Source organism: Anabrus simplex, chromosome 7, assembly GCF_040414725.1.
Source record: "Anabrus simplex isolate iqAnaSimp1 chromosome 7, ASM4041472v1, whole genome shotgun sequence".
NCBI classification, from domain to species: domain Eukaryota; kingdom Metazoa; phylum Arthropoda; class Insecta; order Orthoptera; family Tettigoniidae; genus Anabrus; species Anabrus simplex.
In genome coordinates this window covers 73,717,904-74,294,619 of record NC_090271.1, presented here as the reverse complement: position 1 = coordinate 74,294,619, position 576,716 = coordinate 73,717,904, and the positions used below count along the sequence as shown (strand labels likewise).

Sequence of the window (576,716 nt, the reverse complement as noted above, 5' to 3'; positions counted from 1 at the left end):
TGATCCACTGAGTGTTCTTAGACCAAAACGAACTCCGTACCTCAATTAGAACCAAAATATGATTTTTTTCAAAGAGACAAAAAATTGAAAAATCAAATAATTTGAGGAAGGCAGAAGTTAAGTGATTTATAGTACCTGATGTCAAACAAGTGCATGAATACCTTTCAGTTAAAAAAAATAAAGAAAATCGACCGGATAGAATATATATATAGATAAAGGAAAGAATTATCTGATAAGAGAACAGGTCTTGTACAAATTTCTTTTTTAAATAATTCCTATAATTCCTAGTTCCAGCCCGCTAAAATGCGAACAAGAATGTAATATTTTCTAGTTCGCCACCCCCCCCCCCCCCCCCACTTTTAATCGCCGCTACTGCGTGTGAGGTATTTATCCTGAGAGTTTAGCTTACTTTATCGTTACACGCTGTATTTTCTATTGTCCGACGAAGATGGGTGACATTAAGCAATCAGTCTATCATTCACCACTGATCTGCGTTTAGGACAGTCACCCAGGTGGCAAATCTGTTGTTTAACTAGTCTTTTCTTAAATAACTGCAAAATTTTAGGAAACGAACTGAACATCTCCGTTGGTAAATTCTTCGAATCCGTAACTCCACTTCCTAGAAACGAATGTTTGTCCCAGTTTGTCCTCTTGAATTCCAACCTTATCTTCATAGTGTGAGCTTTCATAGTGTGAGCTTTCCTACTGTGCATGAGAAATCGCGCGCTAATTCGGTGAAGGATAGCATTGTGTGGTGGTAGTGGTGGTGATTATTGTTTTAAGAGGAAGTACAACTAGGCAACCATCCTCCATTTAACACTAATCAGAGAGAAAAAATAGAAGGGGTCCGACACTTCGAAAAATGACGGTATCGGCCAAAGGAAGACAAGGGCCGCGAAGGGCGTGAAAATGAAAGACTCCCTAGCCCTCGCAAACCTAATAGCGTTGGGGTTGGAAAAGAACAAGAGTTGACCAAGAGAGATCGGATGGGATAGATGAAATTGAGGAGCCTGGGACAAGTAAGTGGAAGCAATGCCAGAACTCAGCTAAGGGCCCCGTGGTTGTTAACCCACGCTCCAAAGTTCAGAGCCACTGGGGCCCCTTTCAGTCGCCTCTTACGACAGGCAGGGGATACCGTGGGTGTTATTCTACCGCCCCCACCCACTGGGGGATAGCATTGTGTGTGCTGGATGACTTGCGAGAATTCTGGAGAGAGCACAAGCACCCAGCCCCCGAGCCGAGAGATTCAACCTCGACCCGGAGTGGAATCAAACTCCAGGGCCCCGACGATCTCAGTTCACTACCATGAGATGGAACCGAACAACAGACCTGGTGACTCGGCGCATCCCTGCCACTCTTCTTTCTTATCTTAAATTGGTTATGTGAACGAATTGTATCCATGAAATTTCATTGTCATTTTTGTCCTAAATGGAGGATAAGAATTGTTTTTACACAAATCAACGGTAACATTAGCGGTAAATTAATAGATACCATGATTACTAGAGAAATATAGATACGTAATTACGGTGACCAGTTTTCGCTATAGACACGACTCTCTTCTGTGTCTTCTGTTTCCTTCCTGAGGTCGAGGGCTAGCACCGATGAATGGAAGTGCTATGTTTGTGAATTCTCAATATATTTGTCCATCATGCCTAGCGCGGGCAGTTCAGACGGGAAAATGGAGGTGAAAAGAATATTGTAAATAATACAAAAATGATTTTTGTTGAAAGAAAAATACCATGATCCCTGGACCAATAATTATATTAAACAATGAGTTATGAGCACAAGTCAACAACTCGCCCCACCAAGTAACGTTGAGCAAAGCAAGAAGTTCAAAGAAGTTAAGTGAGCAAAGACTTCACACACAAAAGTGTTACATGAACTAAAAGAGATACTGAAGCGCTATGACGTAATAGAATTCACAGTCGTAATGTAGCAAGGCTGCAGTTTGTCTCTCTTCCTTTTCAATGTTTACATAGAACAGGCAGTAAAGGAAATCAAAGAGGAATTTGGAAAGGGAATCGCAATCCAAGGAGAGGAAATCAAAACCTTGAGATTTGCCGATGATATTGTTTTTTATCTGAGACTGCAGAGGATCTCGAGAAGCTGCTGAATGGTATGGACGAAGTCTTGGGTAAGGAGTACAAGACGAAAATAAATAAGTCCAAAACAAAAGTAATGGAGTGCAGTCGAACGAAGGCAGGTGATGCAGGAAATATTAGATTAGGAAATGAAGTCTTAACGAAAGTAGATGAATATTGTTACTTGGGTAGTAAAATAACTAACGATGGCAGAAGTAAGGAGGACATAAAATGCAGACTAGCAGAAGCAAGGAAGAGCTTTCTTAAGAAAAGAAATTTGCTCACTTCAAACATTGATATAGGAATTAGAAAGATGTTTTTGAAGACTTTCCTGTTGAGCGTGGCATTGGATGGAAGTGAAACATGGACGATAACTAGCTCAGAAAGAAAGAAAATAGAAGCCTTTGGTATGTGGTGTTACAGAAGAATGCTGAAGGTGAGATGGATAAATCGAATCACGAATGAAGAAATAATCGAATTGGTGAGAGGAGATCGATTTGGCTAAATTTGACGAGAAGAAGAGATAGAATGATAGGACACATCTTAAGACACCCAGGACTTGTTCAGTTGGTTTTTGAAGGAAGTGTAGGTGGTAAGAATGGTAGGGGTAGACCAAGGTATGAATATGACAAGCAGATTAGAGCAGATGTAGGATGCAATAATTACGTAGAAATGAAAAGGTTTGCACAGGATAGGGTGGCATGGAATTGCATCAAACCAGTCTATGGACTGATGACTCAAACAACAATGTAGCAAAGTATGAATGTATATATTTCCCTAGTAATAATCGTATTTATTAATTTACCACTAATTTTACTCTTAATTTGCTTAAAAGCAATTATTATCTTCCATTTAGGATAAAAATTATAACGAAATTTCTTGGATACGATTCGTTCACGTACCGTCTTTCAACTGCCCGCAAAGCGAGCACTTGCTTAGCTGTAACAGTGCACTTACTAATTGATTACTGTAAAATAGGTTTTCTTGTACATCTTTCGCATAGAATTACATGCAGCCTCTTCCTAGTCTGTCCCTCAACAGAGTCTAAATCATGTTATAACGTGTTACTCGAAAGAAAACCACTTGAGACATCGTAGAAGGGGAGAGTATCAGATAAGGTTTTGCGTGAGTGGGAATAGAATAACGCGGGAACGAACAGAATTAATCACGACCAACATCGCTATTATGTTCATTTCGCCATCGCTGTATTAGACAATGAGCATGGCCCCCGCTGAGCCATTAATATGAATGCCTGCAGGAGAAAGGTGTTAGGAGCTGCAAGCAGGGGTGGCTTTGCATTATCACTTGAGTGGGGACACTTTGTCATCTCAAACCACTAAAGAGATGAGTACAAAGGAAGATATCCAGACAACTGTTTGCTCTTCACTCCCATGGAGGGTCATTTGACGACCTAATCTACACATTTCATTTAACGATTTCCTGTACGGATCTTCGTGATTTTCTAGGGGGAAAAAATGTTAGTTTGTTGTTCCTTCATACTTGTGATATTATGGTCAGTAGTCCCGGGTATGAAATGAGAAGTCAGTCAGATAACCTGTATTGCTGTTCTGTCCGTACTGGTGTGTGTATTTGAAATTATATAATTGTTATGGAGTCTTAAAAGGATCCGTCTTGGATCGCTTTCTATTTCTTGTAACATAAAATATAAATAATATAATGTGAAATCACACAAGCATTACATACTTAATGTAATATCCATAGATACAGTAGCGACGATTAGGGGGCAAAATGAGGGTAGTCGCCCCCCCCCCCACTTTGTGGAGAAAAAATACATTATTATTCCATTTTAGCCACTTGACTTTTTTTTTTACTTCGACAGACTGAAGAAATTAAGAGTTACTAAAATCACGTGAAACTAGAAATTTTACAGAAAATCAATTAGTATAATCCCTATTGTTTTTCAGCAATTTCCTTCCTTTAATTTCTTTAATTTTAAGAAAAATACTTAGCGGAAGAGCCTCCGTGGCTCAGACGGCAGCGCGTCGGCCTCTCACCGCTGGTTACCGTGGTTCAAATCCCGGTGACTCCATGTGAGATTTGTGCTGGACAAAGCGGAGGCGGGACAGGTTTTTCTCCGGGTACTCCGGTTTTCCCTGTCATCTTTCATTCCAGCAACACTCTCCATTATCATTCATGGCATTTATCACTCATTAATAAATCACCTTGGGAGTGGCGACCCCATTGTAATAACAGCCTATATATGTTTCATTCATTACATCCCTGACCCGGTCAATGACTGGAAAACAGGTTATAGGTTTTCATTTTCACTTAGCGGAAATACGCAAAAATATCGTTCGTTGCGGCTAACTGATTCATTTACAGCGCAGAAGTGAGTAGCACGTGCTGTGAGGAAGGGTAGCAGCCAAGGTCATGGACACTGAGATATGATTCACCCGCTTGCCGCGCGCATTCGTCAGTCTGGCAGTCTCACTCAGCAAATGTGTCTGTTCAGTTTTATCTAGCGTCTGTTAATTTGTTAGTGTGCAGTCAAATACTGAATGATATTTTAATTGTATAATCACGCCGAATTTCTTCTCTAATTGTAATAAATGTGTAATTATTGTCCGTTTGGTGAAAGTTTTATTGTATAGTATTATTATTACCACACTAAATTTGGTAGACTCAACCTTTATGTAGAAATTCGTTCGGACAGCATTAAATATACTAACGATTTTTAGCTTAATTTTTTCCAATTTCTAGCCAGCAAAACCATGTCATTTGGATACATTATAAGCTTAACCTCTGGTGTCTGTGTATGATGTCTGCTGTCATGAGGTTCAATAAGAGAGGGCTCAATGGGTCCCCTTGCAAAACGTCTATTGTCTGTGATAATTGTAGTGTGATAGTAATTCCATAGTACACTGACTTAGCAAATGTCATGGGAATGTCACCTAATAGCGTGTGGGGATTCCTCTGGCCCTGAAAACTGCAGTGAGACGCCGTGGAAGTGAGTCAGCAAGTCCCTGGTAGTCCTCTGGACGCAGCTGACACCAAATCGTTTGCAGAGCGGCCGCCAATGCTGGTCTGTTCGTAGGTGCAGGATCCATGGCACGGAGCCTTCGTTCCAGGACATTCCAGATATGCTCGATAGGGTTCATATCGGGGCTCCTGGGTGGCCATGGCAGTCGTTGGACCTCCGCTGTAGTGATGGGACATTCGATTCATTTTACTGAATCGATTCATTTGATTCCGTTCACGTTACTGAATCGATACAGTGATCCGATTCACGGCTCATTGGTCACCGCTCCTACTGCATCTGTGTAGTATGTGCTGGTAAGACAGCAGCAACAGCATTCAGTGCTCGCAGCTGCCATCTGGTCTTCATACTATGAACTCCTTTCTTAGAAAAAATGCTAGTTACTCTAATACATCGAAGGTTTCCGGCGACGCAGGGTGGGAAAGGTTAGGATTAGGAAGGTAGCAGCCATGGCCTGAATTAAGGTACAATCCCAGCATTTCCTGGTGTGAAAATGGGGAAACTACGGAAAACCATCTTAACGGCTGCCGATGGTGGGATTCGAACCCACCATCCCCCGAATGCAAGCGCATAGCCACGCGATATTAACCGCACGACAACTCGCTCAGTCATTTTTGAAAATATGAATTTTTCTATCAGCTGAGGATTTTTTTAAATCGTCGTATTTTGTATAGGCTACCCGAGATGTACAGTAGCCCGCTGGTTTTATGATTCAACATACTGTTATTGCGTCTGTCCACATATGATTGAAGTCTTGCGCAACGATGTGACATATGAACTGAGAAAATACTGAGCCGTTCTTCCCAATATAAAACAGGTACTTTTGAGTGGTCATGAGCATGACTCATAGTCATAGGGCAGGCTAGAGTCGAGTTTAATTGTCAAATGTCAACTAAGTTATAATACTAAGATTCATTAAACTAATAAATAGTATAACCTAATAGCCTACCTACTTACTAGCTACTTCAGAATTATGTTGTGACTACCTTTTTAACACTGCAAATATATCCATCTATTATTTAAACCTCCCTGTAAGAAGAGGACAGTGAATGCAAATGGGTTTTATTTTCAAATGAGCTGAGGTCGAGAGTCCATTATAGCATACGATTCTTTCAGTGTAACATGGCTCACTGTATGTCTCGCTGCAGTGAGCCGATAAGGAGCCGTGCGTATCTTGTGTCTCACTGAGCCGGCTCGTTCACGATTCTTTCCGTGTGCCATGGCTCACTGTATGTCTCGCTGCAGCGGAAGCTCGGCTCTCCGCGTGTCCAGTGAGCCGATAAGGAACCGTGTGTATCCTGTGTCTCACTGAGCCGCGCTCGTTCACGATTCTTTCGATGTGCCATGATTCACTGTCTCGCTGCAGCGGAAGCTCGGCTCTCCGCGTGTCCAGTGAGCCGATAAGGAGCCGTGTGTATCATGTGTCTCACTGAGCCGCGCTCGTTCACGATTCTTTCGATGTGCCATGATTCACTGTCTCGCTTCAGCGGAAGCTCGGCTCCCCGTCAACGTCCAGTGAGTGCGCCACTCAGCACTGTCCGCTGGGAGTAAGCTGAATCGTGTGCCGTGAGCTCGCCGTTCCTGTGAATCGATTCACTCGGACACTTGAATGAATCGATACACTGCTTCGAATCATGCATTCAGTAGCCAACACTACTCCGCTGCATGTTCCTGGAACATTCCCGGGCGACGTGGGAGCGATGTGGCGGCGCATTATCATCTTGAAACACCGCAGAACCGTCTGGGCGCCGGAAGGCCAAAAATGGGTGGAGATGGTCTCCGAGCAGTTCAACATACCGCGTACCATTCAAAGTCTCTTGGGCCGACGGCCTTCGATGTTAGGCCCCTTAAAACGACAAGCACAAGCATCATCAAAGTCTCTTCCAGAACAACTAGGGGGCCCATTCCATACTAGGAAACCCACCCCAGACCATAACAGAGACAGCAACGCCCTGGACCACACCTTCGAGGCAGGCGGGATCCATCGCTTCATGTGGTCTGTGCCATACACGGTGCCTCCCATCGGCATGGTGCAGTTGAAATAGTGATTCGTCCGACCATATCACGTTACGCCATTGTTCCAGTGTCCACTCCTGATGACTGGCGACAAATGCGCGTCGTTGTGCCCGATGACGTTGGGTTAACAGTGCCACCCGTGTGCGGCGCCGGCTCCCATACCCCCATAGAACCCATGTTCTCACGGATTGTTCACTGGGAGACGTGTCTAGCACGGGTTGTGATGAACTGAGCCGTGATTTGTTGCACGGTTGCCCGTCTGTCACTATTGACAATCCATCTCAGATGTCGCCGGTCACGGTTATCGAGGGTGGCTGGACGGCCAGTCGTTCGTCTGTTGTGGACGGTGACACCCGTATTCAACCATTCACGATACACCCTCGACACGGTTGCGCGTGTGAAGCAGAATTCCCGCACCACTTCCTAAATCGCACTTCCCATCCGTCGGGCATCGACCACCATACCCCGTTCGAACAGTGTCAGCTCACGACGACGTTCCATGTTACCTGTCACATGCACAGCCACTGCTCACAAGGTCTCCTACACAACTGCCGCTGGCACAGGGGGCGTGTGGTGCGCAGACAACACACCTGCGCATCAGTGCTCCGCTATCCTATGCCATTTGCTCAGTCAGTGTAGATTTTGACATAATTTGCATTGAGTATGACTTTTATCACCTCTACTTCATGCTCCAAGTTGTCCATTGTTTTCTCGAGTTTCTCAATAAGAATTTTCCCGTCAGTGCTATAATCGATGAAGGTGGCATAGAAAGGAGTGGCAGGAGTTGCTAACGTACTATCTATTTCCTCTAAGACTTCCCCAATGGCCTGTAATGTTCATTTTCCTTCCATGAATCCAAACTGCAATGGGGGCATCTCTTTTACTAACCTTGGACTAATACGATGTAATAAAAGTTTGGAGAATACATAGTTTGTAAATGTTACATTAAAGTGCTATTCCTCGATATGAGTTGGGATCTTCCTTATTTCGTTTGCCTTTATAGAAGAAATGGAATGGCGTATATCTTTTAGTGCCGGGAGTTCGAGGGCATGTTCGGCTCGCCAGATGCAGGTCTTTTGATTTGACTCCCGTAGGTGACCTGCGCGTCGTGATGAGGATGAATTATGATGAAGACGACACGTACACCCACCCCCCGGGCCAGCGAAATTAACCAATGTTGGTTAAAATTCCCGACCCTGCCGAGAATCGAACCCGAGACCCCTGTGACCAAAGGCCAGCACGCTAACCATTTAGCCATGGATTCGGACTATAAAAACAGAACATCAACGCTTTAAATTAAGGAAACCACCGTGGCGCACAGCAGTTAACCTTAAAAGATCCTCCTTCAAGGTTACCGGTTCGTGGAAAATCCAGTGGAAGCGGTATTCAGTAGTTAATATACATCTAGATGAAGTCTCTTATAAGCGAATACAAGGATTCGACCTTCACAGACGTCAGTTGAGGATCATCAACCGGATCATAACTGGACAAGGCAGATGTGGATATCTGCTATATAAATGGGGATGGGATGCCTCTGCAAATGGTAACTGTGGTGCCTCCTTACAAACTATCCAGTACATTGTTGCCGACTGCCCTCTTCGTGCTTTCAGAGGAATTATAATGGACATCCGTTACACATAGAACGGATCAGAGAACTAGACCTAGAGCAGTAAGATTGTACGAGCTTGTGACTGTGCACACTTGTCCACAAACTTTGTATGTAAAATGCATAGGCCCTATGTAAATAGCTTTGATTCATCATACGATAAATCAATAAGTAAACTATCTAATATTTTGCTTTACGTCGCACCGACACAGATAGGTCTTATGGCGACGATGGGACAGGAAAGGCCTAGGAATGGGAAGGAAGCGGCCGTGGTCTTAATAAAGGTACAGCCTCAGCATTCGCCTGGTGTGAAAACGGGAAACCACGGAAAAGCATTTTCAGGGCTGCCGACAGTGGGATTCAAACCCACTCTCCCGGACGCAAGCTATTGTAGACTACATTTTCAGCAGCAGACGTGGGCAGAAATCTGCTCTCAGCTATAGTATCTCACCTGGAATACCATCTGGTCCTGATGATGATGATGATGATGATGCTTGTTGTTTAAAGGGCTTAACATCTAGGTCATCGGCCCCTAAAGGCACGAAATGAGACGAAATGTAAGGACAATTAAAAATCCATAATCCTCTAGTGACCACAATTCAAAGGGTGAGGGCGAAGAATGAATGGATGGATATTGTTGTTTGAGTCATCAGTCCATAGACTGGTTTGATGCAGCTCTCCATGCCACCCTATCCTGTGCTAACCTTTTCATTTCTAAGTAACTATTGCATCCTACATCTGCTCTAATCTGCTTGTCATATTCATACCTTGGTCTACCCCTACCGTTCTTACCACCTACACTTCCTTCAAAAACCAACTGAAGAAGTCCTGGATGTCTTAAGATGTGTCTTATCAATCTACCTCTTTTTCTCGTCAAATTTATCCAAATCGATCTCCTCTCCCCAATTCGATTCAGTATCTCTTCATTCGTGATTTGATCTATCCATCTCACCTTCAACATTCTTCTGTAACACCACATTTCAAAAGCTTCTATTTTCATTCTTCCTGAGCTAGTTATCGTCCATGTTTCACTTCCATACAATGTCCCGCTCCACACGAAAGTCTTCAGAACATTTTTATAATTTCTATATCAATGTTTGAAGTGAGCAAATTTCTTTTCTTAAGAAAGCTCTTCCTTGCTTCTGCTACTCTGCATTTTATGTCCTCCTTACTTCTGCCATCGTTAGTTATTTTACTACCCAAGTAACAATATTCATCTACTTCCTTTAAGATTTCATTTCCTAATCTAATATTTCCTGCATCACCTGCCTTAGTTCGACTGCACTCCATTACTTTTGTTTTGGACTTTCTTATTTTCATCTTGTACTCCTTACCCAACACTTCGTCCATACCATTCAGCAGCTTCTAAAGATCTTCTGCAGTCTCAGATAAAATAACAATATCATCGGCAAATCTCAAGGTTTTGATTTCCTCTCCTTGGACTGTGATTCCCTTTCCAAATTCCTCTTTGATTTCCTTTACTGCCTGTTCTATGTCAACATTGAAAAGGAGGGGGAACAAACTGCAGCCTTGCTTCACTCCTTTCTGGGTTGCTGCTTCCTTTTCAAAGCCCTCGATTCTTATCACTGCAGACTGATTTTTATACAGATTGTAGATAATTCTTCGTTCTCGGTATCTGATCCCAATCATCTTCAGAATCTTAAATAGCTTGGTCCAATCAACATTATCGAATGCTTTTTCTAGATCTACGAATGCCATGTACGTGGGATTGTCCTTCTTGATTCGATCCTCTAAGATCAGACGTAAAGTCAGGATTGCTTCACGTGTTCCTACATTTCTTCTGAAGCCAAATTGATCTTCTCCCAACTCAGCTTGAACTTGTTTTTCCATTCTTCTGTAAATAATACGTGTTAAAATTTTGCAGGCATGAGATACTAAACTAATAGTGCGGTAGTTTTCACATTTGTCAGCATCGGCTTTCTTGGGAATAGGTATAACAACATTCTGCCGAAAATCGGATGGGACTTCTCCTGTCTCATACATATTGCACACTAAATGGAATAATCTTGCCGTGCTGCTTTCTGCTAAGGCAGTCAGTAATTCAGAGGGAATATCATCAATTCCAGGTGCCTTGTTCTTATTTAGGTCTCTCAGAGCTCTGTCAAACTCTGACCTCAAAATTGGATCTCCCATTTCATCAGCATCAACAGCCTCTTCTTGTTCCAGAACCAAATTATCTACAACTTTACCTTGATACAACTGTTGGATATGCTCCTGCCATCTTTCTGCTTTGTCTTCTTTAACTAGAAGTGGCTTTCCATCTGAGCTCTTAATATTCATACACCTAGATTTCTTTTCTCCAAAGGTTTCCTTGATTTTCCTGTATGCATCATCTACCTTTCCCCGGACCATACAACCTTCGACATCCTTGCACTTCTCCTTCAGCCATTCTTCCTTAGCTACCTTGCACTTTCTATCCACTTGATTCTTTAATCGCCTGTATTCTTTCCTGCCCTCTTCATTTCTAGCATTCTTGTATTTTCGTCGTTCATCAATCAGGTCTAGTATCTCCTGAGTTATCCACTGATTCTTACTTGATATTTTCTTCCTTCCTAACATTTCTTCAGCAGCCCTACTAACTTCATTTTTCATGACTATCCACTCTTCCTCTCTTGTGTTTCCTTCAACCTTTTCATTCAGTCCTTGTGCAACATGTTCCTTGAAATAAGCCCTCACACTCTTTTCTTTCAACTTGTCTAGATTCCATCTTTTGGCATTCTTTCCTTTCTTCATTTTCTTCAGCTTCAGATGGCATTTCATGACCAACAAGTTGTGGTCAGAGTCCACGTCTGCTCCTGGGAAGGTTTTGCAATCCAACACCTGGTTTCTGAATCTCTGCCTAATCATAATTACGTCTATTTGATACCTTCCAGTGTCTCCAGGTCGCGTCCACGTATACAGCCGTCGTTTGCGGTGTTTAGACCAAGTATTGGCAAGGACTCAATTATGATCAGTGCAGAATTCAACCAGCCGACTTCCTCTATCGTTTCTTTGTGCCAATCCAAATTATCCTACTGTATTACTTTCTCTTCATTGGCCTACCACTGCATTCCAGTCTACCATCACAGTTAGATTCTCATCACCTTTTACACATTATCTTAAATCTTCTATCTCTTCATATATTCTCTCGATTTCCCCATCATCCGGTGAACTAGCAGTCACTATTGTGGTGGGCATTGGTTTGGTGTCTATCTTGATGACAATAATTCTTTCACTATGCTGGTCGCAATGGCTTACCCGCTGCCCTATTTTCTTATTCATTATTAAACCAACTCCTGCATTTCCCCTTTTTGATTTGTGTTGATAATTCGGTCGTCGCCTGACCAAAAGTCCTGTTATTCCTGCCACCGTACTTCACTTATACCAACTACATCTAACTTTAGTCTATCCATCTCCTTTTTCATATTCTCTAACCTACCACAACGATTCAAACTTAGAATATTTCACGCTCCGACTCGCAAAATGTCAGTATCCATCTTCCTGATGACCGCCCCCTCTCGTGTAGTCCCCACCCGGAGACCCGAGTGGGGGACTAGTTTACCTCCGGAATATTTTACGCGGGAGGAAGCCATCATCAGTACATCATTCATACAGAGAGAGCTGCATGTCCTCGGGAGTTAGTTACGGCTGTAGTTTCCCGTTGCTTTCAGCCGTGTAGCAGTATCAACACAGCTAAGCCAAGTTGAGTATTATTACAAGGCTGTACCAGTCAATCATCTAGACTGCCGCCCTTGCAACTACCGAAAGGCTGCTACCCCCCTTTCGATGAACCATTCCTTAGTCTGGTCTCCCAACAGATACCCATCCGATATGGCTGCACCTGCGGCTCGGCTATCTGCTTCATTGGGACACGCAAGCCTCCCCACCGCGGCAAGGTCACATGGTTCGCAGGGGAGGATTTGGAAAGTACTGTAGAATAACTAACGATGGTAGAAGTAAGGAGGACGAAAAATACAGACTAGCACAAGGAAGGAAGGCTCTTCTTAAGAAAAGAAATATCTCACTTCGAATATCGATACAAGGATTAGAAAGACGTTTATGAATACTTTCACCTGAAGCGTGGCATTGTATGGAAGTGAATAATATGGACAATACCTAGCTCAGAAGGAAAGAGAATATAATCTTTTGAAATGTGGTGTTGCAGAACAATGCTAAAGGTGAGATGGATGGATCGAATCACGAATGTTGAGATACTAAATCGAATTCGTGAGAGGAGAACGAGTTGGTGAAATTTGACTTGAAGAAGGTATACAATGATAGGACACATCTTAAGAGGTGGTGGTGTTAATTGTTTTAAGAGGTGTTACAACTGGGCAACCATTCTTTATTTACACTAATCAGAGGAAAAGGAGGAAGGTACCCGACACTTCGAAAAATGAATGTATGGGCAAGAGGAAGACAAAGGCCACGAAGGGCGTCAAAATGAAAGACCAGCCCTCGTAAACCTAATACCGTCGGAGTCGAAAAAGAACAAAAGTTGACCAAGGGAGGTCGGATAGGATAGATGATAGTGATGAGCCTGATAAAAGTAAGTGGAAGCAATGCCAGGATTCAGCTAAGGCCTCGTGGTCGCCAACCGACGCTCTCAAATTAGGAGCACCTAGGCCCTTTTAGTCGCCTCTTACGGTAGGAACGGGATTCCCTGGATGTAATTCTACCACCCCCACCCACAGCGGGACACATTTTAAGACACCCAGGACTTGCTCAGTTGGGTTTTGAGAGAAGTGTGGGCGATAGGAATGGGAGGGCAGACCAAACCATGAATATGACAAACAAAATTACAGTATTGTAGTTGTAGGATATACTGCAGTACTCTGGACTTTTTCTTTCCTTTTCTGTAGCTTTTCTCCGCTCTTTGGAGGGGTAACGGATGTAAAGTATGAGCGAATTAAAAATTGCACTGAAACAATGTATTCTTTCCTGGACTTTTTACCAGTTATCTAAAGTCGGCACTGACGTGGATTAAGCCTAGTTTTACGGTCCGATGCCTTTCCCGACGTCAATCCTATGTAGAGGGAGCTATAGTACGCGAACCTTTTCTTGAGCCCTGAGCTCCATAGTAATGAATGGAAACCGGGGCTCAAGAAAAGGTTCGCGTACTATATATACTATTGCGTGTTTCTGTGATGGTTAGTAATGTGATATGCTGTGTGTCAATAAAGATGTGTTTTAAGACGATTATGACAATTTAAAAGTATTCAAAATTTTATATAGTACGGTAGTAAATACGATATAAAACGGGTTTCATTAACAAGTAGCCTATAGAAAAGGTCGAAAGCAAAAAAAAAAAAAAAAAAAAAAAGAAAATCAGTTAACAAATAAATAAATGGAAATGAAAATCCACAGCCTGTTTCCAGTCATTTGACCAGGCTAGGAATGGAATGAATCTAGCAGCGAGGATAGGAATTGTGCTGGCTATCGAAGCCTGCCGCACCCCTCTGGGGCAATGATTAATGACTGACGGATGAAATAAAATGATGTTGAAGTGTTGCTGGAATGAAAGATGACAGGGAAAACCGGAGTACCTGGAGAAAAACCTGTCCTACCTCCGTTTTGTCCAGCACAGTTCTCACATGGAGTGACCGGAATTTGAACTACGAAACCCAGCGGTAAGAGGCCGGCGCATTGTTGCCTGAGCTATGGAGGCTACAGAAAGCAGAAGAATTTTTATTTTCCCTTTAACTTCTATCGTCTTACTTTTAGAAAACATTTCATCGCTCTTTTCCTCATGTTTGTTGCCATCACCACGATACATGTGTATAGAGAACGACAACATTGTTAGAAAAGTACAATTCACCAATTCCATTTCTATTTACCGGTAGAAGTGTTGCTTCAGTTCAGTTTCGAAATACTGTTCAGTAATGGAATAAATTTTTAACTTCCTCATTTCCATCAGTCTCCAGTTCACGTTTGAACATGTGTGATCAAAACTAATTTCCTCCAAGGTGGCGCGGGATATGCCATTACTACACCATGACAAAGGCTGCCGCGTCGCACAGAGCAAGGCGCAATTATCGCTCTGTCAGTACAAATACACGTTCTAAAGAACAGAGCGAGGCTGTGAGGCCCAGGTATTAACGCTGCCCTGTAAAACATTTCACTTGGAGCAAATTTCCCTCTCCTATCCTGCAATATTTTCTGCTGTTGTAGACTGTTTTTCTTTAAGAGATCAAACTACTTTAGGGGCTTATATATCCTTTGAAACCAATATAGCAAACATAGAGCTACAGTTGACTTTGTTCACCTTGCACTTTTTTCTTTCTGTGTGTTTAACGTCACGCTAGCTCGGGCGTTCTGAATCTACATGCGCCGTGACCAGAACTTGAGTTGCTGTAGCTTCTCGAAAAGAAAATATTAACAGATAAAATTAGAATTTGAAATGTATTTGAATCAGTTAGCTTTAAAACTCCGTAAGTCACATTTTTTGACAATATCGTTTTATGTGACAAAATGAATGTTGAAGGGTAGATACAGTACTGTAAATGTTTGTAGCTTTTTATGCATGAATAAAGCAGATATACACATCAGGACTATTACGCAGTACCATATGGCTGACAAAGCAGGCATGAGGCAGCTTTTAAAAAATAATTACGATCGGTGGAAAACGGTACATAAGAATGTAAACAGATTCTGGGATGGGTTTCAAGAAATTGTTGCGGAATGTGAAAATAGGTTTGTACCTTTAAAGGTGGTAAGGAATAATAAAGACCCGCCTCATCATAATGGAGAAATAAAGAGACTAAGAAGGAGGTGCAGATTGGAAAGAAATAGAGTTAGAAATGGCTGTAGAAGTAAGGAGAAAATGAAGGAACTTACTAGGAAATTGAATCTAGCAAAGAAGGCAGCTAAGGATAACATGATTGCAAGCAAAATTGGCAGTCATACAAATTTTAGTGAAAAATTGAAGGGTATGTAGGACATTCCAGGAATAATTAATGAACAATGAGAGTGTGTATGTAAGGATCTTCAAAAGGCAGAAGTATTCAGTCAGCAGTAAGTAGGCCTACTGTGTAGAGATGAGAAGAATTCAAGAATGAGGAATGTGGCCTGCAAGCACGAACTTCCTGTTCTTCCGAGACAGATCGGCTCTTATCTGCTCGTATCTGCTACACGAAAACATTGACTGACACTTTGCAGTTTTGCTGGATTACAACTGACAAGAGCGAAGAGATGCCAGTAGAAGATAACGTAAAGTCGCCAGGATAGTAGCGGAGTTGCTATGGTAACCATTGCGTCACTGGCTCTGCTAGTGAAAACCCCTTCGTCCCGTGCCTCACCGGGCATGTGCATTCTTCTGATCTCCCAACAGTAAAGATTGCTGGTTACAAGGAAAATGTCCAGTTAGAGGAGGTGACTAATGCTAAAGTAGTATTAAAATTTACATAATGATATTTACAATAAGACACAAAAGTCGAAAACTAGAAAAGCAGCTGAAATTGATAAGATTTCTTGGGATATACTAAAGACAATGGGTTGGGATATAGTACCATATCTGAAGTACTTATTTGATTATTGTTTGCTTGAAGGAGCTATACCAAGTGAATGGAAAGTTGCTATAGTAGCCCTTGTGTATAAAGGAAGGGGTGATAGACATAAAGCTGAAAATTACAGACCAGTAAGTTTGACATGCGTTGCATGTAAGCTTTAAGAAGGCATTCTTTCTGATTATATTAGACATGTTTGCGAAATTAATAACTTGTTCGATAGAAGGCAATTCGGTTTTAGGAAAGGTTATTCCACTGAAGCTCAACTTGTAGGATTCCAGCAAGATATAGCAGATATTTTGTATTCTGCAGGACAAATGGACAGTATCGCGATTGACCTGTCTAAAGAATTTGACAGGGTGGATCGTGGGAGACCACTGGCAAAAATGAGTGGAATTGGACTAGACAAAAGAGTGAATGAATGGGTTGCTATATTTCAGAGAATTAGAGTAGGCGAAGCTTTAACTGACCCTATAATAATTAAGAGGAGAATTCCTCAAGGCAGTATTATTGGACCTTTATGTTTTCTTATATATATAAGTGATTTGAGTAAAGGAGTGGAATCAGATGTAAGACTTTTTGCGGATGATGTTATTCTATATAGAGTAATAAATAATTTACACGATTGTGAGTAACTGCAAAATGACCTCGATAATGTTATGAGATGGACAGTAGGAAATGATATGATGATAAACGGGGTTAAAAGTCAGGTTGTGAGTTTCGCAAATAGGAAAAGTCCTCTGATTCATAATTACTGCGTTGATGGTGTGAAAGTTCCTTTTGGGGATCATTGTGAGTATCTGGGTGTTAATATAAGGAAAGATCTTCATTGGGGTAATCACATAAATGGGATTGTAAATAAAGGATACAGATCTCTGCACAAGGTTATGAGGGTGTTTAGGGGTTGTAGCAAGGATGTCAAGGAGAGAGATTATAAGTCTCTGGTAAGACCCCAACTAGAGTATGGTTCCAGTGTATGGGACCCTCACCAGGATTTCTTGATTCAAGAACTGGAAAAAATCCAAAGAAAAGCAGCTCGATTTGTTCTGGGTGATTTCCGACAAAAGAGTAGAGTTACAAGAATGTTGCAAAGTTTGGGCTAGGAAGAACTGGGAGAAAGGAGACGAGCTGCTCGACTGAGTGATATGTTCCGAGCTATCAGCGGAGAAATGGCGTGGAATGACATGAGTAGACGAATAAGTTTGAGTGGCTTCTTTAAAAATAGGAAAGATCACAATATGAAGATAAAGTTCGAATACAAGAAGACAAATTGGGGCAAATATTCATTTATAGGAAGGGGAATTAGGGATTGGAATAACTTACCAAGGGAGATGTTCAATAAATTTCCAATGTCATTGAAATCATTTAAGGAAAAGCTAAGAAAACAACAGATAGGGAATCTGCCACCGCGACTGTAACATATTCAGTTTTTGAGATACATGTTTCCTTATATAAAAGAATTCAACTCCTTTTCCATCCCCCCTCCCCTAATTGATACCCCCACCGAAAATGCGTTTTTATTCATGTTGAATGGAGATTCCAAATACCAGTTTTCACGTCTATAACATCTTAGGTTTCCTTTTTAGATATAAGTACGCTCATGCAAATAATTCAACTAATTTTTCAATTCATTCACCCCCCTTAAATGGTTTTCCCAAAAAACAAAAGAATACATGTTTCTTTACATTGAAAGAAGATTCCAAATACAAATGTTCATGTCTGTAACATCTTCAGTTTTTATGATACAGTATAAGTATCCCCTTAAAAATTCAACGCCTTTTTCACTCCTCTCACCCCGCAAGTTGATTTTTCCCACAAAATACGTGTTTCCTTATTTTATAAAGGAGGTTCCAAATGCCAATTTTCACGTCTGAAACATCTTCACTTTTCGAGATATAAGTATCACCATAGAAAGAATTCAATGAAATTTCCATTTCCTTTCACTTTCCCACCTTAAGTGAATGTTCCAAAAACAAAAAATGCGTCTTTCTATATTTATAAAGGAGCTTCCAAATACCGATTATCATCACTGTAACATCTTCACTTTTTGAGATATGTTTTTGCTCATAAAAATAACTCAATTGCTGTTTCACCCCAACCCCACCCCCACCCAAGTTGTTTTTCCTCCAAAATCCGTGTTTATTTATTTTTAAAGCAGATTCCAAAGACCAATTTTCACGTCTGTAACATCTTTAGCTTTTTTAGCTATAAGAATCCTCATACAATTAAGTCAACTTTTTCAATTATTTCACCCCTTAAGTGGATTTTCCGAAAACAAAAGACTGCACGGTTTTTTATTTTTAAAGTAGATAACAAATACCAATTTTCACGTCTGCAACATCTTTATTTTTTGAGATAAATATCCTCATATAAATAATTCAACTAATTTTTCAAATATTTCATCCTTCCCTTAAGTGGATTTTCCGAAAAAAAATACGAATTTCTTTATTTTTAAGGGAGACTCCAAATACCAATTTTCACCTCTGTAACATCTTAATTTTTTTAAGATATCACTATCGTAATTAAAAGAATTCAACCCCCTTTTCAGTCGTTCCCACCCCCTCCCCTAACTAGTTTTCCAGAAAACAAAGTATTACAAGTTTCTTTATTTTTAAAATAGATTAAAAATACAAATGTTCACGTCTGTAACATGTTAAGTTTATGAAATGTTCTGTAGATATTCTCATTTAAAAAATTCACCCCCTTTTCCAGTTCCCCTTAAGTGGAATTCCCAAAAATAAATGACCTACATTTCTTTACTTTTGCAGTAGATTCCAAATACCAATTTTCACGTCGGTAACAATTTATGTTTCTGAGATATACTATATAGTATTTTTTTTAATTCAGCCCCTTTGTCACTCCTGTTCATCCCCCCCCCCCCCATTAATTGGATTTTCCAAAAAAAATACGCTTTCCTTTATTTTTAAAAGAGATTTCAAATACCAATTTTCATGTCTGTAACATCTTCAGTTTTGAGATATAAGAATCCTCATAAAAGGTATTCAACCCCTTCTTCATATCTTTTAGCCTCACTTAAAGGAATTTTCCTAAAGCAAAAAATACGTGTTCCTTTACTTTTAAAGGAGATTATAAATACCATTTTTATGTCTGTAAACTTTTAAGTTTTTGCTTATTTAAATAATTAACCCCCTTTTCACCCCCTTAGCGCTGAAATATCAAAAAATCCTCCCTTAGTAAGTACTTACACTCTATTATAAATGTATCTCCAAAATTTAATTTCCATATGCCCAGTAGTTTTGGCTCGGCGATGATGAATCAGTCAGTCAGTTAGTCAGTCAGTCAGGACATGTATATATATGAAATAAGAGTTTTGTCTGTACATTGCTCAGAATTTAGAAAGAATGGTATTTCTGTATCGGTCGTGTCCACAGTAACAAGGACATGCACGTTTTACTTTTCTGTACACGGATCACAAGAAAACGCTTGAAGAGAATTTAATGAAAATCGATATGTAAAGTCGGAAAATTAGCCACTATAATCTAGGCTATACTGCAAATCATTTTATTCACGCTGAGCGAAACTGCATAACTGAGGTTGTATAGAATTATATTTCCGATCATTTATGTTTTATACATTTTACCGTACCGACTATGATAACATATATTTATGAATTTGTTTCCCGAAACACTCATACTTATTGCATTCTTGACAGGAGCAATAACTTTCCGAACGGTGGCCAGAAAATTTTCAGGGCCTGAAGAAATACAAAAAATGCTTATACATCCATATCCCCAACATTAGTGTAAAATGTTGCGATTTTTCTAGATTACTCCTCCAATTCAAACTGAAAAAACTCGTCTTTGATATCCAGTTTGGAGAAGACAACAGAACCAACCAAATTACCTACTGTTGCTAGCTGTTGGCGTTCAGGAAGAACAGCAGCAGCGTTCGCAGCTTGCATGTCCACACGCAGTCCTAGGTGTCCTGGTGGTGTAGGGCCCTACAATGCCCCTGGCTTCTAAAAGTTTGAGTTCCTACTCCCGTTTAAGCCTGAGATGGAAGGAAACGATCCCATACATTTGAGCAACTGGTGGAAAACTGGTATCAATGTGTACTTTGATTTGACCACACATGTATTTACCATTGTTTTCCTTCAAAAACTGATGGGTAGCGCTCTTAGGAATTTTTTGAATAAATAGGGTACAAAATCTTGACCAGCTCGAACTCGTGTGCCGTTTCAAAACCTATCAATGGTTTCCGACATTCATTCACAACACAGAACATAGTTACAGCCGAATGGCAGTTGTAATTATCAGGGTGGAGAATATAATAAATGAAATTCGACGTAATTTCTTTTTTTTTTAATACAGCACTGGAAATAAAATTATTAGAGAATCTAATAGTTTGTACTTTAAGTAAGGGAAGAGCAGATTCTTGGTTTTCTTTAAAAGTAATGTCACTCAAAGGAGGAAAGGTTACAGCATGTATAATGTTGACAGAGCAACCAGTATCTGTGGCGATTTTTAATTTTCTGCCAAAGTGATTTTAGCACTTGGAGAAGAAAGAATGTCAGACATCACTATATTAATGTCCCTTTCGCATCGGAGAATATAATATCGGGTGTTTAGAGAATATGTTTTCTCCAGCGTTCCAACCGACTCTGCCTTATAATCAACTGTAGCGTCAACTCAAAGTCGAGCCTATCACCAAACTTACATGTAGAAGCGAAACTTCGTACGTTTGTATTGAAATTCATAATCGATTCACTTTCCCCTTGAGCTGCTTTTCTCAACTTGAAAGCCTCAAAGTACAAGTTCTTCCTTGGAGTAAAATGGAAGTTCGGTTTAAGATTTGCTTCTGAATACGTAGTTTTTGTATCAGACAAGCTATTAAAGATTTCTGAAACCTCACCTTATTCTCAATTCAGGGCCATAGCTCTTTTTTTGTGTCATGAATGATGTTGTTGGCGGTAAGATATCGCTCTAAGTTCTGAATCCAGCGCTTTCCGCATGAGGATCAAAAATAATGGAGGTTTATTGGTTTGTATACCTGTTGTAATTGCATCTTGATGTCGCCAGTGTGATATTCTTCAAAAAGAAGTAATTTATTTATTATACGGTACGCACAAGGTTGCCACAGTAATATTAAAACTACAATGGAGAGTTCCCGTCCGTAATACCAGTTCTCTAATTACACCGTTGCCAACTGTTCACAAGTCGATCACAATATTACACCATGTCGCTGAGCAGCATTCATCTTACCAGGCCAAGGTCCTTAATGCGATGTATGTACCACAGGTTAGTTAGTTAGTTTGCTTCGCTGCGTATATGAAGTGTTTCTCTGTTATTTGTTTTCTTGGTCGTGTCTTTAGTTGTTTTCTTTATTTTCGTATTTATTTCATTGTTTGTTTGTTTTGGCTTATTTCCGTTTTTGTGTATTATTTATTTATTTATTTATTTATTTATTTATTTATTTATTTATTTATTTATTTATTTATTTATTTATTTATTTATTTATTTATTTATTTATTTATTTATTTATTTATTTATTTATTTATTACCGAGCTAGTTGGCCGTGCGGTTAGGGGTGCGCAGTTGTAATCTTGCATTCGGGAGATCATCATAATCATTAGTCGTTGTGGTCATTACTGAGCGTCGTGACCTCAAACTCTATCATTTCCGTGTTGCAACCTTGACGACATGTCTCTATCCCGAACGGTTTTCACGTTTCTTTAATATGATCTGAAGGGATAGATCAGTGATCTTCTTCGTCTGATCTATCCATCTACTTGCTGTTCTTCCTTGTGATCTACTGCCTTCGATTTTGCCTTGTAAAATAATATTTTCCAAATTCTCTCCGTCTCGTCTGAAAATGTGACCAAGGAAGTGGAACTGGTTCGTCTAGAATGGAAACATTAGTTCTTCTTCCTGTCTTTCTATCTGTCCGTGCGCACTCTGTTTTAACTCCGCAGGCAGTAACTGCGCTGAGGTTAGAGGTTAACAGTGTTTGCAACATTCATTCTAGGATACAATAATGCCCCGCCGATGAGTATGTGCTCCTGTTGATCAACTGCAGCCATTTGAACGGGGTCGCATTTTGGACCTGCTGAAAGCTGGATCGGCGTATCGACGGGCTGCTGCACATGTTGGGCGCAATGTATCGGTGGTGTGTCGCTGATTTCAGCAGTGGTCTGTGGAACATTTCCACACCCGGAGACAGACTCCGGTCATCCGCGTAGCACAGACGCACGTCAAGATCGACGTATTGTGCGAGCAGCGGTGGCCTACCGAACATAATCTAGGGACGAAATCCGGTCACGTGTTGCACCTGCTGTGTTACCAAGGACCACTGGGAACCGTCTTCTTGCGGCAGGGTTACAATCACGAGTACCACTAAAGAACTATTATTACCGCACTTAAGTTGATAAACTGTCAACCTTTACCTCTCTGTCGAAATTCGCTCCGACAGCATCAAAAACTTACTACTTTGTAGCTTTCTTTCAGTTTTATGTATACAAGCCACCGCCACCAGCTATATCCCACAAACCGGGGTACATTTTGTTGTCTGTAAAATGTTTGTCCTCCCCACCCCCCAATTCTAATTCCCAATCGCAGTTACTGGTGTGAAAAGCACAAGAAATATAAAATAAAAGGCACACGGAACGTGCTCATAGCAATCGATAATATATTACCACTGTAATGCATGTGAACGAAATACTGATTTTTATTTTACTATTTGCTTTACGTCGCACCGACACAGATAGGTCTTACGGCGACGATGGGACAGGAAAGGGCTTGGAGCGGAAAGGAAGCTCCCGTGTCCTTAAGTAAGGTACAGCCCCAGCATTTGCCTGGTGTGAAAACCACGGAAAAGCATCTCCAGGGCTGCCGACAGTAGGATTCGAACTCACTATCTCCCGAATACTAGATACTGGCTGCACTTAAGCGACTGCAGCTATCAAACTCGGTAAATTTCTTTTGGAGAAGTAGAAATAGCACCTTTCGTACACGTACTCCTCATATATCGAACATTTCCCTTGTTAAATTATTCCAATATCTAATTCATCTTCCTATAAATGACTATTTGCCCTTTTTGTCTTCTTGAACTCGAACTTTACCTTTCTACTTTTAAAGATCCACTCAAGCTCATTCTTCTACTGAACTGAAATGCCGTATGGCTTTTAGTGCCGGGAGTGTCCGAGGACGAGTTCGGCTCGCCAGATGCAGGTATTTTGAACTGAACCCCGTAGGCGACCTGCGCATCGTGATGAAGATGAAATGATGATGTAGACGACACATACACCCAGCCCCCATGCCAACAAAGTTAAACAATTAAGGTTAAAATTCCCGACCCTGCCGGGAATCGAACCAGGGACCCCTGTGACCAAAGGCCAACACGCTAACCATTTAGCCACGGAGCCGGACATTCGTTTAATAATGTCACTCAACGCCATCTCTCCATTAACAGCTCGGAATATACCGCTTAGTCCAGCAGTTCGTTTCGTTACCCCCAAGTCTTTCCGGTCCAAAGTCGGCAACAATTGCGTAACACTACTCTTTTGTTGGAAACCACCCGGAACAAATAGTGCTGCTTTCCTTTGCAGTTCACTTGATCAACTATTGTTTTCTACCGACTCCGACAGTATCGAAGGTTATGAGGCCTCATAAGTCTTTCAATTTCGCGACTTTCTCAGCCATGCCATGTTATTCTTCGAAGTCGTGCCTCCTCCTCTTTCTGGCTCCGAATAGAGTGGTTTTCTTTCTCTAGCAGTTTGACGTCCCACTAAACCTGGGGGGACCAAGCGAGTTGGCCGTGCGGTTAGGAGCGCGCAGCTGTGAGCTTACATTCGTGAGATAGCGGGTCCGAACCCCTCTGCCGGCAGCCCTGAAGATGGTGTCTCGTTTTTTCCCTTAATTAAGGCCATGGACACTTCCTTCCCATTCCTATCCCTTTCCTATCCCATCGTCGCCGTAAGACCTAACTCTGTCGGTGCGACGTAAAGGATATTGTAAACAAAACAAAAACCTGGAAGAATGTTGTCGACGCTGGAATAGAATTGGGAAGGAAGCAGCTATTGCTGTTACACAGCCCCAGCATTTGTATAGTGTCAAAATGGAGCACAACATAAAATCATCTACTGGGCGAGTTGGCCATGCGATCAGGGGCACGCGGCTGTGAGCTTGCATCCGGGAGATAGTGGGTTCGAATCCCACTGTCGGCAGCTCTGAAGATGGTTTTCTGTGGCTTCCCATTTTCACACCAGGCAAGTGCTGGGACTGTACCTTAATTAAGGCCACGGCTGCTTCCTTCCAAGTCCTAGGCTTTTCCTGTCCCGTCCTCGCCATAAGACCTATCTGTGTCGGTGCGACGTAAAGCAAATAGCAAAAATAATAATAATAATAATAATAATAATAATAAGCACAACCACTAACACAATGAACTTTATACTTCGATTTTGTAACACTAACGACGTACCCGTAGAGAATATGAAATTGAGAAACAGAACTTTACAGATATGAGCGAAGCCCACATTTCTTAAAAATATCAGCCAACTTTTTCTCCTTGTTCAGCAGACGAGATGAACGTGCCAATGTTCTAACGCAAAAGAAAAAAAAGACGTACATTGCGGAATCAATAAAAGCCAAGTCGGTCTGTCGGTCGGCCATGAGTTGAGTCAATTTTCATTCCCCTCGCCGGGAACGTGATGTGATTACCCTGGTTAGCTTCAGCTACAGCAGCGGAACAAGAGAAGCTGTGCCCTATGCTGCTTATTACAGAACAGTGGTGACGTGTTAGATAACATACAGGCAAATCAGAATGAAAAGTCTTCCCAGTTTATTACTTTAAAACAAAGGGTGCATCTGGTGTTCTCGCTAGTATGTAGTCCGGGCAATATGCATACACCAGTTCTAGCATGAATGGTGTCAAAGCGCTCTGCAACGTAATTCGCTGCGCCTTGGTGCGAAAGCCATTGTTCATCGAGGCTAGTTAGCTTACAAAAGAACAGTCCCCGAAAGGGTCACAGCTATTTCATTGAAGAATTGAACAAGCTAATATAGGTATGTAAGTCCGACTCCTTGGCTGAATGATCAGCGATGAGGCCTTCAATTGAGAGGGTCCCGGGTTCGATTCCCGGCTGGGTTGGGGATTTTAATCGCGCGATTAATTCTACTGGCTTTGGGACTGGATGTTTGTCCTCTTCATATTCAGACAACACACCACACTACCAACCACCACAGAAACAGGCAATAGTTATTACATCCCTCCACATAGGTCTGGCGTCAGGAAGGGCATCGGACTATAAAACAGGGCAAAATCTATGTGTGCTACACGGTCGCACCCGCAAACCCACAGGTGTGAGAAAAATGGCAGAAGAAGAAGAATTATTGATGTATCCTAAACGATGATCGTAGGAATTTATAATGGTGCACCATCCGTCGACTCCAAAAATTATTCAAAATACACGTGACTGACTTCATGGCAAGGATAAGAAGAAGAAGAATCATATACCTCAGCTACCACGTACAGGCACTTGAATCTGATGCCACCTGGCCGTCTGATTGTCAATATCAACGTTCCATTTTACTCTAGTGCACGGCCTCCTAACGTGCAGACACCGGTGCATTGGGCGGTTCAAGGTGCAAACAAAAGACGACTTCTCTACGTTCACCAGAGTGCAGACACCCACTCCTCGTTTTTTAGCAACAGCGCTGTCTCTCTTAATGTACGCTTGTCTCGCTCGTTCCGCCTGTCTCCCCCTTCCTCAGTTGCTCACCATCCGAGCAGATTTGAGCTGAGTCGCCCCGAGATAAAACGCTGGTCTGAAGTGAGCCGAGTCGGACCGATGCACGGCGCACAGAACTGCTGCGCCTCGGTTTGCACGCGTGAGCTTTTGGACGTTTGAGAGGGCCTGCTCTAGGTCTACTAGATGGCAGAGTAAATCGAATCTCTTTTAGGCGTCTATGGCAGAGTTTTCAATGAATTTCGTCGGGTAAACACCAAGTGGGTCTCCAGAGATTGTTTACATGCCAACATCGAACGACATGGAATGTTTTCCCGCCTTCAAAAATCCGACTGCCTCTGCCAGCTTTGAACCCGCTCTCTTGCGATACAGAGGCCAAAACTCTACCACAGATCAACAGAAGCAGAATAATAAGGTAATGTAAAAAGAAACCAATTGGGGTTTGTTGGGATCATGGCTGCAAGTTTTATGGTAGAATACGTATCACGTTATAGGTATTTTCGAAATAAAGTAGTCTGTACGGGTTTAAAGTTTTGAAATTTTTGACATTTCATTTCTTAATCATAAACAAATTTACACATCTTCAAGTCAAAAGTCTGTACGGGTTTAAAGTGATAAAGTTTCTACGGAAATTGCGATGGGCCATTCAAAACAAGAGGCGTGGAATGCTCAGTGCAAGTGTTGTGCTGATCCTTGGCAATGCTCGCCCACATACAGCCCAGCGCTCAGCAACTGTTCTGCAGGAGTTCGACTGCGGGGTGTTTGATCATCCAGAGTACAGTCCTGATCTTGCCCCCAGTGATCTTTACTTGCACCTCAAGAAATTCCTGTTCTCCGATCGGAATGTTTACGCCTTTGTTTTCAGCCTTTGTAAGCCCAAGTCTGTATGGTCTGACACCGTGGTTCGAGTCCAGTTGGTTGTGAAATAATGTCACCACCAAACTCTTGGCTGGAAGCGTGAGAGAAGTATTGGTATGCAATTTCTAATAACTAGATTGCGTATCAAAAGCCTGAATTCAAATTAAAACTTCTCAGCATTGTTCATAGTGATGGTGATTCGTTCGTCGGATAGGGACGTAAAACTTTGAGCGGATCCCTGGGTTTTAATCGACAGGAGTGAGCTATGTGCCGACATCGGCTTTCACCTTCTCTCTACCTTATCATTACCATCACTATCATCATCATCATCATCCGACACCCAGACTCGCAGGTCGCCCATGGCATCCCTAGCAGGCGAGCCAAACATGTCTTCGGACACTCGCGCCATAAAAGCCATGCACTAAATAAATAAATAAATAAATAAATAAATAATCCGCCTTTTTAAATAACTATTACCCTGGACTTAGTGGAACAGAGTGACACTTTGAGAAATCATGTATTTGGTTATGAGGGCTTAGAGTAGGTGTGATCTGTGTTTGCAATAACCATCATCTTATCGGACCCGAGGGCCGTGTCACCAGGCAGCCGGTTAACGGCAGTAACATCTGTTACTTCAGTAACAATTGTTGTTTCTGTTTCATCTAAAGGGACACGTTCAGTTTCAGTGAAATCCATATCATATTCTTGTCTTACACAGTTGTTCGGTGTAGAAAGAAGCGAGGAATAGTGTAGATAAATGTAATTTACATCAGCGTTGTACGGAATTATTATTCAAGACATGACAGACTGCCTTCTTTCTCTGGCGATAAAAGAGGAATCGAAATAACTGGTACAGATATTGAACATTCTGTTTCTCGCGATCACGTTTAGTTTGGCGCACAGAATCGCTACTTCGACTGAAGCTGGATTGAGCATTGTATACCGTCTTCATTATACGTGTGTGATAGTAACGAATAGAAGGATGCTTAAGCCTAGGAATTATGTGAGTGGCTTTTTATAGAAAGACAGTAACATCCATCTTGCAAGTTTTTCATTTTCTGAAATTTAATCAGTCAGTCAATCATCGCCCAAGTGGCAGATTCCGTATCAGTTGTTTACGTAGATTTTCTTAAATATTTTGAAAGAACTTGGAAATTCTTCCAACATTTCCCTTGATAATTTATTCCAGTCCCTTACTCCTTGTCCTATAAATGAATATTTACCCCACTTTGTCCTTTTGAATTCCAACTTTATATTCATGTTATGATCTGCCCTATTGTAAAAAGCTCCACTGAAGCTTTTTCGTCTACTTATGTCATTCCACACCAACTCGTCACTGACAGTTCGAAACAGATCACATAGTCTGGTATCTCGTCTCCTTACTCCCAAGCCTTCCCGGACCAAAGTTTGCAACATTTGCGTAACACTACTCCTTTATCGGAAATCACCGGAATAAATCGTGCAGCTTACCTTTGAATGTTTTCCAGTACTCATATCAAGCAGTCTTGGTGAGTATCGCATACACTGGAACCATACTCTAACTGCGGTCTTACCAGAGATTTACACGCCCTGTGTTTTACACCCTTACTACAACCCCTAAATACTCTGACAACCACGCGAGATCTGTAACATTCCTTAACAACCTCGAAAATATTATTAGCTCAATGAAGATCATTCCTTATACACTGACTGACAGAGCAAATGCAACACCAAGAAGGAGTGGTCAGAACTTTATGCCAATTGCAGGGTAGACTGACGTCACTGAGGTATGCTCATGATGTGAAATGCGCCGCTGTGCTGCGCACGTAGCGAACGATAAATGGGACACGGCGTTGGCGAATGGCCCACTTCGTGCCGTGATTTCTCAGCCGACAGTCATTGTAGAACGTGTTGTCGTGTGCCACAGGATACGTGTATAGCTAAGAATGCCAGGCCGCCGTCAACGGAGACATTTCCAGCAGACAGACGACTTTACGAGGGGTATGGTGATCGGGCTGAGAAGGGCAGGTTGGTCGCTTCGTCAAATCGCAGCCGATACCCATAGGAATGTGTCCACGGTGCAGCGCCTGTGGCGAAGATGGTTGGCGCAGGGACATGTGGCACGTGCGAGGGGTCCAGGCGCAGCTCGAGTGACGTCAGCACGCGAGGATCGGCGCATCCGCCGCCAAGCGGTGGCAGCCCCGCACGCCACGTCAACCGCCATTCTTCAGCATGTGCAAGACACCCTGGCTGTTCCAATATCGACCAGAACAATTTCCCGTCGATTGGTTGAAGGAGGCCTGCACTCCCGGCGTCCGCTCAGAAGACTACCATTGACTCCACAGCATAGACGTGCACGCCTGGCATGGTGCCGGGCTAGAGTGACTTGGATGAGGGAATGGCGGAACGTCGTGTTCTCCGATGAGTCACGCTTCTGTTCTGTCAGTGATAGTCACCGCAGACGAGTGTGGCGTCGGCGTGGAGAAAGGTCAAATCCGGCAGTAACTGTGGAGCGCCCTACCGCTAGACAACGCGGCATCATGGTTTGGGGCGCTATTGCGTATGATTCCACGTCACCTCTAGTGCGTATTCAAGGCACGTTAAATGCCCACCGCTACGTGCAGCATGTGCTGCGGCCGGTGGCACTCCCGTACCTTCAAGGGCTGCCCAATGCTCTGTTTCAGCAGGATAATGCCCGCCCACACACTGCTCGCATCTCCCAACAGGCTCTATGAGGTGTACAGATGCTTCCATGGCCAGCGTACTCTCCGGATCTCTCACCAATCGAACACGTGTGGGATCTCATTGGACGCCGTTTGCAAACTCTGCCCCAGCCTCGTACGGACGACCAACTGTGGCAAATGGTTGACAGAGAATGGAGAACCATCCCTCAGGACACCATCCGCACTCTTATTGACTCTGTACCTCGACGTGTTTCTGCGTGCATCGCCGCTCGCGGTGGTCCTACATCCTACTGAGTCGATGCCGTGCGCATTGTGTAACCTGCATATCGGTTTGAAATAAACATCAATTATTCGTCCGTGCCGTCTCTGTATTTTCCCCAACTTTCATCCCTTTCGAACCACTCCTTCTTGGTGTTGCATTTGCTCTGTCAGTCTGTGTATTAACATCTAGGAACCGGGCGAGTTGGCCGTGCGCGTAGAGAGCTTGCATCCGGGAGATAGTAGGTTCGAATCCCACTATCGGCAGCCCTGAGGATGGTTTTCCGTGGTTTCGCATTTTCTCACCAGGCAAATGCTGGGGTTGTACCTTAATTAAGGCCACGGCCGCTTCCTTCCAACTCCTAGGCCTTTCCTATCCCATCGTCGCCATAAGACCTATCTGTGTCGGTGCGACGTAAAGCCCCTAGCAAAAAAAATTAACATCTAGGTACTTACAGTGTCCTCCTGGAGGTACTATCATCCCATCACCACAATAATTAAAAGTGAGATGACTTTTTCTCTTGGTGAAACTTACAACTTGACTTTTCATCCTATTTACATTCATACCATTGTCTGCTGTCCATGTCTCAACATTGTTTAAGTCCTCCTGCAGCCGCTCACAATCCTGCAACTCACTTACTACTCTGTACAGTATAACATCATCAGTAAATAGCCTTATCTGTGATTCCAATAATATCCTCATATCAGTTATATATACAGTATGTATGTAAAAATATAAAGGTCCAACAATACTGCCACACGAGACCCCCTCTTAATCATTACAGGATCAGATAACGCTTTACATTCATTCATTTCGATTTTGTACATTTCTAAATCCTTGCAATGCAGTGTAGGTTGAGTAGGTCAGGAGGGCCGTTACCTACATCATGGACTATCGCGATACAATCGATTATTTGAGTGGAGGATTTGTTCCGATTCGCTTTTCTATGAACAACTGTGGTCCTATGCTTGCAATGGGTGGATATATCCTCTTTACCGTTATAATTATTGCCACAAACCGGGCATGGAGAAAGTCTTGAGAGATACGGTTGATGGAATGTCACCGGTATTATTGAGGTTATCAGCCATTGAAAATAATACCTATTAATATAGTTAATAAGGAACAAGGATATAGGTTGCTTTCTTACAGAAGGTATTAATTAAATGTAGAAAGGAAAGTACAGCGTAGAATTAATTCGATCGAAGAGGACATAACGTATACGTGTAACCTATACGCCACGGTAACCGTAGATTACGGAAGTAAACAACATGCGCTGATTTATTTAACTTTTCAGATACAGACCTAATAATCAATAAAAATATAACGAGGCCACATTAAATATGAAAAGGAATATATGCACTCTCAAACCGTAAATTTTGAGTACATGTCAAAATAAGCGCATAAAACAATCAAAATAGTTGCAGCCTTGAATCAGATAAGATCACTTAAGTGTACACGTTAGTCTGAGGTCCAACAGGCACAGCTAAATTTAAACAATCAGCATTTAAGTCAATCTAGAACATAATATATTAGTGATATATAATACTAATATATCGAGTAAATAAATAATTTACACTTAATAACCCAAGCGATAAATTTCATAAACTAATCGCACCTTTTAGTTATTATCACAATGGCAAAATTAAACTTTTTTGGAGTTGAAACCCCACCACTAAGAAAAATGTGTTACTACCGGCACAAGTAAGAGTTCTATGATCGTAATTTTGAAAGATGCATTCTGACAGTTCTTAGAGGGAGATCCGTTTGCTGCCTACCTGGGTGGGGAGAAGGGAGTACGTGGTCGGTTGCCATGGAAACGCGGACGTTTAGAGTCAATGAATATTACTTAAAGTCATTGAATATGATTTCTTCAATCTCAAGGTATTTATCTTACTTACCCATTCTTGGCTTGCCATAGTTATGCTAGTTTGCTTTCTGAGAGATCCCCGCTTTGTGCATTATTCTTTTGTCATTTTACTGCTGACTTATTTCACTGTTCTTTTTTTCTCTTCATCCCTGCTTGTTATGTATTCGTTCCTACATAGAGCGAAAGGTAGAACCGATCCGATCATATGTGTGTGTCATGAGTTTGTGGTTTTGATTGGAGACCTTTTATTTCTCTACGTCTCCGACGTTTGGCTCGAGCTTACTTTCCATATTATGATTTAACACTGATACTGTACGATTCATGTTCGCCTTGGAGTGCGCGATTTGATACGTGCCATGCGGCGTGTATGTTTTTTTACGTTATGTGTTTTGACTAGGTGAGCCAGGCCTCTTTGCGGTGACCCAGATATCTGACCTGTGCTCTCAGGTCAAGCTCATGAGCCGTTGACTGATTCATGTAATTCTGTTACGATTCTTGTCGTAACGTGTCTTCATATTATATTTTTTATTCACTCTGCTTCGTATTTTTGGTATCTGAGTGTGTGTGGGTGTGTAATGGTTATCGGACCTGTTACTTTTCAGTATCTTATGGTTCTTTGCTTTTGTCATTATTCTTATTTTATCTCGCTATTGTTTCCGACTTCCCCAGCCGATTGATATGTTTATTTCGGGATTTTGCTCTCATTTTACTCGCTTTATGACTCATGTTTATTTGTTTCCATAACCATGGCAACTCTTTTCTTACCGCCTTGAGTTCCATATTTGCTTTCTTTTCTGCCAATCTTGTTTCACTGGCGTCTTTTATTTCTGGGGATGCAGTCTCTATGGAGATTGTTGGGGGCCATATTTCTTATTTTTGACAAAAAGCCTTGACTTTGTCTGCAGTGGGCACGTCCGCGTTTCCATGGCAACCGACCACGTACTCCCTTCTCCCCACCCAGGTAGGCAGCAAACGGATCTCCCTCTAAGAACTGTCAGAATGCATCTTTCAAAATTACGATCATAGAACTCTTACTTGTGCCGGTAGTAACACATTTTTCTTAGTGGTGGGGTTTCAACTCCAAAAAAGTTTAATTTTGCCATTGTGATAATAACTAAAAGGTGCGATTAGTTTATGAAATTTATCGCTTGGGTTATTAAGTGTAAATTATTTATTTACTCGATATATTAGTATTATATATCACTAATATATTATGTTCTAGATTGACTTAAATGCTGATTGTTTAAATTTAGCTGTGCCTGTTGGACCTCAGACTAACGTGTACACTTAAGTGATCTTATCTGATTCAAGGCTGCAACTATTTTGATTGTTTTATGCGCTTATTTTGACATGTACTCAAAATTTACGGTTTGAGAGTGCATATATTCCTTTTCATATTTAATGTGGCCTCGTTATATTTTTATTGATTATTAGGTCTGTATCTGAAAAGTTAAATAAATCAGCGCATGTTGTTTACTTCCGTAATCTACGGTTACCGTGGCGTATAGGTTACACGTATACGTTATGTCCTCTTCGATCGAATTAATTCTACGCTGTACTTTCCTTTCTACATTTAATTAATACCTTCTGTAAGAAAGCAACCTATATCCTTGTTCCTTATTAACTATATTAATAGGTATTATTTTCAATGGCTGATAACCTCAATAATACCGGTGACATTCCATCAACCGTATCTCTCAAGACAATATTCATTGACTCTAAACTAAGAGAGACATACAAGATAAAGTTTTAATATTTCTGTAGAACCATTTGTACGAGATGAAAGTCATCTCGTAGACCAATGTCTCCATCTTTTCTATAAAAGCCATTATTGTTTGCAGATCAGAGATAACTCGAATCAAAGATAAGCTAGAAAGAAATGCTCTGGCAATCTTCCGTTATATGAGGTGCTATTTGTCTAATAGGGACGAACTACATGTCAAGTCAGGCATAGAGAACACTGAGCAGGCATAACAGACTGATCTATGAAATCGTAAAGAATGCGATATCTCGAAAGTACAAAAGTAAGATATGAAGGTAATGAGGTGCGGCTCAAGAATGACCTCGATAATGTTGTGAGATGAACAGCAGGCAATAGTATGGTTATAAATGGGGTTAAAAGTCAGGTTGTGAGTTTCACAAATGGGAAAAGTTCGCTCAGTTTTAATTACTGCGTTGATGGAAAGAAAGTATCTTCTGAGTGATTTCCGACAAAATTGGAGCATCAAAAATGTTTGCAAAGTTTGGGCTGGAAAGACTTAGGAGAAACGAGACGAGCTGCTCGGCTAAGCGGTATGTTCTGAATAATAATAATAATAATAATAATAATAATAATAATCGTATGGCCTTAGCTACCGTGTGAAGACATTTCAATTTGACGCCATCTGGCTGTCTGCTCGTCAATTTCGACGTCCCGGTTTACTCTAGGCCCACTAGATGGTAGGGCGAGTAAACCGAAACTATCTTGGGCGTCTATAGCTGAGATTTAATGGATTTTGTCGGGTAAATACCAAATGTGTCAACAGGGGTCTTTTACATGCCGACATCGTACGACATGGAGTGTCGAATGGACCTTTTTTTCCCGCCCTTCAAAAATCCGACTACCTCTGCAGGGTTTGAACCCGCTATCATGGGATCCGGAGCCCGACACTCTGCCACTGATCCACAGAGGCAGCTCTCTGAACTCTCAGTGGAGAGGTGGCGTAGTAGACATTAGTAGACGAATACGTTTGAGTGGTGTATTTAAAAGTAGGAAAGTTCACAATATGAAGACAAAGTTGGAATTGAAGAGGACAAATTGGAGAAAATATTCGTTTATTCATGTAGGAAGGGGAGTTAGGGATTGGAATAACTTACCAAGAGAGATGTTCAATCAATTTCCAATTTGTTTGAAATCATTCAAGAATAGGCTAGGCGACTGCCCTAAATGCAGATCAGCAGTGATTGATAAATACCCTCATAACCATGTGCAGAGAAATGTAATGGAGAGGTCATGTAGGTCACTGGTAAAACCCCAATTAGAATTATAGTTCTAGTATATGGGACAATCATCAAGATTACTTGATACGAGAACTGGAAAAGATTCAAAGGAAAGCAGCTCGATTTGTTCTGGGTGATTTCCGATAAAAGAGTATTATTACGAAAATATTGCCAACTTGGGGCTGGGAAGAGTTGGAAGTAAGGAAACGAGCTGCTCGACTAAGCGGAATGTTTCGAGCTGTCAGCGGCGAGATGGCGTGGAATGACATCAGTAAACGAAAAAGCTTGGGTGAGCTTTTAATAGTATCGCAAAATAAAGATACACTTGGAATTCAAGAGGTCAAATTGGACAAAATATTCGTTTACAGGAAAAGGAATTAGCGACTGGAATAATTTATAAATTTCCAACTGCTTTGGAATCATTTAAGGAAAGAGTGGATAGAATCTGCCATCTGGGCGACAGTCCTAAATGCAGATCAATGATAATTGACTGAATAGATAAAATAAGCATGTAATACGTAAACAGGCTGACTTTGCACACTTCCAAGTTATACTTAACAATAGTTTTGTGGCAACCCCCGAAAGTGTACTCATCTACATGATATAAAGCCGTATGGCTAACTGACTCACTCACTGACATTACAGTTTACCCACTTCTATATGAGCCAGAAACTTGAAATTCGGTAACTTAAGGAATAACCCCAAAAAAGATCAAATTTTAAATTTTTAACCCCCAAAACAAAATGGCGCATCAAAATATTGAGGTAATATTCAAGACGGTTCAGACCTTCGTTTCTACGTCTTTTGTGGCTAAACGATAAGTTGTATCAAAAAACTGATGGGACAATCTTGTGTATCTCCATCCCTTCTACCTTAGATAAATCTGAATATTTTGATTTCACAAAATTCTTTAGTTTTCTTACATATTATTTCATTCACGCCTTTGCGTGATAAAGAAAATCATGAAAGTCGTAAGGTATCTTGGCAGGTCTACCGGCAACACGCGTGCCGAATTCAATGATTCCAGCTTTGACGAATGTTTGGTAAAACAAAATGATTATGTGAGAATTTAAATAAAACTGCACAGTCTACATTTCTACCTCAACCTAAGGTGCATCTGATCGAGTGAGTACGAAACGTATCTATTGCTATTTTGCTTTATGTCGCACCGACACAGATAGGTCTTATGGCAACGATGGGACGGGAAAGGCCTAGGAATGGGAAGGAAACGGCCGTGGCCTTAATTAAGGTACAGTCCCAGCATTTGTCTGGTGTGAAAATGGGAAACCACGGAAAACCATCTTCAGGGCTGCCGACAGTGGGATTCGAACCCACTATCTCCCAGATGCGAGCTCACAGCTGCGTGCTCCTAACCGCACCGCCAACTCACCCGGTACGAAACATATCAGGACCATAATTTCATCATAGATACGCCTGCCAAGTTTGGGACGAACTTCAGCCGTCCATTATGTGGGGATGAAAACGTAAGAACATGTGAAAAACGTAAGTAATTCTCCCTACGTCTAAAAGTCCAGCTCCATCTTTCTATGGGATAACCAAAGGAGATCCGATAAAATGTAACAGAACTTCGATAAGTCTGCCATGTTTGAAGAAAGTAACTGTGCATTAGATGTGAAAAATTATTTATGAACCTGTCAAAAATGTACAATATCACCAGTGCAATGGCATTAGTTAACACCCACTTCTAATGAAGAGCGACTGGGGGTTTGGGAGAGGAGCCCTCAACGAGAAAATGTATGTACTGCACAGTTGTTGATAACGCAGCCGTGTGCCGCTTGTTCCCGAGAGCGTCCTCCATAAAACGTACTTTATGTTAAAAATTATAAATTTAATTTAATTATTTTAATTACCTGGGCATACAAAATTTTTCAAACAACTATCTGTCTGTTAGACACCTCTCGTATTCGCACTTTTATATATAACACGATTCTTTAATTGTTAACTTGACATAATACACGTGTATTTCGTTGAAGCTGGTATGCAAGCAGTAGTGGTGACAGCAAGGCCGTTTGAGTACAGAAATACTGCTACTGCTGCTGTTGCCAAGATTTATCCCTTCGGACGAGGAAGCAGAAGCAAAAGCCAATAAATTAGGTAAGAAACAGTGTTTGCAGGGCGAGGCCGTAAATTAGCTAGCATAAAAAAGAGAAAGAGATAGTAGATGTGCACGTATAAAACAAGAGAAGAGCGAGCGAGCGAAAAGTACAGACACATCACAACTAGATCATGCTCTGCCTGTTCGCTTTGCTTTACGCTACACCAGAATAAATATCGCTATCGAATTGGAACCAGCGATAGAAGCTTCAGTTTGTGTAGCGTACACGTGCTTATCTGGAAAAAGTTAAAATAATATAACAACTGATTCAACTCCCAACTTCACACACATACAAACAGCCCAGTCGGCAGTGAAACACCCCAGCGCTGTCTAGCGATAACTGTTGTAACGAATGGAATAGAGTCGACAAAATAGCATCATCGTCGCTTTGCTGACAACTAACAACACAACAGAGCATAGCACAGCAAGCATTAACCACTCCCTCTGAACAATCGGATTCCATATCAGATTTCTTTTTCTAATATTTGTGTAACAGTCATGAGGTCGGGGATGGAGTGAATAGAGAGTTAAAATATTCCCTTAAAAAGTTACGCAAGTATAAATCTTAAACGTGTAATTTTAACAACCCATTGCTTTATACTTGAATGTTTGCTAAATATGAAAAGGGCCGATTTTTTAGAACGTTTTTGGGGGATACATTTCTCGGACTGGTAGTCAAATTAGCTCCTAAAGAAGCATATCAGAAATTTGGTAAGATTAGTCGATTTGAGAAGTCCTCTGGATAAAAGGGTCACATGCCACAACACTGCTGATTTTGAGATATTTGTATCATCACGCAACCCGTACCAACGCTGGCAACGTTACGACGTACAACCAGTGCTTTTTTCTGCCGGTACGCTACGATACGCTGTACCACCACCTTCTTTTCCTAGATTTTTTAAATCTGCGATTTATTGACGGAGAAATGTATTATAAATATCATTAATAGTCATGAAATGAATTTTCAATTTTGATTATCGCAAGGATGGTAACGCAGCGGGCGCCAGGAATTTATGTTAACTGCCGATTGTTTCCAGCTGTTCTGTCCGCTCTGCAAAGTGCAGGTGTTCACGTGAGTTTCGAATTAATCTGTTGTAAGTTAAATCAGTGCAATGATTGTTAGAAGTGAGTAAAACTGTCAATGAGTAAAATGATGAAGGACCGGGCGAGTTGGCCGTGCGCGTAGAGGCGTGCGGCTGTGAGCTTGCATCCGGGAGATAGTAGGTTCGAATCCCACTATCGGCAGCCCTGAAGATGGTTTTCCGTGGTTTCCCATTTTCACACCAGGCAAATGCTGGGGCTGTACCTTAATTAAGGCCACGGCCGATTCCTTCCAACTCCTAGGCCTTTCCTATCCCATCGTCGCCATAAGACCTATCTGTGTCGGTGCGACGTAAAGCCCCTAGCAAAAAAAAATGATGAAGGTTGAAGCAAGAAAAATTGTCAAATCTAGTTGTAATGCTGTAAAACACAGAACTAGCACAGAAAATATAGGTGGTGAATAGAATCACAAAGACCAAAAGTCCATGTGGTCGAAAGGAAGCAAATTCTGATAATGACTGGCCAGAACGTTGGACAGTTTCGTAAAACTTTATAAAACATCGTTTTTACGATCTCTGAACATCCGTACTGGAAAAGAGCCCCATGCCACATGTTTCACTACCCTTATATGAATCAGTGTTCGTCGTTGAGTAATATGATTGAAGTATGTAAATCAGAACGAGTAACTTACAATGTTTTCATAGTTTCCAAGATGAAGATAACAGGCAGTGAGGTTAATTAGTCTTCTGATATAAGGAGAACAATGATAACGGTTATTTGGGGTATGACGATGGGTATACATCAGATATTCGCATAACCTTATTGAAACACAGGTAAAAGTAAATTTTCAGGAACCTCGCGGTCATCATGCTATCTGTAACGTCACCAAATGGACTAGAAGTAGAAGGCTAGAAATTTTAAGGATTTGCAGATTGTACTGAAATTTCTTCCTTCTTTTATAAGTCACTGAGATGTGCTATCAATGCATGAAGCCTTGCATTGGAAAACACTGAAGTGCTCCGTCAGACCAATCACTGATCACTGGTTCTTATAAATTCGTCTTGTAATGATGATTCGCCAATCAAACTTGAACTAATTCCTACTCCTCCAATACCCACCATCGTGTTATATGATGCTGTATGCCTGAAACCTTTCCTTTTACAAACGAAGTATTATGTGTCAATGGGCACTTGCCACAGATTCATTGCTCTTCCTTTAATTAAAATCGATAATAAATGCTCAATATGTGATTATACTTCCATCAGTATTTAATAGATTGCGTATAACTGTGTCCCTTTTAAGAACAAATTTCAATTATACTGTATAGGCTTTTGGGCTTATGCCGTGTCAAGAAAATAAGGTGAAATACTTTACGTTTCGCAGAGAACTGTGCTCTGCGTCATCAGAAGAAAAACTCGACTGTCCACGAGAAAGGCTTCTTAAACAATGACTTCTTGAAATATAGACGTTATAATAGAAGTGGAAATGGTACGTTCATTCGCCACCAGATAGCTCCCCGACCTGGCACAGCGCTAGCGTTCGAAGCGGAATCTGACCGAACCATCGAAATCAGTCTAAGAGGGTCACATAACATGTGAACGTACCATATGACATTGACAAGTGTATGACATGGACACAAGCCTGGAATGAAACATCGGGCCATGAGGAACGTACGAACACTGGCTATCAATTAAGTAATACCTGGTTGCCAGCCATTAAGAATTTACGTAGATAGTTCCCTTCCCTATCCCTTCACTATTGTTATTTCGTCTCGGTGTTTTCCAAATTCGTACCTTCCTCATCGCCAGATGTTTCATTACAGGCTTGTGTCAATGGCATACACCTGTCTATGTCATATGTTACGTACACATGCTATGTGACCCTCTTGGACTGATTCTGACGGTTCGGTCAGCTTCCGCTTCGAACGCTAGCGCTGTGCCACGTCCGGGGAGCCATCTGGTGACGAATGAGCGTACCATTTCCACTTTTGTTATAACGTCTAAATTTCAAAAAGTCATTGTTTAAGAAGCCTTTCTCGTGTACAGTCGAGATTTTCTTTTGATGACACAGAGAACTGTTCTCTGCGAAACGTAAAGTATTTCACCTTATTTTCTTGACACGGCATAAGCCCAAAAGCCTATACATGTCTATAAGTACGGGACGTGAAAGCATCAATGCCAAAATTTCGATAATTCCAATGTTATACCTCATTTTTACACAATCTGTTTACGATATACGCAAAACTCAATTAAATGAAGATGTTTCTGAAACTGATAAGAATAGTCCCAAATAAAAATATATTCAAGTACCTTTGGGAGGAAAGTCAACAAAAAACTGAATACAATAGGTCAAGAAAGGTTTAGAAAGAAATAAAATAAGAGAAGAGGAAAATATTGAAAGAGAGATTTTAAAAACAGAGTTTTAAGAATGGAAAAATTCCAAGGAAGAATGAAAAAGGAACCCGGTCCAAAGTGGTCTGAGGAGAGAAGAATAAAGCATAGTGCAATGTTGAAGGAATCCTGGAAAGAATGGAAGAGGACACAACAAGGAAGAATGAATAGAAATTGACACGTGGCCCCTAGCAAGCCACGTCATAAAGTAGAAGAAGAACAAGAATATATTTTTGAAATTGATGAGAATATGCCAAACGAAAATATATTGAGTTGAATACATTTCCAAACAAGATTAAACCAATACTAGGACCAAAAACTTCTATTCAGTTGCGTGCTTCTTCTTCTTCTTTATCTGTATACCCTCCAGGGTCGGTTTTTACCTCGGACTCAGTGAGGGATCCCACCTCTATCGCCTCAAGGGCAGTGTGCTGGAGCTTCAGACTCTGGGTAGGGGATACAACTGGGGAGGATGACCAGTACCTCTCCCAGGCGGCCTCGCCTGCTATGCTGAACAGGGGCTTTGCTGGGGGATGGGAAGATTGGAAGAGATAGACCAGGAAGAGGGAAGGAAGCGGCCGTGGCATTAAGTTAGGTACCATCCCGGCATTTGCCTGGAGGAGAACTGGGGAAACCATGAAAAACCACTTCTAGGATGGCTGAGGTGGGAATCGAACCCACCTCTACTCAGTTGACCCCCCCAAGGCTGAGTGTACCCCGTTCCAGCCCTCGTACCTCTTTTTCAAATTCCGAGCCGGGAATCGAACCCGGGCCTGCGGGGGTGGTAGCTAATCACACTAACCACTACACCACAGATGCGGACCAATTGCGTACAATGAAAGAAAATTTCTTATAGATATCTCGACTGCTTCTTCACTCGTAGTTTTAGGAATATTGAATCAATGAGGAATGATTTGAAAATGGAATTACTTCCTGCAATAAAAGTATTTATATCCCAACAGAAAAATTTAGAATGATTTACAATTTGCTTTACGTCGCACCGACACAGATAGTCCAGTTCTCTATACGGGGAATATTCGCACATTCCAACCACATTGTTTGTTATTCCTGGTACTAACTGATATATGGGTTTACTCTAACTCATCACATATCAGGCTGGTATCACTGTCTTATCAAATAAATTACAAGACAGATGTTACCGAGTAGTGTGTCGGTTACCGTATCCGACGATCGCGGGTTAAAAACCCGGCAGAGATAGTCGTATTTTTGAAGGGTGGGAGTTCATTTAGTACTTCATGTCGTAGGATGTGAGCATGTAAAATATATTTGGTGAAACATTTGGTCTTCATTCGAAAAAATAATTAAACTCAGTCATATATCGCCCAACAGAGATTTGTATCTCTTGCATCCGGTAGACCAAAACGGAACGTCGAAATTAACACGCAGGCAGCCTAAATATGGCAGATGGAAATGTCTGCACACAATAGCCATACGATTATTCTTTTTTACATACCGAATGACATCCCCTGAACTTAGGCAACACCTCTTGTATTTCTTTCGTGCGATCTACAACTATCTTTTAGAACTATGTGCTACTGACAAAACTTCATGTCCTGAGTTGACATCCTTGCCAAACACCGATTGAATTTCGTCAAAAGACCTTGTCAGCTAGCTATAAAGAAACCATACTTTTCCTCTGGAAGTGTCTGTGCGACTGTGAGACTGCGCCATGGCTAGTAGGCTAGGAAGGTAGGATATCCTGAAAATGTAAGTTTAAGACAGAAATCTTCGAAGCTGCCCTGTTGGTGTAGGGAGACATTTGTATCGTAAATTTTACCATGTGATATTTAGGCTCTGGCATTATTTTATTTCTGTTGTTATTATTATGTAGGGAAGATCAAAGTTGTCAAAGTTTAAGGAAATAATAGGGCAAGTATTGGTGTATTTACCTCCATCTGTTATTATCACCATGCAGGGTTAAATTGAGTATTAGATGTGTGCCCGTTCACACGTCCGCGACAGCTTTCAAAATGGCGCCGACTGAAGGTATGGGCCATGTAATCTATAGGAAGCAAAGAATAGACAGCAGTTGCGATGACACAGAAGGCCATACAAGTCATGGAACGGTCAAGTATTCGGGGTGAAATGGACAGTGGACTGTCTACTGTATTGTTTTACAAAAAAAGGTAGAAAACTTGATTGTTAAGAAAACTCCATCTTAAATTTTCTCAACGGAGAGTGAGGACGGAATTACCGACCGCGGTATAATTCGTTTAGGAATAACAAAGGATCTAAAGATATATTAAAGGAAAAAGCATCGGAAACGAGAAGAAACAAGTCAAATCACCGAAAAATAGCATAGTTGACTCGAGATATTAAGAAGGAATCACCTACAAGAGCTACGAGACACGCGTGGGTGGATACTCAGCGCAGTGATCTATAGTCTGCAAAAGGAGACCAAGCCAACATAAAAAGGATCACACACAAGAAGAGAAACATCTCCAATGATTGAATCAGAATAAAAATAAGTTTTCCTCAAGATCTACAAGAAGGGCAGACAGAGAATAGATGCACTGAAATCATTACCAACGAAATCGAGGATACGTCGGAGAGCCACGAAAGAAATAATAAAATTAAGGATTACAGACGTCAAAAAAAAAATGTATAATGGCTGTACACTGCACTATAATCATTAATTTAGATGCTGACGAGAAGACCATGAGGATGATGTGCTAAGTACACATGATGGACCAAGCTGGGGACCAGTACATCTTGCTATACGACCGAGCCATGATGAGGAAGACGACGGGAAATCATCCGACCGAGCCATGATGAGGAAGGCGACGGGAAACCATCCGATCGAGTTATGATGAGGAAGGCGACGGGAATCCAGACAGCACTTCCGTGATGAACAAGCGGATGATGTACCAGATGTCCAACCCATGACCTAACCGAAGACCCAACTACATCCATTTGGGAGCAGAACAGCTGGACCAGGGACAACCATGAGCGAGCTAAGTCATTTACAATATTTAATCACATAATTTTTGGTTTGCCTACACATGTACCTTAGGTATGTGCCGATGGGCCAATTATAGACCGATACATAAGAAATGCAAGTGAATGTTACCAACGAAGTGTGAGATATTTAAGTCCGTAGTTACATGATTTAGCAATATAGCAGTAGTTTCTGATGTAATGGATATATACGTCAACGTATATCGGTCAAAATACTCGTATGTAGCGTGAGGTTTGAAAGAGAAGTTTGGAAACAGCTGATTATAATGACATACTGGCAGATTACAGAGATTTCATAGAGGTAATGTTACAAGTTGACGTCACGATTGGTTGCGCGCGGTGTAAAAATAAACAGATGGAATCACGCATTGTTTTGCTTCACAATAAGGGCATTGAACTCAATCATAGGTTATGAGATATAGCAACTTTTAAATGTTGTCTTAAGAAACAGTGTGGTACTTTGACATGGTCGTGTGTTTGGGAACGCGACGAGTTATTATTGAGGCTACGATGTTAAGATATTATATGGATGTTGAAATAAGGTTACGATTGTGCTAACTGGAGGAAAGGTATGAGTTATATAGTGATATGAGAAGTTTTATTCTCACTACGCAGGGCCATTGAGTGCCTGCAGTTTAAGATATGCCACACTACATTTTTTTTTAGATTCGTATACGTAAGATTGCCCACACCGCTGGAGCGACCTAAGCCAAGGTATGAACAGAATTTACTATTGTGGAAGTATGCTTGTGACGGAATCGTATGTCAACTTTAGATGTGTTGTAATGAATATCGGAATACAACGATACGTTTGATAGCTGTATTTGACCAAATACATTCACGACACCGATATATATGAGAGTATGTTTCTGAACACCGCGGCATAGCGCTTGCATAGTAACTGCGTATGAATCAAGTAGCTTGCATTGAAGTAGAATGTTATGGAATATAACGAAGGAAAGGGACATTGAACCTAAAAGGACATGTGTATGACAGCCAAAGATTATGTTGAAATTAGTTAGATAGCTAAATAGATTAACATATTCTCTGTTTGAACTTACATTTTCTCAACGAACTACAGCTAGGGAAAGGCTAGAATAGGAGCCGTATTTAACAGGCACTAGGAACGAATGCCTTAGTTCGTAAGAAGTTATCCATGCACAACGAGAACGTAGCAAAAAACATGAGTTCGGATTTACTCAGATTTACTCAGATTTACTCAGATTTATTCTGATTTATTCACATGGAATTATACATTTAAGTTCACTCATATGGATTCATCCAGTTAAATTTACGCATCTAGATTTACTTATTTCAGTTTGCTTATATGAATTTACTTATTAGTGACTCGTCATTGACTGAGTATTAGCTACAATTTACCATGTGATGTTCTCAACGCTCAATTCTAACTGGATCGGCGAGTAAATATATCCGTGATACAGTTCAGTCCTCCGATTTAAAAATGATGTTTGGGTTCAATTTAAGGTTGAACTTATTAGTGGACTTGAGATACACTTCGGCTTAACATTGTGTCTAAGTGAGACTTGTTTAATTAGTCTTAAAGCAAATGAGCTATCGTAACAAGTTGATTGTGTTGGTATTACAGCTATGTCTCAACTGCAGTATGGACCTTAGATTTCCAGTGAACTATTGTAAATATGTACATACTCAAATTTTACTTCACGAAGGAACTGATCTTCATAGTTTAATACTGGAAATTGTTTCCCTTTCTACGAGCCAGCGCTGACTCATAATCCATACTTGTTTTTACGCAATTCCAAATAATGCCTCGCATAAAATGCCAATTTAATAATCCAATATTTTATCAATAAATATCTTATTTATTTTCTACAATTGTATGTGTCATGAATTCTTCCATTACAGCCTAGTTCATAAGTTAGTTGCTAGCTAAGAGAAGTATTGAGTAATTAAGTATTCCATTTAATCATGACCAGTTCTCACGTAGTCAAATATTCAGATAAAATTTGTCGACGGTTACTACTATTACGTCGTGAGTTTCTATAGGCGTCACCCGTGAGTTGCTAATCTCTTCGTACTCACGTTAAGCGTATCCTGTAGTAAGATTACATGTCTTACTTGCCATTAGAAAACCCTGAGGTATCCGCTGAGCGACCCCATTTCGTCTGACTAGGCTGTCCAACGACGAGTTGATATGGAGGTATCGGGTAAAGAATGTAACGTTCGAACAGACCCAATTGTTACAGATGTTACTTTTATTTCTTTAAATGTCACTAGAATCGAGGGGATGTTGCTCTCGGTATCCTCTTCACCTTTCATCACTTCGACCAGAATTGTTCAAAGTTTAACCTTAGTGTTCATTTTTGGAAATTAGCTTTCCTTCCTACCGGTTAAATATGGCAATGATAACCCAGTAAGTTGTCGATTTACCTGTGTTTATGGAATCTGCCATGATTTTAGATCCCTTGTTTCTTCCTATTTACGGCAATTTATAAATGTATATATACCATTTTGAATAAATTAGATTAGTTCTAGTATTATTGGGCAGAGTTGGCTTTGTCTCAGCTTGTTGTTTTCTGTGTAAGGTAATAGTGATTTCCTTAACGGTATGTTCTGTAACAGGGGGCTTGCTTGCCCATACTGCGTGCACGCCCGTTTCAAGTAGGGATTTAAATTATTGCTCTATGAGCCCTTTTAGATTTGGTTTATCACCGCTTACTTTAGGCTGAATTTCTTTGAGGATAGTTTCCCCAATATTTCTTTTAAATTTTCCGTTACCTTTACATTTATTAATGCTAGTTATACGGTGGAAACTGTTTATTGGATATAACGGCGACATCTAACGGTGCCGTCTACCCCATATATAAACACTGTGTTTAAAAACTCGCTTAGTACGACATATCGTATAAAACGACATTTTTGGATAAATGTATCGGCTATAACGTCCAATGTTGAATTTTGTTTGATACGTGTTTGGGAATTGCTGACGACAATGTAACGCATATTGCTGTCTGTTAAATAGTCAAGGCAGGCATAGCTGTGAAGACGTCGTAAGGTAAAAGGAAAGTGTTTAATGTACACTGACTGACAGAGCAAATGCAACACCAAGAAGGAGTGGTCAGAACTTTATGCCAATTGCAGGGTAGACTGACGTCACTGAGGTATGCTCATGATGTGAAATGCGCCGCTGTGCTGCGCACGTAGCGAACGATAAATGGGACACGGCGTTGGCGAATGGCCCACTTCGTACCATGATTTCTCAGCCGACAGTCATTGTAGAACGTGTTGTCGTGTGCCACAGGACACGTGTATAGCTAAGAATGCCAGGCCGCCGTCAACGGAGGCATTTCCAGCAGACAGACGACTTTACGAGGGGTATGGTGATCGGGCTGAGAAGGGCAGGTTGGTCGCTTCGTCAAATCGCAGCCGATACCCATAGGGATGTGTCCACGGTGCAGCGCCTGTGGCGAAGATGGTTGGCGCAGGGACATGTGGCACGTGCGAGGGGTCCAGGCGCAGCCCGAGTGACGTCAGCACGCGAGGATCGGCGCATCCGCCGCCAAGCGGTGGCAGCCCCGCACGCCACGTCAACCGCCATTCTTCAGCATTTGCAAGACACCCTGGCTGTTCCAATATCGACCAGAACAATTTCCCGTCGATTGGGTGAAGGAGGCCTGCACTCCCGGCGTCCGCTCAGAAGACTACCATTGACTCCACAGCATAGACGTGCACGCCTGGCATGGTGCCGGGCTAGAGCGACTTGGATGAGGGAATGGCGGAACGTCGTGTTCTCCGATGAGTCACGCTTCTGTTCTGTCAGTGATAGTCACCGCAGACGAGTGTGGCGTCGGCGTGGAGAAAGGTCAAATCCGGCAGTAACTGTGGAGCGCCCTACCGCTAGACAACGCGGCATCATGGTTTGGGGCGCTATTGCGTATGATTCCACGTCACCTCTAGTGCGTATTCAAGGCACGTTAAATGCCCACCGCTACGTGCAGCATGTGCTGCGGCCGGTGGCACTCCCCTCCCGTACCTTCAGGGGCTGCCCAATGCTCTGTTTCAGCAGGATAATGCCCGCACACACACTGCTCGCATCTCCCAACAGGCTCTACGAGGTGTACAGATGCTTCCGTGGCCAGCGTATTCTCCGGATCTCTCACCAATCGAACACGTGTGGGATCTCATTGGACGCCGTTTGCAAACTCTGCCCCAGCCTCGTACGGACGACCAACTGTGGCAAATGGTTGACAGAATGGAGAACCATCCCTCAGGACACCATCCGCACTCTTATTGACTCTGTACCTCGGCGTGTTTCTGCGTGCATCGCCGCTCGCGGTGGTCCTACATCCTACTGAGTCGATGCCGTGCGCATTGTGTAACCTGCATATCGGTTTGAAATAAACATCAATTATTCGTCCGTGCCGTCTCTGTTTTTCCCCAACTTTTATCCCTTTCGAACCACTCCTTCTTGGTGTTGCATTTGCTCTGTCAGTCAGTGTAGGTTCTGGGTGATTTCCGACAAAAGAGTAGCGTTACAAAAATGTTGCATAGTTTGGGCTGGAGAGAATTGGGAGAAAGAAGACGAGCTGCTCGATTAAGTGGTATGTTCCGAGCTGTCAGCGGAGAGATGGCGTGGAATGACATCAGTAGACGAATAAGTTTGAGTGGCGTCTTTAAAAGTAGGAAATATCACAACATGAAGATAAAGTTTGAATTCAAGAGGAAACATTGGGGTGAATATTCATTTATAGGAACGGGAGTTAGGGATTGGAATAACTTACCAAATGAGATGTTCAATAAATTTCCAATTTCTTTGAAATCATTTAAGAAAATGCTAGGAAGACAACAGATAGGGATTCTGACACCTGGGCGTCTGCCCTAAATGCAGATCAGGATTGATTGATTGATTGATTGATTGATTGATTGATTGATTGATTGATTGATTGATTGATTGATTGATTGATTGATTGATTGATTGATTGATTGATTGATTGATTGATTGATTGATTGATTGATTGATTGATTGATTGATTGATTGATTGATTGATTGATTGATTGATTGATTGATTGATTGATTGATTGATTGATTGATTGATTGATTGATTGATTGATTGATTGATTGATTGATTGATTGATTGATTGATTGATTGATTGATTGATTGATTGATTGATTGATTGATTGATTGATTGATTGATTGATTGATTGATTGATTGATTGATCGATCTTGCCAATACGTATAAAATCGCACATAATATGGCGATTAGAAAATGGGGGGAAAACGTCAGCACCCCGAAGGATTTGTGTGTATCACAGTGAATGATTTCAACAATTTGGAAGGACAGAGAAGAGAATACAGTCTCTTTTCAAAGAAAATTCTTTAAAAATCAAGCGTGCCAGAATATCTGAGTAAAGAGATATTGAAGAATCTTTACTTACACGGTTTAGGCAGCAAAGAACAAATAATGTGCCGATCAATGGACCTTGTCTTCAAGCGAAAACCAATTAAATTCCTCGCACTCCCACTCCACAAATACTGTACTGTAAATACAGTACTTTTTTCAGTTATATATTTTTTAAGTTGTAATTCTGTTAATTAACCATATAAGTGTGCAGCCTTAACCTTACAAATATCACATTTTTATCAACAAAACAAAAAGCGGGTTTGTGCGACTATCGGCTGTAACGACCGTTGATTGGCGGTCCCTTCGGAGTCATAAAAACCGATTTCTACTGTATTTGAGTTCACTTTATTTACTTTTTGTTTATTAACCTTGTTAACTGAAGTATTTAATCACCAAGGAAGAGAAATATTAGAAACTGTGGCATTTTTAGTTCTTTTATAACTACCTCCTCTAGAAATGAGGCCCATTTGCTTGCTTATCCTACGCCCTGTTACATTTATTATTTACAATATTACGATACACTGACCATCATCATCATCATCATTTCACATTATCCAGTTGTAGCCGGGTAGTGGCAAATATGGTTCCTCTCCACTTCCTTCGGTCTTTCCACAACTCCTCCTCCAACACTGTATCCCAGTCCAGGTTCCTTTCTCTAATACTGCGTTGGATTGTGTCCTTCCATCTCAATCGTGGTCTCCGCGGCCTCTCCTTCCTTGCACATGCATTTCCATCACGTTTTTTGGCATTCTTTCATCACTCATTCGCTTTATGTGCCCAAACCATCTTAGTCGTCGGCTCTTCTCTATTCTATCATTCATTTTTTCACTCCAATTTCTTCCCGGATTTTCTCATTCCTTATTTCGTCTCTTCTACTCTTCTGTATCATACTCCTCAAGAACTTCATTTCGGCTGCCTGTATTCAACTTTCATCCATCTTTGTCAATGTCTAAGTTTCTGCTCCGTAAGTTGTTATGGGTACGTAATACATCTTGTAAACATTTTCCTTTGCTTCCATTGGCTCATCTTTGTCCCATAACACGTTTTACACTATGATAGAAACAGCTTTCAGATTGAATCCTCTTACTAATTTCAGCAACCAGTCGAACATTCTCTATTAATTCACTCTCCAGGTATTTGAACGTCTCCACTACTTCCAGGGGCTTATGCAAGTATAATCTGGCCTTTCCCTTCTTTCTCCTCTCTAGTCATAACAAGAGTTTTACTCTTTTCTACACTTATTTTCAACCCACATTCTTCGATCTTCCCATTCACCACATCCAACTGTTCTTGAACATTCATGTCCTCTTCTCCCCAAATCACTATACGATGTATTGATAGCACATATAAATTTCACATATTAATGATAACTGTGCAATAATAGCAACCTACATATTTAATATATATGATACTCATACATGATAATGAACGATATTGCACAGTGAGTCATGACAAATATTGACGCTAGCAGAACTATTTAATTTTTAATTCAAATATTGAAATTGCGCACCATTAATATTAGCCAGTAAACAAGAACAACATGAAATATAATTACCATTCATCATTCCGTGAATTATAAACATTCATTGTAACAGTTTAGGCGTGCTCTTAAAATTCCTATCAACAAACACATTAGTACACTGGAACTTTAAATTGACCACGCAACAGAATATCATTAGATCGCTGTCTCAATCATTAACAAAGAGAGAAAATATTTATTTACATGTGCACTGCTAGATTTCTTTTCCAACGAAGTACCTTAATGTCTTGTGCAGTTCAAGATCATGAGGTGATTTAGATACGCCAGACGACCTAGACCGATCAATATTTTCATAGATCACTAGAAATCATAATTACACTTTCTGACTGTGATCTACAGTATGGTCACAATCACTCACACATCTAACAATTTCCCTTTTATCCTTATATTTCTTTTCCAAATTCTTATAGTTCGCTTTGATGCATTTTTAACATTCATTTCCATCAGTTAAGATTTTTCGGTACCCGCATTCGTGTCCATTAATGGTAAATCTTCAACTTAAATATTTGATGCTTGCAGATGATGCTCGTTGTTTAAGGGTGCCTAACATCTAGGTCATTGGCCCCAACTTAAATAATTCATAATAGTGTTGTGCAATCATGACAAAATGTTAACAGTTCTACGATAAATGTTTTCTTCTAAATACTGTAAATTAACGTTAATTAAAGCCTTTTAGGTACTGTTAGTTGGATTTAAAATTGTTATTAAAGTTCCACTGCTCTATTTATAATTGAAGACCTCCCCGGAATAAGGACGTAACCAAAAAATTTCTGAAACGTGAGATTTTGTGGAAATACGGTGTATAATCACGCCTCTACCACCTTATGCCTTACATTTGAACTTCAAACTGGTTTAAAGCATAACTTTGTACTCCGTGGTGTAAGGATGACAGTGCTTGTGTTGGTTCATCACCAGGTGTAATAGATCATTTAAAAACTTGCCACAGACGAAATCACATCTAGATTTTGAAATATTTTCTAGATATTGTTATTGTTATTGTTGTTATTTTCATTATTACACTAATTTGCTATCATTCGTGTTGCAGTTGCATCTACAGGATTTCTCCTCTGTTATTATAAATGTAGTACATGTTTACAAATTATTTTCCATTGCATCACATCTAAATTATACATTATTTTTAAAACCCTAAGTTTTAACAATGAAATATTGCTTTTAATATATGAACTCATTTGTACACTTGCATATCACCTACGCCAAAAAAAGTCCTCTCTCCTGAAAATTGACTGATTTGTTGGTTAAATCCTTATTCCGGGGAGATCCGCAATTGAAGCGGTGAAAATACTAGTAGATAAAGTCCAATCTCGGTCTATTTTAAACCAAGTCCACTGACAAGTAGTCCATTGCTGTTCTTTTCATAAAACAAACAGACCTTGCCCATTTGAAGTGTTTTCCTAGCTGATCACTAGATGATGGTGAGAGACCATGCACATCCACTGAAATGACTGTATAAGTAGACCATCTCCAATGTGTCATGTTGAAGCAAATAGAACCTTCAGTAAATTATAATCCTGTTTACAATATGCATCTTAAGATTGAAGAAGACTGACTCAACTCAAATCATTTCAGAAACACAGGGAAACATGCATCGAAAATTGCATCTAACCAGTTGATGGACAAAAACTACGTTATTATTATTATTATTATTATTATTATTATTATTATTGTTGTTGTTGTTGTTGTGCCGGGCGGTACACCTCCGCTCCGCTAATTCAAACATTGCGAAAGTTGAAACTCCTCTACTGGAGGAAGCCGGAACTTTAACTTCCACTTTAATTCTCTGAGTTCTCAGAAGATGTCTCTACGGTAAATTTTGAAGTGTTCTGAACTATGTCAGTTTCGATGTGTATTTGTTTGCTCTGTAGTAAGAAGTGTGAACATTCTCTTCTAGATGGCACCTCTTAAGAACTACAATTATGCACCCTAGTGCGAAGTGAAGGAACCTTTTTTTTGAAGAAATTTAGTATTTATAAGTTTGTTCTTTATTATTATTATTATTATTATTATTATTATTATTATTATTATTATTATTATTATTATTATTATTATCCAGATCCTAGTCTGAATGGTCAGATCTGAGATCTTCAAATCAGAGGGTTCAGAATTCGATTCCTGACTGGATCTGAGATTTCAACCACGTATCGTTAATTCGTTTAGCTCGGGGACTGGGTGTTTTAATGTTATATTTTACACACAACACGCCACACTACTAACCACCACAAAAGCATGCAATAGTGAATATACCCCTCCATATACAGTTGATGTCAGGAAGATACTCTTTTTGCTATTGGTTTTTGCGTCGCACCGACACAGAGAGGTCTTATGGTGGTACTGTGAGAGGTCAGGATTAGGACAACGAAGCGACCGAGGCCTAACATTTTCCTGGTAGAAAAATGGTAAATCACTGAAGAAATCTTCAGAGCTGTCGACAGCGGAGCTCGTACCCATAATTTCCCGATTTAAGCCCACAGCCGCGTGACTCAAACAGCGTAGCCAACTCTCTCGTTCCTCAGGAAGGGCATCCGGCCGTAAAACTCTGCCAGGTCCCCATGTTCAACCTCGATCGCACCCCTAAACCGGCTAGAGTGTGAAGACAAAGCGGCGGATTATTATTATTATTATTATTATTATTATTATTATTATTATTATTATTATTATTATTATTATTATTATTATTATTATTATTATTATTATTGTGCCGGGCGGTACACCTCCGCTCCGCTAATTCAAACATTGCGCCAGTTGAAACTCCTCTACTGGAGGAAGCCGGAACTTTAACTTCCACTTTAATTCTCTGAGTTCTCAGAAGACCGGGCGAGTTGGCCGTGCGCGTAGAGGCGCGCGGCTGTGAGCTTGCATCCGGGAGATAGTAGGTTCGAATCCCACTATCGGCAGCCCTGAAGATGGTTTTCCGTGGTTTCCCATTTTCACACCAGGCAAATGCTGGGGCTGTACCTTAACCAAGGCCACGGCCGCTTCCTTCCAACTCCTAGGCCTTTCCTATCCCGTCGTCGCCATAAGACCTATCTGTGTCGGTGCGACGTAAAGCCCCTAGCAAAAAAAAAAAGTTCTCAGAAGATGTCTCTACGATAAATTTTGAAGTGTTCTGAACTATGTCAGTTTCGATGTGTATTTGTTTGCTCTGTAGTAAGAAGTGTGAACATTCTCTTCTAGATGGCACCTCTTGAACTACAATTGTGCACCCTAGTGCGAAGTGAAGGAACCTTTTTTGAAGAAATTTAGTATTTATAAGTTTGTTCTTTATTAAATTTCTTTCAGCCATTGTTTATGTTGGCAATGTTAATCCTTTCTTTCCGCCAGTTTTGAAATTGGCCAATCGCAAATTTCTGTAATTAATTTTCCACCAATCCTGGTTTTCTTCTCCAGTTTTGACATGTAATCTTTTGGTCGTCCAATAAAAAGCTTGTGGGCGGGTGTAATCATTTATGAAACGTCTCGAATCTTCCGCGAGGGTATATAAACTGCTGATTTTCTGGTCTCCTCGCCACTTCAGTAACATCTTTCTTTGTGTGATTATGTAGCAGGGGGCGGGAAGCGCCTCTTTCTTCGGGCAGCAGTTCAACCATCAGGTAATGGCCGTTTAATAACTTATTCTCTTGCTAGCTCAGCAGTTTAACCCTCGGGGCGGGTTCGAAACTTTCCTCATGTAACCTATATTTAAAATGTAAAAGACACTTGGTATAAATTCTGTTTCTTTAACTACAAATTGGGATAGAGAGTGCCTAACCCTCTCGAGCTCCCTTTCATGTTGTTTTGAGGTGACTACGTTTTTATAACAGTTTCCCTTATACTCGTAATGTCATAACATTTTTCAATCGTGTCACCTCCGTAGTATGGGATTAGCCCTTGCATAAGTGGCCTAGTGCCAAATAGGTTTTAAAGAAGTGTATTAGGAGTGCAGTTACGCCTCCTCTCAAGTTGGTATTTTGGGGGCCATGTAATTGTCCTGTTTCTTTATTGAATAGGCCTCAGTAGGTTGGGTATCTTTACCCCTGTTTTCATGTGCTTGGAGGACAGCTTGAAGGTGGAGTTTGGTGTGGCCTTTGATAGGCTTGAACTTTGAGAGCGGGTTGCTCTTTCTGAAATTTGGTTTCTGTGTGCCTCGAGCAGGCTTGTCTGAGTAATAGGGAGCGAGTGCTCCTGGGCATGATTGGGGTTTTCTGCCCCTTTGTTAAACCTTGTGTATAAGTAAAGTTGGGCTCATTGCTCAGGGATTGTGTTTCTGGAACTCGAAGCCCAAAATACATTAATAAACTGTAATTGTACATTCATATTTTGTTGCTATATAACTAAGTTCCTGTTGTACTTGTTATTTCTTGATCTCGAAAAGGAAATATAACCTTGTTGAATTTTAAATTAACTTTAATTTCGTAAGTTGAGACCTGTTCATCCCAGCACCTTCTTTCACCTCTAACTACCACGGAGAACTCCGTGACAATTATTATTATTATTATTATTTTGGGTGATGAAAAATGTAAACTGTTTACTCTATGGATGGCAGTATAATGTAGGAGAGAAAGAGTAAATCAAAGAACAGCAAATCATATGTAGTGAATGAAACGGGAGAATGAAATGAAGTTTTACCAATACTTCCGCGTGTTCGAACAGTAGTAAATGTCACTCCCCTTCTCCTTTCGCTGTCAAGCATGTCACCTCAGTAGGAGCTTTAATTTACTTGTCAATACCTCACATTTTATTATATAACGCACAAAATACATTTCAAAGCCGTGCCTCCTTCATTCTAACTTCGATGAAAACGCACTGTATTCGTGTTGTTAAGAATTTAAACCATTCTGTCTAAATCTGAACAATTTCCAAGCTGTTGCTTGTCTTGTTGATCAAACTTGCATCTATATTAGATATAATTAAAATAAATTGCCGACATTGCATTGTGCTGAAACAAATAATCAACTTCAAAAAGTAGGGTATCTTAATATCTGAAATGTCATTTGTTATAGTTCGCCTGGTCAAAGAGGATTTGATGATCTGTACTGTAGAAGTGTTCTGCTATGACAGACTGGCTTATAGCTTCTATGCTCGACTTGTAAGGGAAGCCATAGAGATACATAGAGCTGTGCCCAAATAACTTCTACAGTGAAGACGGCTTCAAGTTATCAAATACATGGAGACCTGTACTCCAGAAATACATGCATAACACCACCATGGCACTCAAGAAACTGTCGACAAAGAGCGGTGAATCAGTAACTTCCCTCCCCATCACCACAGCACAGCGCGACGATCACTGAGGCGTTAAATCAAACATGTTATCACAATGATTTTTGGGCTCAATATAGCAAATATCCAGCTGCCAGAAGAAAGTGAAGAAATTATGTTTGTCAACAGCTTGCTCGTGTTTCTAACGTAGCGCGAATCGAACCGGGCATTCCCCAGCTGGCAAATGAAGCACGTTTGAATATTGAGAAGTACCTATCCGGTTTTCAGAATAACCAAGGCGCTGAATTCATAATATTTGTAAGTTATAGTTATAAAAATAGCGTAGTTCTATTTGAAGAAACAAAGTTAGTACCATTATCCCAGAAGGCACTGACGCCATGAAAAAGCACTGTTAATCCGATTATGAGCTCCTTGGTACTACTACCGAAGATGAACACAAAATGCCAATATCTTCAACTCTCCACGAGTTATTTGAGGTGGACAACATAGCTGAATAACAGTATATACGACTGAGGAACAGTAATAAATAACAGTAATGCTCACTTCACATTCCCACGTTGTGACTATTGTCGGATTATACCACACCACTGTGGCTGTGTATTTCTATTTGCTCCCAACACACATAAGCACCCTACCGGTGTGACAACAGGCACAGTCGGTGTGCACCTATGTCCATTCAGCTATCTGTGAGTTAAGTGTGGTTTACGCTAAATATTAATGATGAAAACCAATTCAATAACTTTCAAAATAGAATTATCCACATTCAACTTAAATTCAAGTTTATTTGGATTAAGTATGTTTTGAAAAATAATTTTGTCAAGTGCAGATTGAACTCAGTAAATTTCAGTTTTTCTTTTTTAATATGTTTACCGACCAGGGTTGGTTTTTCCCTCGGACTCAGCCAGGGATCCCACTTCTACCGCCTCAAGGGCAGTGTCCTGGAGCGTGAGATTTTGGGTCAGGGTTATAACTGGGAAAGAGGACCATACCTCGTCCAGGAGGCTTCACCTGCTATGCTCATCAAGGTCCTTGTGGGGGGATGGGAATATTGGAAGAGATAGACAAGGAAAAGTGAAGGAAGCGGTCGTGGCCTTAAGTTAGGTACCATACCGGCATTTGGCTGGAAACCACGGAAAATGACATCGAGGATGGCTGAATAGGGAATAGAACCCCCGTCTACTCATTTGACTTCCCGTGCTAACTGGACCCCGTTCCAGCCCTCGTACCACTTTTCAAATTTCGTGGCAGAGCCGGGAATCGAACCCAGCCCTCCGGGAATGGCAGCTAATCACACTAACCACTACACCACAGAGGTGGACCTCAGTAAAGTTAACAATAAAAATGCCTCCAAGAAGTCTAAAACAAATGTGTCCCTGCTCATACACGAGGGCCTTTGTTAGGCATATTAGAACCATTCATACAATTCTCATCGCGCCGAAGAGTAGTGGAGACCATAGGACTGACAAACATTAACCAAAGGTGCTGTAACTTTACTTCCTTTTTAAACTCCTCCTGATATAATAATAATAATAATAATAATAATAATAATAATAATAATAATAATAATAATAATAATAAAAACTGCCGCAAATTTGGACCCCAGAACTCACCAAAATGGATCCTTCAGATAATTTATTTTCCCCTATTCCAAGGCATGTACATGAGGCTGCGTTCTGGTAGACCTGATTCGGGCCTTACCCTCTGAAAACTTCAAAAAGCGCGGTAATTGCAGTTAGGCACGAGTGTTGCTTTTATGAGCTGCTCGTGCTCCTTCCTGTGGCTGACTGCCTTTTCTTTGGCACACTGTCATGTGGGATTATAATTTTCACAATCCTTCTACCATGTTTATTCTCCTCCATAATTTTGAATACGAAGTCCGCTTTCTTATTTGTTAATCTGTGACTGACATTCTGTAAAATTCCTCATGGTAAAAAAAAAAACCAAGGTGACAAAGTCCTTGACAGCCCTTGAACTATCAAGCGACCGCTACTCAGCCTGAAGGCCTGTAGATTACGAAGTGACGCGTGGTCATTATTATAGGCTTTCTAGACCGGGGCCGCTATCTCACCGTCATATAGCTCCTCAATTTTAATGACGTAGCCTTACAATGGAATTCGAACCAGCCCTCATACCAAGGTCAAAAAACCTTGACCTGGCCGGCAATCGAACCCGGAGCCTCGGGGTAAGAGGTATGTTCGCTACCCCTATACCACGTGGTCGGGACTGACATTTTTATATCTTCATAATGTTAATGTTAAGCTTCAGCAGAGGACATTTTGGGAAGAAATCAAAGTGAATGTCCTCACATTTACAATGATGAAGCTTTATCACTTATAGAAGATAAATACTGCCTGCTGTCGTTTCTTGATGGATACAGTACTTTTGCATCCATATCTTGGCACAGGCACGAGTAAAGTGTAGCTTCCACCGAAGTCCCGGTCAACATCCATGGCTGTGACATTATGGAAGTTGCTGGGGTATGTGTAGTGCTGAGTAATGACATTCAGAGCATGACTAGTGCATCTGAGTATTATGAAAGATGCTGCTCATAGGGTCAGTCGTGCTGCAATAGTACTTTCTGACCCAGTGAGGAAAGCAATGGCAAACTACCTCACTCCTCATCTTGCCTAGTACGCCTCATTTTGGTGCTGCCATTGGTTTTTGGGGTTTCCTTATAATCGCATAACCTTTGGAGGTGCTATTTGAGGATCCAACCAGCCTCTGGGCTGATGACCTAACAGACAGACAGACAGACAGAAGATAAATTGTCGGCCTGTGTGGTGTAGTGGTTAGCATGATTAGCTGCCACACCCGGAGGCCCACTTTCGATTACCGGCTCTGACACGAAATTTGAAAAGTGGTACGAGGGCTGGAACTGGGTCCACACAGCCTCGGGAGGTCAACTGAGTAGAGGGGTTTTGATTTCCTCCTCAGCTATCCTCGAAGTGGTTTTCCGTGGTTTCCCACTTCTCCTCCGGGCAAATACCGTTATGGTACCTAACTTAAGGCCACGGCCGCTTCCTTCTCTCTTCCCGGTCTATCCCTTCCGATCTTCCAATCCCCTCACAAAGCCCCTGTTCAATATTGCAGGTGATCCCGCCTGAGCGAGGTACTGGTCCTCCTCCCCAGTTGTATCCCCGACCCAAAGTCTCACGCTCCAAGACACTGCTCTTGAGGTTGTAGGGATGGAATCCCTCGCTGAGCCCGAGGGAGAAACCAACCCTGGACGGTAAACTGATTAAGAAGAAGTCTTAAAATGAAATTCGAACCTTCCCTCAAACGCAGGTGAAAAACCCTGACCTAGCCGGGAATCGAGCTCGGAGTCTCCAGGTAAGAGGCATGCTCGCTACCCCTATACCACGTGACCGGGACTCAAATGTTAATGTTAAGCTTCAGCAGAGGACATTTTGGGGGAGATCAAAGTGAATGTCCTCAACTCACTTACTATGATTACATTTAGAATGAAGCTTTAACACTTATATAAGATAATTAATGTTAATTGTCAGGAAGGATCTTAGGAATCGTCTAGAGACGTATCTAGAAAAGTAAACTATGATAACACTTTGTTAAGAGTTCAAACAGCAGAGTTTCATGTATTGAAAGACATATTTATGATCAATTGATTTTCTTCTGATAAAGCATGAGTCAAAATACAGAAAACTGTTAAGAGTAGGTAAGGAATAAAATCCATTTAAAGTTCTTCATGTAATAATATACATATCGCGGGTTTTAGATATCTCTGCTACACAGTACATGGCCAATATTGGTTCAGAAATACTGGTAGCATATTGCAATACAACTTTGGAAAAGGGCTCTATTGCAAAACGAGTATCATACAAGTTTTGCAATTATCATTTCATCAAGTGTGTATTATACTTTATCATGACCTAATTAAACAGATCAAAGAAAATTGTATACAGGTTGGAATGGGAGTCTTAATATTCTATTCATGCCATCATCTGAGTCCGCTTTAAGTATACTTGTCCCATTTCAAGATCATTGCTTCCAGATATTAATCTGAGCTAATATACATCATGTATATATTTTAATAAGTTACTTTACGTCGCACCGATACAGATAGGTCTTATGGTGACGATGCCATAGGAAAGGGCTAGGAGTGGGAAGGAAGCAGCCGTGGCCTTAATTAAGGTACAGCCTCGGCATTTGCCTGGTGTGAAAATCGGAAAACACCGAAAACCATCTTCAGGGCTGTCGACAGTGGGGTTCGGACACATTATCTCCCGAATGCAAGCTCACAGCTGCGCGCCCCTAGCCATAAGGCCAATTCGCTCGGTATATTAACATTACCAACCAATAATAATGTATACACCATTGTCTAAATATTTGCATTATTATATTATTATACAAATGTTTTACTGCAGGTACATTTATTAGGAAGCAGAAAAGGTTTCCACGCTCCTTGCAGAAAAATAAATTTCTGGTGACGGAAACACTGCCTTTCTGCAGTTTCACAGAAAATTATTACTTTTCATAAATAAAATCTCAGCTCCAACTTACATCCTCCTGTGGATAAGGTTATAGATCCCATCCTCGGTATCCCCTGCTTGTCATAAGAAGCGACTAAAAGAGGTGACTCTCCAGGGGCCCTTAGCTGATTCTGGAATATCTTCTACTTACTTGTGTCATATTCCTCACTTTCATCATTCCTACATTACTTCTCTTAGTGAACTCATGTTCTCTTCCGAAGTATATTGAGTCTTTCATTGTTCACGTTTTTCATTGCTCTGATTTTCTTTCCTTCGTCAAATGTAGATCGGAGAAAACTACAAAGAGACCAGATTTTCTTTTTTACTTTTTAAAAGTTGCTTTACGTCGCACCGACATAGATACGCCTCATGGCAACGATGGGACAGGAAGGGGCTAGGAGTGGGAAGGAAGCGGCCGTACAGCCGTAAGGTACAGCCCCAGAATTTGCCTGGTATATGACATGGCGTATGGCTTTTAGTGCCGGGAGTGATCGAGGACAAGTTTGGCTCGCCAGGTGCAGGTCTTTCGATTTGACCCCCGCAGGCGACCTGCGCGTCGTGATGAGGATGAAATGATGATAAAGACAACACATACACCCAGCCCCCGTGCCAAAGAAATTAACCAATGATGGTTAAAATTCCCGATCCTGCCTGGAATCGAACCAGGGACCCCTGTGGCCAAAGGCCAGCACTTTAACCATTTAGCGCTGGAGCCGAACATTTGCCTGGTGTGAAAATGGGAAACCACGGGAAACCATCTTCAGGGACTGCCGACAGTGGGGTTCGAACCCACTATCTCCAGAATACTCGATACTGGCCGCACTTACGCGACTGCAGCTATCGAGCAATTTTCCAGAGATTGAATGCACAGTTCGGTGATCAAATATTGTCAAAGGAACGGCTTTATCGAATAAGGATATCGGATTCCTCCTCATATTGTGCTCAAGGTGACTCAATACTTCACAGACTGACCTCTTGTCTGAGAGTCAGACCACTGTATATGCAAGCAAAGGCATTTCTTCGACAGATGAACTTCACAATCAATCGACAGGACCAATTCATAAGACCAGATTACCTCACTACCACAAGGACAAAACACAGTTTTACACGCTGGATAATTGGACACACTGTCCATTTTATAGTGGATAGTGACGGACAGTTGGACAAGAAGCTATACAGTGCATACCTGAAGAGAACAAGGTGGAAGCCCTCGTGTGCTAGGGTGGGCTCATCAGTTGGTACCTAGCCCACCTACCAATACGCTGGCTAGTGCATACCGTGGAGGCCACTGCGTAGGCTACTTGGAGCCACCGGCAGTGCCAATGCACTAAGAGACTTTGTCTCTTTACCAAAAATTGATGCCTGCTTGGCCATCAGATGATATAGATGTTGATTCCCATAGGGAACCTGAAATATTTGTTCCGAATGAGTAAATTTATAATACCAATGTAAATGGTCCATTATTGGACATTATAAATTTTCCAGCTAACTCATTCTTTATAATGTCCAATAATGGACCATTTACATTGGTATTATAAATTTAGTCATTCGCAACAAATATTTCAGGTTCCCTATGGGAATCAACATCTATATCATCGAAAATCTGAAGTTGAGAAGTTTGAAGGTCTGTCGGAGGCTTACAGTAAGGTTTGCATTTTTGAGTCGGATCTTCCCCTGCGAGCGCTTAAAGAAGCTCTAGGAGGGCAACGATTTGAAGATGACGAGAGTGTGGGAGACTTCGTCGTGTCATCAGCCAGTTCCTCAGAAGTTTCCATGCCAAATGTATCATGAAATAGCACACATTGTCTGTCTTGTTTCGAGTTCTTGTATCAGTTCGGTGACAGCCGAGTATTGAGTCGTCGTAATGCAGACTAACAGTTATCAGTGAAATACTTGTAAAGTTGATTGTGAAGTGTGAATATAATTTCAATTCATGCTATATCTCGTTTGTGAAACAAAAAGAATACCACTAAATTAGGTTTGAGGTACCTACAGCTGATACCAATTCAAAGGAATACGTCGTAATAACACTCAAAGTGTTCAAGGTACTGTTAAGTGAACCAGTGAGGGATACATTTCTTGTTCAACTTTTAAATGTCCGGTCAAGAGGATTTCAAATTGAATGCGTAGAGTTTTTTCAGTTGTAATTTCAGAATTTTATATTATCATCTATATTATAGCAACAAGTCTTGCCATTTAAACTATAAATTTAAAGAATATATTTTGTTTAGTATCAAATACAATTAATTGTTTCATTTCAATAGTAGATCAGATAATCTCTAATTTTAATGAGGAAAAGAAACGACCATCTCTTGTTCTCTTCAGGTATGCACTGTATAGCTTCTTGTCCAACTGTGACATGGATACATCGTCGAGGGATTGTTGTACCGATGAAAAAGTTCTCTACAACTACTACTGTCGATGACTATCGCCCTATCACCCTTTTAACTTGAGAGTACAAAATATTAGCCAGACTTCTCGTCAACACATTGCGACCATTATTATCCTTCCTCGTTCACCCTTCATGACACTGCGGTGTACCAGGCTGAACAATTTTTGATGTTACCGGTTCGCTGCGTGATTATGTGGCATCACCAGAACGGAATCATCCACCGAGCTTACTATTGCCTGGCAGTGTGAATCATCAGGATCATCTAAAATGTTTAAAATGGCATGGTCTTAGTCTTACATTTATCTCTTACTTCCAGTGTCTATATACAAAGAACGTATACACGACTTTGCAAATGAATGGCTTTCACACTAAAACCATTCCCATTAAGATGTCAGTAAAACAAGGATATCCGCATTAGATGTTGGTGTTTATCTTGGCCTTAAATCCTCTAGTTTACAATATGCATAAGGAAATAGGGGAATAACACAAGGAAGTGCAAAGCTCGCGGTAGCTGCTTACGCGGATGACGTCAGTGTAATATTAACATCGGATATTGATGTAGTCCACATGCGAAATGCTCTTGCACAGTTCAGTGCAGTATCTGGGTTGTCTATCAACTATCATCAATCCAAAGTGATTCTCTTATGGAACTGGGCATCATTACCCCAACTCCCACCCCTACAAACGGTGGAAACACACAAGATACTTGGAATATACGAAGGTCGATCAAATATAAATGGGATTTTTGTTCCTGAGCATCAGTAGTGTAGAACTGGTTCCACGCTTCTGCTATGCTTAGGCGGGACCGTTAGGAGTGGGAAGAGCGTGCTGTTAGATATTTCCGCCGTTTCGTCAGTAATGCTCACGATTTTGGAGCAACAGTTACACCCCTACACTGCGCAGCGCATAATTATAAAATTTCTTGATCGTGTGTTTGCCTGACATAAAAGTTGAAGGAAGGACGAAAACGTGTGGAAAATCAGCAACACGATCGCGTCCTCGGACCAGCATTACAGACGAAAACATTCGTGCGGTTTGACGACGATCGACGGGAGAGAGTATCAGAAAGTGCAGAACAAGTCGAAATCAGTTATGGGAGCTGTCAAGCAATCATCACAAACGACCTACAGTTCCGCAAAATCTGAAAAAGTATCATGGACTACCATATACCATGTAGATCGCACTTTAGCAGGTAAACGAGGAGCACTAATGTTTTTTCAAACTTGTTGGAAGTCAGTGTTTGAAGGGACTTGTTGAAATAAACGCATGAATGGTGTTATTAGATATCAGGGGAATTAAATCAGCATGAGCCCAACTTGTTAACTGTAACTTCTGGTACTAACTTGGCTTTCAACAAATAGCACTATTCTTGCAGATAAATGCGGAGATACTTCAGGACTGGCGGAACATTCCGAAGATTAGGTGGATTGCGCAAGTCCATCACAATAGACCAATATTTCAAACAAGCAGACGAGAAGCTCCGTTCTTTCATTTCTATTCTTCTTCCACGACTCAAGAAGACGGCTTGACATTTAATGATGACGTGTACCAACCCAAGTCTACCAGCTGTTGACTGAAGATACAAGGTAGTCATCGGTACTCAGAAGTTTTGTTTATTCATTTCACTGGTCTTTCGAACGTAATAAGAGGTGGGATTAAATATAAACGGGATATCTTTAATTTAAATTCATTTATTGAAAAACACAAGGCAATTGCAATTTATTTTTCCACATAGTTTCCTGCTTTGCAAATGCATTTGTCTCAGCGTATTTTTGATGCCCTAATCGTCTGTTGTCAACAAAATAAAAGTCTATGCAAAAGAACTCTACTGCCGGGACCTCTCTTTAATCCAAAGGGTTTGGACTGTCCACACATACCTTCTATCATATTGCTGGTATTTTGCACCACTGCCTGCAACGTTTGCTAGACGCTGTACTTTTTTACCGAATAGATATACGAAACACACTCCGAACATATAATCTATTCGGTAATTGATGACGATGTGATTCACAAAGTTATTTCTTCTGTAGAACAATGTTCAGGACACAGGTCAGATCTCCTCCGATTATCGACCAGCAGACAGAGTAAACTTCCTGAGGTATTCCATCAATCCCAGGTGTTTTTGAGCTCTTCCCTTGACGTATCGCTTTTAGAACGTCTTCTTGTGTTATGGGTCCTTCAAGGCTTGAGTTATCCTCTTCTCTGACTGGTGGAAGCTTACGGCCAACGAAACAATTATTTTCGTTGTCTTGGGTTGGTTCGGCATCAAACAACTGTCTAAAAAGTGAATCGAAAGCCTTACTTATAGTCGGTTGTGTTGTGTACTCCTGTCCTTCTGAGTCTTTAACTTTCAATATGAGAGATGATCTGCAGCACTTAAAGTCCTTCATTAATGATATTGATCCGTTCATTTTTCGATTGGTTCATTGATCCGACTGCGTATCGTAAGTCCCTCCATTCGTTGATAATATATAGCAAGTATTTTTGCTTTATAGCGGTTGATTTTATTTATTCTCACTGGTGATGGCTGGTACTTTTCTAGTAACTTATAAATACACCTAAAATAAAGGTTATTTAGACGTTCTTCGTCTTGATAAAATTCGTAAGATTTTCGCTTAAAGAAATATTTAATTTGCGGCTTTACATGCTGATCTCACCAATCAGCACAATCTTGATATCTAGTCTTTCCTTTACTCCATTCTGCCCAAAGCACATCGGTTCTTCAAGGATACTAGTATTCTAAAGACAGTTCACATTCATCTTCCAGTAAGAGCGTCCTCTAGGTATGAAATTTATGTTTAGTCTTATACGTGGGGTGACAGCTGCATGTTGTAACGCTTCAAATCCCGTTACAAATATTTCTCTGTGTTGTTATTATAATTTTATTTGCATTATTATTTTATTTGTATTATTATTAGTGTTATTATTAGTGTACCTGTATTATTATTATTATTATTATTATTATTATTATTATTATTATTATTATTATTATTATTATTATTATTATTATTATTATTATTATTGTTTGATATAATTATATAATCTGATTTCTCTATGTATTAATTAATTATCGCTTGCTTTATTGTATTTAATTTATTATGTATATATACAGTATGTATGTGTATGTTAGCTTCAAAATAATATAGAGTGAGACTTACTGCCTAATATCACATATGGATATATTATTTGTGATACTACTTTTAAAACATTACAACATATGGTGCTATACTGTTACAGTAACTGTGAGTCATTGCATGCATTTAGACTATGAGATAATTTGAGGAGTTTCTAATTTGCCTGAGGCTATTTCATCACAGTCTTTAAACACTCTGGAGCTGGGTGGGAGTGATGTCATGTACCCTTTGAGAGATTACGTAGATGTGACAACTAGTGTCTATATAGAGAGGTGTATCCTATAGCGGCAGTTCAATTTGAAGGAGAGTGAAACCACAGTCAGTTGAAGCTCTATTATTGTTCTGCTTCTTTTGTTTGTTTGTGAATATTGATATTACATAGGAATGTTTGTATTAATAGTTGTTCCTCATTTTACATGCCTGTGTAATTTCCTGAAGTTGGCGCGCCTGCCAGGTGTTGTAGGGTTGATGTTGCTATCTATGCTCCTTTCTACTGCACCTTTCTCTACCCTGTTCTGTACGGGCGGTAGTTTGTTTTACATCCGTGAGAGCGGGTTCTATATCTGACCGCGGGCTGATAAAAGAGGGAGGTTTGAACACATCGCTCAATGAGAGGCGTAATCTAGATGCCGTCGTTGTTTTGGTGTTAGTACATCTAGTGGGACAATTAGTCCGAATATGAGAAGAACTTCCACATGAAAAGCAGTGTTGCCCTTGTCCGGAATATGTTACATATTCCTCATAACTCGCTTCATTGAAGGTTGAATTAATTGTTTGTTTGTTTTTTTTTCAATTGACATCTGAATTACTCTCATCCCCGTATCGACTTGTTAGTAATATCTATTTGAACACTTCTCGTTTTCAATTTGTTATACTTTTCCATAATTCTGGAGTACATACTGCACCCGCTCGCTCAGTACTTCCGGCGGTATATTCATTAACCACACAGTGGTAAGTTTCATTTCACCGCGCATGATTTTTGAAAACGAAAGTAAGTGCTTCCGATAGCTTCTGTCATTATTAGATTTGAGACAGGCTACATTCTCTTTTCCTACTAGTTCAATTGTTTGTAGCTCATCATCACATACCTTTACAACGTCTTCTATGCACTGGTGAATTTCATGGGCTATTGGTCTCGGTTGCTCCTTGCCGAATACAACTTCCGGTGTGTTTTGTCGTGTATTTTTGATGGCATTTTACCTAATTGTTCTCTTTCAACTGCAAGTAAACAAACACTCAGACAACAAGCAAGACTGACAATTGGGTCAAAAGTAAAAAACAAAAATTCCTAAACAAAACCATCACCAGTATGAGCACAACGACAATAAAGCAAGCAAAAGGAGTGTGTTCCTGGTATGTGGTGATGGTATTTATTTTTATTACTGAAACACAAATTTGTTTACAAAAATCATCAAAACAAGTTCATTTTTAACAAACTCAGCAAATTAAATGAAGTACACATTTGTGTGAAAAATATGCACATGAATTAATTACAGATAAACACAGTAGTTCACAAACTCCGCAATTTTTCGTGTTGTTTTTGGTTTTTACATAATGCATCAATGATTCAAGAAAGATTGTAAGTGTATAGAACTTGAGGTAACTATCTGTGTTTTAAGTTCGTCAGTATACTTCCATGTTCCCAACAACCTTCAGTGTCACTCGCACACACTCACTGTATGGGATATACTTGGTAATATTGAAGCATTTTCACTGAAAACCTGGAACTGATGTTCAGAACTGATTGAGACACCTATCACAAGCCGGAATTAACCGTTTACTTTGTATCAAGGACCAGCGTTCCCGCCTGATGTAAGAGAGGAATCCAATGACTGTTGTCTGTGTGGGCTGGTTCCTCTGATGAAGGATGTAGTACACACTCGCTACTGTCATCCATACTATGGTGTTGTTTGTGGTGCTGGGGGTAAAGGAAAATTCAACGTCAGGATCCGTTCTTGTAAGGTTGGTTGCGGTGTGATGTGCAATAGACGACAGATCCTTGAAAAAGTCCATCTCCATACATCTGCGGCTTTGGTGCAGGATGTGATGCGGTGATAGAGGGTATCCATTCGTGCGCAGTATTCGCAGATGTCGGCTCGCCCATGTCGATATAGTTTGTCCCGAGTGGAGTGTATTTCATTGACTAAGAAATATAGTGTCTCCTTCCAGTGCAAGGGTAGCCACTTGTTATGCACGTTACGCCATACCATATTCCATCGCCGTAAGAGGTACTTAACCTGTATAGCAGGTGACCTTGTGTGTTGGGTCATTATGTATGCGTATAATTCCGTCGTTGTTGTTTCTGATTCGCGAGCCTGGTGGTTGTTTGAAGGAAGTCCTTCTAAGAAGGCGATAATTCGTCTGAGAAGTGCCGTTGTTTGACCAGCATGTGGTAAACTGTCATTATCACTCGGGATCAAAGTCAAGACTGATTTTGCGTAGTTATTGTTGGGTGATGTTTTGCATAGAATTAAGTTGCGTGCTAGTAAGGCAGTGCATTTGGATTCAATGCAGACAAGACCTAGTCCACCTTGTGAGGTCTCTCGGTATAGTTGCGTTCTTGCTATTCTGTAGGGTTGTCCTTTCCATAAATAATACCCCATAATCAACGTCATTTGCTTCAAAATAACCGTGGGTGCTGGAAGAATTTGAGCGAGGTACCACGATTTACTAAGTATGAAGATGTTAATAACCCATACCTTTAGTATTACATTTAGATGTCGGAGGTGGTATGCATTTATCGCTGTCCGCACTATGTGTAGCTGTCTGCTCCAATTCTCCGTGATCATGACTTGGAAGTTATTGCAAAAAGTGATCCTGTCGACGGTGGGTATCAATGTTGTTACTCGTGGCCAAGCGGCAAATGGCAACAATGCCGATTTTCGTACATTTAATTGGGCACAAGAGTGTAGTTCATAAGTATGGATGATATTTTTTAGTGTGTCGATCTGAGATGCGGTACTTAGTATAACGGATACGTCATCTGCATACACTTGTGCACTGAACTTTGACTGCCCTAGCTGTATTCCTGGAAGATGATCCACTAGTTGTCGTATGAAGGGTTCGATGCTTAGTGCAAATAAAATGGTTGACAGCGGACATCCTTGTCGTATGGATTTCTTAATTTGTATCGGTTTGGTTAGGTAACCATTTACTTTTATTCTAGAAGTAGCTCCTTGATACAGACTTTGCAGTGTTGCTGTTAGTCTGCGGGGGAAAGCGAATTTATGGAGTACTGACCACAAGTATTTACGTGAAACTCTATCAAATGCCTGGGCGAAGTCTAAATTGAGAAGTGCGGCTTGTGTTGTAGGTTCTATGCTCATATCTAAGATGAAATTCCGTTGATTGTTAAGCCCAGTGACAATGTTAGATTTCTCCAAGACGCTGTGTTGCTCAGGACCCAGAATGTTCGGCAGTACTGCTTTGATGCGCATGGCTAATATTTTTGTAAGAAGCTTATAGTCTGTATTAATTAGGGTGAGTGGTCTGTTGTCGGATAGAGATTTAGGAAATTTAATTTTTAGCACCATGGCGACGATTCCCTGTGCGAATTCCAAACACTGAATATCTCTCGTAAACAGTTCCTGAAAAAGTGATAGCAAATCAGTTTTCAGTAGATCATAGTACTGTTTATAAAATTTAAATGATACCCCATCTGGACCCGGGGATTTATTTCTCCTGGCTGCGAAAACTACGTGCCGCAATTCTTCTTCTGTGATATCAGCTTCTAAACGCTCGGCGTCTTGGAGGCTAAGGTGTAGCTGGATAGCGTTGAGAAAAGGGGAAGTGTCGGCTGGGGGCGACTCGTTATTCTGGGCAAAAATAGTCGAATAGTGGGTAGTGACTGCGCGAAGGATTTGTGTTGTTCCACTGACAATCCCACTTGCTGTTTGTAACTGAACAATGAATTTCTTTTTATGGCAGGTGGCATCTTTGGCGATGTGGTAGAGAGATGTGCGTTCTTCATCGGTGATCGAAGGGTGGTGTGTTCGGATTTTAATACCCTCTAGTATCTGTTGCTGTTTTTTGCTTTCTGTCAGTCGATGATGGACAACGTGGCCTTGTTATTGTAATCGACTGTAATTGTGTAAGGCTTCTTGGTAGAACTGCGATATGTATCGTTGTTCTTCTGACTTGGTGTATAATAAGGTGCGGAAAAACTGACGTATACCGGGTTTTACTGCTTGGATCCACCACTGCAAGAGTGTTGGATAGTGGTTTTTCCGCCTGGTTATTTGGGCCCATTTTTGGGGAAATTCTTCCACTGCTTCTGGCGAGGTAAGAAGTCTATTATTCAGTTTCCAGTAACCTGTTCCCAGTAATGGGATAGACGTGCGAGTTTTTAGTGTGAGGACGACTGTGTGGTGGTCCGTAAAAGGAACAGGAAGAACACTGACAGTATGAGTACTGTAGTATAAAGTTTGAGAAAGGTAAACTCTATCCAGTCTGGATGCAGATGTGGGTCTATGGAATGTCTTTGTGTTTGTATTCCCATGTGTCTACCATATGCAAGCGTTTGACTATTTCGGATAGGGTTGGAAACAAGTTGTGTGTTTGTCCTCGTTGGTCTTTCAGGTGTAACACAGAACTGAAATCACCACCTAATACTACATCGGTTCCACGTGTAAAATGGATAGTTAGTTCCTCCATAAAAAATGTCTCTCTCTCCGTTCGGTTTTGTGAGCCTGAGGGACTGTAGACATTAATGTATACTGTATTGTCACTTAAGGCTGAAATGACTCGAACACTGGGGTTCGCTATGAATTCAGTCATTGTTAATCCTGGTCGGTAAACGATCGCTGTTCCCCTTGGGACCTGCCCTATGTTAACAAAATACTCATATGGATGGAGGATATCCAAATTCGTTAAACAAACCTCTTGTAAGAAAAGTATGTCTATGTCATTCTCGGTTATAAATTTCTTAAGGAGGGTCAACTTGCTAGGACTGGTTATTCCATTTATATTAGCTGTATCAATAGTGCGCAAAGGCATAAGTATGTACAGTAGTAGATATAGTCCCCATTGTAGCAAGAGATGATGATTCCAGATTATCATGATTGGGATATAGCATATGGGGGTAAGGAGTCCCTATTAAAGCATCTATAAATTCCTGTGAGCGGTCTTCATAAACTGTAATTTAGTTCCTTCAGTACAGATATTAACTGCGTTTCGAACATCTGGTGAATGTGTGTTGTACTTGGCACGCATGATATTTAGAAATTCAGGAACATACTCATGCAATTCTGTTCGATGGCAAGCCCTCAGAACAGAGAAAACCGGGCCTTGGCTGGGCGCTGTGTTCATGTGGCAAGGATCGTTCATTATTCTACGTAATTCTTTACCATTGGCATCCTGTAGTTGGGCCTGATCACAGGTCGCAGTCTTTTGGGTTTTCGATCTAGAGTCCTTGGAACTGTTTGTAGTCTGGGACGGTTTACGTGTTTTAGTGCGTTTCTTGGGGTGTTGTGTAAAACTTTCCGGAGCTGATGACGTATCAGAGCCCTCGGCTGAGGACTGATCATCATTTCTTGAATGTCTTTTTCAGACAGTTTCGGTTTCTTACGGTTAGCAATTTGGCTCGTGTCTGTGCTGCCAGTTATGGGCAAGTTCGGTCCTGTTGTACTAAGAATCTGTTGTTCACTTGCTACGTCATCTGGTGTAGTGTTTTCCTGCACGGGCACGGTAGCAGGTGGTACACTAGACTGGCCTTGGCCTTCGTCGCTACTAGGAGTTGCCTGCTTTCCTAGGGACGGGTACTCTGCATTGTACTGTAGCTGTTGTACTTCTGGCGTGCGAATGGCTGGCTGTTCGCCGGGCTCTTAGCGGATATTTTCTAAACGTGTCATTGGTCTGTAGCGACGCGAACAGTCAATTCTGAGATGGTCACTAGAATTACAAACAGCGCAGGGTTTTTCTTGACCGTCATATACAACCCTTCTATGACGATAAAGGATGGAATTTGATTTTGGAGGTCTATTTGTATTTGCCTAATCCCGTCTGCAACTGGTAACTTATAATAATGTGACCAGTATTCATTTGTAACCGATTTAACGGTACCATATTTTGCGAAGTATGTCCGTATTCTTTCATTGAGTACTTCCGGGGGATGTTAAATGGCTTTACTCTTGTTGACTCAATGCCAGCTGCGGTAATTTCGACTGGGACGCGTTCGTCAGTAAATAGTGTGACACTGTTTTGTCCAGAAAAGTTAGTCAATAGCCTATCAAAATTGTTGCGTGAAATTACCTTAATGTAGACAGAATTCGTTGAGGCGTCTAGCTGCAGGGCTTCCAATTGGTCCACAGTAATCTTCAATATGTCTGCTACCCATGTGTGGATTTCAGCGACTGAGGGTAGAGTTGTATTTCGTTGGAAGGAGCACTTCAAGGTGTTTTTCCTAGTATGTTGCATGTTTCTTTCTTGTGTTTCCTTAATTACTGATACATAAACACAGCACTTTAAAAGTGAGCGGCGCACTTAACTGGATTTACCGCTGGTTAATTTCACTAAACACGTTCTGTAAGCGAGTGAGCTGTATCGGACAACCTTCTCCGGCCAGTGCTTGGACGGAACTGCTAAAAGCTTATCGCTATTCAAGACGGACATACAGAAGACAAATGTACTTTGTATCCCAAAAATGTATATATCAGTTCCTGAAAAGACAGTTTCATTAGGTTCTGTATACACCGAACTTCCAGAAACATATCTCACGTGTAAGCGGTCTCTGGTGACACATCTGGTGTTTGACTAAATGAATTAGCATTCAAATACAGGTCACCCAAGAGGCTTATGGTTTCTCTGTCACTTAGTAGAATCTAAATTGACAAACAGGTAACTTACGTGACATCAGATCGCAAGACGATACCTGAGGCCTTGATTTGTAAAACGATCGTTCTCATGTCATGCCATTTTCATTGTATTAGCCTTCCAGAGAACTCTCGTATCTCCAGACGACAAATATAGGACACAATGACGTTAACTGCTGACGTCAAGGGAACACAATAAATATAAAAATAACCAGAGAACACTACAAACTGAGAATTGTTATTGGCCTGGGGGATCAGAGCAGGTTATTATGTAAACGGCATAGAACAAATCTCCGCGGATAATTGCAAGAAAACTTTGCTAGTTGCTTTTACGTCGCACCGACACAGATAGGTCTTATGGCGACGATGGGACAGGGAAGAGCTAGGAATGGGAAGGAAGCGGCCGTGGCCTTAATTAAGGTATAGCCCCACCATTTGCCTGGTGTGAAAATGGGAAACCACGGAAAACCATTTTCAGGGCTGCCGACAGTGAGGTTCGAACCTACTATCTCCCGAATACTGGATACTGGCCGCACTTAAGCGACTGCAGCTATCGAGCTCGGTGCAAGAAAACTCAGTTGGTTAAGTGGAGGGGGTCGTAAAGGTATAAGCTTGCATTTGAGAGATGTTGGCATCATACCCCACAGTCCTTGAAGACAGTTTTCCAAATCTCCATCGCAGCCAATACCTTAATTACGGCCACGAATGCTTTCTTCCCAGTCCTAGACTTTTCTCAGCAGGGCTGAGTGGCTCAGACGGTTAAGGCGCTGGCCTTCTAAAGCCAACTTGGCAGGTTCGATCCTCGCTCAGTCCGGTGGTATTTGAAGGTGCTCAAATACGACAGCCTCGTGTCGGTAGATTTACTGGCACGTAAAAGAACTCCTGCGGGACTAAATTCCGGCACCTCGGCGTCTCCGAAGACCGTAAAAGTAGTTAGTGGGACGTAAAGCAAATAACATTATTAGACTTTTCTCATCCTTGCGTCACTAATACACACACATATATATGCATTAGTGGGACGTTAAACCATTAGCAAACGTCAGCTAGGTATAAAATCAACTAAACTGTAAGGTTAGGAATACCACGAGACTGAGTTATCTAACGTAGTTTAATTAAACACTGACTGTACTCTCTTTTTAATCAGAAAGTTTAATGAGTGGCCTTCACTGGTACTGAAAATATACACTGCCCCGTTGTACCATGGTAGATATCAATAAAGCTCCTGTATGTATCAACAGTAGAACGCCGGCCTCCGAATCTCAGAATCGCAGGTTCAAACCTGGTAGAGATAATTAGATTTTGATGGACGGTAATAAGTGCATGCGACACTCCATGTTGCACGATATCGGCATGTAAAATGTTTCTGGCGATACACTTGGTGTTTACGAGACCAAATTAATTAGCACCGGGCGAGTTGGCCGTGCGGTTAGAGGCGCGCGGATGTGAGCTTGCATCCGGGAGATAGTGGGTTCGAATCCCACTGCCGGCAGCCCTGAATATGATTTCCGTGGTTTCCCATTTTCAAACCAGGCAAATGCTGGGGCTGTATCTTAATTAAGGCCACGGCTGCTTCCTTCGCATTCCTAGGCCTTTTCTATCCCATTTTCGCCATAAGACATATCTGTGCCGGTGCGACGTAAAGCCACTAGCAAAAAAAAACAATAGCGTTCAGCCACAGGTCACCCAAACAAGTTCTAGTAACCTTACCGGCTTCATCATTTTTCATTTTTTCATAATTCTTCATATAGTTTAAGATGGATATGGACAAATAAAGCCTACAAAATAGCAGTCTGATACCAGCAGCAGTTATGCTTTAATATTTACCTATTTCGGATCATAAAATAAACTTTTGTTTAAAGACTGTACTGCTGCTATTTTGCCAACAGAGGTGACTGTACACTACCATATTATATGCCAAACTTATATTGATAACTGCGCAAAGTTTCAGTTTGGTTTTCTATATCAAAAACTGTACTTTCTGTGCATTTTAAAATCTAGTGGATTTGGACACTTTGGATGCTACTCAACTCAAGATACCGTAACTACTTTATAACCCTTTCGTTGTTTCTAAATTAATGCTAAGACTTACCAACTTGTATGGCCACTGCTTACCTTGAACCCTTCACCAAAGATATGTATATTAAAAATGGAATCATGGAAATCAAAAACCCACTAAAAAAACCAAATTTTACAGGAGGGACGAAAAACTATTTTATGGCTATGTTCCTCATTAAATCATATTTTAATTTTTTTTAAATCGCAGTAATACCGTATTCGTACAAACGAATACCAAAATAACGATAGTTGGATAGGTTTTTGTTTAAAAAATATTATACAGGCCTGGAGTTAGGTAGTTTTTGATTTCAATAGTGTCTTAACAAACTGCAAACTCCACAACACAAACATTTGTGAAGGGAACAGGGAAATATCTGTGTCATTCTCATCTTCTGTTGGCATGCGATGGTTCTGACGAATAGTGGTAAAATATTTATAGAAAGCAGAAACTCGCTAACTCCATGGAATAACTTGGTTTGTTCTTTCCACGAAATAATAAACAGCTTGTATTTGACTAGTTACATTCGGAATTAGGTGTTTTTACTATACATGGATAGTAGGCTACGCTTGTAATATTTTTCCCATAACCTCAAAAATGGCAAAAAGTGGAGTTAGGTGATTTTTATTTCCATGACTCAATTGTATTTCTTCTAATTTTATATTACGTAATTACGTTAACCATCTAGGGTTGGTTCTTCCCTCGGACTCAGCGTAGGATGCCACCCCTGCCGCCTCAAGGTCAGTGTCCTGGAGCGTGAGATTTTAGGTCGAAGATATACAATTGGGGAAGAAGACCAGCAACTTGCCCACGCGGCCTTAACTGCTATGCTGAGGGGCCCTGTGGGGGATGGCAAGATTGGAAGGGACAGACAAGGAAGTGAGAAGGAAGCGTCCGTGGCCTTAAGTTAGGTACCATCCAGGCATTTGCCTGGAGGAGAAGTGGGAAACCACGGAAAACCAGTCCGAGGATATCTGAGGTGGGAATCGAATCCCACTCTTCTCAGTTGACCTCCCTAGGCTGAGAGGACCGCGCTTCAGCCCTCGTACCACTTTTCAAATTTCGTGGTAGAGGCAGGAATCGAACCCGGGCCTCCGGGGTTAGCAGCTAATCACACTAACCACCATACCTCAGAAGCGTATATTCTGTAATATCGTTGTTATTATTAATAACGATTCCCTTTTCGCGTAAAATTCTGAGCCCCGATTTAATTTCAGTCGCGTTTAACCCCACCTCCTTCCTCCTTTCATCAGGATCTCTCATCATGGGCCAGCGTGGATCAGAGACCACGAAGTCCCTAACCGAGTCAGTCATTGCTTCCAATAATTTGTACACTTTCACCCTTCCTATCTGATCTCGTTTGGTCAACTCTTGCACTCTTCCGACACCCAACGGTATTAGGATTGCGAATTTGATTGGCATTAATAAATACAAGAGGCCCGTGAAAATAGATTTACTTTTCTGAACAAAATTCCAAGAATCTGACGTCATTTAAAACCAATGTCAGTTGAAGGAATGTTAACCCTCAAGTACTCGCGTGGCACAGTGTGTGTTTCATTGGGTATTTTAATGTCTCCTTCGAAGTTAATTAAAGTAAATGCCTAAATTCTATGTTATATCGTTGATCAATTAAATGTTAAAATATTTTACATAATATTAACTTTATTTTATCTTGCTATATTACATTAGAATATAAGAGTAAGACATGGAAATTCACTAAGCTTCTACTTAATCTTTACGTTTACCTCCTGCTAACATTAACAAGTGTATTTATAAAAGCAAAATCTGACGTTAGTGAAGTCTATTTTCATGTGTCAGCTACCAGAAGTATAATTACTGCGGCATATTCAAGCGCCTGGCCTCAGCGCAATTCAGTTTTGTCCCGTTTATTCTGCATCACTGACACCTGCACTCTTTCTTGGTTATACTGATTGTAAATTATTTGCTCATTTTCACTTTCAGAATTGTCACTTTCATTTTCACTGTCATCCGCTATGTCAAAATCTGTAACTAGCACAGCTGTGGACTAGACAGATTTCTTCCAACCCTAAATAAACAGAAAAATTATAGGAGACTTCCCGTGGAAGGCAAAAAATAGTGCTCAAAAGACTAACAGAAAACAATTCTAGTTAAAAATAAAAATATACTTACATCACATGATGACGCGCACCTTGCCCTGAGTGCCCACTGTTCGCTTCTGTTGGAGAAATATTTATTTGACTTCTTACACAAATAGCTAGTACTGTATTGAAGGAATAGCTTAGCAACAGAGGTCAGCAGATTGCTGGCACAACAATATACGTCCGTTTTTCTAAATGTGAGCGGAGTGCTTGAGGGTTAAACACACAGCATTATTTCTTTAGTTTGTATGAACGAATCGTTATCCACCTGAATTTTATTTATTGAAAGACATATTCGTATTCATTTGATTTTCCAAAAGGGAAATTCTACACCATTTTTTGTTCTGTCATATGACTATCCCTCCCACCCCAGCTCGACGTTTACATTATTGAAACTGTTCATACGTGGTGACATTCATGATGATAATAATGTATCGACTGCTTCAGATGTGTACTCCGCACTAGAATAGATGGTCTACCTAGTCCACTGAAAATAATTGGCTTATGGCTTTTAGTGCCGGGAGTGTCCGAGGTCATGTTCGGCTCGCCAGCTGCAGGCCTTCTGATTTTATACTCGTAGGCAACCTGCGCGTAGGGATGAGGATGAAATGATGATGAAGACGACACATACACCCAGTCCTCGTGCCAGCGAATTTAACCAATTAAGGTTAAAATTCCCGACCCTGCCCGGAATCGAACCCGGGACTCCTGTGACCAAAGGCCAGCACGCTAACTAGTTAGCCATGGAGTCGGACCGTAGTCCACTGTGATGCACGAACCGGCTACACGCAGCAACGCAATATTAGAGAAGTTGTCGGGTGCTGCAGGGGATGCAGAATAACCAGGATCTAAATTTTGTGAGAGGTCTCTATGCTTTGCTTAGAGTGTAAACAGCTCTAGCACATAACTATTCAGTGTACTCAAGTGCAAAGCAATGGAAATGAAATAGCGTAAGGCTTTTAGTGCTGGAAGTGTCCGAGGACATATTCGGCTCGCCAGGTGCAGGTCCGATGCCCGTAGGTGACCTGGGCTTCATGATGAGGATGAAATGATGATGAAGTCGACACATACACCCAGCCCCTGTGCCAGCAAAATTAACCAATGATGGTGAAAATTCCCGACCCTGTTGGGAATTCAACCCGGGACACCTGTGACCAAAGGCCAGCACGCTAACCATTTAGCCATGGAGCCGAACAAAGCAATGGAACAGCCACGTTATACAAATTACGAACTTGTTTATACCTGGAGAGTGTCATCACTATACCTCGGATTTGTAGGTGGTAATAGGTTAGAATGCAAATTAATTTGGTCTGTAGGAAGTGTCATGCAACCCGTTGTACCATAATGTAGGAAGAGTAGCATAAATACAGGGAGTTCTATATGCTGTACCCCTAATTTCTATGCAAATCTCATAGCATAACCGTTGCACAGTGCAGGGTATGCTTGTTACTGGCTAAAGTAAGTTTGCTTTCTAACCTATTAGCACCTAATAATTCGAACTGTAGTCATCACAATGAACAACATGCAGCTGCACTTCATGCACACCAATATTCAAACTATGCCAGCATTATACGCTTCATGTGGTAACTCGTCCATTGTTACACGGCAAAGGGGCAAGAGTAAGTGAGTATGGTGTGAGAAAGCTGCTGTCTCAGAACATCATACAAGTCCTACAGCCGTGACACACATGTTGAGAACACATCATGTTAAAGTTCATACAATAATTAAGTATAATCTGCTCTGGAACTCGTTCAAACGGTACACAGCTGAGCGCATGCAACCGGATGAGTACGCCCGAAACGTAGATTTCTGCGACTATATAGTTTGAACAGGTGAATAGCGCACATATGAGCATAAATGTTGTTGTTACTTCCGTCTGTCTCTTCTGCCCTTCATCCTCGTGAGGATATAGTGTGGCATTATGATGTCGCTGCCTCTTTGTCTTGGGCTGTAGCACAGCTTCATGTAGGCTCAGACCAGTCAGTGGGGCCAGCCAGCTGTTTCAGCCATCGCTTAAGTCTCCGTCCTCTCGGCCGCTCCCAACTTACCTTTCCAAGAACTATAAGCATGTCAAGGTCGTTCATTTGGTGCACAAGATGACCACAGTATTTCAGGTATCTTCTGCTAATACTGGAGGAAAGCCTATTTCCGACTCGTAGTTACTGGTACGATGTTCTGTCGAAGATGTCTTTACCATCCTGATCTATGCCTACATTTCGAAGGATTCGACTTTCTATCAGTCATTTACTTTGAGTGTCTTTGAGGATGCTATCTGCAAAATTAGGGTTTGCATTAGCTTGAGATTGGAATTTCCATATTTATGATATTAGCACTGTTACTAAACCGTCGTGAATGACCAGACTGAGTGGCTCAGACGGTTGAGGCGCTGGCCTTCTGACCCCAACTTGGCAGGTGCGATCCTGGCTCAGTCCGGTGGTATTTGAAGGTGCTCAAATGCATCAGCTTTGTGTCGGTAGATTTACTGGCACGTAAAAGAACTCCTGCAGGACTAAATTACGGCACCTCGGCATCTCCGAAAAACCGAAAAAGTAGTTAGTGGGACGTAAAGCCAATAACATTATTATTAAACCATAGTAAATTTACATATCGACTTTTTCGTGTACTTTGATTTATCAGGTTACATCTCCAAGATGTCCGGCTCTATGGCTAAGTGGTTAGCGTGCTGGCCTTTGATCACAGGTGTCCCGGGTTCGATTTCCGGCAGGGTCGGAAATTTTTACCATAATTGGTCAATTCCCCTGGCACGGGGACTTACAGTTTGTCGTCTTCATCATCATTTCATCCTCATCACGATGCGCACGTCACCTACGGGCTTCAAATCAAAAGACCTGCACCTGGCGAGCCGAAGTCCTCGGATACATCCCGGCACTAAAAGCCATACGCCATTTCATTTTATCTCCAAGATCACGCAGTGGACTCATTTATGGGGCTATTTTAGAATCAAATCTATGCAACTTCTCCAGCAAATGTAGTTAAACTTCACGCGAGAACAGGAGCCACCATACCAATCATGTTAAAAAGAGTGGGAGAGAGCATAATGAAAAGAGTAGCATCGAGTCTGTGAAACAAGGATAGAGCTATTTTAATTATATTCTACATATTGTGGTTTCCCTTTCACATGCATTTCCATGCGCAGATGTACTTCCTCTTAAACAATAATCATCACCAACACCATGAGTGCGTCTACTAGGTACGGCAGCCTGATATGAGGCGGTCCAGAAGAGAAGAGCGAACCCGCCAGTCGTCAATATTTTTTTACTGCATCTCCAGGTAGCTGGTAAAGCTTGAAAAAACTGATGTGCTCGCCCTTACTACATAGAAAAATGCCGTTGTTTTGAAAGATATAGACAATGCGTTGCATGTGACAGATTCGTAATGTTCATATTGCTCCGCAAGAGAAGGGCGAGCGCGCCACTGGGTCCTCTCCAAATTTAACAGCTGATCGTGCTACCAAACTTGTAACAAACCAAACATACGAGTGTAACCGTATTGAGTCTTTACGTACATACTTTATAGAGGTAAGTATGTACGTTTAGTCCTCAGCCCGAAGGCTGGTTGGATCCTCAACAGCTCCGCAATCAGCTGTCATAGATGGCCTAGGCATCACTGAAGAGGCGTACTAGGAAAATGAGGAGTGAGGTAGTTTCCCGTTGTTTTCCTCTTGTAGAGGTATGAGTATGAATAACAGTGAAAACTGCAATCAGCCTAGCATACCTAATTATTATTTCACGTTAATCAACGCGTTGTGTGCCTTTATTTGCTCTGATATACGGTATTGAAATTGCCACCCTAATAATACGTTTATTAATGTTGTCTACGATCAATAATTAAAGAAATGTGTCAATAGCTCAGTTTACGGAGGATGATTATTTTAAGGAGATGTCCGTGGCGGGTTCGCCTGATCTCACTTACGGACATGGCAACACTGAACATCAGTATCTGTAAGCCTACGTTTGACGGTTTCACCCTCCTCTTCTGGAACGCTTCATATACTGTGGAGAATGCGCCTTCCAGGCGGCAACCCAACATACTGCGGAGTACGTATCTGAAGCACCCAGTACTTGTTAATCTCGACATGTGCACTATCCGATCCAATAAAACTTTGCATCAGAAGGGAATTTTAGATCCAAAGGTGCAATACGTTGCTTCAGAATACAAAAGTAACTTGAAATAGTCGAGTTTCTGTAAAGTCCTAATGGGTATGTCCAAAGTACCATTGGTTTACTCAGTACACGAATTCAATAATAGAATATACAGAGCGAATTGGTCGGGAAGTTAGGGGCGTACAGCCGTGAGCTTGCATTCGGGAGATAGTGGGTACGAACCACACTGTCGGCAGCTCTGAAGATGGTTTTCCCTGTTTCCTAGGCAAATGCTGGGGCTGTACCTTAATTTTTCTTTTTCTTTTTTTGCTAGTTGTTTTACGTCGCTCCGACACAGATAGGTCTTACGGCGACGATGGGACAGGAAAGAGCTAGGAGTGGGAAGGAAGCGGCCGTGGCCTTAATTAAGGTACAGCCCCAGCATTTGCCTGGTGTGAAAATGGGAAACCACAGAAAACCATTTACAGGGCTGCCGACAGTGGGGTTCGACCCTACTATCTCCCGAATACTGGATACTGGCCGCACTTAAGCGACTGCAGCTATCGAGCTCGGTGTACCTTAATTAAGACCACGGCTACTTCTTCCTCACTCCTAGCCCTTTTCTATCCCATCGCCGACATAAGACCTATCTGAGTCGGTGCGACGTAACGTAATTTTTTTAAATGGAATAATCCAGATATATACCATTTATTTCGAAATAAAGTTATATTGTTAAGTTTTCTTCTTGGCCTTTTATCAACTGTTTAAGGCCGGAACGACATACGAATTTGGCCAAGTTTTACGGCCGGATGCCCTACGTAGAGGGATGTATTCACTGTTATATTACCTGTGGTGATTGGTAGTGCGATATGTTGTGTGTTTATGACGTGGTGTGCATTAAGTCAAACACCCAGTCCCAGAAAAGGGATAATTAATCAGATGCGATTAAATCCCTGGCCTGACTGGGAATCAAACTCGGGATCTTCTGAACCGAAGACCCCTACGCTGATTATTCAGCTAAGGATTTGGACCATTATGTGGTTATGTACAACAATTAATTTATAAATAAATCGTAATAATATCCGGCTTCTTGGCTGGATGGTGAGTTCACTGGCCTTCGGTTCAGAAGGTCCCGGGTTCGCGCAAGTTATATTAACTTCGTATGGTTGAGTCCTCTGACTCGGGTACTGGGTATTTGTGTTCACCTTAATACACCTCTCTCCATTTACATACAATACACCACTCTGCCAGTCACCACAGAAACACGCAATAGTGAATACATTTCTCCGCATAGGGTTGGCGTCAGGAAGTTCATCCGGCAGTAAAATTAGACCAAATCTCCCTCAATTAATATTATTGTTTTTACGTCCTATTAACTACTTTTTTCAGTTTTAGGGGACGCAGAGGCGATGTAATATTGTCCCGCAGGAGTTATTTTACGTGCCAGTAAATCTACCGACACTGGGCTGACGTATTTGAGCACCTACAAGTACCACCGGATTGAGCCAGGTTCGAACCTGCCGAGCTGGAGTCAGAAGGCCAGTGCTCTACCGTTTGAGCTACTCAGTCCGGAAAAATCCACCTCAAATGCCAAGAAAAACAAATTGGTAATTCTGAACAGTGAGATTTGTAATTAGCGCAGTAGGTTAGTTCCTAGCTTTCATCCGGACGGCCGAAATCCGTACCGTGATGGATTCTAAGTTGATTCTTTTTTACCAACTTCCTTTACGTCGCACCACCACAGATAGGTCTTATGGCGAGGATGGAATAGGAAAGGCCTAGGAGTGGCAAGGAATCAGCCGTGACCTTAAATAAGGTACATCCCCAGCATTTGCCTGGTGTGAAAATGGGAAACCACGGAAAACCATCTTCGGGCTGCCGACAGTGGGGTTCAAACCCGGTATCTCCCGGATGCAAGCTCATATCTGCGCTCCCCTAACCGCACGGCCAACTCGCCCGGTGGTTAAAATTTTAATCTGGAAAACCGCATGGTATCAGGAAGGGCACCTGGCCTTAAATTTCACTCTAAGCTCAAAATAAGCCAGAGTAGCTCCAACAGATTAACCAGGAACTCATTACGTTGAAGCCCCTTTAACATTCGGCAACTTGACAGACCCTGCGTTGTTGAGGGTAAAGGTCTCATGCATCACAATAAGAGCGCTTACGGCAGACCAGGAAGGCAATCCATCCTACAGCGGAATGATCCAAAGACACCCTGGGCAGACCGAAGTTAGAATATGCATGGGTATCAACTTGAAAGGATACAAAAGAAATTTCTTAAACATCTAGATTGTTTTTAATACCCACAGATGGTTCGGCTCCTTGGCTGAATGGTCAGCGTTCTGGCCTTCGATTTAGTCCATTTTTAAAAGAGAATCCTTGTTCCCAGTTTGAACTTTACTCTTTGTTCACGAGAACTTGCCTAATGGCCGTGTTATCGGCCCCTCTATCCTCTAATTAATTGTAGCTTTCACCTATGACCAGTTTATCTCAATTTTAATACTGTTACATAAGATTTTTACCTTCCCCATTTTTTCTTGCTTGCTTAATGGAATGTTTTTAATCTGGCCACTGCTATTTCTGTGAAAGAAATATCCTTTTTGACCGCTGTATCATAGTAAATTTGAGATTAGCCCGTTTTAGGTGGCAAACTCCTCTGGACAGTATGTGCCACATGCCATTTTCTGTAATCAATCCAAACGACCTTTTGCTGCATTATAAGACACTTTGTTCTACTTGTTAGTTCCTATAATTTATTGTTAAACGGCATGTTTAAATACTCTTGTTTTCTATCCCCTCACTCGTCCCTACAAAATCCCTTACGCTTCTTTCTTTTTAATTAATGTTTCAAATTTCATTTCAAATTGTTAACGACACCTAAATGACTACAGTACATTAAGTTATTATTATTTGTCATTTTACGATATATCAAAAGGAAAGCGGCTGTAATTGGGATTTTAAACATTCCTGTTGTATTCATCCAGTAAAAACTTAAAGTGGTGACTCAATTCCTCTTATATCTACCTCAATTCTTCAAGTCTGATGGCACACCTTGCAAACATACTCTTCCATTGAAGAATCCCAAGAGGCTTTGCGAAGAAAATCGAACTGATTTGAAAACGGAATGACATACAAATGGACCGTAATGAAATACGCCAGCAATATCTTTCGAGTTTGAAACCCATTCCGCTGCTATATTCTCGGCGCTTGTGAATCTCCCTCTCTTTGTCGCACACTTGTTTTATGAGCAAAATAACGCAGTGCTTGTGAAAGCATTCTTTCGTCGTAGTTTCTTCCTTTAATCAGTCAGAATACAAAGAGAAGGTTTCAAAAGAGTTTGCAAACGGAATCAATCTTTTCAACTTGTTGCTGGCAACAAAATAAAAGCACAGACAGACCCTTTCCATGCAATCAATGGTAGACTTGTTTCGCACAATGGTATGTTTCCATAGAAATCTTTATAATGAACTAAAAGTGCATTACAATATTGTAAAGAATAACACAAATAGAAAGTTATTTCTGCATCAAGTTCCAGTAATTACATTTTTTAGAATTATAAATAGGAATAAAAACTACAATAAACTAAAGAAACATAAATAGGATAGAATATACTTATCGATGACCAAGAGGAAAGAAATCGTAGTGAACCAAACACATGTGAGTGGAAAGAACAGACTTTTAGCCCCTGTGATCCGTACTTCACTCTCCCAAGTTGAGAGTCATTGTGGTGAAAGTCAGTCGAGTAAGTTTCAAAGCCTTCATCGATGGTGGTGATTGTATTTATGGTCTAGAGTGGAAGTACAACAAAGCAACAAACCCCTCGGGTCTCTATGTCAAGCTTTCATCGCGGAGGCTGATTGGATCCTCAAATAGCACAAAAATGGGCGCACAAGATATGATAAGGAGTGAGGTATTTTGCCATTGCTTTGCTCGCTGTACGAAGAAAGGCAATACATACAAAAATTAATTGAAATGAGTTCATACCCTATAAAACTCCAACCTTTTTAGTTCTAAATAACAACCTTTGCTACCGTAAGGTGGTGATGGTGGTAGTTATTATTGCCTTAAGAGGAAGTATAACTGGACAGCCATCCTCTATTAACACTAATCAGATGGGAAAAATGGTAGGGAACCAACACTTCAAAAAATGAAGATATCAGCCAAAGTAAGACAAGGGTCACGAAGGGCGAGTAAATGAAAGACTCCCTAGGCCTCCATACGTAATACCGTCGTGGTCGGAAAAGAAGGAGACTTGACCAAAGGAGGTCGGGTAGGACAGATGAAAGTGAGGAGCCTGACACAAGTAAGTGGAAGCAATGCTAGGACTCAGCTAAGGCCCCGTGGTCTCCAACCCATACTCCCAAGTTAAGAGCCCCTGGGGCCCATTTTAGTCACCTCGTACGACAGACAGGAGATACCGTGGATCTATTCTACCGCCCGCACTCACAGAATTATGGCCCCGAAAATAGCGTTCGAGATATACCAATAATCTAAGGAGGTTTCTCTTTAAGGAAGAGTCAGTCATGGTGGTGGTGGTGGTGGTGGTGGTGGTGGTGGTGGTGGTGGTGGTGGTAACCGTTCTTAAAGAGAATTACGCGATAACGTCCCGCCTTTAATCATAGGAGAAAGCAGGAGAGGTCTCGCCCTTGGAAGACTGAAGATGTGGTCAAGAGAAAGGGTGTGAACATAAAAGACTCTCTAATCTCGCGAATTCAGTCCTATCGGGGTCAGAAAAGAACAAGAACTGACCAAGGGAGGCCGGTTAGAAAATATGAAAGTGAGGAACCAAACACAGTATCCCATAAGTCCAACCCATCGTCCACGTCGTGAAGCCGTAAGTGGCAGCCTCCACCAGGATAGGGGCTTAGGCCGAACTTAAGTTAACCCCAACATCAAAAACAAAGAAACCGAAACGAAAAATAGCCTGACAGATTCTAACGTACAGCCAGATGGCGAAACATGGTTTCGGCTCTATGCTCTTCCCCAGGAATTCAAGAAAATAAGTCAACCAAACACCTGTGAGTGGAAAGAACAGACTTAGCCCCTGTGATCCGTACTTCACTCTCCCAAGTCGAGAGTCACTGTGGTGAAAGTCAGTCGTCTCTGATGATGATGATGATGATAATAATAATAATAATAATAATAATAATAATAATAATAATAATAATAATAATAATAATAATAATAATAACTGCGAAATAAATGCAACTTTTGGTGGGTAAACGATTTTCTAATGTTTCGACAACATTGTCCATCTTTCAGATTTGGAATGAAGCAGTGACCTTGCGGAAAAGTTTTCACTACATACAATATAGCTTCTTCTGCTCACAGGAAATAGTTGATGTCATACAAAACGGTGGAAACTCCCCAGGGTTTCAGACATGAAACATGTGCAATGAATTAGAATACAACAGAATGAACTATTTTTGGTCTACACTTTCTTTTAATTCTGTGTCGGTGCGACGTAAAGCAACTTGCTTTCTTTTAATATGAAAAGTTTAACACTGTCGACTTTATGCTAACAGTTTGTACATGATTTATTAATTGCTCTTCAACCGCTGTTTCCACACCCTGGTGAAGTCGCGAGTGTGAACTGTGTCGTACATATGGACTTGATCCAGGTTTACGGCCGAGTGCCCTTTCTGATGCCAACCTCATCTGGAGGAATGTCTTCACTATTACGCGTTTCTGCGGTGGTTGATAGTGTGCAATACGTTATGTCTGTATGAAAAGGTGTGTACCGAGATAAACCCAACACACAGTCCCCAAACGAGAGGAATTAATCAGATACTGCTAAAATCCTCGGCATGTCTGTGAATCGAAACCGGTACCCTGTGAATCAAAGGCCGCAACGCTTACCATAGAGATAAGGAACTGGGCCGGGCTGGAGAATAGGCCTAGGTGATTTAGTAAACTTGATGTTGAATTCCTTTCAGCGACATAATGTACTGTAGCCTACAGCCCTAACATCAGTTTTCTCGAATAAATATATGCAAACTGAACATAATAAATGAACTCGTTGTTAAGTCTCTTCATGTGTTAGAGGACAACCATATGTTATGGTAGGCCTATGGGGAACACTAGTACTGTGAGTGTCCATAAAACTTACACGTGTACTTACGTCTTCAAAATTTGGTGGCCCAACACTATGAGTGTGACGACCTCCAAACAATTTATTATCGCACACCTTAAATTGCAAATGACATTGCTCTATTCACATAAGGAAAAGCAGACCAGTCAACTGTTAAAATTCATTTGGCTGTAGAAACATTCTTCCGTGCGACCGAGCAAGGACTGACGGAATTACGGATGACTATCTCAGTAGCCAAAACACACTAAACAACTGCTACAACAGTGAATGGCATGGAAATTCACTGTAGCGCGTGAACTTACAGAGGAGAATATTGAGAGAAGATAATTGATTCCATAAAGTATTGGTTATGCAGTGATCGGTGGCGGGTCGTAAAGGTTTTCTTTCTTTTTTTTTTTTTTTGCTAGGGGCTTTACGTCGCACCGACACAGATAGGTCTTATGGCGACGATGGGATAGGAAAGGCCTAGGAGTTGGAAGGAAGCGGCCGTGGCCTTAATTAAGGTACAGCCCCAGCATTTGCCTGGTGTGAGAATGGGAAACCACGGAAAACCATCTTCAGAGCTGCCGATAGTGAGATTCGATCCTACTATCTCCCGGATGCAAGCTCACGGCCGCACGCCTCTACGCGCACGGCCAACTCGCCCGGTGGTAGTAAAGTTTGGTGATGGGGATAACATATTTGAAATACCTACTTACAACATTAATTTTTTTCCTCATGAAGAGAGAAAAAACAAATATAAAATCATAAGGATAAAATAAACACTCACCTAACACAAAAATGTGGAATTCGATGGTGTTGCAGAAAAATGTAAACTCCTGTCCTCGCCCCAAGGTGGTGCAGCTCTTTCCAGCCACAACCGCAATGGGGGTGAGCTGCATGCACCATTCTAACCACATACCAGCCCTCCTTCCATTCTTAAATCTCTGGCAGCACCGGGATTCGAACCCCCGAGGATGGCAGCTAATAGCGCTAACCATTACGCAATGGAGACGGACGGTGTTGCAGTGCAATGTTTGTAGTGAAAATAAATCTGAGGCTAGAGCCGGCAGCCCTGAAGATGGTTTTCCGTGGTTTCCCATTTTCACACCAGGCAAACCACGGAAAACAATCTTCAGGGCTGCCTACAGTTGGGTTCGAACCCACTATCTCCCGATTACTGGATACTGGCCGCACTTAAGCGACTGCAGCTATCGAGCTCAGTGCGTATGGCTTTTAGTGCCGGGAGTGTCCGAGGACATGTTCGGCTCGCCAGGTGCAGGTCTTTTGATTCGACTCCCGTAGGCGACCTGCGCGTCGTGATGAAGATGAAATGATGATGAAGACGACACATACATCCAGCCCTCGTGCCAGTGAAATTAACCAATGATGGTTAAAATTCCCGACCCTACCGGGAATCGAACCCGGGACCCCTGTGGCCAAAGGCCAGCACGCTAACCATTTAGCCATGGAGCCGGACTGCAAAATGATACTGCGCGTACACACAGCGCGTCATGTTAAAATCTTCCTCTCTGAGCCAAAATCAAAAGGATGGAATGGTTTGCGGTGCCTGCTGGCACGAATCCGATTGAACATGGCTGGGACCATCTGAAACAGGCGGCGTGAAGAAATAGGAACCCACCTCCTCGGATGGCCTCCGGAGGACTGATGTCGAAGAGCATGACAGCGTGCAGGAGTGCAGCATGCCACGAATGAGCAAGGCGTAATAAGACGGAAATTGTGATTCCCAGCTTTAATGGACACTTTTCCAAATATGTGTCGTGATTTTCGTAGATGTGTGTGTAAAATCGTTACAGTATGTACTGTATGTTCCTTTCATACTTTGTGTTAGATCGTAAGTAATCTAGTATCTCTGCAATTCAGGTAGTATGTACATCTGCACTCCATGAGAACCGGCGGAAAACTGACTCATATCAGTAGGTTGACAAACATATAATAAAAAGAAATGGAATAATTTATTTGCATGACGCCATTTCTCACTCAGCATAATATACCCTAGAAATAAGTACAAGGTTATCCATAAGCATCTCCGGAGTCTGAAACATTGACAGTGCAATAACTACGCAGACACAGAAAAAGATTCATAGAAACAGATACAGAATGTCTCCAGATTTGCATCCGTAATGGGCGCCACGGCGTGCTTGCAGATTTAGTTGCTACAGGACAGTCAACAATGGAAACAACAAACACGGTAGCATTCACGGTTGACAGGAAAACTAACTGTGACTCAGAATTCGCTAAATGTGTGCCGGTAGTGACGATACAAAGGTGATTTCATGCAAAGTATCACACTGCAGCACCTACAGACAAAACAATTGACTTAATTTACTTGACATAGTTCCTACTGTCCCTCGTGGAACACAGGGCATCAACCAAGCATCTCTATCTGGTCCAGTTGACAGCCAACCTCTTTACCTCACTCCAGGTCTTGCCTTCTTCCATTGCTTCCGTGTGTACAGATCTTCGCCACGTTTTTTGGGGCTCCCCTTCTTCCTTTTACCCTGATGGATCCATTCCAGTGCCTTTCTCTCAATGACGTAATTTCCTTTCCTCAGTATATGCCCGATCCATTTCCATTTCCGCCGCTTTATCTGTATGGCCATCCTGGTTTCTACCGTCATTTCCCATAGTTCGTGGTTGGAGATTACTTTCGGCCAGTAGATGTTAAGAATCCTTCGTAAACAGCAGTTGACAATGGTCTGCAACGTGGAGGTAATTACTTCAGTCACTTTCCAAGTCTCAGGCGCATAGAACAGAACAGACTTGACATTACTTCGGAAGATGCGGAGTTTGGTCCTGATATTATGTTGTTCTTCCACACCGGATAAACCCGGAAAAAAGAACCATTTGCTTTTTGAATGCGCTACGAGACATCCTGTGCAGCTCTTCCATATTTGGCAACTACACTGCCCAAGTAAGTGAAGCTATCCACATTCTCGATAGATTCACCACTGAACAAAAATGAGTCTGATTTGTTGATGTTAATCCGTAGGATCTTGATCTTTGACTTCATCGTTAGTCCCACCTTTTTCCCTTTCTCTACCAAGTCTTGGAACTTTGCTTTCATTTCACTATGTGCTTCAGACAGGAAAGACAAATCGTTAACGAATTCAGGATCTTCGAGCCCGTTGGCTAACCCCCACTGGATACTAAGTTCCACATTTCGAGTCACCCTCTTCCGAATTACCGTGTCAATCTCAACCAGGAACATGGTTGGCAACAGGATACAACTTTGATGTACTCCTGAATGTACTGACATAGGCTTAGGTACACGGCCTCATGAACGATTCTACGTGTGTATTCACGGTACATTTCTTGAAAGGTTAGTAATTTGTGACGGCACTTCATAACGCTTCACTTCCTTTCATATGGCTTCACTGCTGATCGAATCTAAAGCATTCGGCACACTGCTCCAGAATTATCCTCGAGGTATTTATTTGGTCGACGCATGAATGATTCAAACGAAAGCCAGCCTGTTCCCGTCTTTAATTCTGTTCATTAGTACCCTGGTGAAGACTTTGCTAGGGATTGAAGGAAGCGTACCGCTCCTCAAATTGTTACAGTTTGACGTGTCTACGTTCTTTGGCAACTTCACCAACAACCCATATCTCCAGGCTGTCATTATATCTCCATTAACCTATACCTTCTCGAATAGAGGCGCAACATACTGGCAGTGATGTCCATATCAGTCTTCATGACTTATGATGGAATGTTGTCAACTTCAGTTGCTTTACCTTATTCAATTCTCTCAATGTCTGCTTGGTTTCCTCCACTGTTGGAATGCAGGTTTTAATCCTTAGGCCAGGCTTATATCTTATTCTTATTATTCTTCTTCTTCCCCCGTATAGAACTGATCTTCCTGGGAACGGTTTAGAACTGCAGAAAAATGTTCCTGCCCTCGTTTCTGTTAATCCTCAGGGTTAGTTAAGAAGGTCCCATCCTTGTTTCTGACTGGATGGTTTCTTGACATCTGCTTCCTAGCCAGAACTCTGGTGATGGTATAGAGTTCTTTGAGATTGTTGGCTGCCTCATCTGCCTGTTGAGGTAGGTCTTCTATACAGTTCTTTTGATCACTCCTCACACTTTTTTAACTTCCCTATAATTTACAGCATAGTTTGATTGCAGTTTTGCCTTTCTTGCTCGTGTCTTACATGCGTTCATTGCCTCCTTTACCTCTTCCCTTTCTCTGATGATTTCCCATGTATGTTCGGTCATCCAATATTTTATCCTCCTATCCTTGAAACTCAGGATATTTTCACTTACTTCGGTACAGACAGATCTAACGTCCACCCATTTCTCCTCAACAGTTTCATCCTCCACCACAGTGAGAGATCGGAATCGATTCTTTAGTTCTATCTTGAAAACTTCCTTCACATTTCTGTCATCCTTTAGATTTCCGACATCATACCGCTTCCTTGTCTCGATATATGTACCCTCGGTGATGCGGCAGATATCAGTCATGTATTCCAGTCCTGCCAAACAGTTCCTTCCAGGAAGAAAATGGTTTATTGACCTTTAACGAAGAATCAGCACAAAAAACACTTTACAGGAATCCTGGTCGCGTTCTGTGCCTTCATCATCATTCTAAAAGCTGATGGTTACCTCTCTTTTATCTCTCATCCAACAGCGAACGCCTCCATCTTCGACCAATCGCCATATTATGATCCGGTGATAGCCAAGTCACTTTATGGCAATCTTTATGTGGAAATACAATACCACAAATAACCAGATTGTGGCAGGCACAGAAGTTCACAAATAATTGACCATTATCATTTCGTTCCCCTAGGCCATGCCTTCCCATGGCACGCTCACATCTTTCATTGTCCTGGACCACTATGGCATTCAAGTCTCCTCCAACTATAATGATATCCTTACTCTTCTGTTTCTTGATCGTGCTATTAAGATGCACATAAAATGCATGTTTGTCGTCTTCCTTCGCTGTCTCAGTGGATTCATAGCACACCATCATCACGACGTTTCTGATATTGGTCTTGAAACGTGTCCGAATCATTATCCTCGCCGACACTGGATACCAGTCCGTAAGGCTCCTCTCTTGGCCTCCTTGGCCATCAATATACCCCACACCTCAACGATTCTCTCCGTCGCCCTCGGGTCCCCTAGAGTATATAAATGTAGCTCCATCATGGCTGGCCGATTCCCAAGTATCGCTCCATGTCATCTCACTTAATCCTCGGATGTTCAGGTCGTAACTCATCATTCATGCTACTGCCTGTCGTAGTCTTGCACTTTCCCGTAGAGTTCTTACATTCCATAACTTGATTTTTGTTAACCTTAAGCCAAAAGTCGTCACCTTTGAATCAGTCTCATTTCTCCTTCCAGATGTGTCTTTAATGGATTTACGATTGTGCGAGTTATTAGCCTACAGCACCCGAGCCTGATGATAGGGCTGCCACCTAAAGCGCCCAAGCATACTGTTTTCTGTTGGGGTTGTCTTCCTTATCCTTTGAAGATATCTCTTCACCAACGCAATGGTTTCCCCTCTCCATTTAACCCCAAGAGGGAGGGTTGCCTCCTCTGCCAACATCGCCGTACCAAAGGTCTCCTCTGCCTCAATTGTCGTTACGGACTTCAGCAAAGCCCCGTCAACCGTTACTTTTAAGCGTTCCTGTATGGCCTTTACAGCTACCGTGGCGTTCCCGGAGCACAAAAAATCCTTACAGGTTATCCCGTACTTCATACCGTTGTCCGTTCCTCACGACGTACAAACAAAACAATCATGCGTGGTTTTTCAAGAATGGCTAAAGGTCGACGATTTAAGCGAGAAACTGATTTTCATGTATCTGGCACTGTGAACTGTCGCAATGTACATCTGTGGCGCGAACAATCCTCATGTAATGAATGAACATGACCATGATTCCTGTAAAGTGTGTTTTGTGCTGTTTCTTCGCTAAAGTTCATTTTTCTTCGGGCTGGGAAGACTTGAAGAAACGAGACGAGCTACTTGATTAAGTGGCATGTTCCGAGCTGTCAGTGGAGAGATGACGTGGGAGGACATCAGTAGACGAATAAGTTTGAGCGGTGTCTTTAAAAGTATGAATATGAAGATAAAGTTGGAATTCAAGAGGGCAAATATTCGTTTATACGAAGGGGAGTTAGGGATTGGAATAATTTACCAAGGGAGATGTTCAGTAATTTTCCAATTTCTTTGCAATCATTATAAAAAGGCTAGGAAAACAACAGATAGGGAATATGGCACCTGGGTGACTACCCTAAATGCAGATCAGTAGTGATTGACTGAATGAAAAATGAAGGAACTGTTTGGCAGAACTGGAATACATGATTGATTCCCACCGCATCACCGAGGCTACATACATCGAGCTTCTGTAAAATACATAGCAAACTTGAGATTCTATATCAGTTGAAATTAGTCGTTTTTCCGTGTCTGACATAGTTTTGCACTATCAATGTTCCAAACGCCGGAGGGATTTGTGAATAACCTTGTGTTTAACTTCGCCCACTGCAAGCACGTGACCACGATTGCGTGACGTCATTTCCGTGGCTCTCAATTACTACACATGTGGCTGTAAGAAGCCACATAGATCTACGTCAAAATGAAGCATATTCAATTTTCAAAGAGAATTACATCTATTTTAACTTCAATAAAGAAGGCCGTACGCTGTCTACGGCATTTTAATACGACCTCCTTTCCTTTTCAGAAAATCTAGTTGAAATACAAATGACCCTGCTGACAAAACGATGTACAAATTGACTTAAACATATAAAGCAGCAAGCAGCAATTAGGAGTAACTCAGTCTATGAAAAACAAAAGGGAACCATTCGTATCACCGGAACAGCTGCAAGTGCTACCACATCTGCGATGCCTCAGCCAGCCAGGGTGTTCCACTGGAGATAAAAGAAACTTTTCTCATTCATTCAGAACTTCTTCAAACTCAGCAAAAGAATATTTATGGTTGCATTTAGTCACGAAGTTGTTCTTAATGTAGTCTAAGAGTTCGTCGATCTGCTGTGTGTGCCAAATGAACGAAGTGGAATATTTATGAAGTACTCCTCGTAAAAATAATAACACTTGAACTTCTAACAGAATTGCTCCAAAGTATTTCTAATCTCCCCCTAACTTCACCATATTATACCGCAAAGGTTTTCTTTTCAAGTCGTTTAATGCCGCACTAACACATCGATGGACTTCGGCGAATGGGACAAAGCAGCGGCTGTGGGTTTAGTTAAGGTACAGACCCAGCATTTGCCTGGTGTGAAACCACGGAAAACCATCTCCAAACTGCGGACGGTAAGATTCGAAGGCTCCATAGCCCGGATGCAAGCTCACCGCTAAGCAACTCAAATCGCACAGCCAACTTGTCGGTACCATAAAGGTAGATAGGGAGATAGAATATATCCATTGTAGCCCCTGCCTATCATATAAGGTTGCAACAGGTTCACTCCCCATATATACTCTACTTGGGTGAGTGAGGTGGTGACCAGCAAGCCCCTTGTTGAGTCTAGTACTGTTTCCCGTTGTGTCACGCTTCTCACTTCCCTCTTTCTATTAACTTCCCTTAATGAACTCTTTTCCTCTGTAATAACATGATATCCCATGCCTTGCATTAACATGTGCTGGTGGTGGTGATTATTGTTTACAAAGCACAACTGGGCAACCATCCTCTATTAACACTAATCGGAGGGGGAAAATGGAAGGGAACCGACACTTCGAAAAATGAAGGTATTGGCCAAATAAAAACAAGGGAAACGAAGGGCGTGAAAATAAAAAACTCCCTAGGCCTCCATAGGTAATAATACCATCGGGGTCGGAAAATAAGAGTTGACCAAGGGAGGTCGAATAGGATAGATGAAAGTGAGGAGCCTGACGCAAACATAAGTGGTGCAAAGAGTCAGTTAAGGGCCCCGTGGTCGCCACATTCCCACGTTAAAAGCGACTGAGGCCCCTTTTAGTCGCCTCTTACAATAGGCAGGGGATACCGTGGATGTCATTCTACCACCCCTACCTGCATGGGGATTAACACATATATGTGGATAAATGGTAGAGTGGCAGCCTCCCGATCCCATGATCTTCAGTGCAAACCCGGCAAGGTACGGTACGGGAAGTCGAACTTACTTAACCTCGATAATCAGTAAAAACACGTTACTGTGTTATCGAGTTTTAACAAAATAACGGATGGTCCATGACCCTTTTGACTGCAGGCGGTTGTATCCAAGTTCTTTCGCCCTTCACGGATGTACAGTTAGCACAGCTATGTTGAAGTTTCAAGGGAACAGAATTTTAGGTACGGTATGTTGAAAGTTGTTACACTTGCGCGGACATACCTAAGTGTCCCTGTATGCAAGAATCTAGCGACTACCTTTCCATCCTCCATTGGCGCTAGAATCGTATAGGCACCATGCGCACATCTGGACATCGTACTGGTGGTGCCGTTCTGTGGCTTGATTTATAATTAATTGTAACTAAACGTTAAGTAGCAGCCATGTGCAATTTAGAAATTCCATGCAGTTTTCGAGCTATAATGAGCAGGAATTTGATAGAAAGTGCAATTTCAAAAGGTGAAAAATCTCTGTATTAATGGAAATGTAAACCATGTATCAGAGATGAAATCTGTTTGATAACTGCAGGAGTGAAACAGGAAACGACTGTTACTCTATCACCTTGCAAACTATCACTTGAAGTAAATTCTTTAAATTTCTCAGTGTATATTATGGTACCTAATCTTTAATATTATATCTGTTTCTTTCCCCATTAACTGTTTGTTCTAATCTGAGTAATACATTATTTTCCTTAGACTGATGGTCAACAAAATGTTGTAACACATATCCTTGTCCTGCAGGACTTACAAAATCTTGTTCACATGTAGCAGCATTATACAAACATTATACGAACTAAAGTTATTTCTTAAGTATATGTTACTGTTTTAACCCTGGAGTGGTTGTGCAGTGTAAGAGACACCACACTAGATTATTTCTCTCATTGCAAGGCCACTGACTGGAAATTCCGTCTACCTTTCAAATAATTATTTATAACTAACATAATAAAGCATCAGTACACCAGTGTTAGTCTAACTTATGTTGTGGTGAGTTATTGTTACACAAGTCTCAATGGCGTCTCATAGACGCCACGCGATCTTCACTGCTACAAAGCAAGTTCCCGTTTTGAAGTATTATCTTCAATATTAATGCAGCAATATTTATTCTTCAGAATGTCTTATATTGCACGGTTTCTTCCTAAAACGTCAATTTATCATATTTTTAAGACTGAAAATAAGTGGAAAGAAGAGAAGATATAACCTCAATCATTTTGAAGACAGAACGATTGTGCAGAGTTTGCTTGAAGATGATGACGATTATGATAATAATAAATAATCGTATGGCCTCAACTACCGTGTGCAGACATTTCAATATGACACCATCTGGCTGTTTGCTCGTAAATTTCGACGTTCCATTTTACTCTAGGCCTACTAAATGGCAGACCGAGTAAACCGAAACTCTCTTGGGCATCTATGGCTGAGATTTAATGAATTTTGTCGAGTAAACACCAAATGTGTCACCAGCAGAGTCCTGCAGCCAGACTCACCGCGCAGCACTTCAAACAAACGGACTCCGGCAGCCCAGCCCGTGCAGCGCCGTTCTCTTCTGACGCGGCAGCGTATTGGCCCACAGCACTGGGCTCATACAGCCCACAGCAGTCCACCGCACTGAGCGGCCTCAGTAGAATAACCTTGAGTACTTCTCCACAACAACATGTGCACCGTGCACAACGAAATGTTCACGTCACACTACTATTCGGATCATTCACTCTACGAATTCCCGTACGCTAATAACATATTTTAAAGTAGGCTAATCGCATTTGGAAATTAAACGGTATAGTTTTCTCCTGCACTGTAATAATAATAATAATAATAATAATAATAATAATAATAATAATAATTGAAAACAAACAGAAACTTTATTATAAATTAATATTCGTTTGCAACTGACACCGAGTTAACTGAAAATGAATCTAAATAACACGAAGCATATTCATAGGACTTCATTCGCGTTTACTTCAAAATAAAATACAAACAGAAATGACGTGCAATATGCCAACAAAAAAAAACCTGAAAATAGCTTTTACTTAGTGTGCGTAGTTTATTGGTCATTGTTAATGGTGGTGGAACGGAATTACTGTGAATGAGTAGAAGAGCTTCAGCTATTGTCTGGTTGTAGAAGAGAATGAAGCCCGCTGAACTGAAATTTCTCTCCGAAGCTGGCTTGCAAGCATATTACTTTCTTAGCGATATGCTGAAATTTTTAATAGTTTTGTCCACTTGTTCCCCAATAGGACGCTATATCCATCTTCTTCCATTCCACAATTTTGCTTTAAATATCTTTCCAGGTCATCTGTTGGAATAGGAGCATCATGAGCGTCAGTCCACGAAGAAAACTTCATTACTTTGGCAGGTTGTGGCATAGCCGTGGAGTCTGATGACACGGAAACATTAGAATGCTCGTCATTCAAGCACACCTCGTTCATCGTAAGTTCCTTATCTAATCATAAAAAAACAAAATCAGTCTGACTCCTTTAATCTATACTAATATAATAAAGAGAGAGCGCGAATTGTGTTAGTTTGTGTATATCTGGAGGGTAATCTCAGAAACTACTGGACCGATTCTAAAAATCCTTTTACTAATGTAAATATACATTATCACTGAGAGACATGGGCTGTATTTTATTTTCAAAACAATTCGAGGTGGGGGGGGGGCGACGGGGAAGATATAAAAATAATAGGCCAATATAGGCGAAATATCGAATTTGCCGTGCAAGGACGAGACTAAGCTCATTTTAAGTCCCTTGACCCAAATAACAAATCTCTGTAAGCCCTACCGGCCCGAAAACCATGTTTTAAGGCCCTCAAACCGACCGTTATGGAGATATTGGCGCCACACTATCCCTGCTCTCGGAATCGGATAAGGAAATGAACTGCCGTAACCATGGCAACGCCAGCTCCAGGATTCTACAGCAGCGAGGTTATGCGTGTACGTTTGGGCATAGCTGCCGACCAAAATTTGTACACATAATCCCTGAGCATATGTACAATACTAGCTGATGTACCCGTGCTTCGCTACGGAATTCTACGTTGTATACAGCATTCTAGGTTAGGTAATGTACACCTTGTGAGCAAGATTGTATTAAATTGCATAGCTCTTAACGTTACCCCAGAAACGCGACGGAGAAGTCACCAAACGTCTTTTCTCATATGAAGACTGGGTTAGGGAATTATTGTAATGGTAGGCCCGCTTGCTTACCATCAGCCACAATCAGGTTGGGGAGTTTTCATTATAATGGCAGGCACTCACTCTCCATCTGCTTTTTACATCCTCAGAAAGACTGTCTCAGTTGCTTTCCCAAAAGAAATGAACATTGGTCATTACAATGACGTCAGTAGGAATGGCGCGCTTAAAAGAAATATGAAATACTCGATGAAATGAAAAACCACGCATTTTCTCACTTTTAACGAACTACTACGCTGCCGATCTAACAGTCCAAAGTTTCAGAGCTGGAATGACCAATCCGCAGACAGCCGTGATCCGTGAACAATCTTCGTCCTTTTTTGGCGTGGGGGGGGGGCGGCGCGGGGGGTCTAATAGTGGAGAGTCCCTGAGCAAATCTATGCCCTTTTACTAATATGTTTCCTGGGAGTAACCGATGAGTCGGAAAATTACATTTCACTACACTGGCGGCGGAAAAAAGTATATGACTTGGAGGCAAATTTTTCCTCCAAGCCAGAGGAGAAATCCCCTCTTCACTGCTAATTTGGAATAAAATTAATGCAGGATTTGATAAAAGTGAAGACGCTTTTCATAAGAAACGGCTCTTTTAGGGGTTGAATTTTAAATTATTTAGTGAATTGTGGTGCTATAATTTGGAATATGCCTAAATTGTAATTTTAGACCAGGTCATACTACTACTACTACTAAGTGCGCCTTTTCCTTAAGTGTGCACACTGCTCATTCAAAACAGTGCGTCAGAATAGGGATCGAATAGCTGGAATATTATGATGAACCAGTGTGTTAAGTACCAGCAATATTAGACAATGTATGAACCAGAGGAATGGCATGCTAAAGAAAAAAGTTTGCTAACTCTCCAGCTATTTCAGTCAATATTCAGTCAGGCTGTTGTACTCGGTACGCAACAGTAATCCCATCTATCGGAGTTGAGAAACCATAGGAGGCAAAGAACATCACAACAAACAATGGTCAATGTAATGTTATTGTTGATCAATGTTATGAGCTTTCGATATTGTAGGTCTTCACATTCGTTTTCTTCCGATTCTGAAATACCACTCTTATCGTAGTCGGTACGGTAAAACCGAATAAAACATAAATGATCGGAAATTGTATTCTCTATAACTTTTGTTATGTACCGTAGTACTTTTCTATGGAACCAATAAGTGTAGGTATTTAAAAATTAAACTTTAAGCGCCTACCGCTAAACTACCAAATTTATTCAGGGTCAGTAAAATAGCTTAGACTATAGCTACTTCTTCCCCGACTCTATACACCGACTATCATTAAATTCTGTTCACCCATTTTCTCGTGCCTCGGCGTTGATGTGGACTTAGCAACAAAGATCAAAATTCATGAATATCTCTGTTATCATAGCCGGTACGGTAAAATGTATAAGACATAAATGATCGGAAATTTAATTCTATGTAACTTTAGTTATGTAGTATTTATCGATAGGACCACTAATAATATAAATATTTGAGAATTGAATTTTAGGCCTTCCCCTAAACTACCATTTCACTCAGCGTGAATAAAATGATTTACAGCCTAGATTAGAGTGGCTCATCCCCCGACTTTACATACTGACTTTCATGAAATTCTCTTCAGCCGTTTTCTCCTGATGCGTGTACATACATACAGACAGACAGGCAGAAATTACGGAAAAGTAAAAAGTGCATTTCCTTGTTACTGTGGACATGACCGATACAGAAATCTGAGCAATGCATAGACAAAACTCTTATTTTATATATATAGATTTTTACGAGGATACCCGTGGACCAGCAGAGGTAAAAGAAGGTGCCGGAGTGAATGGGTCTACCTACAAAATCAAAGTTAATTTAAAACTGTAACAAAGGTTATATTTTTTTCTTTAAAAAAAACAACAAGTAACAATGTAACAGGTACCAGTAGCAATAAGAAGTCTTGAAAGACAAGATTGGTGGTATAAACAGATCTTGGGCTTCAAGCCCTCACTTTACAATTCCTGAGCTACACGTTCAACTTTACAAAGATCACAACTTTACTTAAGGGCAGAAATCCCGTAATACATGGAGCCCTTGCTCCAACAATTATAATATCAGGCCTCGCAGAGGCGCTTTTACAACACTAGAAAAAGAGCTAACGTGCTATCAGTTCTCAAGCCTACTCAAGGCAATATTAGAAAATTACAATTACTTGCCATCAAGGCACAACTTACAAAATTTAAAACAGGGGTATCCAGTACCCAACCTATTGGGCCGTAGCAGAAAAGAACAGGTTAGGTAAATGGCCCAAAACACAAATTGAATGGAGGCGTGTATCTGCACTCCAAGATATAAAGTCGGAAAATCTAAGGGGCACTAGGCCGATGAAACAGGGGCTATTCCCAAACTATGGACGTGACTCGTATAAGAACAATTTAAGACAATGCGGAAAGGAAGAAAACCAGTTACAAAACGTAGTCACCTCAAACCAATATGAAAGGGAGCTCGAGAGGGTGCATCACTCTCTATCCCCGAATTACAGTTGGAGATTTTACGAAATTTTTACATTAGCCGGCAGAACTTACCTTTCCCTCAGGTTAAACTGCGGAGCTAGCAAAAAAGAGCCATTATCTTGTTGAATAACTGCTGCCTGATGAAAGAGGCGCCTCCCGCTCCTGCTTGACACACACTCTAAGTTAGATGACGATCAATTGGCCAAGAGACGTGAAAATCCGCAGTTTATAAACCCTCGGGGAAAATTCGAGACCTTTCATGAATAATCAAGACACATAGGGTTTTATTGGTCAAATTTAAAAGTGACACTCAGAATCGAAGAAGAAATACTTGATTGGTTGGAAATTAATTACAAAAATTAGGGATTGGCTGGATTCAAAACTGGCGGAAAGAAAAGATCAATATTGCCAACCCAAAAATAAGGAACCTTAATTAGTTAAAAAACTTATGAATACAAAACGTCTTTGAATCAAAGTTCATCCACTTCGCACCAGGGTGCATGATCATAGTTTTTAGCAGTGACCTCTGTTGAAGAAAGTCCGAACTTCTTGATGAATGGTAAACAAAACACGTAGAATTTCATACAGTCCATGAAACTTCACAATAAGAAAATTACGTCAAATTACTGTAGTGACATCTTCTGAGTAAAGGTTGAGGTAGGTCTAGTTTCCAAGTTCACTGTTCCTCCAGTAGAGGAGTTCTATTAGGCGCAACATTTAAATGCGCGGCGTTGGGGTGTACCTCCCGGTACATAGATATCTTGAAAACTTAACATGTTACAGACGTGAAGTGGTATTTATAATCTCTTTTAGAAATAAAGAGACATGTATTATTTTGTTTTCGGAAAAGACACTTAACAGGGGAGGGGGACGGAAATGTGGGCTGGCGTGAATTCTTAAGATGAGCATATCTACAGCATATCTCAAACACTTAACACGTTACAGATGTGAAAATGGATGTTTTAAATATTTTAAAAATAAAAAACAGGTATAATTTTGTTTTCTGAAAAACCACTTAACGTGGGGAGGGGTGTTAAAGGGACTGAGAAGGGGGTTGAATTAATTTTATTAGGGTACTGAAATTAAATGAAATGTCGTATGGCTTTTAGTGCCGGGATATCCCAGGACGGGTTCGGCTCGCCAGGTGCAGGTCTTTCTATTTAACTCCCGTAGGCGACCTGCGCGTCATGATGAGGATGAAATGATGACGAAGACAACACATACACCCAGCCACCGTGCCATTTGGAATTAATCAACTAAGGTTAAAATCCCCGACCCGGCCGGGAATCGAACCCAGGACCCTTGAACTGAAGGCCAGTACGCTGATCGTTCAGCCAACGAGTCGGACTATTAGGGTACTGATATCTCAAAAACTGAAGTTGTTACAGACCTAAAAATTGGTATTTAGAGTCTCCTATAAGAATAAAGAAATACGTATTCTTTTGGTTTTGGAAAATCCACTTAAGGGGGATGAAAGGACTGAAATATTAGTTGAATTATTTGTATGAGGATACTTATATCTGAAAAACCTAAATATATTGCAGACGTGGAAATGGGTATTTGAAATCACCTTTAAAAATTAAAAATACTAATTTTTGGGGTAAAATTAAATTCGGAGTGGGGGGGGGGCGTTGAAATAGGTGTTGAATTATTTTCATGAGGATACGAATATCTCAAGAACTGAAGATGTTACAGTCGTGATAATTGGTATTTGGCAGCTCCTTTATCAATAAACACGTATTTTTTTGTTTTCGGAAAAACCACTTAAGGGACTGAAAAGAATTGAAAAAGCAGATGAATTTTTATAATGAATACCGGTATATCTACAGTATATGTCAAAAACTTTACGTATTACAGACATGGAACTTGGTACTTGGCACGTCCTTTAAAAATAAATAACCATGTCACTCATTTTTGTTTTCGGAAAACCCACGTAGGTGGGGATGGAGGAAGGGCTGATAAAAGGGTTGAAATCTTTTTATGCGGATACTTATATCTCAAAACCTGGAGATGTTACAGATGTGGAAATATGCATTCGTAATCTCCTTTAAAAATAAATAAACCTCTTTTTTTTTACTTGAGAGGAGACGTTCTCACGTGTACAGTTCTATGTCGCATGGTCATCTCAGCCCCAAAAGGCAATACCACACACTTGGTTTACAAAGAGTTTCTAGGGTAAATGAAACTCAATTTTTCAGTGAGGTTTTATACTTCAGGGATTTTCAGATAATGTTTTAGTACAGTACCGAGGAACGATTACTTTGATTAAATTACGAAATCCACGCGAGAAGCCACGGGTAACTGCTAGTGTGTACATAAAGTTCACAAAATCGTACAGTACACAAAATTAAAGTTTTTACCACCACCGTCAACTGCAGGCTTGAATACCAACCAAATACGACTTTTAAGTTTAGGATCCGGTTCAGAAGTCTTGTATTGTGCGGTTGTTAGTTCGTTTGTTCCTTCTTCTTTTTTTTACTTCGCGATTTTTTGCCACGGTTTCCTTTCTTTTGGAACTACAGTGTGAGACCACTGCAGGGTCACACTATAAATGTGAAGAGGTCAAAATTGTTGTAAAAGTTATGGATAATGCATAAAATGCATAAATTAATGAACTTAGCTGTTTAAGGAAGAATTCAAGAAGAAGAATTTGGACGTTGAAGATTCTATATTTTCAGGGCTGCAAGTGATTGGATAGGTGACATAGAATAGCATAATGAAAAACAGAACAAAACCACAATGGCATTTGTTAAAATTACACTCTGGACATGAAAAAAGGAAATAAATAATATTCAATTTCAACATAAAATGAATGCTTCTGGTTTCGTTAACATGAGCATATTTACAATGCATGCTTTTGCTTTCCGTTCATCACAATACAATTTCCTTGAACTCCTCATTTGTAACAATGCATCTGGACTAAACTATTGATCTAACGAAATGCAACATTGAACAGACCACGATAATAGCGAAAGTATTGTTACAATCAATACTACTAAATTTGATTATTCAATCATTCAATATTTCTTTAACGAATAAATTCATTAAAATTTATTTCAAATTCTTTACAAGACCTTGGCGAATTCTTACAAAGTAATTCACACAAATTCTTTACGAAATTCTTTGGTAAGTTTTTTTGGCAAGTTTCCCCTCCTTCTCAGATTACGTCCGTATATTCGTATATTTTGTTTTCCAATAATCATCCATTTCCTAAGTTATTTATTAGCTGAATAGTACATTATCTCATAAATAAATGTGTAACAAATCGTATCAAACTTTACATGACAAGAATACGTAAAAATTCACCAAAAAATCCTACGATTAGAAATACACCAATAAACTGTCACGCAATCGCATAATCTCCCCAATTTTATGCAACAAATTTATTATCGCACAAAGTTCATTATGATTATTGTTTTATTATTATTATCTCTCCGTTCAGAATTATGGTAAAGACCCCTCCATAATAATATTAATAGATCATAGCAATGATTAACACAATTACATGCAATAAATGACACTAATTAGATGAACAAAATCATCACCACCATAAGTTATGGATGCTTCGAACAATACACTCACTTAGCCTCATGGAAAAATTACTAAGTCTCGGCATTACATAATACTAGTTGTTCAGCCTTATATTATTATTATTATTATTATTATTATTATTATTATTATTATTATTATTATTATTATTATTATTATTATTATTATTATTATTGTACCGGGCGGTACACCTCTACGACGCAAGTTCAAATCTTGCACCAATTGACACTCCTCTACAGGAGAAACTCTGAACTTTAAAAACGGAATTAACTCAACTGTTTATCAAAAGATGTCTCTGGGTGTTTTGATTTTCTTTCGTTGATCAAGAAGTGTGGACATTCTCTAACAGATGTCTCTACTAAAAACTATGATTATGCACTCTGGTGCGAAGGAATGAACATTCTTGGAGAAATTTTGTATTCATAAGTTTTGTCTTTACTAAATTTTGTTCTTTCACCTGAGGGTGGCAATATTAAGCTTCCTTTCCGCCTGTTTTGAATTTAACCAATCCTAAATTTTTGTAATTAATTTCCCACCAATAAGGTGTTTCTTCATCGATTTGTGTATAACTTTTTGCTGTTAGCCAATAAACTTTTGTGGGCGGGTCTTAATCATTCATGAAAGGTCTCGAATTTTCCACGAGGGTATAAAAACTGCTGATTTTCTTGTCTCCGGGCCACTTCAACAACATCTTGCTTAGTGTATAGAAGCATAGCAGGGGCGGGTAACGCCTCTTCCTTCGGGCAGCAGCTCTTCAACGACGTAATGGCCGATTAACATTTTTATTTCCTCTTTGCTAGCTCAGCAGTTTAACTCGCGGGGAAGGTTCGAAACCTTTAATATGTAACCTATCTCTTCAAAATGTAAATCCCCTTTTAGTCTATGTAAAAACTACAAATTTCTTCAACTGTAAATCGGGGGTAGAGAGTGCTTTACCCTCTCGAGCTCCCCTTCATTTTGAAGTTGAAGTGACTACATTTTCATAACCGTTTCTTCTCTTCCTTAATGTGTTAAAGTTTTCTCATACGAGTCACCTTTCTAGCTTGGGATTAGCCCCTGTGTAATCGGCCGAGAGCCACTTAGGTTTTAAAATGTGTATTTAGGAGTGCAAGTACTCGCCTCCATTCAATCTTGTATTTTGGGCCATTAATTTAACCCGTTTTGTTTTCTGTCCTGAGAAGGCCCAGTAGATTGGGTACGAGGTACCCCTGTGCCATTATAACTGGTGCCTTGATGGCAGTTAAGTGTAAAAAGCCGTTATTGCCTTTAATAGGCTTGGACGATTGAGAGAGGGTCAGCTCTTTCTGGTAGTTTGAAAGGTGCCTCTTGGAGGCTTGACTTTACGAAACGGGAGCAAATGCTCCATGTACTTTGGGGCGTTCTGCCCTTTGGTATTTTGTGGTTGTGAGCTGAGACCTCAAGGATTGACGAATTTGGGCTCGTGCTTTCTTTTGTAAGGTTGCATTGTACCTGATTTTCGTTGTTATTTCACTTAGTGAAAATTGTTAAATGCTGTTATCTGTTGAAAATATAACATTTATTAAAATTTTAATTTCATCTTTAAGACTTGTAGTTAGACCCATTCCAGCCCGCATCTTCTTTCACCTCTGCCTTCCACGGATATCTCCGTAACAATTATTATTATTATTCCCTGAATGACTGAATATATTACCATAATCACCAATATCTTCACGACTAACATGCACCCTAGTGGTCATCATGTTGTCAATTATATTCATGAAAAAATTATCACACAGTCGTCACTCGCATTTTATATCTCAACATCACTACGTTTCCTAATCTTTATTATTATTTCCATGATTATTATTTTAAAGTGCACCATCTCGGTGAACAGCCTACTGGCTAACAACTATCACCTTCCCTTTTAAGGTCAGAATTATTTTCAAAATATCATTCTCTATCAACGCTTCAGTTAAATCATTGCTTTAGAGTTGACTGATATATTTTATTATTATTGTCGTGATTTTTAATTAAATCTTTCATCATCATTGTTATTATTATTATTATTATTATTATTATTATTTGTCTTCATTTCCCAGTAATCTATTTTCAAGATCTTAATTACTCTCATACCTTCATGAAATTCGCCAACAAATGGGGATTAATCAATGAATCAAGACAGCAATAATTCAAGAAATCAATCAAACGAGAAATCAATGAATCAATAAATCAATATCTACTCTACCATCACCAAAATTGTAAAATTCTACTCCTCTAACTAAACTCAACATTTTCCTTAGCTAAGAATGCAATACAACTAGTAATCTACAGAAAGAAAGGATAATGTTACAAGAGTACGTATTGTTTCGATGTATATCTCCGGCGTCAGGAATACAGATGTAGCTGCAGATTCTTCCTCTGGATTATGGGGGTTACAAATAAACAAGTTCATTGTGCTGGCTCACACCCGTCGGCTTAACAACTCATGATTCCAGTGTAGCCAGATAGGATGGAATCATTCCAGCGATGTCTTAAAGTTCCCCAGAAATTCCTCCTTGATCGGTCCGTGATGAAAATTGCCTCTCGTAGATTTGCTGAAACTAAATTTTTATATTAGAATTGGATCCTCACTCGTTGCATTCCAATAGTTTGCCTTGCAATACTTAACTGGCGCTATGCTGTACAATGCGGTTCAACACTTATTAAAGACTTAAATCTTGACCCTATTATAAGTTTATAGCACTTCATTCAATCTTCAAACTTCGAATACTACACACGAGCTGTTAACACTTTCTGAAACGATGTTCATCAGCAAGGTTTACTCTCGAAGCTTCCAGTTCGATGATTACGTTGCCTCGCGGTGCCAATTAGGACATTCTAGAGTTTACTGCGATCGAAATTCGGCGTAATGTCTTGCTGTGACGGCCCGTGGTTTTTAATAGCTGTATTCTGCTGTCCCGTCAGTACGGTAAATTAATACAAACTCGAATGCAATAATGCCGTGCAGTACTGTTTCGCAGTTGTTGAAGTCCTCCAATACGACGCAGTAACTCTCGTATTCAATCTGCTTGTCGCTCAGTCTCACTCTAAAGATACAGTTTCTCTTCCTTCCAGAATGATTTCTGTCTGTAGAGCGGTTTCATTCCTTCTGATTGGTTGACAGCTATTCTGCAACGTGATCGTCGTTCCATATTTGTTATAGATGTTTCTGGAATTCACTCTCCCTTCGTCTTCGACGCTTGCTGTATGATGTAAGGCGTATGACATTATCTATGCCCTTGGCCGCCTGATCTAGTTCAGCTCGCTCGCAGCGGAACGGCCTGGTAACCAGCTGATACTTGTTCGTGCGTATACCTGTATCAAATTACGGCAACTGAACCAAACCTTTATAAATTCTATAAACTACCATTTGGACGCGTACATAAATCCCCCTCGGTAGATTTATGATTTCATTGGAAAGTTAAATCACAATATCCTGTTGTTCCTCAATTTAGACGTTCAATATGCACTTCTATATTCCTTCCATTACGTGCTCTCTCTTCTTAGCTTGATCACTCCAACTTCTACATTTCAGGCTTGATTTTAAACTCTAGGTCGGTTCATAGTAATACTTCTGAGCCTATGCTGAACACGCAGATTTCCAACATTGTAAGTCGCTTTGAAACAGCCGTCTAGGCTCTCTATTTTATAGGCGTTATTACGCCGGTTTTCAACCACTCTGTACGGTCCAATATACAAGGGTGCAAACTTAGCGTAGAACTTCTCTATTGGGTAGGAGGTTGCTGGTTTACGGATCAGAACATGTTCACCGATATTTAAAGGACGGTGAAACCTCTTCTTTTGAACCCTTCTCTGTCGTCTCTCGGCATTTTCTATCAGGTTCTCTCTTGCCTGTGCAATACCTTCGGCATGACTGGGTCGTCTCTGATCTATTGTGTAATGAAACCATCCCATGGTCTGGCTTGATATTGATTACAGGGGACTACAGATGGGATTTGTTTCGTTGCCTCGTGTATCGTATGATTCACTGCTTCCATCATAATCGGCAACACGGTAATCCACAAGTCATGTTTACCCTTGAAATAAATTCTACAAAATTTGGAGATTTCTTGCATCAGTCGTTCGGCGGGATTGTTCGCTGGATTCCGGATTGAATTCGTGGTGTGCTTAATTTTCAACTTTGCCAAGCCACGTTTGAACTCATCTGTTAATAAGACTTTGGGCTTCCCCATCATGCGTATTACAGTATATTTCTTCTTAGCCTCCATAGAATCGACTTCGCATTTGTCTTCTGTACCGGAAATAGTGTGAGAAATTTATAAAGCACATCCATAGTTATGACTACGAATTTATGCTTGAATCTGCTGGTTGGGGCAGCTCCAAATAGGTCCATTGCGAATAGCATTTGTGGTTTTTCAGGAATGATGGGAATAGGTCTCTGCTTAGTGAGATGCGGACTGGCTTTAGTTCTTTGGCATGTGTCACATGTACGCAAAACCTCCCTTACAGATTGACGGAGTTTATCCCATATAAAGGTATCCTTGATAGTTGCCACCGTCTTATCGAGCCCTGCATGACCCGTGATCCTATGTACATGCCTTATTAATTCCTCTCTAATTTTCATGGGTACCACTGTTTTATGCTGACTTGCATTTTATCAATAAATTTATACAAGATGCCTCCTTGACTTAGGTATTGCCTAGCCCTTCTCCTAAGAGAATTGTAACTTGGGGCACCTGGATCGATTTGGCCGGACAGATTGTCAATTAGAGGTCTTAAAATCGCATCTCTTCTCTGAATTTTGAAAAATATCGCAGCTTACGTAGAAATTCTAAGTCGTCTGGGATTAATTCAATATGGTTGATTTCAACGACCACCTCTTCGTGGTTACGACTTAAACAGTCTGTTAACACGTTCAGTTTTCCAGGACAGTGTTCGAATTTGATATCAAATTGTTGGAAGAAGAGTGTCCATCTCATCAGTCTCTCGCTGCTCATGGTTGTGCGCATCATAAATGTTAAAGCGTGATAATCCGTCGGGATTATTATGGAAAATCCATACATTATTTTTTCCACTGAGTTAGTGCATACGCTATCGACAACATTTCTAATTCAGTTATTCTGTATCCTCTCTCATTAACTCTCAATTTTCTGCTTACGAAAGCAATATATCCCTTCACTTCCGATTCCTCTGGCTTTTCCTGAAACAATATCGCTCCTACTCCAATCTTCGAAGCGTCTGATTGGAAGAAAAATGGTCGTTCGTAATCAGGATAACTAAGATTGACATTATTTAGCATTTCTTTAGCTTTCATAAAAGACTGTTCTTCTGTTGGAGACCATTTCCATTTCTGACCTTTCCTTAATAATTCTTGTAAGGGTGACAATCTTTCAATGTAATGAGGACAAAAATTTTCAAAAACTGGCACATGTACAGAAATTGACGCACTTATCTTACTTTTTGCGGTCGTGGAAGGTTACAAATAGCTGTCATCTTTACAGGGTTTGGCGTCATGTTCTTTCGGTCAGTTTCATGACCTAAGAATTTCATCTTTCTGGAAGAACTTTGATTTCTTTAGATTGACCCGAAATCCTGACTCGGTCAAATTAGTGAGTAACTTCTGTAATTTAAGCATGTGTTCCTCAAAGTCTTAGATGCAATAACTAAATCATCCACGAAGCGAGTAGTAAAGTCCTTTACCTCCGGTGTTAGGCATTATCTAAGGCTCTACTCAATGCTGCTCCTGCATTTTTGATCCCAAATGGCAACCGGACGAAAACATAGGTATTCTGTCCATACTAGAATCCGGTGAACAATCAAGACTTTTCTTCCAACATGATGTGATAATATGAAGATGTTACATCCATGATTCACAATAGTTCCACACCTGAAAAACTGCGAAGTATCTCCTTGACGTTGGACATTCTATCGTTTTCGGGGATTAAGCTTTCATTAATCACACTAGCATCCAAGCAAAGTCTCAGGGAACCATCCGGCTTCAGAACTACAACTATGGAATTCAAATAGCGAGTTCTAGCTTTCTCGGTAATCCAATCCTTTTCCATTTCTTCAGTCACCTTCCCTACTCTGTCATAGTATTTATCCGGAATTGGATATAACTTCCTTTTATACGGAGACCAGTCATTAAAAAATAAGGCATATTTAAAGCCTGGTATTACACCAGGTTTATCGGCAAATGCTGACTGATGTTTCGTTAATATTGCCTCTACCATTGATTTTTGTTCGGACGTTCCTTCAATTTCTTATCACCTCAATGTAATTTTTTTCTTCATCTGCATCCCCACAAATTAAGATCGGTTAGTCCGGAATTATCTCTTCGTTCCTGATTTTCGTTATCGTCCCGCGATGGCAATTGGTTAGAAACCAACTCTAATTTAAGGCATAACTATCTTCCCCTAAGGATATAATCTCTGGAAATCATTCCCCTTTAATATGACTTGATTGGTTTCAAATTTGATTTGAGCCTGGTAATATTCCAAAAATCTACTCCAAGAATTATATTATACACGATTAGTGACATTACCATATAAATATGGGGAAAATCAGATGTTCCTATCTGTAGGGTAAGCAAAACTTAAGTTTAACACTCTACGCGTTTATCTGGTATAATACCCTTAATCTTGGTGTTAGACACTGGGATTGATGGGATATCTCCTTTCTCTTGTAGTTCACTTAATAAGCTCTTAGAAATAATGAATCAATCAAGCAAGACATCCTCCTGCCGATATCCGTGCTGCAGTAAAGGATAATTTTTCTCTTACCGGGATGTTTATTTGATTCCCTTCCTCCAACAATTCCTGAGGTTGTGTGACCCACGTATCCACCTGAATAATCTCTAGCTCATTCCCTTGTCTACATATTACCGATACATCAATATCATTAACCTTTAAAAATTGGCGTCTTTTTCACTCCCTGACTCAATTCAGATTTGCGGGCTTTGTCCTCTTCTTTCTGCTTTATTCTTTTTTCGTGGAAAGCAAGTGATCCGGCTCCTGTTACATCAGGGTCCATATTCTGATCTTGGATGGCCCGCCTCCATCTTTCCTTTTCTTCCGTTTTTCTCTTCAATTCCTCAATGTACTTTTGGTTATCTTCTTCATTTTCTTGACTCGTCCCCCTCAATTGATTGAAACGGTAATAATTCCTCCAATTCTGGGCTTGACATCTCATTTCCCGAGAATTTCGATCGGAATAACGACCGTTTCCTTTTATTCTTGCCGGATATGGCTGGTATCCACGGAAGTTCCCTGGTCCTCTTCGTTCTTCTCTTATTTCGAATATGTCTTGCCTCTCTTCAGTGTGGACTTTCTTATTTTTCTGCGGAATGACCTTTCTATGTTTTTCGATATATGCCGTATGGACCTCATGACTTAAAGCTCTTAAACTTCGGACATGATCTTTAGATATCATATCCAACTGTCTCAGTATCCTTTCGAGTTAAACAGGTGTCCAAATAGTGACGTGAAAATGGGAACTAATATTTATTTGGCATAATGGAATTACTACTTGAAAACACCTACGAGTATTTATTTATGTTTCTGGCATGTCTACTTGTGAAACAAGACGTTATCTATCGTTCATTGTTTGAAACTGTCATCTAGTTGTGGAATTTTCCATGCACACTTAATTCAAACTATTTCTCTTATTGTTACGTATTTGCTGGATTAATCTGAGTGGCTAGATTTTGATCGATGGGCGTGAGGCCATGCGCATATTGAGCACTTTGAAAGCTGGGAGCGGCTTCTCTGTCGAAGAGCGAGTCAGTCGGCCTGTTGCGTTCAAGCTTTCAACACGGCTACGTTACGGAGAACTCTGAAAGAGACATCTTGGCGTAATGAGAGAGACTTAGTAATGGAGCCTGACTCTGGCGGATAATTCCGTGCACTTTAGGGCTATGCCAGTTACCTTTTGAATGTTTCTCAGTGTGCTCCAACCTTAAGTTTTCATTGGTGTAAGAAGGAAACCTTGTGTGTGTATTAACGGTTAAGCAACATGGCAAGTATTGGTATTGGATAACTCTACTCATGTAAGTACTGGAAAGTCTATATTACGCAAGTGATCTCGTGCAGCCAAGGACTACATACTTCGAAACTTCGTTGAGTTAAAACTGTAAACATCTGGAAGCAAATTCATTGTAAGGTTACGGACTAAATTTGTAAAAGTATGTAACTAAATTATTTGGGAATTTGGAATCGCTAGTTATGCGTCTATGAGGTTGTATTCTGTGCGAGTTGTTTAACCTTACTGCGTTGTGGTTCGTACCTTTGTTTGCCTACCCATTCTTGGTGATATTATCATCGTCGTGAACATTATTATTATTATTATTATTATTATTATTATTATTATTATTATTATTCTGTTCTTTTATTTCGGTGTTAATTTTCCTCCCTAAATTTTTCTCCGTCGATTGTATTTACTTCTACCTGTTGCTATTGCCTTCGCTGGCTAATTTATTGGACGTGATTGTTATTTGTATTGTTCAGTCTTTAATTTATGACACCTCATGTACGTATCCTAGTGTAATCCAAAGCCCCCTTCTTTCTGGATTATCTAAGCCGTAGGCTAATTGCTACAAAAAAGAAAATGTAATTTCTAACCTCTTGCATAAATAATTATTATTATTATTAATTTTGGTAACTTAAAATCTGGGAAAAATTGAAATTTCCTCGTCGATATTGAACTTAAATTATGCCATTCTCTTTCGTTTTATTGTCACATTCTACTCATTGTTTGAGTTCCTTGCCTTTGTTATAATTACATAATGGTCATCCCTTTCTTATCTTATCTGATGGACACGTTATTAATTTTGGTGGCTTTGATGATTATAATGGGATGATGGCTAGGCGTCGGTAAAGGTCACTCCTGTTGTGTGCTTCCGTGTTCTGTTATTATTGGGAACGTATATAGTATATTTTCCATTGATAATTTTTTAATTTAGTTGGGATAGTTTTCCACCTTTGTTTTATTATAATTTTATCTGGTTTCGTTTATTTATGTAGATTTTATACGCGGTTGGAGCCACTGATTTATTATTATTATACGTGTGTTATTGTGCGTACCTTTGCGTGTGTCCTTTTATTCGTTAGTAGTGTAGCAAATTTCAATATTAAATAGTATTAGTCGCGGGCCCGCATACAGATTATACTCTGTTTTATATTTTAAATGAATTTCCATGAAATAATTTCCTAGAGTTGTCGTTCCAAAGTTTCTGGTTGCAACCAATTTTTAAAATAAAAATTTCAATCTTTCTGTACATTAAGGTAATGTAATTGACTATTTTATTTAATGGTATTAGTTATGAGTTTTCCAACTTTAATTTTTGGTAGAAGCCTATGTTAATGTCAGCTTCATTTCATCTTGATTTAAATTTCATTTTAAAATACTGTTTCTCACTATTATTTTAATTGCGTTTTAATTTTTTTTAGAAAATGGAATATATATATATAGCTCTTCTTATATTATACTGACTTTCAAATTTTATTTACTAAGTAAATATTCCTTATTTTAAATGTAATCTCGTGTATTATTTAGTAGTTAGTAATATTGACCTGGCAACCTGTCAAAGTTTATGTAAGACCCTGGCCTTATCATTCATGCTTTTGCCCTCCACGCTTCATATTTTGTGCTACTGCCCTTACGGTAACTATTGTGTTTGTTTTCATTCTGATGCTTGCGTTTTTGCATTGTGTTGTTTCGTGCACTTCTCGGTAAGGTTGTAGTAGTGTTTGGTAGCAATTCGCTGTGGTTGTTGTTGTTGTTGTTCTAACGACTTGATAAGTTGCTCAAATCAACATTGCTAGTTGCTAAAAATAAAATAACAATTTATTTAAACTGATATTTGTAAGACCAAGTGTAAAGTCTAATCTAACTGTTGTCTGTTGCATGTCAATCATGGAGTCTCGCCCCTTGCCAGTTCCTAGAATGTCGCGGAAGCTGGAGTTAAGTTACGGGGTGCAGATTCGCGGTAGGAAGCCATCCGGCACTATCCAGGGTGACGTAGAATTACTCTCTGAAATTGCTGACCAACCCATTGTTGTACCTGACATGTCAGAAGCAGAGATTGGTGAGTCTGTTTTGTTTATTGCTGATGCCTTAGATGAAATAAGCGAATTAACTGAAGCCTTTAAAACATCTCAATCTTCAGAGTACCAGGTACAGAGACAAATAGCTCGTGTAACGCATTACACGAATCGCCTCCAGGATCTGTTCACCTTAAAAATTGATCGGTCCACTCTAAACCAATGTACTGTGTTGCTAACTAAGGCTGTTACCATATTTGAATGTCATCATGCAAACGCTTACATTGGGGAATATTAATATTAATGGTGGTTAGTAGAGTAGAAAGAAGAATTCTGGACCAGCGCCGCGAGAGAAGAGTTCTGGACCAGCGGCAGCCACTGCGCATGCCCGCGCGCTTCATCTCCCCCTGAAGGGGCCTCTCACTTGCTAAGGCACGTGCGGAGGGCGCCTCTCGCTGTCAAGGCTACACGCAAGTGTGGAATGTCGCTCCTTGCGGTAGCTTTCTACTGCTATGCCTAGGTGGGTGGGCGTGATAGGTAACATCACTTGTTATAGTGCGTAATTGAGTATCTTTTTACTGAAAGGTATTGTAAGAGCAAAACAATTTTATTATTAACCTTACTCTTCTAGTAGAGATTTAAAAAGAACCTCTATTGAGTGTAATTAACTGCTTAGTTCAATTAGCAAAAAAAAATCTACCCTACTTGCCTATGTGATTACCTCTTAAATTGTTTATGTTGGTGACAGGAAAGACATTTAGACATAAATCATCATGTTAGATATAATCACATTGTTTACTACATTTATATATATATATTTTTTGCAGAGGTCTTTTACTTGCTAGGGCACATGTAGGAAATGTTAACTACACTTACCCAGAGGTATTTATGTAAGAGGTAAATATTTCTTGAAAGGCAAGGTCCTGTGAGTACATTTGCTTCTAAAAGTTACTTGCTGGAGTTCCTCTTACTGCTCAAGGTTACTTGCTGGCGGAAGATGAACAGGATGTGAGTTTTTTGTAAAAAAGAATCGGCCTTCTCCTCCTCCCTACTGTTAGTAAGTGGGGAAAAAAGAAAAACAACATCACTAAGGTGTGTTTTAGTGTGGTTGTTGCTACGCAAGATTTGCTTTCCTGTCTGTTGAAGGTTACCTCTATCATGAAAGGTGAAACAGGTTGTTCATGCCAGGTTGTAATTTTAAGTGAAGGTCACTAACGACTCTAGCCAACTGGTGAGCTGTGAAGATTGAGACAAAAAGTGCTTAGTTTAATAAAATAATTTTTCCTTCGACTACTTACCTTTTAATTATTTTTCGACAAAAAACACATCTAGCTGTAAAATCTTGACGTTAGACACACACTGTTTACTAACCTTACATCAATAAATGTTATCTATGAAATATCACTGTACTAGTTAAAAACTAATTTTAAAAAACTCGGATAAAGTCTGAAATCGGAGGTTGATTAAGACATTCCGTTGTTACGAACGCGATAGTATGAATTTTTACATACGGAATAAAACAAAAACATCTCGCCATTTTTGTTGGATACGTCGGCAAATGTTTGTACTCTTCGAGGTCAAACAGCCCATACATGAGAGTGTCATGTCTGTGATTTCTTATTATCTTTGTCCAAGATGGCTAACACAAAAGAATGCATTATGATCTCTGAACTAATAAATTAGTTAGGCTAACACATGATGTGCTATCTCATCAAAAATTATATCGAATATATATGTTTAGCACGGAAGATGAAATAATAAATCGTCTAATGAATCAGTTAGGGGCACGTGAATTCACCGCAAAGAACAACAGCAAAGAACTTCAGTGAACAAAGACATCAAACACGACAGTGTTTTAACAAAACAAAAGAACGTGCTGCCACGTAGCCGAAATATTGGTTGAAAAACTGTAAAGCATGGTTTCTTTTAAAATAACATATTACGAATTATTTCTTAATCAACCTCTGAATTGAGACAGTGTGTGAGTGAAAGCTATAATTTGCCACACCTACACAGGTTGGTGATTTGATGATAGAAAAATAAAATCTGGTAAAGGAATCAAGGTTATAGCATTTGGTTGGTGTAAAAACAAAAAAATATGTGTATGCATATATAGGTTAGGATGAATTATTCAAGCAACTCGAATAATAAGTGGAACATCACACTGTTTTATTTACCTGTTAGTTCAAAATACATGATTAAATTCTTTCTTACATGCTTCACAGTCTTTAATCATTGGATTCAGTCCGTCAAAACCATCAACTTCATCCTGTCCTCTGTAGCAATAATGTCTGACACATGGGCTGCAGATTGCTATTTCCAGTTTTGCTTTTACATAGTAGGGTAGTTTCTCCCATGCTTCATCTAAATCTTTAGCGGCATATGTTGAGAGAAACCCAGATGGTAAATAGCGAATTAGATGTTGTGGCATTCGAAGTAAACTGTCATGTGTATAGTATGATGTAATAGCCTCACTTACTAGTGAGAAATATATTGTACGTAAAGGATCAGGTTTAATATTTAGTGTACAAAGTTCACATTTACACTGGATGTTACGGTTTCTCTTCTCACCAAACTCATTCTTTACTTGTCGCTCCATGACTGATGACACGCACACACTGTTGCCAACAAGAACAATACCTTAATATTTATTCACACACTTTTTTAAATAGTGTGCTACAGTTTACGTTACGTCACACTGACATGGCGTATACCCCAGTTAGCTTTAAGGTATACTTCTCTTAGCAGTTGCCTAGTGTGAAAATAGCGAACTAGAGAGAATAATTTTATGATTGGCAACGAGGAGGATCGAACTTGTACTCATCTAGATGTGAGCGAATTCACTTGCTTTATATAAAAATTTTAATGCTAGGTGTAAGATAATCTCACATTATATTACCAGACGCGAATTTATTGTGTGTAAAATTATTATTTTGTAGACATATGTTTGAAGCAGAACATTGCTTTGTAGTGTATATCTATCCCGGATGTTTCCTGCAAGCAGCTTTCGCTAAACCAGTTAACGCCTAACCTCTTTCGCGGTCATTGCTGGTCATGGCCGTGCTTTGACCACAGTTTCGTCAAGGCTACAAAAAAGGATGCGTAAACTGAGGTCCGGGACGCCACGCAGCTTACTAGCAGATGTTGTATCCAGGCAGGTTTTTTTAAACTAGTTTTGTTTTTTCAAATTACATGTCGCCGTTAGAACGGGTATATATACTGCGAATCGCTTGCTGTAGCTACGTTAAAGTTTCAAAATGTCAGCAGTACAACATAGCCTTTAAGAAAAAATAGTAGCGCTGCGGGATGTAATTAGACTAAAAGAAGAATGTGAATCAAATAATATTGTAGAAGTAGAGGGTGCGTTTGAACGCGCTATTGTGAATAGAATAAGGGAGTTCACTAACGAAGAGTTTCTGCTCTTGATTAGTGTGTACTCCGACATTATATCACGGCGCCTTAGCCCTTATTTCCACCTATTTTTAATTCACAAATTTAATTACTTTCTCTGCTGCGCGTTATTAGCAGAGCTACGAGCGATGATAGAAGAAAGTAACGAAGATGATATTGGTGAGTTTCAACTTTTTTTTAATTTTTTAAGAAATTCGTTTACTGTAGGATCGCGAAAGATTTTAATTTTAATTTTACAAGAAATAGAAGAGCCTGTAAGAGAAGAAGAATTAAATTTATTTGAACGGATATAGATGAGCGTAAAAAAAATATTTTTCTTGCTTTCTTTTTTTGTCTGCTCTTAGGAAGATAAACTAATTAAAGAGATTTATTTTACGTCACACTAACACAGATACGTAAAGGAGTAGGAAAAAGGAGGGAGTTTAATTTTTTATTTAAAAAATTATAAGAGGTTATCTTTACTTAAATTTTGTTTAATTTAATTTATTAAGATACATGTTACACAAATGTTTCGAATTAATTATGCAGAGTTGAGGTGAAAATATCTTCTTGCTTGAGGTAATGTCCAACGTTGCCATCAACAAAACAAACAGCACAGTTTCTTGAGCAAGGGAAGTCTGCAACAATAGAGAGAGGACACTATAAGATGGTAAATCTATCAGACATTAGAGTAAAAAATTAAAAATATATTATACTAGCGTACTTACTCTTGATTTTTTTAGAATACATATTCCTTCGGAATCCATGAATTATGCGTAGCGTCGAATCCTAGCCACGATACGAAAACCTTGTCGTTCTTTCTTCTTAAAATTTTATCAATGAGGTATATTTTAGGATGTTTTGTCTTCTGCAGTTCTTGTTCATAGAACGCACCAAATATTGGTTTATTTTGATAGTCGTGAAGCAAGCAAGTTCTCGGTGATGTTTCTTTTACTTTTCTTACAGTAAATAATTCATTACTCCAATTAGGAGTATAGCCCTTTGTAAAATATCGCTTAATTTTACTTATTCGTACTGTGTCACCTACTTTAAATTTTGGTGGATAAGGTGACTTCTTTTTCTTCATTTCCCGTAATTTGTACACAGTAGCAATTTTTGTAGATTATTTGTGACGTCTGTAGGTTTCATACAAATCGTACTGTAACATATCGCCATATGCCACATATTATTATGAGTAACACACAGGGTTCATTAAAAATGTGGATTATTGCATGTAGGAGGAAAATGGCTGTTAGGAAGCTATACTGCGCCTAGTTAGAGTGAAGTCGGTACCAAGCCATGGATAGACGGACATTTTTCGACGTGTAGGCGCGGAGATTCTGTCCGCTGGTTAACATTTTCAACCAACCACGTGCTGGAGTGGGGAGAACCGAGCTTCCGGAGCTGGCAAACTGCAAGCGAAATGGAGACAACTTGACCCAACCTGGTATAATATTTCATTGGAATCCGTCAGATAATATCCGTCACGGAGCCATATTCCACAGTTTATTCGTATGGAGAAAACGAGACTTGAATTGTCATAATGTCTGTGAATAATAACATTGTATAATTATGCCTGTTTCATGTGTATTACGTTCAAACCGATAGCCTGGTTTGAACCTGTTTTGGTTGTGGGACCGGAAGGCGAGGATTTACGAGGCGAAGTTCTTTGGCAGGACGGAGGAAGGTTGTTGAAAAAGAACTTGGAAAGGAGAAGCCGCGCCATGTTAGAAGCTCAGTTTGTTTTAATTCATGTAAAAAACAATGATCTGATCAGTTACCTCTGCCTAAAACATTCGTAATTGAGTAGACACCAAGGTGCGGGATGGTGATAAAGGCTCTGAGTTGCTAATCTTTGACTGTGAGTGATCCATTCGTTATTTGCGATTAATCTCACGCATGTGCTTTACTTTATTAGCAATAAACGTTCCGGATCGCGCGTGCGGTTCGCGGGTATGGCGAGTGCGTTTCGTAATTAATTTTGCCGCTGTGAAAGACTGATATCTGCCCGGGCTTTGTGCCCTTAATTTAATGGTGCATAATTTGAACTATAAATTTTCACGCAGGTTGTAGCTAATCGCAGCCTATCATTAAGGGCGGAATCTATGTGCACGAGCACTACTAAGCGGTGAAGAAGACGAGTTCCAGTACGACCACATTGCAGGGGGTTCCGGCACCTTCAGGACAATCATGGCCGCCATTGGATTCCAAAGGATGATGCTTCAAATCCAGGAGACCGCTGCTATGTCAGGCTAAGGCCTGGATGACAATAGCGGTCATGTGAGCGCCGCTGGTGGTACCTGTCGTCAAAGCTAAGTTTTCTAATGTCCTGTAGCATGCTGTAGTCATCAAAGATACACTAGGCAGATTAGACTTTTCATGTAAATAATTTTTAATTCATTTTTGAATGTCAGCCCGTGGAGGCTTTTGTTTACTTAAATTTTTATTAACGTAAATATGTTCAGAGCTAAGTGCATGATATAGCTTGGGACGTTTGCATTTAAGTTAGATAGATGGTTTTAAAGGGATGAGATAGCGTAGATACAGGTGTGTTGTAGTTTAGTTTTATATTTATTTTTGTCTTTCAATTGTGTGCTTCACGTTATTTCATTTGTGGTAGAGAATCGATATCTAGAGTCCTCACACGGCCATGAAGCTATTTGCCTCTAATGTCGCGCGGGTACGAGCTTAGGTTTACAGAATTAGAACAGGGGCTTTTCCTTGGTTTTATTATCGGTGCATGCGGCATGTTTTTTTTTTCAGACGCCCCCAATATGATGCGCAGCAGAGTTGTGATCAACGTTGATTTAATTAAGATCTTTAATGTGCAGGGAAAGCAGATTCTTGGGACCATTTAGGGTCGAACCTACGGTATATGTGGTATGAGGCCAGAGATGCCCATGTAATGATAAATGAATGGCCTAATCTAGGAGAGATAACCTAGGGAATGTAGCGGAGTGGCCAGAGGCGCCTTTTGGAGTTGGTTACGTTAAGGGTCGAACCCTAGATACGTTGTGTCAGAGGCCAGTGGAGCCCGTGAGGGCTCGTGAAGCCAAATATGTTGGTGATAGGCAGGAAGCCGTATCTATTTGCTGGAATCGAATCAGTATGTGCGAAATATCCAGTTCTTATTGGTGCCACTTGAAAGCGAGAGCTGGGCTTTATAATTCTGAATGAGTTTCGTCCGAGTGTGCAGAGATTTCTGCCTGCCAGGGCTAAGTTTTGCTTGTGCTAGCCAGCGTTAGATAAAGAGGGGTCCAGCTGAGGCCTGGTCACCCTGTCAAGGACGATGTTATGTGCGAGACCGCTAGTTCCAAGAATCATGCAGCCCCTTGCTAGCCAGCATCGGTGGTTTTTGTCTGTAACAGCTGCGTGTATGAAACCTGCCCGCGAAGAAACTGAGAGTGGAATACGGAAGTATTTGTGCCGGGCTCGGAGCAACATGACAACGCCCACCTATCGGAATTTTTATCCCGATAGATTTACCATGCAGTGCATACTTTTATTTATTCACAGGTATCTGGAGTGTGTGATTTTATATTTCTGTTTGTCTATTCTTTATGCCATGTGTCGAAGTGTTGTATATATAACCAACGTTGATTAATATTTTTTTTATTTAGCTCGTAAGCTAAGTTTCTGGTCGACGGTCTTTTGAACCGGTCTAATTTGCATATGGCTCGGGACCATATTTAGAATCTGTGGTTTTGGATTGGGGTGTAATGCGATGCCAGAACCAGACATGTTTGTTGTTGTTTTTTTAAATCCGAATTGGTCTGTGTCGGAGTGTGTATTTATCGCGTTTAATTTGCCTATGAGTGTATTATTTGATAATATGGCATCATTGAGACAGTTTATATATTGCAGCCCTCGGGCATGGGCTTAGAAAACTTGGCCGCGGCGACAAACCATTTGAATGTAACATCATCGAAGTATTCAGTTTTTTTTTCTTTTTAAAAAAAATTACTTTGTTTGATCATTATCGGGCGATACCCGAAATTTATGTTACATGTGTTCATTTTTGATGTATGGTCGCTCGTAGCGCGACACATTTTTCTTTCTGTTTGATCCTTTAGAGGTCGTCTTTTCGATTTCCATTTTTAAAATCTACTTTGAGTTTAGTGTGATTGACATTTATGTTTTAGCCGAATAAATCCATCTCATCCCTTATATGTTGCGTTCTTATTCACTAAATAATGAAATCGTAACTCCTGTCCATATACTTTTCCAGTATAGTTATGTTTGAGATTTTTTTTTCTTGTAGCCTATTTTACCGAACGTACCATGCGCATCTTACCGCTGAGTTTAGCCCCATTTTCGGACAGGATACGGTTCAGTACGATGTTTTCGATTATTATATTCATCTAATAGTTTTGGTAGCATGCGAAGCCAGTGGTATGATCCACACGCCGAGAATTTCCTCCACATCCACTGCTTCAGTGTTCGATTGAAGCGTTCAACTACGCTTGCCTTCAAGCTGCTCCCTGTCGAATAGTGTTTAATTTTTCTTATTGTAATCCACTGTTGAAAAATCTTATTATAAAATTATTTTCCCCTGTCAGTTTGCAGATGTTTTGGATAGCGTTTACATTTTGAATAGATGCGTTCCATAATCTCCACTACTTCGTTTCCTGTTTTTGTTTTAAGTGGAACTGCCCAGGCATACTTTGAATAAACATCAATAACAGTTAACACGTATTTATATCCACTATTAACTTTCGAAAACAGAGACATATCAACAAGATCCGCTTGATGTAAATCATCTCTTCCAAGGCTAATAACGCTCCGTCTTTCAAAATTCTTTCGCACTGGAGCGTGTAGTTCTTTCGCTATTTCTTCTCTGATTTTGTTCATAAAGTATAGGCAAAAGAATTCGTTCTGTGTCGTCTATTCGTTTCTTGAATCGCAGTCGATCTATAGCCAGTTGTTGCCAGTTGCTTCTTCTGTCTTCACATCCAATTTCATAGATTACTGAAATATCCTTTGAGAATCTAACCGCTTTAAATATATTTGCGAACGGAAGTTCGTCCCACCGCGCAGTGTTCATTTATTCGATGTACCTCGACTTTCGAAGTTCTTCTTCGATTGACAAGATTTCGTTTTCGTGTGACGAATGACCAGCACTTCTAGATGCTATTAACTTTTTCAGTCTCTCCACTAGATTGTTTGGATCATTCCAATGAACTAATCCGATCTTCTTTCTTTGTTCATTTTTCCACTTGGCTACTTTTGATCCTCTTCCTGTACGTTTGTATTTGTGTACACTTACACATTTTGGTGTGCTCCTTCCTTTTTTCACTTTTGCATCTTCTACTAATTGTTTGATATTTTTTTGAAATTTGAGCGATTTCGTGCCTCTCATTGGCTTGCCTGCGTCATACTGTTTCCTGTGCACGTTAGTGTAATTTAATATATGACTGTAAGCTGACAGATCCTTATCAACATACAACTGTGCGTCCGGATCTTTCTGAAATATTAATTCAAGGAGACCTTCAGTTAAAGGATAGTTAAAATTGTCAATTATAAGATTGTTATCGTGAAACAGTACTTTTTTACTCCCTAAATAGTGTTCTCCATGAACTACTCGAACCCCGAATATTCTATCAACTTTGTGTCTCAATTGTGGAGAGTTGTAACCTTTCTGTCCAGAGCTTCTTCTTCTTCTTCTTCTTCTTCTTCTTCTTCTGATTCTTCTTCTTCTTCATCACTTATATAACTATTTAATTTTCGATTTTTCTTTGCATTTAATCCATTCGAGTTAACTGTAAGCTGCTGTAGTTTATTTAATGGTGCAGTTATTGGTTGAAATGTTTCTTCTAACTTTAGTTGGTTTAAAGCCATATCTGCTTTAAGAGAGTTATAGTTTTTTTACATCTTTTCTTAATTTTGCTAGTTTATCCTTTACACGACTTTTTTCCACTATGTTCGCCTGCATTTTTAAAACTGAAGTGTAACGTCTATTGTTTTACTCATATATAGTATATTCAAAGAGTATATGGAGCGGAAGATCGTTAGTATTCCATTGTTCTGGATTTTTTAGGCGGAATTGAATTTCATCACCTTCCTTTACAGCAATTGGTGTACCTACTTCTGATTCGATTGGATTGTTCACGTGATTAATCATCGCATATACCAGAGAACCACGTGGAACTGTTAACGGTGTAAGTGTACCCGTGTAGGGAAGCTTATACATAAGGCGACAATTTTGTAGCATATATATTGGTGACTGATTTGACGGTAGACTGTTAATTTGAAAAAGAGCTTTTCTTGGTTTTTGTGCAGTTCCTTTTTCATCACTTCAAACTCTTCTTTTGCAGTAGCAAACGTTTCTAAATACTGTTTGTTAACAACATCTTGAGGTTATTGTCAGTTACAGGAAGGTGATCATCCACAATATCACGTAAAAGGGAATCAACATTTGTAATTCGTTTGTTCTTCATATTTAATTCTCCGTTAGATTCTACTGGTAGAGAATTTTTCTGAAGTTTAGATATGACAAGTTTTAACTCGTCAACTTCTCTCCGCGCAGCTGCATACTGTTCTACAAAGATTTTATTTGCAACATCTTTCTCATTTAACGGATTATGTACGTTAGTAATTCGCTTATTTTCCATACTCAAAGTACCACCCACATCAACGTTTAGTTTCTGTTGATTGCTTATTTCATTATTCAGTTTTTCGAGTTCTTCACGCGCTGCTGAATGTTTTTCCAGGTATGCTTTATTAATCGCATCCGTCGAATGAATAGGTTTGCCGATGTTTGTTACTCGTTTATTTTGCATATCTATCGATCCATCATCATTCAGTTGTAGTAGTCTACCTTTTGTATGCTTTTCTAAAAATAAAAGCGAAATTGCATCTTGTTCCTCTTCAGGATCTGCCACACCCGATATTCTCTTGTTGTTCATGTTGAGGTTATTGTCAGTTACAGGAAGGTGATCATCCACAATATCACGTAAAAGAGAATCAACATATTCTATGCGTGCAGAAACGTCGTTAACTCGTTTCTATAAATTTCTCTGCACATGGTTAGTGTGCGTACGCATTGTGTCAAGCGCAACTGCTTCGTTTCCATTCATCGCTGGAGCTATTCCTTTCAACCTTTTGTTCTTAAAATCAACTGCATCCTCTTCTAGTTCACATATGTCATGTATTTCATTTTTAAGATCTAAAATGTCACGTTGTATTTCTTCTTTATTAATACTGTCCTTAACGGTTTTTAACACATAATTTTTATTACAAGCATCCTCCATGTTTATAGGATTGCCGACGTTCTTTAAACGTTTACCATGAATACTTAAGTTTCAGTCAGATGTTGATGTTACGTAATTTGTATTAACCATCATTTTTCATCTACATATGATTTAGTAGCAATATCATGTCGTGATGATGGTCGCGTTACATACACGTTACTAGTTCTGTTGTTTGATGCCACCCCGATGTTCTTTCTCTACTCATCAATTCGAAAATGAGTTCGTTAATGTATACACTGTCGTATTTATATCACATAAAATATATCGAATCCATTTCGATATCGACCTTTGGTTATTTCGCTATCCTTATCGATAACGAGAAAGCTGAATTTCGACTGCGACCAACAACGATAACATAAATCAGTGAACTGGTTGTAACTCATATCGGTGTTCACGTGATCGTCGTAGACATGACGAAGATTTCTTGCATCTTGTTTAAACAGAATAATGAAATTAGCGTTGTCTCTAATACGTTGTTTGGGAATGCAGGAATAGGTCTGACATAAGTAAAAAACATCCACGATATGGTGTCGACCTCTACTAAAGTAGTCTTTCATGTGCTGCTGTTTGTCGCATGCTACATCGTCAAAAATAAAAACGGAATTTATTTGAGCTTTTTCTGGCGGTATTACTTGCTCACGATCAGAGTAAAACTCACATTTTATTTCTTTAATAGATTTTAAAAGCTTCTCTAGCTCAATATATTTCTTCTGCGACAATGATTTTGAGTAAACATACACATTCTCAAAACGTAACCCGTTCGGTTGCAATAACAAATTAATCATTACATTAGTCTTCCCTGCATTCGATGGACCGCATATGAGACCGCGTATTGTGTCCGGCAACAGTTTACTATGTTTATTTTTCTTTCTTACTGAACGTTTTGTGTCGTTCAGATTTGCAACAGGTAAAGATATCGATTGTTTTATTGTCTTTACCATCACTTTCTTTTGATGATAATAATTTTCAACGATCGAGTGCACAGGAGCAACACGTACAGTGGATTTCTTTTTATCAAAGTTATTGTTGATTACTAAATGAACACGAACTTTTTTACCTTCTGTTTTACGTATCTAGTTCCAAAATGGTTCGTGCATCACACTACACGTAGTATTAAGAAGTGCTGGAACAGCTGTCCTGTTATACTGATCTAATAATATGTTGCCAACTTCACAACCCCTCATATACCGACAAGAAGGTGACCATTTTCTGTGTTCTGTTAACGGATCATCATCTTTATCCCACGAAAATAATTCGATTCCGCAAAAGATACATTTAACTGCGTCTAGGTATCCCGTGAAGTAAAATCCAGCTTTAGCTAAACTTACGGGGTCTATCCACGGTACACGCCATCTAGCGAAAGTCCTTATCCGATCTACCTCAGATTTTAAATTTAACGGACGAGGAATGTACGCCATGTCGCTGTAAAATGAGGAGAGCTGAAAATATCTCTCTTATTTATATATATCTTTCTACCTTTCAAAGAAAGAATAAAAATAAACTTACATACATTTTTAGTACTCAACAGTTGCACATCGTGTAGAAATGTAATTCGTATATAATAACACACTTGATAGCAGGAGCTCTTATTTGAGTATGCTGCGTCGAAGACGCAACGTTGTAGCAGCTCCATGTAAACGAGTAGAGAAAGGAGGAATAATAGGCAAAGTTCTTAATAAAGCTATAGATAATTTACCAGTAGAATTGCACATACCAGGTTATGAATTCTATGGACCTGGGACAAAGTTAGAAAAACGACTTAAGCGTGGTGATCAAGGAATAAATCTATTAGATAAGGCATGTAAAGAACACGATATCGCTTACGCTACATACAAAGACCAGAACAAAAGGAAAGAAGCAGATGAAATCTTAGCCTCTAAGGCTTGGTCTCGTGTAAACTCTCAGGACGCATCATTAGGAGAAAGAGCAGCTGCACTAGCAGTTACGGGTATTATGAAAGCGAAAACTAAAGTAGGTGGCGGTAGACGAAGAAGAAAATCAAAACATCGAAGAGAACGAGTAAAACCGAAAAAAGACAACATGCTGTAAAACAAAAGAAAGGTGGTTTTCTTCCACTCCTTCCAATATTTGCAGCCTTGTCGGGCTTGGGCGGTCTAGCAAGTGGAGCTGCGGGCATAGCATCGGCTGTAAACAAGGCGAAAGCCGCACAGGAAGAATTAAAAGAAATGAAGCGCCACAATCGAATGCTAGAAGCGATGCGTGGGAAAGGGCTTTCTACTCGAAACAAAGGAAAGGGCATTTACTTAAATCCTCCAGCATACAAAAGATAATGGAAGGTCTGCCGAATAGAGCATTAACTAACATAGATCTATATCGTTACGCATATCGTTTAAAAATTCCCTACTTCAGAGGTGTGTTTATGCGAGATACGTTACCGAAAATTTCTCGTAAAAATGAGAGTTGTATTTTAAATTTAGATCCGATAAGTAAATCTGGTTCGCACTGGGTTGCGTTCAGTAAACGAGGTGCGTATGTCTACTACTTCGATAGTTTGGTAATTTACGTCCCCCTAAAGAGGTATTAGAATATTTAAGAAACTGTTACATTCGATATAATTTTCATTCTTATCAAACTTTTAATTCATCAATTTGTGGTCATCTGTGTTTACTATTTTTATACTGTATAAATAAAGCACGACCTTAGTATTTGTGTTCAGTGTGCACGATGCCGTATGAAAGACGGATTACACTCGAGGGTAGAGAATCGAAGATTGATGTAGTATTAGAAACTCCGATTTATTTGAATAGAGCTTCTTTCTATGAAATAGGTCTTGCCGCACTATTTACATCTACTAGTATTCGAAATGTCACTAGTAAAAATAATAAGTTTGCTATATATTTGAATGGTAAAAAATTCTTTTGAGTGTAGCAGAAGGCATTTATGAATTCGAAGATCTTGTTGCAAAAATAGAAAGTTTGCTAACTATTAAAAATGTGAAACTATTTCTGCGGGAGTACACTCCAAAACTTAGTTTTTTTATCTCGAATATTAACGACAAACCGACTATGCATTCTCCGTTTGACATTGATTTCAACGTACCGAACAGTGTTGGTACTAGCTTAGGTTATCTGTTAAATGTATATGAGAAATATGCTAACCATGAATCACAGCTGAATGAAATAGGTAACGTAATCGTTAATAGCACAAATAACCAGATTGGTATTAAAATGAAGGGAGACAAAACAACTGTACTCACATTACCGGAAGGTAGTTACACTTTTTCGGAAATAGGAGCTCTAGTTCAAGAAGCAATAATTAACAACTTTCCTATTCTCGAAGAGGAGAATGACCCTCTAGATGGAGATAGTAAACTTATTACTATTACTTACGAAAAGACCTATCTTCGCTGTAAAATGTCCTCCAACCTAGACGTAGACTTTGATGTTTCCGATTCAATTGCTGATTTGTTAGGATTTTCACGTCGAAAATATGATGCTAATAAATTACATATTTCAGGGGAGATTATTAAAATCAATAACGTGAACTCGATTCGTGTATGTTGTAATCTCGTGTTAGGTTCCGGTTCCTACCTCAACGGTAAACAAGCACATTCGTTATACAATTTTAAACCGCTTGTTCCAGCAGGCTATCCTATCGTAGTTCAACCGTCAACTATAAGCTTCTTACCGGTAAACACTAGTGTTATTCAACATATATCCGTCGTACTCGAAGATCAGTTCGAAAACCCAATCGACTTACAAAATGAGGATGTAACAGTAGAGTTAATTATTCGTCCAGTAAAAATACAGTAATCATATATAACATAAAGCGTACACTTATGTACTATCATTTGAGTAAGGAACAGTTGAACAACATCATGGTAGTAATTTACAACAACCAGTCAAAAAACCGAGGATTAAAAGAGGAAGCAGCTAGAGTAGTAAAATATAGAGTAAAGCTAAAAAAACAATCTCATCGTGTACGCGACAAGAAAAAATTAACCACAAACAATAAAGAGTTTTTACAATCGCTAGGCTACCGACTACTATAAGTTCTATTTCTCCTACGGAAAATACTTTACTCTCTGTTCGTGTGTAATCAAGGTAACATTACTCTCTTTTCGTGTGAAATCACTTTACAATGCTACCGACTGCCACAGGATAAAGCATATAAATTCTAATTCTCTACCAAAAACTACTTTAGTCTCTTTTTGTGTACAATCACGCTAACATCAAGGAGAAATATGTTCAACGTAACGGACAAAGTTATATTTGACAACAGAGTTGCCAGGCGGGAAGTAAGGAGTTATCATCCATATGCGGGCACGAAATATGAAAACAACGATGAAATTCGAGTTCCTGTACACAACCAAGAACATATTTTTTACCCTCTGAAGCTGATGTTCACATCGAAGGTGAAATAGTTAGATCAAGCGCAGATAATACACCTTCAGCTACAGCCGCTCCCGATCAAAACTATGCAGCAAATCTCTTCGATGAAATTCGTATTGAATTGAATGGGAAAGAGATTGAAAGAACACGACGTGTAGGCACGACTAGTGCTATAAAAACTTTCGCGTCTTATTCTAAAAATGAAATGTTAGCGCTGCAAAATGCTGGCTATTTTCCATCAATTTCTACACCACCAAACGAAGCTAATATTGCCCACGCAACTACAAAGCTGTTCCATGCAATTATCCCACTGAGTCTTCTTTGCGGATTATTTGAAGACTACAGGAAACCATTCATAAACTGTAAAGTTGAATTTATCTTTATTCGTTCTAGAGATGACAAATGTGCACTGTTTTCAGCCAACGCGGAAGATACAGCTAAGGTCAAAGTACGAAAAATGTATATAAAGCTACCAACTCTAATACTGTCCGACGAGGAAGAAGTTAAACGCATAAAGTTAATCCAAAAAAAACCTTCTATTCCTGTAGCTTTTCGATCGTGGAGTTATCACGAGTTACCTACTATTCCAAATTCAACGAAAATTAATTGGACTGTTATGACTACGTCACAAATAGAAAAACCGAGAGTTTTATGCTTGCTTTCCAAACCGATCGTAAGAAAATTAATGCTTCTTCTTCTCTGTTCGATCACTGTAATATTCGATCCGTTGCCGTATTCTTAAATTCAAACTTTTATCCCTATGAAAAGGCTGTAGCTAATTTTAACAATGGCGACTACAGTGAATTGTATGATATGTTCATCAAGTTTCGTAATGCGTACTATCAGCTTGATGATAATCGTTCCGAACCGAACATATCACGAAGTGAATTTCACTCGTATTGTCCTATTGTTGTTATTAATTGCATGAAACAGGTTGAATCGATAAAACCTTCCTCTGTAGATGTTCGCGTTGAAATTGAAACAAACGAACATATTCCAGCCAACACTACTCTGCATTGCATTATTATTCATGATCGCATAATAAATTATAAACCACTAACGAATGAAGTATTTTTCTTCCAATATCTTGCGCGAGTTTTTCTTCCTTTTTTTCTTTCTAATAGTGTATATAAACGAGAGAGTGAAGATTCTCTGCTTCAGTTCTTCGATATCAAGCACATCATGAGTGCAAAACCCAGAGGAGTGATAGTTGACATTCAGATGTTACCTACTGGAGGTTACGAGATAGCCTGTTGTAATATAGATTCGTCTACAAATGTGTTATGTACTGCTCTATTAGGTATGAGTGTACCTAATTTAGATTTCACGCTTACGTCGTTTTCCAATCTTCTCAGTGAACAACAATACCAATATCTGGTTGTGTGCAACTGTGTTAATGAGTTACGTCTATTAGCACTGCGAGAGTATCCTCGTACATGCATAATTGACTTGAACACTATAGAAGGTGTACCTGATTTAAGAACAATGCGTAACGAGTGTTTCCCTGTTGACTGTCCGCGCCATTTACCACATGTTGCAAGACATTCAGGCAACTGTGCTATGTTCAACGTTCACGCAGTTCATAGTTGGTTAAAATCGTCAGATGGTGTGATGAGAATAGTGTGTTCAGTGATAAACAAATTTAAGAAAGAAGGTGTGAGCAGATTCAATAAATTTGAGTGGGCTTTCTTCCCTGAAAACATATTATCTATTTACGAACAACATCAGTTAAGTGCGCTCTGGCAGTATCTACCACATCATCTGAAGGCAAACTTACACCAGGCTTGTCAGGATTCAGGAGCTAACAACAACGACATCGTGCGAGCTTGATATCAGCTACTAATACATCAATTATTAAGGTGGAAAAATAGATATAATACCATCCTTTTTCCTTGCTTGTTTTTTCGGTTTTATTCAGCTACTAACTAATTTTTTTCTCCTCTGCAGGTCTCTCCTCATAGTGGCAACAACAACAACAACGTCTGAGCTTGATATTAGTTACTATTTCATCAATTATTAAGGTAAAGAAAAAAAATTAGTTTCCTTTTTTTTCTTGCTTGCTTTTTCTGTTTTATGCTGCTATCAACTAATTTTTCTTTCTTTTTTCCCCCTCTGCAGGAGTCTCCTCTGGTGCCGGTCGAATATTCAGTCTCTGCAGACCTCTCCTCGTGGTTGCAGTTACAAATTCAATCAAAAGTTTATATTTTGAAAATCGTCTGTAGTTTCCTATTCAATAAACTTGATTGTAAAAAAGAAATATGTTCTCTTTTTTCATTCTCCTACTCCTACTTTAGTTAGAGTACAAGGAATAAAAGGAGAGGCTGCGCAGGATAGTTGAAAGAAAAACAACTTTTTGATCATCTAGTGTAGAGTTTTTATTTTTTCGAAAAAGAAAAAAGATTAAATAAAGGTTTACAATGCACTTTAATATATAAATGATAGAAAGTTAACTTACAGTACAATACTAGTTAGTACAATAGTATACAATGTACTTAAACAGCGAGTGAAATTCTATAAGATTTTTTTCATAATTAAATAAATATAATAGTATGCAATGTACTTTAAAAATATAAATACAGTACAATACATTGAATAAAAGAAACAGCGAGTGAAATATTTATCTAGTTTGAAATTCTATAAGATTACATTTTTTTCTTTAATTAATTACAGAATGAAACAAAAGTTTCTAAAATAAAATAATTAAAGTAATCACAGGAGCTTCTCCTCTTATTACTTAATATTCACCATCAGAGAAAATTACATTATTTTACATACAGAAGGGTAAAATGATGACAAAGTGGAGGAGGTGCTCACAAAAAAAAGCAAACCTACTTTGCAAGATAGCTATACATTAGTTATAATTCTTTTCTCTGGAAGACTGTAATGTCCAAATGGTAATGTATTAATTTTGTTATCTGTGATGTACCTTTTGTCATCATTAGCTGTGAGTGCTAGTTTGTATTGACGAACCGTGAACACAGAATGAGAATTGGAAGTAATGCACACTTGTAGTTTGGTCACTTGTTCACCTTCATACAGACAACGTCTATACTGATCAATTGTTAGGTGATCGACAACATTTTTTTGACACCCTTAGCTTTACATGTAGGTTTCTCTTTTTCACACAACTTAATAGCATACATCTTTGGTCGCAAACCTACAAATTCTTCAACAATACTTCCACCGTTTTCATCCTTCATCAAACCTATTTCCCATGAATTGTTTCTTTCAATTTGGAAAGGATTATTTTCATCATAATTTCCTGTATCAAACAAAACTGAATTTTCCTTCATAAACTCATATATATCAAATGAAAAATTGTATATCAAACTGTCGGTGTTAGTGTATAGTAGTTGTGAGTTTGAATCTGTGTTTCTCAAAATAACGTTGTAGTGAAAATGGTTCATTTTCATTTTTGACAAATCTAAAATTGTAGCACCGAGGTAAACCGGTTGATTGTGAAGAATTTGAAGTTTCTTCATTTCGATAACCATACACTGTTCGTCTACTATAATACGACGTTTGAAGTTTGCTCTTGAGATCAACGTACCTGCACCAGAACGACCCTCCCACTGTGTGACCCATCTGACGTCGCGCAGCTTCCTTACGTTCATTAATGAACGACCAAAAATTGCGTTATTCATTAATTTATAGAAACTTTTCTCGAACTCATTTTTTGCTTTCGTTTCTCTGTGTTCAAATCAATGTAGCATTTTAACCATGCGCTCTGATTAAACTGAATCGCTCTGTAAATGTGAGCTACTTTCATACCTAATACTACACACTGTTTTAATAGCCTATAATGAAGAACATACCGTTCCTTGTTGTAAAGAGTGCTCATTAGTTTCGTAGATTTTTCAGGACACAATGGATAATCGGCATGTTTATCATGAAGTTCTGGCGGGTAGATTAAATCAACTTCTACCATAAACCCAACATCTGCTTCATCTCCTACATTCATAATGTCTAAATTCTCAACGTTTTCGACCCATTGAAAGCCGCCCGTTGGAAGAAACTGTTGCATAGCGAATCCATACAAATTGTTCACGTCAAAGTACATTATGTATGATTCCGGTTTGGACTCATCGTATGTTAACATGTACTTGTTATTTGCTACTGCATGCCGCGTAACGCATTGTACATTACCACCGCGTATGGAGCGTTCGAAAAACTGCAGCATGTCGATATCTTGAAGTAATTCTAGCTGGACAGCTGTTATTTTCTTCATAGCACTCCATGCCATAGACGGTACCGTGTAGAAATGAGCGGCATCAATACCATATGTCTCTTTTCCACTCAATCTAAAGTTTTCAAATACATCGGCCAAGAGTAAAGTATCGATTTTCAAGTAAAGATCAGAATATTCACCCAAAGATTTACAGTTAAACTTATTCCAAATAAGCTGAGCAAACGCGTAGTTTTCTTCCGAAACAGTTTCACCCTTTAAAGAGCTAAAGAATGAACTCCTTGACGGTAAACTAGTGTCGTCTAACACCTCTATACTAGTAACATATTCGTATGGAAATATCCCTTTCCGAGAAGCGAGTTTAAACTGTAAATCATCGGTGAAATACCGTCTCGTTGCAAGGTTTGACTCGTCACTAAGTAATAGGGACATTTTGTCCAGCGAAAAAGGAATAAAGTTGTAAGTGTCTATAAATCTTAGTTCAACACACTGTCTTTGGTTATAACGTATAAAGTTTGAACATCCTTTGTATCGTTCCATGTTCACTGCTAATAGTTTAATGTTCGTTCTGAGATTTTTCACAACATCCCCTCCCTTCCTATGCAGTTCTCTAATTATGAAATGACCATCATAGGCTGTCAAATTATGGAATGCTACCGGCAAGATAGAAATTTTACGATACTGTAAGTTACACAATTGATGTGCTGATTCCCTGTAAACACCCGTTAAATGACAATGATCGCGAACTTTAATTTCATTATCTGCAATTTCCTTCTCACATATGTGACATAATGTAGACGAACGAAATTCATTTTCTTGCTCAACAGTTAATGCTAACATTGGTTTCGTTTCAAAATAATAGGGCGCAAGCGTGTCCACCAAGTTATACATCTCATCTACGAACCATTTTACACAATCACTACCTCGATAGAGTTTGAAAGAGCACAAATCTCTGTCAAAACTACAGTGCAAATAATATGTTATGCTGTATGGCACATGTTCGTGAATTGGAGTTGAATGTGAGGTGTTATCACTTGGAAAACAAGTAGACACAGGTTTCAGTATGCATTCTGTGTCAGCATACACAATAAAAGGCACTGTCTCTTTAACGTTATACTCGGTAAAGTACACTAGCCGTTCCCTATCCGAAGGCATTATACTTTTGCCCACCGGAAATTGTATACAGTTATTAGTATGCAAAGCTAATTTTTCCTTATTAGAAAAGTAAGACAAACACCGTCTGCAAATATAAATTCTATTATGGTTCTTCGTAAGAGATGAGCGCACAAGACGTGGAAGATTCTTGATCAAACAAAAGTGATACTTCTCACTGTCGCCAATCTGAAGCATTAGAAGATCTACGATCTTTTCACACGTTTTATGTGAAATGTACAAAGGCACAAGAGAAAACTCTTTTTTGTCATCATTCCGTCCTATGCACACCCAGTTGTTCTCGTCATACTGCGCTCCGAATACATTCACGGAGATTTCGTTTTGATCTTCAAATTTTCTCATGTATCTCATTTCCATCGGGATTGGTATGTCTTTTATTTTTAAAATTGCATTATAATGTGGATAAGATGAAATGCGATCTACATGATGTTTAGCTGGAACTAAGCCAGCAACTACAAACCACGCAAAGCAAGCATCTCGTGTGTTCTGCAGATTAATAACTGCTTTCTTGTTTCGAATTGCTGTAGGCAACGTTAGACTAGTTGGCGACTTGCTCACGTGAAAACCTACATTTTTATTAATGTTTATCCGCAATTCGCGAATTCGTAGCAGAGACCATCCCGAATCACGAGCCTCGAACTCTGATAATTTTTTCAGAATCGGTTTCGTTACATGTTCGTTGTACCATTCTCTTAAATTAGTACCTTCAGTAATTTCAGCGTTCCTTGAATGAAAATAATTGTTATCGATTTTATCGTGAAGGACATGTTGTGTGCAGAGAACGGTATTTACTTTTAATGCTTGTGTCTTGAGTGCTTCCTTCACGTATTTATTAAACCATACGTAAGATTTATCTAGGAACTCTTCGGGGAGTAAGAAATCATTGTTGACATTTGCCACCACTAGTGTGTACACTCTGCGACGAAAAGCTTCCTCGATTTGTTTAGACTGGAAAGCAGACAAATCTTCTATCTGAAAAGTTCGTCCATTAACAGCGCGAGCGTGAAAATAAATTTCTAACATCTGATTACGCATTTCCTCTAGCTCGTTAAGATTTTCAATCAGCTTGAACTGAGCTTCTTCTCGCTCCTCGCTAGGTTCGAACCGATATGAAATTAGTATTGATCCATTTACCTCCCTCATAAACTCGCGAATGCGTTCAAACGCTCTATCAAAATGAGCTTGCATTCTTCCTCCATCTTCATCTGTCTGTAAATTAATGTCTAGTTTTCTACGTTTGCTCGAAGGATACTCCATGACTATAAAAAAATTACGATTTGATGCTAAATTTTTCAGCGATCTCGAGACAAGTCCAGCAGTTGCTGTAGCAACGACTTATCAAGAATGTACAATCCGTCATTACACAGTATAACCATCGAGCTAGGTCACTCCCTTCTACATCGAGTGAACAGTGTACAGCTTCGCTTGGAAACTCGTCCTGAAGCTTTCCTAACAATGTATTCCTGTAATAGGAAATGTTATTCGATTCTTGTGAAGAAAAGGAAAATTCAATTTTATACATTTCTTCGAATGTATTATACCCAAGAAATAGTAAAAAATGTTCATTACTTGAAAATTCACTCAAAAGAAATCGCACTACAGCAGCTGTCACTTCCTGCTGGCTTTCGTAAGCTTTACTCAGGTTCGTCACATATACTGTATAATTAAAAACAGGAGCCCCTCTGTTCCATAGTTCAATACAATTAGCACTCACTTCTTGTAGTTGTTGTGCGCTCAGTTGTCCCGCTTCATCTTCAACAGACTGCGAAGTAGCGACCACATCCTCCTCTCGATGTACTTGCAGACGACGACTCTGTATGCTTGGATATGCTTGATGTTCAGTTCCTGGTTTAATCTCAACTTTCTTCCACTTCATCATATTACCACCACGAACCTGGAAAGAAACACCACATACTATTTTCAATTAACAAAACAATTATGCAAATACGGCGAAAAAAGTTACATTAAGAACGAAAATACTCTCTGCATACTTACTTAGTTAAAATAGATGTCGTAACTGTTGACATTCTACTGTAGGAAGCACACTTGATGGTAGCCCCTCTCCATACCTTTGTACATCATTTTCAAGTTGTTTTTTAAAGAATTTTTCTTCTTCTATTTCTTCTGCTGTAAGTTTTGAGAATTGCGCCGGCAGGAAAACACTCACAGTCTCCTCATCTTCCCCTTCTATATCAACGATTATTTTCCTCCCAAATCTTGTTTCTACCGCTCTCAGCGCTTTAACCTTAAATGGATGGTTAAGTTGCAACTCACTTAACTTTCTATTATGAAATTGTGGTGCCTTTGCAATTTTGTTTAATTTCATTAACATATCCATTCTGTTGAAGCTGCTATATCTTTTTAAAATTAACAAACTAAATAAACTTACACTTACTGAAGAGGAAAGAAAAGTAGTAGTAGTAGTAGAGAACTCTTCCAACTAGATGATAGTTTTCATGTTGTGCTCTGCTCCTTAAATACTCCCTGCCACCACCTTCACTCCTCACCAGTAGGCTGGACTTGTCACTAATTCACCTTCACTCAAAATTACAACCTACAATAAACATCCTGTTCGTGACAGAGATAACCTTCAACAAGTTAGAAAGCGGATCTTGCCTAGTAACAGCTGCACTGTAGCACTCCTTAGTGTTTCTCCCTCACCCACAGTAAGAGAGGAGTGAGGGATCATTTTTTACATAATCTAACACCCTGTTCAGCTTTCACCAGCAAGTGGCCTATTAAAGCAAATCCAGTTGCCACATAGTTACTGTACCTTGCCCACAAGAGTAACCTTTCAAGAAAATTAATTACCTCTTACTTAAAGACCTCTGAGTGTGTTGTCCTCATTCTACATGTGGTTGACCCCCTTAGCCAGTGAAAGCTACTCCAGCAAATCCAGTCACAGCACCTTGCCCCACACCTTTCAAGAATTAATTACCTCTTACATAAAGACCTTGCAGTATGTGTAGTTAACATTCCACACACGCCTTAGCAAGTGATAGGCCCCTTCAGGGGAGAGAGGAAGCGCGCGGGCATGCGCAGTGGCTGCCGCTGGTCCAGAACTCTTCTCTCGCAGCGCTGGTCCAGAATTCTTCTTTCTACTCTACTGTGGTTCTCAAGGTAATGACCCCAGTGTTCCTGCTACTCATGATTTAAACCAACCCATTTCTAGCTCTGTTTTGGGTAATCAGTCATTAGCTGCTTTTCATGGCCAACCTGTATTATTAGTTGATAATCCTGGCATGCTAAGGTGCGATAATGTGAACCCTGTTAGTGAATTGCTTAAAAGAGTGAACAAGTTGTCCATTGATTCGATTGACGAAACTGTGTCCTTTTTAAGATTACTGGTCGAATTAAAGGAGACCGCAAATTGTTTTAACCTTAGCTCTTCCAGTGTATTCCGAACCTTATTTTCCCATTGTGTTGGTATCCTTAAATCTGAGATCTTGGAAGCTTGTTCGAGTGATACTACCTTGGACCAATTTCATGATGGAATTTTAAGAAAGTTTATCCCTTTCCGAGCACTTAAGGATTTGACAGCAAAACATTGTTTTCGGGTGCAGTTGTATTCCGAAAGCATATTTAACTATGTCAATGATCTAAAGTTTTATTGCATGTGTTTAGGCTATCTATTGATGAAGTAAATATGGTAGATAGTATAAAGAGTGGAGTATCACCTGAGTACCGTTCATACCTGTCCTTTAGGAAATGCCCTGAAACCTTTAGTGAGTTAAAAGTTGCTTGTATCAAGGCTGAAGAAGCCAAACATGGTGATAGTTGTAGACCTGTTAATGTACCCACTCCAACTGGTCCTTCTCCCAGGCAGTCCTCTGGTCTGAACGCCAGTAGTTCAGGTGCTGTTTCAAAAAAATATTTTGCTTGTGGATCTAAAGACCATTTGAGAAACAAATGCCCATTGGTAAGGCAAAAGAGTTTACCGACTAATAATTTTCCTAGCCCCCAATTTCAAGGCGTTGCTTACCCCGTACCAAATTATCCTCCTCCCTCTGCTAATTTCAATCTGAGTAGTACTAATCAGCGCATCTGACTAGGTGAAACCACTGATGACGCAAGCCCCTCTATGAATAATTTGGATAACCGTGATAATACCTATGTCAATGATAATGATGATGTTTTTCCTGGTGACTGTCAAAGTATTTCAGGGAGTGTGCATTCTAAAATTCCGGTATTCCTGTAGAAATCAATAATGAGCCTACGTTTGCACTGGTGGACTCTGGCAGTGTTACCTCTGCTATTAATTGGTCTTGGTTTTCTAAAATCAATCTGTCTGTAAATTTCCGAATCTTGAGCCCCTTTCAACTGTATTTCATGCCGCCAACGGCTCTGTCTAAAATGTTAAAGGTTATGTAAAGGTCAAAATTCGTATTAATCTTTTCACCTGGAAATTTAATTTCATTGTAGTCGAAGGGTTATCGCATGATGTAATTCTTGGTAACGACTTTGCTGTTCACGTAGGATTAATTCTTGGTGCCCGTAATCGTTGTCTGTCTTTCAAATTTTGTACCGATTATGCTCTGCCATTGGTCGATTATCTCCCTTGTCCTGGTAAACACCTTTGTTCTATTGATACACACGACCAAGTTACTGAGGAAAAGTGTGACCTGAGTCATTTGACTAGTGAACAAGCTCGACTGATACATGAATTGTGTGACGAATTTAATGAGGTATTCACGGATATGTTATGGGTAACTAATGTGCTTCAGTATAAAATTAATGTGAGTGACACCATTCCTGTTCGTTCTCCTCCCTATCGTCCATCTCCCCCACGTATGAAGATTCTGAAAGAAATTACTGATAAGATGCTTGAAGGAGTTATCAGGCCTTCAACTTCTGCTTATGCGTCCCTCATCTTCCTAGTCCCTAAGCCCCAAGGTGGCTTCAGGCCTGTAATCGACTACCGATCTCTCAATAAGAAGATTATTTTGCAATCAATTCCACTACCCGACTTGCATACTTGCTTTTCATTCTCCTATGGTGCTAAATTTTATTCTGTATTTGATCTCAATCAAGCGTATTACCAGATCTCTCTAGCTGAGGAAAGTATGCATTTAACTGCCTTTATCACGGACTGGAACTTATACGAGTACGTGAGGATCCGTTTTGGCCTCAGTACTGGCGCAGCCGTGCTGTCGAGACTATTAGATTCCATACTATCCGACATTAAATTCAAGTTCGTGTACAATTATCTTGATGATGTCGTTGTGTACTCGGAAACCTTTGAGGAACATCTCTCTCATATCAGGGAAGTGGTTCGTCGCTTTAAGCAAGCTGGTCTCACTGTCAGACGATCGAAAGTTTCCTTTGCGCAGCCTCGAATGTCTTTCCTGGGTCATATCGTATCACCTAATGGTGTAGCTGTGGACCAGAGTATAGCCCAAGCCATCTATGATTTTCCTGAACCCAAGGATCAGAAGGGAATAGCCCGTTTCATTGGTATGGCCAATTTTTTCCGAAAATTCATCCCAAACTTTGCCCAAATTGCAGCCCCCTTAATGCCCTTAGGCGTAAGGATGTTAAATTTGTCTGGAAGGAACCCCAACAAATTGCATTTGATAAACTTAAATCGGCTGTGGCTAATCCTCCTGTTTTGGCGATTCCTAACTTCTCAAAACCTTTCATAATTAAAATTGATGCTTCTGGTTCTGCCGTTGCTGGTATCCTTCTCCAAGAAGATGAGCTAGGTAGGAGACCCATTGCCTATGGCTGGCGTACCCTGAATTCTGATTAAATGAAGTATTCCATATACGAACTTGAATGTCTGGCTGTTATATTTTCCCTTGAAACGTTTTGCATGTATATCCAGCACTCTAAATTTCTTCTTGAAACTGACAACATGGCACTTAGTTGGGTATTAAATAGACCTAAGCGGACGGGTAGGTTGACCCGTTGGGCAATCCGCATCTCCGCCTTTAATTTTGATGTTCGCCACATCCGTGGTACCGAAAATATTGTAGCTGATGGATTGAGTAGGATGTTTGGTGAAAAGCCTCCCGACCATTCTGATTTTGACGTCAATTCCCTTCCTAACCATTCTGCATGCCAATCCAATTGCATTAATGCTATCTTGAATGACTCCCCATTGCTGTTCCATGATATGTCGAAATTGCAAGCTAGTGATCCTGAAATTAGTTCCATTGTTAAATAACTTGAAGGCGGTAACATTGTTAAACCTTATAAGCTTGTTAACAATGTCCTATGCTGCAAGGCTAGACATGATAATAAGTACAAAATTGTGTGCCCTCAAATCCTCATCCCTGAAATCTTTACGTATTATCATGACTCCCTCATGGGAGGACATTTAGGTATTTTCAAAACTCGTTAAAAGATTCGCACGCACTTCATATGGAAGAATATGGATTTTCACATTAGGGAAATGGCCAAAGCTTGTAGACTATGCAGTATAAGTAAACCTAGTTTGAATACCCGTGTTGGTTTGTTGTCCTCACCTCACCCTACTAAACCAATGGAGAGACTGTTCATTGATTATGTTGGAGCGTTCCCATTAAACTCTAAAGGAAATCGATTTGCACTAGTGTGTGTTGACGGTTTTACCAGTTTTACTTTGATTTTTCCGACGAGAAAGATGGATGCTCAGACCACTACATCCTGTTTCAATTCGATCTTTTCTATATATGGTCCTCCTAAGTTTATTGTGTCAGACAACGCTAGATCTTTCGCATGTAACCTGTTTAGAAAATTCTGCTTTGATCTATCGATATCTCATGTCACCACCACACCTTACTACCCCAACCCCAGTTTTGCTGAAAGAGTTAACCGCAACTTACGTGCTGCTCTCATTGCATACCATCATAACCAACAATCTAAATAGGATTCTTGAATTCATTGGCTTACTTGTGCATTTAATTCTTCAGTTCATGAATCTCATGGCCAAACACCCATGTCTTTAATGCTTGGATTTACCCCATTTTACCCCTCTCTAATGTGTTTAACATTGATTCTCTTCTCCCCGATCATCCAGATCCGGAGGAGATTCGTAAAATGTGGAACAGAGCTAGAGCTAAACTTGTTGTTTCCTATGATAATGTGCAAAAGAAGTATAACAAAGGACGCAGGCCTACCAATCTATCTGTGGGTGACACTGTTTTTGTCAAATCTTATCCTAGTAGTAAAGCTGTAAATAAATTTTCTGCTAAATTAGCAGCTCGTTATCACGGTCCTTGTACGGTATTAGAGTTCTTAACTCCAGTATCCTTGTTAGTTAATGATCCTATTGCCAAACGCATTAGACGTGTACACTTGAGTCAAATTAAGCCCACTTAATCATCAAAATTTTGTAAACATATTTATTGGGCATGTAAACTTAATTTCGCTCAAAATTACATTTCATAATTTTGTTCAAAATTATGTAACTTATTCATTCACAAGATACATTGTCAGATATTACTATTGTTGACAGACCATGTAAATTATTGCGGTTGTAAACTTCAAGAGACATCGAAACTTATACATTTAAATTCTCAACGGTATCCTCCTTCAAACATTTTCGAGTGCTACTTTGTTTTGGCTGTTCGAGTGATTAGTTATGTGCCATGCCACTGCGCCATTAATGCGTGTGTTGTGTATTTCGACCTGCAAAAATTATTTACGATCTTTTGGAACATTATTCTGTGCTCTCACATATTTTGTTGCAGACTGTTTTACGCGCGCCCTTTTCCAGCCATGCAACTATTTTAGGAGAGCAAGAATATGTGTCATACCAATGGTTGCCTACTACACTTTGTACTGGTATGATAATCTACTGTGTCATGTACTATCAACTTGTGTGGTGTGTGATGAGACGCTGGCCACGTTGCATCACATTCTGTTCACACTCAACATGTTAATCTGCTAGTGTGAAAGTCGACATTCCTGCAACCAAGTAAGACCATTGCTTGATATTTGGACTCGAAAAATTTTGTGTCCCTTCCTGTATCCAACATAAAAAAATTTGGTTTGGACATTGAAATTATACCATATGGCATACTATCCATTGTTTTGGACTGGCACCTCCCTTGTGTTCTGGCTTCGGGGGGGAGGAGCTGTGACGTGAAAATGGGAACTAATATTTATTTGGCATAACGGAATTACTACCTGAAAATACCTACGAGTATTTATTTAGGTTTCTGGCATGTCTACTTGTGAAACAAGACGTTATCTATCGTTCATTGTTTGAAACTGTCATCTAGTTGTGGAATTTTCCATGCACACTTAATTCAAACTATTTCTCTTATTGTTACGTATTTGCTGGATTAATCTGAGTGGCTAGATTTTGATCGATGGGCGTGCGGCCATGCGCAGATTGAGCACTTTGAATGCTGGGAGCGGCTGTGGACTTCCGGCTTCTCTGTCGGAGAGCGAGTCAGTCGGCCTGTTGCGTTCAAGCTTTCAACACGGCTACGTTACGGAGAACTCTGAAAGAGACATCTTGGCGTAATGAGAGAGACTTAGTAATGGAGCCTGATTCTGGCGGATAATTCCGTGCACTTTAGGGCTATGCCCGTTACCTTTTGAATGTTTCTCAGTGTGCTCCAACCTTAAGTTCTCATTGGTGTACGAAGAAAACCTTGTGTGTGTATTAACGGTTAAGCAACATGGCAAGTATTGGTATTGGATAACTCTACTCATGTAAGTACTGGAAAGTCTATATTACGCAAGTGATCTCGTGCAGCCAAGGACTACATACTTCGAAACTTCGTTGATTTAAAACTGTAAACATCTGGAAGCAAATTCATTGTAAGGTTACGGACTAAATTTGTAAAAGTATGTAACTAAATTATTTGGGGATTTGGAATCGCTAGTTATGCGTCTATGAGGTTGTATTCTGTGTGAGTTGTTTAACCTTACTGTGTTGTGGTTCGTACCTTTGTTTGCCTACCCATTCTTGGTGATATTATCATCGTCGTGAACATTATTATTATTATTATTATTATTATTATTATTATTATTATTATTATTATTATTATTATTATTATTCTGTTCTTTTATTTCGGTGTTAATTTTCCTCCCTAAATTTTTCTCCGTCAATTGTATTTACTTCTACCTGTTGCTATTGCCTTCGCTGGCTAATTTATTGGACGTGATTGTTATTTGTATTGTTCAGTCTTTAATTTATGACACCTCATGTACGTATCCTAGTGTAATCCAAAGCCCCCTTCTTTCTGGATTATCTAAGCCGTAGGCTAATTGCTACAAAAAAGAAAATGTAATTTCTAACCTCTTGCATAAATAATAATAATTATTATTATTAATTTTTGTAACTTAAAATCTGGGAAAAATTGAAATTTCCTCGTCGATATTGAACTTAAATTATGCCATTCTCTTTCGTTTTATTGTCACATTCTACTCATTGTTTGAGTTCCTTGCCTTTGTTATAATTACATAATGGTCATCCCTTTCTTATCTTATCTGATGGACACGTTATTAATTTTGGTGGCTTTGATGATTATAATGGGATGATGGCTTGGCGTCTGTAAAGGTCACTCCTGTTGTGTGCTTCCGTGTTCTGTTATTATTGGGAACGTATATGGTATATTTTCCATTGATATTTTTTAAATTTAGTTGGGATAGTTTTCCACCTTTGTTTTATTATAATTTTATCTGGTTTCGTTTATTTATGTAGATTTTATACGCGGTTGGAGCCACTGATTTATTATTATTATACGTGTGTTATTGTGTGTGCCTTTGCGTGTGTCCTTTTATTCGTTAGTAGTGTAGCAAATTTCAATTTTAATAGTTTTTATAGTCGCGGGCCAGCATACAGATTATACTTTGTTTTATATTTTAAATGAATTTCCATGAAATAATTTCCTAGAGTTGTCGTTCCAAAGTTTCTGGTTGCAACCAATTTTTAAAATAAAAATTTCAATCTTTCTGTACATTAAGGTAATGTAATTGACTATTTTATTTAATGGTATTAGTTATGAGTTTTCCAACTTTAATTTTTGGTGGAAGCCTATGTTAATGTCAGCTTCATTTCATCTTGATTTAAATTTCATTTTAAAATACTGTTTCTCACTATTATTTTAATTGCGTTTTAATTTTTTAAGAAAATGTAATATATATAGCTCTTCTTATATTATACTGACTTTCAAGTTTTATTTACTAAGTAAATATTCCTTATTTTAAATTTAATATCGTGTGTTATTTAGTAGTTAGTAATATTGACCTGGCAACCTGTCAACGTTTATGTAAGACCCTGGCCTTTTCATTCATGCTTTTGCCCTCCACGCTTCATATTTTGTGCTACTGCCCTTACGGTAAGTATTGTGTTTGTTTTCATTCTGATGTTTGCGCCTTTGCATTGTGTTGTTTCGTGCACTTCTTCGTAAAGTTGCACGAATATTAGACGCCACTAATATACTCTGAACGTCTGGAAGTAATTGACGAATAATGACTCGGCATAATTCCTCCTCCGATCTTCCGCAGCTGATTTGAGAAAAATGAAGAGTATTTCGTTGACAAAGACGATGCATAATTCCGAACGTACCATTCTGTCTTCAGATTATGTTGGACGTCTGAATTCCAATACTTGTCTGAAAATACGGCTTTAAATCCTTCAAAATCGTCAAAACTGTACTTGAATGCCATGAACCAAGTATGAGCAGAGGAATCTAAATATCTCTCCGTTACTCGTAACTGAAGTTCCGGTGTTATATCATTATACATACATACATACATACATACATACATACATACATACATACATACATACATACTCTACCCGTTTAAGCCACGACTAGCATTTGGAGGCACGCGACCCTCTCAGGGGTGCTCAGTAAGGGATTGACATGTTCCATGATAAAATGGTGTGGATCAAGGAGATGGGCAGTATTCGTAAATAATGAACCATCGAAATCCAAATTAATGGTGGATGATTTATTCCAAAAGTAATAATTCCTTCCTTCTCAGAATGATGATTATGTGAAATGATCGCTAAAATTTTAATTTTATATCAACTCTTGCTGTACATCCAAAAATTAAAACAAATGGGATGGGACAAGTTAATGAATTCTTATTAATTCTGACAAAATTGTTTCGTCCATGTCACATTGTTTTGTGAATATTACTTTGAATGTTATCTTTGATTTTCTAGAAAATGATGCTCGCACGCATGTCAATTCATGCCGGAAAATCTGGAACAAGATTTTAAATACTGAAGTTATATGACTGAGCAAAAAAAAAATGAAAATACAAAACAAAAAATTTTAACAAATTACCTTTGTCGCTTAATTTCGCATTTTAATTTAATTACTCTCCAATTTAAATCGACTTTTCAATGATTATCTGCTCGTTGTAACATAATACACGTGATATTACGTGGCAAAGTAGGCAAGAAAATGAGAGAAAGAAAAAAATTAATTTAAATTAAATCCTTAACCATATGTCATAATCCTGACACAACGCCGAAATTCGGAACAACGATGGTTACACACATAAATCGATATTGCACAATAAAATTAAGTCACACAACCTGTGGAATAACAACATAAAAATGCACGAAATGATCTCCCATTACCATCATCCACCAAGGAAAAACAATTGCAACCAACTATTATTTACAAATATACATCTGTCCACACGTTGTCCATTTATCTCCTGGGAATAGCAGACTCCAGTAAATAATGATCTGCACCTGTACATAATCCACCTGGTACAAACAATCTAGGTAATGATGACTGAAAAAATATCGCCAATCTGTATCGAACTCGACGTTACCAACATTTAGCATATATTGAGGAAGTGAATAATATTATACAACTTCGATTTAATATTATTGGTGATGACGCTCATCCAGTATGACAAATAACTATCTCATACACTCAATTTTATTTTGAAGGAAGCCATGTGGTTTACCTCGTGATTCAATATTTAATGAAGACGCTATCGCCTATCGCTCACAAACAACAACTCGCACATACGTCAAATGACGATAAATTATTCCAAAATGTCCGTTCATCAATCTTTCAACATCGCAAAAATATATATTAAATGTGCCTCTATCCATAGAGACGTGAAGATTCGCCTTCGAATAGCACGTAAAATCAGCATAATTCATGCCATAATTCACCACATGGCACAAGGTGAGAGGTAAAATAGCGAAAATAACTCGCAACATCCGTTCAAAATATTACGGGAAAATTTACATAAATGACTTGAACCACATATAAATATAATAATAAGACACTATCCTTCCTTAAGAAAAGTATGAAATTGGATTCAAAGAAAGCTATCCGTATCGTTAGCACAGCGTTAATATGTCAGATGAGCCTGTTGCCTCGTGTGAAATATAGCAAACACTTTTGGGCAAAATATAAGAGAAATATATTTCGAAGAATGAAAATATCACGCTTACACAATCCTCAATATCATAGTAACCGAATAGAAATGTAAAATTCCTTAAAGGTTAGTAGATGGCTGATATTTAAATCAGATACATGTCCGATGACATTACTATTTGAAACCCGCATGGCCGATGATGTTGACACCCTGTCATCATCCACGTAGTAAGTGAAACTGCAAATCCAACAGCGAATAATGCAAGAAACTAACATGGTAAAGATACTAAAAAGCTACTCAAACTACTGTACTATTAATAATCCCTTCAAGAAGAAAGTTAACAACATATTACAGCTACATAGAACAGATAATACCCAGTATAAATGAAATGTCGACTTAACTTGGATGTCTTGATGACCATGGTGTTCTACTAGGCAGGATTCAAGGCATTAGGACGCCGTTGGCGTCGGTTCTGGGTTTTAGTGCTGCATCATGATCCAAGCGATGTCTCCAAAGCACACGAACTTCACACTGCAGGCTTCCATTTCCTTGGCCGGTATCGAACTCGTATTACTTGCAGTACACTGAAACTTACACAAAAATATTAACACAAATGCATCGAACTCGTGGTTTCACAATTAGCAAAGGATGATACGTGCCTTCTTTCCTAACACTATTAACGTCTGTTAAGATGTTGAAATGATCTGTTAAAGCCGCACTGAAATAACACTGCTCCCCTCGTAGAACGAATAACAGCTGTGTCCAGGCTTGTACGAGACCTTCTTATGTAGTAGCCTCCCGAGCAATCACGCAGCCAGCAGAGAACAGCAGCGAAACAGACTTGAGAGAATGTATGAGAATATTCTAGTACCAGCTCGCCACCTATGTTCCGAGCTCTGACGTCACACCTCGTGGTTGAATTGACATCCTGAATTCCTCGGCGTTGTAATTGAGATGTCCCTTAATTTCTTGTTAAATAATTATATAATTAATTCCCTAATTAACTTAATTTTCAATTATTACTATTCGTGCCCTCCTGAAGTATGGTATCACGGTTTTTATGCATACTTGTTGGAGAGTGAATATTAGGATGTCGGATCTGACGAAAGATTTTAAATGTAATACTTGTCGTGGGTGAAAGGTTCAGCTGTATTAAAAAAAATTCTCGTCTTCTCTTGTGGTAATAACATGGTCTTTCACTCCTCAGCAGGTTACACAAAAGATAAACAAAAACCATCCCTTTGCATTTCCCTGTCGGCACACCGCGCGAGACACCTGGGGTACAGTCCGGTCTTATAAAATTCACGGCCAATCACAGTGGACCTAAAATGTCACAATACATACATACATACATACATACATACATACATACATACATACATACATACATACATACATACATACATACATACATACATACATACAGTATCATTATAGACTGTTATGCCTTTCAGCGTTCAGTCTGCAAGCCTCTGAGAATTTACTAATCGTCGCCACAATCCTCGATTTGCTACTAGTGTTGTGGCCTCATTTAGTTCTATACCTCTTATCTTCAAATCGTTAGAAACCGAGTCTAACCATCGTATGTCTTGGTCTCCCTCTACTTCTCTTACCCTCCATAGCAGAGTCCATTATCCTCCTAGGTAACCTATCCTCATCCATTCGACTCACATGACCCCACCACCGAAGCCGGTTCATGCGTACAGCTTCATCCATCGAGTTCATTCCTAAATTAGCCTTTATCTCCTCATTCCGAGTACCCTCCTGCCATTGTTCCCAACTGTTTGTACCAGCAATCATTCTTGCTACTTTCATTTCTGTTACTTCTAACTTATGAATAAGATATCCTGAGTCCACCCAGCTCTCGCTCCCATAAAGCAAAGTTGGTCTGAAAACAAACCGATGTAAAGATAGTTTCATCTGGGAGCTGATTTCCTTCTTACAGAATACTGTTGATCGCAACTGCGAGCTCACTGCATTAGCTTTACTACACCTTGATTCAATCTCACTTACTATATTACCATCCTAGGAGAACACACAACCTAAATACTTGAAATTATCGACCCGTTCTAGCTTTGTATGACCAATGTGACATTCAATTCTGTTGAATTTCTTACCTACTGACGTAAATTTAGTCTTCGAGAGGCTAATTTTCATACCATACTCATTGCACCTATTTTCAAGTTCCAAGATATTAGACTGCAGGCTTTCGGCACAGTCTGCCATTAAGACCAAGTCGTCAGCATAGGTCAAACTACTTACTACATTTCCACCTAACTGAATCCCTCCCTGCCATTTCATACCTTTCAGCAGATGATCCATGTAAACTTCGAACAGCAAAGGTGAAAGATTACAGCCTTATCTAACCCCTGTAAGTACCCTGAACCACGAACTCATTCTGACATCAATTCTCACTTAAGCCCAATTGTCAACATAAATGCCTTTGATCGATTTTAATAATCTACCTTTAATTTCATAGTCCCCCAGTATAGTAGACATCTTTTCCCTCGGTACCCTGTCATATGCTTTCTCTAGATCTACGAAACATAAACACAACTGCCTATTCCTCTCGTAGCATTTTTCAATTACCTGGCGCATACTGAAAATCTGATCCTGACAGCCTCTCTGTGGTCTGAAACCACACTGGTTTTCATCCAACTTCCTCTCAACCACAGATCGCACCATCCCTTCCAAGATGCCAGTGAATACTTTGCCTGGTATACTAATCAATGAGATACCTCGATAGTTGTTGCAATCCTTCCTGTTCCCTTGCTTATAGATAGGTGCAATTACTGCTTTTGTCCAATCTGAAGGTACCTTACCAACATTCCATGCTAATCTTACTACTCTATGAAGCCATTTCACCCCCGCCCTCCCACTATACTTCACCATTTCAGGTCTAATTTCATCTATTCCTGCTGCCTTATGACAATGGAATTTATTTACCATCCTTTCCACTTCCTCAAGCATAATTTCACAAACATCATTTTCCTCCTCCCAATGAGCTTGGCTGTTTGCAACACCACCAGGATGATTTCCTTTTACATTGAGAAGATGTTCAAAATATTCCCTCCACCACTCCAGTGATTCCCTGGGATCTATTATGAGTTCACCTGAATTACTCAAAACACTGTTCATTTCCTTTTCCCTCCCTTCCTAAGATTCTTCATTACTGTCCAGAAAGGTTTCCCTGCTGCTTGACCTAGCCTTTTCAGGTTATTACCAAAATCTTCCCATGCCTTATTTTTGGATTCAACAACTATTTGTTTCGCTCTGTCTCTTTCATCTACGTACAAATCCCTGTCTGCCTCGGCCCTTGTTTGGAGCCATTTCTGATAAGCCTTCTTTTTACGTTTAAAGGTTGCTCTCACTTCATCATTCCACCAAGATGTTCGCCTTTTCCCATCTTTACACACAGTTGTTCCTAGGCATTCCCTTGCTGTTTCTACTACAGCATCCCTGTATGCCACCCATTGACTTTCTACATCCCAAACCTGCTTACTGTCTACTGTTCGAAACTTCTCACTAATCATATCCATGTACTTCTGTCTAATTTCCTCATCCTGGAGATTTTCTACCCTTATACGTTTGCAGACAGATTTCACTTTCTCTACCCTAGGCCTAGAGAAGTTCACTAGAGATCAGATAATGGTCTGTATCATAAAAAATCCGCGAAAAACTCGTACATTCCTAACAGATTTCCTGAATTCAAAGTCTGTAAGATATAGTCTATTATGGATCTGGTACCCCTAGCCTCCCATGTGTAGCGGTGAATAGCCTTATGCTTGAAGAATGTATTCGTAACAGCTAAACCCATACTAGCACAGAAGTCCAGCAAACGCTTCCCATTTCCATTAGCTTCCATATCTTCCCCACATTTACCAATCAGCCTTTCGTATCCTTCAGTCCTATTCCCAACTCTCGCATTGAAATCGCCCATTAGCATTATTTTATCCTTGCTGTTGACCCTGACCACGATGTCACTCAATGCTTCATAAAACTTGTCAACTTCATCCTCATCTGCACCTTCACATGGTGAATACACGGACACAATTCTTGTCCTAATTCCTCCAACTGACAAATCTACCCACATCATTCGCTCATTTACGTGCCTAACAGAAACTATGTTGCGTGCAATGGTATTCCTGATAAAGAGCCCTGCCGCAGACTCTGCCCTTCCCTTTCTAACACCCGTCAAGTACACTTTATAATGTCATATCTCTTCCTCATTATCTCCCCTTACCCGAATATCACTTACTTCTAGGACATCCAGATGCATCCTCTTTGTTGACTCATCCCGTTCTACCTTCTTTCTTCCATAAGCCCCATTAATATTGATAGCTCCCCATCGAATTCCATTTCGTTCGCCAAGTTGTTTCCAAGGAGTCCCTCGCCTGTCAAATGTGAGTGGGACTCCATTACTTCCATAGGTCCGAGGCTTGCTTAAAATTTTCTGAGCTCGGTAAATTCATGAAGCAGGATGCTACCCTACTTGCACATAGTCCAAGTAAGGATCTCTCCTCTAACGGATTATGGACCACCAGTGAATTGTCTAGTCCTAGCCGCCTGAGCACAAGAGGGCCATGACTCAGAATGTGTCCGAGATGCCCAATCCCATTCCGTAGCAACTGGTATTCCGACTCTCAGGACCACTTACTGGGCCACTCAGCCGTTGCCCATGGTTCACGAACAAGGACGTGAATACAGTAACCCACAAACATGAACCATATATCATTATCCCTGAAATATTCCTGCAGATCTTTTATGAATGTTTTAGGGGTCGGTCCATTCTGATTATTAAATTTCCGAGATTGATTTTCCTCTAAGCGTATGGTGATCACGATCTGTATTCTATTTACCCTGTTGTCCACCTGAATTGTATTACTTCCGACTTGCTCTTGAGCTTCTTTCTCCTCTACGAATTTAGGAGTGGAACTAACTAAACCAGCATTAACTTGCTGTTCCATCCTCGATTGTCTTTCTATCACGGAAGTTGTTATGACTCGTGTACTATCATTGTACATCCGTAACGTTTTTATTTATTTCGTTACGTTTGACATTTCATCAGGCATCTCCTTCACCTTTTCCTCCATTTGTCCTACAATTCCGCGGGTTGTAGGAATTTTGCGAACCACCTTGGTCACTACTTCCTCTACTGATTTTCTATTATCATTAACCATTTTTTTTGCTAGTGGCTTTACGTCGCACTGACACAGACAAGTCTTATGGCGACGATGGGATAGGAAGGAACTAGGAGTGGGAAGGAAGCAGCCGTGGCCTTAATTAGGTACAGCCCCAGCATTTGCCTGGTGTGAAAATGGGAAACCACGGAAAACCATCTTCAGGGCTGCCGACAGTAGGGCTCGAACCCACCATCTCCCGAATACTGGATACTGGCAGCAATTAAGCGACTGCAGCTATCGAGCTCGGTAACCATTGTTTTTAGACCGTCAAATTCCCTAGTAATTGTTTCCTGATTTATTTGCATTCCTTGTCGGACTCCTCTATCCACCTTCTTTGAATCGCTCGGCCCATCTTAAGGAACTGCGGGCATGTGATCCTTGTTCGTTTTTATCTGGTCGCTAAGTTCTGTAAATCTCGCCTCGACCTCGTCCTTATGTTTGCTCATGTTTTCGACGATCGCTTCCTTAAATGTACCTAGCCTTTCATTAAATTCTTGAGCGATGCTAGCTACGGTTCTCGTCTCCCGGCCACTTGATCAACATCTAACTTGGTGTGTGGACGTCTAGCAGGAGGTGGAGGTGCCTCTTTCATCAGGCAGCAGCTCTTCAGTAAGGTAATGGCCGTTTAACATCTTATTTCTTGCTAGCTCAGCAGTTTAACCCGCGGGAAAGGTCCGAAACCTTAATATGTAACCTACTTTTTTAAACATGTAATTTTCTGCCGGCTTATGTAAAGGCTTCATAAAATCTGCAACTGTAATTCGGAGATAGAGAGTGATTTGCCCTCTCGAGCTCCCCTTCATATTGGTTTGAGGTGGCTGCGTTTTCTTGCTTTCTGTAATGTCTTAAATTATTCTTATATGGGTCACCTCCATAGTTTGGGAATAGCCCCTGTTTCATCGGCCTAGTGCCTTTTAGGTTTTAAAATGAGTATTTAGGAGTGCAAGTACATGCCTCCATTCTTTTTTTGTATTTCGGGCCATTTACTTAACCTGTTCTTTTTCTGCTAAGGCCCAGTAGATTGGGTACAAGATACACCCGTGTCATTGTTGTAAGTTGTGCCTTGATGGCAAGTAATTGTAAAGTCTACTATTGCCTTGAAGAGGCTTGAAAAACTGAGAGCGTGTATCCTCTTTTCAAGTATTGTAAAAGTGCCTCTAGAATGCTTGACATGGTAAATTAAGGAGCAAGCGCTCCAGGTATTTGGGGATTTCTGCCCTTTGTAAAATTACGCTCCTCTGTAATGTTTGATCTGGAAGCTCAAAAATTGTAAAACTAAGGGCTTGTAGCCGAAGTGTGTTAAAGATTCGAAATTTTGGATTTTTTTTTCTAAATCTTGTTTTTAAATTACTATGTTATTGTTATCTCACTAAGTGAGAAATTGATGCTTTTTTGAAAATATAACCTTCCATTTCAGTTTAAATTCTTTCTTGACAAAGTAGTTAGACCCATTCATCCCGGCACCTTCTTTCACCTCTGCTGATCCACCAAATCACGGTAACAATTACTATTTACAACTTTATTAATTTCATTCATTTCCGCATTAAACTGCGAATCTTCTCACCATTTAAAAAATAACGTTTTTTAACTTTCAAGCACTACTTTCACTTTTAGTTTGAATGACTGAATGATTCTATTTACCATCTTTTTGCATTGTTCACTGCGTGTGCATGGATTGTTTTCTCAGCGCTACTACTACCGTTGATGATTTGCAGCTTTTAGAACTCCGTATCGTGTGATACGCAATTCTCAAGAATCTTCGTTATCCTTCAACGACAACTATATGCATCGATGTATGCATTTATAAACACAATCTGAAACTTTAATCATCAACGAGACCTTGCCTGCAATACGTCCAACACAGCACAGCGCAACTATCAGAACTTCATAAGGAATTATATATATAAACCTCAAGAATCTTCAACGTCCAAATTATTCTTCTTGAATTCTTCCTTAAACAGCTAAGTGCATTAATTTGTGCATTATATGCATTATCCAAAATGTTTACAACAATTTTGACTTTTTCACATTTATAGTGTCAAAGCACTGTTTTCACGACTTTTTACAATTTTTATGAACTATCAGGAACATTGTGCAACTCGCGATTTGGCTGATGATGACCTTAAAATATAGGTCGAAACTAGTTCCAATAAATGTTTCTTCCGTAATGTAACCCACATTCCTTGATTTTGTATTGAAAAGGTGGAAATATTTTACTCTTCATTTTTAATTTAATTGTAATCACTGCAGGGTTATGTATGTATGTTCAGTCCTCAGCCCTAAAGGTGGTTGGATCCTCAACAGCTCCACCATCAGTTGTCATAGATGGCCTAAGCATCACTGAAGAGGCATACTAGGGAAAAAAGAGTCAGTATTTAAACAGTGTACTGGTACATACATTTTTTGATGTACTGCTTTTATTACAAGATATTAGTATCATTCCGTATCAATGTTTTCACATTACAATAGTTTTTGTTGCGTATTGCTTTTATCCATAACTTTCGTCTTTCTGTTTCAGTGGGAAATTAATAGAAGGCTATATCTGGCATATTATTCTTGTAGGTATTACTATACCCTATAACACAACAGTGTTTGTTCCCTTCCCTCTTTCATGTACTACCTGCATTTCTAGGAGTTGCAATATTTGACTTCATAGCATGTGCTTATATTTTACTCCACCATTTCTGTTATCCACCAATTAGTAACCAAACTTGCCACCAGAGTGTTGTGCATGGTGCCTATACTTTCCTGTCTGTTTGCAGTAAGCTGCAAGCCTTGTCTAATCTCACTAACGGGATTCAACAATGCATCAGTTTAACTGCACATAGGTTGTATAGTTATTCACTTCGATCCTTCACTCACTGTCAATTCTATACAAAATGTATAACGAAACATCATCTTGACAACAATAATTACGTCTAAAACACTGACCAATTTATCACAACATTCTCACATGTCTTTCTTTCAAATGTCAAGAACCAAACTGCAACACAACATATGTAGGACAAACAAAACGTCATTTCCATACCAGGTACAAATAATACAAGAATACAATTGGCATTCATCTTTCGGAAAATATTTACACGACAACCCACACCAGTTTACATACATCGGCATAGATCAAAAAATGTTACATATCAAAACTAGGGGCAAATGTTTAAACATTAGGAAGCTATCGAAATTTACATTGAAAAAATAATCATACCAACCTCATTGATCACATACAATAAAAAATTGTACCCCTCTTCACCCTCCTAAATTCAATTTCTGACTACATATTATTTTTTTCTTTAGCGCTTAATGAATCCCACAAGAAGCTACTCTGAATTAAATGTCTGGAATATGGGTTAGGATATTCTTATCTGTAGTAATTTCCGTAAATTTGCGCAGTGTCTTCGCCATTACATTACATTAGCCTCTATTATGTAACCCCCTGTTTTCACTGAAGATGGCTCAAACGAGTCGAAATATGTTTGACTTTTATTACTCCATCTAATAATGGAGTTATGTATTGAATAGGACACATTAAATTTTTCTTCGTAAAGCGTCTTCACCAATCGAGACGTTTTAGTAGGATATTACAACCTGTGACAATAAAGTTCGGTGAATAGTCCTGTACTATCAACATAGATGAACAATGCACAACAGTGACCTTACTGTCCTTCGAATCCCACAAGAAGCTACTCTGAATTAAATGTCTGGAATATGGGTTAGGATATTCTTATCTGTAGTAATTTCCGTAAATTTGCGCAGTGTCTTCGCCATTACATTACATTAGCCTCTATTATGTAACCCCCTGTTTTCACTGAAGATGGCTCAAACGAGTCGAAATATGTTTGACTTTTATTACTCCATCTAATAATGGAGTTATGTATTGAATAGGACACATTAAATTTTTCTTCGTAAAGCGTCTTCACCAATCGAGACGTTTTAGTAGGATATTACAACCTGTGACAATAAAGTTCGGTGAATAGTCCCGTACTATCAACATAGATGAACAATGCACAACAGTGACCTTACTGTCCTTCGAAATAGTCCCCTCCCATAACTATGCACTGCTGAGATCGGCGATACATGTCCTGGAAACTTTGCAAGAAGGCTTCCTTTGGGATGGTGTTCAAAAGCGTCGTCACGTTTCTTTGGATGTCAGGAATATCGTCAAATCTTTTTCCTTTCAAAGAGAGTTTGATGCGTGACTTTTCGGCTCTGACCTTTTTCCGACGAGGGGATCCCCGAGAAAGCCATGCTATGATTTGCCATTTCGTTTCAGGGTCGTAGCTGAGACACCAGGTTTCATCCTCAGTTACAATACAGTTCAAGAAATTTGGTGTCACATCCGCCGTTTCCACAAAATCCTGTGAAGCCTCTAAACGTGCCTGCTTCTGATCGTCAGTCAAGTGATGTGGCACAAGACGAGAACACGTTTTACTCTTCCCTAACTTCTGGGTAATGATTTGTCGCACGGGTTCACGGTTAATCTGCAGTTTATCAGCTATCATGCACACAGTTAATCGCCGATCATTCGTGATTAATGTCCTCATCTTCTCAATGTTTTCGTCACTGACGGCGGTCGCCGGTCTTCCGCTACGGGTGTTGTCAGAAACACTTTCCCGGCCTCCTCGAAAACGGGCGAACCACTCGTACACACACTTCAAGGACAGTGCTTGATCTTCATAAACACGTACCAGCATCGCATGTGTTTCTTTTGGTGTCTTTTTTTTTTTTGCTAGTTGCTTTACGTCGCACCGACACAGATAGGTCTTATGGCGACGATGGGACAGGAAATGGCTAGGAGTGGGAAGAAAGCAGCCGTGGCCTTAATTAAGGTGGGGTTCGAACCTACTATCTCCCGAATACTGGATACTGGCCGCAATTAAGCGACTGCAGCTATCGAGCTCGGTCTTTTGGTGTCTTGCCAAGCTTAAAACAAAACTGCATATTGATCTTTTGGTCGTTCGTGTTCCTGTTCGCAGCTCAGAACCAACGCACTAAACACGCACTGTGTCAAACAGGTCTTACACGGCACACACACGATGTTCAACTGAACAACGTTGGAAACAGGTGGTCAAAACCTGCTGCTACGCAGGTGCAGCGTTGTGTGACGCCAGTGTTGCCAAATCGACCGTTCTGACTTCATTCACCGAACTTTGTCACAGGTTGTATTTATAATTCAAATTCAATTCCTTACTTTTAGTTCATAAATCCCCAAGTTTTATTTAATCAAAATCATTAACTTACATTTACTCTCTAATACACAAGAATACATTTTAAGATGAAGAAGCAACACTTCCCCTCTTCTCTCCAATGTACAGAGTCAATGCGCACATTTCCCTCACCCCTATTTCCCCCTCCACAAAACACGGTTAATTGTCTACAAAATTTATCCTCACACCCCCCCCCCCCACCTACTTAGTACCAAGACCAGACCAGACCTAAGAAACAGTTGCTGAAAGTAACTGACGATAGCAGCTAAGTGCAGAAAAAATTGTCCTTAAGTTACTAAAGTGACATTGGAGGACTACTACATTAATAATTTGTTCATCACCATCATCACTACTTGACCTCCTCCTTTCTGAGCGTTGGGGCCCAACTGGCTTTGTCTTTGGTGGTCACATCTCTATTGTAGTGTCGCCATCCCGGACGATCCTCGGTTTTCTTCAGGGCACACTGGAAAGATAAAACCGATGATAGTCTTCACTTGTCCCATCCATCTGGTTGCAGTACTTCCTTGTGGTCTACTGCCCTCAACCTTCCCTTCAATGAATAACTTATTTAGACTTTCTCCAGGTCGTCTTGCAATGTGCCCAAAGAACTGTAATATATTTTCATTGAATTGAGCAGAAAGGCAGAATCTTCAGCTCCTGAAGAATGGACGCACTGGTTCTTCTTCCAGTCCAAGGCACACATCGCATTCTACATCAGCACCACATTTCAAAGACACTGATGCATTTTCTGTCCAATGCCTTTACGGTCCAGGTCTTACAGCCATATGAGACAACAGGGAATGCAAGGGTTTCAACAAGATGGAGCTTTGTAGTATTAATAATTCTCCTGTTCTTCCAGATCTTAGCTACTTTCATCATAGCAACACATCCTAGCCAGGGGTCGAAAAATACCGGGCGCCCAGTCGCCGTGGCTCCTGAATTTTCAAATTCGGTTTTGAAAATTTATTTTTCAAAATCTGGAGTTCCCTTACGTGCACATTTCCACCACTTCATAAATTAACAAGTTGTACGGTGTTTCGCATGTTTTCTTCTGTTCGATTTTGGCCACTATGGACCATGGTGCAACAACTACAGTATCCTGGATCATATTTTCCCTCCCCTGGCCTTGATCTTTTGCCAATATAGCTTCATTCGTTGGCCTATCGGCTCCTTTCATCTTTCTGAAAAAATCGCTTTTGAAGATTTTTCTCCTTCTTCTTGGAAGCCTCTGAAGTCTGAAACTAATTGTGAAAAATGGTTCGTGTCTCAATATATTCTAATATCTGCAATTAACATTTTCACTACTTTTGGCAGAGTCTTGAATTCTGTAATTGACTTTTCATACCTTGGAACTTGATGTTTTAGTTCCGTGCGAGAACTGCCTAGCGCTCATGAGAAACATCGTTGTAACCTGTCAAACAATTAGCCTTTCATGTGGACGTATCATAACAAATACAAATAAAATAACAAATAGTTCCATTACAGATGATCAGTTATCAGTAGCCGAATACAAGGATCAGACCAGAGTTATGGAGAAATGCAGAGAACTACTACGTTAAATAATTCCACAAACATTACATTACTGCCTTCCTTCCCACGACTAGCCGTTCCTAAACTATGACCGCTGTTCCGGGGATTATGTGGAACGCAGAGGTGAAAGAAGGTGCGGGCATGAATGGGTGGATATTCACAAGTTAGAAGATTCATTTAAAACTTTAAAATTGGCAGTTTTATTTCTTTCCTGAACCCTCTTCTTTTTCCTCTCAAATTTTGAATATTTACACTTTGCTGAGCAATAGATCAGGAACGAGGCTAGCTCGTAATCTTGCGTGACAAAGTTAGAAAAACCAACAAATATTTACAACATGAGCTTGAAGCTCCCAAATTACAAACTTTACATGAGCACAACTGCTCCCTTTTAACCAACAGTCAGGGAGATGGATCTCCCCATTTCTTTTACACCAGAAGAAAGAGCATCTTTGCTCTACAGTTTTATACTTTTCAGGCCTATCAGAGGTACAAGTTATACTTAAACAAAATTAAACAGTATTCGCTGTCTTAAAGGCCGGAGGTACACCCGTCCCGTGCATTTAAATTAAGCGCCTTGTAGAATGCCATTTGAAATATAAACCTTGCAACAACTAGTACAAGAAGTTTTAACATTTCTCAACAGATATCGCTACTATAAACTTACATCGTGCCCTCTGGGGTGAAGAGGAACTATTAAAATTCAAGAGTAACTTTGTATGCAAAGGTTTCCTAAACCGGAATGTTTAGTGTTTGCTTTTTGATATTCAAAAGTTATCAATACTTCTATCTCTTCCCACCAACTTCAGGCGTTGGCCAATCAGAAATTTTGTACATTTATTTATTCACCAATGACAAAATTTTGATATTTATTTCATTATCCAAAGGGAATTGGGGGTGTGTCAGGGCCTTCGCCCAGAGATTTCTGGAACATTCCCCTCGGCTATAAAAGCAGTGTTGATAAATTCCCGTGGAATTCATTGTTTGCATTTAAAACAAGGAATTACATGTTTAACAATTCTTGTATTTTCACTGAACATTATTTATACCTTTAATTTAATTACAGCATCTTGGTATTGAACAGTTTGCACTTTAGCAGAAATACAGTTGTTTTCATTCCTGTGCGGTTATGGAAAATTGGCAACGTTGCATCAGACATCGAAGCCTGCAAACTCTGAAGCCATATAATGTTGGTGATATATTGTAGTCTATTATGTGTTTTATTTTTCTGTGTTATACTTGAGAAAATTGGCAAAATGAAATGAACAAAGCCGCACAAATTGACTGATGTGAGTAAAAAAGTGATACAGAAGCGAGTGAATGTGATAAAACACTTGATGGAAGTGCCGAGTGTAGTGTTCAGGACGACAATGACCAGTGATAAATTTATGGTGTTCAAGACAATGTAAGACAAGCATTAAAAATACATCGAAATTTCCATTGCAAACGGAAATTTTAGCAATCGTGGCTTGAATTACTACCACGGCTGCCCTATGAAGAAGGAATTGCATTGTGCAGTAACTTTCCTAGTATTGCTGACCAACATTCTAAAGTTGCATCCGGATTTTCAGGACATTACAGCATATGAATGCATTGTTCATGGCATCTTACCATATTACAAAAAATTAACAGACCCTACACTGATTTTGAAGGTTTGGTTGCATTGTTAAGCAAACTAAACATTACTGATTCAGAGAAGTATGTGAATGGTAAGCAATGCAGATAATTTATTTCACACATTGCCTCAGATCCTCGTGAAGATTTGATACGTGAAATTAAGGAAAGTTACTCGATGGATCAACAGATAAATCTGATGATGAGGAGCTGAGACTTTCCATTCATTTTTTAAAAGAAAATAAGGTAAAGGAGACATTTCCTACTATTGTGTCATTGGAGGATGCAACACGTGATGGCTATATGAAAGCTCTAGAAACAAAATTGCTTCAGTTAGGGCTTGGAGAACTCTTCACGGGTTCAATACCAATAGGTATAGCGACTGATGGACCATCATGTGTGATTTGTGTCCGTAACTGTTTGGTAAAATAATGATTTGAAAAAATTGGGAACTTGGAAAACGTCCATTGTGTTGCACATTAACTCCAACTCTTTCTTCTTCACTCACTGAAAAATGCGAAATTTAAAATCATGCTTGATAGACTAGACTAATTAAGGACATTTCAAAAACAATATGTAGAGTTATCCTAGCCTAACCTGTGTTTTTCATTATCTTTGTTTGCAAAAACTGTGCTGGCTACTGATTAAAAAGGCCTGGCTACTGAATTATTTCTTTTTTTTTTCCTACCCCTGATCCTAGAAAAATCCTTATCTCTTTCTCAGAACTTCCCATATCACTGATAGTTGACCCAAGGTATACGAAGTCGTGCACTACATCTAGTTCAAACTTTATGGTGAACTGAAATCCAGGGAGTAGTTTTTATGATTTGCAGTTGTAGAGAGAGAACAGTTGTGAAAATTATAATTTCCATGAGCTGATCTTCTAACTTTCTCAGTCTGAAATGTTAACTTTCTTCAACTGTTAACCGTCAACATAAAATTATAAAAGTTTTCCAATCTCCTTCCTAATAAATAAGAATTATATTTTCACATAAATTTTATGAAGTGAGGAGAATATATTGCCATCTACAAACTACTATCTATATATATAAAATAAGAGTTTTGTCTGTACATTGTTCAGAATTTGAAAATAATGGTATTTCTGTATCGGTCATGTCCGTAGTAACAAGAAAATGCACTTTTTACTTTTCCGTAATTTCTGTCTGTCTGTCTGTCTGTCTGTATGTATGTATGTATGTATGTACACGCATCACGAGAAAACGGTTGAAGAGAATTTAATGAAAATCGGTATGTGAAGTCGGGGGATGAGCCTCTACAATCTAGGCTATAAATCATTTTACTCACGCTGAGTGAAATGGTAGTTTAGGGGAAGGCCTAAAATTGAATTCTCAACTATTTATGTTATTGGTGGTCTAATGAAAATCGGTACGTGAAGTCGGGGGATGAACCTCTACAATCTAGGCTATAAATCATTTTACTCACGCTGAGTGAAATGGTAGTTTAGGGGAAGGCCTAAAATTGAATTCTCAACTATTTATGTTATTAGTGGTCGTATTTTAAAGAAAATGGGTATGCAAATTTGGGGAATAAATTGCTACAATCTAGACTGTCAATAATTGTATTCACGCTGAGAAAAATGGTAGTTTAGGGGAAGGCCTAAAATTTAATTCTCAAATATTGTTGTTATTATTAGTCCTATCTTGATGAAACTCGGTGTGCAAAGTCAGGAAATAAGTCGCTATAGTCTAGGCTGTAAATTATTTTATTCACGCTGAGTGAAATGGTAGCTTAGGGGATGGCCTAAAATGTAATTCTCAAATATTTCTTATTAGAGGTGTGATCGATGAATGCTTCATAACTAAGGTTATATAGTATTAAATTTCCTATTATTCATGTCTTATACATTGTTACCGTACTGGCTATGATCACAAAGATATTCATAAATTTGGATTTTTGTTACTAAGTCCATATCAGCGCCGAGTAACGAGAAAATGGGTAAACAGTATTTAATGAAAATCGGGATGTAAAGTCGGAGAATAAGAAACTACAGTTTACGGTATAAAATATTTTACAAATCACAGAGTCGAAAGAAAACTAAATGTGTAGGCCTACAATATAGAAAGCTCATAACATTGATGAACAGTAGCATTACATTGACCATTGTTTGGCGTGATGTGCTTTGTATCTTCTGTTACCCCTCATCTCCGGTAGATAGGATTACTGCTGCGTACATAGTATTTTTTTTATTTGATTTACGTCGCACCGACAAAGATAGGTTTTATGGCGACGAGGGGGTAGGAAAGGGCTAGGAGTGCCTTAGGTCTTAATTAAGGTACAGCCCCAGCATTTGACTGGTGTGAAAGTGCAAAACCACGGAATACCATCTTCAGCGCTGCCGACAATGGGGTTCGAATCCACTATCTCTCGGATGCAAGCTCACAGCTGCGCACCGCTAACCACACGGTCAACTCGCCCAGTCGTACAGAGTGTAACAGCCTGCCTGAATATTGATGGGAAGTAGCTGGGGAGTCAGATAACTTTCGTCTTTAGCATGCCATTCCCCTGGTTTATAAATTCTCTGATACTACTGGTACGTAACACACTGGATCATCATAGCATTCGGGCTATTCAATCCCTACTCTGAGGCACTGATTGGAACGAACAGTGTGCATATTTAGCGGAATAAAGGCAGATGAGTGTTCATGGCAATCTGCGGCCTGGTCATCCCAGCTCTGGAACTTCGGACTATTAGATTGGCACCGCAATCTAACCGCAGCACTGTTCATTAAATGTGATAAAACGTGCGGCTTTCCATTTGATCGAGTATTTTATATGATAGCATTGCTTTTAATCGCTACATTCATACTTACGTTTTTGTAATGACCTATGTTTATTTCAGTCTTTCTGAGAATCCCGTAGCGAAGCACGGGTACATCAACTAGTCACCTAATAGTCATGTCAATTCAGTCCAATATACTTCCAGGTTGACTGGCTGCAATTCTAAGAAAAAAGGTTAAAACTTAAGTGCCAACTGAACAAGAAGACAACACTATTAGCATTTTCATCTCTAATAATAATATATATATATATATATATATATATATATTTTTTTACGTGGGAGAGTGGGAAATCTTCCATGACACTTGTGAGGGTCCGCACTCCACATGCGTGTGAGATTCCTACTAACTAAAACCCACACACCCTTTTCTCACCACGTATATCTCCACACATCACATGTACGTAGTATATCTCCACCCCAGAAATGCTCTCGCATTAGTTCAGGGCAGTGTCGTGCTAATTTATCAGGTTTCTTCTTCCTTTATTTCTCCTTTACTGCTGTTCGTGAGCATTCAAACCCCTCTTTTTGACGCAGGATGCCTTTTACATATACCGCTACTTGATCCCAAGATTCTTCCTTTCGTAGCATCACGTGCACAGTACTTTGTGGCGTCAATTCTCCTTGCTCAATTTCTAAACATCTTCTCTGTGTTGACCAATGATAACATACAAAAAATATGTGAAATCCATCGTCAACATCATTGCAATGAATACAAGCCGGACCACTTGCTCTACCTACTCTGTGTAGAAATTTCCGGAAGTATCCGTGACCCGTCAAAAGTTGTGTAAGATAAAAGTTAACCTCACCATGAGCTCATGCAACCCAATCAGCTAAACATAGTACCAGCCGTTTAGTCCACTTTCCTTAAGGATCTTCCTCCCATCTTTGCTGCCATCATTCCATTTGTTGCCCATAAGCTAGCTCCTTAGCATGCTTCTTTCCGAGCTCCCCTTGAGTTTGCCAGACTTCCTGTTTCTCTATGGCAAGTAAATCAATCAGTGCTTGCCGCTGCTACCGCAAGAACTGCAGGTTCAGATACTGTGTGATACGCGCTCGTAATACGCAAAGCTGATCTCCGCTGTACCCCAGCTATCTTTCGACGGTATTTTTCAAACTTCAAAGATTCAGCCCAGACTTCAGCACCATGTAGAAGTGACGAGTGAACTATCGACATTAGAAGTCGTCGTTTGCTAGACTTCGGACCTTTAACGTTGCTCATTAATCTACTCAGCGCAAACGTCGTTTTCACTGCCTTATTTGTCAGCCGTTTGATATGATCCCAAAATGTAAGTTTGGTATCAAGTGTCACTCCGAGGTACTTTATACCTCTAGATGTTTCGATTTCTGTCTGTCCAATATACATTGGAATAACGGTCGCGATCCTTTTTTTTTTTTTTTTTTTTTTTTTTTTTTTTTTTTTTTTTCTTTTTTTTTTCTAGAGAACTATCTCTGTGATTCGCCATCTAATCTTTCACCCGTCACATCACTTGATTTATCTTAAACTAAGCCAACTCCAAATTTTGAGCTACTATGAAAACAGCTATATCATCAGCATAGCCAGGGGGGGGGGTTACTGGGGGTTAGAACCCCCTCCATTGAACTTTCACAAAAAGAAAATAAATAGAAACTGACAGTAAACAATAAACTTCTTTTATGTGATCAAGATAAACTCACTGCAATCTACTGCTTGTTGAGAGTGTTTGCCACCCTACCTGTCACCACTGCAGCCAGTGAGAGATCATTTTCAACATTAAGACGCCTTAAAACCTACCTCAGAAATACCACAAGTGAAAGTCGACTCAACGGGTTGGCTCCATTGAACATTCACAGAGACATAGTTGTAAAACCAACAGATGTGTTAAATTTATTTTCTAGGAAGCCTCGAAAATTAGATTTTAGATTGTAAACTGAACATACCGTTTGAGATAAAACTGCTGACCTCGATCATATTGTTCTTGTTCTGTATTTTAAAGTAAGAATTTTGTAGTGTATTGCAATCTGAATATCACATACAGTAATTCACTCTTGTATCAGTATCCTTATGACAGTCATGCATGCGCGTACCAGACACGCACAAGCACAAGCACTTTCATTATGTTATATCTTAATTTTGTAACTGTAACCCCCCCCCACTGGCCGATCCTGGCTCCGCTACTGAGCATAGCCCACTAGCATCATATCTTCCAGCATCTCTAACCTCAACAGTCCATCATACACAATGTTCCACAGATTTGGGCCAGGGATGGACCCTTGTGCTGCACCAGCTGTGAGCCATTTCACTCTCTGCCCATCTTCTGTGCAACATACTAGAGTATGATCTTTAAAATAATTTCTCATTATGCACATGAGATACTCTGGTAGTTTGAAAGTTTTTTGAAGCAATTCCAACATGTCATTCCACCGTATCAAGCTGGAAGCCTTCTTGACATCCAAAGTCATAAGAAGTGTTGCTTTCTGAGAATGATGATTAACCATTTGTGTACTTTTCGCTGTATTCAACACTTCCCACACTGCATCGACTGTTGAATATCCTCGTCGAAAACCATGTTGACGATCAGAGAGGTCCCCAGCTAGTTGAACTGCTGAAAGTATTCTTGGCTGCAGAAGTTTAGCTAATACTTTCTCAGCAGTATCCAGCATGCATAAAGGCCTATAACCCTTTGATTATTAAAACTAGCCGAGCTCTTTTCCAGCGAACACTAAGCAACCCCGATAGCAGGCAGCTATTGTACATTTTCAGCAGCAGATGTGGGCAGAAATCTGCTCTCAGCTTTAGTATCTCAGCTGGAATACCATCTGGTCCTGATGATGATGATGCTGCTGCTTGTTGATTAAAGGGGCCTAACATCTAGGTCATCAGCCCCTAAAGGCATGAAATGAGACACAATGTAAGGGTAATTAAAAATCCATAATCCTCCACTGACCAGAATTCAAAACATGAGGGCAAAGAATGGATGGATGGATGGATGGATGGATGGATGGATGGATGGATGGATGGATGGATGGATGGATGGATGGATGGATGGATGGATGGATGGATGGATGGATGGATACAAAGTTAAAACAATCAGTGGATCCGACCTGCAATACCCCAGAAACTAGCGTTAAACAATAGTATTACTGACCAAGGGACTGCTTCTAAAGCACAATATTGAATCAATGATGCTTGTAGTCTGAACGGGTCCAAAATCCAGGTCATCGTCCCCTGATAATGGTACTTATCGCTAGGAAAGTAGAACCATGGTATTTGTCATGTTGCGGTACTCATCAAAAGTAGCGTAGACTCGTGGTATTCCACACATCATGGTACTACTCACAGGTAATGCAATGCGCACATGTAACACAGACCTATGGTGTTTCGCACATTGTGTCGCTATTTACAGGCAACGCAAACCTATGGTGTTCTTCACATAAGTGGACTAACCACAGGGACTCGGACTATCCCGTGGTGTTCCTCACATAGTGGGTACAAATTACAGGCAAGGCAGAACCATATTGTCTCTCATCCTAATGGGTGGGTAGGAGATAGGGATCTGCGCTCAGATGGCCTTCATTTAAACCACAGTGGTACGTATAAGTTAGGAAATTTGTTTGGAAGGGTAATAGGGAGGTACATTCAGGGAAACGGGATGGCCTAGGGAGCGGTGATAAGGGAACAGGGAACTGGAAATCAAGTAGGGATGACATAAAATTGTTAGTGTTGAACTGTAGAAGTATTATAAGGAAAGGAATAGAATTAATTTAATAGATATATATTTACCAGATACTGTAATAGGAGTTAAATCATGGCTGAGAAATGATATAATGGATACAGAAATTTTCTCACGGCACTGGAGTGTGTATCGTAGAGATAGGATAGGAAGGGTGGCAGGGGGAGTGTTCATTCTGGTGAAAGAAGAATTTGTAAGCTACGAAAAAGTTAAAGATGAGACACATGAAATTCTAGGTGTACGGCTCATTTCTAAAGATAATAGGCAACTTGATATATTTGGAGTGTACAGATCGGGAAAGGGTAGCACTGACGCGGATTCGGAATTATTTGATAGGATAGTCAGCTATGTGGGAAACGACATGGAAAGAAATGTGATTGTAGCGGGAGATCTGAACTTGCCAGATGTCAATTGGGAAGGAAATGCAAACGACAGGAAGCATGACCAACAAATGGCAAATAAGTTAATATGGGAAGGACAGCTGATTCAGAAAGTGATGGAACCAACCAGAGGGAAAAATATCCTGGATGTGGTGCTGATAAAACCAGATGAGCTCTATAGGGAAACTGAAGTAATAGATGGTATTAGTGATCATGAAGCTGTTTTTGTGGTAGTTAAAAATAAATGTGATAGAAAGGAAGGTCTTAAAAGTAGGACTGTTACGCAGTACCATATGGCTGATAAAGCAGGCATGAGACAGTTTCTAAAAAGTAATTATGATCGGTGGAAAACGGTAAATAAAAATGTAAACAGACTCTGGGATGGGTTTAAAGAAATTGTTGAGGAATGCGAAAACAGGTTTGTACCATTAAGGGTGGAACGGAATGGTAAAGACCCACCTTATTATAATAGAGAAATAAAGAGACTAAGAAGGAGGTGCAGACTGGAAAGAAATAGATTTAGAAATGGCTGTGGAAGTAAGGAGAAATTGAAGGAACTTATTAGAAAATTGAATCTAGCAAAGAAGGCAGCTAAGGATAACATGATGGCAAGCATAATTGGCAGTCATACGAATTTTAGTGAAAAATGGAAGGGTATGTATAGGTATTTTAAGGTAGAAACAGGTTCCAAGAAGGACATTCCAGGAATAATTAATGAACAAGGGGAGTGTGTATGTGAGGATCTTCAAAAGGCAGAAGTATTCAGTCAGCAGTATGTAAAGATTGTTGGTTACAAGGAAAATGTCGAGATAGAAGAGGAGACTAAGGCCAAAGAAGTAATAAAATTTACATATGATAACAATGACATTTACAATAAGATACAAAAGTTGAAAACTAGAAAAGCGGCTGGAATTGATCAGATTTCTGGGAATATACTAAAGACAATGGGTTGGGATATAGTACCATATCTGAAGTACTTATGTGATTATTGTTTGGTCGGAGGAGCTATACCAGATGAATGGAGAGTTGCTATAGTAGCCCCTGTGTATAAAGGAAAGGGTGATAGACATAAAGCTGAAAATTACAGGCCAGTAAGTTTGACATGCATTGTATGTAAGCTTTGGGAAGGCATTCTTTCTGATTATATTAGACATGTTTGCGAAATTAATAACTGGTTCGATAGAAGGCAATTCGGTTTTAGGAAAGGTTATTCCACTGAAGCTCAACTTGTAGGATTCCAGCAAGATATAGCAGATATCTTGGATTCAGGAGGTCAAATGGACTGTATCGCGATTGACCTGTCTAAAGCATTTGATAGGGTGGATCATGGGAGACTACTGGCAGAAATGAGTGCAACTGGACTAGACAAAAGAGTGACTGAAAGGGTTGCTATATTTCTAGAAAATAGATCTCAGAGAATTAGGGTAGGTGAAGCGTTATCTGACCCTGTAAGAAATAAGAGGGGAATTCCTCAAGGCAGTATTATCGGACCTTTATGTTTTCTTATATATATAAATGATATGAGTAAAGGAGTGGAATCGGAGGTAAGGCTTTTTGCGGATGATGTTATTCTCTATAGAGTGATAAATAAGTTACAAGATTGTGAGCAACTTCAGCGTGACCTCGAAAATGTTGTGAGGAGGACAGCAGGCAATAGTACGATGATAAACGGGTTTAAAAGTCAGGTTGTGAGTTTCACAAATAGGAAAAGTCCTCTCAGTTTTAATTACTGTGTTGATGGGGTGAAAGTTCCTTTTAGGGATCATTGTAAGTATCTAGGTGTTAATATAAGGAAAGATCTTCATTGGGGTAATCACATAAATGGGATTGTAAATAAAGAGTACAGATCTCTGCACATGGTTATGAGGGTGTTTAGGGGTTGTAGTAAGGATGTAAAGGAGAGGGCATATAAGTCTCTGGTAAGACCCCAACTAGAGTATGGTTCCAGTGTATGGGACCCTCACCAAGATTACCTGATTCAAGAACTGGAAAAAATCCAAAGAAAAGCAGCTCGATTTGTTCTGGGTGATTTCCGACAAATGAGTAGCGTTACAAAAATGTTGCCATGTTTGGGTTGGGAAGAATTGAGAGAAAGAAGAAGAGCTGCTCGACTAAGTGGTATGTTATTAGATGTTGATTCCCATAGGGAAAACAGATCTCAGAGAATTAGGGTAGGTGAAGCTTTATCTGACCCTGTAAGAAATAAGAGGGGAATTCCTCAAGGCATGTCCAATAACGGACCATTTATATTGGTATTATAAATTTACTCATTCAGGACAAATATTTCAGATTCCCTATGGGAATCAACATCTATATCATCTGATGGCCAAGCAGGCATCAATTTTTGCTGATGAGACAAAGTGTCTTAGTGCATTGGCACTGCCGGTGGCTCCAGTTAGCCTACGCAGTGGCCTCCACGGTATGCACTAGCCAGCGTATTGGTAGGTGTGCTAGGTACCAACTGATGAGCCCACCCTAGCACACGAGGGCGAAACGCTGGCAACCAAGAATGAGTTAGCAGGAAAATTTATAATGTCCAATAACGGACCATTTATATTGGTATTATAAGTGGTATGTTCCGAGCTGTCAGCGGAGAGTTGGCGTGGAATGAAATTAGTAGACGAATAAGTTTGAATGGCGTTTATAAAAGTAGGAAAGATCACAATATGAAGATAAAGTTGGAATTCAAGAGGACAAACTGGGGCAAATATTCATTTATAGGAAAGGGAGTTAGGGATTGGAATAACTTACCAAGGGACGTTCAATAAATTTCCAATTTGTTTGAAATCATTTAGGAAAAGGCTAGGAAAGCAACAGACAGGGAATCTGCCACCTGGGCGACTGCCCTAAATGCAGATCAGTATTGATTCATTGATTGATATATTGTGGTACAAATCACAGATACTGTAAAATGCATCCTGAGCACACACTGTCGCTACTAATCACAAACCTACTGTGTAACCAACCTAGTCGTACTACGCGCAAGTAAATGTGACCCATGGTGTTCCCTGCGTGATGGTACCAATTACAAGTAGTATCATGGTTCTAATTTGATCATCCCTTGATCGCCCCTTTCAGTCGCCTCTTACGACAGGCAGGGGATACCGTGGGTATATTCTTCATCTGTGTCCCCACCCACAGAGGGTTATGTGTTTGGTTCGCGAGAGGTATTTTATTTCCCTGAAGTCCACTGGCAAGCCGGTTAGGACTGACCTATCCGCCACCTGGGATGCACCACGTGGGAGTATCACCTCTCCCCCTGCTACACCAGCGTAGTAGATTTGTGGCTATCTGGTCCTGGGGCCTTTTTAATTCTAAAGGAGCTAATCGCTCTCGTTAATTCTTCGGGTGTAAAAAGTGGTACGTCATCTATGAAGTCATCATCATCAGACCTCTCAAGATGGTGTGGGAATAATATATCTATAATATCCTTCATTGCATTTGAGTCCATGATCAAATTTGAGAACTTCCAAGTTTCTTAATAACGATCTTGTATCCTAAACTTCATGGGCCGTCATCCACCTTCTTAGCCGTTTTCCACCATTTGTCGACTTTACTCTTTTTAATAGCATTTCTCAGTTCTTTCTTCGCCGTCTTACACTCAGCTGTGAGTGAGGTGACTTCTTGGCTGACTCGTGCTCTCTGTGCCCTCCTTCTTTCTTCGCCGTCTTACACTCAGCTGTGAGTGAGGTGACTTCTTGGCTGACTCGTTCTCTCTGTGCCCTCCTTCTAAGTTGCAGATGTCTTCTCTGTCAGCAATTTCTTTGGTCCACCAATACGCTGAACGTTTCCTGTTTTGTAATGTATTGCGAGGCCAATATAAATGGTCCTTTATTGGACATTATAAATTTTCCAGCTAACTACTTCCTGGTTGCCAGCGTTTCGCTCCAGTGTGCTAAGTTGGGCTCATCGGTTGATAAATAGCACACCCTCCAAGACGCATGGCTAGTGCATACTGTGGAGGCCACTGTGTAGGCTACTTGGAGCCACCGGTAGTGTCAATTACCAAAAATTGTCGCTTGCCTGGCCATCTAATGATATAGATGTTGATTCCCATAAGGAACCTTTGAGAATCAACATCCATATCATGTATAATGAGTCATGGACAAATCACATGCTCTCCAAAAGCTGCATGGTGCATTCGACACGTTTCTCAGCAGCTTCTTATCCTTTACAATAATAACTTTGTTCTGTTTTACTATCCATTTCATTTCTTAAGACAGCAAGAAATTTCTCTCTGTCCATACTTTCTATATTCCACCGTGTTGGTTTATACGATGTAGTATTCATCTGTGGAGTTTTTGTAAGGACACGAAAAATAATGTACTGGTGATCACTTTCCATGGATTCTTCAATCACCCGCCAGTCAATGATTTTCGACACGGTGTCCTTAGATACAAAAGTCACGTCCGGTATAGTTACCCTACACCCTGTCATCTAAAGGTTGGCACATTTCCAATATTAGTGACAATCAAACCAAAACTAGCGGCCATCTCCATAGTTTGGCGCCCTCTAGAGTCGTACTGTGACAAACTTCATTCTGGCGTTTGGGCATTGAAATCACCAGCCACGAATAAACTGTTCTCAAACCCTTGTAATATATATCCTCCAGGCCATCCAGCTTAGCCTGAAAGTCAAATATTGACTCATTTGAAGTAAAATAACAGCTCACGAAAGTATATCTACCAATGCGGATCCAAACAAAACAGTCTCCACATCCTTGGTTTGATACTGGGTATTTACCCAAATCTGGTATCCAAATTGCAGCTGTCCCAAAATTATCCGCAAACCATCCTGATAATCTTCACTAAGAAAAAATATGTCTACGCCTATCTCAAAGGTCATCTGCGTTAAAAGATCATTGGCAGTTCGACTTCTGTGCATATTTGCCTGAATAACCTGCATCATTTACTACTAATTTTAACCTTTTCAAGAGTTTCATGAAACACTGTACAGACTCTTGAGTCAAGAACATGATATCGATTAGCTTTGTCAACACTAATGTCTGTGCAAATTATGCATCTCAGATTTGCTTTGCAACCTACCGCCCTATACCCAGCTTCTCGACACTTAAAACAAAGTTTGCTTCTATCTGCACCTTTGCAGTTTCGTGCATGATGTCCATATGAAAGACATCAAAAGCAGCAAGGTACCATGATCCATTTTTAATTCTACAATCCAACCATCCTATTTTAATTTTACCAATTTCCAAACGTTTCTGAGCCTCCTTATCTTCTATCTAGAGGATTGCATTGTTGGATGCACTTGTGAACGGTTGGCTGTTGAGAGCGCTCTTGCATTATTGTAGTAAAAAAGTAGTTAAAACCTACTGAAATTATTTAAATTTTGTGTGTGCGCATTCCATTTAGTGCTATTTGTTGTAACAGTTGCAACACGAGACTCAGAGCCAACAGAAGGACAGCAACCAACACAACAGTAGATAACAAATAACAACTTTCAACTAACATAAAACATTATTTCAGTATCTACTGACATTTCCTGGCAAGGTTTCAGCTAATAGTATTACCTACCGGTGCTAAGGGCCACTTACAATTTTTCAACTGATGCTTCTGTCTCACTTTATGCTCACTAATTTCATCAGCGGCCTTGGACATATTGTATTTATGACAATTATGTTTATGCTTGTGTTCACACCCTCATGTCGTTGGCTTTATATTATTACCACTTTGGTATTCCACTAACATTTTAAATGAACTGTTTTAATTAGAATTTTAATGGAAGAAGTTTTAGTCTTTTTTATTACATGTTATGGTTTTTAAATAAATTTGTTTGAAAGTTTTAGTCTCCGACAAAATTATAGTTTAATCATTAACAGTGTTTCCATTAGCATCTTCATATATTGTATCATTTTTCATATTTTTATGTCCCAAATTTTAATAACTGACTAAACTTTTAGCTTCCACTTTTAATATTAGTTGTACTCTTGATGATTGTTCTTGGGCTGAAGATGCCCTTGATTGAAGGCGAAACACGTCCCATTTAACTGATGGTCTATATATATAACCACTATAAGTGAAAATAAAAGTACTGAATAGGTGGATTAAATTAAAACACCTTTATTTTTGTTGAATTGGAGTGTGTATCATAGAGATAGGATAGGAATGGTGGGAGGGGGAGTATTCATTCTGATGAAAGAAGAATTTGTAAGCTACGAAAAAGTTAAAGATGAGACACATGAAATTCTAGGTGTAAGAATCATTCCTAAAGATAATATATTTGGAGTGTACAGACCGGGAAAGGGTAGCACTGACGCGGATTCAGAATTATTTGATAGGATAGTCGGCTATGTGGGAAATGACATGGAAAGAAATGTGATTGTAGCGGGAGATCTGAATTTGCCAGATGTCAATTGGGAAGGAAATGCAAACAACAGGAATCATGACCAACAAATGGCAAATAAGTTAATATGGGAAGGACGGCTGATTCAGAAAGTGATAGAACCAACCAGAGGGAAAAATATCCTGGATGTGGTGCTGATATAACCAGATGAGCTCTATAGGGAAACTGAAGTGATAGACGGTATTAGTGTTCATGAAGCTGTTTTTGTCATAGTTAAAAATAAATGTGATAGAAAGGACGGTCTTAAAAGCAGGACTATTAGGCAGTACCATATGGCTGATAAAGCAGGCATGATGCAGTTTCTAAAAAGTAACTATGATCGGTGGAAAACTGTAAATAAAAATGTAAACAGACTCTGGGATGTGTTTAAAGAAATTGTTGAGGAATGCGAAAACAGGTTTGTACCTATAAGGGTGGTAAGGAATGGTAAACACCCACCTTATTATAATAGAGAAATAAAGAGACTAAGAAGGAGGTGCAGACTGGAAAGAAATAGAGTTTGAAATGTATAGGTATTTTAAGGCAGAAGAAACAGGTTCAAAGAAGGACATTCCAGGAATAATTAATGAACAAGTGGAGTGTGTATGTGAGGATCTTCAAAAGGCAGAAGTATTCAGTCAGCAGTATGTAAAGATTGTTGGTTACAAGGATAATGTCAAGATAGAGAAGGAGACTAAAGCCAAAGAAGTATTCAAATTTACATATGATAACAATGACATTTACAATAAGATACAAAAGTTGAAAACTACAAAAGCAGCTGGAATTGATCAGATTTCTGGGGATATACTAAAGACAATGGGTTGGGATATAGTACCATATCTGAAGTACTTATTTGATTATTGTTTGGTCGGAGGAGCTATACCAGATGAATGCAGAGTTGCGATAGTAAGCCCTGTGTATAAAGGAAAGGGTGATAGACATAAAGCTGAAAATTACAGGCCAGTAAGTTTGACATGCATTGTATGTAAGCTTTGGGAAGGCATTCTTTCTGATTATATTAGACATGTTTGTGAAATTAATAACTGGTTCAATAGAAGGCAGTTTGGTTTTAGGAAAGGTTATTCCACTGAAGCTCAACTTGTAGGATTGCAACAAGATATAGCAGATATCTTAGATTCAGGAGGTCAAATGGACTGTATCGCGATTGACCTGTCTAAAGCATTTGATAGGGTGGATCATGGGGGACTCCTGGCAAAAATGAGTGCAATTGGACTAGACAAAAGAGTGACTGAATGGGTTGCTATATTTCTAGAAAATAGATCTCAGAGAATTAGAGTAGGTGAAGCTTTATCTGACCCTGTAATAATTAAGAGGGGAATTCCTCAAGGCAGTATTATCGGACCTTTATGTTTTCTTATATATATAAATGATATGAGTAAAGGAGTGGAATCGGAGGTAAGGCTTTTTGCAGATGATGTTATTCTCTATAGAGTGATAAATGAATTACAAGATTGTGAGCAACTGCAGCGAGACCTCGAAAATGTTGTGAGATGGACAGCAGGCAATGGTATGTTGATAAACAGGGTTAAAAGTCAGGTTGTGAGTTTCACAAATAGGAAAAGTCCTCTCAGTTTTAATTACTGCATTGATGGGGTGAAAGTTCCTTTTGGGGATCATTGTAAGTATCTAGGTGTTAATATAAGGAAAGATCTTCATTGGGGTAATCACATAAATGGGATTGTAAATAAAGGGTACAGATCTCTGCACATGGTTATGAGGGTGTTTAGGGGTTGTAGTAAGGATGTAAAGGAGAGAGCACATAAGTCTCTGGTAAGACCCCAACTAGAGTATGGTATTTCCGACAAAAGAGTAGCGTTACAAAAATGCTGCAAAGTTTGGGTTGGGAAGAATTGAGAGAAAGAAGAAGAGTTGCTCGACTAAATGGTATGTTCCGAGCTGTCAGCGGAGAGATGGCATGGAATGACATTAGTAGACGAATAAGTTTGAATGGCGTTTATAAAAGTAGGAAAGATCACAATATGAAGAGATAAAGTTGGAATTCAAGAGGACAAACTGGGGCAAATATTCATTTATAGGAAAGGGAGTTAGGGATTGGAATAACTTACCAAGGGAGACATTCAATAAATTTCCAATTTCTTTGAAATCATTTAGGAAATGGCTAGGAAAACAACAGATAGGGAATCTGCCACCTGGGTGACTGCCCTAAATGCAAATCAGTATTGATTGGTTGATTGATTGATATCTCACAATAACAAGATTTTGCCCTTTGCTGTGCGGATTATTGAGACTTTCAGTTCTCCTTCGAAATTCTGAAAATCCTGTCTTACAGCTTCCTCTACATCTAAAGCAGTGGTGATACTGTCCATGGTCCGAATTTCCAAGGTAGTGCAGGGGGTCAAAGTCTTCACACTGCCATCCGTTCTCAGGACATCTCTCAAAGATTTTTTGTCCCTGTTCTCATTTTGTGTGGCCTTATTATACTCGAGAAGAATCACCCCAGTTTGAGTTTTACGAATAGATCGAATACTCACACCGCTGTCTTCCGGTTTTATTTTACTCTGAATACCTTTAAAACATCTGCAAAGGTCTTGCCATTTGTTGGTTTGATAACAACAGCATCTGAACGATCCCTTGGTTTTAAATGGGTCCGTTTATCTTGATTTTTCCCACTATCAATGACCTTCATTCTGCCAAAATCCACCCCATCTATTAAAGGTTGAATATCATTATCCTCATTCATTTCCTTCTTCTTGTTTTTTTTTGTAGGCAACCTTGACCCATTTCTTCTTATCTTTCTCCTCCCCGTTCGTCACTAATGGTGTCACAGGCAATTCATCTCTACAGTGGTTTGTTCCTGTTTTAGATCTTCCCTAGCTCTCTTCCAGGATGTTCTGCATGCTGCTCCAGCATCGAGAGCTCCTTCCAATTTTCGTAAGCCATTCTGAATTTCCATCTTAAGATTCTTATGCGGAATAGCCAGAATGCTTTTCACTAATGCTCTAGCAATCTCAAAATGTTCCTCTTCCTCACGCTGTTCATCCATTATCATTTCCTCACTCCTCCTCCCATTAGGTACTTGCGTCATATCTTGTGTTCCAAAGCTTGCACGTTCAACTATGTTTGCACTGCTATTCTGACATGAGAAAGATATCTCTACCAAATCTGAGTTTCTGCCTCCGTCATCATGCAAGAAAGGAATCTACTGGTTGTGGCTGAGCCGCAGCGGCGAAGGATTCTGTCTTTGATGAAGTATGTTCTTTGAAAGCAACTTATAACCTATAATCCTGATTGATCAAACACTTATCTATAATTAGTCTACAAGTCGACGAAATGACTTGATAAAGCTGTAAATCAATACTTCGGGTACTCATACCTGCCAACTTTGAGAAATCAAAAAATAAGATTTTTAATTCTTGGATTTCATCACGTATACACAATTGCACCACAGTCTAGGTGAATAAAGGTCAGGATAAAAGGCATACATATGTACAGTTACAATGCAAATTGACCATTAAATTTAAAATCCTAAACTAAGAAAAGATAAAAATTGTTACAAGAAAATGTACCTAATCATTCCCATTTATGACGCACACGAATACTATTATTTATGTCACACCGACACATGCAACAAAATGCATTATACTTTCCTTTATCACATGGTAAAATTTATAGGTATCTCTGAATACTTGAAGAAAACGTGTGTTATATTACTTGGTCATAACAAGAACAGAAAATACCAGGAACTGTCACTGACACAACTCCCTGAAATACATTCAAAACATTAAAATTACGCACTGAAATACGTGAAAACAATTCAATATGTCCCATACATTATTAATATATGGCTTTTACGGGGGGGGGGGAGCACAGAAACGCAAGGAAAAACACTAAACACTCGCGAAATAAAACATCAAATAAATACGCTTGAAAATGAAGTTGCATAATTTACACAAGCACATAAGAATTTATCCTTTATCCTAGGGGAAAAGTATTGACTGTACCGGAGGTTATAAAACCAAACCCAATGGCGCAACCGCCCCGAAGGGCCAACACCTACCAAGCAACTGCTGCTCAGCCCAAAGGCCTGCAGATTACGAGTTGTTGTGTGGTCAGCACGGCGTATCATCTCGGCTGTTATTCTTGGCTTTCTAGACCGGGGCCGCCATCTCACCACCAGATAGTTCCTCAATTGTAATCATGTAGGCAAAGTGCACCTCGAACCAACCATCACATGCCGGTTAAAATCCCTAACCTGGCCGGGAATTGAACCGGGGCCTCCGGGTAAGAGGCAGGCACGCTACCCCTACACCGCAGGGCCAGCACTGGAGGTTATACTGGCCAAAAATAGGAAGAAGTAAAAAATAAATCGGAAAGTCAGAAAAAGAGTTAAAAACGGAAAGTTTCCAGGTAAAACGGAAGGGTTGGCAGGTATGGGTACTAGAAGAATATTCTAGCTCAATTTATAGTGACACATATCATTAATTACTTACGAATACATCATAAGAAGCACACACAGATATTCGGTCCATCTTTCCTTCATGCAGCCAACAACAACAACAACAACAACATCAATAATAATAATAATAATTGTACCAGGAGGTATACCTCTACACCGCACATTTAAATCTTGCGCCTAATAGAACTCCTCTACTGGAGGAACAGTGAACTTGAAACTGGACCAACTTATAAATTTACTCTGAAGATGGCACCACTAAAATTTGATGTAATTTTGTTATTGTGAAGTTTCCAGTACTGTGTGAATTTCTACTTGTTTTTGTTTGCCCTTTATCAAGAAGTTTGGACTTTCTTCAACAGATCTCATTGCTCATATATACTATGATCATGCACCCTGGTGCGAAGTGGAAGAACCTTGATTTGAAGAAATTTTGTATTCATAAGTTTTTTTTTTTTTACTAAATTTCGTTTGTTCATTGTTGGGTTGGCGATATTTATCTTTTCTTTCCGCCAGTTTTGAATTTAGCTTATCACGAATTTCTGTAATTAATTTTCCGCCTATCACAGGCTTCTTCTTCGATTTTGAGTGTAACTTAAATTCTCCAATAAAGTGAGAGGGTGTGGCTGGTTTATTCATGAAAGGTCTCAAACTTTCCCCGAGGGTTTACAAACTACGGATTCTCACGGCTCTTGGCCATTTGATCGTCATCTAACTTAGTATGTGTGTCAAGCAGGAGGCGGGAGGCGCCTTGTTCATCAGGCAGCAGTTCTTCAGCAAGGTAATGGCCAATTAAAATCTTTATTTCTTGCTAGCTCTGCAGTTTAACCCGAGGGAGAGTTCCGAAACTTTAACCATGTAACCTACTTTTCTGTAAATGTAACTTCTGCCGGCTTATGTAATAACTTCATAAATCTTTAACTGTGAATCGGGGATACAGAGTGATGTACCCTCTCGAGCTCCCCTTCATATTGGTTTGAGGTGACTACGTTTTGTAACTGGTTTTCTTCCTTTCCGTAATGTCTCAAATTTCTTTCTTATACGAGTCACCTCCATAGTTTGGGAATAGCCCCTGTTTCATCGGCCTTGTGCCCCTTTAGCTTTTAAGAATGCATATTTAGGAGTTCAAGTACACGCCTCCATTCAATTTATGTTTCGGGCCATTTACTTAACCTGTTCTTTTCCGCTACGGCCCAATAGGTTGGGTACGAGATACTCCTGTTTCAATTTATAAGCTGAGCCATGGAAGGCCAAAAGATGTAAGATATTTTTTGGGTGTCTCCTTGAATAGGCTTAGAAAACTGAGAGCACGTCAGCTCTTTTCTAGTGTTGTAAAAGTGCCTGTGGGAGGCCTGATATTGTGAGTTGGGAGCAAGAGCTCCGTGTATTGAGGAATTTATGCCCTTGTGTAAGTTTGTGCCTTTGTAAATTCAAATTAAGAACTCAACAGAATTGTAAACTAGGGGCTGGTAGCCCAAGTGTGTGAAAGTTCCGAAATCTTGGATTTTTCCTATGTCTTGTACCTGAAATGTCATTGTTATCTCACTAAGTGAAAAGTTGTTTAATTTTTTTTTTTATATAACCTTCAGTTTGAATTGTAAATTTTGTTCTGGACATTGTAGTTAGACTCATTCACCCCGGCACCTTCTTTCACCTCGGCTGGTCCACGAGTAACCCCGTAATAATAATAATAATAATAATAATAATAATAATAATAATAATAATGTATGGCCTTAGAAGAGGACTTTTGTAGGACTTTCAAATTGATGCCTACTAGTGACCTGTGTGTCTGTGAAGATGGGCACCCCCCCCCCCCCAGAGGTGGGGAGGAGCACCACGCATGTACACAAACCAAGCCATAGGAATGAACCAATTAGGCCTAAGGTTAAAATCATCGACCCAGCTGGGAATCAAACCAGGTATTCCTTGGACCAAAGGCTAGCATGCTAACCATTTAATCCATAGAGCCAGACAAGGGAAGTGTAATCACTTGTTATACAACAAAAGTCTCTATAGATCTTTTTCTTTTATTATAAATTATCAATATACAAACAAATGTATTGTTCCCTAAAAAAATTCCAGTAATATTTACATATGATAGAGCAACACAGGTAGTACTCAAAAACACACACACACATTACATTGTATCCTTCATCGTCCTTGTGACATACTCGTATCCTACTTGAAGCAAAAACTGGAAATTTGAACTTTCTCTTAAGGAACCAAGTTTCTCTGAATTCAAAATGCTCTCAACAGGAGGCAGTACTTCCTCAACTTGCACACCTGAAATTTAAAGAACCCAATGTTTAAAAAAATAGGTAATTAAAATAAGTTTGAAGAAACTAAAGAAAAATTACAAAATAATAAAAAAATTAAAAAAACATTTCAAGAGAGAACAAATATTCACTGAGTGAATATATACTTAAAATTTAAAAAACTCTTTATTAAACCTATTCTCATTTATAAAACAAATGACATACCAAGTGATGGAGGTCTGACCGAAGACTGCAATAAAGCGACAATATTAAGTGTTGAATTAGTGAAATGTGGTAAATTCAGTGGTGTGTGTTTGTGTCCAATCCTTGTCCCGTTTCTCCATGGCGTCAGATATGAAGTGGGGTGAATCTTCGTAGAGAGTTTTTAATCTTGACTGATAAATTTCATTTTTGTTCTGTATTGATAGTCACCATAAGTCATAAATGAAAGAAAAGTTCCACCTAATCAATACTATATAAATAGGATAAATACTAATCAATACTATATAAGTAGTATAAATACTATATAAAAGTCATAAATGAAAGAAAAGTTCCACCTAATCAATACTATATAAATACTAATCAATACTATACAAGTAGTATAAATACTATATAAATAGTATTGATTAGGTGGAACTTTTCTTTCATTTATGACTTATAAAGAGTTTTTAAGACTGGATGCCCTTCCTGATGTTGCTTCATCAGAGGAGTTCATGAGATGAAATGAATGACGTGATATATGATAGTACGAAGGGTGAGGGTAAAACCTGATGGCACATAGCCTACACCTGTCAAATTGCACCGAGAAGTCTGCTCAGGTTTTAAAGTCACCATCTGATGGATGAATCACTATCAACAGCGTCATACAGATCATATAGATCTGATGCCGTAACGATCATGGCCACCAGGTGGGCTTGGTAAATATAGTGGTTTAAGCATTCAGATGACTGCAAAGCAGAAAATGTAATTGAAAATATGTACGAAGATGTCATTTAGAAGAAGGCCTGCATGCACAGGCAACCAAAGCCTCAATGCTTCTAACATGTAATTGTTCAGTACTGCTGCATTTCGCACAGAGCTTTCGTTTTTTCTTTTTCTTCTTCTTTTAAATGCTATTTGTTCACGGCGTCGACTTCTAAACATCTTTTGCCACTAATTACACCATATGTTATGAACCTGCATGTAATTGTAATTGCAGAAGTTTAAAGTGTTGAATGTGAGGAAAGGAACGTTAAGGATGACACAAACACCCAGTCCCCAGGCCAGGGATATTAATAATTTACAATTAAAATCCACTGACCCGACCAGGAATCAAACCCGGGCACACCGGGTGATAGGCGGACACATTGCCCCCTACACTGCTGGGCCGGGCACACGCAGAGCTTAACTAAGAGTGCCTAGAAACTTCCTCATACTAAAACAGGCTACCAATTCAATCCCACTTCTGACACCAGTGCAACACTGAGGGCCGAGAGTGTGTGGACCAGCGAGATGTGGGACTGCAACAATGTGGGTGCGCCATAGGCAAGCAGAACAATAGCCCCAGAAAACTATTGAGGCACACAATGGGGAAGGTAGCTGAACCCATCCAAAAATTCTAGAAATGGCTAACAATGGAGGGCCATCCAGAGTGATTTGGAAGGGGGGAGGACCGCAAGATACATTGTCTATAATCTTTCCTTGGCTTAATCAAAGAGCTGAATCAGTAAGAAGTGTATCAGTGAGGAGTGAGTCACACAGTTTTGTACTATACAGTAAGTTGGCTCTAATTACAAGGGAACTCAGGGAGTTTTGGTTGTACACATTGTGGAGTGCAGTGCTCTGGATATGACACCATGCTGTAGAAGTCCTGTAGTTCTGTTAGAGAGCAGGAGTTTGCACCTGAGTGCTGTATGGTTCGTCAAGTTAACCAAGTACAAACTGCATGAAGTGAAAAAATCGAATGAGTGTACTTGTAAATAGAAGCTTTAATAAATTTAATTCTTAATAAAAAACACTACCTCTCTGAGTAGTCATTTCTGTTTTAAGGGCCCAGAAAACCAATGACAGTATCTTCAAGTCTAGTGTTACCCATAGAGTACAGTAGGGAAAGAGCGTGCTCTCTCTCTCTCTCTCTCTCCTCATTTTAAACTCACCCATTATGTGCAAAAGTTCCACAAGTTTGAAGAATATTGTATTCTGGATGACGTCCACTGGTGAACCCACAACTGTATCAGTCCATTTGTCACGCAACACTGCATGACACCAAATTGTATTCCTGCAATAAAATAAACAATATTAACTAACACAGCTATTGAGATTATGTGTGTTTCTTCTGTTTATTGTAGTTGTGCTAATACCAGATTCATTTATAATGAAGAAGTTGAAGTTTAGAAAAATAACTTTCTATTACTGTGTCTGAGACAAATTTCCTCATGGTTTTATTCACACTACATTCAAATGCTGAACTTCTTCTGTGATGAATACACAGACGTAAATCTGACTTGTCATACTTTTTAAAATTTCTTTTCCTGTGAGACCTCACTAAATCATTCAATTGGTAGTAGCGACGAGCGGTGTGTACAAAGGACAGGGACATAATCAACGCGAGCTTATGACTTGCGCTTACTGGGAATTCCTCGTTCATGGGGAACAATTGCAAGCCCCAATCCCTAGCACGAAGGAGGTTCAACGGGTTGCCCGGTCCTTTCGGACTAGGAGGACACGCTGATCAGTGTAGCGCGCGTGCGGCCCAGAACATCTAAGGGCATCACAGACCTGTTATTGCTCAACCTCGTGCAGCTAGAAGCCGCCTGTCCCTCTAACAAGATGTGTTGTCGCCGGTAGCACAAACAGATACCGGATGCGACTATTTAGCAGGCTAGAGTCTCGTTCGTTATTGGAATTAACCAAACAAATCGCTCCACCAACTCAGAACGGCCATGCACCACCACCCACCGAATCAAGAAAGAGCTCTCAATCTGTCAATCCTTCCGGTGTCCGGGCCTGGTGAGGTTTCCCGTGTTGAGTCAAATTAAGCCGCAGGCTCCACTCCTGGTGGTGCCCTTCTGTCAATTCCTATAAGTTTCAGCTTTGCAACCATACTTCCCCCGGAACCCGAAAGCTTTGGTTTCCCGGGAGCTGCCCGCCGAGTCATCGAAAGAACTTCGGCGGATCGATAGATGGCATCGTTTATGGTTAGAACTAGGGTGGTATCTGATCGCCTTCAAACCTCTAACTTCCGTTCTTGATTAATGAAAACATACTTGGCAAATGCTTTCGCTTTGGTCCGCCTTGCGACGATCCAAGAATTTCACCTCTAACGTCGCAATACGAATGTCCCCGCCTGTCCCTATTAATCATTACCTCGGGTTCCGAAAACCAACAAAATAGAACCGAAGTCCTATTCCATTATTCCATGCACACAGTATTCAGGCGCAGCCAGTCTGCTTTAAGCACTCTAATTTGTCCAAAGTAAACGTGCCGGCCCACCTCGACACTCGATGAAGAGCACCGCGATAGGATTTCATCGGGGTCCGCCCATGGCGCGCAGGAACCACGCGCGGATAACCACGGCGGCCGTGTGCTTTCGACTCGCCACCACCGGCAGGACGTTCCATGAACCATGCCAGTTAGACACCAACGAGCGATGAACCGACAGCGTGGGACAAAGGAATGAAAGTATAAATGTGTCTACTATAGGAAGCATAATTTAAGTTCCTGTCATAAAGTACCTGTCAACAAAATATCCAAATATAGTCAACCCATAACCCACTAGAAGCTGAAGTCATTTTTTTTTTGTTTCAGCATAGTTAATATATAAACTCTTAAGTCCTTTAGCCTGTCAAAACTAATTCACTAATTAATTAATTAATTCATTCATTCATTCTTTTACCATAAAACCTTTACAGAGTCGATGGAAGGCCAGGGGAAAAGGACAGGCCCCCTGACCAGCAAGATTCAGAAAATACCTGGAAAAGAAAACAATATCAGAATGTCATGTTTCATTCCTACAAGAACATCATCAGATTCTATCACATCACTTTTAGCATGTGTAAATCATTTCAATATTGTTTACGCTGTCTAGGCTTAACAGCTGAGAGTGGATGTACAATAGACGCAGTAAAATAAGATAAGTACAGGAAACTATGCCACATTTATTAAGACAATGGATGGAGAATTTTAAAATAAAATATTTTTGCACTTGCTCATAATTGTCACCTATTGTTAATTAACATTTACATGATGTAAACAATACTGAAATTATATATGCATGATAATAGTGATCTGATAGAACCTGATGATGTTTAAGGAATTAAAAATGTCATTCTGGTGCTAATGAAATGTTTCTTTTTCAGTAATGATTCTGTTATTAATACAGTAAAACCTGTCCTCAACAGAAACCTTAGAGACCAGAAATTTTTTTCCGCTGTATGCAAGATTTAGGTTCATAAAGGTGGTTAAAAAACAAAATAAAAATCATAAGTACATACCTTCATTAGATAATCCAGCAATAGATCTATATGATTTTGCGTGGTAATATATAAAAGGGGAGATGACAAACCATAAATCAGAATAAATGGCACCAAACTGGACAGTGTTCCAACGTTTAAGTACTTGGGTGGTACAGTATCAAAAGACACCCTTGCAAAATATGAGGTGGGCAGTTGAATTAGCAAGGTAACTCAATTTTGCTGTGTGATAAACAAGTACCATTGAAAGCTAAGATAACATTGTATAAATCATATTATACATCCAACCTTGCATATAACTTGGAAACTACCACGTTAACGAGACAACTCAAAACTCCAAGTTGCAGAAATGAAGCTCCTATGCACCATGATACAGAAGACCAAGGACAAGTTCAGGAATGAAGACGTCTGAGTGGAGGTAAAATAGGACACTCCCTACTACAGAGAATCCAGAAAGCTAGACTGAAGTGGTTTGGCCATGTAAGAAGGATGAGTGCAAGCAGGACTTCAAGAAGAAAAAGAAATAAAAGGAAACAGACCAGTGGGCAGATCCAGAGGGAAATGGACTGATCTGGTGAAGAAAGATGTTGAGGAAAAAGGACAAGATTGGGAGAAGCATGAGAGAACAGCAGTTAATGGACAAAGATGAAGGGGCTTGTACACCACACCCCGACAACTGGAATGGTGAACAATTATTATGATGAATAGATACAATAATGATGCTAATGGTAAAAGAACTCAAAAACATAAAAATAAGAACCCAGAAAGATAACGTACATTTGAACTGTCTAGGATATGCTGATGATCTAGCTCTGCTGGCCAATGATATTCAGGAAACAAACCAAATAAAATCTTTACAGGAAAAAGCTCAAAATATTGGTTTGAAAATTTCATTTGAAAAAACAAATTATGCTAACTCAACTTCCGCTTGCAAACAAATTTAAGCTGGGAGACCAAGAAATAAAAATTGTAGAAAAATTTAAATATTTAGGTGAAATAATCACATATAACCTGAACGAAAAATCAGCATGGCAAAATAGAATAGATAAACTGGTTACAGTACAGCATGTTACCAAGAATACATATAATAAAAAGTGACTCTCAATAGCAACCAAACTGAAACACTACAAAACAGTCACCTAGCCACAAATTACACATGCACGAGGAACATTATTCAAAACAACAAACACAGTTGCAATAGATACGAGTACTCAAGTTAGAAGGAGAATAGTGAGAACCTGTTTAAATAAAAATTATCAAGTAAACGGAGTCTGGAGACTAGCTTCCAAAAAACAGTTTATAAAGAAATTGAACCAGTGACTAGCACAATAAAAAAGAAACAAATATCATTCTTAGGGCATTTAATATGGTCACCAGAAAATAGAATCAGTGGAAAAATAACAGAAAAATTATGGAACAGTAAGAGTAAGAATAAAATTAGATGGAACACAGAAATTAAAGAAGACATGAGAGAGTTACATATTACAATAGCAGATTTAAAACACAAAATAAATACACTCAGGATATTGAAAGATGAACACACTAGACTACAGACAAAAATCAACAACCAGAGAATAGGAAGTGTGATTCCAGAAGCAGAAAGAAAATTGCAATCAGAAAGGATGAAACAGTATTGAGCTGACAAAAAGAAGAAAAACCTCCATAAACCTGACTAAAGTAGTCCTATGTTGGCTAAAAAATTAAAATAAATGACACTAATCACACACTCATATACACTAGTTCATCAGCACTAACATAAATCCATTCTTCCTCACAGTGCACAGTAGTACAGTGTATACACTTACTTAATAATGTTTTATGGAAATAACCCCAATAGTAATACTGTACTGCCATTTTCTACTTCCAGTAATCCAGAGTTATACGCCGAGCACAACTATACCTGGTAACACGGTTCTCAATTAAAATGCAGCCATGACAAATAATGTTTAACAATTCTGCAACATTTTCTGCTAGCAAAATAGACTGAATGTTCCTTATGGCTTACAGGGCATGTAGGTAGACTTCACATAACATAAACCATCTTCATCATCTTTTTCTGATCACCAACACCATCAATTTCTGTTTTCTTTTCTTGAAGGTGATGGCTGATAAAATATTTTGTTTACTAATGCTGTCTCTATCTCAACTTATAGATTAATGGCCACTTAATCTTCTGCACTGACATTACCATAATTACATTGTTATAAGCTATAAATTTCATTTTTGTTCCGTATTGAAGTGCAATAGGAATAAATTCAATACAATATATTAAGTAAATGATATTACATAGGTCTTAGGACTAGTTTCAGCCACTTAGTGGCCATCTTAAGCCAAATAAAAATCAAACAGACCATGTGACAACTAAAACATATGTATACCATACAATGTTGTAGAAATAATTGAAGACCTCGGGGGAAAATAGTGATAACCCTCAAATTTTAAAATTTTCAGTTTTTTGTAGTAAACAGTTCTGTCCAACATGAAGTTTCATTTTTATCAAGAAACAGTAGCTGCCGTTTCAGCGAGCTGTGACTTCACTAGGATACTGTTGAATGCTTCTGCAAGCATAAAATGTACTAGTTATGAGCATAAGTCGAGAGCTCTTGTTTCAAGGTATTGATAACACAGCCACGTTCCTACATAACCTGGGCTGCGTCATCGTTAACTCTCAGCTGTGAAATGGGCGGGAAAGTACGTACCGTACATGGGACAGGAAGAGTGCGTGTTTGAGAGGTAGGCTTGTTTGTGTAATTCTTGGTAATATTTAGCATGTGTAATTCAAGTGTACGAGATTTCGACAACTAATCCATAATTGATGTTCTTGTGGAAGACGCGAGTTCTGAAAATGAGGATGAGAATTACAATTCCACACTAAATATGATGATTAGAGACAGGAATTTGCCTATTTGTCTATTTTATTCCCGTGTACAGAAATGTAGGCTGTTGAGATATAAATCCGTTTTAAGGTCCGTTAAGCTAGATCTGGTTGGTTTTATTGTGCCTATAAATGCCTATTTCATGGGTTTGTGCCTATTTGGAGTATAACTGCATATCTGATGCCTTTTGAATCTATTTCAAAGAAGCTGATTTTCTCCCAATGCATTATATTGTAACTGATGTGCTTGACAGAATTATCTTCTCATTTCTCAAGATCCATTTACCCCACGAACAAGAATGGGAATTCACAAGAAAATTTATTGGGAAATTTCCATCAGGAGAAACAAAGAACAATTTGACCTCAAAGCTTTCAACCCCTCCAACCTTCTAAGACATATGCAAGAACCAATCAATGTCGAACTATGTTGCACAACCCATATCCCTTATACCTCCTACTCTATGTGAACTGTTGTAAGCGTACACTTTATCTTCAGAATGTGTTGTGATTTATTGTGAAGAAGAAGTGTGTCCGTAGCAATGCCCAAAGAAAAATCACCGGGCGAGTTGGCTGTGCGCTTACAGGCTGTGAGCATGAATCCGGGAGATAGTGGGTTCGAACCCCACTGTCGGCAGCCCTAAAAATAGTTTTCCATTGTTTCCCATTTTCACACCAGGCAAATTCTGGGGCTGTACCTTAATTAAAGCCACGGTTGCTTCCTTCCCACTCCTAGGCCTTTCCCATCCCATCGTCACCATAAGACCTATCTGTGACCTGGCATGACATTAAAAAAGTTGTAATTGCAAAGAAAAATAATTGAAGTCCTACTGGCTGAAGCAGTGGATCACAGGGGATCCCGATTTCACTACAGATGGAAGGGTGGTCTTCTGCCAAGCTTGCTGTAAGGAGGTAAGTTCCTTTGTTCCTTTTATCTTTTTTTGTGACTGAACTACGATCGCATTTCACAGTAGCATTTATAGGCCTATTAATTTATGTATTGTGGAAAGTTGTTTTGTTGCAATGCTGTATAAGTCGTGAACTTTCAATAATTTATATTGCTAAAATGTAAATAATCATTTAATTACTGAACGAGGAGTTAGAACGCCGGTGTTCTCTTGTCACAGAGCGGATGAAAATTAAAAATCGTTATTTTGAACTCTGATTCATTTCCCGTGAAAATAGAGATTAACAACTGAAATATTTTATTTCTTTCATTCAATCATTCCTTCTTTCTTAATCTGCTTACCCTCCAAAGTAGATTTATCCCTCGGACTCAGCGAAGGATCGCACCTCCACCGTCTCAAGGGCAGTGTCCTGGAAAGTGAGACTTTGGGCCGGAATACAGCTGGGGAGGAGGACTAGTACCTTACCCAGACAGCCTCACCTTCTATGCTGAACGGGGCCTTGTGAGGGCATGGGAAGATTGGAAGGGACAGGCAAAGAATAGGGAAGGAAGTGGCCGCATCCTTAAGTTAGGTATCATCCCGGTATTTTCCTAGAGAAGTGGGAAACCACGGAAAACCATTTCGAGGATGGCTGAGATGGGTATCGAACCCACCTCTACTCAGTTGACCTCCCAAGGCTGTGGACCAAGTTCGAGCCCTCGTGCAACTTTTCAAATTTCGTGGCAAAGCCGGGAATTGAACCCGAGCCTCGGAGGGTGGCAGCTAATCATGCTAACTACTACAACACAGAAGCGGACTACAACTAAAATGTAATTTAAAAAATCGTGAGTAACTTTCACCTGCGCTATGTGTTCGGTTAAAACTTCCCCTGAATTCTTCCACAACACTAAATGACTCCACCAGGGGAAAGCCACTCTTCTCCAACTCGGTGATTGCTCCCAGCAGCTTGTTGAAGTTTGAAGATGCTCCAGTTTATGCAGGGGGATATTAGCTCACACCATTGCAGTGCACAGGTCTATTTCGCTTCCGCTAAGCCTTTGCGAAACACAGGTTGAAGATTGAATGTGGTGCAGCTAGGACGATGTCACAGAGGCTAGACAAACAAGACGGCATGGCTTGGTCGATGTTTCAGCACATTTTTCAAGGCTGCAAAGACTATCTTTACAAGACCAGGCCAGTGAAAAGAATGTTGGTCTGGACTGGTGAGGTCAAGTTAGTAACCGTTGTGCTAGGGGATGGGGGCAAGCAAAGAGAGTCTGGGGGAGCGTAAGGTCTAGCATCCCATTTAGAGTCTTGCTAAATTGTGTTGATATTTAGAAATTTCATGATCCATATTGAAGTGAGATTACAATAATTGAAATTAAGAGGGTTCCTCCTATTCAATACAAAGATATTTATTAACGTGAATGAATCACATATCATTTACATGAGGTACTAGTTTCGGCACCAAACTTGTGCCATCATCAGCCAACAAGTAAAATCAGGCAAACACAATATAACCTTAAAACAACTTTAAAATACACTATAACATCTGCACGGACGAATATGAAATATAACTTTAAAACAACTTTGAAACACACAATAACACTTGCACAGATGAATACGAAATAAAATAGGGTACATGATGAAGTTGCATTTCAGTTTAAAATCCGTTAAAATGACTGACTCCGTTGTTGTATACCCATGGCGGTTTGTCCAGCTTGTATATGTCTTTAGTTTTCTAAAAACTGTTCAATTATGCTGCAGAGTTTAATGTCATATGAAGTTGACATTATGTATGTTCAGTGTTTGGTTCCGAAAAATAAACATGCATATGGTGAACTTGGTTAGATCCAAAGAATTAATTCCCAATTCAATATGGGTTTTGGAACCTGGAGAAGAAATTAAAAGTCGAATTAGGCAAAAGATCAGAAGGAAAAACTAAAAAGAAAAGTCTAGAAAAATCGAGAGACTACTAGAAACGAACTCGCCTTGAGCAGCCTGAGTGATCGGCGGACGGGGCTGGACCGATGGAAGCGATCATAAGCTTAAGGGGCGAGGCGGAAGGGAGGAGAGGGGAGGGGTAGAGGTGGAGCAACTGTCACGGAGCTAAGGTGGAGTGGAAGGATGAGGTAGTGGGGGTAAATGATGTGGATATGTGGATCGAATTGTTTTTAGGTGATCTAATATTTGTTAACCATTTAACTAAGTGATCATACAGAATATTAGATTTCTTGGAAATTTCATTTAAATTATAGTTAGGGTTGAAATATTGATCGCAATGAATAAAAACAATTTTTGACAATGTTCATAATTGGCCCTTTGTTAGCTATTTGAAGTATCTCAAAATCATGTTCTATATCAGTGAACTTATGATTAGAGTCGTGAATGTGTTGGCCTATAGCAGAAAACTTGTTATTTCTTACTGCGTTGACGTGCCCTGAATATCTGGTTGTGAAGTTGCGTCCTGTATGTCCCACGTAGGAGGCACTGCAGTCGATACACTTGAATCTATAGATTCCGGATTTGGGAAATCTGTTAGAGGTGTTGACTGATGTCGAATTATGTATAATTTCTGAAGTCCTATTATTAGTTCTGAAGAAAATGTTTACGTTATGTTTTCGAAAGAGGTTGGTGATTTGATGGACACCGTTGTTGAATATAAAAGTAGATGAAACGGTAGTTTTAGGTTTTTCTTTAGTGAGAGTAGTATTAGGCCGGTGTCTAAATTGATTGATTATCTGTTCTATAAATGATCTGCTGTAACCATTAAATTTGTGACTGCTCTTATAGTGTTGAGTTCGCTGTTGAGGTCTTGTTTAGACATAGGTATCGTGAATGCACATTGAACCATGCTATTATATGCTGCATGTTTGTGTGTTTGGGGGTGTAAGGAATCCTGACGAATAGTACTGGCAGTTTGTGTCTGTTTTCTGAAGATTCTATATGAAAGAGCAGATTGATTTCTAAGAATAGTTAAATCCAGAAAATTAATTACTTTATTATTTTCGGACTCAAGCTTAAATTTGATGTGGGGGTCAATGTTGTTTAATTCTTGCAGGGTAGAGGTTGCATTCTTGATTTCTTCATCCATTATAACAAATGTGTCGTCAACATATCTGGCCCACATGAGGATATTTGGAAAAGTGTTGCTATTTATTTTTGTATATTCCGGAAAGTCTAAATAAATGTCCGCTAGAATTCCCAATGCGGGTGATCCCAAGGCCAGTCCATTTTGTTGATAGATGGTTGCATCAAATTTAAAGAAATTATTGTTTATGACCAGTTTCAGAAGAGAAATAAAATCTTGTATTTCTAATTTACCGAGTGAGCTCTGTTTGTTTAAGTTATTTTCAATAATAGAGAAAAGTTTGGTTGTGGTATGGGTGGATACATATTTACTATGTCGAAAGAATGAAGGGTATGGTTGGGTTGTACATTAAATGACTTCATTTTTTCAGTTAGTTTGGTGGTGTTTTTGATGAATTTTTTAGAGAGAAATTGATAGTTCTTAGTTAAAAATCGTTGAAGAAATTGCACAATTTTAAATAGGGGGCTGGGTTTATAGTCAATAATAGGCCAGACAGGAACGTCAATGTTATGTATTTTTAAGGAGGGCTTTAACTGTGGGTAAACCTGGATTCATATTTAATAGTTTCATTTTTTCTTGATCTGTAAAAAGGAAGGAAAGATATATTCTTTAATGTTTGTTTTAATTGTCGCTGTATTTTCTGTGTAGGATCTTTATTGATTATTGTAAACATGCTGTTGTTAAAAAAATTTTTGGTTTCAGATATGTAATTAGTTTTGTCCACGAAAACTGTAGTATTTCCTTTATCCGCTTTTGTGACAACTGGATCGTTATTTTTAATTTTATTTTCGAGTTCCGCGATTTGTTTATTTTGGGAGGTAAAACTATTGACCTTAGAATTGATAGGGGGAGTTCTTTTATTTACGTTATTAGAACTGAACATCTTATCTAGTTTTCTTTTTACTTCAAATCGAATTTCCTCTTGATTTTCTGGCGGCATTTTATTGATTGTAGCTTCCTACTCAATAATCAAGTTAGTGACTGTGTTTATTTTGTTCATATTGGGCCAATTATGCTTCGGGCGTTTTGCTAAAATGTGGTTTCTTCCGTGGTTAAAATTACGTTCGAAAGATTGACTACAGGAGGATGGAAATTCTCGATTTTCTTTGCAAACTGGTTTCTTTGGGGTGAGTTTTTGATGCAGTTCTGTTCGTTTTTAACGCAGCTAATTTCTTCTCTAACGTTAAAGGTTTTTGTGAGAGTATGTCAAACAGTTTATTATTAACCTGATTTAGAAATAAATTCCATTGAATGCCAGGAAGCAGATTGGCTGCTTCAAGGTAAGTCTCGTTAAAGTTTATTGTTTAAAAACACTTTTTTCTTATATAAAAAACAAAGTTCGTTTTTCAACCAAATTTTGTTCGTTTTTTGTTGGGCTCGGAGGGAATGTGGTGCGGAACGATGTTTTTTTTAATTGTTCCTTTCAGAAAGTATGGTGTTAAATTGTGTATAAGGCATTGTTTCAAGAAGCTAATATCTTTGCCCAATATGACGACTTTAATTTTTAAACCCATATATTGATAGGCTATTCTCTTTGCCTGGTAGGTATTTTCATTGATATTTAGAAATTTCAAGATCCGTATCGAAGTGGGATTACAATAATTGAAATTAAGGGGGTTCCTCCTATTCACTACAAAGATATTTAATAACCTGAATGAATCGCATACCTTTCACATGAGGTACTAGTTTCGGCACCAAACTTGTGCCATCATCAGCCAACAAGTCAAATCAGGCAAACACAATATAACCTTAAAACAACTTTAAAATACACTATAACATCTGCAGGGATGAATATGAAATATAACTTTAAAACAACTTTGAAACACACAGTAACACTTGCACAGATTAATACGAAATAAAATATGGTACATGACGATGTTGCATTTCAGTTTAAAATCCGTTAAAATGACGATGACTATGATGACGATGATTATTGAGTCGGAAGATACAATCAATAAAATGCCACTAGAAGATCAAGAGGAAATTAGATTTGAAGTAAAAAGAAAACTAGATAAAGATGTTCAGTTCCATTAACATAAATAAAAGAACTCCCCCATCAATTCTAATGTCAATAGTTTTACTTCCGAAAATAAACAAATCGCGGAACTCAAAAAGAAAATTAAAAATAACGATCTAATTGTCACAAAAGCTGATAAAGGAAATACTACAGTTATCACAGACAAAACTAATTACATATCTAAAACCAAAGAATTTTTTAACAACAGCATGTTTACAATAATCAATAAAGATCCTGCACAGAAAATACAGCGACAATTAAAACAAACATTAAAGAATATATCTTTCATTTTTACAGATCAAGAAAAATTGAAGCTATTAAATATGAATCCAGGTTTACCCACAGTTAAAGCCCTCCCTAAAAATACATAAAATTGACGTTCCTATCCGGCCTATTATTAATAAACCCAGCCCCCTATATAAAATTGCACAATTTCTTCAACAATCTTTAACTAAGAACTATCAATTTCTCTCTAAAAAATTCATCAAAAACACCACCAAACTAACTGAAAAAATGAAGTCATTTAATGTACAACCCAACCATACCCTTCATTCTTTCGACATAGTAAATATGTATCCACCCATACCACAACCAAACTTTTCTCTATTATTGAAAATAACTTAAACAAATAGAGCTCTCTCAGTAAATTAGAAATACAAGATTTTATTTCTCTTCTGAAACTGGTCATTAACAATAATTTCTTTAAATTTGAAGAAACCATCTATCAACAAAATGGACTGGCCATGGGATCACCCGCATTGGGAATTCTAGCGGACATTTATTTAGACTTTCCAGAATATATAAAAATAAATAGCAACACTTTTCCAAACATCCTCATGTGGGCCAGATATGTTGACGACACATTTGTTATAATGGATAAAGAAATCAAGAATGCAACCTCTACCCTGCAAGAATTAAACAACATTGACCCCCACATCAAATTTACGCTTGAGTCCAAAAATAATAAAGTAATTAATTTTCTGGATTTAACTATTCTTAGAAATCAATCTGCTCTTTCATATAGAATCTTCAGAAAACAGATACAAACTGCCAATACTATTCGTCAGGATTCCTTACACCCCCAAACACACAAACGTGCAGCATATAATAGCATGGTTCATTGTGCATTCACGATACCTATGTCTAAACAAGACCTCAACAGCGAACTCAACACTATAAGAGCAATCGCAAATTTAATGGTTACAGCAGATCATTTATAGAACAGATAATCAATCAATTTAGACACCGGCCTAATACTACTCTCACTAAAAAAAAAACCTAAAACTACCATTTCATCTACTTTTACATTCAACGACGGTGTCCATCAAATCACCAACCTCTTTCGAAAACATAACGTAAAAATTTTCTTCAGAACTAATAATAGGACTTCAGAAATTATACATAATTCGACATCAGTCAACACCTCTAACAGATTTTCCAAATCCGGAATCTATAGATTCAAGTGTATCGACTGCAGTGCCTCCTACGTGCGACATACAGGACGCAACTTCACAACCAGATATTCAGAGCACGTCAACGCAGTAAGAAATAACAAGTTTTCTGCTATAGGCCAACACATTCACGACTCTTATCATAAGTTCACTGATATAGAACATGATTTTGAGATACTTCAAATAGCTAACAAAGGGCCAATTATGAACATTGTCAAAAATTGTTTTTATTCATTGCGATCAATATTTCAACCCTAACTATAATTTAAATGAAAAATCTGAGAAATCTAATATTCTGTAAATGGTTAAATATTAGACCACCTAAAAACAATTCGATCCACATATCCACATCATTTACCCCCACTACCACATCCTTCCACTCCACCTTAGCTCCGTGACAGTTGCTCCGCCTCTACCCCTCCCCTCTCCTCCCTTCCGCCTCGCCCCTTAAGCTTATGATCGCTTCCATCGGTCCAGCCCCGTCCCCCGATCACTCAGGCTGCTCAAGGTGAGTTTGTTTCTATTAGTCTCTCAGTTTTTCTAGACTTTTCTTTTTACTCTTTCTTTCCGATCTTTTGCCTAATTTGACTTTTAATTTCTTCTCCAGGTTCCAAAACCCATATTGAATTGGGAATTAATTCTTTGGATCTAACCAAGTTCACCATATGCATGTGTATTTTTCGGAACCAAACACAGAACATACATAGTGTCAACTTCATATGACATTAAACTCTGCAGCATAATTGAACAGTTTTTAGAAAACTAAAGACATATGCAAGCTGGACAAACCGCCATGGGTATACAACAACAGAGTCATCGTCATTTTAACGGATTTTAAATTGTAATGCAACATCATCATGTACCCTATTTTATTTCGTATTCATCTGTGCAAGTGTTATTGTGTGTTTCAAAGTTGTTTTAAAGTTATATTTCATATTCATCCGTGCAGATGTTATAGTGTATTTTAAAGTTGTTTTAAGGTTATATTGTGTTTGCCTGATTTGACTTGTTGGCTGATGATGGCACAAGTTTGGTGCTGAAACTAGTACCTCATGTGAACGATATGTGATTCATTCACGTTAATAAATATCTTTGTATTGAATAGGAGGAACCCTCTTAATTTCAATACTTGCTAAATTGTGACAAAAAGTAAGGTTACGGGTGCATACCACGACAATTTTAAGTCATGCGGTTTTCTAATTTTCAACGAGGGTGGCAGCCTTGTGGGCACACATGATGCAGGATCTATTTCAGGCAACAGAAAATTGTCTTCATAACAGCTGACCCAGCTGACCAAAGCCGGCGAACAGCAACATATAATATGTTCACAAATCTGGTATTTATAGCGCACCTGTTTTAATTCTACTATATAAGTAAGAATACTGCTACAGGCAGCTTGCTGAGTCCCTGGCAAGCATTTAGGAAGGATCTCTCCTCTACGCTACTCAGGTATCGTTTCATGTCATTTTTATTATTTTTTCACCCGGTGAACTCGACAGGAAATTGCCAGGTTATAACTTAACTTTTTTGAGGACATATTTCCATGTAAATTACAAATTCTCCTGTTCTTACTTTATAGTATTTTACTTCTAGAAACATCACCTCTAATAGTCTTTTTCTTTTTTTATGAAACAAATGCATGCTTATTGCCTATTAGACCAGCTGTAGAAATATAAGATATAGGGACATTGTAATTTAAGTCAATTTTACTATTTTTCAGATCAAATGTGAAAAGATACCACACAGATTAACACAGAAATACTGTGATGCATTTGACACAAGTACAAAAAGCTGTGTCAATGCAGCTTTTCCACCAGCGCACTGTGAACAGCAACTAACAACAATGTTCTATAGACCTGTGCACTGCAATGGTGTGAGCTAATATCCCCCTGCATAAACTGGAGCATCTTCAAACTTCAACAAGCTGCCAGGAGCAATCACTGAGTTGGAGAAGAGTGGCTTTCCGCTGGTGGAATCAATTAGGGTTGTGGAAGAAGTCAGGGGAAGTTTTGACCGAATCCCTGGGAAGGTAGCCGCTGTCAGCTAAAAGTTCCATAAGAGTCCTGCAGCAGAATCCAGGATGGAAAGCGACGGTAAAAGTAGCCAGGGTGCTACGAGGTGAGGTAGATGAAGCAGTTGAATTAAAACCAGATGAAGTGGCTTCATTGAAGTGTTGTCCAATCACTTCCTGTGATGTTGAGAGTACAAAAGAGTACAAAGCATTCTGCATGACAGGAGAACAAGATTGTTACCCGAAAACACTGAAAAGTTGCTTGTAAATTTCTTTTATAGTAAATGAGTGTGTTTTTAAATTATAAGTATTGTTCATACCTATTTTGTCTAATTTAAGAGCCTATATGCCTGCCTATTTTAACTGTTTTTTGTGCCTATAATTCTCATCTCTAATGATGATTCTGGTGCTTCCGGCAAGTAAATGTAGGTAACGAGCTAATTTCAAATTGGTGTGAAGTGTAACATAGTTTTATACCGCTTCCTGAAGTGGGTTCTGTAATACTGTTTTATACTGGTTCCTAAAAATGAGGGTCCTTCTATATACAACCTGTCGTCCAACAACGAACAGTGGGAAAGCAAATTACTGGTCGTAAACAAAGATACCGGTGCCAATTGACCAATTAGGTTAGAATTTGTATTTGTGTGTTTCAGTAGCTGTGTCCACAATATTAGATGATTTTGAAATATTAACCAAACTGGCGTCAATAGTTGTGTCTGATTTTTTTTGTTTGTAAAACTTATTATCTTAATAAGTTTATATTTAAAAATTGCTGCACTATTATGATAATTAAAACTCATTATTATGTATCAGAAAGTATGATCTTTCTAAATATTCCAAAACTTGTTATAATAATGGCTTACCGTAGCATTGAAAAAATTTCAAAAACCATTAAAAACCCTGCGATTTCTGGAGGGTACCACATTCAAATATGGTCAACTCCATTGTGTTAAATAAACAAAGACTTTATGGTTAGCCTGGTAAGCTTTATCATCTAGAGAAATTAATTTCATTTTATGGGTCCATATTGAACTATGGCAGTGGAAATGTGGCCATGGAGGAAGATGACAAGAACTAGCTGGATTGAGAAGAAAACTAATGAAGCAGTGCTTAGAGAAATAAACACCCAGAGACATTTAATAACAACGATAAAAAGGAGAAAAGCATCAGTTTTTGGTCACATTCTCCGGCATAATAACTTCATAAAGAACTTGTTCGAAGGCAAGGTGATGGGAAAGAAAGGCAGAGGGAAACCACGGAAGAAGATCATTGAAGAGGTAGTTGAGATGATGGGATGCCAAGGTTATGGAGAGATGAAAAGGATCGCAGAGAGAAGAGATCAATGGTTGCAGCGACAAGGCGAAGCCTTTAGATGATGATGATGATGATGATGATGATGATGATGGTGATGATGATGATGATGATATTGAACCATGATTAAACTAAATGAAATAGTGAGTTATTCCACCTTTTCAATACAAATTAAATAGTGTTTATTAAATAAACATTTAATGGGACTAGTTTTGACCTATTTAAAGGTTATCTTCAGCCATATCGCGTGTAGAACAAAGTATTTGAAACACAGTTGTTTTAAAGATGGTCTTAAAACATATAAGTCTGACATTATGAAAAACTTTATAGAATTTCCTGAAAACACATTTGTTTTAAGAAATTAGTTCACTTAGCTGTAGGAATATAAGAGGAGGAGAAGTCTTAAAATATTCTTCGTAGTATTCAAGAATGTAGATAAAATTCAAAATGAACAGTCTTGATGAGATGTGGAAATAGGCATATATGCATAGTGTTGTTGTGGTAGAGAAGTCTTATGATATTCTTATCACTGTGAAGCGTAGATACACTTTAAAATCATTCATAATCTTGATGAGATGTAGAATTGAGTATATATGCAAAGTATTGCCTAAGTAAAATGTGAGTTGAACAAATATATTATTGCAGTGGAAAGGAAATTCTATATAGTTGCGTATTTAAAAAAAATGTAAAAAATGTTGAAGGTATCCATGGAGAATAATGACTTTAAAAAATGAAAGTGTAAAGGTACTTGAAGATATGAATTAAGTTAAAAAATTTATATTCTTTGTATTAAAATAGTGGAACGAATTCTCATCTAATGCTGATATAAAAGAAAGGAAAAATAAATTTAGAAAAATGTAGGAAATATTAATGAAATTTAAGGAATGTAAAATATAGAAAGAGATTTTTAAAAGTTAGGTATTCATATTTGACCTAACTCATCGCGTGTGTGTCCTGAACAATATTTAAGACTGATTTATTAGTTTCAGCTCATTTCACGAGGAAGACAGCCAGCGGTTCGTGAAATTTTCAAGATGCAAGCGCACCTGTATGAAGGAGTCCACTGCTATTCCATGCTTGTCCTCACTCCTGCCATGATTTACTAAACATGTGAGGCGTCTTCAGCCATGGAGAAGGACGGAGTTCGATGGTAGGGTGACCCGACCTATTTCCTTGGTCATCCGCTGAAATCCAGATTCAACATCCACACGAGTACCATGTTTAATTTTATTTCTGTACATCTTTGTAAAATTAGTGTAGACGTAGTTCTTATTTATTCATTGCAGTAACTTCTCATAGTTTAAGTAGCTAGAATTTTCATTCCTTCTTTCTTTGGTGGAAGGTAGTTTGTGATTGAGTGTGAATGTGTACTTGGGCTCTATTAGTTAGTCAGATTGGTGTGAATGTCATCGAGACTTGTCTTGACTGTCCCGATTCAGCATAGTAGTGTGATAAAATTAATTGACCCCTCCGATAATAATAATTTGATTTATTAATTAATTTAAAATTTAATTTGGAGTCATACGGGACAGAATATCGACACATTTCACTACATTAGGATTTTTCTTGATGATTTTGCGATCTTTTATGGAACTTAAAATATGTTAGAATCATCTATAAAATTTTAGTACTTCAGCCTACGTGAATATGACCACGTGCGGGTAATGATAATAATGAAGATAATAATAATTGAATATCATTACGGTTTAAAATGTGGGATAAGATCATGAGTATAATTATTGTTTGAACTCGTATGGCATTAATGTGTGCTCAGATTGAGTAAATGTGGGCCTGGAATACGGCTGTGTCTTGACAGATCACTTGTTGCATTTACTGTGTTATTGATATAATTTTGGACATAGAAATGGATTAGAGATTTTGTGATTATTTTTGTGAGTCCATTAATTGAGTCAATTAGGAAGAGAATATGTCGTTGGACATAGATTCTTCAAGTAGAGCACGTATTAAACGAGAGCCATAACATATTAGGAGAATAAAAATAGTGGCGTAACTCATTGACCGTAGACGCGTTTATTTATTTGACCTGCGTATTAGGCATTTTTGGAAAATAATTTTATTGATGATTTTTATTTCTAACATTCCCTGGAACATCGTTGTGAATTCAGTTTCATTGTTGAAGTGATAATCCTGATACCATCACCTCTCGATCTATCGCAAGGGTGTTCATTAGCTGATACTGTCATCAGAAATTTTTCCCTGACTGACTAAAAATAAAAAATAAAAATCAAGGGCTAGAATTTGCTAAAATATTTCTTAATGTTACCGTGTACCCGAGTGTGAGTGTGGAATGAATGATTTATTGATATTTTGTGATTGTGATATTTTTCATGGTGATTATTTGTCGTGATCTCTTGTTCACTGTGTGCGTATTTTGTCCAATTTTGTGTCATTTTGGGATGAGCATATTTTTCTCGTTTATGAAACTTTAGTGAATTTTATCGGGAATTTAGATAGATTAGGGTCTTGTGCTTTAAAGAAAAATGAATAAGCAAGGATCATGTCCATGGATCGAATTCACCAATTAAGAACTGTTAACCTTACAAGCTGTAAAAGTTAGAGTAAACGAAAAGAACGTTATGAATGACGCTGTGTCAATTTATGGAAATTACTGAGGAAAAACTTTAATAATTGTAGAAATGTTTCAATTTATTAATTTATAATTTAAGAAGGTTGATTAGAAGATGATTTCAGCAATTAAAAATTTTATTTGAGTATTTCAGTTAAAGTGAGGAGATAATATTTCAGTTATTAATGGCAAATAAATGGCCGAAGTAATTATTTAATTTAAAGATCAGTTTATGTGAAACTGAGAAAGGCTTTCTCAAAAATTAATTTGGTTAATTTATAAAATCAAGTAGGCTAATTTTTATTCGTGTATTTGCAGAGTCGTATTTTCTGGGGCCGAATTCCCAAGTAGTTCAGAAACTGGCCGAGAAGATCTCTTTGAAATTTCAAGATTTTGTTATAAATTTTCTTATTGTGGAGAGTGCTTAGTTTTTAATAAATGTTAAAACCTATTTTTAGTTTTCCTTTTATTTGCCGCTAGTCCTTAAGCTTCCCCTGCCCTTAAAATTTCTGCACAGCCAGTAAGCGAACGGTCTACCACTGAGACTCTCGCTCACCGGCTGAGCTGCCTGGCAAGAAGGGGGCAATACAGAACATAAGAATGCCATTAAATACAATAAATGTTTGGCTGTAGGTCAGCATATGCATGACTTTAACCATAATTTCACCAATATTCAACAAGACCTAAAAAATCTTAAAACATTACACAAAGGCCCAACACTTGATATTTATTAATTTTTAGCCAACATAGGAATACTTAGTCAGGTTTATGGAGGTTTTTCTTCTTTTTGTCCGCTCAATACTGTTTCATCCTTTCTGAACGTAATTTTCTTCCTGCTTCTGGAATCACTCTTCCTATTCTCTGCTTGTTGATTTTTGTCTGTAGTCTAGTGTGTTTATCTTTCAATATTTTGAGTGTATTGGTTTTGTATTTTAAATCTTCTATTTTAATATACAACTCTCTCATGTCTTCTTTAAGTTCTGTGGTCCATCTATTATTATTCTTACTCTTCCATAATTTTTCTATTATTTTTCTACTGATTATATTTCCTGGAGACCGAATTACATGGCCTAAGAATGACATTCATTTCTTTTTCATGGTGCTAGTCACCGGTTCTATTTCTTTATAAACTGTCTCATTGGAAGCTAGTCTCCAGACTCCGTTTACTTCATAATTTTTATTTAAAAAGGTCCTCACTATTCTCCTTTCTAACTTGAGTACTCCATCTATTGCAACCGTATTTGTTGTTTTGAATAATGTTTCTCATGCATATGTAATTTGTGGCTGGGTGACTGTTTTGTAGTGCTTCAATTTGGTTGCTATTGAGAGACACTTTTTATTATATGTATTCTTGGTAACATGCTGTGTTTAACCAGTTTATCTAGTCCATTTTGCCATGCTGGTTTCTTGTTCAGGTTATATTTCACCTAAATATTTAAATTTTTCTACAATTTTTATTTCTTGGTCTCCCAGCTTAATTTTGTTTGCAAGCGGAAGTTGAGTTACCATAATTTCTGTTTTTTCAAATGAAATTTTTAAACCAATATTTTTTCATCCATTTTTTTCTTTTGCTAGTGGCTTTACATCGGACCAACACAGACAGGTCTTATGGCTACGAAGGGGTAGGAAAGAGCTAGGAGTGGGAAGGAAGAGGCCGTGGCCTTAATTTAGGTACAGCCCCAGCATTTGCCTGTTGTGAAAATGGGAAACCACGGAAAACCATCTTCAGGGCTGCCGACAGTGGGATTCGAACACACTACCTCCCGGATGCAAGCACACAGCTGCGCGATCCTAACCGCACGGCCAACTCACCTGATTTTTCATCCATTCAGATCAATATTTTAACTCTAATTACAACCAAAATGAAATATGTGGAGGAAAAAGTAAAAACATTCTTTTGGACCTTTTTATCATTATTCTTAAAAATTTTAACTTAACCGATCTAAATTCAATCTTCCATTCTATTCATTCCACCTCTCCTCAGCATTTACCCCCATTCCCTCATTTTACAGTTTTTTTTTTTTTTTCTTTTTTCTCCCTCCATTTATAACACCTTTCATTATAACTATATATTTATTCAACTTTCAAACCTTTTTTTTTTTCAATGTTATTTGTTCAGGACATCGACCCAAGTGGATCTTTTGCCTCTACTGGCACCATATTGTATGAACCTGCGTGTAATTGGAATGGCGTTAGTGTGGAATGTTGTGTGTGAGGAAAGGAAAATTAAGGACATCACAAACACCCAGTCCCCAGGCCAGGGATATTAATCATTACAATTAAAAAGCCCTGATCCGGCCGGGAATCAAACCCGGGGCCGCTGGGTGACAGGCGGACGCGTTGCCCCCTACACGGCGGGGCTGAACACTTTTAAACCTTAGTATTTTTTTCCTTCTCCATGTCCTACTACCAAGTACGTTAGTTTACTAATACGTTCAACACTTGCTTACGTAATATGAGCCACATTTTGGCTCATTTCTTTTATTTCTTTCAATATTTTACATTCCTTAAATTTAATTAACCCAATCTCATCATTTGACGACCCTAGCTCGTCATAGTTATGCGTGGCATATGAATCAAATGATGAGCTCTGCTCGCGGTGATGCACAGCTGTACATCTATATATTTAAATAAGAGTTTTGTCTGTACATTGTTCAAAATTTAAAAAGGATGGTATTTCTGTATCAGTCATGTCCATAGTAACAAGGAAATGCATTTTTTAATTTTCCGTAATTTCTGTATGTCTGTCTGTATGTATATATGTATGTATGTATGTATGTATGTATGTATGTATGTATGTATACGCATCACGAGAAAACGGCTAAAGAGAATTTAATGAAAATCAGTATGTAAAGTCCGGGAATAAGTCGCTACAATCTAGGCCATAAACAATCTTTCTCACGCTGAGAGAAATGGTAGTTATGGGGAAGGCCTAAAATTTAATTCTCAAATATTTATGTTATTAGTGGTCCTATCTTAATGAAAACCGGTATGTGAAGTTTTAAGATAAGTCTCTACAATATTAACTATAAATAATCTTATTCATTCTGAAAGAAATGGTAGTTTAGGGGAAGGCCTAAAATGTTATTCGCAGATATTTGTTATTAGTGGTCCTATCTTAATAAAAATAGGTATAAAAAGTCGGCGAATAACTTGCTGCAATCTACGCCATAAATAATCGTATTCACGCTGAAAGAAATTGTAGTTTAGGGGAAGGCCTGAAATTTAATTCTCAAATATTTGTTATTAGTTGCCCCATTGTAAATAAAATCGGTACGCAAAGTCGGGGAATAAGTCGCTACAATCTCGGCCATAAATAACTTTATTCACGCTGAGCGAAATGGTAGTTTAGAGGAAAGCCCAAAATTTAATTCTTGAATATTTGTGTTATTAGTGGTCTTATTGACAATTACTATATAAATAAAGTTACATAGTATTAAATTTCCGATCATTTATGTCTTATACATTTTGCCGTACCGGCTATGATAACGGAGATATTCATGACTATGGATTTTTGTTGCTAAGATCATATCAGCGCCGTCACGAGAAAATGGGTAAACAGAATTTAATGAAAATCGGTATGTAAAGTCGGGGAATAAGGAACTACAGTCTACGCTATAATTAATTTTATAAGACGGCCTTATATTACAGAATCGTAAGATAACTGAATGTGAAGGCCTACCATGCAGAAAGCTCATAACATTGATCAACAATAACATTACATTGACCATTGTTTGTTCTGATTTGCTTTGTGTCTCTATTGCCATTCATCTCCGATACATGGGATTACTGCTGTATACCGAGTTTTTTTTAATTTGCTCTACGTCGCGCCGACACAGATAGGACTCATGGCGACGATGGGATACGAAAGGGCTAGGAGTGGAAAGGAAGCAGCCCCTACGTTAATTACGTTACAGCCCCAGCATTTTCCTGGTGTGAAAATTGGAGACCACGGAAAACCATCTTCAGGGCTGTCAACAGTGCAGTTCGAACCCACTACCTCCTGGATCCAAGCTCACAGGTATGTGCCCTAACCGCAGTCAACTCACCCAGTCGTACCGAGTATAACAGCCTGCCTGAAAATTGGCGGGAAGTAGCTGGGGAGTTAGAAAAATTCCTGATACGTAACAAACTGGTTCATAATAGCATTCAAGCTATTCAGTTCCTACACTGAGGCACTGATTGGAATGAGCAGTGTGCATATTTAACGGAATAATGGCAGAGAAGTGTTCACGGATGTTTGCGGTCTGGTCATTGCAGCACTGAAACTTTGGAATTTTAGATCGGCGCCGTAGTACTATTCGTTAAAAATGAGGAAATATGCGGTTTATTAATTTGATCGAGTATTTTATATAACATTGCTTTTAATCACTGCATTCCTTCTGACGACTTCAGGTAGGAAAACCACAAAGACAGTCTTTCTGAGAATCCTGTAGCGAAGCACGGGTACATCAGCTAGTCAATCCATGTAGTTCAGTCACTAACCCACAGATGCCACTTGTATGCATTCTGAGCTGAAGTTTACACATGTGGCTTTTATTTTTTCCCTTTCACCAGGTTCTCACACACTTCCGGAACAAGAGATACGGGAATCTTTTTTCATATTATTTCACTCTTGTCAGTTGCCATCATGGCGTCAAGCAGATGTGCTGGTGAAGAAGAAGGAATACGGAAGGTAATAGTGTTTTAGAGAGTGATATTGAAGGCAGTGATGTTTGTGATGACAAAATAGACCCTGAAGGCCTTAGTTTGAGTACTAGCGATGTGTATAATTGTTCTGATGACGAGGAAAGTGATGCGAATAACGACGGTGTGCCGAGTCTTTCGAAACGAGCTCGTACCTCGGCACAGACTAACTTGACTGACTGGAACTGGACAAAAAGTGACAATAATCCTGTTGTACATAAGTATAGTGAATACAGTAGGGTTAATGAAAACTTATTGAAAAAGTTTGATACACAGCCACTATCTGAACTCTCAGTGTTTTGTGAATACATGAACCCTTTGTTTGACAAAATATTTGACGAGACAAATTCATATGCAGCAAAACAGTTGAGCAATCCTGACAGAAAAAAGTTGAAAGACAATGACAAATGGTTTGAGACTACACCCGACGAAATTAGGGCATATTTTGCGTTAGTTATACTAATGTCACAAGTGCAAAAGTCAAGAATACAGTTATACTGGAGTAAAAACAGGTGTGTAAACACTCCTATTTTTCGTGAAACCATGAGCAGGGGAAGATTTATTATAATTTCATGATTTTTACATTTTGTTGACGATGAACAAGTTGATAGTAGTGACAAACTAAGAAAGATTAGGCCTATAATACAACATTTCTGCTCCAAATTTTCAGAATTATACTTACCTAATGAAATTTATCTAATCTAATTATCTTATGAAATTCAGAGGCTGCCTTTCATATGTCCAGTGTAATAGGTCTAAAGGTTCTAGGTTTGGAATAAAAATTTACAAAATTTGTGAATCAAGTTCTGGTTACTGTCTGTCTTTCAACATTTATATAGGTGATGAAGTAACGGATCCAAGTCTGCCAGCAAGTACAAACGTTGTGCTCAACATGTGTGAATCCTTATTAGGTTGAGGGCATACATTGTTTTTAGATAACTGGTATTCTTCCCCAGATTTATTCAAAAGGCTACACGACAAGCAGATAAATGTAATTGGAACTGTTAGACAGAACCGAAAAGACATGCCTCGCGATATCAGCAAGACAAAACTAAAACGTGGAGAGTATGAGACGTGGGCTGCCAACAGTATGTTGTGTGTGAAGTGGAAAGATAACAAGGATGTTTGCTTTCTCACCACTAAACACAAATCAGCTGACATGACAGGGACAGGCAAACGCAGACGAAAGAGAGGACAAACCCCTAGGGAAGAAGTGATAAAGCCCAAGTGTGGCCTTGAATACCAGAAGGGGATGGGTGGTGTTGACCTTGAGGATCAGGCTACAGCTCTGTTCCCCGTCATGCGACGCACAGTGAAAGGGTACAGGAAAATATTGTTTTACCTCCTAGATATGTGTATTTTCAATTCCTTCACTGTGTATCACAAGATCGCTGCTAACAGAAAGACGAGCTATACGGACTTCAGAACTAGCATTGCACAGCAGCTATTAGAGACTGTTCAGTTGCCAGGATACTCGGTTCGAGGTCTACCTTCAGCGAGCACCACCCCCACAAGATTACAAGCTAAATCATGGGCCCACTTTCCCATGCGTATTCCCCCTACAGAGAAGAAATCAAAAGTCACAAGAAGGTGTGTTGTGTGCTATGGCCGGGGAAAAAGAAGTGAAAGTTGCCGGCAGTGCAAAAAGTGTGGCGTAGCCCTTCACTTAGAAGAATATTCTGAGGTGTACCACACCCAGCAGACGTACTAAAATAGCGGCATTGGTAAGTTTATTATTTCGTTATCATTCATGCAAATTTTCAGAAAGGAATATTTACTGGTTGGTCTTGTATTATTTTCTAAATAACAGTGTGATGACGACGGCCGTAGAGCAGTATTCAAATGTGATTTCTTAGTGAACTCCTATGGTATTTAAATGTGAGGCGAATAGGTTAATATTTCCTACATTTTTCTAATTTTACTTTTCCTTTCTTTTATATCAGCATTAGATGAGAATTCATTCCACCATTTTAATACAAAGAATATAACATTTTTAAATTAAATCAGATCTTCAACTGCCTTTGCATTTTCATTTTTTAAAGTCATTAATCTCCATGGGTACCTTCAACACTTTTTACATTGTTTTCATTATACACAACTATAGAGAATTTCCTTTCCACTGCAATAATATATTTGTTCAACTCACATTTTACTTAGGCAATACTTTGCATATATACTTAATTCTACATCTCATCAAGATTATAAATGATTTTAAAGTGTATCTACGCTTCGCAGTGATAAGAAGAATGTCATAAGACTTCTCCTTCTCTACCACAACAACACTATACATGTATGTCCATTTCCACAGCTCATCAAGACTGTTAATTTTGAATTGTATCTACGTTTTTGAATACTACGAAGAATATTTTAAGACTTTTTCTCCTCGTATTTTCCTACAGCTAAGTGAACTAATTTCTTAGAACAAATGTGTTTTCAGGAAATTCTATAAACAATTTTTCATAGTGTCAAACTTATATGTTTTAAGACTACCTTTAAAACAACTGTGTTCCAAATACTTTGTTCTACACGCGATATGGCTGAAGATGACCTTTAAATAGGTCGAAACTAGTCCCATTAAATGTTTATTTAATAAATACTATTTAATTTGTATTGAAAAGGTGGAATAACTCACTTATTATTTTATTTAGTTTAATCAAAGTTCAATATGGACCCATAATATGAAATTCATTTCTCTAGATTCAACCACCTTAACCTTTTAAGTGCCGAGTTACCAGTTGACTGATACCTCAGTGCCGAGTTTTTCGTTCGTATGTAAAAAATTTGTAGAAGCCTCAATTTTTAATGTATCAGTGGGGTGATTAGCTTCGAATGTTTATAAATGTTGGTTCTTTATAAATCTAAATGCAAACAGAAAATCCTACACTTATGTTCTATGTTATTTGGAGAGAAAACAAAATTACACTTGTGTCCATGCGTGCATTATCTTTATACAAAGTAAAGAGCCCAAAATAATATTATTTCCTAAAATCTGTAGGCAAATAATACATGTAACTTCTTAGAGCTACTTAAGTTGATATTTTAAAATACTTTCTAAACCTGGAATGTGGTGACAAATGTTTTCTACTGGTTGTTTGTGATGCTGATTTGTTCAACTCGCTGCACCAACTCCACTGGCACAAAAAATTTTTTAAAATAAATGATTTTTGAGTAGTCATCAAACACTACTTGGACCTCAGAGTCTGTCACAATTATTTGAAAGTCTGGTGGAGAAAAGTAATCTGTCCGCCACAAAAATAGTGATAAAGTGGCTTTTGAACTCACCGTGTTTTTGTTCTTTCATTTAGAAGGAGGCTCTGTTTCTCTCTCACATACAATATTTTCGGCACTCTCACTTTCAAAATCGAATAACAATTCATTAAAATCATCATCTCCAATATCACTTTCCACTGTGGTTAATAACTAAAAGATTCTCTGATCCAAAATAACATCGCTGCAAGAGCAACTAAATTGTTATTCCGCCATATTAGTTTACATCACAGAAGAACTCCACTGCCGTCTACAAAAAGCTCTGTTAGTTACTTTCCGAAGCTATAATCTGTGATCAATTAGTTCTACATAATGCCCAGCAGATGGCAGAACATGTCAGAGATCAAATTGGCACTCGAATGAACCTGGAAACTTACAAAAATTAAAGTTCTCGTGCACTCTCTATAGACAGGCGTAGCAGTGCTGGACCGGCCGTGTCAGGCCGTCTATAGGTGGACGTAGCACTCATCGGGTTAACAAAAGAAAACCTCGCAACAATTTTTTATCTCCTTTTACGTTTAATAATAAACAAGTCTGCCAAATCACAAACATATTTAAAAAGCAAGGCGTAAAAATAGCCTTCAAAACTTGTAACAGACAAATAGATATTTTACACAATACCCATTCTAATAATCATAGCAATAAGTTCACCACTTCAGGTGTTTCTAGACTCAATTGTAATAACTGTAACGTAATTGTTTGTCAGTCAAACAGGTAGGAACTTTCATACAAGATATTTAGTGCACATTAACGCCCTGAAATATAACATATTTTTTGCCATGGGAGAGCACACGGGTGATACTAACCATAAGTTCACTAAGATCAACAAAGACATGAACATTTCCAAATTTATACAAAAGGGCCCCCTGCTCAATATTACAGAAAATTGTTTTATCCATATGGAACAATTTTTCAGTCCTAAATTCAATCAATGAAATTTCAGAGAAATCAAACATTTTATTTGACCTTTTAATTCCCATCTTTAAGTAATCATACCTCAGATAAAAATAATTCTTTCTTTTATAATCTCTTTAAAATCCCCTCTCAGCAGTAGTCTCTCTTTCCTCATCCTTCAGCCCCACCTTAGACACCCCTTCTGTCCTTCTCTCATCCCCTTTTTCCCTTTCCCTCCCTTCTTTACCCCATCCCCTCCTCTCCCTATCTACTGCTTTGTTTATATTGCCTGCTTCCTACATCAAGTCAGTGCTTGTTCCCTATCCACTCCTTTGTTTACATGTCCTGCCTGTTTCCTCCAGCAAGTCAGTGCTTGTTCTACTGTACATCAGACATTAAAGGTGAGTCTCATAAATAATGTTTCTGCTTTTTAATTTATTTTATGTATACTTACTCCTAAGTCTGCCTATCATTTCCAGATTTACTTCTTTGTCTGAGGTCCTAAGTCAACTTAAAGCATCATATAATGACAAGATCATACCTTAATTTTTGTTATTATATATATTTTATTACTTTGGTGGCAGGACCTAGTGTTTACAGTGCACTATGTGTTCTGGTATGGGCTATAGAGCGTTCCAACCTTAAACTGCAGTACAGCAGTAATGGGATCATTCCGCCTCTTTCCTTCTCCCATGTTTTGCGGGTAGCGCTGTCCTACTCTAATGCAGCATGGGGGGTCAAAGTGAGGCAAATGGTCTTCAGATATGGAAGTTATTTTTAAAACAATCCCCAAATTCTTATCTTGCTTAGTTCTTAATTTGTGACAGGAAGAATATCTCCTTGAATTTTGGTTTTGCGCGTGACTCGGCTGGCTGTCTGGCTGGCTGAAGTACCGGTAGTGATCTCCCAAACATGCGCTTTTAACATTTCCAGACACTCGCATGCAGTGCAGTGTTCATTTCATCAGTACTATGTATAATAGTGATTAAATACATATCAGTGACATATGTACAATTCTTGAGGGAAAGTGTATTTCGTTTGTGTGGTTTGTGAGTTTGTGCTCGTGCGTGGGGATCTAGTTTCAAAGAAAAAGTGCAGAAGGATCATGGCGTGGTTAAAGCAAAGCAAACGGTTTTCAGATATGGAAGTTATTTTTAAATCATACCTCAAGCCCTTACCTCGTTATCTCTTAATTTATGACAGGGAGAACGTCTCGTTTGTTTACGTTTCACTAGTGACTCGGCTGGTTGAGCTTTTAAATATACCGACAGCCGTGTGCAGTGGTGTTCATTTAATCAGTATTATAAGATTGATTAAATAAAGATCAGTGATATATATAATACTAGCTGATGTACCCGTGCTTCGCTACGGAATTCTCAGAAAGATTGTTTTTGTGGTTTTCCTAACTACAGTTAACTTAAAGCCATTACAAAAACATCAGTAGGAATGTAGGGATTAAAAGCAATGTTATCATATAAAATACTCGCTCAAATGAAAAACCGCACATTTTCTCACTTTTAACGAACCGTACTACGATGCCGATTTAACAGTCCAAAGTTCCAGTGCTGGAATGATCAGGCCGCAGACAGCCGTGAACACTCCTTATACACACTGCTCATTCCAATCAGTGCCTCAGAGTGGGGATTGAACAGCTCGAATGCAATGATGAACCAGTTTGTTACGTACCAGTAGTATCAGGAAATGTATGAACCGGAGGAATGGCATGCTTAAGAAGAAAGTTATCTAACTCCCCAGCTTCTTAACGCCAATATTCAGGCAATCTGTTATAGGCCTACTCGGTACGACCGGGCGAGTTGGCCGTGCGGTTAGGGGCGCGCAGCTGTGAGTATGCATTCGGGAGGTAGTGGTTCGAAAACCACTGTCGACAGCTCTAAAGATGGTTTTCCGTGGTCTCCCATTTTCACACCGTAATTAACGCCAGGGTCGCATCCTTTCCCCTCCTAGCCCTTTCCTATCCCATCGTCGCCATAATACCTATCTGTGTCGGTGCGACGTAAGGCGAATTTTACAAAATACTCGGTATACAGCAGTAATCCCATCTATCGGACATGACTGGCAACTGAAGACACCAAGCACATCACAACAAACAATGGTCAATGTAATGTTATTGTTGTTCAATGTTATGAGCTTTCTGTATTGTAGGCCTTCACATTTATTTTTCTTTCGACTCTGTGATATTAGGGCGTCTTACGAAATTATTTATAGCGTAGGCTGTAGTTCCTTATTCCCCGACTTTACATAGCGATTTTCATTAAATTCTGTTTACCCATTTTCTCGTATCTTGGCGCTGATATGGACTTAGCCACAAAAATACACATTCATGAATATCTCTGTTATCATAGCTGATACGATAAAAATGTATAAGACATAAATGATCGGAAATTTAATACTGTATAACTTTAGTAATTTCGTATTTGTCGATAGGGCCAGTAATAACACAAATATTTGAGAATTAAATTTTAGGCCTTCCCCTAAACTACCATTCCACCCAGCAGGAATAAAATTATTTACAGGCTAGATTGTAGCGATTTATTTCCAGACTTTGCATACCGATTTTCATTAAGATAGGACAACTATAACATAAATATTTGAGAATTAAATTTTAGACCATCCCCTAAACGACCCTTTCTTTCAGCGTGAATAAGATTATTTATGGCCTAGATTGTAGCGATTTATTTCCCGACTTTGCATACCGATTTTCGTTAAGATAGGACCACTAATAACGTAAATATTTGAGAATTACATTTTAGGCCTTCCCCTAAACTACCATTTCTCTTTCAGCGTGAATAAGATTATTTATGGCCTAGATTGTAGCGGCTTGCTCCCGGACACTACATACTGATTTTCATTAAATTATCTTCAGCCGTTTTCACGTGATGCGTGTACATACATACATACATACATACATACATACATACATACATACAGCCAGACAACAGAAATTACGGAAAATTAAAAAGTGCATTTCCTTGCTACTATGGACACGACCGATACAGAAATATCATCCTTTTTAAATTCTGAGCAATGTACAGACAAAACTCTTTATTTTATATACATAGATTACATTTCAGGTCTTCCCCTAAACTACCATTTCACTCAGTGCGAATAACATTATTGATAGCCTAGATTATAGCAACTTACTCCCCGACTTTGCATACCAATTTTCGTGAAGATATGACCACTAATAAAATAAATATTTGACAATTAAATTTTAGGCCTTCCCCTAAACTACCATTTCACTCAGCATGATTAAAATAATTTACAGCCTAGATTGTAGCGGTTCATCACCCGACTTTACATTCTGATTTTCATTAAATTCGCTTCAGCCGCTTTTTCATGATGCGTGTACAGACAGACAGACAGACAGACAGACAGACAGACAGACAGACAGACAGACAGACAGACAGACAGACAGACAGACAGACAGAAATTACGGAAAAGTAAAAAATGCATTTTCTTGTTACTGTGGACATGACCGATACAGAAATACCATTCTTTTCAAATTCTGATCAATGTACAGACAAAACTCTTATTTTATATATATATATATATATTTAATGGCGTGTGGCCTCCGAAGAGGCCGAGTGCAGGTCTTTCGAGTTGACGCCGCATAGGCGACCTGCGCGTCTATAAGAATGGGACCCTACCACACACCCAGCCCCCGAGCCATTGGAATTAACCAATGAAGGTTAAAATCCCCGACCCAGCCAGGAATCGAACCCGGGGCCTTCTGCACAAATGGCCAGCACGCTAACCATTTAGCCATGGAGCCGGACAAGATCAGTGATAACTGTGTAGTTCTTGAGGACAAGTGGATTGTGTTTGTTGTGTCTGTGTAGTCTGTGAAGTTGTCAGTTCGTTCTCATGCGGGGGGGGTTCTTAATTCGAAGAAAAAGTGCAGACGGATGTACAATGGATCATCAAATTAAAAAGAAACATTCCATAGGCAAACTCAGGGGAAAAGAACGCAATATTCTAATGAGTATCCTGGATTATTTTTTAAAGACTATGAATATGAGCAGCACAGTCAGTGAAACGGCTAAAGCTACAGGATGTTCCAAAAGAACAATCTACTGTATGCTATAAGAAAGGAACACACACATGGTCCTTTGCGAACTCCCGCAAAAAAAGGAAGCTAAAAAAGAAAAAGACGGCAGAAAAATGCAAGGAAAATTAAATATGATGAAATTCTGCGAAGTGGAGTGCGTCAGGTGGTTCACTCTCTTTTATTTGCTAATATACCACCGACATTGAACGTGATTTTGAGTCGGGTAAATGGAGAAAATTCTTTGCCACGTTTTTCCAAAACTACGTTTTATCGCTTCTTACATCACATAGGCTTCCGTTATTTAAGACGGGGTAATAAAGCAATTTTCACTGAAACCGATGAAATTATTAATTGGAGGCACAGATATCTCAGGGAGATAAAAAGTTTGAGGGCACAAAATAAAGCTATAATTTACACAGAAAAATCGTGGGTAAATATTGGGCAGTGACAAAAGAATGGAAGGATCCAACAGTGAAAAGTGCACAGCAGGCCGCCAATGAAGGGGTGAGTTTGGGACTTCGGCCACCGAAAAGCCGAGGACTGTGATTTGCCTTAGTCCACGCAGGTAATGAACATGGTTTTATTCCACATGCTGAACTAACATTTTTATGCCATAAAAACATAAGACAATTGGGCAAATTACGTGAACGAAGTACAGAAAAATGAAAGAGATTTGTGGAACACAGACGAATTACAGGACGATGTTGACGATGAAAAGTTTCTTCATCGTCCAGATCATCCTCAAGTTCATCTCCCAAACCCGGTTCATCCGAAGCGGGAACATCAGGCCTGGCAGAAATAATATAAGGTGTACGTCCAATGTCTGAGAGCAACGCTAGTGATTAAAGGTATGTTGTATTTATTTTACCATCCTACAAATATTAATTTATGAATGAATGAACGTAAAAATTACAAACGAAAAATGTGGAACTGTGATGCCCTGTTTGAGTCACACTCGAGCGTGATCTTCAAAAATCGATTTCGCAACAGCGCGCTCCATCTACGCTGTACTGCAGTTTAAGGTTGGAACGCTCTATAGAGCAATTTCGTTACTTTCATTGATCTGCCTCAGTCTCATCCTTGGCTTTGACAATAATGAAAGTGACTGAGGTATGAGCAATGCTAGTAATGCCATTCCTTCTGCAGTCAGTCCCTGCTATGAATGGTGTGAAAATGCTGCTCATAGGGTCGATTGGTGCATGCATTTCAGTGGGCTTGGCAGAGTGATATGTAGCGACTTCTGGCTTGGTGAGGAAAGCAACGGGAAACTACCTCGCTCCTCATTTCCCTAGTACGCCTCTTCAGTAATGCCTAGACCATCTATGACAGCTGATGGCGGAGTTATTGAGGATCTAACCAGCCTTAGGGATGAAGACTGAACATACATACAGTATATATTTTAATGTTATAATTATTCCTACAACACTGTCGTTGTATGGTATACGTAAGTTTTAGTTGTCACATGGTCTGTTTAATTTTTATTTCGCTGAAGATAGCCACTAATTGGCTGAAATTAGTCCCGAGGCCTACGTAATATCATTTACTTGATATATTTATTGTACTGAAAATTTATTGTCAATTTATTCTTATAATTACAATGTACGAAAGTTTGTTGTAGATCATCAGTATATTTGTTTACTATGGTTCCTTCATTAGAGTGTGAGACAAAGTTGGCTTTGTGAAAGCACCGACATACCGTATCTGGCGACACCCCTTTCACTGTTTCTGCAATCCAAATTACAGCATGAGCACAGGGACAGCCTTAATCAGTTCGGTGGCAGGGGCTGCTGATTCCCCGCTTGCAAGCAATGATGCCATTATCAGTTTTCTATAATTAATTTTAAAACAATTAATGACCCTGGACCATTGGCCGAGTTACACTAGAAGTATTCGCGGGGAACCCTGCAAACTTAAGGTCAGAATGGTGTATTGATGGATGGTATGTAGCACTGTATGTAGGATGCTAAAAGGTTTGTTTTGTCACCTATTCAATACATATAAATTTTACAATTTAGGAATTTATTATTGATTCCACTTGACACATGTTTCGCCCTTCATTGAGGGCATCATCAGTCAAATTATCTCCTCAAGGCAAAAATCAGGTACCTGGTTAGTAGTTGACATGCACAAATTAATACACATTATTAATACACATTACAAAAATTAAGTATGAGAAACAGTTGTACAATAGTGATGGTTGAACATATAAGTTTATAGAATAAGAAGTCGGCACCAATGTGTAAAATTAAAATAGTAGAGTTCGGCAGTGGTGCTCTGGAGAATAATTGACGCACTCATAGGAAAATATAAAGTTTTAAAAATATTTACATTATAACAATCAGGGGAGAAAGGGTGTAGTGCTCGGCGTCAATGTTTGTAACTAAAAATTAATGTCAATGGTTGGTAACTATACAGTATTTACATTGTCCAATTGAACAGTTGAGAATTTTACAATTTATATACATATTTACACACGAGCAGCTTGGTGAGCAAGGATATAAAAAAAGTCTAGTACCAAGTGCGTCCTGTTGTTTTAAAGGTTGGAAGAAGAATGTAGCATTGACATTTCAGAAATATGCAGAGTGATTTATCTTAGTTTAAAATCACTGGGGGCAGGGAAATAATCCTTAGCCTAATGAGGTTCTATAGGCATCAAGCTGAAAGTTGTCTGGTTGCAGCACCGAGATCGGAACGGAGACTGGTCAGTGTGGATGGAGACTCAATGGGTATTCAGTGCGTTTGAATGGCAACAATGATGACAGTTATTTGTAGGTAATTGCTTATTAGGAATATGTTGCGGGTTGAATCTTTCGCTTTTTCTTTTAGTTGACTTCTGTAGCTTCGAATGTTATGTGAAGACATCGGTGTGAGATGCCGGTGAGACTAAATTGATATTATTCCGTGGAAAAAAGTATGACGGACCTCGGGATGAAGTTATTGTTTTTTGTTGCTGGTCTGGTGAAATAGAATAGAGTTGCTTGTGCTGTGAACTGCAGTGGAGAGATTAGAATGTATACGGTAACTGCAGAGTCAGAGCGTTGTAGCTGGGATGAGGCATTTTCTCATTCTGACTGCAAAGAGGAGCCGTAGTGGCACGCCATATTCGTGCCGATGTGCGCTGGGTTCTAGCGTGTTGTTGAAAGGTGTTTTTTTTGTATGAAGTGGAAGTTATCTGTAATTGGGATGTTAATAGTATTAGTTGGTGTGTAAGAAAGGTTTATGGTAAGTAATGAAGAGTAAATGTTATGTTACATACCTGATGTGTCGCTGAGAGGCAACTGTTGATGAGTATTGGTGGACTATGAAGAAGGCTGAGTCGGTAATACGCACATGCGGTTGGCAATGGCGGCGGGAGGGGCGGAGAGCTTTGGGAGCGAGGGGCATGGGTGGAGTCATGTGCAGAAGTGAGCTATCAGAATGGAGGAAGGTAGAGTGGAGGGGCGAGCTTGTTGTGTATTGGGAGTGCTGGTTGATATAGTGTTGGTTTATAAAAAGAGGGAGGGGGGATGTATGGACTTGAAAGTTATGCGGATAGTATTGATGTCTTTGTGTTAATGCGATGAATGTTATTTGCTTGTGTTGGGTGGTGTTGTGTTTTTGAAGGTCGACTGGTTTGTATTTCTCGTGTTGTATCGGTGGGGTCGTGGTGTGGTATTCTAGCGAACATCTATATGGACAACTTAGAACACAATAAACTAATAAATACCATCAATGGTTTTCAACTTTGGCTCCGCTATGTTGACGACACACTAGTTGTCATCGATAAACAGTGCAATAGCAGCGACAACATCCTCACATTCCTAAACACTTGAGACAACAATATAAAATTCACAAAAGAAGATGAGAACAACGGCTCTATCAATTTTTTAGACATCAACATCACACGAATGGACAATGCATTTGAGTTTCGAATACACAGAAAACCCTCCTTCACCCCACGAACAATAAACAATAATTCTTTACATCCAAACTCTCATAAACAAGCCCCTTACTACAGTTTAAACCCTCCTTCACCCCACTAACAATAAACAATAATTCTTTACACCCAACCTCTCATAAACAAGCCCTTTACTACAGTTTAATATACAGAGCTTTAAAAATTCCCCTTTCACCTACCAATCTAAAAAAAGAACTTGATTACATAAAAGATATTGCCAAGTTCAACGGCTTCAACACCAACATGATCAACAAGATCATCAACAAAGTAAAACTAAAATTAACAACTAAACTTTCCCCAATAAAACCCAATAAACCCAAATACGCAACCTTCACATACACTAATCCAGTCATCCACCTGATAGCCAACCCCCTAAAAATGCACGAAGTTAACATTGCTTTCAAAACGCAGAACACGAACCAGAACATATTTTTCAACCAGAACTCTGTCAACCCAAGAAAAAATCACTACACGGACTCAGGTATTTACAGACTCACCTGTTCACAATGCAATTCCTCGTACATCGGACAAACAGGCCGAAGCTTCCAAACCCGTTATTTAGAACACTACAATGCCCAAAAACATAATAAATTTTCCGCAATGAGCGCCCACATGAGGGACACTGGCCACCACTTCACCACAACAGAAGAAGACTTAAAAATCCTTAAAAATAGTTGAGAAAGGCAAACTAATGACTGAGTTTGAGAACCTATACATCTTTCTAGACCAACACTTCAATAAAGACAAAAACCTCAACGAGATAATAGATATTAAAAACCCCCGTTATGAACAAATTCTTACTTTACTACAAAAAATGAATTTTCAAGGCAACAACTTGTCTAAAAATCTTCAATACCACATTAACTAACTCACCCAGCACGTCGACAATTACCCCCCTACCCCCCACTTCCCCCTTTCCCACCAATTCCCCCACACACAACGACAGCAAGCCCATACATCCTCCCAGCCAAGCACCTCCCCCTCCACCACGACCCCACCGATACAACACGAGAAATAAAAACCACTCGACCTTCAAAAACACAACAACACCCAACACAAGCAAATAACATTCATTGCATTAACACAAAGACATCAATACTATCCGCGAGTCCATACATCCCCCCCCCCCTCCCTCTTTTTATAAACCAACACTATACCAACCAGCACTCCCAATACACAACAAGCTCGTCTCTCCACTCTACCTTCCTCCATTCTGATAGCTCACTTCTGCACATGACTCCGCCCATGCCCCTCCCTCCCAAAGCTCTCCGCCCCTCCCGCCGCCATTGCCAACCGCATGTGCGTATTACCAACTGAGCCTCCTTCATAGTTCACCAATACTCATCAACAGTTGCCTCTCAGCGACACATCAGGTATGTAATATAACATTTACTCTTCATTACTTACCATAAACCTTTCTTACACACCAACTAATACTATTAACATCCCAATTACAGTAACTTCCACTTCATAAAAAAAAAAAAAACTTTCAACAACACGCTAGAACCCAGCGCACATCGGCACGAATATGGCGTGCCACTACGGCTCCTCTTTGCAGTCAGAATGAGAAGATGCCTCATCCCAGCTACAACGCTCTGACTCTGCAGTTACCGTATACATTCTAATCTCTCCACTGCAGTTCACAGCACAAGCAACTCTATTCTATTTCACCAGACCAGCAACAAAAAACAATAACTTCATCCCGAGGTCCGTCATACTTTTTTCCACGGAATAATATCAATTTAGTCTCACTGGCATCTCACACCGATGTCTTCACATAACATTCGAAGCTACAGAAGTCAACTAAAAGAAAAAGCGAAAGATTCAACCCGCAACATATTCCTAATGAGCAATTACCTACAAATAACTGTCATCATTGTTGCCATTCAAACGCACTGAATACCCATTGAGTCTCCATCCATACTGACCAGTCTCCGTACCGATCTCGATGCTGCAACCAGATAACTTTCAGCTTGATGCCTATAGAACCTCATTAGGCTATGGATTATTTCCCTGCCCCCGGTGATTTTAAACTAAGATAAACCACTCTGCATATTTCTGAAATGTCAATGCTACATTCTTCTTCCAACCTTTAAAACAACAGGACGCACTTGATACTAGACTTTTTTTATATCCTTGCTCACCAAGCTGCTCTTGTGTAAATATGTATATAAATTGTAAAATTCTCAACTGTTCAATTGGACAATGTAAATACTGTATAGTTACCAACCATTGACATTAATTTTTAGTTACAAACATTGACGCCGAGCACTACACCCTTTCTCCCCTGATTGTTATAATGTAAATATTTTTAAAACTTTATATTTTCCTATGAGTGCGTCAATTATTCTCCAGAGCACCACTGCCGAACTCTACTATTTTAATTTTACACATTGGTGCCGACTTCTTATTCTATAAACTTATATGTTCAACCATCACTATTGTACAACTGTTTCTCATACTTAATTTTTGTAATGTGTATTAATAATGTGTATTAATTTGTGCATGTCAACTACTAACCAGGTACCTGATTTTTGCCTTGAGGAGATAATTTGACTGATGATGCCCTCAATGAAGGGCGAAACATGTGTCAAGTGGAATCAATAATAAATTCCTAAATTGTAAAATTTATATCTATTGAATAGGTGACAAAACAAACCTTTTAGCATCCTACATTCAGTATCTTCAATACGGATAACAATGATTTTTATCACTTGCAATGTAGCACTGTCCAGAAATATAATGATCTTCCTGTTTTGTTGCTTCATTCTTGAGTTGAATGACACCAACCATTCTTCCGTTAGGTGTGATGTCATCCATACCCTCTTACTTGATCTCCGATCAACAGGTAGACTCTTTACATCGATGATTTTGAAGCATCTGGGTTTTGCTGCTTATCCTATAACTTATGACTTTTCAACTGTTTGGAAAGTTTCCCTCCTGTACATCTGTCCCCTTTCAGAGATAACATTTTGGTAGTTAGTGCTTGGAAAATTAGTCGGGTTTCATCACCATTAACTATGTTCCACGGTTCGCAGCCTTTAATTGGAGAGCAAATTTCTGAAGTCCAATCAGCCAACATTTCCTCAGTGATGTCTCCAACCTCTCCAAAGACCTCCTTCAACACTATCTGATGTCTCTTAAAACTTTCCAACCACTCATTGGAAGCAGTAAGCTTTTCTGCAACTTCTCTTGCATGGTATTGTAGTACCGACCCTCATATGGACAAATTTCTTGCGCTTGCACTAACAAACCATTCTGAAACAATTTTATTTCCTCATTCCTAGTTAGTCTGAGCTTTCGTTTCACTGCTCCACTTCCCCATAAAGACTCTTCGTTTAAATCTGCCTTTTTCTTAAGAATGCGTTTTACCGATCTTAACTTTGCTGTGATCTGCTTAACAGACAATTTGTCTTTCTCACTAGTTCCTAAAATCTTAATTTTTATGTTCAAATCTAAAACCACATGTTTCCTTCCTTCCATCACTTAAAATTACACTGTAACTACAAGCACAAAGTTCTGCAATTGCTAACTATAAACCCACTAAATCTATGACCTTTCTAGGAGAAGTGCACTGCATTGCTAAGTAGGTAGTGTCCCCACACTCCCAAATTCCTACATTCCAATAGTCAAAAACTCATTAAGATTACACTTGCATGGAGACAAAGATAAGGGATGAAGGAAGGCCATAAGTGTCCAGCCTAAAGATTCCGTCTTTCCACATTCCTACAGTAAAGGCTGTCCAAATCACATGGAATCTCCCTGTCATGGTCTACAGATAGTCTACAGGTAGACTTACAACCAAATCGTCCGAGTTCATTTCCTGGCCGAATGCTATCTCGGCCATCTTAGATCCATTTGGAATACGCATACACTGAAAAGGGTTGGGAAGGACATTTACATATTTTTTATGTTATTTTCTTCCTTTTCTGCATCAGACAGGTTCCACTAAATACAGCTAAACTTCCATGAATATTATACCACAATTCCAGGGTACAGAGAAAAATTTCTGATATGGACAGTTTTCCAGTTCATCAAGTTTCCAGTAAAAGCAGGTTTCACTGTAAAATGTTTTCTTTTCCAGGTATTTTCTAGTATTTTCTTGATCTTGCATTAGTTTCAACTGACTAAAAAACTTAACAGGTAATATCTTCATTTTAGAGCACAAATGTATCCTGTGGCAGACCTGAGCTTTCTAGTTTCCACTGAAGTACTGTGACAGTATGGAAGCTGTTAAGGTATTGACAGTGCTGAACAATGACCTTCAGAGCACAACAAGCGAGTCTGAACGCTATGAAAAGTACTATTCACGTTGTCAGTCATGCTGCAATAGCACTTTCTTGCTCACTTACAAAATCAATGGCAAACTACCTCACTCATCTTTCCCAGGATGTCATATTACAGCAGTGTCACTGGATTTTGCGGTTTCCCCATCTATAATCACATTACTTTTGGTGGTCTTCTTTGAGGATTCAAGCAGCCTTTGGGCTAATGACTACATATAAAACATACATTAATTTTGACCAATGATGAGCATTACAAGTCCAAATACTTACCGCAACTCTTCCCTTTCTTCAACATCAATATATGCTAATAAATCGAGTGCTTTCATGAACTCTAACTCTGATGCTCCCAAGAACTCATCACTAATATACATCTGAAAAAATAAAAATAGACACACATATCAAAAAAACAGCAGGAAAACTAAAATAAACTGCATACTGTAATATGAGTAGTAGTATTTCAAGCCAATAAGATCACCACCTTATGCTCATACCAATGTTCAGAGAAATGTATTTCAGCTAACCAGCAAACCATCAAAACTATACCACATTTACATATAGTAGTAGCAGCAGCAGAAATGGTGGTGGTGGTGGTGGTGGTAGTCAAGAGCCAGATGGAGAAATTTTGGGGCCCCCTGCAAGGCATTGTTTTGGAGTCCCCATATGCTTATCTAATATAAATAAGAGCAAACCTATTCACAGTACGGGATGTTAACATTATTACATAATTTACCTCCAATGACTTAATTACAAATATCATCATCATCATCATCATCATCATCATCATCATTATTATTATTATTATTATTATTATTATTATTATTATTATTATTATTATTATTATTATTATTGTGCCGATTTTTTCAGCCAAACAGAATACAAACATGTTATGAAACACTAATGCAACACTTTCTTAATGTTTAAAGTAGATAATGCCCATTAAACAAAACTAAAAATGATGTAACTACAAAGACGCACACACGCGATGCTGTCAATTGTATACACTGGTTTATTTACAATTTATGTACACATTCTACACACACATTAATAATCCACCATTCCGAACAAAACAATTCTATGGAGAAGAAGAAGAGGAAGAAGACGAAGAAGAGGAAGAAGAAGAAGAAGAAGACGACGAAGAAGAGGAAGAAGAAGAAGAAGACGACGAAGAAGAGGAAGAAGAAGAAGAAGACTGCAACATTAGCATGTTAACCAACTACCAACACAACAAAATCTCAACATGAGTTCATAATTTGAAATCGGCTAGCGACGTTCACTAACGAGTCTCGCTAACAACAACTCAACTCCAACTCCCAAGACTGCCTCTTTATATACATTGCCTAGCCAAGCTTCTAGAAAAGTATGACAACATGTTTTCTCATAATTTCTGGTCTCCAATAACCTATTTACAATGAATGGAATGTTCTCTACAACTCGAGTGACAATATGTGTTGTTCTGGACTATTACCCTGTGTTGCACAACATTACATTGGATTTATACATCATATTTACAGGTAATAATAAATTATATACTATTAATTAAGTGTTCTTACATTAAATAAAGTCGTATTAATATACATACAGCAGATGTGTCATGACATAACCTCACAGGTTTTGTTTTAAGACAGATCACACAACACACAAATAATACGACCATGATTTATACCAAATAAAGTCCAAACATAACTACGTAAATAATAATAATAATAATAATAATAATAATACCTACTAATCGAGCTTGATATTTCACTATTTACCCATGGGTTTAGAGAATTGTTTCTAAGTTATACTAATCCATTACACTTGCATCAAAAAGACTAGCCTATCCTGTAGCCAGTTTAAATAAAATTTGTTACACATAATAATTACAATTACACAATCTATAAAATTAACTACAGTACTTTGCTTTTCTTTTCTATACTCATTTAAACATTAACTTTTCTAGCTATTTTAGTTGCTAACACCTTCACTAACTTTGTACTATCTACAGAACGTTCTATCTTCCTTTTCACAGCTACTGCAGAATGGCCTCTTAGTCATCACTTGCGCATTGTTAGATCAAGCAACTTTTAATTACCTTCAACTTAGAAAGCTCCATTCTGCAATGGCATGCACAAAAATATTATCAATGCAACAAAGATTGCTCACTTTATTTTCTACATCTGTGAAGCACTGGGAAATTCTGACTGCTCATGTACACTTGACACTGAAACCGCTCAGTGAAACAAGATGGGAGGCTATGAATGAAAGTTAAGTGCTGATTTAAATTGCCATCACAGCCTTAGCCAGCGGTAGCACTTTTATCCTAGGAAGAATACAAAAACAAATGCACCTGAATGCTATCAAAACTGTCATACACAAACGTTATTTTAATGACACAACACAAATGTCAATCTCGCTCAAGTGCTCATTTTATCTAAATAAGTGTGTTCTTATAATAGTTCTTTTAATGTCATAAGCCGCTTTATGTAGCATTTTAAGTTTAGACTTACGCCTAAGTCTAGTCTACTACTTTCATTTTAATATTAAGCACACTACGGCTGAAGATGCCTAATATGTAATAGGCGAAACTTGTCCTGATCTTTTAACATGTAACTTCGATTTTGAATTTTAATAATTTATTGAAGAGGTGGACTTCTATGAGACAATTCTTTCATGAGCTCTTATGTAGTTGAATACGGACTCCAATATGAAGTTTATAACTTGTCGTCTTCTGCCAACTTTCCTGCTACCAGCCACCAGCGTGTCATCATTCCAAATGACATCATCTTCACTGCCATCTCATCAGACATGCACTGCAGACTGCAATCGAGAGTATTCGAGGTCCCGTCTTTTTGAAACGTTTAAAAATAATTTTGTTCCCGACTATAGAGTCCGAACAGTGAAAATCTATTCCCAAATGGTTTCTGGAGTTGGTGTATGTGTAGCAGAAGCCACTTCTTCCGAATAAAGCCGTGCTGTAGAAAACGTGCCAAACCACCAGCTAATAACTAGCGTATGTTACGAGTTGTACTTCTGAATGTAATACATAGTGACCGGAAGCATTCTTTGGATAAATGCGGCTGTTGAAAGCCAGACCTTTATTTTAAGTATATTTCATGCTTGTTCTCTACATTTTATTACATCAGGATTTACCCTAACAGCTGTAAACGAGATAAGAAAGACCGCATTGTTTAGGTTAGGTTTGCTATCAAGTGCCCGGATAGTGTCAGAAGTTCCACAACGGAAAGAATAAATAACAGGAAAGTTTGCCGCATTTATGGATATCTACAGTGTGGCGGTAATGCATTTCATTATCATAATGTTTAATTTTGTACGTTCGTTGCCTCCATTTTTTATTAATGCATAGCCTGTCTCCGAAAATCGTTTAAAGTGGGGACGAAAAATTATTATTATTTGTTACGGTACATTGGCGAGTAAAACAATCCTTATGACTGGTTTATTTTTATCATGTTTTAAGCTTACTTCTCTCCAATAAATACCTATAATGGTCTGAGTTACCAGATATTAAATGATTACTTTGTTAATGATCTCGACTGCTATATTATTAGCAACAACCGTGAATATTTCTCAACTGAAGTAAACTCATTTCCTCATCCCAAGGTGGTGCAGCTCTTTTTAGACACGCCCCCAATGAAAAACAGTTGCATGTACCATTTTACCGCATATCAACCTTCCTGCCATTCGTACATTTGGCAGTACAGTACCGGGAATCAAACCCAGACTCCTGAGAACAACAGATAATGGTGCTAATAATTACGCTAGCGGACATTCTTAATTACAAAACACAGACATATAGCATGACTGATGCATATTTACAATGCGCGGGTCAGACATGAAACTATTCACTTATTTGTGTGACATCATCAGAGCTGCAGTAGGCCTACGCTACGGAGGCTGACATTTTGTAACTACAGAACACAGATGTACCGCATGATTTCGACGCATGTTTTCATTGCATGAGTCATACAGATGAAACTATTCATATTTATTTGTGTGATATCATCAGAGCTGCAGTAAGGCTTGTGCCCGCTACGAAGCAGAATCATCGTTCTTCTCTGACGAATTACGTTGGGGGGTCTTGTATGTGAGATTTATTCTTTTCATTTTCTTTGTCTCAAAAATCCAGGGGGTCTAATATGTGAGGGGAGTTCAACACACAAGTAAATATGGTACATCACCAGTCATTTCATAGTAATAGTCTCCGTTTTTCTTAGACTCAAACACAGGATCACCACCCTCCACGAAACCGTCATCACTTCCAATGTGTAACACTATCTGTCGCTTACCCCTCCTTGGATTTTTTAGCCCTGTGCTTAAACCCGAAAGAAATGCCTGTTTCTTCAGCCTTACGGTAGTGTTTTGCCATGCCTTTGATGTTGTATGCCCTTCGCTAATCCCCGTCTCGTCCAAATAGTATCATTTCCGCCCGTTTTTTCTAAATTCTCATATCTTGTGAAGATAACACCAATGCCATAATATGTCATCTCTGTCCACTACAATGCTTTTTCGATTTCTACTGATGAACTCAAAACCTATTTCTTTCAGTAGTGTGTGAAGGGAGGAGTTTTTTTTTTTTAATCTGGGCATTCAGAATCGAAATTTACAGCCAATAACACTTTGTTAATCATAGGGGGTTCATTTTTTAAAAAAATATGTGCAGAACAAACAAATTCACCGCATTCCACGTTAAAACACTTCTAACATTTGGCATCTTTTTACCCGTTATGGTAACAAGGCCGGTAGTACAAATTCTTTCCGCACACTGTACAAGCTTGAAACAAACACATCAGTGAACTTCGATGTTAATTTCATGATACCATCAATTGAACTGTCGGGATATGTTTCCATAAACTTATTAAATATGTTTAAGACAATAGTCTTCTCTCCAATTTTCAGAGATTTCTCTCGCTTACGCTTTACAACACCAGCCATCAAAGTGAACTGACTCAAAGTCATGCAATTGTGCATGCTTTTTCTCGCGGCTGACAGCTACCGAGATGAGACAAATAGGGATTTCTGCAAGCAGATATCGGATATTTAAATTAATGGCCAGACGCTTAGAACAATAATATAATTATCAATCGATAAAACACTTTTGCATTCAATACTTCATACTTTAAACTTCAAACTTTTAGAAATAACTCATATTTTAAAATTTAGAAATGGACTATTTTCTGAGTGGTAAAGAAGGAAAGAAGGGTGAAGCAGTCAGAGTCACGAGGTTTTGTTTATGCTTACTTTATTGTCTAGTTGGAAAGAGTTTAGTCTTCCAGATTTTGCTGATCGCTGAGCATATTCATTTAATACAGCATTAAATGTTGCCATGAAATCAACTGACTTAGTTCAAGAAAGATCCCATTACCTGGATTTCCCAAATCTTCTCAATCATCCTTCCAAAGGAAGATGACTTTCTGCCAGTAACCAAATAACAGAAAACAATCTCTCTAAAACCAACCTCACCGAGCGAGTTAGCCGTTGCAGTTAGGGGCGCGCAGCTGTAAGCTTGCATGCGGAAGATAGTGGGTTCAAACCCCACTGTTGGCGGCCCTGAAGATGATTTTCCGTGGTTTCCCGTTTTCCCCCAAGCAAATGCTGGGGCCGTACCTTAATTAAGGCCACGAGCACTTCCTTCCCACTCCTAGTCCTTTCCTATCCCATCATCACCATAAGAGCTGTGTCGGTGTGACATAAAACCAATTATAAAAATAATTAAAAACTAACCTCCATCTCTTTTCTTACTTTTCAATTTGAACTTGTTTTACCCGGTTCATTAACGTTGAGCTTTCAATTCTTTGAGAGAGCTCTTTTCATTCACACATTTGTTCTATAGGACTGCAAGAGTTCATAGTAAGAGATAAACTTCGAGAGTCCTTGCCAGTCTCTGCGGTCACTTCCTGTGAGAGAGCACCAAGCGCCACATTCCTGACAGTGTGTCATAGATGGATTACAGCAAGGGAACCCATGTTTTCGATAGTGCAAAGTTACTGAAGTGGTGGTACACTGAGTGGTTTATCAAGTCACGAAGTTCATAAATGTTTTCCAAAAGTAAGGAGAAGGCACGGAAAATTATCATGAATTGTAATAAGGATGTGGACGGTTGCAAGATAAATTGCCAAAAACTAAAGGAAATCCAGCTCTTTAAATTGCAGCTGTTTGTTATGTATGTCTAAACTAAATTTGATGATAAATTCCAGAAATTAAATCATGAAAAGTCAAGACAGGGACAGACAAACTAGAGTTCCCTTTCATCAGGCACTAATACCTTTGTGGCCAAATGGGAAACCTACCTCTGGAGCTAAACTTGGTGACCTTAAATCACTTTTGCACCTAATAATTGCAGGTACCAAACTATTTTATCAGAAACTTGCAGGATTTTCCGACATCATAGATGGCATAGATGGATTCAATAGAGATTCTGATTTCAAGTTTGAATGAACTGTAAGAACTTATTACCTGTCCAGTATTTTGTGTGAATTTTTGGGAGAAAATAATGTTTTAATCACATATTCTGATCCAATATTTTGTTTGACTGAGATAAGCAAGTAAAAATTCAATACTTTCTTTAAGATTCACTTTAATATTTTGACCTTCATATCCTTTACTTAGTTTCGGAGATTGCCATTCTACTTAGCAACTAATATATGTCTAAAGGAGGACAAAACTAATTCCCAGGGTTGGAAATATCTTGTCAGTATTGTACTGTCAGAATCTGAAGTGAAAGAAAATCCATAAAGAAATGGACATTGCATTATGTAGACTACAATGGCTTGTTTATTAACATTTTTATTTATTTGGCTCAGATCATATGAAATTCGTCAAATCAGTAAGGGGTTATAGAGATGACTTTAGGGAATAGGCCCCTTCTAGAGTCTCCTTGAGAGTGGATGAGCGGGTGTAGGTCTGGGCACTCTATTGTCCAAGGGGCAAGAAATTGCCCCTACAGGTGGAGGAACCAAGTGTTGGTCAATGGCATTAGAATGCAGACGGCAATGGGAAACCACTGCATTAAAGGTCCTGAAGGACATCCCTATAAATTTACATAACATGGCTCGGAAATTAGTATCCGGAGTTTCAATTCCCCCAATTGGATCTACGGGGGGGGGGGGGGGGGAATGCTGCGAACATAGTTGTGAAAGATTGTGTACTTGACAGTGCTATAAAAATAAAAATCTATGACAAGAAATTACGTGTTGCTACTTGGAATGTACGCAATTTGTATACGAGTGGAAAACTAGCAAATGTGGAAGCAGAAAGATGTAGATTGAAAGTAGACACCCTTGGATTGAGTGAAGTAAGATGGACTGGATCAGGAATTCAGAACAAAAAGGAAGGAATTATGCACTTCTCGGGAGGAACTGACACCAATCACAGATATGGAGTTGATGTGCTTATTTCATCAATGATCGCAAATTCAGTTATAGATTTTGTACCACTTAGTGATAGAGTAATGTTGCAGAGGTTACAAACATCACATCGGATCATGAACGTTTTTCAGTTTCATGCACCAACTGCTGATAAGGATGATGATGAAGTAGAAGCATTCTGTGACACCTTAAAGGAAGCTATGAAATAACTAAAAATGGAGAAATAACATTGGTCATGGGTGATTTTAACTCAAAAGTAGGGGCTGGCATTGAAGGTAATACTCTAGGCGGACATGGTCTCGGTGAACGTAACGTAAGAGGAGACAGACTTGTTCAGTTCTGTATGGAGTACAATTTGTTTGTCTCTAACGCATTCTTCAAACTTCCTCCTCGGCGGCTTTACACATGGATGTCACTCACCAATAACGACGAAAAGATCATAAGAACTCAAATTGATTTCATTTTGGTAAAGCAACAACTAAAGAAATATGTGACATCTGTTAAGACATATCCCGGTGCTGATGTAAATAGTGACTACAAACCAGTTGTAATGGACCTTAAAATTTTACATTTTAGAAACATTAAAAGAATTGTTAAACCATCCAAGCATATAGATATTAAGAAACTATTGGATCCCAAAGTAAGAACTAATGTTGGAACTGCACTGGAAAAGAAGATGGAATTAATAAGATACACTGAATCATCAAAAGTAGAATCCACATGCAACGCCATTAAAGATAGTGTGATTGAAATCCAGGAACTGAAATTGGACACTGCAACAACATTAAAAGACAGAGCTGGACGACAGATGAAATTCTAGAACTTATGGATGAAAGGAGAAAACACAAAAATACAGATCACATTCAGTACAAAACTATCAACAAAGCTGTACGCAGAAAGTGTAGAGAAGCCTGAGAATTATGGATGACAGACAGGTGTAAAGAAATTGAGATCCTTCAAGAGAAGCATGACTATTTTAACTTGCATAAGGAAGTGAAAGAACTTGGTGGTTTGCAACGGAGACGATATGGTCAAATTTTGAGAGATGTCAATAATGAAATCATCTTGGGTGTGGAAGAGAAACTCAAACGATGGAAGGAATATATAGAAAGTATCTTCAAAGATGACAGAAATGATCCTCCTTCACCTGACAAGAGAATAAATGAAAATAGCCCTGAAATAACAAAAAGTGAAGTTGTACATGCCGTAAAACTTCAAAAGAATGGTAAAGCAACTGGACCAGACGGTGTGTACGCTGAAGTTTTCAAAGTAATAGCAGAACAGGAATCTACCGGCCTCAATATCTTAACATCATTATTCAATCAAATATATGCATCAGGAGAAATACCATCAGACTGGCTGAAATCAACCTTCATACCACTACTGAAGAAGCCTAACTCGTCTCAGTGCGATGATTATGGTATGATAAGTTTGATGTCTCATGTGCTCAAGATATTCTTGCGAATCATTCACACTAGAATATACAAAAAAAAGTGAATCCCACATGGATCAGAATCAGTTCGGTTTCCGAAATGGTGTTGGTACACGTGAGGCACCCTTTTCGTTAAATGTGTTGTTACAGAGGTGCAGAGATATGAATGTTAATGTCTATGCATGTTTTATAGATTATAAGAAAGCCTTTGATTGTATCAGGCACAATAAGCTGGTAGAGATTCTGAGATCAACAGGTACTGACTCCAGTGACTTACGTATAATCAGTAACCTGTACTGGAATCAGTTTGCAAATGTCAAAACTGATCAAGTAACGTCAGAAACTGCTTCGATCAGCAAGGGTGTCCGCCCGGGTTGTGTGCTGTCACCTCTGTTGTTTAACATTTACTCAGAGGCAATCTTTAAAGAAATATTGGCAGACTATGGTGGGATCAAAATTAACGGGAAAATCATCAACAACATCTGCTCACCATAAAAAAAAGGAAAACACAATACCTAGGACATATCATGAGAGGTATCAGTTATTACAGCTTATTATCGAAGGAAAGATACAGGGGAAGAGGTCTGTTGGGAGAAGAAGAAATTCATGGCTGAAAGACCTTCGAAGATGGCACTGCTGTACTTCAGAAGTGGCATTCCATTCTGCGCTGTCAAGATCAGAGCTAGTTACGTGGATCGCCAACCTCCGCTCGGAGACAGCGTCTTAAGAAGAAAGAAGAGTCTCTCCATCTAAGACCTGACTAATGTGCCGGAGTTGTGGCGTCACTTGCAGTGATAAGTGAGCCTGGCCTGTTAGTAGGAGATTCAGATTTGAATCCTGATTGCGGTCATATTATTTTTCAAGTCCTATTCAACAGATACTCAACAATAAGGAGTTATTAGTGTTGGTATTGTGTTTTTTTCCTTGCATGAGAAATACCTTAAATTGCATCAGTAGACTAAGTGCCATTTTTTAAAGATATACAGTGAGTCAAAGTGAAACTCACACACCGCTGTAACTAGCATGTGTTTATGAATAAAAATGTGGACAATAATTTATGTTTGCATTTTATGTGTGGAACAATAAAGGTATTTCTTGAATAAGTCATCTCAGGATAGTTAGCGTATCCCTTAACTTAGCAAGATAAAACAGATTATTTGTCTATATGCTGTTGGGGCATGTAAAAATGAAACTCATACAGTCCTACATGGGCAGATAAGAGGGCAGTATAAATGTTGTATATTTGTGTTTCGACGACACATTCAGTTTGTTGTGGAGAGCTGTGAAGTACAAACATGTTCCGGTACTATCATAGGGCGTCAAAGAAGACAATCTTCGAAAGAAGAAAGAACTGATGATTTTTCATCATAAGAGAAGAAAATCACTTTGAGAAATTGGTAAACTTGTAAACAGGAGACATGCAACTGCACAGTGCATTATAAATATATATAAAAGTACACGCAGCATTGGAAATAAATACAAACTGAGTGGAAGAAACATTTTCAACCTAAGGGAGGAACGTTGGACAGTAAGACAAGTTAAGAAAAATCCAGCGATTAGTGTTCCGAAACTGGCTATGATGGCTGAGGAACATAGCAACAAGAGAGCACATCCAGAAACTATTCGACTTATGCTAAGGAAAAGTAACAGGCATGGAAGAATAGCTAGGAAAAAACATTTGTTAACAAGATTAATATGAAGAAAAGGTTGAGCTTCGTTAAGGAGTACATAGAATAAGATTTTGACTTCTGAAAGACCATTATAACTGCAGATGAAAGTAAATATAATCCCTTCGGATCAGATGGAAAGTTTAATGTCTAGAGGAAACCAAATGAGGAGTTGAAACCTAGCAATCTACGTCCAAGTGTCGAACATGGTGGAGATTGTGTAACTGTCTGGGGGTGCATGTCAGCTAGTGGACCAGGAGAGTTGATTTTTATTGATGGGACCATACATCAACATGTGTATCTAAATACACTGAAAGAACATCTACGACCTAGGGTTCAAAAGCTTGGAATACTTGATCGATTTAATTATTACCAAGATAATGACCCTAAGCACAAAGCTCATAAAGTACGGATGTGGCTCCTGTATAATTGCCCAAAGGTATTCTAGACACCTCCACAGTCACCAGACTTAAATGTAATATAAAATGTATGGCATTACTTGGAAGTAGCGACAAGAAAACACCAGATTTCGAACAAGATGGTCTGAAAATGGCTTTATGTGAAGAATGCAAGAAAATATATCCATCTTCTTGCGAAAAGTTGGTACAATATATGCCTAACTGTTTAAAAGCCGTAAAAAGTACTAAAGGGTATCCAACAAAGTATTGACTGTTAAAAATATTGTGTTATTAGAGATTGCTCAGGAACTACTTGAAGGTGTATGAGTTTTACTTTGACCTGTTTCGTGCATGTTTAAGAATAATGTTTTAATTTTCTTTGTAAGTATAAAAAATAGGAGTTTATTTACTTTGTAACTTAGTAGAGAAATATGCACTTGTTAAACCAGAACCAAGGCTAAAATAAGTAACGGTTATACCATATTTCCCGGCATAATTGTCGCCACCACGTAATCGTCGCATCCTTTATTTTCAATACAAAAATCGGACGTTAAATATTTAATCGCATAATCGTCGCACGTCCAAATTTTGTTCACCAATCTGGTTAAAAGGTAAATGGAACTGCAATGTGAGTTGCACATGAATACGCAATTTAAATACGTGTATGGTTTATGGGCAATTTGGCAACACAGTCACATTTGCGAGATGTTGCGCCACGTATAAATAAATAATACCGGTATATGTACGACGCATGGCTTACCGGTAGGCTATCAGCAGTTTGACAACGTGGTCGCGAGACAGTGTACAATTTATTCACCCCCTACATATAACGAGTTCTCATTTGAAATACGTAAGACTGTAAGTTATCGCTTATCGGCAACGTTGCCAGGAAATACCGGTACAACACACACTTGTCTTCTAGTAGACAAGAGGTCCGATAGAATTCTGCGTTATTACAGCCACCCGCCCTCCGGTGCAACAGTCGCGAAGGACCTTGGCCTAGCAAGCGACCGCTGCTCAGCCCAAAGGCCTGCAGATTACAAGGTGTCGTGTGGTCAGCACGACAAAATCCTCACGACCGTTATTCTTGGCTCTCTAGACCGGGGCCGCCATCTCACCGTCAGATAGCTCCTCAATTGTAATCACGTAGGTTGAGTGGACCTCGAACCAGCCCTCAGATACAGGTAAAATTCTCTGACCCGGCCGTGAATTGAACCCGGGGCCTCCGTGTAAGAGGCAGGTATGCTACCCCTACACCATGGGGCCGGCTCCTGCGTTATTGCGCACGAAGTGAAATCCAAGACGATAACGCAGATTTCCACGGAATTTTTCAGCTCACCGTCAGCCGAATTATTTACGATGTCTCAGATGTCATCGCTAGACTCTTATCTTACTGCTACGTCATAAGAGTCCGAGCATGGGATGAAAACTTTTACCAAAGCAGTCAAGATAATTATTATCCAATGGTATTAAAGTTTTATTTTACAAACTCGTCAGTAATGTAATGTAAAATCATCAATAACTGGGAAGAAATATTAACCTAATTACTGTATGTTTAAAAGAAATTGAAAAAATGAATGTTTGTTACTGACGTCTCGGAACACGGTCAACTACAGTAGATCTACACCGCGCTAGCTGGAGCGATGTGTGAAGACGTTTGTTCGTGCTCCGGTTTGCGAGCTCTGCGCAAGCACACTAGTGTGTCGCAACCAACGAGCTCAACTGATAACAAATTGCTGCATGCTTCCTTGCTGCCTAACAGTATTGGCTGCTCTGGAATGGACAGATCACAGATGCATTTATTTGTTTGTGACTGACGTGATTACTGTAGACATGTATGCATGAGAATTTAAGTTTTTAATTTGTGTTTGGGGTGTTCGTAGAAATAATTTGTTTTAATAGTGAACAATTATGGAAAGTCATTTATATTGCAAAACATTAACATGTGAAGCATTTATCAGCGATTATGGGTAAATATAAAAACTATTCTGCGAGCTTCAAGCTAAGTGTAATTACCTTCGCTGAACAGCACGAGAACAGAGCTGCAGAAAGAAAATTTTCAGTGAGTGAAAAGTTGGTGCGTGACTGGCGGAAATTAAAAAACAAGCTAAAAAGCACAAACCCTTCTAGACGCGCGTTTAGAGGTCCTAAAACAGGGAAGTTTCCTATAATTGACGAAGAAGTGTTTATGTGCGTCAGTGAAATACGTAGCAATGGCTGCAGTGTATCATATCGTCCCTGTTCTGCCAAAACTGCAAATGTGACAATGCTCTTCCTATCCAGTATTTCCCTTAAGACTGGTCATGCCTTCCAGCCATATATTGATATGCGGTGCATCAGAACAATTTTCGTTGAGTTCATTTTTCTATGCGCGTGTATAAAGGAAAATGAACCTTAAATACATCACACTCTAGGAGTGGTTAAATGTCATGCAAACATACATTCCTTCAGTATGGTACAGTAAGGTTCATTTTCCTTTACTTAATTGTGAATGTATGATGAGCGGCGATCAGCAACTGATGCCCGCTGGAAATATCAGGCGTCCAACCTTGGACTTGTTATGCTCGTGGATGATTAAGAGTTGGGATCTTATACCACCTGAACTAGTCTCCAAGAGCTTAAAAAAACTGGGATTTCAAATGCACTAGACGGATCCGAAGATGACGCAGTGTGGCAGAGAGATGAAGAATCTGATACTGGTATTAACAGCGGCAAGGACGGCGCATCAGATACCAAAACCTGCGATAGCGACACAGAATATTTGGAATAAATTGTGTACCGGTAAGACCGTATTTCACAACAAAGCGGTAATGTTTTGCAAGTGTAATATTTTAACTTTAATACTCAAATTAATGACAATTAACTTAATATGTTCATTTTTACTTTCAGGTTGGAAAAACGTTCGCCGAACTGTTGCGAATAATTACGAATTTTGTTTTAGACTATTTTAATTATTTTGATGTATAAACACGAGTATTACGTGCATCTTAAATTTGTATCAAATACAATTTAGTTATAAACAAATTTTTTGAGTAATATAAATACTGGTATAAAAAAATTTTCGTATAATGGTCACACCCTACTATTTTTTCGAAAATTTTGGTATAAAAAGTGCGACGATTATGCCGGGAAATACGGTATTTTTTGTTGACTCCAACTAAACAAGCTTACCTCTAGTGTATGAATTTAATTTTGACTCACTGTATGTACTGCAAGTATGTTGAAATTCGGAGAGAATGTACAATCTATTATCCTGCAACACCAGGAATACTAGATTTGGAAAAATTATGTTTGCATGAATTTACACACAAACCAAAAGTTAAATGCATTATATTGAAACCAACTTCTGGTGCTTCATTTGATGATGCATAACCATAAATACCTTAAATTGCATCAGTAGACTAAGTGCCATTTTCTTTTCTTTTTTAATCTATGTACTGTTAGTATAAAAATGTTGAAATTTGGAGAGAAGGTCTAATCTAATATCCTCCAACACAAGGAATACCAGATTTAGCAAAATTATGTTCAATTAGCAGCACACAGCCACTGAAATAGCAGATACTATGATATTCTGCATTGCCCGTGCTGGCAAGACCTAGTGTTTTCAGTGCACTATGTCTTCTGGTACAGGCTAGATCAAGTTTGTTTTGTCACTGGCCTGTCTCAATCTCACCCTTGGCTTTGAAGATATGAAAGTGACTGAGGTATGAGTGAGAACCTACTAGTAATGTCATTCCTTATGGAGATGTTGACACTTGATGTGTGCTATTCGGCAGCACGTCGAGCACTGTTCCGTGTTTGTCTGAAGTTCCTGCTTGTGGCTGCGGAGGGGAAGTTCGGAGGGGTAGGAGGAGCGGCTGTTGGGGAAGTAGGACTGGAGCAGGGGGGTGTCTTCTGGCGGTTCTTTTATGTGTACTGGGTTTTGTTTTTTCATTCTTCTTAGATAATTGTTTTTTTAGGAAAGGGATGACTGCATTGAAAAGAATGTTAACTTTGTAATTTCATTTAAATTGAAGTTTGGATTGGCGTATTGATCTAGGTTGATATAGAATTCTTCCATCTACAGTAAGTACACACACACACACACCCATTCCAACTTCAAAACAAACTTGGCAGACCCAACATTTCTTACACTTTATTTCTATTTACAGATACAAAATACGTCCTACAACACAAAGTGAAGAAAGAAGCTTTCAGCTAACCAAAAAACACAAGATATGTTGAAATCAAGTGATACATATTGACATTTGACAAAATCAAATAACATAAAAACTAAGGGAAGCACGTCGCTAAAACAACAACTTATCTACATTTATATACCGTATTCTATAAAATTTTATGGTCAATTCAGTCTAGACATAAACTATAAGCTTTGTGTATATATTGACGAAGTCCCGTACTAACACCAGACAACTACCTGATTTCAACATAAGTGTTCATATTACTTCAAGAAACTCATACTATTATACCCTATCTATCTATCTATCTATCTATCTATCTATCTATCTATCTATCATACTATCATACCACCAGTAGACGAACATGGCTGATCATATATCATAACATAGTCGTATATACAACACGCCGCAAGGATTAATCTGTACTTCAAAGTGTTTTAATCATTTAGTCATAAGTTTTAATGTGGAACAGTGGACACTTCACAATTCAAGAATATTGTACATTCAACATATACCACCTGCGCATGTAATAGTATTTCAAAGTTTTAATTCACACACCAATTAACATAGATGAAGATAAGACAAAAAACATTTGCAAATTGATAATGTTTTTATCCATACTATGTGACACCTTTATAAGTTAAGAAAAATGTATTTTAATATACATCATTCATGTACATATAGTAATGTTAAGTTTTAATTATTATATCAGTTAATGTAGACAATTATTTAAACTAAAATATTTTCCATATCATGTGACATTCTTATTGTGATGTTTTAATTGTATGTTATGATTGTCAGCTGAAGATGACCTTCACAAAGTCGAAACCGGTACTGTAGAACAATAATATATAAATATATGTATTGATTAGGTGGAAGCTTCAAAACTTCATATTTGTGAATATAATCAATATGGAAATGAAACTTATAGATTGAGATGTCCTTCATCCTGATGCCAAGTGGAGGGATATTCGCAAGTGCATTTGTCTGTGGTTATTGGTGGTGTGGTGTGTAGATGAAGAGACTCAGACCACAAAACAAAGGATTTAACCATATGCAGTTCAAATCCGTGGCCCAACCAGGAATCAAACCGGCACCCTCTGAATCGAAGGCTAGTACGCTGGCCATTCAGCCAAGGTATCAATGTTCGAGCATGACTATGTGAATTGTTTCTAGACAGGTGAACTGAGTGACAAAAGGGAGATAGAATGAGCCCACTGATCTGGTCACAAAGATTGCTTTGTCAGGACTTATCCAATCCAGACAATATTTTTTGTGAAGTTTTATTCAAGATTCCTGTGCATCTACATACTGTAACAGTTAACACTATTAGCTGTCGAAGTTTGTTTCCTGGTACTGCCAGAAATTTAGTTTGGCAGGAAGGCTGGTATGTGGTTAGAAAGGTACATGTAGCTCATCTGCATTAGGGGTGTGTCCAGAAAGATCTGCACCACCTTGGGACAAGTACACAAATTTACATTACATTAGAGATTCCATGAATTATGGTGAATTGAAGTATAAGACAGAATTACTGTGGTGCATGCTTGGGATGAAATGGGTTTCGTTGAAGGGGGGGAGAGATATTTTAGGATTTTAAGTCTTAATCACAGGATTATTACAAACTGCACAGCATGAATTACAGATGTTACAGCAGTCTGGGCATAGCAAGCAACCTTGCTAAGGATCTAAGAGTAGCCAATGGGAAGAAAGTAATATCAATATTACCACAGCATACGCAAAGTGAGACTGTACACATACAGGCCTTGGGGATACATGCCACAGACTCCAGAGAACAGACGATGGTATACCGAGCTCAGACTAGGAGATAGTGGAATTATGTATTGTTTATAAATGAGCTTGTTCAGTCTTTTTAGCAATTCCAAGTATGCTTGCACATGGTAACGAAGCGGGAAAGTTTTACAGTCCAGCTAACATTGCTGAAGAAGACCTTGCCAGCACATTTCTGTGTTCATAAGGAACTCGTTTACACCCCTCCACCTGCTTCATCCAGGATGTGTATAACAGACAGGTAAATAAAGACATCACCCTACAATAGTACATTAGGCTTTCAAAAGGTGCAATGAGAGTACAGTTCCTTTTTAAAGACATTGGTTACATTCAATGATTAGTGACTAGTAACCAAGAGATCACTCATTTGGCCTGGTTAATCTGTTCCTCCCAACTCAAACCTTCAGCCTCATTAAGCATTGCTAGGACACACATAAACATCACACTGCTGCCCATCACATACCTTTAAACAGCTTTGGGTAGCTTTGGTGCAAGAGGGAGACTCCATATCCCAAGTAATAACAGATAATCTGGACATACTAAAAAGAGAGCCCTTTGTACTGCAACAGCACAAGGCCTTTAAATATGAAGTTGAAATAAACTGCTGTTACTCCTTATGCCAGTAGAAATGCATTAACCTAGACATGATATGGGCTTTGCACTAACCTACATAATACTTACTTTTTGTACATAAGTGTAGGCCTATATACAACAGTGGCATAAACATTCAAAGGATAATCCTGATCAATCATGAAAAATTTAACATAAAAACATTGGCACAAATATTAGGAAAAACAATCTGTTACAAAAACTAACCTGAATCATTTCAGTTGGAGTAAGAACTCTTATTTTCTCTGCTGAAAGACCATATGCAGATAGCACCGTCTCGGGCAAATCTTCCTGATAAGTAATCAAGTCTAGCTGTGAATTGATCTTTTCTATTTCATTTGCTGTAGTATCTGAGTGCTCATTTGAAGCCAGAAGTGCTAACTTTGCAAATGACAGCATGGACTAGAAAGAAACAAACACATATGAACTTAAAAGCTAAATACAAAACATTCCTGGAACATACTTCTGGTGTGCATATTCTGTACATTTCAAACTAACAAAATTGATAGGAGTACAGATGTGGGGGGAGGGGGGGGGGGGAGAAATTGTACAGAAAGCTTTTCAAAAAATAAAAGAAACAGAAACATAACTGAGCAAGATCACATGCATTAATATCATCTTCATCAACTAAAGAAGAGGAGTCTTAGATATGTTACCATTCTATTCTGAGTTTTCTTTGACATCTCACCATAGAAGCCTACTTTCTATTCAACAGCATCACCACTTCTAATCCAAAATCCAGGTCACAACAAATATTGTTTAACTCCACTTCTCCAACAATCCTTATCAATCACTACATTCCAGTTTGTCTTATGATATTCTTAGCCAAATCCATCCATTGTAACATGGGTCTTTCTTACCCTCCTTTACCTTTAAATTGTAATTCCATCATTTATTTTGGGAAACTTTCTTGCCAACAATCTCACTCTATCATTTTCCCTTTTGATCCTGTAATATGATTACTTCTGCTCCAACTATAAGGCATTTCTCCAGCAGACATACAACTTAGCGCAACTCCGATGCGAGTATACAGTACAAGCATGGACATGAAGGTAAAGGGATTAGTGTGGCAGTCGTGTCGTGCCAAAGTGTGTGCATTAAATGTGGCCACATGAACTACGGCAACGTTATTACCAAATGCGTCCAAACAGGACCAACGTGCTGTTATTCTGTTCTTGGCTGCTGAAGGACAAACACCGGTGGACATTCATCAGAGAATTAAGACTGTGTATGGGGCAGCATGTCTATCGAAAAACACTGCTGTGGAACGGTGCACCACGTTCCGTGCAGGTCACGTTTCGACACAAGACTCTGGTCGATCTGGGAGGCCAGCCTCATCCATTATGGACAACAAGCGGGCGGTGGATAAGGCGATTAGGGAGAACTGGCGCATAACCATTCGTGTGCTAGCAATGGATCTCGACATCAGCGATTATCACGCCTTCGGTCCCCTCAAAAAAGGCTTGAAGGGTTGACACTGCCTGTCGGACGAGGATGTGCAGCAGGCAGTTACAAATTCTTCACGCAGCAGGACACGTTGTTTTACTACACAGCGATCTTCAACCTGGTGCGTCGGTGGGATGAGTGCCTCAATGCTCACAGTGATTTTACCCGACTGGCATCCCGATTCAGGACTGTATGGCCGTTGAACAGAAACTTTTTGATAGCCCCTTATAACTCAGCTTATTTTTGCCCACTTTAACCTGTTAAGTTATTTCTTCTTATATCTTTCTGAAAGTCTTAATGTTCCATTCTGCAATGTACTTTTACAAAATTTCATTCTAGCATCTATTATTAAATTTTCATCAATCCACTACATACCAGGTCTCAGGCACATGTATGTATGTATGTATGTATGTATGTATGTATGTATGTATGTATGTAACATGCCCTGAAAATCAACATACAGTATCTCTGTTCCACAGTACAGTCTAAAAGTCAGAATTTGAACCTAAACTTTGCAACTGAAGACACTTCAAAGTTGGAACCTCCTGATGATTTCCATATCCAGTCTTAGCTAGGAAAAGATCTCCAGGAAGGACTAGAAATTCATTCACAAATCAGGTCTTCGAAGACACTTGAGTAAAAAGCTGTGCAGCAACGAAGGAAACAGCTGTCAATCGGGTGGCATGGAGCCATTCCATGGCAACAGACCAGTCCTTGAACTGAATACTTGTTGAGGTTGATGATCACTTAAGAATTTATATGGTATTATGAGAGAGAGAGAGAGAGAGAGAGAGAGAGAGAGAGAGAGAGAGAGAGTACATGCACTCAACATAATACCATCATCAGATAAAATAGTCCCAGTTTCCCATCAAATTCCCCAAACAATAATTTCATCCCTACATTATCCTCAGAAATTAATAATGTCAGTAAGCAGACAATGATTAGCAATTTATTCTAAAGGTTTGTAGATCTGCACACAAAAAGTCAATAAAAATGTCAATTCTTGAATTCCTATAAAATATATGGCAAAAACTAGGTGAAAGGGCTGCTAATGGCATTATATTTGAAATTAGGTGTAATTCAAAATCAATGCCATGCTCTTATTCGTTATTCCTAAGAGAGTATTAAAATGTAAGAGGATTAATTTTTAAAAATGACAAGAAATTATATAATTCACTATCCATTCAAAAATGGTACTTCCTTACCTTCTTTCTTTGCATATATTCATATTCTTGCTCTGCCAGCTTCTCCAAAGTCTCACCAGCTTTTTTATAATTTCCAGTATGAACACTCGATAACCAAGAAAGAGAAGGGTAATGTTCCAAGAATTCAGCTAGAGACTCTAGATGCCCATCAACATTTTCTTGGCGCTGAAGTAACCCCAATAATTTACCGTGTTTCCGTTGAGAAACATACCATTTGTACAGAATCTGTGAAAATCCCTAAATGAGGAAAAGAAATAAAATTTAATTCTGAATATTAAGAATTCTGCTCCCAAGCAAACCCATAAAAATGTATCTCCAACAACTACTTTTATAAAAAATAGCAACATAAACGTTACAGTGTTCAAAATGGTCTTTCAAGACCAGGGTAATAAGTATGATTTGATATCACTGAAGTACCACAACAATGCAGCTGAGGCTTCTTACAGCATTGATTATTGCACTACCTTAACTCACCTCACTACACTACCTCGTTTCTATTATTTTATATTAACAGTAACAGAGTTATTTAATATGAGATCCAACAAACGGTTCTTTTCAGAACCAACCTTAACAGTCATTTCTGTTAACATTGAAGGCATAACATCTTGTAAAGAACAACTTTTGTATGAACTTTGTCGCGACAAGCAGTGTGATGTTCTATGTGTTCAGGAAACACACAGAGATATGAAGCAGAAACGCCCATTTGTTCCTGGCATGAAACTGATCGCTGAAAGACCACACGCTCTGTATGGAAGTGCCGTTTTTGTGAAACCGAACTTGGAAGTCAGAAGTGCTTGCCAGTCAGATGAAAACAATATTGAAATTATCACCGTTGAACTAAGTAACTGTGTAATCACCTCAGTTTATAAACCACCTGCAGCAGAATTTTCCTTCATTCCACCCCACAATTTTGATAAAAGTAAAGCCTCCATTGTTATAGGTGATTTCAACAGTCACAGTCATGTATGGGGTTACGCACATGAGGACAAGAATGGTGAGACAGTTCTGTCGTGGGCTGAAAATTTTCAACTCGCCCTCATCCATGATAGCAAACTCTCTCCTTCTTTTAACAGTGGAAGATGGGGACGAGGCTATAATCCAGACCTCCTTTTTGTTAGTGAAAGCATTATGCATACATGCACCAAAGCAGTATGTCCACCAATTCCAAACACACAACATAGGCCCATCATGTGCCAAATTTTGCCACCAATAAGACCTCAAGAAGTCCGTTTTAGGCGAAGATACAACTTTAAGAAGGCTGACTGGGCAAGATTTTCCAGCATACTGGATGAGAAGATTCTGAGCATCGCTCCTGTTCCTGAAGAGTACGACAAGTTTGTTGACATCGTCCAATTTTCTTCAAGGACATCAATTCCAAGAGGTTGCAGAACCAGTTTTATCAAAGGCATTAAACCTGAAACGGCCACTTTGCTAGAAGAATATTACAAGAAATATGAACTTGATCCTTTTAGCGAAGAAACATCAATCCTTGCACAAAGTGTTCTTTCCTCAGTATCACTGGCTAAAAGGGATGAGTGGATAAAATTAATGACAGATTGTGACATGAGCAAGAGCAGTCAGAAGGCCTGGAGACTTTTACGTCGTCTCAATAATGACAATACCCAAGCCAGCACATATGCTAATATAAAGGCAGATCAAATTGCCCATCAGTTGCTAGTAAATGGAAAATCAACCCGATCTAGAAAGCTAGATAAGAAACCAATAACATGGAAGCCAAACCATGAGAGCAACATACTATCTCCACCATTTACTGAAGCTGAACTGGAATCAGCACTGAGGAAGTGCAAATTGGGAAAAGCAGCTGGACTAGACGACATTCGAGTAGAGCAGATCAAAAATTTTGGTCCTGTTACGAGGCGATGGCTACTGGAATTAATGAATATCTGTGTCCAAGAATGCAAGATTCCCAAAATCTGGCGGAAGGCTAGAGTCATTGCTATCCCTAAACCAGGCAAAGATCGGCTGGATCCCAAAAGCTATAGGCCTATTTCCTTGCTCTGTCACCTGTACAAGGTCCTGGAGAGGCTCATTCTTGAGCGACTGATAGGAAAGGTGGAGTCGTCTCTTATACCACAGCAAGCTGGATTCCGAGAAGGAAAAAGTTGCACATCACAGGTATTAAACTTGACACAGCATATTGAGGATGGCTTTGAGAATCGGCTCATTACAGGCGCTGTCTTCATTGATCTTTCTGCAGCTTATGACACAGTCAACCATTGGCTTCTTCTAACAAAATTGTATGACATCACCAAAGATTTCCATCTAATGTGCAACATTAAAAATATTCTCCAAAACCGAAGATTCTTTGTGGAATTTCAGGGGAAAAGAAGCAGATGGAGAACACAGAAGAATGGGTTACCGCAAGGCAGTGTGCTCGCACCACTGTTATTCAACATCTATACTAACGATCAGCCTCTACCTGAAGGTACCCAGAGTTTTATCTATGCTGATGATTGTGCAGTCACTGCTCAGGCCAACTATTTTGAAAAGGTAGAACAGACTTTATCCAAAGCTCTGAAAGAATTTACGAACTACTACAATGAAAATGACTTGAAGCCAAATCCTGCCAAAACTCATAGCTGTGTATTTCATCTCAATAACAAAAAAGCAGCTAAAACCTTACAAACCACCTGGGAAGGAATCCCTCTTCAACACTGTTCGACTCCAAAATATCTGGGAGTGATTCTGGACCGTACGCTTACGTATAAGAAACATTGCCTAAACGTGAAACAAAAAGTGTCTGCCAGAAACAACATAGTGCGGAAACTTCGAGGCACCACCTGGGGAGCTCACCCTTGCACTGTGAGAGCAAGCGCGTTAGCATTGTGCTACTCCACTGCTGAGTATGCATGCTCCGTGTGGCATAAGTCCAGCCATGCCAAAAACATAGATGTAGCACTAAATGACACCTGCCGTATTATCACAGGTTGTTTAAGACCTACTCCCATAGATAAACTCCACTGTCTCGCTGGTATAGCACCACCCGAAATCCGACGTGAGATTGCTGCTAGGCATGAGAAAAGCAAGGCTATGACTATGGAAGCCCATCCTTTGTATGCCTGTCAACCAGCACATCCTAGGTTGAAATCAAGAAAGAGCTTCTTGACAACCACTGAAGCTCTTAAAGGAACACCACAACAAGCAAGAATCTCAATGTGGCGGGAAAAATGTCAACATTTGAGAGAATGGATGGTTCCAAAGGAAGAACTTCCTCCTGGACATTCTGAACAGTGGACAACATGGAAGGCTCTCAATCGATTACGCTCCAGCACCACGAGATGCAAGACCAACCTACAGAAATGGGGCCTTCCTGTGGATACAGTTTACTGCAAGTGTGGTACTAAGCAGACTAACGAGCATCTTCTACTGTGTCCATCTTCTCCAGCCACTTGTACCATTAAAGATCTAAGGAGGGCAACTCCAAATGCGCTTGTCGTGGCCAATTTTTGGTCAACCAATGTTTAAAATTTCCTTGTTTAATTTTTGTCTCTCTTACTTTGTACTTCTGACACGATAAATAAATAAATAATATTAACATAAGGTCAGTACTGAAAAACAACACTAAAACATTTAAAATGGATACATATGTGGAAAAAGGGAATCACTGTCCTTTGTACATATGCCTAAAACATCTAAAACACATTTTAACACATTATAAAATACATTATACATCTGCCTAAAAAATCTAAGACACATTTTAACACATTATAAAATACATTACTGTAATGATACACGAGATAATTGTTTAATTTGTACCTAAGGCTGATGATGGCACATAGATGCCAAAACTAGTACCATTTGACATGTGATTGAATCACAAGAAAATGTCATTGTATTGAATAGGTGGACCTTGAAAGAATTTTAATTTACTGTAATCCCACTTCAATTCAGTACCCAATGAAATTCATAACTATAAGTACCTATTTTCAAGTGTGTGGATAGTAAGTAAACTCATGTCCTTGTCCCAAGGTGATGCAGATCTTTTCAGTCAAACCCCCAAGAGGTGAGCTGCAGGTATCATTTTAACCATAAGACAGCACTCCCACCATTCTTAAATCTCCGAGCGTACAGTACCAGGAATCAAACCCGGGTCTCCAAGGACAGGAGCTAATAGCAGTAACCACTATACTATGGATGTACCACAGTATAGCTTCTGTTCAAAGTCAATATATTAGGAAATGAAATCATCAGCTTTTAAAGATTAAGATGATGTAATTAAAAACGAAGAAAAAAGAATTGCTGGAACATATAAAACGAATTCAGTGTGCTGCAAGTCACCTCCAATATGTTATAAAGGAATAGTTAATTGTTTTGGAACCTGTAAAGCCAGTGTTTATTAAACAAACACAAACAAAGTCTCCTTTCTATCCAAAATAGATTAGAGCAGCTCCATTTATTTCAGTACTGTTGTGTAATGCAGTACATACTTCACTGCGTTGTTAAACTAGACAAATGCTATACTGAGATTTTATTTTTGACCTCTTTGCAGGTTACAATGAATTAACCTCTAGGTCATACAGTATTCTGCATGCAATTTCCTATTCCCTCAACATAACAGCAACACTGATACAGCACTATGATCTACTTGGGCCCAACAAGCATTCTCATACAGAAGTTCAGCTGCAATACAATTGAATATATATATATGATTGGCCTAGCAGACAGAAATCAATAAATATAACATATGTATTCAAGAAATGGACACCACCAGATAATGGATGCACCCAAATTTCAACTTAAAATTTTTGGAAAAAATCCCTGCTTAAAAGACATTTCATTTTCAACAAAAATTGTCTTCACAACATTTAAAATCTTAAAATGGATGAATCATAGTGTAAGGTACATGTTATATGGGTGTAGCAACATTTATTTTTCAAAGAAACACACCATTATTTTGAAAACAATTACAGCAGAAGTCCACTACAGCAAGTACGAAATATTACGAGAACTCTGTTTTAACAACAGATTTTTTTTCCGTCCCCTGAAAATCCATATATTAAACTGTGTACTATTCTTCGGTAATTGCGAGAACTCAATCACTGATGCATCCATTATTACGAGCAATTAAGCGTGCATGATATATCCATTACTGATATTTATGCACTGGAGCGATTATACTGAATGTGATTAATCATCTTCAGTTAGTTTTCTCGCTATGTGCATTAGCGAGATCTTTCGTCAACAATCAAAGTCAATGTGATACACCTCAAAATACGGCGTCTTATTTTCTCCTTCTATGATCTTGAACTCCCAGTAAAAATGAGGACACCTGTTTTCGGCTTTAACCATTATTTTAGAGGAACTGGATATTGGCCTCTACCTATAACCAGCTTCAGGCATTATCAATCCTGTTTGAAGTGTTACTACTCCAAGTCAACTACAATATGTGATTTCTCGTACCCGACTCACATGTCTAAGCAAGAATGAGATTTAATTAGTTAACCATTCTAATTACCTTCTTCATTCCCATGAACATAAAAATAATCATTTTTATGTATGAACATTCTTGTGATTGACTAAAAGCAATGATATCCTATATGATTTTAATTACTTCACTACCACTACCAACACAATTGTGTGTTTTTCTCTTAGCCATGTCAAACATTGTTATATGTTTTCACACTAGTTTTACGCCTATTTGATTTTCTATAGTGTAAATGTCAATTCTTAGAGTACCATATATTTTAAGGACACTAGGTTCGGGGCCCTGACCTAACTTAAGGCTAAAATTTATTTCGGCTGATAATGCTTACGACAGTTAAGCGAAACATGTCCCAACTTACAACACCAGTTGTAATGTTTATATCCTAAATATAAGGAAAGATAAGTATTGGAAAGGTGGTATCAATTATTATTTCTTGTTGTAATGTTTATAATATGATGTCCAATATGGTCTACAATGAAATTTATTACTTGTAATACCCCGGCTTGACGAAAATAATAATACTTCTGGGCTATAAAATACAATCATTCAGGCTTTAAACAGGATACTTCAATGAAATCATATCTACTTACATCATGGCCCAATGAACTGTAGATGAAAACAAAACAATCAAGAAGAAATCCATGTTAAACAGCAGAAGCGTAGTGAATATTAGTTTGGAGCATACATAACAGGACTTCCTTTATAAATTAAGCAGATATGCGATAATTGAAAAAAGCTTTACACAATAAAACTTGTTTAACGTAACACAGGCAAGGAATAATATAATATACACACTGCAAATCACACGCTAGTTCGACTTTAAAGTCATAGTAACAGCATTTTTTTATCTTCCTGCAAAAAGTCTTGAGAAAATGTTTTGTCGTGACAGGGACCAGAACTCGGTCTTCAAAATAGAAATAGACTCCAGAGATCCATTGGACATGGATGATCTGAACTCTGTTCTATTTTTCTTCACAAGGCTGCAAACACATTCACATTCTGCATTGCTATGGGGTATGGTGAGAATAGAGAGCATTACTCTAGAAATTCAGCTGTGATAACATCAGGTTACCTATGTTTTGCCCTGTTGAGTCTTCCTCTAACGCTGGTATGGATAGCACAGTGCTCACTATTTTTTCCCACGGAATATCGTAAAACGTAACAACAACAGGATACAACTTGGCATTCATATCACTGCTTCCATCTGTTGCCAAAGAAAATGGTCCATTCTGAAGGCACTTAACAACTTAATTTCTGCCATTTTATTTACAATGCATGTCGTTTTCGTGCGACCACAGCTGTATTTCTTTGCAACTTCTGATGTGGGAAATAACTTCTTAAATAAAGCACCAGCATGATCAGCCGCACTTAAGTGCACATTGTGTTCCACCAAAAAGGAAGTAAACAAACACTCTGTCCTAATTACATCCCTGTCAACAATTCAGGACTTGGCAGAAAAAGGTGTTGATTTTCTTGTTATCTTCCTTCGATTTCACGTAACTTATAAGTTTACTGCACTTCACGTGACTACTTAAATCGTTTATTCCACCACGTGCAATATTAATATCACACCCATATACTGTGAAAAAGGCAAATTTTTCTCCCTTTCTTGATTTTAGTATGCACGGAAAATCAACAGAATATGATTCTTTAAATGTCTGGAAGTACTGTTTCATGATGAATTTATTCATGATAATCTACAATAGGAATATAGCATATGAAAATGTCCAAGAACAAATGTCTTTATATCTACTGAAATATCGAAAGGAACCTGGATCACTGAACGTCACATAAAATTATAACAAACACTCAAGGCAGTCAAACACTTCATTAAAACATGTCAAAGCACACAAAGTCTTCAACCATTACATGAACTCGACGCCAACCTTGTGGGCAAATTATATGCACATGGTAAAAAACATACACACGCGTGGAACAAATGTAATTCTTCTTCTTTATAATTTAATGGGCTTCGCTAAAAGCGGTATACCTAATCACGGGAATGAATGTAATTAGCTCAAGGAATATGGGAAACTGCAAAGCACGAAGTTATAACACAAAAACTCGAACACTTCATTAAAATATGTCATAACCTTAAAAGGCCAAACATACAAGGAACGCCACCTTCGTGAACAAAGAACAACACTCATGTGGTCAAAGAATATAGGTTAAATCACAACAAGCGAACGGAGCGGAACAAAGAATTTTCGGAGCAGAGCCTGTCGGCATGTAAGATTCACATGGAAGTACTGTTATCCCGGCTCTAAATTCAATGCTAATAACGACACAAACATTGCATGGTTAAAAATACCAACATTAGTTATCGACTATCGTGGACTTGCCTTCGACGCACGCAAACAATCGATTGTACGGAAGTGGAACGATTATCGAATGTTAACGTTTCAACGTTTCAAATTTTTGTCCGCGAAGTAGTAAAATGACACCATCAATTGAACCACGCTTGTTGCATGTTCATTTATTTGACACTATGCAAATGGCTTCTATCAGCCTCATCTTCCCATATTTACCTATGTATGTCAAGTATTGTACAGCAGAGCGCAGCACCTGCTGTGTTTAAACTGAGAGGTCGTTCGTTTTGCGAGAGCGGCGATTTTTTCTCTTTGGAGCTCATCTTCTCTGTGTATATGTGGCAGATAACAACAATGGAAGATACGATTTTTGAAGTAGCGATTTTGTGTGATAAATATTCATTTAACGTCTTCAAGATTGGGTCTTTAATGCTTATTATTATTAATTATAACTACTGATAATTACAGGTGTGTTGGTGCTTTTTCCAATGGTTGTTTTTGGTGATGATTCATTTCCAGCTGTCACGGTTGATTGACATGCACCTTTTTCGCTCCATTGTATGATGTGTTTCATGTGGGTGTGGTTGTGATCTTGTGATGATGGTAAGGGGGGCCTCTGTGTGACTACATTTTAGTGCACTGCGTGCTTTCATGCTTCAAGGTCCCTGAAATGTGCCTCTCGTCTCGACCATGGAGCTGCATCCGGGTCGCGTGAGGCGCGTCATGTTCATGGATTTGAATAGGGTGATGGTTCATCCTGGCCGTAAAGTGTAATTGCGCGATGCACGCAAATGCTTTGAGTATGTGAGACCTGTTGCTGATGACCGTGGGGTCATAGTTTGTGGTATGTATTTGACTATGTTGTCCGAATGGCCGTTCACATTTTTGTTTCCCGATGCCCTCATGTGTGAGTGTGAATGCTGGATGTGTGTGTGTTGGTGTGTGGGGGAGGGAGGGGGAAGTGTGTCTGTCGACCTGTTTTGGTGTCCTGTTTGTATCTGTACCTTATTTTATTCTCGGTGCAGGCCTGTTTGTTTGTTTAGTCCGTGGCTGGCGCTCGGTCCGGTAGCCGCCATGTTGGCTGTGTTTTTATGCATGGAGCGTACCTGTAGTATTCTTTGATCTATCATTCTTTGTTTTCGGTCCATGGAGGCTGGTCTTAGCCTCATGCCGATATCTCCGTTCTTCTTATCTGCTTTGTTCTCCACGATGGGCGGATTGTTGAGAGAGCTATACATTGTTGGTTACATAATGGTGTATGAAAAGCCGTGTCGTGAACGAATGAGTTTATCGTGAAACGAGCGACCTGATTGTGATGTGAATACAGTCTACACTGCAATGACGTAACCAAAAAAGAAATTGTGAGGCGCTGAGCATTTTATAATGAGTGGTAATGTATTCATATGAGTGTTTGTTTTGAGCTCACGCCACGACATTGAGATGTTATTTTATGCAAGGTACGTCCATATTTATTACCGTTATTTTTGCCCTATTGATTTCACTTACGGGTTCCTTGTCTTAATGTGGTTTTTTTTAATTTTATTAATAAACCCTAGTTTTAAGTCTTTTGTTTTCTTTATTGCTTGTAGTTATAGTCTTATCCCTTGTTCACCAACTACGAGGGGCGTTTCCAGCTCGGGGCCGTGTTTGCGCCTTTCCTAATCGAAAATCCACGCCTTGAATTATTCCCTATGAATGTGTTAACGTCGATGTTGTATGAATCACCGATTTATTCTAGGGATAGTTATGAGGGCCGGGGGGTTTGGCACACCATCCAGTAAAAACCGTAAAATGCTGCAATTTCCGTAAATGTTATGGATAAACCGTAAAAGTTGGCAGGTATGCATTACTTTACTGGCACTTGAATGTTTTCATGATTCATATGGGGTTAAGTTAGATTAGGTGATGCTGTTTGAATAAAAAGAAAGAAACGATTGCCACAGAAGCCACTGTGGAGTGATACTATTCCAAATTTTCAGAATGAAAATGAATATTAGCTATCACGTCTCAGAATTTAAAATATAACTAACGAGTAAATTGTAATACGAAAATGTGCGAGAACACAGTGTTGAACAAACTGATTTCCGTTGCATAGCGATTTTGATGTATGTGAGCTTCATACCAGAATTTCACAAAAATCTGATACAGTAACAATCCGCTATATAGTGAATAAATTCTCGCTATAACAGACTTCTACTGTATTCTTTGGACACTACACACCTTAAAACTACTTCTCCACATAGACGCATCCATTACTAAGGCATTTATCATAATGGGGCATCAATTTTTGTGTGTCTTCGTCACAGAATAACAACGCTTGTGATGAAAGCCATGTCTGTACTACTCCTTTGAGATCGCCGTCGTCGTCATCATCATCATCATCATCATCATCATCATCATCATCATCATGCTCACTACCAAGAAACCTTAGAAATCACTTGGTGCCATAACAGGACTGGATGTGGGTGTATATGCTGCAATTGTTCCTAACCAAATGATGTGATGAGGTCCTGGGTTCGGTGGTGCTAGGGGCTTTACGTCGCACCGACACAGATAGGTCTTATGGCGACGATGGGATAGGAAAGGCCTAGGAGTTGGAAGGAAGCGGCCGTGGCCTTAATTAAGGTACAGCCCCAGCATTTGCCTGGTGTGAAAATGGGAAACCACGGAAAACCATTTTCAGGGCTGCCGATAGTGGGATTCGAACCTACTATCTCCCGGATGCAAGCTCACAGCCGCGCGCCTCTACGCGCACGGCCAACTCGCCCGGTGGTCCTGGGTTTGATTGGCTGTGTGCAATGGTCTGGCATTCTCATGAAGCAAGATGATTCTACGGGAAACCATACCACGCCTTTTGTTCTGAAACAAATGACATAGGTTTTGTTGCTTCACACAGTAGCCATCATTGTTGATTGTTGCATTACAAGTCAAGAACTCAACGAGCAAAACGCCTTGCCTGTTCCAGAAAACCATTCACATGATCTTGCGCGTCTAAACTGCCTGCTCAAATTTCTTCTTCATTGGTGATGTTGAATGCCTCCACTCCAAGGATTGCTGCTTTGTCCCATCTTCTGTAACAATGTGGTTTAACACATCATCATCTCAAATGCAAAGAGGAGAAGAATTCCTCCTAATCAATACTTGTTTATTATTGTTATTAAAAATACAGGACCGGTTTCGACCCTTAGTGGGTCATCCTCAGCTGAACATACATATAACACATCGTGCAATTGTAAACATTACCATATCTTAAGAGGAATATCATGTGACGGTAACATGTCAGGTTGTACTCATGAGTAGCGAATTCCTTAAATTGGAAGTTGAGTATATGTTATTATACGTGAATGCCCAACTATGAGAAGTGAATATTCTTAAACTTAAAACTAACTTATAAGTATTCATAAAATAAAAACAACATATGCGTAGAACACTTTTATGCTTGTGTTGCACTGTTTCTTAGTTCTTCAGTTTGACTGCTGTAATTAAGTCTTGTTGTCCACAACTGTGCATTATATTAAAAACTTGTAGCACTTCATTCATCACCAATTCATACTTCATTAATCACCTTTCCAGATCACATCTGGAATTGTAAAGCCTGACCTTGGTCAGAAATGTTTCGATCGAAAGATCAGACAATCAATGATGATGAGTCTTCTAATGAATAAATCCACCGGTGTGGACAAACAACAACAAGGATCTGCACAAAGACACCACTCGGAATCGGTGGGGTGTCAAGTAGAAGACCTAGGCGAATCGGAGCGCCTGGAAGCCCAACAGACAATCGACAGACAGCTGACAGACAGTGGACTAACCCAACAATGTAAGAAGAGACTTAAGTTCAACAAATCAGGAAAATTTTCATACTTTGCAACATTAAACATTAATTCACTAAGTAAGGTGGGCAAGTTGAAACATTTAACTGATGTGATGGACCAGCATAGGATTTTAATAATGGCTTTACAAGAACTTAGGAACACAGACCAGGACCCAATTGAATCAGGAGGTTATCGTCTCTACAAAGGACCTCCAGGAGAAAGAGTAATGAAGAATGTCCCTCAATTTGGTGTAGGTTTTCTTGTTCATAGTAGCATAATAGACTCAATTGAAGAATTTTCTTCAAAATCTTCGAGGATGGCACTTCTAACAATTAAAGTAGGGAATAAAACTTATACTTTAATAAATGTCCATGCACCAACAAATGACAAAAACAATAAAGATAGAGAAGGAGTTGAAAACTTTTGGGAGGAACTTGATTACATATTAGCGAAGATCCCTGATGAGCATATAAAAATCTTACTTGGAGATTTCAATGCTAAAATAGGCAGAGAAAAGAAGTATCGCACAGTTGTAGGAAAATGGCCAGCTCATAAATTAACGAACAAAAATGGCCAAAGATTAATTGAACTTTGTGCAGATCATAGACTCGTTTTGGAAACCACCAGATTCATGAGGCGACCACATAAACTTATGACATGGAAATGCCCTAACGTAAAATTGGGAGAGTTTCAGATTGATCATGTTGCCATGGATAAAGATTATCATAAAGAAATTTATAATGTCAGAGTCCTCCATGGGGTAGACATTGACTCGGATCATTATATCTCAAAAATAAAAATCAAGTTAACACCAAAAAGGAAACACAAACATAATCATCTCAAAGCAAGGAGAAATTATGATCCCAGTTACTTAATAAATAATAAAATATATTTAGAGAGATCCAAAACACCTTTAAATGACAAATTAGAGACAATGATCAACAAACTTAAAACCATAGCTGAAGAAATTGCCCCAATCAAAAGGAGAAAGAAACATGCGTGGTGGAACGAGGAATGTGACAAAGCAATTCAAGCAAGACACAAGGCATGGATAAATGATCAACAGAGGAAAACGGAAAAATCTCGAGAAGAACTAATTAATGCCAGAAGACAAACAGCTAAAGAAATTAGGACAATTAAAAGGAATTATCAAAAGGAAATGCTTAGCACTGTAGAAGAAACATTCAATCAGCATAAAACAAGAGACTATTACAAAACATTCAAGCAATATCAATCTAAATTTACCCCTCCCACACTTATGTTAAGAAATAAAAATGGTAAAATGGCACACAATAATCAGGATAATGCTAACATTCTTGCAGAATACTTTAAAGAGTTACTTAATTGTGAGGATCCTGTGGAACATTTAGAATTTGATCCTAACCCAAAAAATAAAACTCCATTACAAAAGATTATACCACCAGTTTACAATGAAGTGAAAACGGCAATTAATGCACTTAAAAACTACAAAGCAGCAGGAGAGAATCAAATAGTAGCAGAAATATGGAAGAATGCTAATGATCAGACTATTCAAAACCTACATAAATACATCATTGATATTTGGAACACGGAGAAGCTTCCTGAGGAATGGAATACAGCGATAATCCACCCGCTGCACAAGAAAGGTGATCGCTCCGATCCAAATAATTATCGGGGGATATCCTTACTTGATATTACATACAAGATTTTATCCAAGATTATATACACAAGAATCCAAGAACAACTCGACCAAGAACTTGGAGAATATCAGGGAGGATTTCGACCAGGTAGAAGCTGTCCAGATCAAATCATTAGTTTAAAATGGATAATGAAGCACCAAAGAGTTCGAAGTAAGGGTCTCGTCATCACGTTTGTAGATTTTAAAAAAGCATACGACAGTATTCATCGTGACTCATTATTAAAAAGCCTTAAAGAATATGGCTTACATCAAAAACTTGTTAACCTCATTAATATGACTTTTAAAAATACGAAGGCAAAAGTTAAATTTAGAGGTGAATTATCAGAATCATTCACTATAAGAACTGGACTTCGACAAGGAGACGGACTTTCACCATTGTTATTTAATTGTGCATTGGAGAAGGTTATGCGTGAATGGAACAAGAAATGCCAACCAACTATCAAGATCGGTAGAAATATTAAACTCAACTGCCTTGCTTTTGCGGACGATTTAGCATTACTTGCAAATACAATAGAAGAGGCTAAATTTCAAATTGAACAACTAGAAATTATAGCTAAAAAAATGGGATTACAAATTTCATTTGAAAAAACAGAAATGATGCCAACTTTTAAAGTTGATTTACCAGTTATTCAGCTGAACAGTAATAAAGAGATTAAAATTGTTCAGAAATTCAAATATCTTGGGGAAATAATAACATGGAACACAAATGAAAAAGAAGCAATAGAACACAGAACAACTAAATTTAAACAAGCACAAAGACTTACCTGGCCAACCTATAAAAAAAAATCTCTTTCGATAAACGCTAAGCTGAAACACTATAATTCCATAGTTAAACCAGAGGCAACCTATGCTAGTGAAACTTTATTCAAATTAAATGTAAAATCTACAACAGACAAATTACAGAAAACTGAGAGAAGAATTCTTAGAACAATTATTAATAAAAAACACCAAGTTGATGGACAGTGGAGATTGTTGCCTAACAACATTGTCTATAGTGAATGTGAATCAATAATATCTACAATGCGTAAAAGAAGAATTTCCTTTTTCTGTCACATATCAAGATTAGCAGACACCAGGATATTGAAACAACTATTCGATTACTTTTTGAAGAATAAAATCAATAATAATTGGTTCAAAGAAGTTCAGGACGATTTGGAAGAATTGGGTATAACTCGGCAACAAATCAAAGACAGAAAAGAGAAGTGGATTTTGAAGAACAAAAGCATAAGTCTCAAACTAAAAGCAGTTGAACGGAAACAATATACTATATCGGACACACAAAGGGCTTCCAGGTCGGAGAGGATGAAAAAGTTCTGGGAGAAGAAGAAGAAGAAATTAACTCAAATGTATTGATTTCAGTGCTCCAATGTGGGCGTAAAATATGTAAATAAAATATGAGTTACACTTTAAAATACCAATATCTTGTTTAAAAGATTTTTTGTCACCATATGTACACGAAAGGTAAGAAACACTTCACATCTCTAAAAGGCAAAATATTGCAGTAGTGTGGATTCAGTTGAGACTTCCTTAAAGGAAGGAGCCATCACTCTGGTTTAATGCCACACAACTTTACTTAATACGGCACAGGACATCATGACTCGTCTTTTAATGTAAACAATTGGATTTTATATACAGCAAATTGCAATTTTTACACTTCCGTCCAAGTCTCAACTGAATCCACACTACTGCAATATTTTGCCTTTTAGAGATGTGAAGTGTTTCTTACCCTTCGTGTACATATGGTGACAAAAAATCTTTTAAACAAGATATTGGTATTTTAAAGTGTAACTCATATCATAATTTAAGCTATTGAGTTTTTAATATAATGTACAGTTGTGGACAACAATACTTAATTTCAGCAGTCAAACTGAAGAACTAAGAAACAGTGCAACACAAGCATGAAAGTGTTTTATGCATATCTTGTTTTTATTTTATGAATACTTATAAGTTAGTTTTAAGTTTACGAATATTCACTTCTCATAGATGGGCATTCACGTATCATAACATATACTCAACTTCCAATTTGATGAATGCCCTGCTCATGAGTACAACCTGACATGTTACCGTCATATGATATTCCCCTTAAGATACGGTAATGTTTGCAATTGCACGATGTGTTATATGTATATGTATGTTCAGCTGAGGATGACCCGCTAGGGTCGAAACCGTCCTGTATTTTTAATAACAATAATAAACATGTATTGATTAGGTAGAATTCTTCTCCTCTTTCCATTTGTGTGAATCATCAATACAGATATGAAGCTCATAAATTAAGACATCATCATCTTTCTCAGTACATCGTGTGAGAATGACCAATGCACTGCCCATTCATTTGGTCTTGCGTTCTTCAGTGAGATGTTTTGGCTCCCATCACACACTCAATTTCCAAAATCCTGATTTTTCACAATGGTACAGAAAGAACCTTAAGAACATTGTGGGGAAAATGGGAGAAAGTGACAAAATTGTGTACCATTCGTCCTCGTGAACTTTTGCTTCAAGAGCACACGCCAAATCATCTGTGCTGCTCTGCTCAAATTTCTTCTTCACTGGTGATGTTGAATGCCTCCACTCCAAGGATTGCTGCTTCGTCCCATCTACTTCTCCACATAGACGCATCCATTACTAAGGCATTTATCATAATGGGGCATCAATTGTTGTGCGTCTTGTCATTCCAACTGTCACTGCACTTTCACCAAAAACCTCCTACATTTGACAATGTCTGTCGGCTGGTTTAACCGCTCAAGCCAGTTCGACGTGTACGTGGATGGACCTACAAAACATAAGCCATGAGCGGTCTGAGGTATACCTGTATGGACTAGGCTAACGATGTTTTAGGTGTACATCTGTATGCCATCTGTTCGTTGTCAATGTGAACTTTTAGCATAGCTCACAGTGTAAGACATCATTCTATGCAAGGAAGTATCTTCTACTGCAATGCAGCATTCACTTGACGTAAAAAAGAATTTGTTTCATCAACATCGAGCATTGTAAACATGGTGGCGTCCTCGCAGTCTTTATTTACCTAATGCAGCTCTCAAACACACATTAGGTGAAAGTACTGATGAGAATAATCTGAGTGATAATGAAAGTGTTAGTGATGATGATTATGCACAGCAGGAAATTACATGTGATGTATATAATGATAGTAACGTAAGTGAATGTTCACCCAGGTGGTCGACACCTGTTGATTCAAATTTTATTCCAACAAGAAGGTAATTAAGCATTTTTTAAATTTTGCATGCCACCTTTTCTGTATGTAGATACATCTGCATGATATGAACTGGGTACCCACCTACTTTGAACAAAATCAGAGAAGTTTTTTAGAAGTTACAGCAATGTTTGTGACAGCATGTAAAATTGTGATATTTTCCTAAAATTTATTACCGCTGTAGGGTAAAATTTGGCCAACTTTTAATACCGGCTTGAAGGGTTAATATTATGTGCATTCAAGAAACTATTCACGAATCTCACAATCTGCACGTTGATCTTGTGTCTTGAATAATTTAAACACTCATTACCCCATGGTGTATGGGTAGCATGCCTGCCTCTTACCTGGAGCCCCGTGTTCGATTCCCAGCCAGGTCAGGGATTTTTACCTGGACCTGAGGGCTGGTTCGAGGTCCACTCAGCCCACGTGATTAGAACTGAGGAGCTATCTGATGGTGAGATAGCAGCCCTGGTCTCGAAAGACAAGAATAATGGCCGAGAGGATTCGTCGTGCTGACCACACGGTACCTTGTAATATGCAGGCCTTTGGGCTGAGCAACGGTCACTTGGTAGGCCAAGGCCCTTCAAGGGCTGTAGTGCCATGGGGTTTGGTTTATTACAAGATGGCTGCACTATGTGAATACCTCCAATGCAGCATGTGACATGTCAACAGATAAAGGAAGCCATTATGCATGCTTAACATCGCAACCGCAGTACTGCACTGGAAATGTAAGGACCTGGTACCTACTAAAAAACTGTGCTTCAAATGTTATCAATAAAGTACACGAAAATTAACGGCTGCAGATTCAGTTGTGCTGACAACACAATACACTTTCCCCAATAGATAGCAATTATTTCCATTGCATGTGTACCGATATTTGTTTTCAAGGAAAAACAACATTATTTTGAAAACAATTATACAAACTGCAGTATTTTTAGGGTCCAAGTAATGTTTATTGGCGATAAGGAGAAATGAAGGATGCAGTAGTCATGTTCAAATTCAAGTTTTTAAACAACCATGCCTGAAAATTCTAATCACGATTAGTCCTTTTCAATGTGCACAAGATCCTCTCAACAGCTTGTTGTTCGAACACCTCCAATAGTAGATTGCGTTTATGAACAGTGTAGAAATATTGACGATGCACAGCAAGTTTTACAGTAGGAGTACTGATAAAACCTTGGTAATGTTTAGTAATTATTGATGAACTTTATTTCCACTTTCACATAAGGTACACTGTGCACTATCACTGCTTTGTTACATAAGATAAACAATGATGTTAGTTATCAATCAATCGTAGAATCATTTGTAGTGAGATCATCGATACACCATTCATATTCGCTACTGCTTTGCCGATCTCTAGTGTTGACATTGATTATTCCATATCTCAGATGGTGCGTGTTTTAATATGTCCATCTTCTTCTATGCATCAGTGGTAAAGCGTCATGGAGTGTTGGAGTCCAGATCCCAACACTGCAGGATTCATAACTGGCGGAGGTAGTCAGATTCCTGAAGAGCAAAAAAAAAAAAAAGTCCATCTGGCACTCCAATGTCTTACAATGTCGGCAGGTAAAAGATCTCTGGTGTCGCATTTGAGGTTCACCCAACATAATTAATTACAACGGGGCTGTAAGTCACCCAAGAAAGGTCTTCATTACTCTGCCATCTGTAAATATTGACAAGCTGGCAGCCAAGGTGACATCAAACTAAAATTCCTGCAAGCAGTCGATGGGGCCACAAGATTATTTTCACCACCACCACCACCACCACCACCACCACCAGAAGCACCAGCAGCAATGTGTATTAACTTTTTTATTACAGATTTTTCCTCACATAAAAGAAGTTACCCTAGATTTTTGTTAGAACAATTGGGAAAAAAAAAAAAAAAAGGTGTTTCCATTATGAGGATAAATACAGTAATTCACAAGACGACAAATTTTATTTTGAAGGAGGAAGTTGACAATAACACATTTAATCTGCATCTTAATCTTCAAATTTTACTGAAATCAATCTAAATCAATGAATTCTTAATCATATTTACAAATTAAAATCTATTCAGTTACCTGTTCATCAAACTTGTTAATGTACTGATTAAGCCTTTCATTGTTGTCCGTATAATCACAAATCTCAATCAAGATCACAAAATCACAGTACTTCTCGGCAAGAATAGTAGCTCTCTCATACTCTTTATCTTCCACTAGAAACATAAGTAATCTCTTATTAGATTTGGTAAATATCCTTGGTATCCAAAACAAGTAATTGACCAAGACTTACCAAATGGATGAATGAGTTCGTATCGTTCCTTTTCATAGGATTCTAGGAGCCTCTCGTCAATCTCACCAGATCTCCGAGTGCTTTCAACTTGACATTTACGGCCATCCAGGATAATGTCAACAATATTTACAAGATGGTCAAGCAGTTGATTCTTAAGAACTATATCTCCAGTAGTACGGACGCCATGCTTCAAAGTAATGTCTCGCTGAAAATAGGGATTACCATTGCATTAAACACAATTTCCAATTCATTCAAACAAATAATATAAATAAAGAAGGAAAGAAAGAGGACAAAAAAAAAGATAAAGAGGGAAAGGAAAGAAGTTAGTTATACATGCATCATCATCATCATCATCATCATCATCTACATTATTATTCCCATGACTATACAGGGTGGACATTTCCACTCTTGGTCTTCTCCCTTCAGGCTCTCCTGTTCAGAGTATTCTCTCATCTGCATCCCTTCTCCCTCAGATTTTCAGAACTTTGTCCTTCCACTGTAGTTTAGGTTTTCATCTTTTCCTTTTCCACTCTTTTCCTGATATACTCTTTGCTCCTCCTCTCCACATGATCAAACACAGTCTGCATTCTTGCACCTTCTTTCCAAGTGATCCGACATGTGGGCAGGCAGGAGGGAGGAAGGGAGGAGGAATTTACAGCTGACACAAAAACTATCATATCCAATCAAGTCAAGAAAATTAAAATTAGTAATCAAAGCAGTTACTCGAAAAAGGGTTCAACCACCAATTTTTTTTGAAAATCACTTCCCTCCACTTCCTTGTATACTCCAGGACACAAGACGTGATTAGATGAAAATTTCTCCAAGTCCCCAAGTATGGTCAGTACATGTTCGTTGTATTATATAAATGACCAGAATTCATATAGACTGAGGCAGCATTTTGAAATTCTTCAACACTCTCCCAATAAAACTATGCTATCCAGTGCTTTCAGAATAAGAGTTACTTATAAAATGTGTGGGAATTCCATTTTAAGCAATGTTTAAGGTGACAAGAAGCATTCAGTGCAAGATCATATTAGAAGCCACTTAAAAACAGTTGTTTTGTGGCATATGTATCTCAAACTCATCAAAGTGAATTCAAATCCCATATGTATTACTATCTTTCTTTTCACTGTGTTCTGTTAATATATGTTATTGTTTGACAATAAAAATCTATCTGCGAGACCAAGATGCCTATGGTAAGACTCAGTTTCTAATGATTTAAAGATAAGAGGTATACAGTAAAACCTTAATGCATCGTTTTTCGAGGGGGAGGGGGGAAAATGACCATGGATGCGGGAAAACAATAAATGCGGGTGACAAAAAAAATAGGGAGCAAGCAAAATATATTATTATTATATAGTATAATAAATAATAATAATAATAATAATAATAATAATAATAATAATAATAATAATAATAATAAAACCGAGCTCGAAAGCTGCAGTCGCTTAAGTGCGGCCAGAATCCAGTATTCAGGAGATAGTGAGTTCGGACCCCACTGTCGGCAACCCTGAAGATGGTTTTCAGTGGTTTCCCATTTTCAGACCAGGCAAATGGTGGGGCTGTACATTAATTAAGTCCACGTCCGCTTACTTCCCAGCCCTCTTCTGTCCTATCTGTATCGGTGCGACATAAAGCCAATAGCAAACAAAAAAAAAAAAAAAAAAAAAACACAGTAGAACCTCGCTTAACCGAAATGCTCTGGCAAAATTGTATTTTAATATTTTGTTTTTACCCTCTCGTTCTTAGCCGTCGATATCAGTAATTCTCTTGCTACAGGTGCTGAGAGCTACTAGGCAAACCCTATTTTTATATTATGACTTATCCCAGAATGCAAGTGCAGCGTAAAACAAAACTGTTTCTTACCCTCTAGTCTGTTCCATAATACATTTTTTCTTGAACAAGCAGGAATTATTACTGTATTATTATTATTATTATTATTATTATTATTATTATTATTATTGTATAATTCGTCATGAAGATTATGCAGATGACTCCGACCTTGACAATAGCAGTTCTGAGAATCGAGTTACAGCAGACGATGGATTTAATGCAATGGAGGCAAGATTGATTTCGAATTTTTATTAAAATACAGTACCACACACTTTAATTACAGTACTGAAATAAAATTACTGTATACAGTATTCAGTTCAGTAGTAACAAAAAACTGTTTCATTTTTCAGATTGCTTTGCGCTTTGTTGAACACAACAATGAATCTATACCACCTGATGTATTGTAGATTAAACAGTCGCGCAACATAGCTGCACGACAGTGCTGCACCAAGAAACTTAAGAAGAAAATCACTGATTTTATATACTGAGTGACATTATGTAAACATTTTAATGATAATATACAGTATGCACCTTTGCTTAACAAAGTTTATGCATTTTTATTCCGAAATTTAACTTTTAAAAAAAATTCCTATGTGTCATCCAAATAAATGCGTCAACCGAAATGGCTCCGCCCCCTTTATTTCGGATAAACGGGGTTCTACTGTGATGATGATGATGATGATGATGATGATGATGATGATGATGATAATAATAATAGGGTCCTAGGAGTCAACCTAGGAGGGCTCTTCAGCAAGAGAATCCAACTAGCCTCTTTCGCTCCAACTCCAGTACGTAACCTAAAAGAGGTGCCCCTGTTAAGTCGAGCAACCCAGTGGAATGTTGGGTAACCAATCCCAGCAGGAAACTGGGTCGGTGAAACGATCAGTGCTGGGGGCTCCAAGGCTCACATCCTTGGTAGTACTTTGGTCGGTGTGAAATATCACCGACCCCAGTCTACAGTTTCTCAACTGTGAAAAGCATGGAGGAAATTTCAGCTAAAGCTACTACCCCAGGTGGTAACCAATCCACCGTCGTCCTGTATGACGTTAGCGGGCCTTCGGATTCTGGGGAGCCTGCACCGACATGCTCGGAGGTATCTGAGACTCCACAAAAGATCAGACATAGAGCCAAGAATTTCTTTGCTACCTTTAACGCCAATGTTCTCCAGAAGGTTGGAAATCTGAAAACAGCTCACAGATATTCTATCTGAAGAGCAAATTTTGATTGAAGCAATTCAGGAAACGAGATTTACAAATGAGCAGGCCTTTGAATCTGAAGGTTACAGGATATTCAAGGGTAAACTTGGTAAATGTGTCATACACACTGTCCCCCACCTCTGCACAGGATTTGTAGTCAACAAAAAGATTCTGGACTCAATAACAAATTTCACCTCTGTGAATAGAAGAGTCTCGACTCAGTCCTTTCAAAGCACAAACAAAATGTATACTATTGTGAACGTTCATGCGCCGATCAACCAAGCGAACAAGAGAGATCCGGAGAGAACTAATAGATTCTGGGAAGAACTTGAGGATATTTTTTGCAAGATTCCAGACAAACATACCATCATCTTGCTTGGTGATTTCATTGCCCAGGTAAGCAACGAGAGAAAGTTCCGAAACATCGTTGGAAACTATCCTGCTCACCAGAGAACAAATCGTAATGGAGAATGGCTAACTGAGCTGTGCAAGGCATTTAACTTTGTAATGAAGTCTACTGCTTTCAAACACTCGCCCAAGAAACAGAAGACCTGGAAATCCCCAAATCCCCACCTTGGTGAATTCCAGATTGATCCTGTCGCGATCGCACGAAAGGCTCAAAGAGAAATTCAGAATGTGAAAGTTCTAAGACATGCAAAACTGGACTCAGATCACTATCTATCCAAGATCAAAATCAAACTGCTCCCGAGAAACACAAAGAGAGTTCGAGCCAAAAAGATTGTAAGATTTGATAGAGAAAAAATAGGATCTGACCGTGAGTTCACGCAGAAACTACAATCCGTGGATGCAGAGAACTGGGAACAACTGCGCGAGCCCCTGATCGAAACAGCTAAAGAGATAGTTCATCTTACTAAGCCCAGGAAGCATGCTTGGTGGAACAGTGAATGCGATGCAGCAATAAGGCAAAGACAGTTCGCCTGGCAGAAATGGAACTCGCTAAAAATCCAAATCAACTGGACAACTTAAATGAGATAAAGTGTGCATCAAAAACCATCCTCAGCATTAAACGTGGTTTTGATAACCATCAGCTGGCTCAAATTGAGCAGGATTTCAAGAAGAACAATACACATGACTTTTATTTTTAAAAATTTTTTTTTTGCTATTTCTTCAAGTCGCACCGACACAGACAGGTCTCATGGCGACGATGGGACAGGAAAGGCCTAGGAATGGAAAGGAAACGGCCGCGGCCTTAATTAAGGTACAGCCCCAGCATTTTCTTGGTGTGAAAATGGGAAACCACGGAAAACCATCTTCAGGGCTACCGACAGTGGGGTTCGAACCCTCTATCTTCCAGATGAAAGCTCACAGCTGCACGCGTCTAATCGCACGGCCAACTTGCCCAGTTATACAATTTAAAAGCAACTTGAGAAAATACGACCCACCGAGCCTACAGTTCAGAGATTCCAATGGAAAACTAGCCCATAACGACAATGAAAACTGCCGGGTCCTTGCAAAATACTTTGAATCCCTTCTTAACTGCGAGGCCCCAATATCTAGATTCAAATTTGAAGATAGAACACAAGTCCACCCAGATTCAGCTCCAGACATGAAAGAGGAAATCAGACAGATCATCCAATTTTGAAGAACAACAAAGCAGCGGGTGAAGATTCAATAATATCTGAATTGTGGAAGTTTGCTAGTGACAATGGATTGGAGAAATTAACAGACATCATACATGAAATCTGGAATACCGAAAGACTTCCAAGTGACTGGACATCTGCCCTAATCCACCCATTTTATAAGAAAGGCGACAAGTCGGATGTTAACAAGTATCACGGCATCTCCCTCCTACTTACAACCTACAAAATTCTCTCAAAAGCTCTTCAAATCAGGGCAGAAGAACAGCTAGATCCAGAGCTGGGTGATTACCAAGGAGGTTTCAGGAAAGTACGGTCATGTAGGGAGCAGATTATGAATCTGAAATCTGCCCTTTCATATCTTAAACTAAGGAGCAAGCCTTTCATAGTAACGTTCATCGACTTTAAGAAGGCCTATGATTCAAATAATGTTAATTGCTTTATGTCCCACTAACTACTCTTTTACCGTTTTCGGAGACTCCGAGGTGCCGGAATTTAGTCCCGCAGTTCTTTTTACGTGCCAATAAATCTACCGACACGAGGCTGACGTATTTGAGCACCTCCAAATACCACCGGACTGAGCTAGAATCGAACCTGCCATGTTGGGGTCAGAAGGCCAGCACCTTAACCGTCTGAGCCACTCAGCCTGGCACGCCTATGATTCAACTGACAGAACTACCTTAATTCAGATCTTAAAGAAATTTGACTTAGACGGTAAAACAAGAGTGATCATCCACCAGACTCTCACCAACACCATCTCAAAAGTGAAGTTCAGAGGAGAAACTTCAGATGCCTTTGAAATACGGACAGGAGTTAGGCAGGGAGATGGTATCTCACCTCTGTTTTTCAACTGCATTCTTAAGAAAGTGATCCGTAAATGGCGCAGAGAAATGAGTTATGAAGCAGTCAAAAGCGGAGTCGGGCTAGGCCACAAGAATAAAAATCTTTCAATTGACTGTCTAGCATTTGCAGACGATCTTGCGGTTTTCACTGATTCCTTGGATGTGGCCACAAAGCAGATCAACCAGCTTCAAACACAAGCTGCAAAGGCGGGCTTCCAAATCTCCTTTGAGAAAATGAAATTCATTACAAACATCAAACTGGCGCCAAGTGAGCTAGAAGGGACTCACGGAAAAGTCAAGCAGGTTGAAAAATTTAAGTATCTTGGTGAATGGATAGAACATAACATGTCCGAAAAAGAAGCCTTTGCTTCACACATGAATAAAATTGAAATGGCTGACCATCTGACTAAAAATGTCTATAACAAAAATCTGTCTCTGAATGCAAAAATCAAACACCATTGCACTGTCATCTGGTCAGAGGCTTTATATGCAGCGGAATATCTCGCCATGAACAAAGAAGGCATAATGGAGAAATTGGAGGCCAAGGAATGGAAGATTTTGAGAAAAATCTTAGGTCTAGTCAAAGACAACGGTGAGTTTAGGAGACGGCACGACCAAGAGTTGCACTCGCATGTGGAGAAAATAACCAACGTGATGCGAAAAAGTAGGATTACTTTTTATGCACACATGGCCCGAATGAAGTCAACAAGATTAACCAACTGCATTTTCACTTTCCTCCAAGAGAAAAAGGCAAAGGGGGCATGGTTCAGTGAGGTACAGAAAGATCTGCAGGAGACTGGGATCCCATTTGAAGATATCCAGGAGCGTGACCAACTTAAGAAAAAAACTCCAAGAACAACAGAGTTTCCAACCAAAGCCAAAACTAAAAACTGGAAACTGGAAAGGCATGGACAAAAGAGCGAAAGGAGCAACACAGTCTACGAATGAAGGATTACTGGAACGTTAAAGTTCAAAGGAAACAGTTGAACTGACGTGGTCTTTAGTTGGTCGAAACGAAACAATAACAATAATAATAATAATAATAATAATAATAATAATAATAATAATAATAATAATAATAATAATAATAATAATAATAATAATAATAATAATAAAAATTCAAACAACAACAATAATAATGGCATATGGCCTCCGAAGCCGAGTGCAGGTCTTTCGAGTTGTCACGTGACAGGCGATCAACACGCTTATGGAAATGCAGCCCTACCTAAGATGAATCCTAATGCGTAATTACACACAGCCCACGAACTGTCAGAATCAACCAAGGAAAGTTAAAATCCCCAACACAATCGAGACCCCTTGAACCGAAGGTCAACATGCGGTAACCATTTAGCAATGGAGCCGGACATGCACATACTTTATATACATAACGGTATCACATTATTGCAACCATGATATATGCGATGAAAACAAAAAGTGTGACTTTTACGCCATTTCATTTCACTTTTCCTTACATCTCGTAATAACTGAAAACCTTTAATGTCAGTACTCTTATTGCAAATTAATTATATACAAAGCGCACTAGGAAAGTTTTGCAATGTGAGTGAACGCTTTAGACTTTTTCAAAATAATTTCCACCACACTCAATACACTTCTACATACATCGAAACCAGTCACTGAACCAACCCTGCCACTTTTCTTCGGTTACATTTTCACACTCTTGACCCCATGCTGCCAGAAGCTGCTCGTCGGATGCAAAACGTCGCCCTTTCAGCTTCATCTTCACTTTGGGAAGAGTGTGAAGTCACAGGGGGCAAGATCAGGACTGTATGGAGGTTGATCAAGCACAGTCAACCCTGATCTAGCAAGAAAATCCATTGTTACATTAGCGCGATGTGCTGGAGCATTGTCGTGATGCAAGAGCCAAGTGTTGAACCATGACCTTGGACGGAGCTGCTTGAGAGCCTGGATGACCTGAGGGAGACAAGTCTCACTGTTCCACTTCGCAGTAACTGTCCTTTGTGTTTCTAGCACAACCCGAGTCAGGATGCCCCGTTTAGTGAAGAATACTGCAATTATCAGCAAAATTTTTCACATGCCTGCTAGAAAACCAGTTCAAAAAAGTGAAATGGGAAACTACCATATTTACTCGTGTATTAGACCCTGTCGCGTATTAGACCACCTCCTTTGCTTTTCGAGACTAAGAAAATTTTTAAAAATAAATCTTGCATACAAGACCCCCCAGAGATGAGCAACAATTCCACTTCAAAATGGAACAAGCTTTACTGCAGCTCCAACGACGTCACACAAACTTGTGAATAGTTTCGTCCATACAACCCGCGCAATGAAAATACGCATCAGTCATGCGGTACATCTGAGTTTCGTAGTTAAGAAATGTCCGCCTCCATAGCATAGGGCTACTGCAGCTCTGATGACGTCGCACAAATAGGTAAATATTTTGGGACATTGCAAGCACGCATAAATCATAGTTTGTAGTTATAAATGTTCACCGGTGTAATGGTTAGCACAATTAGCTGCCATTCTCAGGGCCCTGAGTTTGATTACTGTTACTATACTGCCAGAGATTTAAGAATGACAAGAAGGTTGATATGCAGTAATAACGGTACATACAACTAACCTCCACTAGGAGCGTGCCAAAAAGAGCTGTACCACCCCCGGATAAGTAAACGAGTTTACTTTAGCTAAGAAATATTCATGGTTGTTACTATTAATATAACAGGTGAGATCATTAACAAAGTAATTATTTAATAACTCGTAACTCGGGCCAATAGAGGTGATTCTTGGAGGAAAGTAGGTTTAAAACATGGTAAAAACAATCCAATTATAACGACTGTTTTAATCGCCAACGTAACAAATAATAATAATAATAATAATAATAATAATAATAATAATAATAATAATAATAATACCTTCAATTATGGGGGTTTTGCCTGTTCCCCTATCGGGCGCGTCCCAGGTGGCGGATCGGGGGGCTCGCCGGACTTGTCCGGAGGGCTTGAGGGAAATAAAATACCTCTCGCGGACCAAAAACAGGCACAGCCAGAAAACATCTTGAGGCAACCTCTGAGGCTCAATACCTTAGTTGTAACTATGAGATTGACAAAGATCAATCTCCCCATTATCTTCAACTTACTAGCATGATGGCAACGTCAGTTAATGATACTACTACCCCAGGCCCTAGTATTCATACTAGGTTTTCTCGGTCATCGGATTCTGGGGGACCGAGAACATCATGCGGGAATGTATCGGAGCTTCCCAAATCTCTTCGCCCAAAGGAAAAACATTTTATTGGCACTTTAAACATCAACACGCTTCGCAAAATTGGAAAGTTGAAGCACTTAACAGACACATTAGACCAACTCAACATCCAAATTCTGGCACTCCAAGGAACTAGGTACAGTGACGAAAATCATTTTGAATCAGGAAACTATAGAATTTATAAAGGTAAACCAGCTACCCTCCTCCCTAACAAAATATTACAATTTGGCACTGGTTTTGCAGTGAGAAAAAATATCACAAATTCGGTATTATACTTTGCATCTCCTTCTGAAAGAATTTCGCTAATGACAATCAAATCAGGAAACAAAGCTTATACACTAATCAATGCACATGCACCTACAAACAATTACAATCAAAAAGACCCACAGAAGGTAGATGACTTCTGGGAATTACTAGAAGAAACTACAGCCAAAGTTCCAAAACATCATGTCAAAATTCTGCTGGGGGACTTCAATGCACAAATTGGCAAAGAGAAGAAATTTAGGACCACTGTAGGACTTTTCCCTGCTCACAAAAGAACCAATAAAAATGGAGAACATTTAATTGGCTTCTGCGAGAATTTCGATCTGAAATTGATGTCAACCCATTTCCTGGCACTTCCACAAAAGAAAATGACATGGAGATCCCCGAACATGCATTTAGGAGAATTTCAACTAGACCATGTGGCTATTTCCAAGAAAAACCAAAAAGAAATTATGAACGTTAAAGTCAAAAAGGGAATTATTGACTCCGACCACCACCTATCTCTTGTTAAAGTAAAGTTTCAACCCAACAGGAAGAAAACCAAAACAATCAGAAACCCAAGAATCGACCCTGAATTTCTGAGACAGAACTCAGACAATTTCCTTGCGAATATCTGCAACGATGCTCCTTCAAACTGGCTAGAACTCAAGGACACACTCTTGAAAGCTTCACAAAACATCAGCAATCCCCCAAGGAAACGCAAACACAGGTGGTGGAATGACACCTGTGACAAGGCCATAGAAGTCAGAATTAGGTCCTGGCTAAACTGGAGTTCCCATAAAACTGATCAAAATCGTGATGAATTCTTCAAAACACAGAAACAAACCTCAAAAATCATCAGATCTGAAAAACGAAAATATGATCAAAACAGACTGGTAGAAATAGAAGAAGATTTCAAGAAAAACAATACACGGAACTTCTACAGAACATTCAGAGAAGAATTATCCAATTACCAGGCACCTAGTCTCTGTTTCAAACGTACAGATGGGACTTTAGAAACAAGTAATAAGGGAAATTGTGAACTCCTAGCAAACCATTTCATGGACCTTTTAAACTGTGAATCTCCAAAGGAACAATTCACCTATGAAAAACCAACACCTAATCCAGATTCAGAACCCCCCACATTACAAGAAGTCAAACAAATAATCAGAGATTTAAAAGACAACAAAGCACCAGGAGAAGATGGAATAATCGCTGAAATGTTGAAAATTGGTGGTGACAAACTGGCCCAGAGTATTCAAAAAATCTTACAAGACATTTGGTTTTCTGAAGAAATTCCGGAGGATTGGAAATGTGCATTGATTCACCCACTTCACAAGAAAGGAGACAAATCAGATATTAATAACTACAGAGGAATTTCTCTCCTCTCACTCGTATATAAAATCTTCTCTAAAGCTCTACTTAATAGATTAGAGAAACAAACAGACCACCTGATCGGAGATTATCAGGCTGGATTCCGAAAAGGGAGATCCTGCGCAGAACAAATCCTAAACCTAAAAACCATACTACAGATTCGCAAAACCAAACAAACAGTAATCACCTTTGTTGACTTCAAAAAAGCGTATGATTCCATAGATCGGCAGACCCTGTTCAACATACTAGAGGAATTTCAAGTCGACAGGAAAACGAGGGAATTGATTAAACAAACTCTGACCAACACAACATCAAAAGTTAAGTTCTTGGGAGAAATTTCTGAACCGTTCGAAATCAGAACTGGCGTCCGACAGGGAGATGGACTATCCCCACTACTATTCAATTTAGTTTTGGAAAAAGTGATTCGTGAATGGAGAAAAGAAACTAAAGGTATAAACATTGGCAGACTTCTTAAAGACAAAATTCACCTTGACTGCTTAGCTTTCGCAGATGACCTTGCGATCCTTTCGAACAACAGACAAGAAGCAATCCAATCCATAGAAAAATTGAATGAAATAGCCGCAAAAACCGGACTTCAAATTTCATTTGAAAAGACGCAGTTTATGGAAGGAACTAAATCAAGATTCGACAATCAACCATTAATCACCAATTGTGGAATAATTTCCCAAGTAGACAAATTCAAGTATCTAGGTGAAATTATTCAGCCAGCAGGGTTAAATCAGGAAGCTAACAAAGAAAGAACTGCTAAACTGCAAAGGGCTTACAAAATCACATGGAACAGATACAACAAAAGATGTATATCAAAAAATGCAAAATTACGACACTACAATACAGTCATCAAACCAGAGGCACTTTATGCATCTGAAACACTGATCATTGGCGGCAGGTCACAAATGAAAAGCATTGAGAAACAAGAGAGGAAAATTCTCAGAAAAATCCTAGGACCAAAGTTCGAAAATGGAATTTGGATGAAAAAGAAACCACACGAAATTTTTCAATTCACAGAAAAAATCACAGATACCATCAGAAAGAGACGACTAAAATTCTACGGACACCTACACAGAATGGATAACAACAGGCTGACAAAGAAAATTCTAAATCTAGCTCTAACCCTGAAAATCCGCAACAATTGGTTAGCAGAAATACATGAAGATCTACAAGAAATGGGTATCGAGGACGAAACCATTCAAGATAGAATGAAATTTAGAAGCTTAGTAAACAAACATAAATTTGCAGAGAAACCAACAAGAAAAAATACAGGCTGGACAGAAACACGCAGAAAGGAACACAGTGAAAAAATGAAGAGATATTGGGAAGAAAAGAAGAAGAAACATTGTGCAAAATAAGTTCAAACGCGCTCCACAGCTGGGCACAACGAATCAAAAAAAAAAATACCTTCAATTATGGAAATTATTGTATATTCAAGAGTAAAACAGAGCAAAAGATTCTAAATAGGACCCCTTTATTTGGTATGAGCTTCGTAGTACAAAAAAGTATATACGGAACTCTATCCAAGAAACTGACTCCATGAACAATCACCTAATGACCATGATGATTCAGTGTGCTAATACAAAATATACAATAATAAATGTTGATAAATGTTAATAAATAAACACACCCCTACAATATACAAGAAGAACCCCCAAAATGTGAACAAATTTTGGAACAAACTTGAAAAGGTAGTGTCAAAAATTGCAAAGGATGATGTCAAAATTCTCTTAGGCAATTTCCATGCACAAATCGGCCGAGAAAAGGAACATAGGAAAACCGTCGGACTCTACCCAGCGCACAAATTTACCAACAAAAACGGTTCAAGACTCATCGAACTATGCCAACAGTGCAACCTTAAAATCATGTCCACATCCTTCAGGAAGCATCCCAAGAAACAAAAGACCTGGAGGTCCCCCACTGAATCCATTGGTGAATTTCAGATTGATCATGTAGCTATCTCATATCCACTACAGAAAGAGGTACACGATGTACAAGTGAGAAGAAGAGCAATTAGGTGTGATCTGACAAGAGTTAAAGTAAAATTTACTCCATGAAAATACCACCCCAAGAAAATCCAACAACAGAATTTTGACATAAAAAAGATTCCTGTTACCAATCGAAAGCAGCATGAGAAAATCAACCAGCGAAGACATGGGGAGAATTCCACCCCAAAATTATAAAGAAAGCACGAGAAATGGTACCCTTAAAAAGGAATACAAAACACTCCTGGTGGAACTTAACATACAACCAAGCCCTAGAGATAAGAAAATCTGCATTTCAGAAATACAACAGTAGAAAATCCCAGAAAACTCAACAAGAATTTTATGAGACCAGAAAACAAGTATCCAAAATCATCATGCAAGAAAAAAAGAAAGCACCTAAAGAACACTGGACTCAATTGAAGAAAACTTTAGAAACCACAACACAACTACAGTATGATTCATAGGGCTTATAATATACCCGTGTCAGAAGTAGAGCGTAAAAATGAATTGTATACTAATTATTTAATAGCTAAAAGTAACGAGTTCAACAGGCACTTTGAGGACAAAATTATTAGCAAAGTCGAGAAGAAATCGTTTTCAACATTAACTAAAGATACTAAAAAGAAAGAAGACAGTTATGCCCTTTTCACCTACAGTCATAGTAAAATCTATGAAATTATTAATGTTTTCAAGAAACTTAATTATATACCAAGCTCGACAGCTGCAGTCGCTTAAGTGCGGCCAGTATCTAGTATTCGGGAGGCAGTGGATTCGAACCCCACTGTCGGCAGTCCTGAAGATGGTTTTCCGTGGTTTCCCATTTTTACACCAGGCAAATGCTGGGGCTGTACCTTAATTAAGGCCACGGCTGCTTCCTTTCCACTCCTAGCCCATTCCTCTCCCATCGTCGCCATAAGACCGATCTGTGTCGGTGCGACGTAAAGCCAATTGTAAAAAAAAAAAATTTAAAAAAAGAAAATATGAAAGTTTCTTTCAAGACAACCAACAACAACGCACATCGTTTTTATAATCAGCACAGTATTAATAACGTCGATAACAAATTTCAGAAATCAAGAGTTTACAAATTAAAGTGCCAGCAAAGTTCCGCCAGTTACATCGGACAGACAGGCCGCAATTTTAGTATAAGGTATAACGAATATGTTAATGCACCGAAATACGGCAGATTCTCGGCAATGAGTTCTCATATGGTAGATACCAATTATACATTCACGCACATAAAATAAGACCTTCAAATACTTCAATTAAGTAAGAAAGGGAATCTACTGAACATTTTAAAAATGTTTTTATAAATACTGATCAAAAATGCAACCTGATTTATAACCTGAGTGAAATATCAGAAGAAATCAATATACTTTTCGAGGAGATAATCATAAATATCTTTACACGAAGGCACGTAAGTAATGGATTACCTCACACCTCTCCCCTCACAACAAACTCCCCACAACCACCTGTCCAAGTCAGTCCTCAACGGTCTTCGAGGACTGCACTCAGTTAGTTTCAACACTTGATGTGAGGTGAACGGCACAGGAGGGACAAGGAGGTGAGACCAGATGGGCACACAGTTTACATTTCGCACTGAATTTTTCATTAGTTCATTCATTTTTTTTCTTTTTTTAGGCCCATATTGTCAACACAATCAAGTTCAACTTGCGTCATAAGTCCACCTTTCTTCAACTCATCACAAGAAACTATTTTAACGTGGCGTCAACATTATACTATTTTATGTACACATTCAAGAACATGCACATTATGTTCACAATGTCAGGATAATTTTATGGTCAATTTAATTCGCATAACCACTCATGTTATTTTATATTTGTGAAATTCCACGCATGTAAGGACATTTTAACCTGTGCAATAACTGGACTTCATGGTTCACATCAAGTTCACGTGCTATTTTAAGATTCAAGATTGACAAGACACTAATACGCCACTTCACAAGATTCAAAGACTTTTTAATCACTAATTTTAATGTGTCCTTACCACATTTCCAATGATTTTATGTGTGACTGAAGAGGACGAAACATGCATCACCAATATACTTTAATGCAGTCTTCTTAATAAAGATGATTACAGTATTGTAAAGGTGGAATTATAAATTTAAATTATCATAAGTTGAATGTTCACCGAAAAAATCTGAGGGTACATTCCACAGAATTTATGTTTCAGGAAACAAGACAGAAAATTGGCGATTACTAATAAAGAAAACTGCCAAGAACTTGCACGATACCTCTCAGAACTTCTTAACTGCCCTAAACCCATTGAAAGATTTCTTGAAGACGCATCCAGTTTCAGTCACCCAGAATCACCTCCAAACCACGAAGAAATTCAGAGCCATATTAAATTACTAAAAAACAACAGAACGTCAGGAAGAGACAGGGTTGTTGCAGAACTCCTTAAGAATCTTGGTCCAAATTCACTCAAAGAACTTGCAGAAATCATACAGAAAATCTGGAAAAATGAAAAACTTCCGGAGGATTGGGAATGTGCCTTGATTCACCCACTTCACAAAAAAGGAGACACAACTGGTATCAACAACTACAGGGAAATCTCCCTCCTTAAAGTCAGCTACAAAATTTTCTCTGCATGCCTGCTGAAAAGAATACAAGAATAACCCAAGCATAAGATTGGTGAATATCAAGCTGGGTTCCGCCCTCACAGAACAGATCTTAACCTCAAATCCGCTCTAAAATTCAGGGCCCTCAGAAACCTCCCAATCATCTGTACCTTAGATTTCAAGAAGGCTGATGATTCAATCGATCGTCAATCTCTGTTCAACATCCTGAAAGAACATGGACTAGACTGTAAAACACTAAACTTGACCAAACAGACCCTTACTGACACAAAGTCAAGAGTGAAATTCATGGGAGAAATCTCAGACAAATTCCTGATAAAAAGTGGTGTCTGGCAAGGAGATGGGTTGTACCGCTCCTCTTCAACCTCGTCCTAGATAAGATGATGAGGGAATGGGAAAAAGAACTGAAAGTGCAAAATAGCTGGAACCCAGTAAACACAGGGACACAAAAAACAAGTTTGAAATTCCATGCTTAACCTTCGCGGATGACCTGGCCCTTTTGTGCAGCAATAAAGTCACAGCGCAAGTTGAAATTCTCCAACAACGTGCCAAAAAGGTCGGATTTCATTTCTCTTTCCAGAAAACTGAATTTTTCTGTTCAAAACTAGACATCCATAGTCTCAATACAAAATAGAGAACAAGCATGAATTATACTGTACTTAAAAATAAAGATCTGACTTTCAACAGCCACAGTTATCCAAAGAATGCTTCCAATCTCTATGTATTACATTCAGAAGTACAACTCGTAACATACGCTAGTTATCAGCTGGTGGGTTGGCATGCTTTCTATATGACTTTATACGAAAGGAGAAGCTTCTGCACACATACACCAGCTGGGAATAACAGAGACCATCTCCAGAAATCATTTGCGAATAGGTTCTCACTGTTTGGACACTGTAGTCGGGAACGAAACTATTTTCAAAACTACTATTCTTTAAATAACTATAACAATGATTTATTGTTGAGCAATATCCTTATTCAATACCTTATGGTTAATGTGAATTTAAAAAACTTAAATTTCACATTCATTACATCTGTTTCGATACTAACTGGATCATCTTCAGTAGATTGCTAAAATTAATTAATAATAATTTTTTAATGTTATTTGTCTTACGTCCCACTAACTACTCTTTTACGGTTTTTGGAGACGCCGAGGTGCCGGAATTTTGTCCTGCAGGAGTTCTTTTACGTGCCAGTAAATCTACCGACACGAGGCTGACGTATTTGAGCACCTTCAAATACCACCGGACTGAGCCAGGATTGAAGCTGCCAAGTTGGGGTCAGAAGGACAGCACCTCAACCGTCTGAGCCACTCAGCCCGGCATTTCTAAAATTGACATTACATATTGTAGTTAAAAATACTTAAAACTGAAGTAAGAATAATGTTATGAATGTGAAAATGTTAAAATGTTCTTATGAAGAAAATGGGTATGCTCTTATGAGGTCATAATTTAAAATCTTCAGTGTGCACTGTTATCCACTTGTCGTAATGTCCTCTTGTTGTTATCATTAGTTGAAAGTCTACTTACTGGACTAGGCGGTATCTGATTAATAATTGATATTATTATATGATATGGTTTGGTGCCAATAAGGATTACCAAAACCACACATGTAAACACATAGGTCAATTAGGCAAAGAAAGCAATCATACCACAGAGACATATGCAATTCTGGTAATCAGGCGATTTTCGTTGGAAGGCAATATTTCTGGATATATACTTCTAGGCCATAAAGAGCTATAAATTGTACACATTAATATTCGACACTATTCTTTAACAAACTTATGAGTGTATTACTAGTTTCACTGGCTATTTTTGTTGGAAGGAAGTATTTCTAAATTTTAAAATAATGAATGGTTAACACATGACTTTTAGGCCTACATATAAAGTAAATAGTTTTAGTTACTCTTATATTACATCATTCGTTTCATCTCATTAACTCCTCTGATGAGGTTGAAGTCAGGAAGGGCATGCGGTTGTAAAAACTTGCTACGAAGATTCGTCTCACTTCTTACTCGACCCAGCAGAGAAAAGGGATAAGGGTATTGTATTGTGCAATATTACTAAAAAGACCTTAATGGCAGTCATTTGTGCCTATAAGTTGAGCAGTAGGCCTACCACACAGTAAACCTGATTGTTGCTTTCATCTGAATTATCGTCATCTTGTGCCGCCAACTTTTCTGCAACCGGCGTGTTGTCATTCCAAATGACGTTGTCTTCATGGCAGTTGCAAGCAGTGAGTATTCGAGAGCCCGTCTTTTTGCAACTTAAAAAAAAAAAAATTGTTTAATTCCAGACTAGAGTGTCCAAACAGTGAGAATCCATTCGCAAATGGTTTCTGCAGATGGTCTCTGTTATTCCCAGTTGGTGTATGTGTAGCAGAAGCCACCTCTTCTAAAGAGAGCCGTGCTATAAAAAGCATACCAACCCACCAACTGATAACTAATGTATGTTAAGAGTTGTACTTCTGAATGAATACATAGTGACTGAAAGCATTCTTTGGATAAGTGCAGATACTGAAAGCCAGACCTTCATTTCCAAGAATATTTCATGCTTGTTCTCTACATTTATTACATCAGGATTTACCTAAACAGCTCTAATTGAGATAAGAGAGACCACATTGTTTAGGTTAGGTATGCTGCTAAGTGCCCGAAGTTCCACGATGGAAAGAATAAAAATAAATAACAGGAAAGCTTGTTGCATTTATGGATATCTACAGGTGTGATGTAATGCGTTTTATTATCATAACTAGGGCTCGGATGTTTAGGAAAAGTCATATTTTTTCTTTGTCTCTATTTCCTTGCCTGATTGGATTTTGGTGTAATTCAGGTGAAAATCGTAACAATTCAGTGATTTTTTTTGTCATATAAATGCATATTTTAGCTATTTTTTGTCATAAGGTCATATTTTGACCTATTTTCATAGAAACATCATATTTCGGCGGTATGACGACAGATGCAGCTGTGCAAAATCATCTTCAATTTATCGAATGCGAACTAGTGTTCACCAAACTGCTTCTCGGTATCACATCTGCAGTTAATGCAAGTAGAATACTTTTTGTATAGAATGAAAGCCATAGACTTCACTGCACCTTTTACATGATTTAAATCTCTACAGTTGGACTGGACCACACGGTAATCACTGAACAGGTTAAGAACAGGTGTTGGAAAGTCTAAGGACAACTTAGCGAAATGGGGATATTTGGCTGTATCACCACTACGTGAATGCAGAGAGGTGCAGACTACCAAGCATCTATGTCAGTGCTCATGTTGCCCTGATTCTTGCAGTGAGGAGGATTTGCTCAAGGCACAAGGAAATGCAGTCGCAGTTGCTCGCTTCTGAGCAAATACTATTTAATATCATTTTGGCATATATGTGTAAAAATCCCTTCTGTTTTATTGTTACTAAATTGTATGCTTCTGACTCAAGTAAATAATAATAAATAAATGATTTAAATGTGCACCAATAATCTTGCAACATAGAGAGGACCTTCTGTTCTTACAAGAATGTGTTAAGTGATAATCGGAGATCTTTCGCACCTGATGATTTGAAGATGAATCTTATCATACACTTCAGTTCCACCCGCGGAGAATGAAAAAGGTATGTCAGTTTTCTCTACAGGCATTGCTGCCCTACCATAATGTATTGAAAGACATCTACTTAATTTGTTTCGTGGTGCTCAATTTAAACTTTAACGCATTTAATACTATTAATGAAATCTGGGCTTGAACGTTCCAAAATATTTTTTTTTAAATAGATTGATTTCTATTTTTCTCGTATTTCAAACCACCACTACAGGGTGCAAACATGTTTTGACTTTTAAAATGTTGTGTGATCTGATAACCTTTGTACCGGTATTTTATAGCTATGTATTCACAAATGTTCGATAAGTGAACCATTCAGAATATTCAGAAAATTAGTCTAATATGAAAGTAAGAATAAAGAATTAAGTTAACAAATACGTATCAAAGGAATTATCTATTAGACTTACAATTTATTAAAAATGTCCATATTTAGATTAATCATTTTCCAGTCATATTTTGTAATTTTATGTCATATTTCTCCACTTTTAGGTCATACTTCATCACTTTTGAAGTCATATTTAATCACTTCATATTTCTCCACTTTTAGGTCATACTTCATCACTTTTGAAGTCATATTTAATCACTTTTGAGGTCATATTTGCTTGCTTATTTGGGCTATTTTTAGGTCTTAAACATCCGAGCCCTAATCATAACATATAATTTTGCACGTTTGTTGCCTACATTTGTTTATTAACGCATAGTATGGTTCTGTTTGGCATCTCCAAAAATCATAAAAGTAGTTGGTGGGGACGTAAAATCAATACCATGTTATTATTATTATTATTATTATTATTATTATTATTATTATTATTAAGGTACGTTGGCAAGTAAAATAATTGTTATGAATGGACTTTTTATCACGTTTTAAACCTACTTCTCTCCAAAGATTATGTAGGCTATACTGGCCCAAGTTAAGAGATATTAAATGATCGCTTTGTTAATGATCTCGCCTGTATATTAATAGTAACAGTCGTGAATATTTCTTAACTAAAGTAAAATCGTTTCCTCTTCCTGAGGTGGTGCAGCCCCCAATGGAGGGGAGCTGCATGTATCATTTCTACTACATATCAACTTTCCCGTCATTCTTAAATCTCTGGCAACACGGTACTGGGAATCAAACTCAAGCCCCCGAAAAAGGCAGCTAACTGTGCTAACCATTACGCTGGCGGACATTCTTAACTACAAAAAAAAAAAACTATAGCATGACTGATGCATGCTTTAATTGCGTAGGTCAGACATGAAACCATTCACCTATTTGTATGACGCCATCAGAGCTGCAGTAGGCCTACGCGACAGAGGCGACATTTCTTAACTACGAAACACAGATGTGCCGCATGACTCTGATGTGTGTTTTCACTGCACAGGTCGTACAGACGAAACTATTCACAAATTTGTGTGATGTCATCGGAGCTGCAGTAAGGCTTGCACCCGCTTCGAGGCGGAATCATCGTTCTTCTCTAACGAATTTTCATCTTTTTTGGCCCAAAAAGCCAGGGGAGGGTCTAATATGCGAGGGGGCCTAATACACGAGTAAATAGGCTTCATTCACCAGATACTGTAATATAAGTTCAATCGTGGCTGAAAAGTGATATTATGAATGCAGAAATTTTCTCCCAGAATTGAAGAGTAATCATAGAGGTAGAATACAACAGAACAGAATAGAATCAAAGTGAGAGAGAGTATTCATACTGGTAAAAGAAGAATTTGTAAGCTATGAAAAAGTCATGAGAAACATTAACTTTTAAGTATAAGGATCATCTCTAAACTTGATATTTATGGGGTGTACACACTCAGAAGGGGTGATGTTGAAGAATTATTTGATAACATAATCAGTTATGTGACGAACGTCAGAAAGGAATGTGACTGCTGTGAGTGATCTCAATTTACCAAATGTTAACTGGGAAGGTAATGCGAATGACAGAAAGTACAATCAACATAGGTAAATAAGTTAATCTGGAACAACAGCCATATCAGAAGTGCAGAAAATTGGAAGCCCAATATTCCAGACATGGTGCTGATAAAATCTTTTTTTTTTTTTTTTTTTTTTTCTCTAGGGGCTTTACGTCGCACCGACACATATAGGTCTTATGGAGATGATGGGATAGGAAAAGCCTAGGAGTTGGAAGGAAGCGGCCGTGGCCTTAATTAAGGTACAGCCCCAGCATTTGCCTGGTGTGAAAATGGGAAACCACGGAAAACCATTTTCAGGGCTGCCGATAGTGGGATTCGAACCTACTATCTCCCGGATGCAAGCTCACAGCCGCGCGCCTCTACGCGCACGGCCAACTCGCCCGGTGCTGATAAAATCAGATGAGTTCTATAGAGAAATTGAAGAGATGGATGGTGAAAGTGATCACAAAGCTGTTTTATACTTAGTTAAAAATAAATGTTATAGGAAGGAAGGTTATAAAAGTATGACTATTAAGCAGTACCATATGGTTGGTAAGAGAGGCACGAGCGAGTACAAAAAAGAAAATTATGATTGGTGGAAAATGTTAAATAAAAATGTAAACAGCCCATTTGATGGGTTTAAAGCAATTTACAGGACAGCCATGAGTCCAGTGCCTCAAAGGAAAAACAATATCAGCAGATTGGAGGTAACAGAGATGAGGATGGTTCGATGGAAGAGTAGTGTCACCAGAAAGGATTGTCACTGAAAAGCACCTTGAAAACAACCAATATTAGGGCAAAAATGCAGAAGGCTACATAAATAGGCTTTAGCCAGCTAATCCGGAGGGAGAATATGTCGGCAAAAAAGTTACATGCATGAAAGCTGAGGAAGCGTGGGCCCCCAGTGAAGAGGTGGATGGACATGATGTGAGAAAACCTGAAGGAAAACAACCTAAAATTTGAAGTGGCCCAGGACAGAGAACGATGGAAAAGACTTGTTAGAAAGAGCAACCCCTTATAGTGTGGCATAAACTATGGAAGAAAAATAATGCCAGCATCTGTGCATTGTAAGAACCCATGCATTATCACAAGCAGAAGGCCTCTGTGCATAGTATGGTACGGACCTAGTTGCATATTAAAGTGATCTTCAAATCTCTTCCGCCCAAGGAAGCAGCAGTCATTTAAACCTCCTAAGTCAGCAAGGGGTTAAGTAAAACTAGCCTGCAAATTTAAACTTTCTAATTATTGCATAACGTTCAAATAGTGATATTTTATATTGCAGGCATGCTGAATCCAGAAATTAAGTCATTTTTCCTGTCACATCAGATTTCTTTCCAAAATCGGAATGAATATATAAGATTTTCATGCATATAAAGGGTTAATATGCTTTATTATCATATGTAGAAATATTGTTTTTCTTGTTATTTTTATTCATCTGAATACACTTATAATACACTGTTACACTGGAAGGACAGAAAGGAGTAGAGGAGGCTTGTTAACCACACCCGGGCGACTGGAGTGGGAAATTTATAATGATGATGATGATGATGATGATGTGATGATGATGATGATGATGATATATTTATGAGCATAACAATTGTATATATGGATCCAAATGGTCAAAAATATATCATTCATAAGCCTCGTAACATGCTGTAGAATTGCAAGTCCACGATTTCAATTGTATATCTTGACTTATTTTAAGAAACTTTGTTTTGATGCTTTTCTTTTTTGAGGTGTAGGTGTATTGTCTCTCTTCAATAACCAGCAGTACTCTGCCAGCATGTTTTGGTTACATTTCCCCTGATATCTGCATTCAATTTCCTTAAGATCCTGGTGGAATCTTTCCCCTTGCTCTTCGCTCAGCATTGTTAAGTTCTCAGGGAAACAGTCCAGATGTGAATGTAACATATAGACCATTAAGCTCATATTACAGCCTAAACCTTCTGTCCACTATTTGTTTGTATTCTGGATCCTCCATATTGCCAGGAAGGTTTTGTTTATAGCCTTACCAAATTGCTTTGCAAGTCTTAGTTTGATATAAGTGGAAGTAAGAGTTTGTTGGACTTGTCAACAATACATTCTTGTTGTATGTTTTTTTCAAGCCAGCAATCCACTGTCTATGTGGCTGTCATTCCTTTTGAATACAGTGTTGTGACTTTGCTCAACTGTCACACTCACAAAACTCAGGGATGTTTTGTGGAACCTGCTTGCAGACCTGTCACAATACCATTTTCCTTTTGTGTTCCTAATATTTTACACAACATCACCTCAAGATTTACTTATGTTTCTTGCAAACTAACTGAATTAGCAACGGGAACTGATGTAAGTTTATTTTCATTGTGAAGAAGAACACACTTTAAACTAAGCTTGGAAGTATCAGTAAAATGTCCCCAGTGAGTGGGGTCTCCTGGTTTCAGCATAACCTCCAGAACATTGCTGCAATAAACCCAAGTTCCTCCTCAGACAAGAAGGGCAGAAATTCTTCTCTGTCTTATCTACAGTAGTCTGCTATAGTGAGTATGGCATTAATGAGAACCCCGTTATATTGACAATTTTTGTCTGTCCTTTCAAAATTGCTATATTAAACTGTGTTTCATCCTACCCTAGCACTGACGTATCCGTTATTATGAGCGATTTTTCCCGTTACCGATATTTATGCACCCCAGCGATTATGTTGCATGCGACTGATCACCTTCAGTATCGTTTCCTCACTATGTTCACTAGCGAGTTCTCTCGTCGACATTCGAAGGCGATGTCCAAGTCGATTAGTAATGCCCGTCAACTGCTGTTCCGTAAAGAAAATTTAAAATGAAAGAGAACTTTGAAGCATAATAATTGCATAAATAACGTGCCCGCTAACAGTTGTTAACTCGTTAAAAATGAAGGCTGAGGAAACGATCGCTTAATTTTAATGTTAAATACTGCAATTAAGTAAGAATGGAATACACGTCAAGATATGGCAGCATGCATCATTGATTTCAGAGGTTAGTTCATATTTTCTCGTGCCTGTTAAATTTCAGAAAGTCTGTTATCATGTAAATTTATAGCGAGAAGGGGGTTTTTTTCCGCTGGCGCTAGAAATACATATGTATTCACGATAAATATAGTACAGTTAAGTTAGGTTAGGTGACGCTATTTTAATAAGAAAACTAAAATGTTTGCCACAAAATGCGATCAATCACCTTCGGTACATTATAGTTTTCTCACTATGTGCATTTGCGAGCTCTATCGTCGACATTCAAAGGTGATGTTGGAGTTGATTGGTAATACCCATCGACTGCTGTTCTCAAAAGGAAATTTGAAATGAAAGAGGATAACAGGTTTTCGTAATAAATAAGTAAATAACGTGGCCATTGTTAACTCGTTAAAAATAAAGGCTGAAGTAAACAGTCTCCTAGTGTTTATGTTATACACTGACATTAAGAAAGAATGTGATACACCTCAAGATATGGCAGAGTACATCACTGATTTCAGAGGATAGTTTATATTTTCTTGTGTCTAGTTAAATTTCGGAAAGGCTATTCCCATGTAAATTTTAGCGAGGAGGTTATCATTTCTCTACGTGCATTTGAAATATGTTTTCATGATTCATATAAGATTTGGTTACGCCGTTTGAAAAAAATGGAAATGTTCCCCATGGAAGCCTCTGGAGTGACACCGTATTTCTCCGAATCCAAGTCAATTTTTTTCTCAGAATCTCATATGAAAAATCCAAGGGTCGTCTTGCATTCATGGCCTAACAGTAATGAACACCACTAGCAACTACCGCAGTAGCCACGCTGCTAATTTTCACCCCCACACGCGGGGGCACAAAACTCGTTGATAATAAACGACCGTCTCATTTTTATACATCGCTAGTCGCGGCGGCCGGTTGCACAGTGCCTACGTGTAACGTCACTGGATCATGGGAAATAGTGAAGGGAGAATGACATTCTATTAGCCTCTACACAATCATTTCTCGAATCTGCAAAATGGCATCAAAAAATGCGAACCTTTGAATTCTTACAAAGGCCACGGCTACTCAGTAGCACAGTTATAACGCATCTACTGTACCTGACGCTTAGTAAAATTAAGTTTTATAGATAGCAGGAATATTTTCATGATGGATCATCGTATTGTAAAGATCAACAAATTATTAAACAAATTAATTTAAAACACCACCTAATCGATATTTTATTCCTTGCCTTTTGGCAGAATTATACAAACATTATCATATACAGGACATGTTTCGACCACTTAGTGGTCATCTTCAGCTGTCTTTAAATAGCTTAGATGAAACAATTTGATTAGTAAGTACATTAAAATCTTAAATTACTTTCCCCATGGGAATTTAAACTATTGCTTAAAGCAGTGAAAATTTGGGGGAGGGGGGAGGGGTGAAGGGGGGATAGGGGGGATAGGGGGGATTTTATTGATGTGGTGTGTAAAAAGGTACTTAAATTACAATTCACATCTACAGTAATATTAAAAACTTATTTTCTAATTGAACATATTTAAAAAATCTTAAAACGTACCCTTTTACACACCACATCACTAAAATCCCCTCCCCTTATCCACCCCCCTCAAAAAAAACTTGAAGCGCTTTAAGCAATAGTTATAAGTTCCCATGGGAAAGTAATTTAAGATTTTAATGTACTTACTAATCAAATTGTTTCATCTAAGCTATTTAAAGATAGCTGAAGATGGCCACTAAGTGGTCGAAACATGTCCTATATATGATAATGTTTTTATAATTCTACCAAAAGGCAAGGAATAAGTATTGATTGATTAGGTGGTGTTTTAAATTAATTTGTTTAATAATTTGTTGAACTGAATTCATCGATACGGTCATGAAGTGGACAGGTTGCAATACAGTATTGTAAAGATATGTGGAACAGGTATTGCTGGCAAATTTTCAACGAATTCTCGTCCATATTATAATACCAATTTTAAGTTAATGGTTATTAAACACTCAGAAATGTGGAATAATTGTTCAACTGCAAGAAAATACGACATAGGCCCAACTTAAGCCAATAATCGACGTTAGCATGAAGACAAAGATAACTTAAAAATGCGTACTGTACAAAAAATGCATTCAGTGGTCTCCCCCATGGAGGCTTTAAAGAAGTCATAGATGAAATTGTGAGTTATGTGCACAAAAAAAAAACGGAAGGGCGGAACTGCCATACCGCAGTGCAATAAACTTGTTTGTTGACCTTCAACGTCCACGATTAGGCCTATACATCGCTAGACCCTGAAGTTGGGTGAAGCCAGCAAATGAGTGAAAGTAACAGTTTTATAGTAAGCAAGAACATTTTGCTGATGGATCGTCATATTGTAGATGCGTGGAACAGGTATTGCCGGCAAATTTTCAATGGGTTCTCTTAGATATTACGATGCCAATTTTAAGTTAATGGTTATTAAACCCGCTGAAATAAAGAATAATTGTGCAGCCGCAAAACAATAAGCTATAACTAAAGCCAATGTCTGGCGTCTAAAAACAGTCTAAAATGCATACTGTATAAGAAAGGCATTCATATGATTTTACACAGCACTTTTTAAGACATTAAAATCTTTTGAAGGAAAAATTGGAGGTCATCTTGGATTCGGAGAAATACGGTATGGCCTGAAATTAAACATACACTTTCACGTAGTATCTTTTCGAAAAATAACAAACAAGTAAGCCGTAGTGTGGATATTATCAGTGAAAATGCAAGTTTTGAACAAAATGATTGCTGTTTCATATTGATTTTAATATGTATGGTGGTTTTCCTGACTTTTACAAAAAATCGGTTATAACGACAATCCGTTATAGCGAGTATATTTTTCGCTGTTATGAATTCTCACTATAACGGTCTTCTACTGTATATCAATAGTACATCATACCTGATGCCAACACGTTCCTTTCACAGAATCTAGACCCAAGTATCTCAGCATATTCCTTCGTAAGACCAAGATCTCAAACCAAGTCATTTAACGCACTTTGCTTGAAAAGTTTGGGTTCTTTACCAGCAACTTCTGGTAAGAAATCATAGTCAAAGGTAGCACTGGCCATTTTTGTCTCATCTTCAGAAGAGGAGCCATCATTTAATTGCTCCAGGCGCAGCAGTACCGGTACATCTGGGCCATGCGGAACAGGTAGAAATGAGGAAGAAATATTGCTTGAAAACACAATCTTACTTTTGTTCCTGCTGTTAAAACCCTTCACATTCACCGAACAGAAGTAGCTGTGAGAACTGTGGTCTGTAAGTTGTCGCCACTCCACTGGTATTCCGAATAGCAGGTTGTTCGCTCACCATTCACCCACTCTAATGACTGCTTTACACAGGTCTCACAAATTTAAGAGGTACCCACAGCTTGTCTTGGTCTCCCAGCTTGATGCCAAAAGTACTGTATGCACAATAGGCCTTTCTGACAAGCTCTGTTATGATGCGCTGCTGTTTGGCATGAAACTTCCACACACATAGCAGAATATATATCTGGACTGTTCATGCAGCCACGACATGACATGTTGATAGAGGGTCCCGGGTTCGATTCCCGGCCGGGTCGGGGATTTTAACCTTAATTGGTTAATTCCAATGGATAACACTATCCTCCACCACAATAACTTGCAGTTACCTACAATGGCAGATGCCGCCCACCTTCAACGGAGGGTCTCCCTTACAAGGGCTGCACCCGGCTGGAAATAGCCACACGAAATTATTATGACATGTTGATGTAAGTTCAATATAAAAATTATCACAGTGTGTCAGTCACGTATTCTCATTAGCAAACGAAGTACAACCCTGACTGAAGCACACAAAGCACTGCAAATGAATGGCGCTAATCAGCAAAACAAGCTACACTGTGCAGTGTTGTCAACTCTAAGCTGTGAGTGTGATTGTCCAAGGTTTCCAGATGGCTGCAGGAGTTTGCATTATTAATTAATAAATTTAGAAAACTTATTCAAGGTAACACTTCTACTAACAAAGTAACTTACCTATTGGTGTATGTGCATAAAAGAAAAAATATTGAATTTTTAAAGAAGTAATATAGAATTTTTAAATAAATGTGATGTGATGCAGGATAAATAACGCCAGGTCCTTTTTAAGGGTGCAAAAGCCACCCTAGAAAACTATACAGGATGGCGGCAATGAAACCATCGCAGGACAGTGTAATTAACCACTGGAGGAAAGGCAAGAACCTGCTCATGTCATTCCTGAATTCTGAAAAGGCAAAAGACAGTGTCGCAAGAGAGCAGATCTACCAATGATTGATAAAGAGGAAGGTGCCTGAAGGACCAGTAAGGAAACTCTAGATGTTGTACCAGCATTGTACCAGCTACGTGCGAATTGGAGAGGGGCACTCATCACGGTTTGCAAGCAACAGTGGATTCCAACAGGGCAATGCACTGTCCCCACTACTGCTAATTATTGTTATGGATGGTATAAGGAAGAGCATTAAGTAAACATCATGATTTGGGGAGAAACAGAAGAGGAGGTGCAGGCAGAACTCAACATGCAGAAGGCCAAGTTCCAGGAGTTCAACATCAAAATCAGCAAGTGTAAGAGTGTGGGGATGGTGGTAAAAAAGTGGTGATGATAGTGGTAAAGATAGCCAACCAGCAAGCATCAAACCTTAACAATATAGTATCCAGAGAATCCTTTACCACAAGAGAGATCACCGACAGGGTACAAAAAGAGTTCCCTCGTCTTCCAAGTGAGGACCCTCCTTTGGGATGATAAGATTCTAAAGAAAGCATTATTAGGAAGATCATCAGCTACTTCAAACTGATCTTGACCTATGGTACTGAAACATGCACTCTCACCAAGAGATACTCTTCAAGACTGCAGGCATTAGAGATGAGTTCCTGAGGTCCACTATCCAAAAGATCAGGATGGACAAGTCAAGAAATGAGGAGGTGAGGTGGGAAGTTGGGAATTATACTTGGGAATAATACATCTCTCCCAGAGAGAATTAGCACATTCAGACTAAGGTTCAGACAAGACACAGCTCAAGTCCACTTGGAAAGAAAGGTGGAAAGGAAACAACAGGTTGGATAACCTAAAAACTGCTGGATGGATATGAAGACTGATACTGCAGCTAAGGGTAGGACACTGGATGATATCAAGAACAAGATATTTATGAACAGAGGAAACCGGAAGAGATTACCACCAGAATCTGGGACTGAAATCTATTATGATTATCAGACTAGTTCACATGTCCAACTAGCCCTACAGGAAATCTACAACATTATGCCACTTTCTGTCAAGTACAGGCATTTGAAATAAAATCAGATAAAATAACACAGTGCCTATTGTCATGAAAATTTTATTGCTAACATGTAAGTAAACAAAAAGTTAATTTATTTTCACACCTGTCTGGTAAGAGCATCCTTGATACCACCTTCACCTGGGGCTGATGTCCATGGAATGTACACACAGTGGCTTGAGTTCAGGTAGGAGGTGGTAGAAAAAACTTCAGCTTGATGCTGACGGAATTCGATAACATCTTGAAGAACAGTCTACAATAAAAACATATATCCATTCAGTAAAAAAGAAAGTCTGCAAGGCATAAAATTTAAAATCTCATTGAATATCTTAACAAACCTGAATGATGATGTTTGTTTCAGCTAGAATATTTATTACTTCCTGTGGTTGTCGATCACTAAGCACTAACTCATTAGACCTCATGGCCAAAGCTCGGAAGAAGTGGTGAATCTCGCTCACCTAAAATTAGATATCAAATTATAATTTGAACCAAATATACTGTGTAATTATATCCAATGATAAAAAGGTAAGAAGAATATGAATACGTGTTAAAGCAGAAAAAACCTATAAGAACAGGAATGCACTAGATTGCTATTAATGACTGGACACCTGTAGCTACTGGGTTATCTGTTGCTGCTATGGTGTTAGAATGACATAGGTTTGCCCTTTGTTGCCATCACAGCCTCTTCCGTTTTAAGAAGACCACCCACCAAGTTTTGGTACATGTCTGCAGGTATTTTCTTCCATTCCTCCTGCAACTGGCAGACAGTTCTGTAGCCATTTTGGGGTGGTCTGGTCTGGTTGTCAATAGACACTGTAACTCATACCAAATATGCTAAACTGAGTTTAGATCAGGCCAGTTTTTCAATTTGATTCACTACCATTTTGACACACCACTCAATTACGGCCTTATTTTTTGAAGGGGTGTATTGTTAAGAAAGAAAAGGGCTCATTCCAAACTGTTGCCACAGAGTGGAAAGCATAGAACTGTCCAATATTGCCTGATAGGTTTGAGGAACTAGCTTAGTGATCCTTGGCTTATGTGCCACAGTTCGCTCATGGAATCCAAGGCAAACACCTCCCGGCAAATGGTTCGAGTACCAGTGTTACCAAACTCAAAGAATAATACTAGATTATAAATTCCACCTATTCAATACCTAAGAGTTTTTTTATTTAAAATTTAAGAAATAGACCTTAACGTATTAGATACAGGGGCATGTTTCGTCCACGATGAGGGCATCATCAGCCTAAAAATCTCATACCTGAAAGAATGAAAAAATGAGGATCCTGATTGTTCTTTTTCTTATCAATCCTTATTATAGAAAAGATAAATGAAATTACACACAACACATTTTCTTCAACTTATCTCATCTTTAACCAAATTTACATCACAACTGTCGAAGGGACATAACACCACAAGCTCTACTCAACCTCGTACATTTTCCTTTCAACTTTTAATATAAGAAGCTACAACCACGTCTACCTGCTAATATAAATATAGCTATATTTCTGACGAGTACTTGTCCTCGCACCTAAGTGCCTTAGGAAGTTTGCCGTCTTATGTTTTCACATAAGATTAACAACATCAACACTCAAACAACTTTGGATTTTAATTTAACCACCACTAAGAGTGACTTTTATCCTAAATATTAAGCTATTATAAGCTCCTTACGCCATCTCCAGAATAAGGCACCATATTTACCAGATTTCATTTCAACGCAGTACTTTACATATTTATTGTGAACTTCTAACTACTTGTCACCACATTTCAAAACAGGACATTCGTAAAAATCTATAATAAGGATTGATTATAAGACTTTGTCATAAGAGTACTTATACCTAGTCTTCCACTTGCTATTCTTCTTTTAGACATTTGTACCTACAACAGTATCCTCTTATTTATATTTTAGACATTCGTTAAAAACTACAAATAAGAAGAATCAGGATCCTGATTTTTTCATTCTTTCAGGTTATGAGATTTTTAGCCTGATGATGCCCTCATTATGGGCGAAACATGTCCCCGTATCTAATATGTTAAGATCTATTTCTAAAATTTTAAATAAAAAACTTTTATGTATTGAATAGGTGGAATTTATAATCTGGTATTATTTTTTTGACTAATTACATTTCAATAAGACCATAACATGAGATTTGTAACGTGTAATACCAGCGTTACGTCGAGTTTTGTAGTGAGTGCACCAAGAACAAACCACAAAAATCAGGTCCATACCACAATGCCTCCTCTTCTGCCAAATTTCACAAGTGGGAACACTGAAACATTGATTGCACTCTGGTAAGTAGTGCTTACTTGGCATTCACCAGGTCCATATGCGTTCATAGGACTACCACAAAGTGTAGCACAATATACCGCTCCACATGACACTCTTCATTTGATCAATGTGTTTTGCGCCACCATAATCAGCAGCGAGTGTTTAGTTTAATGATCCTTAGTTCACATGCCACAGTTCGGTAATGGAATCCAAGGCAAATAGCCCCCCCCCCCAACAAATGGTTCAAGTACGCGTTTCTAATGAAGCTTCACCAGAAGTAGAAGGTATCAAAAGTCCCTATTTATTAATTATTTTGCTTCCCTGGTCACCAATACATCACTCACTGATGAATGTGGTATTTGAAAATTGCCAGAAATCTCAAAGTTGGAATGACCGAATTTGTAAGCACCGATAATCTTGACCTATCCAGCCTCTCTGACACTCATCGTCCGTCCATTTCAACATCTAGCTAATAAACATTTCAACCAACTACCGAGCAATCGCAGCCTTAAAAAGGCTCACACATGCTCAAGTAACATATGGGATCACAACCTTACATGGACTCGTGACATGCTCGAGTGACATATGGGATCAATCTACTTTCCCTGTAAGAGGTGTCTGGTCATCCACAGCAATGTAGTGATATGAACATCCGTAGTTTACAGTCTGCACTTCTGAAATAAGATTGTTATTCTTTATTACTTAAGTATCAGAAAAACGACTCACCCTTCTATAGAAAAGGTCCTGATGTGTCAGCCCATCTCTAATGTCCCTTTTGTCAACGAGCAGCCGAATTGCTGAATCTATTATGCCAGCGTGACCCCCTCCAGGACTGAAAGTACACATAAAATATAACAACATCCAGTGATCCTGGCAGTGAAAGGTCAAAGCAGTATACTATTAGTCTCAAAAGATAGAGGCATACCAAAAGATGCTCGTATCAATTAATAACATTGCAGTTAGAGAAAGCATTTCTCCATGACGTGGTTACATGGCGCCTGGGATATGAACTGTGTCTGTCCATTGAGCATGTGGCTCCCGAGATATACAGTGTAAAGCTGTGTATTTCATAATTGACCTAATGTTTTAAGCAAGTGTCCTTCAGGATCATCTTCTTATTCTTATTCTTCTTTTCGTCATCGATGTATCTTCACTGATGTTGACCTGGTTGTGGAGATGCTGCAGCAAAATCCTCCAGGGTTAGCAGAACACAGTTGCACTTTGTTGTTGGCAGCTGTTTGTGTTTCAACATCATAAAGTTGACGTCGCCTTATATATTGAGCCTAACTGTTCTTAGGCCTACCTCTTCTTCGTACCTCAGGTAGAAGCAGCTCAAGGGCTCTTTCAGCTACATAACTATCATCCTGTTCGATCACCTCCTCGTGTCACACGCTCACGTTCAACCTTCTCCACAACTGTCTCCTTCATGTGTAACATGCTTCTGATGTGCTGATTTCGGACATGGCCTTCCTTCGATACTCCTGCTAACATTCTCAACATCTTCATCTCCGTGGCATTTAGACAATGCTAGTGGTGTTCGCAGAATGTCAAGCATTTTAAAGCAAAGTCAGTGCAGACCTCACCACTGTCGTGTAGAGTTTTCCTTTAAGCTTCAGTGGCAACCTCTTATTGCAAAACACAGGCAACTACGTTTCCACTTCACCAGCCTACACTGATCCTGTGAGTTACATCCTCATCACATCCACCCAGTTTTTCCACCACGGAGCCTAAGTATTTAAAACAGCTGCATTTCGGAGTGGTTGGGAATCAAGCAGAATGTCTGGTGTTAAAGCCACGGAATCTTTGAGAGACTCACATCATCCTCCAGGATTTTCTATGCTTGTGCTGATGTCTGCATATATATGTCCTGAACAGTGGTAGTGGTGGTGATTATTGTTTTAAGCAGAAGAACATCTGGGCAATCATAACCTCTTAAGAGTAAACTGAGGGAAATATCGAAGATGTCCAATCCTCTAAAGAATAAAGGTATTGGCAAAAGAACAGCCATGAAGGTTGTGAAAATGAAAAAATCTAGGTCTCAAACTTAATATTGTCGGGGTCAGAAGAGAACAAGAGTTGACCGACCAAGGAAGGTCGAGCAGGAAAGATGAAAGTGAAGAACATGACACAAGTAAGTGTGTAAAAGCAATAAATTTCACAGTTGGGTCTGTATTGATGGATATGAACTACTTTTTACAAAAACTCTGGTTTATTATCCACCTAATCAATACAGTTTACACTCAAACAGTACTATTTTCGACCATACATAGCAGTCATCCTCAGCTATTAATCATAAAATTAGAATTAGGACATGGTGATGTCATAAACAAAGGAGGGGGGATAAACCTCCTGTGTTCAGGCTACAAATACAAACACATAAAATACACTAGTATACACATAGGGTCAGGTCAGGTATATCCTGCTACCGTATGCGACAGTAGACGGTACCACCTGCGACTGTCTGGCCGAGGGTTGGGCGGCTGTTACCAAACCTAAAAAACTAAGGGAGAATCAATGGCTATAGGCAGAGGAGTTCACCCTTCGGGGGCTTGTTGAAGCCACTGTGTAGGAAAGGACACATAAATTCAACTGGAAGCTGCTGTCTTGCAGATGTGGCAGGGGATTGCAAAAGGTTAAGGGAGATAACCCTGACAGAAAATCTTCTCTAACGTTAGGCCTAGCAAGTTAGTTGGAGAGTAACTGCAATCGCTTTCAACACATATACAAGCCTCGGATGCAAGCAAAGAACTCGGAGTAGACAACAGCCTTGCGATTGTGCAACAACCCCAAAGAAGACAACACATGATATAGATGTTGATTCCCATAGGGAACTTGAAATATTTGTCCCAAATGAGTAAATTTATTGGATGTACCATTTATATTGGAAGACAACACACTCAAATAGGAACAATCAATGTACTGAGTTTGACTGGGAAATGTGAAGAGTTAGTGGACATCATGGAGAGAAGGAAAATATCAATCCTAGGATTGAGTGAAACTAAATGGAAAGGTAAAGGGAAGAAAGAGTTGAGGAAAAGCTATACCCTCTATTGGAATGGTAACAACAGAGAGATGAGAAATGGTGTAGGATTAATATTGTCTAAAGAGTTAGATGGTATTACAGAGATCCAGTACATCAATGAGAGGATTATAAAGGCGACAGTTCACCTTGGGAAAGAGAAGCTGACACTGGTGCAAGTGCATGCCCCTCAGACGGGTTGCAGTCACGATGAAAAGAACAAGTTTCTCGAAGACCTAGAAGAGACCATCAGTGAAGAGAGGACAATCACCATTGGGGACCTCAACGCACAGCTAGGGACAGACAGGAATGGCTATGAGAAGGTGACGGGGCCACATGGCTATGGGAGAAGGAATTCAGAAGGGGAACATCTAGACTTCTGCATAAGAAACTGTTTGGTAGTAAAACACAGTAGGTTCAACAAAAGAGTCAGTCACAAGATTACCCGTTACAGCTGGCATGGAAAGAGCAAGACGGTCATTGACTATGTCATTACAGATAAAGAAAGAAGTAGACTTGTGAGTGATGTCAAGGTGATTCCAAGTGAGAACCTCAATAGTGACCACTGGTTATTAGTTGCAGATTTGAAAGACATTAATGTACCAAAGATAACAACCAGGAAATTGCCTAAGATTAAGGTGTGGAAACTACAACAGATTGGAAAAAGGACTGAATATCAGGACCGTATAAGAGGACAACTGCCTACAGAAAAAGTGGAGAGTGGTGAGGTACAGTGGACAAGATTTAAAAACACCTTCATAAAAGAAGCAATAGAAATTTGCGGGAAGACAAGTGCGAGAGTAAGGGAAAAAGACACACCCTGGTGGAATGAAAGAGTAAGGAAAGCAACACCGTAAAAAAGAACGAGATAGAGAGAACTCCAAGCCAAAACAGGTAGTAAGAAACAAGGGAAAGATCAGAGACCTCAAGCAAGTTTACTGGAACAAGAAATTGAGGGTTAAAAGAGTAGTAGAAGAGGATAAGATAAAGTGCTGGGAGAAATTTTCTCAAAAACTGAAGGAAGACAGCAGAGGAAATATGAAACTATTGTTCAGAGTGATCAGAAACAAAAGGAATTCACTTGAAACCATCAAAGCAATTGAGGATCCTAATGGAAACCTAGCCAGGAAAGAAGAGGACATCATAGAGGTTCTGAGGAATCATTTTGAACACCTATTGAAGAGGACAGAAGCAGATCAGAGAACAAAAGACCCAGCTGTTGAAATCTGCACAGAGGAACCTCCCATTACATGGGCTGAAACAGAAGCAGGCCTTAAGAAGATGCCGCAAGGGAAATCCCCAGGAATCGATGAAGAAAGCACGGACATGATTAAAGCAGCAGGAGTCCAGGGTTTACAGTGGCAACACAGAGTGCTCAATGCAGTTTGGAAAGATGGCAAGATACCTACTGATTGGAGCAAGGGTGTCATTATCCCACTGTTTAAGAAAGGAAATCGCCAAAAATGCTCCAGTTACCGGGGAATAACACTCCTTTCTCACGGGCTTAAGATTCTTGAGAAAATCTTAAGAGAGGAGATTGCCAGTCATCTTAGAGCCACAGTTTGAAGAGGAACAGTATTGCTTCAGGCCTAACAGGTCCACAACAGACCTAATCTTCAGGGTCCTTATGTTAATGGAAAAATATTGGGGAAAAGGCAAAGATTTGTTTATGGTTTTCTTTGACAGTGAGAAGGCATATGACAGCATTGCAAGAGAGAAGATATGGGAATGCCTCAGAAAAAGAAATGTGCCAGAGGGACTGGCGAGGAAAGTTCAGATGCTGTATGAGAACTGTACCAGCTGTGTGTGATTGGGTGACGGACATTCATCCTGGTTCAAGACCAAAAGTGGAGTCCAGCAAGGCAGTGCACTATCCCCATTACTGTTTATCACCATCATGGATGACGTAATGAAGAACATCAAGAAAACCTCTGGTGAACTAAATGCAATGGCCTCCGCTGATGATGCTATGATCTGGGGAGAAACTGAGGAACAGGTACAGTCAAGACTCAATGAATGGAAGGTTAAGTTCCAGGAGTTCAATCTCAAGATAAACGAACTGAAAACAGTAGTGATGGCCCACTAGAAAGTGTGGAAAGCTTTACATACCTTGGTAGTGTAATATCTTGAGATACACTAGCTACAAAGGAGGTGGCAAATAGAGTGCAGAAGAGCTCTCAGTTTTACCAGCAAGTACGAATACTCCTCTGGGATCCCAAAGTACCAACAAAATCAAAGCTGGTGATGTTCGATCAGTACTCCGTACCAATCTTAACCTGTGGTACTGAAACCTGCACCCTCACTAAGAAAGACTCATCAAGGTTGCGGGATCCAAGATGAAGTTCCTTAGGTTCACAATTCAAAAAACCAAACTGGACAAGTTAAGGAATGATGTGGTTAGGAAGGAAGCAGGGATTGTTAGAGCGGGTCAGCATGTCCAGACTGAGGTGGTTTGGGCATGTAATGAGAGTGGAGCCAACAAGGACAGCATATGTTAACTTGGAGAGACTGGCAGGAAAAACGGACGGTGGGAAGACCAAGAACAAACTCGTTGATGGACATTATAAGTTAACAACTTAATTTTTCCGTATTGAACTAAGATTCACAATTGGAATTGAGGAAAAGTTCAACCTATTCAATACTAAGTATGTCGTATACGATGTTTACAACATATTATTTATTAGTTTAAAGTACCAGTTTTGACGCATATTAGCGTCATCTTCAGCTTGAAGTTATAAGACGGGCAGGATACATAACATATTATTGTGTACCATATACGTGCAATACAAAGTACAGTTGGTTACAATTTTACAATTAGGACTAAATAAACAATGGATAAAATATGATGGAGTGATGTAACGCATTACAGGCGTTATAGTCTAGGATGGTACATTGGTGTTGTATAATAAAAGTTGGTGAGTGAGTGTAAAAGTCTTGAATGTATATGATGAAATAAAATTAAATGCCCACACTTCTGTTAATATCAATGGAGATATAAGTCAAGGTCCAGTATAATGTATGGTTGGCAAGGCCATCTGATATTTGTTTTTAGCCGATACACCTTAAGTTGGGTGGTTGAATGAGGTTGAATTTAAATTAAAGTTGCCTCAGCTCAATATAGATAGTGAAGTCTTGTTCAGCATACTTGTGTGTTGTGAGAAGTGTGGACTCACTTCACAACATCACTTTACATCATTAACAACAGAATGTATGTCAATAAGATAGAATGGAAGAGGTTCACCAACAGTACCCAGGAAACTGGAACTGTAAAATGATAATTATGATGACACATTCAAATTTACACATTAGACATTTGATAAAGGGTCAAGTGGATTTGAATAAACTAGTAGGTCACAAGATTAATGACACTTAAAATCTTTTCTTCAATACTGTGATATTTTCTTGTAATGCATATTTTACTGTGATCCATGATGGGACTACAGACAATGACTTCTTATGTCATCTTTTTGTCGACACAAGTGCAGCTTTGAAATCATTTTAAGTGTCATTAACCTTATCGGACAGGCGTGCATGCGTGCGTGCACATCCCTTGGCGGACGGAGTATTAGTAAGGTCCAAGCCCATGCTGGCCAGAGTTTTCTTTCCTAGGGACAGTATGAACTACACCATCTTAATTATATTCTCGTGGAAATTAGAGATTTTGAAAGAACAACTTTGAATAACGATTGGATTATTCCATACAAAATGGGGAATGCGATGATCGTAAATGATTTATAAAACAATAGTTACAATTTATTAATAAGTCCAATTAATCTCTTATTACACTACGTTACCTTTGAATTTGCATAAACTGTACACAATATTGCATATAAGGAAACCTTCAAAATAACATGAAAATCTTCCTGAGTGATTCAATAGATATGGAGCAATAGTATTGCTTGACATGGCAATTTATTTCTAAGGTCAGGTGAGGTCAGTAACAGGAAAGTTATGCGCTGACGCAATGACAGGTAACAGGCCACGCTGAGGTGAAGAATCTACAAGAAAGTTGAGAGTTATTTTGTTGTTATCGCTTTATATCACATTACACTTCTCGAGGCATAAAAACAGCATTCAAATGAATGAATGATTTCATAAAAAAGTTGAAAACATGGACCTTAAAAGACACTTTTGGTGTGGTACATTTTGAAGCAGGATACATGCAAAGTGCTACACCACATTCCTCCCCATGGAAATTCGATCTTGATGCCTTCCCTTCTTCTCGGAGCACACTTTGCACCTGCGAGATGATCCCTTCAGAGGCCATTGTTTAGAAATTTTCACTTCAAGGAGAGAGAGATGTGCAATGCTGGTAATTGGTCTGCCAAGATTAGTGGATGGTAGCTCTAGGTTCATGTCTTGAGCAGCATGTATTAGATTTCTAAGAAGTAGCTCACGAAACTACGACATGTGAATGATGAAGGCATTCAAAATAACCACAGTATGTTTAGCAGATGGAAAAATAGTTTCCTTGTCCACTTCCATGTTCAGCAGGAAATAACGTAACTACTGGCCATATAATCACTCTTGTCACAATAACCCACGTGTACTGTAGCTCTCGATTATTGCAGGCTTCGGTACAATCCTATTGTCATTCATACAGTGACAGGTGGTGCATGGTGGGGGGTTATGCCTGTGAGTTAGCAAATACACTTCCCTCTTATGTTTCCAGCTTATTGCACACAGGTTTCCCTTCGCTTTGCTAATAATATCTCCCTTCTTCAGTTTCAAATCTTTAGGTCTGAAATTTTCGGCATGTCCTTCCTGTTATGCTGGACGGTGCCACAGCTGTTTACTTTCCTTCCATGCAAATCACTGAAGAGGGCAGGACAGGAAAAGTGATTGTCCATGAACAATTTATGGCTTAACACCCTGTACTTTCCTTGTGCTGCAGAAATTTTCCATGCGTAGACTTGATGTTGGCTGCAGCATTTTGCCGTTGTTTCCCAAGGTACAGTAGACCATCATTCGTAAGAGTAATAATTTCTGTCGCAGAGCTAGTACAGTTTTATACTAAACCGCTTATATTTTCTTGGTATGTACTGCTTGAAGATCACTCTGCCTTTAAATAGGACTATCACTTCATCAGCTGCTAGGTGTTCTGTTGGGTTGTAAACTGAAGAAAATTTGTCATTGAAGTAATTGAATGTGTTTCATAGTTTCCATAGTCGATCATAACTGGGGTCAGTTTTGTTAGGTGGGTTGTCATTATTTTCAAAATGTAGAACCCTAAGAATGTGGAGAAAGCGGTCTCATTTCATTGTCTTTGACTAGAAAGGAGTGTAATACTGCTCATGGGAAGACCAGTAATCCTTCAGTGTGCCTCTCTGGCAGTGACACATCTGTACAATTATGGCCAAGAAATGATACAGTTCATGCATCTGAATTTCCAGCTGTTTATGATCTGCACCTAAAGCCTGAAATGTATAATGGTTTGCCTCTCCAAGAAGTATTCAGAAAAGTTCATCAGTAAATATCAATTTAAAAATGTCTAGTGAATGTTCATTCCCTAAGCGAGATAATCCAGGGGGAGGGCCGGTAAATACATGCACATTTGCTTTGTCTCCGGGCAGTCTGTCCCTCCATTCTGAATCACTCACATCACTTTCACTCTCACTTCCACACAAAACACTGTTCTCAGGTACTTATGATTCAGATACAGTTAATACATCTTCATCGGAATCTGAGTCCAGGTAAATTTCCCGCACTTCGTCCTGACTAATGGAATGGAACACTTTCACACATCCAGCCAAGTTCACTGGTTTTAAGGAAGTAACTGCTTTATTTGTAGCGGGAAAAGCAGCTGCCACATTCTTCTGCGCATTTTCGTAAGCCATAATCCATGGCATTGCGCATTGCAGTGACTCATATATTAGTAACAAAACGAGTAGATCATTTTCATAAGGCAGAATTCAAGGCATAATGCGAGATAAATGATGTGGTTGATATAACCTTTTGGCGGGGTTTGGCTATGGTTGAAATTTCGACCGCTCGTCCTTTCCTTGCCAATGGAAGCAAAAGATACTATGTACAAGATGTATTATGTACCCATAACAACTTACGGAGCAGAAACTTGGACAATGACAAAGAAGGATGAGAGTCTAATACAGGCAGCCGAAATGAAATTCTTGAGGAGTATGATACAGAAGAGTAGAAGAGACAAAATAAGGAATGAGAAAATCCGGGAAGAAATTGGAGTGGAAAAAATGAATGATAGAATAGAGAAGAGCCGACTAAGATGGTTTGGGCACATAAAGCGAATGAGCGACGAAAGAATGCCAAAAAAGGTGATGGAAATGCAAATCCAAGGAAGGAGAGGCCGTGGACGACCACGATTGAGATGGAAGGATACCATCCAACGCAACATTATAGAAAGAAACCTGGACTGGGACATAGTGTTGGAGGAGGAGTGGTGGAAAGACCGAAGAAAGTGGAGAGGAACCATATTTGCCCCTACCCGGCTACAGCTGGATAAAGGGAAATGATGATGATGATGATGATGATGATGATGAATTCTCTGGTTGATATTTCGACCGCTCATCCGATATTAATCATGTGACCTACTAGTTTTTATTCAAATCCACTTGTCTAATGTGTGAATTTTAATGTGTACACTAATGTATTTTATGTGCTTGTATTTGTAGTCATAACTCAAGAGGTTTAACCCTCCTCCTTTTCGTTTATGACGTCATTATGTCCTAATTCTAATTTTATGATTAATAGCTGAGGATGACCGCTATGTACGGTTGAAACTAGTGTGGTCTGAGAGTAAACTGTATTGATTAGGTGGATAATAAACTAAGTTTTTGTAACAAGTAATGTAACTATGCCTTGTGTCTAATAATAGTATATAAAGATGCCATGGTTTGATTTGATTGTGCTGATGTGTTTGGAGCACTGTATTTTGAGATTCATGATAGTCTGCCTACCATAAAATTCGGAGCATTCAATGTAATTTTGCTTTATGAACACACGATAATATACCGCTCTGAATGCTGCATCTGGATTAAATTAGTGTAGGTATATAGCAGCTGGTAATGATAGAGCTGATTATTATTTCAGAGTGAGCAAAAGGGTGCAACAGGACAATGCATTCTACCCGAGTGTAGGAAACCTTGTCTGAAATAAGGAAGTACCAAGGAAGTGTAGAGAGATAATGTACAAGATGTATTATGCGCTCATATTGACCTATGCAGCTGAGACTTGGACAATGACAAATAGAGAACAGAATTTGCTCAGGTTCACTAAACAGCCACTCGGTAATGTCTCCCACCTCTTAGGAGCACTGGTTTCGTATGAAAACCACTAGGAAGAAAGATTTCAGCACTACAAAACATGGTTCCTTATGAAACTACTAGGGCCAAAAGGGTTAAGTAATCTCTCATTCTATTATTGTAAACATACTGTTTTGGTTTTTTAGCCACGGTAAGAAATTACTGTTTTTTCTTTCAGGGACCATTGTGGTAACTCATTTTGTATGAGCTGATGCAATTTCTGTGAAATTTTTCAAAAATCTGGTTTGTAATACATAAAAAGGAAACATTTGATGTCTGGACATTGGAAAAATTCCTTGACTTCTCAGGAACTAAACATCAGCTTGTGACGACAAGAACATACCTGGTTTGCAGTTTCCGTAAAGCAATAGCTGCCACAAGTTTTTCTGCATGTTCACCCAAAACATAAGGAGTTGCCATAATGCCATCGTGTATTCGTACTGCATGGAACTGTAAATAAAACTCTCAGATAAGTACTGAATAGATCTTCAAATAAAAAAGATTTGCAAGCAGTAACAGCTGATAATCAAAACATATATCATGTAAATAATAAGTAAACACATTTTACAACAATTGAATAGGCAAGCTAATGTCCGTACATGGAATCTGTGAAGTGGCAGTGAGAAAATAAGCCTTCTGCACAGACAGAGTCATAGCTGGCTGGTCCAATGAGTAGTCAATACAAAAGCAATAGAATGGGAGTGGGACACATTGATACTATACATCTGACTGGTCCTAAAGCAGAGAGCGTGCCACAATGAGAAAATGAAGCCTGTTTTACACTGGAAGAAAAAAAAGCTCCATACATCAAACTCAGTTAAAAATAATACTCTAAGTAGGCAGGTTGCTGTTCTCTGCATTTTTCTTGGAGGTGTCGTGCGCAGATCATGTCATTTCTGCCTGCTGATCAGGGTTCGTGCTAGTAATCTAAATATGTTTTCCCTGTATTTTTCCTGGGATATTCTCGTATTCCCCACATTAAATTCAGTGGGACATAGTACATAAAAGTGGCACTTCAGTATGTTTATCACACTCCGGAATAATCATCTATAAACATATTTTGCACAAACACTTACAAGGGCATAAAGAACTTGAAATAAATGTATCATAAGTCAAAGAAGCTACATCTTATTACGAAGTGCCAATCTGTAGAAGTGGGTTATTAGTAATCTCATCATAAACAGCCACTACAACCAATGAAAATGAACTACATTGCTCATAGTTAGCCATCAGTCAATCACTCTTCAAACTAATGCCTGAGTTCAACAGAGACCTTATTCTTGAAACTGGCGTGAGTGAGCATGCCAGTTTCTAAACACACTTATAACAAACATAAGGGTTACTGTTCAGAAACTGAAGAATAAGGTCCCAGTTCTGGTAGCAAATGGAAGTGTCATTCAAATATGTATGTTGGTCAACTAATGTGCATAAAACAAGCACCACTGACACAATCTTTCTTTGTGTAATTGTTTTCTATGATAATTTTGCTTTTCCACAATTATTATTATTCTCGTATCAGAAACTACATATGGTACACAGTTATAATTACTATATTACGTTTACCCGAAACTTGGCCACTTCCAATGTGTTTTTTGATGTTTGATATAGTTGATCTTCTGTGCAGGAGGCTGAACATAGCCGACATTGGAGCATACGTTGGACAGTCTGGTTTTCTCCGCAGTCACATTGGATTGTCCGGCTCCATGGCTAAATGGTTAGCGTGCTAGCCTTTGGTCACAGGGGTACCGGGTTAGATTCCTGGCAGGGTCGGGAATTTTAACCATCATTGGTTAATTTCGCTGGCATGGGGCTGGGTCAGGGGCGTATTCTCCTTGAATGCAAGGCATTCATTGCATGCGTTATGATAACACAAAGAACTGTCTGATGTACGATTTTAGGTTGTTTCAAGTCAAATATTAATTATTTCATCTCTCAGAAGTTCAAAAGGTCCGCGCAACTGTACTGGTTCCGTTGCTTGACTACGTGTGGTGCTGGTGTAGTCTCGCCGTCTACTCCACTCTAGGAAGAAAGAGACAGTGAATGGAGGAGTTAAGGATGTAAGACATTCAATATTAAAATTGCATTCGGTGGCAGACGTAGTTCTGAAACCCTCTGAACGATGCTGCAATTGAAACTTGGTCAGAATTTGTCACCCCATACCCGTGCTACCCTCTGCCATCTGTTAGCAACTTGGAGAAAGTCGGCATCTTTACAGTGAACGGGACCCACAGATTACCCCCCAGCGAGAACCCAACGTGACGAAACTGACCAATGCCACTGGGGTGAATTACCTCCAGTGCTTGAGTTGTGGCTAACTAGTGAGTTAATTCATTGTGCTTTCGGTGTTTTATTATATTTTGCGCACATGTGGTATTAACGATGGATGAGTCTAAAACGGATATAATTGTAAATCAGTTTGAAAAGCCATTTACTGGCCATTCGTTTGATGAAAAGATTCAAATAGTTAAAGCCGGGAGACCTCTACCTTCCCTCGTAAATTTCTTCTTCTTAATCTGCTCGGACTCAGCGAGGGATCCCTCCTCTACCGCTTTAAGGACAGTGTACTGGAGCTTCAGACTCTGGGTCGGGGGATACAACTGGGGAGGATGACCAGTACCTCGCCCAGGCTGCCTCACCTGCTATGCTGAACAGGGGCCTTGCGGGGGATGGGAAGATTGGAAGGGATAGACAAGGAAGAGGGAAGGAAGCGGCCGTGGCCTGTAGTTAGGTACCATCCCGGCATTTGCCTGGAAGAGAAGTGGGGAAACCACGGAAAACCACTTCGAGGATGGCTGAGGTGGGAATCGAAGCCACCTCTACTCAGTTGACCTCCCGAGGCTGAGTGGACCCCGTTCCAGCCCTCGTACCACTTTTCAAATTTCGTGGCAGAGCCGGGAATCGAATCCGGGCCTCCGGGGGTGGCAGCTAATCACACTAACCACCACACAACAGAGGCAGACCCTCGTAAATTTAAAAACAGAAAACAAGAATTGTGTACGCACGTTCAATCCAGAAACTTACAGTAAAACTGTTTGGCTCGAGTTCACCTACATGCAATTAGGGTGAGTAGAATTGAAATTTACATTGTGTTAACTGCATGGTTACTAGTTGCATGCCTCAGTGGAGATTCCGGGATACGCCACTGGGCTGGGTGTATGTGCCGTCTTCATCATCATTTCATCCTCATCATGATGCGCATGTCGCCTACGGGTGTCAAATCAAAAGACCTGCACCTGGTGAGCCGAACATGTCCTCGGACATTCCCGGCACTAAAAGCCAGACGCCATTTCATTTCACATTGGATTTTTTCTTGATCTACGTAGCCCCATCTTCCCTAATTAACCTTGGATCTGCCAACTCCAGATCTCAGTCTATTCAGGGACTTCCATATCATCCATTCTTCATCGTGGCCAGGAGGTAGAGTTTCAAAAAATCTTATTCAGCCAGGGGGAAGGTAGGATGTAGCCCTGCATAATTGCAACCTAGCTTTTTCAATAGTGGTTCTCAGTTCCTTCAACGTTCTGAGAAAACTCTTCCTTGACTTTAATCGTTGCAGATGCGGTTTATACCCATATAGAGGATGGGTCCTTTCCTGTTGCACTGTCTTTCTTTCCTTGTTCGCAGATATTTTTTCCACAATAATTTCTAATTAATGGTGAGGTGAAATCCGTAATAATTACGGACAATCCATAATTGTTAGCCCCTCTATGTTATGTAAATTACATGGGTAACTTTTAAAATACTGGGCATTTTCTAAAGAACAAAGAAAATAAGAGTTAATATCTTTTAAATTTATAATATTGTTATAATTTGTGTTGATTTAATGACAAGCCAATTACAAATGAATGGGGGAAAGTTATCTACAAACATTTTACTGTCAAAGTGAAGACCTGGAATTACGTTCTCGTTAAGAGTGAGTTGTAAGTTACACCGCCCTCAAACTAATGCAATACTAGATATGTCGCACGCCTTGTGTACTGCCATCTTTAAGCATTTAGCACTAGTATGTCTATTTTTTCATTCACTTAACTTCTCTATCGTGTGCACTCACTGTATTTCTCGAAGTACTACTCGTTGTGTATGACTCGCTTATCATCTACATATCAGTCTCGCTCAGTCATTCTGATTAGGTCCAGTCTTAGGTTGAAAGCCTAATTTGGACATGACAAGTCATTTTCCCATGTTTTCCCAGTACATTTTCTGCATTTTTTCCGTGAGTTTTCCTTGCTTTTCCAGAAAATGGATACCTGTTGAGGCATGGAAATCATACTCAGACTCAGGGAGAACCTTCTCAGAGATAACCAGGGGACAGCTAAGTAGAATACTTGCAATAAATTGCCAGCTATGGACAAAAAGGATATACTGCGATAATTGCCACATACAGGGTCTCTCATATAAACCCAGACCGTCCAACGGCATTTTTACCCTCCGAGACTTAAGCAGCAGCAGTACAAGAGGCGCGTACATAGTTCTTAAACTTGCAAGGAGCATACACGTGTTCGACCTAGCAGTCACCAATCAGAATCTAAGCTGTTACCAAGGTAAGACAGTTATTTTCGTGTGTAAAAGTTATTTTATGTACAAGATGGCTCGATGGGTATGCAATGCATGTGTTCATCAATTTCCTGGTAACATTGTTTAAAACCTGCTGATAGAGCCACAAGAGTGAGATATTGTGACTGGTATCTTGCATCATTGAATGATCATTTATTCAACCCACAGCTTGTGTTCTTTTCGGATGAGGCCTAATTTCATCTTAATGGTTGTGTGAACAGTCATAACTCTCGCTTTTGGTGTGCAGAAAATCCTAATGGTGTTTATGAAGTCCCTTATTATGATAGGAAGATTGGTGTTTGGTGTGCTGTTAGCGCAAGTCGAATAACAGGGGTTTTCTTCTTCTTCTTTTTTTTTTGACAACAGTAAATACAGTGTGTGATTTTTACTTGTGGGGTAAACTAAAAGATAATGTGTATTTAAAAAATCCTCACATATTGGAGGAACTGAAAGAAAGCATTATGAATAAAGTCAGAAACATTACAGTGGCAGAACTCACTCACGTCAGCCTGGATATGGTCACCAGATATAATGCCTATATAAGCCAGGAGGGATGACATTTCCAACATCTTTTATAAGGTAAGATTGTATACACATTTAAAGGGGGCAGCCGTGCGCAACATAACTTCGGCTGAGGTAGCTGCTGTAGCGCAAAATACAAACACCACGTGCTCGATCTGGGTTTATATGAGAGACCATGTATACTGCATTCACCTTTCTTGAGTATGGTGATGAGAGTAGCATTCTTCAAGTCACTGGGTATTTGCTGATTTTCCCAGATTAAAAGGATTAGTGTGAAGAAACATGTCTTCAAGGATAAGCCTCCCCCTTGAATTTGCTCCATTGGAATGTTGTCAGGTCCAGGTGCATTTCTGGGTTTCAGTTTGTTAAGAACTCACAGAATTCCTGTTATTCCAATCCCTAACTCCCCTTCCAATCGATAAATATTTGCCCCAATTTGTCCTCTTGAATTCCAACTTTATTTTCATATTATATTGTGATCTTTCCTACTTTTAAAGACACCACTCAAATTTATTTGTCTACTAATGTCATTCTATGCCATCTCGATGATGATGATCCTTGTTTAAAGAGGCCTAACATCATAATGGTACGAGATGGACGACATGATATGATCATTAAAATTTTAAAATGTATCCACTGACTGGAATTTAAAACAAATGATGATGAACAATGATTGGGAGTTTAAAATAATGAGTGGATCTAATTTGCAACGTCTTCTTTTCGGTAAAGGAAAATCTACTGTACTTATTTGCAAAATGGATGCCACCATATAATGGATGGTAAAAGAAATTCCCTGCTGAATGGATGCATTTCATTAACAACTAAAATGGTCTTAGTAATAATTAAAATTGGAAGGATTGCAGAAAGCAATAAAACAAATAAATGAAGATCAATGTAACAACTTCGTACTATGTTCAGGATGGACTGTTGAAATTCAGTTAACTTTCTTGAGTCTACTGTATAACTGCATCATTATGGGATATGACATATTTTTGTTTCATGGATGATATATGCTCCTACTACCCGATGTAACTTTTGGAAGAAAACTTCAGACAATAATGATGGAGCACATTTTACACCATGGATGCCATGACGACTCAAGACCGGCAACATCCAAATTACGACCTGCGACATATCATGACACTATTCGCTGTCCATGAATTCCATCACAAAATATGCAACAAAACAAGACATCACGGCCCTACTAATGACTGTATTTGAAAATTGTGCAAGAAACAATGCGATCGGTACCATCTTCTGGAGTCTACGGAAAGAACAACGTCGTTGACTTCATTTTGTAGTAAATGAGCAATGTACGATATTGCATTTATTTCTTGGCCATTGGCTGCATTAAATTTTATTATTATAATATACCTTCAGTAAGCAGAATCAAATTTTTTCATCCGTTTACCATGAAAAGAATCTGTCCTTATACAAACTAAAAAAGAACCAATATGCCTCTGATATGCACAGAAAATACTCAATGTATGAACACTCGCTTTTTTTTTTTTTTTTGCTAGTTGCTTTTCGTCGCACCGACACAGATAGGTCTTGTGGCGACGATGAGACAGGAAAGGGCTAGGAGTGGGAAGGAAGCGGCCGTGGCCTTAATTAAGGTTTGCCTGGTGTGAAAATGGTAAACCACGGAAAACCATCTTCAGGGCTGCCGACAGTGGGGTTCGAACCTACTATCTCCCGAATACTGGATACTGGCCACACTTAAGCAACTGCAGCTATCGAGCTCAGTGACAATGGTTAAACAAGCCTGTTAAATTTATGTGGTAAGCTCAAAAAGATCTTGGATCCATCACCTCTATAATGTTTAATGAAATGAATATCCAATTTTTTATTTTATTTTTTCCTTATCCACTACAATTTCTGTAGTATATGTTTAATGTTCACGTTTTGTGTGTAAATAGTAAAATCAACCTGCAGATTTTAACACACAGAGTGTGTCGTAAACAGCATTCTATACAAATTGTTTTGATTCAAAATCAATGTAACTCCTTCGTAACTATGTTCAGGATGGACTGTTGAAATCCAGTTAACTTTCTTGTGTCTCCTGTATAACTGCATCATTATGGGACAATACGTACATACATACATACATACATACATACATACATACATCATCATTATAGACTGTTAAGCCTTTCAGCATTGTCTGCAAACCTCTGCGATTTACTAAATGTTGCCACAATCCTCTAGTGCTGTGGCCTCATTTAGTTCTAGACCTCTTATCTTTAAATTGTTACAAACTGAGATTAACCATCATCATCTTGATCTCCCTCTACTTCTCTTACCCTCCATAACAGAGTCCATTATTCTTCTAGGTAACCTATCCTCGTCCATTCGCCTCACATGACCCCACCACTGAAGCCGGTTTATGCATACAGCTTCATCCGTCAAGTTCATTCCGAAATTACCCTTTATCTCCTCATTCCGAGTGCCCTCCTGCCAATGCTCCCATCTTTGTACCAGCAATCATTCTCGCTACTTTCATGTCTGTTACTTCTAAGTTATGAATAATATATCCTGAGTCCACCCAGTTTTCGCCCCCCATAAAACAAAGTTGGTCCGAAAACAGACCGATGTAAAGATAGTTTCGTCTGGGAGCTGACTTCCTCCTTACAGAATACTGTTGATCGCAACTGCGAGCTCACTGCATTAGCTTTACTACACCTTGATTCAATCTCACTTACTATATTACCATCCTGGGAGAACACACAACCTAAATACTTGAAATTATCGACCTGTTCTAGCTTTGTTTCACCAATCTGACATTCAATTCTGTTGAATTTCTTACCTACTGACATCAATTTAGTCATCGAAAGGCTAATTTTCATACCATACTCATTGCACCTTTTTTCAAGTTGCAAGATATTTGACTGCAGGCTTTCGGCACAATCTGCCATCAAGACCAAGTCGTCAGCATAGGCCAGACTGCTTACTAAATTTCCACCTAACTGAATCCCTCTCTGCCATTTTATATCTTTCAGCAGATGATCCATGTAAACTACGAACAGCAAAGGTGAAAGATTACAGCCTGTAAGTACCCTGAACCAAGAACTCATTCTACCATCAATTCTCACTGAAGCCCAATTGTCAACATAACTACCTTTGATCGATTTTTAATAATCTACCTTTAATTCCATAGTCCTCCAGTATGGCGAACATCTTTTCTCTCAGTACCCTGTCATATGCTTTCTCTAGATCTACGAAATATAAACACAACTGCCTATTCCTCTCATAGCAGTCTTCAATTACCTGGTGCATACTGAAAATCTGATCCTGACAGCCCCTCTGTGGTCTAAAACTACACTGGTTTTCATCCAACTTCCTCTCAACGACTGATTGCAACCTCCCTTCCAAGATGCCAGTGAAAACGTTGCCTGGTATACTAATCAATGAGATATCTCGATAGTTGTTGCAATCCTTCCTGTTCCCTTGGTTATAGATAGGTGCAATTACTGCTTTTGTCCAATCTGAAGGTACCTTACCAATACTCCTTGCTAATCTTACTCTATGAAGCCATTTCATCCCTGCCTTCCCACTATACTTCACCATTTCAGGTCTAATTTCATCTATTCCTGCTGCTTTATGACAATGGAGTTTATTTACCATCCTTTCCACTTCCTCAAGCGTAATTTCACCAAGATCATTTTCCTCCTCCCTATGAGCTTGGCTGCTCGCAACACCACAAGGAAGATTTCCTTTTACGTTGAGAAGATGTTCAAAATATTCCCTCCACCTCTCCAGTGATTCCCTGGGATCTATTATGAGTTCACCTGAATTACTCAAAACACTGTTTATTTCCTTTTTCCCTCCCTTCCTAAGATTCTTTATTACTGTCCAGAGAGGTTTCCCTGCTGCCTGACCTCGCCTTTCCAGGTTATTACCAAAATCTTTCCACGACTTCTTTTTGGATTCAACAACTATTTGTTTCGCTCTGTTTCTTTCATCTACATACAAATCCCTGTCTACCCCGGCCCTTGTTTGGAGCCATTTCTGATAAGCCTTCGTTTTACGTTTACAAGCTGCTCTCACTTCTTCATTCCGCCAAGGCGTTCGCCTTTTCCCATCCTTACAGTTGTTCCTAGGCATTCCGTTACTGTTTCTACTACAGCATCCATGTATGCCACCCATTCTCTTTCTATATCCTGAACCTGCTTACTCTCTACTGTTCGAAACTTCTCACTAATCATATCCATGTACTTCCATCTAATTTCCTCGTCCTGGAGAGTTTCTACCCTTATTTGTTTGCAGACAGATTTCACTTTCTGTACCCTAGGCCTAGAGGTACTTAGTTCATTACAGATCAGATAGTGGTCTGTATCATTGACAAATCCCTGGAAAACTCTTACATTCCTACATTCATTATGGGATATGACATATTTTTGTTTCATGGATGATATATGCTCCTACTACCCAATGTAACTTTTGGAAGAAAACAGTGATGTGTATCACAATTTCCCAAAAATGAAACTACTGCCAAGGCTTGACGGGCAAAATGAAAACATGTTGACAAAGTAAATGAGAAAGAAATTATTTGATCCATTTTTTTAGGAGTGACAATCAATATCATAATCTAGAACACATACAAGTTAATGGGCTTGCCAAGATATAAACCCCCCCAAAAGAGTCTTAAAACAAACGCAGTGCCTTTTTATATTTCTCTGATCAATGGTAAATTTTCTTCTGTGAAACATTACATGTAACTAACACAATAAGGTCCACAAGATTCTGTAGCAGCAGACAAAGGGACGCTTCTTTCATTCTATAAATTGAAAGAAACATAATCAGATACTCAAAATTTGATTGAAGCCCCTTTTAACCATAACTTACATCAAAACAATCAACTTCCAACGGAGAGTCTGGCCGCTACAAACAAGAATTAAATATGTCAATATTTCCTCTGATCAAATTGCCAAACTACAGCAGCAAGCCTCATCAAATCTAGAAGCCATTTTCCAACGAACCCAAGACTTCAATTCTAGATTAGCATCAAGACTAATCACGCATAATGCAAAATTACAGTCTTTTTAAATAACATTATTTGGAGAGCACAATTCTTAACTAAAATTCTCAATACTGAAATGTTACTGTACTCTAGAAACCAACACACTTCAGAAACTATGGCTCCTATATATTAACATCCAATATTTATATTTATGACTCAAATTTTAATACCAAAATTATAGTTGAATCAATTTTATTTTAACATTGCAAACAATTTTTAGCCAAATTTTCAAATTGTAAAAACTGTGTTTTGGACGTCATTGTGTTTTAGAATTAAGAGTTACTCCATTTTAACATTGCAAATCATATTGTCATAATTTTTAATGTGTATATTATTCTTGTGTTTTAAATATTGTTATCACTGAAATTAGATTTACATTCAATGTAACGAAATTTGTAACAACAATCCAAATATGACAAACCTTGAGACAATTGTATAGGCTGATGATGCTTGTGAATAAAAGCGAAACATGTCCCGGTAAATTAGTGTTGTAACATTACAACTTAACAACACAAACTGTAATTTGTATTGAAAAGGTGGATCAAAATAACCAAAAAATTGCTAATATATCATTCTGTGAAACATCCATAGAACATTCTCTCTGTAAGCACGGAAGTTTCAGGTTAGTTTTTACCCTAGGTTGAAGTCATAACATGTTTTATATATACAGCAAAAGACATACAACTTTTAGTATGCAGACCACTTTCACCCACCACCACCACCACCACCACCACCACCACCACCACCACCACCAACAACAACAACAACAAAAACATTACATTAGATGCCAGTCATGAATGTTTAAACCAGTAAAGGAAAATCTGCTGTACTTATTTGCATAATGGATGCCACCATATAATGGATGCACTGCAGTTATCCCCATAAAAATTTAGGTAAAAAAAATTCGCTGCTGAATGGATGCATTTCATTTGCAACTAAAGGTCTTAGTGATAATTAAAATTGGAAGGATTGCAGAAAGCAATAAAACAAATAAATGAAAATCAATGGCGGCAGACTCGGTTGTGCTGACAACACACTTTTCGTGAAGGATAGCAATTTCCCCAGCGTGTATGTACAGGAGATGACAGAGTGTGAGAAGTATTTATTGGTAATGATGCAAAATGTAGGACACAGCAGCCATGCTCAAATTCAAGATTTTAAACAGTAATGCATGAAAAAACTTTAATCGTGCTTGGTCCTTTTTAACGTGCACAGAATGTACTGAACAGGCAATAATCCAGTATTACTGGGACACCTGCAGTAGTTGGTTGTGTTGATGAACAGTGTTTATGCAATGGACAGAAATATGTCAAAAGGTTACACAGCAAGTTTTACCAGTAGCAATAAAATGTTGGTAATATTTTATTTTACCAACAGTTGGTGTTGATGCTAGTTACTGATCAACTCATTTGCAGCAAGACCATCAATGCATTGTTTGCATTCGCCACTGGTTTCCTACATCACTACTGATGTTGTTACAGAAATCAATTTCCACAGGGAACCTGAAATATTTATCCCGAATGAGTAAATTTATAATACCAATATAAATGGTCCGTTACTGGACATTATAAATCTCCCAGACAACTCATTCGTTGCCAGTATTTCACCCCAGTGTACCAATTTGGGCTTGTCAGTTGGTAACTAGCACACTTACCAAGACACATGGCTAGTGCAAACCATGGAGGCTGATGCTGCCAGTAGTTATTATTGAAAGTGAGCCACCAGTCCAACTAGGGAACTCTATGGCCGAAGTATTTGGAATGGTTACTTAATATATTTATCTAATTGTTGGATGAGTGTGCTTAAGCACACGTATTGTGAATTTTTATTTGATGTTTCTGGCGTGTGGGTTTGCCACAAGAAGGCGTCACTCAGAGCGAGTGACCATCCCACACCCACCTGGGTTTTACTCTGTTATTCCCCGTTTATTGATTCATTTTTAAATTTACATAGTGTTACAATACTATTTACATTGGGTTATTTACATCTGATATGTTTGTTTGTCCAACCCTTGTCCCGTTTCCCTACGGGGTCGGGTATGAGGTGAGATGAATTTGTCGTGGCAGTTTTTTTTATGACCGGATGCCCTTCCTGACGTCTACCTCATCAGAGGAGAAATGAGAGATGAAATGAATGACGTGATATATGATAGTAGGGAGAGGGTGAAACCCTGTGCCAGCACATAGCCTACTCCTGTCCAATAGCACCAAGGGGCCTGCTCAAGGCTTAACGTCCCCATCCGACGGACGAATCACCATCAACAGCGTCATATGCCCTCACTCCATATGAGCACTGCGGAGAGGTTTGGAATTTAATCCAGGCTTTTGGCACGTAATATAGTGATTAGAAATTGTATACCACCACCTCCCCTACCCTGCCGGCCAACATTCTGATGGTGAAAATTTTTTCGACCAACGGGACTCGAACCGGCTAACCTCGGTGTTAGACCGTTTTTAGACTTCAGCGCCTTAACGATCATGGCCACCCGGCGGGCTATTTACATCTGATATACAGTATATTATTTGGATTTCTTCTTGTTTCAGAGCTTTTGTTTCATTTCACTTCACTTTTCACTAATTATTTGAGTTCTTTTCTAGAAGTTATTTATTTACAATGTTATTGTATTTTGTGTTACTGTTACATTTAGATAATTGTGAGATGTGTTGTTTTGTGTGAAAAAGAGATTATTAGAAAGTTGTGTGCATTGCGTGTGTGTATTTACATTTAATAATGTTACATATTACAAAATTAATTTTGGTTCGTATTGACGTCGCTAAACATGTACAAATGCAAATGTAAAAGAACCACCAATTCAATACATCACATATACAGATAAAATTATTACTTTTTTTTTTTTTTTTTTTTTTTTTTTTTTGCTAGTTGCTTTACGTCGCACCGACACAGATAGGTCTTATGGCGACGATGGGACGGGGAAGGGCTAGGAAAGTGAAGGAAGCGGCCGTGGCCATAATTAAGGTGCAGCCCCAGCATTTGCCTGGTGTGAAAATGGGAAACCACGGAAAACCATTTTCAGGGCTGCCGACAGTGGGGTTCGAACCTACTATCTCCCGAATACTGGATACTGGCCGCACTTAAGCGACTGCAGCTATCGAGCTTGGTAAAATTATTACCTTACAGCAAGTACTAGTACATGTTTCGTCCAATTATTGGACATCTTCAGCTAATGCCATCAGTACTAAACCATTAACACTAAAATATTAAAAGAACAATGGAATAAAATTTATGGAAAACTAGAGTAGGACTCATTAAAGTCTAAAACAAAACATCAAATTAAAATATGAATAGACAGTGCATCTATCAAGTTGTAAAATCACACATATCCTGGCAAACTGATCACTGAAGTCTTAAAATTGTTCTTTAATGTGTTGATACACAAAGTCTTGATGTAGTGAAATGCAAATTATGTGTTGCATATAACAAAGTGCATAAAAACATTTAAAATCAGCAGTTGACAAGGTCACCTCCCAGTTGGAATGCTCAATTAATATACAGAGAACCAATTGCATCATAACAAGGCTGCAGAACAGCCTGAGAAGTTCCAACGAGGCCAGGAGAGAACCTCACACAATTTACGTGTTATATACAGTTGCCAATTTTTTTTTATTTTTTTGCTATTTTGCTTAACGTCGCACCGACACAGACAGGTCTTATGGTGACGATGGGATGGGAAAGGCCTAGGAATGGGAAGGAAGCGGCCATGGCCTTAATTAAGGTACAGTCCCAGCATTTGCTTGGTGTGAAAATGGGGAAACCACAGAAAACCATCTTCAGGGCTGCCGAGAGTGGGATTCGAACCCACTATCTCCCGGATGCAAGCTCACAGCTGCACGCTCCTAACCGCACGGCCAACTCACCCGGTACAGTTGCCAATAGCAAGACTTCAATATTCAAAAGGTTCAATGGTTCCCTGTTGAAGTTCACCGCAACATTAAATAATATAATAAAATAAGACTAATCCATGCCAAAGGAGGATGTATACCCTAATTTTAAATGTTTTTATGCACTTTGTTATATGCAACACATAATTTGGATTTCACCACATCAAGACCTTATGTATCAACACATCAAAGAACAATTTTAAGACTTCAGTAATCAGTTTGCCAGGATATGTGTGATTTTACAATCTTAATTTGATGTTTTGTTTTAGATTTAAATGAGTCATACACTAGTTTCCCATAGATTTTATTCCATTGTTATTTTAATATTTTAGTGTTAATGGTTTAGTACTGATGGCATTAGTTGAAGATGTCCAATAATTGAACGAAACATGTATTAGTACTTACTGAAAGGTAATAATTTTATCTGAACATGATGTATTGAATTGGTAGACCTTTTACAATTGCATCTGTATAATTAATAATGTATTTGTGTTTTAATTGATGGTGATGTTATCGCCTTTTCTCACAGTCTTGTGTATTGACAAGGCTATTACGTTATTAATGGAGCTTTTGCCCTGTTTCTCCACCATCTGCAGTGATTTAGTATAATTTTTCTATCAATTATTATCTTCGGGCAAGGGCTGGGGTTGGGAATAGGTGGATGATGACGGGTGTTGGCTGTTGGTTTGGGATGGATTGAGCAAGCGGGGATAGGTTGACAGCTTCATGAGGTTGTGGAAGATTGCGCTAATTAGCATTTTCAAGACACTGTAATCGAATAGAATAAAGGTAGGAGCAGATTGTAGGGAATGTGTACAGGTTGATAATAATCTCCATTTCAATTTTAGGTCAGAGTCTATAGACGAGTTGAAATGTATGATGGTCTAATTTTTACAATTTGCTTTACGTTGCTCTAACACAAATAGGTCTTATGGCGATAACGGGATAGGAAAGGGCTAGAAATGGGAAGGAAGCAGCTGTGGCCGTAATTTAGGTACAGAACCAGCATTTGCCTGGTGTGAAAATGGGAAACCACAGAAAACCATCTTCAGGGCTGCCGATAGTGGGGTTCGAACCCACTATCTGCCAGATGCAAGCTCTCAGCTGCACGCCCCTAACCGCATGGCCAATTCACCCGGTTCGGTCTAATTTTAGGATGTATAAATAGTGAACAGAATGGGCTAAGATCCAGATTAAGGATTCATAGGTAAAGACTTTAATAATAATTTGGGAGGCTTTAATCCCCAGGTTTGACTTTTCAATCAGTGGAGGAAGTTAAATCTCTGGTATGCTTTTTTATAAATTTTATTAATATGTACATCGTTGTTTTGGAACGCAATACCTAGGTAAGTGAGGGTTGAGGTTTCTGTGAGGGGGTGACTGCTGAAGGCGAGATAGATTTTGTTAATGGGTCGGTATCTACGGTTGCCATTTCTAAAGACTATGAACTGGGGTAGAATGTTATCCAGGAATTAGGTTGAGGCAGATGTTGAGGAAAGTAGAAGAGAAGGAGGAGGGGAAGGAGAAGGTGCTAGTGTTTCACGTTGGTACCAACAACGTAAGGCAAGCTGATATAAATACCAACATAGTTGGAGATGTGTGGGATCTGGTAAATGCAGCACGGGTGAAGTTTAAGAAAGCTGAGATTGTTATTAGTGGAATACTGTGTAGGAGGGATACTGACTGGAGGGTGATTGGGGATTTAAATGAGACTATGGAGTGGGTATGTGGGAAACTGGGAGTGAAATTTCTAGATCCTAATGGGTGGGTAGGAGAAAGGGATCTGCGCTCGGATGGCCTTCATTTAAACCGCAGTGGTACGTATAAGTTAGGAAATTTGTTTGGAAGGGTAATAGGGAGGTACATTCAGGGAAACGGGATGGCCTAGGGAGTGGTGATAAGGGAACAGGGAACTGGAAATCAAGTAGGGATGACATAAAATTGTTAGTGTTGAACTGTAGAAGTATTGTAAAGAAAGGAATAGAATTAAGTAATTTAATAGATATATATTTACCAGATATTGTAATAGGAGTTGAATCATGGCTGAGAAATGATATAATGGATGCAGAAATTTTCTCACGGCACTGGAGTGTGTATCGTAGAGATAGGATAGGAAAGGTGGGAGGGGGAGTTTTCATTCTGGTGAAAGAAGAATTTGTAAGCTACGAAAAAGTTAAAGATGAGACACATGAAATTCTAGGTGTAAGGCTCATTTCTAAAGATAATAGGCAACTTGATATATTTGGAGTGTACAGATCGGGAAAGGGTAGCACTGAAGCGGATTCGGAATTATTTGATAGGATAGTCAGCTATGTGGGAAACGACATGGAAAGAAATGTGATTGTAGCGGGAGATCTGAATTTGCCAGATGTCAATTGGGAAGGAAATGCGAACGACAGGAAGCATGACCAACAAATGGCAAATAAGTTAATATGGGAAGGACAGCTGATTCAGAAAGTGATGCAACCAACCAGAGGGAAAAATATCCTGGATGTGGTGCTGATAAAACCAGATGAGCTGTATAGGGAAACTGAAGTAATAGATGGTATTAGTGATCATGAAGCTGTTTTTGTGGTAGTTAAAAATAAATGTGACAGAAAGGAAGGTCTTAAACGTAGGACTGTTAGGCAGTACCATATGGCTGATAAAGCAGGTATGAGGCAGTTTCTAAAAAGTAACTATGATCGGTGGAAAACGGTAAATAAAAATGTAAACAGACTCTGGGATGGGTTTAAAGAAATTGTTGAGGAATGCGAAAACAGGTTTGTACCTTTAAGGGTGGTAAGGAATGGTAAAGACCCACCTTATTATAATAGAGAAATAAAGAGACTAAGAAGGAGGTGCAGACTGGAAAGAAATAGAGTTAGAAATGGCTGTGGAAGTAAGGAGAAATTGAAGGAACTTACTAGAAAATTGAATCTAGCAAAGAAGGCAGCTAAGGATAACATGATGGCAAGCATAATTGGCAGTCATACAAATTTTAGTGAAAAATGGAAGGGTATGTACAGGTATTTTAAGGCAGAAACAGGTTCCAAGAAGGACATTCCAGGAATAATTAATGAACAAGGCGAGTGTGTATGTGAGGATCTTCAAAAGGCAGAAGTATTCAGTCAGCAGTATGTAAAGATTGTTGGTTACAAGGATAATGTCGAGATAGAGGAAGAGACTAAGGCCAAAGAAGTAATAAAATTTACGTATGATAACAATGACATTTACAATAAGATACAAAAGTTGAAAACTAGAAAAGCGGCTGGAATTGATCAGATTTCTGGGGATATACTAAAGACAATGGGTTGGGATATAGTACCATATCTGAAGTACTTATTTGATTATTGTTTGGCCGAAGGAGCTATACCAGATGAATGGAGAGTTGCTATAGTAGCCCCTGTGTATAAAGGAAAGGGTGATAGACATAAAGCTGAAAATTACAGGCCAGTAAGTTTGACATGCATTGTATGTAAGCTTTGGGAAGGCATTCTTTCTGATTATATTAGACATGTTTGTGAAATTAATAACTGGTTCGATAGAAGGCAATTCGGTTTTAGGAAAGGTTATTCCACTGAAGCTCAACTTGTAGGATTCCAGCAAGATATAGCAGATATCTTGGATTCTGGAGGTCAAATGGACTGTATCGTGATTGACATGTCTAAAGCATTTGATAGGGTGGATCATGGGAGACTACTGGCAAAAATGAGTGCAATTGGACTAGACAAAAGAGTGACTGAATGGGTTGCTATATTTCTAGAAAATAGATCTCAGAGAGTTAGAGTAGGTGAAGTTTTGTCTGACCCTGTAATAGTTGAGAGGGGAGTTCCTCAGGGCAGTGTTATCGGACCTTTATGTTTTCTTATATATATAAATGATATGAGTAAAGGAGTGGAATCAGAGGTAAGGCTTTTTGCGGATGATGTTATTCTCTATAGAGTGATAAATAAGTTACAAGATTAAGAGCAACTGCAACGTGACCTCGAAAATATTGTGAGATGGACAGCAGGCAATGGTATGTTGATAAACGGGGCTAAAAGTCAGGTTGTGAGTTTTACAAATAGGAAAAGTCCTCTCAGTTTTAATTACTGCGTTGATGGGGTGAAAGTTCCTTTTGGGGATCATTGTAAGTATCTGGGTGTTAATATAAGGAAAGATCTTCACTGGGGTAATCACATAAATGGGATTGAAAATAAAGGGTACTGATCTCTGCACATGGTTATGAGGGTGTTTAGGGGTTGTAGTAAGGATGTAAAGGAGAGTGCATATAAGTCTCTGGTAAGACCCCAACTAGAGTATGGTTCCAGTGTATGGGACCCTCACCAGGATTACCTGATTCAAGAACTGGAAAAAATCCAAAGAAAAGCAGCTCGATTTGTTCTGGGTGATTTCCGACAAAGGAGTAGCGTTACAAAAATGTTGCAATGTTTGGGTTGGGAAGAATTGAGAGAAAGAAGAAGAGCTGCTCGACTAAGTGGTATGTTCCGAGCTGTCAGCGGAGAGATGGCGTGGAATGACATTAGTAGACGAATAGGTTTGAATGGCGTCTATAAAAGTAGGAAAGATCACAATATGAAGATAAAGTTGGAATTCAAGAGGACAAACTGGGGCAAATATTCATTTATAGGAAGGGGAGTTAGGGATTGGAATAACTTACCAAGGGAGATGTTCAATAAATTTCCAATTTCTTTGAAATCATTTCAGAAAAGGCTAGGAAAGCAACAGATAGGGAATCTGCCACCTGGGCGACTACCCTAAATGCAGATCAGTATTGATTGATTTTGATTAATGAGTTTTGTTTACGTTAATTTTAATTTGCCAAAGGTTAAGACATTGTTCGAGTTGGTGGAGGTAGGGTTGAATGAGTGACTGAAGGGAGCGGTTGTCGGTTCCGAGGGCAGGGATTGCCATATTGTCAGCGAAATGAAATGAAGTGAATAGGAAAGTAGCTGGTATTGAGGTTCCTATTACCCGTGTCATAGAAACGCAGACTTCAGTGGTATGGGCACATAATGAGAATGAACAGGGAAAGACCTGAAAGAAAATATTTTGACCTTAATCTCGTACGAAGAAGACCACAGGGAAGACCAAGAAAACGTTTGATAGAGACTGTAAGATCAGATGTGGAGGAGAGAGGATACAAATGGGAGGATGTACAGGAACAGAAGATGTATGAAGACAGAAGGAGATGGCGAGCACTTGTACACCACACTCGGGAAACTGGAGTTGGGAAATGATGATGATGATGATGATGATGATGATGATGATGATGATGATGAAAGTAGTTTGTTAGGCATTAAAAAATAGGAGATTTTTTGCATGTCCCCAGTGGGGTGGAAAGGAACTGGTTAGTGGGTTGGAAAGGAACTAGTTTGGACTATGACGTTATAGATATTACTAAGTAGTCGAAGGAAAAGGACCAGGGCTTCTTCGATATGTCTATATGTAATTTGATCTAGTCTGGGAGCTTAGTTCTTTTTTGTATTTTAAAACCTTGTGTATATCTTGTACTGTAATAGGAATGTTTAGAAGATGTTGTTGTTCTAAAAGTGGAAGGGGTTCGAAGGTGGGATGTAATGGTGTTTTTGTGATATCTGTTTATTCGGTTATTATTTCATGATCTGGGTGATAGAAGTTAGAATCTGTAGATGGAGCTAAAACGTGTCTGTAGCGACCTGCGAAGAGATCAGCTTTTGTTTTTGGATCACTTGGTGCGGTGTTGTTGTGAATTAATGGATAATGAGGAAATTCTTTTTTGGTTTGTGTTAGTTGTTTCAATTTAGTCCAGTATTTACATGTGTCACTAATGCTGGATAGTTTGGTGCAAGTGTTATTCCAGGATTTCTATTTTATGGGTTTAATAAAGGAGCAGGTGTATGGGAAAGTTGTTCTGTGTTCGAAGATAGACTTTGTACAGGTCATGTGAATATTGTAGTAGTTGAAGAGCTCTAGGTGGGAGTGGTGGTTTTGAAGGGTGGGAAGTATGGCGGGGTATGTGGAGTTGATCTGCAGTAGTTAGGGTGTTTCAAGTTGTTTAACTGTGTTTTGTAGCTCTTCTTGATTTGTCAGTGTTGTAATGTTGTGAATCATAACTGTGATAGTTTGTAGGCTGACCATTCAGTGCTGTTGTATTGTTGTACTGGCGGGGGTCATTGGTTACGTTGGAAAGGGTTTGTTCATAGGTTCGGTAACATTAGTAGACATAGTATATGCTCACTGCCGATAGATGGCAGCATAAGACTGTCATTATTATCTGCTAAGGCTGGAGAAATGATGATGATGATGTCAGGGGTGTTATTCGATATAGGTCGGGTATGGGAAGGGAATAGTATGTAAACACCCCAGATGACATGTAAGAGTTGTTCATATGTTCTCTGTTGAGCACTGACGCATGATGCAACATTAAAATCTGCCATAATCAGGTTGTAAATTCTTCTTCTTCTACTTCTTCTTCTTCTTCTTCTTCTTCTTCTTCTTCTTCTTCTTCTTCTTCTTCTTCTTCTTCTTCTTCTTCTTCGGATCACTTTAGTCAGTCCGTCGTTCAGATCTCTTTGAAGGGATTGTTCGGGCTTTGCGGTCCTCCCAGTACTTCTTCAGACACTCCGATCTTCGTGCCCTTTCCTCAGTTGAAAATGTGCGTGTTGTTGGTTTGTTTTGTGTGAGGGTAAAGCGGAGGTTTGTATTCTCAAGTTTTGTATTCAATTTTATCTTATTTGTGATGTCTTCTGTTGTTAGGCCTATTTCCTACAGATCCTCTCTTACTTCTCTGATCCATTTACATCCTGTTGTGGTATTTTTTTGAGACGAGATTGTGTTGTACTAGTTGTTTCAAAAGTCTCGAATCCTGCATCCTCATGATATGTCCAAAGAATCCCAGTCTCCTCTTACGCATAGTATCTGTATTGGGTTCTAGTTCTTTGTACATGACTTTGTGACGTATTAACCGCCACTGTCCATCTTTCTGGTACTTTTTGTTGATGCAGATTCTTCCAATCCTCCTTTCAATTTTCTGAAGTCTGTCAGTCTTTGATTGTTTATTGAGGTAAAAGAGTGTTTCTGCTGCATATGTAGCTTCTGGTTTTATAACTGTGTTGTAGTGTTTTAATTTTGTATTTACTGATAGACATTTCTTTTTGTAGATATCCCATGTTAATTTTTGTGCTTTAGCTAATCTATTTGTTCTTATTTAGATTGAGAATTTTTCATTTAGGTTATGTGTTATTACTTCTCCAAGATATTTAAATTGAGTTACTATTTTGATTTTATTACCATTTATGGTGACTTCTTTTAGCTGTGTTGGTTTTTGGGGTATAATTCCTGTTTTTTCAAATGATATTTTGAGGCCAATTTTATTTGCAATGTTTTGAAGTTCTGATTTCTGGGATTTTTCTTTTATGTCCACTGCTAGTAATGCTAAATCGTCAGCAAAACCCAGGAAATTTGTTTTGATTTTTCGGCCAACCTTTATTTTGGGGGGAAATTTCCGAAACCATTCCCCCATTACCATTTCTAGAGCACAGTTAAATAATAGTGGTGAGAGCCCATCTCCCTGCCGTAGTCCAGTTTTAATTTCAAATGTGTCTGATGTTTCACCCCTAAACTTCACTTTTGATTTGGTGTTGGTGAGAGTCAATTTTATCATGTTTATTAATTTGGGGTGTAGTCCAAGGTGTCTTAAAATTTTAAACGGAGATTCTCTATGGATGCAATCATAAGCTTTCTTGAAATCTGCAAATGTTATCACCATATCTCTGTTTCTTCTCCTGTTATAGTCCATTATCAACTTAAGACTCATGATCTGATCAGGACAGCTCCTCCATGGTCTGAAACCTCCTTGATATTCCCCTAGTTCTTTCTCAAGTTGTAAACTTATCCTATTAAGGATGATTATTGAAAATATTTTGTATGTTATGTCTGGCAGCGAGATTCCCCGAATTTATTAGGGTCGGTTTTGTCTCCTTTTTTGTGCAGTGGATGAACGAGGGCTGTTGTCCAGTGTTCTGGTAGTTCTTCTTTAATCCAGATAGAGACAAGTTGTTGATGGAGGGCAACTTTTGCTGATGTTCCTGCATATTTCCAGATTTCCGCATTTCCATTTATGTATTCAACAAATTGTTTAGGTGGAGGTGAAGTGGGGGGGAGTGTAAATTGTGGATATTGCAATGTTTTTATTACCAATGGTAATTTTGATTATTAAATTTTCAGTTTGATATTCTCATAATTGGTGGTAGTGTATTTTTGATGGGGTAGATTAGTGTACACTAACTGCTACCTTTCCTTGGCCCCTGTCAGGACGGTCAGAGCAGTAGAATGTGTGATTCTGATTTGTGGTTTTTATCTTTTAGTTAAGAATGTATCATTAAAAATGATGACATTCGAGTTGTATTGTTTGGTCTGTAATTCAATCAGCGGTTGGTTAGTTCTTAGAGAACATAAGTTCCTGTAGTAGACTTTCACTTATTAAGTAGTGGAGATGGATTTAGTGGAAAGATGCACAATGCATTTTTGTCCCTGAATACGTGGCATCCAGATGAGTCTGGAATACCAACCAAGTCGCTAATTGAATCTGATCAAGGACGTCAGAACGTTGGAATGGTAGAACATTCTGAAGGACCAGGGTGTTGAACCTAAGAATGTTCTCCGTGGAGAGGGGAGAAGGTTGGGGAAGGAAGGTCAATGGGTGTGATGGGTAGGATGTTTTCGGGTTGGGTTGGGATAGGTTGGGGTTTACCCCTACATTCATCTGAAATGACTTTCATGACAAGTATTCACTTCGGTGAGCCTTGTTAATGCAGTTTGCAGATGAATGATTACTACTGCAGATGGCGCATACCTGTACTCAGAAGCATGGCTGGTTGGGTGGATGGTCATAGCCCTGGCAGCGCTAACATGTCAGCGTTGTGGTAGAGACGACCTTGATGGTTCTGCACGGTGACAGTCAATGTAGAAGAGGGCGCTATCTCGTAGCAGCTGGTCCAGCAGCGAGGTGTCACGTGACAGAATCCGCATTAATGAGGTTGACCCTTTGTCATTCCTGATGAAGATAGTTTTGAAAATTTGCAGTCCGTGTCGTTCTAGCTGGGCTGCAACCTCGTCCTCTGAATAGCTACAGTCTACACCATAGACCACTACTGACAATCTGGGCGCTAGGTGCATGGGTGCTGTGTTGTGCCTCGGTTGTTGTGACATGTTTTGAGCCACAGCATGCTTTCCGAAGTGTGCTAGCTGATGGCGTTGACCAGCACTGAATAGAAAGGTCTGAATGTCTTAACACGTTGAGTGCCGAGCCGATTGTAGCACACTATTCCACTGGTGCCAGGCATGTTTTTGAATTGCATTCCGCTGGTGCCAAAGCAATTGTACACGTTGTAGTCTGTTTATATAATCTTGGGATGTATTTATATGATGTACTAAGTAAATTTTATCTCACCATACCATGGTCATGTGTGACGCCATATGGTGTCACATCATTTTTTTAGGAAAGATAAAATATAGCGTGACGCCATACGGCGTCACAGAATTTTTTGTCATGGAATGTGTAATACGAATTTCAAATACGGGATATTTATTTGCTAATTCAAATTAACGCAATATTTATGAAAACCTAGTAAAATGCAAAACAAGTACTTATATTACATTACATATTGTTGTGAACAGTTTTCTGTTAACTGTAAACAATGAAAATATGCGTCTCGGCACGCCCGAGTTCTTGTTACTTGTAATTTTTCAAACCTTAATGGCATCGTTGTTCTAACATCGTCCTTTGTACACTTGTTTCATGTGCTATTTTCATATTTACGTTTTGCACATCTAATCGGGAAGTTAAGGGGAGCGCGCTAACTATACGCTACCTGGCTGCTAGCGCACCTCGACGCAGCCCGGTTGGTTCACGTCCGCTGCTTCGCTCCTCCCTACCTCTCCGCCACACCCCGATACTCCCGCGACACTTCTAATTTTATGACTATTTATTTGTTCAATTTTGGCGTGTAAACTTGCGCTGGGTACATGCAGTTTTCACCTTAGCATTCTACTGCCTCCCACGAATATTCCTACCAAATTTCAACCGAATCCGAGTGTAACACATGTATGTGTTCCCTCGTAAGATTATTACCAATATCTTCCATTTGTTATATTTTTGCACAACTATATAAACTGAGTGATAATACGTACGTAAACGAGGAATAAACAATGCCTGGCGCGCTTTCACCTGTGACAATGACCACTGGCCAGTCAGTGGCTTCGGAAGAATACTGTGGCGCCACATGGTGGCATAGAGTAAAAATACGTAGGTGGAATAGACCCTGAAGTTCGCCCTTTCACGTAGTACCAATTTTACGCGCATAGATGTCACAGCTGATTATCTATGGTGCATCGCCTGAAACTCAACTGTGCCGCCATATGGCGTCACGCCAACTCTGATTTCAAGAACGGTGTGCCGCCATATGGCGTCACGCCATCTCAGATTTGAAGACCACCGTGACGCCATATGGCGGCACGTGGCACCCAACGTGTTAATGTTGTAGTTCTCCTTACTTCTTTGTATTTCCAAGTTGTATTCCTTTTGAACACTTGGGAGAAACTTTGATGGAATGAATTGCCTTCGGCTGGTTTTTGTCTGGGTCCGACCTCCTTAATTTGATGATGAAAAATGATACCCGTAGCAGTTCCACTGCGGATACGCACTTGGTCGGGTAGTGCGGGGTTCCAGGCTGCTTCTGCGTAGCTCATGGTAGAGTGTTGCATATAGCATGGCGAGTGGTTTCCAGATGGCAGGTGGAATGGTTCCACAATTTCTGTTGTACTAATGCCACGTGGCAACATTCCATGGGCCGACTGGAGTCCTATACTGGAAAGCAGGGTGAATGTGCTCGCCGTGGATAGGCTTGGCTCCAGATTGATTGCCCTGTGTTTTCTTCCCTCTGGGCTAGGCGAGTCCCTGTCCATTTTTCTCCTCGGCAGTCAAATGGTTTCCTCTTCCGTGGAGGAGGTGGGTGATTGTGAATGCTCTGGTGTCTGAGAATCAAATCTTGCTGGGATACTCATGGCAGCACCTGGCATAGCTGGGCGGTACCTGATTGTAGTCCCAGTGGGGGTACACATGGCAGCATCTGGTGTAGCTGGGCCGTACCTGATTGATGAGCCCAAATTGGCACAGTGGGGCGAAACGCTGGCAACAGGAATGAGTTAGCTGGAAAATTTGTAATGTCCAATAACGGACCAGTTACACTAGTATTATAAATTTACTCATTCGGGACGAATATTTCAGGTTCCCTATGGGAATCAAATTCTGTAACATCTGATGGCCTAGCAATCATCAATTTTTGAAAAGGAGAAAGTCTCTCATAGAGCAATGGCACTGCTGGTGGCTCTAAGTAGCCTATTCAGTGGTCTTCACGGTATGCACTAGCCATGCATCTTGGTAGGTGTGCTATCACCAACTAATGAGTCCTAATTGGCACACTGGGGCAAAACGCTGACAACAGAAATGAGTTAGCTGGGAAATTTATTATGTCCAACAATTGACCGATTATATTGGCATTATAAATTTACTAATTTGGGACAAATATTTCAGGTTCTGCATGGGTATTGATTTCTGTAACGTGATGGCCTACCAAGCATCAATTTTTGGAAAAGAGACGAAGCCCCTCATAGTAAATTGGCACGGCCAATGGCTCTAAGTCATCTACACAGTGGCCTCCGCAGTATGCAGTAGCCATGTGTCTTGGTAGGTGTGCTAGTTACCAACTGATGAGCCCAAATTGGCACACTGGGGAAAAACGCTGGCAACAGGAATGAGTTACAGTAGAAGTCCGTTATAGTGAGAATTCTTAACAGCGAAATTTTACTCGCTACAGCAGATTGTCGTTATACCCGATTTTTTTATAAAAGTCGGAAGAACCCACATACACATTAAAATCAGTATGATTAGGCAATCAGTTTGTTCGAAAAGTGCATTTCTGAGGATGATATCCACACTACGGCTAACTTCTTTATTTTTCGTGAAAGTGTGAGTTTAATTTCATTCTGAAAAAATTATAGTACAATATTTCTCTAAAACCAAGACGAACCTCACTTCTTCCTTCAAAAATGTAAATCAGTCTCAAAAAGTGCTTTGTAAAATCATATAAATGCCTTTGTTGTACAGTATGCATTTTAGACGCCGAACAATGGCTTTTGATATGCCGTACTTTTTGCGGCTGCACAATTATTCTTTATTTATGCGGGTTTAATGACCATTAACTTAAAATTGGCATTGTAATACCGAAGAGAACCTGTTGAAAATTTGCCGGCAATACCTATTCCATGTGTCTCTACAATATGACGATCCATCAGGAAAATATTCTTGCTGCCTATAAAACTGTTACTTTTACTCAGCGTCAGATATAACCGGCAACTACTACGTGCACGTCTCACTTGCCGGTTTCAGCAAACTTCAGCAGCTAGCGATGGATAGGCCTAATCACGGACGTTGAAAGCAAGGAAAGAGTTTATTGCGCCATGGTATGTCCATTCTGCCCTTGAGTTTTTCGTGCACATTCCTTACAATTTCATCTTCGACTTCTTTAAAGTGTCCTTGTTGCAGACCACTGAATGGATTTTTTGTACAGTACACATTTTTTTAGCTACCTTTGTCTTCATGATAACACCAAATATTGGCTTTAGTTAGGCCTATGCACAATCATTCTACATTACCAAATGTTCAATAACCATTAACTTAAAATTGGCATCATAATATCGATGAGAACCTGTTGTTAATTTGCCAGCAATACCTGTTCCGCGTATCTTTACAAAACGACTATCCATCACAAAAATGTTCCTGCTGTCTATAAAACTTAATTTTACTCTCTCAAACTCGCTAGCTGCTTTACGTCGCACCGACACAGATAGGTCTAATGGCGACGATGGGACAGAAAATGCATAGGAATGGGAAGGAAGCAAAAGGTACAGCCCCAGTATTTGCCTGGTGTGAAAATGGGAAACCACGGAAAACCATTTTCAGGGCTGCCGACAGTAGGGTTCGAACCCACTATCTCCCGGATGTGAGATCAAGGCTATGCGCTCCTAACTGCACGGCCAACTCGCACGGTAAACTTAATTTTACTAAGCGTCAGGTACAGTAGACGCGTTATAACTCTGCCACTGATCTCGTCTTTATAAAAATTCGAAGGCTCGCATGTTTTGATGCCATTCTGCAGATTTGAGAAACGTTTTTGTAGAGGCTGATAGAACGCCATTCTCTCTTTATTATTTCCCAAGATCCAGTGACGTTACACACAGGCACTGTACAACCGGTTGTCGCGGCTATCAGTGTATAATAAAGAGATGGTCGTTTATTGTCAACTAGTTTTGAGTTTAAGTACGCGTGTGGGAGTGAAAAGAAGTAGCATGATTACCGCTGTATTTGCCAGTGGTATTCGTTACTGTTAGGCCGGGAATGCAAGACAACCCTTGATTTTTTCGCATGAAATTCTGAGGGAAAAAAACATCGTCTTGGATTCAGAGAAATATGGTATCACTCAGAGGCTTCTGTGGCAAACATTTCAGATATCTTCTTCAAACGGCGTTGCCTAACCTATCCATATATGAATCATGAAAACATATTTGTAATGCATGTAGAGAAGTGATAACCTCCTCGCTAAAAATTTACATGTTAATAGCCTTTCTGAAATGCAACTAGACGTGAGAAAATATGAACTCTCCTCTGAGATCGGTGATGTACTCTGCCATATTTTGAGATGTATCATATTCTTACCTAACTTCTGCCTATATTTTTAACAAGTTAATAACTGCTATTGGCCACATTATTTACACATTTATTACAAAAACGTGTTATCCTCTTTCATTTCAAATTTTCCTTAGATTACAGAAGTCGACGTGTATTAATGATCGACTCCAACATCACCTTCGAATTTCGATGAGAAAGTACGCAAGTGCACATAATGAGAAAACTATACCGTACCGAAGATGACTGATCACATTTTGTGGCAAACATCTCAGTTTTCTTATTCAAACAACGTCACCTATCCTAACTTAACCGCACTATACATATGATGTAAACACGCTTCCAGCACCAGTAGAGAAATTATAACCTTCTTGCTATATATTTACATGATAATAGCCTTTCCGTAATTTAACCAGATGCGAGAAAAATATAAACAAACCTCTGAAATCACTTATGCACTCTGCCGTATCTCGAGGTTATCCCATTCTTACTTAATTGCAGCATTTAGCATTTAAATTAAGCGATCGTATAGTCAGCCTTTATTTTTAATGAGTTAACAACAGTTATCTGACACATTTACGCATTTATTACGAAAAGTGTCCTCTTTCATTTCAAATTTTGTCGGGTATTACTAATCGACGCCGACATCGCCTTTGAATATCGACGAGGAGAAAATTCGCTAGTGGAAATAGCGAGGAAACTATACCGAAGGTAATTTATCGCATGCAACGTAATCGCTGGGGTGCATAAATATTGGTAACGGGAAAAATCGCGCGTGCATAAGCATTCGTAATAATGGATGCATCAGTGATAGGGCTCTTGCGGTAACCGAAGGATAATACACAGTTTAATATAGGAATTTTGAACAGACAGCAAAAAATTGGCATTAAAACGGGGTTCTCGTTATATGCCGTATTCGCTATAGCGGACTTCTACTGTACCTAGAAAATTTACAACGTCCAACAACGGACCAATTGGTACTACTGATGTTATAGATTATTTCACATTCAAGATGGTGCCTGTTTTAATATGTCTAATTTCTTTGTTATAAACTACACTTTCAATAAAAGACATACACCTAGACCTCGTTACATGCGATAATTACGTCCCGCGGAATTATCGCGCATAGAGAATTCACGTAAATCGAGATTCATTTTATATATAAAGTACAGGGTTAGGTTTCCGTTCACTTACATATTAAGTTTAAAATAGCAGAGATCTTAGTACTTTTACAAAATATAATCATTATCTTGTTTCTGAAACAGATTTTAATGCAAACTTTATACACTTAAAAATTTAACACTGAAGCACACAATAATAAACTAAACTCTGCATACAAGCTCTTGGCTTTAGCTTGAATAGCAGCTCCGGAGAGATGCATGTGTTGTTGGTTGTGATGCTCAATCCAATCCATTCTTTCAATCGCTTCCGAGCGAGATTTGGTCACTCTAGTCACACGTAAGTTAGTAGAAGATTGAGCAGTTTTTCGAATTGATTCCGCATTGTCAGGAATAGTTCTCACAGTGGATTCACTAAGTCCCAAAGCATGGTGAATGTCATCAATACGCTCACTTTTCTCACACCGGTAGCGATCCAAAACTTCTAACATTGTTTCTAACGAATACGACCGTGGTACATGCTTCTTTCCTTCGACAGGTTCAATTTCTTTCCTTTTGCCCGGCGTTTTAAACACGAAACCTGTCAGGTGTAACTTCACAGCTCTCTGACCGGAAATGACGATTCACGTCTCGACAAACACAGCAGAAGACGCTAGTAGAGATGCGCTTGCCCCGTTTAACCTTCCCGCGCGACGTAGTGTACGTTACAGAGTTTGGCAAGCAGGTCTGTACCTGCCTCAAGACATTACAGCTTCCACGTAGTTAATAGATGGCAGCACTAGACTTAAAACCAAAATCACGGATAACGAATCCATGTATAATGGGGTTTACCTGTACTCTACAATTTTGTTACAAAAACAGAGAAAAGTGTGTGTCAATTATGCAGATAAACAGAGTACACAAAATTATTAAAACTAATTTCTTACCTTCTCCCAAAGCTGAACATCTTTAAGAAACGAGATGTACAGTTTCAAGGCTGTACTTTTATCCTCTAGCTGGTGAAGAATCTGGAGAGATGAGTATGTTAATAATGCTGAAAACAATTACAGATATCTAAATATATCACATTCACATTAATCAGCATAAATGAAATGTACACATAATAATAACAAAATACAATTAAACAGAGCCAATCAATACAAGACAGGGTGAACAACACTGAGGTGCTGAATTGGATGGGCAAGGAGATGGAAGTACTCTACAAAATCATACAAAATAAACTCCAATAATGTGGCCATGACTCAGAACAAGTACCGCTTCTAGCAGCTAATCACAGAAGGCAAGATCGAAGGATGGCACAGACAAGGGACAAGGAAGATCTCCTAGCTCAACAATTTGTGGGAATGGATTGAACTTGACTCTGCATTTCTGTTTCAAACAGCAGCCTCCAAGGAAAACATTGCAGAGATGACTGCCAATCTCAGACACACAGATGGCACATAAATACTGTCAGAAGAAGAAGAAGAAGAAGAAGAAGAAGAAGAAGAAGAAGAAGAAGAAGAAGAAGATGAAGAAGGCGAAGAAGAAGAAGAAGAAGAAGAAGAAGAAGAAGAAGAATCAATATAAAACTCCTACTACAGTTTCCAAAAATGGTCCTGCAGCAGTCTTTTTCTAGCTTACTACTTCTTCGGTTCACTGCCCACAGGTTGACTTTCAGCAGTCTTCCACTTTTGTTTTTTTGTTTTTTTGCTAGGGGCTTTACGTCGCACCGACACAGATAGGTCTTATGGCGACGATGGGATGGGAAAGGCCTAGGAGTTGGAAGGAAGCGGCCGTGGCCTTAATTAAGGTACAGCCTGGTGTGAAAATGGGAAACCACGGAAAACCATCTTCAGGGCTGCCGACAGTGGGGCTCGAACCCACGATCTCCCAGATGCAAGCTCACAGCCGCGCACCTCTACGCGCACGGCCAACTCGCCCGGTAACAGAAGTGGAAGTGGCCATTCATTTGTCACCAGATGGCTCAATCATACACGGTACAGCACTAGCATTTGAAGTGGAAGCTGACGGAACTATCAGAATCAGTCTGAGAGGGAGTCACGTAACATAACAGGTGTACACACACATAAAAGTATGAAACTGACACAATCCTGGAATGAAACATCTGGTGATGAGGAATGTAACGATTTGGAAAACACCGAAATGATACTAGAATAGTGAAGGGACAGGGAAGGGAACTCCCTACGTAAATTCTTAATGGCTGGCAACCCTGTATTAATTGATAGGCACTGTCCCTGTTGAAACTGTTAGGATTTCTACGTATTTCCACAGCTTCCCATATAAACTTGGACCTGTAGTGTCTAGTATGGATAAAAGCTCGAGCATCTTGGAACACGACATCATGACCCAACGATAGGGCGTGCTCAGTTATTACTGATTTGTCTGGCTGGTTGAGACGAATATTTTGTTCATGTTCCTTCATACGAGTACCTATGGACCGGCATCTGTGGCCAACGTATACCTCGCCGCAGGTACAAGGAATTTTGTATACCCCAGGATGTAAAAGTAGGGACAATTTGTCCTTGGTTTCACCTAGACTGTGAGCCATTTTAGTGACTGTGTCAAACACGGTTTTTATATTGTGTTTGTGGAGGACCTTATCAATATATCACAAATATTATTATAATATTTATAGATGCACCCGTTCAATACAATACAATACAATATAATCCACTATTTCATGTGGTTAAAATTTATACATAATACATAAAAGTCATAGGTACATGTTTCACCCTTTTTTTACGGGCATCATCAGCCTATATCAATCTGAAACATTAATGGATATGGATTCTTTCTAATATTATAAGCTATAGAGTAAAATGTATAACGTGCTCCAAATTTTTCAACTATTCTACCTGATTCTACGTTTGCTACGCTTGACATGCCGCTACTAACCTGTGTGTGTGTGCTCTCTTCGCCCGTCCAGTTTGTACTGTCCGTGCTGCTTACCCTCCCTCCTTTCTTCCCCTACCACCTTGCTGTGCAATGTGTACCGTCTGCTCTCGTCTTTTCTGGACGTTTCCATTGGAGTATAAATAAGGCCTGCTCTGGGCTTGATCGGCGAGTTGAATGAAGACGACGACTTGTGTGGAGGGAGGACTTTATTTTACTTACGCTAGCGGCTGGTCCGTGTGCAATGTTTCTTTTTAAATGGTGTTTAATGTTCATGATTGAAGCTCAAAGACTGCTGGACGGGTGAGCGAACTTTAAATTTATTTTCTCTTGCCATACTTCACTTTCTTTTTAATGCTGCACTTCCTGATTTCATCATGCCGTACTGGCTACAAATGACTGTTCACGGTAATAATATTGCTAGTCTGAGCTGTTGACAGTGGTGTTTTTCTTGCAACTACATTACGATCTCTTTTCAAAATTTGACTTTCAATTACGTCAAGTGATTACTGTGATATGAACCACTGGATTCCAATAGACTTGGTGAACAAACGCAAGAATAGGACTGATTGTAATTTTATTAACGCCTAGCTTCTGTTTGAAAATTTGAATTCCATCAATGTTTGTAGGTTCTATTTTTCCTAATCCCTGTCGCCAGCCTTAGGTACTGTTCTCTTTCACGTCCTTCCCTTTTTCCCCACGTTCCTGTCCCGGGTTTATCTTTTCTTCTACCTTTGGTATTGTACAGTGGCCTAATGCCTTTCAAAACTTTCTTAAATTTTCGTATTAATGGGTAATATCTGTTTACCGTTTTGTAGGATACTCCCAATGTAAACTATTGTAAAATTCATCTTGCCTCGAGTCTGTTTTCTTTAAATTCAAATTAGTGTTGTTAAATAGTCGTCCCATATCTTTTTTGGAAATCAGAAGTATTTAATCTTTAAAATATTGTTGGATTCTTTATTTATCTGTTTCACTTTCTTTGGCTTGTAAAAATCCTTCTTGGTGTTTGTGCTAATATATTATTGTTATGAAAAAACTGTTCCTTCTTTTTCCCTGATTTTTATTACGCGCATTTCCACGTCCTTTAATTATCTGTACTTACCTCGGGTTCCTCTGAAAAAATGGACACAGTAAAATGCTTCCCTATGCGCTCTGCTGAAATCCTTCACTTTGAAAATTGAAATCTGAGTACTTGTGGATGTATGGATTTTTCTGGAGTGTTGTAAAATCCTTTTTGTGGCATGCCATCACTTGCATAGATTGGTGTTTATGTTACTGCGTTAGTCGGACTAGTGTCCAAGTTCATGACTTAGTTATATTCTTCTATGATCGTGTTTGTTTTGTTGGTATTTTTACTCACCATTTCCACTCTGGTGCATTGCGAGATTATTCTGAGTGTACATACTTACCCAAAATGCGACACCCTTACCCAAGTCTATAAAACCTAACGTTACAAATGGTAGCAGACCTTTTTCTCTCATTATTACACTTCCTTTGGTAATTTTTCTATTATGGCATGCTTTTCTGATAATTTCCCCTTGGGTGAAGAAAATTCTTCTCCACCTCCTACTTATCATAATCTTTCTTTGCCTAACCCTCCCGTGAGTGACTTAATTTCTTTTTCTACTTCTACTCCTCCGAGTTCCTTCTCTTATCCTTCTACTCCTACATCCCATAACCAGTTTTCTGATCGCAAATCTTTCCCATTTTCTCACCATCATAACATGGCTCCGGATCTAGGCCCCCAGTCTTCTCCATCCATACCCCAACTTAATGCTGTTGACAGTTCTTTGAATGTTCATATTGTGAAACAATCTTTACTTCAGGTTCCGCAGTTACTCACCACTGATCCCCGTAACCTTACTATGTGGCTTTTCTCTGTTCGTAAATTTCTCAATCTCAATTTAGCATCTTTTCCTCAAATGCTTGGGTTGTTATCCGCTAAGACTACGGGTTTTTTTTCTAAATTTTGGTTGGATAACATGTCTCATTTTTCCACCTGGTATGAGTTATGTAATGCTATTCATAATTATTTTTTGCCTTATGAGATACGTTTTAAACTCAGTACCGAGTTCATTCGTCGTCACCAACTTCCGACTGAATCCGCACATGACTATTTAGATTCTATCACTACTTATAGTGATGTACTAAATATTGCCCACAATGTTGCTGAATTAATTTCGATTGTTCAGTTTTATGCTTCTCCCTCTTTTCGACAACTTTTTAATGCAATGAACCCTCCAACCTCTATGCTTCAATTATATAATCTGGCTCAATCTCATGCTTTGTCTGCGTTAAGCGATACTTCTTATTATTCTTCCGTGCCACCACCACCTGTTCCGTCTTCCCTTTCCTCCACATCATCTTCTGCACTGCGTCCTTCTAATGTTCGTTTCCCCCGTTGTCTGTTTTCGCTGTAAAGGACCGGGTCATATTTCTAAGTTTTGCACCACTCTGTCTGTGGGAAACGCCTTTCCCCCTCGCCGCTAGGCAGTCGGCGTATTCATGGGGAAAATCTGCCTTCCCACACTCTTCAGACGCCTCGCCCTACCTCTGCGATTTCCCCCATTCCATTAACTTCTTCTTATTTTTCGCCTTGCCCTACCTCTTTCCTACCTCCGACCTCTCATGTTCTCGTCACCATAAATAACCTACCCTACCCTCTCTTGCTTTGTTAGATTCTGCTGTGGCTGTTTCTCTTATTAGTTTACCATTTTTTCAATCTCTGCAATCTCTATGTCCTCAGCTCTCTTATTCTCCCTCTACTGTTCGTTGTCTCTCTGCCTGCAATCAACCTTTAGAGATCGTTGGTGCTGTTTCTTTAAATATTAAGATGCAAGATTTTTCTTGGCCTTTTTCCTTTTTGGTTGTTGAAACCTTATCATCACCTATTATTTTAGGTTTTGATTTTTTTTCCCATACTGGACTTATATTGGATTCGGTCAACTCTACGGTCTCCTTTCATTTTTCTTCTAAGTCTATTCCATTGGTTCATAGTTCTGACTTCCCCCTTTCTCATCCCTCTACCTGTTTACCTATAAATTCTGTTCATTCTGACCGCGTTCAGTCCTTACTTGAAGAGTTTTCCGATGTCATTACCCCCACCCTGGGCACCGTCAAAAATTTTTCTGCTCACATTGATCTTACCAATCCAACCCCGGTTCGTTCTTCTCCTTATTTTTTTAGTCCCCCTCGCATGAAAATTTTTAATGCCTTAGTTGATCAAATGCTTCAAACTGAGACTATTATTCCTTCATCTTCTAATTATGCCTCTCCCGCTTTCATCGTGGATAAACCCGATGGATCCTCTCGTTTTATAGTGGACTATAGAAAATTAAATTCTCGCATCCTGTATGATGCATATCCCATGCCAAAATTGCAATCTGCTTTTCAACATTTTTCAAATGCTCAGTTTTTTACCATCTTTGATTTAAATTCTGCTTATAATCAAATTCCTTTAGATGACATTAGTTCTCGCTATACGGCTTTCATTACCCCGAATGGACTATATCAATTCAAAAAGTCCCCTTCGGTTTGAATCTTGGCTCACAAATTATGCAGCGGTTTGTGGATTCCTTGTTTGCTGATATAAAATATAAATATTTATTTCCCTTTATTGATGATATTCTTATTTATTCTTCCGATTTTGAAACCCATTTACTCCATGTCCGTGAAGTATTGACTCGCCTCCGTTCAGTCGGCTTAACTGTCAACCCTTCTAAGGTGCTTATCGCCCAGACATCTATTAAATTTTTGGGTCACATCTTAAGTTCACAGGGTGTGGCTGTCGACCCTGAACGAGTTTCTGCCATTCACAAAATACCTCCTCCCTCTAATCTCAAACAATTGCGTTCTTTTCTTGGTATGATTGGATTTTATGCTAAATATATTCCCAATTTTTCTCTACTTTCCGAACCCCTCAATCTGCTTAAACGTAAAGGTATCAAATTTCATTGGACTTCTCTTCAACAAACCGCCTTTGATACGTTAAAATCTAAGCTTTCTCAGGCCCCTCTTTTGCAAATTCCTGATTTTGATTTACAATTTGAACTTTCCACTGACGCCTCCGATGTTGCCATAGGTGCTGTTCTCCAGCAGACGAAGAATGATCAAACCTTACCTGTTGCCTATTTCAGTCGTCTTCTTACCCCCGTTGAACGTAAATATTCTGTGTATGAAAGAGAGGCTTTAGCTCTCATTCTTTCCATTGAGCATTTTGCGGAGTACTTAGACCATCGCGAATTTTTAGTCAGTACTGATAACCAAGCTCTTTCTTGGTTATTACATAATGCCCCCAAAATTGGACGTACCGGTAGATGGTTGCTTCGCTTATCCCGTTTCAAATTTTCTCTTAAGTTTGTTTCCGGATATCATAATTCTGTTGCTGACGCGCTATCTCGGCTTTTTGATGATACTTCATCTCATCTTTCTGAGCTTAATCAACTTCCTATTAACTCTGTTACTTCTATTTCTTCCCTTACCAATTTTCCCCTTTCCTTTCAATCATGTCTTGATCATCAAAAACTTGATCCTTTTTGTCAACAACTTTGACAAGATCTTTCTTCTCCCGATTATTCTGGCCCCTTTCCACTCCAAAATCAGCTTCTAATTTTCAAACCTACTCCGCGCGCCACTCCTCGTCTCGTTCTCCCTTCCAGTCTACGATCAATGGTTTTTCAGTATTTCCATGGTTCCCCTGTTGGGGGTCACTTTGGCATGTCTAAAACTTATGCTCGTCTTGCTTCTCAGTTCTTTTGGCCTCAGATGAGGAAAGAGGTATATTCATGGGTCCGCTTATGTAACTTGTGCCAGAAACATAAGCCCCCCAATCATCAGCCCTATGGTAATTATGCTGCCTCCCCCCCTACTTACCCTGCTGAGAAATTCTATGTTGATATCGTGGGACCTCTTGTAAAATCTTCGAAATCTAACTCTTATATTTTCACCTTGCTCGATGGTTTTTCCAAATTTCTTATTCTTCGTCCTTTACGTACTATTTCTTCCCAGATAATCATTAACTTATTATCTACCCAAATTTTCCCCATCACTGGTATTCCTAAAATGTTAGTGTCTGATAATGCTACTGTTTTCACTTCTAAACTCTTCTATAATTTTTGTTTTTCTAATGGTATTAAGAAAATCAATATTTCCCCCTACCACCCTCAAGCTAACGTTGTTGAGCGTTATCATCGTAATCTAAAATCCCTTCTATCTATTTTTCATTCGGATGATCACCAGACTTGGGATACTGAATTGCCTTATTTTGCCTTGGCATCTAACGCTACTATTAATAATTCAACCTCTTACACTCCGGCTAAACTATTCTTAGGCCGTGAATTACACACCCCTCTCTCTTTGACATGGGATTTATCTTCTTTGTTAAACACACCACCTCATCTTCTCACCGCTGATCACTTGCAAGATGCTCTCAAAAAGTTGTTTCAAGCCAGAGACCTCCATAAGAAAACTTACAATTCTCGGGTTCGCTCTCCCACCTTCAAACCTTTGGATTTGGTTCTCTTCAAAAACCATCCCATTAGTTACTCCTCTCAACACTTATCTGCTAAGCTTTCTCCCCGTTGGCTTGGGCCCTTTCGCATTCTTTCCTTTCCGTCTCCTGTTACAGCTTTGCTGCAATCCTTGGACAATCCTAATGATATTCGTAAGGCTCATTTTTCTCTCTTGAAAAAGTTCTCTGCTTAACCCTTTGGCTTACCGCAGGGATGGAAAACAAATAAATTCATTTCCCCTTTTTCTTTCCTAGTGTACTATTGTTTTTTCTTTACTTGCGTTTGTTCACGAATGTCCCCCCCCCCCTTTTTTTCTTCACATAATGTGAAAAGGGAATACATTCGATAAAATCATGATAAAATATCAATGGAGCACTGTCTATGGTCATTCTAAAACCACTTCATTCGAGACTAAAACTTCTCCTTATATAAATTTTGAAGTTCTAATAAAATGGTTCAATTAAATTTGTCTGTTATCTCTCCTAATGCGATAGTACATACATTTTTTCTCTAACACAATAAAGCGATATCACAAACACAGAAAAATTGTCTTGCAAAAGATGTGGTCAAGGTCGCTGCTTTTGTCAATGTGAAGGTAGTAAAACACCCGAAGGGTAGTTGTAAATAATGAGGAAACTGAAGCCTCGGTATACGATCATGAGAAATGTGGAACGTCATGCAGGCATAATTTCGTAGAGCACCCTTGTCAAGAGCTTTCAATAGTCTACTGGAATAATCGTTCTCTGTAAGGAGAAGGAAAGAAAGTCTTTAAAAAGTTGTAAACAAAAAGACAGATAATTATTCTATTTGACTAAATTAGAGTGAGGACTTACGTGTTTGTTATAAACAGTTACCCACTACCTTCCGTTGTATCAGTAAACACTCTTCTGTTGGCTCTGTTTCTCATATTGTATCTGTGCTGCAGAGGTGGTAGTGAACGCGGGGGGGGGGAGTTGAGGAGTGTGGAAGGGAGGAGGGGTTGGGTGGAGCAATCTGTGTCGAGGCTGACTTAGGGGCGGAGTTATCAAGTTTGATGGAAGCGGGCCTTCTACTCGGAGAAATGGAAGGAGCCTTAGAGCGTAAAGAATTATATATATTACGAATCCTAAATTTATCTGAACTAACCGTGTTTAATAATCTAGGTGTTAATTCATATAATATACTTTTAATGCCCGTGACATCAATAAGATTCTGATCGTTATTAAATGTATGATCTAAATAGATATATAGATTTTCTAACTCGTTTAACATTCTTCCTTTTTCTATATTCCTAATTATTGCTAGATCCTTTTCTATAGATTCAAATTTGTGACCAGTCTCTATCATATGCAAGCTCATCGCTGAATACTTCCTATGCTTTTCCGCGTTAACATGTTCCATATATCTTGTCATAAAGCTCCTTCCAGTCTATCCAACATATGAATAATTACACTGTGAACATTTTAGTCTACATACTCCCAATCTCAAATAACGAATTTTGTCATAATTAACTTTATTATGGTTAAAGAATATGGACTGGTTTGTGTTAGTGGTTCTAAATGCTATGCTAAAATTATGTTTCTTGAATACGGTAGTGATCAGGTGAATAGCTGGGTTGTTATAAGAGAATTTAGCATACTCCGTCTTTTTGGTTTTGTCTGGTATCAGATTCGTGGACATCCTATTCTTAATTTTGTTGATCAGTCGATTGACCATTTCTACTTCAAAGCCATTAAATCTAGCAAGGTTCTTAATATAATTTAATTCTGCCTTTAACTTCCTGGGGGACAGAGGAATTCTAAAACCTCTGTATACTAGACCATGGAAAGTTGCTTGCTTTTGTGAATTAGGGTGAAATGAAGAATTGTTTATAGTTGTAGAGGATTGTATTGGCTTTCTAAAGATTTGGAAATCAAAGGAGTTATCTCTACGTGTGGCCATTGTATCTAGAAAATTCAATGAACTATTGATCTCGTCCTCCTTAGTAAATTTCAAATTAGGTTCGATTTCATTTAACTTACACAAAACTTCTTTGCTATTGGTGACTTCATTGTTTATAATTACAAATGTATCATCCACGTATCTTAACCATAAATCAATTCCTTTAATTTTTGCTTTTATTTCATTGTGCTCGATTGAATCCATGAACATGTCAGCATGATGCCCGAAATTGGATCACCCATTGCTAATCCATTCTGTTTATAAATTATATTATTAAAGGAGAAATAATTATTGTCTAATACGAATTTTAATATCATAATTCTTCTAATTTACTAAGGCCACTGTGTCTACAAATATTGTCAAATTATATCAACAGTTTTTTTTCTGTCAGAATATTCGGGTACATATTTACTACATCAAACAAGCACATCACCTGATTTGGACACAAACTAAATTTATTCAAAATGTCACACAAATCAATTGAGTTTCTTAGGGGTTGCTTATTATTAAATGTGTAATGCTTTTTCAAAAACTTATGGATATATTTGGAGACCTTATACGTGGGACTATTTCAGCAACTGATTATCGGGTGTATCGGAAGATCTTTTTTATGAACTTTGGGCAATGCCCTAGCTACTGGGATCTTAGGATTCATATAAGTTTTTGTTGATCTTGTTTGGTAAAAAGAAATGTATTTCTTTTAATTAAAGTCTTTAGGTTGCGTTGTACTTTTGCTAATGGGTCTTTATTCACAAGTGTCATCATGGCGTCTACTGTAACGTACGTGTAGGAGTGCTCTGTCTGAATCTCGCAGAAGCCGCATAACTGGTAGCATATTTGTCCTGCAAGTGTGTACTAAGCGATCTTGTAAAGTGTGGTTCGAGTTGGACATAAATAACAACAGATATGTCCGTCGAGAAAGTTAATAAGCGGATTAATGCTTTTGAAGCAACGATGAAGGACTTTGAGACGCGCCTTCAGTTGTTAACCAGCTCTGCCAACCCCAGGGAAGAGTCCCTAGACTCGCTGAGTCAGGATTTTCGAGACTTCCGAGGCGCCATCTCCTCCGAACTTGCCGTGCTTAAAGAAGAGCTGTGCAAGTTAGCACGGCAGCTCGACCATCAAGAAGCACTCATTGATGAAGGAGAGCAGTACAGCCGTAGAAACTGCCTCCTAATCCATGGAGTCTCCGAGGAACCACAGGAGGACATTTACGGAAAAGTGAGGGAAACCTTCCGAACGAAGTTGAACGTGGACTTCACGACGGAGAGCTTTGACCAGTGCCACAGGATTGGGCAGCCTCAGCGCTCAGCAGCTGACGTGGTATCTACAGGCAGGCGCCCAATAATAGTTAAATTTACCCGTTACCACGAACGTGACCGAGTGTGGAAGGCGAAGCGGCTCCTGAAGGGCACAAAGGTACTCATCACAGAGTCCCTCACCAAAACCCGAAAGTGTATATTAAACCTGGCTAGGGATCACTTCGGGCCATCCCGTGTATGGACCCAAGACGGACGCATCGTAATTCACCTGCCTAATGGGACGAAAAGATCCATCACCACTGTCGCGGAACTGGATAACATAAAAAATCTGCGAGATAACTGTGACAATTAAAATGGAACAGCACAGCTCGATAGTGCATCTGCTTGTTATTCATAAGTGTTTTTGTAAGTGTATTATGTGTGTGTCTGTGTGTGTGTTAGTGGTAGTCAGTGTAAGCATTTATCAGGATGTCGAGGTAAGTTGCATGCTATTTCTGTTCTACTATTTCGTTAACATTCCGTTATTCAGCCGATCCAGAGCTCTGTACCTGACACTGACCTTGGCAACATTCCCCCTCTCACCCCGTCACCTCTCACCACCGGCTTGCTCCTCAAACAGGCATTATCTCCCTCCACCCACTGTTTACAGTGTTGCCATGTCAACACACTCTCATTGGTAGCGCACTTCGACGAAATTCAAGCCATAATGAGGGAAAATAATATCCATATTTTTGCTATTAGCGAAAGCTGGCTTACACCGAGCATAGCCTCTGGTATGGTACAACTTGACCGGTATTCCCTCTTACGTCATGATAGATCCGATGGCAGAAGAGGAGGTGGGGTGGCCTTGTACTGCAGAAATGATTTAAAAAGCCGGGTGATATGTGTATCATCTAACAATGCACAGCTAGGGCCAGAATTCATGTTTGTTGAAGTCATTATTAACCAACAGAAACTCCTTATAGTTGTTGTATACAAGCCGCCCAAAATAACAAATATGACTGAATTCGAATTTCGCTTACTTGACCTACTGCCTAGCTACGAGCATAGTATTGCCGTAGGTGACTTCAACATTAACCTGCTTACTAAAACGCACGAAACTAAACAATTTATTGACATGTTTTCTTCCTGTGATATGACCATCCTCCGTTTAGAGCATACTAATCATACTTACACAGAAAACTACAAAACACACACGCTTATTGACCACATTGTAACAAATAACCCAAACAAAGTCATAACTCACGGCCAGATTCCAGTCCCAGCCATCTCCACTCATGACCTTATCTACCTATCCTACTCCCTCCGAATGCCAAAATATAAACCTAAGTATGTTATTTCCAGAAACACAAAAGACATGGATATGGACGAGTTAAGACATGACGCTTACAATCTACCCTGGAATGACATACTCCTATTGGACGATATAGACGCAAAAGTAGACAAGTTCAACTCCCTTGTAATCACTCTGTACGATAAACACTCCCCTAAGCGACAGATAAAAGTTACACGCCCATCTTGTCCCTGGCTAAATAGTGAAATAAAAAACATGATGGCCCACCGCGGTGCACTTTACCGACGCTTTAAACGAACTCGTGACCAAAGTGACTTCGAAAATTATCGGGTCCTTAGAAATAGAGTTAAACAGTTCGTTAGAAACCGTAAATTTACATATTTGCAAAACATGACTGCAAACATGAATTCTGGCAGTGCTTGGAACACGCTTCGTTCCTTAGGCATAGGGAAACCTTGACAACAACCCCATGTGCCAGACATACCACTCGATAAGTTAAATGAGTTTTTTTACTGAAGAAAGAACACCACCTAATGTACTAAATTCCCCAAACTCAGTACCCAACTCCGTTATGAACCCTTTACCTGACAAAAAAAATTTCACATTCCACCCTGTTACTGCTAATAAAGTTAAAAAAGTATTATATTCTATCAAATCAAAAGCCAGAGGAGTGGATGATATCCCTATAACTTTCTTACACAACATTATTGGTGCTGTTTTACCAATTATTACCCACATTTTCAACTACTGCCTTAAAAACGGAACCTTTCCTTCACTATGGAAACTAGCTAATGTTATCCCTGTGCCTAAGAAACCTGATCCCTCCCTACCATCCGACTACAGACTAATTTCTATCTTACCAGCGATTTCCAAAGCACTCGAGCGTCTGGTTCACGAGCAGGTGTTGGAATACTTAAATAACCATTCTCTCCTAGACCCATTGCAATCTGGCTTCAAGAAGAGACACAGCATAGCAACTGCCCTGCTCAAAGTGACTGATGACATACGGCACGCAATGGACCAAAGACTAGTGACAATACTTACTCTCCTCGATTTCAGTAGCGCATTTGACACTATAAACATCCAGACTCTATTAAACAAGATGCAATCTTACTACTTCGATCAACGAACTATTAATTTCTTTTCATCGTACCTCAAAAATCGCGCGCAACGAATTATAACCCTTGATCAAACCTCTCGCTGGTGAACCAGGAAGGAAGGCACGCCGCAGGGTAGTGTTTTAGGCCCATTGCTCTTTATTTTGTATATAAACAACATTTCCTCTAATTTAAAGCATTGTAGCTACCATCTTTATGCGGACGACTTACAAATTTACTGTCACTGTAAGACCTCTGATTTGCCGCATGCCATAGCAGGCATCAATGCTGACCTTCAGCGACTTAACGCTTACTCCTTGAAAAATTCCCTCCTTCTTAATCCCTCCAAGATGCAAGCAATCATTATTGGCTCTCAAAAATTGTTGGCCACACTAAGATACGAAACTATTCCTTCAGTTATACTGAATGGTACAGTTATCCCATTCAGCCAAACTGTGAGAAATTTAGGAGTGACAATGAACGAAACTTTAAATTGGTCTGAATATATTAAGAATGTGTGTAAAAAAATATTTTCGATACTTCATTCGGTTAAAAGAAACAGCGATATTTTACCTTGTATTGTGAGAGTCAAATTCATACAAACGCTAGTGCTTCCCGTCCTCGACTACTGTGACGTCATTCTGGTAGACGCAACAAAAGAGCAGACTTCGAAACTTCAGCGAGCGCTTAATTGTTGCCTTAGATTTATATACAGTCTGAGTTATGATACACATGTCACCCCATACTATCATACTATTTCATGGCTGAAACCTGACAAACGACGGATGTATCACATACTGATACAGGTATACAGACTGCTCTCTGAAGACAGACCACTATACATTTCATCCCAGCTTAAGTATTTGTCCTCCTTTCACAGCAGTAATACCCGCTCTGGTTCCTCCCTTTCTATTCCTGTTCACCGCTCCTCCATGTACAACAACTCCTTTGTTGTGGCGGGTTCTAGACTTTGGAATTCCCTGCCTGTCAGTGTCAGAAATTCCACTTCATTACTTAAATTTAAGACGGCTTGGGGAGACTACCTGCTGAATGCAGCTGACTAACTTGTATGACTGGAAAGAATGAATGATTGTATGAATGTGAGTTAGAAAAGTGTAAGGTATTTTTGTGCAGGTTATCATTTATTATATAATATGTACTCAAACTCTGCTCTCAATGATGTGTACAGTGGTTAAGTGTAAGAGAGGGCCAAGAGCCCTAACTTCGCCACCTACAAAGGCATGATAAATAAATAAATAAATAAATAAATAAATAAATAAAGTATACTGTAGTTGTTATTATCAAAAAAACTCTTCCAGTTTTTTTTTATATATGTAACATATAATCACATATTCTTACCGCCCTCTTGGTGAGTGTTGTGAGAATGGCTTGTTTTTGTGCTGGATGGTGGTGAGAATCTGCATGAAAGTGGTGATTTGTGTGGGTAGGCTTATGATAAGACGGTATGTCCTAAGGAGCCATCCAGTTTCTTTCTTACTAGAACATCCAAGAAAGGAAGGCATCCATCCAACTCTATCTCCATAATGAATTTAATTGAAGGATGTTGCTGATTTAGGTGGTTTAGAAATAGATGAAGTTCCTCAGGACATTCTGTCCAGACCACAAATGTATCTTCAACATACCTCCACCAAATCATAGGTTTGACAGACGCTGAAGCAATACCCTCCTCCTCAAAATGCTCCATAAAGAAATTAGCCACTACAGGCGAAAGTGGACTTCCCATAGTCTGTCTGTGTACTTGCGGCAAGGTATACATTGACCAAACATCCTGGTCCATTGGTACTCGTATCAAGGAACATGAACGAAATATTCGTCTCAACCAGCCAGACAAATCAACAATAACTAAGCATGCCCTATCGTCAGGTTATGATGCCGTGTTCCAAGATGTTCGGGCTCTTACCCACACTAGACACTACAGGTCCAAGGTAAGTAGACTATTATAAGGTAGGCCACTCCCGTCCGTTCAGTGGAGAATTTACCCACACTGCTTTGCGCGCTGTGACGTCATGTGGCGGATAACTGAGGCCCCGGCAGACTTAGGAGTGAGTGAAAAACGAGGTAACTAGTGAGTGTGTGCGTGAGGAACTAGTAAAAAGGAAGCGTTGTGAGAGAAACTGTCATCCATGAGTAAAAATAACAGTAATTGTACAGTTGCAAATTGCAACAATTATGGCCGTAAGACGAGTGGTATAATGTATCATCGTTTCCCTAAAGATGCAGTGACACAGAGAGAATGGTTATCGCGGTGTAAGCGTGCCGATGAAATCAACGTGAACAATGCACGTATATGCTCAGCTCATTTCCTTCCGGAGGATTACGAGCGTGATTTAAAGAATGAGCTGCTCGGTTTACCGCTAAATAAGGAAATGAAAGCAAATGCAGTTCCATCATAGCATTTACCAAATTGGCACGGAAAAGTACGTACAGCTGAATGTGGCACGAATAGCGAAGCAATCGAGGAGGTAAGGATGCTAAAAGATCTTTTCATATAAGTACTGTAAAACTGATTAACCTTGATTTACAGTATTCATCTGTTAACCTTTATCTTCTCGAATGACTTTTCTTTTATTCATAGGTAGTTATGATCCCTCATTTGTTAGAAATAAAACAGCTGACCTCGTTGGTGTAGTAGTAGCATTATTGACTACTATCCCCGAGGTTCCGGGTTCGATCCCCAATCCCGCCAAGTAATTTAATCTGGCATGGGGGATTGGTACAGGGTCCCACCAGCCTCATGAGGTCAGTCGGTGGATTAGGACAAGTAGAACATCATCGGCGTCCAAGTCTAAGACCCACGGGGTTACAAGTGATACGTTACTTACAGATAGAACAGGAAATCTGAAACTGTGGCAATTATCTACCTTATTTCTTACAAGTTGCTCTTTTTTCCTTTTAGGCTGTACGTGATCATGTTCAACGACATCAAAGTAGAGAAGTGCGAAAGAGAACAATTGCAACCTTAGAGTCTATATCCTCGAAGAAAAGGAAACTGGACCAAGTCACAAATACAGAGCCCATCTGTGAACTCTCTGATATGAGACTAAAAGACGAAGAAATTAAAAGACTAAAAACCAAAACAGAAGTCCTAGAAGAAAAATGCAAACAAGAGAAAATTATCCAGAACTCTGAAAGAACATGTCATGAGGAAGAAAGTGGAAAGTGTACTGTCTAAGTGTTTCACTCCCAGACAAACTCGCTGCTTGTTACGAGGCAACAAACGAGTAAGATGGAGCTCCGAGGATATTGCCAACGCACTGGCTTTAAAGGCCCTTTCTTGAAAGGCTTATACCTATTTAAGAAAGCGCAACATTCCTTTGCCGTGTCGTGCTACGCTTCAGAATTGGAATAAGCATTTTAAGTGCAATCCGGGTGTTTCAGAAGAAGTTCTGTCAATTTTGAAAGTTAATGCCTGTACATTTAGCGAGTTAGAGAAGAAAACTGTGTTGTCCTTGGATGAAATGAACATTGATGGCCGTATCTGCTATGATGCCTCGGAAGACAGGATTTTAGGACCTCACAGCAATGTTCAAGTTGTGATGATTTGTGGTTGTGTAAATCTTGATGTGACAATGTACAGAAAATTGCTCCAAGATGTAATAATGAGAGTTGAAGATTTAGGGCTACATGTCGTGGCTGTAACGTGTGACATGGGAGGAAATACTTCAAAAGTGTGGAACGAACTCTGTGTCAACGCATCCAAATTTTTTTCATAAATCCAACGGACAAGGAAAGAAAGATCTGGGTTTCTTATGACGAGCCTCACTTACTGAAGCTCCTTCAAAACCACTTTTTAGATGAGGGTGTAGTTTTGCCTGATGAAACTGAGATAACAAGAAAGATAATAAATTGAGGACGTATTAGATAGCCGGAACGGCAATTTATCTATTACGTATCACATATCAGAAGCTCACATCATTGTCACAGGTCGAGCACGACAGAATGTTAGAATTATGCGCACTTGTTTTCACACCGTACAGCTAAAGCATTAAAATATGTTCTAGGTAAGGAACGCGAGAGCATTTTTTTTTTTAATTAGTGAATAATGTTTTCAATGTTCTGAATTCTCGAGTTCGCTTTGACCATGGTACACCTCTCCGTAGCAGATTCGGTCTCAATCTTCCGACCCAGGAGAATACATTAAGAAGGTTCATGGACGATTGCCGTGCCATGCGCTTTGGAAGTAGAAAAGGTTTGTTGCCGTTTCAAAAGGGATTTCTCATCTCCATCACATCACTTCTCGGACTATTTCAAGCAATCAGAGAAGAGAATGGAAGATACATCCTAACATCTCGACTAAATCAAGAATGTCTGGGAAATTATTTTTTGAGAATTCGAGTTCTTGGTGCCTTTTATAACAACCCAACAGCACTTGAGGTGAAACATAGGATTCGGCTTCTTATGTTAACAGGAAACTGAAATGACATAGTCTTATCAGGAAGCACTTCAGTTGCTGAAGAAAGAAACAGTACAGCTGTGGCAGACGTTGAAACACGGGAGGAGGAAACAGATGAGGAATTCTTCAAATTCATAAGTAGTGAACTGTGATTTGAAGTAACAGAAGAAAGCCCAGTGAATATTATACGTAGTTCTGACATTGAAGACATTAAAGAAGACGAAAAAGAGTTACTGAGTAAAGTCCACGAGTTAGGGCAGAACTATTCTAATAGTGAGGACGTTTCTCCCGATACTGCCCAGTGCACGGCAGGCTACCTCGCATTTAAATGCCGAGCGACTGATAAATCCTTGGGATCACGATCTGAAATGTGGCCGATTTCTGGGGCAAGTTCTCATTTCTGGATATCTACTGTTTCTCGAGGGGGCCATTTTACTCCGACATAAGATTGGGTGAACACAGTCAAACAGTTCTGGTTTTCATGGACATGACAGTTCGAAGTGTGATGAGGTGATTAAAACTTTGCCTTCAGTTATTAAATCAAAGTTTCCTCAGGTGCATGAAAATGTAATTCATTTGTATACGAGGATGAGAAGATTTATTCGCATCAGGCATTTGAATAAGGAAAGGCAGTTGCAAGCAGCAAAGAAATATGCCGCGAAGAAGAATCTGATGTGGACCGCATCTCAGCCAGTAAAATAATGAGGATACCCTTCGCTCTCCTGCATACAGGTATGTTCGGTTTACGATAAATAAAATTAAGTTAATGCATAGTGGCCATGGAAATCGTTCAATTGTATATAGTACCGTAATAATTTTGCATGCTATGTATGTCTGTTTATTTTACACATTTTTAAAATGTGTAAATTACGAAAGTGGTACGTTCTTGCAACCTACACAGCAATGCGCTGTCTCAAGGCTATCCACCTGTTGATGTCACGCGAGATTGACCAATGGCAGCTTCCATTGCCGGACTGGCCCCCTCTGCTACAGGTCCAGGATTATACAGGAAGCTGTGGAAATATGTAAAAATCCTAACAATTTCAACAGGGACACTGGCTATCATTTAAGTAATTCGTGACCAGCTACTAAAGATTTGCGTAGGTAGTTCCCTTCCCTGTCCCATCACTATTGTTACTTCGTTTCAGTATTCTCCAAATTCGTACATTCCTATCACCAGATGTTTCATTCCAGGCTTGTGTCAGTGCCACAGTGTCATACTTTCATAATGTGTGTACACCTAGAAAGCGACTACCTCTCAGACTGATTCTGATGGTTCCGTCAGCTTTCACTTCGAATGCTAGCGCTGTAACGTGTATGGTGAGCCATCTGGTGATGAATGAACGTACCACTTCCACTTCTGTTAATAACGTCTAAATTCAAACTTCATTCTTGGAGAAGTCTTCCACATGAATAGTCGAAATTTTCTTCTGAAGACGCAGAGCAGAGTTCTCTTATTTCCTTGACACGGCACAAGCCCAAAAGCCTATATCATGTACACATCATTAGTTGCTCTGTCTATCCAGTTGATTTTTAGCATTCTTCAGCACTACCAAGTTTCCAAAGCTTCAAGTGTCCTCTCTTTACTGCCCCCACCACCCATGCCTCACAGCTATACAATATAACAACACTTTCAACATATGTTTCCATCAGTCTCTTCCTAAGTTTGAAACTAAGGCTTTAAGATGTAAACAAGTTGGTCTTCGAACAAAGAGCGTTTTTGGCTTGTGTTATGTGGCTAATTATCTCCCATCTACATCAACCGTCTGTTGTTGTCCTATTCCCTAAGTAAGCAAATTCAAACCTAATTTTCCAGACTAAGGTACATTAACCGCTTAGTCCCGTTAACTGATTATTAACATCATGACATACTATCCGCTAGTTGCGTGAAGCGTTTTCAAGCATCAAACAACTTAACATTAGCAGTGCAATTGCACGAACTGCTTATGAGTGTAAAATCTTTCTTGAACCTTTCTGCCATCTAGTGAGTGTTGATTGTATGTCTTGCTGATCACGGAATTCAAGTGGAGACGGGGAAATTACCTTCACAACTTTCACCTGTCATGCCTACAACACACTGCTCTTGCATCTTGTAAGCAGTACTATCAGCATGACAACAGTGGGTCTGGAGACAAAAATAAATTGAAGGATTTAGCTGAAAACTGTACTGCACATATGTCGTTAGATTCAGAAGACTGATTCCAATAGTGACAATTATTTTAGTGGTCCGAATGGTGGCAATGAGGAGAACATGGATCAAGTGACATTGACGTTATAGATACCATATTCAGACAGAGTGGGCAGAGTTTGGAATAGCGCAAAACGTTCTTATTTATCGTTGATGCTAGTTTGAATGTAAATTTTGAGGATAACTTTGAACCGATATATATTTTTAGCATCTGGATGTAGCGCTATACGAAGGTTAATAAATATAGTAGTACAATTTTTAAACATTTTTTCTGATGAAGTAGAAGAAATGATAAGAGTATGTCTGTGTTTGACATTTGTTTTTGTTACATGTTTTTCCCTAGTGAAAAAATGTTCATACTTGAGGGAAAAATTACCAAAATAAAATTACTCAACAGGTCAAAAATAAATACTCGCTTAAAGGGTTAATTTCCTTCCTCCTGCATCCTACAGATCTATAGATCTTCAAACTGTAGTCAGAGAATGGGAAACCTACAGAAAGAAAAAGAAGAGGGTGGTTCCAACTGGGAAAATATAATAGAGACCCTCTCTAGAAGCCATTTTTGAATAGATTCTCATTATTTGGACTCTATAATCCGAACGATACTACAGTAGAACCTCGATAACTCGAAATCGGTTCATTAAAAATCTCGCCTAATTCGAAGCAGCTCTCGTTCCCGGAAACATGAGGTACGGTTTTGCATGTTATTTAAATCGTTTAATTCGAAATACGGATAATTCGTAATTCGAAAAACAATGTCAGTACCGTTACCAAAATTCAGACTTTTAATTTGAAACTGCCTTTTCATTTTGAAAAAAAAAATAGTATTTTACAGAGTAATTTAAATTCAAAATTCCTCCGCGTCATGTAAGAATGCGTCTTCCGAAACGTGAAGGGGTAACTTTGCACACTTTCACCTACTTCGGCATGTCTACAGTGTGCTTCATGTCTGCTATGTTCAAGCGGAATCATAATTATTTTGTATTCAGGATTTTAAGGACGCCACAATATCACGTAGGCCTAGCAGGGAGTGTGCGGAGAGGTAGAATCTGCGAACACTGGCAATACCGACAGTAGGCGAATAAGCGCGGCTTATAGCCCATAATCAATTCGTCCGCACCAAACAATATTATCAATGCCAATGAAACAGCACCGTTTGTTTGTTTTATTTTTTTAAATGCTGAGGCCAAACAGACTTATGGTTAAAAGGAGAGAATTAGCAGCCGGGAAATGTACCGTAAGTTACTGTGTTGCTATGCAGTAGGCACGGAAGCGAGAGACTTCCTTCCCCTGTCATAGGAAAGTTCGAAAAGTCACGTGCCACGATGTTTTAATGGCGTCGGGCACTTTCCATGCCAGTAGAAGGCGTCTAAAAATGCAGACAGTACAGTAATCCAAAAGATAACGCATTTGCACAGGGGAGCCAGCATAATTTTTCCTCGTCTTGGAATCGTGTTTTTCTTCTTCTTGTTGCGTGAGGTTATGTTTGCCATTGTTTTATCCAAGTGCATTATTTGAATAATGTAAATGCACCTTGTTAGATAAATTTCTGAAATAGTGTTTTCCATGGCATTTGAAAAGTTTAAACTGAGAATCAAGGTAACTGCATGCATTAATGGGTCTTAGAAGTGCCATGGTGGAAAACCGTGCAAGTATAGTCACTGTACTGTTGTAATGTGGATGGAAGCGAGAGAAGACTTTCTCCCCTCGTCATAGGAAAGTTCGATAAGCCGCGATGTTTCAAATGCATCGAGTACTTTCCATCCAAGCAAAAGGCATCTAAAATGCATTCAGTACAGTAATCCAATGAACAAAGCACTGTCACAGGGGAGCCAGTATAGATTTCTCCTCGTCTTTGAATCATGTTTTCTTTCTTTTGATTTCATTGCATGAGGTTATGTTTGGCGGTGAGTTCCAAGTGCATTATTTGAGTACTGTAAATGCACCTTATTGGATACATTTTGGAAATAGTTTTTTCCATGGCATTTGAGAGCTTTAAACTGTGAATCCAGATTAATTGCATACAGTAACAGGTCCTAGAATATAGTATTTTGACGCCACAAGGGTTGGCATTTCCGAAGTACGCGTCGGCGGTTAATTCGAAATCACGTTATTCGAAGTCCAATTTTTGCGTCCCAACGACTTCGAATTAACGAAGTTTTACTGTATTTATAAAAGTTTCAAAAAAGGCCAGGATATGATGTGATCTCGATGGCAGTGAAAATGACATCACTTAGCAAGACAACACAGGTAACAGGGACGATGGCGGCACAAAACGACGATAATTCAAATTAAAGCAGTGATCAGTTTACTGTCTGATAAGCCTACTGCTCAACTGAAAAAGACAAATGATTCACTATTAAGTTATTTTGTATTAATATTGCATAATACGATAAAAACACTGGACCGATTGCAGAAACGGTATTTAGACGATGTCTACGGTTAAACAATGCCGAAGTATGGCTGCCATATTGCAGAGACATTATTCATTGCTTAGACACTGTCTAAAACCGATGTTCAACCGGTCATGTTTAAACACTGCCGAGAGCACTGTTTAACCTCAAATGAGAGGAGTGAATCACAATCAGAACCCTAGTATTTGCCTGGTGTAAAAATAGGGAAACTACGGAAAACTATCTTCAGGGCTGTCGATCATGTGTTTCGAACCTACGATCTCCAGAATGCAAGCTACAGCTATATGGCCTGTACAACACACTCGGTTACACATTACTATTGCTTCATCATCCCTTCGTTGATGCTACCGTATTTATGAGTAGATTACATTCACTGTAACAACGCTATAATCAAAGCTACACTTCCCCGTACGGTGGCATGTCGCTTTAGTGTCGATAATATTATGATGAGATTTAATTTCCACCAAAAGCGTTATTCTTATCTATGGGCACGTCATGCTCATGCGTTTGGCGCTTGCACAGACAAATTTCATTGGTTGCGACAAGCAAAGAATTACATGAAGGATACTTCTGTCTCCATTTTCAAACCAAAATTGAAACTTTAAGCGATGTCTAGTTAAACATCGACTGAACATTGCTTATGCAATGGAAGATCGTGCTCGTTTTAGGCATTGTTTAGTTAGACGTTGTCTAAGGCTTAAAACTAGTCATCATTTCGGCAATCGGCCCTCTATGTCCAACTCTTATCCCTTTTCCCTATGAGGTTGAGTATGAAGTAAGATAAATCTTCATAGCAAGTTTTTGTGACTCAATGCACTTCCTGATGTCAATCTCATCAGAGGAGTTCATGAGGTGAAACGAATGGCGTGATGTGAGAGTAAATAAAACTAATTATATTTACAGTATATGTAGGCATAAAAGTCATGTGATCACCATTTATTGTAATGTGCTCATCATTTGTTTTCTTTACTTTTAAATTTAGAAATATCTTCCAATGAAGGTAGCCAGCAGAATACAATCATAAATTTGTTACAGAATAGTGTAGAATACATACAGGTAGAATTTAGTTCTTTGTACCCAGAAGTCACTGGATGAAATGCGAGGTTATCACATATTGAGCCTCTCCACTCCCCCCACCCTCTTCTTGTAGCTATAAAATCAGGAAAAATAAAGGGGGTCCAATACACGAGGAAATAAAGTATGTATAAAAATTAAATTATAGATAATTTGCTATATACAGTATATTGAAATCTTAATATATAATCTTTTCTCATAGCCTAGTCTTTTAACTAGTTCCTAAGTTGGCAGCTTCACCCAAGCCGCTATGACATTGTTTGAGACGCGCCGCGTTAAATTTCTAACCTCTGTGACATCATCTGAGCTGAGCTGCGGGAGCCATGTTGTGTTGGGTATCTAATCTATCGTTCGCAAAGGGTCTACGGAATCTTTTTCTAAATACAGGTTATCGCCGTAATGTCCACGTATATCTTTAATTTGCAATAAGAGAACTGAACTTAAAGGTTTTCAATTATGAAATGAGTAAAGAAATGTGAAACGAAATGCCGTAAAATCACGCTTTTCATTTTCATCTCGTAGGCCTATATCATGGTTGCAATATTTTGATAGCGGTATGTGTAGTATGAGCTGAATGGTTAGTGTTGGCCTTTGGTTCAAGGGGTCTCGATTGGGTCGAGGATTTTAACTTTACTTGGTTAATTCCAACTGTTCGGGGGCTGTCTGTTTGCCGAATTAAACATTAGAATTCATTTCCATATGCGCGTAGATCACCTATCATGCGACAACTCGAAAGACCTTCACCTGGCTCCGGAGGCCATGCGCCATTATTGTTGCTTAATAATAATAATAATAATAATAATAATAATAATAATAATAATAATAATAATAATAATAATACATTTACATAATGAAAATGTCCCAATACAGTACCCGTATTTTATTATCTTGCTTTCCCCCTATATTTTATGTTGCCTGCATTTGTAGTTTTCCCGCATCCGTCATCATTTTCCCCCTGAACCCCTGAAAAACAATGCATCGAGTTGTTACTGTATATGTTATGATCACCCCTGAAATTAAATACTTACACAAAGTTACATCTTGATGAGTGCTCATCTGTTTTCACGTAACACTGGGAACACTTTCTGTGATCATATAAGACAAGGAAATTAAGCAGAATGTTCCCCCCGAAAAGACTGATAATATCGTTTCTTAGTTGAACTCAATACGAACACCACTAAAAATACTAAATCGCTTAGAAATTCGTCACACAATTCCACGAGTTTCAGAACTACCACCAATGTTACACGCACACACAAACAAACAAAGCCTTTTAGCTGCAATGAATCATGACACAATTACTCAAGTTGTTTTATATAAATTCACAGCCTGCTACTTTTCACGGATATATATATTTATTTTTTTAATTTATTTTTTTTTGCTAGGGGCTTTACGTCGCACCGACACAGATAGGTCATATGGCGACGATGGGATAGGTAAGGCGTAGAAGTTGGAAGGAAGCGGCCGTGGCCTTAATTAAGGTACAGCCCCAGCATTTGCCTGGTGTGAAAATGGGAAACCACGGAAAACCATCTTCAGGGCTGCCGATAGTGGGATTCGAACCTACTATCTTCCGGATGCAAGTTCACAGCCGCGCGCCTCTACGTGCACGGCCAACTCGCCTGGTACGGATTTCTTTTCTTCAAAATCGCAGCCTGCTACTTGTTTGGGAACATCTCATTGAATGAAGTAGCAGTCGAATTTCTAACACTGCATCTCGTATTACCAGTTACTATCGAAAGTCAAACAAATCCGATTTAACCGAAGAAAGCGAAACCAAGCGCGGATTTTCAAAATCCGTACAATAACGTTGTTCATCCGTACAACACTCAAAATCTGTATATTTTACGGAAAAAACAGAATACTTGGCAGGTATATTATTTAATGTTTAACATTTATTTATGCAAGTTCTAATAATTCTTCTTTCAGTTTTGAGGAGCTGATCAGTTCTTCTTTTATTCTTAATATGGAACAAGGTTTTGAAAGCGTAAGTGGCTTCGGGCAAAGTTACAGTATTGTAGTGTTGGATCTTTAGTGTCTATTGACAAGCATTTTTTTGTTATAAGTTGACCAGGTTAGAAATAGTGCTTTTTTTCATTTTGTTGGTTCTATTTATCCATGTTGCTTTCTCGCTTAAGTAGTGCATAACGATTTCTCCAAGGTATTTAAATTGTACGACTATGTTAATTCTTTTATCATTTATGATGACTTTATGTCAAGGTGTTTCACTGGCATGATCTCAGTTTTCTCAAAGGATATTTGTAATCCTATTTTTAATGCAATTTTCTGGAGACTGGTGATTTGAGCATGGACTTCTTCCGTGTCAAGGGTTAAAAGAGCTAAACCTGCAAACCATAGGCAGTTTGTCCTTATTAAGGGTTTTGCTCCAATTTTTATTTTAGGTGGGTTTTCTTTTTGCCAAATTTTCATTATGTAATCTAGAGCCAGATTGAAGAGCAGTGGGGATAATCCATCACCTTGTCTGAGGCCTGTATTTACTGTAAAAGCATTTGATAATTCTTCCCAGAACTTTACCTCTGAAATTGTGTTGCTTAAAGTTAGTTCAATAATTTTTGTTAATTTAGGATGAAGGCCATATGATCTGAGGATTTTTAAAAGAGTGGGTCTGTGTATACTATCACAAGCCTTTTTGAAATCTATGAATGAATAAACAGCTCTTTATTTCCGTATTTGTAATATTTCATTATTAGTTTCAGGCTGAGAATTTGGTCTGGGCAACTTCTGTATGGGCAAAATCGTCCTTGGTATTCTCCAGGTTGTGGTTCCAGAATGTTTTTTATCCTAATATAAATTATGTGGGGGAAAAAAAATTTGTAAGTGCAGTCCAAAAGAGTTATTCTTCTGTAATTGTCTTCAATTTATCTTGAGGTGACAACGATTTTGTAACTATTATAAATTTACTCATTCAGGACAAATATTTCAGATCCCCTTTGGGAATCTACATCTACATCATCTGATCGCCAGGCAGGCATCAATTTTTGATAATGAGACAAGGCTTCTCATAGTGCATTGGCACTGCCGGTAGCTCGAAGTAGCTTACACAGTGGCCTCCACGGTATGTACTAGCCATGCGTCTTGGTAGGTGTGCTATTTACCAACTGATGAGACCAACTTAGCACACTGGTACGAAATGCTGGCAACAAGGAATGAGTTAGCTGGAAAAATTATAATTTCGAAAAACGGACCAACTATATTGGTATTATAAATTTACTCATTCGGGACAAATATTTCAGGTTCCTTTTGAGAATCTATATATATACCATACTGGATACTGGCCTAACTTAAGCGACTGGAGCTATCGAGCTCAGTGAGAATTATGTATCTACAATATCCTTCATTGCATCTGAGTCCATGATTGGATTTGAGAAACTTCCAAGTTTCTCCATAACAATCTTTTATCCTAAACCCCGTGGGTCATCATCCACTCCTTAGCCATTTTCCACCCGTTGTCGACTATACTCTTTTTAATAACATTTCTCAGTTCTTTCTTCGCCGATTTTTACTCTCTGTGCCCTCCATCTAAGGTGCAGACAACGTCGTATCGGGTCAGCAATTTCTTTGGTCCACCAATACACTGAACGTTTCCTGTTTTGTAATGTATTACAAGTCATGAACAAATCACATGCTCTCCAAATAAGCTGCATGGTGAGTTCAACACATTTCTCAGCTGCTTCTTTCCCTTTACAATAACAACTTTGTTCTGTTACACTATCCATTTCATTTCTTAAGACAGCAAGAAATTTCTCTCTGTCCATACTTTTCTATATTCCACCGTGTTGGTTTATACGATGTAGTATTCATCTGTGGAGTTTTAGGAAGGATACAAAAAATAATGTACTGCTGATCACTTCCCGTGTATTCTTCAATCACCCGCCAGTCATTAATTTTCGACACGATGTCCTCAGATACAAAAGTCACATCCGGTACAGTTCCCCTACAGCCCGGTCGTCGAAAGGTTGGCACATTTCCAATATTAGTGACCATCAAACCAAACCTAGCGGCCATCTCCATAGTTTGGCGCCCTCTAAAATCATACTGTGACATACCCCATTCTAGTGCTTGGGCACTGAAATCACCAGCAATGATTAAACTGTTGTCAAACCCTTGTAATACATCCTATAAGCCATCCAGCTTAGCCTGAGAATCAAATACTCACTCATATGGAATAAAATAACAGCTCACAGAAGTATATCTACCAATGCGGACCCAAACAAAACCATCTCTGCATCCTTGGCTTGATACTGGTATCCAAATTGCAGCTGTCCCAAAATTATCCACGAACCATCCTGATAATGTTCACTAAGAAGAAATATGTCTACTCCTATCTCAAAGGTCATCTCCGTCAAAACATCATTGGCAGTTCGACTCATGTGCATATTTGCCTGAATAACCTGCATCATTTACCAATAGTTTTAGACTTTTCGAGAACTTCACGAAACAACGTGTAAGCACCTCAGCCAAGAACATGAATTTCATTAGCTTTGTCAGCATTAATGTTTGTAAAAATTATGCATCTCAGATTTGCTTTGCAACCTGCCGCCCTATGCCCGACTTCTACGCACCTAAAATAAAGTTTGCTTCTATCTGCACCTTTGCAGTTTCGTACATGATGCCCATATGAAAGACATTGAAAGCAGCGAGGTACCATGATCCTTTTTCCAATTCTGCAATCCAACCATCCTACTTTAATTTTACCAATTTCCAAAAGTTTCTGAACCTCCTTATCTTCTATCTCAACAATAGCAAGTTCTTGCCCTCTGCTGTTCAGATTATTAATTGAGACTTTCAGTTCTCCTTCGAAATTCTGAATATCCTGTCTTACAGCTTCCTCTACATCTAAAGCAGTGGTGAAACTGTCCATGTCCCTAATTTCCAAGGTAGTGCGAGAGCTCAAAGTCTTCACACTGCCATCCGTTCCAATGACATCTCTCAAAGATTTATTAAAATTGTCCCTGTTCTCATTTTGTATGGCTTTATTATACTCAAGAAGAATAGCCTCAGTCTGAGATTTAGGAATAGATCGAATGGTCACACCACTGTCTTCCGGTTTTATTTTACTCTGAATACCTTTCAAAACATCTGCAAAGGTCTTGCCGTTTGTTGGTTTGATAAGAACAGCATCTGAGCGATCACTTCGTTATAAACGGGTCCAGTTATCTTGGTTTCTCTCACTATCAATGACCTCCATTCTGCCAGAATCCAACCCTTCTATTAAGGTTGAATATCTTTATCCTCCTTCATTTCCCACTTTTTGTTTTTCATGTAGGCAACTTTTACCCATTTCTCCTTATTTTTCTCCTCCCCGTTTGTCACAACCGGTATCACAGGCAATTAATTCATCTCTATGGTTGTTTGTTCCTATTCTAGATTTTCCCTAGCTCTCTTCCACGATATCCTGCATGCTGCTCCAGCATCGAGAGCTTCCTCCAATTTTCGTAAGCCATTCTGAATTTTCACCTTAAAGTTCTTAAGCGAAATAGCCAGAATTCTTTTCACCAATGCCCTAGCGATCTCAAGATGTTCCTCCCCCTAACGTCGTTCGTCGATTATCATTTGCTCACTCCTCCCATTAAGTACTTGCATCATATTCTGTGTTCCAAAGCACATTCAACTACGTTTACACTGCTAATCTGACATGAGAGAGAGAATTCTACCAGATCTCTCTGAACTTCTGCCTCCGTCATCATGCAAGAAAGGAATCTAACTGGCCGTGAGTGAGCCGTGGTAGATGTCGTATGTTCTTTGAAAGCAACTTATAACCTACAATCCTGTTTGATCAAACATTTATCTACAATTAATTTGTCTACAAGTCGACGAAATGATTTGATAAAGCTGTAAATCACTACTACGGGTACTATAAGAATATTCTAGCTCAGCTTCCAGTGATATATATCATTAATTACTTACAAATACATTTTTTTTTTTTAGTATTAAAAACTTCATTTTTTGTCTGTATTGACTCAAGATTTTACAATGCTTAGTAAAGCTAAAGGTTCCACCTATTCAATACGTTATCGTAATGGTCTATTTAGAACATCACATATTTATTTAACTTATCATAAAATACATCTTTGGGACGGGTTTCAGCAATCCACTATGCCATCATCAGCCATTGAGTTTTTTTATAGCAAGGAACATTCAAGAATTTAAAAATATGCAATAGCAAGTCCTATTCTTACATGAAAAACATTAAAAATATAGCTAAATAGCATAGGCCCATTGTACTATACAAATAACATGTCTTTTTTGAAAAATACAATATTATTTAGTGCATCTAAAATTATTTTTATATATTGTACCGGGCGGTACACCTCCACGCCGCTAATTTAAAAGTTGCACCTGTTGAAACTCCTCTGCTGGAGGAAGTCTGAACTTTATTGACCGTATTAATTTTCAAGTTTCTCAGAAGATGTCACTACCTGGAAATTTTGGAGTTTTTGAACTGTGTCATTTTCGACGTATTTTTGTTTTGCTTGTAGTAAGAAGTGTGAACTTTCTCTTCTAGAGGACACTACTGAAGATCAACAATAGTGCACCCTAGTGCGGAGTGAAAGAACTGTTTTTTGGAGAAATTTTTATTTCAAAAGTTTGTTTCTTGTTAAATTTCTTTCTGTTATTGTTTAAGTTGGCTGTATACCCCTCTCTTTCCCCTTGTTTTGTATTTACCCAATCCCGAATTTCTTTTATTAATTGCTGACCAATCCGAGGTATCTTCCCCCAACTTGAATATGTTGCTGTATCCTACCCAATAAAGACTTTGTGGGAGGGTGTTTTCATTCCCCTAACGCCTCGAACCTTCCGCGAGAGGATATAAACTGCTGATTTTAGGGTCTCCGGGCCACTTCTGTTCCATCTTTCAGTGTGTATAGTACATAGCAGGGGGCGGGAAGCGCCTCTTTCTCCGGCTGCGGTCAACAACCAGGTAATGGCCAATTAATAACTTCTTTCTTTGCTAGCTCAGCAGTTTAACTCTCGGGGCGGGTCCGAAGTTTTTCCGTTATGTAACCTTCCTTAAAAATGTAAAGAATCTGGTATCTATTTTATCTTTTAAACTACGTATTGGGATAGAGTGTGCTTAACCCTCTCGATCTCCCACTCATATTGTTTTGAGGTGAACTTTTTTTCTCAACCTATTCTTCCTTAACATTATGTAAATTTGTTTCTTTTCTAAAGTCACCTCCGTAGTATGGGATTAGCACTTGCATCAGTGGCCTAAGAGCCAAATTAGGTTTTAAAAACAAAGTGTATTAGGAGTGCAGATCGCCTCCTCTCAAATTGTTATTTTGGAGGTCATGTAATCAACCTTCTTTTCATTTAATAGACCTCAGTAGGTTGGGTATTTTACCCCTGTGTCTATGTCCAGTGAGGACAACTCGAAGGTGGAGTTTGGTGTGGCCTTTGAGAGGCTTAAAGTTGAGAGCGAGTGGCTCTTTTTGAAAATTGAGAGTTGTATGCCTCGTGGAGGCTTTTCAGTGTAATTTGGAGCAAGGGCTCCTAGGCATGAATGGGGTTTTCTGCCCCTCTGTTGAAACTTGTGTTTGGGGTAAAACTGAGCTGATTGCCCAAGCATTGTGAAGTCAGGGCGCGAAGCCCAAACCCTGTAAATATTGTAACTACCCTTTTGACTTGCTACTTTGTACCTGCCATGCTTGTTATTTCCTTATTTTGAAAAGAAAATATAACCTTGTTAAATTTTAAATTAATTTTACTTTCGTAGCTTGAGACCCGTTCACACCCGCACCTTCTTTCACCTCTACCTACCGCTAAAACACGGTAACAAGTGGTAGCAGAGCGTGGTTGAATGGGTCTCAATTTAGCCCCTTTTGACGGCTAAACATTGTTTTGTTCCGAACTCTAACAATTTTCTCAGTTGCTGGAATTTTTTGATTCTTTTTTTTTTTATTGTTCTGTCATCATGCCCGGCCCTCGCGATGTTCTCCATCTTAACTATTTGCGCGAGGAGGAGTTAATCTACGAATTGACTATTAGAAATGTGCAATCTGGAGGCACGGTTGCGATAGACACAAACAAGCTTAGAGAGTCCCTTGAGTTGCCTATTTCCATCCCCACCTTGGGAGAGAAAGAAATTGACGACTCTCTTTCCACGATCGTCGAGAATATTACTGGGCTAGCTTCTGTAGTTAGTTTTTTTGATGAAAATGATCCTTCTCCTAATCAAATTAAGCGTGTGCAAGCCAGGCTATATCATTTCTCAAATAGAGTTAACGATCTGTTGTCTCTAAAGCTGAATGACTTTCAGAAGAAGGAAGCTAGTACGCTGCTTGAAAATATTTCGGAATTGTCTAGCAAGGTCACTCAATTGTTAACGGGGGGAGGTTCCTCCCAAAAGCGATCTACCCACCACAGTGAATGTAGGTAGTGAGGAAGAGCCTCCTAAGGGAGAAGCAAATAGGAAAACCATTGCTGCACAAACAACCTCTGCCCCATTGGACGAGTCTGAACGCCGTAACTCATTAAATAATATACGTTCTGAATTAACTTCCTTGCCATTGAAACCTTTACCTACTATGTCACCAGGGTTTAGCAGCTTGCCTCATCCATTGGCAAGGTTGCTCAGAGGTATCTCTAAGTTTTCCGTTAATACCACCAGTGACATAATTTCATTTTTAAGATTTCTAGTTGAATTTCAGGATCATGCCCTTGTGTTTTCTCTTTCTCCATGTCAAATTTTGCAAATTATCTATCCTTATGCAATTGGTATTCTCTCTGACAAAATAGTAAGAGCCATAGCTGAACAGTCATCTATTGAAGATTTTCATGCACACTTGCTTGCAAATTTTATTCCCGCCCGCGCGAGGTCATCTCTGATTCAGAAGTACTATTATCGTGTACAGCGCTTGGATGAAAACTTGGCTGATTTCATACAGGACATTAAGTTTTATACTAGGGTGTTTGCCCTTCATTTTCCTGAAGATCAGATTGTACAGGCTATTGTAGAGGGAATTTCACCTCCCTATAGGTCATATTTGTGTTTCGCGGCGTGCCCGCAAACTTTCTCTGAACTTGAAGCATTGGCCGTCTCAGCAGAAGGAGTTAGATACGCCGATTCTTTGCATGTAGCGAAAGAACCCCCGCCTTCCTTTAGTAATACTCGGCCTCCACCTCGCCGATCAGTCACCCCTCGTAAATGTTATGCTTGTGGGTCGCCTGACCACCTGCGCAATAAGTGTCCACTGATCAAGTCGAGTGGGACAAGGAATGGGGCTGGTTCATCACAAGGCTGTTTTAAATGTGGGGCTTTCTCACATATCGCCAAGAATTGCCCAAACTCAAATAGCACCGCCTCCTGCTCAACTTCTGGTGCAAATTCCACCTATGCCAATAATAAAAAGTGACTAGTGGCTTCGGCTGAGTCGACTAATCCATCTTCCCGAGACTCAGCCCCCTGGTAAACAGGTTGTAAATTCAGGGAACGAGCAGTCTTCAAATTCATCTTTTGAATGCCCTAAAGAATGTCTTAGGATTGCGGCGGATACCCCCGCACCTATTCCTTTTCTTAAGATTGAGTTAAATAACGAGCCTATAACCGCTCTATTAGATTCAGGTAGTGTTTGTTCAATTATTTCGGACCAATGGTATTCAAAATTTAAGTCTGTTTGTAAACTACCTGACTATGTCTCCTCTCCTGTTCAATATGTTTCGGCTAATTCATCCCCATTAGAAATTCTAGGTTCCTTACTGGTCAAAATTCGTATTTTTAAATTTACATGGAAAACCAAACTGTTTGTGGCTAAGCACTTGTCTTGCCCCATCATACTGGGAGCGGACTTCATTTCTCACACTGGTCTTGTGCTCGATCTTCAGAGTAAGTCGTGCACATTCAAATTTGCGTCCAAATGTAAAATTCCCTTGTTAAAGTGTAATTCTGTGTCATGTTCATCTATCAGATCAAAAATTAGATGGATGGCTTTTCCGGCGTTTGCTCTATTAACCAGCGTTTCGTCTTAGGTCTGACACTTGACTCTTCAGAGTGGGATGTGTCAGACCCTACCCACTGACGCTGGGGTGTATGCAGGTGAACTTATCAGAAGCTTATTTATGAAGCACAGTCTGATAACTGCATACGGGAGATAAAACTCCACAATGGAATTAATGCCTGCCTAGCAATTCCAAATGGAAATTCTAAGTTCCCATGGAGGGAATTAGATGGGTAGGGTCTGACACATCCCACTCTGAAGAGTCAAGTGTCAGACCTAAGACGAAACGCTGGTTAATAGAGCAAACGCCGGAAAAGCCATCCATCTAATTTTTGATCTGATTTTTGATATGCTCTATTGGTGGAAAAGAATCTAATTCCCTCCATGGGAACTTAGAATTTCCATATGTTCATCTATTTCGCCTACCCAGGATGAGATGTTGTTAGACCTTAGACATCTACCTGAGGAGCAGGCTGATAGTATTCGTAAATTATGTCAGTCATTTCCAGAGGTGTTCTCTGATACTCTTGGTGTTACTGACCTTATTGAATACAAAATTGAGGTCACGGATTCGATTCCTGTCCGTTTTCCACCATATAGGTTATCTCCACCTAAAATGAAGGCATTGAAAGAAATCATCGATCAAATGTTGAAGGATGGTATTATTAGGCCCTCTAAGTCGGCGTATTCTTCGCCTATTTTTCTAGTCCCGAAACCCCAAGGAGGCTTCAGGCCTGTCATTGATTATAGGGCTCTCAATCGGAAGGTGGTGTTACAATCTGTGCCCCTTCCCGACCTTCATTCTTGTTTTTCATGGTTCCGTAAGGCCAAGTTCTTTACTATCTTGGACCTGAATCAGGCCTATAATCAAATTCCCCTTGCCGAAGAGTCTAAACACCTCACAGCGTTTGCCACGGACTGGAACTTATACGAATACAACCGCGTGCCTTTCGGGCTCCCCACGGGAGCAGCTGTACTCTCTAGGCTACTAGATAGGGTCTTCTCCGACATCAAATTTGAGTACTTATATCACTACTTGGATGATGTCGTCGTATTTTCAAAGACTTTTGAAGAACATCTAGATCATCTGCGAGAAGTTCTCAATCGCCTTCGTAAGGCTGGGTTAACTGTTAAGTTGTCCACGGTTGCCTTTGCTAAGCCCTCTATGTCATTCCTAGGGCATATTGTATCACCTGATGGTGTAGCAGTCGATCATTCTAGAACACAGGCCATCCGTGATTTTAAACCTCCCAAGGACATTAAAGGTATCGCCAGGTTCATTGGTATGGTGAATTTCTTCAGGAAGTTTATTCCTAACTTCACTAATAGAGCGGCGCACTTAAACCTTCTTCGTAGGAAAGGCATCAAATTCGAGTGGGGACCTTCTCAACAAGCCGCTTTTGAAGATCTTAAATTAGCTCTCTGTAATGCCCCTGTACTTGCTATGCCTGATTTCTCGAAGAAATTCATCGTCCAAACCGACGCGTCGTCGTCAGCAGTAGCTGCAGTCCTTCTTCAAGAGACTGAACTAGGGAGGCGACCCATCGCCTATGCATCTAGGACTCTATCGGCTCAAGAAGCCAAGTATTCCATCTATGAGCTCGAAGGTTTGGCAGTCTTATTCGCCTTAGAGAAGTTCCGTCTCTATCTGGAACACGTCAAATTTGACCTGGAGACAGATAATCAAGCCTTAAGCTGGGTCTTAGGTAGGCCGCGTCGTACTGGTCGTATAGCCCGTTGGGCCATCCGTATTTCTGCCTTCCAATTCGATGTCAGGCATATCAGAGGTACCGAAAATATTGTTGCTGATGGACTCAGCCGTATGTTTTCCAACGACGTCGAGACCCATGAACCGGTCGATAGTTCATCACCTTCCGAGTCCATACTATCTGATATTAATGCCATCTTAACAGATGTTCCCATGCTCTTTAGGGATATCGAGAAATACCAACGTGAAGATCCGACGCTGGCTCCGATAATGGAAACCCTTTCTTCTGGGGAACATGTCGTCCCTTATGTTCTGAGGAATGGTGTTCTATGTTGCCCCTCGAGGCATGATAAGATGATGAAAGTTGTCGTTCCAGCTGTTCTTGTACCTATGATCTTCAAGTATTATCATGAGACCCCATTAGGAGGGCATCTTGGAATCTTTAAAACTCGTGAGAAGATTCGTGAAATGTTCATCTGGAAAGGTATGGACGGTGAAATCCGTGAACTAGTAAAAGCTTGTAAATCTTGTTTGCTCAGTAAACCCACCATGTCCACCAAGGTAGGCCTTTTGTCTTCGCATCAAGCATCGCGTCCCATGGAACGCTTGTATATTGATTATGTAGGACCCTTCCCCCAGTCTAAGGGAAATGCTAACAAGTTTATCTTTGTATGCGTAGATGGCTTTACTAGATTTTCCTGGTTATTTCCAACTAAGCTGGCTACCGCTCAGTCTACCATTACTTGCTTAAATTCTATTTTTGCCTCTTTTGGTCCGTGCCAATATATTGTGTCTGATAATGCTAAGGCGTTCACATCTAATCTTTTTCGTAAATTCTGTTTCGACTTGTCCATCTCTCATGTAACTACTTCTGCTTATTACCCTCAACCATCTCTGGCTGAACGGGTTAACCGTAATCTCAGGTCCGCACTTATTGCCTATCATCATGAAGATCATTCCAGGTGGGATACGTCCCTGCATTGGTTAGCTTTTGCTTTGAATTCGGCGGTTCATGAATCACATAAATTTACTCCAGCCTCTTTGATGTTCAAGTTTGTTCCCAACACGCCGCTCTCTAACCTCTGGTCTCTGAGTGACATTCTGCCCGAGACAATAGATCCGGACAACATTAAAGATCTTTGGAAGAAGGCTAAAGCCAATCTTAAAGTGTCTCATGATAAGGTTAGGGAAAGGTATGATCGTGGACGGAGACCCACCCCTTTGAAGGTAGGTGACCAAGTTATGGTGAAGAACTTTGTTCCCGCGGGCAAGCTTGCCCCCAGATTTCATGGGCCTTGTATCATTCTCGATTTTCTTACGCCGGTTACGTTGTTATTAAGTAATCCAGCCACCGAGAGGATATTTAGGGTTCACCTGTCACAGGTGAAACCAGTGTAAATTTTGTGTCAACTTGCTTCATATAATCGTGAAAGGAATATGAAGGTTATATTTTTTTTGAGTTTCACCTTTAAGGCTTTCTGCCCCTTCTATAAAATTTAGTTTCATATGTAAGTATTTTTGTAAACCCTCCCCGCACCGTTAAACTGCCATTCTGTCCTTACCACGGCCATTACCACGCTCCCGTCTCCTGCTATACACACTGTGGCTTGCTTATATTAAATGCCATGGATATCTGCACGCCGCTGGCCCCTCAACCTCTCCACCAAGCCTGTGCCCTCAAAAAATGATGATGGTCCAACAATTCTGCCGCCTAGTTTTAATGTTTCAGTGCCCCCGCAGCCGCGTGGCGCCGTGCCGCGACTGGGCTTGAGGAAGGGCCCCCTCGACCCCAGCGAGGACGACATGTGCACGGCGAGCCGGAGCTCTCCTCCTGGCCAAGGCTGATGTGCGGCGCACGACCTGCTACTTGCCCGCAGTCTGTATATGTTCACCGCGGGCGCGGCGTGTTTCAACACCACTGCTCCCCTCATAGTGCGGGCGAGCGGTATCTCAGGGTACTTGAGGGGTCCGAGCGGCCTCCTCTGGACGCAAGCTGCAACAGCCGGTCTGGCCATCCAACTTAATCAACATCAACTACATGGACAGTTACTATAAGAGATGACTACACTTGGGAATTCAACAACAAAATCTGGTGGACTTAGAAAATTTTTCCTCGATGTTAAAACTAAAGTTTTCCTTCTCAATTCAACTTCTACAACCATAAAAACTTTACTTCTCCAGTTACAACAAAAATTTTGCAACTGAATCAAACCACATTAAGAAAATCTTATAAATTTTTCGGCAATTAATCTCCATATCTACATCAAAACTTGGACCTTGTTTTCAAACAAATTTTATGTGTCACCCCTGGAGGAACTTTTGGGGGGGGAGGTCTGTACCGGGCGGGACACCTCCACGCCGCTAATTTAAAAGTTGCACCTGTTGAAACTCCTCTGCTGGAGGAAGTCTGAACTTTATTGACCGTATTAATTTTCAAGTTTCTCAGAAGATGTCACTACCTGGAAATTTTGGAGTTTTTGAACTGTGTCATTTTCGACGTATTTTTGTTTTGCTTGTAGTAAGAAGTGTGAACTTTCTCTTCTAGAGGACACTACTGAAGATCAACAATAGTGCACCCTAGTGCGGAGTGAAAGAACTGTTTTTTGGAGAAATTTTTATTTCAAAAGTTTGTTTCTTGTTAAATTTCTTTCTGTTATTGTTTAAGTTGGCTGTATACCCCTCTCTTTCCCCTTGTTTTGTATTTACCCAATCCCGAATTTCTTTTATTAATTGCTGACCAATCCGAGGTATCTTCCCCCAACTTGAATATGTTGCTGTATCCTACCCAATAAAGACTTTGTGGGAGGGTGTTTTCATTCCCCTAACGCCTCGAACCTTCCGCGAGAGGATATAAACTGCTGATTTTAGGGTCTCCGGGCCACTTCTGTTCCATCTTTCAGTGTGTATAGTACATAGCAGGGGGCGGGAAGCGCCTCTTTCTCCGGCTGCGGTCAACAACCAGGTAATGGCCAATTAATAACTTCTTTCTTTGCTAGCTCAGCAGTTTAACTCTCGGGGCGGGTCCGAAGTTTTTCCGTTATGTAACCTTCCTTAAAAATGTAAAGAATCTGGTATCTATTTTATCTTTTAAACTACGTATTGGAATAGAGAGTGCTTAACCCTCTCGATCTCCCACTCATATTGTTTTGAGGTGAACTTTTTTTCTCAACCTATTCTTCCTTAACATTATGTAAATTTGTTTCTTTTCTAAAGTCACCTCCGTAGTATGGGATTAGCACTTGCATCAGTGGCCTAAGAGCCAAATTAGGTTTTAAAAACAAAGTGTATTAGGAGTGCAGATCGCCTCCTCTCAAATTGTTATTTTGGAGGTCATGTAATCAACCTTCTTTTCATTTAATAGACCTCAGTAGGTTGGGTATTTTACCCCTGTGTCTATGTCCAGTGAGGACAACTCGAAGGTGGAGTTTGGTGTGGCCTTTGAGAGGCTTAAAGTTGAGAGCGAGTGGCTCTTTTTGAAAATTGAGAGTTGTATGCCTCGTGGAGGCTTTTCAGTGTAATTTGGAGCAAGGGCTCCTAGGCATGAATGGGGTTTTCTGCCCCTCTGTTGAAACTTGTGTTTGGGGTAAAACTGAGCTGATTGCCCAAGCATTGTGAAGTCAGGGCGCGAAGCCCAAATCCTGTAAATATTGTAACTACCCTTTTGACTTGCTACTTTGTACCTGCCATGCTTGTTATTTCCTTATTTTGAAAAGAAAATATAACCTTGTTAAATTTTAAATTAATTTTACTTTCGTAGCTTGAGACCCGTTCACACCCGCACCTTCTTTCACCTCTACCTACCGCTAAAACATGGTAACATATATAATTGGAAAAGTCTATGATTTATGTACAATAGAATCATGTAAAATTGATAAAAGAACGCATAATAAATAAATTTAAACATCAACCCAATACTAAATTACAAAAAGAAACACCCAAAACAAAAACATATGCTACTTTTACTTTTAACTCTGACATTTTCCGTTTAACCAATATTTTTAAAAAAAGAAATGTTAATATTACCTTCAAAACCAATAATAGAAATTTAGATATTTTTTACAACTCTAAATCGGTTAATATACAAAACCCATTCGATAGATCAGGTGTATATAGGTTTCATTGCAACGACTGTACCAGTGTTTACCTTGGACAGACTGGGAGATCATTTAATATCAGATACAATGAACATGTCAATGTCATAAAATATAGAAAATTTTCGGCAATAGGTCAGCACATACAGGAATACAAACACAATTTTTACGGTATCAACAAGGACTTGGACATCATCGAAACAATAAATAAAGGCCCACTCCTAGACCTAACAGAGCAATGTTACATTACTTTAGATCAATATTACAATCCCAATTACAATCTAAATGATATTTCGGAAAAACCTACAATTTTATTTGACATGCTTATTTCATTGATTAACAGTTTAAAAATTCCTAAAAATCAATCAGTATATAAAATATTATGTAGCGCGCTAGCCTACTATCCCCGGCAAAGCCCACGCCCCCCTGACACGCAGGCACACGCGAACGCAACCTCTCCTGCGTCCCCTTCCCCTTACAGCCTTACAGCTGAGCCGGCTGGTTGGCGTTTGACATTCAGCAGTTGTTCCTCACTCTCTCTGCGCGCTGTTACATTCAACCTGAGGTGAGTTTCATATCTTCAATTCTTTTCTATAGTACCGCGTATCGTTCTCAATAACTCATACTCATTTCACTATTTCCTTTTTTAGGTCCGTACTGGTTCGAGATTAACACTATTTACGGCCCATTTCCATCTGGCACATAAAATAATATTCAAGATCTTAACCATAGTTTCGGCCTCAGCCACACAGTTATTTACACTGGAAAATACTAGAAGCAAGGTTCAAATACTCAAACAAGAAAAAACACATCAGAATTTGCTACTCCTTACATAGTCAAACAGACTGTTGTGTCAATAAGTTTTAAGGAAGAAGAACCTGTATTTATTATCTAAAACAGTACAAGATGCATATTATGAGGAACTAAGAAACTGTGCTTAAAAAATGACAGAGGTTTTCATAGAATCATTCATCAATTTTATAGAAAATTTCCTGTGTATCAACTATATCAAACCATAGTCTTTTTAAGCACCTAAAAACAATTCTAGACGCACCAAATAATACTATATTTTTTAAAAAGACATGTTACTTGTATAACATAAAAAAAAGGTTAGTACTAACTAGCCAATTTTTAATATTTTCCATGTAAAATAGGACTTCTTGTTTTAAAACTGTGGTTTAAATGGCAAAAATAGATTCTTTTATCAATTTTACATGATTCTATTGTACATAAGCTACACCAAATCATAGACTTTTCCAATTATATATAAAAAATAATTTTAGATGCACTAAATAATATTGTATTTTTCAAAAAAGACATGTTATTTGTATAGTACAATGGGCCTATGCTATTTAGCTATATTTTTAATGTTTTTCATGTAAGAATAGGACTTGCTATTGCATATTTTTAAATTCTTGAATGTTCCTTGCTATAAAAAAAACTCAATGGCTGATGATGGCATAGTGGATTGCCGAAACCGGTCCCAAAGATGTATTTTATGATAAGTTAAATAAATATGTGATGTTCTAAATAGACCATTACGATAACGTATTGAATAGGTGGAACCTTTAGCTTTACTAAGCATTGTAAAATAAAATTACAAATACATCATAAAAACAACACACAGATATTCACTCATATTTCCATCATGCAACCGATGATGATGATGATGATGATGATGATGATGATGATGATTGGTTTCAATAACACTTTCAAGCTTTGTTGAACGATAATTCAAGTTTCTTTAGAAAATTATATAAGTAACCACAACCATCATGGTGAAAATAAACAAAATAAACAAAATTAAAAATAAACAAAATTTAAAAAGGAGTGGCCTTGATCGAGAAGGCCATAACATTAGCAAGAAAAGTACAGATCAATAACAAATAGTTTCAGTTACTACATTTATAGTAATCCTTACTGTGTAACTCTAGAACATATCATATTGATTTCTTTATCTTAAAATGCAGAATTACTGTGACTCTGTAGTATATTAACTAATTTCAGGAGATTGACTCCATTATGCAGTAAACTTTTATTTAAAATTCTGAATCAATATAAACCATCATTTCACACACGTATTCAATTCTACCAAGTTTCATTTCAAAATAATCTTATTACACTGAGTCTTTTCAGACTCTTGTTGTAACCTTCCATACAATCAAATAACACACCTTGGCAATATTTATCATTTTCACTAAAAAGATAATCTACATTATTCATTGATCATACATGTTTAGAGAAATTTATACCATTCTTTTCATCCTTTGGGGTCCAATGTCGGACCCAGTCCAATATCGTTAATTTTCTGTTCCGGTCCTATGTTGGATCTAGTCCGACACAACTTTACGGTTATATTATATTCCGTATGTTGGAGCAACATAGTGCCGAGCTTTATGCAATATTTAGTCTGGACATTCCTGTGTTCCGTGCTGGCATGTACTGTTAATTTGTTTTAACTGAGTTGTTTTTCTCTTTGGAGATAGTTCATCGCTGGTATTCGATGTTTGTTATCAACATGGCATCCACCAGTCGTGGCATGGTACCTGATGAAATTTGCGGATGGTTGTGTGACAGTGGCAATATTCATAGGTTATGAATTTCTTTGTGAATTTCATTATGGTCCCTATTGACAACCGATCACTATCAAAGGGTAGAGAAAGGTCCACCTATTCAATACCATTAGCTTGTGTAATGTTTTGTAATTATAATTGGGGCTAGTTTCAACCCCATATGCACTGGGTCATCTTCAGCCTCAATCCAATTTGAAAAATATAAGCTCACATACAACACATAATAAATTAAACAACCTGGTATGTTTCAATTTACAATCCAAATTTTAAAATAGTGATGAAATTCAAACAACACAACCAAAACTGAAATCATATGACATTTCAAAACTGCTGCTGTTGGTGTCGAACTATGTTGTCGCTCCTACAGCAACCAAACGTCCCCGAGTTGATCTGGGAGTTGGCAACGAGCCAGTAGGTTTATAAATATTGTACAAAACCCAAGACAGCGCCCAAACAAATGGCTCCGGAAGTACCACACTTTCACAAAATATTGGTTGTTTTTTTTAATATATATAATGGATAATAAAGAAATGTGCAATTCATCTACTTAATGAAAAAATTTATCATTTTACTTATGTGAATATATTCTTCCCCTAGTTGCCTAATGATAACTGTGCGAGATACAGGCTGGAAATAAATTGGACCTCAAAGGGTTTAAAAAAAAACTGTAAAATATCCTTACTTTCTAGGACCCAAGGTAGCAGGTAGGGACCCTCTTCGGAGGCAGCCCTACCCAGGGAGTGGCGCCCCTGCCTATGTGAGTCCCACAGCACAATGACCCGGTGTGTAACATCTGGTATGGGTCCCAGCTCAGGGTTACGAGTGAAGACCTCAACGGCATCTACGGCGGAGAAGGTGGACTTCGGTACGGCGGAGATGGCGGAAGGGGCATACCCGTAGCGTCTGTACTCCAGAGGAGCGGCTACGAAAGGCGTCTGTCTCCATGTTAGGGGCGGCCTAATTTGGAACCTGGCAATAGGTATAAAATGCCTTTGGGTGTGGCGAGCCCATCGTAACAATAGCCTATATGGACAAAGCAGATATGGTGCCTCGGAAAAGGTTAGGGCGTCCCCTGCTAAAAGCGATGCGCAGCTCTTCAGGTGCTGAGGGAACTGTGAAAAATGGGCAACCAGCACCAAACTACATCAAAATTGCAACAGTTAATGTACTGACACTGACGGGAAAGACAGAAGAACTGGTTGACTTCATGATAGAAAAAGATATAGCCATACTTGGACTGTGCGAGACCAAAAAGAGGGGTACAGGGGAGATCTCTCTGAGAGAAGGATACAGGCTGTATTACAGCGGAGGACCTGAAGCAAAAAATGGAGTGGCCATCATACTTAGAAGAGAAATCCAAGAATATCTGGAATATACAAAGTACGTCAGCGATAGGATGATGATGATGAGACTCCAGTTTGAAAATGGCGTGAAAGATCTATTTCAGTTGTATGCCCCACAAACTGGTTGCATAGATGAACATCTAGAGGACTTCATAGAGGAAGTGGAGAGACAGATAGAAGATAAGGAAGTACTATTGATGGGAGATCTAAATGCACATGTTGGAATGGAAAGACAAGGAAAGGAAGATGTTGTAGGGCCCTTTGGATATGGAAATGTAAATCCAGAAGGCGAGTTGTTGGTGGATTTTTGCATGAGGAATCAAATGATTGTTGGAAACACCTGGTTTAGGAAGAAGAACAGTCAGAAGATTACAAGGTATGGCTGGGGAGACAGACGAACAAAGACCATGATTGATTGTATAATCATAGAGAAAGAACACCGGAAGAACCTTGTAGATATAACAGCCATGCCTGAAGAAGCCTTTGGTGGAGATCATAGAGTTGTGATAGGAAAATTTAAAGTTGGAAAGATTGAAAAACCCCAATTAAGAAGAGAGAAAAGAATTAAAGTATGGAAGTTGAAGGAGAAAAGCATACAAGAAGAATTTCAAAGGGAAATAATACCCTTGGTACCCAGGACAGAGGTGGGGAATGTTGAAGAGGAATGGAAAAGATTTAAGGAAGCACCGGTTGGATGTGCAGAAAAGGTGTGTGGTAGAACATCAGGAAATGTGAAGGACAAAGAAACACACTGGTGGAATGATAGGGTAAAGATTAAAGTGAAGGAAAAGAAAATGGCATGGAAAGCATGGAAAACATCTAAGACTGAAGAAAGTAGAAAATATGTGGAGGCAAAGAATTTGGCCAAGAAAGTAGTGGAGGAAGAAAAGAGGAAAAGCTGGGCCTTATTCACACAGAAATTGAGAGATGATATGCAGGGCAGCAAGAAATTACTGTATGGTATCTTAAGAAACAAAAAGAGATCAAGTAAACACCAGATTTGTGAAGGATTAAGGTGGCATAATTTTAACAAAGCCAGAAGAAATAAGAAATAGATGGAGAGAGTATTTTCAGAAGCTGCTGAACGCAAGAACGGATGACAGTCATTCAATGGACGACCAGGAAAGGCAATTAGTTGACGAAGAAATGGATAAAGAAATTACAATGAATGAAATTGAAATGGCAGTAAGAAAGATGAAGAATGGAAAAACTGCTGGAATAGATAAAATTTCAGTGGAGATGATAAAGGCAGCTGGAGCTGTAGGCCTGCAGTGGACATATCGGGTTCTCAGGAATGTCTGGGAGAATAAGGAGGTCCCTGAGGATTGGCAAAAAGGAATAATCATCCCAATTTTCAAGAAAGGTGATGAGAAAGTTTTGAAGAACTACAGGGGAATTACTCTAATATCCCATGTTGCTAAGATAATGGAAAGGATACTGGAAAGTAGAATAAGGTTGAGGGTTGAGAAGCAGATACAAGAAAATCAGTTTGGTTTCAGAAGTGGAAGGTCAACAATAGAGCCCATTTTCATTATGAGACAACTAATGGAAAAGCATTGGGAGTACGGGAATGATATGGTGATGACATTCATTGATATTGAAAAGGCATATGACAGTGTCCCTAGGACGAAAGTTTGGGACAGTCTGGTGCAAAAAGGAATTGGACAGGGATTAATAAAAATGATCATGGCATTGTATAAGGAATGTTGTAGTTGCGTGCAAACACAAGTTGGCAGGACAAGTTGGTTCAAAATAACTAGTGGGCTGAGACAGGGAAGTGTTCTATCACCAATCCTGTTTACAATAGTAATGGATGGTATCATGAGAACAGCAAACGCAGCATATGGAGGAAGAGAAATGAACATGATGTTATTTGCAGATGATATTGTGATTTGGGGAGAAGACGACAGGAAGGTTCAAGAACAGTTGAATGTGGTGAATGGGAAGATTGAAGAATGTGGATTGAAAATAAGTGTAGAAAAGAGTAAAACTCTTGTTATGACTAGAGGGGAGAAAGAAGGGAAAGGTCAGATTAGACTTGCAGACAAGCCCCTGGAAGTAGTGGGAACGTTTAAATACCTGGGGAGTGAATTAATGGAGAATGCTCGACTAGATGCTGAGATTAGTAAAAGGATTCAAGCTGGAAGTTTTTTCTATCATAGTGTAAGAAATATGTTATGGGACAAAGATGTGCCAATGGAAGCAAAGGATACTATGTACAAGATGTATTACTTACCCATAACAACTTACGGAGCAGAAACTTGGACAATGACAAAGAAGGATGAGAGTCGAATACAGGCAGCCGAAATGAAATTCTTGAGGAGTATGATACAGAAGAGTAGAAGAGACAAAATAAGGAATGAGAAAATCCAGGAAGAAATTGGAGTGGAAAAAATGAATGATAGAATAGAGAAGAGCCGACTAAGATGGTTTGGGCACATAAAGCAAATGAGCGACGAGACAATGCCAAAAAAAGGTGATGGAAATGCAAATCCAAGGAAGGAGAGGCCGTGGACGACCACGATTGAGATGGAAGGATACCATCCAACGCAGCATTAAAGAAAGAAACCTGGACTGGGACACAGTGTTGGAGGAGGAGTGGTGGAAAGACCGAAGAAAGTGGAGAGGAACCATATTTGCCCCTACCCGGCTACAGCTGGATAAAGGGAAATGATGATGATGATGATGATGATGATGAAGATGAGGCCTACTAATATCATCTTATTTTATAATAAAGTCGGTATTATTTATCTTCCCTTTTATACTCATCCATGTCCTCATGCCAAGATTATCCAATTTTTCCATAGAAATGCTGGCTTGCATGAATGCTTTTGTTGTGTCTATTAATTGCTCTCTATCACTTTTCAACTCCTTTGCGACGTGTAAAGTATCGCCGATTGTTATTTGCCGCTTAAAATTATGTTCATTTGCTTTATTCTTCTTCTTTTTGTGTGTTTCTGATTCTCTACAGTACTTATCGCACACATCTCTTCGTTTTCACGTAATGCGAACATTACAGTACTTACACATTGGAATCTTTCTTGCAGCATCAAATACACAGAACGCCTCACTGTTGTATTCCTCGGCCCTCAGAAAAACTGTTGTGACTTTAGTTTTCAGCACTTTTGTACTTAAATGCTGGACATATGCTTTTCATAAGTGGCGAACTTTCAATGCGAAAGAGTATAATGCGCACTGCTGTATCTACAACCGATCTTGCTACGACCACAACGCCATTTGCTGTAATCGATAACAGATATCGATTTTTAATGATTGCCTTAGAGATCGCAGAACTGAATACACATACTTCCAATACACAGGGCTCATCGCTTTGTGTGCATTTGTGTAGAGAATATACAGCGCTATCAATCAACTGAGAAGGAAACTACTATAGTCAAGTTCTCAAGAGCATTTAAACGTTTATTGGAGATCTTTTCCGATACGATTTCGCATTTTTCTTACCAAGTGGGGTATATTTTGTGATTATTTGCATGATTCGTGTAATAAACAGATTTCGCGAGTTCATTTCGCTAAAATACGTTACGGTGCGGTACCTACAAGGTCATATAAAGGCTAGAAAGAAGATATGAAAAATTTCGTGCTCATCGCTATTACCAAAAAATACGACCCCTATTCATAATGTACAAGCTACCTTCACCTCGTCAAATGATTCAACTGTCAATAAACTCATATTCTTGACAACATTTTAAGATCGCTTCAAATTGAGATGGTCCACTGAGCTCCAATTTTAACACTGTTATTCTACAACTTTTTACCTTCTCATCAATGTGTTCAACATATCTACCACATGCCTATGACTTTCGTCTTTTGTCTCCTAGAAAGGAATATAGTGATCTCTTGACTAACCTTCAACATTATTTTCTCAATATTACTTTGTGAATAAATATGACTGATCGTCATTCTCGTCAAGAGTCTAATTATAACCGCCCAACTTAATTTTACAGCAATCTTACTACTTGTTCATCACAATCTGTCGCTTTGTCCATTTTACTTGTAATAGCAGCCTTTTAATGTCAATAATTTTATTACTTTCACCTTTATAATTCTTCACATTGTAAAAAAAAAAAATTTAAAACCAACATTGTTATTTTTAATGTTAATTTTAGTTTAAGTCTCTTCGAGATTTTTAAAATTAACTTCATCTTATTATTTGTTAATCAAGTGCTAATTTTATTCCAAGGTTAAGACAATGGCTGATGATGCCTTCATACTAGGCGAAACATGTACCATTTTTAGTTAATAGATCAATGTAAATCATCCAAGACAATGACTTATTATAGTGATTAGGTGGTCAATTTATATTAACTTACTGTTATTATTCTAATCAGATATCATCAATACGGACCAAAAATGATATTTATTACATGTAATAAGCATGATATGTGTCGCTCTGTGGCCAGACACGCACTGAATGAAGGCACTTACAAGCTTCACCCTGCTGGGAGCAGCTAGAGGGGAAGGGAGAGGGAACTTGACTCGTGAGTGAAGTATGAGGGTGATGGCCCCTGAGGAGACACTTATGGCTCAGGTTTTTTTCTTGTATGGAATTATTTAAATTGTTGTCTGTGATATGTTTTTGCGATAAATACATTTCCATTTTCACCAAGACATTCACAAATGAGGTGCATTCAAATTATAGCACCTCCAATTTCTTTTCTCGCTAACTAATCACAAAAAAACTATGAAACTTGTGTCATTACTCAATGTAATCTCCCTGCAGCCATACACATTTTTGACAACAGTGACGCCATGATATCCATTTCCCCTGATTTATATTTGATGCCTTCATTGTTATTGATTCAACACTATACAGAAACATGCTGAACACCAGCGTTTCCACAAGGTGCTTCTTAGTATGTTTTGTTATCTGTTTATCAGACTATATCTTCACAAGACTGACCACTGCATTTCGAGCAATTGCTATATGCCACTTTATCACTGTCTGCCCTGGATAGAAATTAATGATCCACGGTAGATGAATTTATTAACAGTGTCCTCATACATAAAAGAAAAAAATCAAGTGACACCCATTACCATTTACAGTTTATTATTGGTTGTGGGAAGAATATTATTGATATTGATAATGAGAGTTGATATCTGAAAGAAATTTGAATCAAAGGAGAGTTTCCTATCAGTGGTTCTCGAGGCAGTGATAAGAGGGTTAGTCCTCCTGAAAAAACATCTTTATTCTCAATAATGCATTTGTTTATCATGTTGTCTTATGGCAAGTCTGTGGAAATCAGTTACTATAATAAAGAATTATATAGAAAAATTGTCAAAACTGGACCTTACCTGGATTCTGTGTCTCATTCAACCAACGAGGATCACTGGCAGGAAAATCATCTATAAGATCCCGACTCATATTTATCACCGTCACATCCAATTCTGAATCAATGTCATTCAATGGATCAACACCAGGAGGAATTAATTCATTGATAATTTTCTTACATTGTGTCTAGAACATACAAAAACAAGACTACAATAGGAAATAATGAATAAATGAATGAATTAATCAATTAATCAATTACATCTCCTAAAACAATGATTATAACATAATGCAAATATTCAAAAATGATATCCTGGCCAAAACAAGATGTTTCAAAAAAGGTATTTGAAACATTACTTTGTCAAAACCACAATACAGGAAAATATCACACTAACAACATAGTATATAAAGGAAGAGCAACTAATTTTTTTATACAAAGGGCTAAAAAGACATACAAATAGTACATAAGAACACAAGGACTCCGTCATATTCATCCAAATCAATGAGGTTTTTTTTTGTTGTTGTTGTAATAATGAGTTGTTTCCATTTAAAAATTTGGTTAAAAGAAACAAAGTGCATGTACTAAGACATAACACCCTAACAGCACACGTGATTTATCAAAATCACATGCTGAAGAAACACATCAAGCAGCCTATCTTAATCTGAAATCAAAAAAGCTATTATACAAGATTGATTTTTGTACCCATGATGGAGAAAGAAATCTGCAATCATACAAGCTGCCTTAAAATGGTGTTGAGTGGTCAAGTCAAGATAAAAGGTTCTATCCAATAATACATAATACATAGATGGAAAGTAACTAGGTAACTACAGGTATATCAATATTTAATATGAATACACTGCCACAATGCACAAAGATCAATACTACTTAAATAATGCATCTCATCAAACGTCAACTGAATGAAGACCCTGTGCGCCAATGGGTACAGCCACAAGGAAATACAGTGAGCATGCAATCCTAAGACGTCACGCAGCAGAAAGAAAATCTGCTGGCTACAGCCGTCCTGCAGTATGTGAGCAAAGTAGACCACATATGGATGCAGCCAAAGACACACAGAATAAGAACTACACACAGACCCACAACAAAATGCAGTATAACCAGCTGACTCAAAGAGCACAACCCAGATGACAGAGTGAGGAACACACTCTGCCAGACAGCCACAAAATACATTCCAGGGACACAGATCCTACTTTCAACCACAACACATTACCACCCTAAGTTGAAAAGAGAAGGCATAGAAATTTTCAAATATACCAATAAATTTAATAAGAAAGAAAACCAGTAAAGAGAGCCTGGATATCTATACTCAAAACAGCTAACAATGCCAATGCATGCAGGAGTAGGGAACAGTCAGGAGAAAATATGCCCAATCAGAGACCACCAGCCACCACAATCAAGTAACCAGCAAAAAGCTCCCCCCCCCCCCCCCCTCAATACAGCAAGAAAAGTCCAGACTGCGCAGTGGTGCAACACCGCATATTTAAGAAGTGTACAGCCACAGCTTCAATCCACTACTGGCCTTCAAAGAGAGCGGACCCTCCAAGAATGCTGGGTACAATTTCTGGTGGAAATATTAAGAGCTATAATCCACCACCTAACAAGTCTGGTTTGTTCCCCCCCCCCCCCATAGTCATTGAGTCCATCGTCATTCACTTTAGTTTTGCAGTACAAAGGATCTACAAGAACAAACCGAGTAGGCACTTCCACAAACCATTTTTTTCTTTCTTTTTTCCAGTTTGCTTTACGTTGCATCGACGGAGATGGAAGATGGGATAGGGAAGGCCTACGAGTGGGAAGGAAGTGGCCGTGGATTTAATTTAGACCTAGTGTGAAAGTGGGTAAGAACGGAAAACCATCTTCAGGGCTGCCAGCAGTGTGGTTCAAACCCACTATCTCCTGGATGCAAGCTCACAGCTGTGCGCCCCTAACCGCACGGCCAACTCGTCCGGTCTTCCACGAACTCTTTCCCTCACAACCTCAATTCAATATTTGAAATGGTTCTTATAACTTCACTGTCTGTTAGTTTGCTCCACATGAACCGTTTCATCTGCCATAACAATGACCAACACACATCACACTTCATGGAAACAAAATTTCAGTTCTGAGGTTCCTAATGTTCAGGGTCTATGTTTCTTCCACAAAACATAATTTGGGAATGAAAAACCAGTTTAGCTAAAACACATATGGTAGCTATTGTTTCAGTAGTCCATGATAGCCTGCAGTATGAGAGTAAATCATTTTGAATATACTGTATTCTACTTAATGGATTTTCCTGTTTCTGTGTTCCATTTTTAAATTAATAAGTAAGTACAGCCAAGAAGCAATGATTTAGAAGCCAGAATGCTCAAGAGGCTGTGATGATACAATTTTGTGGCAAGAAAACCAATTCAAATATCTCAAAATGAAGACTGGATGTACAATGGTCAATCAACAAAATAAAAACGCTATGTTTAGAGTATTTTAACACTATCAATGCCATTTTATTTGCCTCATGGCTGAATGGAATGATAATTATGTATTCCATGAAAATCTAGAAATCATGGACTTCTCCATAATTAAGGACTACATTTCATCACAGTCATCGTTGTTGCAACAAAGGATTATACAAGGCATTCCTTACTGTGCTTCACACATTTGCATATATCGTCCTTCACTGGTTAAGTTCTGCTCAGCAAAAACTGTAATACAATACAGATTTATTGGCATTAGAGGTATCTCTAGACTCAAATGTCTTAAGAATTTCTATAAGAGGAGGACACTAGTCGTGGACTGTACATCGTGATGTTACTTTGGGGTTAGAAATGAGTTAGCTAACCATCCCTGCATGAAGAGTTGAGACGACTTAGTTAAAGAGCTAATTCAGGTCCACTGCAAAGATACACAGACCCCCTGTTATATTTTTTAGTAAATCAATCAGTAAGAACAGTTTGTTCCTAGAATTGCACTCCTCATTAAAAGAAAAATCATTTTGAACAATTTAATCAGTTATTTCTAAAAGGGGATAACTTCTAGCTTGCAAATTTTTCAGGAGAAGAAAAAACATTATAGAACTATTTGTATTAAAACAATAACATTTCTTGGATCACTGCTTGGAGTCTCTTACTGGAATATGCAAGGATAAAAGTTTCTTGTTTGACAAATATATGATTGCTACCATGATTTTTATGATACAGACATATCACCATGTAGCAATAAATAATAATAGCAAGGAATTGTAGTTTATTTATTGTATTATTGTATTATAATCATCAAGTTAAAACAGTGGTGGTAATTATTATTATTATTATTATTATTATTAAAATCAAACGGTCTTATCAGCACAGAAATTTTTAGTTCACAACCGGTTTTCAGATGGTAAGGTCCGTCATCAACAATTAAAAAGTTATTTAAAATATGCTAATCCACGTTGGTGTGTCGTCAATATAAAATGCAGCCCAGATGAAATAAACTGCAAAATAAGAAAAAACAAATGACAGAGTGTGTAAGAACCAAAAGCTAGACCTTAAAAATTGTTGTTTTCATGAGGTAACCAGCCATTAGAAGGGCTGGCTAGACATGCCATTAAAGCTGTTAGGCAGCTGGAGCAAAACAGACGTTCAGCTTCAAGCCGAAGTATGCTAGTAGCACGTGATATTCCATTATCTCAAGGGTGAAAACAATATATTACCAATATCAATTTCATTCAAAATCTTATCAGGGTCTATTTTCTAGGCTGTAAATATTTCAATATTTTTATGGGTCATCAACATCATGAGTGTGTAACTCATTGCTGAGCGTCGTGACCCCATTTGACTTCACACAATATTCTTGATTAAGCAGCGTCAACTTTGACGATGTTCAGCTTCTCTTAAAGCCTGCTGAAGAGTCAGACCGGTGGTACACAGAACTTGATCGATCCACCTGCTCGATGTTCTTCTTCGCGGTCTTCTGCCAACAACTTTGCCTTCCCTGACGCACTTCATAACATTTTCACTACTCCGTCTTACAATATGCCCGAAGAATTGGACGATTCTTCTGATGACGTGAGAAGAGAAACGTTCGGAGATATTCAGTTCTTGAATAATAAATGCATTAGTTCTTCTTTCCGTCCTAGGTACAAGGAGCATCCTACTCCCATACCACAACTGAAGGGCGTCGACCACATCTGAAAGGCGTTGATATGGTTGTAACCGCTACAGATTACACAAAGAGGAACAAGACAGATAAAAAATATAATAATAAAAAAATAATTTAAAAAATAATAAATTTTGATTAAACAAAATAAATTAAACATACAAGCCATGTTCATACTCGGAAGACAACGTAGAGTTATAAATAACAGTTTAACCAACATGACAACTAAAAGAAAGGAAATGGGAAGCAGTTGGGAACCCTGCCAGGTCCGTGAGAAGGTAGTGTGTTGCCGGGAAAACTAAATTAACGGTGATCCCAATTGAACACTACATTTACTGAATTTAAAAAACTGGAATATGATGTTACAAAACAAAGCCAATAATATAAACAAATATAAACAAATTTTAAGATATCAATAGTGTCAATAGTACAAGCTTCAGCCTCATGCCAACGACTTAAAAACAATATAAAGAAAATTTTAACAGTCATAATTGGAATCATGGCAAGGTTGTTTCATAAGGTAGATAAAATTTACATATCTAATACACAGTATATAAAATCAAAGAAAAGGGGAATGCCTCCAAAACAAATGGGGTATGACGAGCTGCGAGGGCTAAGTCATTTGAACTTAAAATTGGCAAATGGAAGAAACCCCGGGAGAACTCCGGCACAGAAAGAAATTTAAAATAAGAATTTAAATTTAAAGGTTAAAATCCAAAACATGAACCGAATAGTGCTCACCTCGGAGGGCCAGTGGTCCCATCAGACGGAGGGGATGACTCCCACCTTTGCTGGTCACAAATCAAAGACGACGGACACAAGCTTGGCCCTGGCCAAGTCGCCAGGAGCCAGAAATGGGGCAATCAAGAGATAACCAATTAGCGCACCCACGGGTCTTGCATTCACCAATTAAGAATCACGTTATTTCAGCCAATCAGGGCTCCAAAATTTTTGATGCGGAAAGATCTTTACATCTTCCAGGAACTTCCTTTCTGATGCACGAGGAAATCACTAAAAGCATCTTATCAACGTAGGCACGAGCAGCTACATCCTGCCACACAAGTTATTGCCTTAAATCCAGCTCCCAAGTTAACAAGCCCCTAGTATCCCCTCTACAGTCTTACTAAATTGTGACAAATATAAGGTTATGGGCGCATGTCACGACAATTTCAAATTACGCTATTATTAATTTTCAACAAGGGTGGTGGCCTTGTGGGCACACATGATGCAGAGCCTATTGCAGGCAACAGAAAATAGTCTTCATGACAGCTGACCTGGCTGACCAAAGCTGGCGAATAGAAACAAATAAAATGTTCTCAAATCTGAAATTTATAGCCCCTCCATTTTTATTCTTTTTCTTGTTTCCGAATTTGGCCGCCTATGGACCACATTGAACCTAAAGCTTTCTCTTCTTATTCTTATTATTCTTCCATAACATCTTCATCCTTTCACTTCTAATCTTCCTTTCTTTCTCAGATATGACCAATATGGGTCTACATTTTGGTGGTTTCTCCTGGAATGTTTTGATGTCTTTTTACCTCTTCTACCTACTTCTTCAAAGCTTTCAGTCCAGTGACGTACTTGAATATTTTCTTAGTTAGCCGTTTCTCATCCATTCTCTCTAGATGCCCATATAATTTTAGCCTTCGCTATTTTTTCGGTGTATTTGTAGAGATCATCATTTTTTCTACTCCTCCACTCCCCATCAGCATTTTTCTGTGGTCCTAAAATTTTCCTTAAGATTCTCCTCTCCTTTTTTTTGAGATCTTGAAGCTCACCCTTGTTATTCATTGTCAGGCTCTCTGAAGCGTAGAGACCCTCTGGCTTTACCACTGTGCTGTAGTGTCTAAGTTTCGCTTTCATTCTTCTATATAAGTAAGAATACTGCTAGGGGCAGCTTGGTGGGTCCTTGGCAAGCATAAAGGACGGATCTCTACTCTACGCCTCTCCAGCATCGTTTCACATCTTTAATTATATTTTTCACCTGGTGAACTCAACACGATACTGCCAAATTATAACTGAAAAACCTTGAGGACATATTTCTATGTAAATTACTAATTCCCTTGTTCCTACTTTAAAGTTTTTACTTTTAGAAACATCATCTCTAATAGTCTTTTTTTATGAAACAAATGCATGATATACACTAAGCATTATTGCCAATTAGCCCAACTGTAGAAATTTAAGATATAGGGACAATGTAATTTATGTCAATTTTATTATTTTTCAGATCAAATGTGAGAAAAATACCATATAGATCAACTTAGAAATACCGATATGCATCTGATACGAGTACAGAAATCTGTATCAAATAACCTTTCTACCAGTCCACTATGGGCAGCGACCAACAACCATTTTCTTCAGACCTATGCACTGCAATGTTGGGTGCTAATGTGCCCCTGCATAAACCGGAGCATCTTCAAATTTCAACAAGCTGCCGGGATCAATCACCAAATTGGAGAAGAGTGGCATGCACCCGGTGAAGTAACTTAGGATTGTGGAAGAAATCAGGGGAAGTTTTGTCCGAACCTCTGGGAAGGCAGCCACTGTCAGCAAAATAAAACCAGATGAAGTGACTTCACTGAAGTTTTGTCCAATCACTTCATTTGATGCTGAGAGATCTTTCTCTCAGTACAAAAACAATATGCATGAGACGAGAACAAGATTGTTACGTGAAAACAACGTTGCTAGTAAATTCCTTTTATAGTAATTATGTTGTTGTTATAAGTAATTTTTGCATGCCTATTTTGTTGCCTATTTTATATGTCGGTGCCTATTTAAATGCCTATTTTGGCTAATTTAAGAGCCTATATGCCTGCCTATTTTAACAGTTTTTAGTGCCTATAATTCTCGTCTCTAATGATCATGTATATTGCGCCACACTCACGGTGAAAAAGACAAGATAAAAGGCATACAGATCTACAGTTACAATACAAATTGACCATTAAATTTAATATCTTAAACTAAGAAAGGATAAAAATGGATATAAGAAAATGTAAGAAACACGGAAGAAAGTGCTTAATAGTTTCCTTTATTAGACTATAAAATGAATGGAAATTTTATAGGTTTTGTAGCCATAATGTAAAAAGAAAAACCAGAAACTGTCATCGAGACAACTCACTGAAATACAGTGAAACTCTGTTAAGAAGTTTTTCAAGGGACTGCAAAAAGAGAACTTCTTAAGCAGGAAAATTCTTAAAAGGGGTAATGCCCAAAAACTTATTCTGTACTTTGAAATACATGTGGAACACACAGCCAACAGATTTCCTTGTTTGTGAACAATACCGGAATAGGCCGATAATAAGAGCTGCTAACAGAAAGCCACAATATAAAAATTCGATTATCATGACAATATTTTTAGAGATAAAGTAAAACAACTGAACATACCGTATTATAAATATATTTGATAAGAGAAGGGAACATGTTAAGTTATATAAAAACGTTGCAAGATTTGCCTATTTTATCAGGCAGAACCATTTCCTTCCATGCTTCCCTTTCCTCCGCACTTACACTCTCTGCTTCGCAACAAATTGTTTTGTAAACAATGCTGGCTCAATTTTTAAAGCGGTCCAGCCACCCGTTTGACGCGGTAAAAGGTACCCTTAATTTGCATGCAGCTTTCTCCTGCACAATAGTCCCACTGAAAGGTATGTTTAAACTTCGCTGCTGCAGAGTTTGTTCTATTTCATCGTACTTTTCAAATTTAACTTCCTTAATATTTGCTGAAGTATTCCCTGCAGAAGCAGATCTCTCTTCTTTCTTCACTATAATACCGTTCAAAGTAGACGGCGGCATCTCCAGCTCCTTTGCCAAAGCAACACGGGAAAGTGTAGATGACTCCACTTTGTCTTTTACTGTCAACTACTGTGTCTTATCACACCCAGCTACAGAGGGAAGCAATTGAAATACTAAAGCACACCAACAGCTTCAACCGTAAGGAGGAATCTGAATGGGTAAACCAAGCCTGGTTTCCAGTCTTGAAATCTCTAAATCCTGAAGGACTCGATAGCCGCGGCAGACCAGAAGAAAGCAACGGGTGATCAGCTGCCTCTCTCCGCCAAGGCAGGTCAATGTACACCAGGCTCCCTAACGGATCAACCATTGGCCAAAGAACAGCCAATCAGCGACCGCCCCCCTGCATGGCGGCCATTAGGCGAGCAGCATACTGTATCCTGCACTATATAAATAGGTGAAATTACAATAGCACTTCATTCCACTGAGAGCTTCGCTGATATCGAAGTCAGTCGGAACCCTTGACAATGCCAAACGCAGTCTTCGGTGAAACGTCAGGACATTCACTCGCTCCTGGACCACGGCCTACAAGCCCGGAAAACGCTGACATGATTTGTAACGCCGGCCGTGAAAGCCTCAATTGCTACACGATACACTCGCCAAATAAAGCATCAAATAAATACGCTGAAGGTACTCTCTCCACAGCAGGTGTCTACAAGATCCCGTGCAGCTGCGACCAGGTATACATAGGCACTACAAAACGCAGCATCGCCACACAACTGAAGGAGCATAACAGACATAGCCGGCTGAGACAGACAGAGAGGAGGTTATATTGGTCAAAAATAGGAAGAAGTAAAAATAAATCAGAAGACGAGTTAAAAAACGGAAAGTTGCTGGGTAAATCAGAAGGATTGGCAGGTAGGGTCTCACCAAGCCCAAGGATATCCACATCATGTCAACTCATTTCTCCTTCTATTATTGCACGTTTCCCTGGCTGTAGCACACCACGGATGTTCCACGTTGCAATCGTTCGAATGACTCTCATAGAGAATTTACTTTGACGGGTTAATAAAATACGGGCTTCTCTTAATCCTGTCTCCCCTGGAGATCCGACTGGGAGACTTATTCCGGAACATTTGGAATTAAGCAAAGCCATCATGGGGTTGTCGAGGAGAAAGTACAGTGGTGGTTTCCCGTTGCTTTCCACTGCCCCCAAATCCATTGGCTCACCAACCCAGTTTCCCGCTGGGGTTGGTTACCCAGCCTTCCACTGGGTTGCTCGGCTTAACAGGGGCACGCGAGTAGGTTGGAAATTGGAGGATTGAGGTGAGAGAGGCTAAGAGATCTCTCGTGTTGAGTTCTTATATTTACATTACACCTCCATTTTGCCAGATTCTCCAGATGACTGCAGAGACTCTCCCTAGGTTAAAAATTAACTTCATGCATTTCTCAAAGCTTTGAAAATTATGGTTATTACTGTAAACATGTTCTGCAAAAGCAGAATATGTTTTATTTTATAGCCTTACAATGTTCTTGGCATTGCTGAATTAGTGTCCGCCCAGTCCTTCCTATGTAAATCAATTTACAAACATTACAAGTGAGCGTATATACTCCTGAATTGGTATAAACATCTTTTTTGTTGACAATATTTGACTGTAGATTTGTTCTGGTATTTTATATTTAGTTCTAACAGATAATATTATTTTAACTCAGATTTCTTTAAGATACATACAATTTTAAAAATTTTACTTCCAAAATGAGTAAATGTTACATAATGATTACAATTTAAGTTTTTTTTTTATTTTACATTTTTAAACGCATATTTCTGTTTTCTATTTCTGGGCTGTATCCATTCGCTTTTGCAATTTGTTTCATTATTTTGATTTTGATTTCTTCCAATTTATTTTATTTACTAGTGGGGATCCTTAGAAGTCTACTGTGTTAATGTAGCTATTGTATGCTGCTTGTTTATGGGTTCCTGGCTGATTAGAATTCTTGTTAATGATAGTAATAGACCATGGGGGTTTTCTGAAAATTTCAAAATTTACATTGTTTTTTATTATTAAAAGTCAAAAAAATGTAATTTTTTTAGATTGAGTTAGAAATTTTGAATAGGGTGACAATTCGGGTACAGTTTTCACACATACTTTCATATTTCGCATACTACATGCACTAAATACTCGCAAAGTAATGATTCAAAATGGTTAGTGGGATTTTCTGGTTCCTTGGAAAAGGAAATGTTCAAGTTTCAGGACAAAATGTATTAATAAAATAGAGTCTTCAATGTTTTAGCACTTGAAAACTTTATTCAACATAGCCTATTTTATAGGCATCAATGAAAAACCTTTTACTGACTTCTCTAAGCAAGTTGCCCTTATAACTAAACCAGGTTTAATGGAGATAAAACAGTATGTAAATGATAAAGAACAAACTTTTCATTCAATTTATTGCTTAACAATTAGAAGAGGATGTGCTAAAAAAAAAACTGAAAAATGCTCAGTGTTTTAAGATTTTGTTTAACTCGTCCACTGAACAAAGTGCTGAAGAATGTGGTTGTTCATGCTTGTTATGTGTCTTATAAGAAGACAAGAGAAAATATTTTAGGCCTGGTGGCTCTCAAGAGCGGTAGGCAGAGTCTAATTTCGCTGCTGTTACTGAACTACCGGATATCTTAAGGCCTGACTGGAGAAGATGGTTAGTGTGGGAACCAACAGGGCATCATCTATGAATGGCTCTAAATCAGGATTTAGAGTACGTTTGAAAGAATAAGCTCTACATTTAATTAACATTCACTGCACCATGCATCACTACAGTTGCTCACATTGACACTGCTAATTCCATTCCTTATCTGGAAAAGCTCAACAAAACTCTGAAAGACATAATTTAAATTTTATAAAAGATCACCAAAATGCCTCCATGGACTTGAAATCACCGCAAAACGTTTAGAAAGTAAGATAGTAAAATTCAGAGATATTCATAAAAATATGGTAGCTATGTAGCAAATCTGATGCTTTGAAAACCCTGCGTCACAATCTTCTGCCTCTTGTCATATGACTAATTGGAAAGATAGAGTAGATGCAGCAAGAGTGAAGGGCTATCTGAAAAATTCTTTCATCATGCAAATTTGCAATAGCTTTACATTTTATGATTGACTTTTATGAGAAACTACAGTCACTCTGTAAGGTTTTACAGTCGAAAGAGCTACTGCTGTCAAAAGTATGAACGTCAATGTTCTATTACTAGTACATATACTGTATTATGCTAAATCTATGTTAGTAACTGTGGAAATGATAGAAATGAAAGGATTCCTTTCCGATAGTACAGATAAACAGAAACAGAACTGCTTGAACTACAAGGGCGACCAAGAAACTGTCCTTACAAACTTGTCTCAAGGGATGGAAGAATTTGTAACAAGGTGATCAAAAGTAGCTTTTCAGTTCTGTCACTATTTGCACGTTCCTTAGTGCGCTTCCCGCCATGACGATTCTCACCTTTGAAGGCCAATGTCTGGTCAGGCATTTCATTTTTTTGAAAAAGCCTATCTCGTCAGTTCCTTCAAATGAATTCCTTTCCACTCACAAGTGGTATTAATGTCAACACTCTTACTTTCCATGTGCTCGCTGCTAATTTCAAGTCTAATCTTAAATTTATGTAGGTAGCCCAACAAGGCATGAAAATCTTCTGTACCAAGCCTGGTCAGTTCAGTTGCTTCTTCACTAAACACAGGCCCACTGACAGGAATGCCTGAACAACTGCAATAAGCCGTCTTCAAGGTGTTCATATTTTCCACCTTGAAATAAATTAACCCAGGCAAGTGAAGATGGTCAACGATGATGATGATGAAGAATAAGAAGAATAGGAATTAAGTCGGGACCTTAGAAAAAAGAATGAGTAACTGCAAAACACATATTAGTGCACAATGTATAAATAAAGTTCTACTGTACATGTTAAAAATAAACAAAAAGGAAAAAAACATTTGCAATCCATGAAATTAAATTATGGTTTCCATATGGGAACTTAAATTTTGAAATGAGGAGAGGTTTAAAGACACAGCTTAATTTGCAAACTTGCACACTAACAAAGAGATCAACAAAGGAAAGACTACAACATACTTACCAAGTCCCTCCGATCCTTCACATACTGAATGAAAGCTGCCCTCAATCGAGAGAGAGTATCCTTGTTGGAAGCAAGCTTCTCCAATTCTTTGTCAGAGATAGTGATATTCAAACCACCTTCTGAAAACTGAGGCACAGAGACTTCCAAAGTGTTTGGGAGATCGGTAAAACTGACGCTGTGGAATAGAGAAACTACAAAGTAAACTATGATTATACCAATAAATACTTAACACAGTTAAAAAGCAGAAATGTTATACAGTACAACTTGACTACTCTGAACAATTTTGACTTGAATTTGAGGATAAGTCATACTACTCTCCAGGACCCTTGATATTTCTATACAACACAATACAAAAAATTTGAATGAAATTTGAACTCATCAACAAGAAAAAAATCCCATATTAGAACTCTCATATTTTCAAAAAAAAATTATATTTAAAGATGATGAAACACTGCCTAGGTGGAAGAGAAAAATACCCATTGATGACAACCTTCAAAGGGGTCATCAGTAGTGTGAATCTCAGAAGAGATGGTAGAAAATGCAACATCTTGGGGAAATTATAATATTCAATTTCAAACAGCATCAACAGGTTTTTCTATTTCTACAAGTGCAAAAACAAAAGAATTACACACAAAAATCATAACTAAGTTACTTTTCTTGCAGTATCTCCAAATAGTAAAGAAGTGCATGTACTGAAAATAGTACTGATGATGATTGTATCAGAGTATCCTCAAATGCTGACAGCTCTCCAGTATGAAGCAGCCACAATGGCTTTATCACTGACTGTAATGAAGACTTCAGGGTGGGTTTCCGTAAGGCAGTTTGGACAGTGAAATAGGTGCTCAAGATCTTGAATTCCACCACAATCACAATCAGCATTCTGTGTATAATCCCATCTTTTGAGTGTAGCGTTGGTTCCAGGCATCCAGTTCTCATCCTATTAAGGGTCTTCTAGACAGGCTAATATGATGAAGAATGTAATGGTATTCCTTCTGTTGACCAATTCCAGCTGGACAGTGTGGACTGTAGCTGCCAGTATGAAATGGTACTGAAGCTGCTGCTAAGTTAAGAAAAGGTATGAGTCACCTAAGGGTATGTTCCCAGAATAATCTTCAAGGTAGCAAACATCAAATTTCAGTAACCGGGAAAATCTGCTCATCTAGCCTAAATCCATAACTCCACGCGGAAATTACAGAAAGCTCCCAGCAGATGAAATGAGACATTCCACTGGCTACTGAAGGCCTGAAGGTTTGCTACGGACCCAAAACTAATAAGGGAATGCACACTACTTTAATTTACAATAACGTGATTGCAGTAGTGTGTGCCTGCTTTTGTTTTTCAATACAGCATTAAGGGCAACCGGGTTCACTTAAACTGTTTGTAAGTTTCTCCACCATATCTGCTTTTAAAAGAAACATTTAAGTAAAAAAAAATGCTGACAAGCTCAAAGAGTCAAAGTTATAAATGAAATGGAAAATGATTTAAAGAAAAAGGCATGGATTGCATGCCTCAAAATACACTATCAAATTACTTGAATAACAACATCATTTTGAACAGTATAAGGTGTAGGAGAAAGGAAACAAGAGATAGGACCAGATAGTCCTAACAATGAAGAATGTATGCTGAAATGGTTCAAGCAAGCTTGTGAAAATGTAATTAGAGCAAAATCCAAGAATCTGAAGAAGCCAGTTCTGGTTGGTGGGCAGTTTTCAAGAATAAAGTGAAACAACTTCAAAATCTGTAATTAGAGCAAAATTCAAGAATCTGAAGCCAGTTCTGATTGGTTGGTGGTTTTCGAGAATAAAGTAAAACATCTTCAAAATCTGTGGAAAAGAGCGGGCATTAATGAAGAAGTAGCTAGTGAGTGGAAAGAAAAGCTGTAAGAAATCTCATTAGTAACAGTCCCCCTAAAGTAATTTTCAACATTGAAAAAAAACTGATTTATTTTTCAAATGTCCACCTAATAAAAACATTTGCTTTCAAAGGTGAATGGTGCAGTGGTGGGAAACACAGTAAGGTGTATGTTACAATTACAAGTGGGGCTAATATGGATGGGTCAGAGAAACTTCCATTATTAATATTAAATAGGAAAGTCAACTAACCCTCACTGCTTCAAAACTGTAAAATCAAAGCCAGTTGAATATGAAGCAAACCAGAAACTTCAATGATGGTATTACATTTTTGTAAAATGGCTTCCAAAATTGATAAACAGTTCTGGAAACAGAGAGAACAATCTTGTCGTTTGTTGATAATTGCACAGCCCACAACACCCACTTGTTGCAAAATGTACAGATTTTATACTTTCCACCAAATATGATGTTGGTAGTTCGACCTACAGAGTAAGACGTAATTAAAAATTTGCAAGCATTTTTAATAATCATCATCATCATGACTTTCCAGCTCTAGATTTCTGGGAGTGTTGTACAAGCGCTCGCCACTTCTATTCAAAGTGTAGTTTCTGCTCCTCTATGTCCTCCAACTTGGCACTGCTCTTGCTGACCTCCAATTTCACTGTGTCTATCCATCTCCTACTGACTTCCCCCTATCATTTCTCTCTCAAAGTAATTCCTTGTTGCTTTCATTCTATCCATCCTCATGACATGTCCAAACCACTGTAGAGTACAGAATGGAGCACAGGATTATCATCTTGTGAGAAATCTTCTTGGGGATAAGCAAGTTCCATTACGATCAAAAGTACTACTCTACAGGAGTTTCTTTATACCAGTTACCGCATACAGTCTAAAATCCTGCATAAAAACCAACAGAAATATCAGCAGTGGTGGTGGTGGTGGTGGTGGTGGTGGTGGTGGTGGTGGTGGTGGTGATGACTGTTTTAAGAGGAAGTACAACTGGGCAACCATCCTCTATTAACACTAATTAGAGGAAAAAATGGAAGGGCTCTTACACTTCAAATAATGAAGATCGGCCAAAGAAAGACAAGGGTCACAAAGGGCATGAAAATGAAAAACTCCCTAGCCCTTGGAATCTAATAGCATTGGGGTTGGCAAAGAACAAGACGTAACAAAGGGAGATTAGATAGGATAGAGGAAGTCAGCAGCCAGGCACAAGTAATTGGAAGCAATGCCAGGACTCAGCTAAGGATCCCATGGTCGCCAACCCACAGTCAGTCAGTCAGTCAGTCAGTCAGTCAGTCAGTCAGTCAGTCAGTCAGTCAATATGTCTCTCCCCCCCCCCGCAATTGAGAGCCCCTAGAGGCCTTTTTAGTCGCATCTTACAACAGACAGGGGATACCATGGGTGTTATTCTACAGCCCCTAAGCACAGAGGGAAATACAAGTAATGGAAATGAAGTTCTTAAGAACTATAATTCAGGAAAAAAGGAGGGACAAAATAAGTAACTATGAGATACACCATCTTGTCCAAATGCAAAAAACCCTTAACGAGATCTGTGTAGAAGCCAGGCTGAAATAATTTGGTCATCTCAAAAGAATGGACCCGACAAAGAACAGCTAGAGTGTGGTTTGAGAACTTGAAGGCAAAAGATCAAGAGGCCAGCCAAAGAATAGATGGAGAGATCAGATTTAAAAAGATCTAGTTGGACAAGGTCTGGATTTGCAGCAGGTTATAGAAAAAGACATCTATATGGACAGGAGTAAATGAAGAGTGCACATTCACAGCACCCGGGACACTGAAGTTGGTTCAAGATGATGATGAATGACAAATTTAACAATATACAAAATATATGAAATGATTAGTAGAATATACAAAGAGACTTGTTTGAATAAGAATTAGCAATAAAATAATTATGTCAGATTAATTTCACAGCACTTCGAATAATGATGTGAATAAATTTTATACCATTCTTTGCTGCAAAACCAACAGCTGAGATTGTGGGATGACAAGTGTGCGATAACTATACTTTGAGAAACAATGAGTATGTATTGGTTTCATTACGCAAGGATGCTGAATGTGTGGAACAAAATGTGAACAATCCATTCACGAAGATGATACTTCTAGAGAGGCTTTCACTGCAGTAATAATATCAAATTTTGTAATATCAAGAAAATATACCCAAAAAAATTATTTTAAAAATGTCATATTGTTTAATTATGTTCATCATTTCAACCTGCCTTAGGCTTTCAGCTAATTAAAAAAAGTACTCTAGAGATGGACACTATTCCAAAAAAATGTAATGTAATAAGAGGACACAGCCAGAAATCTTTTAAACATACATATATCACGTGAATGGGGTGCGTTCAAATAAAGATAGTAGTTTCAATCAACTGTGTATAATTTCAGTATCACATCAGATGTATCCATGTCCACGGATTCATCACCGCAGCTCGTATCTATGTCAACATCCACTGGTGAATCGCTGTCAGTAATGTCTGCACTGATATTAGACAAAATGTCATATTCGTGCTTACAATTCATTCTTTCCCTGTAGAATCTGTTCCATTCAGCTCCGTTAAGTGGCAACTTTTTGGAATCGCCACAAGCTGCTCTTTCTTCTAATAGTTTCCTGAAATTTTGCTTGTATGTACTTCACATGCAAGTACGATCCCCCTATATACTGTATACTTAAACAGAGGCTTCAAGCTTTCCTTGCTTAAGAAACCCCCCCTGAACAAGCTGGATTTGTCCAAGGTAAAGGCACAAGAAAACAGATATTAAACATCTGTCAGTTGATTGAAAAAAGCAGAGAAGGGGGACCTGCAACAGGCTCAGGATGTTAATCTGGAAAAACAAGCCATTTATACGCCATGTCTGTGGTACCTATCAGCCAAATACAACGTTCCTCTTGGACAAAGGTTTCCAGAGACAGGCGGCCTGTTTGGATCCAGAGGTACCCTGCCGAAGATCACAACCACTATCGTCCTTCCAAATTTAAAAATTCCTTTTTATGACATAGAGAAAATCTTATTACATATCATATGAGATTCTCTACAAATTATACATTTGTATTTATACCTGAAATTGTAATCTCCTTACAATTTTCCAAAAAAAAAAAAAATTATTTCATTATTGTAATTACATACTGGAAGTTATGATTCCAGGCATTTATGGTCACCCTCACTGGAGGATGGATGATTTATTTTTTTAATAAATCTTAATATCAAAATAGTGAAACCTCGTTAGTGCATTCCTCATTAACACCTTTTCCCGCTTGGCATGTCGTATATTCGAAGTCCCAATTCTCATCGTATTAAATCTATATTCTAAAAAAACTCACTTATCGTGTCAGGAATTTTCACTATTACCGCTTAGTACAATCACATTTTTTTTTTTTCCTAGACGTGAAGATGTTACTGTATTTGTCATCCCTTCTAAAAGAAATGTGATTTCCAACTCTGGTAAAATCCATTGCCACAGTTGCGTAATTAAGGGAAAACGCTTCTTGAACTTCAAAGGATAAATTGCACTTTCAGATAGCAAGCCGTTAGCATCAGGAATGTTCAGTTTTGCTTGCTGGTTAGTAGCGAGATTACTCAATAGCAGAGTGAGCCTGTTTGTGCTTGTATTTTGCATTCCATTCAGAAGGTAGAAATGTATTTTGTGTTGAGTAATACAGTGAAGTGTAGCGAATATTTGTCATGAGACTTGTAATTCTTTCGTTGCAAAGTTCTGACACCTTGCGCTGCGATGTGTTGAACGTATTGCATAACTTATGAAAACCAAAGAATCTTTAGAGTTGTGTATGAATCGTTATGAAGTTCTAACAGCTGTATGTCATCAAAGGTAGTAGGGGTGTTAAGAAAACAATTTACGCACATGTAGTAAACAATGTTGAAATATGGTACATAGATATTCAAAGAGATTAAAGTCCTTAAAAAACTGAAGGTAAAAGTAGTACTTGAAAGTTGAAATGTTTCTGTGATGTAGGTGAAGAAGATTTGCAGTTCAATTCGGAAATAAGTAAAATAAATAATATTGTTAGTAATAGAAGCCAAATTAGTAAAGGAGGTAATGAAAAAGTGGAAGAAAAAGAATAGAAAAAGTAATAAAAAGATGTAATGTGTAATATGTGACACACCTTGCGCTGCAATGTGTTGGACGTATTCTCCATCTATATCACAGAAATATTTTGACTTTCAAGCGCTAGTTTTATCTTCAGTTTTTTAAGGACGTTAATCTGTTTGAATGACATCTATGTAACTTACCATCTTTCAACAGTGTTCACTACGTGTGCGTAAATTGTTTTCTTAACACCCCTACTACCTTTGATGACATATGACATACAGCTGTTAGAACTTCATAATGAGTCATACACAACTCTAAAGATTCTTCGGTTTCCATAAGTTATGCAATACGTCCAACACATCACAGCGCAAGGTGTCAGAACTACATAACAAAAGAATTACAAGTCTCAAGATTCTTCGACATCCAAATTGAACATCTTGAGTTCTTCCTTCAACAACAGCTAAGTGCATTAATTTATGCATTTTATGCATTATCTGAAACATTTATCACAATTGTGATTATTTCTTCTTCATATTTATAGTGTCAAATCCACTATGTTTTTGTGACATTTTTACAATTTCTATGAACTATTTGATACATTGTGCAACTCGTGCTTTTGGCTGATGATGACCCTGATAATGGGTTGAAACTAGTACCTAATAAATGTTTCTTCTGTAAAGTAACCCACTTTACTTGAATTTATATTGAAAGGGTGGAACTATTGTACTTTTAATTTGAATTTGAATTGTAATCACAGTTCAATACGGATCATTCACAATGAAATTTATAACTCTTATATCTGGATTAGAAACATAATCGTTTGAAATTGACTGGTGTGGTGTATATTTGTCTTGTGATAGCCTAGTTATGGATACGGAAATTTTGTGAAATTCCTAATGAAGACAAAATTAAAATCTGTCAGAAAAAGGACTGGCATAAGAATGAAGAGGTCGCAAATGTTGAAACTCGCACCTTTAAGTTTCAACTCGATCACTCACGTTGGTCGAAGTTTTGTTTGATTCAAAATGGCCGCCAAAGTCATTGCCTGCCGTTGCAAATGGTCGACTGTAACCTCCAATTCATCGTCTAAGAGTGTGACCAAAAAATAATGTTTAATAAGCCACTGCTCCGAAACATAAGGCTTCTACTAACATTTGTTTTAGAAAGAGTCAGATCTGCAATAATACTTCTATATTTTTGTTGGCCCCTGGTAACATGTTTCCATATTTGTTGTCTGGTGTTTTTCACACCTTACAGTGTACCAATACTTGTTATTTTGTAATCCCAAACAGAAAATGTTTTCATATTTGTTCTCTCATGTTTTTTTACACCTCTTAATACTTTCCCCTCATCTGTAGAAATGGTGGATAGGCCTTTAGTTTTCACTGCACCCACGGATACACGACGTAAAATAACCTCATTTCAGAAAAAATCGTATCTAGTGTTTCCATATCCCTGCTGGATAGTTTTTATTTGTATATTCATTAGTACGTTTTCTCACTTAACACATTCTTTTTCCTTGTCCCCTGGAGAAACATCTTAATGAGGTTTCACTGTATAAACAAAAAAATATTGTATATACATTAATACTCCACACCATCAAATAATTCACACACCCTAATTTTAGGAATTTTTTTCGACTTTAATTTCTGTTTTACTTCCCAGAAATAAATCCTACATAATTATACTCCACAACTGAATAAAATACACATTTCTTCTAAAAACACATCATAATCTTCACATGCCATTACAAAGCACCCAGGACTGTAACTAAAACAGGAAAAAAAATTGATGTGCAATTTTTATCAATTTAATGTTCATGTGTGCATTTAAAGTCAAGAAAATAATTGCATGCTCCTATATTTCTATTCATCATCACTTTCATCGTCATCATTAGGAGAATAATCATAATTGTCGTCGTCCTTTTCCCATGGCCAAAACATGGACCAAATTTTGCACTTTCTTTTAAAGATCTTAAGATTTAAAGATTTGAAACAAATTGAATAAGGTGAAACCTCAACTGTTTCCTTTCAAGGAATATTTGTGTGATTTTCCCATAGAGTGTCATCCTAAGTTCCATCCAGAGAATAGCGCTGCCCGGCCTTGGTCTGCCAGGCCCACGACAAAGAACATTCATTACAACAAAATATTGGCAAAACTAGCCGATTACAAATATCAGAGAAAGGAAAGCAAACCACATGACAATTGTGATAAAGCAGGATGCCTACCCAACCTATAGAACAAGGGGGTCATCGATTGAGATGAAGCAGTACCAACCTTATATCAAATACTGCACGCACCTCAGTTTCTCTTCACCTAATTCCAGAAAAAATGTATGCAGAGAATTTGCCTATATACAAAATACTGTTTTAAAAACTCCACATTGTTTAAGTATATTGATTGTTTTAATTTGTTGTAGTCTTTCTGTTAATAAAGTAACTACTCTAAAGATACACACTATTACACAAAAACAACCTGAACTTACCTGCTCAGTTCATGAGGTGACATGTCACTAGAAGAAATAGAGACTAAACCATGAAGTTTAGAAAACAGCACTGGAACATTTCCACAAAGGGCTCCACCCAGTATAGAGTCTCCAGAAGTTCCAAATTGTATGATATCTGCTTCGTCAACATCATTCATAACTACAAAAGAGAAGTAAATATGACAGCAGGAGCAATACTTACGATGAATCTTTCAAATGATCCTGTTTCATGCAGTAGTGCCACTACAGTTTTAACATTTCGAATGTACCATATGTTCACTAAAAATGGATTTCCTCAATGAGGTTTTCAGTATTATAATCCAACCATTAATAAGAAAAACCCAACCCCCACACAACACACTTACAACACTGAATAACATAATAGGGTAGTGACATCGCTAGAGGAAGGCCCATGTTCCCACCATAAAAAGTTGGCTTAGTTTATAATAAAGTAGTTCCATTATGTTCCCCCATAATGGTCTAAATCATCTAAATTATAAGAACCACACATTCTTTATTTCCCTGTCTTAATAAATAGTATGAGAAATATATCTGAACAATCGTGATGATAAACAGCTTAAGTGGCCCTTGAGGACTGCAGCTGTCAAAAGTAGTCACTTTTTTACCCACCAAAAGTAATTATATTCATAAACTTAGTTGAAAATAATGTTCAATGAAACTGCTGAAATTGTGGGTGTTTAGCCAAAAAATACTGTTTGCAGAGATGTCATGACCGCAGCAATACAACCCTTTAAATATCACTCTAATTCAGAAATAACAGTGAGTATGAGAGAAACAGTGATGTGAAGTAGCATTATTCTTGACATGAGCGACACTTTTCAAGATACAATAGTATGGATCTGTCATTTCAGAAGTTAGGTTACATATTCCCACATCTGGCTGAATTTCAGAAAGGATATTCCTACATAAATTTATAGCAAAAGTGGTATCATTACTGTACTAGGGCTAGAAATATATTTTCAAGACACATGCACGGTTAAGTTAGGTTAGGCAACTCTGAGGAGGGAAACGGAAAAACCAAAAACAAGATATGCAGTATCACAGCATACCAAATAATTAGAGCCCTCAAGAAACATAATATATTCATTATGTGTTGTTCCACTGCATTAACATAAGGTTCTTTAGTCTTTAGAAAAATACTTTGATATTTTATATCAATATTATAGGAAATTAGATAAAATTGTAGAATATAGTTTAGATATAAGTTTCACCGTGTTAATTGTAGCTTATCTGTCGTAGTTGCCACTGTAATTGGGACACTAAGTGCTGTAGTGTTAAATAAATAAATATATATATATATATATATATAATTAAATAAATAAATAAATCTAACTAACTAACTAACTAACTATGGTCAGATTCCACCATACTCAGTCAATACACCAGATCAATTCAAGCAGATTGGTGTATATAGTATCACCTGCTTTTACACTGGACAAACTAGAAGAGGATTTGGATTTGACATCAGATTTCAAGAACACTTGGCAGTGCTTTGGATACATAAGCATGAAAAATCAGCAGTTGCTATACCTCTACATGACAAAGGACATGGAGTATCAAGTATTCAAAATTCTCTCACCATTTCACACACACATACAAAAGGGATAAAAATATGTACTTTAGAAAATCTAGAAATTTACAGATATCAATGAATAAATCCTCAACACATTTCAATGATAAAACTTAAAATGAATATTTAAAAACAATATTAAACTTTAGCAGATACTGTATATTTCATTGACTACATAGACCTACACATATAACAGACTCAACATAGATGTTATAAATTCATAATGCACATAACCCCCACTCTTAAATCAAATATCGTACTTCCTCGCATATTAGACTCTCAGGTTATTCAAGAAAAAAAATTTAAATAAAGCTTGTGTATAAGACACACCCAGCATGAATCACCAGATGAGAACAAGGATTTTGCTTCAAAGAGGGTACAGGCCATACTGCAGCTCCGATGATATAATGAAAATTATTTCATAGTTTCATCCATCTGACCCACGCAATATAAACAAGTTTCAAAGTTATGGAGTATGTCTGTGTTTCAGAGTTAACAAATGTCCACCTCCGCAGCATACTGCATCTCTGGTGACGTCGCATAAATACGTGAACAGTTTTGTATATTCAACCCGCGCATTGCAAACAGTATCATTCATGCAATATGTCTGTGTTTTGTACTTAAGAATGTACACCAGCATAACAGTGATCACAATTATCTGCAGTTCTTGGGGCCAGAGTTCAATTCCCTGTTCTGCCAGAGATTTAAGAATGACAGGAAGGTTGGTATGCAGTAAAATGGTACATGCAGCTCACCTCCATCGGCACCATGCCTAAAAAGAGCTGCATCACCTCAGGATGAGGACAAGAGTTACTTAAGAAATATTCGTGATTATTGTTATTAATATAGCAGGCGAGATCATTAAGAAAGTGATCGGTTAATAACTCGTAACTCAGGCCAATATATGTATTTTTTGGAGGAGCAGGTTTAAAATGTGATAAAAACAACCCAATTGTAACAATTGTTTTAACAGTCAATGTACCTAACAAATAATAATAATAACAATACACAAATTGAACCTGAAGAAATTTTGAATCGAAATATACATAGAAAGAAAATTGACAAGTGGCAAGTTACTCCAGAGAATGAAGTACCAATAAGAGCAGGTACCAAGTGGATGGAAGAAAGGAAGAGGATCTTTAGTGAACAGATGAAAGCATCCTTGATCCTCCGCAAACAAAATCATAAATAAAGCTTCATGTGTTCCGAAAGGGACCATTCACGCATAATAATAATAATACTAATAATAATAATAATAATAATAATAATTCATAAGCTTGTACAGAGCTGATGAAATTCCCATTTCATTCGTGATTTACATAATCGACATAATATTGCCCATTATTATGCATTTAGTTAATACCTGCCTTACTTCAGGCAATATCCCAATTAAATGGAAAGATGAACTCATTGTGCTTGTCCCAAAAAAAGTCTCCTGCAAGCAATACATCTGACTACCGACCTGTCTGCATTCTCACAGCACTTTCTAACGTTCTAATGCATAAACAAGTAGTTAAATACTTGGAAAAACATTCTGTACTTGATCCCTTACAGTCTGGTTTTAAGAAAGGACACAATACTGCAACAACACTAATCAAAATCACGGATGACATTAGACGGGCTATAGATGAACGAAAACTGACTATACTTATCCTTCTAGACTTCAGCAGTGCGTCTGACACTGTAAATATAGACATATTGTTAGCTAAGTCACAAAAACTTCACATGGCTCATTCTGCTATTCAGCTCTTGGGCTTATACCTCAAAACTAGAAGACAGCGAGTTGTATCAAACATGAAGACTACAGAATGGAGGTCTAAGCTATCTGGCGTTCCCCAAGGGTCCATTCTTTGACCTCTTTTATTCTTAATCTATATTAATGACATTTCTTCTCATCTGAATGACTGCAACTATCATCTTTATGCTGACGATCTCCATATATACTCACACTTTAAAGTCTCCAACATTGACAAAGCAATCCACCATATGAACTCTACTTTAAATTCAATTAGTTCGCATGCTAAAGAGAACTGCCTATTAATTAACCCAAAGAAAACGCAAGCAATCATAATAGGACAATCTAGGCTTTTAAATACACTAAACATCACACAACAGCCTAATCTCATGCACTGTGGTGAAGCTATACCTTTTCAGAAGTCTGTAAAAATCCCAGGCGTTGTCATGAATGACACATTAAACTGGAATGACCATATAACAAGTGTCTGCAGAAAGATATATGCATCTCTTCACCCCCTAAAAGTGAAACAATCCATTCTTTCACACAGCATGAAAATAAAACATTCAAACTTTCATTTTTCCAATAATTTATTACAGTGATGTCATATTAACTGATGCAACTGCAGAACAAACTATGAAACTTCAAAGGGCAATTAACTCTTACATACGATTTATATTTTCCTTGAACTTTAGGACACACATTTCCCCTTATTATGAGAAGCTATCCTGGCTGAAAATCGATCAACTAAGAAATTTACAAACCGCGACACTAATTTTTCGACTTCTGAACGATCTACACCTGCATACCTATCCTCACATTTCAACTTCCTCTATCTATCCATGGTCATAATACCAGATCGACTTCTACCCTTATGATACCGGTTAATCACTCAACTGTATACAGCCACTCTTTCCTGCTGTCTGAGGCAAGGCTATGGAAACTAATAGCACTTCAATAGTCTCATTTAAACAGTCTTGTCGATATTTCCTCTTAAATATGTGATCAGCTTTGTAACGGATTTGGGATGTGTTATAATGTACTTGGACACTTATCAAGTTACTTTTTGATCAAAACTAATTATGTAATCTTTCAGCCTACTGAGCTCGTCGGAATTTGACAGGAAGTATATTATGCTGCAAGCTCATAATTGCAAGGTCCGCCACAGTAGCGCTAGCATTCAGTAGGCATGCTGTCGAGATTGTACTGCCATCTAGTAGCAACCACGGAACTGAATTAAGCTTCGTTTTCTCCATGCACGAACAACAATGTGCGACGTGTTGTTTTGGAGAGTGATACAGGACAGAGCTACTTCTGCTATTACTGGTGGATTTTTACTTGTATTAACAGTGGAAGAAGAAAACATGAAGGTTTTATTTGATCCTGGGTGATCATGTCATCGTGTGGCGATGACCTTATCGCCTTCCATTCATTTTTCTACTAGTTTTTAAATAATCTGTAAGTAAGCATCCAGTTCTTGTTTAGCCTGGAGATCAAACGATGCGAGGAGCAAATCGGATAATTGAAGGTTACCGAGTGGATTACATAAATTCTTCTGGCTTAATTGAACTGCTTAAATCTATAGGGCCGATTGCAGAAACGGTATTTAGACGATGTCAATGGTCAAACAATGCCTAAGCATGGCTGCCGCATTGCAAAGACGTTACTTATCACTTAGACACTGTCCAAAACCGATGTCCAACTGGTCATGTATAAACACTGCCGAGAGCACTGTTTAACCTCAAATGAGAGGAGTGAATCACAATCAGAGGTTATGTACCACGAAATATGTCATTTGTATTATCATGTTGAGACGATTCCAGGAAGAAACGTTAGTGCGAAGGCCTCTCTCTGGGTCGCCCTCTGCTAATTCGCAGCAATTCGTTTGACATGCACAGGTAGATTATCATAAAATAAGGTTTCGCTTTACGAGAGACTTGTTTCTTGAGACTGACAAAGTGACAGTCCGGTAACTGTCAACTTGAATACAATTCTTGGCAACAAATCTTTGCCACAAAATACCACTTATCATCGAACAGTATAGTTTTCTCCCTATGTATACTTGCAAGCTCTCTCATCGACATTCAAAAGCGGTGTCTGAGTCTATCAGTAGTATCCGCTGACTGCTGTTCTCTAAAGCGGAAATTCAAAATGAAAGAGGATAACATATTTTCGTAACAAATGCGGAAATGACGTGGTCGATAGCAGTTGTTAATAAGTAAGATTCTATTACAATAAAATTTATTGTAGCCATGGGAACAGTATTGTGTAGTCTGGGAGCTCCTAGTGACAAACCGGCACGTAGGCGACGAATGTGTGATCGCCGTTTTGCTTGAGGAGAGGAGGTAAGGTAACTTGTGTGCTGCATTCGTGACTGAGCAGGCCTATTCAGGTACCACTCTGCTTACCCTGAATGAGGAGGGGGCTATAAAAAGTGCCCTAAACAGTCAGCATCAACACAACCCGACTGGTAAATCCCAGAGGGTACACCATAAGCGGACAGAAGAATTTTTTTTAAAAAAGATGAATTTTGTAGCCTGGAACATCCGTACTCTAATGGACAATGTAACGTATCCACACAGCCGCACAAGAGATGCTGTCAGTTGGTACAATACTTTTATTTACATATTCACAAATTAACACACATATAACCTTGATCAATGTATCGCAAAACAAAAACACTTCACTTGTAGAATATCAACAAAGCCGCCATCTTTAAACAGTTGACAAATGACACCAAATACCACAGAAGTTACACTTTAAAATACAGTTGAAAACAGACGACTACCGATCAATTCAACATGGAGACTGCCTGGCTCAGCATGTCAGCCACGTGCTACTAAACAATAACTCTCTTCCAATAGCTTCCAAACCACAACTTCAGTAACTCAACAATAACTTGTTCCACAACTCACTTGTCGCCGTCAAGATCGCCTCCTTGTATATGTGCCTGGCCAGGCATCTAGAAAGTACATTACAAAAAAAAAGCTTCTTGAATATTCCAGTGTGTCCAATACATAGAAATTGTGTACAGAATATTCTCAGTCATTGTCTATTGTCTATACCCTTCTGCAAGTTACAGTGTGTTTCACAATTATGGATTACAATTTATATATACAGGTAAGAATAAATTATAATATTAATTTACAGGTATTTACATTAACGGAACTGATATCAATGTCGATGTACATCACATGTACATGACATAACCTCACACACAATACTATCATTCAACTAGTAAATAATAACAATACTGATACTAAATGGATGTACACTTCATTAGCTATACATACAAGTAGTGATAATAATTATAACAACAATCATAAAATAATAATAATAATAATAATAATAATAATAATCACGATCGTATATAATAATAATAATAATAATAATAATTCGAACTTGATATCTGCATTAGTTATCCATGGGTGAGAGAATACTGTTTTCAAGTTATACCTGTCATTGCACTTGCGTCAAATGATACAGCTAATCGGCCAGAAAGAACAGCTATTGTGGCTCATGAACTAAAAAGATTTAACATCGATATTGCAGCACTGAGTGAAACTAGAAGGCCTGATGAAGGACAAATTAAAGAACAAGGAGGCGGATACACTTTCTTTCGGAAAGGTAAAAACATTCATGGGCCCCACATTCATGGTGTTGGTTTTGCCATTGCAAACGAACTTGTTTCTCACCTTGATGAACTTCCTTCTGGTATAAATGAAAGACTCATGAGCTTACGCCACAAGCTCACCAACAATCAACGAGTTACAGTAATAAGTGCATATGCCTCGACCCTCACTTGTGAAGAAGATGAAAACGAAGCATTCTATTGCCAACTTGACATACTTCTGACAAGAATACTTCAAGCTGACAAAATCACTCTTGGGCAACTTCAATGCACGAGTTGGTTGAGACTCAACACTATGGCTCAAAGTAATTGGAAAAGAGGGAGTAGGTAATTGCAACTCTAATGGAACCCTTCCGTTCACGAAGTGCTCAGAGCACAATCTACTTATCAATAATCTCCTCTTCAGACAGAAGGATAAACTTAAAATATCATGGCAACATCCACGGTCAAAACATTGGCATCTAATTGATTACATAATTGTACGAGCCCGAGAATAGCGCGATGTGTTAATCACAAAGGCTCTAACAAGTGCTGACAGCTGCTGGATGGACTACCGACTTATACGGTCTACAATGACCCTTCACATCCAAGTGCAGCGAAGGAAACAGAGAAAATTTACGAGACCTATCCGGGAAGATTTCGACCAGGGCGAAGCTGTCCCGATCAAATCCTCAGTCTTAAGTGGATCAAGAAACACCATAGAGTTTGGTACAAGAAATTAATTATCACTGTTGTTGACTTCAAAAAAGAGTATGACAGTATTCATCATGAGTCACTACAGTAGAAGTCCGATAGTCCGGCACGTTCGGGACCGGCCCGGTGCCGGATTACCGAAAATGTAGATGCTAAAGGGTTTACTGTGTCACATTCAGTATCTTCAATACGGATTAACAATGATATTTATCACCTTACCGAAAATGCTGAATTATCGGGCGGTACACCTCTTACTATGATATAGGTTAAGGCGAACAGCGAAAACAGCTGTAACACTGCGTTTTGCAGTAAAATGTTGATCAACAGAATCATCAGTTTAATAACACATTCCTCTTTTCAAACGTGTTGTTTCTTATTGCCATTCCATAATAATGCCGGACTACATCAATGTTTTTATCTGTAAGTCTTCCTTTAACATTCAGAGTCTTTCCATCTAAAACTTCTTGTTTCCTTCTGTTCGCTTCATTTTTGAACGCATGTTCCCATCCGTTTTTGAACGTGGCCCATCCATTCAATTTTTGAAATCTCTTTTTTTATCATATGGTTGGTTTTCCAGTACTCAGTATAGCACACAGCCTTCTAGGCTGAATATTTCCAGAGATACTGTAGAGATATTTAAGTAAGTCAATGCATAGCAAATGGATTGTATCAGATACATTTGCACTATTAACTTTGAAATAATAAAACATACACTTCAATTGGTTTCGACAAATAATGCACAAAATTCTTCACAAGAGATCATTATTAAGTGATAACATTTTAAAAATCCTGGTATGGTGCTGGACCATTAGGCGTTCTGGACTGTTGGATTCTGGACTAATGGAATTCTACTGTACTAAAAGTCCTTAAAGAATCTGTTTACCGGGCGAGTTGGCCGTGTAGTTAGGAGCGCGCAGCTATGAGCTTGCATCCGGGAGATAGTGGGTTCGGACCCCACTGTCGACAGCCCTGAAGATGGTTTTCCGTGGTTTCCCATTTTCATACAAGGCTGTACCTTAATTAAGGCCACAGCTGCTTCCTTCCTATTCCTAGGCCTTTCCTGTCCCATCATCGCCACAGACCTATCTGTGTCTGTGCGAGTAAAACAAATAGCAAAGAAAAAAAATTTGTTTTACACCAAAAACTCATCACTCTTACGAATACTAAGTCGAAAGTCAACTTTATAGGTGAATTGTCTGAGCCATTTGGAATCCACACTGGACTTCAACAGGGAGATGGATTCTCGCCATTATTGTTTAACTGTGCCCTGGAGAAAGTAATGTGAGAATGGGTAAAGAAATGTCATTCAAACATCAAGATAGGCAGAAATATTAATTGCCTTGCATTCGCATACGATCTTGCATTACTAGCAAGTAGTATGGAAGAAGCTAAATTTCAAATTGAAGAACTCAGGAAAATTGCTGCAAGAATCAGGCTGCAAATCTCGTTTGAAAAGACTGAAATGATGCCGACCTTCAGAACGGAAACATCAGCCATTCATCTCGACAATGGCAAACAAATTAAGTTTGTGAATAAGTTCAAATATCTTGGGGAAATTTTAACCTGGAATACAAAAGAGAAAACAATGATCGACAGCAGAACGTCTAAACTGAAAACAGCACAGGGAATCACCTGGTCAACTTATTAAAAAAAAAAAAAACTCTCTCCATGAATTCTAAATTAAGATACAGTTGTGAAACCCAAAGCAACTTATGCTAGTGAAACACTCTTCAAGTTGAACACTAAATCAACAACTGATAAATTGCAGAAAGTAGATAGAAGAATCATCAGGACAATCGTCAATAAGAAACACCAAGTTGATGGCCAATGGAGATTATTTCCTAATGAAGCGGTATATTGTGAAAGCGAATCAATAATAGATACAATGTGGAAAAGGAGAACTGCCTTTTTTGTCATATATGCGGACTGCCAGAAACCCGACTAGCGAAGCAGTTATTTAGTTACTTCTGAAAAAATAAAAGAAAGAACATTTGGTTCACAGAGATCATGAATGATTTAGAAGAAGTTACTTCTGAAAAAATAAAAGAAAGAACATTTGGTTCACAGAGATCATGAATGATTTAGAAGAAGTATATTTATCAACGCTCCAAATTGCAGGCAGAGAAGAGAAGAGGATTCTAAGGAATAAACACCTACAATTCAAATCCATAACATTTGAATGAAGGAAGTACACTATTACTGACAACCAAAGGGCGGCCAGGTCTGACAAGATGAAAAAGTTTTGGGAGCGGAAGAAGAAGCTGAAAAGCTGACTATTTAATACTAACAGTATTAGACTTTAAAGTAAATGACTGATTAAAGTGCTCCAACAGGGGTGTAAACTATGTAAAAAAAAAAACAGTAAAATGAAACACCGACCTTCAACCACCTTAGCTAGAGATACCGTACTTAAAACCTCTTTCTCCATCTTCACTGTCAATAATGAAAACATTCATCAGATTTCCAACATCTTTAAGAAACACAATCAAAATAGCCTATAAAATCAATAACAACAGAACAACAATGCATCCATTTTCTATAATATTCATTCTGTTAATAAACATAATCAGTTCTCTAAATTAGGGGTTTACAAACTCAAAGGCAACTGTAGGCCAAACTGGCAGAAAGTTCACTACACAATACACAGAACATGCCAATACAATCAAACAACAGATTGTCTTCCGTAGGCCAACATGGGCAGGACATGAGGATTCTCAAAGTAGCAACAAAGGCACTATGCTTAATATAATGGAAAATTCCTTCATCAATTTAGAGCAATATTCTAATCTCAACTTCACTCTCAAGAAGCTAACATCTTATTTGATATCACAATTCCAATCCTTGACAAACAAAAATTAAGAAACCAAACTCCCCTCTCTCGTAATACCTTCAGACCACCCTTCCAGCAACTTACTATCATTCCGCACCCCTCAGCCCTGCCTTAAAAATAGCCACACCTCGCCTTCCCCTTCATCCTTTCTTTCACTCACATCCGTATGACGACGTGTTAGTGCGGTTTCTGTCATGGCATCAGTAACAGTGGCGAGTCTCCTATCAACCTGGCCATATTTCCCATCTTTCTTCAACCACATGGCTAATTTTATTATCTAACGTATTTTTCAGATAATCTGTGAATTCAATCTGAATTGGATAACAACTCTTTCTCTTCTTTTGTACTTTCATCAAAGATACCATGACGTCCTAACAGAATTTTTCATGGTTTCACTTTACTCCAAATAAATAACAGTAAAATACCACAAGCTATGTACAGTAGAAGTCCACTATAACGAGTATGGCATATAACAAGGACCCCATTATGATGAGTGATTCTGTATGTCCCTCCAAAATTCCTATATTAAACTGTGTTTTATCCTTCGGTTACAGCAGGAGACTATCAAGGACGCTTCCGTTATTACGAGGGATTATGCATGTGAGATTTATTCCGGTATCGACATTTATGCACCCTGTGAATATATTGCATGCGATCGATCAACTTTGGTGTTGTTTCCTCGCTATGTCCACTAGCGAGCTATCTCGTCGACATTCACAGGCGATTACATTTAAATTTAAAATTAAGAGTAAAATATTTCCACCTTTTCAATACAAAATCAAGTAATGTGGGTTACATTACGGAAAAAACATTTATTGGAACTAGTTTTGAAATATTTTGTAAGGTCATCATCAGCCAAATTGGGAGTTGCAAAATGTATCTGATAGTTCATAGAAATTGTAAAAAGTCATGAAAACAAAGTGGCTTGACACTATAAATGTGAAAAAGTCAAAATTGTTGTGAAAGTTTTGGATAATGCATAAAACGCATAAATTAATGCACTTAGCTGTTGAAGGCAGAATTCAAGAAGAAATAATTTGGGCGTTGTATATTCTTGAGGTTTGTATATATCACTCCTTATGACGTTCTGATAGTTGTGCTGTGATGTGTTGAACGTATTGCAGGTAAGGTCTCATTGGTGATCAAAGTTTCAGATTATGTTTAAAAATGCATATATCCCCAATTATCTCCGAACTATCCTAACTATTTTCTCTTTCCCTACCTTCCTTATTCTTGCTTCCTTTCACATAAATTACACAATACGTCCAACACTTCGCACCACAAATGGATTCACATATTACATATTTTATTACCTTTTCTATTCGTTTTCTTCCCCCATTTTCCATTCCCTTTAATTAAACCCCTCCTCTTTTTTCCCCCTTCCATTTCCCATTTCTCTCCAAAATTTCTCCTCCCTTTCTTTTCCTTCCTTTATCTTGCTTCCTGTCACATAAGTTATTCAATACAACCAACACTTAGCAACGCAAGGTGAGCCACATATTATATATTTTCTTTACAAAAAATTTTATCTTTTTCCTCTTTTTCCATTACCATTTTGGCTTTCATTACTTTTTAAACTATTCATTTCATTTATTTCCACACTGAACTGCGAATCTTCTCCACCATTTTCAATTTATTTTTAACATTTTTCACTTTCAAGCGCTACTTTCACTTTTTTAAGGACTTCAAACTCTTTAAATGACTTCTATTTACCATCTTTTTACATTGTTCACTGCGTGAGCATGGATTGTTTTCTCAGTACTACCACCACTGATGATTCGCAGCTTTTAGAACTCCGTGTCTTGTGATACATAATTCCCAAGAATCTTCGTTATCCTTCAGTGACAACCATATCCTTTTTTTAACATAATCTGAAACTTTGATCACCAATGAGACCTTACCTGGAACACGCCCAACACATCGCAGCGCAACTATCAGAACTTCATAAGAAGTGATATATACAAACCCCAAGAATCTTCAACGCCCAAATTATTCTTCTTGAATTCTTCCTTCAACAGCTAAGTGCATTAATTTATGCATTTTATGCATATCCAAAACTTTTATAACAATTTTGACTTTCTCACATGTATAGTGTCAAACCACTGTGTTTTCACGACTTTTACGATTTCTATGAACTATCAGATACATTTTGCAACTCGCGATTTGGCAGATGGTGACCTTAAAAAATACGTCGAAACTAGTTCCAATGAATGTTTCTTCCATTATGTAACCCACATTACTTGATTTTGTATTGAAAAGGTGGAGATATTTTACTCTTAATTTTTAATTTAATTATAATCACAGTTCAATATGGACCATTTAAAATGAAATTCATCTCTCTTAATTCAAAGGCGATGTCAGAGTCTATTAGTAATACCTGTCGACTGCTGTTCCATAAAGAAAAATGGAAATGAAAGAGGAGAACATGTGTTTGCAATAAATGTGTAAATCCAATTAGCCTGCCAAAAAAAAAAAAAACTTTTTTGTGCGGTAAAAAGGAAAATAGGTGGGTTTTATGAATTTCTTAACGCAGAATTCGAGAAAAAAATTAGTTTTGGCGTATCATGTCTGGTTTGGTGGCAATTTTACAAAATGTCATTTTGTTCTTACGTAAAATTGTTGATACCTAGTATTGATTAAATTTGATATATTAATGTAAATTTCAGCTTGTAAAACGTAATCATATTTTGCATGCATTAAATACACATAAATATGCTGCTTTGTAAGCAAGTAGATGGTTTGTATTATATTTTTAATGTATATTGAAATTCGTGAAACTGAAGCATAAAGCGCCTATTTAGTTTCGGCTGTACAGTTGCTTTTAAATTAATATAACCATACCTTGAATTTTTTTTTTTGCTAGTTGCTTTACGTCGCACCGACACAGATAGGTCTTATGGCGACGATGGGACAGGGAAGGGCTAGGAGTGGGAAGGAAGCGGCCGTGGCCTTAATTAAGGTACAGCCCCAGCATTTGCCTGGTGTGAAAATGGGAAACCACGGAAAACCATTTTTCAGGGCTGCCGACAGTGACCTTGAATAAAAATTACATGGTTAAACATACACAGTTTTGTTACTTACATTATGTGCAGGTTAGCTTCACATCTCCGTCTTTTTTCTTTTTCCGTGGAATTTCTGGGTTTTTGAAGTTCTTCAATGATTTCTAGAAGGGTCGTCTCGTGCAATCGACCAACAGTAATCAGCCATCATATTCACATCCCAACGTCCCAGATAGCGTCGTTCTGCATCTTTGAAATCCTGGTGAAACCTTTCAGCTTGTTATTCACTGACAGCTCCTAAATTTGGAGGGAAATAATCCAGATGCGAAGCTAAGAAATGAAGCTTAAGGCTCATATTACAACCGAGTTCCTTAAAATTTACCAACATTTTCCTTACAATTTCTTTGTATTGAGGGTCCTTAATGCTGAATGCGTTCCATGCCTCTTTCTCAATTTTGGTCATCGTGTCTGTGAAATCTTTATCCTTCATCAGTTTACGAATCTGTGGTCCATCAAATATGCCTTCTTTGATTTTTGCATCTGATAATGAGGGAAATTTAGTGGATAAATATTGGAAGCATAGGCTACATTTATCTAATGCCTTGACATACTGTTTCATCAATCCTAATTTGATGTGCAAGGGTGGAAGTAGAATTTTTTCATGGTCAATAAGACTTACATTCAAGACCAAAAATGTCCTGGTTGTAGTTGTTTCCTTTCTGGCCAATTCACTGTATCCCAATGTTTATCCCTTCCCTGAGGTAATCCATTCCTCTGTGATCTCCACCTGCTTCCAGCTGCTACCCGAAGGAACACACAGCTTTATCTATGCAGATGAATGTGCAATTACCACTCAAGACACCTGCTTTGATGCTACTGAGCAGAAATTATCTAATGCACTTTCAGTGCTGTCTGCTTACTACAAGGAGAATCAGCTGAGACCGAGCCCCAGTAAAACTCAGACTTGTGCCTTCCACCTCAAAAATAAAATGGCAAACAGAACTCTCAAAATCATTTGGGAAGGAACCACATTAGAACATTGCATCACACCAAAATATCTTGGAGTTACTCTTGATTGTGCTCTCACTTACCAGAAACACTGCTCGAACACCAAGCAAAAAGTGGCAGCCAGAAATAATATTATAAGGAAGATAACGGGTACTATCTGGGAGGCACATCCCAATACCATGAGAACCTCTTCCATTGTTCTATGTTACTCTGCAGCGGAATATGCATCCCCAGTATGGTACAAGTCAAGTCACGCCAGGAAGGTAGATGTTGCTCTACACGATACTTGTCGCATCATTACCGGCTGTCTAAAACCTACTCCGCTGAACAAATTGTGTAGTCTTGCTGGTATTGCCCCTCCTGATATCCGTAGACAGGTTGCAGCGAAAAACGAAAGGAAGAAGGCGGAAACATCTGAAGTTCACCCTCTGTATAGATACAGGCCAGTTACTCCAAGACTCAAATCAAGGAAAAGTTTCCTCAGAACAACAGAGGCTCTTAACGGGACACCTCAGCAATCTCGAATTGATATGTAGCGAGCAAGCTGCACTCGCTCCGAAGAATTACCACCTGGTCACATGGAGAAATGGAGTACTTGGAGATCACTGAACAGATTAAGGCCAGGCGTGACAAGATGTAAAAGCAACCTGCAGAAGTGGGGTTTCAACAATGAGTCATCATTGTGTGAGTGTGGTGCAATCCAGACGTCTCATTTGTTGCAGTGTAGCCAGTGCCCTAAAACATGCCCAGTACAAGATCTACTTCAGGCAACAGAAAATGCACTGGATGTTGCCAATTTCTGGGCAAAAGTAGTATAGACTGGGTTTTTTTTTTTTTTTTTTTTTTTTTGTAAGTGTGACTTTGTATATAATGTATATAATTCAGTAAGAGTATATATGTATATGTATTTATAGTATTAATGCTTCTGATACGAATAAATAAATAAATAAATAAATAAATAAATAAATAAATAAATAAATAAATAAATAAATGTTTATCCCGTGCCCTGCTATGCCATTCACATAGGAAACAGGGAAATTTTGTTCAGCCTTTTTGTTGTCCCAGCAACAATCCAATGATCTTCAAATCACCACAAATTTACCACCCATGCTCGTGATAATTTTTTCAAGCACCAACTTTAAGATCTCGTATGTGTCAGACATTTTTGTGGAGTGTGCACGTAGTACGGATGCCAGAACATTTGTATTGTGAAGCAAAACAGCCTTTAAGCTTCTTTAGGAAGAGTCAATAAAAACATGCCAGTTACTAGGATCATACTCTTTCTCTCCTAATTGACGTACAAGATTTGAAACATCTGTATAAAATACAAGTTCATCTTCTCGAGTATAATACTTTCGGAATTCTTTGTCACGATTTCAGTACCAGGAAAATGTGACACCGTATGCCAACATATTCTTTTTGTGCAATCTTGAATCAAGTAATTCACTTTTTCCTTTGGTTAGCTCTAAGTCCCTTATCAGATCATTCAATTCGGATTGCGTGAATATGTCTGAAGGTGTGTCTGTCATATTGATGTGGCTCGAAATCTATTTCTTCATCGTCAAATTGCAATGAACTGCTACTTTCCTCACTCAAGTGTGTAGGTGGAGTAGGTACAGGTAAGTCAGATCCACGAGGAACTGGTCGAAGAGCTGTCTTGAGATTCGGATATTTAATTTTGCTTTTACTTTTCTTATTGTAACAGACAACATGGGTCATACAAAAATAGCAGTCGTCATGACGGTTCTTTTGCTCTCGCCATTGCATGGGTATAGCAAACGGCATTGAGTTTTGTTTGCCCTCATACCAGTAACGTAGTCTCTCAACACAGGTATTGCATGCAATATAAGGTGCAAAAGATTTGTCTTGATCCCCAACTTTCAATTTGAAGGAAGATAAATGAAGTTTCTTTACAAACGAGTCTATTTGACGCACTTTGGAATCGAACACAAAAACTCCACAAATGTAACAAAACTTTTGAGGACTTTGTTTACACTGTCTTCTGTGCACCCCTGAAACACTAGCCATGATGGTTTTAAAACACTAGAACTTCACTTATTAGTGATCAATTTGAAATTAAATTACATTATATCTCGCGCACACGGTAGGCCTACAATGAAATTAATGTGAACTTCAAAAGACGCACTAAACACGTACCGGTACTTCTTGGAGCCCATCTCAAGCAACACTGTTATCTTTGAAAGGAAACTGCTTTATCAGTCCATCATAAACATCGCATAAGGGCTGGGGCTATTAACACGCCTGTTTATTCAAGTGGTCTAAGATGAAAGACAAACGCTCAACTGTCTTATCTTCAATCCTACATACCTCGCGGTCTATTGCATACCTGGGGGAGTTTGTTATGAATTTACCAGGAAACCCTCAACTACACAATGAACATTTAGCAATAAACCTATAATAAAATGCAAACAATAACAAATCAAATCACATAATTGTATTCTAAAAAACGTTGCGCAAGAACATCTCTCAACATTACATCTTACGAATTCATGCAGATAATAAACATCGAAATGTGTCAAAACTAGACGTGATCGGGGGAAAAAAAGCATCATTTTCGGAATCACGGCAGCAATTTCCATAAGAATTACATATTTTCTATTTTACCGCAAAATCATGTTGGCTAGTGTTATGTGTGCGATAGCAGTTGTTAACTCTTAAAAATAAAAGCTGAAGTAAACAATCGCTAAATGTTAACGATAAATACTGCAATTTAAGTAAGAATGGGATACACCTCAAGATATGGCTGAAGGCAGCATTGATGTCAGAGGTTAGTTTTATATTTTCTTGCGTCTGGTTACATTTCGGAAAGGCTATTATAATGTAATTTTTTTTTTAGTTCTATTTGCCTTACGTTAACGTAAGAAATTTCATTTTTCCGTATTGAACCAAGAATTACAATAAATAAACTTGATATTTCCACCTATTCAATATAATTTTAATGCTGTTATTCAATTACAACATATTAAATTTCACAGGACTAGTTTCGACGCGGACTTGCGTCATCTTCAGCTTTTTCGGAAAATAGGCAACCTTAAAATTCATGACATGTCTTAAAATGTTTGGCATGAAATCCAGTTAAATCTATAATTAAAACCTTGACTCATTAAAAACTATTATGACAAGTAAAAGACTTGCAAGTCAGTCGTATAATAAAAGTTCATTGGTTAAATGATATTCTTATGAACAAGCAGTTGTGGAGTCCTTAAATTTGTTGAGCAATAGATAAAATATTGTGTTCCATTTCACTACAACTTATATACTGCTGAACCATCCCGAAAAACGTGAAGTTTGGTCATATGGAATTTTCTGCATAAAATCTTCTATGTCTTAGGCCTATGAGGTGGAAACATTAAAGTAGTTTCTTGTGATGTTTGTGAAACCAATGTTTCCTGGTTCAATGCGGAACCTGTAAATACATTAAAACGCGGTTAACGATCAGTGTTGAATGTGTTGTGGTTCTAATCAGCAAAATGATAAAGTGATTGTATGTACGACTCACCTCAAAATGCCGTGAGACAATGCTATTACTAGCCGCGCTCAAAGAACAATGAAGGCTCTGAGCAGGTTTGCATGATCGGCCGTAGCTAAAGAGGGGAAGTAGGGGTGGGTTGAGACGATGTATGTGGGCCGCGCGTGTGGAGGGAGTCTGGTGGGTGTGGACTGCGGAACGAATATCGGGAAAACTTACTGTGAATTATACGTAAAATTAAATTCTTGTTTGGGATTTTAATAGAAATTTATTTGGATTTTTTTAGAGGATTCCGCGATAGATAACGGAAACACGTTCAGTAACATACACCATTGGTCTAGGTACATTGATGATGTATTCATAGTTCTAGATGAGCGGATAATAGATGAAAAGACCACCTTAAGTAAACTAAATGACATAGATCTGCACATCAAGTTTACCTTGGAATCTGAAAAGAAGGGATCAATTAACTTTTTAGATTTAACTATTAAGAGATAGCCTAGTACTTTTTCCTTCAACATCTACAGGAAACCAACACAAACTAGCGTCACTATAAGACAAGATTCCAATGCAATGACTGTGGCAGCGCCTACCTAGGGCAAACTGGGCGCAACTTTAAGATAAGGTATGCCGAACACGTTAATGCAGTAAAATATAATAGATTCTCCGCTGTGGGACAACATATCCATGAGCTAAGACATAATTTTACAAACTTGGAACAAGACATTAAAATATTAGAGATTTTGAGCAAGGGACCATTGCTGGACGCTACTGAATTATGTTACATTCATATAGACCAATATTTTAACGCTAACCTCAATCTCAATGATATATCTGAAACTCCAAAATTTCTCTTCGATTTCCTGATAACTTTTTTAAAAAATGTTCAAATCCCAAACAAGAATTTAATTTTACGTATAATTCACAATAAGTTTTCCCGATATTCGTTCCGCAGTCCACGCCCACCAGACTCCCTCCACAAGCGCGGCCCACATACATCGTCTCAACCCACCCCTACTTCCCCTCTTTAGCTACGTCCGATCATGCAAAACTGCTCAGAGCCTTCATTGTTCATTGAGCGCGGCTAGTAATAGCATTGTCTCACGGCATTTTGAGGTGAGTCCTACATACAATCACTTTATCATTTTGCTGATTAGAACCACAACACATTCAACACTGATCGTTAACCGCGTTTTAATGTATTTACAGGTTCCGCATTGAACCAGGAAACATTGGTTTCACAAACATCACAAGAAACTACTTTAATGTTTCCACCTCATAGGCCTAAGACATAGAAGATTTTATGCAGAAAATTCCATATGACCAAACTTCACCTTTTTCGGGATGGTTCAGCAGTATACAAGTTGTAGTGAAATGGAACACAACATTTTATCTATCGCTCAACAAATTTAAGGACTCCACAACTGCTTGTTCATAAGAATATCATTTAACCAATGAACTTTTATTATACGACTGACTTGCAAGTCTTTTACTTGTCATAATAGTTTTTAATGAGTCAAGGTTTTAGTTATAGATTTAACTGGATTTCATGCCAAACATTTTAAGACGTCATGAATTTTAAGGTTGCCTATTTTCCGAAAAAGCTGAAGATGACGCAAGTCCGCGTCGAAACTAGTCCTGTGAAATTTAATATGTTGTAATTGAATAACAGCATTAAAATTGTATTGAATAGGTGGAAATATCAAGTTTATTTATTGTAATTCTTGGTTCAATACGGAAAAATGAAATTTCTTATGTTAACTGAAGCAGCTCACCAAGCAAAAACCGTAGCCTACCAATATATGGGCTTAAGAGTCAAAGTAGGAAAAATCGGCAAAGATATAAAATTTATAAAACATTGTATTTCAAATAATTTGACCCCCAAATTTCTGAGAAGTGTTTTCAGAAAACATAAGGTTCTAAAACATCAAAGTAATGTTCATTTAAAAACTAAAAAGTTATGGGTAAAGAATGAATTAAAGTTATAAGAAAAAATCCTATTTAAACCAGAAACTGTATGAGGTTCACCTCAAGGCCACGAGTTTACTTACGAAAGCTCAATGGAACCTCTTCCAAGCTCAGGTTCAAGACAAACTTACCAATTTTCTTAATATCAAACAGACAACATTAGAGAAAAAAACTTAACATGTTACATAACGAAGTGTAGCCAGCAAAACTTCCTCTAAAAAACCTAGGCACCGGGCGAGTTGGCCGTGCGCGTAGAGGCGCGCGGCTGTGAGCTTGCATCCGGGAGATAGTAGGTTCAAATCCCACTATCGGCAGCCCTGAAGATGGTTTTCCGTGGTTTTCCATTTTCACACCAGGCAAATGCTGGGGCTGTACCTTAACTAAGGCCACGGCCGCTTCCTTCCAACTCCTAGGCCTTTCCTATCCCGTCGTCGCCATAAGACCTATCTGTGTCGGTGCGACGTAAAGCCCCTAGCAAAAAAAAAAAAAAAAAAAAAAAAAACCTAGGCATAATCCCAATGAAGGATCAATAGATCACTTCCATACTCCAATAGTCAACTTGTCTACAATTGATTTAAGTGAGGAGGAAAAGAGTATTCTTTCTAAAGGGCCCAAACACAATTGGCCTAATGTTAATTTGGCCAATATAGCCTCTAAATTAGTAACAGAATCTGAAGTCGCAATTCGTAAAATGCCACAAGATTTGCAGGACGATATTAGGACAGATGTAAAAAGACAATTACAAAAAATCTTTATTGCAAACAATAATAGAACTGGCGTTTAGGCAGAAGTTTCTTTTACTGAAAGAAAACACATCATAGACCTTAAGAAGGAGATTCAAGGCGGAGAACTTAACGTAACCAAAGCGGATAAAGGTAATACGACAGTAATTATGCATAAGCCAAAATATTTTTCGATGATAAGACCTTCACAGTGTCTAAGAAAGATCCAGCACAGATACTTCAACAACAATTAAAACAAACATTAAAGAAAGCGGTTTTTCTCTTTACAGAACAAGAAAAGACCAAATTGATTAACATGAACCCGGGGCTTCCAACAGCCAAAGCACTTCCAAAAATCCACAAGGCCGGAGTCCCCATTAGACCAATAATAAACTATAGACCAAGTCCTTTTTACAAAGTAGCACAGTTTATTCAGAAATTCCTCAAACAACATTATAAATTTAGGGCTAATAAATCAATTAAGAATACTATTGAATTAGTTAACAAGTTGAACGACTTCGAACTACGACCCTACCACACAATACATTCGTTCGATGTGGTTAACATGTTTCCAAGTGTTAATACCAGTAAGATAATACCGTTCATTCATAACAATTTAAAAACGTACAGTCACCTAAGCGTACTAGAGATACATGACTTCATGAATTTATTAAGGTTGTTAATTAACAATAACTACTTTATTTTTGATAGTATAATTTATAAACAAAATGGGCTATCAATGGGGTCTCCGGCCTCGGGGATTTTAGCAGAAATTTATTTGGATTTTTTAGAGGATTCCGCGATAGATAACGGAAACACGTTCAGTAACATACACCAGTAGTCTAGGTACGTTGATGATGTATTCGTAGTTCTAGATGAGCGGATAATAGATGCAAAGACCACCTTAAGTAAACTAAATGACATAGATCCGCACATCAAGTTTACCTTGGAATCTGAAAAGAAGGGATCAATTAACTTTTTAGATTTAACTATTAAGAGACAGCCTCCTACTTTTTCCTTCAACATCTACAGGAAACCAACACAAACTAGCGTCACTATAAAGCAGACCCTACACGGTCAGTAATACTGTCAGTACCGAAAAATATTGACAGTAATACTGATCGCGTGTGGACTGGAATGATGGAATGAAGGCCAGTACTGAAGCAGATCCGGATTTCCTGATCTGCGAGCGTCAGTACTGTAGAGTGGTGGGGATACTGACAGTTATACTGACCGTGTGAGTGCGCTTGTCATTAATTCTGTCAGTATCAACGGAGCAGCGGTGGACGACAAATGCGTTTCTCACCAAGGCCAAGTAGAGGTGCTTGTGGAACCGTCAAGTAGGCCTATGGCAAAAGTTTATCGAGCTATATGAAACGCTGCCAGAATAAACGTACTTAACAGAATACTTTACATGTTTCCACAACTGCTGTACTGATGGAAACTGGTGACATTATAGCGGAAAACTTTAAATCTTCAAAATTTATACCAGTTGTAAGATACCTCACTGTCACCGCTAATCTCTCTGCCACCGATAAACAGCACCGCATGTTTGTATTTTGCCTTATTACAAAAGGCTCTACCAATCTTCAAAATTTATACCAGTTGCAAGATACCTCACTGTCACCGCTAATCTCTCTGCCACCGATAAACAGCACCGCATGTTTGTATTTTGCCTTATTACAAAAGGCTCTACCATTCGTAGTAATTTCGAAAATGTACCCTCACGCATTCGGAGATAGTTCTGATAATCTTCTGCTTCGGTATATTGTGTTTCCCTCAACACTTCATATGAGAATACTTTTCTCTTTTCCTAAGCCAATCTTTAACCCATCGTTTACGTTTAAAACTGCGTTTCGTGCAGTACTAATATGATAGCTACAAAATGCCCGTCTTTTACGATCCATTTTGATAGAATACCGCAATTGCATGTTATAAATCTCATTCCGTAGTGACGGTTATTGACTTTATTTGTAAAGTGAGAATACCGCAATGGTAAGCTAGTGCACTGGTACTGACCAAAATATTGACAGTAATAATGATCGTGTAAGGTCGCTACAATATTGATGCGTACTGTCAGTATTATTGACTCAGTATTACTGATCAGTATTACTGACCGTGTAGGGTCTGCTTAAGACAAGATTCAACACACCCACAAGCTCACAAAAGAGCTACGTATTTCAGCCTCGTAGACCGGGCTTTTAGAATCCCTATGACTAAAGCTAATTTAAACAAGGAGCTGAATACTATCCGCAATATATCCTATGCCAACGGCTACAAGGCCTCTTTCATCGAAAGTATAATCAATAAGATCAAACATCGTCCGCAAACCACGCTTACCAAAGATAAACAAAGTCATAAATCCTATTCAACTTTTACATTTAATAACAACATTCACAGAATCACTAATATATTCAAAAAGAATAATGTAAAGATATCTTTTCGCACAGATAACAAAAGTACTGAAGTTTTACACAATGCGGCTACTGTAAATAAATCTAACCCTTATCTTAGGTCAGGTGTTTATACGTTCCAATGCAATGACTGTGGCAGCGCCTACCTAGGGCAAACTGGGCGCAACTTTAAGATAAGGTATGCCGAACACGTTAATGCAGTAAAATATAATAGATTCTCCGCTGTGGGACAACATATCCATGAGCTAAGACAATTTTACAAACTTGGAACAAGACATTAAAATATTAGAGATTTTGAGCAAGGGACCATTGCTGGACGCTACTGAATTATGTTACATTCATATAGACCAATATTTTAACGCTAACCTCAATCTCAATGATATATCTGAAACTCCAAAAGTTCTCTTCGATTTCCTGATGACTTTTATTAAAAATGTTCAAATCCCAAACAAGAATTTAATTTTACGTATAATTCACAATAAGTTTTCCCGATATTCGTTCCGCAGTCCACGCCCACCAGACTCCCTCCACATGCGCGGCCCACATACATCGTCTCAACCCACCCCTACTTCCCCTCTTTAGCTACGTCCGATCATGCAAACCTGCTCAGAGCCTTCATTGTTCATTGAGCGCGGCTAGTAATAGCATTGTCTCACGGCATTTTGAGGTGAGTCCTACATACAATCACTTTATCATTTTGCGGATTAGAACCACGACACATTCAACACTGATCGTTAACCGCGTTTTAATATATTTACAGGTTCCGCATTGAACCAGGAAACATTGGTTTTACAAACATCACAAGAAACTACTTTAATGTTTCCACCTCATAGGCCTAAGACATAGAAGATTTTATGCAGAAAATTCCATATGACCAACCTTCACGTTTTTCGAGATGGTTCAGCAGTATACAAGTTGTAGTGAAATGGAACACAATATTTTATCTATCGCTCAACAAATTTAAGGACTCCACAACTGCTTGTTCATAAGAATATCATTTAACCAATGAACTTTTATTATACGACTGACTTGCAAGTCTTTTACTTGTCATAAAAGTTTTTAATGAGTCAAGGTTGTAATTATAGATTTAACTGGATTTCATGCCAAACATTTTAAGACATGTCATGAATTTTAAGGTTGCCTATTTTCCGAAAAAGCTGAAGATGACGCAAGTCCGCGTCGAAACTAGTCCTGTGAAATTTAATATGTTGTAATTGAATAACAGCATTAAAATTGTATTGAATAGGTGGAAATATCAAGTTTATTTATTGTATTTGCTTTACGTCGCACCGACACAGATAGGTCTTATGGTGATGATATGTAAATTTATAGCGTTTGATTATTTTCATGGTAGGCCTATATACGTGGTTAAGTTAGGTGACTCTGTTTGAATAAGAAAACTGAAGCAATTGCCTCAAAATGTGCCCTTTTGTATCGTATTCTCACTATGTGCACGGCGATGTCGGAGTCGATTAGTAATACCCGCCAACTGCTGTTCCATTAAGAAAATTACAAATGAAAGAGGAGAACATGTTTTTGTAACAAATACGTAAACAACAGGGTCAAGAGTAGTGGTCAAATCATTAGAAATAAAGGGTACGTAAATGATGGCTTAATTTTAATACTCCATGTTTTCGTAACAAATATGAAAATTCGTGGTCGATAGCAGTTGTTAACTCATCAGTAGGGACCTGAAAAATCAGCATCTATTTGTCTCAAAATTAGCATCCATTTTTCCCAAAATTAGCACCTATTTACAAAGTTAAAATAATCACATGGTATTATTAATTTTAACAATATCAAGTTTATGAAGTGCTATTATTGTCTTTGGTTCACATACAATACAAATTCATTGTTCAAACAAAATCACTGTCAGTACTTCGGCATTGCTTTTTTTTTTTTTTTTTTTGACCGTCTGTCTGTAACCACTGTGTTGTAATGAGACAACACACGCTCACTATCTACATTGTTTGTTGGGGTCCACAACAACTCAAGACTGTATTTAGTAAATATGCTGAACTCTGTCTGAACTGCAGTTAATGCAAGCATGACATCACATTTTTCACTTTCTTTCATCTGGGTTTGAATTGCATGTTTCAGAGAACAGTAACCAGACCAGATATTGTTTCATGAGAGATCTGTTACTCCAAACAAATTCTCAAGCTCATCTAATTTATCAGTGTTATTCAAAATTATATGTTTTGGATACAAAGCTTGAGAAATTGACACAAAATGCTTATGGTTGGGGTCTTTAGCTTTCAATGTGGCTAGTGGCTAGCTTGCACTGTGAAGAATGAGCAGCTTTGACAAATTTGTCTCTACATGCAGCCTGCTGTAGAGGAGTGAGCTTAATCAAAGCATCATTAATTGCTGCAGAAAAATTCCCCTCACAAATGAAGGTAAAACTGGCGTCGAGGTTATGCAGTTTGGGGTAAAGGAGATGAGAGGTAGGATACAGAAACCCTTCAAGTTCAGTAAGGAGGTCAACCAATCCAGCAGCATGATCTGTGACAGAAACCATGTGGGAGTGAGGCCTATTCACTTCTTGGTCACTCAGATCAGTCAGGTACTTAATACCACAGTTGTTTATGTCTTTCATGTCAGACATCTTGAAAATTGTAACATCAGTACAGTAAGCACTCAAATAGAAGACAGCCTGAAACCAGCTATTCCATCGGGCTATGACCAGTGCAGGAAAAAAAAAAAAATCGCCTCTTTTGAAGCACCATATTTTGATGTTAAGAATTGTGAATAATCATATTTTCGCTTTCTTGTGTTCAAAAATGCAGACTTTACCATCGCAACCACATGATTTAAATCTGTCATCACTGCGACCCAACTATTACCAACCAAGCTGATCTTATGTGTCCAGCACTGTACATGCATTACATGATCCCCTATGATCACACTTAGGGCCTGTACTACGACAGCCAGATAAAAGTGCGGTATAAATTTATTTGGCAGTTTGGACATTTATCTGGAAGTTCGGTTGAAACCGCGTACTACGACTTTCGTTTATGTACAATCTGGGAAAATATTCTCGAGTATAGCTATAGCGAAGCTGGAGAGGCTGTTAACGCTTAGCCCTTATCGGGGACGCTAGGTAAAGAATCAAGATGGCTACTCATGAAGATGAATCTACATCTGCATGATGCTATGCGAAATTAAGTTGTTACAATGTAATTTATGTATAGATTTATAAAGTATGTCATGCTTCCTGTCCAGCTATCACAGAATTCTTAAATATTTCCCAAACTAGTAAGTTGTTGCTACTGAGTATATCACTAATACACAAGCAGGCACAGTAAGCTTCATGGGTAGCCGTGGTCGTTAGGGCAGCAAAGCTTGCTGCTAAGCAGTTTTACGTGGGTTCGAGTCCCAATAGTCTTAACATTTTTTTATCTTGTAAATGGTAGTCGGTAGGGTACGAGAGGTGATAGTACACATTTCCTAATCATTAAAATGCGTGTCAAAAGCGTAGGTTCTATTCCAAATCTATCCACGACGCACATATGGAGTAAAGGTATACGACGTTGTTCATGGCGATTCGTCCATTGAATGAGGATGTTAAGCAGGTTATATTTCTTTTACTTCATAACAACTTGCTACAAAAGTATTTACGCTAAAGTGAGATAAATGCTTTCCAGTTACTATTCTCACATTGTATTGAAAAGAAAGAAACTAACTACTTATTCAATGAGCAAACAATAAATTGAATTAATAATAAAATTAATGATCCCACGCTGCATCAGTGGCATTAATTACAAATATAAACTTTACTTTCGTCGTAACGCGCAACCTCGTAAATAGTACTAGACAAAAAAAATACATAACCTGAATCTTAACTTATGCATCCAGGTTACATTTTCAATCTTTTTATTTTCTATAACAGTTTCAGTTTCATTATACAGTTAATTAATTTTAACATTTCTTCGTATGTGTATATTTCAGTCCTAATTCTGTTTTTGACCTGGACTTCCACATTATAGCTTAATAAGAGTCTGTTATTGGATTCTAGTAATACAATTTCAAAAGGAATAGAGCTAAACAAACAAAAACACTAGGGAACACGTATACCACCGCGCTAAATTTCACTATATTTTCAGTAACCTTATTACCAACCCAATAAAAATATTACTACATCTTCCGCATTACAATACCGTCGTTAAAATCCGTTGGTAGTACGCAAGAAAATATCTAACTTCTAGTTTGCAAAACTGCAGCCTACGTATCTGGCTGTTTATCTGACAGTCATAGTATAGGCCCTTAATGTTTCATAACAACGGGTCATGTACAGGGCACTGTCACTAACAAACACTTTAACTGCATCATATGGTACACTATAACTGTGCAGAGCTTCTAAAACAGCACGAGAGTAGTTTGTAGCATTTCCTGCATCAAGATAGTTCACAGAAACAATGTGCAGCTCTCTTTTCGATCCGGCTGGGACTTGGAATATGATGATAAAAACACAACTGCCCATTCTATCTGTAGTTTCATCCCAAGTATGTTGCTGTTCTTCCCCACTAGAGCCTCTGCTGTTCTTTTCTGGTTACACCTGATGGTATATTAGAGTATTTAAATACTTCAGATAAACAAGTGCATTTTACGATAGAATCTGAAAATGACAGAACTTTAAATTATTTAGATTTAACAATTACTAGAAAATCTGGTCATTTCGATTTTCAAATTTTCAGAAAAGCTACTCAAACAGATACTATTATCAGAAACGACTCCAATCATCCAGGTCAACATAAAAAGGCAACATTTTACAGTTTAATTAATGAAACTATGAACATACCTATGTTAGGAAGAATTATAACAGAGAGATAAATATAATCCACCAAATTGCTAGTAGCAACGGATACTCCAGAAAATTTATTAATAGGATGATAAAATGAAAAATGAACCAAAAACAAATTTAATTAAAGAGCAAAGGGAGAAAAGGAAATTTGCAGTTATAATTTTTTGAAATAAGTACTCTTATCAACTGGCTAAAATTTTCAGGAAAAGGAACATCAATGTCGCATACAAAACTGATAATAAGAAAATTTTGAATTCAGATAAAATAGAGAATAAATGTATATGTATCAAATCAGGAATTTATAAATTGACATGCCAAACATGTAAACAACGATACACAAGACAGTCTGGAAGAACCTGTTAATGCATTCAAACATAAAAGATATTCTGCAACGGGAGAACATATGATTGAAAAGAATCATAAATTTACAGACATTTCTAATGACACGGAATTAATTCATACGGCCAAAAAGGAAAAATTCATTAATGTTTTGGAGAGTTTTGAAATTTATCTTACACAAAGAAATGAAAGAAAGTTTAAATGAGATTAGTAAGGAAGATAAGCCATTGCATAAACTAGCATTTGATCATTTAAGGAAGGAAAGAAGAAGAAAAGAGGAAAACTTGAAGATCTTAAATTCAGTTCAACAAAATTTTATGTAATTATCACTTTCACAATATTTCATTAGTTTTTTATTAATTGATATGGTGAATTAGGATACAATACTTCTTTAAATTGTAAGAAAAAAAAAGATAGTGTTAAATTGTTTTATTCTTTGAACTGACATCACTGATGAAGGGAATGGATGATTTTCCCAAAACATTTATGGTAAAATAAATAGTTTTCTATCATTATAAGGTGTACTGACAAGGTGGACTAAAGCAAAAACTATTTAAAATAGTTCTTCAACAGATTCAGACAAGTCAATACAGGATCAAACATAATACCTATTATGGTTAAGTTTATTTACAGTGAAGGGTCGTGAATATTTGTCATGTGATAACCAACTTAGTGATACTGATTAGAAATATAATTTGAGTAGCTTGCTGCAAATATATCTTGTTATAGCCAGTTATGGATATGCAAAAAATCATTAAATTGCCTACTGATGACAGGCATCCACATCTTGAGCACAAAGAGATGGGGCAAATATTAAACTTTGCACCTTTGACTTGAGTCAAATATTGCCAAAATTCTGATGCATTTAAGAAGGCGGCCAAAGTAATTCTCTCGTACATGAGTTAATGTAGCCTCCAAGTAATACATGGACAAATCATGGTCAAAGGAATCTGACCAGAAAGCAATGTTTAATAACCCATTGGTCTGAAACATAAGGCTCCAACTAACAGTTCAACATTATACACGTGTTTTATAAAGAGACACCAAAACTTTTATGGGCCCAGTGCAAATATTTTCAAATTTGTTCTCTCAAGTTTTCACATCTTTTAATACTCTCTTCTCATCTTCAGAAATGGTAGATATAGATTTCACTTTAGGGCCTACCCCTACATACAAAACATTAAGTCATGCATGTCAGAAAAAACAAGTTTCAAACATGTCTATATTACAGTTGAGTAGTTTTAATCGGGTATTCACTAGTATGTTTCCTTATTTAGCACGTTCTCTTCCCTTGTTCCCTGTAGAAATGTCTTAACAAGGTTTTACTGCACATAGCTTACTCTTAAAAGGTATATTTTCTAATGCCCAACAAATTACCTGAAACAGCAACAATCACTTTCTGATTGTAAATATAAGCTGTTCTTCTGACAAGCAGAAATTTATAGTCTAGCAGTTCAGATTCGTATTCTTCACTGTAAAAGGCTGTATTCTTCAATGGACAGAATTCTGTAAACTTGTTTGGTGCAGAAGCAGTATCAGTTGACAATTTGCCTGGAAAAAGAAATAAGAAATTTTTAGAATGTGCAGAAATCTAAAATGGACAGAAAGTACAGGAATGGTTTATAACTAATGAAAAACATGTGTGACAAGGCTAACCACATACACTGTGCTACAAACTATATTCTCGATTCTCTACTATCATACTAATTTATGTACTTCGTGTTACCAATTTCATGACTCACAGCACTTTCATGCTTTTTGTTTGACATTTTGCAGAACAGATCTTTTCCTATCAATCCTAATGCTAAAGAGCGAAAGGCAACAAATTCATTTTACACCTCGACGGAGAAAAAGAAACTAATTCAACATCAAATCATTTACTGAACACTTTCGTTATTTAGAAATTTTCAAATTGAATTTTCTAAGAAAATTCAGCACTATGTAGATGAAAAAAAAAAAAATAATAATGATAGACATGATAATAAGCTTTTAGGGCTTTTACTGTGTCAAGAAAACAAGATGAAATTCTTTACATTTCACAGAGAATAAGGACAAATTAGGCGGGTGAGGAAAACTGCGCTGTCGTCAGATATGGAAACGACAAAGCGACAGATGGTCGAGAGTCGCTTCCCTCCGAGCACGGATTGGCAACGCTGATCGTGCAGTGCTGTCTAGTTGAAGCCCATCCGCTCCAGGCCACCTTACCTGAGTCATTCCCCGTCATGCAGCTGCTGAGCTCGCACCGTAAGTGCAATTAAAATGGATAGTGAATGTGAATTGATTTGGACTCAAGTCAAGAAAGAAGTGGCAGAGAGGACCAAGACATTCAAAATAAAGGACGTAGAAAAACTCACGTCAGAAGCCATCGACCGTGTGACTGCTGCAGACTGGGAAAAGTGCTTCAATCGCGCAGAAAATCTTCAAACAGACGATTGGGCCAAGGAAATAGTAAGGGACGAAAGAATGGAGCCATTCATCATCAGTGTAAATGACGACTTGACAGATAAAAGTAATTGAGAATACATTAATTTATTTACTAAAGTAGTAAACTCTGTCAGTACCGGTTTCGATCCCTAAGGGATCATCCTCAGCTGACACACAAAAAAGATTTATATAATTACAAAAAACATCACATATGGGAGATTGTACCTTCATTAATAGTCCAATTGAATCAGACATTGAAAGATTGTTTGTTGATATATTAGTGGATTATCTATTGGCTTAAAAATACCATTGTGTGAGGTATATAACTTTGTTGTGTTCAGGTTATTGAACATCAAGTGGATTTTACACTTGTTCACATTAATTATAAAACTGAGATAAAGTTTACACTTATATACACTAGTGTTTGTAATTGCTGTACAGGCTTAAAAATCTATAGTACTGAGGCATATTGTTTCATTGTGTCTAATCTAAAAACACCAAGTAAGTTTTTACATTTCTTGCATGAATTCTGGGACGTTACATTTTTGTAAAACTAGTCCAATGGACCAGGAGTTAAAAATACTTATTAAAATAGAAAGGATTCTAAATTTAAAATTCCTTGTTGTATGATGCCTCGTGTGCCTATTTCTAACGTAAAATGGGGTTTTACACTTGTTTACATTAATATTATACAATATGTATCAACATTATTGTCTTATAGTGTACCACATAAAAAGTTTTGATCCGACATAGCAAGCCGGTTAAAAATGTTTGTAAACCAGGTGAAATAGTAACAAATGGAAGGGTACAATTCCTTATTCAAATTTTCACTGTTTACATTACTACACTGCACTGGTGAATTAGTAAGTATATTGTAAGTTGAAGCTTCTATTGCTTTATCATTAGTTGCGATTTTCATTTTTGACGTAAAATGGGGTTTTATACTTGTTTACATTAGTATTATGCAATATGTGTCAACATTATCGTCTTATAGTACACAACATAAAAAGTTTTGATCCGACATAGCAAACCGGTTAAAAAGTTTGTAAACCAGGTGAAATAGTAACAAATGGAAGGGTACAATTCCTTATTCTAATTTTCACTGTTTACATTACTACACTGCACTGGTGAATTAGTAAGTATGTTGTAAGTTGAAGCTTATGTTGCTTTATCATTAGTTGCAATTTTCATGGATTGTTGCTAGTGATGAAGTTATCTTGCTTTGTAAATATCATTGAAGAGTTACATATGCCGTCACTGAGTCAAATGGTGACTGTTATAATTTGAGTTGCGTTTGGTGTGCCGAGCATCTTGAATGAAGTTTAGATTGAGAATATATGTTTATAGTGGTGATAGCATGGAGGCTTCTAATATGTTGTAGAATGTATGTATGTAGACTGCTGGTGCTATGTGCTCTGTCCGGCTGCCTGTCTGATTCAAATGGACTATTAATGAAGGTACAATCTCCCATATGTGATGTTTTTTGTAATTATATAAATCTTTTTTGTGTGTCAGCTGAGGATGATCCTTTAGGGAACGAAACCGGTACTGACAGAATTTACTACTTTAGTAAATAAATTAATGTATTGATAAGGTGGAGACTTCTCAGTTACTTTTATGTTGTAGTATCTATCAATACGGACATGAAGCTAATAGATTGTAATAGACTTGACAAATAGTGAGATGTGTGATGACAGTGACTAAGAAATCTTAAGACTGCTTTGAAGCTAGAAACCGATTCTTAATTCATTGTAAATTTATGTTAACCTATTCTTTAAAGTTGTTCTTTTACCATATTACTTAGTACAATATACAGTATTCAAATATTTAAAGTTATAATGTAATAAAAATGATACGGATTAATATGTAATTCGAAAGTATTTACGGCCTGTGCTGGCGCGCGCGCCCAGAACTGCCTCAGCCAGCGACATTTACATGATCGCTTTCCGGGCCATTTTCCATGAAAATTACAAGACTCACGGAAATATGTTTTAGATAAAAATATAAGTCAGGCAATTTTTTACATTTTTCCCGCAGACAAAATTTTATTGGCTGAAGAAATAAAAACTTGGCCGCTTACTGAAATTTTCAATACATGATTCTACGGATTTAAATTTACTCGTTCAAGATTTTATTTTTAATAATTATTTGAAGTGGTTTATATGGAAAATAGTTATACCACTGAAATCAGCATTCTTTTCTGAAGCTTGTAGTGTAATTTGTTTTGAAACATTGTATGAAGTAACATCAGGAGCTTGAGTCAGAACAACTTGCCTCGCGCTCCGAAATGATGTGTTCAGTTAAGACATTTCTCCGCCAGTTGCTACATAACCTTGGCAACAGCGTAATTTCTCTGACCCGCCTAATTTGGTGGCCGCGACATTAGTTTCAGGCACATAGTGGCCATCTTCAGCCAAATAAATTTAACAGATTATGTCATAACTAAAACATATATATAACAAAGACAATGTTGCAGGAGTAATTATAACATTAAATTACATACAATAACAAAATTTATGGTTATGATCTTATCATGATATGATGTCTTAAAGTTCACTTAGGACCTCAGGCAAAGAAGTAAATCTCTAATGTTTGATGTAGAACAATCTGGAAGAAAAGTTTTTAAACTTAACATAAAATAGATATTAAGGAATTAATTATATCAATATGTTGTTGTACATTGTTATATCGCCAAGTTTTTCTCTACTTATTATGCAACTGATGATGGTGTCTAAATGAGCATCGAAACTAGTTCTGCAATAAAATATATGTTGTAAAAACCATCTAACAACATTGTATTCAGTATTGAAAAAGGTGGAACCTACAAAACTTTTAATTCAATTGTGACATATAGAGATCACTTTTCTACAGTGTCCTGCCTTTGATACACATTTTCTCCATCAGACTGGAAAGTTTTTGATGCCATCCTGATAGAAAGAAGAGGGACGTTTGTGGAGCCAGTTGTGCACGAACCCTTCTGAACTTGCATCATCATCGAACCACTATCCTCCCAGATCTTATTTGAGTGGTCCAAACAAATGGTAGTCACAGGGCGATAAACCTGGCCTGTACAGAGGGTGTTCCAGGTGTCCAGTGAATTCCCTGCAGCTTTTCCTGCGTTAAAGCGGCAGTATGCGGCCTTACATTGTAATGGAGTAGAAAAACATTTCAGATCGGTTGCCGGCGTCGCTTTTTGCGATACGCAGCTTTTGCTTCATCCAAAAGGTGACAGTAATAAGGTCCATTAATTGTCCTTTTTTCGTGAAGAAAATCCATCAGCAAAAGACTAGTGGAGTCCCAGAAAATGGTTGCAAGCACCTTTCTAGCAGATTGGCCTGTTTTGGCCTTGACTGGACCTGCTTCGTCTCTTCGCTGCCACTTCATGCTTGCATTGATTCTGGAGTGTAATGATACAACCAAGCTTCATCACAAGGCACAATACGATGCAAGAAATCCTCTCCTTCCTCTTCAGAGCAACGCAGGAGTCTCCGGCAAAATTCCTGGCATGAAATTTTTTGTTCCTAGTTGAGGAGATGAGGAACCCACCTGGCAGACAATCTTCTGAGATGGAGTTCATCTCGGATGATGGTTTAAACACTTCCGTAACTTAATGAAAAAATACACAGCCTGTTTAAAGTCATTTGACCGGGTCAGGAATGGAATGAATCAAGACCCCATCTAGCAGCGAGCATAGGAATTGTGCCGGCTGCCGAAGCCTGTCGCACTCCTCTGGGGTAATGATTAATGAATGACAGATGAAATGAAATGATAAAATGATATTGCAGAGTGTTGCTGGAATGAAAAACCGAAGTACCCGGAGAAAAACCTGTCCCGCCTCCGCATTGTCTAGCGCAAATCTCACATGGAATGACTGGGATTTGAATCACGAAAACCAGCGGTGAGAGGCCGGCGTGCTGCCGCCTGAGCCACGGAGGATCTTTCCGTAACTTATTCCTATGTCTAAAACAATTTGTGAAATTTTTATTCGCCAATCTTCACCAATAATGTCACGAATGACAACAATGTTGTCTGCAGTGATGCTTGTCCACGGTCTCCTTTCATGAGGTACATTTTCCACACCTTCTATTCCTATCACAAATTTTTTAGCTCACTCATACACTCAAGCCTGCGAAAGTGTTTCTTCTCCAAACTGTGCACGGAGCCATTTCAAAATTTTGGAAGTTTGGTGCCCTCTTTTGCAAGAAAATTGATGATGATGCCTTGTGCAACAGACGTGTGCACCTCTTGCTCACTCACAGCGTACCGAAGCAGTCCAGCTGTCCACCGCCGTTCGTGCATGCAAACCCTTTCTCCTTACATCCCCACCAACAACCAGACAATGCCCAGAATCAGAATTATTACTAACAGCAGCAGTACAATCAAATTCCCATTTATATTTATCCACCTTCGTATGAAGGTATGACACTTAACACATAGCCTGGAATGAACCATATGTTGATGAGGAACATACGAATTTCGAAAACACAAAACGAAATAATAGTGAAATGGCAGGGAAGAAAACTACCTACCTAAATCCTTAATGGCTGACAACCACATATTACTTAATTGATAGCCAGTGTCCCTGGTGAAATCATCACAATTTTTACATATATCCACAGCTTACGTAAAATTTTCACAAATTATATTAAAGATCCACCTTATCATCACAATAAATAATCCTTTGATTATTTGTTTCTATATTCTCGCGAATATTGCAGAGATGCTTCATCCTATGCGGACATTAGTACAGATTAAAATTAAAACAAAGAATAGGTCCTAAAAATCACTACCCAATTAACAAACACATAAATGTAATCCTTGTCGAAGTAAATAGATGAAGGTCTAATGAGTCATATAATTTTATATTTTTTCCTTCAGGTGTGTGTGATGATGATGATGTTGTTCGTTGTTTAGAGGGGCCTAACATCTAGGTCATCGGCCCCTAATGGCACGAAATGAGACGAAATGTTATGACAATTTTAAAATTCATAATCCTCCACTGACCAGAATTCGAAAACATGAAGACAAAGAATGAATGAAGTTAAAACAATCAGTGGATCCGACCCGCAATGCCCCACATTCCCAGAAACTAGCGTTAAACAATAGTATTACTGACCAAGAGACTGCTTCTAAAGCACAATGCTGAGTCGATGACGCTTGTAGTCGAAACTGGTCCAAAATCCAGGTCATCGGCCCCTCATAATGGTACTAATCGCTAGGAAAGTAGAACCATGCTATTTGTCACATTGCGGTACTAATCAAAAGTAGCGTAGACTCGCGGTATTCCATACATTATGGTACTATTCACAGGAAGTGTAATGTGAACATGTAACACAGACCTATGGTTTTTCGCACATTGCGGCGCTACTTACAGGCAACGCAAACCTATGGCGTTCCTCACATAAGTGGGCTAACCACAGGGACTCGCACTATCCCGTGGTATTCCTCACATAGTGGGAACTAAGCATAGGCTAGGCAGAACCATGGTGTCGCTCATGTAGGGGTACGAATCACAGGTACTGTAAGACCCTCCTCCTGATTCACACAATGTCGCTAATAATCACAAACCTACTTTGGACCTAACATAGTGGTACTACACGCAAGTAAATGCGACCCATGTTGTTCCCTGCGTGATGGTACTAATTACGAGTAGTCTCATGGTTCTAATTCGATCATCCATTGGTCGCCCCTTTTAGTCACCTCTTACGACAGGCAGGGGATACCGTGGGTGTATTCTTCGTCTGCATCCCCCACCCACAGGGGGTCCTTCAGGTGTGTAGCATCTCCTGTTTTTTTTAGTAACATATTCAAAATAAAAATTGCACTTATACACATTGCTTGTATTCTTCATACAGTCTTGAATTTTTTAAAAATATCTTATAAAACAACCAGAAATTAGAACTTACATAAAACTGTCAAAAATGTACGATTATATCAACTGTCTACTTGCTGTGAAGTGGATTTCTTATATTGTAATTTGACGAAAGGGAGGTAAAAAATTCTGTGCACTATTGTGATGTCCGAAATCTGGAAGAAAGAGAATGTATGAAAATATGTAATATATACAGAAATAGTCAACCTGCTGTGTGTGGTTGGCTCTTAAATGTACTCACCCCCTGATTCCTCCTCACACAGCTGTCTCACTTACTGCTACCCGCTGTACTGACAGTTGTTCTCTGTCTAGAGTTGTATCTGTGCGTGATCACGGGACCTGTTTGCGCAGCAGGGCGAGGAGGGGAAATATATGGGACAGAAGGGGATGGGGAGAAGTGTTCGTCTGTCAAGAAGAGGAAGGTACTTTTTTCTGAGCTAAGTCACTTTATCGATGCCTAATAATGCTAACAGGGAAAGGGGCTATATCATAGAGAGAATTCTTATTGTCTAAAACATCATTTAGACTGTAGTTATTGTAATAAAATTGATCTAGAGAAATAAAGAAATGTTTCCGTTGCTTTCATGAGACTACCTTCATTAATTATTTTTATTATCCTCAAATCTTGCCCTACTTCGTCCATATGGGTGCTTATTGTAGAGAACTCTTGTGTACCCGCATTCACGTGCCCCATGCACCTGGTTGTGAAGCTTCATCCTGTCTATCCAACGTGCAAAGCTTCGTAGTGAGTATAATGAAGTCTATAAATGCCTGAGCTTGCATAATTACCATTCTTGGAGGTAATGCTACTGTGATTAAAAAACAAATTAGAGATAGTATTATGAGTAGGGTAAGCTACTTGAATATCTCCTTTCTGAAATAAATCTGTTATCTGTGTGATGGCTGGAATGCTATAAGACTGCAAACCCTGATTTTTTACATGTATTGGAGGGATAACTTAGAAGAAAGCTTCCTGTTAACTTTATTTATAATTCTATTGATAAAATCTGTACTGTATCCATTAGACTCGGCTATATTGCATAAATATTGTATCTCTTAAGACCGTTCAGCCCCAGAAAGAGGCATTTGTGTAGATGTTAAAAAGGGCTGGTGCAAGTACACTACCTTGAGGTAATCCATTTTTCTGCATGCTCCACCTGCTTCTCTTTCCTTATAATTCCACAAAGAACCTTGTATTCTAAAGGAGGTTTCTGATCATAGAGGTAAGCTGATAGTCATATGTGATTTTGTAGAGTTTCACCATAAGGAGATTACGTTTGACAGTGCCATAGGCTACCGAGAGATCTATAAAAACACCACACCTGTTATCTTCCACCTTCCAAAACCTTCTTTGATTTGTTGAGTTAATTTGAGGACCTGTGACGTGCAACTCTTACCTTCCCTGAAAACTGCTTTTTGAGGAATGAGATAAGGTTCGATTTCGTCCATCATTCTTTGAAGGATGAGTCTTTCGAGCAGCTTATAGAGAGGACATAGTAATGAAATGGGTCTATAACTTATTGGGTCATTCTGATCTTAACCAGGCTTCAGGATGGCAAAAACCTTACCTTTTACCCCAAACTTTTGGTATCTTAAAATTAAAATACTGTAATCATCTGCACACATTTTTGGAAATACTATAATTTGTATTTTTCATACTGAAGTCTCATTTATTCTTTTTTTTTTTTTTTTTTTGTGCATATGAAAGATTATATAAAGCATTTTTTTCTGTGTTAAGTGTTGGTAACTTTGTGTGAATGAAGAGTGCAGACGTTAGCTAAAGTACAGTGGAACTGACAAAGAAACAGAACTCTGATGTTTCGATACACTCAGTTTTGAGATATTTAGTCATAATGGCGAAAACAGGAAAACTAATTTGTTAGGCTTGGTCTCATTTTACATGCAAACATATATTTGAGTGTTTGTATAGTAACAAGGAATTACCAAAGAAATTCAGGCATAGTGATAAATATACAGTAGCTGCAAAGTGGAATAAGTGGCAAAGTTCATGCTATGCAGAATTTGCTTGTGAAAGGAATATGTCAGCATTTTAAGATTTAAAAATATGATAACCCTACATGAATACAGAAGAGCACACAAGAGCTGTGGATAAAAGTGTGAGGAGTTGTGAAGAACGCAGCAGAAAATCATTCTCAAGAAAAAGAACAACAGGATGCCAGATGGTTATCAAATGAGATACTGCAAACAGCAGAAGAAGGAAAGCAAAAAATCAAGATCAAAAGTGTCTTAAAAACAGATTTTCAGAAACTAGCTAGAAGAGACAAGAATGACTCCTTGAACAAAGAATCCAAGGAAGCTGAGGGAAAAAAACAGAATGGACAAGAAAAGGCATCTTTACATGAAAATTGGAGACATCAGAAGAAGATTCCAGGAAAAAAACTGGAATTATAAAAGATAAGAAAAGTGAAAACCTAATACAAGCAGAGGAGATTAAGGAAAGGTGGATGGAACATTTGTATAAGGCAGAATTAAATACTCTGGATGATGAAGTTAATGTGATCTTAGATACAGTAAAACCTCCCTATAAGAGACACCTTCAGGACCAAAAACAAAATCTGTTATATACAGGGGTGTCTGCTTGAGAGAGGGTGTGAAAAGTCATCATTAAAAAGTAGAAAAACAAGAACCCAGGTGTTGTATGTGACAAAAACTCTTGCAAATTAGTGTACAGTAAATAATACTGTGGAAACCTCTATAGAACACACTGTACACTATTTACGACTAACATGTGAGTTTTTGTACTTTAAATCAATATCTACATGTAGCAACTATATTAAAACATTTAACACTTGAAAAAAATCCTTAACATTAGTTTGTACACACTTTGGTTTATCAACAAGATTTTCACTATGTACAATTAAATCTGTGTCAAATTTACACCTGTTCCATTATTTTGCGTACAATAGAATTCCTTCAGTTGCTTAACAAAGCCGAGAGCCTCACTGTAAGAGGTTATTGGCAGCACATCAATTTCCATATTTTCTACGTCAGCATTAGCATTGCCTTCACTGCTGTGGCAGCATTATGCCCAGCACATCATACATTTTACTTCACCAATCATGTAAATTATATTCTTGGAATGAGACTATGATTCTTTATGAAAATTTAAACTAAATATATTAAGTAATATAAGTAATAAGAAATATAAGTAATACATTAAGTTTCAAGTAAAACTACAAATAATGCACCCATATGTCGAATTGGCATTAAATAATGAATTATTTTATTCAACATTCGAGCATATGAGATAGCCACTGCTGCAGATATTTCAAAAGGCAGCCTGACAAGTCCAATAAACATTGGCAAAAATAACTGCACTCCCAACAATCCTCAAATCAAACTTACGAGCTGACAGCTAAGTACTTGGGACAGCACTTTCTCACGGATACCAGGATGTTAGAATCATAAAACCGCACCCAGTAACTGAACAAAACCGACAGAATAGAGTGAGAACGCACGTTTGTGTGAGAGGGATGGAATGACGACGGACCTCCTTCAGATAAAAATGGTTTGTTCCGAACAGACAAAAATCGCATATCCTGAGGCGATATCCAACCAATCAAAGAGCATAAAAATATTCTTTCAAACCAAGCGCTCAAAATAATTTAGCTGATTGTCAACATCAAATAAATGTTAACACATATTCATGGTGCTCCTGAAAGCATACAAAATTAGCATATTTTCAGCATGAGTATGGCAGTTAAAATAATGGGCTATGACATTATCTGTTGAAGTGTGTAGTGGCAGCAGATACCTCGTGCCACGAGTCACCGGCAGACATTTTACACTGACGTACAGTGCATCGCTTAGACGAAATAGTACCACCCACGCATCTTAATTTGTAATGAAACCTACAATCAATTGGTGATAAAACACTGGTGAAAGAAATGTCAGCAATATTGTGATTCCGATACAAATTCCGAAATTGTGGATATTACATGTGAAATAGAAATAATTTTTTGAGGGGAAAATATCCATAGTACGCACGAATTTCAGTGATGCAAAACCCAGAGGGACCTGCACAAATCCACGTGGGCAGTGCCAGCCATAAAAAGAACCCAACAGGCCAGCCCGCAGACAGTCGCAGTCTCATAGTGTCTTAGAATTGTGCAGCTCATGTCAGTGTCTCAGAAACTTACAGCATTCTCTGTATGTATTCTCAGTGTGTCCGTGCCTAATTCATATCAGTTGCGCAATCGTCATGTCCCACGATACACAAGACTTAGTACTCAAACTCTCACTATGGGGAGAACAACATTTCCATAGATTAGAAGAGCCTAGTAGTCATACCTTCCTAGTATTCTATGCACCTATGACAATTTCGAGAATGTCAAAGAGACTCATCTGCGGTGAGTATATTTTTATTTAGGAAGTAGCCGCAGCAGAACCCAGGAAGCTGGATTCATCGTAGACGTCATCATGTGAAGGGTACAATCTGTACTAGCAATGTTGATCAGACTAGCGAGATTAATCTATCGCAGTCATGTGCTGGCACCTAGTGGCTATGAAGTTCTTAACTTTAAACCTAGTGGCTAGTTACGTAAGCAATTTGAGTCCTCTAATTGCTCCTAGAGGGCGCTTCGATGTCTGTGTTTTCTGTCTGTACCGAGCTGCTGAGCGAGAAGGAAGCAGCATGTAGTAACTCTCTCAAACAGATCAAAATGGCTGCCAAATGTCTCACAGCAGTGTGCCGTTGGCTCGCCTGTGATAATGGGTAAATGTATTCATATTTTGTGTCAGCGCAAACTTACGGCAAGGGATTGTAACATGCAACAATTTGGACTGCTGCCAGCTACTGACGTATGTTGTGTCTGTTGCAAATTCACCTGGATCTTGAGTAAGTACACACCAAACTAATTTCAAATTCAACGTTAACATGAAGAGATGCAGGAAATTATTAACCATGTGACACTGTGCAAATCTACATCTTGAGATGCATTTTTGTGTCTGCCAGTGTGATTTCGAAGTGCTAATGAAGGTTAAATATGTTGTGTGCAATTAGGCTTAAAATTAACATACCTTTTCTGTGACTGTTTCAAACCAAACTTTTGGCAACAGAAAAGTTAGTGAATATTAATAGACATGTGGCATAAAAAGTATTCTTATTGATATTTAAGCCAGTAACACAAGTAAAATTCAAGTGTGTATTTGAAATTATATTTTAATGTTTTGCTCGATGTGAGCGTGTAGCTGTGTATATTCCTCAAGGTAACTGCGACCATAGCTATATCTTTTTAAATGTAAATTTTATTTTTCTTATGGAGCCTTTTGCTCACCATTATTGTAATTTCCTGGATTTAATGAAGATGATATTATTACTATTAGGGAAACTTTATTCTATATGTATTTCAAGTAGTTTTTAATAATGTGAAATGGGCTGTAGGCTGAATATTTGAATCGTTTGAGATGGCCAATTGTTGGATTACGTATGCTTATCTCATTATTCTTTCTTGTAATTGGTCAGATGCACCATTATCTCATCTCTGACCATTATCTTATTATTATTATTAATAATTTTGGATTGCATAACTTGAGGTCGGTGTTCCGCTTTGTCTGTGTTGTTTTTATGGTGTGCTACATAATCTGAGAATGACCTTCGTATTCTACCTCTTTGACGGTCACTAAATTGTTCGGTGTGGCAGATGTATAATGTGTCAATTTAATTATTTTTAATTTATTTTCCTTTTCTGTGAACCATTATTTGTAAAGTTTGTGACTTCTTCGTACTGGTATTTGGGCTGGACATCGTGTAATTTTCCTCACTGCGATTCAGATATGAAGGTGTATTTTGCCCAATTTCTAATTTTGGTTTTTAAGGTGTAATCAGTAATGAAAAATTATTTTGAGAATTTCTGGGATTGCAATAAAATAGGATTGCAATCCCTAGTCAGTAAGTCTCTTGTCTTCAAATCTTATTCTTGGATGTAAGTTCTTGTTCTTTTCATTTGATTATTAAAATTAAGTTTGAATATCATTTGCGATTCATATGCTGCTTCTAAAAATTTAATTTTCCAAAGCAATATATTGCAATTTAGAGAATTACTTATTGTCCCTTTATTTAAAGAATAGCTGATACACCCGTGCTTCGCTACGGAATTCTACAATGTATATAGAATCCTAGGTAAGGCAGTGTACACATTGTAAGCTAGATTGTACTAAACTGCGTAGCTTTTAACATTACCCCAGAAAAGAACAGGGAAGTCACCATACATCTTTTCTCATGTGAAGACTGGGTTAGGGAATTTTCATTGTAATGGTAGGCCCTCTTGCCTACCATCGGTCACAATCAAGTTGGGAAGTTTTCATTATTACGGCAGACACTCACTATCCACCTGCCTTTGTACATCCTCAGAAAGACTGTCTGAATGGTTCTCCCAACTGAAATCATCATAGGTCATTACGATGATGTCAGTAGGTATGTCGCTATTAAAAGCAATGCCATCATATAAAATACTCGATCAAATGAAAAACCACACATTTTCGCACTTGTAACAAAAAGTACTACACTGCCGATCTAACAGTCTAAAGTTCCAGAGATGGAATGACCAGGCCGCAGACTGCCGTGAACACTCCTTTACTACTACTACTACTACTACTAAATGTTTTCATTCCTCCCTGCCATTATTTCATTAACTGTGCACACTGGTCATTCCAATCAGCACCTCAGAGTATGGATCAAACAGCTAGAATAGGCTACTATGATGAACCACTGTGTTACATATCCAGCAGTATCAGAAAATGTATAAACCAGAGTAATGGCATGCTAAAGAAGAAAGTTATCTTCAAACTCTGAAACACCACTCTTATCATAGCCGGTACGGTAAAAATTGAGTAAAACATAAATGATCAGAAATTGTATTAACTCTATAACTTTTGTTATGTAGTACTTTTCGATAGGACCAATAACATAGGTATTTAAAAATTTAATTTTAGGTGTCCTCCTCTAAACTACCATTTTAAACATGGTGAATAAAATTATTTATAGCCTAGACTGTAGTTTCTTACTTGCCGACTTTACATACCGATTTTCATTAAATTATATTTACCCATTTTCTCGTGTCTCAGCACTGATATGGACTTAGCAACAAAAATACAAATTCATGAATATCTCTGTTATCACATCCGGTACGGTACAAATTAGGAAATTTAATTTTATACAACTTAAGTTGTGTAGTATTTAACGATAGGACCACTAAAATAACAAATATTTAAGAATTAAATATTAGACCTTCCCCTAAACTACCATTTCACTCAGCATGATTGCAGTGGCTCATCCCCCGACTTTACGTAACGAATTGCATTAAATTATCTTTAGCCGTTTTCTCATGGTGCGTGTACATACATACATACATACATACATACATACAGACAGACATTACGGAAAAGTAAAAAGTGCATTTCCTTGTTACTATGGACATGACCGATACAGTAATACCATTCTTTTCAAATTCTGAGCAATGTATAGACAAAACTCTTATTCTATGTATATAGATTACTTACTCACTTCAAACTCTCGTCCATTATTTGGATTTTTCATGTTTGTATTTTTATGCCGATTATTAACATTATTAATTCAATGAAATCTAATTTAATTAAATTCTCTCTCTTTTAAATGGATCTCACGAATTATTTATGTAGTATGACAGTTCCTTGTTATCATGAGAATGTGCCCTTGTCCCAACCTCTTTCATTGTGGTTTATGCCCAGCACATTCTTCCATGAATTAGCCATTTGGAGAAACAACTATGTTTGGTACTTTTCTGATGTCATGTTCGGTATTGGTTTGCTCCTTGTTGATTAATTTATGTTTCCGTTTCTCCGTTAACTCACTCCTGCACTGTACCCAATTAGCGACCTGGGAAAGCGTAGCACTGACACTAATACAGGGTTATATGTATGGGATGGGGCACTGCTACTTTCATCAGATTCGTCATTTTTGTCTTCCTTCCCTTGGACTGACTGAAGAACCATTTTCATATCTCCACTCTCACATTCTGTTGGAATAACATCAATTTCGATATAAGTGTTCGCTCCTACCCCGTAACCTGATGCATTAATTATCTGTTGTGTCGCTTCCATGCTGTCAGATATATCAGATTCCATTTAGGATTTCCACAAATAGCAGAAAACTCAGCTTTGAGAAAGGAACAATAAGTCGGACAGATGTAACAGACAACAATGCTGGCGAGGAACAGGATTACAATTTGGAACACTGAATATACAAACAATGACTGGTAAAGTAGGAAAGGTTGAAGACATGAGAAGAAAACTGGATGTATTAGGGCTGGCAGAGACTAAATGGAGGGGAGAAAATAGGAGAGAGCTGCGGAGTGGTTTTTGGTTGTACTGGATAGAAAATGAAGGAAAGCAAAATGGAGTAGAAGCAGTAGTAAGAAATGTATTAAAAGAGGAAGTAAAAAGGATATGAGGACGGTCTGAAAAGTTCTCGCAATCACCACTAGATGTCAGTGCTAGAGCAACGAGGTTCCCGCGCAATAATCACACATCCTTTGTGAGTGAACACGTGGCGCGTCAGTGCTCTAGCTGCAGGAGTGTGGTAGTGACGACTTTTTGTTGTTGTTCCCGCATAGTGATTTGTGATAATGGAAAAAACTGAGATTCGAGCAGTGATTAAATACTTTGTAAAGAAAGGTATGAAAGCAAAGGAAATTCATGCCGACTTTCAGAACACACTGGGGGACTCTGCTCCTTCATTTTCAACTGTTGCCAGGTGGACCAGCGAGTTTAAATTTGGTTGGGAGAACTTGGATAATGATGATGCGCGTAGTGGACGGCCAAAAAGTGTTACGACCCCAGAACTTATCGCAAAAGTGCATAAAATGGTAATGGAGGATCGTCGACTGAAAGTGCGGGAGATTGCTGAAGCTGTAGGGATGTCTTCTGAACGGGTATATTATATTTTAACACTGTTTAGATGAAAAATATATAAAATTGACAAAGTAATGCTTTAGAGGAAGTGTCCTTAAAATTAACAGTTATGTGGCTGAAGATGTTGATAATATACGAAACATGTACCACTTTTGACCATTAAAAATTGCCTTAAGCAATCATTGTATCGACTAGGTGGAAAATAAATGAAATACTTAATTGTGAATGTTCTAAGTATATCGCGCAGTTGTCTAACAGATTTCGTTGATGTCTCTTCATTGAGTTGAAGTTCAGATAGGCAGCGAGTTTTTATTGCTGTGAAATTTTGAACAGCATTTACGTGCGAATCATTCACAGCTTCTAGCTTAAGATTGATGTTCAGCTGTTGAAGGTACGCTTCCCAAGTAGCGCGCATTAGTGCTAACCCTTTACATTTGTGGCTCGAATATATTATACTTGTCGGTGTGTCACTCGGAAGTTGTAGAATTTCTTTAAGTGCGCTTCTGATCATGTTGTCGGCTTTTAACAGACTTGATTTGGGAATTTTCTCAACCGAAACAGTCTGGAAGGGGTATATCAGTGTAGGGCCAATAAACTGATTTATTACAGTCAATTTTTGATGCGGTTGGAGTAAGTGAGTCCTGGTAATCTGATCTAAGTTAGCTTTCAATTTTTCAAGTACCTGATGTTCATTGAAAACTAAAGTCTGTCTGAAAATTGCCCCTAAATATTTTATTTCTTCACTATCATTTATACTTCTAATGTTTCCAGAGACCGTCACGATATCGTCAGAATGAAGTTTACCATTTTCTATAATAATGGCATTTGATTTGTCTGCATTTATATGCAAACCTATTTCTTGAAGCAGATTTATGACAGAAGTGACTAGGATTGAAGCTGCTGCTTGATCTTTAGCTATGATCACCAGATCGTCGGCAAAGCATAGGGATGTTAAAGGTACAGTGTTAGGACTCAATTGAAAACCATACATTTCTGATACTTTGATGTCTGTGAGTTCATCAAGGATGTGGTTTATACCCCAGTTAAATAAGAAAGGTGAAATGGGATCTCCTTGCATCACTCCACATTTGATGTTTATCTTATCTGTATGACCACGAGCAGTTTGAACTTGTGTTGTGTTTTCTGTGAGAAGGTTGACTAGTAACTTCTTAATGGATCTGGGTAGTATAGAGTTCTCTATTGTCGCCTTTAAGTGATTGTGTCCAATACTATCGAACGCTTTGCTGATGTCGAGGAATACTACGCAGCCTGAAATCTTTTTCATTACAGCTGTTCGTAAAATGCCATCAACAATATTCACGTTAATGAAAGAGCCAGGGGTCATGACAAAACCTCTTTGGAACTGGTTCAAAGGGATGTATTCCCTTACAATTTTATCAAGGATCTTACTTAATATGCGCCGAATAATGGAGCAAATACTAATCGGTCTCCATTTGGACAGATCATTCTCTTCACCGCCTTTATGAATAAGAACAGTTCTCGCTGCCTTAAGAACCTCAGGAATGAACCCACTTTCAAATATTCTTCTGATGATATGGGCTAAAATATTAGCAGCAAGTGGATCATAAACAGATTTCAATAAAACCTTATCAGGACCTGGGCTAGTGTCAATTGCTATGCTCTTGATAACAGAGAAAACTAACTCTTGAGATATTGAAATTGTATCATCTAAGGTTTCATTCGTATAATCGATATAGGAGTCTCTCATGCAATCATTAGGAGTTTCAAATCTGTTCCTAAAATATCCTTCAACAACATCTTTCTCTAGTTTCAAATTATTAGTTCTTTTGCCACTTAAAATTTTTCTAATTGCTTTCCTCCTTTGGTAAAAATATTCATATTGAGTCACTTCATACTCGAATTTAGCCTTCCGACGTTCACGATCATTCTTAGAGGATCTCTGTGGGTTACTGGAGGTTTTATACTGTCGGTTGTTATTTTTGTAAGTGCCACGTTTACGAGCTTCAATATATCTAGTAACTGGACTCTTTGGACCTGGCAGTAGGTCTGTAGCTGTGGCAAGGAAGTTTACAAAATTAGTGACTTGTTCATTGAATTCAGCATCACTCAGTTCATGCTGAAAAATATCTAGCCATTTACTCAGTTCGTCGTGGTAAGGTTTATTTTTTTGCTCTCTTTGATCAGAGGTTATTTCCAACTTCGTTGACTGACCATTTTTACTAGAAATAGGAATAGGATCTGAAGGTGGAATTTTAGACTGGCTAGGTGTAGTCATAGATGGATTCAACAAGCAGGCTCTGTATTGCTCTGGGTGTGATTTACTTATATGTATCTTAAGGCCTTTATACATTTGCCCGCAAAATTGACATTGTGTTTTGTTATCAGTGGTACTCTTATTGGTGTCATTTGCAGCCATAGTACAGGATGTATAACCTCGATAATATAGTTACAGATTATATTTGTCAATGATGATAATTTATTAGGCCCATAGATAATATTACTATGAAACTGTCGAATATATCAGAAAGTAGGGATGTGCAAATTATTTCGTCTTGTAAATGCAAACCATGAATTGAACGTATTATAGTGGGATATTTAAAGAGAGTTAAAGATGGCAAGAAGAGAGAAACAAAAATATTGAGAACATAGCCTAATTCAGACGTTGAATGATTAATGGACACAGAACACTTATATGATAACAAGCGGCTACCTTAGTAATATGTTGGAATTACCGCCTAGATGTCGTTGGTTTATCTTTAGCTTCTCTGTATACACTTAAAGCTACTGGACATACAAATCAACGCCGAACAATATAAATCGAAATGGCTGTCGTCTTGGCAAAAATTCAGCACACTTATTTCGTGAAAATTTTCTATAATGGGAGCACAGGTATGATAGATAACATCAACTGGGGCACTATACACCTCAATACGCCACAAAGTACACGAATCAGCCTATAAATAAACATAATTCAGCGTGTTATTATTAAAAGAGGCACATCCATTTCTTGTTGCTCACTACGATATCACTACGATATTACAAGCTACAATCATGAAACATTTCTTATTCTGCGCGTGTTTTCTGAATGATAGAGTTAGTTGAAGAGCCTAGACAGATAATTACTTACCAAAAATAAAAATAGAAAAAAATATTCTCGAATTCTTAAGACTGAAACTTTGTAAAATATCAATAACCAAAACTGAATGTATGTCAGAACTCGACATTCTGCTGAAACTTAACAGTAGAATCTAATATTTCACGAGAATTTGACTTTATTCATAAACGGGTTTCATTTTTATTTTACTCTTGTTATGTCATTTACACAATTTCAAGATAATTCATTAATCTAATGAATTCCTAAATGTCAATATGAAGAATTATACAATTGTAATTATTTTTTATAAGAGAATGAGAAGATGAAGATAGATTGTAATTCATAATAGGTGAGGATGAATTCATCAAACAATTTTAATCCATGAAAAATTTTAGGAGAAGAATTATTTGATAGGATGAGACCATAGGCAATAATGAGATACTTTTTGATTAATGATCATGGATTGAAGGCTACGATTAACGCACAACTTCAAGACCTTTTTTTGTTTGGATGAAATACCAATGTACATAAAAGAAAAATATTTACAAAACATTTAGCTCATCTGAAAATAAGATATAAATTTGAATAAATGTTAATAATTTAGAATTTAAGTGATTTTATATTATTTATAGATTATAAGATTAGTTTAAGATAATATCTTACCTGATGATGGTAATTAATTGAATTTAAAACCATGTCTTCATGACCAAATATTCCAATCGATGTTTGCATGTAATGAAAGGTAGGGAGGGTAATCCCAGTCGGATTCACGGTAAAAAAAAATGCTGATGTAACTTATTCCCTGAGATATTATTCGAATAATGAATTTCCTTGATTGCCGAGGAGGACCGAAAAGTGAGATAGGCATTGTAGCACGGCTCAAGATAAATAGCTATCCATAAGCACGGTGCAAGAAAAATTGTTACCCAGTCGTAGAGCTCGAAAGGAGAAAGACGCAGCGGGACTAAGCGTTCGATTCAGGTAAAAGTAGTCGCCCACTCGAGGCAAGAAAAATTTTCCTTAGCTTGGCTCAGTACATTATAAGAATATGGCAACCAAAGACAATGTCTGACTTTAGGGTAGCTGCAAGTCCCATACATCAAGAGATAATAAAAATTAAAATGTACGTGGATCAGCCACACCCTGAGAAGACCGCAAGAAACTGTCACAAGGCAGGCATTGTCCTGGAATCTGCATGGTAGTCGGAGGCAAGGTAGACTGAGAATCACCTAAAAGGAAACCACAGAGAGGGAGATAGCTGGAGTCAACAAGACATGGAGAGAGGTGAAAGGATTAGCAGTACATAGCACACACTGGAGAAATTTCATGAAGGCCCTATGTTCCACCTAGGAATATGAGGTAGTGTACCCGATGCATTTACTGGACGTATTCAAAATGGCGCATACGGAAGGTAGAGGCCAGCCAAGGCAAAGAAATATATGACAAGATATCGATATTGATGTATGCTAGGAGGCCTTGACTAATTAAAACCTACCACTATGAAGGCGGTGTACAATGGTACATAATCGATAGAATTGTTTTTAAAAAAAACAAGAAGGATAAATGGATTATTACAAAAACTGACTTGAAAAATTAAGGTGGTGAGAACAAGACGTTCCGAACTTCGCACTCTAAGATGAGCAATATTGGAAACATTTTGCGAGAAGTATTACGCTGAAAACAAGGAAATACTGAGCGAATCGTGTAAATAAGCGTTAAATTACTGGAAAGAGCAAGTAAAATCCTGAAGCTTAGAATAATACGTCCAGATACTCAGACGCAAAGCCGTTTGAAAATAGGAACTTGATTGAGACGAAAGAGCTCGAGATTAAGCCACGCTGAGTGAAAATAATTACTAGAAAAACCAAATAAGGAAGCAATTACCATAAAATATATATTCTACGGAGAGCTATGATGAGCTTATATTTTTCAGAGTCATCGCATTTTGTCTACTGTCTTGCTGAGCAGATGATGGCTTGCTAAATCGGCATAGACCAACCTGGAGGGAGATGTCGTCCTGGCCGTTAAAACCACCCGACCCGTGCGGAGGAGATCATTCTACCTGACATCCCACTGGTGGAATTTCTACCCAATTCCTGACCCAAGGACTACGACCGCACCGAGAAGCAACTAAGGCCCGAGATATTGAATGGCGAGCTAAGTAATAGTATTAAGTAATATAATTTCTTATGTGGAGTATTACCAGTATATACAGTAGATCTGAATAGCCTAAGCATGTGATAATTAAGTGTGCTTATGAGTATAAGAAAGTGCAATGTGAAATACTTAAGTTGACATCTCGTTATGAGGTGATAGCGTGTTACTACATTATTTTATCCAAGGATGAAGGAATACCATTTTAAAATACGACATAGTGCAACAGCTATTTTCAAGGAATCCCGGTTAGTTAGGAAGGTCCATGCGTGATGTAGTAATAGTCGAACCCGGTTACGTCACAGAGGGACGCACGTTAAATTGATTAAGACTAGTTACCATATTCTTTGCTGTATGATTTTATTGAAAGGAAAGATATTGAATTTGGGGTTATATACGGAATTGCAAGATTAAGAAATGCGTTCTGAGGAACGAATTCTGCGCTATTCATGGGATACATATGATTGTATAATTAAGTATTGGAGGCTAAACGCGCTAGTTGTGAATGCTAAATGTGTTAAATAAGAATTGAATTGGAGGTTAATGGTGAGATAATAGAAGTGTGTATAATATTTGAAATGATATATTGCGCAGAGTAATAGGAAGGAAAGCGTATTTGATATGTTTAATATGTGATGTTGGAGCACATGCAGTGCCATTACAGAATATAAGTATGCCCCAGCGAGGAACTACAGCAAGGTACGAACTGTAATATTATATATATTTTAATGATGTGTGAAAGTGGTTTGACAGGAATAACAACCGGTGATGAATAAATGAATACATGGTTATGTCATATACTGAATGAATGGATATTGCATGGCAGAATAAGCGTGTATGCAAGTAGTAACCTAATGTAGTATTGAAATATCTTTGTGATGGCATTAGCACACATATATATGGTAAATGCTTACTGGCTGTATGTATATTGAGTTGGTATACGATACATAAGAAATTATTTAGCTAGAATAGGGAATTTAATTGACATTTACGCAGGATATCATCGATGTTTTGTTATTACGGAATATTATTAGAGCGAATACTTAGTTAGGAGCCGTAATTTAAATGGCAATAGGACCGAGGAACTTAGTGCGTCATTCAATATTTCATTTTCTTCACGCTAACCAGCACCAACGAACTCAGATACTCAGATACTCAGATACTTCTCAATATTATAGGTCACTGATATTTGTATTCAGGACATATTATTCAAATTCAATTCTTTTTCGTAGAGATTTAAACAACGTGATGGGTGTATTTTTAATGAACTATATAATCATACCGTGATTGATGGAATAATTTATTGGAATAATGAATTTCGACCGTCGCCAAAGGACTGTGATATAACATATTTAAGTAACCATATGTAATTTTTAGAAAGGAAGATAATTCATTTCAGGAATACGTTACTCAATGTATTCAGATGAAAGCTTAGTTTAGGGAATAGGCAGCGCTGACCTAACATATTTGATTCATTGATTGAAATATTAATTTATTAAGTTGATAATTGAAGATTATAAGTCATACTTGATTTTAACCATTTCTATTGCGAAACTTGATAATTTAATAAATGTGTTTCTTGATTAGTTTCTTATATAATGAAGTGAGTTTTTATTTATATTGGTAGTTAATAGTTTTATTTAGTATGTAAGGTGCTCGTTGTGCGAATATATATATTTTTTATTTCTAAATGGATGACTAAAATTTGCGTTTACGAAACAACTACTGAGCATTGGATATCGTTACTTTCTCTACACCGCGCATTGCATCGTTATTTTCTCTGAGCTGCTCATGGCACCGGTATTTCTCCTCGGACACACGTAAAACCAAACATAGAAAAATTAACCATTTTTCTGGAGGCAAGGATACCCTGAGATGTATTTAACTGACTAGTTGGGAATTACTGTGGTTACCCTGACCCGTAGGGTGCAGTAATTTCTGGCGCCTCAACGTGATGCAAATGGAGAAAGACGCCGTGGGAACTGTTGGTTGCCAAAGGAAGTAATTTTTGACACCGCAACATGTTGCGATTGAAGAGAAAGACACCGCGGGAACATCGAATAATGGACCGCCAAAAGTAATTTTTGGCTGCCCAATCGTGAGGCCATTGAAGAGAAAGATACCGGGGAGAGAAACGTGTCAGTCACCAAGAATAAGGAAGTAAAAGTTGTCGCACAAGAGTAAGGAAGTTGAAGAGAAAGACACCGCGGGATCGAATATTTAATTGAGAGTCAGACCCGAGAGAATAACCCGATAACTTACTGCTGAACGAACATGCAGCTCAAAAGAGAATGACATTGCGGTACGTTGTGGGAAGCAGAGGAACCCAACGTGCAGTTGATGTAAGAAATACTTGGAGATTTCTCAAGAAATTAGGCTCAGATGAGAAACTGATAATTAAGTATTGAGAGAATGATGGGTAAATATGAATATTTTCCAGAAGTAGGTTATTAGATGGAGTGATAGGAGGATATTTTATCATTTTTATTGAAATAATTGTAGTTCTTCATATTTCATTTTATTTTTAAAGTATGATTGAATTTGCTTTTGATATTTCAACTGATAATTAGTAAGTAAGTAAACGATGAATACCACATGGTCGATAACCATTTTTCTCTTTTTGGGAAACTATTTCTGAAATGAATTCAAAGGAAAATGATCTGAGTTCGTTGGGAAGTTGCTCATATTTTAACGGCTAGGATGATGTCGATCTTCAGGAAGGTCTATATTTCAAATAATTTTGAGAAACTAAGTGAATATTTAGTATATAAGACTTGATTGCTAGTTTTAAGGATATTTTAGATTTAGAAATTGAATATTTCACATATTTATTGACACTGTGTGACATTAGAGTATTTGAAAAGTTAAAGTTGGTTAGGAAATTAAGGCATTATTCGAAATTTAACTGAAATTGACGAAAAAAATGGCAACTCAGGGAAGAGTGCAAACCAGAAGGGAACAAGAAGAAGAATTGAAAAGAGCACAGGAAAAACATGAAGGAATGCCGTTATGGTTTCTAGAATATATGAAGAAACAGGAGGAGAAAGAAAAGAAACAAGAAGAAGAGAGACAGAAAGAAAAACAAGAACGTGAAGAGAAAGAAAAGAAACAGGAGGAGAAAGAAAAGAAACGAGAAGAAGAGAGACAGAAAGAAAAACAAGAACGAGAGGAAGAAAAGAAGAAAGAAAAACAAGAACGTGAGGAGAAAGAAAGGAAACAGGAAGAAGAGAAGAATAGGAGACGGGCAGAGAAAGAACAGAAGCAACGTGAAGAAAGAAGGAAAGAACAGGAAGAACAACGAGAAGAAAGGAAAAAGGAACAACAAGAGTTCTTAAAGGAGTTCCGGAGAGAACAAGAAGAGAAACAGGAAGAATGGCAACAAAAGCAACGTGAAGAATGGAGGAAAGAACAGGAAGAACAACGAGAAGAGAGGAAAAAGGAACTGGAGCAAATAAAGGAAGACAACACAAGAACTCGATTGGAAATACAGAATAAGCTAGATGAAATGACTCAGAGTATGGAGAATGGAAACAAGCAGATACACGAAGAAATGGACAGAATTAAAGGACAGGTTACAGAGAACCAGGAAATCATCAAGAAGTTGAAGGATGAGGAGATTAGCAAACTGACCAGCGATCTCCGAGAACTAAAAATCGGTAATGAGAAGAAATGGGACGAATTAAGTGAAATAACAAGCGGCATGGAAGGATTGAAGATCAGACATCAAGAATTAGAGGAGAAATTCGATCAGGCAGCTGGCACAGTGGCCGGAAAAATTAATGAATTAAAAGAGAAGATCGAGAGCGATAAGAATGAGGCGGACCAGAAGATGGAGAGAACAGAAGAGGAGTTAAGGCAGATTAGAAAGGAGATGCAAGAAATTAAGATTGAAAACCAGACAACGAAATCCGTTATTTCGAATTGTAGTGAACGGCAAAAAGCGATAGAAATTCAGATTAATGAAAGGGAGACTACACCATCAAGAACACTGGATCCAAGTAGGCAGAGCATAGATTTGGTAAATGGAAGCAGCCAAAATGAAAGCCCAACCATAATAAATGTCATAAAAACTTACGACGACCGCCCAAAGCATTTTGATAACACATCAAAAATCTCGCCCAAGCAATTTCTCAGAGATATGGAGGAACATTTTCGCGAAGGTAGAATTCAAGAGGATAAGAAGCTGCGCGTGATAGAAAAACATCTAGACGGAAACCCGAACATCTGGTTCCAAGCTTTTAAATATACTTTCCACAGCTATGAGGAATTTAAAGCAGCGTTCCTAAGAAAATTTTGGAGTCCAGAAATTCAACAACAATTAAGAATCGAACTCTACGCAAGAAAGTTTTCGTTAACAGGACAAACCCGATTCAGTGATTACTTCTCATTTCAATTTCACAGGTTTCAGGACTTAGACTCAGCTCCAAGCGAGCTAGAGGCCATAAAAACTATTCAAAGGCAATTCCCACCGGAGGTGCAGAGGTTATTAGCAGCCTCAGATGTTGAAACCGCAGTCGATATGGAAAGGAAGCTCAGACAGATCGATATGACATCCTCATACCCATTAAATAGAAATATACGGAATACGGCCCAAGAAGAAGTAATAAATACCATCAGTCCCGAGGAAACAAACCATCGGGAAAGTTATAAATCAAAGAATAGGCCAGAGGACCATGATGAACACAGAGAGAAGGGCAGAAAGAGATGTTGTTGCCAATGCAGTGGAAATTCTAATGGGCAATGTGGACAGAATAATAATAGACACAACCCATATTATACAAATAATTCAAGGTTTCGAGGCAACAGGAACCAACAACATTTCAGAAACAGGTCATGGTTTAATAACCGGAAAGGGCAGAACAGTTATCGCAGGAACGAAGAAAATCGTAAATATATACAACAACTGCGAGAGGAAAGACGAAATAAGAACAGATGGGAAGAAGCGATAAAAGACAAGGATATAAATGGAGACATCGAGGGAGCGGAGAGCCTCGAATTACAATCGTATAAACGAAGGAAAGCTGAAGAAGGGAGACTTAACCCAAACACTCCTGAATTCATAGGAAATTCGGAGCCACCTGGAAAAAAAAAAAAACTCCGATTTCCAATTGAAAAGTGAGGAGACATCAAGTAGCAAAAGAAATGGAAAAATTGACAAAATTCGTAGTTGGATAATTGCGCAAGTAGACCACTGGGATATTCGACCTGATGATCTGCTTGACGAAAATGAACAAGGCAAAGAGAGAACAAACTTTAGGTTACCCGTAATCATAGTAACAGTGGCCGACATAAAGTTGCATTGCTTGGTGGACTCTGGAGCAAGTATCAGTGTAATGGCATCGACATTTTTCCAAGAACTTGCTAAAAGAATCGACATACCGACAATCCCAGTATCAGGAGTTAAAATAAGAGGAATAATCCCAGATAAATCTGTTGATTGCAAGCTGCAAGCATACGTTACAGTCATGATAGGAAGACACAGATTTGAGCATCCATTCATGATCATGAAGAGGATAAAATATAATATCATCTTTGGCATAGACTTCATGTTAACGACACGGATGACCATTGATATGGAAAGACGAGAAGTCCGGTTCCCAGTAACAGAAAGTGGTGGAATGCAGTCTATAGAAACCATACAACTCAATAATCTTACGGACGAAAATGAACACTTAAAGATTATGGTGAAGGAAATTGATCCTGAGATCATGGAAGGTCAAGATCAAAAGAATGACGTGTATGAACAAGAGATAGATTTAGGATTAATTGAAAGGCTCGAAGAAATAATGGCTATCGAAGAGGAGGAGGAAGAGAAAACTGAAATTTGGAAAACTATGACCGAAGCCGCAATATCATCCACAGAAAAGCGGAAAATCTATGAAATTTTGAAGAGATATATCGAAGTTTTCGACAATAAACCGGGTCAAATACCCAACTTTAAATACAAAATATTAGTCAATGACTGGACACCATATAAAGGAAAACTATACGATGTACCAGAAAGGTATTTAACAGAAGTAAGAAAAATTATTCAGGAAATGATGGCTGACGGTATAATAGTAAAGACAACCACACCTTACTTGAACCCGCTGGTAATAGTAAAGAAAAGCAACGGAAAACTCAGGCCGTGCGTGGATGCCAGGGTCCTCAATGACAGACTTATTCCAGAGTACAATAAGGTCCCAAGGATTAAGGATATAATAAAAAAATTTAGAGGTCTGCAGTACTTTTCAAGCTTAGACTGCACATCGTCCTTCCATCACATTGTACTGGAGGAGAAGTCAAGGATATTGACAGGGTTTATGTTTGATAACCAAACGTACGCCTACTGCAGGTTGCCTTTTGGGTTGAAAAACAGTTCTGCTGTTTTGATAAGGGCCTTAGATAAGAACCTAACCGATGAAGTAAAAGGATTTGTCAACTGTTATGTCGATGATCTAGTATTTGGCAGCACAACTTTCGAAGAACACTGTGAAAAATTAGAAAAATTGCTGAATAACCTGCAGAAAACCGGATTTAAAATTAACCTAGCAAAGTCAAAATTCTGCCAAAACCAAGTGCTTTTCCTTGGACATATAATAGACGGCGAAGGAGTTAAGCCAAACCCGGTAAAAATCAAAGCAATTTGTGATTTTCCACGTCCTTCTAAAGTGAAGCACATAAGACAATTCCTAGGTATGACTGGATTCTTTTCAGACCACTGTAGAGGTTATACAGAAATAGCTGCACCGCTCCAGGAACTCTTAAAGGCGAATAACCGTTGGAAATGGGACGAGGAAGCCGAAAACGCGTTCATAAAAATGAAAGAATTGCTTAGGCAAAGCATCAAACTAGGGTACCCTGATTTCGAGAAAGATTTTATTGTCCAGGCAGATGCGTCAAATATTGGTGTTGGAGCATGTTTATACCAAGAGGAAAAGGAGAGTAAGAGACGAACATACTTAGCCTTTACGAGCAGGAAACTGCGAAAGCACGAGCTACATTATACAACGACGGAGCTCGAACTCCTTGCCATAATACATGCACTACAGCAATGGAGACGAATTATTTATGGATACCCCGTGATCATCAGAACGGATCATAAGGCATTAACCTTTGGGTTAAAAGCAATGATGACCAGCGAAAGAGTAACTAGGTGGATGCTTTACACACAGCAATTTAATCTAAAAATTGAACACTGCAGCGGGAAAGAAAATATATTAGCTGATGCATTAAGTAGAAATCCAGCAGACCATGAGGAGAATGTTTTACAGTTAACGCTAGATAGTCAAGACCAGGAGTTGCTATCAAAACTAGAAGACCTTGCTGAATATCAGAAAATGGATGAAAAATTAAAGGTCATAATTGACAAATTAATGGCTGATGAGAGGGAACCGTTAATAGGAGACAAATATGAGATGTTGAGCGGCTTATTAACGAAAGTCATAGATAAGACCACAAACAAGAAAAGAATAATAGTACCACAAAGTCTACAATGTGAATTAATTTGGCACGTGCATAAAGTAACAGGACATGCAGGAATTGATAAAGTCATTGCAACACTATCAGAGAAGTTCACATGGTCAGGATTGAGGAAGTCAGTCAGAAGCACAATTAAGACCTGTGATATTTGTCAGCGGGTCAAACACAACAATTTTATCACTAGTAACCAACCTATCGCCATATTGCCATCTAAAGTAAGAGAAATATATGCAATCGATATTTTCGGAAAACTACCGACAGCCAAAAAGGGAAACAAATACATATTGGTAGTAATTGACATCTTTTCGAAGTACATATCGCTACAGCCAATACAACGGGCAAATACGAAGCAAGTTCTACACAGATTAGTGGAGAAGGTATTTCCTAAAATGGGCAAGCCCGAAAGGATATTATCAGACAGGGGAACACAATTCACATCTATGCTGTTCCGAGAAAGAATGAAAAATATGGGCATAAAACACACATTATGTTCAGTTCGACACCCATCTGCAAATCCAGTGGAGCGATACATGAAAGAAATAGCCAAATTCTGTAGGATATACTGCAGTCATTGTCACTGGAAATGGATTGATATAATAGAGACAATAGAAGAATGCCTAAATAACACCATAAATGAATCAACTGCTCAGGTCCCAAACTTGGTACATCACAATAAAGAATCACGAAGAACATGGGACAATATATTAAACATATCACTTGAACAGAAACCAGACATCCAGCAGATCAATAAAATGGTCCAAGAGAGGCTAAAACAACAGTCTGAGAAGAGACTAAGAAGGTTACGAAAGACAAGATTTCGCGCACCATTCAAGAAAAACGATCTCGTTTTAATTAAGAAGGCACCAGTAACGAATGCACCAGCTAAAATATGCGCTAAGTTCAACCATTTATATGAAGGACCGTATAGAATTGAACATGCTTATGGAAATAACGCATATCTTATTACAAGCATGGATGGAAAATACAAAAACGTGCACAATGCGTGTAATATGAAGTTATATTTCCCAGAAAATAAGGCTGGAGAAACGATAATATAAGTCCCACAGAAGTACAAACCAAGTCTAGAGTAAACATATTTGTGAGTCAGCTGATATGCAAAGAGAAAGGCTTATAGAAGTTAAAAAACATCAATCATAATAACAGAATAATCGATACGATTCCATAGAGAAATAAAATCCAGTAATCGATCAAAGAACCATGGAGAAATACCAGAAATGCATCGTCACATTTGTCAATCATAATTCAAGAGAATAAATATATCGCAAGCAATATATTTAATCTGTACTGGGGGAATAAAATGTACCCGATGCATTTACTGGACGTATTCAAAATGGCGCATACGGAAGGTAGAGGCCAGCCAAGGCAAAGAAATATATGACAAGATATCGATATTGATGTATGCTAGGAGGCCTTGACTAATTAAAACCTACCACTATGAAGGCGGTGTACAATGGTACATAATCGATAGAATTGTTTTTAAAAAAAACAAGAAGGATAAATGGATTATTACAAAAACTGACTTGAAAAATTGAGGTGGTGAGAACAAGACGTTCCGAACTTCGCACTCTAAGATGAGCAATATTGGAAACATTTTGCGAGAAGTATTACGCTGAAAACAAGGAAATACTGAGCGAATCGTGTAAATAAGCGTTAAATTACTGGAAAGAGCAAGTAAAATCCTGAAGCTTAGAATAATACGTCCAGATACTCAGACGCAAAGCCGTTTGAAAATAGGAACTTGATTGAGACGAAAGAGCTTGAGATTAAGCCACGCTGAGTGAAAATAATTACTAGAAAAACCAAATAAGGAAGCAATTACCATAAAATATATATTCTACGGAGAGCTATGATGAGCTTATATTTTTCAGAGTCATCGCATTTTGTCTACTGTCTTGCTGAGCAGATGATGGCTTGCTAAATCGGCATAGACCAACCTGGAGGGAGATGTCGTCCTGGCCGTTAAAACCACCCGACCCGTGCGGAGGAGATCATTCTACCTGACATCCCACTGGTGGAATTTCTACCCAATTCCTGACCCAAGGACTACGACCGCACCGAGAAGCAACTAAGGCCCGAGATATTGAATGGCGAGCTAAGTAATAGTATTAAGTAATATAATTTCTTATGTGGAGTATTACCAGTATATACAGTAGATCTGAATAGCCTAAGCATGTGATAATTAAGTGTGCTTATGAGTATAAGAAAGTGCAATGTGAAATACTTAAGTTGACATTTCGTTATGAGGTGATAGCGTGTTACTACATTATTTTATCCAAGGATGAAGGAATACCATTTTAAAATACGACATAGTGCAACAGCTATTTTCAAGGAATCCCGGTTAGTTAGGAAGGTCCATGCGTGATGTAGTAATAGTCGAACCCGGTTACGTCACAGAGGGACGCACGTTAAATTGATTAAGACTAGTTACCATATTCTTTGCTGTATGATTTTATTGAAAGGAAAGATATTGAATTTGGGGTTATATACGGAATTGCAAGATTAAGAAATGCGTTCTGAGGAACGAATTCTGCGCTATTCATGGGATACATATGATTGTATAATTAAGTATTGGAGGCTAAACGCGCTAGTTGTGAATGCTAAATGTGTTAAATAAGAATTGAATTGGAGGTTAATGGTGAGATAATAGAAGTGTGTATAATATTTGAAATGATATATTGCGCAGAGTAATAGGAAGGAAAGCGTATTTGATATGTTTAATATGTGATGTTGGAGCACATGCAGTGCCATTACAGAATATAAGTATGCCCCAGCGAGGAACTACAGCAAGGTACGAACTGTAATATTATATATATTTTAATGATGTGTGAAAGTGGTTTGACAGGAATAACAACCGGTGATGAATAAATGAATACATGGTTATGTCATATACTGAATGAATGGATATTGCATGGCAGAATAAGCGTGTATGCAAGTAGTAACCTAATGTAGTATTGAAATATCTTTGTGATGGCATTAGCACACATATATATGGTAAATGCTTACTGGCTGTATGTATATTGAGTTGGTATACGATACATAAGAAATTATTTAGCTAGAATAGGGAATTTAATTGACATTTACGCAGGATATCATCGATGTTTTGTTATTACGGAATATTATTAGAGCGAATACTTAGTTAGGAGCCGTAATTTAAATGGCAATAGGACCGAGGAACTTAGTGCGTCATTCAATATTTCATTTTCTTCACGCTAACCAGCACCAACGAACTCAGATACTCAGATACTCAGATACTCAGATACTTCTCAATATTATAGGTCACTGATATTTGTATTCAGGACATATTATTCAAATTCAATTCTTTTTCGTAGAGATTTAAACAACGTGATGGGTGTATTTTTAATGAACTATATAATCATACCGTGATTGATGGAATAATTTATTGGAATAATGAATTTCGACCGTCGCCAAAGGACTGTGATATAACATATTTAAGTAACCATATGTAATTTTTAGAAAGGAAGATAATTCATTTCAGGAATACGTTACTCAATGTATTCAGATGAAAGCTTAGTTTAGGGAATAGGCAGCGCTGACCTAACATATTTGATTCATTGATTGAAATATTAATTTATTAAGTTGATAATTGAAGATTATAAGTCATACTTGATTTTAACCATTTCTCTTGCGAAACTTGATAATTTAATAAATGTGTTTCTTGATTAGTTTCTTATATAATGAAGTGAGTTTTTATTTATATTGGTAGTTAATAGTTTTATTTAGTATGTAAGGTGCTCGTTGTGCGAATATATATATTTTTTATTTCTAAATGGATGACTAAAATTTGCGTTTACGAAACAACTACTGAGCATTGGATATCGTTACTTTCTCTACACCGCGCATTGCATCGTTATTTTCTCTGAGCTGCTCATGGCACCGGTATTTCTCCTCGGACACACGTAAAACCAAACATAGAAAAATTAACCATTTTTCTGGAGGCAAGGATACCCTGAGATGTATTTAACTGACTAGTTGGGAATTACTGTGGTTACCCTGACCCGTAGGGTGCAGTAGTAAGTCATGTAGTAGGAACATGGCCAGTCTGTGTAAAATGAATGCCCTTTCATAATGGGTGATGATGATGATGATGATAATGATGATTGGGCAGCTTTACTGTAGAAGTTGGGAGATGTTAACTTAGGTGATTTTGTGTCAGCTGACAATCACATCATCAGAAACCAGCGATCTCGACAAATTGATTGCAAATCATACCAGCGCTACCGCCTAAGACGAAGATGGCAACAAAATTGTCCTGCACAAAAAACAAATCCCTCAGAGCAGTAAATCTGCTTTGAAAATAGATCAGTATTGCTCCTAGCAATGTTTAAAGTGATGAAATGCATGTGCACACGCATACACACATGCACGGACATACTCACTCACTCACACACTCTCCATAGAAAACGATAAAAGTGTATTTTCTCTGTAACTACTGTATTTAATAACAAAATGAATTTCCAATGAAGTGGTGTAAAAATTGCTTTCCCCCGAGGAGCGTGTTAATGGGGTTGTACTGTAACTGCTTGGATTTTAACATTACATAACAGATGTTTACATATTTTATTAACAAATCCTGTTCGGCAGTTCAGCAGTATTACAATTCTTTTTTTTTAATGTCAAAGCATCTGTGAGATTGAGACATGGCAAATGTTGCTCATTTAACTTGAATGACACCCAATGTCCCATTTTATTCCGTTTACTTGTTGATAATTCTATCATGTGATTTTGCTTGTATGTTTCAACAAAATTTTCAGAGATTTTCTTCAGTCTTGTTGATTTACTTTAACACATGTTGACAAAAAGGACTATAGCTCCACTGTTTTGCAGGATACTTGCTTATACATAAACCTTTATATTATTACCTCATAACAACTACTGCACTGTATTAATCAAAAGAATTCATTTCATTTTGAAACATCTATCGGTAGTGAAACCTGTTCGAACATTAAATAAAAAGCTGGTGTTTTTAACATAAGATGCTGACTGACAAAACATTCCATTTAAATCTAAGTTGACCGAGCTTGATAGCTGCAGTCGCTTAAGTGCGGCAGTTTCCAGTATTCGGAAGATAGTGGGTTCAAACCCCACTGTCGGCAGCCCTGAAGATGGTTTTCCTTGGTTTACCATTTTCACACCAGGGAAATGCTGGGGCTGTACCTTAATTAAGGCCACGGCCGCTTCCTTCCCACTCCTAGCCCCTCCCATAGTCGCCTTAAGACCTATCTGTGTCGGTGCGACGTTAAGCAACTTGTAAAATAAAAAAATCTAAGTTGTAGCAAGTGATGTTAACCGTTCCTGGTCTAGAAAGCCAAGAATAATGGCTGAGAGGAATTGACATGAAACCGCACAACACTTCATAATCTGCAGGCCTCCGGGTTGAGCAGCATTTGCTTGTAGGCCATGGCATGTTGCGAGTGTTGTGCCATGGAATTTGTTTGGATGTTAACAGTTACTTGAACTGGAAAAAAAATCATGTAAATTCTATAACAGCATGGCAAACAACAAGCAAAACAACATACTGTATTTCATAAGAAATGAAGTTGTACTTTATCCCAACTGATTGATTGAAAAATAAACTTTCTTTCTTTCAAAGAAAAGATTTCATTGAATAAATGTCTGCCTCCATAGTGTGAAGTAGACTGAGGATCACCTAGAAGGGAACCATAGACAGGGGGATAGCTGCAGTCAACAAGACATGGAAAGAGGTACTGAGCAGCAGCAGATATGTAAGGCTACCATCAAGATATCAAACTTATAAACAAATATGCAAAAGAAGATGTGTGTATCAGCTTATAAAGGAGATCAATAGGCAAAACAAGCATGAGATGCAAAGCATAGTTTTGTTAAAAGTCATGCATTTTTATAAATTCAAAAGGTTTCATTATTTGTTTTACATCGCACCAACCCAGGCATGTTTTATGGTGATGATGGGACAGGACAAGGCTAGGCATGAGAAGGAAGCGACCATAGCCCTAATTAAGGTACAGCCTGCTGTGGGAACTAGGAAACCACTGAAAACCATCTTCAGGGTTGCCAACAGTGGAGTTTGAACCCATTACCTCTCAAATGCAAGCTAACAGTTACACACATCAAGTCATGTAGCCAACTTGCTCAGTAAGTCCAACAGGGTATCGTGCCTAACATATTTGCTAGCACTTGATAAAAACAAGTTATTTAATTGTAATTTACTGAATTTTAAAAACAGAACAATAAGTATTCTATACCCACCAAGAGCATAGTGAATCTGTGGAGTCACTTGCTTATTTACTGCTGCCACTAGTAGCATAATACCACCTTCCATTAATGTCTGCATATCCAACATCCAAATATCCAGATCACTACTACTTCCAGCACAAGACTCCTAAAATAAAAATTAGCATAATTATTAACATAATACATTATAATTTGCTCATCTTATTTCACAAAGAAAGTTAAATATGTATTTTATTTCATAAAATTTTATACGCAGTGCATTAAACAAGGACTACATCAAAAACCTGAGGGAGCTATCAACCAATTAAGAGATATACAGGTTGAAAATACTGTGATTCACAAACTGAAGTTCGGTAATACTAGCCATAAGATTTTATTAATTATAGGTGGGCCAGCGTAAGGTTGCACATGACAGCTGCGCACAATATTGGTCACACTGCAATGGCGCACGAAGCGATGTTGCCGCAGCAACAACAGCTGATTGCACGACACATGGGTTTTTAAAAACATGGGAGAAATGTTTTTAATGTCATTGCGATGATACGCAATACAAATGAAATCTGCCGACAAAAATTAAACTTTCAACTCACCGATTATTCATCACACAAAATTATACGAGATAAATATACTACGAAGTTCTTATTATCGCGATGTTAGAAAGCACGGAAGAAATCGGCCGACAAGGATCTCACTTCATATACACCTACACCAATAAATGTTAGAATAATATACACCGGTGCTAACACAAAATATTTCAAGTAAATTCTATAAAATTTACAAAAATTCAGAAACCTTACTTTCATACCTGATTCACAAAGGCAGAGGCTCGATACCCTCCAGTTCACTGTCATCCTACCGTCGCCTTTGTAGTCATTGTCATCATCGTCTAAGCAGATCATCAACTCCTGAGAGTCACTGATGATGCCATGTATTGCCATTGCCGAATTAATGAATGCTGCGACATGGCTAAATTTCTTTCTGCACAAAGCCGCATTCATTCGAGCAATACTCTCCCAGAACAGTCCTTCCACTTCAGTAACTGTGAAGGACTTGTTATAAGTGCGTACATAATGTTTTACTTCACCCCATACCGTACCAACTCAATGAGGTTGAAGTGACAGTGGTACGGCGGCAACCTAATAACCTCGTGCCCTTGCTCCTTCGCTACCTCGCTGACTATTTCTTTTTTTTTTTTCTCTACATCGCACCGACACAGATAGGGTTATTTTTTTTTTCTTTTGCTAGGGGCTTTACGTCACACCGACACAGATAGGTCTTATGGCGACGATGGGATAGGAAAGGCCTAGGAGTTGGAAGGAAGCGGCCGTGGCCTTAATTAAGGTACAGCCCCAGCATTTGCCTGGTGTGAAAATGGGAAACCACTGAAAACCATCTTCAGGGCTGCCGATAGTGGGATTCGAACCTACTATCTCCCGGATGCAAGCTCACAGCCGCGCGCCTCTACGCACACAGCCAACTCGCTCGGTACAGATAGGTTTTATAGCGACGATGGGACAGGAAAGGCCTAGGAATGGGAAGGAAGCGCCGGTGTCTTAATTAAGGTACACCCCAAGCATTTGCCTGGAGTGAAAATGGGAAACCAGGGAAAACCATCTTCAGGGCTGCCGACAGTGGAATTCGAACCCACTATCTCCCGGATGCAAGCTCACAACTGCGTGCCCCTAACCGCACGGCCAACTCGCCCGGTGTCGACTAATTTAGTCATACACATATGAGCTGGGATATTTCTTTACTGCAGCCATTCCACTTACAGTTCCTTACGGGCACTCGAAGAAGGGGTCTTGTCCATTATTACGGAGTGGTAAGGTGCATTGTCCATAACAATGACAGAAGGGACTTTGAGCTGTAAAAATCGTACCCGTGTCTTCGTATTGCATCAGCCTGGAAAGAATTAATTCCTGTTACAGGAGATAGCTTCATTCATTTCTTTCCTGGAGTGCTGTGAAACAAGTCCCTACTATCAGCCCCGTTTTTGCTACTGCTATGTACCCCAGTCACTTTTTCCTTCTGTTCTTGGAGGCGAACACCTGTTTGAATGACAGTACGCTTTGAAAGCCCTAATGTTTGGGATATGCGATCCATAACATGATCTACAGGAACGGAGAGACGGCTATACAAGCGTACGAATTTCATCTCCCTCTCGTAAAACTCACGAGTTCTCCGCACTAATTCTAATGCCTGACTATTAAGGGACACTCCGTGGCTCAAAGGATTATCACTTCGCACTTCATGACTATGTTGTCATTTCCGAGACATCGCACTGCATTCGTTAAAATAAAATTTCACAATTATCTCAAAATGAAAACAAAACTTTCATAAACACGCAAATCACACCTGACCACGCACTAACGGCGACAGACAAAACGGCAACACTTCAATACAGTAGTCAAGCTACTTAGAGATGGCACCACTATACTACCTATATTGCCAAAAGCAATCAACTGAAAATAGTTTGTATTTATTTTGTAGCTCGCTTAAACCTTATAATATCTTTTAAATGCTCATATTTGTGTAAGCAAATAAAATATTATGAACACTATACGGAATTAAATACGAATTAACATGAATAAAACGCGTAACTGTATCTGACATAAAAAGTAGTGGATTGGTGATTCTGACTGACGGGTGACGTTCTTCATATCATTTTTGTAGTGATGCCAACATGACTTACTACTGTCAAGTGCAACCTTGCGCCCGCCCACCTATAGGTATTAAACATGAATAGTGCTCCCAAACATTGTCTAATTATGCCGTTTAGATAAAACAGTAATAATAATAAAATAAACCATTTGAAATAAGATCAGGTGTACAACAGGAAGATGGTTTGTCACATCATTATCACCTTCCTTCAAAGTATTGGGCCATGTGTCCTATTACGGTCTTTTCCCTCCATCTCTTCATAGGACGTCCTACAGATCTTTTTCCTCTGGGTTGGTATTGAAGAATTTCTTTTGGCAATCTACCAGGCTCCATCCTTTGTATATGAGGTTTCCAGCTTTCCTGATAACTGTATTGGTTGTACTTTCAGTTCTTTTAGCACCTCTTCATTCCTTTTATGGTCCCATTTTGTATACCCTACTGTACGATGCATGAATGTCATTTCTCATGCTGTAATTCAAGACAAGGCTTGAAATCTTAACGTCCATGCCTCACATCCAGAGCAAAGTGTTGGTTTAGCGAGGGTATTATAAAGGCGCAATCAAGTACGTTTCTGAACAACTGATGGTTTCATGATGTTTATTATTACTGTAGTTTTTGTAAATTTATTCATTTTTGCTGGTATATCTAATTTTGATTGGTATGATAAGTTGTACCCAAGATAATTGAACGCATTTACTCTTTCCAATGTTGTATTATCTAAACATATTTTACTAGGAATTGGTTCTCCTCCTTTGAATGCCATTATTTTTATCTTTTCTGGTGAAATAATCATATTAAAATCTGAGGAAACATTTTTTTTAGATTGAAAACTGATCTTTGTAGGTCATCTTCCATCGTAGCCAGCAATGCAACATCTTCAGCATATAATATGGCGTCTAGGTGTTCGAGGCGTCTATTTATTGATATTGATCCATGGTGTCTTTGTTTCCAAGTTTCCATTATTGCATTCATATATATTACAAAAAGCAGAGGGGAGAGTCCACAGTATTGTCTTACACCACCATTTATTGATTTCCACTCGGTCTGGTTCTTGTTCAGTTTTATAGAAATGAGATTGGATTTGTAGATGTAGATATTGTTAAGAATCTGTTGAGAGACATCGTCTTCTTTTAGAATTTCAACAACCTATGAGAAACAACAATGCCAAATTTAGACTACGATCAAACAGAGAGCTATATTTAAAAGTTGAAAACTGACAACTGTAATGAGGAAAAGAAGAATCCAGCTTTTTGGACACATTTATAGAATGAATAACAATAGACTAATTAAACAAATCTTCAACTTATTGAACAGTTACAAAACCAAGCCAACCTGGTTCAGTGAAATTAAAAATGATATGAAAAACGCTGGAATTAAAACAGATATGATAGAAAACAGAACAAGTATCAGAGAAGTAACACAAAAGGCAGTATTTCAGGAGAGAAACAACTGGAAGGAAATGGACTCAAGAGGAAAAGGAACAACATTCTCAGAAAATGAAGGAAGTTTCGAAACGAAGAAACTTAAATGCAAAGAAAAGTAACCGAAGTTCATTTATTGTACCCTCAAAAGGGTTATTAGAAAAATAATGATGATAATAATAATAATAAAAAATAAGCTATCAGAACCATTTGAAATCAAGACAGGTGTAAGGCAAGGAGATGGCCGCTCCCCAGACATTTTCAACTGCGTCTTGGAGAAGGTGATGAAAGAATGGCGAAAAGAAAAGTGTCAGCAAAATATCCTGAATGGAATCAAGATAGGAAACAAAAAGGCTGGACTTAAATCTGAATGTCTTGCATTTGCAGATGACTTATAGCTCTTCGCTGAAAATCTAGAGACTGCCACTAAACGGATAGAGATTTTGCAAGAAATAGCAGAAAAGGCAGGACTGCAAATATCCTTTGAGAAAACTAAGTACATGGACATAAATCCTAAAGAACCAACATGGACAAGAAGTATGGTGACATAAAGAGAGTCTACAAATTTAAATATCTAGGGGAGATTCTGACTCCTAACAACGACAACAAGAAGCCAGCTATCGAAGAAACAGCTGGAAGATGGAGATTGCATTCAGACTATGCCAAATCTCTCTCCTATCAATCCAAACTCAGACACTATAACACCGTGGTGAAACATGAATGCATCTATGCAGCAGAGACAACTGCCAGAAAGGGGATTACGAAATAGAAAAGAAAGAGCATAAATTTCTGGGACCCAAGAAAGCAACTGGAAGTAAGTTTACCTTCCGTTTGAGATCAAATCAAGAGCTGTATGAAAAATGCGAGAACATTTCAACCTCAATAAGAAAAAGGCGAATGACTTTCTATGGACACTTGAGAAGAATGGGACCGGAACGCCTAGCAAATAAGATCTTCACCTTCCAGGAAGAAAGGCCCAAGTACTATGGCTGAAAGAATTTCATCAACATCTTAAGAAATGTGGCATTGAGGAGGGAGTTATTACAAACAGAACAGTGTTCAGAAGAAAAATTGTAGAGGTGACGGATATGTTCGTAGAAAAACCCAGGAGAACAGGAAGGATGTTCTCGGATGAGGAACTAGTAAAAGCAAGCCAGAGAACGAAAGAGTACTGGCGTAAAAGGAAAGAACATAAACAGTCAAGGAAGTTGTGTAATCGTAACCCATAGGAAGTTGAAACGATCCTAAATAAATAAATAAATAAATAATAATAATAATAGTCGGCGGTGGCTGTAACTCGATCCGAGTATATATAACTTCTTCCTGCATAAAGTGAGCAGTTCAACTCAGTTTATGGATGTATTTGCAATGACTAAACAGACCAATCTTCATATAAAACATATGCCCACACAAATCATACTGAATGGATACAGGAGGGCGGGGTATTAATTGACGGAACTTTCTTGTTGTCGTTTGGCCTCTTGATGTCTGTGCCTTTCTCTTTCAAACAACTTGACAGCGGTGGATGTAGTGTTCCGCCACAGTGAACGGTCCACAGCACATTCTTCCCATGTCTGTATATTTATACCAGTTGTCCTCATGATGTGTTTCAGCTGGTCTTTAAAATGCTTAAGAGCGGCTCCACGAGGTCTACTGACGGAGCAAAGTTCACCATAAAGAATTTGGCAGGGAAGCCTGGTATCACTAATGCGGTGAACATGGCCTAACCATCTCAGTTGGTGAGCAATGATTGTTGCCTCAATGCTATTTAGCTGCGCTTTGTCGAAAACTGCAGTGTTGGTCACATAATCCTCCCACTTAATATTCAAGATGTATCTCATTTTTTGTTGGTGGAAGCACTCAAGTTTTTTGATATCACGGCAATAGTGTGTCCAAATTTCACAGCCATACAGTAGCGTGGAAATGACAACAGCTTTGTACACCATGAGTTGGTATGCAGTTTTAGGTCCATATTCATGAAGACTCCATGCATTAACCGCCGGAATGCTGCATAAGCAGCCCCAATTCTTTTATCAACATCTTGTTCGCAGGTACACTGTTTAGACAAGACAATTCCAAGATATGAAAAGTGATCACCCTGCTCCAGTGTTGTAAGATGGAGATACTGAACTCAGGAAGATAATATATATAAAAAATAAAATAATGAAATAAATAACGACCAAATATATGGATGTCAGACCTGGTTTCTGAACATCTGCCTAATCATAATGAAGTCTTGTTACCACTGATGCTTTCACGGGCCATAATTGTAGACATGACATAGCCTATATCATGTCTATAACAAAATATATTTCATACCTTCCAATGTCTCCAGGTCTCGTCCATGATTAGCGCTATCGTTAGTGGTGCTTCAACTCAGTATTAGCAAAGACTAAGTTATGATCGGTGAAGAATTCAACCAGCTGACTTCCTCTTCCATTCCTTTGTCCCAGTCTGAATTCTCCTACTGCATTAACTTCTCTTCCTCGTCCTACCAATGCATTCCAGACTCGCATCACAATTAGATTCTTGTCATCTTTTACATATTGTATTAAATGTTCTATGTCTTCATATATTCTTTTGATTTTTTTGTTATCCACTGAACTAATAAGCATTGGCTTCTTGCCTATCGTCACTATGCTGTTCATAGGAGCTTATCCACTGCTCTATTTTCTTATTCAGTATTAAACGAACTCCTGCATTTCCCGTCTGATTTTGAGTTTATAATTTTGTAGTCGCCTGATCAAAAATCCTGTTCTTCCAGCCAACGTACTTCAATTATACCTACTGTATCTAACTTTAGTCCATCAATTTCCCTTTTCACATTCTCTAACTTACCACAATGATTCAAACTTCTAACATTCCACACTCCACCTCACAGAATGTTAGTATCCATCTTCCTGATTATTGCTCCCTGTCGTGCAGTCCCCTATTTTACCTCCAGAATATTTTACCCAAGAGGAAGCCATCATCAGTACACCATTCATACACAGAGAGCTGCATGTTCTCAGGAGTTAGTTACGGCTGTAGCTTCCTGTTGCTTTCAGCTGTGTAGCAGTAACAACATAGCTAAGCCATGTTCAATATTATTATGAGGCCATATCAGTCAATCATTCATACTGCTGCCCTTGAAACTTCCAAAAGGCTGCTAACCTCCCCACTCTTTTGAAGAACTATTCGTTAGTCTGATCTCTCAACAGATAGCTGTCCGATATGATTGCACCTTTTGCTAGGCTATCTTTTTCACCAGGACGCACAAGCCACCCCACCATGATTAGGTCACATGGTTCAGAGGTGAGAAAATCAGGCTTATCAATAAAATGTCCTGAGTCCATCCAGCTTTCACTACCATGCATCGGAAACAGTCTGAAAACAAAAATGTTTAGATATTCTGTCATCCAAGAACTAACTCCTTTCTTAGAGAATACTACAATCGCAACCACAAGCCCACTGCATTAGTTTTGATTATCTTGGTTCGAATTCCGTTACATTAGTATCATTCTGGGAAAATGCACATCCTAAGTACTTGAAATGATCCACTCATTCCAGTTTAGCATTCTCTACTTAACATTCCATGTACGTTTTGTTTCCAAATACCATCAGTTTAGTATTTTTTTATTTTTTTTTTTACAAGTTGCTTTATGACGCACCGACACAGATAGGTCTTATGGCGACGATGGGATAGGAAATGGCTAGGAGTGGGAAGGAAGCAGCCGTGGCCTTAATTAAGGTACAGCTCCAGCATTTGCCTGGTGTGAAAATGGGAAATCTCGGAAAAACATCTTCAGGGCTGCCGACAGTGGAGTTCGAACCCCCATCACTTTAGTCCTAGAAAAGGTAGTTTTACCAGAAATAAAACAACACTGCATGGATAACAGAAATAGGATCAACATAACTTGAAAACATAGAGAAATATCATAATAATACACAGAGCCCTTACCCATACAGTATCACAAAATGCATCTCGAACAATACGATTTATGTCACATTCGTAGACAAGTTTCTCAACCTCGCCTGGATATAATGTCCATTTCTGCAGAGAATGTTCGGCAAGAACATATACACACCATCCTCCAGTTCTTCCTTCTCTAATGCTCACTGCAGCAACTTTTGCAAGTTTCTGGAAATAAATACATAGAACTCATGTAGAAGGTAAGTAAAGATGACAATGCCCCCCCCTCAAAAAGGAACAACTACAATCTGAACCACATAAATAAATAAAAAAGTAGTCCTATATCTGAAACGGTTTTATAAGTAAATAGTTGTATGTAAAAATGACTTACGTATAATTCGGCACAGATCTTGACAGAGATGTCATTTAACCTTATAAATAACATAACTCTAAATTTTGTGTTTCTTATATGTAACTGTCTATAGTATAGAGAAAATCTAAGAGACTTTTTCCAAAATTGTAAGATGCTTCAAGAACAAACTCCAATGTACTGATAACACTACCCAGCATGATTTTTGCGGCAAAGCATCTGATACGTGATTTTAACTAAATAAGGTCTCCTGATTTCAGAAATGTCATTGGTTCTGTTGTATCACATCTAGTTTTCGTGTTATTTGCCATTTACTGTCTGAAAATGTGTCATTGCGGCACAGTGCTGCTTTGTAATAACAGCAAATCGGCTGTTGTTAGAGTGGCCATGGTCTGCTTATAGGCTGTACTACTTCATAACTGAAACATTCTAACTTCGATTCCTGTGGCACATTCCATTTCACTAAAAGAAAATTATATCACAATGCAAACTGTTTTAGATAAAATCAAATATCATGAGCGCCGGTGGGATGTGTGTAGTGGCTTGAAGGTGTGTGGTATTCTATTAGGACAACAAGCAGGCTACACTAAATTCCCTTGTTATTTATGTGAATGGGATAGTAGAGCTAGGGATAAACACTGGTCTACACCTTCCTGGACCAAGGGACAAGTTTTGACACCTGATGTGAAAAATGTTACAAATGCTGCCTTAGTTGACTCACAAAAAATTATTCTGCCACCGCTACACATCAACTGGGAATCATGAAGCAGTTCGTTAAGGCCTAGGACAAAAGTAGCTCCTGTTTTCATTACATTGCAAGCAAATTTCCACATTTATCTGATGCAAAAGTCAAGGAAGGCATTTTTAATGGACCACAAATTAGAAAGTTTCTGAAAGGACAGAACCTTCGAACAGACGAATGCCATGGAACTTGCTGCATAGAATTCAATAAGAGACGTCATAACGAAGTTCCTAGATAATGTAAAAGATGAACAATACGAAACAATAGTGAAAACGATGTTGGATGATATGAAAGAGTTTGGGTGTAGAATGAGTCTGAAACTGTACTTCCTTCATTCTCATCTCGATCACTTTCCGGAGAATCTTGGGGCTGTTAGTGAAGAGATGGGAGAGAGTACCACCAGGACATCAAGGAGGCAGAAAGAAGATATAAGGGGAGGTGGGATGAACCAATGATGGCCGAGTACTGTTGGTGTTTGAAAAGAGAGAAGACAAACTTGATGCAGTCAGACGCGTGGCAGCCAAGCGTTCATTCCAAGGGGACATCTAGGACTGTTAAAGTTTATTTTGTTCACATTTACGAATTCATAAAGATACTGAATAAAAGTTACACTGTTTACTTGTACATCACGTTTAATTGTCAAAAAATTGCTTTCATCGTCTCAGAGTTGTTTATGTGTTTTTGTGTAAATCAGTATTATATTACTATAAATGCTAAATATTTCATTGTAATTTTATACTCAATAATTATTCACTGTATATAATAATTCAAGACAATATTCAACTATTTCAAAATATATATAATAATACAAAAAATAATAATATTTCCAAAATTATCAACATTTTTCAGTACTTCTTATATGCAATACTCAGGTCCATCTCTTATTTTTATATACCTATTGCGAGAAAACGCGATGTGATACGTAGAAGCGGACAACGGATTCGTGTTCAACGACCCAAAATTAGTTAAGATCACCTATCACACCTCTTGTCACAAAACATTTTTGAAAATGCTGGGTTGTGTAATTTTGTGTTAACTTCTATGTAATGGTGTTGTAAATTAATGTTCAGCTAGTAGTAAATCACTGTGCTGTTCAATCCAATATAAAACACACTGATCTGATATTGGAAAGATTTAAATTATGCAAGAGTTTCTCAGTCACTGTGCTACAATTATTTTGCTACTCTGCTTGTAATGAAATATTTTAAGTTATACTTCGTAAATCTTGTGTCAATTCCATTGTGTATGTGTTGCAAGTATCATGTTATACTACTTGTAATATACGAGGGTTGAGTCATAAGTCATGGCAACTACTTTACTCCTCGCGAACAGGAGACAACACGGAAAATCTAAGATATGCATTTAGAAACGTATGGTACTGTAACATGTTGGAGGGGTAAATAACTGAATAAATAAGTACAGAACATGGTAGCGTCCTATTTCTAAGATTTATTAACTAGCAATACAATTACAGATTTACACACACACAGACGATAGCCGAGATTACAACTTACGCAAGTACACTCACACGGTTCGTGCTCTCTCTCTCTTAGTTTCTCATGTCCCATCTACGACACACACACACACACACACACACACACACACACACAGAGAGTCATGGATTATTTACAGTACACTCTCTCAGCCACTCAGTCACACTCGTTAGTGTTGTCACGGTCCACAGCCTACACATCAGTCTCGCAGGTCGGGATAGTATCCGCTGTTCGCTCAATCCGTCGAACCCCGTTCGCAGTCCGCACACGTCGGCACCCAGTGTTCCCTTCGCGCTGCTCCAGAACACTCCAGGTTCTCCTCCAGCAGCCAGCCTCAAGGGACACACACACACACACACGACATCAGAAAAACAGGAACGAGTCCTTGGCTCCAACAGGCAGATACTTCATCAGGCTGCACTCTCCCAGGCCATCACTGAGCGCGCTCCAGCGAACTCAATCTCACTCTCGCTCACTCACTAACTAACTCTCACTGACTGACGGCAGGCAAGTAACTGCTCTTATATACCTGTGCCAGCCCTTCTGGAATAGTCCGGATGTTCGATGGATCCAGGAACCTCGCGAAATAGAACACTCCAGATTAATCTTCCAGTCGTTTCCGTAGTCCTCTACTGCGGGACCGCGGGCGGAGGCGAGAGTGGCTGGCCTAGCACTAAAGTGCTGCACGTGACTGGCGCAGCTGAAGTAAGGGGGTGAGCCGAATACGGTGACGAGGTGGGCCCGTAGCAAGTTGGCATGGCGGACACTATAACCATTACAGTATATACTTGCATATGATGCCACTAGATGGTGTATGTAAACAACAGTATGGGTCTAAACATGCCCCCAAGTTTAGTGTGTGATTGAGAGCGTCACAAAATGGAAGTCAATAAGCAGGAGCAACGATCGTATATTAAAATAGCAGTTCTCTGCGGCAGAAATGCACGCCAATGCCATGCAGAGCTGTGGGAAGCATTAGGTGTGCATGCCATGCCCTGAAGAACAGTGGCGAGGTGGGTGGAGATGTTCAAACGAGGTAGAGTATCAACTGCCGATTTGCCTCGCCCAGGCCGTCCAGTGTTCATGGACAAAGATGTACAGATAATGGAGATCGATCAGTGTTTACAAGAGGACAGGTGCTAGACTCTAGCAGAATTGCAAGAACATACAGCAATACCAGCAGCAACAATATGGCACATTTTATACAAGGACCTACACATGCATAAACTTTGTGGGAATTGGGTGCCACATCACTTAACAGAGGTACAGAAGTGGACTTGTTTTTTTGTATAATATGTTTCAGAGTCTCCACTTCCCACTTGTACACTGGTTTTACTCTCATGATACAACATTTTTATCTTGTTAATTAATGATTTTGGCACATTCCTTATCAGGAGGCATTCCCATACATGTTTTCTCTTAACTGTATCATAAGCTTTTTACAAATCCAAAAATACAAATATGATTTATTTAAGGTACAGCCCCAGCATTTACCTGGTGTGAAAATGGGAAACCACGGAAAACCATTCAGATGTTTTTCCATTATCGTTCGCACTGTAAATATAAAGTCTATTGTTGATCTATTTGGTCTAAAGCCTTATTGTTCTTCCTCTAACTGTGTTTCTAATATATCCCTCAGTCTTTTGTCCATGACATTCTCCATTACTTTTAGCCCATGTGATAATAGGGTTATACCTCTATAATTTTCACATTTATTCCTATTTCCTTTTTTTAACAGTGGTACCATGCTTCCTTGTTGCCAATCTTCAGGTATCCTTTCATCCTTCCATACGGCATTGAGAGCTCTGTATAACCACTGTAGCCCACTGCTTCCTGCTGCCTTAATCATAACAGCAATGAATTTGTCTTTTCCACTTGCTTTACCTTTGGTCATTGCTTTCACAGCCCTTTCAAGTTCCAATCATGTTATTGGGTTCTCTTCTTTTTCTCCATCTATTATTTCCATTTTCTTTCTCCTTCGTCCTCTGAACAATCATCCTAATAAAGTTTTTAAAAATACTTTGCCATCACCTTCTGAAGACCCTTTTCATCATGTACTATGGATCCATCTTCTCTCTCTAATGCCTCAGCCCCTATACTATGTAAATATTGTGTGAATTCCTTTGCAGCTGTGTTTATCATGTTACGCTACTACTTGTAATGGAATATTTTAAGTTATGCTTTGTAAATTTTGTGTGTATTCCATTGTAACTGTTGCAAGTATCATGTTACTTTGCTTGTAATGCAATATTTTAGGTTATACTTCGTAAATCTTGCATAAATTCCATTGTGAGTGTGTTGCAACATGTTATGCAAATTGTCACAGAATACTTTAAGTTAAATTTCGATAATTATGTTTGAATTCCTATGCAAATATGGTAATTATTATGGTTCACTAGTCATAACAAATTTTCATGAATTTGTTTTTTATTTTCATTATTCTATTTCATTTTTTATTCCTTCACTTTTGTTATGGAACTTCTTGTTTTGATATCACTTCTTGCAATATTTTGTTTCCATGTAAATTTTTGTTGGCAATAATTCATGCTTTCATCTAATTTTCTTACTTTATTAACCCCTTAAGTGGGTATGACGTCTTTAGACTTTCTCGCGCTGGGCTCCTACAGTGGGTATGATGGCATTAGTCGATCGTAAAATTTATCGCGTATTTATCTTGAAGGTGAAGGCATATGGTGTTGCCATGGAATCTATTGCATTAGTTGATATGTTTTCCACGAGATCACGCTGTGTATTGTTTTTTAGAGCTGTCGCAGCTTCGTGAAATGTATTCGTTTTGGTGCCTTGCACAAAGTTCCCGCTAAGCCATTTATGTCGCGAAGCACGGCTTCCAAATGTAAAGTAGATCAGCTTGATTGTGCGGGTATTTCAACAGTTTTAGAAGCGGAGACTGATGATGAGTTATCTTCTTTATATGATGATGATGAGTGGATTCATACTGATCAAGAGGACAGTGAAAGTGATCCTGAAGGTGAAAGTGAAGTTGTTCCAGACGAACCAAGTGACACGGACTACGTTCAGAATGTAACTCAGCCGGCTCACTTCATTGTGAATGGTGTCCCAAGGCCAAGGTTTGCTTTTACAGGTGTAAATAAGATATAGACTTTAGTGACGTGCACAACGCTGCAGAAAACTTTAGCGCGTTTGTAGGTGATGATATATTCCAGTTATTAGCTGAACAGACTAACTTGTATGCTAGCCAATTTCTAGCTGCTAACCCTAACCTAAATCCACGATCCCGAGCAAGAATCTGGAAAGACACAAATGCTGCTGAAATGAAAACTCTCCTTGGACTTCTCCTTCTACAGGGTGTCATTCACAAACCAGAAAACGGTCTCTACTTCACAAAACGTGAAAGTATACCTACCCCCTAGTTCTCCAAAATTATGTGCAAAAAAAAATTCCACCTGTTTTGAAATTCCTTCACTTTGTAGATAATTCCAAGTTTGATCCTCAGATCCTCGATAAGAAACTGTACAAAATACAGCCAATCCTCGACCATCTCCTAAATAAATTTTCCTCTATCTATACTCCTGAACAAAATGTTGACGAATCCATTCTCCTCTGGAGAGGACGACTAAGCTGGGTACAGTTCATACCTTCGAAACACAGCAGATTTGGCATGAAACTCTACAAACTGTGTGAGTGTAGGTCTGGATATGTTTGGAAATTTGCTGTGTATACTGGTAAGGATACTCTATAAGGTCAGAACCATCCAGGAGTGAGTACAACTGCAAGAATAGTTCTTGAAGTCAGTGATGAGTTACTAGACAAGGGATATTATTTGTACCTTGATAACTGGTATACCAGCCTGACATTGGTAGATAAGCTTTGTGAAGGAAAAACTGATGTTCTAGGGACCATGAGGACTAATAGAAAGAAGTTTCCAGACTTTGTGAAGAAGGCAAAATTACAGAAGGGCGAAAGAGTTTCAGGTTATCGAAAGAAACAGATGATAATGAAGAGGAAAGATAAGCGTGATTCACTCTTGTTAACACTTTCCATGATGATTCCATGAAGAAGATGAACTCGAGAAAGGGAGTTATTGAGAAACAAGTGGTAGCCCTGGACTATAATATGAATATGGGACGGGTGGATAAGAATGACAGTCAATTTCACAGCTATAAAAGTGCTCGGGAACATCTCAAGAAGTATTACCAAAAGATGTTCCGATACCTGATTGATATGGTTTGCCTAAATGCCTACGTCCTCTATGAGAAACAAGGCGGGAAACTTCAGAGACTCGATTTCCAATTGACACTTGGGGAGATATTGTCATCGTCTGGCGGGGTGGTGCAGCCAACAATAGGTCAACCTTCTAAATCAGCAAAGCATCTCATCTCCTCGGCCGCTGCTTCTTGGAAGATATTCCCAGCACAGTGTCAAGGAAAAAACCTCTCCGAAGGTGTGTTGTGTGTTGGTCACAAGGGAAGAGGAAGGAAACATTATGTCACTGGTGAACAATATAGTGGAAGTGGAAAGTGTTTTTGAAGACTTTATTTGTAAAGTATGATATATTTATAATGACCTAACCTGTACTGTATAATATTTGTAACATATGTATTTGCAAATAGTAGATTTCAATTCTGTACCTACTGGAAGTATCTAGAAAATTGTTGAACAGGGTGTGTGTGCCTTCTGTGGGTTATGTTTTCTAGAAGGAATTTTCTAACTATTCTGGAAATGGAAGATTCGTGAACGTGTGTATTTGAGAATGTTAGTTACAGCTCGCGACGGGAGTAGGAATTGTGATTGGTGAACCTAGGAGGGGATGGGCAGACTCATGCATTCTGATTGGCTACTCCAAGGCCAGAGTTTTCCTATATATATATAGTGAGCGAGGCTGCGTTCGCAATAATTCGGTCGTGTCTTGGCCTGATCTGCCTTTAGTCTGTGTTGGTCTGCATCGTGTGCTACGCCTCGCTTCCGGGATGGGGCACCCTCGGGTAAGCACTCTTACTTTCCGTTCCAGTTAAAATTTCCATAATGTTCGGTTGCTATTTCGTAGAGGAGTCTGCCCTAGCCTAACCTAGATTCGCCAAATTGATTATTTACGATGCCTTAGCTTTTCTGCTTGGGTTCCCTGTTTGTTTTCAAGGCATTCCCATTTCTTATTTCACTAAATATGTAGATTGAGATTTAATACATTTACCTTGGGGTTTGCCTCTTGTAGTTCAGTGTCACTTGATATACCCTACAGTTTAGGAGAGTACATTCACTTCACTATAAATTGAAAATGTTTTTACGTTGCTTTTAACCTACTAACTTGCATTGTATTACTGGATTTGTAACTAGTTGTATAGTTGGTTTGAAGTTTGAAACTCGTAGTGAAGCCCATTATCAAAGAACTTCTAAGATATGTGTATCACGGAGCTTATAGTTCGTAAGTTGTAATTTGGTGGATTTTGTTCGGAATGTATTTGTAAAATTTCACTTGTAAATAATATTTTTCAAATTTAAGGATCACGGCGATTTATTTCGGAATCTGCAATCTAAGCCATGTCCATGCCCTCGGTAGGTCCTGCCTGTTTGCACTTTCCTGGTTTATTATCCACTAGTTGGCCCCACTGATATTTCGTATTATGTTGTTGATGGCTGAGATCCGCGCAGGCCAGCTGATGTTTCTCTCAGTGTTTAGTGTTTTCTGATAGTGTGTAGTTGTTCTTACTACCCTCCTTTATTGTGTTTAGTCCTTGTTTTGTGTAACCACCGTAATTAAGGTTACACATTATACTGGTGTTCTGACTGTGAAAAGGCTTTATGTGTAACACCTTGTTTCTGCCTATATCACATAGATAACAATCTACAAAACCTATAATCATCAGAATTCAGAACAATGTAAATAATGTTAGTAAACCATTTGGATTCATAACAATGTAAATAATGTGTACAATGTTAGTATCCCATTATTGAAGAATAATAATTACTATCGTATTACATTAAACTAATTGTGTACACATTTATGAAGGAAATATTTAAATATCACAAAGTGGGGAAAAAGTACTCGGGGCAGGTTACGCATGTGGAGAATTTGGTACCCAGTTAAGGGGTTAATATAATCAGACACTGAGGTTTTCTTCTTTTTTTTTTTTTTTTTTTTTTTTTTTTCCAAGTGGTAATGCCACTTAAAAAGTTAGTCCCAAGAAATCAACATTTACGTGACTATAGATGATGTCCACCGAGTTTTCTCCTCCTGAAAAATGGTTCCATTGTGAGGGAACTGGATATCCTCTATGCAAATTTTTTTTTTTTTTTGCTAGGGGCTTTATGTCGCACCGACACAGATAGGTCTTATGGCGACGATGGGATAGGAAAGGCTTAGGAGTTGGAAGATAGCGGCCGTAGCCTTAATTAAGGTACAGCCCCAGCATTTGCCTGGTGTGAAAATGGGAAACCACGGAAAACCATTTTCAGGGCTGCCGATAGTGGGATTCGAACCTATCTCCCGGATGCAAGCTCAGAGCCGCGCGCCTCTACGCACACGGCCAACTCGCCCGGTGCAAATATTTTCCACCAGTTTTTATTTCATGAATCCATCAGAAGACTACAGAGACATTAATTATTCACAATGTAGCCCTCTTCTTGATCTAACTTTGGCTCTCTGTACACATTCTACAGCAACTTTATTTCTATCAACAACAGTAGAAGTTTCCAACAGGCAAGAGTAATTTCCTTTCTGGTGCAAGCCTGACCAGAATACTATCTTGAGAAATATATCAGAACATAAAGAACTGCTCCTTAAGCAGTTTAAAATGCATCACAAAAAACAGAATCCCAAGGTATATGATCCATCCAACAAAGAATGTGAATGAATGATAAGTTCCTACTATAATGATATCTGTGCATGCCAGTATGCTCAAATGTTGTTTTCTAAGGGTCTTACTAATAAAAAGTCTTTATACAGTTGTTTAACACTTGTTTATTTATACAGTGAATGAACCCTGTATAAGCGTTGTGCATTTTTCTTACTAATAAATGCGGTATACGCATTGTATTACTATACAGCACGTACACACTCGTTCCAAGGCATAGGAATCTCTACCTGCAGTTCACTGACGTATTTCACACGTTCACCGCCTTTATGATCACTTCTGGTGGTTATCTACGAGCAAAACTTTCCGGAAAGTCACGCAGTAGCCGGCATATCGAAAAGGCAGTGGCAACACAAAGTGAGACAGCTGGAAATTGGCTTCTACTGATATCACCATTTCTTCAGCTTGCTTGTGTAATGAACATCAAAAAGGAAATAGAAAAACTTAAGAAAAGATCAATAGCTCCTAACTGGGATAGTACGGAAAATGTAAGCAACTGTAATTGAATCGGCGAGTTGAAAAGGGTACACATTCCAAAATCCTTACTTTTCAGGAGAAAGGAAAACCTGTTTTGTAAATAAAAGAAAGGTCTGATCAAAAATGTTTCTATTAAGCATTTATACAGCATATTTCTGCGTATTCAACTACGAAGTATGGAAATCATATTACGTACGGTTTTCAAGTTATACCATTTTTATATCATGGAATATGTCCCTTTTTATACGTACTCAAATCTGAGAGAGATCTTTGTAGAGGCAGATAATGTATAATAAACTCGCAATTTCAAAAGTCTATTAAGCAGTAGCACATTATTACACAGAAATACGCCCAACCATAATTTTTTTCTAGTTATTCACTGTCATTCCGTAAGACGGCTGGAAACTAACTTATATTGATATCAACATTTCTTCAGCTTGCTTGTGTACTGAATGCCAAAAAAGAAATGGAAAAGCTTAAGAATAGATAAAAAGCTCCTAACTGGGATAGTACGGAAAACGTAAGCAATTGTAATTGAGTCGGCAAGTTGAAAAGGATACACATTCCAAAATCCTTACTTTTCAGGGGGGAAAAAAAAAACCTGTTTTGTAACTAAGAGAAAGGTTTGATCAAAAAAGTTCCTAAAACCATAAAGCCATGATGCATTATTTAGCAGACTTTTTATTTTCATTAGCATTAAAAATAAAGTCTCGATTACTAATACATATTTAGGGTTGTCAGTACTATACTGATAAACAAAATCACATTTTATGTAATAACAATGATATTTCCATTAGAACACACTAGAAAACCCACTACCCACTGTCATTGATTTTCACCTACTCACTCAACACTAAAAGCCTCCAAATCTAGCGGAACAACCGCTGAATTGGCAACACTGGGCCCATGCACAATTACACACATTTCCCAGCATAGCAACCCCATACAGATTTGTATATATTTGTAATAGTTCATACATCTACTTCCTTTCAGTTGCCAGGCAACTGAACTAATGTTGGCGAACTAATGCCAACATCGAAAACTAGGTGAGAAAGAAGCGTGAAGCGACTACAGCTGGATAAAGGGAATTGGTGATGATGATCTACCCCACACACTGTAATGTAGTTACGGTTTGTGCATCATTCCGACAGATTTTTGTCAGTGAATGCAAAACCACTTCGGTTTAAGGTTGTTCTTATAACGTTATACATGATTTTCAATAAGTCGGGAAAGATACCAAACTCGCACAAAAACACATTAAAATCGGTATGAAACAGCAACTGATTTGTTTAAACATTTTCGTGGATATTTTCCGAGCAATGGCTTACTCATTACCACATATTTTCTCATTTCAATGGTCTTAACACGCATATTCAGTTTCATTCTTAAAAACTGTAATAGCATCACTCCAGACTCTTATGCGAACATTTCCATTTTCTTACTTCAAATGGCGTCATCTAACCTAGGTTTACCGTGCACATAGGCCTATTATAAAAACATATTTCAAGCTCCCTGCAGAATAATAACAAGATTTTCACTATAAATTTACATGAGAATAGCCTTTCTGAAATTAAAAAGGATGCAGAACATAAACTAACCTCTGAAATTAGTTATACACACCACTGTATCCTGAGAAGTATCATTTTCTTATTTTATTTCAGTACACAGTAAAATTAAGCTACCACTTACTTCAGCCTTTATTTCTAAGGAGTCAACAAATGCTTCATTGCAGACTATAAATCTCATGTTGAACCCAATGCCGGGTCGAAACAAGTCTACGTAAAGTTTCGTCTTAATTTGACGTAAATACTGTAGTATTGACTAGGAGGATAATCAACATAATTTTGAACCATTATGTAGGAAATGCTGTCATTGCACGTATTACGGAAACATGCTATCCCGATGTTTGTTTACACCAGTCGGATTTGTGAGATCTCGGGCTCGCTCAAGATCGACTTGCTCGCGTATAGCAAGGTATCAATACAGGACATGATCGATCGCATTAATTATACAGTAAACGCTGGAGTAGAGTGTATAAATATTGATAACTGATAAAAACTAACAAGCAGGAATTTACCCGTAATAACTGATGAATCAGTAAAAGGGTTCTTCCTCATTGTAACCGAATATTGCACAGATTAATGTAGGAATTTTAGAAGGTTATAATAACGTCATTAAAACAGGGGTTCTCTTCTACAACAGCGACCATGGTTGGATATGTATCTGAGTTTGACATCTCACTTTAGCCCTAAGTGCCCGCGCTCTAAATTCCTCTTCTGCCTTCAATCATCCTTAGTAAACGTATGTCTTTTTTATAGGTTCTAATTGTCCCACAACCAAAACGAATAGAAATAAATATATGAGAATTTTAAAATTTCCTTAATGCTAAATGCGGGATTTGCCCTATTGTGAATTACGTTAAATCGAATGTAAAATTACATTGCTCTTATGGAACAATTTCTGGGACTGGAAATTTCTTCCATTAAATGTGGGCTTACACTAAATCGAGGTCGCACAAAATCGGGGTTATACTGTGTATATATATATATATATATATATATATATAAAATGCTAAATTCTTATTGAAATTCAAATGAATAATAAAATCCTTTGAACCTACAGTATCTTCTAACCATTCTTATCAATGCAGGAAGAACATGTCTTTGCTAAGTAGAATTAATTTCGCCTCAACATACCTATTCACTGATGTTTCAATAATTATGTTAAGAAATACCATTTTGCAAATGATGAGGAAAATTAAGACTATCTATATTATACTTACAGTTTCTGTCACCTGAGATGTAGGGAGACTCCCAAATATAAGGGAAGACACTTTACAGCCAATGCCTCCAAGCCAGCCATGTGGCATCTTGAGTGTGCGGCATGAAATTGCGTGCCTACCCCCAGTAATCAATGGTTCAACCAATAAAATTGTGGATGTAGTCGTAGCAAGCACACAACCAATTGGAGTAATGTTAGTTAAGGAATCACATTCCTGACCCTGAAGATCAGCATTGTCCTCCACAGAAACACCTTCGTGAGAAATACTGGGCCAGTATCGTACTGCACCCTCTGGAGAAACGGCAATACATGATGGAACCTGAAAATATTCAACAATAAAATAATAGATTAGGTGATGAGGTCAAGGAAGAGACATCCACACACACACACACACACACACACACACACACACACACACATGCAGATATGCATCTGTTACAGACTGTTGTGCTTCCAGTGTTCAGCCCTTAGAGCCCTTTAATTTCTCCCAAAACCACTACTTCTACCTAAGAAAGTGGCCCTTTCCCTATCCAGTATTTTACCTTGAAATCATTAAAAAGAGTCTATTCACTGTCTTCTATTAAAGATAGCTATGGACACAACATGTTTACCATGGAATCACTCATATGTATTTCTATCTAGCTATCACTCACGTGTTAGATCACATCTAACTTACTTCTTGCTAGTGGCTTAACGCCACACAAACACATTGAAGGTTTTTGTAAACGTAAGGATGGGAAAGGGTTAGGATTAGAAAGGTAGCGGCCATGACCATAATAAAGGTACACCCCCAGCATTTGCCCAGTGTGAAAATGGGAAACAACGGAAAACCATCTTCAGGGCTGCCGACGATGGGATTCAAACCCACCCTCTCCAAAATGCAAGTTCAGAGCTACACTACCCTAACTCTTCAGTCTCACGTATTTCGTATTTCGTTCGCACTTATACAGTAACTACTTACTACAATCAGAGTAAATTTACAAACATATATGCATGATTATTAAAATATTTATCAAGGATGGTTCTAATAATAATGGGTTTCAGGTTTCCATTTTTAATCAATTTCAATTTAATTTAGCAGCATTCAATAAAGAGATTAACTTGATTTAAATAGCTATATTTGCTGGAGTGACATCCTACTTACTGAGACGTCCATACAACAGCTCTCTCACAATTAGTTCTTCTAAACCTGTTACCTGCCTATTCCAGGAATAGAAACAATATATCTAAAACAGTATTTTGAAATCCTATGTTTGAAATTTAATGCAGATAACATGTACCTTATTAGAAACAAATGTAAACAAAAATGTTCAAAACATAATCAAATATGTCTTTATACAACTAAAATGACCAAATTATGACAAAACAATAATAATAATATTTGCTTTACGTCCCACTAACTACTTTTACGGTTTTCAGAAAAGCTGAGGTGCCAGAATTTAGTCCTGCAGGAGTTCTTTTACGTGCCTGTAAATCTACCGATATGACACTGACGTATTTGAGCACCTTGAAATACCACCGGACTGAGCCAGGATCGAACATGCCAAGCTGGGTTCAGAAGGCCAGCGCGTCATCCGCCTGAGCCACTCAGCCTGGCACCAAAACAAGTAAAAATGGCCAAAATATGCATTCATGTGCAACAAAAAATTGCTTTAAACTGGGTCAGGGACCCAACATTCACGCTCACATTTCAGGTAAAATGAGCTCAGGAATGAAATATGACGCGTCCATAACATTGGAACCTTAGTGATAAGGTATCTAATTTTCTTTGGATTTTTATTTTAATATATTATTTTTATGCAAAGAGATATAGTGAGACAATAATTCACATCATATGCAATACCAACACTCATACATGAACTCCAAAAGACAAGGACATGACTGAACAATCCAAAAAAAATTCAAACAATTTGTTTTACGTTGCACTGACACAGAAAGGTCTTATGGCGACTATGGGATAGGAAAGGCCTAGAAGCGAGAGGAAGCAGCTGTGGCCTTAATTAAGGTACAGCCCCAGCATTTGCCTCGTGTGAAAATGAGTAACCACAAAAAACCATCTTCAGAGCTGCTGATAGTGGGACTTGAACCTACTATCTTCCCGAATAAAGCTCACAGCTGTGTGCTCCTAACCGCGCGGCGAACTCACCAGGTAAAAAATCTCAAACAATAACCAAGGTCTGAACCTAACCTGAACATGAATAATAATCCCAATGACCTGTCATACCCACTAGATAGTTTTCAAAATAATTCTTAAAAGAATAACTTCAGTATCTGATCAAAGCTGATATACTTTATATTGTAAATGTAAACCTTATGATTTAATTACCAATCATTAGGACGTAACGATATAAAATTTGAAAAATCTCTGAAATGTCACATAATTTAAATATTCTCAAAATTCTTAGGAAATACTGTTCAGTAAATGTATACAAATCCCAGATTTCTTGTCCAACTCGACAACATATGGAGCAATATACAATTACAATCATCTCGCTTCATATATAAACAAGCTGTAATTATACAGTATTTACTATACTCTTTGATGATCCAATATACCTTACTGCCTTGAGAAGAAAACACAGCAACAAGTTGAGCTTTGTGAGCTAAATCACTGCGGGGCAGAGTTAACTCGTAACAGTGGCGGTTAACAATATGACGCTGTGAACCAACGTTTACTAGTTGCTTATACTCCCAGATTAATAAGCGTCGACCGCAAACCACCCATGCCCAGCCATCTGCTGATATAGAGACGCTGACAGCAGTGCTTCCTGAAAAATAGAAGTCCTCATTATTTGTTGATCAATGAAAAAGGTGCAATGAAGCTGAACATTCAAAAAACTTACGTTCTGAAAATGTGAGAGCATCTGTAACTAAGACTGGTAATGGAACTCCAAATGTCTCAACAACATGATATGGAGTTCTAAATACAACTTGCATCAACTGGCTGGACCGCACAGATAAGCTCCGACCACTGAAATATAGAAAATATACACCATTTATTCAATGATAGTTTTATTCATTTTGCAAACAAATACATAATATTAAATACTACTCTTGCATTAAAGTAATGAGCACAAATGAAAGAAATATACCATAAGCAAAAGAGGCCTTAGAATTCTGGGCTTCAAACTAACTGTCTCTCTCAAGTCCCTTGTCCATATCATAGGTATGGACTGGAATTTTTGAAAATGCATATGCACATATGCAAATGCATATTTTGTGTGTTTGTTGGATTTATTGCATATTCTAAACATAACAGCATATTTTAGCATACATATTTGAAATTAAGCATTATTTAAAACATCTCAGACAAAATTCAATTTGCGTGCATGTTGGACATTCCTTGTAAGCAGTGAGGAATTCTTTCATACCGGTACTTAAAGACCACAAGGGGTGGAGCAAGTTGACCACCAGCATTTCCTGTAAAAAGGACAGTTAGGCACTCTTTTTCATCTGGATTTACTTGCTGGTAAACACTTTTGTAAGTACTTTGCTTCCTTTTGGATTGAGAAAAAAGGCTGACTCATCAGCATTGAAAACTCTAATAGGGTCCTGGAGAACAGAAAATAAACCTTTGTCCTTCAAGTAGATCTACTTCCCGATACCAGTTTTGTATGTGCTCTTCTCTCACTGCAGCCCTGGTTGAGGTTAAATTCTGGGCAACACGACTAGAGATGTTGGGATTTCTTCTCAAAAAGCTACTGAACCATGTCCGACCAGGACGGTCATTTACAAATTTGTTCTCCCTTTTCAGTTCCTTAATTAGCTGCTGAACACTGTCCAGTACATCTTCTTTTGAAACAGGAAATCCAGATTTAGCCACAGATACAATCCAGTCAGAAATAGTTTTTTCTTCTTTGGAGTTTAGAGTGGAACAAGGTCCTTTTCTTCGGGCTATTGGAGACTTTCCCTTTGCTTTGTACATAAGTGCATACAATATATAAAACACATAGATCTTATTTGCATTCACTGAAAACGAGACTATTGAAAAAATTTTAAATTATAATTCAGTAATAGACATGCTGGTGCATCAGAAATAGACACCCCTGTAAAATGGACTCATCAGCATTGAAAACTCTAGTAGGGTCCTGGAGAACAGAAAATAAACCTTTGTCCTTCAAGTAGATCTACTTCCCGATACCAGTTTTGTATGTGCTCTTCTCTCACTGCAGCCCTGGTTGAGGTTAAATTCTGGGCAACACGACTAGAGATGTTGGGATTTCTTCTCAAAAAGCTACTGAACCATGTCCGACCAGGACGGTCATTTACAAATTTGTTCTCCCTTTTCAGTTCCTTAATTAGCTGCTGAACACTGTCCAGTACATCTTCTTTTGAAACAGGAAATCCAGATTTAGCCACAGATACAATCCAGTCAGAAATAGTTTCTTCTTCTTTGGAGTTTAGAGTGGAACAAGGTCCTTTTCTTCGGGCTATTGGAGACTTTCCCTTTGCTTTGTACATAAGTGCATACAATATATAAAACACATAGATCTTATTTGCATTCACTGAAAACGAGACTACTGAAAAAATTTTAAATTATAATTCAGTAATAGACATGCTGGTGCATCAGAAATAGACACCCCTGTAAATTGGACTCATCAGCATTGAAAACTCTAGTAGGGTCCTGGAGAACAGAAAATAAACCTTTGTCCTTCAAGTAGATCTACTTCCCGATACCAGTTTTGTATGTGCTCTTCTCTCACTGCAGCCCTGGTTGAGGTTAAATTCTGGGCAACACGACTAGAGATGTTGGGATTTCTTCTCAAAAAGCTACTGAACAATGTCCGACCAGGACGGTCATTTACAAATTTGTTCTCCCTTTTCAGTTCCTTAATTAGCTGCTGAACACTGTCCAGTACATCGTCTTTTGAAACAGGAAATCCAGATTTAGCCACAGATACAATCCAGTCAGAAATAGTTTTTTCTTCTTTGGAGTTTAGAGTGGAACAAGGTCCTTTTCTTCGGGCTATTGGAGACTTTCCCTTTGCTTTGTACATAAGTGTAATTCGAGGAACACCATGTTGCCTCGCTGCAGTAGCGATAGGAACACCTCGCTTCACGTCTTGAATTGCATTGAGCATACTTTCTTCTGGATAATTCCAGATATTTTTTGCTTTAGGCTTAGGTCCCATTACTTTGCTCTAGAAAGAAAATAATATCCTGCATTACCACACAAGGAAGTCATACAGTATATAAAACACATAGATCTTATTTGCATTCACTGAAAACAAGACTATTGAAAAAATTTTAAATTATAATTCAGTAATAGACATGCTGGTGCATCAGAAATAGACACCCCTGTAAATTACTAGTTCATTTAGTCAGAATAAAATAAAACCAAAACAGACATTCCCCATTAAATACACAGTGATCATTCAGAGCAAAGAAACAAGTGAAAAAAGAAACGGTCAATATAGGCAAATACAGTAGAGATAATACACGACACTGAGCGAGATATCGAGGGACAGCTATTGGAGCTCACTCTAGCGGATAGACCTGAACAGTACTGATTCTCTCATAAGAGCACGTGTATTTTTGTGTGAAGTTTTTGGTGTTATTTATGCGTTTTCAGTGAGTTGACATAATTAAATAGTAGCGTGTGTCATTCCTTGATATCTCCTCTCAACATGAGGGGGAAGGTATGTGCTGTGTTTGGCTGCAGTAATTACGAAGTAGAGAAAAATGTGCGTTCGTTCTTCAGGTTCCCTCGTGACAAGAACATGTAATATTGTGTTTGCATATATATTCTTCCAGTGACAGATTTTTATAGTACTTCATAATCTTCTGACCTGCTCGACCCATGTTTTAACGGGCTTAAAATATAATACGCATATTGTATTGTATAGTGCAGCAGTTAACCTTCAATACCGATGTGTTGTTGTAGGTGTGATCTGTGGGTTTTGAAATGTCACAGAAGCGATTTGGATAAAGTGTACAAGAAAGAAGGGACGTTACGCTTGTATAAGAATTATAAGATCTGTTCAGATCATTTCCAGGCCAGCGACTTTAAAATTCCTCGACTATACAGCCAAGGGTATGTTACATTTTTACTCTAATTGTACGTAAATATTCCTCAAAGCATCACTATCGACAACATTTTCAAACTTTTCTTTCTTTTATCCCTCTTCTCAGATTAAAGCTGGGATTTTACAGATTTTCTTTCTATTAGTAGGCTTCATGTTAAGAGGAAAATTGTCCAGCTATTAAATGTTAATTCATTGCATCATATGTGTAAGGAATGTGCCGATATTTTTATTGACAAATGTCTTAATGTGATGATACATTGTTTTTAAATGAGGATAAAAGACAAATCCAACCGTAAGATTTCAGGCAGGTATGCTAAAGCTAAAAAAGTAATGCATAAATGAAAGATCAAGCCATTTCACAGCAGTCCTTATTTATATGTCTAATTTCAGTCTTTGAATAATAACCTTTTAAATAATTCTTCATTCATTTATCCAGAATTGCTTTAGCAACTTCAAAGTTAATATCTCAATACCACTTTCTTTCTAGACGTAATTTATTTATCCATTTCCGTATATACATTTCCATTGATATTTGAATTTAGCGCGATTTGTTCAGGTCAAGTCACTAGGAGCGCCACCGTCGAATTGTCTCCCATTTTAGCAAGGCGAAATCCGTAAGTGTCGTGTATTGTCTCTACTGTATTTGATATAGGCTACCCAGTAATAGACATAGCTGTCTATAACTAATTTCGCATTGAAATAAGGACCTAGTAATAGACATGCGACTATTTCTGCACGAGGTCACTTCAGAATTTAAAAACCACAAGAAACAAAATCTACACTGTTTCCTGACTAAGAAATGACCGGAATATATTTCTAAACTATAAGTACTTAGAATTTACAGACTAAATTAAAACTCACCTCCTTAAACAAATCCTTAAGAAATTCACTTGAATACACACAACTGACATGCTCGCTTCACAGACATCAGCGTGCGACTGCTTGCTTGGCGGCAGCGCTAGTTCATACGGCGGCTCCTAGAGAGTGCGATATACACCAGCACGCTTGGTTCAAATGTACACTTCCTGCGAAAACCTTATTTTTCATGTTTTAGTGTGAAAGTGTCAATTACTAATGGAGTGTCTAATACTGGTACGTTTACCTTACCTGGGAGGAACACTCCACCAACATCCTGAATCCAAAAAGATTTAGTAAGGTATTTAACCTAAAATGAGTAGAAACAAACCATGCACTTGCCAACCCCTTCAAGAAAGAAGAAATGAAGAAACCATAATGGTCCTAAAACAAAGTAAAGTACCTTGACCGGTTGGAATTTTCAACTAACATATAAAAGCTTCTAGAAATGTTCTGCTAAAAGCCTTCACAGACCTGCTGAACTTATGTCTGCTGATGGAATCATACCAACCCAGTGAAAGTCTACAATAATGATACTTTATAAACGAAACTGACCCGAATTCATATCATGGAATCTCTCTGGAAAACAATTTCTTGTAAACAGGTCATTTGACGTAAACCAAGATTGCGAGAGACGTCTCAATTGTACGTGCCAACAAATAAATTATCTTTCATCTAGTACACAGAAGATCACCAGTCTAAGAGTCACGCATTATTTTTAATATCAATTTGTTCAATTGACTTAACACACAATTTTATGATGTATTTCCATAACAAGAAAGACAATTCTCATCGCTCTTAAGATGAAACAATTTTAGTGAAAAACCCAATTATTTTACTCAAGTGCATGTGTATTCATTTGTAAGTGTGTTTGTCAAATGCTTGCTCTAATTTTGTGTATGTTGAGCTAAAGATGACCCCAAAGGGGCCGAAACTGGTACTCAAATATTATTGATATTGTTGATTGGTGGAACATACTTTGTAATATTTTTCAAAATCATCAACACAGAAATGAAAATCATTGACTAGGTCTATGACATTCAATGTTGTCAACACTACCAAACAGCTAAGAGAAAAAATGATAGAATACGTCTATGAACATGATAGGGTCAATGAATCTTGAAGGAGAATATAGAACTGCAAAGAAAGTTATTAACACACTACAAAAATTGGTGGATGAAAAGAAACAGGAGATCAACTCTATAAATATAGTACAAATGTGGGAAGGATGACTACAGCAGACAGAATTCTCACCAAAAACAAACCATCTCAAACAGGAACCTCTTAAGTAGGCCTACCTTGCCATGATCCTCCAAACAATTGTGAAGTCCTTTAAAATCAACATTGAAAACAGAGTCGCTGCAGCCACAAAAGCAATTTCTGACATCAAACAATGGAAGCCATCAGGAAGCTGGGCAGACCACGCAATACATGCCACCAAAAGCGCAACGGAGACCTGCGAATATTTAACATCGCTTGGGACGATATCAAGAACACTACTTAGAACAGGACTCGCTGGTGGAAGCTTGTTGCTCTATGATTATGATAATGAAGAATGCACTGTCCAGATTTTTTCTAAACACAATGTTTCCCTTAGATTCAAAGATAATGTATAAATGAATTTATGAAATAGAAGTAAACTGGGAAAACTAAGCATGAAACACCTCGATACCATAGTCAGTGAAGGCACATTTCTTGAAATAGCCCTATCACCTGGAAATATCCAAACTCACTCACTCTACATTAAATTATGAGGAGTAGGCATGATTACAGATCATGGTCCGGCACAAATCAAGACCCTGGGGTTGTACCTTAATTAAGGCCACGGCCGCTTCTTTCCCATTCCTAGGTCTTTCCTGTCCCATCGTTGCCATAAGACCTATCTGTGTCGGTGCGACGTAAAGCAAAATAACAATAAATAGCAACAAATCAATGCTTACAACTCTGCAAGACAGAATGTTATCACGAACCGAATGAGAGATGTAGCCTATACGTTATGTGAACTGTGTGACAGATACCTACCATGTGTACATCAAAGACACATTGAGACAAAAAACTACGCGAAGTCAAAAATAATGGAACATCATCATCATTCTTGAATTTCATCAATGCCTCCCTCCGAAACCAATTTCTTATAGTTTGGAGATCAGTAAAAAATGTTCTTAATTGTGTACCTAACTCTTCATTGATCTTAAACGCCGAAAACACACAACTGAAAACTGACGTAAATCAAGTCATCAGTGTCTCAGACATTAACACACAATTCTATATTTATAAAAAGTAAAAATAATAACAGATTACTTACACATTTTTACTAGATCCCAAGGAGGGTCTTCCTCCAGGTCGAGGAGACATGATATTTCGGGAGGCACTAAACGGGCTACTATAACCCTGCATGTTTAATTGTAGTAGTAAATATCTTCAATAGACCTTTCCAGTCATACAAATCCCCATTCAAACAAAACCTTCATAACACATAACCCTACCGCTGTTTACCACGTACCGGCATATTTCAAACTTTGGAGAAAAGCAGAGCAACAACCAAAGAGCACGTATAACACAAAAGATACACACTGAAGACCAAAGAAGCCATACAGCAGAAAGCCGCTAAGAATCAGTTACTACTGATCTGCATTGGGCAGTCAGCCAGGTGGCAGGTTCTATATCTGTTGTTTTCCTAGCCTTTCCGTAAATGATTGCAAAGAAATTGGAAATTTATTGAACATCTCCCTTGGTAAGTTATTCCATTCTCTAACTCTCCTTCCTATAAACGAATATTTGCTCCAATTTGTCCCCTTCAACTAAAACTTTATCTTCATATTGTGATCTTTCCTACTTTTAAAGACACCACTCAAACTTCTTCGTCTACGATGTCATACCACGCCATCTCTTCAATGACAGATCGGAACATACCACTTAGTCGAGCAGCTCGTCTCCTTTCTCCCAAGCACTCCAGCCAAAACTTCGCAACATTCTTGTAACGCTACTCTTTTATCCGAAATCACCCAGAACAATCGAGCTGCTTTTCCTTGGATTTTTTTCAGTTCTTGAATCAAGTAATCCTCGTGAGGGTCCCATAAACTGGAACCATACTCTAGTTGGGGTCTAACCAGAGACTTATATGCCCTCTCCTTTACTTCCTTAATACAACACCTAAATACCCTCATAAACATGTGCAGAGATCTGTACCCTTTATTTACAATCATATTTATGTGATTACCCAAATGTAAGTATTTCCTTATATTAACACCTAGGTAGTTACAATGATGCCCAAAAGGAACTTTCACCCCATCAACGCAGTAATTAAAACTGAGAGGACTTTTCCCTTGAGGGTTTTCTTGCCTGATCCCCTATCGGGCGCAGCCCAGGTGGCGGATAGGGGGACCCTCCGGACTTGTCTGAAGGGTCTGAGAGAAATAAAATACCCTATCGCGGACCAAAAACAGGTATTGCCAGAAAACGTCTTGAGGCAGTGTGATTGTTACTAGCCCAAGCCAAGGCTTGGAATGGGAAACCTCGCCCACACGTGCTAGAGGGGCATCCATGTTACTTCCGCATTGGTGATACGGTGGTCCAGGTGAAGTGGGTGTTGGTGACTGAGGTGAAAGCTCACTGCGCGATATGCCGGAACCAACACATCACTTTGACCTACGTAGCCAGAACAAGCTACGGTTTGGGAACAGGGCGAACCCAACCCAGGGGGGAACCCACGGCTGTGAACTCAGTCATGGTAATGCCAAGAGGGAACCACGTGAGTAGGTCTCCTGAAGGTGGAACAAACCTGGTCGGGTTCGGGCCAGGGGCGGACTGCTGGGTAGACGGCTGAGGGGATTGCCGCCTACTACGGAGAGCCTGAGTTGCGGGAGGACAATGATTGGCGGAATGCCTCATCGGATGGTGAGAACGCCGCTCAGGGCCCTAGAAGGGGCAAAAACCCTACGTCATATGGAAGCACGGACATTCCAAATGAAACCCCTCTTGAGGAATGCTCATAAACTCTCATCAAACGACGTCAGTAGATACGGCCGGCAGAACCAACGACGTAGCGAGAAATGAAGGCCATCAGGCTGCAAGTATTCTGAAAAGTATTCTCGGTAAGCTGACCCATACAAATGTGACAGTGACAAACGTGTCCCATAGACATGAGTTAACTGACTGGTCAATTGTGAATAAAGCTGTCAAGGACACAAATGAGAAATTCAGGCAAATACGTAGTCATTTCAAAAATGTTACACTGGTAGACATTCGTAAATTAAACCGAACTTCTCATACCCGGCTTGGCATGCACTTGAATAGACTGGGGAAGCAATATGTAAGCAAGTTAATAAGTAACATCATTACAAGTAAAGATCATGAAAAGACTGCCCTATGACTACCTAGTCCGGGAAACATGTGTTCGATTCTGGAACCAGTAACATTTCAATACAGAATGTGGGTCCAGAATTAAATACCGGTAATGACTTGGCGGGTAGGAATAGGCAGTTCCAAATATTTCATCAGAATATTCAATGTCTTAAAAATAAAATGTTGGAATTACAAGTAATTTTAAATTCGATGGAGGATGTTACGTTTATCTGTTTGAATGAACATTGGTGTAATAATGATGAACTTGAACTCATTAATATTGAAGGTTATTATCTGGCAATAACAGCCGGGTTAATAAAGAGCATGGGGAAGTTTGTATTTTTGCTAAGTCATGAAATGAATGTAAAGAAAGAAATGATCTTGAAGTGCATAATTCTGAATTAGAATGTGAACTAACTTCAGTGGAATTTAAGCTTCCCTATGGTAAAAGGGTAATTCTGTTAACCGTGTACCGTTCACCGGATGCTGATGTGGAGGTTCTTTTAAGGAAAATTAGATCATTTTCTTCATAACATTTATGGTAGGAATAGCAGCGCAGAAGTAATACTTTGTGGTGATTTCAACACAAATTTTGCTGAAGAAAACCTTCCGTCAACATCACAACTACTGCATGTTCTTCAAAGCTGTAACATAAAACACTTAATTTTTACACACACCCGAGTAACTGCCACCTCAGCTACAACGATAGGTAACATTTCTATTAATTTCCATTGTTCTAAAATGCAAGCGTCCAATATAAATTTTGGATTATCAGATCATCATGCTCAAATTTTACAACTAAAAATTGAGAATGATAACAAGCATTCAACCAAACTGAAGCAAGCACAATTAGCTCATTTTTCCCCTGCAGCTGCATTTGGTAGTTTCATTGAAAGTCTTAAACTTCAGACCTGTGATCCAACAACATTTGGTCATAGCATTGACCAAAAGTATAGAATCCGTTTAAGCATTTTAATGCAATTTAAATTACATTTTCCAAAAGAACTTGCAGTAATTAATGAATCTTCCAAAAAGCCATGGATCACGACGGGTATACAGATTTCAAGTCAAAAATGTAAATTACAGCAGAGTTGTGACCGGGCTTTTGTAAGTATGTTAAAAACTACAAATTAGTCTACCGAAGAGTTCTTAGGGCGGCTAGATAATGCACAATAAGACGAAAGTTAAAGAGCTGTGCAATAAATTACGAACCATATGGAGAAACCAACACACACGCAGATGTTAATTAAGTTGCTGCCATAAAAAATGATAAGGGAATACAAATGAATGACCCTCATCATCTGGCTAATTACATAAATGATTTCCTTCTATCGCTACCATGCAAACTTGAAAATGCAAATAAATCAGATATATTACCAGAACTCCCAACATTTGTGCAAAACTCTATGCAATTAACTCCAGTAACAGAATTGGAAGTTCTTAAAATCATACAGTCTTTGAAGAATAAAACTTCTACAGGTGTAGATGATATTCTCACAATACTCATTAAAAAAGTGCTCCTTATCTGGTACAGCCTTTAACTTATCTCATCAATTAAACACTTTCTAGTGGTCAGTTTCCTAATATCCTAAAAATAGCTAAAGTTATCCCAGTCTTTAAAAGTGAAAACTTACACGATTTACATAATTACAGACCAATATCAATACTTACTAATATATCAAAAATATTTGAATGTGCTATGAAAGGTCAGCTTACTAAATTTTTAATCATATATAACTTGTTAAATAATGCACAATACGGGTTCAGAGCTGGAAGAAGTACTTTGCCTGCTTTATCACATAGTAGGCCCTACACAGTTGGTCGTGAATGTTCTTGATAATTATGAAACTGTTATAGGACTATTTCCTGACCTTTCAAAGGCATTTGATGCTGTTGATCATGAAATATTGTTGCACAAATTATATCAGACTGGAATTAGACGAATTGTTAACGACTGGTTTAGATCATACCTGGATAAACAATACTGGTTTGTTGAAATTACACATTGTAACAGTAAAGGGCATAATGAGATGTATCACTCAATCAAAATCTCAAAAAACCTATTATTACTAATAATCCACGGAGCAGATGAAATACATTTACATATAAAATAACATAATACAAACGAAATAATTTAGCCCGGTGAAAGTAAAGTTGGTGTCCGCCTCTGTGGTGTATTGGTTAGTGTGATTAGCTGCCACCCCCGAAGACCTGTATACACAGGGCTACTATATCAACTCTCCACTCATTCGATATAGCTCCTTCATGCAAACAATAATCAAGTAAGTACTTCAGATATGGTACTATATCCCAACCCATCGTCTTCAGTATATCCCCCGAAACCTTATCAATTCCAGCTGCTTTTCTAGTTTTAAACTGTTGTATCTTACTGTAAATGTCGTTGCTTACATAGGTAAATTTTAATACTTCTTTAGTATTAATAACCTCCTCTAACTGGACATTATCCTTGTAACCAACAATCTTTACATAATGTTGACTGAAGAATTCTGCCTTTTGAAGATCCTCGCATACACACTCGCCCTTGTTCATTAATGATCCCTGGAATTTCCTTCTTGGAACCTGTTCCTGCCTTAAAGTAAAACAGGAGGTGGAATAGTTATTTATATCAAAGGGCCTTATAAAGCAATAGATATCTTGTGTATTAACAGTCTTGATATTCCATTTAACTTACTATTCCTTGAAGTACCGGTACTTGGTCTCAAAGTTGTAGCATGTTATAACCCCCAAGTACAATATACAAGATTTCATAACTTTATTAGAAGACGTCCGGAATAAACTCAGCAAACATCTATGTATTACTATGGGTGATTTTAATATTGATAAATTAGAGCAGACTCCACTTAGTAAAGATCTAAAGAACCTCTGTGACAGCTTTAACCAGATTGCTTTTAATACAATTTTTCCCACTAGAATCACCAATAACTGTAAATCTCTCATAGACCATGCATATATAAATAAACCTTGTAAATGTAATTTATATAACATCTTCCATGACTTTAGTGACCATAACATGTTGGTTTGTGACTTAGAGATATTACCCATGACTAACATAACTAGAAAACTCATAACATTTAAGAAAACTAATATTAATAAAGTGGATGAGTATATGTCCAAAAATCCATTAACGATTACGGAAGACGATTGTTGTGATACCATAGTTAACAAAATTGTTGAGTATGTAACAAAAGCTAGTACAGAGGCTACAAATAAAAACAATAGGCAGAAAAATATTAAAAGAAAAAGACGTTTTTGCCCATGGATAACTCCAGAACGTTTAGACCTTATTAACCAAAAAATTAAATTGTACACTAAAATTAAGAGGCAACAAGTTAGATTAAAAATGGGATGAGGTTATGTATCACAACAAATGAGGATATATTACACATTGGTGTATAATAGGGTTACCAAACTCAAGAGAGAATTAGAGAACTCATACTATAATAATAATTTAAGGAACACAAGTAATCAGTGGAAAGTTATAAATGAGATATTAACAGAAAATACTAACAAAAGCAAGGATATTCATTTGAGAATACATGATAAAATAGTTACGAATCCAAAAGAAATTTCTACAACATTCAATGAATATTTTACTAGTACAGCGAAATATATGCCCAGCAATATCCAATTTAATGATCCTTCTAATTTAGGGAGTGGATCGAGTAATTCTTTGTTTTTTAGTCCAAACAATGAAAATGAAGTTGCTAATATAATAGGAAAATTAAAAAATAGTCGTAATGTGGACTTCTATGGTATTAGCAACAAAACAAGTAAGAAATTGGCATATCATTTAATTCCTCATATAACTAAATTAATCAATAAATCTATACAAGAGGGCAAAGACGCTAAAAGACTTAAAATAGCTAAGGTCTTACCTATCTCTAAAGGAGGGGACAAAACTGAACTTAATAATTATAGGCCTATCTCTATAATTCCTATTCTGCTAAAAGTTTTGGAACATATAATTAAAGATAGATTATTCGAATTTCTAGATAATAATAATTTCTTTTATAAATATCAATACGGATTTTTACAAAATTCATTTACTTACAATGCTGTTGAAGATATTGTCATTAAATTACAAGAAGCTTTAGATTTAGATCAATTAGCATCGGACATATTTATAGATATCAAGAAAGCTTTTGATACAGTTGATTGTGGAAGCAGCTGGCGTAAGGAGTGTTGCGCTATACTGGTTTATAGACTATCCTTTTTATAGGGAACAATATGTGAATTGTATGAATACCAACAGTAATTACCAAACTATCTCAGTCGGAATCCCACAGGGCTCAGTGTTAGGACCGTTACTTTTTCTTATTTTTATTAACGATATTGGTAACTTACATCGCAGAGGTAGATTATCACCTTTTGCAGATGACACTAATATATTCTATACTTGTGATAATATTCAAGAACTTGAACAAAACATGCATCAGGATGCAAATTTAATTAAAATGTCGTTCTGTAAAAATCGATTCACAATCAATCTGAAAAAAACCAATTATATTTTATTTCATAAACCTAAAATAATTATTTTTTAGATTTACATTTTACGTTTTTTGGGCAATCAGTACCTAGATTAAAGGCTGATAAATTTCTTGGACTAATTATTGGCGAATCACTAACGTGAAAGAATCATGTTGAATCAATCTGTGACAAACTGATCCCAGATATTGGCATTCTAAATAGACTAAATACAAAGTTTCTCATGATTTATTGAAAAGTGTTTTCCAGGCGCTAATCGAGAGCCATATTACTTATATGATCCATACATGGGCATGTTGTACTGAGGAATTATTCACTAGAGTTGTTATACTGCATAAAAGAGCATTGAAAATACTTTTTAAATTGCCTCTGTTAACTACTACTGAACAATTGTACGGACTATGTAATGTTCTCTCACTTGATAGCCTACGACAGAAATCTTCATTGGTTATGATTGAAAAAATTATTCGTAATTTGGCACACTCAAATACATCATGTGAAACAAATTCAGTAATTCACAATTATAATACAAGAAATGCTAATAATATCCACTGCACTATTATCCATTCAAATAAATACGGAATTAATTCCATATGGCATTATTCTGTTAGTCTCTACAATAAACTGCTGGATATAAAGAACGCCTCTTCAATAAAAATGTTCAAAAAGAAGTTTAATAATTATCTTAACCCGTTATAGGGCAGTGGTAAAATAATTTACCATCGCCATTACATCCTAAAGTAATTGCAGTACTACTTATTTCTACCACTGTATATATGGAGTAAAAATTGCGACCAATATATACACACTATTTTGTTTGCTCTTCCTTAACATGGAATAGAACAAAAAGAAAACGCCACCGGTGGTAAAATAGTATACCACTGCCCGTGTTGTGGAAACACGTTGAGGCTGCTCGTGTTTGTGTGAAGTTGATACCGAATTACGAAGTCATCTACTAACTGCAGAAGTCTGGGACATGTTGACAACGAATACTGATATATTTTAGTATCAGAATTACGTTTTCATACAGTTCTATTGTTTTTAACTTTGAGATAATAATGAGATATCTGAAAGCATGCATGAGATTTTCCACCAAGGGCAGTCAGTGGGCTACTTTGTATAGCCGTTTTGTGAAACATTTATGAGAAATACAAACTGGAACGGTGTAAAACATTATTACTGGAGCTTCAAGCATTACGTTAGCAGTATTCCATATTAGTAATTACATTTGCCCAACATGTTATATTGTTATAGCTGTCGTATTTATCACATAACATCAATCGGGCATGGAGATACGTACAGATTGTATGTGTGGTGTTGCTTTTCTATACCAATAAACCAAACCCCATGGCACTACAACCCTTGAAGGACCTTGGCCTTCTAACCGACCGGGGCCGCTATTTCACCGTTAGATAACTCCTCAATTATAATCACGTAGGCTGAGTAGACCTCGAACCTGCCTTCAGGTCGGGTATAAATCACTGACCTGACCGGAAATCGAACCCGGAGCCTCCGGGTAAGAGGCAGGGACGCTACCCCTACAATACAGGTCCGGCTGGCTTTTGATACACCATCCTGTAAATTATCGGTATCAGGGAATAATAATAATAATAATAATAATAATAATAATAATAATAATAATAATAATAATACCCGTGTGGGGATTTACCAGTTACCTCCATCGGGCGCGACCCATTGGAATTGGGGAAGCTCGCTGGCTCTGCCGCCAGCAGAGTCAGAGGGTAATAGGGAAATAAAATACCACCGTGAAAAAAATTGGTCCCTTGCCAGGGTTACGGCGAAGACTGGTAAATGACCAGAAGCCAGAAAACATCTTGAGGCAACCCCTAGGGCTAACAACCCTGGTTGTAAAAGGATGGGTACCCGTCCAAAGCAAAGTCAAGTCAAAAAGCATGATGGCACAACATTTCAAGAAACATACCCCAGGGGCTAAATCTTCGAATAAATCCCTCGTCGTGAACGCCACGGCGCACGAATCTCGTTCCGATTCTGGGGGAGACTCGACATCATGCAAGAGACTAGTCGGAGCGTCTCGGTGTACCCCGAAGAGTCAAAAACTCAGGCCAAAATCTAAAACCTTTTTAGCAACTTTCAACATAAATTCACTTACACAAACTGGCAAGCTGAAAACCCTCACCAAACCTCTTCACGAAAATCAGATATCCATAATGGCCCTACAGGAAACAAGATACCCAGATGAAGAGATTTTTGAATCCGAAGGCTACCGATTCTTCAAGAGCAAAGCGCAAAGAGGAATCCTCAATGGAGCTGTGATGCTTGGAACTGCGTTTGCTGTTAGAACCAAGATCCTTAAATCGGTTGCAAATTTCGAACCTGTGAATGACAGATTGTCTATACTCACAATTAAATGCGCGAACAGAACGTATGCTCTAGTTAACGCACATGCTCCTACAAACGATAAGAACAAGTCTGATCCAGACGAAGTTGATAGTTTCTGGGACCTACTGGATGAAAAATTAAACAAAATCCCCAAACACCATGTCAAGCTTCTTTTGGGTGACTTCAATGTCCATCTAGGTCGTGAACAGAAGTACAAGAAAGTTATAGGAAATTACCCTGCTCACAAAAGAACCAATCCCAATGGGAAAAGACTGGTGTCCATTTGTGAAAATCACAACCTGCAGGCCATGTCGACCCACTTTCGCCATCTGATCTATTTTATGCGTTACCACACGGTATCTTGGATGTAACAAAATGTATGTGTGGTGGTAAATTATTATACCACTGCCACCCTGTGCGGTCGGTTGATCTACATGGGCAGTGGTATAATAATTTACCACCCCATTAACCCTACATACACTTAACTCATTTCTGAACTTTTTATTGAATTGTGTTTCAAGCTCGGCAGAGATGCAGTTTACAAAGTTTCAGAATTTTTGAACTATCCCCGGACTTCTGCTCTATAAAGGGTTAAGTAGAAAAATGTAGATTTAATGAATTTTGAAACTAACTTTTACACTTTCCTTCTTGTATATTTAGTAGTTGGTGTGTGTACTTGTTTATTCTTACAGCGTATCATTATGAAACAATTCATCATATAAAACAAAACATATGCATATGATTATCTTTATAGCATATATTAATATTTTATGAAAAACGTAACTTATGTGTGATATGTAGTATTTAGATCTATTCATGTAACCAAAATTACTATTAGCTGACTTGATGTAACACACTTTTATTACTGGAGTGTATTAATTTACTTTATAAATACCCTGTAGCCATGATAATATTAGAATATAATGCACCACAGTGAGCTTTAGCTCATGCGCCTCAGCTAATAAATAAATAAAATAAAATAAAGTACCTATACATACTCTTCCATTTTTCACTAAAATTTGTATGACCGTCAATTATGCCATCAGGTTTTTTTGCTAGTTGCTTTACGTCGCACCGAAACAGATAGGTATTATGGCGACGATGGGACAGGGAAGGGCTAGGAGTGGGAAGGAAGCGGCCGTGGCCTTAATTAAGGTACAGCCCCAGCATTTTCCTGGTGTGAAAATGGGAAACCGCGGAAAACCATATTCAGGGCTGCCGACAGTGGGGTTCGAACCTACTATCTCCCGAATACTGGATACTGGCCGCACTTAAGCGACTGCAGCTATCGAGCTCGGTACCATCATGTTATCCTTAGCCGACTTCTTTGCTAGATTCAATTTCCTAGTAAGTTCCTTCAATTTCTTTTTAATTTCACAGCCATTTGTAATCCTAATTCTTTCCAACCTGCACCTCCTTCCTTGTCTCTTTACTTCTCTGTTATAATAGATCTTCACGATTCCTTACCAACTTCAAATGTACAAACCTATATTCACATTCCTCAACAAAGGCTTTAAACCCATCCCAGAGCCTGTTTATATGTTTATGTATCGCTTTTTACCGATCATTGGACCTTCCTAATTAGAGGCACATAAATAAGTTCCTCCTTGCGCAAGTATCCGGGTGCAAGGACTTCACGAGGACCGGACATGTTGACAGAAAAGTATAAAAATTTTGAAACTTTCCAGCAACCGAGGAAATGTTTAGAGTTCGATGTAGATTTCTATGTTAAGTTGTCAAAAGGGGCCTTATCTAGACCCATTCAACCACGCTTTACTACCACTTGTTACCGTGTTTTGTGGTGGACAGAGGGGAAAGAAGGTGCGGGCATGAATGTGTCTATCTGCTACAATAAAAGATTAATTAAACGCTTTAAAATTAAAGTTATATTTCTTCCCTCCTCTTTTTTCAAATGAAAAATACTAAAAAACCAGTCGCTCAGCAACGGAACAAGATTTCAGGTACAATAGTTTAACTAAATGTAGGAGAAATCAGAAAATCAACATCATTTGCCAATTAATCATCTGAGCTTGAAGGCTCCCAATTTTACAAATATTATTTGAGCACTATTGCTCCATACACTCAACAGTCAAGGAGACTGGTCTCCCAATTTCATTTACAGAGTTTTACTTTCACTTCTACAAAATGGAAAGAGCGCCAATGCACTAAGTATTGTCTAGGAGACTGCGCTCCGAACCTAATACCCTTACTGACTTATCGAGGCAACCTTCAACAACCAGAACATCTTTGCTCACTAAAATTACACATTCCCCGCCTCTCGAGAGACAACCTAGATTTGATAAAACAAAACAGAATTAACTGTCTTAAACTCTCAACAGTCTAACCGCTTTACGTAAAGATTTTTTACAGGAGTATCGAATATTCTTTCTACCGGGCCTTGGTGGGAAGAAAAAAACACAGGTTAAAGTTACTGGCCCAAAAATTAAAATGATGTGGAGGCAGACATATGCACTCCTGACATTTACACTCAGAAATTTAAAACTGTATTTGGGCCCACTGCCCTACGTTGCAGATGCTAATCCTATATTACTGAGGTGCCTAGCTGGAGAATTTTTAAGTTTAAAATCTACAGACAGGAAACGGTTACAAAACGTAGTCACTAAAAATCAAGTTGATGGGGAACTCGAGAGGTTGTCACACTCTCTATTTTCGAATTTAAGCTAAGTGCTTTTAGGCTTGTTTGAAATTTACAGTAGAAAGTTGCATTTTAGAAGATTGGAAATTAAAGGTTACATTATTGAAGATAGGAAATTCAAGGTTACATAATTAAAGACAGGAAACCTTCCCCTTGAGCTAGCTTTCAGAGGCTATCACCAAGTTATTAAATGGCTGCCATTACCTTACTGCGCTGGACTGCTCGATGAAGAGCGAGACGCCTCCACCTACACTATTAACAAACACTCAGTAAACCGAGCGATCAAGAAGACAAGGTAGCCCGAAAAATTGCCAGCTATTATACCAGAGATGAACGTTCCAGGGAGATCTGGACTAAGTCCCGACACATACCGAGTTTTAATTGGATAATTAAATACGTAGAACTAAACGCTGATTGTTGGAAAAATACACATAAAATATTTCTTATTGTTTGATTTTGAAGTCGGCGGCAAGGGATCGAAGTGTTGACACATGTGATACATCAAAAAACAAATACTAATTAAATCAGTTTAGGAAACCTTAAAATAACAAAATACTTCGTAGTCTTGATCGTTCCTCTTCACACTAGAGGGCAAAACATACGTTCTTTTGGTAGAGACTTCTCTGAAGAAAAGTACAAACATCTTGCCCAAGTAGTTGGAAGTTTATAAAGAAGATGGCGTTTTACAAGGCGCGTCATTTGAATGAACGGGGCGGGTGTACTCTCGCGGTACACAGAGGACAGTTTTCAACGAATGAGTCTATAATGGCCTCTTCTAATAGTTCCACTGCCTCATTCAATTCTTTCTGTCCTCTCACGTTAGTTGGAATTTTGTGTACAACCTTCCCTGGAACTTCTCTGTATCTGTCCCATTTAGTTCTTTCTGGGTCTCTGTACACCTCAATCCCACATAGTCTCGCATCTATTGCAAATTGGATGTGCTGGTGGTCTGCCAATTATGTTTCCTCCAGTACCTCCCTGTCTTTAATAAAGTTTGCAATATGCGAAATGCTTAGCGTAATGTCTATTACCTAGCTACGATTTTTATTTAGAAATTTAGGCTTGTTTCCTAGGTTTGGTATCGTCTAGGCAGTTCCAATAATAAACTCTAGTAAAGACTCACCTCGTGCATTGCAGTTCGTGCAACCCCATGCCGTGTGGCGTGAATTTGCATCTGCTCCAAGGACTGCATTTGCATTGCAAATTAGGCTCTCTTCTTCTTCTGATGTTGGGAGATTAGTTGAGTCATATGGGAAGTATGCAGAGCCTATGGTTATTTCTCTGGGTCCCTCCGAGTTTCCAAGATTAATCTTGGCCGAGGTTAAGTCCCATGAACAGTGTTCCTGCAACATAAGACATTTTAATTTCCCGTTCACGAGAAGACATGTTCTGGGTATCTTCGATGTTGTATCGTACATCAGCTTACCTCCATATTCCGCCAGTCCTGTTACTCCGCTCTCGACAACATATGGCTCTTGAATAAGGGCCACGTCAATAGCCTCGGATTTGAACTTCCTAGCGAAATTGGCCACAGCTGCTTTTTTATTTTGAAGATTGGCCTGAAGGACCTCAGTTCCATCTTTATCAACATTGGGTTTCGTTTTCCCCCTGATGACTTGAAACTTGATCTGCCTAAGTCCGAGCTTGGCCTTAAGGCTTCTCTTTTTAGCTCTTTAAAGTCTCTTTCACCAAGGGCTAAAACGACTGTCCTTCTTGTCTTATCGACTGAAGTGGCCTTCAGCACTCTTCACTCACGTGTGAGAAGTTTGGTGTCGTGCTGATTGATTCTGACAGCAGCCTGCTCTACTGGATCATCTGTTGGCATTTCTCGTTTTGAGTTGGCGACAGCCTGTCCAAGTTTTTGCCTTTGACTACTTGTAATTAATAATTTTACCATAACCTGCGAATTGAGAAATAACGCTTATTTATATATTTTGTCATCTATAAATACCCAGTTTTCATATATTGTGAGCAGTTGTAATGACATTAAGAACAGACTATATGGCAAAATTATCATCAATTTTTCAGCCAGTAGGCCTAATTTGGTATACCTAAGCATGAACAAAGTAATATAATGATCAAAGAAGTGCGAAACGTTAAAATAAAATAATTGCATATAGGCTAGGGCCTAACACAACATTAGGCCTATTATAATAATGTTAAAGCCAGCAATTTAGGCTACATTTTTTGTAACAGTAATAAACGCGTATATTAGAGAACTGCCTTCGTGATGCAACTCTTTATGTAATTAACCGCAATCCCGTAGTTCGATTCACGGTACTGCGGGAAATTTAAGAATGGCATGTGGTCGAAATGGTACATGCAGGTCACATCTCTTGGGGGTGTCCCTGAAAAAAGAACGAGCCGCTCCGCCACGGAAAAACGACACAAGTTTACTGTTATAATGTAATATATTTTATTGCAATTCCCTTTACGATGCAACGACACAGATAGGCCTTATGGCGACGATGGGAGAGGGAAGGAAACGACCATTGCCTTAATTAAGGTACATCCCCAGCTTTGGCCTGGTGAGAAAAAGGGAATCGACGGAAAACCATCCTCAGTTTTGCCGACCAGCTAAATTACAGGAGTAAATAAAATTAAACTGGATGAATATTTATTTTTATCTAGCAAGGATTATACTAACCTCACACATCTACAAATGTTCCGTTGGCTGTGACTTTTGACGTCGGCAATTTCGAACCGATTTTGCCCTCCTGTTCTTATCTTTCGCTAATCTAAATAACCTAGTAATTTTATATGAATGACTTCTTCAATTTGGAGTGACACAATAACCCACAACAACTGAACCACACTGCAGTGTATAACACACAGTGGAGACCTTTGGTCCCAAAAGGCCGCTGCAACAAAAAGTTATGGAAGGGTCACCAGACATATGTATATAGACCTTGGTTAAATCGTAGGGATTTATTAGCCGGGGATAGATAATTCATCACATTCATTAACAGATATGATACACCTATGGTAAAAAGAAAACATTAATTTCGTCTCTTAATAAATAACTACCTTAATAGTAAACGTTAAATACATGTACGTTCTCTGCTCCACAATGAGAATAATAACATCAGCACTTTCCGACTCAGAGGTATTGTCATGAAATTCTTCACGAAATCAATGTAATTTTGTTACATTTCTTGCATGATCGTCAAGTATTGGTTTGAGGAACTTCGTTACAGTAATGTCAGGGAGTGGCTTCTAATTACACTCCTCACATATTCCTGTTAGTATTAATTTGGGAACAAGGAACAATTTCAGTGTCCTAAATATATTTTAATTTTGTACATATTGTATATTGTATTTGTGTCAGGATACTCGCTATCATATTCCTTATCCGACCTCTGTTGGTCAACTGTTGTTCTTTTTCTGTTCCGACGGTGTTAGGTTTCCGAGGCCCGGGGAATCTTTCATTTTCAAGCCCTATATGGTGCTTGTACGTCTTTGGATAATACATTCATTCTAAACATTGTTGGAACTTTTCAAATTTTACTTTGGATGGTTGCCCAGTTATACTTCCCCTTGAAGCGGAAGAAATTTGACAATCTGCATTCCTGCAGACCATTTACAAATGAAACTGACCAATTAAAGGATGGTGTACATGAAATACAGGCATTAGTGTAAGTAACCGTCAAACACACTTTCCTTGAAATACAGTATACTGGTGATTCAAGTTTTGCATAATGAATGATGATGACATTACATAGATAATAATAGTTTGTATGTAGATACGATAATACGGTTTTGGGCTTTTTTACACAGAACTCTGCTCTGCGTCTTCAAAAAATAATCTCGTCTGTTCACGAGTAAGACCTCTAAAAATGAATGAAGTTTTGAATGACTTGAACTAAAGAATGCTTTAACGTTGCTATAGTATGTGGTACACTCGTTCACCACTAGATGGCTCCCTGTTCGCAGTGCGAACCACTTCGTGATGAGGAGAATACGAATTTGGAAAAAATCGGAAAGAAATAATAATAGTGAAAGGACACCTATATAAATCCTTAATGGCTGGCAACCAGGTATTACTTAAGTGAAAAAGAGTGTCCATGTTGAAATACGTATTTCCACAGCTTCGCGTATAAACTCAGACCTGTACTGTTTAGTGTAGGTAAGAGCTTGACCATCGGGTCGGCGGATGCAGGGTGAGTCTGGGCCTACATGTGGTCACGGCTTGTCCGTGTTCAAACACCTCTGCACACTGACCGGCCAACCGAGAAAAGGAGGGATGGCACAACTCTACGCCTCTGAATTCTGGAGGCAGAGCGGGGATGGTGCACACTTTCGGTTGTCTTGAAAATTCTTTTCGGTGGTTTTCCATTCTCCTGCACTAAGGTGAATGCCGAGACAGTTCCTAGTATAGGCAACGAATGTCTACCCCCTCGCTATCTCCAAGCATCTCCTGGTCTGAGAAACGGCGTAGCCGTCTAAGAGTCTCACCTCCCGCTTCAAGGAAGGAATGAAAACATGTTAGTAATAGTCGAACATCTTGGAACGCGACATAGGTAGGGCGTGTTCAGCTATTGCTTATTTGTCTGGGTGGTTGAGACGGATATTACGTTGGCGTTCCTTGATAAGAGTACCAATGGAACCGGAATGTATGGCCAATGTATACCTTGCCGCAAATACAGGAAATTTTGTACACCCCAGGGTGTACTTTGTATAGCTTATTACTAGGAGTGGTGCAGCCTTTGTAAGGCAAACCCTTCAACGATAACGAGACACCATGTTTTATAAGTTCAATGAACCTTTATAAAATATGAAACAAGATCTTGCACGGAGAAACTTCATTTTAAAGTCAGATAAAAGAATAGTAGTACACATTACTACTCAACATACTCATTATTCCTACCCAAGCTCTTGTTCCTCTACATCAAGACATCGATGTTGGTTAAGACAGAAATCTGCTTCCAGTTTCCGAAGCCACGTCATGACGTTCATCCTCGTGCTACATCAACGATCCGAAGAGATGGTAATCGCTGGAGGCGAGGTCGGACGGTCGTCGCTCACCCCAGCTCAACAACGTTAGACTTTTCTACGTGAGATAAGTAGAATAGAGCTTTGTTCGTAAGTGTCTTTTGGGGGGGGGATGCCGTGAGGCTCCACCCCGCCTCACAGCCTGTGGTGACCTACCTGTTTGGACAAATCACCGACAAGCGAGTACTAACGCAGGAACATAGCCTAGTACAGGAGTACAGAAAATCTTGAAGTGCAAAGGCTAGTCTCCTGCCAGCTACTTCCACCCCTCCGTAAAGGCGAAGTTAAGAGAAACCTCCCTAAACCCACCAGGCAATCCCATATCTCCTTTCGGCACTGGTTACCCTGTCGCGGTCATACCAAGACATCCCGGCGCTAGACCACTGCCGCTCAAGAGCCACTGTTACCCAGGTGCATGGCCGCCTGCAAGGCTTTCAAGGTAGAAAATGGAGAAGAAAATAAAATAAAAAAGAAATTTTGACGCACGGTCGAGAGAGGATAAATAAACAAAAAGTAGTCTCGCAAACGAACATGTGGATGGCCAGTAATGCGAAAGCTCTTCCCAAAGGAGCTACTTCGCATATCCCCTTCAAATAAGGATAATATTGCTGCCACCACTTAATAACATTAAGGACGGACCGCATAGACAATGTGGTGCCGCACCATTGTTGTCACAGCGCTGGTGGTGTTGCTGAATATTGTTTTACGAGGACGTACAACTGGGTAATCATCCTCCAATAACACTAATAAAAGGGGGGAGTAGCGGGGATCCGACAATTGAGTGGCTCAGTGCCATAGTTGCCAAACCCACATTTACTTCATTTTGAGATATTTTAGGTTAAATTTAGACTACGTTTGAAAAATGACGAGTGCATCTTAAATATTACTTTTATTGCATTACTTAGTACAAATATGTTTTTTCACATACATAACAATAACAAATTGGCACTAATTATCCCCAACCAAATTAAACCACAAACTTATAGGCAATTTTGGTGCTAAACAAGAACACAATTCAAAAAGAAAATTGCTGGTTAGGCAACAATTGTCATAGATATAAGGAACTTTTTAATGCTCATTTGCAGCAGGAACGGTTGAAATAAGTTCAGTCTTTACCTCTAAAGGAATTCAAATGACAGAAATTACTAATATTTGAATCTGCTCTTAACAATACATAATCTACATAATCTTCGTCCAATTCACTTTCCTCTTGTTCCTGAAGTGGTCTGTAGAAATGGTGGTGTTATGGTAGAATATATATGATCAGATCCAGTAAATCTTTTAATTCCTCTTTTGATATTTTCCTGCCTGTGGGGTAGTGGAGCTCTGGAGATCTTGGAAACTGGCGGATGGGTCGGCCTCGAACAGATTTCTTTGAGAGATCAACTTTCTGGAATATCCCATCTTCATGGCTGTTGTAGCTATAAAACAGGGTCTTTGAGTACTCTCTCTGTATCTTAAGCCACCGTATCGTCAACCATTCCTCTTTTTCCTTGTGCGAACTTACTTTCCTGTTTGTAACACATTCTTCCATAGCCTTTGTGCTGAAGAACAGATCACTAGTCATTATGAACAACAAATCTTGGTTGTTGCTTCTTAGCCTTCTCTCTAACATCACACCAATCTTCTAGATGAAAAATGTGAGGATGATATTTCTTTTCCCTTTCCATAATTCCAAATTCTTGATCACAAGTGGAAAACCTGTACCCAGGTAAAAAGAACTTCTGGTGGATCACTTCAATGTTTTCTGAAGTTTGAATGATATAATGTAGCATCAGAACCATTTTGATATTGCGGTTTTCACCACCACAACTGTCATTGTACAGCACAATCTCCCTCGTAGTTGATGGAAGACAGTTTCTGATATGGTATAAAATACATGAAGCAATTTCTTGAGGACCACGAGATGCAATATGTTCTCCCCAAACATACATGTGTCCACAGTTGGTAACCTCATCATGGACTCCAAGGTTATATACCCATAGCTGCCGTTTATAGTAGGCTATTCCTGTTGTTAATAATGGAGTAGGGAGAATTTTCGGAAGATCAAATACAAGAACTTGTTTCCTACAATTAGAGGCACGAGCTTCCTCAATATCGTTCTTTCTTAAATCCCGGATGCCATCTGCCCTCCGCAGGTGAAGTTCATGTAGCTCAAGTAGCTTCTGCTTTTCAAGATCATCTGATAATCCAATCATCTTAGCTTGAAGTTCATCACGTGTTGCATGTGTCTTTTTTGGTTGTTTAAAGTGTAAATTAAACTTTGTATTCAAAATGTGGCGAAACATGTAAAGTGACACAGCTTTGTGCCCATGACTGGAACATTCTTCTTTGTAGAGCTTAAACATGATAGCCATATTCAGATCTGGGGATAAATATTTACGGGAACTGTCTCGACGACAATAGTGACACTCGTAAGTTGGGAAATTATTTACAAAGTCACAAACTCTCTTTTCATCACCGGGCTTGTTTCGTTGTGTGGTACAGGTCTTCCACTTTTATCACTTTGCGGTGTACCACTGGCTTGTTTCCTTTTAAGAGCATTAGTAATTGTACCACCACAAATTGCTAATGTACTTTGAAAAAATTCCTTACACAATATCTTATCCCCAACCTTCTCATCCTGGAGTCTATACACTCTAGTTTTGCTTGGTCGAGATACCAATTTCTTAGTACCGGTACCTACAGATGGCATATGCCGCTCACCCTTATCGGAGGGTCTGCCTTACAAGGGCTGCACTCGGCTAGAAATAGCCACACGAAATTATAATTATTATTATACCTGAATCTGAGGGCTGGTGCGAGATCCACTCAGCATATGTGATTAGAATTGAGGAGCTATCTAACGGTGAGATAGCGGACCCGGTCTTGAGAGCCAAGAATAACGACCGAGATGATCCGTCGTGCTAAACACACGACACCTCCGTAATCTGTAGGCTTTCGAACTGAGCAGCGGTCGCTTTTTAGGCTATGGACTTCGAGACTGTTGGCGCCATGAGTTTGGTTTGGTTTATTATTACACCCATTTAGGAATGCTCGGCTTGGGCCGGTAAGATATTGGGCCGACTCGGCCTAAACAAAGAGTCACCCTCTTCATTATGACACTATACAGACATCTACAAATATTTACAACATACATATATGCAATAAATGTTCACAGATGATATCCCTAAACATATTTTTATCTCCCCGTTTGGGAATCTGTCCTTCAGTACAGTATTTCCGGAACCACGGCATGGAACTTCATGTTGTTTGGTATAACTCAGAGGAAAAGTCATTCCTATATACTTTCTCACAATGTGGGACGTTCGCATGAGGCTGGCTTTCTGTAGTTCAATGTAGGTGTGGTGATGCGGGTTTAATGCGTCCAAAGACTTGTACAAGCTTTTCGAAATATGACCAGTACATGATATTACAATTGGAACTGTTTTGGCTGATCCTAGTTTTCACAGGGGGTGTGTTCTATTGCAAGTTCTGTGTAATTTGATATATTTGTGGCTATTGTTGTTTACAGACTGGAGGTGTCTGGTAAAGCAATTTCTATAAGAGATGCGGATCTTTTTAATTTGTCGATTAGAATAATATCTGGCCTATTTTTTTTCTGAGCGTAACATTGCTTATGACTATTCGGTGCCATAGTAACTTGTGTGAAGAATTTTCGAGGACGGGTAGAGGTGTGTATTTCAAATTTTCAGTTGAGGACTGATGAAATGCACATTTTACAGAAAATTTCATATGGATGATTTTAGCTACATGATCAAGTTTGTGCTTATAATCAGGCATTCGAAAGGAACTCGTTTCACGATCCGGGAGGACATTACGTCTGCCAGACTGACAGTTATGAAGGCGGCTATCTCCAAGTTCCCCGTCAGAAATGTCTGGACCAGTCATGGAGTTATCCTGTTTAAGTCCCCTGACGGCAGAATGCACCGCGCGTGACATTCCATTAGTTTACTCATATCCAACCTGTGTTTTACTAACCCATAAGTTGGTAACCCTCTGTATTGAGTTGTGTCCTCTTCCAGGACACATCTCCCTCTCCCTATCTCTCTCTCTCTCACTCAATCTTCCCTTCACTGCGATTTTATTCCACCCTGCTTGGCTGAACGTCTGTCGTCTACCTGCTTGACCTTCACTAGCTCGCTAATTACGGTACCCTTCTGGACACTGACTTTGTCCCAACCCTCTGTACAAACTCCGTACTTACAGTAACTTCCTTCATAGTAATAACTAACAGCTGACTATCACGTTTTCCTGTAAACAGTCAGAATAGTTTTAGAAGATGATTATGTAACATACCAACCTCTTTTAGAGACGAGAAGTGGCATCAAAGATTGCACAAGTAGATTGCAGAACATGCGGAAGGGAAAAGTACATTAGAAGTTTTTCATACTAATATTAGAAGCATAAGGAAAAATAAGAACATTTTAGACGTTGTTTTCAAAGCTAATGATCATAAGTTTGATGTCATAATTTTAACAGAAAGTTTGTCACTGAGTAATGTAAATATAAGTAACCATGCCTTGTATAAATCTTATTACAATGAGGGTTCAGTTAACAAAACCTGATGGTGTTGTCTTAATGGTAAAAAATGGTTTGGAGCGCGAAATCGCAATTATTGAGTATGATGACTTTAAATTTCTAAGAGTAGTAATTAACTATGGGAACAAGAAAGTAGCTATTACTGGAGTAAATCGGTCACATGAATATCACAAACAGCGGTTTCTCAGTGCGTTAGATCATTATATCCAAGATAGATGTCATGTTGAAACCGAACTGATAATAGGGGACACAGATAGAGACTGTTACGAAACCACATTTATTCCATGGACTGCCGTGTTATATCTTACTGGCATACCTATGAACATTACAAGTGACACAACACTGTTTATCTTGTTTGTGTAATCTTTGGTTGTGGTGTAGATCATGGCGTACAATGTATCTCTTGGTCAGTGCAGTGAATTGTAAACTTGTTTATGTAAATAAATTGGAGCATTTGTGTTAAATTGTGTTAACGTTACATTATAAGCACTTTTCTCAACATCTGGCGACCGTGGCAGGACTAGTTTCCGCGTAAATATGGCAGAAATTACGAAATTGAAATGTGAACCAACACAATTGCGCCGATTGTTTACACGTGCTGGCAATGACTTTGAACAGAAGTTAAATGCAGAACAACCCACAAGAGAAGAGGTCTCCGCAGGATTCAAGATCTTCGAGGACAAAGCTGAACGATTATTCGTGCTCGATGAAAAAAATCGTGATGTTTGGTACGCCGGAGAGCACGAAGAAGGAGAAGAGATCGCTGCCGAATACGAAATCATGGAGGGATACCGCGAAAGGTGGTTAACCTTAAAGACCAGGTATGAGAATTTTTTGCATGATGACACGCTCAGTGACAATGGGGCAAATAGTATTGCTAGTACTAGTTCTAGTAAATCCAGGAGTAAAAGAAATTTAAGATTGCCTAAATTAGAACTTAAACAGTTCGATGGAGATGTGCGTAACTGGATAGCCTTCTGGGGGCAGTTCAGAAAGGTGCATGAGGATGACGAAATCGAGGAAGAGGATAAATTCCAATACCTTTGCCAGGCTACTGTACCCGGGACGTCAGCTAGAGAACTCGTGGAAAGATTCCCACCCTCAGCTTCAAATTATCAGAAAGCTATAGAGCAATTAAAATCGAGGTTTGCAAGAGATGAACTTCTGAATGAGATTTACGTTCGTGAACTCTTGCAATTAGTACTTCAAAAGAGTAGCATGCTAAATGATATAAGTCTACGGAGTCTTTTTGATAAACTGGAGACCCAGTTAAGGGCACTAGAGTCACTAGGGGTTACTAGCGATAAATATGCGGCAATGATCTACCCGCTTGTAGAATCAGCACTACCAGATGACATTTTGAAAGCATGGGAGCGGTCTCGTATGTCGCAGGCATGTAAGAAGGGTGACCAATGTAATTATCTCGAGATACTTTTGAGATTTTTGAGACAAGAGGTAGAAAGTGAAGAACGTCTCCTTCTGGCTCGTTCTAATTTCCTAGGTGGCTGTGGGAGTGCATCGCAAAATAACAAAGAAAAGCTACCGACAGCAGCAGTAATTTTCTCGAGTGAAGAGAAAAGGGGTGATAGGGCATGTATTTGGTGCGATAAAGGGAACCACATGTCTCAGGACTGTTTTAAAGCTAGAGGTCTCACTACAGAGAAAAAACAAGAAGTTTTGAAAAAGAAAGGAGCATGTTTTCATTGCCTCAAGGTGGGCCATAGTGCAAAAAAGTGCAAAGTTGTACTCAAGTGCTTGATTTGTTGCAAGGGGCATCACACTATTATGTGCAAGGGTTTAAAGGATATAATTCCAGTCGATAGCAGCAAGAAAAGTTCAGTTGAGAAAGGAAACGAACCAGGTAGAACAGAGAACTTACTGTCTCATCAAAAGGGTCAGATATTGTTGCAAACGTTGGTAGTTAAAGTGCCGGTGGACAAGGTTGTTAAGTTGGCAAGAGTGTTACTAGACTCGGGATCTCAAATATCATACATCACGAAGGACAGTGTTCACAAGCTTGGGCTGAAGAATATAGGGGAAGAGACGTTAATACATAATCTGTTTGGTGGAGTAGAGACAGGGCGAGAAGTGCATGGCATTTATGAAGTAACTCTTAGAAGTTTAGATGAAAAATTTGAGTGCACCATTCCTATGTTGGACCAACAGAAAATTTGTGATTTTGTACCCCGGCTTGAGACACAGCGGTATTACCCAGTGCTTCGAAACCACAACATAATCTTATCAGATGTAGGCTATAATGTTCCTGAGGTAAAGGTATTACTTGGGGCAGACGTAATGGGGCAACTGCTAACAGGCTGCATATTAGTTTTAGATGACACGATGGTTGCACTCGAAACTAAGCTGGGCTGAACGGTGATGGGGCAGCGTAGAATATTCAGCAACTGCAATACAGTAACTGACCTCTTTTGTATGGCAGGTTTTAATGTAGCTGATTTGTGGCGTCTGGAAGCCATAGGCATTAGCGATCCTGCAGATGTCAAAATCAACGAAGTTCTAGAAGCAGAGACACTTGAATTCTTCGAGAAGACAGTGAACGTTGACCAAGAAGGAAGATACGAGGTTTGCCTTCCCTGGAAAGAGGGGCACCCGCAGCTGAGGTACAACTACGATTTAGCGGAGAAGAGATTGTTGAGTGTAAGCAAAAGACTAGAAACCATTGGCAAGTTGAAAGAGTATGATGAAATCTTTCGTGAATGGCTGCGGGAGGGCATAGTGGAAATGATACCCTCTGCCAGCAAGAATGATGGTCATTACCTCCCTCACCAGCCAGTAATAAAGGAATCTAGTATGATCACCAAAATTAGTCCTTTGTTCGATGCCTCAGCCCAAGATAAAAGAGGCAACTCACTTAAAAGCTGTCTGGAAAAAGGGCCCAATTTGGTGGAATTAATACCCAAGCTGTTGATACAATTCAGAAAACATGCTATTGGAGTGACAGCTGATATCAGAAAGGCATTTTTACAAATCAAGCTAGCCCAAGGTGACAAGGATTTTTTAATATTCCTTTGGTGGAAGGCCTGTCGTAACGAAGAGGTGGCAATCCTCAGGCACTGCAGAGTTGACTTTGGAGTGTCGTCTAGTCCATTTCTACTGGGTGCGACTATATCACATCACTTGAGACATGCGCCTGAGGAACTGAATAGTACTGCAGAGCGACTCAGAGACTCTTTCTACGTGGACAACTGTGTTACCAGTGTAGCCAATGAAGAACAGTTGCAGAAATTTGTGAGGGAAGCTACTGCACGGATGTCTACAGCACAATTTGATCTTCGCGGATGGATCAGCAGCCCCGTTCATCAAGAAGAGAGAGCTGCGATTCAAGATGGAGTTGTTCCAGTCCTGGGTCTCTTATGGGATGTCACTACAGATGAGCTTCTCTGTGATGTCAAAACCATTGCGATGACTACTTGTCGAGTTACCAAGAGGAATCTGTTGTCTGTGGTTCAGCGTGTTTTCGACCCAATTGACTTCACATGTCCGTCTACCTTACTACCAAAGCTGATGCTGCAAGAAACATGGAAACACAAATTTCGATGGGATGAAGAGCTTCCGGATAGCATTACAAGTAAATTCAAGAACTGGGTGGAGCAGATGCAATGGTTAGCTAGATGTCGCCTTCCAAGGAGAATGGTACAAGTGGACTGGGGAGCGGAAGATATCAGTCTTCATGTATTTTGTGATGCGAGCAAACTTGCTTATGCAGCTTGTGTATTCTTAAGGGCAAGGAGAGGCGCAGAGGTATCGGTCCAGTTGATCCAGGCTAAGGCGAGGATTGCTCCTGTCAAACATGTCACTATACCACGTTTGGAACTGTTGGCAGCAGTCATTGGTACCAGAATTTCTACCCAAGTGAAAGAGGCGTTGGGACTACAACGGTGCAGAACATACTTTTGGAGCGACTCGTCAGTAGCCTTGACTTGGATAAAGCGGATGGAAAACTGGATTACATTCGTGGGTAACCGTTGTCATGAAATACGACAGTACACCAATACTGATGATTGGCGCCACCTACTGGGGACTCTGAACGCAGCAGATCTTCCATCAAGAGGATGCAGTCCAAAGGCACTCTTTGAGAGCAAATGGTGGGAAGGGCCACGGTGGGTAAAGGATAATCCAGAGCAGTGGCCTTTTTATGAAATTGCCGCACCTGAAGACGAAGTCAATATTGAGAAACGGAAGACAGTTATATCGAGTGTGGCGTGTAGTTCACCTGACTTTGCTCGCGTCTCTTGTATTTCTCAAGTTATGTCAAGATAGTCAGAATGATTGGTTGGATCATCAGATTTTTCCGCAACCTTACTAAGGCAAAACAAGCAAGAAGAGGTGAACTCACTGGTGAAGAAATGCAACAAGCCGAGAACACCTTGTTGAGAGTTGTGCAGCAGGAATGCTTTCCAGATCACGAGCAGGAACTTGAGAAGAAAATCAGGGTATTCAAGGACGAAATGGGAGTTCTGAGGGTTGAAACAAAACTTACCTTTGGGGAAGATAGTGAAGCATTCACGAAACCCATCTTGTTGCCGTCAAACCATGCCATCGTGACCAGATTGGTTTGGGACGAACATCATCGGTAACAGCATGCAGGGCTACTGACGCTGTTAGCTAGACTCAGGGAAAGATTCTGGATTCTTGGAGTTAGGAAAGTGGCCAAAAGAGTTATTGCAAGATGTCTCAAATGTAAAAGGTAGAAGGCTAGTCCTACAGTACCAGCTTTTGCTCCTTTGCCCAAGGATAGAGTGGGCTCAACAGCAGCTTTCGAGGTCTCGGGAGTGGATTATGCTGGACCGCTGTACCTAAAGTCTGGAGAAAAGGCATGGGTTGTATTATTTACTTGTGCGGTGTATCGTGCGATACATGTGGAGCTGGTGCAGTCTTTGACAACTGATGCTTTCATTCTGGCGTTAAGAAGATTCATTGCCTGGCGTGGAAGAATTTCTGTGCTGTACTCAGACAACGGGACCAATTTCATAGGACTTAATAATGCCCTGAAAGCGTTGGATTGGGATGAGATTGTCACCCACTCGGCTGTGAGAAAGATTACTTGGAAATTTATCCCACCTACAGCAGTCTGGTGGGGAGGATGGTGGGAGAGACTAATCAGAACAGTGAAAGAACTACTGCGTCGTATCTTGGGACGAGCCTCTGTGTACTATGAAGAATTATATACTGTGTTATGTGATTGCGAGGCGACGATCAACTCTAGACCACTTATATACATTGCGGACCATTCGTCTGAACTAAAGCCTTTGACACCAGCAACATTTCTGCAGGGTATTGCTACAAATGAGACTCCAGATTTGGATGCAGTTGACAAGGTTGACTATGTTAAACGATCTAGGTACCTACAAAAACCACGTGAGGACCTACTACAAAGATTCAGGAATAAATATTTGGCGCTCCTAGTTCACCACGGCCAGAGGAAGACCAACAGCACCAAGGTGGGAGATGTGGTATTGGTAGGAGCAGATTCCACAAAACGCATTAACTGGCCCCTCGCGGTCGTCGTGGAAGTGTATCCAGGGAAGGATGAAGTAGCAAGAGTAGCCAAACTGAAGACATCTGAGGGAGAGCTGATCAGACCACTCCAGAGTCTCTATCCATTGGAGGTGCACACAACTCCAGAGGATTGGAACCAGCCTGAAACTGTGACTATCACTTCGCCTGAGACAAAGCCTCCACATGAAGAATTCAAATTATCAAAAGGGGGGCGGAGAATTAAAGTGCCATCAAGACTTGATTTGTGAATACTCTTGACGTGACCTTGCTTTTGTGTTCATTTATTTATTGTGTTTCAGTTGTGGTACGGAGTATTTTGTAATTGAAAATAACAATTGCAAGGTGGGAGGATGTTACGGAACCACATTTATTCCATGGACTGCCGTGTTATATCTTACTGGCATATCTATGAACATTACAAGTGACACAACACTGTTTATCTTGTTGGTGTAATCTTTGGTTGTGGTGTAGATCATGGCGTACAATGTATCTCTTGGTCAATGCTGTGAATTGTAAACTTGTTTTATGTAAATAAATTGGAGCATTTGTGTTAAATTGTGTTAACGTTACATTATAAGCACTTTTCTCAACAGAGACCTTTTAAATGAACAAAACTGTGATGAATATCTCAACATGTTACAAGAAAGTAATTTTCAGTCCTTAATAAACAATCCTAATAGAGTGTCTCGTACGGGTAAATCCTGTATTGATTATGCTTTGATTAAAAGTAGGTTGAGAAATGGCGACATTCTGTCTATCATCTCTCAAAGTAAAAGTTTAGATCATTGTCCTATAATGGTAAGTCTCAACATTCAAAATGTCTCGGTCCCTAATAATATACCAAATATTCGACATAACTGTTTTAAAATAGATCATTTTGAGCTTAAAAATCATATAAGTAAAATAAATTGGGGAGACATCTTAAACAGCAGTGATTTAGATATCAAACTTGATAAATTCGTGAATACGATTAAAAGCTGCATGAGCCTGTCCACTGTTAAATTGAAATCAAAAGATGTTAAAAGAACAGAATGGACTTCTTGCGGTTTGGTGAAATCTATTCACACAAGAGACCGACTTTATCAACAACATTTAAAAATAGGGATAACTTGGAAATTAAAGAACAGTACAGGAAACATACGAACAAACTAAATGATATAATTACGAAAACGAAAACTGAGTATCGTACTATAGGAATTTGATCAACCGCAATTCAAATAACTGGGGTAAGGTTTGGGGCATAGTCAATGAAATAACACAAAGGTCAGTTAGAAAAGTAGAGATCAAGGAAATCAGATATAAAGGTGAAATCTGTAAGGATGACATAATTATTTCTAATAAGTTTAACAATTAATCCATTAACGAAACCGCTGAGAAAGCAAAACATCACAGACAGTTTTCCGACTCCAATTTAAATATCGCTCGCAACCCTCATACTTGCTTCCTTGCACCGGTAACAGAATACGATCTGAAGAGATGTTTGTGTGAAGTACATGAAAACATGAAAATGTAGGAATAGACAATATTTCGGCTCGAATTATTAAAGAAAATATAGTCTTTAAAGGAACCGTTGCTGAATATTATCAATGATTCCTTCACCTTAGGTTACTTTCCAAAGCACCTTAAAACAACAATAGTAAAACCTCTTCACAAGTGTGGAAATATTAATGACATTAGAAATTACAGACCCTTTTCAATAACTACAACAATATCAAAAATATTCGAGAAATGCTTAAAGAACAATATTTACCAATTTTTAGAAAAACACCAAACACTTTCGCCCAGGCAGTTTGGATTCATTAAAAATCTTGGAACGACTGATGCTATATCCACCTTAACAAAGGGAATATATGACAATCTTAATTCTCTGCTCTCCACAGGGATATTTCTCGACCTTGAAAAGGCATTCGATATAGTGTGTCACACCGTTTGCTCCTCCAGAAATTGGAAAAATACGGCTTTAGGGGTAGTGTGCTGGATATTCTTGAGAGTTACTTGACAGATCGAGTACAGTATGTCAAAATTAAACAACATCTAAGCACACCGATGAAGAAAATAAAGGGTGTCCCACAAGGCACCGTATTAGGTCTACTATTGTTTATTCTATTTATGAATGACTTACAGAAAACAATAGCAAATGTCTAACATACTCACACCATAACATATGCAGATGATACAGTCATTTACGTAGAGGGTGATAGCTGGAATCTCGTCAGACAGAGAGCAACTCGAGCACTGCTTAAAGTTAAAGCATGGTTAGATAATAATGAACTATTTTTAAACATTGACAAAATTTATGAACTTATCAGTAAAGATCCATGGAACGATTTTAATGAACTAACTGTACACAACATCAACTGTAAATTTAATTGTAACTGCTACAATATTTATAAAGTAAGTAATGTTAAGTATTTGGGATTATTAATAGATTCGAACATGAAATGGGTAAGTCACATTGCCGATTTAAGAAAGAAAATCAGAAGAACTGTTTATATATTTCAAAATTTAAAATAGCCTACATATCCAGTATGAAATTGTTTAGAAGGGTTTATTACGCTTTAGTTCATTCTATTCTTAGCTACGGAATATTAGCATGGGGAGGAGCCTAGAGAAATGTAATCAATAAAATACAGGTTGTTCAAAACCTTATATTACGAACAACGTACCAGAAAGGAAGATTATACCCAAGTAGTCAATCATATGCTAAAGAAAATATATTTAATGTAAAACAGCTCTATGCCCGTGAAATATACAAATATATTAACGAAAACAAAAATATAGTTGAGAACATTAAACATGAATATTCAACACGCAGTAAGATGTACCACCGTTGTATGTTATACAAACCCAAACTTAGCATAAAAAAGCGCAATTTCGTATATTTCATTCCAAAATTCTTTAACGTCCTTTCCGGTTCTTTACAAACTGCTACATTAAGTCAGAAAATGAGACTGAAGTGTCTTAAATCCTTTGTCAGGGATAATAAAACTGTTATTGAAGAAATAACTAAATGAGAAAATCACGTCACCTTATTCAATTTCTATTCGATGCTCCACCATGTGCTGTTGATCATATCCATCATTCATTCAACCCATACTCGTACTCCAGGCATCATTTAATAATATCTTTCTCTCTATGTAATGAATATTCTAAATTACCACACACAACCTTTCATTTTTACGTGGTATTTTACTATGTCTACTCGACTCTGTTGAGGTTGGTGTGATTTTGTTATGTATAATAATAATAATAATAATAATAATAATAATAATAATAATAATAATAATAATAATAATAATACCCTGCTCACAAAGGAACCAATCCCAACGGCAAAAGACTGGTGTCCATTTGCGAAAATCACAACCTGCAGGTCATGTCGACCCACTTTCGCCATCTACCCTGAAAGCAAATGACTTGGCGTTCTCCCGTCCAAGCTCTCGGAGAGTTCCAAATTGATCATGTTGCAATCTCCAGGAGAAACAGCCCAGAGATTATGAATGTCAAGGTAAAGAAAGGCATCAATGTGGCCTCAGATCATTATATGTCTCTTATCAAATTCAAATTAATTCCCGCAAACACAAGGAAGACAACCAAACAGATCACACGCTTCGACAATGATAAACTTCGGCAAATGGTCGAGGAGTTCCAGGAGAAGGCTAGACCAAATGACTGTGACTTTAACAACGCCAAAAGTCTCCTTGTTGAGGCCGCCAAAGACGTTGCAGAAATCAAGAGAAGCAAAAAGCATGCCTGGTGGAATGGTACCGGCGAATCAGTCCTCCAAGAAAGACTCAATGCGTGGAAACAGTACTACTCTACGAAATCAGAAAATGATTGGGAAACCTACAAAACCCAACGTGCCCAAGCAGCTAGGGTTTTCAGAACTGAGAAACGTAAATACGAAAATCTCTCATTGAAAAGATAGAACAAAACTTTAGGAAGAATGAAAGCAGTGAGTACTGCAGAGCCTTCAAACGCAAACTCACTGGCTATAAACCACCATCTCTATGCTTTGAGCGAAAGGACGGCACACTGGCGACGTCAAATGAAGAAAATTGCAGCATTCCGGCAGATTACTTCAAGAATTTACTTAATTGCTCTAAAGCGCAAAGCACCATTGAGACCAACGAACTCTTACTCAGGTACCCAGATTCCAGAGCACCCGACAGAGATGAAATCAAACGCCACATTGCCCGTCTCAAAAATAACAAAGCGCCGGGGGAAGACACAGTAGTAACAGAACTATGGAAATATGCCCCAGAGGAATCACTTGATATCTTGCAAAAGCAAATAGAACAAATTTAGAACAAGGAGACCCTACCCGAAGATTGGAAAATAGCTTTGATCCATCCATTACACAAAAAAGGCAGCATGAAGAACATCAACAACTACAGAGGAATATCTTTGCTACCCGTGACTTACAAAATTCTATCACTTGCCATCCTGGAGCGTTTGGAAGCACAAGTCGAACATCAAATAGGTGAATACCAAGGAGGGTTCAGAAAAGGTCGCTCAACAGCTGAACAAATCCAAAATCTCAAAACGATCATCAGATATTGTACACTAAGGTCCAAGCAGTACGTGTCTGTCTTTGTGGACTTTAAGAAAGCGTACGTCTCCATTGACCGGGAAGTCCTGCTAAACATCTCAAATGGATTTGGAGTTGATTTGAAACTGTTGGCATTAATTAGAGCCACCCTGACCGATACAAAATCCAAGGTGAAGTTCCACGGATGTCTCTCGCATTCCTTTGACATCAAAACAGGGGTCCGACAAGGTGATGGGCTATCTTCGATACTCTTCAACTGTGTTCTTGAAAAGATCATCAGAACCTGGTGGGTGAGATTACAGGAAATCAACTACAGTCCATTGAGAATAGGAACCAAATCCAAGGGAATCGCAACAGACTGCTTAGCATTTGCCGATGATATTGCTGTTCTCTCAAACGACATAGAAACCGCTAGAGCTCAAGTTGAAATTTTAAAGGAAATTGCCGAACAAACTGGTTTGCAGATATCGTTTGAGAAAACAGAAGTAATGACTAACATCAAAGAGGCTCCACCAAAACTCCATACAAAATACGGGGACATCACCCGTGTAGACAAATTCAAATACCTGGGTGAGATCATCATGAAAAATGGACTAGACAAAGAAGCACTTCAGGAGCGAGTACGCAAACTGGAAATAGCCTACCAAACATCCCGCACAATCAACAACAAAAAAATGCCTTTCCCAAAACACCAAGATAAGTCACTATGAAACAGTTCTGAATCCATTAGTTCTATATGCAGCCGAAACCCTGTCTCTAAATGCCAACAAAAGACTCCTTGAAGAACTGGAGAAAAGAGAACGCAAAAGTGTGAGAGGAATCTTGGGATCAAAGTACAGAAATGGAATGCGTCAAAAGAGATCCAACAAGGAAGTCTACAGCAATATAGAGAAAATTACCGACACAATCAGAAAAAGACGGGTACGATTTTACGGTCATTTGAAAAGAATGGACGGAAGAAAGTTAAGTAAAGAAATCTTTCACTTTTTTGATTCAAACGCCACAATTCCCTGGTTTAGAAATACCAAAGAAGACCTGCAAATGCTACATATCTCAGCCGAAGACGCCCTTAACAGAGATCTCTTCCGCAAGAAAATATTGACGAACGGGCTAAACCGAGACGAGCAACCGAAAAGAAGACACGGTGCCCCTTGGACAGAGGAGGGTAAGCAGGCCCACTCACAAAGAATGAGAGAAATTTGGGCTCTAAGGAAGGCCAAGTTTAATGTCAAATGCAACAAGACTTTACGTGGTCCTTGATGGCCCCAGCGAATTATATACATAATAATAATTTATTTAATGTGTGCACGAGAGGGTAACAATTTCAATTTATTTTAAGTATTAATATGTTAATACTACTACTACTACTTCTGTAATATACGTGGTTTAGTTACAAGATTAATTTTTCTCAAGTAATATTATTATTATATGAGTTATGTATACAGGGTGTTAGGTGTATACGTGCAGATATTTCTTGTAGCAATAGAGAACGATGTGACGAACCACTGTATATCAAACTTTTAGTAATCCGCGGAAGTTATTTTCGAGAGCAAAGGGATACGATGTTTTTAGAATAGGTAGTATGCCTTGTTCTGTGAATGAATAGCTTTCCGTTGATAACAGGCAAGTCACGCGCCATCCGTGCCAAACCGGTTTCTGTTTATGTTTCAGAGCAAATATATACTACTGTAACAGCTGAACGCTAATGCAATGCCACGAGATGTTACGTAATATACTTGCCAAACTGGTTTTATGTTTACGAGCAACTGAACTACGATAACAGCTGAAGGCTGCTACCGGTGTACGTACCTACATTTCGTGCTTCCTGTCGGGCTGTATGGCTCAGACGGTTGAGGTGCTGGCCTTTTGACTCCAACCTCGCAGGTTTGAACCTGGCCCAGTCCGGTGGTATTTAAATGTGCTGAAATACGTCACACTCATGCCGGTAGATTTAGTGACACGTAAATAGAACCCCTGCGGGGCTAAATTCCGGCACCTCATCGTCTCCGAAAACCGTAAACGTAACGCAAATACCATTATTATTATTATTATTATTATTATTATTATTATTATTATTATTATTATTATTATTATTATTATTGACTACTCGCCAATAATGTCTGCCCAGAAAATACTTCTCATCGTTTATAACTATGGATCTCGTCAGTTGTATAATGTCCTAAATATGATGATTTTCAAAATTGGCTTTACGTCGCACCGTCACAGATAGGTCTTATGGTGACGATGGGACAGAAAAGGTGTAGACGTGAGAAGGAAGCGTTCGTGGCCTTAATAAGGGTTCAGCTCCAGCATTTTCCTGATGTGAAAATGGGAAACCACGGAGAACCATCTTCAGGGCTCTCGACAGTGGAGTTCGAACCCAGTATCTCCCCAATGATAGTTCACAATTTCGCGCCCCTAAACGCACGACCAACGTATTCCAAGCTCTAATGCCGAGCTGAGTACCTCGGACGATAGGGCGCTGGTATTCTGATCCCATCTTGGCAGGTTCGATGGAGGCTCAATTCGGGGGTATTTGAAGGTGCTGAAATACGCCAGTTTCGTGTCTGTAGATTTACTTGCATTAAAAAAAGTCCTGCGGTACAACATTCCGGCGCCTCGGCGTCTCCAAAACCCGTCAAAGTAGTTACTAGGACGTAAAAAAGTACATTATTATTTCGTGCTTACAAACGAAAAGCATATGTGTAATGGTAAAATAAAGCATAACTTACTGCTTCCTTTGCAGTGCTTAATAAATTTATCAAAATAAAAGTGGCCAGTCTGAGTTGCTCAGACGGTTAGAGCACTGGTTTCTTGGTTCCAACTTAGCAGGCTCGATCTTGGGTCAATCCGGTGGTATTCGAAGGTGCTCAAATACGTCAGCCTCGTGTTGGTAGATTTACAGGCACGTAAAAAGAACTCGTGCGGGACTAAATTACAGCGCCTCCAGAAACAGTACGAGTAGTTAGTGGGACGTAAAGCAAATAACATTACCGGTATTATTATTAATTTTCAGTCTTATTTTTATTGCTACTACTCATATTGAACTTCTTCTTATTACTCTCTTTCCTCGTCTGATTATTATTATTATTATTATTATTATTATTATTATTATTATTATTATTATTATTATTCACCTGTTCATATTTTCGTCTTATTCCTCTTTTTACTCTCCTTTTAAGTCGTATACGTGTTATTCATATTTGATATTTTGTTATTAATATTATTGTTATTTTTATATTATTATTGTTATTTTTACTATTTAGATTTAGTTTATTTCGTTCATTTATAACTTCTCTTTAGCTTCAAGTGACACAATACGTTTTCCGTCTTTAATTCACCTGTTGTGTCGTGTGCAGGTGTACATCTACGTTTCTGTTCTGTGCTTCAAGACAGTGCTGCACGGTCTGTGTTTGTTTCCCCAGCCCGGGTTGCGTTTCGTTTCTCATCTGTCACAGTTACATCTTACGTTCTGTTACATGTTTAAGTTTGACCTTGTGATACATCGCCTTTAATCTGCTCTGTAGCCTTTTAGCATGGCCAATGACCTCAGTGCTTATTTTGTTCACATATCTGGACTAAGAACTCGTCTCACTTGGCCCAGCAAGTTCAAGGCCAACTACTTCTCTCTGTTTGTTTATTTACCCATGTATGTATGTCAACATTGTACTATGTCAACATCGTACCATGAAAATTTACTCAATAAACGGAGTGTTTGTGGGGATCTCTGTCCTGGGTGGGGTGCTCTGCGGGCCTCCTCTGGGGTCCGTGTTGTTGCTGCGGTTATCTCTCTGCGCGGTCAGGTATTTACTAACAGGGCCGATGACCTCGATATTAGGCCCCTTTAAACAACAAGCATATTTACTAACATATTCAACTCAATTTATTGTATGTACAAGACATACGTCCAACTTGAATTATTTCATCCCCACAACTCTACTTCCTTACTACATGGCCCAAGAGCTACACGTATAGCTGATGGCCCACCCACTCCTCCACGAGGTGTGGGAATGAAATAACTAATTTGATTGAATTTTTTCCTATTTCAGTAATGATGAATATAACACAAGCATTTTATTGAATTTTTATACGTGTTAATGATGATGATGATGGTGATGATGATGATTGCTGTTTTAAGGTCATCGGCCCTTAAAAGCGCGTGTCTTTTGTTTTAACTCGTAGTGAATAAGAAACAAAATATAAATTGCTCGAACACACGTAAAAAACCAAAACCACATGCAGGGTAGAATTGAGGAACTGCCAAAATGCGTTCAAGGTCAATGTCTAGCGTTTTAACAAGCACGTCTTCCCTGTGTTGTGTTCAGCTTTCGGCACGTACAAGTCACTCGCGCACTGAAACTCTCGATTTATAATTTTTGTTACCGGTACTTCAATTTCCCTGCTCGGATTTATGAGAATATCGAACTATCGAGACTCAAAATACTATATCGATACTGTACTGTACTCCCAAGCCATTACGGTGCAGAAATGGCGTAACATCTGACATACCAAAGCGAAACTCGTAGCAATTGTTCACAGTGACCACCCTGGGCTTCTCTGCAGGCTTCACTTCTCCGAATCCAGTTGCGACACATTCGAGACAAGGAACCTGTGTTGTTCAGAATATCCTCTGGTGCCTAAAAAATACGTTTACGGAGGTCATCCGAAGTGGTTACTTCAGTTCAGTATACTTTGTGTTTCATGTCCCGCCAGACATAACAATCCACTGGAATAAGGGCTGGCCAATTGATAGTTTCACATCGTCCTGTCTACCGTTGAGGAAATGTCTGCACCATCGTGTAAAATCCACGTGGTTCGGCGTAGTCGAAGCGACACATCCTCTGAAAGCTCCAGTAACGTACTGTATCTACAGGAGCAAGATAACATTAATAAAAAGATGTAACCGACCTCCAACTACACCCATCCAGATGTTAATTAGAACCGGTGCTGGAAATCGCCCTGTCCTATTGAATGGGGATGTTCCACAGCTCATGAGTGGGGTATAGTGGGTTCGAACCTCTCTGTTGGCAGCCCTAAAGATGGTTTTCCGTGGTTTGCCATATTCACAACAGGCAAATGCTGGGGCTGTAACGTCAAGAAGGCCAAAGTCGCTTCCTTTCCGACACTAGCCCTTTCCCATCCCATCGTCACCATAAGGAAAGCTACAACGATCAAATTTATGCAAGCAAGGTGATTGGTACCGGTCTGAGTGTCTGAGACGGTTGAAGTCCTGACCTTCCGACCTCCAACTTGGCAGGTTCAATCTTGGCTCAGTCTGATGGTATTTGATGGGGCACACATACATCAGCCTCGTGTCGTAGAAATACTGGCACGTAAATGAACTCCTGCAATATTCAATTTCGGCACCTCAGCGTCTCAGAAAACGGTGAAAATAGTCATTGGGACGTAAAGCAAAATAACTCAAATAAAAATACGATTGGTTAAAGAAACAGACCTCCCACTGCATCCATCTACATATTCATTGAGAGCCGGTGCTAGAAGTTGCCTTGGTATACTGAGAGGGGATGTTCCACAGCCCATGAGTGAGTTATGTAAATATTAAAAACTCCTTGTGTAACAATTGACTCATATGTCACTAATACACCTGACAGAAATTCTGGATTGCGTGCTTGCTCAATTAACCAGCGGCAGAAATCCACTCTTAAATCATCACCGAGCTTGATAGTAGCAGTCGCTAAAGTTCGACCAGTATCCAGTATTCGGGATATAGTGGCTTCGAACCCCTTTGTCGGCAGCCTTAAAGATGGTCTTCCGTGGTTTTTCATGTTCACACCACTCAAATGCTGGGGCTGTACCTTAATTAAGACTACGGTTGCTTCCTTTCCCGATCCTAGCCCTTAGGTATATCTGTCGCCGTAAGACCTATCTATGTCGTGGCGATGTACATCAACTTGTAACAAAAAATTGGTAATCAGCTGGTGAAAGACACTGCACTCGTTGAATGTGGTCAGGGTGCATTCGCTCTTCATGCAGTGTCCTACGTATGGTCCAAATTGGTATACCAACGGCACGTGTTATACTACGCGTACTGCGCCCGGGATCATCGTTTACCATTGTGAGGATGTCTCCTTCCGCGTCGAATAAATTAATGTTATTTGCTTTATGTCCCACTAACTACCTTTACGGTTTCCGGAGACGCAGAGGTGCCTTAATTTAGTCCCATAGGAGTTCTTTTACGTGCCAGTAAATCTACCGACACGAGGCTGACGTTTTTGAGCACCTTCAAATACCACCGGACTGAGACAGGATAGAACCTGCCAAGTTGCGGTCAGAAGGCCAGCGCCTCAACCGTCTGAGTCACTCAGCCCGGCCTTTCCGCGTCTAGGATTACACGTGGCCGTGCAGACCTTGGCTTTTCATAGCATGATATAACCCAGCCTATACCGCACACATGTTGCACTACAGCAAGTATCGTTGCTGGATTAGGCACCCGTATGTTGGAAAACCTTTCCCAATAGGTTCGTTGCGCGCGTATTCGTGATTTTCATACACTGGCATTATTCAAATACTACTACTACTACGACTATTACCACTACTACTACTACTACTACTACTACTACTACGTAACTCGTGAACGACTAGTACGGACAATAATTCGCCGCTCTGACAGCTGTTATTCATGTGAAAGTCAGGCAGGCTGCTCATACGTCTAGTCCGGTGTCACGTAGGGGGCGGGGACCCGTCTAACCACATCCCTCTCGCTAGGAACAGGACAACCGGACCAGCACGTGACACGTATAGTGCTTTCTTCGAACTGCTTACGTTGGATGTTCTCCCACAATGTGATTTCATTATTATGGATTCTTGGGAGAACTATTAGCAGTATGCAGAAACACCCCGGACTTCATTTCTTATTTTATTATAATGCACAACAAAGCGCAAACACAAAGCCTATAGGACGTCCGATTAGTCTGGTAGACATCTCTAAATACCATAAGGTAAACATTTTTATCGCTAAACCACACACATTTTACTATGCGATTTGCGTGTGTTTTAAGTCTCTATTCTAGCTCAGTCCGGTGGTATTTAAAGCTCCTAAAATACGCCCCGCTTCTGGTCCGCAGATTTACAGGCACGTTAAAGAATACCCGCGGGCAAAATTCGAACACATCGCATCTATAATAATGTTATATGCTTTACGTACCACTAACTACTTTTCCGCTTTTCGGAGTCGCCGAGGTGCCGGAATTTAGTCCCTTATGAGTTCTTTTACGTGCCAGTCAATCTAACGACAAGAGGCCGACGTATTTGACCACCTTCAAATACCATCGGACTGACCAAGATCGAACGTCCCAAACTGGGGTCAGAAGGTGAGTGCCACCTCGAGTCTCCAATGGGACGTAAACAACATTATTATTATTATTATTATTATTATTATTATTATTATTATTATTATTATTATTATTATTATTATTATGATTATTATTATTAGTGCATTAGTCTATTACTACTATTATTATTCAAATAACAATTCAAACTTCGTAGCTCTTCATCTGTCGGAAAACACTAAGGAAAGTAGTGAACTGACAACAAGTCCGAATTATTAATCTTGAAATTCCGGACATGTCTCCGAGATTAGTGGAACATGTACTTACAAACTGTTTTTCGTCGCACCGACACAGACAGGTTTTATGGCGTCGATGGGAGAGGAAAGGGCAGGAGTGGGAAGGAAGCGGCCGTGGCCTTAAGTTAGGTACCATCCCGGCATTTGCCTGAAGGAGAAGTGGGAAACCACGGAAAACCACTTCCAGGATGGCTGAGGTGGGAATTGAACCCCCTCTACTCAGTTGACCTCCCAAGGCTGAGTGGACCCCGTTTCATCCCTCGTACCACTTTTCAAATTTTGTGGTTGAGCGGGAATCGAACCCGAGCTTCCGTGGGTGGCAGCTAATCGCACGAACCACTACACCACAGAGGCTGGCGAACATGTACTTGAACGTCCAAAGTTACAGTTCTATTCTTTTATAAGAAATGCTCGAAATGCCTTCCGTTAGCTCGACGACAAGCTTCCATGCGGTGACACCACGAAGCTCTCACCCGCCTCCACACATCCACGTCAGCTCTCACAGTTGCGACGGCATCCCAGATTCGTTGTCGTAGAGTTGCTTCATCGGCGATTTCCACTTGGTACACCAAGTCTTTGAGGTGCCCCCAGAAATAAAAGTCCAGTGGATTTAAATCGGGGGACCGCGATGGCCAGCTGATGGGACCATACCGACCAACCCACCGATTCGGGAAACAGCGATCTAGAAATCGACGAACGTCCATACTGACATGAGGAGGTGCCCCGTCGTGCATGAACCACATCCGCTGACGTATCTGTAGTGGAACGTTGTCCAGAAGCTCTGGCAGAGAAGACTGCAGAAAATGGAGGTAACTAGAGCCAGTTAGTCGTGCAGGCAGTTCCAATGGTCCAAGAAGCTGATCTCCCAATATCCCGGCCCAAAGATTTATAGAAAACCTGTGCTGGAAATGACCTTGGTGAATGGCACGAGGGTTTTCCTCTGCCCATGTATGGGCGTTGTGAAAATTAATGATACCCTCACGAATAAAAGATGCCTCATCTGTAACCAACACATCGTGCGGAAAGTCTGCATTACCTTCACATTGTTGCAAGAACCAGGTACAGAATTCAACTCTTGGTAGGTAATCCGCTTCTTGGAGATGCTGAACCCTCTGGTAGTGGTACGGGTACAATAGCTGTTCACGCAATGTACGGTGAACAGTCCAGTTAGATGTACCTACTTGCCTTGCCAAGCTCCTTGTGCTTATTGATGGTGTCTCTTCGACAAGTCGTAAAATTTCTTCTTCCCGCCGAAGCTCCGCAGGATCACGATGCGGTCCACGACCCTCGAACCGAGGAAGAAGCGAGCCTGTGTCCCGGAGCCTTTGATGCACAGCGACGAACGTTCGGCTGTTGGGAATACGGCGGTTTGGAAATCGTTGTCTGTACAGCTCCCTCGCTGCATGTGCCGATTCTCCTGCTGCACCGTAAACGAGGTGAATATCAGGTAATTCTGAAAACGTAAATGTTTCCATTATCTGATCAATTGGATACAGTGATGTTAGGTCTACAACTGTTCCACGCCTTGGGGACAGCAAGCGACAATGTGCCCGCAATGAAGATGGGGCAGTGGGTGGAGCCTACGTCCAGTGCCACATTCACTTGTTCACGCGCCACCGCTGAATGTGCAACAGCTGCGTCAAACCGTTTCCTCATGTGATTAGTTTACGTAGAGTTAACAGTGTGTTGAGGCTAAAAGGGTACATTTAAAGTAAAAAATAAGAATGCATTTTGGAATAAATCACTGGAGCGAAGGCATATGTAATAATAATAATAATAATAATAATAATAATAATAATAATAATAATAATAATTTGCTAGTTGTTTTACGTCGCACCGACACAGATAGGTCTTATGGCGACGATGGGATAGGAAAGGCCTCGGAGTAGGAAGGAAGCGGCCGTGGCCTTAATTAAGGTACAGCCCCAGCATTTACCTGGTGGGAAAATGGGAAACCACGGAAAACCATCATCTGGGCTGCCGACAGTGGGATTTGAACCCACTATCTCCCGGATGCAAGCTCACAGCCGCGAGCCTCTAACCGCACGGCCAACTCGCCCGGTAATAATAATAATAATAATAATAATAATAATAATAATAATAATAATAATAATAATAATAATTTCCTAGTTGTTTTACGTCGCACCGACACAGATACGTCTTATGGCGACGATGGGATAGGAAAGGCCTCGGAGTTGGAAGGAAGCGGCCGTGGCCTTAATTAAGGTACAGCCCGAGCATTTGCCTGGTGTGAAAATAGGAAGCCACGGAAAACCACCTTCTGGGCTGCCGACAGTGGAATTCGAATCCACTATCTCCCGGATGCAAGCTTTCAGCCGCGCGCCTCTAACCGCACGGCCAACTCGCCCGGTAGTAATAATAATAATAATAACAATTTTTTGCTAGTTGTTTTACGTCGTACCGACACAGATAGGTCTTATGGCGACGATGGGATAGGAAAGGCCTAGGAGTTGGAAGGAAGCGGCCGTGGCCTTAATTAAGGTACAGCTCCAGCATTTGCCTGCTGTGAAAATGGGAAACCACGGAAAACCATCTTCAGGGCTACCGACAGTGGAGTTCGAACCCACTATCTCCCGAATCCAAGTTCACAATTGTGCGCCCATAACCGCACGACCAACTTACTGCAAGCTCTAACGCCGGGCTGAGTAGCTCGGACGATAGAGCGCTGGTCTTCTGATCCCAACTTGGCAGGTTGGATGGAGGCTCAGTTCGGTGGTATTTGAAGGTGCTAAAAAACGCCTGTCTCGTGTCTGTAGGTTTATTTCCATTAAAAAAGTACCGCGGTAAAAAAATCTGGTATTTCAGCGTCTCCGAAAACCGTGAAAATTAGTTAGTACAACGTAAAAACATTATTGTTATGATGATGTTGATGATTATTATTATTAGTAGTAGTAGTAGTAGTACCGGGCGAGTTGGCCGTGCGCGTAGAGGCGCGCGGCTGTGAGCTTGCATCCGGGAGATAGTAGGTTCGAATCCCACTATCGGCAGCCCTGAAGATGGTTTTCCGTGGTTTCCCATTTTCACACCAGGCAAATGCTGGGGCTGTACCTTAATTAAGGCCACGGCCGCTTTCTTCCAACTTCTAGGCCTTTCCTATCCCATCGTCGCCATAAGACCTATCTGTGTCGGTGCGACGTAAAGCCCCTAGCAAAAAAAAAAGTAGTTGTAGTAATATTATTATTACGGAAGGTCTAATTAAACGGGTCCATTACAGTCATCATTTTACCTGTCGGCACTTACTGTCCAGTACTAAGCCTTCTGTCCGCCTCTGTGGTGTAGTGGTTAGTGTGATTAGCTGCCACCCCCGAAGGCTCGGGTTCGATTTCCAGCTCTGACACGAAATTTGAAAAGTGGTACGAGGGCTGGAAGAGGGTCCACTAAACCTCGGGAGCTCAAATGAGTAGAGGTGGTTCGATTACCACCTCAGCCATCATCCTAAAAGTGGTGTCCCGTAGTTTCCCACTTCTCCAGGCAAATGCCGGGATGGTACCTAACTTAAGGCCACTTCCGCTTCCTTCCCTCTTCCTTGTCTATCCCTTCCAATCTTCCCATCCCCCGCAAGGCCCCTGTTCAGCATAGCAGATGAGGCCGTCTGTGTGAGGTACTGGTCATTCTCTCCAGTTGTATCCCCGACCCAATCTCTCACGCTCCAGGACACTGCCCTTGAGGCGGTAGAGGTGGGGTCCCTTGCTAAGTCCCATGAAAAACCAACCCTGGAGGGCAAACAGATTAGGAAAAAGAAGAATAAGACTTCTATTACAAATGCCCGGCGGCAATTCCACAGTAGGTCTTTTTCCTTCGAGTAATGTTCACGCATGGATGCAACTACGGTTTATGAAATGTGTCTCTTTAATAATAATTTCACTGAATATGTATAGCCTTTTCTTTCAGTGTCCATCGTCCTTTCATTGACATAAAATATTTATGAATAAGCATAGACAACCCGCATGGTCTATCGTCAGAAATTCATCGCAGACTGTCGCAATAACAGCACAGAAATGTTGCGCCCATTTTTCATTTACTTATTAACTATTTCCTTTCATTTTGTCAGCTTGGGTCACTGATTAATGCCACTGACGTCTTATAAATCGCACACAACTACACAACACTTGATTTGCATGCATGTGCTGGTACGGATCTTCGACGTCAACGTAAGGATTCTGTGTACTTTTCACACAGGCTACCCTAGACCGGTTTTCGAGTACAGCAAGTGGCCTGGCAGGTGAGTCAACCTCTCCTACTTGCCAAGCCTTTAGGGGAAGTGCACAACATGTGTTGGCCTGCGATAAGAAACAGGTTCAACAAACTCTATACTCTGCTACTGTACTTGGACTACGCGTGGACAGAATGACATCACCGGCGTATCCAGCTACGGCCGTTCAAAACACATTGGGTCCTGAAATATTTGGTTCAGTTATGGGCAAACTAATAGGACAAGGTAAAAAAACATAGCATATATTGTGAGATGTCTTTTTCTTTGTCGACTAGCTTAATATCTGCACGTATACCCCTAACACCCTGTATAAGTAACAGAGTCCAGTAAATATTTAAAGAACATAATGAGTGAGTGAGTGAGTGTTGACCAAGTGTGGGCAGCCAGAGGCGACGTGCTGTATGCTATCTGTAGTTCTAGAACAGCGGCGACAGTTGACTATGACAACTGTTGGATCATTAATATGATTCTACGGCAGTTCCGTGTAGCAGTTACTTGATTTGGCTAGAACAAATCCTCCTGTCTCTGGAAAGAGACCAGGGTAAGTCAGCCAAGCGTGTGACGCAGGTTTGTCAATATGAGGCTGATCCAGTTCGTGGGAGTATATCCCGCAAAAGAGTTTTCTGCTTCCACGTGGCGATATTCATCTACTCTGTAATAGTAATCCACCATCTGTGAAGATCACATAACCGCATTTCAGTTGAGAATTGTAGTGTAGATACAGCATATTAGATAGTATCTTGCCTGTTATATTCGTGTGCAAACGACAGTTTTCATTTCTATTACAGCATGGCAGGACGAAGTAGTACTAATATTAATCTGTATACGTGTTACACTTCGTTGGTAATCTTTGAGTACCGGTAGTTCTTGCGAATATCTAAATTTAGGCCTATTTGGAATTTTCATTTCTATTTGTCTGAACGTAGTTTTAACATTATTGTAGTGTATCATAGTAACTTATTAGAAATTAGCGTGCCTATTCTATAATTTTGAGCACTTTTGCGAATTTCGAACTTTAATGGTAATTTTCTTTTCTGTTTATGCTTGGTAATAACCTGTTGTAATTAGAATATATCTGAATTATTCCAGTGTATTGTAGTATCTGTACTTAGTCTGAACGTAGTTTAAAATAATTGTAGTGTATTATAGCATCTTGTTAGAAAGTAGTGTGTTTATTCTTTTGCTGTGAAATATTTGTATAGTATAGTACTGCTTCTGTGGTATCTGTAGTAACTCTCTTACTAAAATTCTGTTGTTGTAATTAGGGTAGACTTAATAGCAGTTATGAATTGTGTTATTCTTGTGTATAATTCTGTTTCCAGTAATTAACAGCAATTTTCATCGTGTTAGCGTGTTGTAGGAATAAAAATAGTACACTTAAGTAGTATAATAGTGTAGTAGTAGCTTGTATTAAATAACTGTCGTGTGATCTTTGTGAACTAACCTAGACAATATTTCTTTCCTTTAATTTTTATTTTGCACAGAATAAGTTATCTTGTTTTTCCTTTTCTTTTCATTATTTAGTAAAAAATGGATATGCAGTACAAGTGTAGGAACTGTAGCTGTGGCCAGGCAAAAAGGAGCGTGAGGGAGGACCTGGAAAACTTGAGGAAGATAATTAGGATTCTCTCAGAAGACAGGAGGGAAACTAGGCCTCCAAACAATGCACACGATACAGTAGGTGTAATATAGGGATTGGAAAGAAAGAGGGGAATTGTGGAAGACAGGTTGTCTAATGTTTTAGGAGGAAGGAGGTTGCAGGCTAAGGGCTCCATTCAGGATCAAAATTCAAGACAGGTTTCGGTGAGAAATCGGTGCGAGTCACTGCAGGTAGAACAACGGAGGGAAGATGAGGAACAGGGAACTATTGCCGAGAAGTTTGGAAGTAGGAGAAAGAGAAGAGGTAGGAAAGGAAAATGTGAAGTAGTGGATAGGAAAAGACAGGTGGAACAGGGTCATGTGATGGAGAAAATGGAGGAGGAACTAGCTTCTGCAGCAGTCAGGAAAGATAGGAATAACCAGGAGGGAGGGGATCAAATGAGTTGGGTAGGGTTGAGGCTCTGGTCATGGGGGATTATATCGTTAGACATGTCGGAAAAGTGTGTGGAGGAAAGGGTACCAGCGTAGAGTGTTATCCAGGAATTAGGTTAAGGCAGATGTTGAGAAAAGTAGAAGAGGCGGAGGAGGGAAAGAAGAAGGTGGTAGTGTTTCACGTTGGTACTAACAACGTAAGACAAGCAGGTATAAGTCCCAACGTAGTTGGGGATGAGTGGGATCTGGTAAATGCAGCATAGGTTAAGTTTAAGAACGCAGAGTGGAATACTGTGTAGGAGGGTTACTGACTGGAAAGTGATAGGGGATTTAAATGAGACTATTGAGCGGGTATGTGGGAAACTGGGAGTGAAATTTCTAGATCCTAATGGGTGTGTAGGAGATAGGGATCTGAGCTCAGTAGGCCTTCACTGGTACATATAAGTTAGGAAATTTGTTTAGAAGGGTTATAGGGAGGTACATTCAGGGAAACAGGGTGGCCTCGGGAGCGGTGTTAAAGGAACAGGGCACTGGAAATCAAGTAGGGATAACATAAAACTGTTAGTGCTCAACTGTAGAAGTATTGTAAAGAGAGGAATAGAATTAAGTAATGTAATAGATATATACTTACCAGATATTGTAATAGGAGTTGAATCATGGCTGAGAAATGATATAATGGATGCAGAAATTTTCTCGCGGAACTGGAGGTTGTATCGTAGATAGGATTGGAATGGTAGGAGGGGGCGTATTCATTCTCGTGAAAGAAGAATTTGTAAGCTACGAAAAAGTGAAAGATGACAAGCACGAAATTCTATGGGTAAGTCTCATTTCTAAAGACAATAGGCAACTTGCTGTCTTTGGAGTGTGCAGACCAGGGAAGGGTAGCGCAATGCTGATTCAGAATTATTTGAAAAGATAATCAGCTATGTGGGAAACGATGAGGAAAGGAACGTGATCGTAACGGGTGATCTCAATTTACCAAACGTCATTTGGGAAGGTAATGCGAACGACAGGAAGCATGACCAACAAATGGCAAATAAGTTAATATGGGAAGGGCACCTGATTCAGAAAGTGATGGAACCAACTAGATGGAAGAATATTCTGGATGTGGTGGTGCTAAAACCAGGTGAGCTCTATAGACAAACCGAAGTAATAAATGGTATTAGTGATCACGAAGCTGATTTTGTGGTAATTAAAAATGAATGTGAAAGAAAGGAAGATATTAAAATTAGGACTGTTAGGCAGTACCATATGGCTGATTAAATAGGCATGAGGGAGTTTTTAAAAAGTAACTATGGTAGGTGGGAGAAGGTAAATAAAAATGTAAACAGACTCTGGGATGGGTTTAAAGCAATTGTTGAGGAATGTGAAAATAGGTTTGTACCTTTTAAAGAGGTAAGGAATGCTAAAGAGCCACTATATTATAACAGGGAAGTAAAGAGACTAAGAAGGAGGTACAGACTGGAAATAAATAGAGTTAGAAATGGCTGTGGAAGTAAGGAGATATTAAAGGAACTTACTAGGAAATTGAATCTAGCAAAGAAGGCAGCTAAGGATAACATGATGGCAAGCATAATTGGTGGCCATACTAATTTTAGTGAAAAATGGAAGAGTATGTATAGGTACCTTAAGGCAGAAACAGCTTCCAAGAAGGACATTCCGGGAATCATTAATGAACAAGGGGAGTGTGTATGCGAGCATCTTCAAAAGGTAGAAGTATTCAGTCAGCAGTATGTAAAGATTGTTGGTTACAAGGATAATGTCCAGATAGAGGAGGTGACTAATAATAAAGAAGTATTAAAATTTACCTATGACAGCAATGACATTTACAGTAAGATACAAAATTTGGAAACTAGAAAAACAGATGGAATTGATAAGGTTTCGGGGGATATACTAAAGACAATGGGTTGGGATATAGTACCATATCTGAAGTACTTGTTTGATTATTGTTTGCATGAAAGAACTTTACCAAATGAATGGAGAGTTGCTATGGTAGCCCTCTACATAAAGGAAAGGGTGATAGACATAAAGCTGAAAATTACATGCCAGTCAGTTGGATATGCATTGTGTGTAAGCTCTGGGAAAGCATTCTTTCTGATTATATAAGACATGTTTGCAAAATTAATAACTGGTTTGATAGAAGGCAGTTTGGGTTTACGGAAGGCTAACTTGTAGGATTCCAGCAAGATATAGCAGATATCCTGGATTCAGGAGGTCAATTGTACTGTATCGCGATTGACCTGATGGGGTAGATCATGGGAGACTACTGGCAAAAATGAGTGCAATTGGACTTGACAAAAGAGTGACTGAATAGGTGGCTCGGTTTCTAGAAAATAGAACTCAGAAAATTAGAGTAGGTGAAGCTTTATCTGTCCCTGTAAAAATTAAGAGGGTAATTCCTCAAGGCAGTATTATTTGAACTATATGTTTTCTTATATATATATATTAATGATATGTGTAAAGGAGTGGAATGAGAGATAAGGCTTTTCGCAGATGATGTTTTTCTGTACAGAGTAATAAATAAGTTACAAGATTGTGAGCAACTGCAAAATGACCTCGATAATGTTGTGAGAAGGACGGTAGGCAATGGTATGATGATAAACGGGGATAAAAGTCAGGCTGTGAGTTTCACAAATAGGAAATGTCCTCTCAGTTTTAATTACTGCGTTGATGGGTTGAATGTTCCCTTTGGGGATCATTGTAAATACCAAAGTATTAATATAAGGAAAGGTCTTCATTGGGGTAATCTCATAAATATGATTGTAAATAAAGGGTACAGATCTCTGCACATGGTTATGAGGGTATTTAGGGGTTGTAGTAAGGATGTAAAGGAGAGAGCTTATTTGTCTTTGGTGAGACCCCAACTAGAGTATGGTTCCAGTGTATCGGACCCTTACCAGGATTACTTGATTCAGGAAGTGGAAAAAATCCAAAGAAAAACAGCTCGATTTGTTCTGGGTGATTTCCGACAAAAGAGTAGCGTTACAAAAATGTTCCAATGTTTGCGCTGGGAAGACTTGGGAGAAAGGAGACGAGCTGCTCGATTATGTGTGTGATGTTTGGAACATCACAGCATGTGATAAATTTTTGAACTGTCTAATTAATTGATAAGATGTGTATATTTAATCACTGATAAGTCATTTTAAAATTTATATATATAGGGTTTTAATCGTCCATTTCACATCATCATTTCATTTCCTTGTATCGCGGCTATAACGTATTCTGAACGAACCAAATTTTGGGTAAAGTATTTCAACATCATTCATATTAATAGCTTGCAGTAAATTTTCCAATAGCCGTTGTGAGGTGACCAGAGTCAGCAGGCTAATTTCAGCCCATTTCCAGGAAAAGTACGTCATCAAGGTTACGAGGGACCTTACCCTCTCCACCTCATGAAGAGACAGTTGATACATTATCAACGCCCACTTTTCGAACTTCGCTACCTGACGCTTTATTTCAGCGGGAAAGTTCAGCCTATGTGAATGAACGTAATGAAGCAACGTGATGGATTCACAGCAATACATAGGAGAAGGGATGAGACCTCGAATCTTACTGGACCATGTGATATGGCTGATGGAAGGAGACATTTGAACCTATATACGTCGAAGACAAGAGCTGGAGAGGACATTCTTATTCTCACTCTTAGACACTGAGACACTCTTGGAAGACACTCTTACTACGATTCTACGTCTGCACATCGGAGAAGATTCTAACTTAGTTCACTTCCAATCTGAGTAGCCCCGTAGGACACTACTTAAAAGTTACTCTCATTAGGACTTGTTATCTCAATGACGAGAGGTGTAGTCAACGGGAGACCGGTTTTGACTAGTACAGGGAAGGTGAGCTTTTATTATGAATTTAGCTACGCTACTGTTCCGTAATACGGAAGAATACAAGTGTGTTCTCTCCATGAACATAACCCATGGCAGTTTTGCGTTTAAAATTAGGACTCATTACGACTTTATGTAAGGAGTATAGTAGAAAGTGTTAAAGGCAGGAAATGCATAAGTAGGACTGGAATCCAACAACAGATGAGGCAGGCTGTACGAGAGATCAATCGATCATCGGCTTCAAGACAACAGAGTCTACAAATTGTAAGCTAAAGGCATAAGTTACGGCAAGTCATCGCGCAAGAGTTCATTTTCTTAGAGTTAATATAATTCAATTTTTCTTTTGTTTCCGTAAGTTCAGATTTCGTTAATACGCCGTTACGTCATGTTTTTCATCCTAATAAATAGCTGTTTTTATTTGTATTTTATGAAATGATTATTAATGATCCTTAAATTCCAAGTTAGTGTACTTAGTGGTTAGTGTCCCGTCACCCTACCCCCGGGAGTTTTTTGAGTCTCATGACGTATTATTATTATTATTATCATAATTTTATTATTATTATTATTATTATTATTATTATTATTATTATTATTATTATCAACTATCGTTTTCTAGCCATAAGCTTGAATGCAGGCGCCCATGGGATATTGTTTATTGAGAAACAATGAAATATCATTTATTTATATTACTATTAAAGTGACCCGCCACGTTATAATACTGTCACACATCTGTGGGCTGAGTGAGTACGTCACAAATGGTATGTTCCGAGCTGTCAGTGGAGAGATGGCGTTGGAGGACATCAGTAGACGAATAAGTTTGGGTGGTGTCTTTAAAAGTAAGAAAGATCACAATATGAAGCTAAAGTTGGAATTCAAGAGGACAAATAGGGGTAAATATTCGTTTATTGGAAGGGGAGTTAGGATTGGAATAGCTTACCAAGGGAGATGTTCAATAAATGTCCAATTTATTTGCAATCATTCAAGGTAAAGGCTAGGAAAAGAATATTAGGGAATCTGCCACCTGCCCTAAATGCTGATCGGTATTGATTGCTTGCTTGCTTGATTGATTGATTGATTGATTGATTGATTGATTGATTGATTGATTGATTGATTGATTGATTGATTGATTGATTGATTGATTGATTGATTGATTGATTGTAGGTACACTAGGGTAGAAACAGATATTTCCGGCGACGATAGATTGAGAGGTGTATAGTTTCTATCAGCTCTGCAATCATTTTTATGAAGACACAAAATTTTACATCTCCAGTGGAAATATTCGCTTAGATTTGATATCAAATTATTGGGTAAATTGACAGTCGATAAAAGGTCCTACTACGTTCTGATCTCGGAAGTGTAAGACGTTGTTTGCATTTTTACAATGATGCATAATATGGTACAAGGTGAGCGAAACTGCCGTTTTTGTTTGTAACTGCTGAAGTTCTGATTGGATACATTTTATGACGTCAAAGGAGTATGTGAGCAGTTGTACGGCGCAGCGGGGTGCACTCAGCGTATTAGCTGCCCTCCTCGGGACCTCGGGTTCAATCCCCTTAAGCCAGAAATTTAAGAATAGCAGAATTGCTGGTATGTGGTTAATATGGTATTTGCAGATCACCTCCATAGGGTGTGCCTGAAAAGAGCTGCACCACCTCGGGATGAGGACACGATTTTACTTTTACTTTACTTTAGAAAAAGACAACTTATTAGAAACTATAGCAGCTCATGAAGCAACAAACGCTCGGTTGTATGATGTGAATACGAAATTAAAATTACGAAACAAAGGACTTGCGAATAGGCGGTCACTTTCACAAAGTGATGTTCACAAACAAAAGAATAACCTGAGTGTTTTAGAGTGTGTCGAAGGTAAACGAATATTGACGAAAGTATTTTCACCCAGCCAAAAAAAGACGTGTGTTGAATGGATCTAAACGAGTTGAATGGAATAAGGAGGACATTTGTAAAGCGATTGTCGTACTCTACATGAGGCTATTGGTATCAAAAAGAGCAATCTCCACCTTCCTGCACTTTACAGTGGGAGTGATATTTTATCTAATGCATTTCAATTCACTCTATCTGGGTGACTTTTGTCTTGTATACACAACAGACAGGCTGTGAGCGAGTAATCAAAGAAAACCTACCATATAATTAATGGTTAATTAGGTATTTTAAATTGTATTTCGGAGATTGTCCCTTTTGATATTAACTTTCAGATTTTCGTGGATATTGCTCTTTTTGATACCAACATGTAAGGAGATTGCTCTTTTTGCTAATAACTTACAGAATTTTGATACCTACACTAGATTCTTTACACTAGAATGAAAGGTCAAGAATGTCACTATAATGTACTGTACATTTATTTAAGAGTTACAAAAGAGATGAATAATATTACCTAGACTGAAAAACGGAAGACCACCAGCACGAAACACATCAGTTTAGATTTGCAAACAATCTTATTACCAATACATTCAATATAGGGTACAATAACATTTAAACATTAACATTATCCTTCAGATAGTCAGTAAAAAGAAGGAACAGAAGTCGGTAAACTAAGGGTAGCTGTTATATTTTTTGCTAGTTGCTTTACGTCGCACTGACACAGATAGCTGTTATGGCGACGATGGGACAGGAAAGGGCTAGGAGTGGGAAGGAAGCGGCCGTGGCCTTAATTAAGGCACAGCCCGGCATTTGCCTGGTGTGAAAATGGGAAACCACGGAAAACCATCTTCAGGGCTGCCGACATTGGGGTTTGAATCTACTGTCTCCCGAATACTGGATACTGGCCGCAGTTAAGCGACTGCAGCGAATAGCTGTTATAATAAAGCGCCCTGAGTTTATGATCAGTTCATATGGATATTGACTATATAAGTGCATTTCCCAATTGAATTTCTACCTGGTAAGAAAATATTTACTGACTGAATGTCATTGCCACTTTTTTGCAACAACTGATTTCCATTTCCCATGATCGTGAGTCTATTCCCTCACTTTTGTGGGTGACACAGGTGTCACGTTTTGCGGTAGCATGTCCATCACAGAACACACTGAAGAAAGCTACAGTTTATTTTGGTAATATAATATGTTCATGCACGTTCATATACTTTCAAAACAACGAAAATACCTCCAGTATTACTCTAAAACCGAAAAATAGGCATGCATAAGCAAGACAGTCTCAATTTATAACTTAGTTGAACCAATATGGCAGCACTCACATGGCGTGAGCAGAAAGAGCTGATTGGTGGTTCTGGAGATTGTCCCTTTTGATACCAACCGATGGCGGAGATTGTTCTGTTTGAAAGTAACACTGTACTTTCGTGCTCTGAAACGATATTTTCTTCTTTTTGAAAAAGGCAAAAAGTTTTATAGATGGCTATTAATACAATATAACGGTATCAGTAACTCATTTCCAACGAAAAGTGGAGATTGCTCCTTTTGATACCAATAGCCTCCCATGCTGTTTCGCACAAATGATACATTTTTTGCAAAAAATGGGATATCCACTGCCTGCAGTTTCAACTTTAAGAACGTGGATAAACCGCTACTTTCCCTATCGGACAGGCGTATTGCAACACGTTCTACTTCCGATGAAAATGCAAGCTGAACAACTGAATGACATAGAACGAATCTGTATTGTACCACACGATGAAATGAACTTCGATGACAGAATTTGTTATGACCAAGAAGAAGACAGATTAGTAGGATCGCATAGCAATGTTCTTGTTTTTATCATACGAGGCTTGTTCGCATCTTGGAAACAACGTGTCTACTTTGATTTTGATACACCTATGACAGTTACGCTTCTGAAAGTATAATATTGTCCTTGGAGTGCGTCTCGTACAATGTTGTAGCTACTGTGGCAGAGATGGGTGCCAAGAATGCATCTGTGTTGAAAGAACTTGAGGTAATATACCTAAACACTCATTTTCCTAATCCTCACAACGTGAGCGAAAATGTGTGGGTGTTTGCTGACGTACCTCATTTATTTAAGTTAATGCGAAATCATTTCTTGGACAAAGGTATTGTCCTACCTTGCAAAAACCCAGCAACGAAAATTATAATTGAAAAAATATTGGTTCTGGGTAGTGGTGAATGTGTCTTAAGCTTTCTCAGCAACATATAAATGTGATAGGCATGGAACGACAGCGTGCACGATTAGCAGCTGAGTTGTCTTCTAACACAACAGGACAGGCTATCCGGTACTTGATGCTAGTTGAAGAACATGTTAGTGCGTTCATACAGCTTGCCGATGAGACACTAGATGTTCGTGACTGTTGTACGGTATTTGTTATTCTAAACTTCACCTACAATGTCACAGGACCTTTGCCTTTTACGCAGAACTTGAAAAACAGCATATTTCATATCCTGTCTTTCTTTCGTCGACTACTATTCGAACTTTGGCCCTTTTGATGAAAATAGTGTAGGTAATGAATATACCAGTCTGTGATACTCTTCTTGACTTATGTGAACGGAAAAAAGACAAACCATTTATTTGATGCTACTATTCCAAGACTTGAAATTATTACATATCGCATTGTGTCCTTAAGTTTTCACTATGAAGTGCTGAACAAATTAGCAATGTTTGTGATATAAATCAAACTCTTTCTGTCAGTCACAGTGAGGTGCAGATTCTATGCATTTTGTCAACATCATCTTCACTAAGGTACTAGTGAATAACAGTTAATATATTGTGGTCTAATTTGTCCCAAATCTGTTGATTTAAACCTAAAATATCGCACACTTCGAAGTACCTCTTATATTCGTGTCCACATCCTGAGGTGGTGCAGCTCTTTTCTGGCACACCCCCGTTGGAGGTGAGCTGCATGTACCATTTCAACCACATACCAGCTCTCCTGCCATTCTTAAATTTCTGCCAATACCGGCAATCGAACCCGGGCCTAGAGGACGGTAGCCAATAACACTAACCGTTACGCTACGGAGGCGGATACCTCTTATATTGTAGCGCTACGATATTATATTTTATCTTGTACAGAATATCTATTTCTATAGAATACATTGGTTTACGTTCGAAAATTATAAAACATCACTTCGGCAGGTTGTGAAATATTACCTGCACGCTAATACAGTCTGCCGTCAGCGGCTACTAGCGATGTTCCATGGTGACGTCACAGTGACAGCCAATGGCACCCCGTAACGCGGAATGACTAACCTTACTGTTCCCTATTAACCTTGGTACGGCGTACGTATTGACTGCTTTGGTAAGATGTTTAGCTATCAGTTTTATCGTACTATTCCTGTGTGACATTTCTCTTGATGTTGGCGTGGATTCGGTGTTCGGCTGTTGTGCAGTGCACACGTCTCGCTCCGGTCACTGGTGCAGCGGCTTTTTCCTGTCTGTAGGTAAGTAGAGTGTTTTATGTTTGTGTTTGTATCCTAGTAATTTTCTTTTGTGTTTGTTCCGGTGCTAGTATAGTGTAATTCCCTTTTGGACTACTATGCCTGTAGATAGTGGCGGTGGCCCTTTAGGACGACCTCCTGATATTGGTAAAGATGCCGTGCGTGAGGATTTACACATGGACGTTAGTAATACTGCTACCCAACGAGACAGTTCTCAAGATACAATACGTGACTCGGATCAGCGTCCGCACGTTCCTGTATCTACCTATTCTAACACTCATCTTGGCCCTTACATAGTATTTGTCGAATCGATTGACTCTACAAATAAAATAGGACATATTCACCCTATGGCTCTGGGTCGGATTTTCTACGAGAGGCAAATTGGTGACGTTAAGGCCATCCAAAGGAAGGGACGAAATAGAATTCAAGTTACTTTCATGTCTAGTAAGGCTGCAAACGCCTTTCTTTCTCATCCCATTCTTACAGAAAAGAAATTGACAGCTTTTATTCCGTCTTCGAATATTCAGCGAGTAGGGGTAATACGGGGAGTAGACACTACTATTTCCGAATCCGACATTCTCACCTATTTAGACTCACCATACCCTGTAGTGAAAGTACAACGTCTAAATAGACGTTCATCTAAAGACGGAAAAACTGAATATATCCCTACAGGTACTGTGAAGGTTGTATTCGAAAGTCAACAACTTCCGAAAAGTGTGTCCATTTTTAAAGTCATTTTAGAGGTTCAGGCCTTTATATTCTCTCCCTTATTATGCAAACGATGTCAGCGGTATGGACACACCGCTACTACGTTCCAGGGAGCCGAGATGTGGAAAGTGTTCCCTTACTCATTCTACTGAAGATTGCACTCACCAAGTCGTTAAATGTGCTAACTGTGGCGGAAATCATCCTGCGGGAGCAGAACATTGTGAAATCCACAAACAACAAAAAGAAATTAAACGCATTATGAGTGTTGAAAACAAATCATATTTCGAAGTGAAAAACTATTTTGCCCCATTACAGTCCCTATCTAACCCCCTCCTGATGCCCCAACATTTTCCTCCTTTACCCAACAGATCATCTCAATCGGACGAAACTCTCCCTCGAAAGCGTAAATTTACTATGGTGGTTAGTAACCCTTCCCGCCCACCCGTTAAACCAGGTTATGACAGGGCATCATATCTTTATTTGATCAGTAATCCGAAGACGGTTCCAGAACATTCTGGCACTCCAGTCGTGCGTTTGATACCTGCTACTTCTAACGAGCCTGCATCTACATCACGGAAACCAAGTCCTCAGGGGCAACCTTCGGATTCCCCCGAGCCAATATCGGCATCTCCCTCTGTCATGGCTTTACATTGTAAATCAAACGTTAATCCTAATGAACAGTGTCGAAAAATCTTTAACAACTTTGCAGATGTACTCGCAGAAATAGACCCAAACGACCCATGGAAGCATAAGTTACAATCAGTATATGAGGAGATTCTTCTATCCATGGGACTTTCCTCTACTGCCAAGTAAATCATGCGGATACTACAATGGAATTGTCGGAGCATATTAAATAAGAAACATCATAAAATATTCTGGAATATTAACAGCTCTCATTTGTACTGACTCCTTAAGCACCTTGATGGCTTTAGACAATCCCGCACATACTAATAATTGGTACATTTAAAATTTCCGCAAATTAAGTTATGACTTGTCCCTCCGTCATGTTAAAGTATTATTCGCATGGCTTCCGGGCCATTCTGGAATACACGGCAACGTCACAGCGGATATCCTATCTAACGAGGCCGCCCAGGGTACTGGATTGGTCTACTATATTGCAGTTTCACACACAGACTTATGGGAACACTGTCGTCACTTCATCCACGATCAGTGGTGTGCAATGGCGCCGAACTTCCCAGTTGAAAGGTAAGCACTTATTCACGTTTATGCCTGATATTCTTAATACAGCGTGGTTCGCCTTTGGTAACTACACTCGGCGTCGTATTACTACAATCATACGGCTCCGCTTAAATCATGTGTGTACGCCTGCTCATCTCTATGTCCATGCGGTCGGTCAGTAGGTACTGTCAATCATATCTTTTTTCAGTGTCAGACATATGAACATCACCGTCGCGAATTCATAGCTAAGCTTCTTCATGCGGGTTACCAACTGCCGTTAAATGTTTCGTGTTTAGTGTTTCAACCGACTTTTCGCGTTGTAGACTTAATACTTACTTTTTTAGTTACCTGTAACATCCAATTGTAACATTTTCCTTCCCTATAGGTACGAACTTTCGCATCCCAACCCCTATTTGTGGTCCGGTCTAGTTTGTTTGTAGTAAGACGTCGTGGCAGACCACACAGACGTGAAGCATTAGAACACTGTGTTCCAGTGTTTTTGTGTTTTCCTAGATAGTTTAGCCTCCATATTATTGGTATTTTCCTCAGTTTCATTATTACCGGCTGTCATTAGCTTCATTACATAGCTAACCCTACTATCTCGTAGTGTACTAATTTCTTCTAATGTTGGTACCTCTCCCAGACATTAATTATCCCGCAAACCAGTGACTGGACGTAGCGTCTTACGACGATGTCCAAAAACTAACCAAGAAGAAGAAGAAGAAGATGTTGGCGTGTTTCATACAAGTGCTCTGATTAAATCCGAGTCCATTTACACAATTATTCTTCGCCCAGCACTTGTATGGTTAGGTTCCTGTGATGACAGTTTGGGTTCTGCATTTGTCCAATCCAAACCACAAGCCTATATTATTTATTTAATTAATTTTAAACATTTTCATTGACGATCAATACCTTACATATGCATACAGAGGTAGTAAAAGAAACAATGTGAATCCTACATAAAGTAAACTTTGTGTTGTCTTCAAGAATACAATAGCTAGATTATGTACATCATGCGAAAACATCCTGGTAATTGAGACGAGATGTTGGAGATGGAGTTTGGTAGCGGCATACAGCTTAATGTCATCCATATAGAGTAGGTGGCTGATGTTGAATAGCTCTTCTCGCTTGTTCTTAAGGTTAAATCCATACCTACTTGTGTTCAATAGATGGGATAGTGGATTTAATACCATGCAGAACCATACTGGACTGAGTGAGTCCCCTTGGAAGTTACCTCGTCGTATTGGTATGGGTTTAATTGTAACATCGCTCTTTATCAGAGAAACTTGAAGTGAGGTGTTCCAAAATGCCATTACAGTCTTCAGGCATGAATCATTGAGGGGTCAACTTTATATAGTTCCAGAACATGTATGCGTCAAGAGTGTGGTACTGAATGAAAGGCCTTTTTGATAGTCAATGTAGCACGTGTGTAGGTTCCTGGATCCTGTGCTTGTTCGACGAACACACTGTCAATAATCAGTTGCTCCTTGTACCCCTTGGTTTTCTTCTTGCAACCCTTTTTTCTAATCGCTAATGATGTTGTTTTCCACGCAGTGCTTCAAAAATCTGTTGACTATTATACATGTGAATATCTTATATATAGTAGATAGACGCGTTATAGGCGCAAGTTTCCTTCGCATATCTCCTTCAGTACACCAAATATCCTTTCGTTCTAAAGCTGTTAAATCAATAGGAGTTACTGCTGCTACTGTGAGAACCGCAGGTGCGGACACCATACGATTTGCATATGTAATTCATAAAGCCACTCACCGCTACACAGCTGTCATTATTTTCCGATACTTTTCAATATTCAAAGATTCGGCTCAAATTTCAGAGCCATATAAAAGTATAAATTGGATAGTCAACGTAAGAAGCCGCCCTTTTCTAGATTTCGGACCTCATCAATCTACTCAGTGCAGTCATTGATTTCGCTGCCTTATCTGTTACCTGGTGAATATGTTCCCAGAAAGGGAGCTTGGTATCAAGCATTATACCTAAGTACTTTATACTCCTAAATGTTTCAATGACTATAATTATGCCCAAGTTGAATTGACACAAGAATATTCATTCTTTTCCTTGTTCGAAGAACTATTTCCGTTTTATGATCAGCTAATTCCAATCTGTGATTCATCGTCCATTCTTTATCCACCACATCACCTTGTTCAGTTTAAGTTGAGCTATCTCCAAATTACGGGCTAGTATGAGAGTAGTCACATCATCAGCATATCCCACATGTCTTGCACCTTCTGGCTTCTTCAGCCGTAATAATCCATCATATATAATGTTCTAAATATTTAGATCTAGAATATGCACTTGCACTACACTAGCTTTGTTGGCGTTTTGTTCTCTGACTATCTTCCATACCATATAAATGAAATACGATCTTTCAAATAGTCTCTCAATGTGTACATAAGGTATTCTTTTAACTCAACGTTTCCTTCCCACTCCTAGCCCTTTTCCCTCCCATCGTCGCCATAAGAACTATTTGTGTCGGTGCGACGTAAAGCAAGTTCCAAAAAAATATTAGTACGAGAGGACACGTGCAGCTGAATAGCATTCGTTATAAATAGGTCAAATGATGTTCCTTAATATAAAATAGTTTCATACGCTGCCCGGGTTCTTTCTTGAACGTTTAGGTTCAGGACTTGTATAACGCTGAAGCAATATAGGACTGAGTTAAAATCTCCATGGTCACCAATTTAAGAGACTCTTGGGCCTCTTATGACATTCACGGGATACCATGTGTGTTAATCTACCGTCATCCACAGGGCAAGACCAAATCCAATACTGAGACCACAATGCAGAAAAAACATGGCTGCCGTTCCGGCCAAAGCTGACATTGCGACGAATACCGTAATAACAGTCGTAAGAAATTTGTTGTACGAAAATATTTATCCATGTTTATCAAACACGCAATATTTGAAACATAAAAAACAGTGGTAATTTTAATTGCGCTTTATCTATGAGAGTATGTCACATAGAGCAGACTTTGAAAGCTTTACAACAAAGAGTACGTTATAAGTACCTACGTCTTAATTTAAATGTAAACACATATTTAAGAAAATTACAGACTAAGTAAAATAACACCCAAAAAAATCAGTTTCCTTCTCTTAACACTAGCACAACATACAATTCAGCTCATTATTCACCCTTCACCAAAATATGCATTCGAACAAAACTAGTAGTGCACACGTGTAACCTACAAATTAGACCTACAGGCTAAGCAACATAACACCAAGAAAAGAAAAAGTCAGTTTTTCTCCTAACTTATTAACACTCACACATCATACCCATAAGCTCGTTATTCACCCTTCACCAAAATATTGCTGTCGTACAAAACCACAGTGCACACATCTAACAAACAAATTGCAGACTAAGCAACATAACACCGAGCACAGAAAAAATCAGTTTCCTCCTAACTTATTAAATCCGGTCTCCACTGATAAACACTTAACAATAATGTACCCTACGTAGGTTTACAAACATTCCCACAGGAGAAGGAATGAAGGAAAAGCGCACGGGCCTGGGCCTGTTTCAAGCTAACATTCCTTTTAGCAAATAACCACATTTATTTCAATACAAATCCCCTTACTGGGTTTTCCTTTAGCGTGTTAACACGTACACTATAGTTTAAATCTCAAGACAGCCTCAGGCTGTGAACTAAGTACATTAATACTGGGGATTAAGCCAGAATATTAAAAACAGAAATTCAACCTTTCAAAACTGCCCTCCGTTCAAAAGCACTCAGTGCATACAATAGCAGAGAATATATTATCCTTAACCAATGACGATGGAGGTGGCAGCTAATTTTCAAGGTGCCTGCACGTATAAAATAACATTAAAAGGCACTGGATTACACTCATGTCGTAGGACTGAATATTTCGGAATCTCAATAGTGAGATCCTCCCTTCGTTCTACCCCGCGCTAGTACTTCAGTTTTATCTAGTAGAAGGGCTTACCTCCACACCGTGGACAAGGCAGGGTTCGAAACCCAAACGGTCCAGCCGCCGTCACTCAAGGCACCGAGTACATCTGCAGCCGCTGGCTATTAGGCAAGTCAAGACCCTCACCTCCGTCCGTAGCTCGACAAGCGAGCGGCGGACGGGAGGGAGGGGAGGAAGGCCAGCCCAATTGGCTGGAAAAGCGGGGAAGGCACGTTGCCATAGCAGCGCGGCGGCAGGACGAAGGGAGAAAATCAACGTCGAAAGAAAGTGCAAGTTAGTGACACATTTATAACTAATAACCCGTAAAAGGCCGAACATAGCTAATAATAATAATAAATAAGGGGATTTGCCTAAAACACATGGCACAAATAACATGTTAAATGTTAATTGGTGACACCATCAATATGTTAAATGTTTAATACTGTTTCATTTAACATTATGTCCACACTTGATAAACATTTTAAACTTGACTTCCTTTTTCTATATACAGGTAGTTCATTATATTAATGTGTGGTGATACATTTAGGTGGTGTCTAGTATTTTCAAACAAGGCTAATGGACTCAGATGAAGAGGATTAACAGGCGAGTTGGCCGTGAGGTTAGGGGCACGCGGCTGTGAGCTTGCATGCTGGAGATAGTGGGTTCAAATCCCACTTTCGGCAGCCCTAAAGATGGTTTTCTGTGTTCTCCCATTTTCACACCAGGCAAATTGCTGTACGGTACATTAGTTAAGGCCATGGTCGCTTCCTTCCAAATCCTAGGGCCTTTGCTATCCCATCATCGCCATAAGACCTCTCTGTGTTGGTGCGACGTAAAGCCACTAGCAAAAAGAAAAAACGATGAAGAGGATTTCGCCTTTGTTATTGCCACTGTTGCTTCTTGTTATGATTTAGAAATAGACACATTTCCTCCCCTCATCCTGCTCATTGCTTCAAAAGCAAACCACTTTGAAGTATAAACTTCTTCCGCTTCCCTCCACACCTCACCAGAGTTTTCAGAACTTTTTTACAATTCTCGACTGTACTGAGAGCGGGAGGACGCTAGTTTTTTCGATGCATTCGAGGGAACAATTATAGATAATTTCGAGTTCCTGGAAACTGTCGGCTTTCTTCGCTTTATTTCTGTATTCCTTTGATGAGACATCCCACAAACAAGGCCAATCTATTATATCATTAATTAAGTCCAGAGTAATCTCCTTGCCCCACTCCATTTCTAACTATAAATTTTAGTACTGGTATAGTGCAGAGAGAACGACATAGTGCTCGTACTGTATTTCTAGCTTATAACAAAGAAAAGGAGTATTGCTGAGTGTTGTAACTATAATCCTACTTCACGAGAAGTACATCGTTAGAGTCGTTTAGGCTATCTGTTGGAATGGAATCAGCAAGGAATTTGCCGAAGCTGTGCCGACATCTCACGAACAACGAATTGACTTGCCAAGTTTTCCACTTGGAGCAATCAAAATATACATGTCAATTGTAACATGTTAAATTTAATATGTTGGTGTTAAATATTAATCTGTGGAGGCCGGCCTTTAACATTGACACAACATACCCATTAGCTTGCTAATCACCCTTCGCCAAAATATTGCAGTCGAACAAAACTAGTAGTACACACATCCACCATACAAATTAGACCATCAGACTAAGCAACATATTACCGAGCAAAGAAAAAAGTTTTCCTCCTAACTTATTAACAATAACACAATATACCCATTAGCTAATTATTCAACCTTCACCAAAATATTGCAATCGAACAAAACTAGTAGTGCACACATCCAACAAACAAATTACAGACTAAGCAACTTAACACCAAGCACAGAAAAAATCCGTTTTCCTCCTAACTTATTAACATTAACACAACATACCCATTAGCTCACTGTTCACCCTTCACCAAAATATTGCAGTCAAACAAAACTAGCACTGTACATATCCAACAACCAATTTTAAAGAAAGTTTCTACACGTTTCATTCGTAAGTTTTAGAACCTCCATTGAGGGTTTCAATAGTGTTTCTGAATTTAGTGTTGTTACCGGGAAGAGTTCAATATCATCTTTGTTGTCAGAAAGTATTGAAGATGACATATGAATCTGAATGGTAGTAGCTGGATCAAGTTTAGAACTATTTTCTCTCACTCCTAAAAGTCTATTCAGCTTTAAATATAAGTTTAGAACTGACAAAGACTTCATCCAACATCAATGCCATAACTTCATCTTTGTTTTGGGGAAGTTTAGCCTTCTCCTTTAAAATGCTTTTTGAGATGGCCCAATGCCAGTGCTATTTGGACCTATTCTTTCAAAAAGTGTCCTAAACAGTCAGGATGTGGTAGTCATCACATGTGTATTCCTCAACATGCGATAAGCCCCCAGGAAAAGAATACTAAAAAGTTGCTGCCCATATTAATAACTCAGGAGTATATCTCACTTGCTTCAGTAAAATAAGTTCCAACTGTTCTACAGCAAACTTAATTTTATCGTGTTTCAGTTTTTCTTTTTCGCAATCTAAAACAAGGTTTTTTCAGAAAGTTCACCAAAATAAGTACTCTATCACTCAGTTCAATATTACTTTCTTCATAACCAAGATGACTTACCATTGTTTCGAATTTTCTCCCTCTGTCACATTTCAAGCGATCCTCTCCTTCACATTATAATATAAAACTTAAATTTTCTGCAGGTTGAGGAATGTTTTTAAAATGCGCTTTCACTTCCAGGTTACCGGTACTCATCACTTTAAAACTAACCACTATTGATGGAATATCTTGGTCTTGAAGTTTTAAGAATCGAACACTACCATCTTTTACAATCACATTAAATGGGCTCACATTTATCTTCTTCACTTCTGTCGTGAAAACCTGAAAATTATGTATCTTGTCCTGTTTACACCAACTTTTAAACGCTTCTTCGTCTCTCTGTAGCAATTGCTGTTTAGGCTCTTCGGTGTCCTTTTTTCTCGAGGCAAACTTATGGTATAATACGAAGGCTGATTGTTAAATATGGTTGGATAGGCATCAGGTGCTTATTTAGGATTATTCGTAGGGATGCGAATCGGTTCACCATTCTCAACAGGAAAAACATCTTCACGCACAATAAACTTAGGGTCAAAATGTTTGATGCTGACAGCAGTCTTATTATTTACAGTGAATTTTTCTCAATGAAGGTAACGAATCCATTCCTTGCGTGAGACTTTGTCCCTCGGAAATGTGAAGGAAGAAATTCCCGAAGAATTGACATAATTAGACTTACAGAGAGGTACACAACACGATCGAACAATGCTAATACAAAATATGTACATTACATTCTAAAAGGACACTAATAATATTAACAATAACTCATGAACTCAAAGATAAACAAATACATAACCTATACTTAATATATAAAATCTCCCAAACTATCTCCTAAACTTCCTTATCACTTCTTCTTCTTGAAACGTTAATGGGCTTTGAGTTTTGACCCAGTCACAATACAAATGTAATGAAGCACAATTAAAACATTCTCAAAAGCACACACATAGCACACCTAACTTCCGATCAATGTGACTATTTAAGATGTGCATGTTTTTATCTTACAGAACGCGAAAGAAGTGCGACTAACAAGTGGTATACTGAAGGAAGCACTTCTGTAACCAGGAGGACCAGACAACATGACTTTGTAATAAGTAAATAAATTTGCACTTGTACTCAGTCACTATATGGGGGAAAGAGACACACACAGAAAAGGTAGTGTAACAGTTCACTCAGCCAGAAAAGGTCAGAATCAAACACAAATGGCATATAGACATGCATAGAAAGGGAATCCTAAGAAACTTACAAAATACACACACAGGAATAACACAAGGACACAAGGTGCAACTCTTCACGCCAGAATGATACTTCTCGGCGTCTTACTACGACACATACATGACCGGATCAACATACAAGGGAGATGAGATAAAATGAGGAAAGGAAAATAATGTTACAGAACCGAAAGGAAGTATACGACGACACAAAATGGCGTGGAATGTGTTACCAAAAACAGAAAATTTACATGTAGATCGCGAAATATTTACCTAACACTAAGTGATGACAAACAACTGCTAAACAAATGATAAGATAGATGAACTAGCAAGGGAACAAGCTGAATGAAGTGCAGTAGAATATGTTTTGCCGTGAGAGGGCGCTCTGATAACAAAATAGAAAAACTGTGAAGAATTGTTGGTTTTTCGTTTTTGTTTTGTATTTGTGTGTTTTTAAGTATTAGCATGTAAGAAGGCATTACATAACGTATAACTATGACAAAAACGCTACAACTGTATATGTGCATCATCCAAATTTGTATTAAGCGCTTTAATGTTATCTGATTTAGGTTCATGTAATAATTAAGACACATTCGTATGCAACGGATATCTTAGATGAAGTATTCGTGAAAATAAGGGGCGACGGGCAGATTTATATACGTGGCATTGGAATATTAAATGATTTGTATCTGCATAGGAGAAACCACATACGCACAGGGAATGTTCATGAAAATTGAATCCGAATTTATACTGTGGGGTTAAAAATGGTTAAAAAGGAAGACGGACTATATTAATAATGTGACGACGGGTATAAGTAGCGAGTACATACCAAGGTTTAGATGGTATTATTGGTTTTACGCCTTAGTAAAAGGATCCCATATACACGGCAGATTCACACCATAGCTCTTGCCATTGGCAGTGCACTTTTGCTTGAGCACGGGTAAAAATCGAAGACAGGAACAACAATTTTTAGGTGAAGAGTGGCTGAAAAAGATGCACCTTTAACTAACTGATCCGCTCGTTCACTTCCTGGTATACCTTTATGGGCAGGAATCCATACAAGAGTAACTCTTAATTGATATAAATGATATAAAAGCTTTTTGACATTATATAAATACCAGTTGAGGGTATATTTAGAGGTTCGTAAAGATTGTAATACACTGAGGGAATCAATGTATATGGTGGCAGATTGAATAGAAGAGTTTTTTACGTAGGCCTACATAAAGCTTGACGGATAGCAAAAAACTGAGCAGAAAAAATGTAAAATGAGATGATAAATGATACGACACAACATTCTTAGTATTTCCAAGATTAAAAGCTGCACCAACACCGCAAGCATTTTTGGTCCATCAGTATAAAAATTAAGTCCTGTATTTGTAATGAAGATACGGATTTTTTTGGAGTAAGAGTTATGAATGTATGTATGTATGTATGTATGTATGTATGTATGTATGTATGTATGTATGTATGTATGTATGTATGTATGTATGTATGTATGTATGTATGTATGTATGTATTACGCACCTAACGTGGCCGCGCCATTTTGTATGCACTTTCCAGGGTTCTAGTGCATAACAATTTAAACTTAACTGGCTTATGAAGTGGCTGTAAGTATTTATTTGACGAGACCCTCGAACAGTCCCTGGAGTCGAAGTCCATCACCCCTACTTGAGTCTTTCCTCGACTGGCTCAAGAGCTTGGGTACGTGGTATGTCCAGAAAGGGGCTTAAACAATTTAATTCTAAGTAGGGGGAAAGAGTCTCGGATATCAGAGGAATACGAATACACTACTAATGGTAAGGAAAATCATCTATTTTTGCACAAACACCTTTAATTAACTAAAGAGACACTTGTATAATACGCTACACAAAGATATGCCGGAATATTTACATATGCAATAACATTAATTCATAAATTAGATCTGAGCTTTGAATGTCCTTTTCTGTCTCTTTCAGAAGAGCATTTATCACTTCATAACCTTCAAATTAAAAATACATGGAAAGGGCGCCCCTTCCAGAACTATTTAGCACACGGAAGATCTTATCATACATTATATTAAACACTTGATACACATCTTACACAAAGGCATATCTTCTTTACCTTCATTCAATTTGTATATCACGTGTTAATTGAGGATTACTGCAAATTCGCTGAGCGCATTTTAAACTCATGATAGTTATGTCACATTGTCTACGTTAATGACCTCGCCTAACTTATCGTGCGGAGTATTAACTCCCTCATAACACCTGTTTCAGTGGGATCGCCTATGCGTTAACATAACATGCGACACTCCATTTCAACGGTGTTCCAAAAAGAAAAAACATATAGCAACTCAACAACCAGTATATTACATTATATGACGCATAATAAATATTCACTTGAAGAAATAATATAATATTCTGCACTTCATTTCCATGGAAAGAACAGTATCTGGCAAGACCCATCTTATTTGCCACCCGTGGACAACAATGCTCGCCAGAATCTGGGACTCGAACTCAGGAACTTCGGCGTTTGGGGATATAACAACCTGGAAACACTATAACGTTCTTTATTTTAATTAAAAACAAATAACAAAAGATGGGAGGATTTCATTCATTTGTCAAATCTGAGATATGTACGACGATGTCAATGTCCTCATTTATGCAAGTCTTCGTTATACTACGGACAGAAGAGAACGAACTGAATGTATCGCCTTACAAAGTGGCCAACAAACTTCGTTCGAGTTCCCTTGACCATAAAACTGTCTGACGGGTCGTCTCGCCCGCCCATAGTTCAAACAAAACGTAATTTGCATACAAGATACAAAGAACACAAAAACGCGATCAGATATAGTCGGCATTCAGCCTTCGGGGAGCACATCTACGACTGTTCACACCATTTGACAGACATCAACACTGATCTAAAAATTTTACACCTCAAAAATAAAAGTAAATCTTTGAATATAAAAGAAGCAATAGAAATTTACGTCGCAAAAAATGCTAATGCCAGTAACCTGAATGAGCATACACATTTAAATAATTTCCCCCTATTCGCTCTGCTCACATAATATCTGACAACACCTACTCATTAAAATTCTTCTATCGTAATAATAATAATAATAATAATAATAATAATAATAATAATAATAATAATAATAATAATAATAATAATAATAATAATAATAATAACGTCCCTTACTTTATTCACCTAAAAAATTGTTAATTTGCATTCATCCATATTACATAAAGGTACATTTAACATGGAAAAGATCAATAACATCTCTCCAATGTTAATGGAAGGTAAATTGCTTTTTTTCATAGTAATAATAATAATAATAATAATAATAATAATAATAATAATAATAATAATAATAATAATAATAATAATAATAATAATAATAATAATAATAATAATAACGTCCCTTACTTTATTCACTTAAAAATTATTAATTTGCATTCATCCATATTACATAAAGGTACATTTAACATGGAAAAGGTCAATAACATCTCTCTCATCCCCAATGTTGATAGAAGTTAAATTGCTTTTTTCATAATAATAATAATAATAATAATAATATTAATAATAATAATAATAATAATAATAATAATAATAATAATACCGTTCCTTACTTTATTCACCTATAAAAAATTATTAATTTGCATTCATCCATATTACATAAAGGTACAATTAACATGAAATAGGTCAATAACATCTTTCCCCTCTCCAATGTTGATGGAAGGTTCCACAGCGCTCCAGCCGCTCCGCCCTACATCTCCCTCCCCTCTCCACTTTATAGTCTACTCGATTTAATCATCCAATAGGAGAGATCCACATCGCTCTACAAGGCCCCTCCCTTTATTGCCCTCCCCTCTCCACGCGCAGCGTGGCTCACCACAAACTTTCCATGACCACAGTCCTGAAAAAGTGTTTGGTGACAACGGACTTAACATCGGCAGTCTAGATAAATACGTAAGTTTTTCATTATATTAATAATTGTATATATTTTATTTTTTGTCATTACTGTTTCATGTTATCACTGATCTCTCTATCATTGACAAGTTTACGCTACGTAAACAATACTGTACATATACAAGCTTGTTTTTAAGTGATTTGATGGAATCTGAGGATGTTCTTGTAGAACGAAACATGTCATTCTTTGTATGTTAGTGTGTGTTTTACAGATATGTTTATAGTGTTTTAATTTACATTGTATTTGCTGTGTGTTTGACAGACTGAAAAGCCTTTGTTACATACACAGAAATAAGTGGTTCAAACCACGAAGAAAATCTCACAGAAAAATCTTACAAAAACGATAATCCCTCTGAAGCTTTTGTTATAATCAAATAATATTCAACGTATTTACATGCAAATTATTTACCTCCCTAAGTGTGACTGTAACTATCACGATAATGAGTTAAAAGGTACTCAACACTCAGATTTCAGCAATCAGCTATCCTCAGGGAGTACAGCCAGGGGTTTAAGTTGCCATCAGGGCGTCTTCACTTGCGATGGCCTCCAGAGTCGTCCTATGTCGGTTCACCTGCATGTTGGTTGAATCCTCGTCTGGCGTCGGAAGCTCCAGAGTATCCCTGATTCGTTGGAGTGACTGTACAGCGGACCGCTCACCGGCCCTCTTCAAACTCGAGGCTCTCGGAGGTCAAATATGCAAATGAGGAGGAACTAACTTGTCATAAATGCACTAATAGTTTCATGCATTATAACTTTGTTATGACTAAGGATACTCATAAATTCAAGCACCCTAGCACTATATCGGTGTTTGTCCCGCAGCCCGACATCGATACCTTCATTTGCATACACCAGTTCTCCACAGGTAATTCAATCTCGTAGCATCACACAATAGCCAGTCACAATCACAGGATATGAATGTTAGGTATTAGTATACTGTTTTTACTGGTCATCAATCGACCCACTCCATTTCACCAATCATTGATACGATGTACAACTCACTGCGTTTCAGAGAATACGGGGAGTGCCGCCCGATCTACTAAACTGGTAGCCGATAAACCGCTCGCTGTTATCGTTGGTTCAAGCATGACTGGAACACTATTACTGAACTATCTTGTATTTTATTACTTCCTTCATTTAACCATATATATATATATAATTCGTGTAATTTGGCTTAATCCGCCACACTAGTTCAAATCAGTTTCATAGCTACACACGTAATAATTCGCTTTAATCGACCACCTCCCTTTTTACAATCCCGTGCCGCTGTGACACATAATTGAAGAAAAAGTTTTCCTATCACATACGAGTCATAACAAACTGAATTAAAGACGTAAGGAATATCTGGTACTCAGTGCACTGTCACTCACTATGTGGTGTCATTTATCACTACACAACATTGTTCAATAAGAACCTTCACAATGTGAAACACTGAATATTAAAACTGACTGTTCACTAAAGAATAGGTCTGCTGATTAGATCGAATGCACTGAATATACTGTGTATACTCCCTTCTTGCCACATGTCTTTACAGTGGGAAGTCTTATTTTCTGGAGGTGGAGTCAGTCTACGCCCCCTTGTCAAACAACGGTCCGCTGGCAGGTATATTTTAACGTTGAATTTAACATGAAATTAAAGCCTGTACATCCCTCTTTCCACTGATCAGTATTCGTTTCGAATCCTTCGCGGGTTCGTCTGCAATCATCACAGCGTCAGTATCAATTCTCAGTAGCTGGAGACTGACTCCGGGGATTTTTCAGTTTTCCTGGTCCTGTCAGTGTCGGGCATCTGGTTTTACTCTCTTTATGCCATCAAATATCTGCGTACTTCCTATTATTTTTATTATGTAGAATGGTTCTCGGCATGATAAATCCGCATGAAATCTCTTGATTCATCGAAGTCGTAACTCGAAATTATCCATCAAGTATTTCCGAGTTATTAATGTTAATACCCTCGAAACAGTTGAAAGCTACACATTGGTACCACTAGAACTAGATAGTTAGGGGAATACATGGGGTGATATCGTCTCGTATGTTGAGTCGACTTCTCTGAGGTTGTTTCGTGACCTCACTTCTCACTCATGTGACATCTTTCTTGTCCCAGCTCTCCCGCTCAGAGAGAGAGCAAACTCCACTTACAAGCGCTTGTACTCGCTCTTTTTCCCAATTGCGCGCAACGAGAGGAGGGGCGCGCGACTCTAAAGCGAGCAGCTCGAATCCCGGAACCGTCTAGAATATCCTCGTTTGGCGGCTATTTAACGCAGAACTGCGCGGAAAACGGCATTTTCTCTATACAGGTTGTCTTTATGTCCATATGACGATGTCATGAACGGTTACAGTGTGTATGTATGTATGTATGTAGGTATGTATGTATGTATGTATGTATGTATGTATGTATGTATGTATGTATGTATGTATGTATGTATGTATGTACACTGACTGACAGAGCAAATGCAACACCAAGAAGGAGTGGTCAGAACTTTATGCCAATTGCAGGGTAGACTGACGTCACTGAAGTATGCTCATGATGTGAAATGCGCCGCTTTGCTGCGCACGTAGCGAACGATAAATGGGACACGGCGTTCGTGAATGGCCCAATTTGACGAGCTACCGTCTCTAATCAAGAGAGCATCGTGCTGAAATCTTTATAACACTAAACTTTATTCTTTGACATGGTGTGCTAGGTAATATGCTTAGCAGCCATCTTTAATCCAGAGAGCACCGTGCTGCCCTCTTTATCGTAGTAGCGTACCATTTAAAAGAACATGTCAAGGAATACCCTTGTTCTAAGGAAAAAAAATAAGACTACAATTCTGAACAGCTTGCGTAAGATAGCGATTGTTATGACCTCCTTTTTCCTGCTCTGTCAAGGCATAGCTTTAACGAACATACAACGCGATCCTATGCATAAAACTGCACACATACCGCGTACCTGCAGTGATGCATGTTTAGACTTGAACACTTACTAATGTTCAAAACCTATTACAACTAGAATCGCATACTATAGTTCGATGTTGTTGAACACTGCATTGCATGACTAGAATCAAACACTGTTTAGATAGAAAAAATTATCTTCTCAACATACTTACTAAGCTGCTCTTCTCCTCTGTCAAGGTACATCTCTATCGAACATGCATTGCAAAAGCAAGAGTGTGTAAGTTTAGACTTGAACACATACTACCGTTCAAAAACATATATACATACTAGAGTTCGATATTGCTGAACACTGCATTGCAAGACTAGAATCAAACGCTGTTCAGAAAAAAATTCTCTTCTCAACATACTTACTGAGCTAGACGATAACAAACTTACGAATCTGCTCAACACCTTCTTTCTTGATATACTTACTCTTCTTCTTTGAGTGATATAGTATTGAACAAAACTCTATCTTGCAAATAAGGAGCGGGAGGAAGAGGAGAAGGTAATACCTAATCTAAAATAAAAGAATATACCAATTCTACTTTATTTATTTACATCTTGTATGTACAAGTTTTATCTCGTATAATTTTACCGTAATGATGATTGCGTACTTCTCCTATTCTCGACGCAATTCTTGTATGTACAAGTTAAAAGTTGAATCATTTGCCGTACTACGCTCTCAGCGTACCTCTCCCTATCTTTATACAATATGTACAGTGAATTGTGATGTAAGACAGCTTAACGTATATATTACAAAGTGCACACCTCTAGCATAATGTTTACACACACACATCTGCCTTATGTAAAGTAGTACCTATCAATACTACTATGCCCCCAGGCTAGAGTGTAGGTAGAATTTGGAATGACAAACCGTTTGCAATCATCATTATTAAGGGCTACCTTACTAATTAAATGAGTGTACAACTGATGCTTCTTGCTTCTAATGACAGACATTTGCTTATGTAAAATAGGTGGATTGCTTTTAATACAATTTTTATAATTTTCTAAACTTAGCTGATTCTGAACTACATTCTTTTAATCCCGTTCAATCTCTTTATTTGTAATTCATTTAAGAGTTTTATGCAATATGACTTGGATTTAATACCTACAAATGAATCGATAATATTTCCAGCACATTCATCTTTCATTTCACCTAGAACCTTTTTGTTTACTAGCGGTAAATGATATTGATTATTTGCAGGATAGTTACTAGTATCAAACCTACCCAAGTCTGGCTTAATATCATTGTAATAGTCATCAGTTTTGATTTGCTAAATAAACGAATCGGTATCTGTGTAGAGCAATTGCGCATTATGCGCGTACTTCTTCATCATATAATCGTAATGGAATTCATACATGAGTGTTTTAGCCAATTCAAGTACTGCAATGCCGACGTAGGTAGGTTTGGCGTACTTAACCTTAACACGAATCATCTGTATTAAAACTAAATTTTCATGTATGATAGTACAGCTGTGGAAATTTGGTTTACTTATTAAATAGTTAGTACCATACCTTTTCTTAATATTTTCCCAGTTTGTAATCAATTTTACATCAACGCGTTTGTCAACATTTTCCATAGTCTTACCAAACACACTGGTATTCATGAGCTTGTAGAAATCTTTCTCAAACTCGTTAACTGCATTTGTTCTTATATTATTATTGAGATCGATATATGGCTTTAGCCATGGTGACTTATGAAACTCTAGTACGCGATGAATTTTGGATAACTTCAAACCATACTGCAAACACTGTTTTAAATTTCGGTAAATTTCGGTATACTTTGATTTTTCACACAAATTAGCACATAGCATTTTTGTCGGTGATGTGATGTACGGGGACTTCATATTTTCAGGGCAGAACGTTAAGTCATTATGAGAAGTGTGTAACTCTTTAGGATACTGTAAGTCAACTTCGAGGAAATAGCCTTTATTAGCTTCACCGTCTAGGGCGTGCAGCTGTAAATCATCAATTTCCCACTGCGTTAGCCAGCGGAAACCAGTTACCGGTAGATGCTGACTCATCGCCCACCCATACTGATTGTTAGCATCGAGATAAACAATATACTGAGATTCCTGACTAGAAGCGAAACTCGGCATATGCTTATTATTTGCCTTAGAATACCGCCCGCTACACTGACTTAGACAGCCTCGAATAGACGATTTTATAAAGTGCACCATATCAATATCAGTTAGCAGTTCCAAATTCACCTGCGTGTATTTTAACATGGCATCCCAACTTAACCCAGGTACTGTAAATTACTGACATGGATCAAGGCTGTAGGTTTTCTTGCAAACACTGCGAAAATGTTCGAAAACATCAGCTAACAAACGTACATCCGTCTTTAAATATAAGTCAGAGTATTCACCTAGCGTTTGAATGTGGAACTGCTCCCAGATATGTTGCGCATGTAAATAGTCATCATCACTAATATCCGCTGAATTTAGCGAGCTGTAAAATGATTGTTTTGATGGTAAAACACGTTCTTCGAGGCGTTCTAAGCAGTCAAGATATTCATAACAAAAACACCCTTACGCCGAAGTAAATTAAACTGCGCTTCTTCAGGAAAAACGCGTCGATTTTCCGTAAATTGTTCTGCTGCAAATTACTAGAAAGCTTATCGAGGCTACTCGCCATAAAGCGAAACGAGTCAAGGAATCTCAGTATTATAGAATGCTGCTCATGTACTTTTACACACTTTATAAATGCAATGTACCGCTCTTTGTTCTGAGGGATTATATCTACTTTTTCATCTGAAGCACCAAATTGCGAAATGATGAAACGTGAGTCGTAACCAGATAAGTTATGAAAAATTACAGGGATAAATTTGGAACTCTACACTTAAGATTACAGCTATTATGAACGGGACATCTGTACAAACCAGTTAAATGATCATGATCGAAAACTTTACGGTTATTTTCGGAAAATTCCCCATCACATATACTACATTTTGTAGCACGTTCATGTTCATGTAACTGAATTTCGGTGAGCGGTTTCATGGGAATATTACTATTTAGAATACGACCAAGACGTACTGCATCACTTTCAAGTCTTTCTAAAAATACTTTAGCAGCATCAGGTCCTCGATACAGCTCTAACTTGCTAAGCGTACTATCATAACTACACTTGATGTAATACGCGAAGCTATACGGGACGTGCATATGTGTAGTATTAGTGAAAGAGTTGTCAGTATTAGGCGAGCATATGCTGCATGGCTTGAGGATGGCTTCAAAGTCTGCGTAAATCACGAAAGGTACCCACATCTGCTTGTCATATTTTGTAAATTTTAAAACATTGTTGCCTGTAGTAGGTATCTCTGTACGTACATGATTGCAGTCATTCTTGGAATGGTTCGTTAACTGATCTTCAGTTTTAAAATACTGCAAGCATCCATCGCATAGCCACTTTTTACCATTACGTTTTGACAACTGACTACCAACAAGTCTACTCAAATTTTTAATCCAACAAAAGTGGCTATTCTCACTGTTTTCGATATAGAGTAAGTTAACATGAGTACTCTTCTTATTACATGTATAATACAGAGGAACTACTACAGACTTTTAGTCTACACCATACACATTGATGTTAATATTATTTAGTTCTTCAAAGCGCTTAATGTCCTTTACCTGCATAGGAAATTCTATACTATCTAAAGTTAGTTGCGTTGAATAGTGTGGATACGATGGTGTTCTTTTAGCTACGTCTGATTTAGCAGGATTTAAAGCCGACACCACCGCCCATGCAAAACACGCCTCGTCATCGTTTTGGATGTTTACAACAGCTTCTTTTCGCTGAATCCATGTCGGCAGCTCGATCTACGATGGACCTCGCAAGGGATTGTAGTTATTGATGTTAACTTCTAGATACAAAATTTCAACTAAAGCCCCCTGATTCCTTTTCCTGAAATTCCTCGCTCTTAATTGAAATAATGTTCGAGATATCCCTAACTTCTTCACCAAAATTAGTCGACTCACTTACTACAAAATTCTTCGTATTAAATTATTTAATGTCAGTTATTTCGGATTCATCTGTGCTCTTAATATACAACGCAAAAAGTTCGTAATTAACTTTAAATAAATTATGATTGGACAAAGTTTTGCAAGAAGCTGTTGTACATTCGGTTGAACGCAATTTAAAAACTTTTCACTACTTTGAAACTTTTGACTAAAACGAATTCTGCAACTAAAATCCTACTTTTAAATGCAGTATTAATTTCCTCGATGTTTGTATTACCACTACTTCTACAGGTATTATTTTTATGCACATTACTCCGTAAGTGTCCCTGAAAATGTGAGGATGGTACATCAGTGTTACAGTGCTCGCAGTGTATAGTTTGAAGTTCTTCATTTTTCCTCGGTTTTTTACTACTACTACTTTCTACAGCTACATCCGTATTTACACGCTTTTTCCACTATCTGAGGGTTATAGTTGTAAGAGGATACCTGATGTACCTCTACTAAGTGAGCCTGGTATTGCTCCGCATTAGCGAAATACACCCCACAAACTTCACATAAAGCAGATGTTATGCTAGGGTGTTTTGTTTTTAAATGTCGCTTGAGGTTATCTTTTCTCGTAAATATAAGTTACACTGCCCGCAGTGTAACGTATCGGATACCTCTTTATGCTTGATTTTTAAGTGACGTGTCAGGTTGTCCCGTCTTCCGAACTTTTTGTCACACTGCGAGCAGGGAAACATGATGTTTTCACGTTCTGAAAAGAGAACAACCATTTATCAATAGGGATTAGTCTAAAGTTGCAATGTTCGGAAGAAACCAAGTTGCAACCTATAGAGGTCAGACATTGTCGTAAATTTAAAAAGCAGACTGAGAGAGATGAATGTTCTATACCTAACAAAGTAGAAGCACTCTTGTTGTTAAAAATATAGTAAATCAATATCCTTCTCTCGAGTCGCAAAAAAACGAAAATTCAATTAATAACGATCAACCAACATGAAGGATTGAAGAGAACAACTATTTATCAATAGAGATTAGCCTAAAGTTGCAATGTTCGGTAGAAACCAAGTTTCAACCTATAGAGTTCAGACATTGTCGTGAGTTTGAAAAGCAGACAGAGAGATGAATGTTCTATATCTAACAAGGTAGAAGCACTCATGTTGTTAAAAATATAGTAACTCAATGTCCTTCTCTCGAGTCGCAAAGGAAAAACAAAAATTCAATTAATAACTATTAACCAGCATGAAGGATTGAAGAGAACAGCTATTTATCAATAGAGATTAGACTAAAGTTGCGATGTTCGGAAGAGACCAAGTTTCAACCTATAGAGGTCAGACATTGTCGTGAGTTTTGAAAAGCAGACATAGAGAGATGAATGTTCTACACCTAACAAAGCAGAAGCACGCGTGTTGTTAAAAATGTAGTAACTCAATGTCCTTCTCTCGAGTCGCAAAGAAAAAACGAAAATTCAATGAATAATGATCAACCAGCATGAGGATTGAAGAGAACATCTATTTATCGATAGAGATTAGACTAAAGTTACAATGTTCGGAAGAAACCAAGTTTCAACCTCTAGAGGTCGGACATTGTTGTGAGTTTGAAATGATAAGATTAACCTCTTCTATGTCTATGCTTTCTAATTCTCCTAACCTAGAATGCTATTTTATAAAACAATGTAAACATATAAGATCGAAAAAATTCGAAACACACCTTAAAATGTACGCGCTGCAGGCTGTTACTCGGATGAATAAAATGTACACGTTCAAGCCTGTAACTCGAACGATAATATTTTTGTTCTACCTAAAAAGAACAAAAATATATGAATGTAGTGTAGGGATATGAAAGGGTTAGTCAGCTAGCCTAGCTATCTTTACAAACATGCAAGTCAAAGTTCGAAACATACCTTAAAATGTACGCGTTGCAGACTGTTACTCGGATGAATAAAATGTGTACGTTCAAGCCTGTAACTGGAACGATAATATTCTTGCTGTACCTAAAAAGAACAAAAATATATGAATGTAGTGTAGGGATATGAAAGGGCAATTCAGCAAGCGTAGCTATCTCTACAAACATGCAACTCAAAGTTCGAAACATACCTTTAAATGTACGCGTCGCAGACTGTTACTCGGATAAATAAAATGTGTACGTTCAAGCCTGTAACTCGAACGATAATATTCTGGTTGTACGTAAAAAAGAACAAAAAATATATGAATGTAGTGCAGAAGCACTTGTAATGATAGGATATGAAAGAGTAAGTCAGCTAGCCTAGCTATCTTTACTAGCGTAAAAGCACTTGTAATGATTAGATATGAAACGGTAAGTCAGCTAGCCTAGCCTTCTTTACTATCGTACAAGCACTTGTCATGATAGGATATGAAAGGGCAAGTTAGCTAACCTAGCTATCTCTAACTCAAAGATGTTTATTACCTAGCGTAAAAGCACTTGTGATAATAGGATATGGAAGGGCAATTCAGCTAGCCTAGAGTTGCGATATTCGGAAGAAACCAAGTTTCAACCTATAGAGGTCAGACATTGTTGTGAGTTTGAAATTTTAAGATTAACTTCTTCTATGTCTATGCTTTCTAATTCTCCTAACCTAGAATGCTATTTTTAAAATCAATGTAGACATACAAGATGGATAAAAAAACTTCGAAACATACCTTAAAGTGTACGCGCTGCAGACTGTTACTCGGAGGAATAAAATGTACACGTTCAAGCCTGCAACACCAACGATAACATTCTGGTTGTACCTAAATATGAACAAAAAAATATATGAATGTAGTGCAGAAGCACTTGTGATAATAGGATATGAAAGGGTTTGTCAGCTAGCCTAGCTATATTTACAAACATGCAACTCAAAGTTCGAAATATACCTTAAAATGTACACGCTGCAAACTGTTACTTAGATGAATAAAATGTGCACGTTCATGCCTGTAACTCGAACGATAATATTCTTGTTGTACCTAAAAAAGAACAAAAATATATGAATGTTGTGTAGGGATATGAAAGGTTAAGTCAGTTAGCCTAGCTATCTTTACAAACATGCAACTCAGAGAAGTTTGTTACCTAGCGTAGAAGTTGCTTTCGAACAAAATTGCTAACACTAACCAACAGTTCAGGCTTAATTAAGTTGAAGGCTGCAAACTGAAGAATAATATTCACAGCAGACAGTAATTAGACGGTAAGAAGCTAGAGGATGTGCACACAATAAACGCACACAGAGAACTGTGAGCGCTTGACACAGGCTGCACCGAGTAAATATGAAGCTTGTTACTAAGCGGATGTAGAAGTTGCAAACGTCTGCAGTACAGTTGGAACGAAATGTTTATGCAGCAAGAGTTCTTCCGAGCGCCTTACGCTGAGTTCTGCAGGCTGACGTATTTAAGCACTAAGCCGGGATCGAACTTGCTGTTTTTTGAAAGATGCCGAGGTGCTAGGATTTAAGAGTTCTGCTGGCTGATGCGGATCGAACCTAAGAAGGTCAGCGTGCGATTCTCGATCTCTGAACTTAAACGGGAGGGCACTAAGCTAAGCAAAAATCCAACATCTACGGTATCCCTTGCCTGTAGGTACTTAAAGGTATTGAGCTAAGATCACATCTACGGTATCCCCTACCTGTACTTAGCAGGGTGCTGACCTAAGCAGAAAGCCGTCATCTACGGTATCCCTTGCCTGTAGGTACTTAAAGGTACTGAGCTAAGATCACATCTACGGTATTCCCTACCTGTACTTAGCAGGATGCTGAACTAAGCAAAAAGCCGACATCTACGGTATCCCTTGCCTGTAGGTACTTAAAGGTACTGAGCTAAGATCACATCTACGGTATTCCCTACCTGTACTTAGCAGGGTGCTGAGCTAAGCAAAAAGTCGACATCTACGGTATCCCTTGCCTGTAGGTACTTAAAAGTATTGAGCTAATATCACATCTACGGTATCCACTACCTGTACTTAGCAGAGTGCTGAGCTAAGCAAAAAGTCGACATCTACGGTATCCCTTGCCTGTAGGTACTTAAAGGTACTGAGCTAAGATCACATCTACGGTATTCCCTACCCTACTTAGTAGGGTGCTGAGCTAAGCAAAACATCGACATCTACGGTATCCCTTGCCTGTAGATACTTAAAGGTACTGAGCTAAGATCACATCTACAGTATCTCCTACCTGTACTTAGCAGGGTGCTGAGGTAAGCAAAAAGCTTACATCTACGGTGTCCCTTGCCTGTAGGTAAACAGAATGAGCTAGGCTAAGAAGCGGTTCTTAAGAGTATTGAGCTAAGACTGCGTCTACGATATTCCCTACCTGTAGGTAGACAAGGAGAGAACTAGGCTAAGAAGCTATTTTCAAGATATTAAGCTAAGACTGCATCTACGGTATTCCTTACTTGTAAGTTAACAGAGGCGCTAGGCTGAGAAGTAATCCTCAGGAGCACTAAGCTAAGCCTACATCCACAGTATCCCCTACCTATTAGCGACCTTTGAGCTAGGGTAAGAACAACACGAGACGCTGAGGTACCGAAATATAGAAGTTCTACCAGCAGACGTATTTGTACTACGATTAAACGAGAAGGCCTACATATCTGTGCTCAGCCCGACAAGCTGCTGCTGCTGCTAATAATTTTGATGTGGACTGTAGATGTGCGGTGAACTACGTACTCTGCGATAGTAGCTGATGCTTCACATTCCAACGGCAGTTCACCGGCCTGATGTAGTTTGTGTGTGTAGGCTTGCTTCAAACTTCATCTAAAAACACACATCCCTGATATTTTTTCTTGTTCATGTACTCTAGAGTCTGCTTATTCGAAACCCGGTGCTAGTACATACTCGCAAGATATAACGTCTCAACTACACTAGGAAACAGCTAGCTGCTGATCTCCTACTCCTAATCCTGTTTTACGACCGGTTGTCCTTCCTGACACGATATTTTAAGTCGCAAGATCCTGTTCCACAGCCGGATGCCCCTTCCTAACGCAAGAATCTGTTTTTACAGCCGGATACCCTTTCAGAATTTTAAATCACAGTATCTAGAATTTTACATCATGAAATATTGTTTTACGGCTAGGTGCCCTTCCTGACGCTGAAGGACCAGGATTTAGCCAGTCACCCTTCCTGGTGTAACAAGACTAGAATTTATTTTTTTCGCTAATTTACAAAAGCAGTTTAGGTGCAAGTCATGCTAAGCAAACAATCGCTATCTTACGCAAGCTGTTTACAACTGTAGTCTTATTATTTTTTTCTCTTAGAACGAAGGTGTACCCCCAGACATGTTCTAAACACATCAATCGATGTTCTGATCAAATGTTGTATCGAATACAGTGTTCGATTATATTCTTAATCACTTCTTTTGTAATATAATCTTCAAGTATTCGATAAAGCTATGCCTTGCCAGAGCAGGGAAAAGTAGGTTATAACAATCGCTATCTTACGCAAGCTGTTCAGAATTGTGGTATTATTTTTTCCTTAGAACAAGGGTATTCCTTGACATGTTCTTTTAAATTGTCCGCTACTACGATAAAGAGCGCAGCACGGTGCTCTCTTGATTAGAGATGGCTGCTAAGCATATTACCTAGCACCACATGTCAAAGAATAAAGTTTAGTGTTATAAAGATGGCAGCACGACGCTCTCTTGATTAGAGATGGTAGCTCGTCAAATTGTCCGCCACCACATTTCAACTAAAGAGTGCGGCACAGTGGTCTGTACATTAAAAATGGCGGATGTGGAATTTGCCGCCACCATATTTCAACTAAAGAGTTTAGCACTGCGCTCTCTTGATTAAAGATGGCGCATGACAGCTGACAGAACTTTTCAAATTGCCCGCTACTACATGCCATAAAGAGGGCAGCACGGTGTTCTATAGTTTAAAGATGGCGGATGGCAGCTGACGAAATTGCCAGCATTTTAGCAGCACGGTGCTCTGTTGATTAAAGAGGGCGGATGACAGCTGTCAAAAAAGCACGTGGCTATGTTTCCAAACAAGAGCATGTGGAATTTAGCGCGACCACATTTCAGCTAAAGATTGCAGCACTGTGCTCTGTTGATTACAGATGGCGGATGACAGCTGTCAAGAAAGCACGTGGGTTTGTAAAGCACGTGGAATTTGCCACCACCACATTTCAACTAAAGAGTGCAGCACTGTGCTCTCTTGATTAAAAATATCGGATGACAGCTAACGAAATTGCCCGCAAGAGGGCGGCACTGTGGTCTGAGGATTAAAGATGTCGGATGACAGCTGATGAAATAACCTGCAAGAGGGGCAGCGCTCTCTTCATTAAAGATGGCGGATGACAGCTGTCAAAAATGCACGTGGATTTGTTTACCGATTCAAATCTCGCGCTAGTAAGGTTAAGTTGGCAGCACTAAGGTTTAGGCCCGTCAAGATAGCAGCACTGAGGTTTGCGATACGTTGTTGTCTGTCAAAAGCACGTGGCTGTCAAAAAGCACGTGGATTTGTTTACCGATTCAAATCTCGCGCTAGTGTGGTTAAGTCTGTACCACTAAGGTTTAGGCCCGTCAATATTGCAGTACTGAGGTTAGCGATGCGTTGTTGTCTGTCAAAACAAAGCACGTGTCTTTGTTTACAATTCAAATTTCCCGCGGAAGGAGGAGCGGGCCCCTGGGAAGGCCTCCCGGAAGGACGAGTTGTAGCAGCCCCCTGGGAGGCCTCCCAGTGCGGTGGCCGTGGAGGAGGCCCCTGGGACCCGGAGGACAATGAGGCCGCCGAACTCTCCCATTATACTACTTATCCATCTTTCTATACCGTTACAGAACAACTGGATGGGTGGATGGATATGTTCACAATTTACGTACAGTATATTGCGTTAACTTGCAACCCACAATTTAATTGAATCCTGTCGCGGTCGCCATATATTAAATCTAAAGCGTATCTTGCGTTCTCAGGTTTATTATCATATACCGTACTTCACACCGTTTTAAAGATTTCAATGTATCTTTATTTCATGCCTTATTGTGAGATTGCGAAGATTATTATTCCTCCAAAATGAGTATGCAAGACAAGGAAACATTAGCTAGATAGTAGAGTTGACACGTCAAGGAATCTGTATACTTACATGGCAGAGCCCTCTTCAGTAATCCTAAAACATATTGTATATCACGTTCATAAAACATGCGGCCGAGGGCCATAGGGTGTAAATTTTCTATATTATTTGATCCATTTGCAGCAACAAATACAGTATATAGACCTGGATGTTTGACCAAGTAAGTTTCAATATCGGCAGGAGGAGGTGTTGGATGAAGGGAGCCAGTAGACTGATGGTTATTATATGGAGGTGGCAAAGAATTGCCCGTAGTAGACCTATTTGACAAGTAAGTTTGCAGACCAACAATTTCTTCATGATGGACATTCACATGTGAAGCAGGATCCGGAGCCTCATCACCGCCACTGTCCTCATGAATGGTAACACTTAACTACACAATAAACGTCGAACGGCACACAGTATACGACCGCTACAGACCACGTAAACTCGGCAAACTACCCCGCTAGTTCGTTGCAACTGCGTGACACGAAGGCTACGAGGCGACTTGTCACTCGCGATTATTCACTAATTTTAGAACACGCTTCCTTATCACTATTGAAAGCTATTAAAACAGCCAAAACTGCAGACTCCATATACTTCAATCGGAACGATTACTTTAAACTGGCATCCACGATCACACTGAATTCATTCATGTCCCGTGTTCAGCCTTCTTTCCACTAACTGAAACCTGCCTATTTCTCTTACATAATACCTGACTTGCATTGTGGTCTGAGTATTGGAGTTGGTCTCGACCAGGGTAAACCTTCACGTTAAATGTTTCAAGAGTGTTCATTTATAATGATTTGATTTTATGATTACCTAATGATTCACCTTAATTCCGGCGTGAATAAGGCAAAAATCAAGCAAATCGGTCCAGTAGAACGGACAGACAGAGTGGAAAAACCTGCTCTTAGTGAACTTTTTTCAATATAAATATAGGAGATTCAACCTGCCGTATTTATTTTGCTACAGGATTTATTATTTTGATCTTCGTTGTGTGAAAATTACCTTCCTTTCTTTAAGGGTAGTTGGTGTTTCTATTTTCGGCTTCG

The 576,716-nt window shown here is 38.8% G+C and overlaps 1 protein-coding gene across 1 annotated transcript; it reads right to left on the bottom strand.

The window, feature by feature from the left end:
- Window positions 1-179,509: 179,509 nt before the first annotated feature.
- Nup133 (nuclear pore complex protein Nup133) lies at window positions 179,510-494,238 on the bottom strand. The gene is made up of 22 exons (XM_067151176.2): window positions 494,028-494,238; window positions 487,685-487,812; window positions 487,398-487,609; window positions 484,843-485,160; window positions 472,197-472,376; window positions 464,190-464,322; window positions 429,403-429,576; window positions 399,802-399,961; window positions 391,396-391,570; window positions 379,445-379,607; window positions 331,316-331,422; window positions 301,912-302,018; window positions 292,002-292,107; window positions 289,345-289,464; window positions 289,113-289,259; window positions 260,389-260,593; window positions 260,178-260,311; window positions 241,662-241,898; window positions 239,218-239,412; window positions 221,845-221,945; window positions 181,893-182,014; window positions 179,510-179,785 (listed from the first exon to the last, which is right to left on the bottom strand). Exons 1-22 carry the CDS (start codon window positions 494,117-494,119, stop codon window positions 179,640-179,642), a joined length of 3,462 nt encoding a protein of 1,153 aa, XP_067007277.2. The 5' UTR covers window positions 494,120-494,238; the 3' UTR covers window positions 179,510-179,639.
- Window positions 494,239-576,716: the final 82,478 nt, after the last annotated feature.

Coding starts and splice junctions, on each gene's coding strand:
- Nup133 (XM_067151176.2), bottom strand. CDS start 494,119: ATGCAGGGTTATAGTAGCCCGTTTAGTGCCTCCCGAAATATCATGTCT. Junction 292,108..301,911: donor TTACGGAAACTGCAAACCAG/GTATGTTCTTGT, acceptor GTGTACTTTCAG/TCCTGGAGGGGGTCACGCTG. Junction 241,899..260,177: donor TTAACAAGTTTGATGAACAG/GTAACTGAATAG, acceptor TTCCTCATTTAG/GGATTTTCACAGATTCTGTA.